At 36.9% G+C, this 576,716-nt stretch overlaps 10 protein-coding genes, 1 long non-coding RNA gene, 2 other non-coding genes and 1 pseudogene across 37 annotated transcripts; 6 read left to right on the forward strand and 8 right to left on the reverse strand.

Annotated features, from left to right (window-relative positions):
• Positions 1–8,152: 8,152 nt before the first annotated feature.
• On the reverse strand, positions 8,153–247,578 carry UBR3 (ubiquitin protein ligase E3 component n-recognin 3). 6 transcript variants are annotated; one of them, XM_059167073.1, is made up of 40 exons: positions 246,976–247,578; positions 218,772–218,911; positions 215,701–215,856; positions 209,541–209,684; positions 208,967–209,016; positions 195,818–195,884; positions 189,132–189,262; positions 187,549–187,777; positions 180,823–181,002; positions 180,118–180,251; positions 174,139–174,225; positions 167,925–167,990; positions 167,751–167,840; positions 166,243–166,371; positions 165,534–165,586; positions 165,299–165,432; positions 164,858–164,934; positions 162,601–162,751; positions 160,005–160,101; positions 152,829–152,970; positions 150,836–150,940; positions 149,626–149,799; positions 149,411–149,443; positions 147,324–147,784; positions 140,887–140,975; positions 122,690–122,839; positions 111,024–111,157; positions 104,650–104,760; positions 99,567–99,779; positions 98,175–98,311; positions 91,929–92,014; positions 78,613–78,718; positions 57,448–57,551; positions 33,432–33,556; positions 28,049–28,156; positions 27,803–27,928; positions 17,507–17,686; positions 11,604–11,813; positions 10,890–11,029; positions 8,153–10,568 (listed from the first exon to the last, which is right to left on the reverse strand). In XM_059167073.1, exons 1-40 carry the CDS (start codon positions 247,521–247,523, stop codon positions 10,451–10,453), a joined length of 5,715 nt encoding a protein of 1,904 aa, XP_059023056.1. In that variant the 5' UTR covers positions 247,524–247,578; the 3' UTR covers positions 8,153–10,450. The 6 variants fall into 6 exon arrangements, with proteins under 6 accessions (XP_059023056.1, XP_059023057.1, XP_059023055.1 ...); XM_059167074.1 differs by having other exon boundaries at positions 99,579–99,779; positions 215,701–215,859; XM_059167072.1 differs by having other exon boundaries at positions 215,701–215,859.
• LOC131827115 (uncharacterized) lies at positions 26,501–160,483 on the forward strand. Its single transcript, XR_009351893.1, has 4 exons — positions 26,501–26,646; positions 27,810–27,867; positions 147,634–147,905; positions 160,030–160,483. It is a non-coding gene; the product is annotated as an uncharacterized LOC131827115 (long non-coding RNA).
• A 24,706-nt stretch (positions 247,579–272,284) lies between the features above and the next one.
• On the forward strand, positions 272,285–279,884 carry METTL5 (methyltransferase 5, N6-adenosine). 4 transcript variants are annotated; one of them, XM_059167080.1, is made up of 8 exons: positions 272,285–272,424; positions 272,561–272,716; positions 274,877–274,991; positions 275,229–275,410; positions 276,523–276,605; positions 277,399–277,450; positions 279,342–279,391; positions 279,782–279,884. In XM_059167080.1, the coding sequence occupies exons 2-8, from the start codon at positions 272,608–272,610 to the stop codon at positions 279,818–279,820; spliced, it is 630 nt and encodes a 209-aa protein (XP_059023063.1). In that variant the 5' UTR covers positions 272,285–272,424; positions 272,561–272,607; the 3' UTR covers positions 279,821–279,884. The 4 variants fall into 4 exon arrangements, with proteins under 4 accessions (XP_059023063.1, XP_059023065.1, XP_059023064.1 ...); XM_059167082.1 differs by lacking the exon at positions 279,342–279,391; XM_059167081.1 differs by lacking the exon at positions 277,399–277,450.
• Positions 278,317–291,810, reverse strand: SSB (small RNA binding exonuclease protection factor La). Its single transcript, XM_059167079.1, has 12 exons — positions 291,660–291,810; positions 289,875–289,949; positions 285,413–285,516; positions 284,965–285,139; positions 284,113–284,220; positions 283,907–284,007; positions 282,546–282,617; positions 282,190–282,232; positions 281,627–281,767; positions 280,712–280,898; positions 280,464–280,595; positions 278,317–279,973 (listed from the first exon to the last, which is right to left on the reverse strand). Exons 2-12 carry the CDS (start codon positions 289,938–289,940, stop codon positions 279,885–279,887), a joined length of 1,218 nt encoding a protein of 405 aa, XP_059023062.1. The 5' UTR covers positions 289,941–289,949; positions 291,660–291,810; the 3' UTR covers positions 278,317–279,884.
• A 21,358-nt stretch (positions 291,811–313,168) lies between these two features.
• KLHL23 (kelch like family member 23) lies at positions 313,169–328,701 on the reverse strand. Its single transcript, XM_059167084.1, has 4 exons — positions 328,198–328,701; positions 325,808–327,022; positions 322,314–322,466; positions 313,169–315,315 (listed from the first exon to the last, which is right to left on the reverse strand). The coding sequence occupies exons 2-4, from the start codon at positions 327,018–327,020 to the stop codon at positions 315,005–315,007; spliced, it is 1,677 nt and encodes a 558-aa protein (XP_059023067.1). The 5' UTR covers positions 327,021–327,022; positions 328,198–328,701; the 3' UTR covers positions 313,169–315,004.
• A 3,183-nt stretch (positions 328,702–331,884) lies between these two features.
• On the reverse strand, positions 331,885–351,333 carry PHOSPHO2 (phosphatase, orphan 2). 7 transcript variants are annotated; one of them, XR_009351894.1, is made up of 6 exons: positions 351,071–351,330; positions 350,260–350,293; positions 340,865–340,955; positions 337,825–337,887; positions 332,497–332,594; positions 331,891–332,347 (listed from the first exon to the last, which is right to left on the reverse strand). XR_009351894.1 is itself a non-coding variant. In XM_059167087.1 (3 exons), the coding sequence occupies exon 3, from the start codon at positions 346,150–346,152 to the stop codon at positions 345,427–345,429; it is 726 nt and encodes a 241-aa protein (XP_059023070.1). In that variant the 5' UTR covers positions 346,153–346,178; positions 350,260–350,293; positions 351,071–351,333; the 3' UTR covers positions 345,417–345,426. The 7 variants fall into 7 exon arrangements, 2 of the variants coding, with proteins under 2 accessions (XP_059023070.1, XP_059023071.1); XR_009351895.1 differs by lacking the exon at positions 337,825–337,887 and having other exon boundaries at positions 331,888–332,347; positions 351,071–351,331; XR_009351896.1 differs by lacking the exon at positions 350,260–350,293 and having other exon boundaries at positions 331,889–332,347; positions 351,071–351,332.
• A 36-nt stretch (positions 351,334–351,369) lies between these two features.
• Positions 351,370–390,136, forward strand: CFAP210 (cilia and flagella associated protein 210). The gene is made up of 9 exons (XM_059167086.1): positions 351,370–351,548; positions 357,760–357,986; positions 361,002–361,175; positions 361,274–361,467; positions 371,431–371,587; positions 377,252–377,391; positions 381,152–381,344; positions 382,495–382,659; positions 389,162–390,136. The coding sequence occupies exons 1-9, from the start codon at positions 351,500–351,502 to the stop codon at positions 389,504–389,506; spliced, it is 1,644 nt and encodes a 547-aa protein (XP_059023069.1). The 5' UTR covers positions 351,370–351,499; the 3' UTR covers positions 389,507–390,136.
• Positions 390,137–395,956: 5,820 nt separating this feature from the next.
• Positions 395,957–448,046, reverse strand: PPIG (peptidylprolyl isomerase G). Of its 8 annotated transcripts, none has more exons than XM_059167095.1 (16): positions 447,894–448,039; positions 447,030–447,254; positions 446,291–446,328; positions 430,454–430,501; positions 430,079–430,156; positions 429,917–429,991; positions 428,618–428,725; positions 427,782–427,826; positions 426,691–426,778; positions 420,313–420,342; positions 420,086–420,225; positions 404,264–404,477; positions 403,276–403,443; positions 400,710–400,797; positions 397,485–397,621; positions 395,957–397,286 (listed from the first exon to the last, which is right to left on the reverse strand). In XM_059167095.1, exons 5-16 carry the CDS (start codon positions 430,137–430,139, stop codon positions 396,179–396,181), a joined length of 2,262 nt encoding a protein of 753 aa, XP_059023078.1. In that variant the 5' UTR covers positions 430,140–430,156; positions 430,454–430,501; positions 446,291–446,328; positions 447,030–447,254; positions 447,894–448,039; the 3' UTR covers positions 395,957–396,178. The 8 variants fall into 8 exon arrangements, with proteins under 8 accessions (XP_059023078.1, XP_059023079.1, XP_059023077.1 ...); XM_059167096.1 differs by lacking the exon at positions 447,030–447,254 and adding an exon at positions 446,426–446,468 and having other exon boundaries at positions 447,894–448,033; XM_059167094.1 differs by lacking the exons at positions 447,030–447,254; positions 447,894–448,039 and adding exons at positions 446,426–446,468; positions 447,482–447,780.
• Positions 400,086–400,192, reverse strand: LOC131828295 (U6 spliceosomal RNA). The gene has a single exon (XR_009352321.1). It is a non-coding gene; the product is annotated as a U6 spliceosomal RNA (small nuclear RNA).
• A 9,103-nt stretch (positions 448,047–457,149) lies between the features above and the next one.
• On the forward strand, positions 457,150–511,972 carry FASTKD1 (FAST kinase domains 1). The gene is made up of 15 exons (XM_059167098.1): positions 457,150–457,244; positions 459,798–460,315; positions 462,601–462,666; positions 476,485–476,610; positions 478,558–478,956; positions 481,129–481,239; positions 482,123–482,254; positions 493,314–493,800; positions 495,270–495,384; positions 502,494–502,622; positions 503,837–503,968; positions 504,333–504,446; positions 509,626–509,764; positions 510,599–510,713; positions 511,537–511,972. Exons 2-15 carry the CDS (start codon positions 459,981–459,983, stop codon positions 511,630–511,632), a joined length of 2,496 nt encoding a protein of 831 aa, XP_059023081.1. The 5' UTR covers positions 457,150–457,244; positions 459,798–459,980; the 3' UTR covers positions 511,633–511,972.
• On the forward strand, positions 464,509–466,648 carry LOC131827712 (large ribosomal subunit protein mL52-like; annotated as a pseudogene).
• Positions 511,973–516,050: 4,078 nt separating the features above from the next.
• Positions 516,051–533,545, reverse strand: KLHL41 (kelch like family member 41). The gene is made up of 6 exons (XM_059167099.1): positions 532,344–533,545; positions 528,774–528,931; positions 528,543–528,650; positions 523,067–523,252; positions 521,064–521,210; positions 516,051–517,010 (listed from the first exon to the last, which is right to left on the reverse strand). The coding sequence occupies exons 1-6, from the start codon at positions 533,451–533,453 to the stop codon at positions 516,899–516,901; spliced, it is 1,821 nt and encodes a 606-aa protein (XP_059023082.1). The 5' UTR covers positions 533,454–533,545; the 3' UTR covers positions 516,051–516,898.
• Positions 533,546–536,697: 3,152 nt separating this feature from the next.
• Positions 536,698–561,786, reverse strand: BBS5 (Bardet-Biedl syndrome 5). Of its 4 annotated transcripts, none has more exons than XM_059167100.1 (12): positions 561,515–561,775; positions 559,268–559,350; positions 554,962–555,027; positions 554,028–554,077; positions 553,770–553,897; positions 549,764–549,899; positions 546,927–547,022; positions 544,300–544,362; positions 542,231–542,365; positions 538,211–538,294; positions 537,262–537,285; positions 536,698–537,110 (listed from the first exon to the last, which is right to left on the reverse strand). In XM_059167100.1, the coding sequence occupies exons 1-12, from the start codon at positions 561,571–561,573 to the stop codon at positions 537,009–537,011; spliced, it is 1,026 nt and encodes a 341-aa protein (XP_059023083.1). In that variant the 5' UTR covers positions 561,574–561,775; the 3' UTR covers positions 536,698–537,008. The 4 variants fall into 4 exon arrangements, with proteins under 4 accessions (XP_059023083.1, XP_059023086.1, XP_059023084.1 ...); XM_059167103.1 differs by having other exon boundaries at positions 559,268–559,400; positions 561,515–561,632; XM_059167104.1 differs by having other exon boundaries at positions 537,078–537,110; positions 537,262–537,340; positions 561,515–561,786.
• LOC131828357 (U6 spliceosomal RNA) lies at positions 552,556–552,659 on the forward strand. Its single transcript, XR_009352373.1, has one exon. It is a non-coding gene; the product is annotated as a U6 spliceosomal RNA (small nuclear RNA).
• Positions 561,787–576,716: the final 14,930 nt, after the last annotated feature.

Genomic DNA, 576,716 nt, shown 5'->3' on the forward strand with positions numbered 1-576,716 from the left:
TGCATGACCCTGAGATCATAACCTGAGCCAAAATCAAGTCAGACACTTAATCAACTGGCCACCCAGATATCCCAAAATTCATCTTTTAAAGTGTGCTGTTCAGTGCACTTTTATTATATTCATTTTATTTTTTTATTATATTCACAAAACTGTCCCACCATCACTACTATCTCTTTCCAGAATATTTTCATCTCCCACAGAGGAAACCTTCTTACTATTAGCAGCCATTCCCTATTTCCTCTTCCCTGAGAACCTTGGCAATCTCTAATCTACTTTCTGTCCTTAGGGATTTGCCTATCCTGGATATCCCGGCTTCTGTGTGCAGCCTTTGGCTTCTTTCACTTAGCCTGTTTTCAAGCTCTTCCATGTTGTAATATGCATTAGTGCTCCAGTCCTTTTGTGGTTGAATAATATTCCATTGTGTGGATATACCACTTTTTGTTTATCCATTCATTGGTTGGTAACATTTTGACTATTGTGGATAATGCAGCTGTAAACATTTGTGTACAAGTTTTTGTATGGCATTTCTTTTTTGTTCTTTTAGGTATATAATTTGGAGTATAACTGCTGGGTCATGTGCTAACTCTGTGTTCAAATTTTTGAGGAACGGCCAAACACAGCAATGCTACTTTACATTCCCACCTGCAAAGTATGAGGGCTCCAATCCTTTCACATTGTCAGCACTTGCTATTGTCCAGTGTACTCACTAAGCCATCCCAGAAGTCATGAGGTAATGTCATACTATGGTTTTGATTTACATTTCCCTAATGGCTAATACCTTGTTAATAGAGTTTATTTGCCATTTGTGTATCTTCTTTGGAGAAAGTTGGTTCAAGTCCATTTTTTAATTGGGTTGTCTTTTGTTTATTGAATTATAAGAGTTCTTTATATTTTTGGTATATTAAGCCTTATCATACATATGATTAACAAATATTTTTCTCCCACTCTGAGTTTTCACTTTCTTGATAGTGTTCATTGAAGGAGAAGTTTTTAATATAGATGGAGTTCAATTTATCTTTTTTTTTTTTTGAGGGGCAATGGGTTGTTTGTGCTGTAGGTGTCATTTCTAAGAAACTACTACCTAATCCAAGGTCATTATAATTGTTTTCTTCTAGGTAAATATTACTTTACCCTCTTCTGAGACAATGTAAGAAATTTGAAACATTTCATTTACCCCTGTAGCTTACATTCTATCATTGCCACTCACATACATACATATTGAAATTCTATATAATGCATTATCATAATCACTTTATGCAATATGTTCACATAGCTATACTTACATATCTACCACAATTTTTGTTTCTTACTGAAATTTAATCTTCCACCAGAGCTATTTTCCTTTTTTCTGAAAAAATCTGGGGGAGGGGGATCTTCCTTCCTTAGGGAGGATCTGTTGCTATTACGTTCTCTCAATTTTTATTTTAATGTCTTTACTTTGCCTTCATTCTTAAAGAATATTTCTGTTGAGTTTTCTTCCAACACTTTGAAGATGTTTTTCTACTGTCTACTTGTTTCCAATATACTATTGAGAAATCAGAATTTTTTTTTTTTTTTTTTTAGATTTTATTTGACATAGAGAGAGATAGCACAAGCAGGGGGAGCAGGAGATGGGAGAAGCAGGCTCCCCACTGAGCAGGGAGCCCAATGCAGGGCTCAATCCCAGGACTCTGGGATCATGACCTGAGCAGAAGGCAGATGCTTAACTGACTAAGCCACCGAGAATCCAGAGAAATCAGAAATCTTCTGAAGGTAGTCCCTTCTTTTTGCATCTTTCTTTCTCCTTCCACAGTCTGCCATCCGCCCCACCCCCTGCCTGCCTTCAGTTTCAAGATGATGTGTCTTTTTTTTTTTTTTTAAGATTTTATTTATTCATTTGACAGAGAGAGAGAGATCACAAGCAGGCAGAGAGAGAGGAGGAAGCAGGCTCTCTGCTGAGCAGAGAGCCCAATTCGGGGCTCGATCCCAGGACCCTGAAATCATGACCTGAGCCTAAGGCAGAGAGGCTTAATCCACTGAGCCACCCAGGCGCCCCTCAATATGATGTGTCTTGATATGGATTCCTTTCTATTTATCCTACTTGGATTCTGCTGACTTCTTGAATTTATGGCTCAATGTCTTTCATCACTTGCAGAAAATCCTCAGCTATTATCTCTTTAATATTGTCTCTGACACATTCCTTCTCCCCTTTCTGGAACTCCAAGTGCACTTGGCATTTTCGCAATGTCCTCTATGACTTTTATGTCTCTTACCCACTTTCTATCTTTTAAACTCTTCTTTTAATCCAGTTCACCAAGTCTTTCTTTAACTGTGTCTCAAAAGATATCAAACAGCTCCATTAAGTTCTTAATTTTTTCAGTACCAGAATTTCTAATTGGTTCTTTTTCAAATTAAAGTCACAATTTTAGTATCTAGAGTCCCTGTGGCCCATTACTATTATTTTTCTATTGATTTTGGCTTATATATATTGCCTCAACATGTCCTTTCATTTTATTTGAAATATTTTCTGAAATGATTTAGATGATACCTTCCAGGGAGGATGTTCTTTCTGCTTGTCACTGGAAAGCATTAGCAGTCTAGGACCAAGACTTTTTTTGAGCTGGAGTTACTCCCTTCATTCCAACAGTCATTCTTTTTTTTTTTTTTTTTTTTTTTTTTTTTTGAAAGAGAACATGCAAGTGGGGAGAGGGAGACAGCAGACTGAACAGGGAGCTTGAGGCAGGGCATGATCCCAGAACCCTGAGATCATGACCTGAGCCAAAATTAAGTCTGACACATGACTGAGCCACCCAGGTGCTCCTACTCCATTGATCTTTTTGCGTAAGTCTTTCCAGTCAACTTGTGGTTAGATAAAATGAATCTTTCTCAAAAATACTCATATTTGGATGCTTAAAACCTTCTCAGGTCTTGGAACTTCAGAGGACAATCCGAACTTAAAATGATTGGGTTACTTTCTTTTCTAGAGGTTTTTGAAAGTCTGCTTTTGCATGTTGCCTTGCTTCGCATGTTGCATGTGAAGTCTGACACAGTATAATTATATTGTCCTTTTTAGTTATTTGACCTTTTCTTGTCTGTAGGCCCTGAGAACTTTTATCTTTATAGTCTAGTCATGTTTCCAGAGTGTGTCTTAGATTCGATTAAGGGTCACTTTTTCTGGTACTCTGTGGGATCTTTCAATACGAACTCAAGTCTTCCTTTTATTTGAGGGAAATTCTTAGTCTATATCTTTTTAAAAATTTCACATTTTGAACACACTTCAGACTTGCTTAAGTTGTATGAGTAGTGCAGGAAAATGATCAGAAAATGATAAAAATCAGAAATTAACATTAATTTAATACTACTAATTAAACTCCAGATCCTATTTGAATTTCACCAGTTTTCTCACTGTGTTTTTGGTGTCGAGATTGTATTGTCCAAGATTACACATTGCATTTAGGTGTTTTTCCATTGGCCCTTCCAGTCTTGTAACAATTCTTCAGTTTTTCCTCATCTTTCACCTTGACACTTTGAAGAGTACTGTAAGTTATTTCATAGAATGTTATTTTGTAGAATGTCCTTTGATTGGGTTTGTCTGATGTTTTCACATGACTGGAATAAAGTTATGCACTTTTTGCAGTTTTATTACATATTTCTCAATAAATCATATTAAGGATTCATGAAGTCAGTAAGCTTTATTCCTGGTGATAGTGACTCTTACCTCTTCATTATAGTGCTATCTACCAGGTTTCTATACCATAAAGTTATTATCTTACCTGTTGTGGTTAATAAACATCTTGTGGGGCATACTTTGAGACTATACAAATACTGTTGCTTCAACTTTTGTTCACACATTTAGCTTCAATAAGATGAGCCCCTAATGATCACCACCTCCTGTCTTAAACACTCTTGAGTAAATCCCTCTCACATTGTACCAGGGTTGGAATATGTGGTGGAAGTTATCATTATGCCACTTCCAAGCTCAGGTTATAAAAGACACTGGGGCTTTCATCTTGGGCATGTTTTTTTTATGTTCTCCGTCTTTCCTTCTCCTTTTGGATCATGTGTTCTGGTAAAGTCAGCTTCTGTGTTCTTAGCAGTGCTGTGGAGAGTTCCGTGTAGTGAGAAGCTGAAGTCTCTAGTCAATAGCCACTGGCTGAGTTTGGAAGTAGATCCACCAGCCCCAGTCAAGCCGTGGACGACTGCTGCCATGGCTGATACCTTAGCTACAGTTCGTAAGGGACTCTGAGGCAGAACCACCCAGCTAAACTACTCTTGGATTCCTAAGCCACAGAAACTGTGAAGTAATGAATATTGTTTTATTGCATTAGTTTTAAGGTAATTTGTTTCACAGCAATCGATAATGTAGTCTGAAACACTTAATCTGATATTAATAGAAGCCAGAAGTGTCTATGTACATTTAGTTATACTGGCTGTTGTCTCTATCGCACAGATGAGAAACCAAAGTGTGGCAGGCATTGAGTTAGCTACCTAGAAGTCACTCGCAGTCCCTTTTATCTGCCCTGTATTCCTCTAGCATAAAGGCTCAAAAACCAAAACACCTACCTTCCCAGATTTCTTTTCATTTAATAGTGGCCATCTGACAGTACTGACTAATGAGATTTATATAAAAGCGCACTGGGAGAAGGCTTCTCGATGAACAGTGGGTAACACCCTTAGGAAGAAACGTTTGGCATTTTTTCCTGCCTGGAAAACAAGGTTAGCAGCCATCTTGCTTTTCATCCGCATAGCAGCCTGGAGATTAACAGCTGTCTTGTGGCCATGAGGATAAAAACTATAACCTAATAATATAGAAAAGACAAACAATAGGGGTCTAGATCCATGATGATTTCCTTGTGCAGCTTCCCCTTCCTGGTCTGCCTACCTTGGCTTTCTCTTTCTTGAAACTAATAAACCCCTTACTTCTTCAAGCTATTGCTTAGTCACTTTTTTTGTTTGGAACATGGCACATTCCTCACTAACACACTGAGGTGAAGTGAGGTCATTCGAACCCAGGTCTGCTGACTTCAAGCCCTAGACTCAGATAGTCAAACAACACACCATCTGATTAATAGCAAAAACTATCTGAAGGGAAGTTTTGATGCAAACACAGCCAGGTGTCCTGCAGAGAGGAAAAGGACCTGGCCATTCTAGGGAGAGTCAAGAAATTGTTCTACTCCTCCACTTCATTGTCAACCTTCTACCTTCTTACCTCAGAAGCTATACTTTGGCTTCTACCTCTACCATCTCACCAAAACTAAGCTTGGCAAACTATGGCCTGTTTTTATAAGTAGCTTTATTGGAACACAATCATGTCAATTCACACTTCCATAGAACAATGGATGCTGTTTGCATTACAATGGCAGAACGGAAGAGCGGTGACAGAAACCAACTGTTCCATGTGATGTCCCTGACAATTAGCTTAGAGTCTGGAACACAGAGGCACTTAAATATTCCTTGCTCTCCCTCACCCTACTGATTTGTCAAGTCTCTTCTGACACTGTCCACTTCTGTCTCTACTATGATTCACCTAGCTGAGCCAACTGTCGTGTCTTGGCTCCTTCAACAGGTATCTAACACGTCTTCCCACTCTGGATTTTTCTCCACAGTACAGCCAGACTGATTTCTCTAAAATGGAAATCGGATTATGCCACTCTCCTGTCTAAAGCCCTGAAATGTCTTTCCATGCTCTCTGAACAAAGTCTAAAACTCTTAGAAAGCTTATAAAATCCCTTTGTAATTTAGATTTTCTCTCTCAAAAGCACCTGTTAGAGTCGTAAGGATGCCCTTTCAGATCTGTAACTACAAGTTCTCTCTTAACCCTGGATATTTGCCAATTATACTCCCTATACCTGCCTGAGACACTACTCCCCACACCTCCACTTTCACCCAGGTGTCTCCTACACAGTCTATGGGAAACACCATAGACATCTCTATCCCCTGGAACCCTCATCATACTTCCCAAGTCTCATTTAGACGTTCCTTCAATAGTAACTTATACTCCATTCTCCTAGCTAGCCCCCAACCTCTTAACACACACACCATTTGTAGTATTCATCACACAGAAAGCTATACAAGAGAAGGGACTATCTGGCTTTTTTCCCACTGTACTTCCAGTATTCATCACTGCTTGGTGCATAAGAGGAGCTCAATATTTACTGAATGAATTCAAATGATTCAACAGAAAAGCAGTTTGTCCTAATTCCGAATGAAAACTTTGAAAACTTGCATCACATCTCCTCACTAAGTCTCATCATGTTTTCCAATCCTATAACCCATAATTTACCAGCAGGGACCCCACACTCATTTCAATCAGTATTCCCAATTCTACCACCCGATACTGCACTCACCTCTCAAATCCCCAAATTATTAGTTAATTTAGTAGTCTAGTTTCTACCCTTTGGGTTCTGGACTGCTGATGTTAGGAGTTCTAAAAATTGCTCCATGGAAATGTGGCTTCTAACCCCACTGTGTCCTCACTATGACTTCTGTGGTACTTCTCTTTACTTCTAGCCTGTTCTCTCATACCATGTCTAAATCCTACCACTTAAGTCAAAACTCCCAGATACACTAGGCTGGCTCACCCTCCACAGATGACCCTGCTCCTCTGTCACCAACATAATAGGGAATCAGATATGAATCCTCTTCCTTTGCTCTAGACTTTCCTTCCATAGCCTTGATCTGTGTTCTTGACCTTACTTCTCTGGCTTGCTCTTGGGCTCTGCCACATTAGTTTTGTTATTGTCACATCTTACTTTGCAGCCATCCTTAAGATCCCATCATGCCTTTTCAGCTGGAGTCATGTTCACTCCACTGCTACTTGATTATGGCACACTAGGATGGTAATAGCTCTTTTGTATTTAATGTGCTTTGTTATCAAGGGGGCTTGAAGTGTCACAAATCAAGAAGTGATCACGTTGCCATCCTTCAGCCCACTCCAGCCAGATCATAAAGGAAAACAACTATGTGCTGTGAATGGGACTGAGACCCACCAACCATCACATGTCAGGAATAACCCCCAGTGAAGGTATCTTGTCTTGGTAATTTGATTAAAATCATGGTTAAAATCACGTTGTGCTGGGCGCCTGGGTGGCTCAGTGGGTTAAGCCGCAGCCTTCAGCTCAGGTCATGATCTCAGGGTCCTGGGATCGAGTCCCGCATCCGGCTCTCTGCTCAGCAGGGAGCCTGCTTCCTCCTCTCTCTCTGCCTGCCTCTCTGCCTACTTGTGATCTCTGTCAAATAAATAAAATTTTTTTAAAAATCACATGTGCTTTGTTTTTGTTGTTCAACAGGACCACAAAAATAAGACAACAACAGGAACTTGAGAGTCAGCAATTACAATCCTGGAGATGCTATGAACATCTCCATGAATGAAATGTTCATTCATACAAGATTCATACAAGACTCTTGGTTCATATATTCTCTCGCACTGTTGTCAGTGTTTTCAATCAGCATCTTTTCTAAGTTATAGAAATAAATAAATGCTGGGTGGCTCAGTGGGTTAAGGCCTCTGCCTTCGGCTCAGGTCATAATCCCAAGGGTCCTGGGATCAAGCCCCACATCGGGAGTCTCTGCTCAGCAGGGAACCTGTTTCCCCCTCTCTCTCTGCCTGCCTCTCTGCCTACTTGTGATTTCTGTCTGTCAAATAAATAAATAAAATTAAAAAAAAAAGAAATCAATAAATGCCAAAATACGTAAAGTAGGGAAAAAAAGGTTTGTGAACACAAATGGATGCTTAGCTGATAACTGCCTGGTGAGCTTCAGGATGGAGGGGGTAGGAGCAAACACTGTCAATTCCAACAAAATCACACTCCATTCAAAATAAACATTATCATACAGCCCTTTAGATTTCTGAAGTCTAGCTGAAATTTTTAGAAAGCAGCAAGGACCAAAGTAGTGTTCCTCAGATCTGCATACCCATTCCCTTCTCCCCAGCTTCCAAAAATATACACTTAGAAAAAAAACTTTGCATTCTTTTAAGACAAGAATAGAAGAAACAGGAACTACCTCTGCAAATAAAAGGTAAAAGGAAAAGCAAACCTTTATATTTAACTCCACCTTAGAGCAACTACCAGTTATGTTATGCTTTGATCTTTTCTGCTATGCTCACTTACACTTATTATTGTCAATACCTTAAAAAAAGAAAAACATTTAAGAATTAAACATTTTAAGGACCTTTCACAAACCAAATGACAGTAGGTTTTTATTAACATATCTTACAATGTTGATTATTCCTAGTTTTGTAATCTCTGCTTAATTATAAAGATTGATTTAGCCTCTACAGTAATGTACTGTATTAAATGTTCATTCATACAAGATACCACACCAGTACATTTTTTTAATAATATACATACATCACTCTAGCTTGGACCTGTTATTTTTAAAAGTGGGCTTATAAATGGGACTTATAAAAGTTATGGGGGAAAAAATTAAAATTCTAGTTTAGCAGCATGCATGTATGTAATTCAAGTACAATTTTCAACCAAGTGCTTTTCAAAAATTTACTGGTGACTAATTCACCAATATCAAAATAAACACTATCAAATACCCAAATTTTAATGTTAAGGCTAATATTTTCACTTCACATCCATATGCACAATCATAAAACATTCCATTTTAAATATGTAGTAATCAAAGTCTGAATACATTATACCATGTATATATAGCATCAGAGTTTCAAACTGTAGAATTATTCAAGTTCATGAATCCTGTATCAGTATTTACTAGAGATTTAAATTAGCATTTGCTCTTCAACCACACTTACAAATGGTCTGGTATTCAGAATGACCAATGCAAAAAATATGACAGGCTGAACTTATGATACAGTATTTAAAAAAGTAGCAATGTGTTTGAAAGGACAACTATTTAGTTAAACAGAATCATTCTCATCTTTCAGAAAGTTATCTTAATATTTTGGAAATATATATAAAAATAGCAAGCTATTTCCATGTATTTTATTGTGGAGCTATAGGTAATTTTTTGACCTTTGAACACATTTGAATATGTACTGTTCTGCTGTATTTTAATGCAAGGCTATCATTTAATATCCATTTTCACATTCTGTAATGTCATGTCATTCAATAATTTTTAGAACATAGATCTGACTTTATTTTTGTATTTTATGATTAGATGTTTTTTAGTTTATTTTTACATGTAAAAATGTAATTTTATATAACAAGCCATGGAAGTCCAAAGTACCAGGAATTGCTTGATAACACTATCTATTAAATAATCATCAAATTACTAAATCATTTGGAAGAAAAATCTTGTTAGCAATATATAACATGCTTTTCTGTAATCTTCCTTCTCTATTTATAGAGTGGGTTTTAGTTCAATCATTCCCATTCTTACTGATTAAAAAAACCCAACAAACATAAATTGCTTTTCGCAGCAGCTTCTAAGAAGAATGCAGATGCATGGCTCATTTATGAGGGTCATCACCACTGAGCCTTTTTTTTTCCTTTTAGGAAACTAAGCAGAAATAGCAGTGATTACGCTGCACAAATACAATATAGATGAACCTCTCGAGCTGACAGGAAAGTTCCAAAACTAAGCTTCATTTGTGGGTAAGTCTGAGCAATTTCCAATTCGATCATTTAAACAAAAACTTGGTTGGTAAAAAACGGTGGGCATGCACAGAATCAAAATCTGCCATATGTATGTTCTTAAAACATCTGATTTTATAGTAAAATCTACTTGTTAATACCTCAAGTAAGTCATCCAAATGAAATGGCAAATTTTGATTTTTAAGGACTCCCTTCCCCAACCACACATATGTCCCTCAAAATGTACTGTATTATATTAACAGCAGCTATCTACTTATTTTACAACTATTTCAATTATTTACCTGGGGAGAATATTTATGAAATTCCTGAGAATGAATTAAGTTTTCAGCAAAGCCTTAAACTTTTTAACAGATTCCTCACAATAAGAAAAAATTTTTAAGTCCTACTATTAGACCAACTTTTACTATACAATATTTCACATAAATCATGTTTTACATTTTTTTTCTAATTACATACAGCAAAAATCTCAAATCAAACAAGAATGCCAGAGGGAAAGGATGCATTGTGTTTAGCAGATGCAAATTAAAACACACAGATATAAAGAAGCAGTAAAACTTTAAATAAATCACACCCACTCCAAGTATCAATGAATAGCTGATATGCATTGCTGGGAGAATCATTTTTAAATGATTTTGTCAACAAGTTGTGCTTCTTATTAATTGTGGACTTAAAAAAAAAAGGACCACTAAAGAATGATATAACTTGTTATTTGTTATGTTCTCCAGATACTTAAAAAAATTTTTATTATACCATTAATGTGATTACCAAGCACCTAATTTTGGAAAGGCTTTATAATATATGTTTTCTTTTTCTCCCTCAGCAAAAGCGTTAATCCCCCAAATTAAGGTAGAGCTTATTGTTGATAAATTCTTAATGAAAATGATATAATGCAATGCTGAGGTGGTGAGTCACAGCCCATTGTAATGTGGACCCCATCTTTTATTGATGTGATCAAAAGTATGAGAAATCCACTGTTGCTCAAGAACTTTGTATCTTTCCTTACAAATGTAGAGAGGTTTGCCTCGCCTAGAATAAAAAGGAAAAAAAGGTATTAAAAGTTGTACAATACAGTGAAGATTTCACACACATTTAAAAAAAATAGATTCTTTATGGCTAAAATCTCACATAGTAGTTTGGTTTATTTTATATTCCCTTACCATGTGTAAAGTAAATTTCCTTAGGATATGTAAAGTATCTCAAAAACTAGAAACAGCTTTAACTTAATGACTATCAGAATTTCTTAATATAAAAAGAAATTATTATTACAATTACAAAGCCAGGAATGGTACATTGTTCTTATTGATGAGACATCAATAAAACATTCAAATATACCCATGCATATCTAACCTAAGATCCCGATCTTCTTCTCCATGGGCATCCAAATACACAGAACCCCAGAGGCAGAAGCGGTGGCCTCGAATGATGATAATCACCGAAGCATTGATCAAAAGGAAAATTCCTGTTCCAGCACCACAGTTCTGAGAATGCTAAATAATTAAAAATATATCAGTGATCTTCATAATAAAATGGACTTTATAAGAAAATCAAGAATGCCTTAGTTAAATTTCTTCTAAATAATACCAAATATCTCTTCAATTCTTAATAAGATTTCATCTAAGTTAAACTTACAATTTCATTCTTAACATTTGATTAGTAATACATTAGGAGGAATTTGGGTTAAGGATTATCTAGGAAAGCAATTAAGAGCCAACCTAAACCTAATTCAGAGGCTGGCACCCACAAGAGCAGGTATGACCACTGTCTTAATGCTCACCGTGTAAGAGTTCCTACCATGAAAGGGCAACGGGCACAGAGGGAAGAAGTGGAAGTGGACTTAAGAAAAGTTTTACTCACTTAAGTAAAGCCTCAGATGTTTGGGTTTTTCTTTTTTTTAAACCCTTCTACTGGATTAACAAAAGAACAAAAACAAAATCCTTGTGTACTGTGTATTTAATTCAAAGAAGAGCTAATATGAAGAGCAGGATTAACCACATATACCACATTTCCATGTGCCAATACATTTGAGTTTTCATACATTTTCTATTATTTACTATTGCTTACCAATACACATTCACAGTAGCTTTGTTGCTTGCAGCAAAGTCCTTTCAGGCATACAAAAGTACCACAAACAAGGCAAACAGCAGGATCCTTAGGAACCTTAGTGCAGACACTACAGGTTTTTCTGTGGTAGTACTGAAAAATGGTGTTGTAATTCTCAGGCAACTGGAGCAGGTGTGGTAATTTCCATCTTGACTCTTGGATAAGCAAGGCCTAAAATATTATCCAAAATTACTCATTAATCCTACGTATTTAAGTCACTAACACAAAATGCTTATATTTTAAAGGCCTTTTTTTTTCTAAGAAAAACACATCTGTCTCTAAGTATGTGGCTTATTTTCTTTATTAAACTCTTTTCATTTCCATTTTACAAGTGACTAAAATAGTACAATTACCAATCTCTATTTTAATGTTGTTTCCAATTACAGTACGGTATCAGTTTTTAGATTATGTACCCTAAAACATTTAAACTTGTCATTACTTAAAAATATTAAACATAACTAAGACTGCACTAAGACTTAGTTATTAAAACTGTATAACTAAGACTGCATATATCTAGATGTACTTGTTTTTAAATACGCTTAATGCAAAATTTTAAGTAAACTTTTAAAAAATCAACTTTTGATCTTTCTCAGATAAACAATTTATTGGCTTTTCTTAAGGTAAGGTTATGGTTATAACTCATTATTTCTACCTCAACAATTTATAATTTAGAATCTCCTAAGAAGATGTAAAACCCTCTTGTACCACCAGCTGTTAAGGCCTTTTGTATCCATAAATGCTACGGCTACAACTCTTTTTAATAAACTTTCTGCTACAAGTATGGGGAAAAAAATGCCAAATTAGTTAAGTTTCCCCACAGAGTATACTTAATTCATTATTTGCAGTTTATAAAAATACTGGTAATAGCAGTAATTCCTTTCTAGATGCCCCTCCATGAATAGATAAAATGTAGTATGAATCTAATATCTCAATAAACCGACCATTTCACATTACTTACAAACAACCATAACCTATCTAAATTGATGCAGTACTTATGTAGTCAGCCTGGCATTTATCAATAAGCTCATGGATAAAGTAGCCATGGAAGCAAGGCCAAGGCAAATATATGTGCTTACAATATGCTATTTGCCTACATTCAGTGCCCAAACTCAGACTGCAAAGATTGCATATTCTGTAATGGGTTGGTTATACCGCACTCTTCCATCAGTGGAAGGGAGAGCAATTTGTCCTCACCGAACTTGATACCTATCTAGATTAGACGGTCTATTACCCAGCAGCTCACACCACATGGTCTTAAAGAATTTTTTTTCATAATGACAGATGTGAGGCAACAGGTGGATGTCTATGGAAGTAACTGATCCTAACATATATTCAAACATCTGACAAAACGGCTCATCTTTTTTTTTTTTAAATATTTTATTTATTTATTTGACAGACAGAGATTACAAGTAGGCAGAGAAGCAGGCAGAGAGAGAGGAAGGGAAGCAGGCCCCCTGTTGAGCAGAGAGCCCGATATGGGACTCGATCCCAGGACCCTGAGATCATGACCTAAGCTGAAGGCAGTGGCTTAACCCACTGAGCCACCCAGGCACCCAAAACTGTTCATCTTTTAAATGACGAACTACTTCACTGACAGAATGTAGATGGTACCAGCTGGGAGAAAATAAGATGAAGTATATGCTCCTACAGAATGAAGTCCATGCTCTAAAACAGCAACCAGTACATTGTGGGTGATCATTTTACTGCAGATGAAATCCATCAGTCTGGAAACCAGGGAGTGAGAAGTGGTTTTGGCAGGTCTCATGATTACACCTAAGAATTCAGTTCTTTTATTTTTGTTTCCTGCTATTCTGAATTCTTCTGTGGTTTAGGACCATTCTAAGAAAGTTGTGTACTGTCCTCCATCAGAGGATATGATAATAGTCCCACTGAAGTAGAAACCAAATATCATCTGTCCATTTCTTCTCACTAGAAGAAAGGAGTGGCTTATAGCATAGTCTGAACTATCAAGAAGAACAGAAATATTGCTATATAATTAGCAGCAGAATGTTTTAAACTTAGAGATCCCTGAGACCCGCTGCTCACCATGTCCCAAGATCAAAAGATAAAAATTTAACACAAAACTATTATGGCCTTAATATAAGCAAGACAGAACCAATTACCAGAAGCTCAGATCTCTCAGAATAAAGTGTGGTTCACATCCTTGGTTGAATAAATACAACCTGTTGAGGTTCTGGTCATATATTCGACTATATATTAGTTATAGCTTTATGACTACTTGAAAATGTTCTTGCTTACAATGGTGGCATATCTTCTTGCAAAATTTTCTCTTTTTCTTTCACTTAACTATGGAATTCAGAGTGAGGAACTGCTAATTAAAAATTTCCAGGCCACCAGGGTATAAGTACAACAAATATAGAAGGAATGGACATCTCTCAGAGCCTCTGCATTCAGAAGGGTATGATGATGTAACTATTGGCTGTGACTTTATTTGCATATTTGGCAAACTGGTAGATGCATTTGTGATTATAAATGCAACGGTTACATCATTTTGAACAGTGTAATAAATGAAACTCTGTGAATGAGAATAAGGATGTCTACATGCCAATGGGTAAGATATGAAGACAGTGGGCCACCATTGTTTGTTGTTTATGTTTTTCAATTTGTCCACAACCTTATCTGCCTTCTTATATTATTAACAGTATTACAGTATTTGGAAAATAACCTCTTTTCTTGTTCCATACAGGTCTGACAATTGCCCTAATGCAAGATCCTGCCCCATCACAGGGGTATACACAGGATGCAGATTAGGTCAATCAGATCCTTTCTCCCAGGAATCTGAATCTTGAGCACCATACAGAAGGGCGGAAAGTGGTTCAGATGGGGTTATCCAGCAGCAGCACTTCAGAGAAAACACACCAAAACTGTCTGTGACCAAAGAATCTTAGCTGATACAAAAAATCAGAGCAATAATTCAGACTTTCTTCCAAGGGTACTTTTGTTGGACTACTCAGCTCCAAATATTGTTTCTATCTTGTTCATATTTAAAATTTCCAGGTGAAGAAAATCTGGTTGACCTGGGTCAGAGTCGGGACTAGAAATAGAACTGAGTGGAACAGGGATAAAAGTAGGGATGCATGTCAGATGGGAGTGCATTCAAATAACCGGAAAATTTTGGAATAAGTAGAAATAAATGTCACTGTTCTGGCTCTAAAACAAATTATTATCACTCAATTTTACACAAAAGATTATTTTTTAAATGACAAATTCTTATTTTCCATCGATATTCATACTAATAATCATACATCTAACATGGGAGCTTGTTATTATACTAGCAAATGAATTAATTTTTTAAAAGATTTATTTATTTATTTATTTGAGAGAGAGAGACTGTGTGTGTGTGTGTGTGTGCGTGTGTGTGCGTGTGCGTGTGTGTGTGTGTGCGTGCACGCGCGCGCACGCGCACAAGTAGGGAGAATGGCAGGCAGAGGGAGAGGGAGAAGCAGGCTCTCCTCTGAGCAGAGAGCTGGATGTGGGCCTCAATCCCAGGACCCGGGGATCATGGCCCAAGGAGAACGTAGACGCCTAACCAACTGAGCCACCAGGTGCCCCTCAAATGAGTTAATTTTTATCTATTGTTTAACCCATGACTCCTGTGAAAACAAAAAATTTTAAGTACATGTATACTCCTCACTTTCTCCTGTCCTGGTCCTAAGTTATATCCATCTCTTACCCCTAGTCATTCATTATAGGTTTCTAGACATCAATATATAACTTCAGATTCTAACTATTATCTAAAAATAAGGAAATTACTAGATAGGAAAAAAAATTTTATACATAGTATACAAGGCTCAATTAATGTCTTGAAATTATCTTTCCTTTAAAAAAGAGAGGGTATAAAATATTATTTCCTTAAGGATTTCAATAGAAAACAGAAGTGAACAAAAGCAGAGACATTTATTATTTATGCTTACCTTGCCTTTATTATTCACTCAATGGCTATTCTAGTGTGATACCTCTATCTAAAATACTAAGACTAGGTGGCAAAGTGAGTTAAGCCTCTGTCTTTGGCTCAGGTCATGAAACAGAGGGTTCTGGGATCCCGTCCCATGTTGGGCTCCCTGCTCAGTGGGGAGTCTGCTTCCCAGCTCCTTCTGCCCCTTCCCTTGCCCATGCTATCTCTGTCTCTCTCTCTCAAATAAATAAAATCTTTTGAAAATAAAATAAAATACTAATTTTTTATTATCTCCTTTTTATTTATTTTTTATTTTTTAAAAAGATTTTATTTATTTATTTGACAGAGATCATAAGTACACAGAGAGGCAGGCGGAATGGGGAGGGGAAGCAGGCTCCCTGCTGAGCAGAGAGCCCAATGTGGGGCTCGGTCCCAGGACCCTGGGATCATGACCTGAGCTGAAGGCAGAGGTTTTAACCCACTGAGCCAACCAGGCGCCCCTATTATCTCCTTTTTAAAATTAAAATTCTCATCTTCTCTGAAACATGGCTCTTCTTTTACCAGTTCTATTTCTACCAATTATATCATCCTACCAGTTAACTGTTCTACAAATATTTATTAGGCGACCAGTCTATATCAGGTACTTTCTAGGAACTAGCAACTCAAAGAAAAATAAGGAACAATTTTTGCTTTTGGAGCCCCCCATTCAGACATATTAAACAAACAAAAGTGATAAATATGGTGACTGTTAGAGACCATGGCAAAAGTACTGTCATATAACACAACAGAAGGAGGGGATTAGAACTGAAGAAGAAGGATTATCAGACAAAGCTTTACAGAAGAGGTACACTTATCTTAGCAAAGCCTTGAGGAGTGATTAATTCAACAGGAGAAGGATAGGAAAACTGCTTTAGATAAAAGTAATAGTAATAAGAAATAACACAGATGTTTAAAAACATATAGCACATTTAAAACATTCTTCTGCAGTTTGAGCAAGGTGGCAGCAGGAGAGTGGTATGGATGAAGTTTAGAAAGGCAAGCAAGCTGGTGAAAACCCCTGAATGCCATGCAAAGACTCCAGTCTTCCTCCATACACCATCAACGGTATTTTAAGCAGGATCAGATTTTTTATCAGAATTATGTCTACTAGTTACTATTCCTTCAATGCTTTGTGTTCAGATCTTAAAGTCAAATATACATGTGGTCATCAAGTCCTATATATTTTTCTCAAATGTCTTGCATTGGTTATATTCTGTCTAATTTCTACTGTCAGAGTAATACCAGATTTTCTTCACCACCTAGATAATCTCTGGCTTCTCTCTCTCATTTCAATTGGCCTACTAAAAAATTACCCAAATTATCTCCCTAAAATACCTCCATCATATTATTCCATTTCTCAAAAACTGGAGTTCCACCTATAGTTTAAGGTAGAAAGTCTAAGCATCAAACCATGGAATTCATAGCCACTTCCCACAGCCCCCGCTCTACCTTTCCAGTTCACCTATCTTCAACACAAAACCCTTCACTAGCCAAGCTGGCAGGATAGGCCCAGCAAATTCTAAAATTAAAGACATGGCCTTTTAAATCTGCTACTCCAAATTTTTGATTTTTGTGTAACAGCTGTCTTCCCAATAAGCTTATAAATTCCTTGTCTATCTTAAAATTCCTTTATATCTTTCAAGTCTAGGGCTATGATTATTTAAGACATTCAATAAAAGCCTAATGACCTAAAACCAACTTAAAGTAGCATATTAATAACCTAGCTTTGTTAACAGAAGTATTTTTGCTTTTAGAATCATAAACATAAGGAAACCATTTATTCAACAAAATTAGTTTAGTATATGCTCCCCAAAACCACTGACCTGAAATTTTTAATTTTCATTATTCTCTTACCCTATTAACATATCACCCCTATGACAAGTGGGCAATACTACTCTTTTTTACATACCTTTCCTTGTTCTGCATGTCTTTCAGTAAATGAATTTATCTCAAGACACCACTGAGATATAATATCAAATGCTGGAACTGGCCAATCCAGACAAGAGGCACTGATGAATGGATGTTCTGTTTGGTAAAATGTTGGCAGAAGTCCCAGGCAGCTGGAAAGAACCGAAAATTCTTCTTCTTCCTTTTAGACATGAAACAGAAAATTCTCAAGGCATTTCATAAAGAACAGTTTCCATTATAGATATTTTAAATGTCATCCTCATCAGTTACTTTTGGACAGTAAGAAAATTTTCTCAACGGAGTCAAGTAAAGGAAAGTATAGGGAGTAGAAGGAGAAAAGAAGAGATAATAGGTTCCCAGCTTTCTATCCAAATATCCCACAGTATTTCTCATTGAAATTTAAATCGTAAGTGATTTAAGATAGCATCTGCTTCTTCTATACATTTATTTTTTAAATAGTGTTGCACATTTCTGGTGAATAATACAGTCTATAGAATCTAGCCACTCTATGAGAGCAAATGTTTTGGGGGCAAAGGGAAAGTAACTTTTGGGTAAAAAGACATAGGCTGTCAGTGTGGCTGAAGAACAGTGAAAATATGGAATTCACAAGACGCAGTACAAAATAATATGCCAGGACCCTGAATGGGTATGAAACTCCAAAAGAGGGTGGAGTTTTTAAAAACTTGAGAGATCTAAGTGCCAGCTAAGTTGAAGTTCTATCAGTAATAAGAGAAACGAAGAAATCAGTGAGCTAAAGGACTCAAATCCTGTGTTTTAAAGGACTTTGTTAGTCTTATAAACACCAAAATACACCCCCCACTACCACTCTATTTAACTAAAGACTATTTAGGAGGCTAATATGTTTACTTTCCCCTGTCCACTGATCAATTCCTCTCATCCTTCAAATGACAGCTCCCGAGGGAATCCTTCCCTCACTAAACTTAAAGACCCCTTAGATTACTCAGCTCGAATCAGCTAAAGTTAACGCGTCCATACTTTGTAAACACTTCTCTTCTTGTGTTTATATTTTCTAATAATTAATTTAAAAATAAATTAGCATTTCCTGTAAGACTATGGGAATAGTACCCTGGGATAGGGGCTCTGTTTTCCCCCTGCTTGGCACATAGTAAACATTCAAACATCTGTTTGCAAAATTGAACTAATTATGTAGATTAAGTATAAATTCTAAAATAAATGTGCTACAAAGAAAAAAATAAAGATAAAAAAGTAAAATGAAATGCAGGCTGAAAAAGATGTTAATTTTTATAATCTCTAGAAATGAGGCTATACATCTCCCATTTTTCTAGCAACAATAAAGCCATCTTAAAAAAACAATATAATTGAGGTGTATTACACATACCATAAAATTTGCCCACTTTACGTGTAGTTTGATGAATTCTGACAAATGTATAGTCAGGTAACCACTACTACAATAAAACTTCAGAACAACTCCATCCCCTCCAAAAATTTTGCTTTTGCCTATATGCAATCAATTCCAGTTCCTACTCCTGGCCCCAAGCAACCACTAATCATGCTTTCTGTCTTTATAGTAATGGATTTTTAAAAAATTTCCACATAAATAGAATCAAACAGTATGTGTGTGTATATGTGAGTGTGTGTGTGTGTGTGTGTGTGTGTGTGGTCTTTTGTGCCTGTCCTCCTTTCACTGAGCATATTTTGAGATTCATTCATGTTATTGTATCAGCAGTCCATTCCTTTTTACTGCTGAATAGTATTATACTGTTTGGATATACCACATTTTATTCATGTGTTTACTTGCGAGTGAATTCTGGGTTGCTTAGTTTTTGACTACTACAAATTAAGCTGTTTTAAACATTTATGTAAGTCTTTATGTGAACATATGTTCTATTTCTTTTGGTAAATACCTAGGAGTAGAATTGTTGGGTTGTACAGTAAATGCATGCTCAGCTTTTAAAAGAAATTGCCAAACTTTTTTCAAATTTGACTATGTACTACATCAAAAACTAATGATGTACTGTTTGGTGGCTAACATAACATAATAAAAAATTTATATAAAAAAATTTGACTATGCCATTTTGCATTATCATCAGCAATGAGTGAGAGTTTCAGGTACTCCAAATCCTCATCATTTGTGACATTAGTTTGTACACTGCCTCTTTTACTTGCTTTGGGCCTAATCTGCCCTATTTTTAGCTTTATAAAATAGAAATTTAGATGAATGACTTGAGAACCTTCTTCACTTAAAGTTGTATCTCTCCAAGAATTATTTCAGTGACATCCTGCTTTTTTTGCTATGCTGTGTTTCTCATTTTCACTCAGTTTAAGTATTTTCTAATTTCCTTGGGATTTCTGCTTTAAGTTATTCAAAAGTATGTTGCTTAATTCCCATACATTTGGGGATTTCCATATTTTTTTGTTAATGACTTTAATTCTTATATGGTCAGAAAATATGCTATATGATTTCAACTCTTCTAAATATATTGATAACTTGCATTATGGCTTGGCATATGGCATATTCTGAGGAATGCTCATGTGCACTTGTAAAAAATATGCATTCTGTTATTTTTTGGTGAAGTATTCTATAGATGTTAATGACACAAGTTGATTGATAGTACTGTTCAGGTGTCATTTATACTGTCTCCTTATCATTGACTAGTAAGAAAGAACACTGGAGTGTTCAGCTATAATTGTGGATCTATTTTTTCTTTCAATTCTGTCAATTTCTGTTTATGTATTTTGGGGTTTTGTTGTTTCGTGCATATATATTTTTAACTGCTATATTTTCCTGCTCTGTTGAGAAAGGGCATTTATTTCCAATGTAAGGCACAGAAATAACTTGAGAAAAAGGGAACTACCAATGGTAGAAAAATTGCAATATTTTTCATCTTATGATAGGAAATTGAACAATGAATAAAAATTAACAAAGAACTACATAAATGAATTTTTTTCTCCTGGCATTCATAGACTACTTCAGGATTACTTGGCTTATCTTTATGCAGCAGATGTTGAGTCCAAATGTGGGTCACTAAAATGAGAGATACCCTAGCTAAGGAAAAACTTCTGAAAGAAAAATAAAAGTTTCTTACTTGACTTAGATAAAATAGAGTGGAAGATTATTCTAAACAAAGAAAAATCATGAGATACTTTCAAGATCAGATAATAAATTATCTTTTACTTGTATTCATTTTCTAATTATTTTCAAAAGAAACATATAAACATATAACAAGTAACCTGTAGTAAAAGAAATAAAATGGCTCCTAAATATGGAAATGCTCACCCTTAGGAGAAATGCTAATTAAAACCACACTGAAATATATTTTACCTAATCAAAAGATCTAGAGGCAAAGATCAAATAGTTTGAGAACACACTGCACAGACATGTGATTAGGGAAACTCTCATACATTACTATTAATGTAATTGATACAATTTTGGTGAAAGGCATTTGGTAATAACCATCAAAACAACTGTATGTAAGAGCTGACACAGCAAACCACTTCTAAGAATTTATCCCACAAATACAATAAAAAAACACAAGCAAAATGTCTTGCATGTGCTATTACTCATTGTTTTATCACTTATAAATAGCAAAGGATTATAAATAACCCAAATGTTTACTAATAAAGGACTGATTAAATACATCCTGGTATATCATACAATGAAATATTCTTAATCTGTAAAACAGAATAAGAAAGGTCTTCATACCTTCATTGAATATGAAATGATCTCTAAGATACACTCTTAAGTGGGGAAAAAATGCAAGCTATACAACAGTATGTTTAAAAGGGGCTAAAGAAAAAAATACACCCCTCTATAGACATATTTTTTGGTATATGTTTATCTGGAATAATACAGAGTAAACTGATAGCACCTAATAGTGACTGAGTGGCTAGGAAAAGGAGTAAAATAGAAATTTCTTTATTAGAAAATAACACAGAGATGGGGCACCTGGGTGGCTCAGTGGGTTAAGCCTCTGCCTTTGGCTCAGGTCATGATCTCAGGGTCCTGGGATCGAGCCCTGCATCAGGCTCTCTGTCAGCAGGGAGCCTGCTCCCTCCCCCACCCCTCCTGCGTCTCTGTCTACTTGTGCTCTCTATCAAATAAATAAGTAAAATCTTAAAGAAAAGAAAATAACACAGAGAAATGGAAAGACATTCCATGCTGATGCATTGGAACAATAAATATTGTTAAAATGTCTACACTACCAAAGCAATTTACATATTTAATACAATCCCTATCAAAATACCAACTGCATTTTTCACAGAGCTAGAATAAACAATCCTAAAATTTGTATGGAACCACAGAAGACCCCAAATAGCCAAAGCAACCTTGAAAACGAAAAGCAAAACTGGAGATGTCTCAATTCTGGACTTCAAGTTATATTACAATTCTGTTGTGATCAAAACAGTATGGTACTAGCACAAAAATGGACAACAGATCAACAGAACAGAAAAGAAAACCCAGAACTACTTGGCCAATTAAACTTTGACAAGGCAGGAAAGAATATTCAATGGGAAAAAGACAGTCTCTGCAACAAATGGTGTTGGGAAAACTGGACAGCAGCATGCAAAAGAATAAAACTGGACCACTTTCTTACACCAAATACAAACGTAAATTCAAAATGGATTAAAGACCTAAATGTGAGACCCCAAACCATAAAAATCCTAGAGGAGAACATAGGCAGTAACTTCTTTGACATTAACAATACCAACTTCTTTCTAGATATGTCTCCCAAGACAAGGGAAACAAAAGCAAAAATAAACAATTGGGACTTCATCACTATAAAGGCTCCTGCACAGTGAAGGAAACAATCAACAAAATAAAAAGGCAACCTACAGAATGGGAGAAGATATTTGCAAATGGTGTATCTGATAAAAGGTCAGTAGCCAGAATCTATAAAGAACTTACAAAACTCAACACCTAAAAACCAAATAATCCAATTAAAATATGGGCAGAAGAGATGAATAGACATTTTCCTAAAGAAGACATCCAGATGGCCAAAAGACACACGAAAAGATGACTAGTATCACTCATCATCAGGGAAACGCAAATCAAAACTACAATGAGATACCACCTCATACCTGCCAGAATGGCTAATATCAAAAACACAAGAAACAAATGTTGGCAAGAATGTGGAGAAAAAGGAAACCCCTGTACTGTTGGTGGGAGTGCAAACTGTTGCAGTCATTCTTGAAAACAGTATGGAGGTTCCTCAAAGAGTTAAAAATTGAACTACCCTAGACCTAGCAACTATATTACTGGATATTTACTCAAAAAATACAAAAATACTTAATCGAAGGGATACATGCAGCCCAATGTCCATAGCAGCATTATTTATAATAGCCAAATTATGGAAACAGTCCAAGTGTCCAATGACTGATGAATGGATAAAGAAGATGTGGTCTGTCTATATGTTTATTTATATATATATATATATATATATATATATATATATAATGGAATATAACTCAGCCATAAAAAGGAATGAAATCTTGCCATGTGCAAGGCCATGGGTAGATCTAGAAACTATTATGCTAAGTAAAGTAAGTCACAGAAAGACAAGTACTATATGATTTCACTCATACACTGAATTTAAGGACCAAAACAAATGATCATGGGGGTAGGGAGGCAAACCAAAAAACAGACTCTGAACGTGGAAAACAAACTGATGGTTACTCGATGGGAAGTAGGGCGGGGATCAAAGAGGTGATGGGGATTATATATATAAGCAAATATATATACCACTATTTCTCCCCTGTGTTTAATACAAGCATGCCTCGCCTTTGGTCACTTAATATATTTTTGAGATTTTTCCAGATTGGTACATAGAAAACTTTCTATTCTTTTCTTTTCTGCAGAGTATTCCAGTGTCTAGCCAGTTTCTAATTGATGGAAATATTTTCAATTTTTTTTGCTATTTCAGTATGTCTATTCAGCTATCAATAAATTATTAGCAGTAATACTAGTAATAGTACTACTAATAATATTAGTACTATTATTGTGGTATAAGAGACATCTATAGGTGGAGTATTCATAATTACACCGAAATTCAAAGAGACTATAATATGCAATATTATAGTGGTTTTTATAGACTTAATACTAGAAGAAAATTACCTGAACTCCTCAAAAATATTTTGTATAGCAAGCGGCAGCACAGCTCAGAGGTTAATAGTGCAGATTGGGCATCTAGCCTAAATGTGTTCAAATCCTGGCTGCTTTAAATACTAGCTGTGAATCTTGGGCAAGTTATTCATCTCTCTGTTTCTGTTTCCTTGTCTGCAAAGTGAGGATCATAACAGCCACCTCACAGTTGTTGGGAAACTTAAATGAATTTAAGTGCAAAGCACTTAAAGCAGTGTTAGCATGTGTCAGTACACAATAAATGCTAGGTATCATTATAATCATTCATGGAAAAACTACTGTTGACAGAAGAAAGAAAAAAATAACTAAAGGAGATACAGTAGAGCACTGTTTTTCAAATTTGGCGGGGGGTGGTGGTGGTAATCATAGTTTCCTATAAGAGCACTGCTGGGTATTTACCCCGAAGATACAGATGTAGTGAAAAGAAGGGCCATCTGTACCCCACTGTTCAGAGCAGCAATGTCCACAATGGTCAAACAGTGGAAAGAGCAGACGCCCTTCAACAGATGAATGGATAAAGAAGATGTGGTCCACAGATACAATGGAATATTACACCTCCATCAGAAAGGATGAATACCCAACTTTTGTATCAACATGTACGGGACTGGAGGAGATTATGCTGAGTGAAGTAAGTCAAGCAGAGAGAGTCAATTATCATATGGTTTCACTTACTTGTGGAGCATAAGGAATAACATGGAGGACATTAGGAAAAGGAAATGAAAAGTGAACTGAAGGAAATGAGAGGGGGAGAAGAGCCATGAGAGACTGTGGACTTTGAGAAACAAACTGAGGGTTTTAGTGGGGAGGAGAGTGGTGGGATGGGCGAGCCTGGTGGTGGGTACTTTGGAGGGCATGTATTGCATGGAGCACTGGGTGTGCTGCATAAACAAGGACTCTTGGAACACTAAAAAAATAAAAAATAAATAAATAGTCTGATAACCATTTTCTTCCATGAAAACTACATATGTACAGGGGCGCCTGGGTGGCTCAGTGGGTTAAGCCGCTGCCTTCGGCTCAGGTCATGATCTCAGGGTCCTGGGATCGAGTCCCGCATTGGGCTCTCTGCTCAGCAGGGAGCCTGCTTCCTCCTCTCTCTCTCTCTGCCTGCCTCTCTGCCTACTTGTAATCTCTGTCTGTCAAATAAAATAAATAAAATCTTTAAAAAAAAATGCATTGGTGTATTACTGATATCCTAAAATGAAATAAGCCATCACTGGCTTTAAATTTTAAAAAATTTAAAAATTTATTGTTAAACTCAAGAGTCTCCTGGCTATTAGAAATAATTACTGAATTTATTAGCAAAATGGTTAAATGTAGATGATTAATGTTCAAAAATTCTGAATGGATTTCTACATTTTAGCAATATATTAGAAAATAAAATTTCAAATGATTCCACTTATAATATTAAAAATTTTAATTATATTAAATTCAAACACAAACCAAAGGCATGCACAGAAAACTTGAGAAGAATTCTCTTTGGGATAGGGCAGGAAAAAATGGATGCTGCCTGTTACTTACACTGCTCAAAATTCTAACTGGACATGTATTGCGACAAGAACAGAAAAATAAAGATTAGAAGAAAAGGAACAATACTGTCCTTATTCTCAGATGATATGATCATAATTACATAAAATATCTAAAAGAAGCAACAGGCAATGGTGGTGGGTATTAAGGAGGGCACATATTGCATGGAGCACTGGGTGTGGTGCATAAACAATGAATCTTGGAACACCGAAAAAAAATAAAACAAAATTACCAAAAAAAAAAAAAAAGGGAATCAACAGACAAACTATTAGAACCAATAAGAGAATTCAGCAAGTGGCCAGCCACAAGAACACACCAAAATCAATAGTATTATTCCATTCCAGCAAGAAGTAATCAATGTGCAATAGAAATAAGACATCATTTAGATAGAAACTGAAACCATAAAGCCTCTAGGATTCACTTTATAAAGAACGCTCCAGACTTTAAAATGACAATTTTAAAAAGTTCTATAAAAAATATTAAAAGAAGACCTGAATGGACATATAAACTATATTCAATGCCTTAAAACTACATGTTCAAAGTAATTCTAATCTATCATCTTATAGGATTTTGGAAGAAAATTTATAAATTGATTATAAAATTATTTATGATTATGGATTATAAAATTATTATTATTATTCAAGGCTCCCGGGCTCAAAACCCTAGTACAGTCTGACTCATCTTCCTGGACTCCCTACATGTTCAACTAAAATCCTGACTATTCCATTTCTGAAATCTCTAATTTCTCCCTATTCTCTCCAACTAGCTTCTCTGTTCCCAGTCTCCATTCCTCATACCCCCAAATCGATCTTATTTTAGAATGAAATTATATACTAAAATAAAAATTGAATCATGTCACATTTTGGTCTCAAATTTTTCAATGGTCCAAATTCCTTCATGTGAAATTCAAGATCCATTACAACTTTACTTTAATCTATTTCTAACACTATGTAGCATTGTTTCTTTTTGTGCCTCCTAATTGATGCATTTCTTTCCTGTTCTAAGCAAATGCCTGGTATGCTACTACAAGCATCACAGTCAACCCCCAGCCAGCTTTCAACGCCCAGTTCAAGAGCTTCTGCTTCAGGATAATTTCCAACTTATGGGATAAAAATACCTTAATAATAAACAAAAAAACCAAATGACAAAATAAACCATATAAGGCAATAAGCACACAAAGAATCATAACCTATGGCCTTTAAATATGAATGGAGAAAAGTTAATGAAGGAGGCAGTAGATTTTTTTCTATTAATCTCCATGCCTGAGGGTGCTCATACAGTGGTTCCCTGCCCTACCCACCCCCCCCCCCCCATGACAGTTTCGCCTTCTGTGATTTCAGTTACTGGTATCAACTGTAGTTTAGAAACAGATGATCCATCTTCTGACATATGGTCAGAAGGCCAATAGTAGTCTAACTCGACATTACAATGCATACACATCATTCATTTCATCTCAACATGCAGGCATTTTATCATCTCACATCATCACAAGAAGGGTAAGTACACTACAGTAAAATATTTTAAGAGAGAGACTGTACTCACATAACTTTTATTATAGTATATCGTTATATGTATCTATTGTTATATGTCCCATTATTATTGTTAATCTCTTAAAGTGCCTAATTTATAAATTATAGTATCATATGTATCCATGTATAGAAAACAAAAAACCAGTATATGTAGGGTTTGGTACAAGCCCTGGTTTCAGGCATCCACTGGGGGTCTTAGAACATATCCCCTGCAGATAAGGGGGAATTACTGTAGGCCAAAGGAAATTTAAGTTGAAATTTAAAAATAACTATGAAAGAGAATACCTAATGGATGGAACATTTTTAATTTATTCACTATCCATAAACTTTAAATGTTTTGAGGATAAATGTGCAGAGTTTATCTTAAATCACTTTAAAAAAGCAAAGAATCTAAACTATTTAATGCAATGGTCAATTATGTAAGAGAGAAAGAAGGATCAACTGCTTAATTCTGATGTACTGCAGGCTTCAAACACCATATATGTGATAAATGTCTTAATTCCCGTATCAAATTTCCTAGAAACAGATGACAGATAATGTCAGGAGTATAATCCTATAAGCAGTTTCACTGACTTACCTTCTGGTTCTCTATTCTGCCACTTTCTTGCCTATTCACATCAACCAGTTTTATAAAACAGATTCAACCAGTGATAATTCGTGTTTCCAAATTTTCAACATAACTATCTACAAATTGAACATTTTCCTGTTCTAAAATTATATAAATGCCATCATGTCTTCAGACAAACAGCTTTCTGACCAACATAACTTTTAAAAGGATAATAAAAGCAGATGACAATCAGTGATTAATATATCAAATAATAAAAATAACGATAAATATATCAATATGAATACTATGGTCCTGTTCAAGTATTGGGCATTATCACTATTCTACAAAAGTGCTCAAGTATCAAGTATTAGTAATATTATCATAAAAGTGAGTAAATACTAGCAAATAAAAAAATAACATTAATAGTAAATGTTCTAAATATTTATTCCTTAGAGTTAGACTAACATACTTACATAACAGTTCTGTATATAGATGTATTATACTACATGTCAGTATATTTCAAAAAATTAATTAATTGTAGAAACAAGACTTCCTATTCTCTACTCCAAATTATACCTGGCAGCTAGGTAAATCTTCCCCAAAAAGGTGGTGCTGAAGAAGGCTGGTGATTCTGAGAAAAGGTAAGCAGAAGTCCTGTAAGTATTTTTCCATGGATTCAGGAGACCACGCAACAGGGCTAACCTAAAGTTAAAAAAGAGAACCTGAACAATTTATTCTGTAATAGATAAAGCTTAAAAATTATATTCATAATGGCAACAATATCTAAATTTTAAACAAATAACCACTACATCTGGAACATACCATTGCACATTCCTGAGTGCCCTCTTCATGGTATAACTTTCCTTTAGATAGTTCACTTATCACAAAGCTCAGTAACACTTCATAAGACTTTTCTGCATCACTTGTATTCTAGGAAAAAATGAAAAATTAGTTCCATCAGTCAATGAAAGTTACAGAAAAAAATTACATTGGAAAGAAGACTTTTTAATAAGTAGAGGTATAATGGTGACTACATTTTTTTCACAAATGTAAACTTCAATTCCTCAAAATCTGTGTACAACAGTACACCTCTAGATTTACAATGAAATTGGGTATGTGATAAAACTATCCCAATACTTCTTTATTTCTTCAAGACTTTTTCAAGATTTTATTTATTATTTGCTAGAGATTGAGAGAGAGAGAGCACACGCAGAAATTGAGGGTAGGAGCAGAGGGAGAAGCAGGCTCTGAGAGAGAGAAGCAGGCTCCATGCTGAGCAGGGAGCCTAACCTGGAGCTTCCCAGAAGCCAAAGGCAGATGCATAACTGACAGCCACACAGGCGCCTCTCCAATACTTCTTTAAGACACAGATGTGGGGCGCCTGGGGGGCTCAGTGGGTTAAAACCTCTGCCTTCAGCTCAGGTCATGATCCCAGGGTCCTGGGATCAAGCCCCACATTGGGCTCTCTGCTCGGCAGGGTGCCTGCTCCCCCACCTCTCTCTCCCTACCTCTCTGCCTACTTGTGATCTCTGTCAAATAAACAAATAAAAACTTAAAAAAAAAAAAAAAAGACAGACATAAATTACATAATGTATGTGTAAATGAACATATGTAAATCATATCTTTTGACCCAGTAATTTCCACTCCTGGAAATTCTTCCTAGAGATATAATCTAAAAGAAAAAATAACTAAACACTTAAGACACTCACTGCAGCACTATAATACTGAAAAACAGAAATGACCAACAAGTGAAGCATGCTACCTAAATTATGCCGTCTCAACTCAAAAGAATATTTTATAGGCAGTGAATATGACAAATTTGAGCTATATGAAAAAATGTTCATAATATGATGTGAAAAAAGCCAACAGAAGGAATATATACATATACTCATTACAATAGCAAAATCATACATGCATGAAATGGAAGAAACCACAGACCATAAATTTTTTCTTTTAGAATTTCCCTTGAATTCCTTGAACAGGATTTGTTAAAACAATTTAATGTAAAAATAATATAGGATAATGCTTATTAAAGAATGTATAGATACTTATATTAAATAACTTTACAAATTAATTAAGCTTAATGATGCTATACTTTTTATAAGAAAGAAATAATGGCTATTTGTAAATTCAAATTTATGTTAATAAGGTTTTTAGGATATATGCTCATCCTGACAGTCCGATAAGCACTAGTTGTCTGAGCTACAGAATTTGTTATTTGATGATACTTAGTTTTTCTATTGTTTCTCATGGGTAATTGTGCTCTCTTCACCTAGACAGTAAATTCCAAAATGTCAGGAACTATACTTTGTATTTTATATGTTTCCCTTTGCATAACAAAAATCTGAGCAATAAGTACCTGCTGTCTAGTTGATAGAATTTATTTTGGTAGCACTGGAGTTTTTGACCTTGGAACTTGTCTAGATAATCAATTCTTTGTATTATCTTTAAACTACTCCTCTTACTGTCATATCATTCAGCCATGTAGTGTTATCATGCCCTGCTTCTAAACTACAAAAACAGTCCTCTGACTCTATAACTGCACTCTTTAAATCATGTGATCCATCCCACTCTTGCCAAATTAACCAAGCGGATGACCACTTGCCAAATATGATGACCTATAGGTTATATATAATTCACAACAATTAATATACCACTAAATTTAAAACAGCAATACATTATGTTCTTAAAATTAATTTAATCAGAGCTGTTTTTAAATAGGCAGAATTCACTTAAACTCAAAATGCAGAAGACTCGAGATAATATTACCATGATTTTGCTGCTGACATTTTAATATGTCAATGTGACATATTAAAGTTTCTAAAAATAGGGTACCTGGGTGGCTCAGTGGTTAAGCAATTGCCTTCAGCTCAGGTCATGATCCCAGAAACCTGGAATGGAGTCCCGCGTCCGGCTCCCAGCTCCACAGGGAGTTTGCTTCTCCCCCACCACCCACCCCAAAATAAATCTTTTTTTTAAAAAAAGTTTCTAGGGATGCCTGGGTGGCTCAGTTGGTTAGGCAGCTGCCTTCGGCTCAGGTTATGATCCCAGGGTCCTGGGATCGAGTCCCACATTGGGCTCCTTGCTTGGCAGGGAGCCTGCTTCTCCCTCTGCCTCTGCCTGCCTCTCTGCCTGTGCTCGCTCACTCTCTCTCTCTCTGTTTCTGACAAATTAAAAAATATATATATCTTAAAAAAAAAAAGTTTCGGGGCGCCTGGGTGGCTCAGTGGGTTAAGCCGCTGCCTTCGGCTCAGGTCATGATCTCGGGGTCCCGGGATCGAGTCCCGCATCGGGCTCTCTGCTCAGCAGGGAGCCTGCTTCCTCCTCTCTCTCTCTCTGCCTGCCTCTCTCCCTACTTGTGATCTCTCTCTGTCAAATACATAAAATCTCAAAAAAAAAAAAAAAAAGTTTCTAAAAATAAACAATTCAGCCTAAAGGCTTCCTAAATTCAGTATACCCTTCAGTAAGAGATTTATAGTACAACAACAGAGAAGTATTTCAAGTCAAATACCTTCTAACTTATGAGGAAAATACCCTCCAATAAAAATAAATGATGTTCAGATCATCCAAGTGAGTTACAGAGTGATACCAGCTTTTAAGTCATTATTATCAAAATATACCTTAAGCACTTCTTTCATACATGGCAGGAACTATATGAGATCAGGAAGTCAAATATAATGTAATATTCACTCTTTTATGGAGAACTTCTGGCCAGATTTATTAGATAAGAAAATAATTTTATTTCGTACATAAGAAGTCATAGGAGAACATATTATTAAATAGGCAATATTTGAATTTACAAGTAAGGTTGTAAAGCTTAAGAGGAGTATTTCTGAGGCCATCGGTGAAAGACTAGAATTAAGATCAAAAGAATCCAAAGAGGGGACACCTGGGTGGCTCAGTTGGGCGTCTTGCTTCCCCTGGGGTCATGGTCCCAGGGTCCCTGTGTAAGGCTCCCTGCTCAGCAAGGAGTCTATTTCTCCCTCTTCCTCTGTTCCTCCCACTGTTCGTGCTCTCTCTCTCTCCCAAATAAATAAATAAAATCTTAAGGGAAAAAAGAAAAAGAGAGAATCCAGTGGGAGAGATGGCAAAGATATATGGATTAAATGAAGAAAAGGATCAGAGGTTGAGACATGTAACAGTTATGTGTGGGGCAGATACTTTGTCTAAATTATAGTAGTTCTTCAAATTTTGCAAGTGACAGGCCCTTTGAATATGCTGGATGCTATGGTCCCACTCCTCAGCAAAACAAACAAAACAAAAGGAAATGAAAGGAAAGGAAAGGACCTCAGGTTATGAAATCCCAATATAGTCTTTTAACAGAAATTCCACCAACCAAAAGAAAACAATTTATATCAACTGTAATAATGATTTTTCCAGCACAACAAAACTTCATTATCCTTTAAAAATACATAGTACCTATATTTTTATGGCCCTGGACCAGATTAGAGCTGGTAAAAATCTGTTTTCATTGGAATTATCGTATCTGAAGGATAAGAAAATGAGGAATGTAATGAGTAAGTGAGACTCAATGAAGAAAGGAAAGAAGTAAAGAAGGGGGTGAGAGAAGGAAGTAAAAGAAGAAGGAAACTTTTAAAAAGGAATGAATGATGCAGAATAGTTACAGAAATCACAATGATATGTTTCACTACTTGTAAATATTATTGTTGCTATTATTTACAATCTGCTATATATTTAAATGTTTAGATTATGGAAAAAACTAGAAAGAGTATTTAGAAAAAAGAAAGATAATTATAGAAGGTAAAATTATCCAAGAATGAATTATTTAGTGGCAGGACCTCAGCTTAGCATTCAAGCCAAAACCAATACCCCTAATTATGACATAATGAACTTGGTGATACTATATTAAATTTTTGTATATATAATCATGGTTTGTGAGTAAGCTAGTATAAAAGTGAAGACTATACTGAATTCAGTTCATGTGTAAGTTTACTTTCCTTTGATATAAGTAGATACAATTTTAATACAAACCTTTCAGTAAGGTTTAAAACCTCTTGAAGGGTCTATAAACCAATCAATAGGTTTAATTAACATTGCACTTACTATTTTTTCCTACCAACTTCCCCAATAAACACTGAATTAATTTTCTTATTTTACCTATGCCTCAGCCAAACCACTAAGTCAGTTCTTTAGTTCTACAGTATCACTTTCGTTCTGAAGTCACTGAAAACACTTAGGTTTAACTAAACTTGCATACTTTTTCTAAATTGTTTATGTAATTTTAACCAGAAAACTTTAAATTTGCTAAGAACTCATGTATATTTTTGAAGAGGGGAGGGGTGCGGGGCAGAGGAACAGGGACAGAATCTTTAGCAGGCTCCATGCCCAGCACGAAGCCAGACATGGGGCTCAATGTCACAACCTTGCAATCATGACCTGCGTGAAAACCAAGAGCCGAATGCTTAACTGACTAAGCCACCCCGGCTTCCCACTTATGTGTTTTTTCAGCATGGAAAAATTAGTATTTGAAGAAGCATAATTAAGAAAAGGCTAGGATTTTTAATTCATTAGTGATGAGTCGAAACCCATCTTTGGATTGATTGGAAACAGGAGCAAGGAGAAGAAAAGATGACAAGTAAAATAGGTAAGTCTGCAGATATTTTATTACTTGCTCATAGGCTGGCACAATTTTTATAACTTCTCTAAATTATAATTTATAATTTATAAGTTTAAGACTTGCAAGCAAAAGCAAAACAAAACTTCCCATATGAAAAGGGAAAAAAGGGGACGCCTGGGTGGCTCAGTTGGTTGGACGACTGCCTTCGGCTCAGGTCATGATCCTGGAGTCCCGGGATGAAGTCCCACATCGGGCTCCCAGCTCCATGGGGAGTCTGCTTCTCCCTCTGACCTTTTCCTCACTCTCTCAAATAAATAAATAAATAAATAAAATCTTAAAGAAAGAAAGAAAGAAAGAAAAGGGAAAAAAGGCCAAGGTTTAAAGACAGATGCAAAAGACCTCATTGATCAGGGAAACATTTTTAACTTTTTTAACCTAAAGGTGCTCCATTTCAATTGAAATACTTTTTTTTCAAAAGTTTTTTTTTCTTTTTCAAAATAAATTTTTTTCAAAAGTTTTTTTTTTTCCAAAAATTTGCCTTTCAAACACCAAATCTCATTTATTCATACCCCCAACTTAAATGAGTTAACCAAACCACTAAGTGACAAAGTCAGGCAAGACACTAACCTTTTTGAGAGCTCCCGTGTGTTTCCAGGCTGACCTATCTTCCTCATTGCATTTAACTGAAAGTGCCACAAGAGCTTGTGTGTATAGAAGGGTAAAAAGCACCTTCACAATGCAGGTGAAATGGTCTACAAGAGAAAGAGAAGATCATTATTTCTTTGAAATCTAGACATTTTGTACTCAAGACCATTTCACAAGTATATGTCTTTCTTCAAACATGTAATTGGTTTTGTTCAACATTTAAGTAGTAAATAAAATGAGATTATGGGATATTATATTTGCTGCCAATTGATCTGAAACCCTAAAAGCAACATTCCTTTATTCATCCACAGAATATGTAAATGAGAAGCATTTAGCATAGTGTAAAGTGTGTTCTGTTTTAGAAGACCAGAGTGCTAATGTCACTCAACCTTGAATAGTTGTGTAATGTTGGCAAATCCCCTTACTGGACATTATGTGATTAACAACACTGTCTAGGAGCTAGTGTTTAAAACCAACACTTCACCCGCTTCTAGTACCATATAAACCTTATAAAGAATACAATAGATAATACAGAACTTCTAAAAAAAAATTTAAAAAAGGAAATACCAATATTTTAGGTACTCTGAGTTTAAAAATTCAATTTAAAACTATAACAATGCAAAAACAGTGGTAACAATATATAAAATGCCTGGTAACTTCTGGAACATATTCAGTACTTCATAAATGATAGCTCAAAAATCATAATATTTACATCCAGCTAATAATTTAGAAATTTCCTCAACCAAGCCTCGTAACAGTCTCAGTTGGACATGTGAGTTTCAAAAGGATGTGCCTCTATTAACAAAGCTAAAAAGCACCCAGGTCTGAACTTGAATCCACACAGATCATTTTACTGCAGGTTCAGTTTCCTTCTATTGTTGACACTGCTCCACTAATAAATGGGTAGTACCACTTAATTAGTTGCTAAAATCAGAAACCTCTAGATATCCTTGATACTTTCCTATTTTATTCTCCCCACATGAAAACAATCACTAAGTCCTATCAATTCTACTTTTAATAACTCTCTCAAGTCAGTTCCAACATCCCGGACCAGCCGGACCAGGCTTCTAACCTTTCTTGCCCACACCTATAATCCCAGATTAAAGAGCTGTGTTTGGAGGTCCCCAAGACAACTTCCAAGCTGATGATGCACTAGGAGGACCCATAAGACTCAGCATATGGTCTTATGATTTATTAGAGCAAGTGATACAAAGTAAAATCAGAGAAGGCAAAAGGTACATTGGGCATAGTCCAGATGAAGCTTCCAGAGTTGTCCACCAGTAGAGTAACACAGGGCATGCTTAATTCCTCTAACAATAGACTGTGAAAGCATGTGAGAAACTGACACCAGGGAAGCTATTTAAAAGAAAGTGCCCAGGGTTTTCACTGGGGGCAGGTTACGTAGGCACCCTCTAGCACATATTAAAGTTCTAGCACATATCAAAGTTCTAAACTTCCACGAGGAAAGCAGGTATGTTCAGCATAAACCACTGTTTGTACAGTTTAGACACAGCAAGCCACTCTCATCAGTTCTATGGATGGTGGAAATGATGGAGACCCTCCCCAAATCGTGGTTCCCAGATGCCAGATGCCAGTCAAGGCCTTGCAAAACTTTTATGTCAAGCCTTTTATGTTAACTCTTTCCTGCACGATGATTTATGTGCATCATCCCTTAACCCCCTGCAATCTACTTTTTTTTTTTTTTTTTTTTTTTTAAAGCAGCCGTGATCCTTATAAAAGAAGCATCTGGGCACCTTTAAGTGGTGACTCCACATCTGTCTGCCTCCCCATGTCTGACCCAGCTCCCCAACTCAGCAACAGGGTCCCCAGGGAGCCTGCTCCCTTCCTGAGCCAGGGCTACTCAGACTGTCCTGTGCCTTCTCTCTCCAGGAGCTCAGAGCTTGTGGCTGCAAACCTAGCACCATGAAGCAGGTGTTCTGCCTCGGGCCCAGCTCTGGCTGAGCAACCCCTGCCCCCCCCTCCAAAAGAAGTATTTGGTATCCTTCTACTGGGTCTCTGTACAAGTTGAAACACTCTTTCCTTCCTCAGAGCCTGGCTAATTCTTGGTCAGGTGACAACTTAAGTTCACTTACTAAGGAAAATTTTTCCTGATTTTAGAGTGAGTGAGTGGTATGTGTATGCACATATACACACACACTACCTTGGACTCATGTTGGTAGGTTGGGGTGGGAACCTGACATAGCTGAGCAAGTTGGAGTGCCTATCTGGGATCTTTCTAACTAGAGGTAAATGGAAGGTATAAAGATGTGAGCCTGGACGAGCCCCTGGTCCATGGCAGAGACTGTCTAAAGTAACACTGAATGAAGCAGACTCACAGAGAGAGGAGACCCAAGACAACAAAAACCCTGTCAGCATCCAGAGCCCTGGTTCTGATAACTCCCACGACTACCCTCAAATCTACAGTTTGGTAATGTGAGTCCATCAGTGTTCTTCCTCTGTGCTTTTAAGCCAAATGTTTTAAATGGCCTAACACCTAGGTGATGAACACATGCAGGATTCAGACAATAAGAACTTACAATCTGAATAGAGAGAGACAGACAGATGACTACACACATGCACATGGTATACTGGGAGGAAATAAGAGGAGGAACTAATGGAGATAAGGACAGGGCATAGAAAAAAAAGTAAAACCTCCTGTACCAACCAGGAAAGTTAAGTCTTGAATAATAAAGAGAAATAAGCCATTTAATAAGGAAGGCAGGGAAAGGGAGGGGTAAGGAAGAGGGGATTCCAGACAGATGAAGTCACTTCTATGAGGGCACAGGAAAAGCCCAAGATTTACAAGAATTGTAAACTATCCAGTGTAACCGGAATACAAGTAGTGATTTTTAAGAGATGAAGCTAGAAAAGGAATCTTTGTGCTAAAAATGAAAGGCTGTGAACTACAGGCTACCTGTTTGCAGCCTACAGAGATATCTGGTTTGCCTTTACCCTGTTTAGTTTTTAGTTACTGATGTTTAAAAAAAGGATATTTCTTATAGAAGTCTCAAATTCCCCTTATTCTCAAAAAACAGGAAGATCTGACAACACTGGACACACATTCTTATATGTCAACAATGATCTGAAGCTGAGTGATAACTGTCCTCTTCAGCCAAGCATACATTCTAGAGAACTGTCACAGTCTTCCACCCCTGATTATATCAAACCAAAGACTGTTTCACAAGGAGTCAGTACATAGCATTATGGTTAAGAATGAATTTAGGCTATGAAGCCAAACTGTCTAGATTTAACTCTGACTCTTCAGATCTTAGGCAGGTTAGCAATACACTTTGCTTTTATTGCTTCATCTATTTAATGGAGATAATAATCTCACCTACCTTAAAGGGATTAAGTGAAATAAGGTTTATACTTAAATGCTTAAAACAGTAAACAGCAATGGCAATCAGTAAATATATTGTTATTAATATTAATATTTATGTTACTTGTTTGATTATCTATAGGCATTTGATTTATAGTCCCTAGACTGGCCAATAATGGAAGCCACTGAAGAACTTCACACATGAGAATGATATGATATTTGCATTTTAATACATTCACTGTTGGTTTAAGGTTAAGATGGTGGAAGAGTATGGCAACCCTAAGCTTGCTTCTTCCCTCAAAAACAGCTAGATAAATATCAATCTATCCAAATGTCATTCAGAATACCCAAGAAGTCGATCTGAGGACTGACAGAACAAAGCTACATGTCTACAAGCAGAAAAGGTAACCAACTCAAGGAAGGCAGGAGCTGCAGAGTTGATCTTGGGGAGAAAAGAGCCATGGGAGCTGTGGAGGGGTAGGAGCTCTGATTGCAGAGAGAGGAGCAAAAGAGAGAGAATGAAGAGAGAGAAAGAGTAAGAAAGAGAAGGAGAAGGGGCAAGATGGCTGAGAAGTAGGAGATCCTGGTTCTACCAGTCCCCTGAATTGAGCTAAATATCCATCAGAACACTCTGAACACCCATGAAATCAGCCTGAGATATAAGATTATACACTTCTAGATCTCTACAGGAGCCGAAAACACCAGTGGAGAGGTACAGTGGAGTGGGAGCACTTGGGACTGATATCAGAAATAAACAGAAGGGGGAGAAAGCCACCAGAAGCGACCCATTGGAAAGAACTACCCCAATACTAAAGTGCCCTGTGCTTGGAGACCAGCATTAACTTGGAGTCTGGTTAAAAGCACTCAAAAAGAACAAAGGGTCTAAAGGCGCAATTGGTGGAATCAGGTGGCCACAGGCACAGACCTAAGCCCACAGTCCCAGGGCAGTCACAGCCGGCACCCCCCCCCCATGTCTGAGAGATCCTGGTGGGGGCCCCAGTTGGTGGTCCCTGAGGCCATGGCTTTCTGCTGCTTCCATCACAACTGGGGCTGTGCACATCCCTGCCCATGCCTGAGAGAGCCTGACGCAGGCTTCTGCAAGAGGTTCCTGGACCCTCAGCCTTCTGTGACCTGCGCTATGAGGTCTGAGTGCACCAGACAGCGGTCCCGGCAATGGCAGCCACTGGCATCAGGCTTGTCCAGACCAATATCATGGCAGTTTTAATGGCACGGGGGTACAGGGACAAGCGGGGGCCTCGGGTGACCACTGAGATGGTGGCTGGGAGTGCACACCACCTGTGGGAAATTGCAGTATTCAATGGAGTACCCAGAAGGGGGTCTGTGTGTTCTGGACCATCCAGAGGGGAGCAGACTGAGGCTTCTCTCTAAGGCACTGGTCTGGATGCCCACAGTTTACTTTGTGCTAACCCTCCAAAAAGCCGCAAAAAGTCGCCAAAGAACAAAAACCTCCAGAGAACAAAAGCCTGAAAAACCGGTTTCTACAGAGCCCAGCCCCTTGAAAAAGGGCAGAGTGACTCACCCCAAGCAAGACTAACTAAAAAACAACAGGGCAGGCCCCTCCTCCAGAAGACAAGCCAAAAGAACAAGAGGACAATAACCACAGGGTCCCCATAAAACTGTAAAACCCCAAAATCAGGGGAAAACAATATATTAAGCTCCCAGTATTGTCTCAAAACCTGTATATTTCATAGATACAACTTTTTGTTTTAATTTGTTCTCACGATTCTTCTTTTTTAAATCTACTTACCATTACAACTAGACATTTAATACAACATAATGACTTTCTAACTTGAACTTTTTTCATATATATACCTGTGTTTCTTTTTCTTTTTTAAAAAAAAATATATATATAGATATAAGCTTCAAGGTAATCCTTTTTCCCTATTCAATACTACCCCTATATATAAACCAGTTTTAATTTCCCCCCATCTCTGGAAAGTTGAGCCCAATAACAAAAATAACAAGATACACCCAGGAAGAACTGAAATAACCTTTCTCACACACATCAAGAGTTTATAACCTCCTTCTCATCTTATTCTTCTGTCAGTGTTTCTATGTATTTACTTTTGGTTTTGTACTATATAAATCTTACTCTTGGGGTTCATTTTGGCTGGGTTTTTCTTTTTTCTTTTTTTCTTTTACTTTTGTTGGTCTTTTGTTTGTTCATTTTTGTTTACATATCTTATAAATCTTACTTTTGGGGCTCATTTTGGTTGGGTCTTTTCTTTTTTCTTTCTCTTTCTCTCTCTCTCTCGGTGGTGCCTTCTGATTGCTCCGAAACTTTCCAAGGTGCACCTTGACTGGATCGTGGGTTGATATATACATTCCCTCAACCACCTCTCACCAAAATGACTAGAGAAGGAACACCCCACAGAGGAAAAATTCAGAGACTATGACCTCTGCCACGGATTGGATGTGGACATAAACCAACATGTGGGGAACTGGAATTCAGGGTAACAATTATCCAGGCAGTGGCTAGGATGGAGAAGACCATTAGTGGCAACACAGAATCTCTAAGGGCAGAAGTGAGAGCTGATCTGGCAGAACTTAAAAATGCTATTAATGAGATCCAATCTAATCTAAATACTCTAACAGCTAGGGTAAATGAGGCAGAAGATCAAATTAGTGATCTAGAAGACAAACTGATAGAAAAGAAGGATCAGGAGGAGGCCTGGAACAAACAGAAGCCATGAAAACAGAATTAGGGAAATAAATGACACCATGAAGCTTTCCAGTGTCAGAATTATTGGGACTCCCTAAGGGAGTGGAGAGGGAAGACTAGAAGATAAAGATCACAATGCTTTGAAACTGGAACTTAACCACAGGAAAAAGTTTGGAAAGAATTCAAACACTTGGAAACTAAAGGCCATCCTGCTCAAAAATGTTTGGATCAATCAGGAAATCAAAGAAGAACTTAAACAGCTCATGAAAACCAATGAGAATGAAGACACATTGGTGCAAAACCTACGGGATATGGCAAAGGTGGTCCTAAGGGGAAATACATAGCCATCCAAGCCTCACTCAAAAAAACTGAAAAATCCCGAATACACCAACTCTCCTTATACATTAAAGAACCAGAAAATCAACAATAAATTAAGCCAATCCCATGCACGAGAACAGAAATAATTAAGATTGGAGCACAGATCAGTGAGTTAGAAACTAGAGATATGATAGAACACATCAATGAAACTAGAAGTTGTTTTTTTGAAAGAATAAGATTAATAAACCACTGGCCAAACTAATCCAAAAGAAGAGAGGACCCAAGTTAATAAAATTATGAATGAAGGGGGAGAGATCATGACCAACACCAAGGAAATAGAAACAATCATCAGAAATTATTATCAACAGTTATATGCCAACAAGTTAAGCAGCGTAGAAGAAATACATGCATTCCTAGAAACCTATAAACTTCTTCCAAGACTGAAACAGGAAGACACTGACAACCTGAAAAGACCAGTATCTAGTAGTGAGATTGAAGGAGTGATCAAAAACCTCCAAAAAAACAAGAGTCCAGGACATGATGGATTCCATGAGGAATTCTACCAAACATTCAAAGAAGAAATAATACATATTCTTCTGAAGTTGTTTAAAAAAACAGAAACAGAAGGAAAGCTTCCAGATTCTATGAAGCCAGCATTACCTTGATCCCCAAACCAGGAAAAAACCCCATCAAAAAAAATTTCAGACAAATATGGACACCAAGATTCTCAACAAGATCCTAGATAATAGGATCCAACAGTACATTAAAAAGATTATCCACCATGACCAGGTGGGATTTATCCCTGGGATTCGAGGGTGGTTCAACATTCACCAATCAGTGTGATAGAACAAATCAATAAGAGAAGAGACAAGAACCACATGGTTCTCTAAATTGATGCAGAAAAAGCATTTGACAAAATACAGCATCCTTTCCTGATAAAAACTCTTCAAAGTATAAGGGATAGAGGGAATATTCCTCAACTTCATAAAACCTACCTATAAAAAACCCACAGCGAATATCATTCTCAATGTGGAAAAACTGACAGCCTTCCCATTGAGATCAGGAACACCACAAGGATGCCCACTCTCACCACCATTGTTCAACAAAGTACAAGAAGTCCTACTAACAGCAGTCAGAGAACAAAAAAGAAATAAAAGGCATTCAAATTGGCAAAGAAGAAGTCAAACTCTCTCTCTTCCCAGATGACATGATACTTTATATGGAAAGCCCAAAAGACTCCACCTCCAAACTACTAGAACTCATAGAGCAATTCCGTAATGTGGCAGGATACAAAATCAATGTGCAGAAATCAATTGCTTTCTTATACACTAACAATGAAAATATAGAAAGGGAAATTATAGAGAATCGATTTCATTTATCATAACACCAAGAACCATAAGATACCTGGGAATAAACCTAACCAAAAAGGTAAAAGATCTGTACTCGAGGAACTACAGAACACTCATGAAAGAAATTGAAGAAGACGCAAAAACATGGAAGAGCATTCCATGCTCATGAACTGGAGGAATAAACATTGTTAAAATGTCTATACTGCCCAGAGCAATCTATACTTTCAATGCCTTCCCGATCAAAATTCCACTGGCAGTTTTCAAAGTGCTGGAACAAACAATCCTTAAATTTGTATGGAACCAGAAAAGACCCGAATCGCTAAGGAAATGTTGAAAAAGGAAAACAAAGCTAAGGGCATCATGTTGCCTGATTTCAAGCTTTACTACAAGACTGTGATCACCAAGACAGCATGGTACTGGCACAAAAATAGACACATAGACCAATGGAACAGAGTAAAGAGTCTAGATATGGGCCCTCAACTCTCTGGTCAAATAATCTTCAACAAAGCAGGAAAAAATATACAGTGGAAAAAAGACAAGTCCCTTCAATAAATGGTGCTGGGAAAATTGGACAGCTACATATAGAAGAATGAAACTTGACCATTTTCTTACACCATACACAAAGGTAAACTCGAAATGGAAGAAAGACCTCAACATGCGGCAGGAATCTATCAAAATCCTAGAGCAGAACATAGGCAGTAACTTCTTTGACATCGGTCACAGCAACTTCTTTCAAGATATGTCTTAAAGGCAAAGGAAACAAAAGTGAAAATTAACTTTTAAGACTTCATCAAGATAAAAAGCTTCTGTACAGCAAAGGAAACAGTCAACAAAACAAAGAGGCAACCCATGGAATGGGAGAAGATATTTGCAAATGATACTACAAAGGGTTGATATCCAAGATCTATAAAGAACTCCTCTAACCCAACACCCAAAAAACAGATAATGGCATCAAAAAATGGCCAGAAGACATGGATACTTCTCCAAAGAAGACATGCAAATGGCTAACAGACACATGAACAAATGTTCATCATCATTAGCCCAGAGAAATTCAAATCAAACCACACTGAGATACCACCTTACACCAGCTGGAATGGCCAAAATTAACAGGACAGGAAACAAGTGTTGGAGAGGATATGGAGGAAGGGGAACCCTCTTACACTGCTGGTGAGAATGCAAGGGCAGTGCAGTCACTTTGGAAAACAGTGTGGAGATTCTTCCAAAAGTTAAAAAATAGAGCTACCCTATAACCCTGCAATTGCACTACTGGCTATTTACCCCAAAGATACTGATGTAGTGAAAAGAAGGGCCATCTGTACCCCACTGTTCAGAACAGCAATGGCCACAGTCACAAAACTGTGGAGAGAGCCAAAATGCCCTTCAACAAATGAATGGATAAAGAGGATATGGTCCATATATACAATGGAATATTACCATTACTATTAGCCATTAGAAAGGATGAATACCCAACTTTCATATCAACATGGATAGGACTGGAGGAGATTATGCTGAGTGAAATAAGTCAAGCAGAAAGTCAATTATACATGGTTTCACTTACTTGTGGAGCCGAAGGAGTAACATGGAGGACATCAGGAGAAGGAAAGAAAAAGTGAATAGGGGGAAATCGGAGGGGGAGATGAACCATGAGAGACTGTGGACTCCGAGAAACAAACTGAGATTTGGAGGGAAGACGGGTAGTGGGATGGGTGAGCCTCATGATGGGTATTAAGGAGGGCACATATTGCATAGAGAACTGGGTACAGTGCATAAACAATGAATCTTGGAACACTGGAGAAATAAAATTAATTTTTTTTAAAGATTTTATTTATTTATTTGACAGAGAGAAATCACAAGTAGATGGGAGAGGCAGGCAGAGAGAGAGAGAGAGGGAAGCAGGCTCCCTGCGGAGCAGAGAGTCCGATGAGGGACTCGATCCCAGGACCCTGAGATCATGACCTGAGCCGAAGGCAGCAGCTTAACCCACTGAGCCACCCAGGCGCCCAAAATTAAATTTTTTAAAAAGAGTAAAAAAGAATAAAAACACACACAGGGGGCTGCACCAAAAAACCCTTCCCCAAAACCACTGATTGAGGAAAGGAGAAAGTTTAAATATTGCATTTTTTGTAAATAGTGAAGTGCAGAGTCTGAAGTTTCAGAGCTCAACACCATCACCAAGGTCACGACTGATGGCCTTAGTGGTACTCCTGTAGGGAAGAAGGGTGGAGACAAGGGAGGGAGTGGGCAGCATGGTCGGAGGATGCCCTGGGTCCCACAGAGAGAAAGAGTTCCCCTGCTTGGAGTGCATTTGGCAGAGATTATATGGCCTCCATGGGGGTAAAGACCCTGTAGGCGCCACTGAGCTGCCCTCTTCAGCAGCACAGGAACAAAGAAGATGGCTGAGGGCAGCAAACCTTGGCAGTGGCTTTGTGCTATGATTTACTCTAAATTCCAAGCCACTGTGCAGTTGTGTGGCAGTTTTCTGGGACTAACCAGCACCAGCCACAGTGCAATGAGATCCGCCCCCAGAGGATCAGTGCAGGTCCAGCCTCAGGGGGTCTCTGAAGTTTGAAGTTTTGAAACTTCAAAAACTCTTTGCCTGAGATAAAATACAGGGGTGCTCTACCACATGGCAGTCATCCAGCCTGGACACAGACAGGGTGAAGGTGGGGATCTGATGGAAGCTGGAGACAAAGGAGGGGTAACTGTTTGCTTGTCTGTGAGGACTTCCTGAGGAGTGATGGGCATGAGCTCTCAGTCCTGAAATAAGAGTGGGTTGAAGCCATTCTCCCCACCCCAACTCTGTCCCCCATCAACACTAATCAACTTCAGTGAGCAAAACATAACCAAGTGGAAGCCAGAGCTGCTTACACCAAGCTCTACCTCCCTGCACCCTGCAGATGCATCTCCACTAGGATAAGTCCACCTGAGAATAAGAGCAGCAGGCCTCTCCTCCAGAAGACCAGCACAAACCACTTGCCCACACCAAATCTACCAGTCATAGAGCACTTCAAAGCTTCAGCTCTAGGAGAAGCAGGATGTAGCTTCTTTGGGGGTTTTCTTGGGTTTTTTGTTTTCTTTTTGGTTTTTAATACAGAAAACATTTTATTTTATTTTTTAGATCGACCTTCTCATAACAAACAGACCAAAACACACCTAGGATCTAGCATCCTTTATTTTAATTTTATTTTATTTGGACCTCCAAAATGACAAGATGGAGGAATTCACCCCCAAAAAAAGAAAAGGAAGAAGTGACAGCCAGCCAGGCATTTAATTAAAACAGATATAAGTAAGATGTCTAAACTAGAATTTGAAACAACAATTACAAGGATACTAGCTGGACTTGTAGGGGGAGGGAGCATAGAAGACACTAGAGAATCCCTTACTAGAGATAAAAGAACTAAAAACTAGTCTGGCCGAAATGTTTTTAAAATGCTATAACTGAGATGTCAATCGGATGCCACAACAACAAATGGATGAATCAGAGGAATAAATCAGTGATGTAGAAAGTAAAGGGAAAATAATGAAACTAAGAAGAGGGAAAGAAATGTACTGGATCCCAAATGTAGATGTAGGGAACTCAGCAATTCCTTAATTCCTTCATATCATAGAAGTTCCAGAAGATGAAGAGAGAGAAAAGGGGGCAGAAGGTTTGTTTGTGCAAATTACTGTTGAAAACTTCCCCTAATCTGAGGAAACAAACAGATGACAAAATCCAAGAAGCACAGAGAACTCCCACTAAATTCAACAAAAGCTGGCCATTACAAAGACATATCATAGCCAAATTCACAACATACACAGAGAAAGCAGCAAGGGGAGAAAAGTCCTTAACTTACAAAGGAAGACAGAGGTTCACAGCAGATCTGTCCACAGAAATTTAGCAGGCCAGAAGAAAGTGGCAGGATATATTCAACATGCTGAATGGGAAAATATGTAACCAAGAATACTTTATCAAGCAAGGCTGTCATTCAGAATAGAAGGAAAGATAGTTTCTCAGACAAACAAAACGTAAGAGAGTTCATGACCACTAAACCAGCCCTGCAAAAATATATTAAGGGGAACTCTGAGTAGGGGGAAAAAGACCAAAGCAACAAAGACTAGAAAGGAATAGAGAACATCTCCAAAAACACCACCTTTACAGGTAATACAATGGCACTAAATTAATATCTATCAATAATCACTCTGAAAGTAAATGGACAGGATGCTCCATACAAAGACAGAAGGTATTAAAATGGATTAAAAAAAAAAAAAAGAATGGATAAAAAACAAGACCCATCTAAAATATCTAAAATATTCACTGCTATTTCTTAGGAGAAAAAGATTGAAACGAGACAAAATTACAGGCAAGACAACCTATTAACAGATAGCAAAAGTACCACAAATGAGAAATTAGGTGACCTGAACTAAGGAAGAGTAATGATGATAGAGAGAATGAATTAGAGAAAGATTTAAATGATAAAAACAACAAGATCTGGTAGCCCTCTGGTAGAGAATGATGGAAGTCTCTCACTGTACAACAAAGAGCAAACAAAGGTAGCACTAAAACTGAATGACTAAAACAGAGGAAGAGGGCAAGTTTGAATGGGGAGAAAATGAATTATTGTTACATATGCTGAGCTTGAGGTATGTGCAGGAGTCTGGATCTGGAGCTCACCAGGGAGTTATCAACTGCAGTGAGAGATTTGGGAATCATCAGAGAATAGGTGAATTGAAGTTATGGGAAAGAAGGTAAAGTTGAGAAGGGGCAGGAACAAAGAACAACTCCAAGAATGGTGAGAGGAAGAGGTCAATGAAAAGGAACGTTAAAGATAAGTGGAAAAGAGATAAGAGGAAAACCAGAATATGATGGTTTCATCAAAGTCAAGAAAAGAATATTTCATGACTTAATTGAATGTCTAAATAGAATGATGAACACAACAGAATTTGCCTACTAAGAACAAAATGAAGGAAGCCATTTATACTGCCCAGAAATAATACTCATACACGACGTCCTCTCATTTTAAACCACATACAATTTTTTTCCCGCTTAAAAAGAAGTAATATATTTTAGGAAAATAATAGCTACCATATGCATCATCTTAGCTTTTCAATGTAGCAAAGTACTAATTTGGTCATTTTATCTGCCTTAATTATCATTTTCCAAGTATTTCCTATGTCAGTTTAAAGTTACAGCTTATGCTTAGATTCTCACAATCACTCATTCATCTAACAAATATTTACTAAATGGTTACCACATGAAATTAATGTTTTTTAGGGACTTGGAACAAAACAAGGATTCATTCATATAAGATGTACCTTCTCTATGCAATGGCATTTGTGTTGAGTTTTGTAAAAGTAATTGAAGGAACCTATAGTCTTCTGGGGAGATATTTACTAGTCTGTAGGTATCCCGCTCAGTGCAAATGATAAAACAAGAAGACAAACAGGATTCAGATACCTGCAAAAATTCCCTTCCCATAAACTGTTTTAGAGTTAAGATAATACAAAATGCTCCAAGTTTCTTTTAGGACAGGTATAATATATGTAAAACAATAAAACCCTAAGGGGAAATCATATAAGTAAAAAGGAAATAATCTAAAGTTGGTATCAGACATTTTATTGTTTTCCTAAAATTATCATGAAAAATTTCTGTAAAGAAATATACTATTCCACTACCTTCATAAAGCTCTTTGCACATACCCATACAAACATCAAATCTTTTTGGTCTTCCTTTTTATGATCTGAGTTTCTAACTACACAACTCTGACTCTCTTCAAAAAATCTAGTTTTATGTAATAAGCTCAACTCCATTTTCTCTTTCATGAGTGAAGAACCCAAATAGTTTAATAGGACTTTCTTTACGTTAGTCAACATAGAACTGAGAAAAGATTCCAAGTCCATCTAACATCTAATAAGGTACTTAAAGCTATTCCCTTGGCTATACTTCAGGGCAACTGTGGTTTGGGTCTAATAAACTGCCAACATTCTCAGAACATTATATAGAAATGATCAAAATATAAGATATAAAGTTTCAAACCAAAGCAATAGCTTTCTTGAATTCCCAAAAAGAAAATAACCAATTTACCAGAAAATAAGATAATTGGATATTTAACATATCCATTCCATAATCATTTACTGAGCATATTATGTAGCAGGTAGTCACTAGGGATACATGTAAAATGATACAAGTCCTGGAGGAATTGATAATTTAGAAACAGAGATATTAAAAGAAAACCTACCATTATGACAAAGAGACAAGTGTCAAAACAGAACTATATATGAATTATTATGAGAAAGGGAAAACCACCCATTTAAGTGAAAGGCTACCAGGAGAGGGTAATACGGTAAAAGTACCACCATGAGTTAGTAAATAATGGAGAAATGGCAAACATTTAAACATGCTCAAAACTCTCCTAACTTAACAAAACAAACAAAAATAACCCGTTTGACTATATCCACATATAGCTTGTGCTCTCTCCCCACATTCATTCTTGACAGTTCTGCTGTTTCCTCATTGCTCCCTCATTTCTCATCCCACTATAATCTGCTTCTGATTCTCCAACTACACATAAGCAATTTCCTTATTATTATTCCTTATACTGTATATAACCAGGAGTCCTCAGGAGAATTTATAGCTAACTCATTTTTAGGGGTCAAGATTCTTTTGAAAACCTGGTTACAGGCTATGAAACTTCTCGGAAAAAAAACTGCACATACACATACAAAAACTTCCTATATCATTTTAGGAGATGGATTCCTTCTAATGAACTCCTAAATCACAAATTAAAAAGCCTTGGTCTGAAAAAACTATCAAAGATTACTGGAGTCACATCATCAGAACACAAGCCAACACAAACCAAACACAAGTGTTTATACAGTTAGTGTTCTACATCGGGAATAAAAGACATCAACTTTGTTAAAAATCCATGCATTCATAATACTAATAAAAAAGCAATCATCTCTGGAGGATGCTTAAAAAAAAAAAAAAAACACTCCATAGGGATACCTTGCTGGCTCAGTCAGTACAGCATGTGACTCTTGATCTCAGGATTGTCAGTTCCATGCCGGGTATAGAGATTAGCTTAAAATAAAATCTTTAAAAGAAACACACACACACACACACACACACACATTTAAAAAAAACAAACAAACAAAAAACCCAGAACAATCTAGGCAATCATCCATAGCCTCTAATGTCACAAAAGAGAGACACCTGGAATCTGTCTTGTGATGAAAAGTATGTTACACCATCCATGAGGTGTTTTTTCCAAAATAAAAATAAGAAGCAATCTAGGTATTTAGATCTATCTGCCACTTTGCAGGAAACACATGGGAATAGAACATATTAAAGGATGCCATGGGGATGCAAATAGTAAAGTACAGACAAAAGATCCAGATTCTTCAACAAATAAAATATAAAAAGAGAGGGTAAACCCATAGATTTGAAAGAGAAATCACCACCAAATCCAAGGTATAGACCTTGTCTGGATCCCAAATCAAATAAACCAACTGTAAGAAACCATTTATAACAACTACAGAAATCTGAACACTGACTTGGTATCTAATGATATTAAAGCAAAACTGTTCATTAAAAAATAGGTTCATAGTACTGTGGTTATGTTTACTGAACAAATCTTTACCTCTAGAGATATATACTAAAGACTATATAGATGAAATGATATGTCTGGGAGTTGCTTTGAAATAACCCAGAGTAGGAGGAAGAATAAAATAGGAGAGAGTATAAATAAGACATGAGTTGAGGGGGCCTGGGTGGCTCAGTGGGTTACAGCCTCTGCCTTTGGCTCAGGTCATGATCCCAGGGTCCTGGGATCAAACCCCGCATTGGGCTCTCTGCTCAGCGGGGAGCCTGTTTCCCTTCCTCTCTCTGCCTGCCTCTCTGCCTACTTGTGATCTTTGTCAAATAAATAAATAAAATCTTAAAAAAAAAATGAGTAATAATTGGTGGGTATACAGAGTTTCATTAAACTCTGCTCTTTATTGTTATATATGGTTGAAATATTCTAAAATAAACAGTTTATTCTTATAAAGCCTTGGTTTGTGACAAAGCAAGACTGAAATATTTCCTTTCTTAAAGTGAGTGAGAAATAATAAGTAATCTTCTATCTCTGGATGCTGGGTGTAGAAGATATTCTATGATCCCTAGTACAGGATGTCCCACTAAATCCTGGAAACTCTATCCTATAAGCATGATTGAACAAAATCATGATACTCCTCAAAGATTGACATGGGAAAGAACAATGACATGATCCAAATCTGAGTAAGTGACCCTTCCTAAAAAGGATGATGATTTTATGTTTTAAATCCCAGAGGTAAGAGAAGTGTATGTAAAGTGTAGTATAAGTTTTATGTGGAACTTCCAAGAGGACTTCTTAAGTGCTCTTTTAGACTCAGACATATTTTTTTTTTTCAAGATTTTTTTATTTATTTGACAGATAAAGACCACAAGTAGGCAGAGAAGCAGGCAGGGGCGGGAATGGGAAGCAGGCTCCCTGCTGAGCAGAGAGCCCAATGCAGGACTTGATCCCAGGATGCTGGGATCGTGACCTGAGCCGAAGGCAGAGGCTTAATCCGCTGAGCCACCCAGGCGCCAACCCCAAGAGGACTTCTTAAAAGAGAGAGCGAATTTCCTCTCTCAACTCTCCATCCTACTGTCTTAATAAACAAGACATGAAGGCCACAACTCCTACAACTTCCTTGAAACATGAAGATGAGAGCCACATCATAGGACCACAGCCTGTGAAGTAGAAGGACCTGACCTGCCTACCTTCAGACTTCTTACATAAAAAAATAAAAAATCTGTCTTACTTAAGATACTGTGTGATCTGGGGTTTCTTTTCTATTCTATACAGCCAAGCCTGAGTTATAAAAAACAAAACATGAATACCTGAAAATAGTGACATACCATAAATTACTTTAAAGCTTATTTTTGGAGGCCAGGGATATGACAGGTATAATAATGAATAAAATATATGAAAAGAGATAAAAGGAAAATAAACATGTGTCTTTAATATACTAACTGAAGCTTCTAATGAGACAATTGGTGTAAAAAAAAGGTCTTTAACCTAAATACAGTGCTAAACACTAAAAAGCTTAAGGTAATTTCTACATCACCTATTTTAAAACCATGGGAGCATTTAACATTCTGCTACATGCAAAGACTATTTCCTTCACTTTCCCTTCCTCTTCTAATAACAACCAGTAACTAAATAGATACACGAATACATATTACAATAAAAACACAAATACAATAAAGACCAGTGCCTATTAACCCTAATGTCAATAGGGAATACAAAAGAAAAATTATATTAACAACTCCAATTATTCTATTCTACAACTTCCCACCTTCTTAAAAAAAAAAAAAAAAGCTGTCTGAGAAAAATTCAAGTAACTTATTAAAATTAAGCTCCAAACTCCCTAGCAATTACATAAAGATCTCTATCTGCTAATACATAAAGGTTTCTACTTAGTTCTCAATGTGTGACAAACTAAAAAAAATCTAATAAAGAGTGGCAAATTTTTTCTGGCCTCAAATTCTTTTTTTTTTTAAGATTTTATTTATTTATTTGACAGATAGAGATCACCAGTAGGCAGAGAGGCAGACAGAGAGAGAGAGAGAGAGGAGGAAGCAGCTTCCCCACTGAGCAGAGAGCCTGATGAGGGGCTCGATCCCAGAACCCTGGGATCATGACCCGAGCTGAAGGCAGAGGCTTTAACCCACTGAGTCACCCAGGCATCCCCTGCCCCAAATTCTAAGAGGAATTTATGACTACAATGACAGTGAGCATAACTATCACACAATACAGTATCTTTGAAGCTGTTTTATAAAAATAGATAATCCAATATTGAATTCTTATGAAGTTTTAAAAAATATAAATCATAGACTTTTTTAAAGATTTTATTTATTTATTTGATAGAGAGACAGTGAGAGAGAGCATGAGTGAGGAGAAGGTCAGAGGGAGAAGCTGACTTCCTGTGGAGCTGGGAGCCCAGTACAGGACTCGATCCCAGGACTCTGGGATCATGACCTGAGCCGAAGGCAGTTGGTTAACCAACTGAGCCACCCAGGTACCCCTAAGTCACAGATTTTTTTAAAGCAATTCTAACTGAAGTTAATGACTCTTATATACTTAGCTCTGTGGTTCCCCAAAGATAAAGTCCATGTTTCATTCATCTTTGCATCATCAGCATCTAGCAAAGAGGCATAGCAACCTGGCACATAGCAGGTACTCATTAAATATTTCTTGAGGTACACCTAGGTGGCTCAGTTGATTGAGCTTCTGAAGCCTTTGGCTCAGGTCGTGATCCCAGGGTCCTAGAATCCAGTCCTGTGTAGGGCTCCATGCTCAGCGGAGAGCCCGCTTTTCCCTCCCTCTCTGTCTGCTGCTCTCCCTGCTTGTACTCTCTCTCTCTCTAATAAATAATCTAAAAAAACTTGTTTTAATTAAAAAATATATTTACTGAATTGAATCAGGCAATGACTTTTACAACTAACTACTATATAAACAAATCAAATTGTTGATTAAATTTATCCCCTAAACAACACTTCTTTAATGATATTACTTTAAGGTACAGTTACAAACAGTATTATAAATATTTATATGGATGTTTCTCTAGATCTATTCTATTCAGTTAGCCATTATTAAATTAAGATCAATTTTCTTGACTCATATTTTAGTAAATAATTTTAGAATGCATTTCTAATGAATTTAATTTACTATGTTCAATTAATTCAACATATTAGGTCTTCTTCTGGTATTAACTTCTCCTTCTATTAAAGGCTAGTGTCAACAGTTGTCATCTCATGATAAGGGAGATGCACCAGTTACAGCTCTCAGACACTAATACAATAGGTCCTTTATAATCAACTGAACTATTTTTCTCTTCAGATAAGTATTAATTATAGAAAGAAGTCTATTTCTATATATCAAGCTTCCTTCATTTTAGCTTTTCAGATTTATGTCATAATTATGCATATATGTAAAATGTATACTTAAATACAATTAATTAAATAAGTAAATATCTAACTATTTTGAAGACTTTAATAAACAAAGTAAAATTGTTTAAATTCTAAAATGTGATACTACTGGTATAATTAGAAGACCAGGTCTTCTAATCAGGGAAAACCAACATAACTCCAAAGCAACTAGTTCCCTAAAATAAGGAAAACTAACTGAAGTAATACACACACACACACACCCCTAAACAGCTTATAACTAATTCTGCAAAGAGATTAAATTCAATAAGTCTATTTAACAAGCACAAAATAAGTAATGAAATTCATATACATAGCCAACCCCCAAATAAGTAACATTCAAAAATATCTGAAATTTGGCAGTTCTTCAAGAAGTTAAACATAAAATGACCATGACCCTGCAAACCCACTTTTAGCTATGTACAGAACAACTCAGGACAGCTAGTCCAACAAAAATCTGTAAACAAATATCACAGTAGCACTACTCACAAGAGCCAAATTGTACAAACAATCACAATGTCTATCAAATGATGACTGGATGAACAAAATGTGGCATAGTCCTACAATGAAATATTACTCAGCCATGAAGAGAAATGAAGTACAATACATATTACAACATGGAAGAACCTTGAAAACATTAACTGAAAGCAGACAAACACAAAAAGCCATATACTGTATAATTTTATTAATATGAAATATCTACTACAGGCAAATCCATAGAGTAAGGAAGCAGATTAGTGGCTTCTAGGAGTTGGGGAAAGAAGAAAATGGGAGTGATTGCTTAATGCTGGGCTAATGAAAATGTTCTGGAGCTAGATAATGGTGATGGTCACATAACATATGAATGTACTGAACTATACATTTTAAATTTTTAAAAAGGTGACTTTTATGGTTTTCTTTTAAATAATATAATTATTTATTTTAGAGAGAGAGCACACACATGAAGTAGGGGAGAGGCACTCAAGGAGAATCTCAAGCAGACTTGACACTAAGCACGGAGCCCAATGCGGGGCTCAATCCTAGGGCGCTGAGATTATAACCTGAGTTGAAATTAAAAGTTGGCAACTTAATCAACTGAGCCACTCACAGGCCCTGTGAATTTTATGTTTTATGAATTTTATATTTAAAAACAATCCAAAATTATCAGATAGATTTAACAGATGCACTCAAATAATTTCATCCCAAAACAACAGAATAATATTCAAGTACACATGGGATATTCTCCAGAACTGATCATATATCAGGCCATAAAACAAGCCTCAACAAATTCAAAAAGATCAAAGTAACAGCATGCATCTTTTCTGACTACAACCACAAGAAAATATGAAACTGTAAGTCAGACACAAGAAAATATCTGGAAAGACCACAAATAGATGGAGGTTAAAATAACATGTTACTAAACACTGAATGCATCAACCAGGAAATAAAAGATGAAATTAAAAAGTAAATGGAAACAGGGATGCTTTGGTGACTCAGTCAGATGGGCAACTGCCTTTGGCTCGGGTCGTGATTCTGGGTTCCTGGAATCAGGCCCGGTGTTGGGTTCCCTGCTCAGCAGGGAGCCTGCTTCTTACCCCCTGCTTGTGCACTCCATCGCTTTCTCTCAAATAAATAAAAATCTTAAAAAAAAAAAAAAAAGTACATGGAAACAAATGAAAATGAATGGTTCAAGACCTTTGGGATGCGGCAAAAGCATTTCTAAGAGGGAAGTTTGGAGCAATACAGGCTTACCTCAAGAAGCAAGAAAAAATCTCAAAAAACCTAACCTTACACCTAAAAAAGCTAGAAAAACAACAAACAAACTTAAAACAAGCAAAAGGAAGAAGACAATAAAGATTAGAGCAGAAATAAATGATACAGAAACTAAAAAAATAAAACCAATAGAACAGATCAATGAAAACAGAAACTAGTTCACTGAGAAAAAAACTCAACAAAATTGATTAACCCCTAGCCAGACTTATCAAGAATAAAAGAGAAAGCCTTCAACTAAATAGAATCACAAAGAACCAACATCACAGAAATAAAATTATAAGAGAATATTATGAAAAGCTATATGCTGGGGTGCCTGGGTGGTGCAGTCGTTAAGTGTCTGACTTCGGGTCAGGTCATGGTCCTAGGGTCCTGAGTCCCACATTGGCCTCCCTGCTCAGCGGGAAGCCTGCTTCTTCCTCTCCTACACAACCCCCGCCCCTTTGTGTTCCCTCTCTTACTGTCTCTCTCTGTCAAATAAATAAAATCTTTAAAAAGAAAAGAAAAGCTATATGCCAACTAAATTGGACAACCTAGAAGGAATGGATAAATCCTAGAAATATATAAACTACAAAAACTGAAAAAGGAAGAAACAGAAAATTTGAACAGACTGATTACCAGCAAAAAATTGAATCAGTAATCAAAACACTCACAATCAACAAAAGCCCAGGACCAGATGGCTTCATAGGCAAATTCTACCAAACATTTAAAGAATTAATACCCATTCTTCTCAAATATTCCAAAAAATAGAAAAAGAGAGTACTTCTAAATTTGTGCTATGAGGCCAGCATTACCCTGATAGAAAAAAATGATAAAAACACCACACACACAAAAGAAGAATTAAAAGCCAATGTCTCTGATGAATATAGATGCAAAAATCTTCAACAAATCAGCAGGAAATCAAATCCAACAATGCATTAAAAAAATCATTTACCACCATCAAGTGGGATATACTGCTGGTTTGCAAGGGTAGTTCAATACTAGCAAATCAATCACTATGATTTATCATGATAATAAAAGAAAGCAAAGAACCATATGATCATTTTAATAGGTACAGAAAAAGCATCTGTCAAAGTACAATGTCCATTCATGATAGAAACCCTCAACAAAGTAGGTTTAGAGGGAACATAACTCAACATAATAAAGGCCATCTATGAAAAACCTATAGCTAACATCATCCTCAATGGGGAAAAACTGACAGCCTTTCACCTAAGGTCAAGACAAGACAAGGATATCCACTCTCACCACTTTTATTCAACACAGTACTAGAAGTCCTAGACACAGCAATCAGACAACAAAAAGAAGTAAAAAGCATCCAGTTCAGGAAGAAATAAAACTTTCACTATTTGCAGATGACATGACATTGTATAGAAAACCTGAAAGACTCCACCAAAAAACTGCTAGAACTGATAAATGAATTCAGTAAACTCCCAGGGTACAAAATCAACATTCAGAAATCTGGCATTTCTTTTCTTTTTTATGTGGCATCTCTATACACCAATAATGAAGCAGCAGAAAGAGAAATTAAAAAAACAATCCCATTTACAACTGCACCAAAAATAATAAGATATCTAGGAATAAATCTAACCAGAGAGATGAAAGACCTGTACTCTGAAAACTAAAACACTGACTAAAGAAAGTGAAGATGACACAAATAAATGGAAAAACATTCCATGCTTATGGACTGGAAGAATAAATATTGTTAAATTATCCATATTACCCAAAGCAATCTACATATTTAATGTAATCCCTATCAAAACACCAACAACTTTTTTCACAGAGCTAGAATAAACAATCCTAAAATTTGCATGGAACCACAAAAGACCCCAAAGAGCCGAATCAACCTTGAAAATGAAAAGCAGAACTGGAGATGTCTCAATTCCGAACTTCAAGTTATATTACTAAGCTGTTGTGATCAAAACAGTATGGTACTGGCACAAAAACAGACAACAGATCAGTAGAACAGAAAAGAAAACCCAGAACTACATGGTCAATTAAACTTTGACAAAGCAGAAAAGAATATCCGATGGGATATCCAAATGGTGCTAGGAAAACTTAATAGCAGCATGCAAAAGAATAAAACTGGACCACTTCCTTAAACCATATACAAAAATAAATTCAAAATGGATTAAAAACTTAAATGTGAGACCTGAAACAATAAAAATCCTAGAAAAAACACAGGCAGTAACTTCTTTGATATCGCCATTGTAACTTCTTTCTACATATGTCTCCTGAGGCAAGGTAAAGAAAAGCAAAAATAAACTATTGGGACTGCCTCAAAATAAAAACTAAGAGACAATGGACAGAATGGGAGAAGATAATTTTAAATGACATATCTGATAAAGGGTCAGTATCCAAAACCTATAAAGAATGTATACAACTCAATACCCAAAAAACAATCCAATTAAAAATGGGAAGAAGATGGGGTGCCTGGGTGGCTCAGTGGGTTAAAAGCCTCTGCCTTCAGCTCAGGTCATGGTCCCAGGGTCCTGGGATCGAGACCTGCATTGGGTTCTCTGCTTGGTGGGGAGCCTGCTTCCCTCCTTTTTCTCTGCCTGCCTCTCTGCCTACTTGTAATCTATGTCAAATAAATAAATAAAATCTTTAAAAAAAAAAATGGGAAGAAGACATGAATAGGCACTTTCCCAAAGAAGACCTCCAGATAGCCAACAGAAACATGAAAAGATGCTCAGTATCACTTATCATCAAGGAAACGCAAATCAAAACAATGATGTATTACCTCACACCTGCAAGAATAGTTAACACCAAAAACGCAAGACACAAGTGTTGGCAAGAATGTGGAGAAAAAGGAAACCTCTTGCACTGCTGGTGGGAATGCAAACTGGTGCAGCCACTCTGGAAAACAGTATGGAGGTGCTTCAAAAACTTAAAAACAGAGCTACCCTCAATGGGGTATCCTCAATGATCTAGCTACTGGATATTTACCCAAAGAATACAAAATTCTAATTCAAAGGGACATATGCACCCCTATATTTACAGCATTATTTATAATAGCCAAGATATGGAATCAACCCAAATGTACATCGATTGATGAATGGATAAAGATGTGGTGTGTGTATGTGTGTGTGTGTGTATAAACATGTGAGTATAAGCACATGTACATATTTATTGGATTTACTCAGCCATAAAAAGAATGAAATCTTGCCATTTACAATGACATGGATGGAGTTAGAGAGTATTAAGTTCAGTGAAATATGTCAGAAAAAAACAAATTACCATATGATTTCACTCTTATGTAGAATTTAAGAAACAAAACAAATAAGCAAAGAGATAAAAAAGAGAGAGAGAGGGGCAAATCAATAAACAGACTCCTGACTATATAGAACACACTAAGGGTTACCAGAGGGTGGTGGTTGGGGGGATGGGTGAAATATATGATGGGGGTTAAGGCATGCACTTGCCTTAATGAACACCAGGTGATAAAAATAAAAATTTTTTTAAAACCCCCAAATTTAAGTATAAAATACTAAACTACAGTTCAAACATAAAATGTTATGCTTATTTATTAATGACATTTAACTCCTCAGTATCACAATTTGCATAAAATACCAATTTGCTTAATTGGTATTTGCAGAATTATAAAGACATACCTTTTCGTAAGGGTTGCGGCATCATTAAGATCTGGATGAGCAAAAGGGATGTAACATCATGATAAAGAACTGGAACCTCGGGCTGTTGTTCTTCATTTCCCTGCCTAAAGAAAAATGCATTATCACTTTAGACAATATTGCATATCTTTTCTAATTCATTTTATATTTCCCATGTATGTCTATGGAACAGAAATCAAACTTTCATAAACAACTGAGAATTCTCAAAAGGAAAAGTTAGGGGCCATATTTTTTTATTTAAAAATATAATCTTTACAGGGCACCTGGGTGGCTCAGTGGGTTAAGCCGCTGCCTTCGGCTCAGGTCATGATCTCAGGGTCCTGGGATCGAGTCCCGCATCGGGCACTCTGCTCAGCAGGGAGCCTGCTTCCTCCTCTCTCTCTCTCTCTCTCTCTGCCTGCCTCTCTGCCTACTTGTGATCTCTGTCTGTCAGATAAATAAATAAAATTTAAAAAAAAAAAAAAAATATATATATATATATATAATCTTTACATCCATATATTCCCTTGACTCTGCCTAATATGAAAAAATTACATGGAAAATTTATTAGATCTTACTTAAGTAAACAACTGGGATACATTAACTTGATATGAATTTTTTTTGATTTCTTAAATTACAGAAATTAAATGAAGGATTAAATGGAACTTTAGAAGATTAGTTTCACTATAAGTGGAGTGAATATAGGATACTTGCCATCACAAACCTTGCACTACAGAGTAAATGTTCACATTATTAAAAAAGAACAGGTACAATTCAAAAACAAGTTATACAGAAAAGGCATGATTTATATATTTTGTTAACAAGTTGTTTCAATTTTATGACTATCATAAAAATTCAAAAAATCTTTAAAATTTTCAAAGTTTCCAAAAAAAGATAATGATAGCCAAAGCAGAACTTAAAACACACTATAAAAGACAAAGTAGTAAATCGTAGGAATGTGGAGTACTAAGAGAAACACAGAATATATTCCAAAGCAGATCTCATTCTAGATCTATAAGAATTTTTAAAACCCTGTAGAAGGAAAGATTTTTTAATCATAGGTTTAATTTTTAATGTCAGAAAACAAAAACAAATCTTATGCTTCTAGAACTGACTAAATATGAAACTATAATTCAGACTAGATTTACAAAAACTGTTCAACTCTTTTGTTAGGCTCCATCATTGACCAAATACTTCCTACATGTCAGGCACTAGACACACTGATGAGTAAACCAGTGCCTGCTGTTCTGAAGTTTTTAAGTGCCAGGGGAAGACAGCTCTTTAAATGTCTACATTCTCTACCAATATCCCTTAAATTAACTTGTCTCTCTCTCCAAAGCTAACTTTCTATTAATGCTATGAAACCTACTATTTGTCTCTCCAGTCTCTCTTTTTTATAAGCCCAAAGTTCTTTTTTTTTTTTTAAATTGGGGAGTGGCTACCATTCACTCATCTACTATTTAAATCCCCCCAAAAAGGGTTTTCCACATGGTCAACAATGACCTCATATTATAAAATCTAGTGGATATTTTTCAATCATTATCTTATTGACCTTTAACTCTGTATACAGTTGAACATACTTGTCTGGAAAATTCTCTTGGCTTTTGTGAAACACTCTCTCAGGTTCCCTTCTAACTTTCTGATTACTCTACTTTCATTTTCTTGACAAGTTCTTCCTCTGACTAACCTAGAAATGGTGCTGCTTCCCAAGGCTCCAATTCCTACTCTCTTTTAATATAAAGCACTCATTTTGAAAGACTTCCTAACCCAATCACCAGCTATACAATGATGACTTCAAAGTCTGCATCTTTTGCTATGATTCTCTTACACTCTCTATCTGAATACTCACTATCTCCACTTGTATATCTAACAGGAAGCTCAACCTGAGCATGCCTGAAACTGAACTCGTGCTCTACTCTATACCCACAATCCCCACCGCCCCCAGCCATAACCAATCTACTCTCCCTTCTGTGTTCTTGGTCTTGATGTGGTTCATTTATTATACCCTCTAGCATTTAGCACAATGTCTGAATGCAATATAATCTATACAACACTAAAAATAGAATGAATAAATAAGGCAGCATCTTGGGGATATCCTGAACCTACCTTCTCTTATTCACCCCGTATTTATCAGTAAGTCCTAACAACTATCTTTATTTTCTTTGTCATCTCTATAGCCACTGCCTTCTCACTATTCAATCGTCACAATTTTATGCTCTCCCAATTCATCCTCTACACTATTAAGTGCCCTGGAAAAAAAAGAAAAAAAGGAACCTTTCACAGAAACTATATCTTGTTTGCTGTCATTTCCCTGATACCTGATTACAACAGTTTATAAAAACCAGCTGAATAGGGGCGCCTGGGTGGCTCAGTGGTTTAAGCCTCTGCCTTCGGCTCAGGTCATGATCTCAGGGTCCTGGGATCGAGCCCCGCATCAGGCTCTCTGCTCAGCTTGGAGCCTGCTTCCCCCTCTCTCTCTGCCTGCCTCTCCGCCTACTTCTGATCTCTGTCTATAAAATAAATAAACAAAATCTTTAAAAAATAAATAAATAAATAAAATTTAAAAAATTAAAAAAAAACCCAGCTGAATAAATTTAAAAATGAAAAATGAATGGATGGCTAGATGGAAAAACAGGTGGAAAAAGAGACAAAAACTAGTTAGCTAAAACTACAGAGCATCAAGAGAGAAATAAAATGCACTGAGGGAAGAAACATCATAGAAAATCACAAACTTTAATAAAATTAGGGCTTATAATTCCTACATGTATTTGTATTTCTCTGGTTTTACCACAGTTCCTTTAGTGAAATGAACAAAATGACTCCAAAGGAAATATGCAAAGAGGATAAAACCTGTTCCCAAATAGTAAGAGGAAAGTAACACTGAAAAATCCTTGCAGACCTATGGATGATAAAGAAAGTGGTAAGAAACATGTCCATTAAAAACTACTTAGAGGGGAAACCGGGTGGCTCATTGGGTTAAGCCTCTGCCCTCAGCTCAGGTCATGCTCCTAGGATCTTGGCATGGAGCCCCGCATCGTGCTCTCTGCTCAGCACGGAGCCTGCTTCCCCCTCTCTCTCTGCCTACTTGTGATCTCTGTCAAATAAATAAATAAAATCTTTAAAAAAAAAAACTACTTAGAATAAAAATGAGTTTGGATTATCAAACTACTGTATCAAATCTAACAGCTGACAAAAGACTCATACTTAGAATTCAAATGAACTTGATGGATCCATTTAAATTAACCCAATCTCACTTCTATGCAAAGATAAATTTTACTGGACAAAAATCAGAGAGGCTTAAGAACTTCTTGCATCATGACCTAAAAGACTAACAAATTACAGAGATTTTAGGTGTAGAAAATAAAAATATCCCCAAATGAGTAAATTAAATATAGTTTCTTAAAAATAGGGATATTATAAGCAACTGAAAAGTTTAAAGGGCTAACATAAGTCTATATTCTCATTTATTTTATTATGTGTCAATAATTTTTTTGTAATAGAAGCAATCCTTTTCAAATTTAGAGGTTAATTATTTTGCTATTATGTCTTGTTTGCTTATTATTATTATTGTACTGATCTTCAAATATTATTTAAAATCAGTCTAAATCTCCATATGCATGGACAACTATAGTTCACATTATATCCTCATTATAACTATTCATATACACTTGTTTTAAATTTAGCTATCTTTATATTAAATATAATATATTTAATAAATTTAATAAATAAAAATGTTTAATAAACTGAGAATGTATACTTAAGAAAAGTTTCAAAACTACAATGATACAAAAAAGAATTCTGAAAATGGGGAATGTTCTGGGGTCCCTGACTGGATCAGTTGGTTTTAAAGCATGCAACTGTTGATCTTGGGGTCATGAGTTCAAGACCCATGTTGGGCTTAATTATTTTTTTAAAAATGGGGAAAGTTCTTAGTTGGGAAACTGTCTCTATAAAGATAACTATTTTCCCAAAATTAATTTACGAATTTAAAATAATTCTAATCAGAATCTCAAGTGAAGGTAAGGGCTTAGAAAATGGTTCTAAAGATCATCTGGAAGAATAAGCAGATGAGAACAGTAAAGGAAAATTGGGAAGCAGGGGATGGGGTTGGAGGTGGAAGAAATGAGAGAAGCCTAATCTAACCAGAGACATACACATAACATATCTTCCCAATAACTAAACCAGAATGGTTCTATCACAGACATAGGCTTGTAAGTCAAAAAAACAAAGTGGAAAGTCCCTCATCAGGACCATAATATGCAAAAATTTAGTATATAATAAATGGGATGTGAAATTGCTAAAAAATTAGTTATTTAAAAATAAATCTTAAATCTTCACGTATTACTGATGAAAATAAATTCCAACATTTTAAAAAACCATCCCATAAGAAAATTCTACAAAGAATAAATGAGTAGGTATTGCAAACCCTAAGGCAGGAAACACAATGTAATACAGGTTTTAAAGGTAAACACCAGAACTTAGATGGGCTAGATAGGTATTCTAAGTATGAAAGGAACCAGAAAAAATAAGAAATACAGGGCCTGACTGGTTTGGCTAAATGAAATTTTCAAACCTTAATATGTCAAGAAAAGTAATATAAAATTAAAAGGCAAACATATTTTGGAAAAAAGTTTCAACATCTATGAAAAAATAAGGTTTACTACTTTAAGCTGTAAAGAATCACTAAGATAATTTTTTAATTCTTTATTTAAATACAATTTAGTTAACAGATGCTGTATTACTAGCTTCAGAGGTAGAGTCTAGTGATTCATTATTTGCATACAACACCCAGTGATTATTACATCAAGTGCCCTCCTTAACACTCATCACCCAGTTACTCCTTCCTCCCACCGATCTCCCCTCCAATAACCTTCTGTTTCCTAGAGTTTAGCATTTCATATGGTTTGCTTCCCTTCCTACTTTCAACTTATTTTATTTTCCTATGTTCATCTGTTCAGTAATAGATAGTTTTTTAAAAATAAGATGCCAACAGAAAAATGGGCAGATGTTCTGAACATAAAATTCACAAAGAATGTACACAAATAACTGGTAAACATGAAATATTTATATAAAGTTAACTTTAATATTTTTTGTTTTACTAAAAAAATTTCTATTACTTTGGAATCCCATTTTTTTAATCTATCAAACTAGCCCAAAATATGTTTTTAAAGTGATAACACTCAAGAGTAACAGAAACAGGGGCGCCTGGGTGGCTCAGTGGATTAAGCCGCTGCCTTCGGCTCAGGTCATGATCTCAGGATCCTGGGATCGAGTCCCGCATCGGGCTCTCTGCTCGGCAGGGAGCCTGCTTCCCTCTCTCTCTCTCTCTGGCTGCCTCTCTGTCTACTTGTGATTTCTCTCTGTCAAATAAATAAATCTTTAAAAAAAAAAAAAAAAAAAAAGAGTAACAGAAACAGAACTATCTCTGCATTGCCAGTGAAAGCTGATATAGGTACAATCTTTCCAAAAAGCAATGCTGTGCTATGTAACACAGTGCCTGACATACAGTGAATATTTCTCAAATAAATGACTAACTACATAAAATATTTATATGCTTTCACATTATTCTAGAGTTCTGAGATTACATCTGACATGTCAAGAAGTGCTTAATATATCATCTGATATTATTTCAGAAAAGGAGAAACAATTTTAAAAATTAACAATGGAATGAATACATTAGGTATGTTTACAAATGTTTAATGATGTGGGAATTTGGGTGTTATGTGTTATGTGTTAATTTTAAAAAGCAGGTTCTAAAACTGGTAGAGTATGACTCAAAAAGTATTTAAAATTTTAAAATATATATACAGAAAAAAAAAGAAACTGGAAATAAGTATCTCAAAATGTTAACAATGTCAGAGGAATTCCTAGAAAACAGGACTGATTTCTCCCCCTCATATTTGGTCTCCTTTTTATAGTTCATGAATTCACGAAACTATAATAAACTATATATAACATGTGGGTTACAAGATTTTTGATTCTTTCAGGGAGAGAGTCTAAGACAGTGGAGGATTAGGAAACCTTAATTTCATCTGGTCCCAGAAATTCAGCTAGATAGCTATCAAACCATTCTGAACACCTGCAAACTGAACTAGAGATCAAAGAAAAGAATAGCTGCAACTATAGAAAAGTTACCACTTTCTTCAGGGTAGGACATGTGTAGAAGTGAATCTGAGTAAACATATGGGAAGCTAGACCATGGCAGGAGAGAGCCTCCATCAGCCAGCTACTGACAAGTGACACAGCAGAGGAGCACAAAACTGGAACTTCTAGAAGTCTGCTCCAATGAGGGATGTCACTCTAGTGGATAAGCAGGCTGGGTGGAACCCTCACTGGGACAGTGTGGCCTGAGGATCCTTGGAGTCACAGGAAGATGGGGGCAGGGCAGGGGGGAGCGCCTGAGGGCAACAGACCTCCCAGGTATTGGAGTGGGGAAGCTGGCTCCAAAGAGTGAGCCCAAGAGTGGGCTCTCAGTTGGGGATTGCCATAAACTGTGATCTGGAGCACAGTCATGCCACTACTCTTCGTGCAGGGGCCCAACAAGCAGCAGATCCAGGGAGACCGCCCCCCACCTTCCTACCCTGGGAAAGGCAGCACAGGATTGCACCACAGGAGCATGCTGAGTTTGGAGACTTCAAACAGGGTCTTGCACTGAGACAGAAATGCTCGGTCATAGGCTGGGTAAACATCAAGTGCAGCCAGAGACCAGGAAGACAGGAGTGACTGCTTTTCTCTGAGGGCCCACTGAGGAGTGGAGCCCAGAGCTTTAGGCTGGGGCCAGAGATTGGAGGTCACCATTTTCATTCTAATCCTCTAAAGCTGTGCCAAAAGCTTTCAGGGAACAAAAGCAACATAGAGCAGTAGAAAGTAGATTACTTAGCCTGTCCCCAGGCAAGGGTGGTACAATTCTGCCCCGGGCAAAGATATGTGAGAACCAGTGCAACAAAAGATCAGCAAGGACGTCTAGACAACCCCAAGTTTACCCATCAATGAGAACTGCAAAACTACAGTACAAGGGGAATACAGCACATAGAACTCTCAGCCTTTGCCCCATGATTCTTTAGTCTCTAAACTTTAATCTTTTTTTCAAATTTTATTTTCTTTTTAAAAAAAAATTTCTTCTTTCCTTTTTCAACCTTATCATATCCTTTTTAAATATCTTTTTAAGTTTTCATTTTTACAGTCACATTCTATCCCACCACTGCATTTAATCTTATTTTTATATATAGATGTTTTTCTTTCTTTAAAATTTTGGGATGCAATTTCTTCTAACAGACCAAAACACACCCCAAATCTAGTGTATGGCTCTGTTCTATTCACCTGCCTAATCATACACTTTTTTTTTTCTTTCTTCCTCTGTTTTGTTTTGTTATTTTTTGGAGATTTTATTGTCTTATTAAAGTCTTTTTATTTTTTAAATTTTCATTCTTATGGTTACATTCTATCTTTTCAATGTATTTAATTTTATTTTTCTATATATAAGTTTTTCTTCCCTTACAATTTTGAGTTGTAGTTTCCTCTAACAAACTGACCAAACTACACCCAGGAAATAGTGTACTGCTCTGTTCAACTGTCTGTTTATATCCCTTCCTTTTGGTGTTGTTTTCTCTCTTTTGTTTTTTCTTGTCATTTAATTTCCATTTTTATAGTTACATTCTGTCCTTTCATTTTATTTAATTTTATTTTTATACATATATAAGTTTCTTTTTCTTTACAATTTGGGGATCTAGATTTCTAAAAAAAACAGACCAAAATTCACAGAGAATCCAATGTATTGCCTTATTCTGCTCACCTGTCTGATTCAGCTCCCCACCCTCACCCCACCCAGTTTCAGGTTTCTTCTGATTTGTTTAGCATGTATTTCTCTGGGGTCATTGTTGCCATTTTAGTATTTTTCTCTCTTGTTCATCTATTCTTCTCTGGACAGAATGACAAGATGGAAAGACTCACTTAAAAGAGAGAAAAAGAGGCAGTACTGACTGCCAGAGACCTAAGCAATACAGACATTAGTACGATGTCAGAACTAGAGTTCAGAACAATAAATATAAAGAAATAGCTGGGCTTGAAATAAGTATAGAAGACACTAGAGAATCCCTTTATGGAGAAATAAAAGGACTAAAATCTAACCAAGTCACAATCAAAAAGGCTATTAATGAGGTGCAGTAAAAAATGGAGGCTCTAACTGCTAGGATAAATGAGGCAGAAAAGAGATTTAGTGATACAGAAAATCAAATGATGGAGAATGAAGAAGCTGAGAAAAAGAGAGATAAACAACTACAGGATCACAAGGGGAGAATTTGAGAGATAAGTAAAACCATAAAGCAAAGCAGTATTAGAATAATTGGGATTCCAGAAGAAGAGGAAAAACAGAGGGGGACAGAAGTCAGATTGGAGCAAATTGTAACAGAGAAAGAACTTCACTATTCTGGGGAAGGAAAAAGGCATCAAAATCCAGGAGGAACAGTGAACCCCCCTCAAAATGAATATAAATATGTCAACATCCCAACATATAATAGTGAAACTTACAAATCTCAGAGACAAAGAGAAAATTCTGAAAGCAGTGCAGGACAAGAAGTTTTTAACTGACAGAGGTATAAACATTAAACGGGCAGCAGTCCTGTCCACAGAGACCTGGCAGGCCAGAAAAAACTGACATGATATATTCAACAAGAAAAATATGCAGCCAACAATACTTTTATCCACCCAGGATGTCATTCAAAATAGAAGGAGTGATAAAAAGCTTCCAGGACAAACAGAAACTAAAAGAATTTGTGATCACCAAACCAGCCCTACAAGAACTATTGAAAGAGGTTCTCTAAGCAAAGAAAGATCCCAAAAGTAACAAAGACCAGAAAGGAACAGTGACAACATACAGTAACAATCCCCCTACCCCACTCCCCACAGGCAATACAATGGCACTAAATTCATATCTTTCAATAGCTACCCTGAATGTAAATGGGCTAAATGCCCCAATCAAAATATACAGGCTATCAGATTGGATAAAAAAGCAAGACCCATCACTATTCTGTCTCCAAGAGACTCGTTTTAGACCTGAAGACACCTCCAGCTTTAAAGTGAGAGGGTGAAAAACCATTTAACATACTAATAGACATCAAAAGAAAGCTGGGGTTGCAATCCTTATACCAGACAAATTAGATTTTAAACCAAAGACTATAATAAGAGATGAGGAAGGTCAGTATATCATAATTAAATGGTCTATTCAAAAAAGATTAACAATTGTAAATATTTATGCTCCTAACATGGGAGCAGCCAATTACACAAGCCAATTAATAACAAAATAAAAGAAACACATTGATAATAATACAATAATAGTAGGGGACTTTAACATCCCCCTCACTGTAACGGACAGGTCATCTAAGCGGAAGGTTTATAAGGAAATAAGGGCTTTGAATGACACACTGGACCAGATGGGCTTCACAAATATATTCAGAACATTCCATCCCAAAGCAACAGAATACACATTCTTCTCAACTACACATGGAAATTCACCAGAATAGATCACATCCTGGGTCACAAATCAGGTGTCTACTCGTACCAAAAGATTAGGATCATTCCCTGCATATTTTCAGACCACAGTGCTTTGACACTTGAACAAATCACAAGAGGAAATTGGAAAGAACTCGAATACATGGAGACTAAAGAGAATCCTACTAAAGAATGAATGGGTCAACCAGGAAATTAAAGAAGAATTTCAAAAATACATGGAAACAAATGAAAATGAAAACACAACTATTCAAAACTTTTGGGATGCAGCAAAGGTGGCCCTAAGGGAAGTAGATAGCAATACAAACCTTTCTCAAGAAACAAGAAAGGTTTCAAATACACAACCTAACGCTACACCTAAAGGAGCTGGAGAAAGAACTGTAAATAAAGCCTAAACAGAGCAGGAGAAGAGAACTAATAAAGATTAGAGCAGAAATCAGTGAAACAGAAACCAAAAGAATAGTAGAACAGATCAACAAACTAGGAGCTGGTTTTTTGAAAGAATTAATAAGACTGATACACCCCTGGCCAGACTTACCAAAAAGAAAAGGACCCAAGTAAACAAAATCATCAATGAAAAAGGAGAGATCACAAGCAAAACTGAGGAAATACAAACAATTACAAGAACATAATATGTTCTTACATGCCAACACATTATGTTCTTATATGCCAACAAATTAGTCAATCTGGAAGAAATGGATGCATTCCTAGAGACATATAAACTATCAAAACTGAACCAGGAAGAAACAGAAAACATATAACCAGCAAGGGAATTGAAGCAGTAATTAAAAATTTCCCAGCAAACAAGAGCCCAGAGCCAGATGGTTTTCCAGGGGAATTCTACCAAACATTTATTCTTTTTTATTTTTTTTATTTTTAAAGATTTTATTTATTCACTCGACAGAGAGAGAGAGAGTTCACAACTAGGCAGAGAGGCAAGCAGAGAGAGAGGGAAGCAGGCTCCCCACTGAGCAGAGAACCCAACACAGGGCTTGATCCCAGGACCCTGAGATCACGACCTGAGCCGAAGGCAGAGGCCCAGCCCACCGAGCCACACAGGCGCCCCTCTACCAAACAGTTAAAGAGGAATTAATACCTATTCTTCTGAAACTGTTTCAAAAAAATAGAAATGGAAGGAAAACTTCTGAAGTCTTTTTATGAGGCAAAGATTACCTTGATCCCAAAGCCAGACAAAGACCTCATCAAAAAGGAGAATTATAGACCAATATTCCTAATGAACATGGATGCAAAATTTTCACCAAAATACTAGCCAACAGGATCCAACAGTACATTAAAAAGATTATTCACCACAACCAAGTGGATTTACTCCTGGGCTGCAAGGTGGTTCAACATCCACAAATCATCAATGTGATACACTACATAAATAAAAGAAAGGACAAGAACCATATGATCCTCTCAATGGTTGCAGAAAAAGTACTTAACAAAGCACAGCATCCCTCCTGATTAAAACTTTTCACAGCGTAGGGATAGAAGGTACATACTTCAATATCATAAAAGCCATCTATGACAAACCCACAGCAAGTATTATTCCTCAATGGGGAAAAACTGAGAGCGTTTCCCCTAAAGTCAGGAACACAGCAGGGATGTCCACTCTCACTACTGCTATTCAACATAGGACTAGAAGTCCTAGCCTCAGCAATCAGACAACAAAAAGAAGTAAAAGGCATCTGAATCAGCAAAAAAAAAAAACAAAAACAAACTCTCATTCTTTGCAGATGACATGATACTCTACATGGTAAACCCAAAAGACTCCACCCCAAAATTGCTAGAACTCATAGGAATTCAGTAAAGTAGAATGATATAAAATCAATGCACAGAAATCACTTGCATTTCTATACATCAACAATGAGATAGAAGACAAAGAAATTAAGGAGTCAATCCCATTTACAATTGCACCCAAAACTAAGATACCTAAGAAAAAAACCTAACCAATGAGGCAAAGAATCTGTACTCAGAAACTATAGAATATTCATGAAAGAAATGGAGGAAGACACAAAGAAATGGATAAACATTCCATGCTCATGGATTGGAAGAACAAATATTGTTAAATTGTCTATATTACCTAGAGTAATCTACACATTCAATGCAATCCCTATCAAAATACTGTCAACTTTTCTTACAGAAATGGGATAAATAATCCTAAAATTTCTATGAAACCAGAAAAGACCCTGAATTGCCAAAGGAATGTTGAAAAGGAAACCAAAGCTGGTGGCATCATAATTCTGGACTTCAAGCTGTATTACAAAGCTGTAAATGTCAAGACAGTATGTTACTGACACAAAAATAGACACATAGATCAATGGCAGAACAGAGAACCCAGAAATGGATCCTCAACTCTATGGTCAACTAATTTTTGACAAAGCAGGAAAAAATATCCAATGAAGAAAAGACAGTCTCTTCAATAATTGGTGCTGGGAAAACTGGACAGCCATATGCAGAAGAATAAAACTGGACCATTTCCTTACACCATATACAAAAATAAACTTAAAACAGATGAAAGACCTAAATGTGAGACAGGAATCCATCAAAATCCTTGAGGAGAACATAGGCAACAACCTCTCTGACCTTGGCCACAGCAACTTCTTGCTAGACATGTCTCCAAAGGCAAGGGAAACAAAGGCAAAAATGAACTATTGGGAATTCATCAAGATTTTTTTTTAAAAAAGGAAAAAGTCAACAAAACCAAAAGACAACCAATAGAATGAGAGAAGATATTTGCAAATGACATATCAGATAAGGGGCTAGTATCCAGAATCTCTAAAGAACTTATCAAACTAAACACCCAAAGAACGAATAATCCAATCAAGAAATGGGTAGAAGACATGAATAGGCATTTCCATAAAAAAGACATCCAAAGGCCAAGAGACACATGAAAAAGTGCTCATCACTCAGCATCACAGAAATGCAAATCAAAGCCACAATGAGACACCACCTCACACCAGTCAGAATGGCTAAAATTAACAAGTCAAGAAACAACAAATGTTGGTGAGGATATGGAGAAAGGGGAACACTCTTACAATACTAGTAGGAATTCAAACTTGTGCAGCCACTCTGGAAAACAGTATGGAGGTTCCTCAAGAAGTTGAAAATAGAACTTCCCTATGACCCAGTAACTGTTCTACTGGGGATTTATCCCACAGATATAAATGTAGAGATCTGAAGGGGCACCTGCACCCCAATATTTATAGCAGCAATGACCACAATAGCCAAACTATGGAAAAAGGCCAGAAGTCCATCAACAAATGAATGGATAAAGATGCAGTGTGTATATATACAATGGAATATTACACAGCTATCGAAAAAAATGCCTTGCCACTTGCAACGACATGAATGGAACTAGATAGCATCACACTAAGCGAAGTAAGTTAATCAGAGAAAGACAATTATATGATCTCACTCTTATACGGAATTTAAGAAACAAGGCAGAGGAGCATAGGGAAGAGAGGGGAAAAAAATGAAACAAGAGAGGGAGACAAAAGCATAAGAGATTCCTAATCTTAGGAAACAAACTGAGTGTTGCTGGAAGGGAGGGGCATGGGGGGATGGGGTAACTGCATGATGGACAATGGGGAGGATATGTGTTGTAATGTGCACTGGGTATTTATTATACAAGACAAATGAATCACAGACCTGTACCCCTGAAACAATATGTTCTATGTTAATTTAAAAAATAATTATAAACCAATAAAATCAATCAATCTTGTAGGTTCTTTCATTTTTTCCCCTCACCATTTTTGTACATTCTAAACATTATACAATATAATTTTTATAATCAGGAAATAAATTTACAAAAATAATAATAACCTGTAGCTTGTTAGCTACAAAGACAAAAACAACCATTCTGAGGACAAAAATGGATCTTTCCTGGCACATAGCATGCACATAATCAGAATGAATCAATATAGAAAAAAGAAACAAAAATTTTGACTATAGGGTTTAATACCATCATTGTGATAACTATTCTTTTAATGTTTAATATTTTAAAATACAAAAAAAATTTTAAATACATAATTGTTTCTATTTCTTAAAGTTTTTAAATAATCTTCAAAATCCAGCTTATAAAAACTGTATACTTCTATTAGCTCTATGAATGATAAGATGAAAAGGGTGTGTTAGATTTAATAGGCTTGAGTTTCCATTTTTTTTAAACCAAAGTCATTATCATTATAATGAAATAAAGATAAATAACTTTCAAGAAGATTTTTAAAAAGGTATATATGAGAAACCCCTAATATTAGACATAGAATTTTATATTCAGAAAGTATTAAAAGTAAGAAAATAGAAAAAGATACTTAAATCTTCTAAAATCTAATATATAGGTAGGAAACACAGATATCAACTATAATATTATAAGTTAGTGAATTAATGAACCATAAAATTGAGAACAAATACGGGGGTGGGGAGGGAGGGTCAACAAGATTTTCCAGAAATTGTTCAGATCTCTTATTACTAAGAAAGGAAACAGAGTAATAGTTAGACTTAGGCTCTTGAGGGGCACCTGGGTGTCTCAGTTGTTAAGCATCTGCCTTCGGCTCGGTCCTGGGATCAAGCCCTGCATCAGGATCCCTGCTCAGAGGGAAGCCTGCTTCTCCCTCTCCCTCTCCCTCTCTCCTGGCTTGTGTTCCCTCTCTCACTGTCTTTCTCTCTGTCAAATAAATAAATAAAATCTTTTTTTAAAACAATAACAAAAAAATATCTAGGCTCTTGAATCAGAAAGATATGAATTCAAATGCCACCCCTATTTCTTAATAGCTGTGTCCCCTAAAAATCAGGTTAATTCATTTTTCTTTTTTCCTTTTTTTTTTTAAATTTTTTCTTTTTTTTTTTAAGTAGACTTCATACCCACCATGGAGCCCAACATGGAGCCTGAACTCACAACCCTGAGATCAAGACCTGAGCTGAGCTGAGATCAAGAGTTGGATGCTTAACTGACTGAGCCACCCACACACCCCAATTATTTCTTAAGCCTCACGTTCTTCATATGTAAAATTTGGGATAACAATGGTACCTCATGTATACAGTTACAGTGATGATTAAATGAGATTACATATGCAAAGCACAAAATTACCTAGTATGAAATAATCACTGGTTAAGTGTTCATACATTTGCTACTAACCTAGTGGGTATTAAATCTTAGGGGTTGATAGGAACACATCTGACAAACAGTATTATTGAAAGCATCATACCTATGTCTCGTGTTTAAAACCTTTACTTCATCAATACTACACTTAGGAAAATGTTTGTTTGCTGAACATCTTTAGACTCAGAGAATTAGGTCTTCTAATATTTTACTAGTATACCATCCCTGCCTTTGAGTATGTAAGTCTAGCTAGGAAAGAAAATTACTAGGTAATGTCAACAAATTTAACTTTCCTTAGCCATAGCATGCAAAATACTCATAGCTTGCTAATTTTGTCTATAAACACAAAACACAGACACAACATTTTTTTTGAGAAGTAGCAGGACATATTCATAGCCTCAAAGTATCTCCCCAGAAAACAACTATAATTACTGATTATAAAGGATAAAATAATAAATTTACAGTTGAAAAGCCTGGCAGATAATACATTAACCAAGTGATCAGAGTCATTATCATCAATAACAACACAAATCAATAGCATGTACCTCCTAATATGATATACCAAAAAGAATATATTACTTTTAATATTTCTGCCAAAGATTATCATCTGAATTTAACCACAAGGAACTACTGAACAAAAATAAATTGAGGGATTCCACAAAATAATTGGCCTGAGTTCCTTAAAAAAAAAATCAATGTCATGGAATACAAAAAAAAAGGTTGGGAAGAATTTCAGATTAAAGAAAATTAAAGAGATAGGACACTCTAAATGCAAGCACAATCTTCACAATCTTCACAGTCTTTGCACTGCATTTGTATTTCTAAGACATTTCTGAAACAACTGGCAAAAGGTGAGTAGTTCTGTATGAGATAGGGGTCAATATTATTACTTCTCGTATAAACTTCCAATTAACCCTGCACTGTTTACTATAAAGACTAGGCTTCCTTCACTGTTCCTCAGTGCCATCTATGCTTTAATTCCAATATCCAGACATGTGTGGGTCTGGTTTATTTTAACAAATAAATGCAAATGCATTTTATCAGCCCTACTTGATTACACAAATGGTGGCATAATGCACACATTTTTCTCTCACATTTTTCACATTTTTTTCTCCTGGATTTTCCTCCTAACATTGTATCTTGATGGAGATCTTTTCATATCAATAAACAAAGTGCTTTCTCACCTTTCTTTTCTTTCTTTTCTTTTTTTTTTTTTTTGATAGTTCTGTTTTATTTTACTATTGTATGGAGGGCAAAGCAATAGGACATCTGTTAGCTATATGGACAAAAATAAAACTGGATCTGTTCCTTATATCAGATATCATGGCAAATTCCAAATAGAGATCTAAATATAAAAACTGACATCACAGAAGTATTAGAAGAATCATAAACCTGATAAGAGGTTACTATCCAAAATACATAAGGAATACAACTCAATAGCAAAAAAAAAAAAAAAAAAAAAAAAAAGCCAATTAAAAAATTAGCAGAGGATATAAACAGACATTTTCCCAAAGAAGACATACAAAGAGGTACTGAAATACCTCTTTGGTATTGAAAATACCTTTTCAGTACCAAGAGGTACTGAAAAAGATGTTCAACATCACTAATCATCAGGAAATGCAAGTCAAAACCAAACTGAGATATCACTTCACAACTGTTAACATGGCTATTATAAAAAAAAAATGCCAAGTATTGATAAGAATGTAGAGAAAAGGAACCTTTGTGCATTGTTGGTAGGAACGTAAACTGGGAACCTTTGTGCATTGTTGGTAGGAACGTAAACTGGTATAGCCATTATAGTAAACAGTATGGAGGTTCCTCAAAAAATTAAATATGACTACCATATGATCTAGCAATTCCACTTCTGGGTATTTATCCAAAGGAAATAGAAACAGTAACTCAAAAAAAACATATGCACCTCCAAGTTCACTACAGCATTATTTACAGTCACCAACACAAGGAAACAATCTAAGTGTTCATCAGTGTATGAGTGGATAAAGAAAACATCACACACACACACACACACACACACACACACACACCCCAATATTATTCAGCCATAAAAAAAGAAGGAAACCCTGACATTTTTGACAATAAGGATGGACCTTGAGGACATTACGCTAAGTGAAATAAGTCAGCCAAAGAAAAACGAATACCATATGATTTCACTTACATGTGGAATCTTTTTTTAAAAAATTAACTCATAGATAAAAAGAACAAATTGGTGCTTGTCAGAGATGGTAGATGGTGAGTAAACAAAATAGGTGAAAGTAGTCAAATGGTACCAACTTCCAGTTTAAAATAAATAAGTCATAGAGACATAATATACAGCAGGATGACTACAGTTAATAATACTGTGCTGTGTATTGGAAAGTTGCTAAGAGGTTGCCTGGGTGGCTCAGCCAGTTAAGCATCTGCCTTCAGCACAGATCATGATCCCAGGATCCTGGGATGGAGTACCACATCAGATTCCCTGCTCAGCAGGGAGTCTGCTTCTTCCTTAGCCCCTCTCCCCCAGTGCTTGTTCTCTCTTGTGTTTCAGCAAAAACATGTAAAATTGGGGCACCTGCGTGGCTCAGTCTGTTAAGGGGCTGCCTTCGGCTCAGGTCATGATCCCGGCATTTTGGGATCGAGTCCCACATCCTTGCTCTGCAGGGAGCCTGCTTCTCCCTCTGCCTCTGCCTGCCACTCTGCTTGCCTGTACTCTATCTCTCTGACAAATAAATAAACAAAATCTTAAAAAAAAAAAAAAAAAAAAAAGTAAAATCTTTAAAAAAAAAAGTTGTTAAGAGAACTTAAAAGTTCTCATCACAAGAAAAAAGTTTGTAATTATGTGCAGTGACTGATGTTAACTAGACTTACTATGGTGATCATTACACAATATACAAATATCAAATCAATATGTGGTAATCAGTTTAATTCCTCCTAAACTAATATGATGTTGTATGTCAATTATATCTCAATTTTAAAAAGAAACAGGAAAAGAACACCCAAGTGAATTTCTTTATAACCAGGGAGTGGGCTAAGACCTGAGTAAAGAGAAGTCAAATTCCAGAATTAATAAATGAAAAGATTATGAAAATGACATTTAAAAAAACTTTGGATGGCAAAAAATCATAAAATAAAATTATGTTTGACAATCTACTGAAATATATTTGCAACTTAAAATACAAAAGGCTAATATCCATAATCCATAAACATGTTTTTAAAATGACGAAAAAGACCAACAACTCAATATTTAGAAACAGGTAACAGATAAAGAGTTCTCAAAAAGAAATGCAAATGGGCATGAATGGGAGATAAAGGTCTCTGAATTGATCACATAGTTTTTCCTTTGGAAAAATATAAGCTTTATAAAATTAAGATAAATAAATCAAGGGGAAAAGGTAATCTTTACTGAATAAAAAAAAGAACTAAAACAAGTGAGTCTCAATATAAATCAAGTTGAAGGCAGAACAACACAAGAAAAAAAGTTACTTTGAATGACTTAAAAGCAATATTTTGCCTGTATGTCCTTAGTGGTATATATCTAGATCAAAAGAACTTAAAGTCAGTAGTAGTATCATTTTTTCAAAATAATTATAGTTATACGTAAGTAATAGAAGTAGTAATAAAGTTAGTATCATTATGAACCTAGATTTTCAAAGAAGAGAAAAAAGATGGAAATAACAAAAAGTTAAAAAATAAAACATAACTTTGCAATCTTAACATTTGAATTACAAATATCAGTAAGAACTTGGGATCATTATCTCGTTTAAAAAAAGAAGAAGACTTACGAGGTGCCTGGGTGGCTCAGTCAGTTAAGTGACCAATTCTTTTTTTTTTTTTTTTAAAGATTTAATTTATTTATTTGACAGAGATCTCAAGTAGGCAGAGAAGCAGGCAGAAAGAGAGAGAGGAGGAAGCAGGCTCCCTGCTGAGCAGAGAGCCCAATGCAGGGCTCGATCCTAGGACCCTGGGATCATGACCTGAGCCGAACGAAGGCAGAGGCTTTAACCCACGGAGCCACCCAGGCGCCCCTAAGTGATTTCCACTCAGGCCATTATCTCAGGGTCCTAAGATCAAGCCCCACATCAAGCTCCGCTCTCAGTGCAGAGTCTGCCTGTCCCTCTCTTTCCTCATCCATCCTCCCCCTGCTTGTCTGCTCTCTTTCTCTAAAATAAATAAATCTTTTTTAAAAGACTTCTGGGGTGCCTGGGTGGCTCAGTGGGTTAAAGCCTCTGCCTTCGGCTCAGGTCATGATCTCGGAGTCCTGGGATTGAGCCCCCATCAGGCTCTCTGCTCAGCAGAGAGTTTCCCCTGCTCAGTTTCCCCTCCCCTCTCACCTGCCTCTCTCCCTACTTGTTATCTCTGTCAAGTAAATAAATAAAATCTTTAAAAAAAAAAAAAACAGACTTCCTTACTGCCACTGGAATGGCCTATAAGCCTATAAATTATTGTGATAACACGATAGCTAAATATACCCCTTAGCACCAAGATTATGATCTCTAAATACCATTTCCCATTAAAAGGAACTACTCAAAGAAATGGCTGATGCCAGGTAGAAAGTGTAAAATGTACAAAATAAGCCTAGGTTAACTTACTGTGCCAGAAAGTAAGGATATTATCAAAGACTGCTTGGATCATTTCGAAGTACAACAGCAATTTTAAAGGGATTCTCACTAACCTAAAAGAGAACAATATATCTCTCTTCAAATTAGTGTCTTCACTTTCTTTGGGTAAATACCCAGAAGCAGAATTTTTGGATTGTGTGGTAGTAGTTCTATTTCTAGTTTTCTAAGGAACTTCCATAGCAGCTGCACCAATTTACATTTCCACTAACACTGTATGAGTGTTCCCCTTTCTCCACATTCTTGCCAATACTAAGGAATAGATAAACACACCCCTATGTTCACTGCAGCATTATTTATAATAATCAAGATATGGAAGCAACCCAAATGTCCATCAATGGATGAATAGATAAAGATGTGATGTATAAATATGTGTGTCATATATACACACACTAGAACATTACTCAGCCATAAAAAAGAATAAAATCATGCCATTTGTGACAACGTGGATGGACCCAGAGAGTATTAGCTAAATGAAATTAAGTGATGGACAAATCCTGTATGATCTCACTCTTACATGTGGAATCTAAAAAACAAAACAACCAGCAGACAAAACAAAACAGAAACAAACTCATAAATACAGGAAACAAACCGGTGCTTACCAGAGTGGAGCGGAATTGGGGATGGGTGGAACAGGTGAAGGGAATCAAGAGGTATAAACTTCCAATTATAAAATAAGCCATGTGGATGTAATATACAGCATAGGGACTACACTCTGTAATATTGTCATGACTTTGTATAGTGACTAGACTTATCAAGGAGATCATTTTGTAACACACAAAAACATTGAATTTCTATGATGTGCACACAAAAATAACAGGATATGGTATGTCAATCATACTTCAATTAAAATAAAACAAGATAAAATAAAATGGGACAATTTGCACCAAAAAGAATGGCTGAATGAAGTGAACACATCAAATATATAAAAACTATGAGATCATCAAATAAATAACCACAACTTATTGGTCACCACTGGAACCTGCTAGGGCATCAAGTCCCTTCTTTGAAAACTTTGTGAACTGGGAAATATCAAGCATTCATCCTGCCAAACTATATTTCAGGGTAACCAAATAGATGATATCAGAAAGTTTTCCTTTATAAAAAATCATTCCTAGTTAATAAATCAGAAGGGAGGTTTTTTGTTTTTGTTTTGTTTTTACAAAATCACTCTTTTGAATCATCTAAGGGAATACTAGATTTAGGCAAGAATCATCAGGGGTGGGGTGCCTGGGTGACTCAGTTGTTCAGCATCTGCCTTTGGCTCACGTCATGATCCTGGGATGAAGCCCCGCATTGGGCTCTTTGCTCACCAGAGAGTCCACTTCTCCCCACTTCTCTCTCTGACCCTCCTCCCCACATCCCTAAACAACAACAATAATCAGGGGTTACAAAAATCACTTGGGTGTAAGGCTGATGGAGAACAATAAACTAAGGCTACCTGAACCCACTAATCAATTCTGACATAAAAAGAGGGGCAATAAGTCATTGTGTACCTCCATTCAAACTTTTTAACTGCTTAAAAATTAATGGATTCTTTTTTTTTTTTTTAAGATTTTATTTATTTATTTGACAGAGAGAAATCACAAGTAGATGGAGAGGCAGGCAGAGAGAGAGAGAGAGGGAAGCAGGCTCCCTGCTGAGCAGAGAGCCCGATGCGGGACTCGATCCCAGGACCCTGAGATCATGACCTGAGCCGAAGGCAGCGGCCTAACCCACTGAGCCACCCAGGTGCCCCCAAAATTAATGGATTCTTTAAGACATTTTCTAACTTGGTATGAATTTTTAGAGAATTTTTATAGAAAGTATAATGTTAAATTTTTTTATTTTTTATGTATTTCTATGTTTAAAAAGGAAAATTCACACATTCATAAAGAATTTTAATTCTATTTCAGTATGTAACTATTTCTCAAAAACAGTTTTAATTGACTTCAATCTCCCAATAATACTTACTGTGAATTCTCCTCTTCTACTAATTGCGTAAGCTTTCTCCAGGGATTAAACTCAGAATCAATGCTATAAAGCCGCATGTGCAAGGCTAATACATGGAACAGTTGATCTAAATAAATTGAAGAAAAGGTTTAATTAGAAAGTTCACACAATTCTTCCAGGACAAAATTCATACAAAATTTCTAGCTAAATCATGTGGAAATATTTCCCATCTTCATAATCATAATTCACTAAGTTTAAGTATCAACTACTTCACACTCTCTTTTAAGGTAAACTTTGAAGTATTTATGCAAAAAATTACCACTAGAATCTGGACTATCCTTATGCTCAGTCTCAATGCTGGAATGGTTTGTTCTCCTTTTCTCCTGTCAGACCTACTTTTCCTTGGCTTTATGCATCAGACTTGACGAATGGTACTTCTCACACTTGTGGCTGTCCCTAACAAAAGATTTACTATTATCAATACTCTAATCTGAGTAATACTGACAATGACATCCACATAAATTGCTGTTAGATGAAATTCTTTACATAGTATTTTCCCCTAAGTCCTCTTTAGACTGAGTTGTGACTTCATTATCTTTTGATTCTAATGAAGAAAAAACTGAAATAATGTTATTACTTAGCATAGCTACTCCAGCTATTTTCATTTCTTCTGTCTAAACCATACTAATAATCTATAAGTCTTAGCTTTCAAAAAAATCTGCTCATGACATTGGGGAAAAAAGGCTTTTCTTTAAAATTTTAAAATCATTCAGAAGAAAATCCTAAATTTTGCTTTCATACCACATATCCTTTTTGGCAATAAAAATGACAAGGAATGGATTAGATTATTCTGCCACAAATTCTCAAAAATATACGTGACACAAAAGTCATTTTTTTTAGAAAATCAGATAATACTTTCTGACATATGACTGAAATTAATTCTTAAAACCAGACAGAGGGGGTGCTCCTGGGTGGCCCAGTGGGTTAAGCCTCTGCCTTCGGCTCAGGTCATGATCTCCTGGGATCCAGCCCTGCATTGGGCTCTCTGCTTAGCAGGGAGCCTGCTCCTCACCCGTCCCCCCATCTGGCTCTGCCTACCTGTGATCTCTGTCTGTCAAATAAATAAATTCTTTAAAAAAAAAAATCCCCCAAAATAAAACAAAAACAAAAACAAAACAGACAGAGGGCACCTGGGTGGCTCAGTTGGTTAAGTGACTGCCTGAGGCTCAGGTCATGATCCCGGAGTCCTGGGATCAAGACCCACATCAGGATCCCTGCTCAGAGGGCTGCCTGCTTTTCCCTCTCCTCCCTGCTCCTGCCCTCTCTCATTATCTCTGTCTCTCTCTCCCCAGTAAATAAATAAATAAAATCTTTTAAAAAAGAAAAAGAAAAAAAGCCAAATAACACAAGCATTTTGTTGTCACTTATTCTCTAAATTAAAATCAAAAGAAGGGGCGCCTGGGTGGCTCAGTGGGTTAAAGCCTCTGCCTTCAGCTCAGGTCATGATCCCAGGGTCCTGGGATCGAGCCCCGCATCGGGCTCTCTGCTCAGCAGGGAGCCTGCTTCCTCCTCTCTCTCTGCCTGCCTCTCTGCCTACTTGTGATCTCTGTCTGTCAAATAAATAAATAAAATTTTTTAAAAATAAAAAATAAAAAATAAAATAAAAAATAAAATCAAAAGAAAACAAGATTTTGTTTCTGAGCAACCAGCTTAGAAACCAACTATATTTTAGATTAATTTAAGATCTATCAATATGATTTTTGTGATGGGGTGTAGTAATAGTAAAGGTAATAGTAGTAGTTTGGTTTGGGGAAGCTATTGTAAGGCATTATGAGAGCTATAAGATGAACAAAGTAAATGTTCCACTCTGTGTAGCAGGTAGAGGAAATGGGAGGTGGGAAAGGGAACTGAATCTTAACACTCTATACATACCTGTAAGTTTCATCCTGATCTCTCCATAACAAACAGAAGGTAAATACCTCAACCTGCTTTGCCTCATGTTTATAGATCAACCTATAGTACAAATCCTCTCTTAAAATTTCTTCATCCTATTAATACCCAGATTAGCTGAGTATTTGTTACATGCCATGTAAATACTTGGAAATCATTTTTTGAAATGAAATCATTTTTTGAAATGATTTCCAAGTATTTTGAAATTTTGAAATTTTTTGAAATTTTGAAATCATTTAACATAGATTATCTCAATGAATTTTCACAAAAATTCTACTTTGTTAGCCCCAGTTTTGAGACCAGTTAAGTCTCCCAAACTTCCAGTTTTTCCAGTAAACTTGTTCAACTAATATCGCTGACAACAGGGATGTTATCAGCAGAGAAATAAAATGATGAATAATATACTGGTCATTTTATTTCAATTTAATTTTACATAAGAGATTGTTTCTGCCAAGTACATAACGTATAACTGAAGTGTCTAAAACCTAAAAGTGTTTTAAAAAAACAGGGGCGCCTGGGTGGCTCAGTGGGTTAAAGCCTCTGCTCAGGTCATGATCTCAGGGTCCTGGGATCGAGCCCCACATCGGGCTCTCTGCTCAGCAGGGAGCCTGCTTCCCCCTTCTCTCTCTCTGCCTGCCTCTCTGCCTACTTGTGATCTCTGTCTGTCAAATAAATAAATAAAATCTTTAAAAAAAAATAAAAATATAATAAAAATAAAAAATAAAAAAAAACAACATAAATTTCTCTAGCAGGAAAATATTTAACTCAAATTGCTAGGTGGAAAGTGTTATGTTTTTTATATAGGTGTTAACTGAATTAAAGAGTTGTTTTTAACTACATCGGAAACTAAGTATGTACTACTATACACTGGCTAATTCAATTTAAATTAAAATTTTTTTTAAAAAAGCTGTTTTTAATACTTACTTTCAATACAGAAGTCAATTATCAGTTTATCTGATTTAATCAAAAGCATAGGAGTTGCAATTCTACTAACTTGTTTTGCATTAAAACCATGGTAGCATAGAAAAATGCTACAATCCATCTATTTTCCTAACCTCTACCATAATTAAAGAAACAAATGTTGAAGGAAACTTTTTTATCTCTTCTATTTCCTCATTTCTGCCAATGAGGAAATAGGCCCAGAGAAAGGAAGAACCTTGCCAGATCACCCTAATACCAATGGAAAGGCTAAGAAAAGAATTCAAGATTTGCAACTTCCTTGTTATTTCTACCACTCTAGTTCTCCCTAGGGTTTTTACAATAAAAAGAAAAGTGCAATATTTCTTCTCTAACACAAACATACCCCTTTCCATTCCTATGAAAAACTGATATTGTAACCCTGATGCATCTTCTAAAGCTATTAATATAATATATAACAAGCGTCCTTGGTATTGATTTTAGAGCTGAAAACTACTAATAAGGTACATCTACCTTTGAAAAACAATGCTAGAAACTGCAAATAACTTCAGTAGGAAATAGAGAATTGGCCAAATAATAATCAACACCTTTCACTATTCATTGTATTCTTCAAAATTTAGTCTGAGGGCTATCAGTAATAAACTCTCATTTAGCAGCAAAAAGATCTCTTAACCAAAACAAATAATGACAGTAGTAGACTAAGGAGAACCTATGTTCATAATCAAAAAGTTAAAAACTGAAACTAATGGGAAAACATGTTTAAGTTTTATTTAAGTAATCTCTACACCCCATGTGGGGCTCAAACTCACAACCCAAGATCAAGAGCTGCATGCTCATCCAACTGAGAAAGCCAGGCACCCCAATGGGAAACTATTTTAAATTCCAACCATTTCTATGATATTTTAAAAACTGAGAAATGATTTTATCAAGAAATTTTATTATTAAAATCTTGAAAAACAACAGCAAAAAAAATAGATAACTTCTTTTCTGGAACAACATGTTTTAAGTTCTAAAGTTAGACCCACATTTATAAAAGAGTTTTGGAAATGAGAAACACCATTAAATTTATTTAGAGGTATGCTATGATTTTAACACATGTATAGGAGGCACCATTGTCTACTAGGAATCAGGAAGTCCTAGGTTTGAATCCAAGTTCTGTACTGATCATGTGTCCTTGGACAAAAGACCTTAGTTTTAATATCTGTAAAATGGGAATAATGCCACCTTTCTGGCCTGTTATATAGCAATAATAGTTATAGTAATCGCGTATATATGTAGTGTTTAGGTAGCTGTGCTTACATATATACACACTGTTTGCAAGAATAAATTTCAAATAATAAATTTAATATTTATAAACTTGAAATATTACAATTAAAATTAGAAATTATGGCATCACAAACATCAGGTTTCTACATAAAACTACCTCTCCACAAAAAATATAAATATATATTTTTAAGTCTCGTCTTTTCTCTCTTCTCCTGAACTTTTGGTACTAGTCATTCCTGGTTCTCCCTCAGTTCTGTCTCAGTTACCTTTACACATTCTTATTCCTTTGTTAAACCCTAAATGCTAGGATTCTTCATAAGAAAAAGGAACCCTTCCTAGTTCTCCTTTCCTCTCATTCTGCACATACTATTTCACCAAATTCAACTGCCATGTCTACTTGTAAGTTTACAATTCACAAATTTCTCTAGCTCTTCAATGCTCAACAGGAACCACAAAGTCAATATATCTAAAAACAGACTGATTATTAGCCCAATGTTATCTGGGCTACAATGTTCAGTTCCTCTTATAATCCCTATTTGGGGGAATAACATCACTGGCCCTGCAAAACAAAAACAAAAACAAACAAAAAAACTTGGGAGACTCAAATCCCACATCCTTGTGCTCCACAGCCTACTGATTAGCAATCCTACTGGTTCTACTTCTGTGATCCATCCTCTTCTGCTTCACTCTACAGCTATATCATTTCTCAACTGGATTACTCAACAGAGTACTCATTCAGCTTCATGTCTTTTGTTTCACTCTCTCCCGATTCCTGTAAACAATAATGTAAACATTATCTCATAACTGGTTGGTGAACCAAAGAAGGAATAGGTTTTGAAAGCCCTTCATGAGATAACCTCTATCTTTTATTTCCTAACCTCCTTTCTTCCCAAGTATTCCCCCGTGTGTCATGTTGTCTCATTCTGCAAGCTGTTCTCTCACCCTAGAATAGTATATTCCTGTTCTCCAGGCAAACTTGAATAGTATATTCCTAGAATAGTATATTCCTGTTCTCCAGGCAAACTTGAATAGTATATTCCTAGAATAGTATATTCCTGTTCTCCAGGCAAACTTGAATAGTATATTCCTAGAATAGTATATTCCTGTTCTCCAGGCAAACTTGACTCATCTTTCAAGAGCTAGCTCAAGTTCTCCTCTGTAAAGTTTTCCCTAATACTGTAACTGAGACAGAAGTAATCATCCTTTGCTTTATACATTCTCTAAACCCTGAGTTAACTCTATCACTCTTATATAGTCCAGTAATTATTTTCACATGTTTTTCTCTCCTGTTAATGGTGAGCGCTCCCTGAAGAAGACAATTGTGTCCCTTCCTCTTTGTACTTTGTAGCCTAGCACAGTGCTTGGCAGATAGAAGGATTTTAAGAATGCTGAATATTGCATGAATAAATCAACAGTCCTATAAAAAAATCATACAATATAAGCATAAAATTCATGAAGGATTTATACTCTTACTTTTTTGTCATGACACACTAGCTCAGTAACCAAGAAGTAGGCCAATTAATCAGCCCTAATTTTATTGCCCCAAAGAGACTGACCTCTCAACTCTTAACTACTAGAGCAGTGCTTGACCTACTTGCTCTCACTATCTTCTTCCCCATGCTGGTTGCTCTGACAACTCACCTGGGACAAAGAACTCTATTTTCTGCAATACGAAATCAAATTCATTATAACTGTGATAAGTCTAAAGTATTATAATGTGCTTAATCACAAGACAGACACGTCCTTACCACGAAAGACTGGTTTGTCCTTAAAACAAAACAAAACAAAACCCTATGCTTTAATTATAAGAACTCTTAGCTGGAACAAAAAGGTAAGCTTTAACAGTCCCTTCTATCTTTATCAATATTAAAATAACTAGTAATCTAAAACTGGTAGATTATTTCTTAGTAGAACTCACGTCATTAAAACAGAAATATATGTTAAAGAGCTGTCCTAAAACCTTTTTAAGTTGGTTCCATGTTAAATTGTACCACTGTTAAAATTTACCTACAATAAACTTAACTGGGTCTGCATTTCAGATCATTCAAGATTTTAGTCCTTTCAGTGCAGTTACCTCTGACCAAATAATTGTCGGTGAAAAAAAATCTCAATTAGCCAAATGACTCTCTGAACTACCGAGGGAGGAGGGGGATCTCAGTTTCTCCATAACTGACCAATCAAAGTAAAGAAACAGTTCTGACCAATTTATCCAAGGTGAATATACTAGCTGTGGATATACTCCTCTCACAGCTGAGTCAGCTAAACTTGGTTCCTCTCCATACTCCGGAGAAATTAGCTGTAGAAAGATGGGAGAGGACTCCTCAAATGAAGTCTGGGAACAACTCTAAGGAGGGAAGATCTGTAGCTCTGGTTCCCAAGAAACACGAGGTTCATGCCATGGGATGACAGGAGCTGACTCATCTTGCCCCATCCCACTCCTCACCACTCCACGAAGGCTGGGCAGGGAATAAAATGTCAGTCATGGTAGGAATTTTGAAGGGTTAAGAAAAGTTTAATAATAATAAAATAATATATATAAAATACTTCAGTTTCATATATAAACTGTATGTATGTATACATATACATACTTTCAGTTTTATCTATTTTACTTGATCTTTAAGTTCACCATGATACATATGTTCGATAGCACATCTATTATTATCCCCATTTTCATAATAAGGTAAAAAATTAGGTGACTTCCCTAAAGTCCAAAAGATAACAAACATGACTAGAATCCAGATCTTTTAACTCCAGCGCTCCTTCCAGCACTGTATCCTATGTTGCTTCTAGTCAATAAAGGCACAGCCAAGTTTGGGGACAAAGTAGCAGAGCTTTGTTTACTTAAGACAGGTTTTATTCCCCCATGTGAGTATGGGAAAATGTGAAAGGAAAAAGCTATCATTATACTTTCTTGTTCTCTGTGCTGCGTTCCTTTCCTGCCTCCCAGAGTTCCTGTGTCTCCATTCCCCGGCACACTGTGCCATCATTTTCTAGTCACCTCAAGTATCATAGGATTAGTATTTTTATGGAACTGTTTTCCTTCTACTTTTAAGGTTTAAAAGGCAGCCTCCTGCTTCATGTTTGCAATACTGTGTGGAACAATATGGGGAAAGGCACAAATCTGCTTCCACACATAGGAAATCATAAGAAAGATAAAGAAAGATAAAGCTATGTTTTATAGCTTCTTAGGAATCCGAATTTCTTCCTTATTGAAAAGGACACACTCCATGAATTCAGGTCTAATCTGAGTACCTCATATAAGGGGCAGGAGTTCTAAACTAAGAAAGGCCCCTAAGCCTAGCAAGATCCGAGGGCCCCCACGCCCCCTATGCCCTGATAGTAGAAATTACTACCTGTGGTATCTAGTTCCTAGAATACACAGATCGTAAATTCTGGAAGGCCTGACTACCTGGTCACAAAGCATAGAACCTTCAGAATGACTTTAAAGAATAAAGCCACTCCTTTTAGTCAAATTTTCAAGCTATACTCTTGTCCCTCTAACTCAGGCTTCCCAAAATTAACAATCTATTTTGTTAATAGATAAACTATATCAATCTTTGGTCATAAATCCCATTCTGACCACCTCATCTCATCTCTGAACAGGTCAACAAAGTATTTGTTAACCCCTTAAAAAAAAAAAAAAGCTGAGCTAAAAATTAACTTTTATCTTGCTTCTAGTGTCCTTACTCACACACATCCATGCCCAAATTTGATAAAGGTAGTGTTGAAGTAGAAAACAGTAATGTCAAGATTTATAATGTATGAAGACTTGACATACATTACAAAATTGAGTTCTTACAACAATCTTTTGGTTGGGTACAAAGAGGAAGAGAATCCATGAGGTAAAATAGCTAGCTCCCAAATCATCTGTCTATTCATAAAGAATAGAATCAGGAGGCAATTTCCACATTTTTTATATTAACTTCTGCATTTTGACTGTTGTAATGATTTGGTGGCCAAATTTTCCTCTTGTTATATGGGGTAACAAAAAGAATAGAACAAAAGTTGTTATTCAACCTGTTTATAGAATTCCTAATTTTTAAATCTAAAAACAGACCTTAATAAGCTATAGATACTAGAATTTTACCACTGTTAAAGAACAAGGTCAGACTACTTACGAGAAATTTTGCGATCTTAACAATATCTTTATGTAGTCTTACGGTAGGATGAAATTAACATTAAATAATTCTTCTAACTCTGAATTCAACAAAAACTCATTCTTGGAGCAATTAAAATTATTTTAAGTTGCCTGTACACATCAAAGCTGGATTGCTTTCTATGAATAACAAAACACATGCAGCATTTCTCGATAAGATCATAACTTGTATCAAAATTACTCACCACATGCATCAATTCTTGATAAGATCATAAACTGTATCAAAATTAAGTTAGAGCCCCCACAATGAAGCGGTCAAAGCAAAGGTCTGCCATAACCCCTCTTGACTGAAGTTTAGTTTTTAATCTCTCTATAAAATCATGAAATTCGGGGCGCCTGGGTGGCTCAGTTGTTAAGCATCTGCCTTCAGCTCAGGTAATGATCCCAGGGTCTTGGGATTGAGCCCCGCATGGGGCTCCCTGCTTCTCCCCTCTTCTTGGTGGGGATCTTGCTTCTCCCTCTCCACTCCCTCTGCTTGTGTTCCCTCTCTTACTGTGTATCTCCTCTGTCAAATAAATAACTAAAATCTTTTTTAAAAAGTCATGAAATTCATTTGTGATGAGAACTGTAGCTTCTTAAACAACAGTAATATGCAGAAAGCCTCAGACCCAAAGATAGGGAAAGATGTTGTTTACCTAAAGATAGATATTTTTTAAAAACTTTCCCCAAGATTAATAATTTATCAAATGACACCTCTTCCTTCCACCACACCCTAGTCAGTGGTTCAACAATTTTTACTTGAGAAATTGTTGTGCTACTAACTTCACAGGACTCTATGGAGCTCTGTATCTACTTAGGAATTACCTGAAGGAAGAAATTAACTAATTTTAAAAAAACATTATTCTTAACAAAAAGTTATCCTTCAATTTTTACATCTGCTTTGTCCTACATCTACTGCTAATAAAATTGGTGGTATTTATCAGTGTATGTATCAATTTGCAGAAAAGTCCTAAATTCCCTTATCTTTTATAGTCTTGTTCAGATGCCATGTCCACCAAAAGCATCGCTGATTTTACCAGCTAAATCTGATCTCAAACAAGGGGGAACCAGCCAGAAAACTGGTGAAAAATAAAAGAAAACTCAACTGGTATCCAAAGAAGAAGGAATCAGGACTTAAAATATCTGAAGGAGTGGCCCAAAACAAAAATAGAAATCTTAATGAAAGGTTAATGAAAGAAAATAGGTAAAATAACAGGAGTATTAGCAGGCAAAGCCTGGAAAGATACCAAGGCAATAGTATACAGTAAGAAGTCACTGACTAAACCCATGAGTAAAAGTTCTTAAAAGTTCTGTATCCTTGGGGCGCCTGGGTAGCTCAGTGGATTAAGCCTCTGCCTTTGGCTCAGGTCATGATCCCAGGGCCCTGGGATCGAGCCCCACATTGGGCTCTCAGAGCAGCGGGGTGCCTGCTTCCCCCTCTCTCTCTGCCTGCCTCTCTGCCTACTTGTGATCTCTCCCTGTCAAATAAATAAATAAAATCTTAAGAAAAAAAAAAGTTCTGGGGACGCCTGGGTGGCTCAGTTGGTTAAGCAGCTGCCTTCGGCTCAGGTCATGATCCCAGCGTCCTGGAATCGAGTCCCACATCGGGCTCCTTGCTCAGCAGGGAGCCTGCTTCTCCCTCTGCCTCTGCCTGCCATTCTGTCTGCCTGTGCTCGCTTTCTCCCCCTCTCTCTCTCTGATAAATAAATAAAATCTTAAAAAAAAAAAAAAAGTTCTGTATCCTTTGGGACACTTAACAAGCAAGGGATATGTGTTACATAACTGAATTTAGAGTCAGAATAGCTGGATTCTAGAGCAAGCTCCGTATTTGCCAGCTTATGACTTGGCAAGGTAACCACTCTGAATTTCAGTTTCCTTTTCTACTAAAAAGTGATAACAGCTATTTCATATGGCCATTCTATAGGACTAAATAACTTATGTGAAAGTATTTCATAAACTTTAAAACTACAAACGTTAAGTATTATTAAGTATTATTAAAATACCATAATATGCTGCTTTGCTCATTTTTTACTTTGAAAAACTTCCCAGATGCATATTTAAGAATGAACTTTTATTATGACTGGGTACTGGTTATTTACTTAAAAAATCTGAAGTAAGTGCTGAATGGCATTGTTCCACTATAATTTTATCTCTCAGTATAAATTTGGCCAGTAATATTTTTCTGCTTTCATTGTTATAGAAAAAGCAATCTTCTCCTGCTCTTAAATCTGTGTGTGTGTGTGTGTGTGTGTGTGTGTGTGTGTGTGTTTCCCCATCCATAATTATATACTGGGCATCATTCAAGCTGCTCCAGGCAAAACTTATTAAATCTTTTCATGACTAGTCTTCAATTTTATCAAGAAGTTGTAATGGAACACTTTTTCGAAGTGTAAGTTCCATATCATTTGCTTAATTGACTCTTTCCCCAAAATATTATGAAAAAACAAACACTTTACAAATAAGGTATGTGGGGCACCTAGATGGCTCAGTCATTAGGCAACTGCCCTTGACTCAGGTCATGCATGATCCCAGGGTTCTGGGATCGAGCCCAACATCAGGGTCCATGCTCAGAAGAGAGCCTGCTTCTCCCTCTCCCTCTACCTGCTGTTTTGCCTACTTGTACTATCTCTCTGTCAAATACATACATACCTACCTACCTACATACATACATACATACATAAATATGCTTGAAAATGAAATATTTAAAAGGTAACAAGGAGCAATAAATGGAAATGGGAAAATACTGTCTCTAGAGAAAAGAGAGAATCTTTAATAATACCATTAAAATTCTATTGGAAAATGAAAAAATGAAATACTTGATCTAAGGTCCTAAGACACACCATCAATTTAAGTTCTGGTGTTCAACAAATCAGGTTTGAGTTAGGCTTGTGTAAACAACAAATACATTAAGTTTATACACTTGCAAAATAGTGGGATTTTATACAACATAAAATACATTCTGCATTAGGATAAATAATGTGTAAGCAATTAAACAGAAATAAATCATATGGAAACTAAAAGCAAAAAGCACATGTACAACCTATACAACTGTAGACAATATAATCTGTCAATCATACTTCAATATAGTTTGGGGGGAAAGGACTAACATAAAATCATTAAAAAAAAGAAAACCAAAAATAGTATTAAATTTAGATTTAGGATGATCTTCATCAGGACCTTTTCTATACTGGCACATTTTGTTGCTTATTCACGAAAGGGGAAATAAAAAGAAATGAAAGTGGAAGTAACTACCAATTTAATAATTTACATTTAAATTAAGGACGCTAATTGAAATGGTCATTGCTAGAATTTTGCACCAGCATTTTTAAGATTCTGAATAAATTTATTATTTACAAATCTCTGGATAAATGTAAGTAGCTCAGGGGGGGAAAAAATGAAGTAGAGCTTTGAACATAAGACTGAAATTCCTTTACTAAATACTTCCTAATATAACAATTTCTGGATTATTATTAACCAATGCCAAACAACAATTAAGAATAAATTAATAAGAAAAGATAATTAAAATAAGTGAACTTATAGATTTTGCTAATTCAAACAGTCTAGAAGCTAAAACTCCTATGTATCAACAACTTCTCCTTTAAAACATAATACTAAATCACTGGGTATAAGTAGAGCTTAAGTATATAAAAGTCAGTAAATACTAGGTATTCAGTAAAAAATAACTTCCAAAACCTTTCATTTCTAGGAATCAAGTGATAACAAAACAAAAAAAAGAATCAAAATCTAATACAATTAGCAAGAATTTTAAAAATAACTCAGTTGAAATTTCACATAAGTTTGTATCTTTACATTAAAAATTTCAAGAGAGGCAACTGGGTGGCTCAGTCAGTTAAGCATCTAACCCCTGATCCAGCTCAGGTCTCTATCTCATGGTAATGAGTTCAAGCCCCATGCTGGGCTCCCTGCTGGATATAAAGCCTACTTAAAAATTAATTAGTTAATTAAAATCAAATGAATATCTTAAGATGTTTTTGATTAGTCCTTTGCTTTGAAATCATCCCCAAGTCACATATATATCTTTTCATAATAATACACATATATTTTGGGGGCGCCTGGGTGGCTTGTCGATTAAGTATCTGCCTTGGGCTGATCATGATCTCAGAGTCTTGGGATCAAGCCCGGCATCAGCCTGTTTCTCCCTCTCCTTCCCACTCATGTTCTCTCTCGCTAGTTCATCTTTCTCCCTCTTTCAAATAAATAAATAAAATCTTTAAGTACACACACACATTTTTGAAAAACCTATGTGTTGATAATTTTTATTAACTACTAATATTTTTAGCATTTATGAAAATATATTCATTTTTCAAAAGAATACACTATGTATTTTAAACAATTTTATTTTCTGTACCAGTCATGTTAGGTAATATTTTAACTCCAGTGATTTGGGGCTAATAATTAGCTATACTTGACATTACATAATATTACCCCTAGTATTCACATTAATTCTCTAATCACTATGAAGAATCTACATTAAGTTCCAACTGACACTTCTCTCAAACCTACCCTTACAAGAAGTACTGAGAATCATGCTCATTTTACAATATAAAGTATATTCATAAATAAAACCAAACATCCATAATTTTAATACATTTTAATGTTCACATCAAAATATAGTACAATGCCTTCATTAATTAACAGCAGCACTGTATATTATAGGAATCTGCAGGCAACACAAATTATTTTTATAAAAATATTTTCTTAAATCTAGACTATGTAAAAATTCTTTTAAAGAATTTAATTTTAAGATAATTTTTTATAGCCAAGGATACCACACTGTTTAATTTTGAGCCAATGTAAATCTGATCTATCGGTATGACATTTATTTACTGAGCAATCATAGTATAGAAAGAGCTAAATATCATAATTCTTTTAAGTATAAGATTAGCCATTTAAAGCATATAATCACCATTAAAACCAATTATATGTCATATAAAAAGAATCTGAAAATACATCAAAAGACCACTTTATATAAGCTTTCAAAAATGACATAATTTAAAATGTTTTTAATATCAATATTTTAATGAATATCAATATTTCTACTACTTACTTAAGCAAGAGCGTTTGCCAGCTGTGCTTGCACCACCTGAACACAAATTGCCTCCCCGATGAATTAATTCAAGTTCCAAATTGGTTCTGTAAGTAAAGCATTAACATGTATCTCAATTAGGCTAAAGTGATACTTTTTAATTTGTTTTACTGATATGTCTGAATGAACCTAAATAATAAAGTTGAAGAACTTTATGAATAGTTTATGGAATATCTGTAATAATATTTTATCTGATATTTAGAAATAAAAAGGGAAACATATCCTTATATGTTCATATTTATAACCTCAAAATTGTACACATCATAATGTAATTGTTGCAAAACCCCAAATGTTGGCAAATACTAAAAACTGGGCCTTAAGGAAAACAACAGCAACACACTTCATAAACCCGCACACGAATCTGGTGAAAGAGCTTATACCCAACTGTTAGCCGCTGAGTGAGTAGTAGGTGGTTACTGTCATCTAAAACACAAGGGCATACCAACTTTTTATCAGAGAAATGATTATCACTCACTAGAGCTTAGATGGTTTCTAGAAATCAATATTAAACAAAATCACTAACATCATAGTAGGCATGAACAACACATAAAATGATCTTCTATGGACTTCTAAAATTAGTTTTATTAAAGTACACTGTGTTAATTCCTGACACTGCTAAACATCAAAAAAGTTCATATAGATCTGAAATTATAATATATTTAGCAATTTTTAGCTTACAGATTAGTTACAATTAGTAAATCGACATTTTAAAAATCAAATTGCTTCAGAATCTAAAGATTTACTAAAAAAAAAATATAGTAAAATAGCCAATGAACTTTGTCAGAATAAATGAAAATTGTGAGTGATATAATGAATGTATTTTTACCTCAACAGTATTAATAAACTTAAACACATCTTCATTTGCCACTGCTACAACTGAATAATTTATATCCAAAATATGCATTTGACATTAGCAATGAGATATCCTCCTCTTTAAAAAAAAAAAAAAAAGGCAAAATTTTAAGCTTACTTTGCAAATGAATTCAAGGAAGAATATGATCCTATTTTACTTAAAACAGTCTGAACTGGTTTGGGTTGTATTTTAACACAAAATGTTTTTGAAACATTATTTTCATATATTTACTTATAAATGCAAACTGTTAACAAAATTAATATTCTTAAATCTGTATATTTGCCACCCATTTTTAAAGGAATGCTTTAATCCTCTCTACTGGGGTGGGGGAAAAGCAATTTAACATTGATAATGTTCCTGCTCAGAGCTCCATCTGGTTGCTGCTGATAAGGGCATCTGTGTGACAAGGGAATTTTCCACCCTTCAGGCGATTTGCATTGCTCACTGAACTTCTAAAAACCTACCAGCAAGGAAGCAGGGACAAGGATTTCATATTAGTGGACAGAAAGCGAGCGGAGACCAGCATGTGTTCCTTCATCAAGGGAATATAAATGAGATCAATATATTTTGTTTTCACAAATCTTCTGTTGCCTAATCTGTAGAAAAAAATTAACGGCTATATTCTCTTATAAAAACTAAGATTCCCTAGATTGTACTTTTAAAAGAGCTAACCAGAAACGCGATCAATTTTTACAAACGAATGTCAGAACCAGAATGTCAACTTTTATTTTAGCACAGTTTGCAAAAATATTAAGATATAAATATAAGAACAATTCTGTTTATTCAATCATCAAATAAAATACTTCAAAAGCTGATAAACATGTTACCAGGAGTTTGATTTTAGAGAATATTTGAAAGAAAACTACTAAATCTAATTATTTCAGATTATGGCTAGAAAAATCTCTAAAAAAACATTCCTCCTGACATTAAAAAACAAAACAAAACAAAACAAAACAAAACCTACCTATCCAAACGGTTAGTGTCATGTAATAACCTAGGACTTTAAAAATCAATATGTCAGAGGCCCTAACCCTCAGCTCTTCCTGATTTCACTTACATCAAAACTAGCCCTTTAAGTTGAAACTTGCTAGAGAATCGAACACACAAGCATGTCATATGCCCTATGTCTGTTTGATCTCTAACTGTTGAAAATCCCAACACAATATTCTGTTTCTGCCCTCCTGAATGGATGATAGAAAAATAAAGATTGTTCCCAAGAAAAGTAGACTCTACTTTTTTATATTCCTAACACAAATCTATTCCAATCAGTTTGGAAAGAAAAAAATATCTGTAACTGAAATAATAATGAGAAAGATGACTTACAGCCTATCTTGGCACCCACCTCCATATTCCATTTAAAAACGCCTCCAACTATGCTCCAGCTTCTTTTTGCATGACTGAGGTCTGCTTTCCCTTCTATCCCCTCTCCACCCTCCTTTGGTATGAACTTCTATTTTTAGAGCTATTATTTAAAAAACAAATGTGTGTATACACATGCACACACAGAGACACTCAAACACGAATTGATGTCCGTGTGGGTTCAAGGCCTAAGCCTACCACTTACTGGTTGAGCAAGTTACCCAATACCTCAGAGAGAAAAAATATCTTCATTCATACCACAGGCTATATTATACAAGACTCAGCTCAAGCTCTAACTCTTCTAGGAATTAGGAGAATTAATTCCCTTTTCTTGAGATGGGAAAGAAACATTGCCCAATACTTTATATTTCAATTTGTTCATCTTCCCTTTTAAAGTTCTATAGCACTTTTTCAATATGATATTTTTAAAACAAACTCTATTCTGTTTTATACGGACTGATGTATATTGGTTTTGTCTCTCCAACTAATGGTAAATTCCTGGAGAGAGGGACCATTTCAGATAAGTTTCTAAATCCTTGATGGTACATAGCAAAGTGCTCAAAAACACCTTAGGAACCAGAAATCTCTTTGTTTGGGTATGGAACCAATGGTAAGATTCTCTTTAGTCCCCATAGCTTATTCTCTTTCTTCTGTTGACCCTTCCTTCGATTCCCTTAAATTCGGACATAAAAAGGGGCGAGGGGAAGGAAAAGTATTTTATCAAAGAATTTCTTGGCTTTAAAAAGAATTCATAATTTGGTATTTTAGCAAACATTCCTTTTATTTTGAAAATACTTAGTTTATAAAGTTTAAACTTATAATGCAACTAGTATGTAAAGTAAGTTGACTCACTCTACTGAGCAGCTCACCCCCTGTGAATTAAACATATCTCTCCAGCTCTATCTCAGTTATTCATGTTTCATCTTCTTTCCATTTAAATGTTTCTCACTACATACAGGCCGAGTGTCACTCACCAATACCTCTAGGCTATATGTAACCTGAGTCCAAAACCCTTGGAAAAATCAATTATTAAAATTAGTCTCATTTATTGTTTCAATTAAAAAATAATAAACTGATATTTAAATGAGGAAAGCTTTCCTCCCCCAAATTAACCTTCCATAATCCATCTGAATGGTATTTGTAACAGACTGTTCTTTGGAAATATAATAAAACCTGAATATAGTAATTTTGATTAATTTTAATGTAAGAGAAAGATACCATTCCAACAATTTCTTCTCTGCTGCCCTCAAAAAATCCTCCAAGGCTTCACCATGCAAATAAAATAAAAAACAAAGGGATAAGGTGCTCTACCAAAAAACCCCAAAAAACAAAATAAAAAAATCCTCTAAAACAATTACTAAAATTAACAGCTTTACAGGCTACTCAACCATTAGAAATATTTTGTTCCTAAACAACAAAAAAATTTAAGTTCCGTAAAAAACAAACTAAATTCCTCATTCAGTGGAGAGAAACTCAGCTCTGGGAAACAAGTGCTGTATTCTATTCAAATTTCTAATGTCAAATACAAATAAATGTGCTCATCCTAATGAACTATACATTTAAGAATCACAATATTTAATTTAAAAGTTAAATAATTCAAAATAAGTTTACTTCTAAATAGTTCACTTAAACATTTAAGCATTTTAAATGTTACAAAATACTTTAATGCCTACCTTCTAGGCACAAAAATAAGCATAATCTGTAATCATACATATTTGTGAAATAATGCTACATGCTAGGCATTAGATACCTATAAAGACTAGTTTCTTACCTTGAGAAACTTACATTCTATCCAAATAGGATACAACATCCTTTTGTCTCTCAATTCATGTTTTTGTTAATTTATTTATTTATTTATTTTTTAGCTAATTTGGTTTTTGTTTTCTCTTTAATAACTAAGTAAAACTAGAGAGGACATGCAATCTCACTGTGAGAACTTCACAATGGCCTGCGTAACTTTAACCAAAGGATAATGAGTGTTTTAAGGGTTACATACTCTGATTTTCAGAAGAATTATCTTGTTGCTTTGGAGTTTATCATGAGCAATCAGAGAAAAATGGAAGGACAACACATTTTCTGTTTCTCTATATACATTCATAGCAAATAACATTTTATATCTGTCCCTGCTTCCCAATAAGTGAGAAAAACCAAAATATGTTGACCTAAAAAAGTCTATTACCACAGCAAGCTATATAGGAAGAAAACAAGAATTTATATATTCAACAAATAGGAATCTAAAACTTCCACTAAACTAAATTTAAGTCAAGGCATTTGATTTATCATACTATAAAAAATTCCATGGAGAGATTATTCTTATTCACCCAGAATTTTCTTATAAGATCAATCCTAAGAAAAATACATAAGCATAAATACATAAGAGACATAAATACAGTATTTACACACATGCACACACACACACACATATACATCTATATAAACAGACACATATATACATGGCATAACTGAGTTGGTCTATATTCATCTCAATTTTCTACAACATTATTACCACAATATGGTATAGAAGGTTTTTAAAATCTTGAAACCATGGCAAAATTAAATCATACTCAATTTAGTTTTCACATAAAGTGTATTTTATTGCAAGCATGCAGCTGGTAACTCTCCAGACACAAAATGCTGAATTAACTGTTAAATCTTCTCCTGAAGCATTCTGGATAAATAACAACAATAGTTAGGAATGTACAGACTATAAAGTTACTTCCCAATCCATTACATTCTATTACATCAATCCATGTCTGGCAATTGCATTCTTCAACTAAAGACTAACGTTTCCTTATCTTGAGCTCTAACTTGCTTGTAATTTGCCTAAGTCTGGTTGCTTTTTTCCTGGGTTCTAAAGACTACATATAGTTCATTTACTCTGGTTACCCTCTGGTCCATGAATGAGGCAGAGAGATTGGCCAAGTGAACTGCATGTACATATGACCTATAAAAGTTGAATACAGGAGGGAAAAAGAAGGACAATAATTGAAAGTAAAATAGACCTTGACTCAGATCTGAGTTGTGGTCCTCTATGGCACTAATTTGCCGCATGACATTCAAGTTATATTCTCTGTCTAAATCTTATCTATCATAATACTACTTGGGACAAGATACCAAAAAAGTATATACTTCTAGAGATACAACATCAATTCTGGCAGAATGTGTTTACAAGTTTCTAATTGTGCCTGCTTCTTGCCTATTTACTTCTTCTATGGTTCTCCATTTTCATTCAATTACGTTTTCTAAAATCCCTGTTTGGAACCATTTCTTAGTTACTAAACACCCACTCAGTCAATTAGACTAATCCTACCTACACTGAAAGATAAGGAGTATCTCTGAAGTATCTCCAAAAAACAGAGGTTCTTTGGAAATATAATAAAACCTGAATATAGTAATTCAGTAAACAGAGGTACTGTTTTCTGGAGTGCTGGGCTAGCTACTAATATACGCTTAGAACTTGCCTGATCACTTGTTCCATCTCCCTCATCTGATTTTCTTTTTTTTTTTTTTTTCCTCATCTGATTTTCTAAACCACCTACAGGATATTACTGTTTTACTAGATTAAAACAAACAAAATAAGTTCTTCTTACTTAAAAGAAATTAAAAGTGTTTAACATATTACAATATATTCCTTTTCAGTATTATTCCTTTTTGACAGGACTTGAACAGTGATTTCTTAACAAGACCCTTCATATTTAATATTCACATACTTCGAGGTAGACATCTGTCCCAAAATGTTAATAATACACCTTTTCCCACATATTCTATAATATATAATAACACTCACCCAATATTTCATGAAAATAAAAGCTCTTCAGAAAATGAAGGAAACCTACATTTTATGATCCTTTGAAAAGGTTTGAAAACTAGCCATAATTTCAAGCACCATAAAAAATATGCACCCTTTCTTCAAATAAATATTAATGACATAAATAAAACAAAAACCCAACTATTCAGAGTAAGTAAATATTAAAGTATATACCATGTATACCTACCTAGCAACAGAATACATAAAGAGAAAATCATTGTCTGGTGAACCTGGGGTCTTGCTATAGTCTCTATACTTTTTCTGAGTAGTATTTTTGATATCTTTCATTACAGATTCCATTTCTTTACTTAAGTTGGTTTCTGACTGTAAAAAATGCAAACATACACATCAAGTTTATTCATATTCATTTTCTCTAAAATAGTCCAACACTACAATGTTTATCATATGAATTCATTAGGAAATTAAAAGTTAAAAAGTTAAAACAAATGTACATTAGCTATCCACTATAAATATTCTTAGTGCACAAAGATAAAATAGATCAAGAAATACCTTCTCCTATTTTATCCTAATTCTATATTGTGATTGGTTAGCCTATAATCTAACCATGAATTAACCACACAAACCTATATTCTAAAGAAATGAGTAGATGTCATTAAAATAATATTTTAGAACAAATTCCATGTTGATAAGCAATCTTTCATTTACATTCTCTTCTCAAAGACTAATATTGATGTCCCTTGCTTTGAGCATATTTTAAATACATAAAAATTTGGATTTACCAAGGGGGGGAAAAAAAACACAGATTCTAAAATTAGTCTTCAACTGAGAAAAAAAACTGTAAGGAGAGAAATCTTTGAGTAGCATTTAACTATGAATTTCTGTTTCAAAAGTCAAATATTAATAGTTTTCATAAATTCACTGCTTAAACTAGGCACAGTTATCACTTCTTTCAGATACTATATCCTAAATCTATAATGAAGGTGAAATATTTAAATATTTAAATGAAATAAATAAATCCTACTGGATGGGATAAAAGATGGGTTCACTTACACCAAATCCCACAATAAAGTAGACTGACTTCAGTGAATGGTTCAATCAAGTGTATGATATTTTATGTGATACAAACACATATAAATTGGACATAAATCTATAATTACATACATATAAAGTGTGTGTGTGTGTATAAATGTATCATGTTAATCCTAATATACTTAATGGACATATTTTTAAATTATTAGACTATGCTTTACATAACAAGATAAATATATAAGTAATTTATTTGTTTGGCTTTGTTTTTAAAGATTTCAATTGTAAAAGAGTCTAACCATATCTAAGCTTATAGAACTTCATGATCTGGAAGAAGTATATTAAAACTATAGCAATTTGGACTAAGGAAAAGTATAGCCTTTGGTAATAATTTGTTCCATTATTATCATTTTTGTTTTTAGTAACCACAAATAGAAGAGAAAAACATCTAAAAGCAATTGTTGTTAAATGTTTAAAGGTCCCCCCCCCCCAAAAAAAAAGGTTCAAAGCTCCAGAGAAAGGAATGAAAATAAAAGGAACAAAAATGAGAGCTGAAAGCAGAGCTGAGTTTACCAGGATATTTCTGCCTTACACTGATGCTTACTGGGAAAGCTCCCGGCCGTCCCTGCAGCTCTTCCACTTCCTTTATGAGATCTTGTATGCTTTTGTTAGTAGGACGTTGCCAAAGGTTACTTTCCACATTGCTCCCAGGAAAACAAGGAAGAACACTGTTAGCAAACTGCCTACAGAGAGGACACGTGAATTCTCCTTTGTCCACCGAGAAGCCCTGAAGAACCTGATCATTCTAAAAGATGAAATAAACATACAGATTTATAATGCACAACTTATAGAAAACAAAATTTATACCATTACATTTTATAGTAAACAAATGAACCAGGCCAAAAAAGAAAAAAAAAAAAAAAATCTCTAATATATGTCATAAAAACATAAAGTCTCTTGATTTAATGAACACAGGCTGTTATATGCAACTGATGAATTACTAAACTCTACTTCTGAAACTAATAATACACTATATGTTAATTAATTGCATTTAAATTTTTTAAAAAAGATGATGTTACTTGAAGAAGAAAACATAAACAATGTCTCTCATTTGACTGTTGAAGCTTATCAAATCACTTGTTTCAACATGACAATCATGCAACACATCACCAAGAACTGTTTAAGTATCTTACTCTTCTCTCAGCATGAAACATCCAAATACTGAGGCAATTAATGTGTAATATAGATTTAAGATAGAGAATAACTTAAAAAGGAGGCCACTTTACAGTGGATCACCTTCCCCTTACCCCATGCCCCTGTTTTTATAATCTATAGGTGACCACTGGGAAGATTCTCTCAGTGCCCATGATCCTTGATAGAGAGTAGATAACTTCTGAGAATAAATCAAGGCTTAAAAATGTGATATGTCTTTGTCTGTCAAACACAACTGACTGGACTTTATGCAGTGAATTTGCTTAGCTTTAATGGATAGGGGAAAGATTCAGTTAGAGTACTCAGAATGTAAGTGTGATATGAGGGAAATTAATGTAATACCTTTCCTTCAGATATTTCTGATAGAAGAAGAGAAAACAGAATTGTTTAAACATAGACACATAAGCATATGTGCCTAGGAGGAAATTCTTACTCATGAGAGACTGCTATACATGCTAACTAACTAGAGGACTTAAGGCAGGAATCCAGACTATTAAATCTGTTCCTTTCTTTTGCCTGAAACCACGACACAGCCATTTTGCTCTTTTAGGCTATTACAATTGTGTAGTCCTAACCACTATTTCGCTCTTTTTCCCAGCAGTTTCTTTCGTACCCTGCCACTAACCTAATGTTTTATTTCAAAATATGTTTTAATGCATTAATGTAAATGTATGAATGCTACAATATGAACACTATTACTAACAAACAAAAAAATGAGGACAGAAGGAGAAAAATTTGTCTATGATTACAAAGGTAATGACAATATTAGGAAGAATTTAAGTTTCCCCACTCTTAATTTAGTTGTCATTTCATTATATCTTAGGTCTCAAATACTTTGACTAAAAAACCAAATTCTACTTTTTTTTTTTTTTTTTTACTTTTTGACATTTATTTTTTTCAAGTTCTTAAAAATGAAACACCACATCTTTTTAAATCCAATTCTGCAAATATTTACTAAGCTCCTATCATATGTCAAATACTATGCCAGGTAAGGACATAAAGACTTAAGGTACATCTTCACGTAAGGTACTAACAATATAAAAGCAAACAGAAACAAATAAGTTATAATAATAGCATGAAAAATACAAAAGAGAAGGCTTCTCAGAGAAGACTTGTGAGCTAACTTTTAAAAATACACAAGAAGGGTATATAGAAGGTGGGGCTGAGAGTCCTGATCATTGAAGGACATTCTATAAGCTCCCCTACAGCCTTAATTTTAAAGAATGTTAGATCCTCATCCTTGCCTTGATTAAAACTACGTTTTTTCTTGAAGCCTCCCCAGAAGCCTTCTCACCACTCTCCCCTCACACCTCAGTATTCTCATTTTTTAGTACTGGCTTAGGATCTTTACTCTTGCATTCTCCCATCTTTGTGGCTCATATCATTTAGGGATATCACACTTTTCCTTCCTTTTTACTGTCATCCACTGCCCTCAGTCACTGAAGACTTTGGTTTTCCTCATTGCTCCAAGACCTACGACCCTCTTATGCTACTTCAGTGAGTATGGGAACAACCAATCTTGTATCTTAGTCCATCAGCTTTTTGACCTCATTAGCTCCTATGGCACTGACCTCCACCTACCTGTTACCATGACCTGTTACCTGTAACCTTGACCACCCCCTTATACTAAAATGACCCAAAATTGTCCATATCTAAAAATATTAAAACCAAACAGCTTACAATCTGATTGCCAACTGCTATCTCCTCTTTTAGTTCCTCCCTTTTCTCTCAGTTTATCAAGACTTTCCTATTCTGCCTATACACCATGATGTATCACTTCAAAAACTGGTCAATACTTCTCATTCACCCTCCGTATGTCCTTCCATCATACATACCTTATAAAATCTTCATACAAAATTAATCCAGTGGATAACTTCTCTAATTCTGTACTCAAATTAAGTATTGTTAAAGAAGACTGAAGTAACTTCTTGCTACAAGCTGTTTCCACCTCAAATGAGGCCTGAATATTCCCAGGCAATCTTTCTCCAACATCCTATGAAGAATTCTCTCACCCAATTCCAAAGCAGTTTTTCCAAACCACCTCTTCACTTCTCAAGTCCTGTCACCTATCCCAGCCTTGCTTCCTTTACTCTGGAAGCATAAAGCTACATCTCCTACCTCAGAAAGAAAAGAATCATGACAGTTCCTTCAGCTTTCTGCCTTCTTCCACTCTAATATTTACTTAATAAATCCCGTAAGTCTTTCCATCCACTTTCTTTCTTCTAGTCTCTTTGCTAGTATCTCCTAACTAGTCTTCCAATCACACTGTTGCCACTATGATCCACCTAATGTGAGACTCTTACTCCCAATCAAAATCTTTCAGTGATCACAATTATCTCTCACCTTGATTCCTTCTTCCTCCTTACATTCCACATGTCATCTCTTACCAAGTCCAGGCTTCCTCTAAATAGATTTCAAATCTCTAAGCTCTTCTCCATCTCCAGTGTGATGACTAAGCTCAAGCCACTATCATCTTGTACCTCCTGAATATCATCACATTCTTTCTTACTCTACTGCAATCCCACAACAATCCCCTACCATCTACATAGCTGCCACAATGACATTTCTGAAGATGCCATTATTCTATTTAAAAGTCTTTAATAACTTTAGTGGCTCTCTGTAAAGAACTTATCTAAATAAAGTTCAAATTCCTTACACCAACTACAAGGCCCTTTACAATAAGAGCTCTAATTACTTTTTCAGTCTTACCTCTCATCACCATACTTCATCAAATGTTCTGGCACTCAGGAGAAGTTCCAGTAACACTTAACACATATACTGCAACTGTCTATTTATTCTGTCTCACACAAAGCATAGTAAACCCCTGGAAGGAAGGAACTGTGTCTTATTCACTACTGAATCCCCAATGTCGATCACAGTATCTGGAACACTATAGACACTAACTAAAATATTTGTTGAATGAATGACTGCAGATGTATGAAAAATGCATATTGTTCTTAAGGAACTATTAAGTAATTTATAAATGCTGAGTTGATGAAAGATAAAGATAAAACAATAGGCAAGGCCAGATCATGAAGTACCCTGAATGCCATTCAAGGAAGAGTGAACTTCATGACATTAGGAAGAATTCAGTAAAGGATTTTTAAGCCAACGACATATGTCATCAGATTTACATTTTAGAAAGATCAATGTAGTAAATAAATTAGACTTAGAGTAAGGAAACTGATAAGAAAGGAACTGCAATAGTCAAGAGGAGAGATGAAGGCATACACAAAAATGAAGAATAATGAAAAGTAGAATACAGTCAAGTGATACTTAAGAGACAGAATAAGAATTTACTTAGTGACTAAATGTGAGAGGTAAGGATACGAAGGGAAAAGTAGGAATCCACTCCTTTTAAGTTGGGAACTGGGAAATAAGGCCATCCTTTTAAGAGGCTGAGCTGAGAAAAAGAAAAACTGCAGCTACAGGGGAATGCAAAGTCAAGGGAAGAAATTCAGAATGAGAGGGACCTGAGCATCTTTAAGAATTGAAAGAAAGGATAGGCAGAATAGGCAGAAAAACTGAAGATAGAAATAAAAAAGAAGTTACCTTCTAAGAGATAAAGGCCCCTGAGGTGAAGAGGAGAAAGAAATACTAGAGCATCAACAGGAAAATTATTCCTGAACAGAAGAAGGAATACTACCTCAGAGAGTAAAAAAGAAAGGATTGGTTGGGATGCAGACTTATTTGTCAGGGAATAGATAAGCAAAGCAAGAAGCTAAGCTTAGTATGTGACAGAAAGCCACAGTTTTCTTGGTGACAAAGAAAGAGATAGAATCTCTTGAGAGAAAAGGGATCTTGGAGTTCAGGTGAAGAGCTTGGGATAGGGGAGCAAAGGATTGGAATAGCTGCTAAAGATACTAGGAGAGGAAACTAATCAAAGGTAGGTAAATGAATTGATAAGTAGTGTCCACAGTTGGTAACCCTAGTTTAAGCTGCTAATATACAGGAAACCACAAATTTACAGACATACCACTTCACTTAGTTTTAGGATTTTTCTGGCAGGGCTAGCTGTCTGGGTCTCAAATCAAGGCAGGAGGATTAAATGACTGCTCTTCAGAGCAGAATAGCCATAGTACAAAAAAGTGAGGATAGGAAAGAACTAATGCTGGGAAATATACAAAGGGGTAAAGGACTAGAGATTTTGATGTCAGAAGCAAACACACTAATCAGAATGAAAATAAGAGAATCTGAAGGATAATCATATAATAAAATGATATTGTAGGATATTTTAAAGCTTAATATTTCAGAACTAGAGTAGCAAAGTCTAAAATTACTAATATGGAAATCATTTGCTAAAGTCATATAAAAAAATGAAATCCCTAAAGCTGAAGAGGTCAAGGAACCACAAGGCTGCATAGTTCAAATGGCAATCAAAATCATGTAAGATGAACTGGGATGTATATGCTAGAATGATATATACATTTTTAAATGATATATACATTTTTAAATCAACTTACCCGTAATGATTCCATGTAAGATTTATGACAATCTATGTGTAACGTGTGGCCACAGGTTTGTACATAAACACCTCCTTCCCAACCAATTGATACTGCCAAGAGACAAGAACTCTTAAAAAAAAAAAAGACAAAATACAATTAATTTAAAAGAAAAATATACCTATTTAAATATATCCACGTAAACCTCTAAATGATTTCATAGTCATATTAATGAGAAGTTTCTATTTTTGTGATATAATGTTAGTACCCCTTTGACAGTCATAAGGCAGTATCTTTAAACTTTTAATACCACAAAGTTTCAGCTTCCACATATCTAGGCTCATAATGAATAAGAATAATTATAAGTTATACTTTCTCCACCCCATGAAAAATAAACTCTCAATATTATACTATACTTCAGTGTAAACTATTCTGCTGTTGATTATTTTACCTATTCTATATATTTCTCTGTGATACCTGACATTAACAACTTCCTTCTTTTCTTTCAATTTCATGATAGTTACCAAACAGTGTTATATTAGCTTCAGGTGTATGACACAGTAATTCAACAGTTCCATACATGACCTGGTGCTCATCACAAGTGCACGCCTTAATTCCCATCATCTGTTTCACCCCCACCCCGCACACCTCCCCACTAATAAATATCAATTCATTCTCTATAGAGTTCATTTCTTATTTTGTCTCTCTCTCTCTCTCTCTTTCCTTTGCTCATTTGTTTTCTTTCTTAAATTTCACATGAGTGAAATCATATGGTATTTGTCTTTCTCGGACTGACTTATTTTGCTTAGCATTATACTCTCTAGCTTCACCCATATTGTAAATGGCAATATTTCACTCTTTTTTATGGCTGAACGGGATAGTATCCAAAATACATAAAGAATTTATATAATCCAGGTGCCTGGGTGGCTCAGTTGTTAAGCATCTGCCTTGAGCTCAGGTCATGATCCCAGCATCCTGGGATCAAACCCCTCAGGGGGGTTCCTGGATAGCTCAGTCATTAAGTATCTGCCTTCGACTCAGGTCGTGATCACCGGGTCCTGGGATCAAGCCCCCCACAAGGCTTCCTGCTCAGTAGGGAGCCTGCTTCTCCCTCTCCCACTCCCCTTGCTTGTGTTCCCTCTCTCACCGTGTCCCTCTCTGTCAAATAAATAAAATCTTTTAAAAAAAAAATTATACAATTCAACACACAAAAAAACAAGTAATCCATTTTAAAAATGGGCAGAAGACATGAATAGACACTTCTCCAGAGAAAACATCCAGATGACCAACAGACACATGAAAAGACGCTCAACATCACTCATCATCAGGTAAATGCAAATCAAAACTACAGTGAGCTATCACTTCACACCTGTCAGAATGGCTAAAGTCAAAAACACAAAAAACAATAGGTGTTGGCCAAAATGTGGGAAAAAAAAGGAACTCTCACGCACTGTTGGTAGGGATGTAAATTGGTACAACTGCTATGGAAAACAGTAAAGAGGTTCCTCAAAAAATTAAAATTAGAACTACCCCATGATTCAATAATCATACTACTGGGTATACACACCCAAAATACAAAAATCTTAATTCAGAGAGATACATGTGCCCCTATATTTATAAAAGTATAATAAGTATGGGAGCAGCCCAATTGTCCATCGATAGAGGAATGGATAAAGATGTGGTATATATAAATATATATACATACACAATGGAATAACAACTTCTTTCTTAAAATACCTACTTCCCCCTGGCTTCCATAATGCTACACTCTTTTGATGTCCCTCTGATCTATTTAAACCATTTGGTTTAGGCTTCCTTTTAAGACTTTTTTCTTCATCTGCCCCTTCAATGTTTATATTCCTTAAGGTTATATGTTTTTGTGCTACTCTCTTAATAAATTGTTCTCCCTGAGTGACTTTAATCAGTAAATTCAACTATTTTACCAACTTGAACCGCTTGCCCCTGGAACAGATATTTGAGTATTTCTGCAATCTCTAGTTTGATGTCCCTGAGATAACATTAAAAAATGTGTCATGGGGCGCCTGGGTGGCTCAACTGATCAAGCGTCCGACTCAATTTTGGCTCAGGTCACGATCGTAGGGTTCTGGGATCAAGCCCCAAGCCAGGCTCTGCACTTAGCTTGGAGTCTTCTTAAGATTCTCTCCCTCTGCCCTCCCCGCTGCTCGCACATGTACATGCCCACACTCCCTCTCTAAAATAAATAAATAAAATCTTTTTTTTACAAATGTGACATTTTTCTCCATGAATCTTTCTTTTCCTCTTGGTTTAAAAAACTCCACAATCTATTTAGTCATCAAAAGCTAAAAGTCATTCTACATCACATTCTTTTCCTTTACACCACAGTATTAGCTCCCAAACCACACAGATTCTATCTCCTAAATAACTTGTGATTTTGCCCCCTCCTCTCTGTTCCCACTATAACATTCATGTCTGTATCATTTTTTGTGGGGGAGTGGGTTCTTCAATAAAGTTTCTTTTTTTTTTTTTTTAATTTATTTGAGAGAGAGAGAGAGACCACGCTCAATCATGCACGTGGGGTGGGGGAGGTAGGGAGGGAATGAAGGAGAGGGAGAGAGAAAAAGTCCCAAGCAGACTCCCCGCTCAGCAGGGAGCCCACAAGGGGCTTGATCTCACATCTCTGAAATTACGACCTGAGCCAAAGTCAAGAGCTGGTCACCTAACCAACCAAGCCACCCAGGCACCTCTTCAATAAAGTTTCCTGACTGGTCTTCCTGACTCCAATATCTTCTCTGCATAATGTATCACCCTCCATACATTTTTCTAGACTACAAATTTGGCCATAAGATAACCTCAATAGGTACCTTAACATTTACAAAGGTTTAATATAATATGCAGAAGAAGGGACCCAGATTATATAAACAACAATACCTTTTTGAAATCTATTCTAAAAGTTAATTGCTTTTATCGCCTCTCCCTCTCTTACATCTTCAACTTACTCTTCTCTCCTTCCCTACCAATTCTTTTCCTTCAACCTATAAATGGGCTTAGACTTTTCCTCCTAAAATAATTTTCTTTGAATTTTCATTTGGCCTCTGTTAAACAGTACTTGGGCCTGAACCTGATTTTACTCTCCAGAGTATGTAGTAAATGGATGACCATGTGAGAGCAATAAAGGTGTACCATGGGTGCCTGGGTGGCTCAGTGGGTTAAGCCTCTGCCTTCGGCCCAGGTCATGATCCCAGGGTCCTGGAATCAAGTCCCGCATCGGGCTCTCTGCTCAGCAAGGAGCCTGCTTCCTCCTCACTCTCTGACTCACTGCCAACTTCTGCCTACTTGTGATCTCTATCCATCAAATAAATAAATAATCTTTAAAAAAAAAAAAAAGGTCTACGAGTGACAGAAATTCATGAAAGATTTAAAAGCCATTAAAACTGAGTACACCTTTAAACTTTATTTTTACATTGAGATGAAACATTTACATTATAATGTAAGATAACCAAATAATCTTTAAACAATAACAAACAAAATTCCAATGTTAAATCAAGATTGTTCACGAGGAACTAAAAGTTGAAAATATGACACAGTGCAAAATGCTTTCCCAGCCAATTTAAAGATGCATAACAGCACAAATCAAATACCCACAGCAGGTGAGCTAACTTCTACTGTTACAAATCAGAAAAGCAACAGAGACATCTCATCTCTGTTTTATGTTTTGGAGCCACTTGAAGTAGGAGATTTAGATCATTTTAGGATGGTTGGTATTCAGGTAATAAACAAGCTGCTCTCTTTGGCAATATATTATAAAAACATAATCAATCTTTCCTTTTAATAAAAGCAGTTAGTTTTCAAAACTAAAATCAGGGGGCGCCTGGGTGTTACATTCAGCTGAGCATCTGACTCTTGGTTTCGGCTCAGGTTGTGATCTCAGGGTCTTTTTTTTTTAAGATTTTATTTATACATTTATTTGAGAGGGAGAGAGCATGCACATGAGCACAAGCAGCAGGAGGGGCAGAGGGAAAGAGAAAGGGAGAAGTAGACTCTCCGCTGAGCAGGAAGCCAGATGTGGGACTTGTTCCCAGGACTCCTGGATTATGACCCGAGCTGAAGGCAGGCACTTAACTAACTGAGCCACCCAGGTGCCCCATGATCTCAGGATCCTGAGATCTGGCCCCACAGCGAGCTCCATGCTCAGCACAAATCTGCTTGAGACTTCCTCTTCCTCTCCCTCTGCCCCTCCTCCAAATCCTGCTCTCTATCTCTCAAATAAATAAATCTTAAAAAAAAAAAAAAAAAAAAAAAACTAACTAAAATCAGTATATCATTTGTCTATGTAATGGTTATGGTTAGATTTCTTATACGAATCAGATAGAATAAAAAGGGCAGGAAACTTTTACTAACATAAGACTAATATTTTAAAAAGACTTCAATGATGTGCCCATCATTGTGCTAAGAATTGCTTAATGCTGAATCTTAACCTCAATATTTATTAAAACCTTACAAAAAAGGAATGAAAAATTTACCAAGATCACGCAGTTACAAATGCCAGAGCCCCACTTCAAACCCAAGTCTATCGACTCCAAAGCTCAGGTTCCCTCCCAACTGGGTCCCATCTCTTATATATAATACTCTAGAGTCTCAGCAGCAGTACTACTTGCATGACTAAAATTCTATAGGTCATCTCTGTAAATTGCATGCAACTCATGTGAAGAGAGCAGAGTCTACACAGTTCAATTCTGTAATCAAAATCAGTGCCCATTAACAGTAACTCTTCTGCTGTAGTCTGTCTGCCTATGAAACCATACTAGAGTAGTTCAGTAAGAAATCTAGTAAGCATCTACAACCCACATAGCATGTGGTATGCCCTGAGGGAACCATAAAACCGATGTAAGAACAGCCCTACACTTCTAGAGGTATACAGTCCAGGGAACACACTAGATATTTTGTATATACTATTTATGTATATAAATAGCCACATTGAAAGTAGGAAAGTATTGTGTGAAAATACATATATTTAAGAATAAAATCCCACATCACTGACAAACACACAATAGAGATTCTGTCCAATTCAGATATCAGTTCAGAGTTCTTACAAAAGAGATTTTTTTCTAGAAATGAATAACTATTCTGGATACTTTAAGAAAGATACCATACTCTTTATCTCCTTTATTAGATCTCCCCTTCCCTCAAACTTATTTTGCTCTTAAGTCTGGGTTATATTCTCATTTGATCAAGTTATTTTGCTTTCCTGTTTGGCTCTAGGATTCATCTCTACTCATCTACTCTAGAGTGATTCAAAATGACAAAATCAAAACCAGGATTATGGCAACAGAATAAAATCCAAATAAAGGTGGTAGTAAATTTCTTCAAAAGCAGAACTTAGTACAATTTAATCATCTTCTTCAAAATGAAGATATTTATTGGTCTATGACATACACACACACACACACACACACACACACACATATATAGCAAAAATATTAAAAAAAATAGAGAAGAAAAAAGTGTGAAAATGTGTGCATATGTATGCCAGTACATGCACGTGCATGCGCACACACACACACACACACACACAGGCTTCTTTTTCCAAATAATAATAATTTTTTTAAAGCCTCTGAAAACATATGGAAGCATGGTCCTCATTACCTATTCCAAACTGCCTTATAAGCCCTATCTAACCTGAGCACTCTGAAAAGGCTAGCTTAAATATGAAAAACTCTACTATACATTTATACTGACCTTTATAATGTGCAAAGTGATTTAAAAAAATCTTTAACCTTGTAGGTAACTGCATGAAAAATTACATGAGCCCTATTTTATAGCCAAGGAAATTGAATCCTAGACTGTTTATCTGGCAAGCTTACATTGCTAAGACCAGGCCCCAGTTTTCCTCACCTGGAACTCTTTCTGCTCTACACAATGCCTCCCTCCCTAGACCACCATCTCCTCAAGAAACCACCAGATGCCTTCTCCTCAGTCCAGGCTACTGAACCACATCCTATTCTGATGCTCATCATTACTAGGTCAGTTATTGTTTACTTTACATTTTTAAAGCATTATAATGAGATCTTATTGTATATCTTTAAATACAAATAAAAGAAGAAGGCAAAAATCTTCATAAAATATTCAATGTAAATCTAGAAGTTTTTATAGAGTGAATATCATTGCACTGAACTGAATGTGTATATCTCACAATAAACAACATTTAAAACATAGTTGTAACACAACCTGAAATTTTTACTTATTAACAGATTTCCATTTCTTTACTACCTATGTAGTAAACTTTTTTTCTAGTAAATGTCAACATTCCAAATAAGAATGACATTTGATAGAAGAAAACATAAAAAGTAAAGCTCTGGAGAAAGTAACCATCAATTTTGCTGACAAAAATACTATATGATAAAAAGGGTACTTACATCCTTAAAATAACGCTGTAATAATGAAAGTCTCACATCATGAACTGCTGCACATGTATCCCAAGGGTAAATCTGCTCCTCTTCAGTGATAGGCAATTTTTTTGGATCAATGTTGTCACGGCACTGCCCTAAAACTACATTAACAACAAAAACAACAGCCCATTAAATAACCAACATGATTCAACATGATTCATTGAAAGTTGTTATTTATCACAAGCTACACTAATTTTTCTACAATTAGGATATTTTTTAAAGACCCCCAAAAAAGTGATATTCTAGTTTTCTTCTACAGAGTAAATAAATCTTAAAATATGGCAACGGTGCCTGGGTGGCTCAGTTGAGTTAAACATTCAACTCTTGGCTTCAGCTCAGGTCATGATCTCAGGGTTGTGAGACTAAGCCCTACATACACTCCATACTCAGTGTGGAGTTTGCTTGAGATTCTCTCCCTCTCCCTGTCCATCTATCCCTCCCACTTGTCAAAATGAATGATTCTTAAAAATCTGACAATTTTTTTTTTGAAATAACACTAGAAGATTAGTATGAACTTTGGGTGGATGGATGGATGGATTGCAATGGAGGATGGTTTTCAAAATATGTCCCCTGAAAAAACCTAGAAGTTATGATTCTCTAGTATCAATAACCTTTATTTCTAAATATTCTGTTTCTCACTAAAAGGAAACAGAGATCCTTGGAGAAAGAAGTGCATCCAGGGTTGGAGCCTGGAATTGTATGTAATAAAGAGCAAGAGGGTATTCAAACACAGAGGGACCACATCATAAAGACCTGCAGGAGTTCTGAAGGCCAAATTTGAGAAAATTTGAGTATTGAAAAGAGTAATAGTAACAGATAACACATGCATTGATTTAGGCAAGGAACATCAAGTAAAAGGGTGAAGTGTCAGAGTCTCAATATATCATCCTATAGATTACCTACCACTATAACCAAGCGATCAAACTTGGTTGGCATCACCAACAATGAGACAAACTGTCACTATGAGCCTCTTAATGTGATGGAATGGGAAGGGACATCATTTATATAATGCTATTGCCAAAAATGTTTAACTTAAACCTAATAAGGAAATAATCACAGGAATCCGGAAAATGAGATATTCTACAGAACTGACCTAGACGCTTCAAAATTTTAAAAAGGGCCTGAAGAAACTATTTTAGTCAAGGAAACTAACAAGAAATGAGAACTAAGGGGTACCTGGGTGAATCAGTCAGTTAAGTGTCTGCCCTTGGCTCAGGTCGTGATCCTAGGGTTCTGGGATCAAGCCTCACACGGGGCTCCCTGCTCAGCAGAGAGTCTGCTTCTTGCCCTGAATCTCCCCTCCCCCTGTGCCCAGCTTGCATTCTCTCTCAAATAAATAAATAATATCTTAAAAAAAAAAAAAGAAAAAGAAATGACAACTAAATGCAATGTATGATCGTTTTCTTGGATCAAGAAAAAATCTGAGGCGCCTGGGTGGCTCAGTTAGTTAAATGTCTGCCTTTGGCTCAGGTCATGATCCCAGGGTCCTGGAATTGAGCCCTGCATTGGGCTCCCAGCCCAGCCGGAGAGTCGGTTTCTCCTTCTCCATCTGCCTGCCACTACCCCTGCTTCTGCTCGCGCCCTCGCTCTCTCTCTCTCTCTCTCTGTCAAATAAATAAATAAATAATCAACCAATCTTTATTTTAAAAACCTGTTATAAAAATACTGAGAATCTGAACACAAAATATTAGATATTACTATTAAATTTCTTGGGTATAATAATATAGAAGAATATCTTTGTTCTTAGGAGATACATTCTTAAGTATTCAGAGATAAAACATCATGACATCTGCCATTTTCTTCTAAAAAGTGTGTGTGTGTATATGTGTATATAGATAAGAGAGGAAAAGAAAAACAAACATGGCAATATGTCAACAATTGTTGAATGCAGGGAAAGAGTATTCTGTAGATTCAAAACTTTAAAAATGAAAAGTTTGGAAAGAGGTATATAGCAAGAGAGAAAAAATAATAATAAGATTTTATAATTGTAAAATATCTAAAGCACAAAAAAAGGGAGTGGGGATATAAACATATAGTGCCATATATTATTACAAGACTCAGTAAGCATGGGAAGGATATTCTTCAGGAAACAGTATTAGACATATAAATGTGGGCCCTAAGTTCTGAAGAGATTTACAGCAGCAGCAGAAAGAAGAGACAGAAGGAGGGAGATGCTAGGAACCAAAATAATATTAAGTATAATGTATAATCCTCTTAATACACTGCTGGATTTGGCTTGCTAGGATTTTGTTGAAGATTTCTGGATCTATATTCATAAAAGATACTAGGTCTATCATTTTCTTTTCATGTGATATTTTTATGTGTCTTTGGCATCAGGATAAGGCTGTTAATATAGAATGAATTAGCAAGTATTCCCTCTTTTTCTTTTGCTTTTTTTTTTTTTTTTTTTAAGTTTGAGAAGGACTAATGATAATTCTTTAAATATTTGGTAGCATCATGAGTGAAGCTTTCTGGTCTTAGGCCTTCATTCATTGAGAAGTTTGTGATTACTGATTCACTCTCTTTAACTATTCAATGTCTGTTCAAATTTTCTATTTCTTCTTGAGTCAGTTTTAGTAGTTTCTGTGTTTCTAGGAACTTATCCATTGCATTTAGGATACCAAATTCATGATATAAAATTGTTTATAATATTCCTTTATAGTCTTCTATTTCTTTAAGACTGTGGTAATGTTCACAAATTCCATTTTTGATTTTAGTTATTTCTGTGGTTTTTGTTTTTTTTTAAACTCTTGGCCAGTCAAGCTATAAAAATGTCAATTTTGGCATTTTCAAATTTGCTTTTCAAATTTTGCTTTTGCTGACTCTTTCTACTGTTTTCCTATTCTCTACTTCATTTACCTATGCTTTAATCTTTATTATTTCTTTCCATCTGCTAGCTTTGGGTTTAGGTTGCTTATCTTTCTCAAGTTCCTTAAAAGTGTAAAGTTAGGTTACTGATTTGGGATCTTTGTTTTTAAAGTAAACATTTACAGTTACAAATTTCCTTCTGTGTACTACTTTCCCATAGGTTTTAGTATGTTGTGTTTTCATTTTCATTTATTTCAAAGCATTTTCTAATTTCACTTGTAATCTCTTGTTGGACCCAGTAGTTGTTTAAAAATGTGTTATTTTATTTTCCCCCAACTACTTCTCCTCTCCATCTCCCAATGTCTCCATGTTATTCCTTATGTTCCACAAGTAAATGAAACCATATAACTGACTCTCTCTGCTTGACTTACTTTTCTCAGCATAACTGGGAAATCAGGAGGGGACATAAACCATGAGAGAAAATGGACTTTGAGAAACAAACTAAGGGTTTTGGAAGGGAGGGGTGGGGGTGGGTGACCCTGGTGGTGGGTATTGTGGAGGGCACATATTGCATGGAGCACTGGGTATGGTGCATAGACAATGAATTTTGGAATACTGAAAAAAAATAAAAATTTTTAAAACTCAAAAACAAAAAATAAAATAAAAATTTTTTAAAAGAATGTGCTATTTAAATTTCCATTTATTTGTGAATTTTCCAGTTTTCAAATTTTCCAATTTAATGACCTAGTTTCATTCCATTCTTATCAGAGAGGATATTTTGGATGATTTCAATCTTTTTAAATGTATTATGGTTTCTTTTGTGGCGTAATACATAGTCTATCTTGGAGAATTTTCTATGTACAACAGAGAAAAATGTGTATTCTACTCTTGTGGCTAAAGTGTTCTATATAAGTTGGTTAGATCTGTTTTATACTATTGTTAAAGTGGTTTGTTTTTGTGTTTTAATTTAGAGAGGGGGAGAAAGAGGGAGACGTGGGGGGGGGGAAGCAAAGGGAGAAGGAGAAAGAGATTCCTAAGCAGACTCCACACTCCGCACACACCCAACATGGGTCTCAGTCTCACAGCCCTGAGATCATGACCTGAGCCAAAGTCAGCAGTCCTGAGGCTTAACTAACTGAGCCACCTGGGTGCCGCTGAAGTGTTTTCCCTTTTTGATCTTCTGTTTAGTTGTTCTACCCATTATTTAAAACGGGGCACTGAAGTCTCAACTATTACCATAAAACTACTTCTCCCTCTAATTCTGTCCATTTTTGCTTCATATATTTTGGGTTTCTGCTGTTTGGTATGTATTCTTTTTTTTTAAATTTATTCATTTTGAGAAATAAAGTTATTTATTTTGAGAAAGAGAAAGAGCATGAGGGATGGGCCAGAGGAGAGGTAGAGAGAATCCCAAACAGATTCTGCACTGAGCAAGGAGCCTGACACAGGGCTCAATCTCACAACCCTAAGATCATGACCTGAGATCATGACCTAAGCCAAAACCAAGAGTCAGATGTTTAACTAATTGCACCAACTAGGCGCCCCTATTTGGTATGTATTACATCTTTTAAAACAAAGAAAACAAACAAAATTTTAAAAAAGACTTTATTTATTTGAGAGAGAAACAGAGAGAATAAGCAGGCACAGGGCAGAGGGAGAGGGGGAAGCAGACTCCCTGTTGTGTGACAGAGGCAGACGGACATGGGGCTCAATCCTAGGACTCTGAGATCATGACCTAAGTCAAAGTCAGATACTTAACCAACTGAGTCACCCAGGTGGCTCTGGTATGTATCATGTTCATAACTATTTCATCTTCTTGATGGAGTGACTCATTTATCAATATATAATGTCCTTTTTCTTCTTGTGACAATGTTTTGCTTAAAATCTATTCTGTATGAAATTAGCAGAGTCATCCCAGCTCTCTTTTGGTTCTATTTGCATGGAATACTTTTTCCCATCCATTTTCAACCTATTTGTGTCTTTGGATCTAAAATGTCTTTTATAGACAGCATATTCATGTTTTTTAGTCTATTCTATCAATCTCTGCCTTTTAATTGGAGAGTTGAATACATTTATATTTCAAATAATTATTGATTTAGAAGGGCTTAATTCTGCTTTTTGCTTTTTATTTCTATATGTTCCTCACTTTGTTTATTACCACGTACTTTTGTGATTAATTGAATATTCTAGTTTACCATATTGATTCTCTTCTCATTTCTCATCTTAGATTTTTCTTAAATGGTTACCTTCACTTTCTAAGAGTTAAGGTGGAAACATTAATATCAACTTCCAATAGTATACAAAAATTCTGCTTCTTTGCAGCTCTATCTCCCCTCCTTGCCGTTCATGTTTTTGACTATCTGCATTTTTCTACAAGAACATTGATATTTGGTTTAAAAATCTCAATCTGCAGGTCTTTCTGGATTCAGTTCCTTATTACAGGCTTTTTGTTTATTACATATGTTTTTTAAAGCACTACGATTAAAACACTGACTTTCTTGAGTTTTTCAAAGACTGTGGTGAGTAATAAAATGGAAAAGATTATATAATATTGTATTCTTCTACGAAGAACTGAAATTCCCCAAGTCAATAATATTTACAACAGACATTCTGCACAATAATGAGACAGCATATAAAACAATCCCTTTAGAACTTTATAAAACTGCTATAAAGGCCCTTAACTTAAGCAGTGTTTTGAAGGACTCCTAATCAAAAGTCTATAATTCAGCACAACTCGAATGTTAGACTAAGGGGAGAAATCATGGGACTCTTCTTTGATGCATGGTTTCAAGACAGGCCAATAAAGGATTGATGGCTATAAAAAAGTCTAGAGCAATAACTAGCACCCAGACCGTGGTCTCTAAATACCATTTCCCAGTAAAAGAAACTAAGAGAAAGGTATAACTTGCCATGCCAAAAGATGTAAACTCCCAAGTCTGTAAGTTTTGTATTAAAGAACTGAGGAAGTAATATGAAGAGGCTCTCACTGAACAAAGAAGAATGTGATCATTAACAAGAAATTAACCACAACAGATCATAATGATACTAATTAATAGTATCATTATATATATAATATGCATGTGTTATATATTATATATATAAGAGTACTAGTACTAATACTAGTACTAATTAATTATTTTGGGAAAGTACTAAAGAACCACTACCTCAATTCTTGGAGCACTACTAAATAAAGGGAAAGAAGATGGTATTTATCCTGTCTTTCAAGTATAATTTATTTGTAACCAAAATAGTTAATGAAGTAAAATTTCTTTTATAGAAATATTTCAGGTAATAAACAAAAAATGAAAGATTTATGATCTCTGATGAACTGACTTCTCTAGGCAATAGTCATCATTTAAAGTGAATTATCTCAAACAGACAGAAAACAGAGTGGACAGAGGAAAGAGTTAAACATCATGGGGATATATTCAGCAAAATCCAAAATGTTCTTCAATGAGCCAATTTTGTAAAAAAAAGAGTAAAATGTACGGAAGTAAGAGAGCACCTACTTGAGAGAATGGAAGAGGAAAACAGGAGATGAAAAGGAAACTGCTAATTAAAAGATTACAAGGAGACCCTATAACTATAAATTAATTAATCTAATAAAGTAAATAAGAAACAACTGGAAAATTTTGAACACTGATTAGATATTTAATTATACTGAGGAACTAATTTACTTATGAGTCATTGTGGTTATGTTTTAAAAATAAGAACTTTCTTTTTAACTGAAACAGTAAAAATATTTATAGATGAAATGAAATGAAATGATGTCTGGAACGTGCTTCAGTATAATTTGGGGCATGGGGGAAGATAAATAAGATTAGCTCAAGTTAATCACTATTGAAGATTGATGGAGACATGGAAGTTCATTTCACTAGTCTCTTTACTCCATTATGTGGTTAAAATGTTCCATATTCATATTCACCATGATCAAGTGAGATTTATTTCTGGTCTACAGGGAATGCAGGGTGGTTCAACATCCACAAAACGGTCAATGTGAAACACCACATTAGTAAAAGAAAGAATAACCATATGATTCTCTCAACAGATGCAGAAAAAGCACCTGACAAAATACAGCAACCATTCTTGATAAAAACTTCAACTAAATAGGGATAGAGGGAACGTACCTCAACTTCATAATGGCCATGTACAAAAAAGCCACAGCTAATACCATCCTCAATGGGGAAAAACTGAGAGCTTTTCCTCTACAATCAGGACAAAACAGTGACATCCACTTTCCCCACTGTTATTTAACATAGTACTGGAAGTCCTAGCCTAGCAATAAGACAAGAAACAAATAAGAGGCATCCAAATAGGCAGGGAAGAAATCAGACTTTCATTATTGGCAAAAGACATAATACTCTAGGTAGAAAACCCAAAAGACTCCACCAAAAAATTGCTAAAACTGATACAAGAATTTAGCAAAGTCACAGGATAAAAAAATCAATGTAATGAAATTGGTTTCATTTGTGTACACCAATAATGAAGCAGCAGAAAGAGAAATCAAGGAAGCGATCCCATTATTACTTCTCCAAAAACCATACCGTACCCAGGAATAAACCTAACTAAAGAGGTATAAGATCTGTACTCTGAAAATAATAGAACACTTTAAAAAAAATTGAAGAGGACACAGAGAAATGAAAAAAACATTCCATGCTCAAGGATTGGAAGAATAAATATTATTAAAATGTCTATACTATCCAAAGCAGTCTACATATTTAATACAATCCTGATCAAAATACCAACAACATTTTTCACAGAGCTATAACAAACAATCCTAAACCATGTATGGAACCACAAAAGACCCCAAACAGCCAAAGCAATCTTGAAAAAGAAAGCAAAGTTGGAGGCACCACAATTCTGGATGTCAAGCTCTATTACAAAGCTGTAACTATCAAAATCGTATGATACTAGCACAAAAACAGATACATAGATAAATAGAACAAAATAGAAGGCCCAGAAATAGACCCATAACTGTATGGCCAACTAATCTTTGACAAAGCAGGAAAGAATATCCAATGTAAAAAAAGACAGTGTCTTCAACAAATGGTATTGGGAAAACTGGACAGCAACATGTAAGAAAATGAAACTGGACCACTTTTTTATACCATCCATAAAAATAAATTCAAAATGGATTAAATACCTAAACATGAGACCTGAAACCATAAAAATCCTAGAGGAAAACACAAGCAGTAACCTCTTCAACATCAGCTGTAGCAACTTCTTACTAGATACATCTCCTATGGCAAGGGAAACAAAAGTAAAACTGAGTTACTGGGACTACATCAAAATAAAAAGCTCCTGCACAGCAAAGGAAACAAGCAACAAAACTAAAAGGAAACTGATGGAACAGGGTAAGTTATGTGCAAATCACATCTGATAAAGGGTTAGTATCTAAAAACTGTAAAGCACTTATCAAACTCAACACCCAAAAAACAAATAATCCAGTTAAGAAATAGGAAGAAGACACAAAGAGACATTTTCCCAAGGAAGGTGTATATACAGATAGCCAACAGACACATGATAGGATGCTCAACATCAGTCATCATCAGGGAAATGCAAATTAGAACTACAGATACAGAGATATCACCTCATACTGTGAGAACGGTAAAACAAACAGCACAGGAAACAACAGGTGTTGGTGAGGATGCGGAGAAAAGGGAACCTTCTTACACCGTTGGTGGGAATGCAAGCTGGTGCAGCCACTCTGGAAAACAGTATGGTGGGTCCTCAAAAAGTCAAAAATAGAACTACCCTATGACTCAGGAATTTATACTACCAGGTATTTACTCAAAGGATACAAAAATACTAATTTAAAGGGACACATGTTTATAGCAGCATTATCAATAATAGCCAAATTATGGAAAGAGCCCAAATGTCTGATGAATGGATAAAGAACATAGTGTGTGTGTGTGTGTGTGTGTGTGTGTGTGTGATGTATCACACAACAGAATATTAGCCTTCAAAAAGAATGAGATCTTGCTATTTGCAACAAGGTGGATGGAGTTAGTGTTTATTATGTTAAGGGAAACAGGTTAGTCAGAGAAAAACAAATACTTGATTTCACTTACATGTGGAATTTTTTTTTTAAGATTTTATTTATTTATCTGACAGAGATCACAAGTAGGCAGAGAGACGGGATGGGGGAAGCAGGTTCCCTGCTGAGCAGAGAGCCTGATGCAGGGCTCAATCCCAGGACCCTGAGATCATGACCCGAGCCAAAGGCAGAGGCCTTAACCCACTGAGCCACCCAGGCGCCCCTTATATGTGGAATTTAAGAGACAAAACAGATGAACACTGGGGGAGGGGGGAAAAAGGCAAATCCTTAGACACTCTCAACTATAGAGAAGAAACTGAGAGTTGGTGGAGGGGAGATGGGGGAAAATGGGCTAAATGCATGATGGGCACTTGTTTTGATGAGCACTGGATTTTATATGTAAGTGATGAATCATTAAATTCTATTCTTGAAACTAATATTGCACTATATGTTAACTAACTAGAATTTAAATAAAAACTTGAAACAAAAAATAAAATAAAATATCCCATATTAAAACTTAAAAAGATAAAAGAAAAAGGGACAGATTAAAATAGAGGTCAAAAGTAAGGAAAAAAGTAGAGAGTGGTAAAATGCAAGATGTCAGTAGGTGTGTGAGGCTCAGAAAGTTAGGAAACAGTCAGAGACTTCACCTGCTACAGTTCCCTATTAAAGTCACTCTTTAGAGATCTAATGCTTTTTCATGTTAGCTTCTTATTCATTTCCTTCTATCTATAAAAAAGAGCTACAATATAGTGGAATTATCCAGTATTAATAAGTTTAGCTAGTGTACAAAATTGTAAAAAAGAATTAAATGAAGTGACAATTTGGTCAAATCAACTTTAAAAATATAAAATAATAAACAAAGATTAAAACAACAAAAACAATGGGACGCCTGGGTGGCTCAGTTGGTTAAGCAGCTGCCTTCGGCTCAGGTCATGATCCCAGCGTCCTGGGATCGAGTCCCACATCGGGCTCCTTGCTCGGCAGGGAGTCTGCTTCTCCCTCTGCCTCTGCCTGCCATTCTGTCTGCCTGTGTTCACGCTCTCTCTCTCTCTCTGACAAATAAATTAAAAAAAAAAAAAAAAAAGTTGTTAAAAAACAAAAAAAACAAAAAAAAAAACAAAATCTCTGCCTTCATTAGGGCAGAGATTCTGTTTTGCTTTGTTTTATACTATGACAGTATCTGGCACCTAGGTTCCCGATAAATATTTGTGGGATGAATGAATAAAGGAATACATAAAACATTAATGATTATGAAGTATTTGGTGAAAAAGTTATAAAAAGTTAAGTGGCAATAATCTAATAGTCTAGTTTTGTCACAGCAGTAGAAAACAGAAATAGCTACAAAACTAGCCAATACTCTCAGACATCTCCTTATTTTTTTAAAGATTTACTTATTTATTAGAGAGAGAGACAGAGAGACAGAGAGCACGCATGTGCCCAGGGGCAGGGGGAGGGTAGAGGGAGACAGGGAGGCAGACGCCCCGCTGAGCACAGGGCTCCATCTCATGACCCCGAGATCATGACCTGAGCCAAAATCAAGATACTTAACCCACTGAGCCACCCTGATACCCCATACATTTCCTTTTTAGTAGGCCTTTCTGGTCTTGACAGCTCTACTCCAATATCCTATTCAACTGGGATTTTCCAGAGGAATTTTATTTTTAAGCAAGAAAAGTAAGAAGAGGATAAACCAGTTTACCAGCACCCCATTAGATCCTTTTGCCTATATTACATTACTTAAGCAAACAATCCTCTGAAGTCAACACTGTCTCCATAGTTTTAAAAGAAAGCAACAAACTTAGCCAGATTACATCAAGCAATACTTGCATTTGAACTCAGGGGAGTCTCATATCTCTTTCTACTTTACTATACTAGTTTAGAGAATAAACACCCTAGGAAAAAATGCTCAGAAGCAAGCTCAAAGAATTTTATTTTCTCTTTGCTTCACACAAACTCCTGTTGAAAATGGATTGAATACATTAGGACTAGAGTGTGTAAGAGTTATCACACCTTAAAATATTTTAGCATGGGAAAGGATAGAGAGCATTCAGACAAATCCTTCAAAAATTTTCCAAAAAAAGTTTTAGGGACACGTGGGTAGCTCAGTCAGTTAAATGTCTTCAGTTCACATCATGATCTTGCTCATGAGATGGAGCCCCATGTCAGGCTCCCTGCTCAGTGCAGAATCTGCTTGAGAGTCTCTGCTTCTCCCTCTGTCCCTCCCCCGATGACCCATGCGCGTGCTCTAAAAAATTTTTTTAAAAATTTTTTAATTACATATTGGCAAAGATATTCAGCAAGCTGTTTCAAGAATTACTGCTTCTAATAGCTCAAGAAATAAATGCAAAACTACCTGAATGTGCCTTTTGTAGTTAAAATACTTAACTGACAATATTTCTGGGCTTAAAATGCGCCCAACTTTAAAACAAATTGTCAAGAAAGCTGAACTCTGTTCAGGCCTTCTAGGATAGGTAATGTACCATCACAGTTTAAGGAAAAAGACTGTATAACATATAGAGAGACTTCTCTGTAAAGGGCTTCTTCCAACACTCATACCCAGGAAAGTCAGATAAAACCAAATTTAAAATCCTTGCTAATAGATCTAAATTGATTCCTGCTATATAGATCCTTATATATCAAGACATTGATTATATCATTGATATAATCAATGACATATCATTATATCAAGACAAAGATATAACTTTCAATTAATACAGATATTTATTAACGAGTTGTATACACTTAGGCTCTAAGATAATCCACTGAAAAATTACTTTGATTTTACCTGAGGATGCTTGTAACAGTACAACCAATCCTGTAGGTCGGTCTTCAGAGGAGGGGCCACTCTGACCACAAATAACACAATCATATACTGCTTCAGAAACTTGTGGTTCCGCTGTTGTGATCTCCATAGGAATATCATTCTCAGGAGAATCTGAGGCGAAAAACATTACAGCTCTTAATTCTCGAGGAGAAAAATCTTTCTTCAATGAAAATACAGAGAAAAAAAAATCAAGTTCAAATAATTTTGTGCTTCAATACCAATAAAGTTTTATAGTATTAAAACTATGGGGAAAAAATTAACCTTGCTGAAGTAAAACGTTCCATCAGAAAAAAAATACAGTTTATATAATGAAAGATTTTGGTTTTTTAAAGATTTTATTTATTTATTTGAGAGAGAGAGTTGTGGGGGAGAGAGAGAGAGACACATGAGCAGGGGAAGTGACATAGGAAGAGGGAGAAGCAGACTCCCCAGTGAGCAGAGAGCCCAATGAGGGGCTTGATCCCAGGATCCCAAGATCATGACCTGAGCAGAAAGGAGATCTTAATGAACTGAGCTACCCAGGTGCCCCTATAATGAAAGATTTTAATTTATATGGTTAAATACACTTCAAATGCTGTTGTATCATTCACATATAAAAACTGAAACCAAAACACAGGAAGGAAAGGATTTTAGGAGGAGACTGTTTTAATTTTCTTTTCTTTTTTTTTTTGAGGCATTTCAGAAAGGAAATGTGTAACATGGCAGCTCCTGGGGAAGAAAATGACAATATTTACTAGGAGATAAAAGAGGAACTAACCATTTCTCCTTTATTTTGAATTCTAGTGATTATATCTTAGCAATAATGATAATCAATATATATTTATGTAAGGAAATCATTTAGATAAAACCATATATATTAATAAAGCAGAACTACTACAGAAAATGACAGTGATCCTCTGGTATTAATATCATTAACAGCAAGAAATTAAACACTGAGCCAATAATGATACTCAGATAAAGACTCTTACATTCTGTGAAGAACATGATGTTGTCCACAGTGGCAAAGAAATAAGCAGAGGGCACTGGGAAGACCAGAAATACAGAAATGATGTATGACATGTTTAAAAGATGGAGGCATATCTAAATAAATAGGTAAAAATACATGAGAGAAATAGAAAAAGAAAGATGTCAAGTTCAGATATATTTTATATAAAGATTCATGCAAATAAACATATCTAATATGTATTAAGAGTTACTGAACTGAGAAGAAATGGAGCCAGAAACCTAAAATAGAACTTTGGATGATGCTCAGTATTAATGGAAATAAAAAGAAGCCAATGAAGAAATCAGAGAAAAAACAATTTAACAATAGAATACAATGGAACTAGAATAGAATCAGAACCAGAAAGCTTGATGCCAATGAAAATAAGATTAACTGGTCAAAATGAAAAGATTTCAAAAGAAGTACCAGAAGGTATTAAGATTTGACACGATTGCTCTTTTTAGGGAGAAAACTTTAGTACAGAAAAGAGGGAACGTAACTTATTGCTCTCAAGTTCAAAAGAAAACAAAGAAATACCTGACCTGAAGTGACATGAAAAAAAATTGTCTCAGATTAGATGCTAAAGAATTAAATTGTCACTGACTCTATCTCACACACAAAGTTTTCCTTTTTTCTGTCTTGGTACAATCAACTTGAAAACTACAGGGAAATCCCCATAGTAAAACACATCATCAAAGAAGCTGCTAAATCATTCTTTCTGGAGTTTTTTAAAGTAAGGCTTGATAATCTTCTATAGTTATACAGGGTTAAAAGCATGAAAATAAAATAGATGACCTCTTTTTCATGCACAGTAAATTTTATCTAAATTCTAATTTTAGTAATTACAGACACCAACATCCCTTTTTGCTTTTCCTCAAGAAACTAAAAAGATCATGCTTTATTTCTTAAAAGAAAAAAACCACTGCTTCTGTATATTTGATACATACAGTAAATATGTATGTATATTTATTATTGGTAACTTATAATTATAATTATAAGTTATCATTCAGTATCCAATTTCAAATTTTAGTTAAAATTTTAAAAGGATCTCTGACCAAATTATATGTGGTTATTATTCCTTACCTATACAGACATGGAGAAATATTAACAGCATCTTATTCTGAAAGAGTCAAGCTCAGAAGAGTAGGTATTATATTTAAATGGTTACATAAACAACAAAAACAGGCAAAACATGTATGGGATTAGGAATAAGGACACTTATTACTCTTATAGGCAGTGACAGAGAACATGTAGTGACAGAGAATATAAAGGGGGTTAGAGGATGCTGGTAAGGTTCAATTTCTCAACCCAGATGCTGATTACCCAGGAACACCCAGTTTTTAAAAATTCATATAGCATGGACTGCCTGGGTGGCCCAGTCAGTTAAGCACCTATCTACAGCTCAGGACACGATCCCAGGGTCCTGAAGTCCTGAATCAGGCTCCTTGCTCAACAAGGAATCTGCTTCTCCCTCTCCTGGTCTTTCTCTTTGTCAAATAAATAAATAAAGTATTTAAAAAAAAAAAAAAACCCAACTCATATAGCTCTATACTCATGATACATGCATGCACTTTTCTATGCATATGTTATATTTCAACAAGAAGTTGAAAAGTTTTTAAGCTTTATTAAATGAACAGCAAAATAGGGTATATTCTGTAATAAGTATTATAATAAAGATACTTAATTCTGGCAATCACATGCACACATCAATACCTGTATGTATTTTCCACACCAAAAAAAGAAAAAAAAATTCTAAAAAGATATGTCATACAAATTGATGCAATGAAGAGATTACAATGATTTCTTTTAGGAAAACTTAAAAAATGAAGACTGATGCAAAACTGAGACAGTAATAGTAAAAAAATGAACAATCCAAGTACAACCAGAGACGATTCTAATAATGAAAACACTCCTGCTACAAATCACACTTCAATTACTTAAATTCTACTTTGACTTTCAACACAATTAAATTTAAAATGTAAGATGTTGGCAAGGATGCAGAGAAAGGAGAACCCTCCTAGACTTTTGGTGGGAATGCAAGCTGGTGCAGCCACTCTGTAAAACAGTATGAAGGTTCTTCAAAAAGTTGAAAATAGAGCTACCCTATTATCCAGGAATTACACTACTGGGTATTTACTCTAAAGATACAAATGTAGTGATCTGAAGGGGCACATGCACCTGAATGATTACATCAGCAATATCCACAAGAGCCAAACTATGGAAAGAACCTTGATGTCCATCAATGGATAAATGGATAAAGATGTGGTGTGTGTACACACACACACACACACAGGAATACTATGCAGCCATCATAAACCCTGAAATCTTGCCATCTGCAATGACATGGATGGAACTAGAGGGTATTATGCTAAGTGAAGTAGGTCAATCAGAGAAAGACAATTATCATATGATCTCTCTAATATGAGGATTTGAGAGGCAGGGTGGGGGGTCGTGGAGGGCAAGGAGGGAAAAAATGAAACAAGATGGGAATGGGAGGGATACAAACTCTTAATCTCAGCAAACAAATTGAGGGTTACTGGGTGAGGGATGGTGGGGGGAGATAGGGTGGCTGGGTTATGGTCATGTGCTATGTGCTATGGTGAGTGCTATGAATTGTGTAAGACTGATGATTCACAGACCTATACCTCTGAAGCAAATAATACACTATATATTAATAAAAATAATTTAAATAAAATTTTAAAATTTAAAATGTTTCTGTTTAAAATTGACACTTGCCCTTTAAAAACAACAGTGCCTGGGGCGCCTGGGTGGCTCAGTGGGTTAAAGCCTCTGCCTTCGGCTCAGGTCATGATCTCAGGGTTCTGGGATCGAGCCCCGCGTCGGGCTCTCTGCTCAGCAGGGAGCTTGCTTCCTCCTCTCTGCCTGCCTGTTTGCCTACTTGTGATCTCTATCTGTCAAATAAATAAATAAAATCTTTTTAAAAAATTTTTTTAATAAAAATAAATAAATAAAAACAACAGTGCCTATTTTAAATTACTGTAAGGAATATTATTACAATAAATGCAAAATAAAGCGATAGTTAATTCACCTGTTTGGTTTTACATGAACAGAAAAGAATCTATCTGAATTAAGCAGATGATTCTTCTGAATACTATTTCAAATTTGCCAAAGTTCTGTTTACAATCACTGTTATAGAAAGTGGCCTCAATTCTCCACTTCTCCATCCCTGTTTCTATGATCTTTGCAATGTGATTTTGAAACTCCTCCTATCAAAATGTAAAATTTATTTCCCCACCCTTTGTATATGAGCTGGTCTTGATTTGCTTTACTCAAGAGAATGAGGCAGAAGTAACATGCTTTTCCAAGACAAGGGCTCAAATGATGTTGCATGTTTTCCCTCCTTCTTTCCTTCTTGCACTCTACACCATGTCACCTATATGAGAATAAGTCTTGGCTAGCTTGCTGGAGGAGGAGAACCTACATGGAGCAGCGTCGGGTTGTCCCATCAATTCAGCTCAGTCCCAATCAGCTGAATAGCAGATTTCAACCAACCAGTTAAACCTCTCACAGAAAAGTCAGGTCCAAATTAAAACGACCAGCCAACCCACTAACCACTAACTCAGGAGAAATAATAAATGGCTGTTGTTTTCAAACACTAAATTTTGGGATGGTTTGTTACACAGTAACTGCTAACTGACAAAATTTCTACTGTATGTTAATTACAGTATATAACCTCTCAAAAGAATTGAAGAACTCTGCCTTACTGAGATATGTGAATCATGAAAACTAATATTTAAAAAAGTTATAAAGGTGTTTCCATTCAGATAAATTCTGATTTAAGGGATTAAAAATCATTTTCCAATGGCAGCATTTTAACACCTATTTAGTCAACTACTCGTTTTAACATCACCAAAGAGAAAAACTTCAGTATTCATAAATATTACAATTCCACTTCAAGAGTTGATACTGTTATGCAAAATTTCTTATTCTAATATTGGTTTAAATTGCTTAAAATATATTTTCACATAGAATTAATCTTTATATAAAAATAACTTTGCCTTTACTTTTACCTTTGACATGAACTCACTGCATTAAACTAAAATAAGTATTTGTAAAACAATCAAAAATCTTCTTGGTGCATGTTTTGTCTTTGTATTTCCAAAGTTTTCTTGGATGAATAGAGGAAAGAAAAGATAAATGATGTAGGGAAGATATATTTAATGCCCTCAAAATTATGATAAACATATTTTTGTTTCAAAACATTAGGCCTCCTCTGGGAACAGTCAACTGCAAAGCATAGTATCACAGGCAGAGAGGCAGGCAGAGTGAGGGGAGGAAGCAGGCTCCCCTCCAAGCAGAGATCCCGACGTGGGGCTCAATCCCAGGACCCTGAGATCATGACCTGAGCCGCAGGCAGAGGCCCAACCTACTGAGCCACCCAGGCGCCCCTATACACTTTAATTTTTAACTACAACTGAGTACTTGTTAGTAACCCACTAGGTGAGTTATTATTCATAAACTAAGCACACTATTAGAGTTTACTGGTTTCTACTAAGAAGTCTGACTGCCCTGTGACAAATGCCAAAACAGCAAAACACTCACTGCACACACATCATTAATTCTAGTAAGGAAGTATTATTTTTTATTACCATCATTCTTGCTTTCCTCTTTATTTTTTTTTTTTTTACTTGCCAAAAAACAATCTCATTAAAATAATTTTAGATTTGTAGGGAAGTTTTCAAGCTACTACAAAGAGTTCATATACCCCATACCCAGTTTCCTTTTACATCTTTTATTAGGGGTATGCTTGTCACAATGAACTAATATTGGTATATTACTGATCCATTTTTATTGGTAAAATGTTGATACATTAACTAAAGTTATATTTCCTTCAGATTCCCTTAGCTTCTACCTAATGTCCTTCTTCTATTCCAGAATCCCATCCAGGATACCATATTACATTCAGTTGCCATGTCTCCTTAAGCTTCTCTTGGCTGTGACAGTTTCTCAGACCTTCCTTGTTTTTGATGACCTTGACAGTTTTGAGGAGTACTCGTCAGGTGTTCTGTAGAATGTTACTTAATACTAACTCATCTAATGTTTTTTTCAAGATCAGTCCTAGGTTATGGGTTTTAGGGAGGAAGGCCACTGAGGTAAAGTACCATTCTCATCACACCATATCAAAGGTACATAATACCAACATGACATCGCTGTTGATATTTACCTAAATCATCTGGTTAAGGTAGTGTTTGCCACCTTTCTCTACTGTAACATAACTCCCTCCACCCCTTCCACACTGTACTTTTTGGAGGAAGTCATGAAGTACAGCCTATACTTAAGGAGTCAACGAGAGTTACTCCATTTGCTTGAGGGTGAGTTACTACATAAATTGTTTGGAATTCTTCTGCGTGGGAAATCTGTCTATTCTTCCTCATTTATTTATTCATTTGTTTATTTATATAAGTATGAATTTGGAATATTTATTTTATACTCAGGGCTATAATCTGATACTATTTATTTTCTTGCATAAATTGTTCCAGCTTGGCCACTGGGAGCACTTTCAGTATCTAACTCTATTACCACATGAACCATTCCAGCCTTCTCCTCTTGCCTATCTATTACTTCCCACTCCAGCAGTGAGAAATCTGGCTCCCTCCCATCATCCACATCCATTTATCTAACTGTTCAGTATATAAGGATAGTGGTTTCAGAAGAGTAAACCCATAGTGCCACAGGAGTAATGCTATCAACTAGACTACAGTGCTTGTGTGTAGTTCCCTTTGGCTTCAGTATTACAGACTCCACTAATTTCCAAAGTTACTTATTAGCACCTTTTCTCCCCATCCCCTAAATGAGGTTGTTTCATGTATTTGTAATATAGATTCTCTCGTCACATTCTGTAGTCCATTCCGGGACCTCTAACCTCCTAAATGACTTTTTAAACTTGAATAAATTAAAATTCACCTTACTGTTACAAAGTTTTGACAGATGCATAGTGTTACATATCCAACTGTACAGTCTCATACAGAATAATTCCACTACTCTAAAAAATACCTTGTGCTTCACTTATTTAAGCCCATTGCCCAACTTTGGCAACCATTGATTTGTTCACTATATATAGTTTTGGCCTTTCCAAAATGTTGTATAATTGGAAACATACAGTATACTGATTATTTTCATTAAGCAATATGCATTTAAGATTCATCCCAGTGTTAGCATGGCTTGACAGTTCATTCTTTTTTATTGCTGAATATACTCCAGTATATGGATATATAATTTGCTTGTACATATTTGCTTATATATATAATTTGCATATACATAACTTGCTTATCCATTCATCTATTGAAAAACATCTTGGCTACTTCTAGTTTTGAGAGATTAAAAATAAAGCTTCAATAAACATTCATGTGCAGATTCTTGTGTGGACCTATATTTTTACATCAACTGGGTAAATACCTAACAGCATGATGGCTGGATCATACAGTCAGACTAAATTTAGCTTTGTAGGAAAATGTCAAATTCTTAAACCCAAAAATTTTAAGAAAGAACTTTTTGTTCTTTAAACGGCAACATACAGAAAGAATATGAGTTAAATATCACATTTACATCACTATAACTAGATCTTTAGAGATTTTGATTAATACACTTATCTCCATCTAGTGGCTATCAAAGAGTAGATACATACAGTGATATTCCAATTTCAGAAACTTAACATTGATTGTTTACTGCATTGATTGTTACTGTTTACTAAGGTAGAGCAGAACTGGGGCACCTGGGTGGCTCAGTGGGTTAAAGCCTCTGCTTTCGGCTCGGGTCATGATCCCAGGGTCCTGGGATCGAGCCCCGCGTCGGGCTCTCTGCTCAGCAGGGAGACTGCTTTCCTTCCTCTCTCTCTCTGCCTGCCTCTCTGCCTACTTGTAATCTCTGTCTGTCAAATAAATTAAAAAAATAAAAAAATTAAAAAAAATTTTTAAAAACTGAAAATAAAGTGAATGTCTAATAATAAAGACATACTAAGTAAATTACTTCCTTATGGACCATTAAAAGTGGGCTTTTCCCACTTGCCCCCAAATAAAGAAAAGAAACACTAAATTAAAGCAGTGGTTCTCAACTTTGGCTGCACATTAGAATCAGCTGGGAATATCACATTTACATCACTATAAATATTATTAAATATTTACATCACTATTTACATATTTACATATTTAAATATTTGCATCACTATTAAATATCACATTTACATCACTATAACTAGATCTTTAGAAATTTTGGTTAATACATATTAGAACCATATATAAACACTTATCTCCATCTAGTGGCTATCAAAGAGTAGATACATACAGTGATATTCCAATTTCAGAAACTTAACACTGATTGTTTACTGCATTGATTGTTACTGTTTACTAAGGTAGAGGAGAATTTTAAAAAAAACTGAAAATAAAGAGAATGTCTAATAATAAAGACATACTAAGTAAATTACTTCCTTATGGACCATTAAAAAGTGGGCTTTTCCCACTTGCCCCCAAATAAAGAAAAGAAACACTAAATTAAAGCAGTGGTTCTCAACTTTGCACATTAGAATCAGCTGGGAACTTTCACTATGCCTGACCCCCACTCTCAAAGACTCTTTTTTAACTAGTCTGTAGTGGAGCCTAGATACAGGTATTACTTCAAGGAGGCTATCATGAGTCTAATATGCACCAAGGTTGAGAACTGCTGAAACAGAACTACTGGTAAAGACTTAGAAGTATTACTGAGATACAGAGCGGGGAAGGGTGATCTCACGTGGAAAGTAAACAATGACCAAAAACAAGGAAGGAAGAAAGCGGAAGGAGGAGAAAGAGAGGGAGAAGAGTAAATGACCATATAATCATAGTATGATTGTATATGATTATACAAATATAGAGAAAACCACAGGAATACACAAACCAAGCTGTAATCACAGGTCATGGAAGAAAAAGAAAAAACAACACAAATTAAAAGCATGTATATTAATCTCATTCATGTAATACTCCATGCATGTGTGCACACACGTGTTCATAATGAAATCTGGGATAAAAAGAGATCTATATATATACCATACAAAATTTTCAGGGATATTCATGATACATTAAGTTTTTAAAAAAGGAAGCAAAGTCAACCTTATGTACAGTATAATTTTATTTCAGAAAAAAAAAACATAAAATCCAGTTATATAATTTTTATATGTATTCATATGAAGCAAGAAAGTCTGTTTACAGTAATTTATTCCAGAGGGGTGAGGTTGAAAGAAACATAGGAAGAGATGATTAGCTTTGCTCACATTTAGTTTTATATGATATATTAAGCACACTATTATGCTTTTTAAAAAATGTTTTAGATTGGTATAAGTGTGTGCCTTATTTATAGAATAACCAAAATATAACTTTTATTTATGGACTGCAGTTTTTGAAACACACCACATCACAGATGACTGACATAAAATGTCAGACCTAGCCCCACAACTATATGGTCAACTGATCTTCAAAAAAGCAAGAAAGAATACACAATGAAAAAAGACAGTCTCTTCAACAAATGGTGTTGGGAAAACTGGACAGCAACATGCAAGAATGAAACTGGACCACTTTCTTTTACCATACACAAAAATAAATTCACAAAAATAAATTCAAAAAAAAGAAATAAATAAATTCAAAACAGATTGAATTGAATTGAAGGCCTAAATGTCAGGCATGAAATCTTTAAAATCCTAGGGGAGAATAGAGGCCATAGTACTGATCTTTGGCATTAGCTGTAGCATTTTCTTACTAGGTATGTCTCCTGAGACAAGGGAAACAAAAGCAAAAATGAACTATTGGGACTACAAGAAAATAAAAACCTTCTACACAGCAAAGGAAAATTACAGAATGGAAGAAGATATTTGCAAAGGACGTATTTGATCAAGGGTCAGTATCCAAAACACATAAATAACTTATACAACTCAACACCCAAAAAAACAAATAAGCCAATTAAAAATGGGCAGAAGACATGAATAGACATTCTCCCAAAGAATGTCTATTCTTTGGACATCCAGATGCCAAGAGACACGTAAAAAGATGCTCAACATCACTCATCACGAGGGAAATGCAAGTCAAAGTGACAATAAGACACCACCTCACACCGTCAGAATGGCTAAAATCAACAACACAAGAAACAACAGGTGTTGTCTAGGATGTGGAGAAAGGGAATCCTCCTGCACCACTGGTGGGAATGCAAACTGGTACAGCCATTCTGGAAAACAGTATGGAGGTTCCTCAAAAAGTCAAAAGAACTACAATACAACCCAGCAACTGCACTACTAGGTAGTGCAAAAAAATACAAAAATATTAATTCAAAGGGATACATATTTAAAGCAGCATTATCTACAACAGCCAAATTATGGAAACAGCCCATGTCCATCAACTGATGAATGGATAAAGAAGATGGAGGGGGAGGTGGGCACACACACACACACACGTGTGTGTGTGTGTGTGTGTGTGTGTGTGTGTACGTGATGGATATTACTCAGTCATAAAAAAGAATGAAATCTAGCCATTTGCAATGACATGGATGGAGCTAGAGAGTATTATTTTAAGCTAAGTAAGTTAGTCAGAGAAAGAAATAACATATGATTTCATTCATATGTGGAATTTAAAAAATAAAACAAATGAGCAAAGGGGAAAAAAAGAGACACAAACCAAGAACAGACTCTTAACTATAGAAAACAAACTCATGGTTACCAGAGGGGAGGTCCATGGGGGATAGGTCAAATAGGTGATGGGGATTAAGGAGCATACTTGTGATGAATATCATGTTGTACTTAAGTGTTGAATCATTAAATTGTACACCTGAATATAATATTACACTGTACATTAACTAGAATTTAAATAAAAATTTTAAAAACATGACAGATTAACACTATCCCCAAAACTGATATATTTATATTCAGAGCAAACAGTGCAAAAAATATTCTATATATGAGGTCTGCTTTCTAATTTCATTGAAAAGGAATTCTTGGTGGAAATGCAAACTGGTGCAACCACTCTGGAAAACAGCATGGAGGTTCCTCAAAATGTTGAAAATAGAACTGCCCTATGACCCAGCAATTGCACTACTGGGTATTTACCCTAAAGATACAAACGTAGTGATCTGAAGGGACACGTGCACCCGAATGTTTATAGCAGCAATGCCTACAATAGCCAAACTATGGAAAGAACCTAGATGTCCATCAACCGATGAATGGATAAAGAAGATGTGGTATATATACACAATGGAATACTATGCAGCCATCAAAAGAAATGAAATCTTGCCATTTGCGACGATGTGGATCGAACTAGAGGGTATCATGCTTAGCGAAATAAGTCAAGCGGAGAAAGACAACTATCATATGATCTCCCTGATATGAGGAAGTGGAGATGCAACATGGGGGTTAAGGGGGTAGGAGAAGAATAAATGAAACAAGATGGGATTGGGAGGGAGACAAACCATAAGTGACTCTTAATCTCACAAAAAAAACTGAGGGTTGCTAGAGGGAGGTGGGTTGGCAGAAGGGGGGTGGGGTTATGGACATTGGGGAGGGTATGTGCTATGGTGAGTGCTGTGAAGTGTGTAAACCTGGTGATTCACAGACCTGTACCCCTGGGGATAAAAATATATGTTTATAAAAAATTAAAAAATTTTTTACAAAAAGGAATTCAAGAAGTTTCTACTTAGTTGAGAGAGCAAGAATTTCACAAGTTACAGAGAATAATTCAAAACTACAATACTTCATAAAATGTTTTTAAACATATATGCAACAGCCATAGATACATAAAACTATGCACTACATGCATTCCAGTGTCACAAGTAGATTGGTCCTACTTGAAAGAAAACAAAGTTCACAGCTGTGCCTGATTCTAAGGAAATGGAAGAGCACTAAAAAAGAGTCTAACTTATGATAAAATTATACCCCAAACTGTCTAATGCAGCAAAAAGATATATCAGGGAATAAGAAGCAGTTAAAAATATAAAGATCATCCTTTTTAATAGTAAGAGAATTAAAATTAGACTATGATACCATTTCTTCTCCCCTACCATGTTATCAAAAAACAAAAGTTTGACAACTTATTCTAATGATAAGGATGTAAGGAAATGATACTATGATACAATGTTGGTGGGAATGCAGAACAGTAAAACTCCTATGAAAGCAATTTGATAATATCTAGCAAAATTATATATGTATTTACCCTTTGACCTAGCAATACCAATTCTAAAAATCCATCTTGTAGATATTATCAAAATATGAATAGATACATATGCAAGGATATTCACTGCAGTGCTATTTGTAGTAGAAACAACCCAAATTCCAATAACAGAAGACAATCTGAATAAAATATGGGGGGGAAGGAGAAACCTACAAAATGGAATACTATACAGCTAGAAAAGGGAATGAAGAAGATCTCTATGCACTACATGGTGGAATCTCCAGGGTAGAATGTTAAGTGGAAAAAAACATGGTAAAGAAAGCATACCTAGTTATCATTTACCTAAGAATGTTATCATTTACCTCAGAAAGGGACACTAGGGATATAAGTATTTTTATATCTCAACATAATTTATAAAATACATTCATATCTCACCCTCCCTTCTTATATAAATGATAACACTAAATATTTAGCATACATGTTAAAAAATAAGAGGATAAACCTCAAATTAAATGTATTATTAAATAACAAAATAAATAGCTTCCTCTACAACCAACAACAATAAAAATCAACCAAATCCTGATGTGTGCCAGCTGTTGCTTAGACAATCCCACATCCCAAATGAAATCTTAAAGGCCGGGTATGGTGGACAAATGTTATTTCAACTTACCTAGTATCTCCCACCCTCAGCAGACTTCAGTTTTTGTTTAGCAGAATTGCCCCCTCACCACTCCCTTTCAGTTCATGTGATTTGGGCGGGGCTGGCCCTAACAACAGGCTAGACTAATAGAGGAACATCAAAGATTTTTGATTCAGCTATTGGAAAAGTAGTATTCTTTTCATTCTGGTTTTTTAAAAAAAAACAAAAAACAAAAAATTTCCCAACATGTTGCATATCCCTTCTATCTTGTGCCTTGTGCCTGACTCAATCAATCAATCATCAGGTCTATTCACCTCTTACTTGGCAACGGATCTCATGTCTGTCCCTTTCATCCCGTGGCTACCAACTTAGGGGAAGAGCACTTAACTCTCCTTTATTTGCTCCAAATATGAAGAAATAGTAAAGAGCAGACAAGCTTTGTTGATTGCCCAGGCCCTACAATTTACTACAGTATAACCTCAGAAGAATTACTTACTCTGAGTCTAGGCATCTTTGTCTGGAATAACACCACCTCTCTCATGGGGATGTCAGGACAAATAAGTCAATATACAGAATGTATTTATATTTAGCACAGTGGTGGGAAGACAGTTAACATACAAAACAATGTATCACCATCATCCCCCAAAACTCATATTCTTAGACCCAAACTCAAAATACAGAAAAACTTTTGGTTACACAATATTTATAATTAAAATTAGAAAAAAAAAAAAAAAAACAACCATAGGGGGAGCCTGGGTGGCTCAGATCATTAGCCCTTCGGCTCAGATCCTGATCCCAGGGTCTCGGAATTAAGCCCTGCACTGGGCTCTCTGCTCCACAGAGGGTCTGCTTCTCCCTCTCCAGTTGCCCTCCCCACTTCTCGTGCACTCTCTCTCTCATGTAAGTAAATAAAATCTTTTTAAAAAAGAAGAAAACTATAGTCTAATTATGAAGGGATAATTAAGTAAATTATATAATTAAAAATAAGAATAGCAATAGCCAATGCTTATAAACACTTCTTATAGGCAAAGTACTCTAAGTGTTTTATTTATTTATTTGACAGATAGAGATCACAAGTAGGCAGAGAGGCAGGCAGAGAGAGAGAGAGAGAGAAAGGAGGAAGCAGGCTCCCTGCTGAGCAGAGAACTATATGTGGGGCTCGATCCCAGGACCCTGATCATGACCCGAGCCAAAGGCAGAGGCTTTAACCCACTGAGCCACCCAGGCACCCCTACTCTAGGTGTTTTAAATGTACTAATACATTCAATCCTCACAGCAACCCTAGGAAGTAGGTAGTATAATAATTCCTTTTTCACTATGTGAAAACTGATGCAGAGAGAGGTTAAGTAAATTGCCTCAGGTAATGGTGTGGCTGAGGTATAAACCTAGGCAGACAGGCTCCAAGAGTCCACGTTCAAAGCCACTATACTTTGCTCTCTCTCCAATGAACTTTAAAAATTCATTCTTCAACTTTAAATATTATGGGAAACAGGAGTTTTGATAATAATACAAGGATATTTGTATGTTAAAATATTGTGTATTAAGGCAAAATTATATAGTATCATATCAGTAATGTACATGTCTTTTGTATGGTGAGATTAGGGAAAAAATATGTCCTTCTTTATGCTCTCCTATACTGTACAATTTATACAATTAAAATGTAGTATGGGGACGCCGGGGTGGCTCAGTTGGTTAAGCAGCTGCCTTCGGCTGGGGTCATGATCCCAGTGTCCTGGGATCGAGTCCCACATCGGGCTCCATGCTCAGCAGGGAGCCTGCTTCTCCCTCTGCCTCTGCCTGCCTGTGCTCACTCTCTCTCTCTCTCAGACAAATAAATAAATAAAATCTTTTTTTTAAAATGTAGTATGTTTAAGATCAGAAGATAATTTCCAAAATAAATTCTTATTCTATGTTAAACATCTGAACTCCTGCTTGGAATTCAATTCTGTTGCATTTCAGCCATATCTATATGATAAACCTTAATGGATCAAGGTTATAATCTAACATCCTGACTCCTATACCTAGATGACTAGTAAAAATAAATAATGGGAATAATGACCAGGAGAGAAAGATGAAACAATATGCAGAGGTAAATCTCGTCATATAAAAATGTGATAACTATAGAAAGGCATTAAGGAACAGATAAAAAAGAGTACTAATCACAAAGCAGAAATCAGCTGTATTCAGAAAGAAAAGCTTTTGTCCCTAAATTTTTACTTACTAATGTGCTATATAGATTAGAGAATTTGTAAAGTACTCTGTGTTATAAATTTGAAATATTCTGAGTGTTAAGTTACTAGAAATCTTAAGAAAACATCCCTCATAAACAAAGATAAAGGCAAAATAAGAAGCAACTAAAAAATGCTAACATTTTTTATAACACAAATAAGAAATAATGCAAGAAGACAAAGGAATCTGACAAATGAAGCAAAGCAGTGGACTAAAATTAAACTATATCTAGGTAATGCCAGATGGTGCCTCAGGTGCAGGCCACATGTCATGTGTTAATAATATTATAATATATAATGTCAAAAGCAAATGGTAATCAGAGACAGAGAGACGTGTGACTTTGCAATTTTTATCTCAGGAATTTGAAAATGGGCTCTCAAATAGGTTTTTGGAGTCAGATTTCTTTGGGAAGGGACTCAGTTATGAACAAAAGGAACATACAGATCTGAATGGTCCAGAATCCCACTGGCACTGCCATAACCAACATAAATAAACCAAGTGCTCATGAGTCTATACTACCTCATTGTCACCACAGAGGCACGCAAGAACGGGGACTGGGAGAAAGCAAAGCTCATTATCCTGATGGCTTCTGTGATATTGCCTCTATTGGTTAGCAATCATACCTACCTAATTTCTCAATTGTTTTTCCGGTGCCCTGACTACTGCCGAAAAAAAAGGTCAAACCTTCCACAAGTAACAAGATTTAGGAGAGGAAGTCATTAACTTTGCAGACTCATGACATTCAAAATGATCCTGAATATAACTGAATATAATATCCTCTAAATATTGCTTATAAATTTTTACACTTTTATAGTCAGCCTTCATGAGCAATATCTCCCACTGTCCTCAGCAGCTATTTCAAATCTCAGGTGTTACTCTTTTCACTCAGCAGAGCTTACCTTTTAATTAACCCTGAAAACTGAAGCAACCGAGTAACTGCCTCAATTTCCCATCTGCCTTAAGCCTAGTGGAACTCACCTCGATCTCTATCTACTCTTCCTTCTTCCCTGTAGTCTCCTCAGGGGAAGGGTGACCATTCTCCTATTCAAGACAGCACTTCCTAACCTCCTCTAGGTACTTTGCTTAATCAACTTCTCAGAAAACTATATCTGTTTTATCTCACTTGGGAAAGGGAGGCAACAGATAAAAGCAAGTTCCACAAATATTATTAACTAAGGCTTTTTTTCTTAGCTCCTAAAGTTGCAAACAAATAAGCCAAACTGTGTATCACACTGGTTACATTACTTCCCACAAAAAGGACGGCCTTGAAGTGACTTCAGAACACAGAATTTTGATATTGAAGGACAAAATGATCCATAAACAATTTAAAATTTTTAACTTAATTTAGTAATTTCATAGTTTGACATAATATCAAGGTTGATATTGTGAAGATGTTTGCTTTGTAAAAAAAAAAAAAAAAAAAAAAAGTAATGTTCTTACATATGATATATTGTGATTGAATAGGAGAATATTTTCAACTCCAGGACATGCATGCTTAAATATTTAGGGGTAAACTGTCATGATGTCTGTAACTTACTTCATTTATCAGAAATTTATTCTGCCATATTCTACTGGTCATGCTCAGCAGGGAAATCTGCTTCTCCCTCTCCCTCCATCCCTCCCCCTGCTCATGTTTTCTCTCTCTCTTTCTCTCACTCTCTTTCTCAAATAAAGTCTTTTTTAAAAAATAAGTAAGTAAAATTTTAAGAAAAAAAATTTTAAAGTCCTATTATTTCTCAACACTTAAAGTCAACCTCTGGATGGACACCTGATTGTGACGGCAAAAGAAAATGTCAGCAACCCTAACGATCTAAAAGGAAATACCTAATAAAGGCAAAACATAGAGACGAGGAAAGGAAAAACAAGGGTGCTTATTAATTCACTTTATATGAAGGAGTATGAAGGAACTGGCTACAGAGAGAACAGTTCATATACATTATAATTATATTTGATATGTGAAAAATAATACTAATCATGAATTTCCAGAAAGAAAGAGAAGATGGAATGGAAAAAGGGAAAGTAGTGTCAATGAACTAAATCCTCATTTTTCATATAAGAAAGTCAACTGATACTAAATTAATCTGATAAACAGTATTCTTTACATCAAAGTTATGTCTTGAACACAAACTCACCTGCTGAGGGTTCAGAAGACATTATACTGTATCTAGACTAACCCCCACACCTCTTCTGGATGTTGATTACGTGTGCTTATGTGCACAAAAGTGCATGAGAATGTACTTTTGTACAGAAATACTATGTAATTTCTAAGATTACATTGTGAAAGAATGTATGCCTGTTTGCACATATGAGTATACACTTTAAATGCACAACTTTATTTCAGCATTTCTGTCTAAAAGTTAAAAAAAAGAAAAAAAATCACTAGAATGCAAGACGTAGCCAGGAAAGGGAATATCCTGGTTAACTGAAAACTGAGATTAACTGAAATTTAATCTATTCTTACAAGGTCTGTTAAACATTCCTCATAGCAACCTACTATCCTACAGGAAAATGGCATCCCCTCTCACTATACAAAGGTTAGCGCTAATCTTAATGAAGTGAGAAGTCCAACTGATCTTAAGAACTACTGAAGGGGGTGGGGGGGAGGCCTGGGTGGCTCAGTGGGTTGAAGCCTCTGCCTTCGGCTCAGGTCATGATCCCAGGGTCCTGGGATCGAGCCCAACATCCAGCCCCGTGCTCAGCAGGGAGCCTGCCTCCCACTCTCTCTCTATCTGCCTGCCTCTGCCTATGTGCATTCTCTGTCAAATAAATAAATAAAATCTTTAAAAAAAAGAACTACTGAAGGAGTAGTGGAAGGAGGAGGCACTAAAAGTATTTGAAAGCTATTTCAAAAGTCTTAGGATGATTTCACAGGAAAAATCAGATTAAGTAAATACATGTTGGTGAACTTCACAAATCTGAAGGACAAAGTAACAGAGGAAAATAGAGGATATCATATTGTTACCATCATAAAGAACTTTCTAACAATTAAAACCATGCAACAACAGAATAAACTGGCTATAACAGCCTGATCCTCCATCGCTCTACTGTTTAAATAAAGACTAGAAATCATCCATCTGTAATGTTGAAAACTGGTGAAAAATTGAACTAGATAATCCCTGAAGTAATATGTATCATTGTAAGAGTTCTAAACTAATAAATGTTAACTTACCAACATCCATTGCAGTTTCCATGAAGCTTTTCTGTCGTGAAGCAAACTCTGCAAGCAATTTCTGCTGCCTCTCTCTAGCCTTTTGTCGCCTAGATTAAACAGAAATAAAGTGATATGTATCAGACGTGTTTAAGACTTACTAAATTTCAGGAGTGTATACTGTATGAAAAGCCTTTGGCACAGAGTTGAGGACAATCTGAGAGAATCTTTAAGTAGATTCCCCGCTGAGCAGGTATCCCAATGTAGGTCTTGATCTCACAATCCATGAGATCATGACCTGAGCCAAAACCAACAGTCAGATGCTTAACCAACTAAACCATTCAGCCACCCCTCCACTGTTGAAAGATGGTTTGAAGATCACTGGCTTAAAAAGGTAAAAATAAAAGCCAAGATTTACTTTAAACTGTGAAATAATTAAAGCAGAAAATCTGGATTTTCAACAACACAATTTCCTAAGTGTATGTCAGTTGGTAGCACGAGTAAGAAAATTCTTTTTAGCAAGGAACCCACAATTTAACCCCAGGCACAAGGAACAGCAAACTGATTGCTAGAATAAGCTAGGATGTTTAGATATGAATAAAATCTACAAGATAAGAATAATCAGATTTACTGTTACATTAAAAATAGGCCTTTCCTATAAAAGACCTCAATGTGAGGCAGGAATCCATCAGAATCCTAGAGGAGAACATTGGCAGTAACCTCTGACAACAGTCACAGCAACTTCTTTCAAGATATGTCTCCAAAGGCAAAGGAAACAAAAGCAAAAAGGAACTTTTGGGACTTCATCAAGATCAAAAGCTTCTGCAGAGCAAAGGAAACAGTCAACAAAACAAAGAGGCAACCCACAGAATGGGAGAAGATATTCCCAAATGACAGTACAGACAAAGGGCTGATGACCAAGATCGATAAAGAACTCCTCAAACTCAACACACACAAAACAGATTATCACATCAAAAAATGGGCAGAAGACATGAACAGACACTTCTCCAAAGAAGACATACAAATAGCAAACAGACACATGAAAAAATGTTCATCATCACTAGCTATCAGGGAAATTCAAATCAAACCACATTGAGATACCACCTTAAACAAGTTAGAATGGCCAAAATTAGTAAGACAGTAAATAACACGTGTTGGAGAAGATGTGGAGAAAGCAGAATCCTCTTACCTGTTGGTGGGAATGCAAACTGGTGCAGCCACTTTGGAAAACAGTGTGGAGATTCCTCAAGAAATTAAAAATAGAGAGTGCCTGGGTAGCTCAATTGGTTAGCAACTGCCCTCAGCTCAGGCCATGATCCCAGAGTCCTGGGATCAAGACCCACATCAGGCTCCCAGCTCCACAGAGAGTCTGCTTCTCCCTCTGACCTTCTCCCCTCTCATGCTCTCTCTCACTGTCTCTCTTTCTCAAATAAATAAATAAAATCTTTCTAAAAAAAAAAAAAGGAATTAAAAATAAGAGCTTCCCTATGATCCTACAATTGCACTATTGGGTATTTACCCCAAAGATACAGATGTAGTGAAAAGAAGTGTACCCCAATGTCCATAGTAGCAATGGCCACAATCGCCAAACTGTGGAAAGAACCAAGATACACTTCAACAGACGAATGGATAAAGAAGATATGGTCCAACTGTTGGGGGGAATGTAAGCTGGTGCAGCCACTCTGGAAAACAGCATGGAGGTTCCTCAAAAAGTTGAAAATAGAGCTACCCTATGACCCAGAATTCACACTACTGGGTATTTACCCTAAAGATACAAATGTAGTGATCCGAAGGGGCACATGCACCCCAATGTTTATAGCAGCAATGTCCACAATAGCCAAACTATGGAAAGAACCTAGATGTCCATCAACAGATGAATGGATAAAAAAGATGTGGTAGATACAAACAATGGAATACTATGCAGCCATCAAAAGAAATGCAATCCTGCCATTTGCAATGATGTGGGTGGAACTAGAGGGTATTGTGCTGAGCAAAATAAGTCAATCAGAGAAAAACAATTATCATATGATCTCCCTGATATGAGGAAGTTGAGAGGCAAAGTGAAGTTTTCGGGAGTAGGGAAGGAAAAAATGAAACAAGATGGGATTGGGAGGGAGACAAACCATATGAGACTCTTAATCTCACAAAACAGAGGGTTGCTGGAGGGGAAAGGGTAGCTGGAGAGGGGGGCTGGGTTATGGACATTGGGGAAGGTATATGCTATGGTGAGTGCTGTGAAGTGTGTAAACCTGGTGATTCATAGACCTGCACCCCTGGGGCTAATAACACATTATATGTTAATAAAAAATAAAAATTAAAAAAAAAAGATATGGTCCATGTATACTATGGAGTATTATGCCTCCATCAGAAAGGATGAATACCCAACTTTTGTACCAGCATGGACAGGACTGGAAGAGATTATGCTGAGTGAAATAAGTCAAAGAGAGAGAGTCAACTATCATATGGTTTTGCTTATTTGTGGAGCATAAGGAATAACACAGAGGACATGGGGAGATGGAGAGGAGAAGTGAGTTGGGGGAAATTGGAGGGTGAGATGAACCATGAGACTATGGACTCTGAGAAACAAACTGAGGGTTTTGGAAGGGAGGGGCATGGGAGGTTGGATGAGCTGGTGTTGGGTATTATGGAGGGCACGTATTGCATGGAGCACTGGGCGTGGTGCATAAACAATGAATTCTGGAACACTGAAAAGAAAAAATAAATAAAAATTAAAAAAAAAAAAAAAAAGAATAGGTCTTTCCTAAAAGAGAATGAGCAGAAGCCAGAGATTTCCCAGTTCCTACTAAGATTTCTTTCTTCCAAGTTTAGTTTGTTTCAAGTAAAAAAAAAAAAAAAAAAGTCTCAAATATGACAAAGAATAAAACTATATTCCAAACCTAAGCATAAATATTCCTTTGGATTAATTCATCAATTATGAATTATTTATTATTTAGCCTATGCAATGATGAATTTCTGAACTCTACATGTGAAACTAATGATGTACTATATGGCTAACTGAACTTAACTATAAAAAAATTAAATATATCCTCAAAGGACAAAAATTTACAACACAGAAGAAATGGAAACAAAGATGTGCTAGAGATGCTCGAAGCATTTTGTGGATCTCCAAAAATGCTGTCAGAAACAATAGCATTGACAGAATACAAGTTTGGTCTCCTACACCACTACTCTGTTAATTTGTAAGTTTCTTATGTTTCTTTAATTAAAACAATCAGTTGGGGCACCTGGGTGGCTCAGTGGGTTAAAGCCTCTGCCTTCGGCTCAGGTCATGATCCCGGGATCCTGGGATTCAGCCCCACATCAGGTTCTCTGCTCAGTGGGGAGTCTGCTTCCTCCTCTCTCTCTGCCTGTCTCTGCCTACTTGTGGTCCCTATCTGTCAAATAAATAAAATCCTAAAAAAAAAAAATCAGTTATGCCACTCTATAAATCACCTTTACATGTACATTTAGAGTATATCCATAAAAAATATTTCAAACAATAATTCCATATACCAAACATAAGGAAGCCACAAATGTAACTGCTTAGCACTAGTATTAAAATGCATGTCTACTCTCCCACAACCACATAAGCCTAGAAGACTGTAAGCTCCAGATAATTATGGCTGTAACCTTGATTTTAGCCTTGTGAGACTGTAAGTCGAGAACCCTGTCATACCACACCTACATTTCAATATACATTAACAGTGAGTAAAATAAACGAATGCTGTTTTAAACTGTTTAAAGAAAAAAATTCTATCTTCGCTTTCTGTGATTTGCATAAAAAAGGTATCAATTATTTTTCCTTGTGAATTTTTTATTAACTTAGGTAATTCTTTTCTAAAACTGGGCATAAATGTAAATAAAAATGAAAAGACAAACAAGTTCTGGCAGATTTCATACAACCCAGTAATTTTCCATTATTATACCAGAGGTGGAAACACTGAGGTTGCATATTGTTATAAGTGTCTAAGGGTTTCCTTCCTATTTGTATCTTATTTTCTATGTAGTTACTATTACGGATGTGATGCCAAGTTTGTCCACAGGTGGGGTAGTTGGGACTGTATCACCATCAAGTTTTTATAAACTGTCTGGCCTTTATTAAATAAAACTTAATCCAAAATCCAAAATAAATTGAGAAAAGACGTGAGAAGCATAGTGAGATTCAAATAAATTCATCTTAATCCTTCACCGTCTACTATAGAATTAGCTTCAAGGACTTGTCAATATCATCAACATTACCAAAGGAAACAAAGCCCAAAAGGGAGGAAAAAAAAAAAACACCTTTTTTTCAGACTATTATTTATTACAACAGCATTAGAGCCTTTGCAAAAATGGCATCTGATCTACTCCAGTATCACATCTATTATGAGTAATTGTTACAAAATAAACCAAAATAACCAAGTAAAATAAACTTTGATTCACTAAAAGTTTATCTTCTTTAAAAAAAGACATTATTCTAAGTGTGTAAACCTGGCGATGCACAGACCTGTACCCCTGGGGATAAAAAATATATGTTTATAAAAAATAAAAAATTTAAAAAATAAAATTAAAAAATAAAAAAAGACATTATTCTATAACCAAGAAAATATGACCAATTTAAGAGGTTAATAAAAATAAGAATTTTACCTCGTTTTTCAACCTTCTAATTTTATCAGTAGATCTATTAAATCTTAGGCGGTTACTGATTCAAAATTAACAAACTGTCATATAAATTATATTTTAGTTATTTATAACAACTCCTATTTATGAAGTACTGTGAGAAATAAAACTCTTTGGGGCGCCTGGGTGGCTCAGTGGGTTTAAGCCTCTGCCTTCCGCTCGGGTCATGATCCCAGGGTCCTAGTATCGAGCCCTGCATCAGGCTCTCTGCTCAGCAGGGAGCCTGCTTCCTCCTCTCTCTCTGCCTCCCTCTCTGCCTACTTGCGATCTCTGTCTGTCAAATAAATATATAAAATCTTTAAAAAAGAAAGAAAGAAAGAAAGAAAGAAAGAAAGAAAGAAAACTCTTCTACAATCTTTTTTTTTCTAAGATTGATGGATTGATTTGAGAGAGAATGAGCAGGAGTACATGGGAGGGGCAGAAGGAGAGAAAGGAGCAGACAGCCTAATGCAGGGCTCAATTCCAGGACTCTGGGATCATAACCTGAGCTGAAAGCAGACGCCTAACGGACTGAGCCACCTAGGCACATTCTCCTACATTCTTCATCTACTGAGACTTTTATATATATTTTCAATATAAATTATCTGTAACAAATTTAATTGCATCAAAATGAAATACAACTATATATGTGATTTAAATTGCTCCTGATACAGTTACCAAAGGACAACCTCCTAACTACTGAATCAAGTGGAACTGCCAATCTTATCTGAACTTCTGTAGTGTAAACTCACTGTTTCTTCCCTTCTCAACCCCTTTGAACACCACTCTCTACAGTGTTCCTCCTCTTTCACTCTAGCCATCCCTTTCCAGTCACCTTTATAGGTATTCCTTTCTCAGTCATTCCCTTTAATGTTGTCTTATAGAAAGTTTTATAGTAAGTGTTCTCATTTCTTACTATACACACTCTTCCATATAAGCCTTTAACTACTTACCTATATGCCCACATCTAAAGCGCTAACTCAGAATTCTCCCCTAAGTCTCAAACCCTTTATCTGGCTGGACGTCTTCACCTGGATGTCCTCTTTAAATTTAGTAATGAACGTAATTGAGCATGATCAACTTTACTGCTAAGCCAAAGCCTCTCTTATCTTGGTCCCCATCCTCCCCTAGACTGGTGAACAGGAACATTATCCAAGGAAGATTTTTATTTTTAAATACAAATATTACAATTTAACAGTGGCATCTAGCTGGCTAGGTTGGTAGAGCAAGCAACTCTTCATCTTAGGGTCATGAGCTCAAGCCCCAAATTAGGTGCAGAATTCACTTAAAAAATTCTTTTAATTTAAAAAAAGTTAAGTACATTATGATTTAACAACAAATAAAAAGCAACCTGAAGTTCTAAAAGCTAGAGCTATAAGTATGTTTTGAAACATTACTTGTTCAATAACTAGTGATCATTTGTTGGAAAAATTGGAAAAGGCTAAAAAAAAAATCAAATTTTTATTCTGAGAAATTAGGGTATCTTTTTTTAGTTTTCTATTCTCATTTAAAGTTGAACTGAGGATAGTTTTTTAAAGAAGCAGAACTTTTAGATAACCTACTAAGAGCAATTTTTCTAAAAGGGGCTGCCTACAAGTTTAGGGTAATAATTTAATGCTGGGGTAAGCATTCTTTTCACCCCCAACTAACTCAAGCATAATACATGCACAAGCACTGACTGTGTTTGGTTCCCTTTATCTTACAAAGGAATCAGCTACGACTATAGATGTTAAACATCCAGGTGATTAGCCAAAAAAGAAGATCTATCAAATCTTCAACTGTACCAGACAACATGTTTAAAACATCAAAATAAAAATTACCTTTCTTCTTTGTCCAGTGTTTTCTTCTCTGCTGCAGTGATTTTTTTGGGTGGTACAGGAGGGGTCACTTTCCTACATATCTCTTCAATGATGCGCTTGTTCATTCTGCTTTGCAATGCAGCTTTTAGTAAAATTCTTTCTACTGCAGTTATACCATCTCCATGATTATATTTAGGAATTTCTGGTTGGATTAAAATTTCTATGTCATCAAGCCAAGGAGGATAGTAGGAGTTTTGTTTTCCTGAGAGTTTATGATGAAGTTTAATTAACAAAGACAATATGCTTTCTTTAATTTCCAAAATGGCTGTAGTTAACTGTGGAGCCGAACCAGGAGCAGACCATTTACTTGAAGTTTTGGGACGAACCACCTGATTTGCTTCACTGCTACTGCGATTGATGATCTCTTGAAACTTCTTTCTACGCTCTGCTACTAAACTGAAAACTTGAGCTGTACCAGAATTCTACCATTAAAAAAGAGAAAGAAAATCAAGAGAAGTTATTCAGTGCTAAGTGTAAAAATATGTTAGCGCTACAATGTTCAAAGTTTCATGTGAGGATTTATTCAATAGATTTGTCCTTTGGGTAAGTCTATCCCTTTACCTCTCTTAAATATATTTAGTCTCTTTCAATCCAGAAACAATTCTGAGGAGAAAGACGGCTATTCACAATAACACCTCTTTCTCAGCCTCCTAGGCCTATTTACCAGGAAAAACAGACAAAGCCTGAGTAGTACCTATAGCCATATTAAAGAGGAATCATACACTAAGTTCCTCACCAGTTTACAGGAATAAAATATGTTCCACCACTATTTATCAAGACTACTATATTCTTCAAATATAACATTGTATGTCAACTATACTTCTCCTAAAAAAAGAAAACTATACTCTTTACTAACTTGTATAAGACTGCTACATTTTCTAGTTAAGTAAATTATAAATTTTTCCTAAATTAATGGATCTGAACTACTAATTAATTTCATTTCTAAAGAACTTCAAAGTTTGAAAATTACTTCTAACACACAGTTACTCAAAGGAAATATAAAGATGAAAAACCAAACTGATTTGTGTCATATCTGAATACCACTATAATTTGTTATTTGAACAAATTTTAAATATTTCTCTCAGTAATTTATCTTCTAAATAGTCTTTTGTTCAAGCAGTCAAGCTGCATCAGAGCTCTTAGAAATCATCTTTTAATTAGGATCTGAGTCAATTTAATGGATTTAATTTTTTTTAAGCAAGCACTGAAAGGATGCTCCAGTATCAGTTGAGCTTTTATGAGCTAAATTATAGTATACACTATTTTTTAACATCCAAACTATTTTTCAAAGTACTCTGTACCAACATTAGAGGCAAAAGCTGCTTCTTATTAAGATTTCAGTTTAATCAAAATTCCTTATGGTGTTCACAGTAAAAATATGTTGTCAAAGGCAAAGAAAGCTCCTATAAATGGACCCTACTAACAGAAGCATCTGATGCAGTGCTCTCTACCCACAAAAATAGATTGTACAGATTAGAGGTGATTAAGTTTAGTTACTTGGCATGTCATTTTAAGACTTTTCATTTCTGCCTTTTAAAAATTAGTTAATTAGCTACATGCAATGAAAAAGGTGGTTTTCAAACTAAATCCAAATACACAATATATTAAGATTTGTGTGAACTTATTTTATCAAAGTTAATTAATTGCCTTAGAAGCAAAAAAAAAAAAAAAAAAAAAAAAAAAAAGAAACTATAAATGGACATGCTGCCAGCAATTAAAAATTAAATTTATTTTGATTTAGGAAACATTCATTTTTAAGATGTTAGTAACAATGCTAAACGCAAACAGACCTAAATGTGCTGTTTATAATTTGTCCAAAATCCTAAGAAATACACACTATTAAATACTATGTATTATTTTTTAACTTCAGTAATATGAATTTTCTTTAAAATTAAGCCTAAATCACTATTAAAAACACACACAGAGTAAACTTTTTTTTAATTTAACCATATTAAACACACACATATACACACAAATACTTCAAAGTGTTTTTCCGATTTCCAGTTAAAGCCATATTGCTAGTTAATGCAAATATTATATACATCTACCTCTCTTTGAAGAACTTTTGGCCTTCGTGAACTCTGGCAGATTAAAGGAAAAAGATGGGTGAGGAAGAAGTTGCTTAGATATATAATAGGAAACAAAAGACAATTTAAAGTTACCTAAAACTACATTTTTCTTTTGAGTATCATAGGATGATCTAAACAATATACCCCATCATAACATAGTCTTTCCTTTTTATCTTTCTCTCTTCTACACTTACTTGCAAAGAACTCAAGCTGTCAGAGCTGGTACTTGCAAGTGAGTCTCTCTTCACTTCAGGAGCAGTCTCTGGAACTCTCACCCTAACATAGTTTATAAAGTGTCGCATGTTTGACACTAAGTTACTGCCAGGAAACCAACTGTCGTGACAACGTTCTGGTCCACACACTGATGCCTAAAACATGAACATAATGAATATGAAAGCTTGTCAAATCTGCTCTAACATACAAAGTAGATGAAATCAGCCCAAACAATCATCCACTGCCTGTCTTATTTCCAAATCCTTTACAGTCTCATCTTCAATATATATATTATAAAGTGCTAATAAACACAAATCCAAACATAAAATACAAGAATAAATTTCTCAATACTAATATGGGTAAGTCCAATGGAAGTCAGCTAAATTTCTCCTGAAAAAAATACACTTTTCAATCTGAAATACTTAACAGTACAGAATATTTTTCAGCATCTATTAGTAATAACTCATAATATAGTCAAGTAATCCTAATGTGGACTAACTGCAGAAGAAAGTCTGAAAAATCAAAGTCTGACCTAGTCTTAAGGAAATATTAATGATCTTTAAATACCTACGAAAGAATATATATTGACTCAACTTAGACAACAACATACTGCCTAGTCTTTTTACTTGTTTGTTTTTGCTGTCACTATGCTGTGCTATATTTTGTTTTTTTGGAGAGAAGGGATAAAGGGAATCTTACACTTGTAAAATCAATTTCTAGTAACAACTGTTTTTATGGAAATGATACTTCTAAAGTCCTATAACATTAACAACTTGTATTCTTGAATACTTTAAAAATTCTCCCATATTTACTTCATATACTTAAAACCTTCCCCAAAAGAACATGCTACTCAAAAATAATCCCTAATCAAATTATTAGGAATTCTAGATGGAAATCCTAACATAAGAATTATTAGTCAGCAGTCAATGTTATCAGCGTAACACCAAAGTGCACTAACCCCTTGTCTTAGATCTACATTTTATGAATTATAAATTTCAAATTCAATAATATCATAAGGAGAGGGAAACCTCTAAAAGAATATATATATTTGAAGATCAAAAATGGCCTTTTCCAGTAGTTAAGAATATCTTCTGTGTATGATGAATCCATAAATACATTTCCAGATGATACACTACCTTTGTTACGGCATTTTATAATTTTAATATTTAAAAACATAAGAAACTAACTTACCTCTTCATCTGATTCCTCTTCAGCTGAATTTTCAAGTCCTAATTCAATCAGATACAAAACCATGCAGAGTACATGTTCTGACAGATTTTGATGATCCATCAAAATCTTTAAAGAGGGAAAAATGCCTCATAATTACTTTTTCTGCACAATATATTTTATCCAAAAATATGTTGTTATAGATGAAAATGACATAATAATATATATATATAAATAAATGTACAGCATGATCAGAAAATAAATAAAGCTACATCTTGGTGAAAAGACAAACTAAAATCAAAAGAACAGGTTCCTTCTCAAGATCAACAGTATTTTAAACAACATCTAGAAATACTGGTTCATGGATTCCTAAAGGTAATACATTAAGTAGTCCACTAAATCCATCATTATATACTAGTATCTAATAAAATAATTTTAACAAAAACGTTTTGCATCCTCGTTTGCTGATACTCTTTTCCTGATGACAAAAATACCAGATAAGTAAGTGTACTAAATAAGATAATTCATGCAAATGTATTTAGCATAGCACCTGGCATATAACTGGAAGCATAATAAATATTTATGGAATATTAATGTTCTTAAAATGACTCTAAAATTAAAGTTCCCAGCCTGAGTATTTTGTGCAGATGAGTATATGTATGTGTAAGTATGTGGTTTATATGGGTGAGAAAGGAAAAAGGGATGCAACTAGGTAAGAGAGGCTTCTCTAAGGAAACATCGATAAATCTGACTTTATGTGGATTACACATTGCAAGCTTTACATAGCTTATGCAGGATTTCAGGGCTGACCTACAACAATCATTCATTCAATATGATGCAACAAACTACTACCTGGAAGATACCTAAAATAGCCTAAGAAAAAAAACAGCCTGGCAGCCATCATGTTGTCCTCACTATAAGAAACCCCTCTGGCCAAATGATGGAAGGGGTACAAAGAGGAGCTTCTGTGGGAATACCTTGCTAGCTGCAGGTGAGACTGTAGAGAGTACAAAAGAGGACATTCTAGAATGGGCCTCACAGAAACTGCCCAAATGGCTGGGAAGGCTTAAAAAAGGAAGGACTTGGCACCTAAGAGCTAATTTATTCGGACTAAAGAACAAAACTTTCAGTTAGCTGCCTTTCTAATGTTTATTTTGACTACTAAGAAGGCTTTTTTGTTCATCTTTGGCACAGGGGTGAAGACAGTAAACTTTCATAATCTTTTAAAAACCTGTTTTATACAAATTCTGTATATACCTAGCTATTTGACCTTGAGCAACAGATTCTGGCCTTAGTTTTCTCATCTTTATAACTGGAACAATAGACCAGAATTATTGTGAGGATTATACAAGGTAACATCTACAATTTGTGGAGTACAGTATCTATCAACTGGTGTTCCACAAACAGTAGGCAGGTAGTGCAGATGGTGGGAGGATCAGTGTCAGGAGGAGGTGACTGTAGGCTGGGAGGCAACAGAGATCATCCTTCCTAATCCACTATTTACAGAGAGGAAACCAAGGCTCAGCCACACACCCAGCTAGTGTGAACAACACTAAAACAGATTGCAGACTCCCAACTATGACCTATCATTACTACATTGCCTCTTCTTAATAAATAAAACATTATTAACTAAACTCAAATAAATTTTGGCTTGAAATCTTATGACAGTGAATCCTACAGTTTCAAATGAGTAACCTAAAACTAAGAAAAAAAATGACTAAGAATAATTTTCTGAGTTTTATTAACATATTCTATATTAATATTTTTTAACATTATCTAAACTGGGTAAGATGAATAGTTTCCCACAAAGACTTAGATTTCAACTTTCAACTTAAAATTCACATATTATGTGTTTATGACATATCCTCACACACCTTTAATATGAATAGTATTTAGTATAAATACACTTTGCTTTATAAATAATACTTTTATGTAAATATTATCTGTTAACACTTTTATTTGAAAATTATAGAAATTAATTCTAATCTGAATCTTTCTATTCAAATTACTACTGTACCTTGTAAAGCAGAGTGAATAGCACAATGTGTAAAGTTTTACAGTGCAAAAGTCTCATGAGACCTTTATAGCTGGGGTGCAGTGGCGTCCTTTTCTTATAGGGAGGCCAGGGATTTCCAGGGAATTTTCCACTCTGTTTTAAACTGTAAAAATAAAGCAAACTAAAATTAGGTGATAGAGGGGCGCCTGGGTGGCTCAGTTGGTTTGGCGACTGTCTTTGGCTCAGGTCATGATCCTGGAGTCCCAGGATCGAGTCCCACATCAGGCTCCCTGCTTGGCAGGGCGTCTGCTTCTTCCTCTGACCTCTTCTCTCTCATGCTCTCTTTCTCTCTCATCCTCTCTCTCTCTCAAATAAATAAATAAAATCTTTAAAAAAAAAATAAAATAAAATTAGGTGATAGATTTAAGATTAAACTTTGGTTTAGGGGCACCTGGGTGGCTCAGTGGGTTAAAGCCTCTGCCTTCGGCTCAGGTCATGATCTCAGGGTCCTGGGATCAAGCCCTGCATCGGGCTCTCTGCTCAGCAGGGAGCCTGCTTCCCTTCCTCTTTCTCTGCCTGCCTCTCTGCCTAATTGTGATTTCTGTCTGTCAAATAAACAAATAAAATCTTTAAAAAAAAAAAAAAACTTTGGTTTAAATAGTTTTCTATAATTTTTTGCATATTTTTCTATGCAGTACCATTTTTATTTTTTTTTTAAGATTTTATTTATTTATTTGAAATAGAGAGAGAGAGATCACAAGTAGGCAGAGAGACAGGCAGAGAGAGAGAGAAGCGGACTCCCTGCTGAGCAGAGAGCCCGATGCGGGCCTCGATCCCAGGACCCTGAGATCATGACCTGAGCCGGAGGCAGAGGCTTAACCCACTGAGCCACCCAGGTGCCCTATGCAGTACCATTTTTAATTAAATTGCTCAAAAATGCCAAACAGATAGCTATTCTTTCATAATAAACATGTTGTATAGAATAAAAATGAGTAGGGAGACCTAAGCTGAAAACTAGAAAAAAGAAATATCAGGGGCTCCTGGGTGGCTCAGTGGGTTAAAGCATCTGCCTTCGACTCTGGTCATGATCCCATGGTCCTGGGATCGAGCCCCACATCGGGCTCTCTGCTTGGTAGGGAGCCTGCTTCCACCCTCTCTCTCTGCCTGCCTCTCTGCCTACTTGTGATTTCTGTCTGTCAAATAAATAAATAAAATCTTTAAAAAAAAAAAAAGCACTAAAAATGTGATTACCAATTATTTTAAAGTCCTTGAGCAGGCAGATCTCAAGGTATTAGGCTCATACAAGGTTTAGAGATGGAACTGAGATTCCACATAAAGCTGACACCTTTGAAAAGCTTCACCCTCAAATAACAGCGGACTCAAAACACAAAAGGCAAAGTCTAAGAGAATTACACAAGAAACTGACAAATTCACAAACATAATAAAGGATATTAACACATTTCTAACAGAAAGCCTAAGAAAATAGATTAGGATGTTGAAGACTGTTTTTAAAGATTTATTTATTTATTTGAGTGAGAGAGAATGTGCATGTGGGGAGGAGGAGGGGGAGAGAATCTCAAGCAGACTCCCCACTGAGCACAGAGCCACACACAGGACTTGACCTCATAACCCTCTGATCATGACCTGAGCCAAAATGAAGAGTCAGATGCTCAACTGACAGCCACTGAGGAGCCCCAGGATTTTGAAGGTTTTTAAATATCATTAATAAGCTTGAACCAAAGACTTTAAAGAACATCCAATAATTAGAGAATACATATAATCTTAAGTGCATTTAGACTATTTAGGGAAATTTACAAAATATCAGAATTGAAAGTAAATTTCAAAAAATACCAAAAGAATGGATATATGGGCCACAACCACTTGTCACAAAGCAAATAAAATTAAAAACTCACTAAATGATAACCCAAAACTTCAGACATGTAGACATTTTATAACACGATGCTCTTAGAAATTCACACATAATTAAAATCATAATAGAAAAATTTAAAATTTAGAACTCAAACTATACAGAAAAAAGTTGTAAAATACAAATTCAGTTGTATTTGTATTTCAATATTAAATGTGTTTGTTTTTGTAAAATGTCACTAAGTGTATAAGGGAGAAAATCCAAACTAAATTGAAAGAAGATAATAATAAAGAAGAAAAAAGTAAAAATAGAAAACAAGGGGGGAAAGGAAGAAACAACAAAATCAAAGTTTATTCTTTAAAAAAAAAAAAAAGTAAAACTGGCAGTCCTCTGATAAGATGATAAGGAATAAGAAACACCAAACACAAATAAATAAAAGGAATGAAAAAAGGCAAAGACAATTTTTTAACTACTATATATTAAGACAAAATGTTTCCTAGAAAAATATAACTTGACCATCCCTTTCAAAAAGAAATTAAAATCCTAAGACTATAAGCTTTAAAGAAAGTGATTTATTTTTAAAATTACAATGCCCTCAAAAAAAAAAAAAAAAAAAAAAAAGAGGCCAGGTAGTTGAATACGCAAGTTCTGTCAAAACTACAAGAAACATCTACCTAGGGGCGCCTGGGTGGCTCAGTGGGTTAAAGCCTCTGCCCTCAGCTCAGGTCATGACCCCAGGGTCCTGAGATCGAGCCCCGCATTGGGCCCTCTGCTCAGCAAGAGATAGTTTCCCTTCCTCTCTCTCTGCCTGCCTCTCTGCCTACTTGTGATCTCTCTCTATGTCAAATAAATAAATAAAATCTTAGGGAAAAAAAAATCTACCTAAGTAAGAATGAAGCTGAACCACTACCTTATACCGTATGTAAAAATTAACTCAAAATGCATCAAAGACTTAAATACAAGAGCTAAAACTATAAAACTCTTAGAAGAAAACATAGGCATAAGTCTTTGTAACTTGGATTAAGCAATGGATACAACACCAAAAGCACAAGCAACAAAAGAAAAAACAAGATAAATTGAACTTCATTAAAATTAACTTTTGTGCATCAAAATATATTCAAAAAGTGAAAAGATAACCCACAACCCACAGAATAGTAGAAAATATTTACAAATCCTATTTCTGGTGTTACTAGTCATAATATATAAAGAGCTCTTAAAATTTAATAGTGAAAAGATACTCCAAGTAAAAATGCACAAAGGATCTGAACAGTTCTCCAAAGATGATATACAAATGGCCAATAAACACATGAAAATATGCTCAATATCATCAACCATCAGGGAAAATGCAAATCAATACTACAATGAGATACTACTTGACACCCACAAGGATGGCTATCATCAAAAAGATTATAAGTGTTAGTAAGAGAAGGAGAAACTGGAATCCTCATACACTGCTGATGGGAAAGGATAATGCTAAAGCTGCCTTGGGAAAAAATCCGGTAATCCTTTGACAATTAAACAAGAGGGGCGCCTGCGTGGCTCAGTTAATTAAGTAAGGGTAAGTGCTTGCCTTTGGCTCAGATCATGATCTCAGGGTCCTGGTATAATGTCTGCATCTGGCTTCCTGCTCAGTGGGAAGTCTGCTTCTCCCTCTACACCACCCCCCTCATCCAATCTCATGATCTCTCTTGCCATCTGCAACAACTTGGATGGAGCTAGAGAGTATTACGCTAAGCAAAATTGGTCAGTCAGAGAAAGACAAACACAAGTTGATTTCACTCATATGTGGAATTTAAGAACCAAAACAAAGAAGCAAAGGAGGAAAAAAGTAAGAGAGAGAGAGAGACAAATTAAGAAATGAGTCCTTAAGTATAGAGAACAAACTGATAGTTACCAGAGGGGAGGTGGATGTGGGCAAAGGGGAGGAATGGGTTAAACAGATGATATGGACTAAGGAGTGCTCTTGTTGTGATGAGAACCTGGAGATGTATGATGTTGCTGAATCACACTATTTTATATACCTAAAACTAATATAACACTGTATGCTAACTGGAATTAAAATAAAACTTAAAAAGATGGCATTTCACCAAATTAATCCATGAATTAATCTAAATGCTATTAATTTCAATCAACACAATTTCAATCAAAATCCAATTATGTTTCATCACTAAGTTTCATATGCTCATAAAATTCTAGGCAAAGAGCCAAGAATAACTATTGTAAATAGAAAAGAGAAGAAAGGAGGAGAATGAAGAAGAGGAGAAAGAAGAGAAACTTAACAATATTTGTGATAGTATGGGATTAATTTACAAACTGAACAAAAGAGATACAGATCTATACACATAAAGATACCTGATACAGTCAAGTGCCTTTATTAACAGTAGTTATCTTCTATAAAATCACCACAAACATTTAATTTTTGCTCCCAGAAGAAATACAGGATTAGGTTCCTGTAAGTCTGAGGTCAATTTTGTTAATCAAAATTCCATTTGCATTACATTTGTCAATGTCCTTGTAATCAAGACACTCCTATAACAATGAAAAATCTGCTTTTTCATGGAACCCTTTTCTAACTCTTAGCAAGTATTTTTCAAATTCTTCCACCTCATGATCTACAAAACCTGCCTTGCCTGTATATTTAAAATTTTTCACATTATACTACCTTACTACCTTTTGAAACAGGAAGCCAGCCAAGCACTAGCAAAAAAGGTTTAACATTTTCCTGACCCTTGCTAAACATGAAAGGAATTTCTTTGGCTTTGAGCCTCACAACAAAGCTATCCACTACACTTTTTTTATGAGTCTTCATTCACGAGTCCACAAATTTAGCTTTTAACCTTCCCATAGCTTCATCACACACTACAAGTGTTATTTTAACACTTTTTGGGAATGACCTCATGTACAGATCAGTGAATTTCCTCTACCTCTTTCTGAATGTACCATATTAGTGATTCATTACCACTGAAGTCACAGCCAACAGCACTATAATCCATGAATGAACAAAGCATATCTAACAATGAATTTTCTCTGGAAGGCACATCAAAGCCTCTGGCCCTTAGGAACACCAGACAGCACTTCGGTATTACATTTGGGGGCCACTTTAAATAGCAAAATCAAACAAAAAAGAACAAAAATGCAAAAACATAGCATTAAATACACCACAAAAAATACTTGATTAAAGTATGAGAGCTGAAAGAGAGGGCAGAACTTTGCTCTGTTCAACCCCAGCTGATGCACTCTGCATGTTCATACACACCTGCAAATACCCAGGAAAAACTACAAGTATTAACTGTGGATTCAAAACTTTAGCAAGTAGCCAAATTTGCAAATAAAGAATTTGCAAACAATGAGGATCAACTATAAATGACAGAATTCGCATATTACAAATCAGTAAGAAAGGAATGAATCACTACCACAAACAAAAATCAATTCCAGATGGATTAGAGATCTAAATGTAAAAAGGAAAGCTTGAGAACTAATAAACTGCAAAAATAGAAAAACTGGCAAAAAATAACCCATACACAGTTCTCACAGCAAGAAACATGGAAAGAAATCAACAGATTTTTTAAAAGCTCAATCTCACCTAGTAATCCAGGCAATGCAAATTAAAGTGAGTTACAAATTAAGCACTTGAAGCTAAAAATCAAAGAAAGAACGTTAAGTATTTAATTTTACTTTCACCCAAAACTCCAAGAGAACTATAGTGATGGTATTTTTTAAAGAACAAAAGCCACAAAGATGGGGAAAGTCACACACACAAAAAAAAAACTAAAGATTTTGTTAACTAGGAAGCATATGGACACCTGGTAACTAACTCATCTAGTAGCGTTAAGAAAACCAAATCACGGGACGCCTGGGTGGCTCAGTTGGTTAGGCAGCTGCCTTCAGCTCAGGTCATGATCCCTGCGTCCTGGGATCGAGTCCCACATCGGGCTCCTTGCTGAGCAGGGAGCCTGCTTCTCCCTCTGCCTCTGCCTGCCATTCTGTCTGCCTGTGCTCGCGCTCTCCCCCTCTCTCTCTGATAAATAAATAAAATCTTTAAAAAAAAAAAAAGAAAAGAAAACCAAATCACAAGACAATGGGGAAAGCTGAGCATCAATCCAAGTAACACCACAGAATCCTCAAAAGGCTCAGAAACCAGCAGCACCTGGTACCTTGGTTAACTGGAGACAGACGATTAGAAGTGCCCTCCCAGGGTTACATGGGTGGCTCAGTCAGTTAAGGGTCTGCCTTCCATTCACGTGTTGATCCCAGGATTCTGGGATCAGCCCCCCATCGGGCTCCCTGCTCAGTGGGGAGTCTGCTTCTCCCTCTCCCTCTGTCCCTCCCCTGCTTGAGCGCACGTGCTCGCTCGCTCTCTCAAACAAATAAAATCTTTTTAAAAAAAGAAAGAGAGTATGAAGAACCTCAGACTATTTCTCCAAGGGTTTTAGAGAAAGGTAGAGAGAGATGCTGATGGCTGAACTAGGTTTGGTTTCTGTCTTTGTTTTGAGGAGAAGGGAGGGGTCTGCTAAAACTCTACATTACAAACTACTTCAGATATATCTGTGATGGATCAAAAATTCAACATATATCTATTACTGCAAAGTCTTGGCAAAAGAAAAGTTTCAATTATACCTAATATCTATATTTACACCTGGATAGACAAATATTTTCTCAAGATCAAAGAAATTTTTATATTTAAAACTTGTTTTAAAACATAAAAATAAAAAAATAAAATTTGTTTTAAAATATTTAATATATGCTTTAGAAAAGCAGATAAAAGATATTATATGGCATTCAGCAATACATTTTTAAATAGTCTACAAAAACAGCAAACAAAAATGAATTCTTCATTGAAAAGATATTCTTCAAAACTTTTTTCTGCAATCATTTTGAACCACTTTGTTAAATATTTACAATAAAATTTAATTTGCTTTAGCTATTTTCCCAGTTGTGAAAAACACAGCAACATCACCACACTTTTTGTAAATACTCATCATCTCTGACAGCAGACAATTTTATTCTCTTAACTTGTGCCTCCTCTACTGGTTTAAAAGTAGAACAACATAAAACCAGGTTTTGCATCCGACTGGTCAAATAGCAACTAAGTGTGTTTTTTTTTTAATTTATGTCTATTTCTGACATTTTATAAAATTTATCAGATCTGCATCAAGAATCTTGAGAACAAAAATATCTGGAAGACATTTTTTTAATCTCAGAATATTATTTTCTCTCCTAAAGATTAAGAGTATACTTCAATGATAGCATATCACAGTTGTGTTATAACTGAAATTTTTCTACATAAATAGAAAACACCCATTATTATACTAATATAACAACAGACTTACAATGCTGTGTATCTGTCCATTGCAGATTGCACATCTCTACGGTAAACTGTTCGAAGAATGACCATGACAGGGTCAAACTCCTGATCCCAGACTTCAGCTATTATTCAAAAGAAAGTAGAAACAAAACACTGACTTCAGTCAATCCTTGATGACTAAGTACATTTAAGTATATTTTAAATTCATAAGATGGGATAATTTAATTTGATTATATATTTTCTTTAATAAGCCTGATATTGTGACTACTATTCTAAGTCAAGAATCATAATTTCATCATTATGAATATTAAGTCAGCAAGAACTAATGAGCAAAAACTATTAAAATGTAAAAAAGGTGTTATAATGTGATAAAGCTTCACCATAAAGGTTTAGTTCATCTTTTTTTTGTAAAGTGACAACAGAATGTAAGAAACACAATGCATTAACAACTTTGAAAATATTCAGAGATATAAATATGAAAACTAAATTAAAGAACTAATGAGCCACTGATTTTCAAGAGTCCTACTTTGTAATATTTTGGTTTGTAAAAATTGATCATTGATCACCTTACCGTCTTCAGAGTTAGGAACCATCACCTTATGTGTGGTATGTGTATAACTGGTAGTACACAGATGAGTTTAAGTGTACAAAGATTTTCATTTTAGTAACTCTACAATTATAACATATATTAGGAAACTGCACATTGTATATAAAACCCACAATCTCACTAATAATCATGCTCAGCAGGAGGTAAAGTTTAAAAAAGTGAATCCATTTAGAGATATACAGCAGACGAGGTATATAATAAAAGAGATGGTATTCAGATGTGGTAAAAATCTACAACATGGCCTGAGAATAGTAATTTTAGAAACCACTGCCTCAAGAGTATATCTTGCCTAGATTTTTTCCCATCTCATTCTAGCAAAATTCTTAGCATCTGAAAACATTAAGAAGCTTAAGTTTCTCTCTATACATCTACTGTAATTTCAACTTCCTGGCATAAGAAATTGTTAACAATTGTCCCTATTTTCATGTAACAGACCATTCATTCATCTTAAATTATCTCTTATAAGTATGACTTAAGATCCTTAAGATAGGCCTCCACAAAGACAAAGACCGTTGTTATTATATCTATTATCATTTATTGTCCTTCACTGTTAAATCTATTAATCTGTACAATTAAAATGCCAATGTTTTTTTACCAGAATTATAAAACCATAGCAACAGAAGAAAGCTTTAGTGATTAACTAGTCTAGCAGACTTTAGTGTTCTGTGGACTCCCATAGAAGTTTAACTGGGGCCACTTCAGGAGCAAGGAGATGACAAAACAGATGAGAAATGATGTCCACTACCCACACCCACATTAACAAGAGCAGGTCTGCTTTCATTGGTTTTGTGTAACAGATTTACTTAAGGTTTAGTTCCCCAAAACTAAAGGTTTATTTCAACCACTTTTAAAAAGCCTTTAAAACTCTGATGCATTCCAACTCTTTTTACAAATAAGTCAAATCCAAAGTTAAGAGACTGCTTTTCTCAATAACACACAAACTAACACAATTCAATACTGTATTTGCATATGAAAACTAGTTTCTTGACTCTAATCTTCAAAAGCCCAATGCTCCATCTCAGTGTCTCAAACTTTACTGTGCATGACAATCACCTTACAGAGCTTGTTAAAATGCAGATTCCCAGAATCTATCCCCAGAGATCCTGATGAGAGCAGACTGGGGCTGAGGCATAGAAACCCATATTTTTAATAAGGACCACAAGTAAGTATGACAAAGGTAATCCTCACATTACACCTTATTAAGCACTGTACTACTCCACACCAAAAATTCATCTGAACTTTAGATGCAAAGTATTATCTACAATAAAGAAACACTGTGCTTTTCCGTTAATGGAATATACACTGCTACCAGAGACTCTGGATTTACCTTTGTGATCTCCTGGGAAAAAAATCCCACATGATCAGGCTTATTCTGCTGTGTTTTGCCAAACACAGGATGTGCTATTTACAACTTCTATGTGGGCATCAGTTTTCAGTTAGACAAAGCGTCTTGAGGAAGTCAAGAAGCATGTAAGTGCCTCCTTCAGAATTTTAACTTAGATTAGTGAACATGTGAAAGTAAGAAAGACAAGACTGTGAATGAAGACTTCACCTACTTCTGGCTCTTGTCAAGCATGTCTCTATGAAGTCAGGGAGAAAACCTTGGAAAACCAACCACTTAAGGAAAAAAAAAATGTAAGAAAATGTAATCAATATTCTATACAGATTTTAATTTTAAACTGTTTCAAGTTAAATTTGGGGTGCTGAGAACTATTTCAAAATCAAATTTAGAGAGAAAATACGTTTTTAAAAAATTTTAAGTATATAGTTTTATTCACTTATGAAAATGAACTAGAATTTATATATAAAGTTCTTCTTCTAATTTAGAGTCATCTAAAACAGTTTAATATAACATAAAACCATAGATTTGTAAATAAATAGAAGCAATATCACTGTATACCATAAAAACTCAAAACTGAATACATAAAAAGCAAAACATTTTCTTGTACTATACACAACAAATCACATTCAGAAAACTGATTTTGAAAGAAAATGTTCATGTATATAGACGTACCTTTAGGAGTATACATGCCTTGCTGCATAGAACCTCCAGGTTCAAAAACAGGAGCCTTAAAATCAGCTACAGCTGAAAGAACTGATTCAAAACTGTAACTGCCTGGAATAATGCCACTTTTGGGATTTGGATTTTCTGGAATATGATGTATGTGTCAAGAAAAAAAATGCCTAAATCCCCCTTTTAAGTATAAAATTACCAAGGTACTCTAGTTTCTAACTACTTTTGTTAAAACAGAGTAATTGGCTGTAATATAGAAAATTGGCCACAAGAGGGCTATACAGTACAAGGGCTCAATAATAATTTTTTTTAATTGTGAACTTTTAAAATATTTTTAATCTAGAAGCCTATTAATAAATTAAATGCTAAAGTAGTTCCCGTTTATTTCCCCCCAAAGAAATTAGCTAAATCTCAGGAAATGAAAAAAAAAAGTTTTTTAAAATTTATCTCCATTTTCTTCATTTTACAAATGTTATATCTTCCTTTAGAGAATCAAAAACAGTATGCTAAAAATTAGCTAAGATTTTTATGAGCAGACTATTTTTCCAAAAACGCAAAATTTCATCCTCAAAGAAAAATGAAAACGATGCTAAACAAATTTTTACAAAGAAGAAAACCAGAAAGCCACAAAGATCCTTTTTCCATTGATTTCATATCAATTAATTAATTTATCTTTTAAATTCAAAGTTATGGAAGAATGCTTTTGCTCAGTTACAGCACTATATACATTATATAACAGTTGAATGAAATTATCAAATATCAAATTGATGCCACTTATGAAAGTCTTCAAGGCATTCCACAGAAGTTATTTCACAAAATTTTAGCCAATTATTCCAAACATATTCATAATATGCAAAGTAAGCTCAGTCCAAATTTTACGAAATAAATTCTTATCACAAAATAACACAATCTTTGTCTAAAATGTTATTAACAATAACTTAAAAAATAATAAAATATATATTATATGTTCTGTCCTACCCAAAGAACCATAAGTTTTGTAAGTTTATAGATGATATAAAGTTTGCCCTTAAAAATCTCTTGGCTTGGGGCATGTGGATAGCTCAGTCGGTTAGGTCTGAGCCCATGTCCTGGGATCAAGCCCCCTCATTCGGGATCCCTGCTCTGCGGTGGAGTATGCTGCTCCCCACCTCCCTCTGCCTGCCGCTGTCCCTGCTTGTGCTCACTCTCTCTCTTTCAGTCATTTAGAAAAAAAAGAAAAGGAAAAAAATAAACCTCCTGGTTTAAGACTAAATTCTAAGGGATGCCTGAGTGGCTCAGGCCATTAAGAATCTGCCTTCGGAATAAATGAAACAAGATGGGATTGGGAGGGAGACAAACTGTAAGTGACTTAATCTCACAAAACAAACTGAGGGTTGCTGGGGGGAGGGGGGTTGGGAGAAGGGGGATGGGTTTTTGGACATTGGGGAAGGTATCTGCTATGGTGAGTGCTGTGAAGTGTGTAAACCTGGTGATTCACAGACCTGTACCCCTGGGGATAAAAATATATTATATGTTTATAAAAATTTTTTTTAAATTTAAATTTAATTTAAAAAAATATTCAAAAAAAAAAAAAAGAGTCTGCCTTTGGCTCAGGATCGAGCCCTAGGATCGAGGATTCGGCCTAGATCTAGGCCTAGGGTCCTAGCCCTAGGACCTAGATTCCGCCCTAGGATCGAGCCCTGCATAGGGCTCCCTATTCACTGAAAAACCTACTTCTCCCTCTCCCTCTGCCCCTGCCCCAGAGCATGCTCTCTGTGTCCCTCTCTCTCTCAAATAAATAAATAAAATCTTTTAAAAAAAAAAAAAGAAGAAGAAGAAGAAGACTGAATTCTAAGAAAAAAAAATCCTTAAAATGTTTAAAACCCTGGTAATAATTATAAAGTATGCCTTTAAATTTAAGCCATGAATTCCAACCTAGGTATACAGTAAAGTAGACATAGCTGCCTTTTACAATGTGTCCAGCTTCCTTTCAGGAATGCTGTCCTAGAAGGGCAGATCCTTGGGTACCCAGAGCTATCAGTTCTGAAGTCTAACCAAGGCCAGTAAGAGTTCCCTGACAGGTAACAATGGCAAAAACATCTGCCACTAGCCCTGAACACACAGTTGAACAAACAACTGAAGTTCTTTTCCACACTATTTTTCAACTCTAAAAATATTTTTTAACCACAAAAGTGATATATCTTTAATCTGTACAAATCATTGTTTAGATCCTGTATTTAATAAAAAAATTAAACTTTTAAAAGGATATGAGGTCCAGCAATGAACTATGTGTCCTGTCATTCATACACAACTGGGCTACCATTTCTGCTCTGAGAATCTCATCATCAGACATCCCTAAAACAATTAAAAAGAGAATTAATAAACCTGAAAGTATATAAATTTTAAACAAACAACTTACCACACTTTTTATTAAGCTGTTTTACAAAAAATGAGAAACTCCAAAAATTAAAGAGCAAAGTCTGCAATGCCCCAAATATAACCAGTTTAAATAACCTACTGTTTGCAGCTCCCTTAAATAAAGGGTTTTTTAAAAAATATTCTAAAAGGAATAACAACTATACATCATGTCAAGAATTTGAAACAATGTTTAAAAATATCCAAATCCTTTTCTTTTTTCCATCAGCAATTTACTACCACAGGGAGAGGGGAGGAAAGGGAGGATAGTTAATACCCAAGGATTAGTATGAGTGCTTTTTACCTAAATGTAAACGAAGACTTAAAAGAATCACAAGAAATGTAAGAGCGCCTTCTAACATCGATCTCTCATGCTCTGCATCAAGTACTGTGTTTTGATGTTGTGACGCCATTGTCAACAAATCCACTACCTTAAATCTATAATAAGAAATATTTGAGACAGATTTTTTTTAAGTTAAAACAAAATCAACTTAAATTCCAAATACTTCCTAATACCTGTCTTAATAAACTATGCTTACCTTTCAAAGACAGATGAAATAAAGTAATCTGGGTCAAGTCTAGAAGCACAAACCTTTAAAAGACAAAAAAAAAAAAAGAAAGAAAAATTTTATTTCTCAATATTGTTTCATTTCTTATATTAATTATGTTGTTCGTTTGTGTTCTGTATCTTATGTTTTGACTTTGGAGGCGGGATGGCTTGCGACATGGAGACAGACCACCTCTCTCCCATCTACCTATGAATAGTAAATATTCCTAAAGCTATTCCTAAAGACTGTAAACAACTTACCCAGCAGTAAACATCCTTCAAGCAAGTCAATCACCCCCTTTATCTAACTCTCACACAGCAAGCCAATATTCCCCCTGCCCTAAACCAACCCAAGACCAAGCACCAGATCGGGAAGGTCAGCTCTGATGCCCCGAAGTCCACAGGAATTATTCAAACTAACCAATCTTAAACTGTTTCCCCTACCCTGTCTTGTCCTTCCTATGCAAATGCCAAAAAAAGGTTCTGCTCTAGGACTGCCCCTTGCCCCTGCTCCTACCACTTGACCAAAATCTAATGCTTCCTCTACGGCTCTGTATGGCATCGCACACCTCCTTCTCTTGGGAAATTTAAGTAATAAATTCTTTCAAGAGCACTGACCTCTCTGTGTCATCACTGAGTCACCTCTCTAAACTAATCCCATATTTGTAAAGTACAATATCTGCATTATTAAGTTGGCTTACCTGTAGTAAGTAAATGTCAGGGTCAATCATGGAATTACAGAAATGAGACTGGACATAGGTCATAGCTTGTCCTTTGATTTGTAGACCATTTCTTACCCACATATTGCTATGGATTTCAGCAAGACTTGCCTAGTAAACCAAAAATTAAGTAAATTAAAGAAGTCTTCTAAATTTAATCTTTATGAAAAACATGTTACAATGAATAATCATTTCAAAATATTTTATAACTTGATCAGACCATAAGCATGACATCCTGACCCATGTTAGTTTAAAATATCCAATTCAAATACATATTTTAAAAATTTTAAGTGCTCATTAGGCACTTAAAATGTATGAGCTTTTAAATGTATGTGCTCACTTAATGTGCTCATACAATCCCTTCTTTTGGAGTTTATACATGAGTTAGTTTTCCATGATTCCAGCAAACATTTATAACAATTTTCAATGAAATCTTTCATGAGGAATCAATGACACTTACATTTAACACCTTCCTTCTCGAGAAAAAAATTAAGTTATGCTTAAAGAAACACAGGAACAAGTATAAAACAAAGTTGACTGTCCCAAACTAGTCATTTTTCAAATAATTAGCAGGTAACAGAAGGTCAGATTATAATGTTTCATAACATTAATATTTAATTCTTCATGTATTTGCGTCCTGCATCAATTAAAACCAAGCACAGTCATAACTTCATCTCTTACTTGCTCTTAACCCGCAGTGTGAAAGTTCAATGATAATTAAAAAATCTAAAATTGCCAGGAAAAACAAATTAAAGTGCCAGTCCATCTACTATACATAAGCAGTTGGCCCACAAAATTATAGTATTAGAACTGAAAGAAACCATAGTGCTTATGCATGAAAATCCTCTTTTCTCTCCTCTCATTTTTCAGATGGGGAAACTAAGAATCAAATTACCCCAAACAACATGGTAATTAAATTGATGTAGTACTAATGCTAGAAATCTGTTGGGTCTCCTGACTCTCAAAACAGTGCTGTAGTATGTTAAAAACTTCCCTATGAGGGTCGTCGGGGGAAAGGGAGGGAAAAATGAAACAAGATGGGACCCGGGAGGGAGACAAACCATAAGAGACTTTTAATCTCAGGAAACAAACTGAGGATGGGGACAGGGTGGTTGGGTTATGGACATTGGGGAGGGTATGTGCTATAGTGAGTGCTGTGAAATGTGTAAGTCTGATGATTCACAGCCCTGTACCCCTGGGACAAATAATGCATTATACGTTAATAAAAAAAATAAAAAAGAAAGAAAGAAACTTCCCTATGAGTAAATACAGTGAAAAGAATTCCTGGGGAAATTGTAACTAAATATAAGTTTCATAGGACAAAAAAAAAGACCAAACTATAATCTAGCAAAAATACCTAAGTTTAAAAAAAAAATTTTTTTTCAAACATTTTGGCTATAACAACAATGTAAATTTAAGGCATAAAAATAAAATAAAGAACGAACCACATAACCAAGAAATTCAATTAAAATAAAAGCCTGAATACATACTTGAATTTGGAGTGGGTGAATCATTAGTTTCATTAACATTTCCTGATCAGGTAAAACAGAATCCAAATCTAGTTCTTGACATTTCACGGCCTAAAAATTATGAAAGAAAAAATTACTAATTCAACACTTAATTTCCAATATTTTAAAAAAAAAATTGCTGGACAATAATCTTACCTTACTCAAAAACATAGCATAGTAACGATGAAGGGGAAGATGAAAAGTGACTTGGTTAGGTGCTGGCTGGAATAAACAAACAAAATCCACAAGTCAAAGAATGTTTCAGAATGCTAAGTTCAAAGGTTTCAGAATGCTAAAACCACACTTACCTTGATTTATTCCTATACCTTTTTAACAAAACTTAAACTTTTAGATGATACAGCTTTAAAAAACCACTGCATAGATAAAATTAATTCCATTTGAAATGCCTAACTGCAGGTTTCTGAAGGCAGAAATTATATACAACTCAAGGCTGAATCCTCCAAAGCATCTAGCACAGAACAAGGGATGGAATGGATTTCCCTTGACAGTAGCCTATTTGGGAATCTTCAAATGCATGCACACCAAACATGACGGTAGTAACCAGAACAATAATCACAACTGACCTGACTCACATTACCTCATTTAATCCTGAGAAGAACTCTATGGAGTATAAACTATTAATGTTCTCATTTTATAAGTAGGGAAGTTCAAGCTTGGAAACTTAAGACTGAAGAGCCAGTCTGGACTCCACTGTTGTACTCAGATGGTAAGAGGCTCTGATCACAGTCCTAGAGTGAGGTACAGGGGAAGGGCTTGCCTATGTTCACAAGCTGGATAAGTTGCTCCCCACACTGGCACTGAACACACACCCTCCTTGAGAAAGCTTAGTACCGTATGTATCAAGGAACTCTGACATTCTTGTAAATATTATAAAAATTGTATTTTAAATCTACAAATCCCATGGATCATTCTATCACTATAGAACAAAACTATATAACAACTGTCCTTCTTAAACAAATAAGAAAAATTAAAAATTAAAAAGGTATTGTTTGTTTTTAAATGCTTTTACAAATATTTTCTGGATAAAATTAAAAAAAAAAAAAACTTTATCCAGAACATTCAATTATACTGATGTAATACTGGTATAAAGTTATAAAAAAGTTATAAAGAGTTGCAATATGTCACCATCCCTTAGTTTTCTTTTTGTTTGCCTTCCATAAAAAGGAGGGAATTTCTGATAAATGGAACAACATGTAAGAAATTTAAGGACATTATCCAAAGTGAAGTGTCAGTCACAAAAAGACATACTGTATGATTCCACTTATATGAAGTACACAGAATAGTCAAAATCATACACAGAAAACATAATGATAGTTGTCAGGGGCTGGAAAGGAAAGGAAAATGAGGAGTTACAGTTTTCAAACATGAAAAATTCTGGAGTTTCGCTGCAGAACAATGTGTATATACTTAACACTACTTATACTTCAAAATAAACTTAAAAATGCCTGATGGTAAATTTTATGTTATGCTTATTTTACAACTAAAAATAAGTTTGCTCCCACATTACTATAATCACCTGAGTAAGGTATTCTATACTAACTAGCTAAATCAGAATCTCCCTCAATTTCCTCTGAAGGTATTAAGGACAGTCAAACTCTTAAAAGCTAGATTTGCATGAGTTCAAACCCTGACTCTGCCACCTCCAGCTATAAGCTGTGAGCAAGAAACTCAAACTCTCCATGCCAAAATGACTGGCCTGTAGAACAGAAATAATAAGCAGCAGGACAACTGTGAGGATTATCTTTAACATAGTACCCAACACATAGTACTATTACCTACAAAGTCATGGACTCTGTCGTGTCTTTCAAGGCTTTAGTATTTCTTAAGTTCATACTCTTCTGCAGCATTATACTCCATAATCCCTTCTTTTTTAATGTGACAGATTAGCCACTTGCTAAACTCTTCTTCCACTGCTTCCATATAAAACGGAGGTTGTCAGACATCATTCTCAGCTTTCTACTCCTCTCCTTCTAGATGACTTTATCCAGATTCACAGCTTGGACTGCCAACTCGACCAAGAGGACTCCCAAATCTTAGCAGAAGTCTCGCTCCTAAATTCCAAACCTTACATTCCAGTGTCTACTGAACATCATCACTTAATAGTCTATGCGAACCACAAATACTTCGGGTCCAAACTAAACTCAGCATCTTTGTCCTAAAATGCAATCCTCCTCAATGTTTCTTCTCCAGTTCCCTAGTAATTCAAATCTGAAGTGTAGATTCTTTCCCTCTCACAAGTCTCCAACATCTGATGAGGCACCAAATCGTGTTTATTAGCTTTTCCAAATATCTCTTAATCAACTTCCTTCCCTGTTTCCACACTGCCCCTAACCTTAGCTCAGCCCTCAACAACATTTAGTGCCTAGATTTCAGTAACACCTCCTGCTTTCTATTCTTACTCTCCATGACACACCTTTGTGCTATCTGCCAAGCTCACAACTCTCCCCATCTTTTCAGAACATCTCTCCCTACTCCATCTCCTAAACACACAGACAGAATGGAGCCTGACAGTCATTTATAGCCATATCTAATTGGAATCGGGGCAGAAGATATCTCACACAACCTGAACAATAAGAAATAAGAAATAAGTTTTCTCTTAAAAAACTTCATGTTGGGGGGCATCTGGGTAGCTCAGTTCATTAAGCATCCAACTCTTGATTTCGGCCCAGGTCATGATCTCAGGGCTGTGAGACCGAGCCCTATGTCAGGCTCCTGCTTATAGTAGGGAGTCTGCTTGAGGATTCTCTCTCCCTCCTGCTCTCCCTCTGCCTCTCCCCAAGCTCGTGCACTCACTCACTCTTTCTCTCTCAAATAAATAAATCTTTTAATTTTTTAAAAAAAGTGGATGTTGGATTCAGAGACATCCTCAGAATCTTGATGTATGCTTGAAATTTTAATAACTTCATCACATAGGTAGGCCAAGAAGCACAGAAAGCCAATACACAGAAGGGGAAGAAAAAATAAGGTAAATAGGGCAAAGCAAAGGCCAAAGACAGGAGCTCTTGTTCAGCTTTCTACTCAGTTCCTCAGGAACTGAGGCTGCCATAAGATCCCTGAGATACCCACTTTGTACTCACAAGAAATTAGGCCTCCCCTAAATTAAGCTGCCTCAAGAATGTTTTTTTCCTTGCATTCAAAAATACCTTAAGCTATTTAAACCTCCATATGTTCCAGGAGGTGATCTTCCCAGAACATTAATTAAATCTTGTACCTCCTCCATTCACAATCCTTTAATGGTTCCCTATAGTTCTAACCCCCTGATAACCTTCTAACCCTTGAGAAGACAGCTTACCTCTCCAGCCTCATCTCCTGTCACATAAACTCATGTACCACAGGTAGTATCCCTAACTCACCAATCTTTTGTGCCTCTATGCTGTTCTCTCTGCCTCAAATACTACACATCCCTTCTCCCAATGGATTAACATATCCTTAAGACTTGGCTCAAATGACATTTCCTCTAGGAAACATTTCCTAAATCCCTCAAGCTAAATCAGATACTACACTCTATTCTCCCCCATAGTACCTGGTCACAACTTTACAGGAGCACTAGAATCATGTTAACCATTTACCTTTCTCCCATTTCCTTAAATTAGGGACTGTTTCATCACCTATCTCCAGTGTTTTTTAAGCAGCAAACATTCAATATATTCTACTTCAATAAGTACCTAATAAGTATACTACTTCCCTCTCATCAAAGAACTCCAATCAAACTACCCTGCCACATATTCATAATCATTGCCCTACAGGATATTCATGTATTTGAGGATTCTTAAATGGCCTGACTTACTGGGAAATTTATTCTATCCCTTGTTTCTAATATCACTGTTTGATTTGTGTTAATTCAGTTCAAAAGATTTATTTAATCTGTGCTAGACTACCCCAATAACTTCTGATATTCACTCACAAGAATGGTAAAAGAAATATTTATCACAAGTATAACATGCCTCATAGTCAATCCTCATTAGCTAATAATATTATCTTCAAATAAACAGATGAGATGGATTCAGCAATGCTAAAAAATGTTTAAAATAAAATAACTTTTAAAAACCTGTTTAAAGGGCACCTGGGTGGCTTAGTCGGTTACATGTCCAACTCTCAGTTTAGGCTGGGGTCGTGATCTCCAGGTCATAGGATTGGACCCCAGGTTGGGCTCCACACTTAGCGGGGAGTCTGCTTGGGTTTCTCTCTCTCCCTCCCTCTCTCTATCCCTCCCCCCCACCGCTCGTGTGTGCGCACACTCTCTCTCTCAAATAAATAAATAAAAATAAAATCTTAAAAAAGAAAAACTAAGACCATATAGCTAGTTGGTTTATGGCAGAGCCAGAATTTATACTTGAGTCTGCTTGACTTTATAGCTCTTTCCACTGAAAATAGCCAACAGCACTGAAATACTACCAGACAAGGGGCACCTGGATGGCTCAGTTGGTTGAGCGTCTAACTCTTGATTTCAGCTCAGGGTGTGATCTCAGGGTCCACAGACTGAGCCCTACATAGGGCTCTGCACTCAGTGGGGAGTCTGCTTATTCCTTTCCCTCTGCTCTTCCCCACCCCCTGTTCTCGCCTTCTCTCTCTCTTTTTCTCAAATAAATAAAATCTTAAGAAAAAAAAAAAAAGGAAAGAAAGAAAAAGAAATACTACCAGACAAGGAATTAAGAGATGTGGGCTCTAGACTCAGAACTACCAGTAATTTGCTATGCAACTATAGGCAATTCATTTAATATCTTTGCATCTCCATTGTACATTGTACAAAAAGGTGGGGGGTGGGGGGGAGATAATACCTTCTCTACTTCGAAGGGTTGTTTTGAGGAACAAATATGCCAAAGCACTTTAAGAAACAAAAAACTTTGAAAATACCTTAAAAAACAAACTATACTGTGTGATTCCTTAAGTTCTATGCTTATTTTCTCTTCTATTAAAAATCCCTTTAAATTCTTTCCAATATTCAATAAATTCCTAAAATATTTCTGTGTGAAAAATAAATCTACTATTTCCTCGAGTTCAGCTGCTCTATATACCATACATGATTCTAAGTGTCCTTAACTCCACCCCTGACCTCAACAATTAATTTCATGTGTGTAACCCTCTGTGTGTAATGGTGTTTTCCCCTTCCTCAAAGCATTGTCTTAGTGATGCTACCATTTCAACAATACCTCCTAAGTTTCAAATACAAATGAGAACTGAAATGAGAGAAGTTCCAGTTGAGTGACTAATCCTAGAGAGGGCAAAGGAGTAAAACAGGTTGAAAGTATGTATGGAGGCATAATCTGAATCTAATCATGGGACACACCCAGACTGAGGGGTGTTCTATAGCATAACTGAGCTAGCTGTACTCTTCAAAATAAGAAACTGTCCCAGAAGGAGACTGGAGACATGATGACTAAATGCAACATGGGATTCAGAATAGGATGATTTTGCTATAAAGGACAACAGTGTACAATTTATAAAACATGAAGGAATTCTAAGGATTGGACAGTAATTATACATTAACGTCAACTTCCTAATTTTTGTAATTGTATCTGGTTGTATAAGACAAAGCCCTTGCTTGTAGGAAGTACACACTGAAGTATTTGAGAGTAATGGGCATCAAGTCAAATGGTTCAAGAAAACAAAGTTCTCTGTACTCCACTTCCAAATTTTCAGTAAGTTTGTGACTGTATCAAAAAAATTTTTTAAAGAAAGGTGAAGAAAAAGAAAAAAATTCCCCACCCTCAAAAAAGAGAGAGAAAGAGAGAGAGACAGACATACAGACAGCAGGAGTTCCATCTGCCCAGGATTCAGAAATGAGATGGGGGAGTTGGAGTGGTCTGAAACACGGCCCTCCTTATGCATATGGCATACTGTGAACCCACTTTATAAAAGAAATAAAAGGGGCTTCTGAGAGAAAACTTGAGCTATTTACAAGCAAGCCCTTGTTTAATTCATACAGAGTATGTTCTGTGCCAACTCTTCTCAGCTCATTATTAATAACAATCACCTTTGTTCAAGCCCACAGAACCCTGACCAATTAATGAAGATGTAACACCCTTTCCATTAAACTCTCCTATCCTATCCACATTTGCACTGTCACTTTAACCCCTCTAAATGAAACTAACTTTTACTCCTGAGAAATATGGAGACATAAACCCTTCATAACAGATAAAGGAATTATAAGCAAGTATGATTAGTACACTTCAGAATCTCATAAATGTCAAAGAACTGATCGTCCACCTCTCCTTTTTTAAACTTAATGGTATAATATCCTCATCCTAACTTCTTTGCCTTATCCCATGAAAAGATATTCATTATTTTCAGTTAAATGAGATGTAACACTTTTCTTAAGTGCCTTTATATATGTCAAAAATATACATACCTCATCTACAAAGTTAATAGCATCAAACCAATCTTGAAGAGCTTCAAGGCAGTATCTAACAACATTTCGAGTATACTCTTGAGTTTCCTAAAATAATAAGTTATACAAATTTTACATTATATAAATATGGATATTTTCAACTTCAAATTATATGTAATACATGAAAATTACATATAATGGTAACATAATATATATAAAATCAAAAGACCACATTTGCCATTTTAAGAAATCGTTTCACAAACTAATAGTAACAACCAGAGACAATTAGGAAAATTAAAAAACACAGCATGTTATGTTTTATATAATTTATTCTTAGAAATGAATCAAAGCTGAAATAGTTTTATGTGATGTATATCAAGCTCTATTCAAAGAGATTCCAAAAATATTATAAGTTTCTTAATATTAACTGTTTAATAAGTACAGCATCTTTGGGGATGATGAAAACGTCTTAGAGATGAATGGTGGTAATGGTTGCACAACACAGAGAATGTACTTAATGTCAATGAACTGCACATCTAAAAATGATGAAACTGTGCATTTTACATATTTGCCACAATAAAAAAAAAAAAAAACAGACCAACAAAAGAGCAGAGAACATTTAAGTACTATGAGCAGCCTGTGAATATCTTAGCTTGCTAAAAAGAAAAGTGTGTGCCACTCGAAGGTAATATGAAAGAAAATTAGAATGTTTTATGGAGAAATTGAGCCACTGAAATAGGAAACTATTAAGTTAAATGGCAAAATAAATCATGATAGCCTCTCTTAAAAAAAAAAAAATAATGGGCAAAGGATCTGAATAGACATTTCTCCAAAGAAGATCTACAAATGGCAAATAAGCATATGAAGAGATGTTCAACATGATCAGTCATTAGGAAAGTGCAAATCAAAGCCACAATAAGCTATCACTTCACACCTATTAGGAAGGCTCTATTTTTTTTAAATGCAAAATAAAAAGCGTTGACAAGATGTGGAGAAACTGGAACCCTCACACATCGCCAGTGGAAATATAAAATGGTACAGCCACTGTGAAGTTAAACACAGAGTTACCATATGACCAAACAAGTCTACTCTCATATACCCAAGAGAATTAAAAATATTTGTTCCCATGAAAACTTACATGCTAATGTTCACAACAGCATTATCCACAGTAACTAAAAACTGGCATTAACCCATGTATGGACAAGTAGAATGTGGTACATCTACGCAATGGATTACTATTCAGCTTTAAAAAGAAATGACACACACTATAACATAGTTGAACCATGAAAACATTATGCTAAGTAAAAGAAGACAAACACAAAAAGCTATATAATGTATGATTCCACTTATATGAAATGTCTAGATTAGGCAAATTCATAGACACAGTTGGGAGAAAAGCAGTTTCTAGGGAATAAGAGCAGACTGGGACTGGGAAGTATAAGGTTTCTTTAGGAGATGGGTTATTAGTGGGGAATTTGTAGTACCAGCTGTACAGCTTTGTGAATATACCATATGACTGAACTAATACTTTAAGATGGTTAAAATATAGAATTTTAGGTTGTATAAATTTGAAATCTATAAAAAAAAGTTTTTAAAAGAAGACACTTTTGGCCTTGATGTATAATAAAAGTGCAGGTTACATCAAGTCAAGTAGGTTAAAATCTTTATATATATAATTATTCTGTGCTTTAAAGAAAGCTAAGTTTCCCATTGCTGCCTTCTCCTTCATCCTGCTCAGTCTCCTGTCTTGTTCATTATTCTATCATATATATTATCATGCAGGTTGCAGGTCCATCTTATGTCCACTACCATCCAGACCAAATATCACTTATCTAGTTTCTTTGCCAAGAGTCTCACCCTGTTTTAATCTATACTATATGAAATTTATCTTTAAAAAATATTATTTTATACATTATGTTTCCTAATTTCTTACTGAAAAAATTTAATGGCACTATTAAATTACCATAAATAATGTATCATAACCAAACTAAAGTGGCAGATAAGTCACAGGTAAAGAAAAATTTAAAACCAAATGTTCTCCTGTCTTATCAAGAGTTTGGGCAAAGGGTAACATAAAACCCTTTCGGTACAAATACAAACTGATATGACTTTCCTGTAGAAAAATTTGAAAAGCATGTATCAAGAGCCTTTAAAATAGTGACCAGTTAATTCCATTCCTAAATATATTTAATAATTATGTCCAGATCATCTTTCTCCCATCTCCCACCACTAACACACCCATCCAAAAAAATGCAGTGTGCACATTACTAGTTGTATAATCTTTTCAGTCTGTTTATGCATATGTAAAAATGGACATAAATGGACATAATACTATCTACCTCCTAATACTGTGAAGGAAGCAAATGAAATAATGTTTGTAAAATGCTCCATGTCATAGTCTAACATTATGTGTGACAAGCAGTTACGTGCTCCAAAGGGTCAGTTACCTAAAGCTGCCACTAGATGGGGATTTCACAGCTTATTTGTTTTGTTAGGAAAGCAAAAACTAGTAGGATTCTGGAAATGTCCCATCCCTTTATCCAATCTGTTATCGATATAGTATTAGTTGTTTAACTAGCTCTTAACATTTTCAAGAACCAAACAGCATTTAGGGAAATCATACAAAGAAAGTAAGCTACCAGGTGAAGTTATTTTTATTGTTAATCCTTTAGTTTTATCTCTTTTAATTAGAGAATAGAAACAACAAAACAGCTGTTTTACTTTAATAGTCTTTCTTCTAGCTTACATTTCTAAAACCCAACAACAGTATTGCTAAAAAGCTCTAGACAATCTTGCTTTTAACAGACAATTACAGCAAAGTGGGAAAGAGCTGAAATCAGATGGATTTGTTTTCAAACTCAGCTTCTACTTAACAGCTGTGTGAACGTGGGCAAGTTATTTAACTTCTGCAGGAAAGAGATGATACTATCTACTTTATAAGAGATACATTGAAGACTAGATAAAGAATATAATACAAAGAATACAGTGTGAAGAACAACGTCTGGCAGAATGTGGGGGCTCATCAAGAGAATGTCTTAATTAGGAACTAAATACTCCCTTAACTGAGAAACTACTCTCTCAGATTCTCTTAAATGGGGTTGCTTTCTCGATTCTCTTCACTTCTTAGGTTAAGGGAACCATAACACACTGCAATCCTGGCCTTCAAAGCTAAAAATTAAACTACCCAGAAACAATGAGTTCATTATCAGAGATAAACATAAACCCAACTTCATAATCCAAATTCATCTTAAACACAACTGTCAGAACAATCCTCCTAAAATACTGATCTTTTCATATTAACATCATATCAACCTCCCTGATCCATCACTGTCTTTTGTTGGCTTATAGGATACTGTGCTCCTCTAGGTTTTCTCCGCACCCTTATCTCTGATGTTGCAGTGTTAGTTCTTTCTTCAGGGTTCACTTCTCTCCCTACTTGATCTCATCCCACCCCCCTGGTGATAAATACCATTTATGTTACCAAGGGTCTAAAATTTATAATCTTAGTCCTGACTTCTCTTTTGAGCACAAGAAATCAGCCCCCACACTCATTACTCTCAGAGCAAACTGTTATTCTCCTACAGAGCACTTACATATTGAATCTGTGTGTTTACCTACTTAACATCTATCTCCCCCATCAGACTGCCCCATGAAAATAAGGACCATGCCTATCTGGCTTAACATCAAAACCTAAGCATCTACATAGTGTCCAGATAGTGTCTGGCATAAGAACAGCATTAAACAAAAAAAAATTTTTTTAGTGAATGAACAAATGAACCTCTTATTATATAACAGGGCTTTATTTTGTTTTGTTGTTTTTATAAATGCTACAGTGGAAATTAAACAAAGTACTCTGAAAGCACTGAAACTAGAATCATAAACCTGACTGAAAGAACTTAAATGAGCAGATTACATATCAGCTGAATAGCATTTTTATAGAACTAACACCAGTGGTTCTTTACTCTGGTTAGAATCACTGCCAAGGTCCTTCTGCACTCAAATAAATCAAAATCTCTGAAAATGGAGCTTAGGCACATGTATTCTTAAAGCTTCTTGGAACACTGAAAAAAAATTAAAAATTAAAAATTAAAAAATTAAATTAAACTTAAAAAAGGCTTCCAAAATGATTCTAATCTAAGAATAAGCAGAAAGAATGACAGACCATAAGCCAAAAGGGATTAGTTTGAACAAATGCACAGGTACCAAGAGAGCGATACCACATATTGAAAAACGGTATTCAATCCAGTGACGACATACAGAAAGATAGAGTGGTATAAATGGAAGATGAATTATAAGAGACAAGTTAAGGGGCACCTGGGTGGCTCAGTGGGTTAAAGCCTCTGTCTTCAGCTCAGGTCATGATCCCAGGATCCTGGGATCAAGCCCCACATCGAGCCCCACATCGAGCTCTCTGCTTGACAGGGAGCCTGCTTCCCTTCCTCTCTCTCTGCCTGCCTCTCTGCCTACTTGTGATCTCTGTCAAATAAATAAATAAAATCTTTACAAAAAAAGAGAGAGAGAGAGAAGTTAAGGGCAAATGATGGAGGATCTTAAATGTCTCTATAGGAAACACAGATGTTACCCTGTAGACTGATAAGAATTTTAATGATTTTTTAAGCAAAAGAGAAAGATGCACAGAGCTTAGAAAGGTAATTTCAGTACTGGGAGGGACAGATCAGAGTAGGAAGAATTTAGAGGCAGGAAACCCAGTTAAATTATCTTAACAACCCAGATTTTAAAGATATAAGGAAATAAATTAAAAGACAGGAAAGAAGTGGTAGGGAGGATTTCTGGAGTAGAAGAGAAATTTCATGGTATCTAATTACAGGTTGAATAAAACTGGCACAGCAAGGACAGAAAGTTTCTGTATTAGATAACTATACTTTCAGACACCATTAAATAACATAAAGGATATAGTATGGGCCAATGAATTTAATAAGTTAGTGATTTGAGAAAATCCATGTACCTATTATGAGATTTACATGAATAACCAGAGCTGCTAGAAATCTGAACCTGGCTAGACTAACAAAATTGTAAGTCACATGCATTTGGAGAAGAGCTGAAGTCATGAGAGAAAATATAAATCTGATTAAAGGGACTCATATATTTAAAGCACATATGGAGGAGGGCCTCATAATAACCCTGTGAAGGGCAGGCTTCAGGGTCCTATATCTGTTTTCTTTTGTTTTGCTTTCTCAAAAACAAGGAGAAAGAAGGAGACTGTCAAATAGTTTTAAGTGAGTTGACCAAGCAATATAAATAGAAAAAGGCAGACCCAAGATAAGAATCCAAGACTTCACAATATTTCCACTATAAAATCTGGTCCAGCATGCTTATGGATACATGCTGCCAGTTGGTCTTCATGGGATCCATAGAGCAAAAGCTCAGTCAAGTTCTTAGTTTAGTAGGGTCAGGAAATTCCATTTTTCTGGATCATCCAAGGACTCTGGAGATCCATTAAACCACTACTTTAAAAAGGCAGAAGTAAAATCTGTATTTGTATACAAAGACGCAAGTATATCCAATTACAAATGATCATTTTCTTATCCAATTACAAGAATTAATGTTGCAGCTATGCTACTCTTAAGATTCCTTTGGTAAACAGCTGGAGATTGTATGAAATGCAAACTAATTTTGTGCTTGGAATCTTAAAAATGTAATCGTTATTAAGAACTATTCTCATTCCTTAAAGACAAGAAGCAACAGATAACTAACTGATAATGGATAAAATAAAGCAATAAAGATAAATGTGGAGACTTCTAAAGCTCCAAAGACTATTCACGGTAAGGAAAGGCTGCAAGGATCTGACAATATAATGAACTCCAACTTGCCAAAGAAGAGTAGTTAATGTCTCAGGTCAGTGTTCACAGAGCTGAATTTACAATTAAACATTGCCCATTAATATATATGAGTAAACAAATCAATGTTTTCACAAATCTTTTTCTTAAATCACTCTTTTAAAGGTAAAGACAGAAATTAACAAAAATATTTTCAACATACCCTAACTTTACAATGGGATAAGAGCCCCCACATTGGCTGTGCACAGGCCTCAAGTTCAGCAGCAAAGGCAGCATAGTAGGTCTGAGACTCAAATTCCACATGCTCATTTAGTTCTCGCTTGTTTAAGTTCATACCTTGCAAAAATTAAAGCAGATATAAATCTTGCCAAATAGAAGCAAGTATTCATATTAAAAATCAAGTAAAATACTTCCTAGTACCAAACACTCAGTGCACACAAATGGCATAAATGACACGATATGTAGAGAAATAAATAAATAAAGTAAAATAATCTAGTCCTTTTAGAAGTTTTCACAAACTAGGTTTTCTTAGAAACACTTTGTGAACTGTCTCTTATATAACATAATTGAGTATGTTAAATAAGAAAGTCAAAACTATTTTAATTGACACTATTTGAAATTTTATAAAGTTATAAATCTTTCTTGAAGAATAAATTAGAAATTTCTAGATTAATGATTTAAAGTATAGGATTTACACTCCTGCTTCCTTTTTAATAATTTGGTATTTTTCATAACTCTGATATATTTTCATGAACAACTGATTAAAGTACTTACAAATATTAATTAAAATGAGATACTTCACATGTAACCTGAATGATGTGCTTTTATCTTTTAATCAGTATATTAGATCGTCTTGCATTAGGCATTTTGTAAACTAAAAAAATTAACAAAAAAGTAAAATTCATACCTTGAAAGAAAGATACAAAGTTCATCCACGTAACTAACAAACCATGGTCCTCCAAAAATCTCTTAGCCACACTTTGATGAGAAAGGATATTAATAAAATCACTGACAAGAGGCCAATAAGTGTTATTCTTCAGTAATGCTTCTCCACAGTTCACTACCACATGTAAACTATTTTCTTCATCTAAAACAGACACACACAGCCCAGTAATAAATAAGTTTTAAAAAAACAAAAACTTTAACAACGATACACATTATATACATTAGAATCGGGGATATCTCAATTCAAACTCCAGCCAGACATATGGTGTGTTACTTAGACACTGAATCAATTTCCCCATCTATAAAATGAGGGAAAGACACATATCTTAAGGAAATTAAATGAAACATTAATATAACACTAAGCACATCATTATAAAAATTATGACCACATGTGTAACATATTACATGATACTGAGCTAGCTATATATTCATAAAACCTTATTATTTTCCTGATTTTAAAAACATAATGCAGTATCTTCAGTTCTAATCAATAAAATATTTTATCCCTAGATTAATCTCATTCCATCTTACCAAACTATCTGTATGTGATGTATAATTGCTTTCTTCTACTCAAAAAATATGTGAATATAACTTTTTAGCAAGTACAGTATCCCAAAAATGAAAGATACACATATAAATAAACTTAAGCCTTTTTAAAAAATCCTAAAGTTTAATTATATTATTGTGTGTGGGGAAAGATTAGCTATGTACAAATCTTTACTATTAGAAGCTACAGCATATATGCCTTAGCTCTCTTAATCTAGTCCAAATTAACTAATTCACTGGACAAATGAGCCCCCATTCCTAATGTAAAACATACTAATACCCATAACATACAGAACGCACAAAGCTAGTAACCTGCTCCCTAGTACATGAGCCAAGATATATGCTTATCCAGAGTCCATTTTGTTTCTGTTCACGCTAACTGTTTTGTTATAAATTTTAAATTAAAAGTACATAAACTGATGAAATATAAAGACAGGTATGACAAAAACTGAATCATAAGCTTTTGAGAGACAATAAAAATGTCTTAAGAAAATGCTAAAAATCTTAGAGAAAAATCATAAAAACCTAGAATTTTTGCACTCAGATTGCTTTATACAGATTTTTTGTTTTAACTCCGAAGAAACTGAAACTGGAAATCACAGATGATGCCTTACAGAAGTGATGAGGGAGAACTCCAGACATGGAAACCAAAACGTAAAAATGCTTTGCCCAAAATTAACAGATTAGAGAATGAACAAGCATCTCTGTATTTTAAGTTAAAATGCACTGTTTAATACATGTATCATTTTTTAATGATAACTTACTTTAACCAACTTTTTCAACTAACCATCTACTTGTGAAACTCATCAGTGGGGGCGCACTGGGTGGCTCAGTGGGTTAAGCATTGGCCTTCGTCTCAGGCCCTGATCTCAGGGTCTTGCCCTGGGATGGAGCCCAGTGGGGAGTCGGCTTCTCCCTCTCCTTTCGCCTCTCCCCCCTCTGGTGTGGGCTCTCTCTCTCTGTCTCTCTCTTGACCACAAGAGCTCACTCTCTCACAAACAAACAGTATCTTTTTTAAAAATTTAAAATATTTTTTAAAATAAAAATAAACTCATCAGTGAAGAGGCTTCTATTGTACTTCTAATTTTCTATACATTAAATTTAGGTTTCAGTCCATGAAATTATTTTACCTAACTCTTAAATTTAATAGTATGTAAGAACAGGACCCACAAAGTTAAGTATGCACTCTTTTAGTGCCTCTCAATAGGAGAGAGAGTGTAACTGAATGAAGAAGTGGGGCTTCTACAAACCACATACACCTGAGATTAGAAAGCCATCTCTGACTGACAACTGCTGCCACCATGAGTTGGTGGGCAGTTGATATTAATGGGACAGTGCTCAGTGATGATGGAATTTAAAATTTTTTAAACACTGAAAATCACTGTTCTATTTAATTGAAACCAGAAGATGAATAAGCAGAATAAAATAAATCAAAATGACTACTTTCCTGGCACTGCTGTAAATACTATTGTTCTTATGAAAAACACCTTGGAACTTTTAGTAAAATAAAGTGACTAGGACTTCTATTTTTCCCCAACTGAGATTCACTCATCAACAAATATTTATTCAGCATTTACTGAGGGCCAGGTATTCTTTTAAGTTCTGAGAATAAAGTGGTAAATAAGTCAAAACTTATACAGTCTCTCCACTGAGATTAATATAAGACAGTGTGATATGGCTATCATAAACTAAGTACAAGAAGTCATAAGAATAAATACAGCTAGTCTACAATTCAGGAAAAGACTCTAACTTAGGAAGTGATGTCTAAACTAAGATCTAAAGAATGAAGGAGGAATTAGGATCAGCCAAATAAACCAGGGATGGGAGAGGAAATGGTGTTGTAGGTAGAGGAAGCAATATTAAAAAAGGATGCAATCTTTGGGACAAAGAATGCAGAGGATAGATGGCACAAATGAAGCCAGAGGGCCTTAAAAATCAGCTCCAGGAGTTTGAAGTTCATGTGAAGAAGATGGCAAGCCACTGGGGGGTAGGGTTGAGAGACAGGGACATGATCAGAAGTGCAGTGTGGAAAGTGACCAAAGGAAGGTGATGATGGCTAGTGGTATGAGGCCTAGAGATGTCAATGGCTTAAACTATGGCGGTGGCATGAAGATGTAAAGATGAAAAGAACAGCTATTTAAAGATGTTTAGAAGGTTCAAATGCAGACTTGATGATGTTTATTAAATCTACAAGGAGCACGAAGAAGTCAAAAAAGACCCACAGGTTTTTAAGTTGGGCAGCTGCATAGGTGGTTGACAGTGGTACCAAAACACACACTTGCGTACTCATATACGCATACATATATACACACTCACACACACACAATAATAGAAAAGAAGCAAGCTTGATGGAGCGATAAGAAGGAATTTTTGGTGTGGACATTGTGTGTTTGAGGTACTTACAGAGATTCAAAGAATACAGCTCAATAAACAGTTTAATATGCAGGACAGAACAATCTGGGATTAGTACATCTATAGACATTCCTATGGCTATGCAACATATGGCTTTTGGGGGTTTGGGAGTGGGTTTGGGTTGGGTTTTTTTTTTTAGTTTTGTGTGTGTGTGAGAGAGTGAGTGTGCAAGAGCGTGGGGGAGAGGGGCAGAGGGAGAGAGAAAGAATCTTAAGCAGGTTCCATACCCAGTGCAGAGCCCACCACGGGGCTCGATCTCATGACCCTGAAATCACAACCTGAGCTGAAATCAAGAGTCAGATGCTTAACCAACTGAGCCACCCAGGCATTCCTGCAACATATGGTTTTAAGTTTCCATTTTATACAGATTGTTTCATAAGACAAATTATAAAATTTCAGGGATATGAATAGCTATATTTAGAATCACAAAGTAATAAGGTACAGAAGAAAATATAACAAAGTAAAAGTGTAAGGTAGTGATCCCTTACTACTAGAGGTTTTTTCCATTTAATCTTTAGCTATTTCTGAGCCCATGTGAATTCTCATTGTATCAGCTTCTATGTTTACTAATAGTATAGACAAAATTTTCAAATACTGTCTAATGAAAATTTCTGCAAAAGCTAGATAGATTTATTAAAAAAACAAAGTATAGAGATCCTACTGTAGAATCTGTAGCTAGTTATAGGTAGGTCAAAATATTTAAAGCCTATTCTAATACTCTTGATGTAAAAACAGGAAAGTTTATGGTGCTTTTAGAAAGCCAGTAAAAATGTAACATGAAACATAACGCTACTTTTAAAAGAGGACCAAAACACCATGGGAGCTAAAAACCATTTTAGACCTAGGCTTAGAAATAATGTAATTTACTGCTGGAAGAAATACATTTTATACTTAAAGATCTTAGCAATGATACCACCAGCTACTTAGCTTCCAGAAAATTCAATTTGTGTAAGAATTTTCAGAATAGACTAACTGTATTAGAAGGCAAGTATATACAGAAGGCAAAAATAAGACTTTGCAGTATGATTTTAGAAAATATGGGAAAAGTGAGAAGAGCAAAAATACGCCTGGGTGGCTCAGTTGGTTGAGCAGCTGCCTTCGGCTCAGGTCATGATCCCAGCGTCCTGGGATCGAGTCCCACATTGGGCTACTTGCTCGGCAGGGAGCCTGCTTCTCCCTCTGCCTCTGCCTGCCATTCTGTCTGTGTTCGCTCTCATTCCCTCTCTCTCTCTCTGATAAATAAATAAAAATATTTTTTAAAAAAAAAGTTTAAAAATACCAGGACAAAGTGCAAAAAACACCAACATCAACAGGAGAAGCAGTAAAGAGCTTTGGGCCACAGAAAGAACAGACAATCAACAGTATGAAATGCTGCTGAAAATCAGTAAAGATAAGGTCCGAAGAGTGGCCACAGGTTTCCCCATCATGTATGTCATGAAAAGGGTGATCCCATAATTTCCTGTATAAAATGGGACACTTTTGAGAGTAAAGGAGATTGTATGAATAACTATGTCAGAACAATAGCATTACTTGGAGCCATTCTGGGAAAAGTAGAACATGTGACCAGTGGAGTCACAAACAATTTCAGAGAGAGCAACAAAATGGTGGAAGTGGACACTAGACTGAAGTCGGTTACTGAGTGACTAAAAAGCAAGGAAACAAACAAACTCAAGAAATCTGGCTACAGAAAAAATATAAGAATGAAACACATCTTCTCAAACATTCTTCCTTAAAGATCAAGTACAAACAATATGTAACTAATTAGCATAGCTAAACCATTTAGTCAAGAAAAAGGAACTCCAGATGCTTTCCAAAAGAGCAGATACTTCTAACTTTTAAAAGTTTTCTAGTTTAGGGGGGTCTGGGTGGTGCAATCAGTTAAGTATCTGACTCTTGATTTCAGCCTAGGTCATGAGATAGAGCCTGGCGTTGGGCTTTATACTCAGTATGGAGTCTACTAAAGACACTCTCTCACTCTGTCCTGCCTTACCTCTCTTTCTCTCTCAAACAAATAATATCTTTAAAAATTCAAAACAATTTTTAAAATTAAAGTTTTCTAGTTTATAAATTAAAAATACTCTTTTAGGGAAAAGTCTTTCTCTAAATATATAATTAGATATATAAGAATATCATTGACACAAATGGATTATGATAGATACCATTTCAAAAAAGGACAAGCAATACATCTAATATATGTAGCTGAATATTCAGAAGAAAGGGTCATCTTGTGAAAACAGAAGAGCTATAATACAAAGCACCTTTTAAATTTTCCTTTAAAAAAGTGAAGAGATATATTGCTTAATGTAAATAATGTATTATGCTCTCATTATACCTACAACAGGAAGACAGACTTACATAGTGGGCAGGAGTACAGGTTTAATTCAGACAACTAGCATTACTATTTACAGCTATAAAACCATAGATCATTGATTTCAACTCCCTAAGCCACAGTTCCCTCACCTATAAAATGGAAAAAAACAGTATCTACTTCACAGTTAAATGACATCATACAGAGTACTGAGGAAAGAGCATAGTACATAGTGAGTGCTAAAAAGCTGACAGCTATCATTTTAGCTAGCTATCATTAGCATATATAAGCACTGCATACCGCACTGACCATACAGGTTATGGTGTCAACTGAGAATGGATGACATGAAAACAGAGAGAAAATAGTAGCTGATATGCAAAAGGAGCTAACAGTGAAACAAAGCAAGACTCAACTACAAGATCCCTCCTCCAAAGATAATGGAAAGGTCCTAGCTTTGATCTCAGGTATGTTGCTAAAGTTTAGCACCATGTGCCAACTTGTAAGACACAGTACTATCAATGTGGACCTGCGTTGTGTCATGGTTAAGGGTAGACATCAGGAGATAAGAAGACCTTGGCTCTGTCATTTACTAGCTGTCTAACCTATGGTAAATGCGTTAATTTCTCTAAGCCTCAATTTACTCATCTTTAAAGTGGGAATAATACGGATAGTAATAATACCAATCTCAAAGAACTGTTCAGAAACTCAACTGAGACAACATATAAATGGTATTAATACAGTGCCCCGTACACAGCAAATACTCAAATAAAACAAATTATTACAGGGAGGTAAAGTTAAGATGAAAGACCACAGTGAAATGAGAATGGGAGGAGATCCTAGAAATATTATAGTAGTTTGAGGAGTATCAATCATCTAGTGGGCACAAAAGAAAAAAACTAAAGACCTCTCTAAGGGAAAAGAAGAAAAAAGGAAAGATTTATTTCAACTTTTAAATTTAAAACTATAGGCATATAAAAATGTCTAAGGCAGATAATACAAATTTATAATTAAAAAATAGGAACATGACTAATAAAGAAATGGTTAAATTATGGTAAAGTCATATGACATTAATACCTGCAACCATTAAAAAACATGTTTTCAACACATACAATAGAGCAGCATATTTTTAAAGTATTATTTGAATCTGTAAATATACTCATATCATACAAAAAGACAGAAAAGAACTATCCAAAACTGTTAACAGTTATTTGTGAATAACAAAGCTAAAGGTAATTTTAAAGTTTGCCTTAAAAATAATAATGTTGGTCTTTAAATTTTGATGAAAATTTTCAAAAAATTCTTTAACAAAGATGTATTACTTCATAATATTTTTAAAGCTATTTTAACCATGTAAGGAGGTTTTTAAGACTAGTTACACAAAGTATACCAATAATAAAACTAGTGAAATAATTCTGAGTTTACCTTGTAGCTCACTTTTAATAAGGCAACTTTCCATCATGTATAATAGCACAGTGACCATAATATCCAGCAGCTGACATTCTTCTGTTACCTGTCTGGCTAACTCTTCATTGCTGAACAACTGAACACTAATATGCACAATTCTGTTAGACATTGTGTCGGACTCGTGACTTTTCTTCAGTGTTTTCATAATGAAAGCATAATGTTGAACAAACGTTTTTGTGAAAGCAACCTGTAAATTTTTAAATAGGAAGAAAAAAACATATTAGTTTAACTTTGAGTTTTATAATACATTTTCCAATATATTATATTAACATTTTAGAGCTATTATTAGCTTATGATGACACCCACAGAAATTTTAAAAGTGATTTCAATGATGATGGCAGTCACATTCTTTTGTCTGAAACATTAGCAAAATACTTGGATGGTTAAAAAAATTTTAATAGATATTTAAAATTATTAAAGTTTTAGAACAATTATAAATATCATGATTTAAAAATACCAATTTTCACTTTGGTTACAAATATATCAATTCACTAATGTCGAAGTAGATACCTTTGTTCTGTGCTATCTACCTTAACAAAATCTAAAGTCTCAGCTTAAAACCATACCAGAGGACTTAATATAATTAAAATCAAGAGAATCAATGTGATAAATTCCAAAAGAAATGTCGTCTCCTATTTGACTGGAAAAGTGACCACTATCTGAGTAAATAAATACTCTATGTATCATACACATCACTTCTTCTTTTCTTAACCAGGTATAAAGACATAAAACAATACCATTATTCATTAAAGTATAACTCCTAAAGAGGCTTTACTATATAAACCATAAGGAGAACTACAGCCAAAAACAAAAGGAAGAAGAAGGATAGCATACTTTATTTTCTTTTCATACACTAGGCTGTGTCACTTTGCCATAACCACATGATGATCATAAGTGAGAGTCTAGACCCTCTGGAACTACAGTCTTCACCTATCTACATGTGTATACAGGTCAGTAACTGTTCTGTCTTTAATGGTTATGGCCAGCAGCAACTAACCCTGTGATTTTCTCAAACCTAACCTCACAATCCACTTTTTTTTTTTTTTTTAAGTAATCTCTACACCTAACATGGGTCTTGAACTCATCACCCCAAGATCAAGAATAGCAAGCTCTACCAACTGAACAAGCCAGATGCCCCTATAATCCCACAATCTAAATTCAGCTGACCGCTTAAACATTCTCATAGCACTTTGTAACTCTCCTTTGGAGAACCTACCACAATTTAATTGACTACATATTTACTTGTGGAATTATGTTTTTGTGTGTCCCCTAGCATTCTCTTTGGACCAAGTTCCATGCAGACAGACTACTCTTAGGAATACTGCTTTGTAAAGCTGCTTTGCCTCAGATCTATGATCCTGTGCTTTTTGTGCAAAACCTACTTTAACAACAAAAGAAGCTAATGCTTTTTATTAGTGTTATCTCAGTCCTTGAAGCTACAATAAAATAAGGCACAGCTTAAAAACAATTTCAAAATTTCATGATGAAAAGGCAAAGAAAGAGGAGCAAAGTTCAGAAAGGAAGGGAAAAAACATAGATACCTTATACTCTTGATCTGGAAGCATGTTGAGTAAGAAAGTTACCATCTTCTGAGGGAATTCATACTTTATAGTCCAAAACAATAGTTCTTCTAGAAAACTTTTATGTTTCAAAACATCCATTATAGATTGATCTACATTAAAAAAAGAAAACTTAGAACCTAATGACTTAAGCTGCTCATCTCATTTAAACCCTACTATAATTAATAACCATTAACTTCAAACACTTGAGTGTATCAACAAATTAAGGACACCCTTTCAATAATTCAATAATACTGACATCATCAATCCAGGTTTCTACAATTTCCATGGTAAACAATAAAATACTTAATCTTTATATTTAAATAGGAAGCAGTTACTTAAAAAATAAGTAATTACTTGCCCTTAACATAAGTAATTTATCTAAAATTTCTAAGATTCAAAATAATTATCCTACAAGAACAATATTTATGGTATTTTACTAATATTAATAGTAATAATAATTTTAAGCTAAAAACAAAATATTAAAGACATAAAGCCCAAAGTTATTGAATCTTTTCATTTTTAGTTTTTAAAGAAAAGGGGGGAAATTGTTATAGGAGTCAATAATTTATTTCTTTAAAATTGTTCTTCAGAAATGAAATACTAATGGGACGCCTGGGTGGCTCAGTTGGTTAAGCAGCTGCCTTCGGCTCAGGTCATGATCCCAGCGTCCTGGGATCGAGTCCCACATCGGGCTCCTTGCCTCGTGGGGAGCCTGCCTCTCCCTCTGACTCTGCCTGCCACTCTGCCTGTGCGCTCGCTCTCGCTCTCTCTCTCTCTCTCTGACAAAAAAAAAAAAAAATCTAGAAATGAAATACTAATTTTGCTACAGGAAGTAATTACTAATGTATTGCTTACTCTAGTATATATAGAAGCATTTACTTCTTACCTAGTAAGAATATACCAGGAAAATTATAAAGAATGCTATACATTCTTACTTTCTCTGGACTCAAGATGCCCTTCTTTATGCACAGGGAAACAGAAAATGGATGCCCCTTTTAAATATAAGGATTCAAAAAGGGATAAAATTACTACACAGCCAATTTCTAAGCTACTCCTTGAGGACTACTCTGTCTCCTACTAATCTCTGCAACCTTGTCACACTGAATCAACAGAAAGGTCTCAACAGGTATATAATGAACTGAATATTTTTAATACTTTGGCTATTTCCTTCTCTCACCTTAGTGTCTATCCCTAAAAAAGAACTACAAAATTCTGACTTCATCTTTGTTGGAAGAAATGATCTTGGGCTTAGGCTACTTCTCTGGATTATCAGGTCCATTATAAGGACACTTTAGAGGATACAACAAGTGTCAACTGTGAATGGATTGGTTCAGTGATAATGCTTACACAAGGACTAGAGTTAAACAAAGGATTCTAAAAAGTAGTATTACATACGACAAAATACCCATGTATAGCCCTAAATTGAATTATAGTTCAAGTTGTCTTGTAGAGTAACCCTGAAGCATTTTTTCAATTAACCCTACCCTACCTCAGTCTCACAGTTCTCCTATTACTGAGTAATGTGGTCACACCACATCTCCTCAGGTCATGGGTCTAAAAATGTCACAATAAGGGCAAATGAGGGGCTCAGCCAGTTAAGCATCCAACTCTTGATTTCGACTCAGGTTATCGTGTCAGGGTCCTGAGATTTAGCCCTACATTTGGCTCTACGCTCAGCACAGGGTGTGCTTGTCCCTCTCCCTCTGCTCCTTCCCCTTCTTGCACTCACACACTCTCTCTCCAAAATAAATAAAATCTTTTTTTAAAAATGTAACAATAAGCAGGCCATCAATAAGCATGCCATATCTCTCTTGATTCTTCTTTAAAACATTCTGATTTTTTTTTAAAGATTTTATTTGACAGACAGAGATCACAAATAGGCAGAGAGGCAGGCAGGAGGGGGGGGGGAAGCAGGCTCCCTGCTGAGCAGAGAGCCTGATGCGGGGATCAATCCCAGGACCCTGGGATCATGACCTGAGCCAAAGGCAGAGGCTTTAACCCACTGAGCCACCCAGGTGCCCCTAAAACATTCTGATTTTAACAGGCTTGAATCAATACTTATTAGACACAACTTTAACCCAATTTTTCTGTTAATAATTAATAACCCATTATTTTTAGAATAACTTTTAGAATCTCCATTATTCTGGAGATACTACAAATTTAACTACAGAGAGCCAAAAGTTATATCCCAATTTCCTAACTCCCTTTCAGTTTGCCTTTGGTATAAATATAAGGATTTATATTTAAGATTTAACATTTAATAGCGATAAAAATATAAATGCAGGGGCGCCTGGGTGGCTCAGGCCAGGATCCTGGGATCAAGCCCCACATCAGGCTCTCTGCTCAGCAGATAGCCTGCTTCTCTCTCTCTCTCTCTGCCTGCTGCTCTGCCTACTTGTGATCCCTGTCTGTCAAATAAACAAATAAAAATCTTCAAAAATTAAAAAAAAATTTATATATAACTATACTATACATCTCAGTGGAAACTATTTATTCTTTATTTTCTAAATGTCAGAATTTTCTACTTATAAAACAGAAATATCTTCCTCCTGAATTAGATCATTCCCAGGATACAACAATGATTTTAAAAATAGAAATAAATAAATCTTGCAAAAACTGAGGTAAAATATATTCAAAGGCACACACTGACAGATTCAAAGCCAAAAAAATAAAATTAGGGCCCAAGTCAATCAGACGGACAAAATTATATTCTAATTTTGAATATAACCCAGAGCATATTACTGATGTCAGTTTAAGTCTTACAATTCATTTAGCACTAATATGATTGAAAATTTTATACTACCAAAAAAATAAATTAATTAAATCCTCAAAGATAAGTGTTTCTAAAAATATTTACAAAGTTAAAAAAACTTGTAGTATTAACCTTAGAACTCAGTTATGACTCTGCAAGTCTGCATTTGCCAAATGAAAGCCTGGAGCTACCATAATTATTATATATATATTATATATATTTGTGTGTGTATATATATATATTATATATATGTGTGTATATATATATAGAAAAAGGTATTCATTTTTTAAAATAAATAATCCAAATGAACCAGAGAAGCTACAGCAAATAGTAAAATAAAAATAACTGCAATTATGTATGATTCCATTTTTTCATTGCCAAAGAAAAAAAACCACAGTATCTTCACTGTTATTGTTCTTAAAATAAGTGATGTCATTTTCCCCAAGATATTTAAAACATGAGTGATGTGCTTTGTGTTATGCTATGGAGATGTGGTTAGAATGCTTCCATTAGTTATGTATAACCACATATTTGCCTTTAAAATCTGGATTTAAATTGTCATGATTTTTAGAAAGCCTAAACTACCTTAAGCCAAACTGTAAAAAGAGATTTTTGAGCAATCAGTATGTGGTACAAATGCATGAGTAACATAAAGATTTTCATTAGACAGCTGAGTCCAGAATCCATAACTCAGGAGCTCAATAATCTCAGCCATGTTAGCTGAAGCCCTATAGGCCTCCGTTTCTTCATCCTTAACATTTAGGTTTAGAGAAGAGACAGTGAATGTGGCACAGTGCCTCAACCTCTTGCCTATTATTATCTTTTATTTTCAGCTCACTTTCAAACCACTGAACCAAATTCTTACAAAAACTAAACCAATTCTTGGACTTCTGTTATCTTCAAAAACAACTACCACTTTTTGAAAACAGAGGTTCTACTAATTCAAAAAGCCATTTCTTCCATGCACATACTTAAAGAAAAATTGGTAACTGATCAAGTCTTAAATCTCTGTAGCACTTCTCACCAGTGGAGGAAAGAAGAGAATCTAATCTCAAATATGAAAAAAAATCAGGAATAAAATAAGCTTCAATTTTAAGTCTCCATAGAAAGTATCTTCACCCAACATTTGACCAGACTGTAGGAAAACAATGACCTCTCACACCATATCAAGTATTTTTTTAAGACATCTCTAAAACTGAAACTCAAGTATGTATCTAAGAGTCCACTTCAACTCAGATGTATGTCAAGGACTCAGGTAAACACACAGACAACTCTGGTAAGTCAAAGGCCAGGTCACCATATTAGTTCTCATTTCCTTCAGGCATCAAAATTTCCCTGCTAGGAAAGGAAGAAGGGGAACATGTGTACACATGTGCATCCTGGACCACAGATCAAATTTCATGCCCTTTGCTAGGGTGGAGCCAAGGGCAGGCCACCCCAAGATGGACTCCTTTGGTATGAAGATGAGGAGGTTTCTCAAAAAAATAAACACAGAAATACCATGTAATCCAGTAATTCCACTACTGGGTATTTAACCAAAGAAAACCAAAACACTAATTTGAAAAGATATAGGCACCCCTATGTTTACTGCAGCATTGTTTACAATGGCCAAGATATGGAAGTTTCCATCAACAGACAAATGGATAAGGAAAATGTGGTATATATACACAATGGAACATTAGGCACCCATAATGAAGGATGGGATTGTCATGAGACAACATGATGGACCTAGAGGATATGATGCTAAGTGAAATAAGTCAAACTGAGAAAGACAAATACCATATGATTCCACTCATAGGCGAAATCTAAAATAAATAAATATATATATATATGTAAATACATGTGTGTATACACACATACACACACACATGCAGAGCAGAATCAGAAGACCTATCAATACACAGAACAAACTGATGGTTGCCAGAACAGAACAGGTGGGGAGATAACCAAAAAAGGGTGAAGGAGAGAGGGAGATACTAGCCTGCAATTATGGAATCAGTAAGTCGCAGGAATAAAAAGCAGACCATAAGGAATACAGTTAGTGATCCTGCCATAGTGATGTTACAGGACAGATGGTAGCTACCTACACTTGTGAACATACCATAACGTAGAAACTTGTCAAATCACTAAGTTGTATACTTGAAACTAATGTAACTTTGTGTGTCAACTATATCAAACAAAAGCAATCAAAATCCAGCAAATTCAGGAAAACCTCTTTGCCTTCCCCATCAACAACTAAAAAGAATTTGGATAGAGGACCTGCTCCAGAAAGAGAGCTATCACCATAGATAACTACATTATGATATAAACTAAGTATGGTAGACAGGGAGGAACCTAGCAAGACCTGTGTCCCATTGTTTCTAAGAGGCCCAGCAAATATTTATTTATCAAATATTTACTCTTTCCCATCTTCCTGTGATTTGCATGTCTTCCCTTTGCAGTTCCAGACCCTTACCCATTTCTCCCTAGTTCAGAATCACCTATATACTTTATTTTGCCTGTTTTGGGAATTTCCACATCTGTGTGAATTCCCCATACATACACCATTAAATTTTATTTTCTCCTGTTAATCTGTTTACTGTCTTCTTAGTCTGGCTAGAAGGATCTTGAGCTGTCCCCAACACTAGGAGCCCCAAATTAAATGCAGCAGCATAACTAACTCTGAACAGACTTGCAAAATGAGCCTCAACTAAAACTGCCTGCTTGCTCCACCTTTCTAAGCAGTTGTAAATATTCCACGAGATACACTCAGCACCAGAAATAATAATTATCTTCATCAAAATAATAATTCAACATCTGGAGACTCTCTAACAGACAGACCATACTATCCCAGGATATAGACCATGTTAAGATTTGGAAATCCATGGCAAAAATCCAGAGCACAGGCTGTCAACGAGTAACAAGTACTCTAGAAAATTTTTTAGTAAGGGTCAAGAAAACAGTGATTAACAGCTTAGGTTCTGGTATTTGAATTAAGGATCTATTTCTCATTTAGTTGTGATCTCTAATATGCCTCCATTTCCTCATTCATAAAATAGTAATAACAGCAATAAAAATAATAACAATAATAATTACTGTTTTGTATGGTGACTTTAAGAATCAAATGAACCAACTTATGTGAAATACCTGGCACTATGTCTAGCATGTACAAAAAGATCAATAAATATTACTCATTATTATCACTAATCTAGTCCCTTACTACAGACGTACCTACTTCCTCCTTTGAGCAAACATATTGAGCCCTACCTGAACCGTTAAAAAAGTGCCACTCATTTTTATTCTCTCCCGCCTCCCACCTCCCTCTCTCACCATCTCTCCCATACTTATGTTTTTTCACTGTAGAAACTACATACCCCAGATTATAAAAAGATGTAACTCAATCTAAACTTTATACCAAAAACACTGGATCCAAATCAAGGAATCAGTGAAAAGATTCACTTTTTTAATGGCTCAAATATTATAATGCACATCTTATGAAACAAATAAATAGACAAAATTCTAATAGTAAGGGTTTCATTTGCTTTTGAGGTCCCCCACAATCACCCCCCTAACAATACTTTCTCCATCATTAGACAAATGTAAGAACATAACTCTCCCTTCAAAATGGCTAGCCCACTAAGTGTTCTTAATGATTAAACAGTTTTAGCTTTTTTTTTAAGTTTTCATTTAAATTCCAGTTAATTAACATACAGTGTCACATTAGTTTCAGGTATACAACAGAGTGATTTAACACTCCATAAATCACCTGGTACTCATCACAACAAGTGCACTCCTTACTCCCCCATCACCTGTTTAACCCATCCTCCCACCTACCTCCCCTCTGTTAACTATCAGTTTGTGTCTATAGTAAAAAATCTGTTTCTTGTTTTTCATTTTTAGCTTTTTACACAAGGAAAAAATTAAATATAAATACCTTTGGTGCTACTGCTTAGTTTGACCCTCTTTCTCTTGCCCAGACCTTGACTCCCATCCTGATCCTCCTGGAGGAAAACAAAATTAGTATCATACACAGTCCTATTCATGAAGTATACATTTCACATAAAGTAGAAATATGCTTACAAATTATGTTAAATATGTAACACAGGCATGCTTACATAGTATTAATCAACACATTTCACTTTTATGTATATACCATAATAAATTTTTTTATTTTAAAATTAGAATATATAATGAAAATCCTTAGTATTAAAATACAAGAACTCTTTTTTTTTTTTTAAGATTTTTTATTTATTAATTTGACAGAGAGAAATCACAAGTAGATGGAGAGGCAGCCAGAGAGAGAGAGAGGGAAGCAGGCTCCCTGCTGAGCAGAGGGCCCGATGCGGGACTCGATCCCAGGACCCTGAGATCATGACCCGAGCTGAAGGCAGTGGCTTAACCCACTGAGCCACCCAGGCGCCCAAAATACAAGAACTCTTAAATTTAATCTGCGCTTTTAATGAAAGACTTGTAAGACCCGAAAATGTCAAAATAAAAAATTTCCTATTAAAAAAACTTTCCTAACCTTATAAATGTAACATCAAATGCACAAAGAATATAAAGAGGAGGAGGAAAGCAGATTAGCACAGGAAGAAAGGAAAGCAAGGGAAGAGGGCTAAAACAATGAATAGAGAAAAGGTTTTGGAGGATCTGAGAGAAAAAATGAGTTCAAAAAATCAAATTCTGAAAAATAAATATAGGACATTAAAAGCTAAATTGACAGTTTAAAAAAAACTTTTTTTAAGTTACTTAGGGAAAAAAAATCCAAGAAGGAAATACAGGCATTTCTGCTTATATGTGATATATTCATTCCTAAAAAAACTCAAATGAAAAATAAGAAAGCCTATGGAGAAAAAAAGATGAGGGGCAGGGTGTATTCTAAACCTTTACAATCTATTCAAGTTTGTAACCAGAGAAGTAACAAAAGCAATAATCAGTCTCTGGGGATATCATTTGGATTCCCACACCAACATCATACAGTGGTTTGAGGCTGTCTCAGGGGATGTTAGCACAGCATCACAACAACAGAATGGGAATCTAGCCAGCTAAGAGAGCACAGAGGGAAAAGGAGCAGAGGAAGCAACAGCCTACTCCTCCTGCAACCAATGTGAAGCTAGAAGTGTGCCTCCTGGGGAGAGAGCCCTGGATGCAAGTGCTCATTTCTAAATTTCTTTAAATGTTGCTGAAAAGGTTCCTGCTGCCCTTGCAGCAGAATTCACGTTTTTTTCCCCTCCAGCTGAAGGACAGGATTCTACAACGCATTATCCTAGTTCTCCTGAACTAGGAAAGACTGCATAGGAATCCCAAACCTCCATGTAATACTGACATCTTTTTCCTATTTTCCAACATATATGAGCCAAATGATCTTATAAAGACATGTGGTAGTCTGCTGTACTAACAATGGTGTTGTGCTGGTGGTGGCAGTTCGAACTGTGGTACAAATTCCCAGGTACTTTCTCAATTACAGCCCACCAAATCTCCAAAGCAGAAAAGTAGTCAGTCTTGGCTTCATGCTGCTGTTTTATCAACTAGTATGGCTTTCTTGGCCTACACACCACAGCCTTAACTTCAGGTTTCTGGCAAACCTAGCATCCATCCTCAGGGCTTCGATTTTCCAAAGACACCATTTAGCTCTGTCAATTAGCATTTACCCAGCACTTCCGTATGCCCTCCCTGTGAATCCCGACCTCTGCCAGTCCTCTCTGACCACCTACCACCTGGCAGCAGTACTAACAGTCAAACTACACTCTCCTCCTCTTCTACCACCTTCACTTTCTCTTGGAGTAACTTGCCAAAATGAAATTTGGAGGCTTAAGAGACAAAAAGCAGACACAAGAATATAAAATCATGACACAGGGTCCAGAGGGCTCTAAAGTGTGAGATCTAGCTATCTATCAGCCATTTGTAAAACTGTTCTCCCAATCCTCAGAGAAAAGACAAATTTGAGGGGGGAAAAAATCTAAAACCCAGGCTAGGATTACTTCATAATTTCAAATACAAACTCCCTATAAAAAGAGCATCCTTGATCAAGCAATGGTCATGGCATAACAAAGTTCTATAAATTTCCCAACCTTACAGTATAAAAAACAAGTAAAATTAACCAAGCAAAGGAGAGGAAAGCCATTCCAAGAAAAGACAGCATGAACAAAACCACAATGATGAAATCTGGAAACAGACCAGTAAGTTTGGTTTCACATCATGGTACATTATCAAATACAGCTAGGAAGGGAGATACAAGGAAGGGAGGGAAAAATGCACACTCTTGCAATTTTTCTGAATGGCCATTTGTCAATACACATGTCAAAAGCCGCTAGGTATATTTATCATTGCAACGGAAGTTTTAGTTATAGGAATTTATCCTAAAGAAACAGATAAGTGAATAAGGACTAGATGAATAACTATTTATCATAATGTTACCTGTAACGCAAAATAAAAGAAACTTTGGCTTCCAACAGCAGGTGATTAGGTAAATAAATCAGAGCATACCTGAACTCTAAGGAAAACAATGCTAGAGATCTATTTTCATTGTGACCAGATATTTCTTCAAAAACCATTATTAAAAATTAAAAAGGCATGCTATATAGAATAGCATAAAGAGTATAAAACATTTAAGTACTGATAACATACACATATAAAACCTGTTAAAATATATTCCTTATGAAGTTCAAAACTGTCATTAGTGAGAAAAGCAGGCTATAGAGTAGTATGTATAGGATGAAACCATTAAACTATTAAAATATACTATATATAAAATCTGTTAGATTACAGATGTCTACAATTAGCCACCTCTAAATAATAGAGTAATATATAATTTTATATTTTTGTTAACATTTATTTTCTATTTATTCAACAATGAATATGGATTATAGTTTTAAGTTAATAAATAAATTTTAAATATGGTTCTAATTTCCAATCCTGTGACGATCTGCTCAAGATAACTGATTACTATGCTATCTATTACAAGTCCCACATTTTGTCTTGAGAAAAACAATACTTCTAACAACTGGAAGAATTCCCAAAGGTGGGAATTTCAGGATTAAGGAAGATGAAAATACAGTTATCATAACCACAGTGCCACACTCAACCCCAAATCCATGATAGTAAGTTTTAGCTCTTCCCTATTTATCCATGAAGAAGCAGCAGAGAAAGAACCCTGGGAAAAAAATCACAGTTCAATGGACAAGGAAGGAAGGAAATCAAGTACAACCTCTATCCAGAGAGCATTTGCGCAGCCCAGAAAAACACTTTTGAACTCTTAAATAATACCTGGGCAGGGAAATGACACCTTACCACATGTGTTTCAGGCACAAAAATATGTATAACGTCCAAAATGAGATAAGATCCCCAAAACCCATTCAAATTCCTAGCCTGTAAAATTTACAACCAAATTAACCTTTCTTATTTTATGAATTTACTGAGCAGATGAAAAAAAATGACCTCCATAAAAAGAAGTTGGTAAATTCACAGATGGTTAAAATAATACTCAAAGGCTGTTAATACAGAATATACAAGGCTAAAAGGAATATATAACATATCAGGTTATAAAAATAAAATCCAAAGATCTTGAAGATTAGAACAATAAAATGAAACACAGACTTAAGTAAGCCACTATAAGCTGAGACTGTTTACTTTAAATCAACTTTACAAGTATAAAGCAGAGAGGGACCTCTAGCTTGTCAACTGTTCAGTGTTGGAGGGATAGGAGGGTCAAAACCTAGGCATTTCATTTTTGACCACTGGGTTCCTGCCAACATCTAGCATAAATGCTAAAAGGCCTACAAAAAAAGAAAAAAAAAAAAAATGGACCTTAACCAACAGTATGCTTATCGAAAGAGAGCCCATGCCTGTGTATGGAATCAAATCACACACTGAAAGGGGAGTGAATAGATGAAAAAGGCATGTACAGCAGAAAATATTAAATCACTAAAGCTAAATATTTAAGGAGGTGTCTTATAGAAGTAAAAACAAAAACTTTTCAGGGACAACTGGGTGGCTCAGTCAGTTAAGCATCTGCCTTTGGCATAGGTCACAATCTCAGGGTCCTGAGATCAGCCCTGCATAGGGCTCCCTGCCCAGCAGGGAGTCTGCTTTTCCCTCTCCTCTGCCCTTTCCTGCTGTGCTCCCAATGGCATACCTGTGCACTCCAGCTCGCCTGCTCTCTCAAGTAAGTAAATAAATCTTTAAAAAAATAAAAATACTTCTAAAGGAAAAAAATAAGAAATGTGTGAAAATTACAATATTTAGCAAGTATTGAGAACATCCTTATATATAATAATTAGAGCTATCAAACAAAAGAACAAGTTGCCTCAGAAACTAAGTAAACTCCCTATCATTCCAAGTGTTTATGAAAAGGCTTACCAACTGTCAGGAATGTTGTAAAATCAATTCCTGCACTGGAAAAGCAATTCACTAGACATTTCTAAGCTCCTGCCTAAAGTTTCTATGATTCTCTACCTCATAACCATTAATGTAATTTTTTATGATTAGAATTAAGCCTTCTACCCCAAAATAAAACTAAATAATACTAATTTTTTTCTTTTACCTATTAATTTATGAAAAGCAACACTGTCTTTCAATTTCAATAATCCTGCTTTTGCCACACTTTGACAAATTAGTTTTAACTGCTCATCTGGATTCTGTCTTGAATAAAGGCAAGAGTATTGAAAGCATATTTACATAGTAACTTAAAGTATTTCTCAATTACCTAAAAGTATGCAAGAAAAAAAAAAGACTAGAAGTAAACACACAAAATTAATAAATCATGGTTATCTCTGGATGGTACAGCTGAAAATATTTACCATGTTTTCTTTTTATGCTTTTTACTACTTTTTAATTTTTGCACAATGGACATTCATAATTTTACAGTTTCACGGAGGGAAAAGTGTCTTAAATGCCTTCATCTGTATTAATAGCTAAGTACATCAATGTCACAGAAATTAATGATCTGGTCATTGCACACATACGGACATTGCTATGGTAATGGCGACAGTGAATATAATCTTAAAAAATTATCTTGATTTAAAAGATCCTATTCTCTCTGACAAACTCTAATTAGACCTATGTACATATAATACTACAGATAATCTTCTTTTGAACTGAATTATCTGATGGTTAAAATAAATCTAAACAAAAAATTAATATAAATGTAAATTTAAAAATACTTTATAAAGTCAAATGTGCTTGTTTTCTCTTCAGTTCCATATAACACAAACAACATTTTCTACTCCTATTTCATATGAGCTATACAAAAAAAGAATAAGAAGTAGTAGTATGAAGAATGTCATGTGTATAAATAGCCCTGCTGAGTACATAATGTTCTAGGGAGAGCAGAGACAAATTTCTGACACAACTTGTATGAATAAAATTAAGTCGACTGCAATATGTACCCTCATTCAATAAAACTCTTTACAAATAGAAATCTTGCTGCTGTTAATAGTTTCACATCTGTTCATTTTTAAAACAAAGGGGTAAGAACAGATTACCTCTGGGGTCTCTCCAATTCTAAATTCTTACATTTTTTTAATTGTTACAATCATTTCTCTACAGTAATAATGAAGATGTCACTGCCCTCTTCTCATCCTGTTTTTTTATATCAGTGTTAAATTACAAGAATGAAATCATGAAAAACATCTGCTCAATAATCCCATGGCCCTGTAGGGTAAGGGTATAGAAACTCTAAGCTTTAACCATATCCAGGTCTTCATTAAATTTCAAATATAAATACTAAAAAGCAAACATAACATTTTGGCCTATAGTTGCAGAAAAAAAATCAATATAGCTTTAAAAGCCTTAATGAATTTTAATTCATAATGGTATAAATTAATGGCATTAATAGCTTAATGGCATAAATGGGTTATTTGCTCAGGAACATGTGTATCTGGGTACTCTTCTTCTGTCATACTCTATTTATCTTATTCCTGCATTAGCTTTCTCCTTTACAGAGTTAAAAGGAGTTCACAAAGGTAAAGATCAACTTTAAAAATATGTATCTTACAATCTTAAATGTAAACTTTCATTTTCTTGATCTTCAATAGTAACTACCACACTTAAAGAAAACTCTATAATTTTAATTAAAATCCTACTATAGCCATTTCTGCTTACAGCATTATTTCACTGTCAGGTGACAGTTTTCCCAACAACAACAACAAAAAAAAGCACTGAGTAGATGGAAAAATCTATAATCAATTGTTGGTATGTTAGTTAGCTATAATCACTAGTCATTATTTTGGATAGCAAGTGAATTCAGGAAAAAAAAACAGCAAAGTCATATCTTAGAAGTTTTGAAACGTGTTTACAAATTCTTTGACACTCCTCCTTCTAGAGGTGGGATCTATGTCCCCTCCTACTGAATCTGGACCCACCTTGACAACTGCCAACTAATAAAATGCAGTCTGTTAGTGACACAATGTAACTTCCAAGGCCAGCTCAGAAAAGGCTGTCCAGCTTCTGCTCTCCAGCAGCTCAAATCTGGGAGAAGCCAGTAAATATGTAACAACTTGAGACCTCCACTCTGGAGAAGCCACCTGCAGGCACTCTGGTCAAAAGCCAGCTGAGCTCCTTGCAGACTGTAAGCAATCAACAACCAGTCCTGTCGGTAAGCCACCTTAAATCTCCACTTCAGCTGAGACTTAGAGGACTGCAGTGGCAGCCAGCAACTAATTAGAACTTCATGAGGAAACCCTAATGAGAAATGCCCAGCTGCGGGTCCCAAATTCCTGAGCCATAAAATTGTAAGGGGAAAAAAAAGGGTAATTTTAGGTCACAAAGTTTAGGACAAATGTGTTGTACTACAATAGTAATAAAAGAATCGGGGGCACCTGGGTGGCTCAGTGGGTTAAGCCTCTGCTTTCGGCTCAGGTCATGATCTCAGGGTCCTGGGATCAAGCCCCGCATCGGGCTCTCTGCTCAGCAGGGAGCCTGCATCCCCCCCCCTCTCTCTGCCTGCCTCTCTGCCTACCTGTGATCTTTCTCTCTATCAAATAAATAAAAATCTTTAAAAAAAAAAAAAAAAAGGATCGTTTATCCACTTCACAGAAAGAACTCTAAACCAACTAGATAAGAGACCTAGTGTCCACTTCCAACTCTACCAAAAACTAGTAAATGAAATTCACTAGCTTGAGTGAACCTGTTATTTCCATGGAATTCAGCTTCTTCATGTATAAGTTAGGCAAAATGAACTTTAAGTTCTCTTTTCGCTCTAGCATTAGTAATTTTTATAACTTTCAAATTGCTTCCTCCTGATTCTAATTTTTGTTTTTGTTGTATTATATGATTCTTCTATTACTAACTCAAGATTTGAAAATGTGTTCAGAACCAAAAAACAAGGGTACCTGGATGGTTCGGTCCATTAGGCATCTGCCTTTGACTCAGGTCATGATCCCAGGGTCCTGGGATTGACCCCACAGTCAGGGTCCCTGCTCAGCAGAGAGCCTGCCTCTCCCTTGCCCTCTTTCCCTCTGCCCACCACCCCTGGCTTGTGCCAGTGCAAGTGCTATCTCAAATAAGCAAGTAAAATCTTTAAAAATAAAAAAAGGCAAAGACCTTGTGGTACACACATCAATAAAACATTAATAAATATATGTTTGTATAAAAAATTATGATCATATCGAGTCCCGCATCAGGCTCCTTGCTCAGCAGGGAGCCTGCTTCTTCCTCTGCCTGCCGTTCCCTTACATGTGTGCTCTGACAAATAAATAAATTAATATCTTTTTTTTTAAGAATTTTTAAATAATTTTTAAATAAAAATTCTTTTTTTAAAGGTTTTATTTATTTATTTATTTGTCAGAGAGATAGAGAGAATACAGGCAGGCAGAGTGGCAGGCAGAGGCAGAGGGAGAAACAGGCTCCCTGTGGAGCAAGGAGCCTGATGTGGGATTCGATCCCAGGATGCTGGGATCATGACCCGAGCTGAAGGCAGCCGCTTAATCAACTAAGCCACCTAGGCATTCCAAATAAATAAAAATCTTTAAAAAAAAAACAAACAAACATGATCACAATCTTAAAATAGAAAATTTCCTCCCTTTATCATTAAAAACCCTTTAGGACTGGCCATAGGTAATTGGTCTTATTTTTATACTTTTCCATACTTTTCATTTTAAATATGTGTGTGATTTTATAATCAGAAAGAAATCAATCTATTAAAATATAAGATGTGCATACTTTGTGACCTAGCAGTTCCACATCTTAGAGAACTATTCGCACACCTGCAAGAAAAGAAATGTAAGCACTGTATCTTGTCATAAAAAACTGCAAATTAAGGACATGATTGGATAAGCTGTAGTTTAATTCATATTTCAGAATACTACATAGCAAATGAAAAGAAAAGAGTACTGACAAAGATGAATATGCACAGTACATTATGGAGTAAATGAAAGGACACAAACCGGCATAATATTTTTTATTTTTTCAAACACACACACACACACAATGCATTTCTATAAACACACAGTTATTAAACTCCATAGAAGAGGATCTGTCAAAGACATCCAAACTATTAACTGTAGTTACCCAAAGAAGAGCTGGTATTAGGAAGGGTAGAGAGGGGACTTTTATTTAATCTGAACTGTTTGGCAAAACAACTACAATCTGTTTGTGCATTACTTAGGTAATATTTCAATTAAATTTTTAAAAATGACCTTCACTGGGGCGCCTAGTGATTCAGTGGGTTAAAGTCTCTGCCTTTGGCTCAGGTCATGATCCAGGGTCCTAGGATGGAGAATGAGCCCGGCATCAAGCTCTTTGCTCAGCAGGGAGCCTGTTTCCTCCTCTCTCTGCCTGCCTCTCTGCCTACTTGTGATCTCTGTCAAATAAATAAATAAAATCTTTTTTTTTTTAATCAACTTCATTGTTTTAAAACATGCTTTAGTAAATTATTTCCTCTGTAAAGATGAGTAGAAATGTGTATATTATGACCCACAATAGCTAAAAATTCAAATACTTGAATCACTCCTCACATAAAAGTACTAGGACAAAAACATTTATCTAGAGTCTAATCTGTGTCTTATCTGTGGTACTTTATGTTATCGAATTTAATCCTAACAGAATTCTCATCACTTTTCCAAGAGAAAATGGATATTCAGAAGTTAAATGACTGGCAAAAAACAAAGTGATATAATTATGAGACAAAATTCAAACTGAGGTCTGTCCAACTTTAAAGCTCAAGCTTCTCTTAAAGAAAAACTAAAGTAGGGGTACTTGGGTGGTTCAGTCAGTTAAGCATCTGCCTTCAGCTCAGGTGCCCTGGGAGCAAGCCCCATGTCGAGCCATATGTTGAGCCCCCAGCTCAGTGAGGAGCCTATTTCTCCCTTTTCCTCTGCCCCCTCCCAATTCATGATCTCTGTCTCTCTCTCACTCTCTCTTGCTCTCTTTGTCTCTCTCAAATAAGTAAAATCTTAAAAAAATAAAATAGATATCTCTTCAATCCACTTCCAGCTAAACAACTCTACTTCAAATTCTCAAGTTTTCAAATGCCAAAATGACCCCATTTTTATCCCAACTAGAAAATATAATAAATATATAAACTATAAAAAGTACTTTTAAATAAATAAAATTTTGAGGATAGATGAAATGAATATTTGAATTTGTCACCACCCAGTTTTTAAGATGATAGTCACACTGAGGCATAATCATAATTAAGGGACAAATTATTATATAAAACATTATACACAAAAGTTGCTGAAACAAAGAATCCCAGAGGAATGAACAGACAGAACAGAAGAAAAGATATAAGGACAGATTAGAAGCAATGGTAATAAAGAAAGAAAAGCCATATTTCAAATCCTCTGATATCCACCCAGAAATTACTTCTCTCTCCAACAAACACAAAAGGATTTCCAGCTAGGAATGCTTGAGTGGTTCAGTCAGTTGAGTGTCCGACTCTTAGCTTTGGCTCAGGTCATGACCTCAAGGTCATGAGATCAAACCCACATCAGGCTCTGCACTCAGCATGAAGTCTGCTTGAGCTTCTCTCTCCCACTCCCTCTATCCCCTCCCCCCAGCTCACGCTCTAAATAAATAAATAAATACCATTTTCTTTAAAAAAAAGGATTTCCTTCTGGCACCCTACCATAAAATTCATGGCAACTTAAAAGGTAATTCAGAGTTTAGGCCAAGACAAAAATGACTGTTAGTTCTTTCCTAGACAGAGAAGAAAGTATCTATGTTGAATATCAGCTTTCTATATGCCCAGAAATCAGATTCAATTCATGAAAATAAAGTAGAATTCTTATTAGATCCATAATGCCATGTACGCTAAAACAGTATGAAAGTTCTAATGTATCATATAAACAAACATTAACTATAGACTTTTATTGTTCTAGATCATATCTAGATGTTTAGATTATCTTTAAAAATGTCCTGTAACATCACTAAACCATTTTATTATGAAATAATCTTCTACAGTTACTACTGATGATACATACAGGCCCCTTTCCTGTCGGCTGGCTTTAAACAAAAATGTGCTCATGTACCCACTTATATACAACTTCTAAGTCTTCATAGATCTCATCTTCTCGACAGGACATTCTGCTTCTCCACAAAATGCCCTTAAAGAAAGCAGAATAGAGGTGCCTAGATGGCTCAATCAGTAAAGCCACCCACTCTTAACTTTGGCTCAGGTCATGATCTCAGTGTCATAAGATCAAGTCCTACATTGGGCTCTGCACTGGGCATGGGGCCTGAGTAAGATTCTTTCGCCCTCTCCCTCTGTCCACATCCCCTCAGCTCACCTGCTCTCTCTCTCCTAAAAAAAAGAAATAATAAAGCAGAATAAGTCACTAAAAACACATGTCTAGCGGTCCCTGGGTGACTCAAGTCGGTTAAGCATTTGACTCTTGATTTCAGCTCAGGTCATGATGTCACAGTTGTGAGCTCAAGTTCTAAGTCAGGCTCAGTGGTTGGTGTGGAGTCTGCTTGAGACTCTCTCTCTCTCCCCCTTCTGCCCCTCCCCTGTTCTATCTCCCACTCCTTCTCTCTCAAAATATATTAAGTAAAATCTTCTTTTAAAAAAATGTCTAGGGGCACCCGGGTGGCTCAGTCAACTGGTTAAGTGTGCAGCTTTGATTTCGGCTCAACTCATGATCTCAGGGTCCTGGGATCAAAGCCCCATGTTAGTCTTCACCCTCAGTGGGGAGTCTGCTTGAGGATACTCTGCCCTTCCCCACACCCCCCATTCACACATGTGCACTCTAAAATAAATAAATAAATCTTAAAAAAATAAAGCAAAACTACATGCCTATTATCTAATCCCTTCTTATTTCTTCTTTCTTTGACATATGAAGAATTAGTATTCTTACCTCCATCACTCCCCTCCCCTAGCTTCGAAATGGAATACTATTTTAGTTCAAATGAATAATGTTTATATGTATTTTTTAAAGTCTATTTGATTTTTTAACTACCAGTAATTTTTTTCCCATTTGTCATTCTAGCAAAATTGTTTGTAACTCTTTGAAGTTAAAAAAAGCAAAAGTTGGGTGCCTGGGTGGCTCGGTGGGCTAAAGCCTCTGCCTTCGGCTCAGGTCATGATCCCAGGATCCTGGGATTGAGCCCCGCATCAGGCTCTGCTCAGCGGGGAGCCTACTTCCCTTCCTCTCTCTCTGCCTACTTGTGATCTCTGTCAAATAAAAAAAAAAAAGAAAAAGAAAAAAAAGAAAAAGTTTTAGCTAACCATTTACAGTATTTTTAAATGATTTTTAAAAATTAATTTTTTAAAGATTTTATTTATTTATTTGACAGAGAGAGATCACAAGCAGGCAGAGAGGCAGGCAGAGAGAGAAGAGGAAGCAGGCTCCCTGCTGAGCAGAGAGCCCGATGCGGGGCTCGATCCCAGAACTCTGAGATCATGACCTGAGCTGAAGGCAGTGGCTCAACCCACTGAGCCACCCAGGTGCCCCTAAAAATTAAATTTTTTAAAAGATTTTATTTTATTTTACAGACACATATTTAGTGCTTACAATATGCTAGACACTAAGCTCTCAGTGCTTTCATATATGAACTCATTCAATCCTCACAATAACCCCAGGCAAAAATATTTTTATTACTTCCATTTTGCAGAAGAGGAAATTTAGGCATGGAGAAGTTAAGACACTTGCCCCAAATCACACTACTAATTGGTACAGGAGCCAGTTTCAAACCCAGGCACTCAAATTCCAGGGTCAAACTTGTAAACAGCATATGAAACTTCCTCTCCAATTTGTTGAAAACTCTTTAAAACTGTGTGTCCAATAAGAGACTCCAGAAAATGTTGCATTTTGTGGGAGCCTTTTTAGAGGGAGAAAAATACTACTAGGAAGTTTAAATGATAAGGCATTAAGTCAATTATGAGACACCAATAACAAAAATCATTATTTTCCAAAAGAGGATATCTTGCTTACTTCATGTGATAGTATCAAATTAAAATGGTTTTTCAAAGAAAAAGTTACATTAAAATAGTATATTTAAATATAATACAATTTGGTTTTTTAAATTTTTAATCACTAAATTTGACCAAAAAAAGGAATCTACACTTCATAAGATGTAAAAAAAAAAAAAAAAAAAAAAATTTTACACAGATGTAAAAAAAAAAAATTCTCCCTTATAAATTGTATGCTAATAAAATATAAGAATGCTATAAAGGATTTATCAGAAGTATTTAATAAACACTATTATTTGGCTAATAAATACTATAAAAGTTAAAATTTCAAACTGACAGTCTATTTCCCAGTACACTGCTTTTTTAAATAAGGTATAACATATAAGGTGTAACTTATGAAATTAGAAAAGCAGTTACCTTTTATATTCTTTTAATACATTGTTGCAGACTTAGCTAAATTTCTTAAAACAATTTCCTTATATATTTGACAGTTTGGGTCAATTTAGGGATATCTGCCTAAGGAAAGATCTCTATCTCTTTCTATCTCCCATTTCTAAACTGTGAAGAAAGAGATAAATTATAAAGAAGTAAAAATCTAATAACTATAATCTTGGCTAACTTATTCCACTCTAGGCTTCCGTGTCCACAAAATGAGGAATTTAAGCTAGATAATATCCACAATTCTGTATAGTTCTATAACTTTAAATTCTATTTTCAATTAGTTTTAAATCTCACCTCATCTGAAGAATCTAGTTGTCCCAATGTTCCTGTTGCACCTGCAAAACCTTTGGAGAAGAAAAAGTTTACTTCATAATTGTTACATATTGCGTCACTTTAAAATTATTTTGACACATAAACAAAAAGCCAAGTTTTATTACCTTAAGACATCTCATTCTAATATATATCTTGGCAGAGGTTCAACATTTATCTTTAATAAATTCAGGTCTAACAGATTTACACTTCAAAGAAAATCTCTAGTTATTATCCACATTTAATCATCACAAATGGTTTTTCAGAAGGATCTCTTTCTTCTTAGTTTTAAACCATGGTTTATTAAAATATTGAAATACAAAAGTTTTGAGCTATTGTTTAATAGCAATGCTTTTCATGAGTTAGAAACAGAACCTTAATAAGCTAACCAAACTCCATTTAAGAAAAATGCTAATATATTCTTTCTTGCTTCTATATTTTTACTACTTTCCTTAAAGAGAATGACATATTATATAATTTCTTTAATAATTAGTCAAGTTTGAGGGTCTTTTTGTTTCAATACAGAAAAGTTATCACTGTTCCAATTAAACTGACAAACCTTGAACTGCCAGAGTGCTAGTGCCAGCTGACTGCTCCTGTATACCATATACAAGCTTATCCTCAGGATATGTAAGTCCAGAGCTCTTCAAAGCTATAAGGTACTTTTCATGACTTTTCTTTGCACAAGCATTTTCTCCAAGACCTAATATTTAAAACAAACTTAAAATCAGAAAAAATATTCTATTCAAAATATAAATAAACCAATCTCAGCAATTAATACAGAACATATATAAAATAGCTAAATATTATAATGGCAGGAGAACCCTAGAATGAATATAAAACAGCTTCACACAATATTGCAGAGCATGTTTATAATGAATAATAAAATCTACTATGAAACTGAATATCTAAAATATGGCAGATTACCTGCAAGTCACAGGAGGTGCAAAGATTAACAAGGGTATATTATTTCCTGCCTTCAAGAAACTTGAAAAATCATGGTAGAGAAAGGTAAATAGTATGGTAAGTGACAATTGTATAGCAGACTTCCACCATGTGGTTTGACAATCTGATCTCATAATACCGTGCAGCTAGATCCAAAGCAAAATACTTAGGAAACGCTTCCTGGATAAAATAATGTCTGAGTGGAATTTTCAAATATTATAACTGAGATTACTCCTAATTCCCACGTTATCAAACTGTCCATCATATTTAAAGAATTAAATATAATTTCTACAGAAATATCAGCAAAAACTTATTCTAAAAAAAAGTATTAAAAAGCTTAGGTTCTATAATTACATAATCCTAGAACTTTCACTTTAAAATGGCAGTTTATTAATTGTTGCCAATTTTTGTATTTTTTTAAACATATTTATAGAGAATAGGGGCACCTGGGTGGCTCAGTGGGTTAAAACCTCTGCCTTTGGCTCAGGTCATGATCCCAGGATCCTAGGATGGAGCCTAGGGCTCCATCGGGCTCTCTGCTCAGCGGGGAGACTGCTTCCCTTCCTCTCTCTCTGCCTGCCTCTCTGCCTACTTGTGATCTCTGTCTGTCAAATAAATAAATAAAATCTTTTTAAAAAAATAGAGAATAGAATGATATAAAAGAAATTTTATTTCTTTTACTATTTCAAAATTTCTTTTGAAACTCTGAGAATTCTTAAAAAGTAAAAAATTACTCTGTCTGAAAGCCAAATTACCATGGCATTTGATACCTCCTAGGCAAATTATGTATCTTAAATTAAAATCTCAAGCTCTCCAATTATAAAAATATGTAAGTGAACTTCTTTAATATCTGTTGAGCTTTTCTGTATTTCCTTCCTTTACCAGCCTAATAACTGCAATAGAACAGTTTGTTTTTTAAATATGTCTTTCTGGGCGCCTGGGTGGCTCAGTGGGTTGAGCTGCTGCCTTCGGCTCGGGTCATGATCTCAGGGTCCTGGGATCAAGTCCCGCATTGGGCTCTTTGTTCAGCAGGGAGCCTGCTTCCTTCTCTCTCTCTGCCTGCCTCTCAGTGTTACTTGTGATTTCTCTCTGTCAAATAAATAAATAAAATCTTTTTTAAAATAAATAAATAAATAAATATGTCTTTCTGGGCTGGTTTAAAAAAAAAACAACAACACTCTAGTGCTCATTAAACAGTCAGGAATATATCCATCCTTCAAGTCTAATACCAAATACAGTTATGCTTAGTTTAAAAAAAAATTACACATGGTTTATAAAGAATAAAGACCTTCTATGCATCCTATATAAGAAATTACTAAATGTCTCCTGAGTAATAAAAGCCACGTATTTATCTCAATCATGATAGATGAAATTTATACTACTTTTTAAATGACAAAATATATTTCATTTACCCTCACAACAAGGCTGAGAAAAATGAATGTATAATGACCATTTTTTTTTTTAGAGGAGGGGTAGTGGCAGAGGGAAGGAAAGAATCTTAACCAGGCTCCAAACCCAGCACAGAACCCAACACAGGGCTCAATCTCATGACCTTGAGATCATAACCTGAGCCAAAATCAAGAGTCAGATGCTTAACTGACTGAGCCACCCAGGCACCCCTGTAATTAACATTTTTAAAAGTAAAGAAATGGAGGGGCACCTCGGTGGCTCAGTCAGTTAAGCATCTCCCTTCGGCTCAGGTCATGATCCCACAGCCCTGGGATCAAGCCCTGTATGGGCTCCCTGATAGCAGGGAGCCTGCTTCTCCTTCTGCCCCTCCCCCTTCTCTTGCTCATGCTCTTTCTCGCTTTCTCTCTCTCTCTCTCTCTCTCACAAATAAATAAAATCTTTAAAAAAAGGGGGGGGGGTAAAGAAAGAGAGGCTTAAAAACATCGCTAGCCAGTGAATAAACAAGCAGTAATTACAAGTACGGAAGCCTATAAATTTTAAACTTCTGAACCAAAATTTAATGTGATTTCCATCACTAAAAGTCAGCCAAGGATTTCTGTTGTGTTGTTTACTTCAAGAAATAATTATAAAAGAATTGTAGAAATAAGACAATTACCATAAATCATTCCTAAGGTATACATTCTTACAATGATTAAGAACAACTTGCTGCTTTCTTCTACAACAGTTGAGTTCCTAAATAAGGTTTGAAGAAATAACGGACCACCAGCTATAACTTGATCTTTCTCCAGCTTTCACCAAAATTGAAATACAAGCTACCATCATCTTTATCCTAAGCTGCAGTTGAGTTTTTCTATTTCTGCCCCTTCCAATCTATTTTTGGCAAAATCACAAGTCATCTTTTTAAAACACATATCTGATCATGTCACTCTTAAAATATTTCCATGACTTCCCAATACACTCAGGATAAGATATAAAATATCACATGGTTCATGACTGCCCTGGATCTAGCCCTAATGTGGTAACCTTATTTGTGCCACTATCTCTTTACATTCATTTCAACACTACACCATTTTTTAGTCCCTTTTTTAAAAAGTAAGCTCATTCTCACCCATAAGTATTTCAACACAGACTCTAGTAAGTGTCTAGGTGTGACTGATATTCTTTATAGTTATTCCACTTGGGGCTCATTAGGCATCTTGTATCTATAAGTCAATGTTTTTCATCCAATTTGGGGAATTTTAGTCATGATTTTTTCAAATGTTTCTTTTCTGCCACATTCATACTCTCATGTCCTCCTGGGATTCCAATTACAGGCACTTTAGATCATCTGATTCTAACAGATCCCTAAGACTCTGTTGCATTTTCTCTCTGTTCTCGAGACTGAATAATCTATTTTTTTTTTAAAGATTTTCCTTATTTGAGAGAGAGAGAGAGCACAGCAGGGTAAGGGGCAGCAGGAGAAGCACACTCCCCTCTGAGCGGGGACCTCTCCCGACGCAGGGCTCAAACCCAGCCACCCAGGTGCCCCTAGACTGAATAATCTATTAATCTGTCTTCAAATTCATTAAGTCTTTCTTCTACCCTCTCCAATCTGCTGCTAAGCCCATTCAGTACTTTTTTTTCAATTTAATTTCTGCACTCAGTGCTAACTTTCAGTTCTAGAATTTTATTTATTTTTTTTATTTTATTTATTTATTTATATTTTTTATTGTTTTTATTTCTTTGCTAAGATTTTTTTTTAAGATTTTATTTATTTATTTGACACAGAGAGAGAGAGAGATCACAAGTAGGCAAAGCAGAAGGCAGAGAGAGAGAGGGAAACAGACTACCTGCTGAGCAGAGAGCCTGATTTGGGGCTTGATCAGAGGACCCTGAGATCATGACCTGAGCCGAAGGCAGAGGCTTAACCCACTGAGCCACACAGGCACCCCTCTTTGCTAAGATTCTTTATGTCTTCACTCATTAACATCATATTTACTTTTAATTATTTGAACAGATCCTCCTTTAATTTCTTGAACATATTTATAATAGCTGCTTTTTTAAATTTTTTTATGTTTTTAAGAGAGGGAGAGAGTAGGGGGTGGACAGAGGGAGAGGGAGAAAGAGAATCTTAAGCAGGCTCCATGCCCAACACGGAGCCCCATATGGAGATCAATCTTACAACGCTGAGATTGTGACCTGAGCCAAAAATCAAGAGTCGGACGTTAAACCAACTGAGCTACCCAGGTGCCCGTCTAATAGTTGCCTTAATGTCCTTATCTGCTAAATCCAACATATGGTCCATTTCAACGTTAATTTCTATTCGCAGCCCTATTTCTTTGTTATAGGGCATAATTTCTTATTTTCCTGCATGTTTAGTAGCTTGTATTGTATGCTGGACATTCTAATGACACATTATAGAAGATGCTGAATTCTATTATCTTCCCTTGAAGAGTACTAATTTTAATTCTAGAAGACCATTCAATCAATAGCCTGATCACCAAAAAACTCACAAAGGTTTAGTAAAGGTTTATAAAGGGTATGTCTGTAGGGGCTCCTGGGTGGCTCAGTTGGTTAGGCATCCCCTCCTGATTTCAGCTCAGGTCATGATCTCAGAGTGTAGAAGTAAGCCCCATGTCGGGCTCCACACTGGGCATGGAGTCTGCTTGGGATTCTGTCTCTCTCTCTCTCTCCCTCTGCCCTTCCCCCCTGCCTTATTCTCTATATCCCATGCTCTAAAAATTAAAAAGAAATTTTTTAAATTAAAAAAAATAAATAAATAAGGGCAGGTCTTTAGAAAGCCTAACGTTCTCAAAAGGCCCTCTAAATTGACAGGAATAATCTCTAAACTGTGTCTCAACTAGATGCCTGTGGTATTAACAAGTTCTCTCCAGTCTGGTTGGGCTGACACTCCAATGTCTTTGGAAACTGCTTTACCACTTCTATCTCTATTCTGCTCTTAACCCTACAGCAGTCAGTCTCTAATAAGCCTGAGGCAGTCTCATCTTGTACATGTGAACCTCAGAACCTCAGACCCCTGAAAGCACTGCCTCTTGGTATTATACCCCAAAGATGCCAGTTTCCAACTGTTTCAGATGTCCTAAACTGTGATCTCTATCTCCTTAGCTCAGGTGGGCCACCACACTGCTTCAATGCCAGCTCACTGCACTGCAGTCAGGAAGGTATCCCTAGACAGAGATTCATAGCAATCATGGGGTTCATCTCATGCTTTTCTGTTCTCTCAAAGATTTACAGTCTTGAGTCACCTTCTGTCCAATGCCTAATAACAGCTGCTTCACACTGTTCCAGTTTTATGTTGTTTATGATAGACAGGCTAGCCCAAGAGTCAAAAGCAGATGTCCTCTACCTTGAATACAACCCCATCCCATTACCACCTAATTTCCCTCACCCTATAGCTAAATGACTTTCTCTCAACTATTAAGTTTTACTTTAAATATCACTTCCTCAGTGAAGATTTCCCCCATCTTCCCCATCAGTGAAATCAAGTCTCCCTTTTACAAACACTTGCCCTACCCTTTCATATCATTTGCGACATGTTTATAAATTACATAATTTTTTTGGTTTGGGAGTTGTATTAATGCCATCTCACTCACTAGACCTTAAGCTTTATAAGGGCAGGGACAGGATTACCTACTTTACTACTTGCATTCCATACCCCAAACTCTAGTACCTAGCCCCAAACCAAGTACATAGTAGGTGTTTAATAAGTATTTGCTGAAAAAAATAAATGTCAGATAAGACGATCTTTGAATAACATACGGTTCACAATTCACATGAAAATTTTACCACTCCAAAGAAAACACAAACTTCAATTTTTAAAATATGTTGTTCAGGAACCAGCAAAAATAATGCTATTTAAAGTATTTATTGTACCATATAAAGCTGAGCTAACCTGAAGAGTTTTAAACTAAAGCATTTTATATAACAGTGTATCATATACAAACATACTCAACAATTCCAAGTTTTGTAACTTAAATTCTACATTATTACAAAATCCTATGCCATACACATCCCAAAAATAGAGAATACCAAAAATAAAGACACAGAAGTAGTTTTTGTTACTGTTTGGGGAAGGGGAGGTGGAATAAGATTATGAATATATCACACCAAAACTTAGAGGAGACCTGGATTCTAGTGCTAACTCCAAAGTAAGCTACTTGTGAGGCCTTGAACTGATCATTTAATTTTTCTGGGACTCAGTTTCTTCATCCATAAAATAAAAAGTACTTTTAATAACTTCCACCTTTAGCATTCTATGAAAAAAAAATCTATATTTTACACTTAAGTTTGAAAATACACAATTTCTTATGATTACAGTGACATAAGTAAATTTTAACTTTCTTCTATGCTGATGTTTTACTTACCAGAAGTCAGATCTTTGTAGTTTTGTTGGTTTGTCAAAACCTGAGTAAGAACAGACCGCATGGCGCCTCCCATTTTAGTTAGATCTTCTAAAAAGGAAATTTGAGGTTCCAAAAGCTGAAGGACTTTGTTAAGGTCTTTTTCTGAGGGTACATCAGCTGCTGAAAAAACATATAATATAATTAACTTACTTTAAAATATTTTGCTAAAAATAACCATACTTTATTCTTTTAAAATTATAGTAACTGGGTAACAGTATTTAAAATCAAAAAATTAATATAAGAACTCGGTTTAAAAGGTAGTTATCATTGGGGCACCTGGGTGGCTCCGTCACTTAAGCATCTGCCTTGGCCTCAGGTCATGATCTCAGGGTCCTCGGATCAAGCCCCACATCAGGCTCCCTGCTCAGCAGGGAGTCTGCTTCTCCCTCTACCCCTGCCCCTCCACCTCACCCTTCTCATGCTCTCTCACTCAATTACTCTCTCTCAAATACATAAAATTTAAAAAAAAAAAAAAAAAAAAAAAGGAGGAGGAGAAGGTAGTTATTCACCCAGCACCAGCCTAAGGCAGACTCACTCAGGAATTCAATCCTCTGAGAAAAAGTAGATGGAAAAAAGAGATGAATTCGTAAGGTATTAAGTACTTAGTCTAGTTAAAAAGCATTCAATTTGAGGGTGTTATATTTTCCAGATATATAAATGTAAACATAACAAAAAGTTAAGATCACTTGCTAAAATAAGACAGAAACCAAATAATTTTGAGAGTAGTATAAGAATATTAGAACAAAATTATGTCAGCACTAAATTTAAACCTGTGTAGCAAATAATCCATCCTCTATCATAGTCTAAAAATACAGACTCATGCTAGCTGGAGGTCATAGCAACTAAAACTTAAAAAAAAACTGTTTTCATAAACAGAAATGTTTTTACTAAAATAGCTTTTAAATACCAGAAAAGATATGCCTAGTAGAGCTGAAGAAAGAGAAAAGAAACTTGTACAGCAATTGAAAAAGAATATTTAAGAGGGGGGAATAAAAGAACTTTCAGAGAAACTGAGGTTCTGAAGAAATGAAAAATGAGATTTAGAGTTCAGACATAATTAGCTAAAAGGACACATATAAGGGAGCTAATGGAGGGCCTGTGTTCCCAGGAAAGAGGACATCAATTTCATTCAACATTTACTCAGCATCTACTACCTGATAGGCACTGGGAACCAAAACTAAGTAAGACCTAGTTCCTACATCCAAGGAATTCACAACCCAGTTCAAAGATGATCTGTGAATGAAATTCTAGATAACTCTGAGTCCTGGGACTCAGACCAAAAAAACCTTATCTTTCTCAGTGGATAACTAACACTGTATATTACTCATCTCTATGTCCTCCCCAGTGACTTGTGTAGTAACATGGCAAACATTTAATTAACAACTGTTCTTTGTTTGCAAGAGCTCTAGATGAACTCTGACACTCATCTGAGGATTGTAGGATGAAATGAGAAATGGAACACAAGGCATCTGTCAAACAACAAAATCTCTGAGCTTCTATTACCTCAGATTAAATGATTTCAAGTCCATTCTTTAATTTTAAAGTGATTTCTACACAAAGTAATATAGTAATTTTTCTTGCACAGAAAGAAGAAATGAATGTAGAGCATAAGTGGTAATACAGAAAGGAAAATTTCATGACCCTAAGTTCAAGACACTCAAGACAAAAAAGTGCTTCCATCATTCCTTTGCATTTTCAGATAATGAAATAAAAGCTATGTACCCATGTCGTCTATCTATTAATAACTATTAGAAGTCCCTAAAGAAAAAAATAAACATAATATACTTTTATATGAATTACTCTGATCAAAATAATTGTAAGTTTTAAGGTTCTCATAATAAATGATTTCCATTTATTACCTTTTTTAAAATAGGACACATAATAAAAAATATAAATTTCCAAATACTCTGTTAACTAGTATATGAGAAATAGCACAAAAGCAAGTCCAATAACCCAGATGGTCTCTAGTTTCTTCATTCCAAAGACAGAGTAGTTTGGGCCTGACTCAAAATAATATTTCTTCCTGTATTTTAAGACATATACTCTGAGACAGGTGAAAGTTGTTAACAAGGAATTGTGTATTTTGCTTAAAATGTACAAACAAGAAGTTTAAGTGTTTGCTTACAATGAGAGTAACATAGTACTTTTAAAAATGATGAAGATGCTCTATGTTTCTTCTACTTCAATGATGGGGGATGGATAAATATGTGTGTCATAATTTCAAACTGGATTTAAGATTATTTATAGTAAATAAATAATTTAAAACCTCTAAAAGTAATTCAAGATGCAGTCCTTTAAATGATAAAAATACAAGTATCATCAGAAAAGTAAAAGATCACAAAAAGTTAATAAATTTGGTTTATACCACAGTAACTGGTATCTGTAATTCACAATGTCAGACTGACAACAGATAATATCTAATTCCAAAATATTTAACTGAAGTATATTAATCAAGATTGGACTAATCTTACAAGGCAAGAATATTTATAATTTGCATGTTTCTTTTTTCTTTTCAGTAATACCATGATGTTCACTCCCATACATTCTACCTGTAACATGGACAGTGAGCAATTTGACTCTCTCCTAAGTTATTATACATGTAGAAGAATAAAAACATAGAGATATCTATAAAAAAAGAGAGAGAGAGATGGTGAAATAGTAATTTATCTTCTAAAATTCTAAGTTAAATTCACACATTTCCAAGACTTCTTAATTCTGTTCTATCATAATATAATTATAAATAAAATCACTTTAACCCCATAAAATGATTATTTCCCCACCTACAAAAGGCCAAGTAAGTTTGATCCTAAGCATCTATGATCCCAGGAGCAGAAAGTCCCAAACTACAGGTTATCTATGAGGTTATATAATTGATGTATACTAAAGTATGTTTTTATTTAGTCTCTATTTCATAGTCATCTCATGAAACACGTTAAACAAAAAAATTATATCTGAAGAAATTCACCTTGTTATTAATGCTAAACTCTGTTAATTGGGAACTTAAAAAGAGTACTAACAAAAAGTAAACATACCTGGTTCATTATAGCCTTCTCTTAAGTACTGAATAAGACAAAAAATAAATCTTGGAAGAACAAATTCAGACATCATCAATAAGTCTTTGGGGACACAGGGAATATTTGAACTTGATTTAATTTGATGCCTTTTGCAAAACCTGTAATATGAAAAAGAAAAAAAATTAAGAGTGATGTCTGATCTGCCAGAAACATGTTACCTCTATATACAATATATACATAAATGAATGCAGGCCAGTATCAAAGCTGATTTATTATTCCTCTATAATTCTTACAGTACCAAATTAAAACACTACAGTTTTTATCGGTCTTCAAATAAAATATGTGGTTGAGGAGGATTTCCTCCTAATAAAAGACCATATACTAGTTAGGTGCCAGCTAGAATACCAAAAAAAAAAAAAAAAAAAAAAAAACCAAAACTTCATTACAGGATTTAGTATTTTTTTAACTGCAATTTATAACTTTCACATATTACTTTATTACTTCCATCCTTTATAAACATCATTAAGTAGAAATTGATCAATTCCTAAAAAATTCACATTTTCTATTCCTTAATATTTCTAACTTACTGTATTAATGAGTATGTAAGTGACAGAAATACTTAAAGCTTATTTGAAAAGTTTATATAGTGTACCTAAGTATATATATATTCCTTCTAATCTTATTTAGACTTATTTTAAAGTATGATTGGTATACTTGAACAAAAATGAAGCAAGCTTTTCTGTATTCACAATCCAAATAATCATAAATAAGATATCTTGTGTCAATACAAAATAACCACCCTAAACATAAAATCCCCAGAAACTAGTAAGAATAGTGCAGAAACTACCTTAGCGAAAAAAAAAAACCCAAAAGATATGAATAGAGAACTATATTCTCAAATGGAAAAATCAATTTAATTTTTTTAAAAGTCAGTTCCACCAAGCTAAATGCCATTACAGTTAAAGCACAATGAGACTAATCACAAACTAATTCTGAATTTCAATAGAAGAGCATTATGTGTGGGAAAAAAATCAGTAAAACTCAGGAAAAAAATGATTACTGACAGTGACTTAGACCTTAAAATGTATTACAAAGCTATTATAATTAAAAATCTGTGGGGGCGCCTGGGTGGCTCAGTGGGTTAAGCCTCTGCCTTCAGCTCAGGTCATGGTCTCAAGGTCCTGGAATCGAGCCTGCATCAGACTCTCTGCTCAGTGGGGAGCCTGCTTCCCCCCACACACCTGTGATCTCTGTCTGTCAAATAAATAAATAAATATTTTTTTTAGAAATCTGTGCGAATACAATATCATCAGTAGATCACAAAGGAGTCTAGAAAGAGACTATAAATTTGTGAATTTAATATCATAAATATGGCATAAGTTCTATGTGGTAGGAAGAAGACTTTCGTAAACTGCTTTAGGACAACTGGTTTTTATGCAGGAAGTAAATTTTATTCTGATCTTATACCATATACAAAATATACTCCATACACAGCAAAAGTGAAAAGAGTTACCGAGAAAAAATAAACTATTTCCCCTCCATTACCTCAAACTATAGAAAGCATAAGTAAGTAAAACCTTAAACCAAAAGCCATAAATGTAAGATAAAAATTGACCACAAAGAGCGCCTGGGTGGCTCAGTGGGTTAAGGTCTCTGCCTTCAGCTCCAGACACGATCCCAGGGTCCTTGGATAGAGCCCCGCATCGGGCTCTCTGCTTGGCGGGGAGCCTGCTTCCCCCTCTCCCTGCCTGCCTCTCTGCCTACTTGTGATCTCTGTCTGTGAAATAAATAAATAAAATCTTTTAAAAAAAATTTGGCCACAGGGCGCCTGGGTGGTTCAGTGGGTTAAGCCCCTGCCTTTGGCTCAGGTCATGATCTCAGGGTCCTGGGACTGAGTCCCGCATCGGGCTCTCTGCTCAGCAGGGAGCCTGCTTCCCTCTCTCTCTCTCTGCCTGCCTCTCCATCTACTTGTGATTTCTCTCTGTCAAATAAATAAATAAAATCTTAAGAAAAAAAAAAACTGCTGAATGGCCAATAAACATAAGAAAAGATGCTCAAGTTCCCTAATAACCAAAGCAATGAATTTTATTAAAACAAAAAATGAGGGATGCCTCAGGGACTCAGTCTTTTAAGCATCTGCCTTGACCCAAGTCATGATCCCAGGGTGCTGGGATGGAGGCCAGCGTCCGGCTCCCTGCTCTGCAAGGAGCCTGCTTCTCCCTCTCCGTTAGCCACTCCCCCTGCCTATGCTCTCCGGCTCTTTCTCTGTCAAATAAATAAATAAAATCTTTTAAGAGAGAGAGAGAAAGAAAGAAAGAATCCCCTAAAGTGCCAGAGAGCCCATCAGAATTTTTTTAAAATAAAATAAAATAATGAACAACTAGAAAATGACCACTTTTTGATGGCTTTAGAGAAAGGCTTATGGGGAAATTTTCTACTTGAGATCAGACAGTCACATCCTTATCAATCTTAGTATAACAAGAAGTTTAAAAGAAAAAAAATGCATCACTGTGATGTTTGGGAAGCACACAGCACCATTTAGGAAGTGTTCTTACCAAACATGCTGAATTTCACACCAAGTCTCAAGAGCTCACTTCCATTTATAAGAAGTATAGGACGTAAAGGAAAAAGTTAAACACACCACAAAAAACCAAACAGACAAATCATGAATGCAGACCATTACATAGGGCAACAGACTCAATTTCTGCAACCATCAGTGACAAGAGGAAAAAGGAGGCGGAAGGATTTAAAAACGCTTGACAGACCCAATAAATATAGTATGAACAGACTGTAACAAACCAACTTGAAAAAGGTATTTTTTTTTTAAGACAACCAGGGAAATCTAATTATGAACTGGGTAATAGTTCATTAGATAATTTTATTAGGTGAAATAATGGCATTGTGGTTATGTAAGAATGTTCACGGGTGTTTTATGATATTAAAAAATTATTTTGTGTAGGTATAATGGTAGCAGCATATGGTTATCATTGAAAAATGAAGCCTTACCTTTCAGATATGGCTATATAAATACATACAAATGAAATGCTTTAATGTATGGGACTTGCTTCAAAATAATCTGGTGGGGTACACTGATAGAGGCAGGAGTATACCAAGATGGATTATGAGTTGTTAACTGTTGAAACTGGGAGATGGATACAGGGGATACAGGTGCCCCCCCCACAAAAAAAAAAACTTAAAGTGCTCAAAAGCAAATGAGTATAGACTTCCTCAAGAATCTAATGAAAGTTATATAACTCTTTCATAAGAAAAATATATACTAACACAAAAAATAAAGCATTCAGAGTGTTCACACACTGCTTCAGTCTATCCATCCTTAAGGTAGAAATTCCAAATGGTAGATCAATAGATTACAGTGCAGAGATACAAATTTCATCAGTCCTCAAGGCAGACAGATGCAGTCTGAGCAGCCTCCTCCATTGCTTCTGTGCCCCTTCCAAATTTCAACACCTATTATATTATGAAACAGGTTAAGAAGTAATATATCTTAAGGTCCAAATCTTTATTTAAAGGTAAATATAGGGGTGCCTGGTTGGCTCAGTCATTAAGCATCTGCTTTCAGCTCACATCACAATCCCAGGGTCCTGGGATCCAGGGTCCCCACATCAGGCTCCCTACTCAGTAGGAAGCTTGCTTCTCCCTCTCCCATTCCCCATTTGTGTTCCCTCTCTCGTTGTCTCTCTCTGTCAAATAAATAAAATCTTTTAAAAATAATAAATAAAATAAAATAATAAACGTAAATATGGTGGGGTACTTACCTTGGTGGCTCAGTCAGCTAATCGTCTAACTCCTGATTTGGGCTCAGGTCAGAATCTCAGGGTCATGAGATCAAGTCCTACATCAGGCTCTGCACTCAGTGCAGAATCTGCTTCTCTCCCTCACTCTCTGCCCCTCCCCTGTTTTGCTGTCTCTAATAAATAAATAAATCTTTTTTAAAAAAATAAATAAAAATAAAGATAAATATGGCTGTATTCAGGAAGGCCAAGTGGTCTAAGGCACCTGGCTCAAGCACCTGCTTCATAAAAGTAAATGTGAATTAAAGAACTTCTTTCAGCTGTGACACACAAAATCTAAGCAAAATCAAGACAATGTTTCTACTTTAAAAGGTTTTAGAATTAAAAAAATTTTAAACCTGATTTGTGTGACTGATGATAATTTAATTAAACTATCTAGAAGCATAAATATGAAGGATAAAAAACAGATGAAAGGAATGCCAGAAGAACGGAAACACAGACACTAAAGGATGCAATGAAAAGCCTGACAGTTGAAAAGCAGGAGAAGAGAAAGGATTAGATAAAGAAGGGCACAGAAAGCTCTCTTAGACACTTTCCATGTAGAAACGAAATGACTTCAAAAGTGCTAATGGCCAGAGAGTGAAGAACAATTTGAACAGAGTTTCAAGTGGCCTCAAAGAGTAAAACTGCAACCTGGAACTATGTCCAAGGAACAAGAGTAGTCTAAGCAACCTAGAGACTGGGATTACAGTAGTATATCAGATGGCTGTTGACTGAAAAAATTAACAGCCAAAAGATTTAAGAACCAAGCTTTGCAAGCTAGCGTTAAATAACATAGGACTATGCTATATGGGTATAATATATGATAAGATCAACAAAATTTGTTTTTGTATTCCAGGTTGAACATAGTGTGGGAACTAAAGCATCTTACATATCACATAACAAGTGTTCACTAAAAACTTGAGGAAACAAAGACTAAATCTAATAATAGAACACCAAAATGACTTCAATAGCTTTTAGGTAAAGAATAACCAGACTTCTTGTGAACAAAAATGGAAAAGAACCAGACACCCATTTAATAACACCTGCTTTTCAACAACGTTTCGAATAACCACTACAGGCCTGGCACTGAGGCCCCAAGAACATAAGGCCTTGCTCTCATGGAGCTAACTTTCTATTAGAGGAGTGGGGTAAAAGGAGAGACAGAGAAACAAAAAAAGAAAAGAAAAAAAGAAGAAGAAGAAGAAGCTCTACAAAAATAATCTGACAGCAAATTATTTTTGAAAGGAAGGTTTTCAAAGCAGGTTTGAAATGGAAGGCCTTTCTGGAAAGGTGATATTTAGGCAAAATGAATGAAGGAGCTAGGTTAAGCATGCAAAGCTCTGTAGGTATATTGTCCAGGGGTCTGACATTACAACTGTATATAAACAGGTATTAAAGATCTCCCCCCAAGTGAACAAGGAGAGTCTTTTTTAAACAACTAGTAAGGCTCAAAAAAAAAAAAAAAAAAAAAAAAAGGCAGGCAGGAAGTAATGTGTTCACAACAGCAGCTCATAGATCACAAATATTTTCTTCAAGAAACCCAATAGCTTTGTTTTGTTTTGTTTTCTTAAGGTTTTATTTATTTTACTTGACAGAGAGGGAACACAAGCATGGGGAGTGGGAGAGGGAGAAACAGCCTTCCCGCCAGGCAGGGAGCCCAATGCAGGCTTGATCCCAGGACCCTACGATCGTGGCCTGAGCTGAAGGCAGATGCTTAACAACTGAGCCACCCAGGCACCCTGGAATCCAATAGTTTTAAATGATTAAGAAGACGAAACATTCCTTAGTGAACAGGATGTTTGGGCAATAATAGAAAGGTTGAAAAGAACTACAGAAACAGTCAATAAAATGACATATCCAAATTTTAGCTTAACTTAGCTTTTAAAAATTGAAGTATAACTGACAGAAAATTGCCCAAAAAATAAGTGTGCAGCTCAATTAAGTATCACAAACAACACACATATGCAACCACCCACTAGATCAAGAAACAAAATATTCCCAGCATCCCAGAAACTCTCCTTGTAACTCCACTGATACTGAGTTTAAATGACTAAAAGCAGAATTACGGGACTCTGGGAGGAGAGGGTTGGAAACAGGATGGGAAGGGAGCAGATGGGACCAGAAGGGAGAGAAGGGAGGAAAGAAAAAGGACTAAGGGGGCACCTGGGTGGCTCACTCAGTTAAGCCTCCGACTGTTGATTCTGGGTCAGGTCATGATCTCAGGGTCGTGAGATTGAACCCCATGATGAGCTCTGCACTGCACATGGAGCCTGACTGGGTTTCTCTCTTTCCCTATTCCTCTGCCTGCCCGCCCATCTGGCTATGGTGCACTCTCTTTCTCTCTAAAAAAAAGTGAAAATAAATAAAAAATAAAAATAAACGGGCACCTGGGTGCCTCAGATGGTTAAGCATCTGCCTTTGGCTCAGGTCATCATCTCCAGGCCCTGGAATCAAGCCCCATGTCAGGCTCCCAGCTCAGCAGGAAGTCTGTTTCTCCTTCTCCCTCTGGCTCTCCCCCTACATGTGCTCTAACTTTCTCTCTCTCAAATGAATAAATAAAAATCTTTTTTTTAAGTTTTTAATAAATAAACGAAAATAAGATTCTCTATCTCTCCCTCTGCCTCTCCCCCACATCTCTCCCTCTCCGGCACGCGGGGGGCCAGGGGGCAGCACTAGGATGTTATTAACTCACAGTCAAACATACATACCTTTTCAAATGATCTACACTGTATGCGTTAATCAACATACACATTAATATACCCACTCTGGATCCATTCTTCTCTTACTTAACTATGGCCCTTGAAAATTCATACACTGAAGCCCTAAGCCTCAGGGGCACCTGCGTGGCTCAGTCAGTTGAGCATCTGACACTTGGTTTCGGCTCAGGTCATGATCTCTGGGTCATGAGATTAAGCCCCATATCAGGCTCTACACTCAGCAGGGAGTCTGCTTAAGATTCTCTCTCTCCCTCTCCCCCTCTCCCCACCTATACACACACTCTGTCTCTATCTCTATCTCTCTCTAAAATAAAGTTAAATAAATCTTTTTTTTTTTTTTTAATGTTTTGAAGCCCCAATCCTGATTGTGACCACAACTGGAGACAGGACCTTTGAGGAAGTAAGGTTAAGTGAGGTCATAGGGTGCAATACAAGTGGTGTCCTTAAAAGAAGAAAAACAGACAAGAGGAATACAAAGGTACACAGAGGAAAGACCATATGAGGATACAAGGAGAAGGCAGTCATCTACAAGCCAAGGAGAGAAGCCTCAGGAGAAAAAAAACCTGCCACACCTTGATCTTGGACTTCCAACCACGAGAACCAAGAAAAATAAATTTCTGTTGTTTAAGTGCCCCAGTCTGTGATATTATGTTATGACAGCAAGCTGACTATATATTCCCTCAGTAGAACACAACTGCCTACAAATAATGGAGACAGCCTTACCGCCAGCATTAAAATTAGCCCAGACCTACTGATGGCTTTTCAATACAGACAAGCAGGAAATATCAAAGAATGATATGAATCTTATGGATCCATAATCAATATGGATCTTATTGACTTTATGGTGCTGAAGCACTTTAAATTGATATTACATAAACTATGTTCACAGACCACAAAAGAATTAAACTGTAAATCAATAAGAGACATATGTTTAAAAATCCTTAAAATTTGAAAATTAAATAACACACCTGTAAACAATGCATAGGACAAAGAATAAATAAAACTATATTGTGACCATTTTTTCATACCTATCATATCTCCAAAGACCCAAATTTATGATATACTATCTTGGTGAGGTACTAAAGCAGTGGATATTCTTTTTTTTTATTTTTTTATAAACATATAATGTATTATTAACCCCAGGGGTACAGGTCTGTGAATCGCCAGGTTTACACACTTCACAGCACTCACCATAGCACATACCCTCCCCAATGTCCATAACCCTACCACCCTCTCCCTACCTCCCTCCCCCCAGCAACCCTCAGTTTGTTTTGTGCGATTAAGAGTCTCTTATGGTTTGTCCCCCTCCCAATCCCATCTTGTTTCATTCATTCTTTTCCTACCCCTAAACCCCCCACATTGCATCTCCACTTCCTCATATCAGGGAGATCATATGATAGTTGTCTTTCTCCTATTGACTTATTTAGCTAAGCCTACTACCCTCTAGTTCCATCCACGTCATCACAAATGGCAAGATTTCATTTCTTTTGATGGAGCAGTAGATATTCCCATTGTACTGACAGAAAGAGTGTAAATGAACATACCAAATACGAGGACAATCTGTAAAAATGTATCAAAAGTATAAACGCACACCCATATGACCCAGTAATTCAAGGGATTAGAGTCAGGACTGTCTAATTTCTAATCTGGAACTCTTTGTCATGACACCTATAAGAACATTTTCTCAAGGCACAAAGAAAGAATCTTCATATGGTGTCCAGGTGGAAGAAATAAGCTGTAAAATGTAGTCTAGGAATAATAAAATATTGTAACTCCAATACTTTTCAATAGTTTGAACAATCAGAGAGTAAATCAAAATCAGAGCTAACACATAAAATTCTACCAAGCAGGAAGGAAAGACTGGCACCTGGCCAGGGAACACAGCCTAGGGACCCACCCAATCAGGCCTGATTAAGGACCTAACCTGTGGCCCCACCCAAGCACAGAGTTCAACTAGCTACACACCCAGTAAGGGAGTTCAGAATGGATTCTACCCAACCAGAGGAGATTATGGAACCCAGCCAATGGCCCTGTCTGATCACAGAACCCAGCCAACAGCCCCACCTGAATGTAGACTTATTTGACAGTAGAACCCAGTGGACCCCTCTCAACATCAGAACACAGGCAAAGGCCCCACCCAACCAAACACCCAGAAAGGAAATGCTGCCTGCCAGTGAATAGCATCAGATGACCCATCCAGAATCCCAGGCTGGGCTGACTGAAGAAAATCTTTCCCTTCCAAAGTGAACCTATAAATACTGAAAGAGGAGACCACTCTTCAAATGCACAGATACCAATACAAGAACAAAAGGATCAAGAAGAATGAGGTAAACCTGACACCTCCAAAGGAAATCAAAAAATTTCCAAATAACTGCCCATGAAGAAACAGAGCTGAACTAAATGACAAAGAATTCAGAATAATCCTCTTAAATAAGTTCTATGAACTACAAGAAAACCTAGATAGACAAGTAAAAATAAAAGGAAAATACATGAATAAAGTAAGTTCAAGAAGAAAATCATTTCACAAACAAATTCTAGAGCTGAAAAATATAATTTAACTGAAAAATTCAATATAACTTTTCAACAGCAGACTTCACCAAGAAGAAAGAATTCATGAACACAAAGACAGGTCATTTAAAATCGGTCAGTCAGAGGAGCAAAAGGAAAAAAAGAATGAGAAAAGAGGAGGAAAAGTACAGGACTCCTAAGATACCACACAAACAACATACACATAATGGGAATCACAAAAGGAGAAAAGAGAGAAGGGGAGCAAAAGTCTATTTAAAGAAATAATGGCTGGAAATATCCCAAATTTGGGGAAATAAATGGACATTAAGACTCAGGGAGTCCTAGAGTCCCTAAATAGGTTGAGCCCAAAAAGAGCTACACTGAGACACATTTTAATTAAGTTATCAAAAGTCAAAGACAAAGAAAACTTTGAAAGCACCAAGAGAAAACAACTCATCATACAAGTAAGCCCCCATTAAGTCTATAAATAATAATTTCTCTGGAGAAATCTTGCAAGCCAGGAGAGAGTGGGATGATATAGTCAAAATACTGTAAGAAGAAACTGCCAACCAAGAATACCATGCCCACCAAACTGCGTGGCTCAGTCAAGGTAAGCATCCGCATCTGGCTCAGGTCAGGATGCCAGGGTCCTGGGACCAAGACCCACATCACGCTCCCAGCTCATCAAGGAGGAAAGAAATGAAGAAGAAACTTTCCCAAATTAAAAAAAAAGGCTGAGAAAATTCATCACTCCTAAACAAGACTTAGAAAAAATGCTAAAGAAAATCCTTAAAGCTGAAATGAAAGGATGCTAATTAATAATGTGAAAATATAGGAATGTATAAAACTCACAAGCAAAGGTAAATATACAAAGCAAGATCCTCTAATATTGCAAAGGTAGTATCCAAATCACTTTCAACTCTTGTATAAAAGTTAAAAAAATGAACATACTAAAAACAACTATAACTACAAAAATTTAAAATATAAAAAGATACAAAGTGTAATATCAACAATCTAAACGGGGAGGGAGAAATGTAAAACTACAGAATTTTAGGTTGTTATCAACTTAAAAAAAAACAACTTTTATCATTTATCAATTTATCATTTATTGATAAATTAAAGTCTTATCATTTATCAATTTATCATTTATCAATAAAGTTTATTGACTTTAAAAAATATCTAAGATATTTTATGTCAACCTCACAGTAACCACAATAGAAGAACTTGTGGTGGGTATACAAAAAAGTTAAGAGAAACAAATCAAAGCATGTCATCACAAAAACTCATCAAGTCACAAAAGAAGAGAGAAAAATGGAACCATAAGCGTCAAAAAGCAATTAACAGTAAGACTGATGAATCAGAGACCTGTACCCCTGAAACAAAAATACATTACATGTTAATTTTAAAAAGCAATTAACAAAATAGCAACAAAAAGTTCTTACCTATCAACAAATACTAAATGTAAATGGATTAAATTCTCCAATCAGAAGTCCTACAGAAGCTGCATGGATTTTAAAAATCCAAAGACAGGGGCGCCTGGGTGGCTCAGTGGGTTGGGCCTCTGCCTTCGGCTCAGGTCATGATCTCAGGGTCCTGGGATCGAGTCCCGCATCGGGCTCTCTGCTCAGCAGGGAGCCTGCTTCCTCCTCTCTCTCTCTCTCTCTCTGCCTACTTGTGGTTTCTCTCTGTCAAATAAATAAAATCTTTAAAAAAAAAAAAATCCAAAGACATTCTGCCTATGAGAAACTCATATTAGCTTTATGGGGCACACAAAAGCTCAAAGAGATGAAAAAGATATCCCAAGTAAATGATAGTTAAAAGAAAGCAAAAGTGGCTGCCCTCACATCAGATAAAATAAACTTTAAGTTTATTTAAACTTTAAATAAAATAAACTTTAAGTCAAAAATGCCACAAGAGAAAAAAAAGGTTATTACATAATGATAAGGGATCAATTAATCAAGAAGATATTACAATAAATATTTCTGCACCTAAACATCAGAGCACCTAAATATGTAAAATAAGCAGTAACACAACTCCAAGAAAAAATAAAAAGCAATACAATAATAAGGGACTATGATACTACATTCTCAACAATGGATAGATCATCCAGACAGGCAATTAATAAGAAAACGGCTAATGTAAACAACACTATAAAGCAAATGTATGTAACAGACACATACAGAATACTCCATCCAACCGCAGCAGAATATACATCCATCTCAAGACAGAACATTCTCCCAAAAAGATCATGTGTTAGGCTGTAAAACAAGTTCTTAACAAATTCAAGCAGACTGAAATTACATCTTTTCTGAACACAAAGAAAACTATAAAACTAGAAATCAATAACAGAAGAGCAATTGGGATTCTCACAAATACAGGAAAACAGACAATACACTCTTGAACAAGAATAGGTCAAATAAGAAAGGAAAATTTAAAAAAAAAAAAAATCTTGAAACAAATTAAAATGGAAACACAACAAACCAAAACCTACAAGATGCCAAAAAGCAGCAGTAATTGGGAAATTTATAGCTATAAATGCCTACATAAAGGAAGAAGAAAGATTACAAATAAACAACCTAACTTGACATATCAAGAAACGAAGAAAAGAAGGAAAGAAGGAAGGGAAAGGGAGGGAGGGAAGGACAAACTAAGTCCAAAGCTAGCGCATGAAAGAAAACAGAAAAGAGCAGAAATAAATGAAATAAAGAATGAAAAACAATAAAAAAGAACAACAAAACTTAGACTTGGTTTTTGAAAAGATTTAAAAAACTGACCAATCTTTATCTAGACTAATCATGAAATAAAGAAAAATGACTCAAATTAATAAAATTATAAATGAAAGAGGAGAAATTACAACTGGTACCACAGAAATTTAGAGGATCACAGAGTCTACTATGAACAATTATATATGAACAAACTGGACACCTAGAAGAAATGGATAAACTCCTAGAAACATACAATCACTGAAGACCGAATCAATGAAAAAAAAAAGAAAGAAAATCTGAACAGACCAATATCAACAAAAGAGACTGAATCAGTAATCCAATAGCTCCCAGCCAGAAAATCTCAGGATCAGATAGCTTCACTGGTGAATTCTACCAAAATTTAAAGAAGAATTCATGCCAATTCTTTTCAAACTCTTCCAAAACAGTAAAGAGGAATGAACACTCAAATTCATTTTGCAAGGCTGACATTACTCTGAAACCAAAACCAGATACGGACACTAACAGAAAGGAAAATTACAGGCCAATATTCCTGATGCTGATTGATGAAAAATTCTCAACAAAATGCTAGCAAACTGAACTCAACAGCACCTGAAAAGATCAGATCCATAATCAAGAGGGATTTATCCCTCAGATATAAAGACGGTTCAAGGAGCACCTTTAGAAACATCTGCCTTGGGCTCACGTTATGATCCCAGGGTCTGGGATGGAGCCCCACCTCAGGTTCCCTGCTCAGCAAGAAGCCCACTTCTCCCTCTCCTATTCCCCCTGCTCATATTCCCTCTCTTGCTGTCTTTCTCTCTGTGCCAAATAAATAAATAAAATCTTAAAAGAAAAAAAAAGAAGGAACAGCGACTGCAATGATTTAAACATGTATTGACATATGTACAAAAGGTGAAGACTATTATTAAGCACAGTGAGTTCCTTCTTGGAATGCAAAGGGTCAGCTGGCCATTTATTTAAAAAGATTAAAAAAAGAAAAGATGATTAAAATATGCAAATCGGTGTAACACCTCATTCACAGAATGAAGGTTAGAGATCATACAATAATCTCAACAGATGCAGAAAAAGCCATTCACAAAAGTTAACCTCTGTTTCTTGATAAAACTCAACAAACTGAGTACAGAGGAAATATATTTCAACATAATTAAAGTTATATATGACAAGTCTACAGCTAACGTCATATTAAATGGTGAAAAAATGAAAACTTTTCTTTAAAATCAGGAACAAGGGGCGCCTTGGTGGCTCAGTGGGTTAAGCCTCTGCCTTCAGCTCAGGTCATGATCCCAGGATCCTGGGATCAAGTCCCACATCGGGCTCTCTGCTCGGCAGGGAGCCTGCTGCTTCCTCTCTCTCTTTCAGCCTGCTTCCCTGCCTACTTGTGATCTCTGTCAAATAAATAAATAAAATCTTTAAAAATAAATAAATAAAAAATAAAAAAAAATCAGGAACAAGATTTAGGTGCCTATTACCATCACTTCTACTCAACATAGTATTGGAAGTCCTAATTGCAACAACTAGGCAAGAAAAAGAATTAAAAGGCAACCAAGTCAGAAAGAAAGAAGTGAAATTATTTCTGTTCACAGATGACATATTATAAGTAGAAAGCCCTAAAAACTGTACCAAAAAACTATTAGAATATTACACAGGGCACAAATCAACTTTATTTTTATATACTAACAATAAACTATACAAAAGAAAGATAAGGAAAGAAATACCATTTACAATGGTATCCAAAACAATAAAATATGTACGAATAAATTTAACCTAGGAGGTGGAAGATCTGTGCACTGAAAACTATAAAACAGTGATGAAAGAAATTGAAGGAGAAACAAATAAATGGAAGGAAAGATATCCCATGTTCATGGACAGGAAGAATTAATATTGTTAAAATGTCCATTCTAGGCAAACCAATTTACAGAATCAATGGTAACAGTTGTTACCAAAATTCCAATAGCATTTTTCATGGAAGTAGAAAAAATCCTAAAATTCATATGACAGACACCACAGAAGACCCTAAATAGACTAAGCAACCTTTAGAAAGAAGAACAAAGCTGGAAACATCACACTTTCTGATTTCAAACTGTATTTCAAAGCTACAGTTATCAAAATAGTATGGCACTGGCATAAAAACAGACACACAGATCAATGGAATAAAATGAAAACCCCAGAAATAAACTAATACATATATGGCAAACTAATATTCAACAAAGGAGCTAAGAGTAAACACTGGGGAAAGGATAATCTCTTAAATAAACGGCACTGGGAAAACTAGATAATCACATACAAAGAAATGAAATTAGATCCCTACCTTACACACACATATTAACTCATATCTCATATTCAAGGGATATGAGACCTGAAACAATAAAATATGAGACCTGAAACAATAAAACTCCTAGGGGAAAAAAAGAAGCTTTTTTTTTTTTTTTTTTTTTGAGAGAGAATGCATAAGCCTGGGAGAGGCAGGTGACTCCCCAAAAAAGCTTCTTGACATTGACTCTGGCAATGACTTTTAGGATATAACACCAAAAATGGAGCAAAAGAGCAAAAATAAACAGGTAGAGGGGCCTCAGGGTGGCTCAACCAGTTAAGCATCTGCCTTCAGCTCAGGTCATGATCCCAGAGTCCTGGGATCAAGACGCACATTAGTCTCCCTGCTCAGGGAAAGCCTCCCTCCTCCTCTCCCTCTGCCTCTTCCTCTCTCTCAAAAAAATAAATAAAATCTTTTAAAATAAATTAAATAAATAAATAAATAGGTAGAAAATCCTTTAACTAAAATGTTTCTATATAGCAAAGGAAACAATCAAAATCAAATCAAAATCAAAAAGCAATCTAAGGAATTAGAGAAAATGTTTGCAAACCATTAATTTGATAAGGGATTATATTTAAAAATAATAGAACTCATACAATCCGATAGCAAAAAATAAATAAATAAAATAATTTTATTTTTAAATGGGCAAAGGAACAGAATAGACACTTTTCCAAAGACAATGTATAAATGGCCAACATGTACACGAAAAGTTGCTCAACATCAATAATCATTAGGAAATGTAAATCAAAACCACAAGGAGGTAGATCATCTCTTTTCTGTTAGCACAGCTTTTATCCAAGAAACAAGAGATAACAAGATTGGCAAAGATGTAAAGAAAAGAGGACTCCTGTTTACTGCTGGTACAACCTTATGGAAAACAATATGGAGGTTTCTTAAAAAATTAAAAACAGAACTAGCATACAACCCAGCAAACCCACTTCTGGTTTTATATATCTAAAAGAAATTAAACTTCTGGGCGCCTAGGTGGCTCAGCTGGTTAAGTGACTGCCTTAGGTTCAGGACGTGATCCCAGAATCCTGCATCAGGCTCCCTGATCAGTGGGGAGTCTGCTTCTCCCTCTGACCCTCTTCCCTCTCATGCTCTCACTCTCTCTCTCTCTCAAATAAATAAAATTTTTTTAAAAAAAGAAATTATTATCTCAAAGAGATAGCTGATCCCCCATGTTCAAAGCAGCATTATCAAAATAGCAAAGATATGGAAATAAATAAAAATAAAAAACAAAATTACTATAGTCATAAAAGGAACTGAAATGCTAACTAAAGAATCAGACTTTTTTTTAAGAAGGCAAGTAAAAAGGGGGGGGGGGGGGCAGGAGGGCAAGTCAACATGAAAAGATTTTCCTAGAACTGAAAAATACATTTATCCAAATTAAAAACTTTAATAGACAAGCTAAACAACAGATGAGATAGAGTTGAAGAAGGAATTATCTAGAAGACAGATCTGGGGAAATCACCCTCAATTCAACCCAAAAAAGATAAATGGATAGAAAATGAGTAAGCTCTAGTATTCAGAAGACAGAATGAGAAGAACAAACAAATATGTTATGGCAGTCCCAAAACACAAAAGAAAGAATGGGAGAGACTTGAAATTCAAAGGGACAATGGTTGAGAATTTCCATAAGCGAGGAGACAAAAAATCCTCATCTAGAACCAACCCAACAAATAAAGTCACACCTAGACACATCATAGGGAAATTATAGATCACCAAAAAGCAAACCTTAAAAACCACCAATGAGGGGCACCTGGATGGCTCAGTAGGTTAAGTCTCTGCCGTCAGCTCAGGTATGATCTCAGCAGGGAGCCTGCTTCCCCCTCTCTCTATGCCAGCCTCTCTGCCTACTTGTGATCTCTCTCTCCCTATCAAATAAATAAATAAAATTTTTTAAAAAATGAATAAAGCAGATTACTTACAAAGGAACAATTAGATTAAAAAACTTCTCAACAACTGAGACCAGAAAACAACAGAATAGTGTCTTCAAAGTGCAGGGGAAAACAAACGTAACCAAAATTCTCCAGCGAGATAAAATATTATTCAAGGGAGAAGGTGAAAACTACTCTAGCACGTGACTGCACTATGTTCTCTCATGCCTGTGAGGCTTTGTGTGTTCTATTCCTTTTACCCATAAAGTCCTCCTTCACCTCCCAATCTCCCCACAGATCAAATTCAAATTCTTTGTAAAGTTTTCCTTAACTTTCACTAATATGCAATTACAACAGAGGCCCTAGGAAAGAGCTAAGAACACAGGTTTTGGATGTGGGCAGAAATGGCTATGAATAAGAGCTGTGTAACTTTGGTCAAATTGCTGCTCTGAGACAATATTTTACTTATATAGATGATCATATCAATCCCTAGGTGCTTGTTCAAAATGCTAAGTGCTACATATGTAAATTTCTTGATATAAAATAAGCACTCATCAATAAGAAAATCTATAGGTTAACTATTAGAGAAAACTTCAGAAGGCTGCTTAAAAAACTCAATAGTATTTGAAAATGTTTATAATATAAAATACTGGATAAAAAGCAATAAACAAGAAATTGGAAAAAATTTTTTTCAAAAATAAGGTATCAGGGAAAAAATCTAACAAAAGATACGCAATTTATGGAGAAAATTACTTTACTGGAAGCAAAAGCAAATTAAACACTACCCTCAGGGATAGGCAGCTAAATACTACTATAAAGACAATAATATATGTATTCTACTGTATTCTACTGCATGATTAACCCACAATTTACTAATCTTACTGTTTCTAATTTTTCCCAATTTCAAATGACATTATAACAAATATCCTTGTTCCTATTTCCTTTTGCAATGTCCTCAAATTAAATGTGATTCCAATCAATATCTAACAGAAATTTTCCACAGGATTTGACAAGCTGACTCTGAAATTCAAATTGAAAGAGTTAGGGACCAAGAATAGCCAAAATTCTTTTGAAGAGTAATAAGGGAAATCTTGCCATATCAACATTTATTCTAATGTTATAATAATTAAAGCAGTATGACACTGCTGCAAGAGACATACCAATACAACAGAGAGCTGAGGACACACATACGAAATTGATATATGACAGAGGCAGCAAGCACTACAGGTTGAGGGAGGGGGTAAAAATGACTGTTCAAGGGACAAGGGGATGGTTCAGTCAGTTAAGTATCTGCTTTAGGCTCAGGTCATGATCCCAGGGTCCTGTGCTCCTTGCCCTCTGCCTGCGGCTCCCCCTCCCCTGCTTGTGCTCATATGCACTCACTCTCTCTCTCTCTCTGACAAATAAATAAATAAAATCTTTTTTTTTTTAATTACCTTACAGGGACATTTAAAAAAAAAATTGTTCAATAAATGGTACTAAAACAACTGGACCCATGTATTAAAAAAGAAAAAAATAGATCTTAATCTCACATTATATGTTAAAATCTAAATGAGGGGTGCCTGGGTGACTCAGGCTTGGTTAAGTGTCTGCCTGCAGCTCGGGTCATGATCCCAGGGTCCTTGGGTCATGATCTCAGAGTCCTGAGATCAAGGACCGCATCAGGCTCCCTGATCAATGGGAAGCCTGCTTCTTCAGTCTCTCACTACCCCATTTGTGTTCTGTCTCTCGCTGTCTCTCTCTGTGTCAAATAAATAAAAAATCTTTAAGAAAAAAAAATCTATGGGGCGCCTGGGTGGCTCAGTGGGTTAAGCCGCTGCCTTCGGCTCAGGTCATGATCTCAGGGTCCTGGGATCGAGTCCCGCATCGGGCTTTCTGCTCAGCAGGGAGCCTGCATCCCTCTCTCTCTCTGCCTGCCTCTCCATCTACTTGTGATCTCTCTCTGTCAAATAAATAAATAAAATCTTTTAAAAATAAATAAATAAATAAAAAAGAAAAGAAATCTAAATGAACTGAAGACCTAAATATGAAATGCAAAAACTTGACCTTTTTCAACAAAACACATAGCATTTTTTAGACTAAGGTAGAGAGAACTGCTTTTAAAAGACACAAATAATACAATGGGGCACCTGGGTGGCTCAGTGGGTTAAGCATCTGCTTTTGGCTAGGGTCATAATCCCAGTATCCTGAGAACAGCCCCACATCCAGCTCTCTGCTCAGTGAGGAGCCTGCTTCTCCATCAGCCTGCCCCTCCACCTGCCTGTGCACTCACTCTCTCACTCTCTCTCTCTCTGTGTCAAATAAATAAATAAAATATTTAGATAAATATATAAAAGACACAAATAATACAAACTATAGAAGAAAAATTACATTTTTTATTTAAAGCTTTTTGTTACAATACGAAATATTATGAGGGGAAAAGACAAGCCACAAACTAAAAGATGAAATTAGGACTCTACATAACCAAGGATCAGTATCTGGAATATGTATATATTACTGAGTTTTATGACATATACATATATATGTATATATTACTGAGTTTTATGACATATATATATATGTCATATGTATATGTCATAAAACTCAGTAATATAAAACCCAAAACCCAACATAAAACTGGCAAAGAATATGAACCAGCAATTCACAAAGGAAGAACTCAAATGGCCTAAAAACATGAAAAGATGTTCAATTTTACTAACAGGAAAATGCAAATTTAAAGTGTGTGTGTGTGTGTGTGTGTGTGTGCGCGCGCGCACACACACACACGCGCGCGCAGAATAGCACTCTATGACCTAGCAATCCCTCTCCCAGGAATCTAACCTAAAAAATTCTAGTGTATCTACACAAAGAGACACATGCAAAAATGTTCACTGCTGTCCTGCAGGAACAATGAAAAAATGTAAAGCATCTAATTGTCCCTTAGCAAAAAAACAGATTGCCAAACCATGGTTTACTCATACCACAGAATACTTAGTAGCAGTTAAAAATGAATTAACTAGTCCATATTAGTAACTTGGGAGGTGAAAAAGGCAAGCTTCAAAAATATTCATATAATTTGTGTGCAATTTTAACACTAAAACAATCATGTATTGTTTAAATGTAGCAAAAGTACAAAACATGCATGGATTTTCACACAGGAATTTTAAGATATCGGTAGCCCCTAGGGAGGGAAAGAAAAAGGAAGGGAGAAGATGACCCTTAGTTCTTTGGTCAAAAAAAACTCTATAGCAAATAGGGCAAAAGGTGAACATCTATTGATCTAAGCGGTGAGTACAAAGGTATCTTTTATATTACTTTTGTACCTTTCTGTGTATTGAAAATGTTTCATACCTGAAAATAGTTTTAATAGGTTTTATATAACATAAAAATGATTAGAAAAAATAATTACTATCTAATAAGACTTCCAAATTGCTGTGTTGTAGTTAAACGTTATTACAATGAAGATAACTAAAGATTATACTTCTAGCTCAAGTAGAATCTTCTACACTAAGAATCTCTCTATACTATTTCTGGTAAACTGGCAATGAAAAAAAAAAAAGAAAGAAACTAAAAGGAACACAGAAAAGAGAACAAAAAACTTCTTCAACTCTTTCTTCCAAGCTCTTGAATCATAAGAAATGTCATGTTCACTTGTTTAAATTCATGACCTGAGTTAGATGAATATTGCAGTAGAGTAAATTCCAGATTCATAGGGAAGAAAATTTCACAAGTAATCCATGTAAATACACAGATACCTACATAAATTATTTAAGAGATTCGTTCTAACACCATCCCTACAAAACCAATAAACACAAAATACGATACAATTAGCCAATGTACTTTAACTCTAAATATGTGTGAGAGGACATAAATAAAAGAGTTGGTATGGCACAGGCCTTTATCATCAAATCTTTACTGAAAGTTTTTATTTGTAGAGATATAACCTAGAGATGACAAAAAATTGTTATAATTCAGAAAATCAAATCCTGTAATATGGTTTCACACTGTACTTATGTTACAGAAGTGTTGCCCCTACAGATGAGCATGACAGTGAAAGTAAAACTTGCCACCGGACTCGGCAGTAGATACAACATGAAACCTCAAGGACAGGAATATTCATAGTGAGTTAAAGAAATAATGGAGGATCCCACTGCAATGAAGATTATAAGGCTGCCAGTGCAGAGAGGCCACATGTGAGTACAGGTGATCCTTGAAACTTTAAGAGTAGTCTAGACAGAACTCTCAGTAGAATATGAAAGGTTACTACAATTAGAATATCACCATTTTAAAAACCCTAATAAAAATATGGATCTGTGTCGCCTGGGTGGTTCAGTCATTAAGCATCTGCCTTCAGCTCAGGTCATGATCCCAGGGTTCTGGGATAGAGGCCCACATCAGGCTCCCTGATCGGTGGGAAGCCTGCTTCTCCCTCTCCCACTCCCCTGCGTGTGTTCCATCTCTCTCTGTCAAATAAATAAAATGTTTAAAAAATATATATGGATCTGGACAATAATAATTAATAGCCACTAAAATCTTTAACAAAATAGGTAACTTTATAATAAATAGGTCACACTGACAAATCTGAGCCCACTGATTAATCCTACCATTAACCACAGGAGAGACAAGGAAACATTCTGCAGCTCCTGATATGATCCAACAGGAAGTATAAAACCACTATGAAATTTCCTTGCTAAACAAAACAAAAAAATAGAATCTAAAATTCGATCAAGACTCTATATCCAACCACTTGTTTATAGGAAATAATGGGCAGAGATGAATAAGTTAAACCTCACATCTCAGACAAGCAATCAGTAATATCCAGAATGTGGGTTCCTTCAACTAGTAAATTGCAGACACACACACACACATACACACACACACACACACACACACACACACACACCAAAAAGAAAAAGAGGAGGGTACTGAATGGGTTTAACATAAAAGAGTCCTAAGAGATATAAAAACCAAACACAATATGAGGACCTTGTCTGAATCCTAATTCTAAATCAACCCTAAGAAATCATTCATGAGGGGCACCTGGATGGCTCAATCTTTAAGTGTCTGTCTTCAGCCCAGGTCACGATCCCATCGGGCTCCTGCTGGGCAGGAAGACCGCACTTCTCCCTCTTCCACTCTCCCCGGTTGTATTCCCACTGTATTCTCACTGTCTCTCTCTGTATCAAATAACTAAATAAAATCTTTTTTAAAAATTCATTCATAAAACAAATGGGAAAATCTGAACATTCACTGGATATTTGAAGACTTTAAGAAATAATTGTGAATATTTTAGGTGTGGTAAGTGGTACTGTGGTTGTTCTTTTAATTGTGATAAAATATATATAACGTAGGGGCGCCTGGGTGGCTCAGTGGGTTAAGCCGCTGCCTTCGGCTCAGGTCATGATCTGCCTCTCCAACTACTTGTGATTTCTCTCTGTCAAATAAATAAATAAAATCTTAAAATAAATAAATATATATATATATATATATATATATAACATAAAACTTACCGTTTTAACCTTATAGTTCAGTAATATTAAGAAAAGTCACACCACAATCCATCTCAAGAACTTTTTCATCGTCTCAAATTGAAACTCTGTACCCATTACACAATAACTCCCCACTTCCCTCTCCCTCCAGCCCCTGGCAACTACCATTCTACCTTCTGTCTCTAAAATTAAACTACTGCAGGTATCTCATAAAAATCGAATCATACAGTATTTGTCCTTTGTGTCTGGCTTATTTCACGTAGCATAATATCTTCAAGGATTGTCCCTACTAGCATATGTCTGAACTCCATTCCTTTTAAAAGCTGGGTAATGTTCCATCTTATATATGTACCACATTTTGCTTATCCATTCATGTGTCAATGAATACTTGGGTTATGTTTACTTTAAAGAGTTCACATCTCTTTACTGAGGTACATACTCAAATATTTATAAATTAAAGTATAAGATAGCTGAGATTTGCTTCAAAATATTCCAGTTTGGAAAGAAGGGGCAATGGTGGGGGAGGGGTAATAAGTGAAACAATATATCTCTTCTCACTTAACAGAGTAACAAAAATACTCTAACACCATGTATATTGGCCAAGACGTGGAGAAACACCCTCTCTCATTCATTGTTGGTAGAGTGTAAATTCATGTCTTTAGAGGGCTCTATCAAAGTTTAAAATGCACATTTTATTTAACCAAGAAAATAACTTCTAGGAATTTATCCTCACCCACATGCTCACACACAAATACAAAGGGTGTATACAAGCATACAACTGCAACAATGTTTATAATAGTCCAAGACTGGAAACAATTAAATATCTATCAGTAGGTAAATGACAGCATAAATTACAGGGAAAAAAATAAGAGTGCAATGAAATAAAATTAAACTGTTAAAAAAAACGTTTCGGGACGCCTGGGTGGCTCAGTTGGTTAAGCAGCTGCCTTCGGCTCAGGTCATGATCCCAGTCTCCTGGGATCGAGTCCCACATCAGGCTCCTTGCTCAGCAGGGAGCCTGCTTCTCCCTCTGCCTCTGCCTGCCATTCTGTGTGCCTGTGCTCGCTCTCTCCCCCTCTCTCTCTCTGATAAATAAATAAAATCTTTAAAAAAAAAATAAAGTTTCTATGTGCACTAATAAGAGACAGTGTCCAATAATTATGTTAAGAGGGGGGAAGCCAAGTACAGAAGAGTATGACACTACTTAACCAGACACTCACTGCTTTCACTTCTGGCACTGCCACAGACCAAATAAACCTAAAAACTTCCCACAACAGAAGAGCTATAATTGCAGTTGCAAATTGTAATTAGTGTCTTTTAAATGTATAGCTAAGCTTCAAAGAAAATAGGGAAATCTGTCACTGAGGAGAGGGATGGAGGAAAGATGAACTCTTACCTTTTTTTTTACTTTATCTACTTATTTTATCTGAGAGAAAGCATGAACAGTACAGAGGGATCATGACCCAAACCGAAGGCAGACACTTAACTGCCTAAGTCATGTAGGTCACCCTCCACTTATTTTTATGTTGTAACCAATATGTATTACTTTTCAAATTAAAAAAAGAAATTATCCCCAAAGCACTCTCAAAAAAGATGCTATGGGTTTAATAATCAATAAATAACCAGTTTATAATCAAACAATGAATAACTAAACCAATGTACTCTCAAGGCAGATTTTCAGGTATAAGAGCCACAATTTTATCCAATTTAATTCATCCAATTTGCTAAGCACCTACTAAGAGCAAGAGATTATGCTGGCCTCTGATTAACAGCAAGATAAGGTTCCTATTTTTTAAAGAGCTTAGAATCTGTGAGAGAGAACAAACAAGGAGGCAAAAAAAAAAAAAATAGAAAGAAAACTATAAATACAGGATAGAACATAAAAATGGTCATTCTCTGCACCAAAATTTGAGAACTAAATGTTTAAAATTCCAGCTTCTGGTTAGCACCATCAGAACCCCAAAACAATCAGATATTATTTTAGATTTTTCATTTTTTTAAATTTATCCATCCATCAACCATTTTTGACAATGACTGCATTTATTCATTAGTGGCAAAATTAAACTGTTATACATAGTTATTAATATCTAGTTTCCATACCCTTTGTGAATTCATCCCACAAATGAATTTTTTTTAAGATTTTATTTATCTAAGAGAGAGTGAGAGAGAGAGAGAAAGAGAGCGCACAAGATCGGGGAGGGGGTGGTCAGAGGGAGAAGCAGACTTCCTGCTGAGCAGGGAGCCCAATGTAGAACTCAATCCTGGAACTCCAGGATCATGACCAGAGCTCAAGGCAGACACTTAACCAGCTGAGTTACCCAGGCACCCACCCCAGTTGTTTTCTTCCTTTGGTTTGTGTATCTGTTAATATTTCCATAACATATCAATACCACTACAAAAATAACTAAATCTTTCCCCTATATTTTTATAATTATAAATATGAAAATTAAATAGTAATATAGGTTATGGCAGATCCAACATTCTTCCCCACCTCCAATCACATATTCTACCACAACAGACACTTGGGAAAAGGATTAAGGCACAGCAGGTTTTCTAAGAAAGCAGATACAGAGAAAATAGAATCCTTCCTTAAAAATTTACTGAAAAATGGTATTTAAAAATTTCTATTGCAGTTACAATAACAACCCCAAAAACAACATGTCTTCAATTCTTAGGAACCTAAGAGGGTTTTAAGAAATATCAAAAACTGAGAAAAGTTAAGTGTATTCTGTCCAAGCCACAGTGTCCATTTTGCCCGGCAGAAACACTACTGTAATTTGTTGATATTTCTAGTCCTGAAAAGGTTCCCGAGGCAGCCTTTTTTTTATATAATTTTTTTATTTTTTATAAACATATATTTTTGAGTGCTGTGAAGTGTGTAAACCTGGTGATTCCCGAGGCAGCCTTTTATCCTGCACTATTGGCTAACATCACCTATGTCTCTCCAGGCAGTCGTTAGGTGTATAGCCCAGAAATATTCTATCTAACCCAAAGAGTTGTAAAAACTCCAGAATTTTCACATGGCCACAATACATTTCTTGTTTATTTTTCTCCTTTATGAAATTGGACATGGCAACTGCTGGCAATACCTCTGCATTTCAGATAGGCAATAAGAATTATTTACTATGTATCAATTCACAGAGCGCTGCCAGGCTAGGGAAAAAATAAGAATCTACCAGATGTCAGTAAAGGCAAGTGCTATAAGATGAGCACGCGCCTTGCATGAGTACCTTCAAAGAAACACTGAGATATTTCTGCTCCTACATGGAAGCATCACAATTTAGATCAGACCTACAACTCATGCAGACCAACCTGATTATTATGACTGTATTCCAAAATTCAGGAAAGAGTCAATATTATTTCCTACTTTCCCCCTCTTTAGGGGTTCCAAATGCTAACTTCACCTAAGAAGTAAAAATGTCTAAATATCAGTAAAGGATTGTTCCAATTCCCATTTTAAAGATTTTTTTTTTTTAATATGTATTTGACAGAGAGAGATCCCAAGTAGGCAGAGAGGCAGGCAGAGGGAGGAAGAAGCAGGCTCCCTGCCAAGAGAGCCCTATTCGGGGCTCGATCCCAGGACCCTGGGATCATGACCTGAGCCCAAGGCAGAGGCTTTAACCCACTGAGCCACTGAGGTGCCCCTCCAATTCCCATTTTAAAATCCTCTTAAAAAATAATTTTTTAGGTGTTTTGTTTTGTGTTGTTTTTTAATATTTTATTTATTTATTTGACAGAGAGAAACAGCCAGAGAGGGAACACAAGCAAGGGGAGCGGAAGAGGGAGAAGGAGGCTTCCCACTGAGCTGGGGGCCTGATTGTAGGGCTGGATCCCAGGACCCTGGGATCATGGCCTGAGCCAAAGGCAGACGCCCAACGACTGAGCCACCCAGGCACCTCTTTTTTAGGTTTTGAAGAAGAAAAAGAAACAAAGGCCCAAATAGGAATGGCATATTAAAAAAAAAATTTAAAAAAGGACAAAAACACAGTATTGAACAGAGGTACTCAATAGGAATGCTATTTGTAGAGGCAGTAGAGAGAAGTGTTGAGCGGTCACTCTCTGGAGCCAGAAGGCTAGCAGTAATTTACTACCTGTATAATCCTGAGCAAGTTTTTTTAAAACTGTGCCCCACTTTCCTCTTCTGTATCATGGGAATAATGACAGTAACAATCTCAGGTTTGTTGAAGATTAAATGAGTTACATAATGTAAAGCAGTTAATATTTGTTTACCACACAGATGGATAAAAATCCAAAGTGTTAACACTCTTTTGATGGAGTTGGAACACAGAAGTCCGATACTTTGCTTAGTACTCAGCCTTATGGAGGACAATTTGTAAATCCATTGAGCACTTATCTCACTCATATTTTTGCACAGGTGTAAAAAGACAGGTATGGGGCACCGGGGTAGCTCAATCGTTAAGCAGCTGCCTTCAGCTCAGGTCCTGAGATGGAGCCCCACAGGGTGCCCCCCTCCTCCCTGCTTAGCAGGGAGTCTGCTTCTCCCTGGTCCTCTGCCCCTGCCCCTGCTCACTCTCTCTCAAGTAAATAAAATCTTTAAAAAAAAAAAGTGGGGGAGCTCCTGGGTGGCTCAGTTGTTAAGCCTCTGCCTTCTTCAGCTCAGATCATGATCTCAGGGTCCTGGAAAGAAGCCGGACTTCGGGCTCCCTGCTTGGCAGGAACCCTGCTTCTCCTCTCCCACTCCCCCTGCTTGTGTTCCCACTCTCACTGTCTCTCTCTCTCTCTCTCTGTCTCTCTCTCTCTCTCTGTCATATAAATAAATAAAATCTTAAAAAAAAAAAAAAGACAGGTATACCAGATTTTTTATTTCATACTGGAAACCCAAATGTCAAATATCAAAAATGATGATAAACAGAGTGGCAGGACACCTGGGTGGCTCAAGTGGTTAAACGTCTGACTCTTGATTTCAGCTTAGGTCATAATCTCAAGGGTCATGCGATAAAGCTCCACATTGGGCTCTGTGCTGGGTATGGAGACTGCTTAACATTCTCTCTCTCTCTCTCTCTCTCTCTCTGCCCCTTCATTGGCTCATGCACATGAACACTAAACAGCAGATTTTTTTTTTTTTTTTTTTTTTAAGTAGAGTGATACACTGATTTACTGACATGGAAAAACCTCTTGGTAAGTGCTTGGTAAGTGAAAAATGCAAGATGTTACATTACCTTTTGTATAAAAAGAAACAATAATCAAAATACATATTCATCCTTGTTTGTTTTTACATTAAGAGAAAGCAGTAACAATGAGAAGGAACTGGGCAGATGAAAGTCAGGATGGGAGGGAAACTTCAAACTGTGCATCTTTTTTTCTCTTTTGCTTTTTTGGCTACATGAATATTTTGCCTATTCAAATATTAATTGTTTAAGTATTTTTCAGTGTACAGAATACATTTTAATTCTCAAATATTGGCTGCAATTACTATTACCATTGTTGTTGGTAGTAGTAGTAGTGATACTAGTTACAAGCTTAAAATACCTCCTTTCTGAAGCCTTTTTCGTACTCACTCTGCAGAGAAGCCTCCTCTAACTCCCAGAGTATTTAAAGAATTTATCATTTTCTACTGTAGCGTAAGCCGCTTAGGAGGTAAGTCAATGTCTTGTTCATTTTTAATATCCTAGGAGCCTTGCCTGCACCTGGTAGACACAAACATTCCGTAGTAACAGTAACCTACAAGTACTCCAAAGAAGAAAATAGTGACCCTTTCTAAAAGGAGTATGCTCTATTATTAATTATAAGACCAGAAAATATTAAAACTTGAATAACTGGGTTTGCTAACATTCTTTCAACTATTGCCCAGCCAAAATGTCCTCTCTTTCAACAAGTTTTTTTTTTCTTTTCCCAGGACTTCCCCAGATATTGATAACATGTCCCATGCCAAAACACTACATGCACCAACTCTTTAACTCACTGCAATCTCTGAAATGCCTTTTGTCCTAAGTCCCAACACCCTGGTACACTGATCCTATCAAAAAAGCATTTGTTGACCGTCTCCTTTTAAATAGATGTTCACATAATAGTCAGTGAATAAAGTGCCCTTTTAACTGGAGAAGACCTAATACTTGATTCCTAATTCGCTCAGTGTTTTGTTTGTTCTTCTGGTATGTAGTGTGTTCTATAACCGACTGTTCAGTAGCCCAATTCTAGATGTCATTCCAGCACACCAAATACTCCGCTGACAGCTCAACAGTCACTTTTCATGCAGGCCCCTCCCCTTCCCTCCTCCCTCAACCCTCATAAGCTCTAGAGCTCCTTCGCCGATACTGACAGACACACTGACAGTTCAGAAGTCCTTCCACCCAAGCTGTCTTCCCCTGCAGCTGTAAGACCACCTCCCCGACTCTTACCATCCTGCGACCTAATTCGGTCCCCAATACCATCCCTCTTCCACTTAATCCAAATCACATCATTTTCTTCCCAAAGAACCTGGCAGCTTTAAAGCTTTTCCCAGTAAGTGCACAAATGACAGCACGACACCAGATTCCCCAAGAATCTTCTGCTCCTCCTTCCCCTCCTACCCCACGCACTGGCTCCTCTGTCGCTACCACTCACTCGCCCTGGCTTCCCCGAAAATTCACAGCCTCGCTCGGTAAACACGCTCTCCGCTCTCCGCTCTCCCCTCTCCCCACTCCCTCTCCACCGCTGACAGCTCAGTCACCTCCATCCCCATGCGGCTGCACCCTCCCCCACCCCTTCCCCTGACAGCTCAGGGTCGGCTCCCAGCCTTTTCCCCCCTCCCGAGGCCTCCCCAGACCCGGCAGGAGCCGCCCGCGGTGCCCCCCGCCCCGGAGGAGGGCTCCACTCACCCACTCTCCCGCATCACGTTGCTGTCCCCGCAGTCACAGGCACCCCCAGCCTGGCTGCGGAACATATTGAAGTCGTGTCCGGTGTGGTCGCCCTGGTGGAAGCACTCCGCGCACAGCGACATGCAGGGGGAGATGCCGCACGTCCGGCAGCGGTAGGCCACGAAGTTGGCTGTCCAGACCAGGCCGCAGAGCGCCGCGGGGTCGTAGGCCCGCACCGCCGCGCAGAACTCCTCGTAGCCTCCGCCGCCCGCCAGAAGGCACTTACACCACTCCAGGGCCTCCTCCTCGGCCGCCCCCGGACCGCCCCCGCCGCCGGCTGCCGCCGCCTCCTCGCCGTCCGCAGCCGCGGTCAGCGGCCGCTCGGCGCTCAGCACCCGCTCCAGCAGCGCCTGTAGCTCCTCAGCACCTGCCCTGTTGTCCGGCCGGCTGAGGGCCGCCTTCAGGTGCGCCGCGGTGGCCGCCTTGTCCACGGCCAGCCCAGGCGCGGGCAGCTCGGGTTGGGGCGGCTGCGGCCCCCCGACGGCCGCCGCGGCCGCCGCCGCCGCCATGATGAGAGCTCAGAATTTGGAGAGCCCAGGGCCGGCGGCTCCTCCCGGGAGGGTGGGGGAATTGACTGCTGCGATTGCTCGGCCCGCCCAACTCTCGCGATACCGCGGAGTCGCCGCGCACCTCCGTCCGCGTCCCCGCCCCTGCACACGCCCCCTCGGGCTTTGGGGCCTGCTCCCCGCCCCTCTCTCGTGGGTGCTCTTGGGTCCTTTCCCCTCCTCTTGACTCCCAAAGTTGAGAGCTCCTGAAATAAGGGACCCGCCTTTAAAAAAAAAAAAAAAAATATGGACAACTTTAGTATGGACCATATGAAAAATCTTTAATATGGACATTTTCTTCTTTATTTACCTGGACTATAGGAATTATGCAGAGCATCTTTCAGATGTATTTTAAGCATTTGCATTCCGTTTTGAGATGTAGATTCCCATTGTCATTAACCCTTAATTACTACTGAATCACTATTACTGTTGAAGCAAACTCCTAATTTCCCCCCATATCAATCCTTACCCTCACATTATTATCAGGTTAATCTAAAGTACATTTTTTTAGATGATTAAAGTACACTACATTCTTACTATCATTCTGTTCAAAGTCTTCAGCGGCGGTGGGGGGATATGGTAAGCTCCTTAAATCTTCTCTCAAACACCCACTTTTCTCTTTTTTTTTTTTTTAATTTTTTAGATTCTATTTACTTATTTCAGAGAGAGATCGAACACACCCACGGAAGGGGGGGAGAGCAGAGGGCAATCATGCTCACGCTGTGCAGGGATACCTGCTAGGATTCTGTCCCAGAGCTAGGACTCTGACCCTGAGATCATGACCTGAGCAGAAGGTAGATGCTTACCTAACTGAGCCACTCAAGCGCCCCCCAAAACCCACCTATCTTTAGGTCCTTATCTCCTGACACTACTCCAGGTTTGCCATATGAAATAGACCAATGGGACTGTTCATTGTTTTATGAGGCTTTATCATTTCCTGCCTCTGGTTCTTTATTGCTTCTAGTTCCCACACCACTCCATTCCACTTGCTCACCCTGCAGTCTAATCTAGCACAGTCTACTTATGTAATTTCTTTTCTTCAAAAGAATGGCTCTTAACTTACTTGATAATACAACTTCTTTTTTTTTTTAACTCTATACTGGAGGTGGGCTCAAACTCAGCACCCCAAGTTTAAGAATCACATGTTCTATCAACTGAATCAACCAGGCACCCCTTAATGATATAACTTACTGCCTTTACTGTAAAAATCTCATCTTCACCTCACTAATTGGTAAATTTCCTAAGGGCAAAGAATGAGTCTTCTTCATTATAGGGCATAAATGTTGAAATATTTGTACGATTATTGTTAAATAGAACATACTTATAATAGATAATATTTGCTACATATTTTTACAGGCCCTGCTCTTTATATATGTTATTTCATTTAATCCTCTCAATAGTTTGATGAGGTAAGTACTGTTAATAGAAAAAAAAAAAAAAAACTTCAGGAGATGATTTATGTGCCCCAAAACCCACAGCTGGCAATTAAATGAAATGTGACTTATATCCAAATCCATCTGATTCCAAAAGCTCTGCTCTTAACTACCACACCAGTATTTTCCAAACCTGCCTGATCCCTAAGAATCACAGAAGCTCTACTCACAAAAACAGATTCCCATGAACCATCTCAGACCTAAGTAATCAAAATCTCCAGAGTTTATATTTCCCTGTCTAATGAAATCTGAACCTTGAGGGAGATTATTATTAATGATCCTTCCAGAACTAAAATTCTACAGCTTATTAAAGCTTCCACAGCTTACTTCCAGACAGCTGGCTGTGTTATACAAAGAAATTAGTAACATATTACAGAGGACAACCAAGAATGAAAAAAATAAAACTATAGGAGAAATAATCCAAGGAAGTAGAAAAGAGTATTTCCAAACCATAACCCTGTATTTGAAATGAACTAAACACAAAACATACTATTTTATATATCGTGACCCTCTACATTAATAAAGCATGTCATAATAATCATTAAGCAGTGATAATTGATTCAAAATTGCTCAATAATTCTCTTTATGAATCACCAAATTATAAACCAAGTAAATTCCAGGAACATTTCAAATTAAGGTAGAACTAGTGTGCGTTCACCAGTCAATGCTTATGGGTTAAGGCAGTTCTGGGATTTCTGGAAACATCCACAAAATCCAACCAGTGCCTCATTTTTGCTGTACAAAAATAACAAAACTTAAATACTAACCTGTATTTCAGTCACACAGACATTGCAGCACATGTACAGAAATCCAGACATTTGCCAGATTTCCCACTTATACTGGTGTCGCGAGCAAAACCCCTGCGTCCTCCCAGGAGGTCGCAACGTGTAAAGAAGAGATAGAGAGATGGATATGATGTAACTCCCTTGATCTTTATTGGGACGAGGTCCGCACCACTATCGTGGCCCGGTCACGGGCCCGCTGACGTTGTCATGGAGAAGGAGACGTCGCCTCACAATCTAGACAGAGAGGTCACCGCAGAAGTTGAGACTGAGAACCAGCGAGTGGTCGGCAACGAAACTGTCGGGATGTCGGTAGCACCGGCGATGATGTTCTCCCGACAGGGAACTCGCTTCACCTCAGTCCCACCCGATGCCTCTTTATATACTGTGCTAAGTCTCCTTCATAAACACATCACATCACTTGTTTTTCTTATGCTTACACACCAAAAACATACACACATCGTAAACATGTTTTGGTTTACGATATTTCGTACAAGTTAAAATATTTACAACTTGTTACTCCGCGCTAATCTTATCACTACATGCATATGATCTAGGCTTATTTGCTATGTGGTATTTGCTATGTGGTTAGTTTGTTATCACTACACGCATATGGTCTAGGCTTATTTGCTATGTGATTAGTTTGTATTTTGTTCCTGTTTTTCATTTAGTAGGGGTTTGCACTTACTACATATTATTTATTTATTTATTCATTTATTTATTAAAGGTTCGTACTCACTACAACTGGTTATGATGATATAAGACCTGTTCAAAATCAAAGAACCATTAAAAAATAACTGATAATATTAAGAATATAAATAAACCAATCAGAAAATGGGCAAAATATGTGAACAGACATATAGAAGATATATAAATGGCTGATAGACTTAGAAAAGATACTCAGCATCATTAATCATTAAGGAAAATTACATCTATAATATACCACTATACTATCCACTAGAATGGCAATAATCAAAAGATAGATAATAACAAATGTCAAGGATATGGAGAAACAATAACATGGATAGACCAAGAAGTAATTATACTAAGTGAAGTAAGTCAGACTGAGAAAAACAAAAACCGTATGATTCCACTCATAAATCAAACTAAAAAAATAAATAAATAAACAAGAATCAGACATGTAAATAGAGGGAATAAACTAATGGCTGCCAGAGGGAAGGGGGTTGAAGGGATGGGCAAAATGGGTGAGGGGGAGTGTTAGATGCAATCCTCCAGTTATGGAATGAGTGTCATGGAAAAAAAGCAAATCATAATGAATATAGTCAAGGATATTGTAATAGTAATGTCATGGGACAGATTATAGTTATACTTGCAGTGAACAAAGCATGATGTATAAACTTGAATCAAATCACTAAGTTGTACTCCTGAAACTAATGTAACATTGTGTATCAACTATACTCTTAAAAAAAAAGAGAGGTTCCTGGTTGTCTCAGTCCATAAAGCATGCAACTCTTGATCTCAAGGCTTAATCTTGAGTTCAAACCCCCACTGGGTGTGGAGCCTACTTCAAAAAAAAATTAAATTAAATAGTAAACAAATTTATCATTGAGCCCTGCATTTCCACTCCTAGGAATCTACCCAAGAGAATCTACACTGCATATCCACACAAAAACTTAGATGTAAATATTCATACCAGTATCATTCGTAATAGTCCCCTCAAACTGGAAATGATCCAAAGGTCTATGAATTTGTAAATGGATAAACAAAATGAATAAACTTCTAAAAATGTTTTGTCAAAGAAGAAAGTCAGACACAAAGGATGAATATTATATTACACATTTACATAAACTGTCCAGAAAAGACTAATGTACAGAGACAGAAAGTAGAGGCAGAAAGTGGTTGTCTGAAGCTGGGGAGTAAAAAACAGGGAGTGGCTGCAAATGGATACAAGGTATCTTTTTAGGATGATGAAAACATTCTAAAGTTGGTTGGGTGATGGTTGCACAACTATGTAATTTGCTAAAAATCACTGAATTTTACTCTAAAAACAGGTGGATTTTATGGTATGAAACTACACCTCAATAAAACAGTTTAAAATAATAATAGTAATCAGTAGTATTAGTTATTATGTGAGATGAATGAAAAAAATCAAGTTTCTGTCCAGGTACAAACTATTTTACTGCTTTAGCTTTTAAAATGAGTATGATAAGCTCTCAAATCCTTGCTTCTCCTAGAATGTTTGGGACTTCTATCATTTGGATTCAGAAAGTCTGACATTTTTCTCTTTCAGTGTGTGAGTGTAATATAAAAACTCTTCTTCTAAATTACCTCTCAAATCACTGTGCTGTGTCATGGGGAATTCCTACAAGGATCATATTTCCATGAGGGAAAGCCAGACTGAAATGCAGCTGAAAACTCTGTACTCCTTAAATGCTATACTTCATTAAATGTTACTGTTACTCTACTGAGGACATTGAATGAATAATGCAACATACTGCTGTTACAGAAAGCCACAAAATAGTACCTAAAGAACTGCATTTTGCTTCTTAAATTGGCTTTTCAAATTATAATAAAACCACACAAGTAAGGTTAAAAAGCTACAAATGATAGATGACCCAATTGCTTCCAAAATTGGAGACCCTTAACAGAGAAATAACAAAATAATAGAAACACTCCAACGCTGCTTTTGTATTTATCAAGACTTTCTGTTTGAAAGTCCTTGAACTAGCTTAAGCCAAAAAGAGGATAATATTAGATGATATAAACAATGGAGGGAAGAGGGGAATGAACCTGCATGCACCCTCAGCTCTTAGGATGGGCTCCACTGTCTCCAACAGCTTATGTGCATGTGCCTCCCCAGCCCCAGCTCTAGACCATATCTCCACACCTTCACAACAGAGAAAACGGATCTCCTGTCTGCCAGATCCACTTAAAACCCAGAGGAAGAACTCTGACTGACCCAGCTGATGGCCGATGCCACCTTTATGACCAGAAGGAAGAGAAAGAGATACCTGCTAGAAATACACACATGCAAGATGCCTACCACAATCGTAACTTCTAAATTTCCGCCTGGCCTCCATATATACACACCAGGCTTTTCTCTAGGTGCACAGCAAGTTCACCAGCTCTAATCACAACTATTCACACCGTAAGAAAGATTGTGTCTACTATAGCCAAGAAATTCTGCCTGATCACATTTAAGATTCACAGCCCTGAAAGGTTATTATTATTATTACTAGGCCCCATTTTACTAGCAGCAATGATACCCTTTATTTCATAGGTCAAAACGTAAGAACAAAGCCTAGAAGAGAAATCACTTATTGTTCCCACATGTGCCCTTCTTCCTTCTCCTCTCTCACTCCACCTCTTCTTCTTTCTCTCCCTCCCCAACAACCCCTTCTCTCCCTTCCTTCTTACCATCTTCAATATCTAAGTCTTGTAAAATCCTGCAACTATGCTTACTGTGATTCTCTCATTTGTTTAATATTGAAGCAAGGACATTTTTAGTAAGTTTCTCAACTCATGCTTTAGAAATATTTTTGGGAAAAAAGCATGACTGTGCATTAAGGGTTTGACCTATATTAGCTCCTCTACAGATTAATCTGTGCAATTTTTCCAAGGCTATAAATGCTTAACAATCTTCTGGAGTCTTTCTCATCATCATTTAATACCATATATATTGTGCTAACTTTCTCTCCCTCCTTTTTTTTCTTAAACCAGAAGAAAGTTTCCTTCTCTGCACCTCCACTAAAGAACAGAACATCTTTGCCCACTGTCATTTTCATGCAACAAATAAGTGCAATATTTGTTGAGTCCCTACCAGTTGCTCTCTGCAAGAGCTGAGGGTAGCAAACAGACATGATCCATGGCATACTTGGCGTGGCACAATGCCAGAGGCATCATTCACATGGAATACAATGCTTCTGATTATAACCTAATCCACAAATACATTACTATTGCTACAATTATTATTACCTCTCATCTTGGAGTGAGCAAACATTTTTTTTCAATATTTTCTCAGTTTATTAACGTTAACAGGGTACTTATACATCTAAACATAGACAGAGAGGCAGGCAGAGAGAGAGAGAGAGGGAAGTAGGCTCCCTGCTGAGCAGAAAGCCTGATGTGGGACTTGATCCCAGGACCTGGAGATCATGACCTGAGCCAAAGGCAGTGGCTTAACCCACTGAGCCACCCAGGCACCCACAAACATTTTTTAATGGACACAAAAAATACTAACCAGAAAAGACTGGCTGACAAAATTAATTAATTTAAAATTTGTAAATTTCTATTCATTAAAAGGGATCATTAAGAGTTACCAAAAATTTTTTAAAAGATTTTATTTATTTGAGAGAGAGAATGAGAAGAGGGAGAGAGAGAGAGAGAAATCATAAGCAGGGACAGGTGTTAGGAGGAGAAACGGACTCCCTACTAATCAGAAAGCCTGATGTGGGACTGGATGCCAGGACTCTGGGATCATGACCTGAGCTGAAGGCAGGCGCTTAACTGACTGAGCCACCCAGGTGCCCAAGAGTTATAAAATTTGTTTGAGGTGATAAAAAAGTATTGGAAATAGATAGTGATGATGGTTGAACAACATTATGAACATAATTATTGCCACTGAATTGTATCCTTAAAAATGGTTAAAATGGCATTTTGTTATATATATTTTACCACGATTTTTAAAAGTTAATAATGTAATATGGCAAAACCACTGAATTGTACACTTTATTTTTTTAATTGTTACTTCTTTTTTTTTAAGATTTTATTTATTTATTTGACAGACAGAGATCCCAAGTAGGCAGAGAGGTAGGCAGAGACAGAGAGGAGGAGGAAGCAGGCTCCCGCTGAGTAGAGAGCCCGATGTGGGGCTCGATCCCAGGACCCTGGGATCATGACCTGAGCCAAAAGCAGAGGCTTTAACCCACTGAGCCACCCAGGTGCCCTGAATTGTACACTTTAAATAGGTGAATTGAATGGTATGTGAATTATACCCTTAAAAAGCCGGTTTAAAAAAAAAAAGATATCATTAAGAGTAAAATAGGCAAGTTACAGAGTTGGAGAAAATATTTGCAACATGTCTAACCCAAAAAGGATATCCATCTAGAATATATAGAGAATTCCTACAAAGCAACAAGGGAATGACAGTCATCCCAATAGAATAATGGGCAAGACACTTCAATAGACACTCCAAAAAAGGAGATAAAGGAGATAATCCATTTAACAAATGAACAAAAGAAGTACTCATTAGTAATCAGGGAAATGCCAGTCAAAATTGTATTGAGTGTCTACTGTACAACCAAGAGAAGGGCTAAAATTTTAAAGATTGATTATGCCATATATTGGTGAGGATGCTGAGCTCCTGAGCTATGAGTGCCAGTAGGAGAGCAAAATGGTTCAGCCACTTTGGAAAAGAGTTCAATCGTTTCTTATGAAGTTGAACATATACTACTCAATGATCCAAAAGTTACATTTAAGAGAAACAAGAACAGATATATCCAGGGAAAAAGTATGCAAGAATGTTCATAGTAGCATTATTCATATTAGCAAAAAACTAGAAACAAATGTCCATCAACAAATGAATATAAACAAGTCATGGTATATTCATATGGTAAAACACTACTCAGCAATAAGAAGATACATCCAGGGCACCTGGGTGGCTCAGTGGGTTGAAGCCTCTGCCTTTGGCTCAGGTCATGATCCCAGGGTCCTGGGTTCAAGCCCCACATGGGGCTCTCTGCTCAGCAGGAAGCCTGCTTCCTCCTCTCTCTCTGTCTCTGCCTGCCTCTCTGCCTACTTGTGATCTCTGTCAAATAAATAAATAAAATCTAAAAAAAAAAGTTACATCAAAGATGAATCTGAAAATCTTTATGGTAAGTGAAAGAAGGCAAACACAAAAAACTGCATATGCATGACTCCATTTATGTGAAGTTTTGTAATAGGCCCAAGTAAGCTATGATGATTGAAATTAGAATAGTGGTTGCCTGTGGGATGGCAGCAATTGACCCATAAGGAGCAGAAGGTAATTTATTAGGCTGGATAGTGGAAATCATTAAGATCAATTACTTGACGTGGTGTTTATATGATATATGTTATTCACATTTCATCAAACTGTACGGTCAAGATTTGTGTACTTTGTTTAAACTAAGTCCTCATTTTAAATCTGAAACAAACTAAATATCCATCAACATTAAAATAAGTAGATTATATTGGGGCGCCTGGGTGGCTCAGTGTGTTAAACCACTGCCTTCGGCTCAGGTCATGATCTCAGGGTCCTGGGATCGAGTCCCGCATCGGTCTCTCTGCTCAGCAGGGAGCCTGCTTCCCTTCCTCTCTCTCTCTGCCTGCCTCTCCATCTACTTGTGATCTCTCTCTGTCAAATAAATAAATAAAATCTTTAAAATAAGTAGATTATAGTATATTCATATAATGGACTACTATATGGCATTGAAAATGAGCAAACATGGATGACTCTTAAGAACATACTGCTGACACAAAAGGCAAGGGAAGCAAAGGAAAAAATGAACTATTGGGATTTCATCAAGATCAAAAGCTTTTGCACAGCAAAGGAAACAGTTAACAAAATCAAAAGACAACTGACAGAATGGGAGAAGATATTTGCAAACGACATATCAGATAAAGGACTAGTGTCCAGAATCTATAAAGAACTTAGCAAACTCAACACCCAAAGAATAAATAATCCAATCAAGAAATGGGCAGAGGACATGAACAGACATTTCTGCAAAGAAGACATCCAGATGGCCAACAGACACATGAAAAAGTGCTCCATATCACTCGGCATCAGAGAAATACAAATCAAAACCACAATGAGATATCACCTCACACCAGTCAGAATGGCTAAAATCAACAAGTCAGGAAATGACAGATGCTGGCGAGGATGCGGAGAAAGGGGAACACTCCTACACTGTTGGTGGGAATGCAAGCTGGTGCAACCTCTCTGGAAAACAGCATGGAGGTTCCTCAAAATGTTGAAAATAGAACTGCCCTATGACCCAGCAATTGCACTATTGGGTATTTACCCTAAAGATACAAATGTAGTGATCCAAAGGGGCACATGCACCCGAATGTTTATAGCAGCAATGTCTACAATAGCCAAACTATGGAAAGAACCTAGATGTCCATCAACAGATGAATGGATCAAGAAGATGTGGTATATATACACAATGGAATACTATGCAGCCATCAAAAGAAATGAAATCTTGCCATTTGCGACAACATGGATGGAACTAGAGCGTATCATGCTTAGCGAAATAAGTCAAGCAGAGAAAGACAACTATCATATGATCTCCCTGATATGAGGAAGTGGTGATGCAACATGGGGGCTTAAGTGGGTAGGAGAAGAATAAATGAAACAAGATGGGATAGGGAGGGAGACAAACCATAAGTGACTCTTAATCTCACAAAACAAACTGAGGGTTGCTGGGGGGAGGGGGTTAGGGAGAAGGGGGTGGGATTATGGACATTGGGGAGGGTATGTGCTTTGGTGAGTGCTGTGAAGTGTGTAAACCTGGTGATTCACAGACCTGTACCCCTGGGGATAAAAATATATGTTTATAAAAAAAATAAATAAAAAAAAAAGAACATACTGCTGAATTAAAGAAATCTGATGTAGTACGATTCTACTTACATAAAGTAAAAAAAGAAACCCAGAAAAATTTATCTCTGGTGTTAAAAGTCAGGATAGTGATGGCCTTTGGAAAGGTGGGCAGGGAAGTGATTGGAAGGGAGCATGAGGTGGATGCTTTTGGGGTGCTGATGGTACAGATTGGTTCATTATAGTCACTTGTTCAGGGAGCTGTTCATCTACAATTTGTTTATATATGTTGTACATCAAGAGTAAGTTTTTTTTTTTTTTTTAAAGATTTTATCTATTTATTTGACAGAGAGAAATCACAAGTAGATGGAGAGGCAGGCAGAGAGAGAGGGAAGCAGGCTCCCTGCTGAGCAGAGAGCCCGATGTGGGGCTCGATCCCAGGACCCTGGGATCACGACCTGAGCCGAAGGCAGCGGCCTAACCCACTGAGCCACCCAGGCGCCCCAAGAGTAAGTTTTTTTTTTAATTAGTACTATTAGTGAGGAAGATATATATTTTACAATTAGTAATTTGTGAATAAATGAATGAAACTTCCCCACTAAGAAATCTTCCAAATTTAAAGGTTAGATGTGATTATAAATCTATTTAAATTGAAATATGCTTTCAGAGTATACTTTCTAATATTAGAAATATTAGAAAAGTTTACTCTTAAACTTTATTGAAATTCTCTACCTTTCTTCCACACACGTGAAGGAGAAACTCCAAAGTTCATCTCATGACGACAACACAACATGATCAAGGGGCCAAGTGAGAATTCCAAAAGTTCCTGACTCCAGGGCATCTCTACAGGACATATGCATAAAGATACTCAGAACAGGTATTTTTTTGCCTGCTGCAGAGAACAGGTAAAGTCAAACTATTGGACTAGTGTAAAAAGATAAAGGGGATAAGATAAGTAGAATAAGGCCAGGGGTAAGAATTCATAAAACGATGTTTGGACAGTGGTTAGGAGAGTATGTTTTACACTGCAACTGTCCTGAAGGAATCCCCCTGGCCTCCCAGCACATATGTCCTGTGCTTGGGCAACTCACACTGATTTGTTCAATCAAACTGCCTTTTTAAATCACATAACTTGAGCAATTCATCAAATATTATTTGATAATATAATTTGAGTTTCTTGAGAAGTAGGAAGCATGCCTTCATTATTTTCCAGTACATAACACAATCTCTTATAAATTCCAAACATTCAATATTTGAATATTCATTGATCATTTCTCAAAGTATGTCCCTAGAAACTTAGGCAGGAGATGCCCAAGAATCTTTCAGGAGGTCCACAAAGTCAAGATTCTTTTCATAATAATACTAAGACATTATTTGGTTTTTTCTTACTCTTATTATTTCAGGGGCATGCAGTGGACTTTTCCAGATGCTTCATGATATATGATGACATCATTATTCTGACAATTAATGAAATATGTCCTCTTGCATTCTCGTGGGGTGTTTTTTGGAATTTTCTGAGGTAGTAGGATTAGGGTTTAAGTATGTGCATTTTCAGAAATTAATCAAGTTTGTTCTCAGTACTTCTACCATACTTACAGGCTATGCTCGGTTATATCTGCTACAGTCTCTGTAACCTCATTATCATGGACTAAATTGTTGTTTTGAAATATAAACTGTCATCACAACTATACAACCATAAAAGGCTGGTACTAACTGTTGTCTCATTTTTCAATAACTTTTTAAAATTTGAAAGTGTTTCTAAATTTTAATTTTTTACCTAAAACTGTTTTTTAAGTATTTAATGGTATTTTATTTTAAAATAGGAGAAAATGTATTTATAGTTTTCTTATATTTAAAAATGACTCTCTGGGGCACCTGGGTGGCTCAGTCAGTAAAGTGTCTGCCTTCGGCTCAGGTCATGATCCCAGGATCCTGGAATGGAGTCCCAAGTCAGGCTCTCTGCTCAGTGGGGAGCTTGTTTTTCCCTCTCTCTCTGCCCTTCTACCTGCTTGTGCTCACTATCTTGCTCTCACTCTCTCTGTCTCTCTCAAATAAAATCTTAAAAAAGGAAAAAAAGAGAAAGAAAAAATAATAAATAAAAATAACTCTCTGGGGTCCCCGAGTGGCTCAGTTGTTAAGTGTCTGCCTTCGGCTCAGGTCATGCAGGGATCCAGACACATTGGGCTCCCTGCTCTGTGGGAGGCCTGCTTCTCTTTCTCCCACTCACCCTGCTTGTGTTCCCTCTCTTGCTGTCTCTCTCTCTCTCTCTCTCTCTCTCTCTGTCAATTAAATAAATAAATAAAATCTTTTTTTAAAAAAATTACTCTCTGGCTTAAAAAAAGTAAATTAAATCTACAAACATGGCTGGCCTTGCTGTTTCCCTTATATTTGTCCAGATTTCAGTACCAAATAATTATCAAACATGATCTTCTACGTGAATGCTTGGCAATGAACCCATTTAATGTTGAAATATTCTATTGAATAACTTTCTTGAATCTCACGATTTATCCTGCAACAATCATCTTGACATTTTCACTGATGGTGGAAAAGTAATGAGGGATAAAACTGCTCACAACTTAGTATGTATCAAAACAATGGCACTAAACTATCTATTTGACATTGTATTTATTTGTATTAAATACTTGCAGAAGAACAAGCCACTTTCCCTGAAAAAAAAAAAAAAGGCTCTGAATAAAGCAGCAAAAGACATAAAATGTTATTACATTTTGATGCATGAAGACACATCTTAAAAAGTCTCAATGAATTAGTAATTGCACATCAGGCACTTTAATTGCATACGGAAACAACTAGGTAGTGTTCAGCAAAAAGCACATGTGCAGTTATAAACTGAACAGCTTTTTTAAACAAAATTGTGGCAAAATATACATCATATTTACTAATTTAACCATTTTTAGTGCACAGTTCAGTGGCAAGTACATTTCCAAAGCTGTGCAATCATCACCACCATCTCCAGAACTTTTTCATCATCTCAAACAGAAACTATGTACCTATTAAGCAATTTTCCTTCCTCCTAGCCCCAGTACCTCTATTTCACTTTCTGTCTTTATGAATTTTCTACTCTAAATATTTCATATAAGTGAAATCATATAGTAGCTGTTATTTTGTATCTGGCTTTTTTCATTTAGCATAATATTTTCAAGGTTTATCCATATTGTACCATGTAATGAATTTCATTATTTTTTAAAAGATTTTATTTATTTATTTGACAGAGAGAGATGACAAGTAGGCAGATAGGTAGGCAGGGAGTGAGGGAAACAGGCTCCCTGCTGAGCAGAAGCCCCATGCAGGGTTCTATTCCAGGACCCAGAGATCGTGACCTGAGCCGAAGGCAGAGGCTGAACTCACTGAGCCACCCAGGAGCCCTCATTTTTTTTTTAAGATTTATCTATTTTAGAAACAGAGAGAGAGAGAGTGCAGGGGGGAGGAGCAGAGGGACCCCGAGAGAGAACGAGAGAGAATCTGAAGCAGACTCCTAGTGAAGCATGGAGCCCAACCAGGGGCTCAATCTCACCACCCTGAGATTATGACCTGAGCCAAAATCAAGAGGTCGATACTCAACCAACTGACGCACCTTGATGCCCCAAATTTCATCACTTCTTATGGATGAGTAGTATTCCATTGTATGTGTACACCACATTTTGTTCATCCATTCATCTACTGACACACACTCAGGTTATTTCTGCCTTTAGGCTTTTGGCTAAAATGAACATTGGTGTATAAGTATCTGAGTTCCTACTTTGAATTTTTGGGGGTATATAACTAAAAGTGGGATTGCTAGATCATATGGTAGCACTATGTTTAACTTTATGAGGAACCACCAAATTGTTTTCCACAGCAGCTGCACCATTTTATATCCCCACCAGCAATGCACAGGGTTCCAATTTCTTCATATCCTTGTCATCCTTGTTATTTTCCATTTTACTGATAATAGCCATCCTGTTTTATATTTCCTTAATGACTAATGATGTTGAGCATCCTTTCATGTGCTTATTTTGGCCATTTGTATTATCTTCTTTGGAGAAATGTCAACTCCAATACTTTGACCATTTTTTGTTACTTTGCTTTGTCTTTTTCTTATTATATTGTAGGAGGTCTTTTTTTTTTTTTAAGATTTTATTTGTCTGTCCGAGAGGGAGAGAGCACAAGCAGGTGGAGTGGCAAGCAGAGAGAGAGGAGCAGGCTCCCCACTGAGCAGGGAGCCTGATGCAGGACTGGATCCCAAGAGCCTTCGATCATGACCTGAACCAAAGGCAGCCACTTAACCAACTGAACCACCCAGGTGTCCCAGGGGGTCTTTATGTATTCTGGATATTAATCACACTATTTTACTTCAAAGTATGATTGACAGACAAACTACGGTTTTTCAGACTTGGTATTTGGTAGGCATTTTCCGATAAATGGAATAAGACTGTCATTTCATAAGAAAACACCTAGCAGTATTTTTTTAACCAATAAAAATTTTTCATTTTTCAAGCAAAAATTAATATTTAAAAAGCTTTATATCTGCCACCATGATCTTGATAGTCCTTCCATTTCTTAAAGATTTTTCTGAGGAGATCAGAGGTAATACTAATAAATGTGATTTCTGACATGGAATAATAAAATATATCAGAAGACTTGGATAATTCAGTGAACTAATATTTTCCAAATGACTGATGCATAATGTTACAAAATCATGTATAGGTAAAACATCTATTTAAAGTCCAACATAGAGGAGAATTGAATTGTAGGTTGACAGTATGAAAATCTCATTGATACAGCTTAAGATTCCACATTACAACTAATCTTCAAGATATCATTGCTTTCAAGCTGTGGCATCATACAAAAGAAGAATATCTACAATCATCTGAATAAGCAAGGAAAATACTCCTAGCTTCTTCTACTAAGTATCTCTGTCAAACTGGGTTTTCTTCAGATACTTCAATCAATAAAAACATATCACTACCAACTGAATGCAAAAACAGATATGAGAATTCAACTGTCTTCTATTAAGTCAGACACTAAAGAGATTTACAAAAATGTAAGCTAATGCTTTCCCACTAATGTCGTTTTAAAAATATAACTAATTCTCATACAAAATATACATCATATTTACTACTTTAGCCATTTTAAGTACACAGTTCAGTGGCAAGTACATTTACAAAGCTGTGCAATCATCACCACCATCTCCAGAACTTTTTCATCATCCCAATGGAATAATTATTGTCTTAAGTAAATTAGTGGATAAATTTTTAAAAATCTCTGTGTTAATCTCCAGTAATACATCAGTATATAAATATATCAGTAGATAAAATCCACATAAACAAAAGCTTTTTGAGATACTTCATAATTGGATTTTATTTTTTTTAAGATTTTATTTATTTATTTGACACAGAGAGACACAGTGAGAGAGAAAGCACAAGCAGGTAGAGCAGGAGAGGGAGAAGGAGACTTCCCGCTGACTAGGGAGCCAGATGAAGGGCTCGGGGCTAGGACCCTGGGATCATGACCGGAGCCGAAGGCACCACTTAACAACTGAGCCACCCAGTTGCCCCTAGATCCTTCATAATTTTAAAGAAAACTATTCTGACACCAAAATGTTTGAAAATTGTGACATTTATGCATAAATGATTGGTTTGCTATTATTACTAAACTGTTTTTGTAAAATCACATTTATCAATGTGATAAATGAGTTACATACAGCAATATTTTTTGGGTACATTCTATGAATTTTGGCAAATTCATATCTATATAACCAACACAGTCCATCATCCCAAAAAGATGTCAATCCTGCCCCCCAACCCAGTCCCCGGCATCCACTAATTTATATTCCTGCCTGATAGTTTTTCAGAGTGTTATATAAATAAAGTTACACAATATGTAGCTTTCTTTAGTTTGTTTTTTTTTTATTACTTAGCATAATGCTTTTGATATTTATTTGTGCAGTTGCACTGATCAGGAGTTTTATTTTTTTTTAATTGCTGAGTAGTACTGTATGGTATGTATGTATGGGTATACCACAATTTATCCATTCATCAGTCAATGGACATCTGACATGTTAAAGTTTTTGATCATTTTGAGTATAGTTATAAACATCTATATACAAGATTTCCTGTGGACATATATCTTCATTTGTCTTCAGATAGCTATAAGTCAGATTGCTAAATCATATGATAAATATATGTTTAACTAAGTAAGAAACTATGAAACCATTCCAAGGAGGCTGACTCATTTTGTATTCTCACAAGTAATGTGTAAGCACTCCAGGTGCTCCACATTTTTTCCAGCAGTTGGTACTGTAAATTTCTTCTCCTGTTCCTACTTTATTTTAGCCACTCTAATAGATGCTAGTCATTGTTACTAAATGTTTCAAATGTTTATTTCTAGTTCCCCCAAGCAAATTGTTAACTGTCTGCTAGAAGGGATCACACATTTTATATAGCTTCCAGTTACCATTAAAACACTGTGTATTACATAGACCCAACAGCATATTTTACTAATCCATCAATTAAAGTTTAAGCAAAGAGGTCTCCTGGTGATAGGGTGAAAGTATTTGCCAAAAGTCTTGTGGTATCCATTTAAATCACTCTTTAAGCCTCTTTACCAAGGTCCTGTACAAATCAAACTTGTCCCTACATTTTAGAAATAGTTGGCAATAGAACAGCTTTCCTCTACTTTTTTTTTTTTTTTTTTTTTTTTTTTAAGATTTATTTTAGGCTGAGGGTGCACATGTGCAAGGAGGGGGAAGTAGGTGCAGAGGAAGAAAATCTCAAGCAGACTCCCTGCTGAGCAAGGATCCTGATGCAGGGCTTGATCTCAAGACCCTGAGATCATGACCTGAGCCAAAATCAAGAGTTGGGTGCTTAAAGGACTGTGCCACCATAGTACCCCAGCTTTCCTCTACTTCCTAAGTTCTTACCATCATGGAGATTTCAGAGTTCATTTACTCAAGATAGATCAAAGACCTAAGCATAAAATCTCAAGTTATACAACTCTTAGAAGAACAAATAGGTGTACATTTTTGTGACCTTGAATCAGGCAACAGGTTCTTAGATAAACACCAAAGGTATAAGCAACCGAAGAAAAAATAGATTTGGACACCACCAAAATTAAAAATTTTCACATATTAAGGGATATTATCAAAAAAGTAAAAAGACAGTCCACAAAATGGAAGAAAATATTTTCAAACCATATATCCAGTAAAGATCTAATATCCAGAATATACAAAGAACTCTTATAACTCAACAACAAAAACAATTTAAAAGTAGGCAAAAGATTTGGATTATCATTTCTCAAAAAAAGACACAAAAATGGCTGATAAGCACATGAAAAGATGCTCAACATCGCCAGCCAACAGGGAAATGCAAATCAAACCACACTGAATACCACTTCACACCCACTAGGATGGCCATAAGAAAAACATAAAAGGAAAATAAAAAGTGTTTGTAAATCTATGGAAAAATTGGAACCCTCATATGTTGTCTATGGGAATGTTAAATGGTGTGGCCACTGTGAAAAGTTTTGGTTGTTCTTCAAAAAGTTTAATATAGTATTACCACATGACTCAGCAATTCCACTCCTAGATATATACTCAAGATAACTGAAAATGTATTCACACAAAAACTTTTGCATGAATATTTAAAGCAGCATTATTCATAATAGCCAAAAGTCAAAACAACCTAAATGTCCAGGGCACCTGGATGGCTTAGTCATTTAGTATCTGCCTTTGGCTCAGGTCATGATCATGATCATGATCCTGGGATGGAGCCCTGCAATGGGCTCCCTGCTCAGCGGGAAGCCTGCTTCTCCCTCTCCTACTCTCCCTGGTTGTGTTCTCTCTCTCTCTCTCTGTCAAATAAATACATAAAATCTTTAAAAACAAAACAACAGGGGCGCCTGGGTGGCTCAGTGGGTCATGATCCCAGGGTCCTGGGATTGAGCCCCGTGTCAGGCTCTCTGCTCAGCGGGGAGCCTGCTTCCTCCTCTCTCTCTCTGCCTGCCTCTCAGCCTACTTGTAATCTCTGCCTGTCAAATAAATAAATTTTAAAAATCTTAAAAAAAAAATTGAAATGTCCATCAACTGATAGATGGATAAAGTGTGGTATATTGATACAATAAAATAACACGGAACTATAAAAAGGGAACAAAATTCTGACATATGCTACAACATGGATGAAACTTGAAGACATTGCTAAACAAAGAAGCCAGACACAAAAGAACACATGATTTCATTTATAGGAAATGTTTGCAATAGGCAAACCATACAAACAGAAAGCAGGTCAGTGACTGTCAGCTGCTAGGGGAAGAGTAGGATGGAAGTTCCTACTAATAAGTTTATGCAGCGATGAAAAAGTTCTAGAACTGGATAGTGCTGTTGGTCATACAACCTTGTAAATGTACTTAAAAATCATTAAACTTTAGGGGTGCCTGGGTGGCTCAAGTGTCTGCCCTCAGCTCAGGGTCCTGCGATTGATCCCCAAAGTTGGGCTCCTTGCTTGGAGGAGAAACAGCTTCTCCCTTTGCCTGCCATTCCCCCCATTTGTGCTCTCTCTCTCTGTCAGGTAAACAAGTAAAAAGTCCTTTTTAAAAAAATCACTAAACTTTATACTTTCAAATGACAAATTATAAATTATGTATCTCTTAGAGTACTTCTACTGCCAAAAAGAATAGATATATTTTTCTCTATTTATCCCTGATACAGATATAGATATAGATATAGATATAGATATGGATGTAGATATGTAGATGTAACATAAGGAGACACTGATGGAAGGGAGGAGAAGAAGAACAGTTAGGGACCTCAGGATCCAAGGAAGAACACAGTGGGTAAGTTCCCTGTGCGTGTATATGTGTTTTGTTTTGTTTTGTCTCATACATTCCAGACTTAGACCTAAAGAAGCCAGTAGTTTATAAATGCCAACAGATGAAGCTCCAACAAAAGCTGTTCTCTCTAGCCAAAGAACCAGGAAAGGGGTAACTTAGCCATATAGGAAACATTTAGACAATAACCACTCTACTCCAGTCAAACACCACAAAAAACACTGTGGTCCCACTCACATCCACACTTCCAAAAGCTCAGTGGGATGCCTAGACTTTTTTTTTTTTTTTTTTTTTAGATTTTATATATTTATTTGACAGAAAGAAAGCGAGAGAGAAAAAAAGAGAACATGCACAAGCAGGGGGAGCAGGAGAGGGTGAAGCAAGTTCCTCACTGAGCAGGGAGCCCAATGTGAGGACCCTGCGATCATGACCTGAGCCAAAGGCAGATACTTAACCAGCTGAGCCACTCAGGCACCCAGGAAGCCTAGACTTCTACCTTCCTCAGGTTGTACCAAGGCTCTCCCCCATTCCTCCAACCCCCAGATATCAGTGGAGACCACACAGAGAGCCACATTCACCCCCTTCTGACAATAATGTATGTAACAGAGAATACCATTATAGACCCTGATGGATAATAAAGAAATACAACTAACAATTCTATACACATAAATTTTATGATTTAGATGAAATGGACCAATTTCTGAAAAAACATAAATTACTACAACTCACCCAATATGAAATCACTAATTTGAACAGCTCTATAACAAACAATATTAAACTTGTAATTAAAAAACTCTCCCCCTCAAAAATTTCCAGATGGTTTCACTCTGGAATTTTACCAAACATTACAGAATTAATACCAACTATATATAATCTCTTCCAGAAGATGGAAGAGAAGGGACCATATTCCAATTCATTTTATGAAGCTAGTATTACCCTGATACCAAAACCAGACAAAGGCAGTACAAAAAAGAAATTTACAAATATCCCTCATAACTACAGAGCAAATACCTTAAATTAAATATTAGCAAATAGAATTCAACACTATATGAAAGGAATGATACATCTTTACCAGGTAGGGTTTACTCCAGGAATGCAAGGCTGTTTTAATATTTGAAAATCAATCAATATTATCCGCCAAATTAAAAGGCTAAAGAAAAAAATCACATGATCATATCAATTGATATAGAAAAAGCATTTGACACAATTCAACACCCATTCATTATCAAAACTCTCAGAAAACTAGAAATATAGAGGAACCTCTCAACTTGATGAGGTACATCTAAAAAATAACCACATCTACCACTATACTTTATAGTGAAAGAATGAAGCTTTTCTCCCTAAAACAGAAAACAAGACAAAAATATCCACTCTTACCACTCTATTCAGCATAGCATGGGAAGTTCTAGTCAGTACAGTAAGCAAAGGAAGGAAATAAAGGGCATATAAATGAGAAAGGAATACATTTTTCCTAGCTTCAGATGACATGATTTTCTACATAGAAAATTCCAAGGAATCTACCAAAACAAAACCAAACAAAAACTTCCTATAACTAACAAGTGAGTTTAGTTAAGATTACAGGATACAAGAAAAACACAGTGTATTTTCATATGTTATCAATAAACATTTGGGCATTGAAATTTAAAATGTAATACTTATACTTATATACTACTTATATTTGCTCAAAATACAAATTAAATGGGGCACCTGGGTGGCCCAGTGGGTTAAAGCCTCTGCCTTCGTCTCAGGTCATGATCTTAGTGTCCTGGAATCGAGCCCCACATTGGGCTCTCTGCTCTGCGGGGAGCCTGCTAACTCCTCTCTCTCTGCCTGCCTCTCTGCCTACTTGTGATCTCTGTCATATAAATAAATAAAATAAATCTTTAAAAAAAACAAATGCTTAAGTGTAAGTCTAACAAAGTATGTACAGGTTATATGCAGAAAACCACAGAATGCTGATGAAAGAAGTCAAAGAAGAGCTAAGTAAATGGAAAGACACTGAATTCATGGATTGGAAGAATTAGTGTAGTAAAGACGTCAGTTCTTCACAAACTGATATATAGGTTTCATTCAATTCCTATCAAAGTCCCAACAACATTTTCTATAATATTGACAAGTTTACTCTAAAATCTATTTGGAGGGCGCCTGGGTGGCTCAGTGGGTTAAGCCGCTGCCTTTGGCTCAGGTCATGATCTCAGGGTCCTGGGATCGAGGCCCGCATCGGGCACTCTGCTCAGCAGGGAGCCTGCTTCCCTCTCTCTCTCTCTCTGCCTGCCTCTCCATCTACTTGTGATTTCTCTCTGTCAAATAAATAAATAAAATCTTAAAAAATAAATAAATAAAATAAAATCTATTTGGAAACAGAGGAATTAGTATAGTTAAGATGATTTTTTCTTTCTTTCTTTTTTTTTTTTTCCATGCTCTTTGTGGTACTTGACCTCAAGACCTTGGGATCAAGAGTCACATGCTCTACCAACTGAGCCTGCCAGGCACCCCAATGCAAGTTTTTTTTTTTGTTTTTGTTTTAAGTAGGATCCACATCCAGCATGGAGCCTAATGCAGGGCTTAAACTCACGACCCTGAGATCAAGGCCTGAGCTGAGATCAAGAGTTACGCACTTAACTGAGGAACCCCACCTCAACACAATTTTTAAAAAGAAAAATAAGGTGAGAGGACTCAAAATACCCAATTTATTTTATAGCTTCAGTGATCAAGACTGTGTGGTATTGGAGGATGTCTAGACATACAGGCTGATAGAACATAGTACAACACCCAGGAATTGGCCCACACAAACAGACTCAGCTGATTTTTTACAAAGATGCAAAAGCAATAATGGAGAAAGTGTAGCCTTTTCAATGAATGGTGCTATGGCAAATTGGACATTCATAGAGAAGAAGAAAAACTCTACCAAACCCACAATTTTTTTAAAATTTTTTATTTTTTATAAACATATATTTTCATCCCCAGGGGTACAGGTCTGTGAATCGCCAGGTTTACACACTTCACAGCACTCACCAAAGCACATACCCTCCCCAATGTCCATAACCCCACCACCCTTCTCCCAAACCCACAATTTTTATATAACAAATAATTTCATATGGATTCACAGATTAAAAATTAAATGGAAAACTATAAAACCTTTACATAAAAAAATAGGAGCAAATCTTTTTGAATTTTAGGACTGAAGAGTTCTTAGACTTGATGTCAGAAGATTGATCCATGGAAAGAAAAGTTGGCTAATTGACTTTTATCAAAATTGAAAACTTTGTTCTGCAGAAGATTCTTAAGAGGTTGAAAAGACAAGCTGAAAACAGAAAATAGGTGGAAACCACATATCTGACAAAGGACTAGTATCTAATATATATTAAGAAATCTCAAAACTCAACTGCAAAAAAATTCAATTAGAAAACAGGCAAAAGAAATGAACAGACATTTCACCAAAAGGGATATAGAGATGACAAATGAGTGCATGAAAAAGTGTTCGCATCATTAGCCATTAAGGATGTGCAAACCTGGGGCGCCTGGGTGGCTCAGTGGGTTAAGCCGCTGCCTTCGGCTCAGGTCATGATCTCAGGGTCCTGGGATCGAGTCCCGCATCGGGCTCTCTGCTCAGCGGGGAGCCTGCTTCCTCCTCTCTCTCTCTGCCTGCCTCTCTGCCTACTTGTGATCTCCCTCTGTCAAATAAATAAATAAAATCTTAAAAAAAAAAAAAAAAAAAAAAAAAAAAAAGGATGTGCAAACCTCAATTATACACCTGTCTGAATAGCTAAAATGAAAGATTGTGACACCACCAAATGTTGGTTAGGTTGCAAGAAACTGGATCATTCCTATATGACTGATGGGAATGTAAAATGGTATAGCCACTCTGGACAAGCTTGAAGTTTCTTTAAAAACTAAACATAGATTCATCATATGACCCAGTAATTGTGCTGCTAGGCATTTATCCCAGGGAGATTAAAACGTATGTTCACACAAAAACTATACATTAATTTCCATAGCAGCTTTATTTGTAATAGATAAAAACCTGAAGCAACCCAGATGTTCTTCACTGAGTGAATGTTCATGAACTCTATACATCCACACCACCACAATAAAAAGGAGTGAATTATTAATACACACAACTTAGAGGGATCTCCAGAAAATTATGTTGAGTGAAAAAAAAAAGCCATTCCCAAAAGTTTACGTACTGTATGCTTCCATTTATATGAAGTTCTTGAAATGATAAGATTCTAGAAATAGAGAACACATTAGTATTTCCCAATGGTTATGGAGGGAGTCAGGGCTAGAATGAACTAGGTGTGGCCAAAGTGCAACATCATGGATATTCACGGTGATGGAAATGCTGTCTTCACTGTATCACTGTCAATATCCTAGGTGTGATACTGTAGGATAGTTTTGCAAAATGTAATTATTGGGGGAAAATGCACAGGATCTCTAATCACTATTTTTTATAGTTATGTACAAATTTACAGTTATTTCAAAATAAAACCTCTACCTTAGAAAAATTGCCTTAAACCTCAGTGAATTCACTGTCCTTCAATATACCTGGCTAGTTTCAATCCTTCATTTGGCTCCATCTCCTTACTCCAGCCACCTCCTTCTCAACAGATACCACCACCAACAGCCAACATATATTGGGCATTTGTTCTGTGACACCTTTGTGTACTCTATGCAGTAAGAACTTTATATGTATTAACTCATTCAGTCTTCATAACAGACGACTTTGAATTTTATTATTCATAGGAAGTAGCCTCAGAACCATTCTTTCTAGTTCATCCTCAATCAACCATTCCTTTTCTTCTTCTTCTTCTTTTTTTTTTTTTTAAGATTTTATTTATTTATTTTACAGAGAGGGAGAGAGAGAGAGCGCGCACACAAGCAGGCGGAGAGGCAGGCAGAGAAGAGGAAGCAGGCTCCCCACTGAGCAGAGAGCCCGATGCGGCCTCGATTCCAGGACCCTGGGATCATGACCCGAGCCCAAGGCAGAGGCTTTAACCCTCTGAGCCACCCAGGCGCCCCTTTTTCTTCTTTTAGCAGAGAAAAATACCCCTTCTCCAGATAAAGGGCAATCCTTTCATTTAGGCACAGGATCCTGTCTTCTCAGGATCCTAATTCCTTCCAAGACCCTTCTTATATTTTATTTATTTATTTTTAAGATTTTTATTTTAGGGAGCAAGCGCGTGCGCACTAGCGCCCGGGGGTGAGAAAGGAGAGAGGGAGAGAAAGACTACAGCCCAAGGGGGCTGAGCTCTGAGCCCTCTTGGGGCTGCATCTCACCGCCCTGAAACCATGACCTGGGCAGAAACCAACAGTGCCACGCCCAAGAGACTGAACCACCAGGCGCCCCTCTCCTTCTTTTATTCTAAACGCCTGCCTTCCTGTTAAGAGTTCTCTTGTTTGAATTGAGGTGTCTTCCTACCTCCTGCTGCCATTAAAAAACAAAACAAACTTCCCCCAACCTCACCTAGCAACCATTCTCACTTCTCTTCACAACCAGGTTCTTAAGAATTGCTCACATTTACTCTAATTCCTAAACTTCCATTTATTTCCTAGCCCACTCCCACCTGGTTTCTGCTTCTACTCTATGAAAGCCGAGCTCTTTCAGCATTTGATGCACCGTAGTCCTTCATCTAAACTCTAGGCTTCTCTGACATCACCACCCTGTGAGTGCTGAGGTAAGTGACACAGGTGACCTAAAAAGAGGAAAATGTGAAACAAAGTAGCGCACGGGAATGGCCAAGGAGGGAAGGGTGAGTGGCGACTGTTACTTTTTGAGAGGGGCCTCGTGAGACCGGAGTCAGAAAGGGCCACACCAAGCATTAACACCAAGTGACCGTGACTTTTACCCTGGCTTTCACCTTCTTTCTTCCCCTATCCTTTGAGGGCCTGCGGGTACTCAAGAAAGCAAGAGGGTTTGGGCCCGTGCCAGGCGGTGGGGGCCGGTTCCGTCGCTTGGAGAAAGGAGGGGTCTACCGGTCCTGCGGACCCGGCCGGGAGAGCGGAGGATGAGGCTCCGCGGTCGCGGGCGGAACCTGCGCGCGGAACCGCCCTTGCTGCTCCGCCGGAGGCTGCAAGGCAGCGGACACGGGCGCGCATGCGTGGCAGCGCTTCCGGCCCTGGTCCCCGCGCGAGGTCTGCTGAAGTGCCGGGACGCCGCTGGAGGAATCGTGGGTCGACTCCGGGGCTGGCCGCGGCCGCTGCGGGTCTCTGAGAAGCCCGAGACCAGCGCGGTGTATCCTGGAGGCGGGTCGGAGGCTGGCCGGAGACTCCGCCCGCCGCTGGAGCTGGAAGGAAAGCAGGAAGAGCTGGGCTAGGTGTGCCCTTCGCTCCCTGCCTCCCCAGGCCGGCCCCAGCCAGTGGTGCTGGAAAAGGGGTGGGATGGGGTGGGTAGATTGGGGTGGGGTCGGGGAGCAATGCGGGGAGTTGCAGGTTAAATGGGTTTCTCTGCAGATTCAGTGTTGTTAAATCCTGCGAATTCACACTTTAAAAAAAAAAAAATGAAGAAATTAAGGCTTAAGGAACTAGAAAGTCGCCTGCAACAAGTGGATGTATTCGAAAAGCCCAAGCTACTTCTAGAACAGTATCCCACCAGGCCGCATATTGCAGGTAGGGCGGCTGGTGACCATGGCTTTGCTTTCCGGGTTAGGCCTATCTGCTTACTCCATAATGAAAATAGAACAGTTATTTGAATACAAAGAACGTCTAGAGGAATTCTGCCCTGAGATTACATATCACGTTAGAGAGGACTTCCTTGACATGCAGCTAAACCCAGCATCACCGCCCCCCCGCCCCCCTCACTGCCGCCCCGGCCTCGCCAAAAACCGTTTTTATTGTTTCACTGCTTGGTTTTCTGCATACCTCTTAATACTGTAAGACATCACTTTAGTGTGTTTGTTTCTCTACACTATAAACTACTTGAGGGTAAAGAATTTGTCAGTCATGTTCACACAATTCCTTGTCTAGAGGAGCTCCTGCTACTAGTTCGGAGCTCAGGACACGTTTGCAAAGGAAAGATCAATTTTCTATTGCAACGAATTGCAAATGCAAGGATTCCTGTGTTATACTTGCCCTAGAATGAGTATTAGAGTTGGTAGCGGAAGGACTGTGTTTAACAAATCCAGAATAGGTGCTATAAAATGAGGCTGTGTTTTGGTTTTTAATGATCCGAGAGTCATCAGTGTTGCTTGATCCAAGAGATTGATACTAGGAGTACAGCAGACAACAAAGGAAAAACCATATTTAATAAACATATTGTCAAATTCATTGAGGAGTCTTGGGAAAATTAATTTGGGAATCCCTCCCAGCTTCAACATTAGTTCTGTTTCTAAGCAGCCAATGAAAGTATATACCTGCAACAAGTATATACCACCAACATAGTGTCATAATTCCAACCAAAAACTGGCACAAAACTGTGTCTGGGTTAAGACCTATTTTCTCAATTTAGATGATTTCTTTAGTGTATTCTGACTGTAGGGTTTCCTAGTGAAGTCTAATGTTTTAAAAAATCCTTTGTTCATACCCAGGGTATAACATGCATGTGGACGTGCTAATTCTTTGAGATACCAGCATCAAAGTCACTAACACTTGCAGCAGTAATTGGGATAGCAGTCAGACTGAGATATTCCTCTAACTGTGAATTTTTCTTTTAAGATTTTATTTTTTTTTTTAAAGATCTTATTTATTTATTTATTTGACAGAGAGAGATCACAAGCAGGCAGAGAGGCAGGCAGAGAGAGAGAGAGAAGGAAGCAGGCTCCCTGCTGAGCAGAGAGCCCGATGCGGGGCTCGATCCCAGCACCCTGGGACCATGACCCGAGCCGAAGGCAGCAGCTTAACCCACTGAGCCACCCAGGCGCCCCTAAGATTTTATTTTTAAGTAATCTCTACACCCAATGTGGGGCCTGAACTTATAACTTGAGATGGAGAGTTGCATGCTTCACCAGCTGAGCCAGCAAGCACCCCAATTGTGTTTTTGATAAAACCTCTAGTGCTAAGGCATCATGTTGGCCAGTAGTCCTTGCTGGTTCACATATCCACAGGGAGAGATCAGTAGTTTTATTCATGCTTAACCTTTAGTATATATCCCAGACCTTTGTGTATTTGGAAGAACCCTTTCTGATCTCAGCAGCTCCTGCTCTACTCCTCAGTTCTCATTAGTTTATGAATTTATGTGTCTAAAGGCTGTATTGTGGATATAGGACTTTTCTCATTCTAGCTTGCACTTAGGGTACCTGTGTTCTGGTGACAAACTTGTCAAAAAGTTCTGGACCGTTTTAATGTTAATGCTTATTCAGTATTGGTGATCTCCAGACTTAACAGATTTCAAAACAGTTTTGGGAGACTGATACAGGGTTGCCAAGTTTATATTTTGACAAGAAAAGATATTTTTAAAACCTGTTTACTCTCACCATCCTTGCAAAAATATTTGAACATCAAAGAAAGAACTGATATATGGGGGGGGGGGCAATGTTTTGAACAGGCTGAGGAAAAAACATTCTAGCCTTATTTTTCTCATTTTATTTCAGAATTTTGTCATTCTTCGCATTGTTACCAGAGTAGTTTTTGGGAACCACTGGTGTGTGTTATTGTTCTTGTGGTGCCTCTTACTACATAACAAGATATTATACCTCATTTTTAAAAAAATAATTTGGAACACCATTTGGGGGAGGAATAATGCAAGACAAGAATTTGCATTAGTCATTTATATGAATTGGATTTTGGTCATCAACTTACTCTTATTCCCTAATATGTTTTTTGATCTTTTAGCATGTATGCTCTATACAATCCATAATACATATGATGACATTGAAAATAAAGTGGTTGCAGATCTAGGATGTGGTTGTGGCGTTCTTAGCATCGGAACTGCAATGTTAGGAGCGGGGTAGGTGATCCTATATGTAACGTTTGGGTATAGGGTGGTCTGAATAAGAAACATTAATAGGATTAACTAAATTAGATTTATGGGACTCTACAGTATGAGATGAGGGGAGCAAGAATATGATAGTGAGTACATTTTGAATGAGCAGAATGGTAAAACAAAAAACAAAATATGGTTTGATTTTGTTATTGTTTTGGGAGCTATAAATAGTCATTCTTTATGTGTGCTCTGTATTTATAGGTTGTGTGTTGGATTTGACATAGATGAAGATGCGTTGGAAATATTTAATAGGAATGTGGAGGAGTTTGAGTTAACAAATGTTGACATGGTTCAATGTGATGTGTGCTCATTATCTAACAGAATGTCCAAGTCATTTGATACAGTAATTATGAATCCTCCTTTTGGGACCAAAAATAATAAAGGTTAGTAAAAAGACTCAAGTGTACTGATACATGTATAGAAAAGCAAGTTTTAAATCCATTTTCTTATTGTTTGGGTTAAATGATTTTGTCACTGTTCATTAAATAAACCATCTCTTACCTGTGTAATTACAATAATTTCAGTTTGTTTAATGTATGTCTAGGAAATTGAATTTTTCTATCTTTGTTTTTCTACTCTTAACAAGGACAGTTGAGTAAATAGCTTTTTTAAATTAATTTACTGTTTATACTTTGCTTTCAAGAATGACTTACCTAACCCTTATAATTCTGTAAAGGATTTTATACTTTTAGAACCTCATTTTAATGCCTTAACACACCAAGAGTTTCAACATATGATCATGAGTAACAGTGACTGACTGTGGCTATTTATCCTGTGTATTGTAGGCAAGGAGGATAGAAAGCCTGTGAGAAGAAAAGACGTGAAGTTTACTTTTTTAAGATTTTATTTATTTATTTGAGAGGGGGTGGGGGAGGAGCAGAGGAAGAGACAGACTCCCTGCTGAGCAGGGAGCTGGCCTCCAGCTCAAGCCCTAAGACCCAGGGATCATGAACTGAGCCAAAGGCAGACAGTTAACTGACTAAGCCACCCAGGCACCAAGAAGCCATGAATAGAGTTCTCCCTCCAGCCCCTGCTTGATTCTGATTACTGCTGTACCTGTTTTCTCTTCTCCCTTGAGTTGTTAATTTGGAACATTAAAACTTTTACTTTAGTCTTATTTAAAGAAGATAGTATAATTCTGGTTTTATTCTATCAACCTTAAAAGATACATATTTTACTTTTTTAAAAAATTTATTTATTTGAGATAGATCATGAGCTGGGGGAGGGAGGGCAGAGCCAGAGGGAGAGGGAGAAGCAGGTTCCCGGTTGAGCAGGGAGCCCAATTCAATGACCTGAGGCCAAGGCAGATGCTTAACTGATTGAGCCACCCGGGCACTCCTATATTCTACTTTTTTGTATCTTGTCTTTTTGCAGAAGAATCTGAAGTGTCTATTTTGGAATTTGGGAAGAAAATTTTTAAATACATGGTATTCTTTTAATCTTTTGTTTTGGTAACAGGTATATAAATTAAATGAGTTTTTTCTACTCTTAACAGGGACAGATATGGCATTTCTGAAGACTGCTTTGGAAATGGCAAGAACAGCAGTATACTCTTTACACAAATCCTCCACTAGAGATGTAAGTTCAAATCATCATGATGTTGCTACTTCAAAATTCATGACAATGTTTTAAGGATTTTCTGTGAATACTAATTACCAGGGTATCTCTTTCTCCTGAACTTTTAAAACATCATGGCACTTAGAAACAATTTTCCCTTTAGCTAACATTTGTGATCTGTTTTCTTCCAGCCTATATAACTTTTTTTGCCAAAGATTTGCTCAGGCAGGAACCGTTACCAGGAGAGACTATAGTTCAGTAGAGAAGTGTGGTATAGCTAAGATTACAGTATGTCCTAGTTTGCCTAACTCTGTTAGTCTCATTGTCCCTTTGTGGCTTTGTGTGCGTTAAGGGAAACAGTAAGACCTAATTTTAAGAACTGAAGCTAAACTGATGTGAGTTCAGAACCTCCCTTTTCCATTATTCTTGCCAGCAGTATAACATATGGTGGTATAGAAGATTTATTCCAGAAAATTGGGTATATTTTTTGTCAGCACAACAGTGATTAAGGACACAAGACTATAGAGCCAGACTGCTTAGGTTGAAATCCAGACTACCACTTCCCTGTGTTATCTCGGTCAAGGTATTTGAATTCAGCTTCATCACCTATACTATACTCATCTATACTCTTATAATTGGTAATGGTTTGGTTTCTTAATTTCACAATACTACCAAAACAGCTGAAACATTTTTAAGAGTCTAAATTCTAATGAATTTTTAAAAGCTTAAAAATTTAATATGAATATTAGCAAAAAAGTAATTCCCAATTATTTAAAAAAAAAAACAGTTCACATTAACATGTTGTTATCTTCAGCATATTCAAAAGAAAGCTACAGAATGGAAAATCAAGATAGATATTATTGCAGGTAAGACAATTTTTAAAGTTTCTCACAAAATACATCTAAACCCTAATTACTTAAGGTCAATAATTCATTAGCCCAACCAGAGTTTTAGGTGCCAAGAAAAGGTGCTGTAGAACATGTTTTCGGGGGCACCTGGGTGACTTAGTCAGTTAAAAGCAGCTGCCTTTGGCTCAGGTGATCACAGGGTCTTAGAATCCAGCCTTAGGTGGGGCTCCCTGCTCAGGGGGAATCTGCTCCCTGTCCCCCCAGCTTGTGTGCTTGCTCGCTCTCAAATAAATAAAATCTTAAAAAACAAAAACACATTTTTAGTTTGACAAAATGTGAGGAGTTGGTAATGGGTTGGAAATGAAGTAAAGAGAGGGTATCAGGGTTTGCCTAAGACTGTCCCAATTTATGCATTTTGCTGAAAATTCCTAATAGTGCCCAACTATTTGGTCACTCCAGACGATGACAGAACAGTTGTTTAGCATCATAGTGATAAAAGAGCTTGGGCTTAGAGTGGGTCAGACCTGTTTGAAATCCACTCGTGGAAAATACCAACAGATCATGCCTGATTACCTTTCCATTTCAATTTTCTTTTTTCTTTTTTAATGATTTTACTTATTTATTTGTCAGAGAGAGAGAGAGAGAGCATAGGCAGAGTGGCAGGCAGAGTCAGAGGGAGAAGCAGGCTCCCTGCCAAGCAAGGAGCCCAATGTGGGACTCGATCCCACGACACTGGGATCATGACCTGAACCGAAGGCAGCTGCTTAACCAACTGAGCCATCCAGGCATCCCTCCATTTCAATTTTCTAATTGTCCCTGGAGTCAGAGAACATGAAACTGTTTTCTTTTAGTGGGGGATAGAGTATAATCATCCACACTGTTAGTAAATGTCTTGATACATTTTTATTAGCAAATTGGGTAATATTCACAAACACCAGAATGGGATAAACATATAACTAGAAACTAAGGAAAATCCAAATAATGCTGAAGGCTGAAATAAGTACAGTAAGGGGGAAAATATTCTTTACTTGATAATAAACGGACTAGGATTACCACTGTGGTAGTAACCATGTAACTAGTCCTATTCATAATTAGTAATGTAATGTGGAAAAGTCTGTCAGTCCTCCTATTTACCCAGTATTGTCATTCCTAACCTAGTTTAAGGTATTGTAATATTCAACTTGGAACACCTTAGAACAACTCCAAATATACCAAGCCAGTACCTTGCTATTCCAAATGTGATCCTCAGACCAACATTATTCACATCCCTTGGGAGTTGAGATTTGCCTTTTAGCTCCAGCCAGACTTACTGAATTATAATACAAATTTTAAGATTTATTGAAGGTTATTTGATTGCACATGAAAATTTTGAAAGCTGTAACCTACAGAGAATTTGTGTTGCAAAATATGAAGGTCAGGCAGTCTACTGCCATCCCTCTAAAACTGATGAGTAAATCTGGAGAACCTACATTAATTCTTAGAATAAGAAAATTGTATTTTCACTTGAGAGCTTAATAGAAAAATAATTAGCTACTTACTACCAATATTAAAATCTGGACAAGAAATTTTAAAAATAAGCATGATTGTTATGATTGCTAGCTATAGACTATTAGGAAATTAAAAAGATACCATCATCTTCTGTCCAGTTTTTATCCTTTCAAATTCTTCCCCATAACCTCAAAATTTTGGCATAAATGACCAAAATAGCAGAAATGCCAACCTTAGTTAGCCATGGCTAATCTTGGGAATGTATCAGGTCTCAGTCTTTGGGAAGTTAAAGTGACAGGTCTGAAGTGTTCTGCTTACCAGGGTTAAGTACTTCCTTAATTTCATTTTAATTTACATATGTCTGTATGTATGTCAGGGACAGCAAGTGAAATTTTATTCTTAGATGGCTTTTGTTTTATAGAGCTGCGATATGACCTGCCAGCATCATACAAATTTCATAAAAAGAAATCAGTAAGTTTCTTGAATCGGGCTTATCTACATTCAGTACTGAAGAACTTTTCAATAAGTAATTATTTCCAATGTTATCAAGTTGCCTGAGTAAATACAGGAAGCTAGCATAGGAGACAGAATAATTATCGATGGGATAACAGCCAATATTCTAGTTTAAGATATTTCTCAAATGCTTTACACACAAAAATAAAAAACTAATTTTTTGCTCTTTTTTATATAGTACATATTTTATTAGTTTGTACTAATACATTTTCATATTACAAAGGCAATTTAGTGGAAGTCTTTTGATATTTGAATCATTTGAAATAACACAGAACTATACATTAAAAAAAATCTTCATTTGGGTAACAAAAAGACAAGTTAAAAACAAAAAATTTTCCTTTCTTACAGGTGGATATTGAAGTGGATCTAATTCGGTTTTCTTTTTAAAAGCCTCTAAAGACAAAAGCAGCTTAAAACCTAATTAAGATGAATAAAAAAATTTTTTACTAAACTACTGGTCTCCAGCACCATTTTCTGTTTTCTGTTGTTTTGGTGTAGGTTCTTCTTTGTCTGTTTCTTCTCTTGCTCTTTTTACTGGTCCTATACAATAACAGAATTTTTGTCAAGTTCACTATATAAGCATTGCTCTTTTAATATTGAGCATAAGAACAAAAATAATTGTTTAAAAAACAACTTAAAGCAACAACTTCCTGGGGCGCCTGGGTGGCTCAGTTGCTTTAAACTATCTGCCTTAGGCTCAGGTCATGATCCTAGGCTCCCTGCTCAGTGGGAAATCTGCTGCTCCCTCTGCCTCTGCCCATTCCCCCACTCATGCTCCCTCTCTTTTTCTAATATGTTTTTTTTTTTTTTTAAAGCAACAATTTCCCAACACCAATGAGAAGGATATTCCTAGTATAGATCTTCTGCTGTCTAAACTTAACCTTCCAAATATCTGTTTCCCAGTAAAAACAGTATAACTTGTGTAAATCATAGTCCAAGAATATCACTTATACAAAAGGTGAAAAACCATACTGCTGTTCTTTGCCATATAATTTCTCATGAAAGTACCAAAGGACTTAGAAAAACTTACCAGATCCACCATTTTGATCATGTTCATCATCGCTATCAAATTTCATTTTCTTGCCCTGAAACTGTACTTTTCCTTTAGCAGACCCAGTCTGGGCAGCTTTATTTCCCTTTCCTTTTCCTTTAAATCTGCGACCTATAGAGACATAATTGAGAAATCCACGAGAAATGTTTTAAATCTCTTGTCACTGCCTCTGAACAAGCAAATGAGTTAAAATAACCAATGGTCAAAGACAAATCAGAACTAATGACCTTTTGATTTCCATTTGTTTAGAGATTCTTGTTGATCTTCTATGATTTTTTTCAGTGCTTCCTTTTCCACATCTCCTTCTAGTACTTCCCACGTCACTTCTTTATTCCTTAATTGTAGGTTACCATTATTTGCATCTTTGGCTTTATCCAGTGCTTCCTTAGCTTTTTCTTTAAAAAGAATTATCCCCTGAAATAAGTCAAGCAGAGAGAGTCAATTACCATATGGTTTCACTTATTTGTGGAGCATAACCAATAGCATGGAGGACAAGGGGAGATGGAGAGAAGGGAGTTGAGGGAAATTGGAAGGGGAGGTGAACCATGAGACTATGGACTCTGAAAAACAACCTGAGGGTTTTGAAGGGTGGGGGGAGATTGGGGGAACCAGGTGGTGGGTACTAGAGAGGGCACGGATTGCATGGAGCACTGGGTGCAATGCAAAAACAATGAATACTGTTACACTGAAAAGAAAAAATTTAAAAATTTTTAAAAATCTTATTAAAAAAAAATAAATTTAAAATAAAAATTATCCCCCATACCAAAGACAAACAATAAAAGCCACACCCTTCAGGGTTTTTTTAGTTCCATAGTTAATTCCTTCACTCAAAAACTTTTCCTACCCTGCAAATCTTCTCTGCAATTATCAATTTCAATGAATTATAACTGAACTTCAGGAAGCTATCACAAAACTTACAGTCACAAATACCAACAGTTATTCATAGCATAACTCAGAAAATATCAGACATTTACATATAGTGATGGCAACAATAAAATGGAAAGTAAATGACCAAGTAGAAACTATTTCATAAACACATTAATTTAAAAAAAAATTGCTTTGTTTCTACTAATGTTGTCTTCTAAAGTTAAGTTTCTTTGGAGTTTTAAACATTGCTAAAAAGCATATGAATGTTTCCAAACCTCTTTTGCTCCTCTCACAAAGTCTATCCATTTTATTTCACCATGACTTGAGAAAAGGATGTGCAAATCTTCTCTACAGGTCTGATCATCTAAGTCTCCTGAAAATTTCAGCAAGCAGCCAATCTTTTCTTCCAGAGATTTCTATAAAAACATACAAAACAAGAAAAAAAAGTTTCTTTAAAACAACCAAAAAAACCAGAAATGGCTTACACCACTCTATACCTAATACATACAAAAAGCTAGAATCTAAAATGCTATTTTAAAGTAGTTTAACAGTTAGTGCATTTTCCCTTGTCATCCCTTGTTCTATGATAGCTTCTGATTTTAACCTTCTTAATTTCTTCAATAAGTAGTATTTACTCAAGCTATATGTATTAGTTATTATGTACATCTCGTTACTAAGTTATTTCTCTGGATAGGTAATGAGTTTGGGCAATACTATTGGGCTATGACTTTAGTGCAGTGACAACTTCAGACCTGCTCACATACTTGCTTCAAAAAGTCCTGCTTTTTATTCTCATAAATTTGAAACATAGCTTTAGATACCAGTAATATATACTTACCATTTCAGCATTTTCTGCTAACTTTTGTTTTTCTTCTTGCTCTCTATAAAAGAAATGTTAATTAGAATGTTTCCAATTACTGTATGAGAAAATTAAATCTGATAGTTAACCTTGATCATGAGCACACACTGCTCAATAACCAAAACCAGTCGTTAGGTTTTCTGATTCTCGTGGGTAGAGTGCAACACAATGTGCCCCCAGATTATCAAGGCAGCTTAAGATCTTAATGTTTCACTACCAAAAAAAAAGCCTGCTACTCATTTCAGAATGCATCATCAAGCTCCACTTCCCAGAACCACTAACTCTATCCCTGTTAAAACTTGAAGGAATTAAAATGACTGGCTCAACGTACTTACTGTTTAGCTCGTAATTTAGCTTCCACTTTATTTTGCTTTCTTTCTTCATTTTTTTTTGCAAAATAATCTTCCCTAAAGAACACAAAACACAGGAGCTGAGTTCATGAGAACAAAAATAAGACTGCAAATTACTCTGAATGATTTAAGCACAGGAAGGAATATTACACTTTCTAGCAACATAATTACCTAAAAATTCAAAAGATGCCAAGGAAGTTATTTAGTAACAGCTTTACTAAAAAACATTTCACATTTCATAAAATATACACCTCTTAAAAGTGCACCTCAATGGTTTTTAAGATATTCAGAATGGCACAACCATCACTACTATCTAATTTTGAAACAAAAAGAAACCTGATGTCTATTCCAATCTCATTGATTTTTACCTCATGTATAGAAAAAAAAAAGTAAACCAGGATTTATATAAATAACTTCTCATAGAATTTTCTAGTGTTACTTTCACAAAAGGAAAAAATTCTACAATCTCTAAAACCGAAGAATAAAAGTAATTATGAAAATCACATTAAAAAATACTTTTGAAGGTTAACATTAATTACAAGATTCATCACAGTACATCTATAAGTCCATTAGGTTTAGTAAATGACACTTAGAAGATTACATAATGTGAAAGTAGGGGACAATGGCCTAACTTTATCATAAAAATGCTCTGGTTTGTTCTAACTTTTGACACACACATATTAAAGAATGTGGTCCAAATCTGTATTAAATAATCCTTTCTACTAAACAAATACAGGTGTATATATAAACTATGAGAAATAAGAACAGACTGTACATTGGACAGGGATTGATTCTCTAATAACATAGATGCCCAAATTTTACTATCTAGCTTGATTATATATATTAGATGCAAAACAAAATAAAAAAAAACAAAAAACAAAAAACAAAACTTAACCTTTATTAACTCCTAACAGTGAAAAGGTATTAAAAAAACACTTCCTTGGGGCACCTGGGTGGCTCAGTTGTTAAGCGTCTGCCTTCAGTTCAAGTCATGACCTCAGGGTCCTGGGATCGAGCCCTGCATTAGGCTCCCTGCTCAGCGGAATGCCTGCTTCCCCCTCTCCCACCACCTGTATTTGTATTCCCTCTTAGTCTCTCTCTCTCTCTGTCAAATAAATAAATAAGTAAATAAAATCTTTAAAAACTAAACAAAACCAAAAACCCACTTCCTTATGGTCTCAAAGAACTAGGAGTTTCCACTGGGCAAATTTCAAATGTTTATCAAAGAAAGCCCAAGGATACTAAAAGTACTGTCCTTACAGGGGTTGCTATTCCATATTCTATACCCCAGTGTGTCAATTCCATGTAACTAAGTGGCCAAAAGAAACATCCGCATAAAGACTTACTTGAAAAGTATTAGCAGGTCTGTGTCTTTATACTTCTGGTCAGGGGTATCAACAAACTTCTTAGCAGATTCAATACTATCAAACACAGCAAAAATTGATCCCTATTAAAAGGGGGGAAAAAACTCTTTTAAAAAATGTCCCACATATTTTTCAACTAGAAAAAGTTGTAACATCATACAGAAAATTCTAATATCCTACGACCATACCTTAAATGCTTTGTGTAATGTTCTTCTCATCTGAATATTTAGTACTTGACCTTTATCTTCTAACCATTCTTTTATATCATCAAGGGTTGCATCAGTTGGGAACCCTTTCTGTGAAGAGTAGAAAGATGTACAAATGCCTTCTCAGGTAAATAATTTTATCAGAAATTCCAATTCATTTTTTCTTGAAACCAAACCAGGATATATGCATCTCTCTCTCTCTCTCTCTCTCTCTCTTAAATGTTTAGTGCAATTAAAGTGACTTACTTGGAATTTGCTTCAAAGTAATCCACTTTGTTCAGTTAGACATCTACCTTTGGCTCAGGTCATGATCCTTGGGGTCCAGGGAATCTCTCCCTCTGCCCCTCCCCCTGCTTCTCACTCTCTCTCATCACTCTCTCTCTCTCAAATAAATAAATAAAATCTTCAAAATAATCCACCTGGGGCAGAGATAAAACTAGATCAATCATGTGTTAACTCCTGAGGTTGGATAATGGTACATTATATAGTCAGCTACCTTTATATGCTTTAAATTTTCCTGAATAAAAAAAAAAATCTACTTAAAAAATTCATATGCTAAGAAAATTACAATCAAGTTTAGCCATTGACAAATAAAAAGCTGATAGGCAGTGGGTGCTTAAAATATGCCCAAGATTTTATATAATGTTATATGGGTTTTTCATTGATTCTCACAAAAGCTCTAGAAAGTAATCCCCATTTATGAAGATAAGATTAGACAGCCCAAGAACACACAGTAAGTGGCAAAGCTATGATTCCTGAGTCCTTATTCTTATCCATTCTAGTTTCTAAGTAAGATACTCAAAATAAAATTAAACATGTTAAAGGCCCACTTACAATATAAACAGATCTGTTTTTTACATCATTCTTATACTCATCAGTCACTTCAGGGAGGGGTTTGCTTGGAGATCTTCTGATTTTAGTTTTATCTTCACTTATTTCCATGAGTTCTGCCTTTGATTTACTCAATGCTTCTACTATCACATTAAAGTCTGTTGTTAGACGGTTTAACCTGTAAAATATATATAAAAGCATTGTAAAACTTAGTGGTAGCACTTGTTTACAGAAAAATCTCAAGTTTTTTTTTTTTAATCTAAAGATGACTTTATAAAGATTTTTACTGGGGTGTCCCTATCGCTCAGTTGGTTAAGCATCTGACTCTTGATCTCAGCTCCAGTCCTGATATAAGGGTTGTGAATTCAAGCCCTGTATTGGCCTACATACTGGGCATGGAGCCAACTTAAAAAATAATAATAAATAAAATAATAATAAAAAAGGCTTTTACCTATTGAACTTTATCATTATCTCCAAAGGGACCCAGCCTTCATCCAGTTTGATCTGTTCCTTTAAAAATTTGTCTCGTGGCAAATTGAAGTCACCAAAATAATACTGCAAGATAATAACATTATATTTCAGAGCACTGTACAATACTAACTTACTAACTCCAATCCTGGAGTTTTTAATTGCCATTACATCACCATGTTCTATTCTTTAAAAAATACAACCAACAAACATTTTCTCCTCAGTACATGATAATGAAACATTTATAATTCAAATTAGCAGAAAAGTAAAACTAAAAATTGATTACTGAAACAACATAATTAGCAGATAATGTCAATAGACCATCAAGTCTTAAATAAAACAAAAACATAGATAAGAATTTATTATGTGAGAAGCCTCTTGTTTCAAACCAGTTTGTAAAGAACAGACTGTTAAATAAAAAGAACTAGAATACACTGATTAATTACTCTAATTTTTACAAATTAAAAAAACAGGTGAACGTTTATCTAATTTAAGCATAAAGGCACTCACTAAGTATAAAAGCAAATAAGGCAAAAACAAAAAAATTATACATGAAAAGACTCAGGTGTGACTATTTGGAATGCCAAAAGTAACATACAAAGTAAAAGACAACAAAGAAGTTTGTTAACAAATTTCTTTTAAGATTTTACTTATTTATTTCAGAGAGAGACATATCACAAGTAGGCAGAAAAGCAGGCGGGGGGCTGGGGGGGAAGCAGGCTCCCCACTGAGCAGACAACCCAATGTAGAAGAAATGTTAGTAGCATCCCCAGCCATGTGACTACGAAAAATCCCACTCACATTTTTTTTTAAAGATTTTATTGATTTATTTGATAGAGAGAGAGATCACAAGTAGGCAGAGAGGCAGGCAGAGAAAGAGGGGGAAGCAGGCTCCCTGCTAAGCAGAGAGACTGATGTGGGCCTCAATCCCAGGACCCTGAGATCATGACCTGAGCCAAAGGAGGAGGAGGCGTAACCCATTGAGCCACGCAGGTGCCCCTTGTTAACAATTCTTATAAATCAAGGGAGAAGGAAAAAAACCCTGAAAATCCTAATAGAAAAATGGATAAAGGACATTAAAAAAATTACTAAAAATAAGAATGTAATATAAATATATAAAAGTTTGACTTCATTATTAGTCAAAGAAAAGCAAGAAAGCAATGAAATACCATTTCCACCTAACAAACTGGCAAAAATTCCAAAAACAAGAACACCTAGTATTGGCCTGAACACAGAAATGATCATGCAGGTGGAGATGTAAACTGGCAATCAGTATCAAAGGTTTTTGGTAATGTGCATACCCCTTGAGTTGGTACATCTTTTTCTAAGAAATTTTCTCTTAAATCAGTACACATGTTTACTAAGTTTTATATATAAAGATATTCATCATGAATTGGACAGCTCATGCAGAAGAATGGAACTGGACCATTTTCTTACACCATACACAAAAATAGACTCAAAATGGATGAAAGACGTAAATGTGAGAAAGGAATCCATCAAAATCCTAGAGAACACAAGCAGCAAACTCTGTGAGTTCGGCTGCAGCAAGAGACTTGTTTCCAAAGGCAAGGGAAATTAAGGCAAAAATGAGCCATCTGGACTTCATCAAGGTAAAAAGCTTCTGCACAGCAAAGGAAACAGCCCACAAAACCAAAGACAATCAATAGAATGGGAGAAGATATTTGCAAAGGTCTTATCAGATATAGGGCTAGTATCCAAAATCTAAAAAGAACTTACCAAATTCAACATCCCAAAAACAAACAATCCAATCGAGAAATAGGGAGAAGAAGACATGAGCAGACATTTCTCCAAAGAAGACATAAAAATGGCCAAAAGACACGAAAAAGTGCTCAACATCACTTGGCATCAGGGAAATACAAATCGAAGCCACAATGAGTCACCACCTCATACCAGTTAGAATGGCTAAAATTAACAAGTCGGGAAATAACATGTTGGCAAGGATGTGGAGAAAGGGGAACCCTCTTAACACTGCTGGTGGAATTCCAAGCTGGTGCAGCCACTCTGGATAACAGTATGGAGGTTCCTCAAAAAGTTGAAAATAGAGCTACCCTCTGACCCAGCAATTACGCTAGTAGTTATTTACCCTCAAGACAGAAATGTCTGAAGGGGCATCTGCACCTGGATGTTCATAGCAGCAATGTCCACAACAGCCAAACTATGGAAAGAGCCCCAATGTCCATTGAAGGATGAATGGATCAAGATGATGTGGTATATTATATATAATGGAATACCACTCAGCCACCAAAAAAGGGAAATCTTGCCATTTGCAACATGAATGGAACTAGAAGGTATTATGCTAAGCAAAATAAGTCAATCAGAGAAAAACAATTGTCATGATTGCACTCCTATGTGGAATTTAAGAAACAAAACAGAGATGCATAGAGAAGACAGGGAAAAATAAAACAGTATGTAATCAGAGAGGGAGACAAACAGAAGAGACTGTTAACCATAGGAAACAAACTGAGGGTTGCTGGAGGGATGGGGTAACTGGGTGATGGACATTAAGGAGGGTGTTATATGCAACTGATGAATCACTGAACTCTACCTCTGAAACTAATAATATACTATATGCTAATTAATTGAATTTATATTTAAAAATTTAATTAAAAAAGTGAAGAGGAAAATGCTAATGTAAAATTGGATGGTGAATTAAACTTCTCTGTGTTAAGCTGATCTTAAGGCCAAAGTAGGGAAACATGCCAATAAAAATAATGATTTGCTGAGTTTTAAAACTAAATAAATACAGATAGATACATATTCATCATGGAACTACTGCAGCTAAAAAATTAGAAATATAGGGAATTGGGTAAATTACTAATGACATAAAGCTTTACCCTCCCAAAATGCATCCCATGTTCAGAGCAGATGGGTGGTTCAGTTAAGCAACTGCCATCAGCTCAGGTCATGATCCTGGAGTCTCAGGACTGAGTCCCACATTTGGCTCCCTGCTCGGCAGGGAGTCTGCTTTTCCCTCTGACCTCTCCCCTCCCATGCTCTCTTTCTTAAAAAGAAAATCTTTTTTTGTTGTTGTTTTTTAAAGATTTTACTTATTTATTTATTTATTTGACAGGCAGAGATCACAAGTAGGCAGAGAGGCAGGCAGAGAGAGAGAGAGAGAGAGAAGCAGGCTCCCCGCTAAGCAGAGAACCCGACGAAAGACTCGATCCCAGGACCCGGAGATCATGACCTGAGCCAAAGGCAGCGGATTAACCCACTGAGCCACCCAGGTACCCTTAAAAATAAAATCTTAAAAGAATAAAAAATAAAAAAAAATGCATCCCATGTTTGATGGGGGAAACGGAAGAAAATAAAAATTATGTTGGTGTGAGCACTGACCATGAAGTCTGAAAGTGTATTCATCAAGAGTTAACTCTGATTACTTCAGGAAGGTAGAATCTGAGGTGGCAGATTATGGAAGGGAAATTATTAACTTTGTCTATATACAGCTTTGTACTGTTCTAAATATCAAACTGAATTAATTAAAAATTTTTCTTCACAATTATAATGAAATTAGTACAAAAAGTTGTAGCACAGGACCTTTTAAATGGCGGGAAATGCAACTTTAAAAATAAGTTCTGATAGCTGCAAAACCACTAAATAACATAATCTGAAGTTCCTCAGTAAGAACAGAAAACATTAAACGAAAATTTCCTATGCAGCCATTACTGACACTGTAAAGCTTCCATTTAAATACAATACTAGGGGCGCCTGGGTGGCTCAGTGGGTTAAGCCTCTGCCTTCAGCTCAGGTCATGATCTCAGGGTCCTGGGATCGAGCCCCACATCAGGCTCTTTGCTCTGCAGGGAGCCTGCTTCCCTCTCTCTCTCTCTCTCTCTCTGCCTCCCTCTCTGCCTACTTGTGATCTCTCTCTGTCAAAAAAATGAATAAAGTCTTAAAAAAAAAAAATACAATACTAAAAATGCTCAGAACCCAGCTTAATTGGGCAGAAAAATCTATGAGGACCTTCAAACAGAAAAAGTGTTATTTAACAAGGGAAGGTACTTTACAAAAAATTTTGCATTATTACGTGCCAGGAACTCTTCTGAATGCTTTACATTTTATTAACTAATGTAATCTTCACCAACAACCTTATGAGGACAGTATCACTATTATCCTCAGTTTTTAGACCAGGAAATTAAAACCAAAAGGTAAAAGATAACACTGGTCTATAGTGTTAACATTTTGAAATGTTTGTAGGTGTTGGCTTTCATAAACTGGCTCCACTAATACAAAACTGCATAGTATTTTAAGTCCATCTAATTTCAAGAATCAAAGATAAGAATCAAAGACATATTTAATACTTTACATGAAACATTTAAAGGGTCATTACAGTGAAATTAAATGTTCCTTCTGTATCTGTTTTGAGGCTCTACATATCCTTTCAAAGAGCACATTTTTGCAGTTTAATATCATAAGAACCATACCTCAATCTGATGACAGATTTTGGCCTCAAGAGCAGCCATTTTTTCATTATCACCATTTTCAGCCATTGTGGCTATCTGTAAATTTTTCCAAATTGGCATAAAAAGGTTATTATTATTTTTACATAACACTCAAGATTAGAAGAATGTTTTAAAATTATCGATATTACACTCTTTTCTTAAAAATCAAGAATTTTTAATTTCACAGGTTCAATTTTTCTACTCAATTCTCAAATTTCAACAAAGAAAATGTTAGACTACATAATGGAAAACTGAAAAGCTATAGATAATCCGCAACCTTTTCAGTAATCACTGGTGTCTCTATAACAAAGCAAGTAGTTATCTTCACTTAGCTAATAAAGAAAGCTTTCAGCAAAAAACTCCAACTATTTACCAACCATTTCCAGCTTTAAGCAGATCACCATGTTAGTATATTTCTATGCATCTCAGTCTTATTTGTTCCTGTGGATTGCATTTCTTTTAAAATTAGTCAATGACTTACCAAAACCTTGTTATCAGCAAAGATTAAGTAGCATAACTTCAGGATGAAAAAAAAAAAAAAATCAAATATAACCATCAGGGTTAAATTAAATGCAGTATGTTAAGAAACATATGAAAATAATTTAAGAGTCTGGGGACACTAAATTCATGTTAAGCTGAGGGTTTGTCTCCTAATTTACCTATATACTGGTTAACCTTACAGCCAGGTTCTTGTTTCACATCCCTGACATGAGCGTTGCAGGAAAAAGTAAGGTGGTGAGACTGCTCTGCTAGGCATCACAACCGAAGTTTTCGGATTTCAAATCACTTGCCTCTAGTGCTCTATTAAATCTTCCAGTTAGCCACATTTACAAACGTATATTCGTAAGAACTCATCAGGGAACCTGCCATTCGTTGACTGTAGTGAACCATCTTTGGTGTACTTCTTGGAAGTATCGCTTCCTAAATTGTAATTGCTATGCAATAACCTGGATGCACACTGGAAGCTCCTGTAATAGGAATTTGTGTGGTGCCAACCCACTACAAAACTTAAATCTTACGCACTGTCGACCACAACCGACGTCCCTAAATCGTTACCAGGATCTAGGGCCCCTTACAAAGCAAAGGGTGAGATAAAAGAACTGTTTGGTCCGTACAAGACTTATTTGGCCTACCCAATTTTGGAACTTCGTCTCATGTGATGCTTTTCCAGAGTGTACAACCACAAGTGGAATATTACCTACACTTTCTCCCTTCGCGCAGAATCCCTGACATCAGTGAGTAAGGGACACTAAAAACCCTAGAGAGAGACGCCAGAGGAACACCCGCGGCCCCACCAATCCGGTTTGTCCCACAGGATCCAAGGAAGCCTCGGGCAATTAACCACCTCTAACCACCTCAGAAACTTAACCAGTGGCCCCAAACGTCTGCTCCCCGCGACTCCAGAAGGCAGTGGAGGTAGAAAGTCTTAACGACACAGAAGGGATGCGGGCAGCCTCCGTCCAAAGAACCCACCAGAGCCCACTTCCAAAGCAACCACTGGCTCGCTTGGGCCCCAGCCTCGTGCGGGGAAAGCCCGCCCCTGCATTCCTCTTGGAGACCAGATCTGCCCCTCGCCCCGGCCGGTGCCCCTCCGCTCCCAGCCCAGCGCGCCGCCCCGGGCTGCGGCCCACGCGGCGCTCGCCCGGAACATGCGGACGGCGAGGAGAGGACGCACCGGCGTGAGGCAACAAGGCAGTGGAATGCGCCGCTGCCACTCAAAGCAGAACCTTTTGTACTTCTTCCCCTTAGCCACCGGGAGTTGCTCACCTTTAAGGTCCCGGTCCCACAAAGCCACGCCGCACAAACACTAACAGCGACCACAACGTCTCCACTTCCCAGCGCCGCCGGCTGGCCTACCGTGCGTGAGGAAGATGGGGGCCGTCCCGGCAGCCCTCGCGGCCCGGTGGGCGGAGCTTCGGGTAGGCCGGAGCCGACACAGCACTAGGAGCTTGCGCGCCAGCCGCGGACTCCCACGGTCCGCGGAGTCCCGCCCTCGCGCTGAGCAGGTCGGGTTTAAGCGTCCCGCGGGGCGTTTGGGAGAGTTAAGATAAGTATTTATTGTTAAGCAATTCTGGACCGCATTTGTATCTCCAGAACTTACTTGGGCTTTTCGTGCATATGAAGTATTTGGCTTTTTTTCAGATTATACTTTTCAAAAAAAAAAAAAAAAGGCTTAATGATCCATATATATATAGACTACATAGTGTTGTGATAGTTATAAAAAAAAAAAAATGGCAAGTGACATTTTTTAGGATTCAGAAATCTTAGAGTTGAGAAAACAATAGAGCGTTTACGAGCTGGGAATCCGGAATCTGATTGCCTGTTTACAGGCTATGACATACGGCAAGTTACTAAACTTCTCTATTCCTTATGTATAAACGGGGGCCATTGAGAACTACCATTGTCTTCCCACAGTTGTTGTGAGCACCTAACGTGGTGCAACATGTACCTTGCTGGGAACTGCAAATAACAAGAGGAGCAGATGACATTAATTTAAAACAAAAAAACAGGATTTTAGAAGTCCAAAATGCTACCTAGTGAAGAAATCTATTGCCTCTGCTAGGGCCCTTTTCTATTAGTATACTTTTTGCACGATAATTTAGTCCCTTAATTAGAGGATTTTTTTTCTTGTGGTGAGATAATCTATTTTTCCCTTAGTTTTCTTGAAAATGTGAGGTGATATTGGTGAAATAGCCTTTTAAGTGATCTCAAGGCTTTTGGGGAGTCCAAAACAGATCAAATGTATTTACTGGGGGAAAATACCCTGTTATAGATTGAATCCATACATTGCATCAAGCCAATGAGAAAAAATTAATGGTTACACTCAGGTAATTTAAATTCAAATTAATCAGGTTCTCTTTTATTTACTCAACAAATGCATGCTTATCTAATCTCTACTTTCTGCCAGACTTAATTAAAAAGTTAATTTTGGTTTTTGATCAAATCAGTGAGAATATGGGTATTGTAAACACACACCACACACACACACACACACACACACACACACACACACATACACATCAAGGGTTGCCTGGGTGGCTCAGTCCTTAAGCCTCTGCCTTCAGCTCAGGTCATGAGCCCAGAGTCCTGGGATTGAGCCCCACATCATGCCCCACGTAGGGCTCTTTGCTCAGCTGGAAACCTGCTTCTCCCTCTCCCACTCCTGCTTGTGTTCCCTAACTCGCTGTGTCTCTCTCTATCACATAATAAATAAAATCTTAAAAAAAACACAACACACATCAAATGTATGTCAGAGTACTCCCACTCATCCATTCAGCAAGCTATTACACCCCTACTAATGTCCTGGTATAGAGCTTAGCACTAGGAATGAAAAGAAGACCCAGATCCTGCCTAGAAACAGTGGCACCTAAATAAATGTAACTGCTCATTTATGCCCTACAGTGTCTGGGTAGAACAGCGGATACATACATTCTACTACAAGAAACCTCACTTAGAACATTTATTAGTTTTCCCATCCTATTTACTCTCCCTTTCCTGTCCCTCCTCTCCCTTCCCCTCCCCCTTCCCCTCTCCCCTCTTTTCCTCCTTCCCCCTTACCCCCCCTCTCCCTCCCCACCCTTCTTTCCTGACCCCTCCATCTCCTCGATCCCCTTCCCCTCCCCTCTCATGGGGCCAAGCTCCATGCAGCCACCACCCTTTGGGGAAAATGGATTCCTGGCTGCACACTAGGTAGCTTCATTTTTTCAGATAAAGCACCAGGAAGACTTTCAGGCTGATATCCATCTCTTTCATAGTTTAACTTTATGGGATAACATACTAAAAGACCATCTCTCTGGGTATAAATATAATATAATCACTTTAGAGAGCAATTTGGTAATATCTCCTAAAGTATATGATATGTGTAAAATCTCTCTCTGTCAAATAAATAAAATCTTTAAAAAAAATGTAGAAGAAATGTTGGTAGCATCCCCAGACATGTGACTATGAAAAATCCCACCCACATTTTTTTTTAAGATTTTATTTATTTATTTGACAGAGAGAGAGAGAGAACACAAGTAGGCAGAGAGGCAGGCAGAGAGAGAAGGAGGAAGGAGGCTCCTTGCTGAGCAGAGAGCCTGATGCGGGCCTTGATCCCAGGACCCTGAGATCAGGACGTGAGCTGAAGGCAGAGGCTTAACCCCCTGAGCCACCCAGACACTCTCACCCACATTTCTAAACACTAGGAGGTGATTACTGCTCTTCCCTGTGCCCCTCCACCCATTTTGAGAACAATCTAGGATAATGCTATTATTCTATTTTGAACATTCAGAATTATTCTATTTGGAATTAATTATTAGGCCGCCAGGTAGAGATGTCAAGTAGACAATTGGTAAATGCATTTGGAACATAAGGGAAAAGTCAGGGTTGGAGATACAAATTGTGGAGTTATTAGCAAATAGAAGGCATTTAAAGTCACAGCATTGGATGAGCTCTCTTAGATAATAGACAGTGAAGACAAGAGGGCCCAAGACTGAAACTCTAGCAATCCAATTTTTTGGATATTGGATAAAGGAAGAGAAGCCCCTACAGGAGCTAGACTAAGCACAGGCTGAGATATTTTAGAAAAATATGGTGCCATAAATGCTAAAAGGGGAGATTGTTAAAAGGAAGGAGTAATTAACTGAGCAAATTCTGCTGAGAAAGACTGCAGCCTAACTGCCTTTGTCATTATGGTCTAAACTATTACTTATCCTCCAATATTGGATCTCCCTTTACTCTATAATAATAAAATCACCTCTGATTTTTAACCAAGTCCATGGCCAATCAGAAATAAAAGCTACAGGGACACCTGGGTGGCTCAATAGATATGGTCCAACTCTTGATTTGGGCTCAGGTCTTATCTCAGTGTCCTGGCCTCAAGCCCCACCTTGGGCTGCGCACTCCTTGCTGTGTGCTGATTCTCTCCCTCTGCCCCTTCACCACCCACTGCCCCAGCTTGTTGCCGCTAGACCAAGCGCTCTCTCTCCCTTTCTGACTGGCTGGCTCAGTCAGTAGAGCATGCAACTCTTGATCTCTGGGTGGTAAGTTTGAAACCCATGTTGGGTGTAGAGATTAAATAAAAATCTTTTAAAAAAGGAAAAGTATGGGGCGCCTGGGTGGCTCAGTGGGTTAAAGCTTCTGCCTTCAGCTCAGGTCATGATCCCAGGGTCCTGGGATGGAGCCCGCACCGCACCGGACTCTCTGCTCAGCAGGTAGTCTGTTTCTGCCTGCCTCTCTGCCTACTTGTGATTTCTCTCACTCTGTCAAAAAAAAAAAAAAAAAATGATCATAGGTGAGGTAGTAACGATCATAGATGAGGTTTGCCTGTTCTAGAAGGCAACATAACTGGAATCATGCATGTATACAGTATATGTGGTGTATGAATATATCACAATTTATCCATTCTTCTCTTGATGGGCATTTGGCTATGATGAATAAAGCTGCTCAGATGCTCTTGTGCATGTCTTTGGGTAGATGTTAGGTGTAGAGCTATGAGTGAAAAACCTGAGTCACAGGGCAGGTGTGTGTTTAGCTTTGATACACACTGCCAAATGGCTTTCCAAAGTGGTCATATCATTTTCACATGAACCAACAATGTATCTGCTGAACATTCCGGGAAGTACACTGTCATTATTTTTAATTTCAGCCGTTCTAACAATGGTGTGATGGTATCTCATTGTGCCTTAAATTTGCATTTCCTTGGTGATTTACAATGTTAAGCACCTTTTTATGTGCTACTTTCCATTCGAACATCGTCCTTTGTGAAATGTCTATCAACATTTTTTGTTCATTTTTAAAGTTATATTATGTCTTTTTTTTAAAATATTTTATTTATTTATTTGACAGAGAGAGATCACAAGTTGGCAGAGAGGCAGGCAGAGAGAGAGGAAGGGAAGCAGGCCCTCTGCTGAGCAGAGAGCCTGATGCGGGCCTTGATCCCAGGACCCTGAGATCATGACCTGAGCCGAAGGCAGCGGCTTAACCCACTGAGCCACCCAGGCGCCCAATGTTGCGTCTTTTTTAAAAAAGTGGATGTTTAACAGTTTGTTTATATAATCCAGATACAAGTCCTGTGTCAGATATATGTACTGTGAATATCTTTCGTGGGACCACGGCTTGCTTTTTCACTCTCCTGTTAGTGTTTCTGGATGATTACTACATTTTATATTGTGTTTATGAAATCATTGCCAACCCAAAGTCCCAAAATACTCTGCCCTGATTTCTTTTAGAATCATTTTCTTCTTCTGACATTTAATTCTGTGATTCACCTCAAATTAATTTTGGGATACAGTATAAGGTAGATGACAGGGGTTTCTCACTCTGTCAAATAAATAAATAAAATCTTTTTTTTTATTTGTTTTGGGTTGTTTTTTTTTTCTTATATGGATAGAAAATCAAGTGTTTAACACCATTTATTGAAGATTGTGACCATGGCTAGCTCTAGAAAAGTTATCCAAATATGGAAAGAAATGTCTTAAAAGAGAAGAAGTGAAATTAGCCACTTAAAAAATTCAGGTAGTACACTCACATTCATAGCAGCATCATTCATAATAGATAAAATAAGTTATATTGTCTATTGCTAGTCAATCTAATGACTGATTAATGGAAAAGCAAAATGTGGTATAAAAGGTGGTACAGTGGGATTAAATTCAATCCTTACAGTGGAATTCAACACATACAATGGAATTCAGCCTTTAAAAGGAAAGAAATTATGCAGTATGGTAATGCATGGGTGAAACCTGAGGCCATTATCCTCAGACAAATAAGCTGGTCATAAAAACACAAATATTATAGGATTCCACTTATATGAGGTACTTAGAGTAGTCAAAATCAGAAAGACAGGAAGTGTAATGGTGGTTGCCATGGGCTGGAAGAGAGAAGAATGGAGAGCTACTGTTTAATGGATATAGATTTTCAGTTTTACAAAATGAAAGAATCTGGGGGATCTTCTCACAACACACAAACTGAAATCATACTTTGAGGCCAGTGCCTCCTACTGGGAGGACTGCTCTAATCCACTCACTGGGGAGCATAACAGCAATTAGCAGAAAAATCCCAAGGGACCTAGTTCTGGGAGTTCTAGCCTATTCATTTAAAACCAGAAATGAATAAATAAATTAACTCAAAAGAACCATGGGGAATTGTAGGAGAATCAAGGGACCCAAATGAAAGAAATCAAATGGAGTATTGTATTGTAAAGGTGTTACTAATAAACCATTTGTAGGATTTGGAAACAATTCTCAAGAAGAGAGTTCAGAGAGTTGCAAGTGTTTTGTTTTCTGCTTTACATTTTGGTTTGTTTGCTTTCATTTTTACCACAGAAATGTTCTTTTTTTTTTCTTTTAAAGATTTTATTTATTTGACAGAGAGAGAGAGCACAGCAGAGGTAGTGGCAGGCAGAGGCAGAGGGAGAAGCAGACTCCCGCTGAGCAGAGCTGGACTAGACTCAAGGCTCCAGGACCCTGGAGTCATGACCCTGGAGCTGAAAGCAGATGCTTAACCGACTGAGCCACCCAGGTGCCCCATACCACAGAAATTTTCAAGCACACTCCAGAATTAGAAAAATAGTATAATAACTCCCCAAATACCCATCATTCAGTTTCTGCATTTATAACCATATGATCAATTTTGCTATATCTTTAGGCCACCCACTTCTCCAAAACCCTCACTATTTGTGGAGCAAATACCAGACATCATGATTTTATCCATTGAGTCTTACATCTGTATCTTTAAGAATGAGGACTTAAAAATAACCACCTTGGGGCCGCTGGGTGACTCAGTGGTTAAGAGTCTGCCTTGAGCTCAGGTCACAATCATAGGGTCCTGGAATTGAGCCTTGCATCAGGCTGCCTGCTCCTGCTCAGCAGTAAGCCTACTTCTCTGTCTCCCACTCCCTCTGCTTGTGTTCCCTCTCTCACTGTGTCTCTCTCTATGTCAAATAAGTAAATAAAATCTTAAAAAAAAAATATATATATATATATATATATATAACCATTTTTACCATTAGCATGCTCAAAAATTTAACAAAAATTATTTAATATCATCAATATGCAGTCTGTATCCAAATTTCTTCGATTGTCTCATAAATATATTTTCAGTTCCTTTATTCAAATCAGGCTCCAAATGCTATTCACATATTGCATTGCTGATATGCCTCTTAGATTTCTTTTAATCTATTTTTCTGAGGCTCACCTGGGTGGCTCAGTTCATTGGGTGTTTGCCTTCAGCTCAGGTCATGATCCTGGAGTCCTGGGATTAAGCCCCAAGAGTGGCTCTCTGCTCAGTGGGGAGTCTGCTTCTCCCTTTCCCTCTGCCCCTCTCCCTGCTCATGCTCCCTCACTCTCTCTCTCAAATAAATAAATAAAATCTTAATAAATAAATAAATAAATAAATTAATTAATTAAATGTTCCTCTCTTCCCTGTATTTCCTATAAACCAAATATTAGATCTAGAGGCTTGATAAGAATCTGGCTAAAAACTTTGGAAGGAACACTCTAGAGGTGATGCTGTGCTCTTATTCATCACATTAGAAGGCATATAAGTTCTGTTAGTCTCCTTTTTGGAATATTAAAATCAATCACCCAGCTCAAGTATTGTCAGCCTGCTCCATCATCATTAAGTTCCCCATCAGCTTCTCACCTAATGATTTCAGCAGCTGTTGATGATCATTGACCAGACCAATTATTTCATTAAGATGGCAAAATGGTGATTAGTCTATCATTCCTTCTTCATTTATTAGCTGGAATTCCTCTAGTAAAAAAAATTTACCACATTTATGTTTGGGTTTCCTTGATGAGGAGCTCAAACAGGAAAGGCAGGATATATGCTTGATTTTTCTTCTCTTTACCAGTTTCCAGAGTAATGAGTTGGTTTTTCAATATTTTTTTTGATATTTTTATTTATTTATTTGACAGAGATAGAGAAAGCACAAGCAGAAGGAACAGTAGGCAGAGGAAGGGGGAGAAGCAGGCTACCTGGACTTGATCCCAGGGCCCTGAGATCATGACCTGAGCTGAAGACAGATGCTTAACCGATTGAGCCACCCAGGAGCCCAGTTTCTTAACATTCTTTAAGAGTAACCATTTACTCTGCCTACAAATTTTGAGATTAGGTTCCCCAAAGCAAATCCAACAGTGCTAAGGATACCCCTAATTAGCATCCTCTAAGATGGTAACTGGCCCCTGGGCCTGCTGAACTGATCCGTGTGTACAAGGCCTTGGGTAAAATGACGACAGAGAAGTGTCTATTGAATCTGGCAACATGAAAGTTATAGGTGGCCCAATACTAGTAGTTTTAGTGATGTGATGGGAATGGAAGCTCCAGAGTGGGTTCTAACAATGAGAGGAGTTGAAGAACTGAAAAAAGAGAAGGAATGACAACTTGTAGAGCTTTTGCTGTGAAGAGGAACAAAGAAATGGGCTGCTCCTGAAGGAGATCTAGGGTCAAGTAAGGACTTTTTATAACAATGGAATTTTTTAAAAATGATATTTTACCTTTGAGGATGGTATATTCCATAATAAGAAAGGGAGAAATTGATGATCCGTGAGTGGGGACAATTCCAAGAATGATGTCCTTGAGAAAGAGAAGATAGGATCCAGAACATGAGGGACCAGCCTTTGATAGAGCAGTAGCACTTGTATTGTAACAAGTAGGAAGATAGAAAATAGTGCTTAAGATACTGAAAGAGTTGGTGGTCAGATTCCCTATTTAGTTGTTATGTTTTATTCAGTAAAGTATGTGATAGATCATTATCTGATAGTTTGGGAGAGTTGGAATTTGTTTCTTTTTTTTTTTTTTTTTAAGATTTTATTTATTTATTTATTTATTTAGCATGCCCATGTGAGCAGGGGGAGGCGGTAGAGGGAGAGGGAGAGAGAGAATCTCAAGCAGACTCTGAAATGAACAGAAAGCCCAATCTCATGACCCTGAGATCAGGACCTGAGCCAAAATCAAGAGTTGGCCACTTAACTAACTGAGCCACCCAGGTGCTCCAGGGATGGTTGGAACTTCTAGGGATAAAAAGGAAAATATAGAACAGTTGACAGAGAGAGTGAAATATTGACCATACTAGGAAAATGTTATACAGTTATTGAGCAGGTGTTGAACGCTTACTTCAACTTTGTGATCATAAATTGAAGCCACAGCAGCTCTAGTGTTCAGCTACTGTGCTGCAGGCCTAGTGAAGGTGTAGAATTATACTCAGCAGGGAGGTAAGCATAAAAGAAGTAGAGTTGGGGGTGCCTGCATAGCTCAACTGGTCAAGCATCTGACTCTTGATTTCAGCTCAGGTCATGATCTTGGGGTCATGAGATCGAGCCCCATGTGAGCTCCACTCTCAGCATTTAGTCTGATTGGGATTCTCTCTCTCTCTCTCTGCTCCCCAACCCCCCACTTCTCTAGGGTAAGTAAATAAGATCTTTAAAAGAAAATCCACTTCTTTTTAATCTAAGTTTTTTTTTTTTTAAATGAAGGACCTAGGTATCAAAGATAGATAAGTGAGAGAGTAAGACAAGAGAGAGATAATAAACAGTTTAAAAAAAAAAAAGGTAGTGGTGTCATTGGATTGGAGAACCCAGGGTGTACGATGGATAAAAATGGTAAGAGTAAGGATGAAGAGGAAGACATTGATCAGACGTCAAATCTTCAGTGAAGGGGTGGGCATGACTGGGAGATCATTCAACTGTAGAACAAGGAGCCAGGGCTTTTGAAGAAAGTAGAAAGAATATGTTGAATGACAATGGGTGGCAAATGAAAAAACAAGTATCTCTCATTCTGGCTTGGAAGTCTACAGAATGTGAGAGGAATACTTATTTCACTTGAAAAGGCTGTAGGGAGCCAGTGAACTCAAGAGATAGAAAGATCACACAGAGTGAGGTGAAGGAGTCAGAGGGAATGTTGATGAAGGAGGTTAAGGGTTTAGGGGAACATGTTTGTCACACATCTGGAAGGCGAGGGTTCTAGAAGGCACATGGAAAGGGTTTTGGAGAGCCAGGAAGGGTGGGGGATTTGGTTGGATTTAGAACTGTGCTGAACAGCATGGGAGGAGGTGACTGGGGAGGCTTGAGCTTCTAGTGATGGAGGAAAAGAGGGAGGTGATGCATAATGGGTTTCCAACAAGTCAAGTCAGTCATTTGCAGGTCTTAGTTCAGACACTGTTTCTTGGGGGAAGTAGTCCCTCTTCTCTGCTGCCATAGTACCCCACACTTCCCCAAATAAGCAATTCTTATTTTTGGATATGAATATGACTCAAAATCTTTCTTCTGGCCTTTGTATCTTATCAGAACCAACACATAAGTGTTTCTGACGTCTCTTGAAGGACATTACATCAGATCTAGGACCAACATACCAGAGTTCATTCAGTATAAACCCCTGAGCTTTCATAGCTCAGTAATGCTTGTTCCTACTGCAGAGGGCACACTAACTCTCCACTCTCTTATCCCTGGAAGGCCAAGACTCTGGCCAGAGGCTCTGGACCTCTTTCCCATGATACTCCTCATACCACATCAAAACCAAGATGACTGGGGCACGTGGGTGGCTCAGTGGGTTAAGCCTCTGCCTTCGCATCAGGTCATGATCTCAGGGTCCTGGGATCGAGCCCCGCATCAGGCTCTCTGCTCGGCAGGGAGCCTGCTTCCCCCTCTTTCTGCCTGACTCTCTGCCTACTTGTGATCTCTCTCTCTCTCTCAAATAAATAAATTAAAAAAAAAAAAAAAAAAAAACAACAAGATGAATGAGAAGCCACTGCAGACACCACAGAGAGGTTAAGTACTGTGGACTTCCCAACCCCAAAGAAATACTTGAGCTGGGGTAGAAGTGTATGGTAGTATGGTAGATTTACACAGAAAATCTAGTTTAAATAGATTAAATAATTTCATACTGGATAGTCTTTTACTATATTTCAAAATTCTATAAAAAATACAAGTACTTTGAAATGACAGATTTTCATACTATTACATAAAGTTGAGTAAATGTCCTGTGGTTCATTATAGGTCTTAAACCCCATAGCTTTAGTATTGCTTTATTTTTGTATTGCTTAAAACAAAAATTAACATATAATATATTTTTTGTTTCAGGGATACAGGTCTGTGATTCATCAGTCTTACACAATTCATAGCACTCACCATAGCACATACACTCCCCAATGTCCATCTACCAGCCACCCTATTCCTCCCCACCATCCCCCCCTCAGTTTGTTTCCTGAGATTACTAATCCCTTATGGTTTGTCTCCCTCTCTGGTTTCATCTTGTTCCATTTTTCCCTCCCTTCCCCTATGATCCTCTGTCTTGTTTCTCAAATTCCTCATTGATATTGCTTTGATGGGAATGGTTTTTATACTTTTTGTCTCCCTTACTAGAAAGACACCTCTTTGAAGACTGCAGCATAAACTTCTAGCTGCTCTAAAAATAATACTTACTGTGCACAAACTGTCATCTTTTATTAAATATGTTCACTGTAAACACAGAGCTAGAAAACTCAACCATGGGATTTGGTCTGGTTTGGGGAATGGAGAGAATAAAGACTTGACTTGAATTCAAGTTTATATTACTTTGAGTTAGTTCTGAACGAGCTAAAAGCAGAGCAAAGGATAAAAATGAGATACAGATGCAGGTGGGTGAATGTGGCTTCCCATCACCTCCCTTGTGTTTCTCAGAGTATACCCAAAGTTTGCATCTTTTGGCAATTCTGCACAACAGGTTATCCCCTAAGTCAAAGGAACATACAATGACAGACTCTCTGCCTTCTATAGTCCCAGAAACAGCTTAGACCACCACCCCGTAAGGTCATCATTCTGAGGCTCAGTGAGCTAAGCCATCTGGGCCTAACTTCCATGTTCTGGGCCTTGAAATTCTTGGGACGCCTACAGTCAGGCACTCTCTCATTTTCGGTGACTATGGGGCCAGACCTGAAATTCTCCATTTCATCTTCTTGGGTTTTTGTTTTGTTTTTTGTTTTGTTTTGTTTTTTTGTGGGCAGACCTTGGAAAAACAATAAGAAACCCATATATAAGCTTGAGCCAGGAAGTATAGAAAAATCATGGTTGCTACTGCTCAGTTGAATATAAATTATTAATTCCACAGGTATACATAGTGAGCCTACCAGGGGCTTGCTCCCGAAGATATAAAAGTAAACAAAACAGGCTCTGCCTTCTGCTTCAGGAAAGCTTGGAGTCTAGTTATATTTATCTTCACTCTAATGACCATTTCTTTATTGAAGGTAGACAGGAAAAAAACAGGATACACTGGCTTGAAACTTTTTCAAAAGCTTATTATTATTAATTCTGTGTTGTTTAATAACCTTTTGATCTCTTCTGGTTTCCCCCTATCCCTCCCTCCTCTGTTGATGCCCTTAAAATAACACTCAGAGCATGCACATTGTCTGTTTTCATTAAACGGTTATGTTTACTCTAAAAACAGAGCTGAAAGTTACCAACTTGAAGGATTCTTCCTCTCTTGTCTCTGGATAAAGTAAACTTTGGGAGACTCACAGAAGATATAAAGAGGTTTGTTCTAGTTCTTAGAGTCAGAGCACTAAAAAGGGCCACTGACAGAAATATAGAGAATTTAATTAATAATTTTAGGACTTTAGGAGTATCGTTGTGGAAGATTAAGTGTAGACATGTGAGTCAGCCTATAGACTTTGTAAAATCCTAAACTGCAGATTAATTTACAAAATGAATTTTTCTCATGAAAATTCACCCTCTGTATTTCTTATGAATTGATTGCTTAATGAGTATATGTTTTATTAATATAATTGTTTCTCAATTCTGTATATGTAAAATATTCTGAAAGAATTAACTAAGCCTACAATAAATCCTTTTGGAACAAATATACGGAAGATCTCGCAGTACAGGGGTCTCAGGGCCTTTGCACTTGCTGTTTCTAGGGTTCTGGTCTTCCTTCAGACTTCAGCACAAATGTCATCTTATCAGAGGCCTTTGCTAATCACCCTATATAAACAGTACTCCCTCACAATGACTCCACTCCATCTACTTTATCCTCATTTTTTAACAGAACATTGATCATCACCTGATCTTTTTTTCCTGTTTTATTGAGACATAATTGACATACAGTACTGTATGTATAAGTCTAAGGTAGTCAACATCATGATTTGACTTATGTATATCATGAAATGATAACCACTTAAGTTTAATTAACACACTCATCATCTCATACAGATACAAAAGAAAAGTAAAACATTTTTTCCCTTGTGGTAAGAACTCTTACAATCTACTCTTAGCAACTTTCCTCCGTATCACACAGCAGTGTTAACAATAGTCATCATGTTGTAGATTACATCCTTAGTACCTACTTATCTTACAACTGCAAATTTGTACCTTTTGATCATCTTCATCCAACCATCCACCCACTCCTATCCCTTGCCTCAGGGTAACCACATATCTGATCTCTTTTTCTCTGAATTTGAGGTTTTTGGTGGGGGGGGGTTGTCTGATTGTTTTTTAGATTCTACATATAAGTGAGATCACACAGTATTTGTTTTTCTTTGACTTGTTTCTCTTAATATAATGTCCTCAAGGTCTAACCATGTTTTGCAAATAGCAGAATGTCCCTCTTTTTTATGTCCAAATAATATGTATACCACATTTTCTTTATCCATTCATCTCTGATGGACACTTAGGTTGTTTCTATGTCTTGGCTATTGTAAATAATGCTGCTATGAACATTGGGGTGCTGATGTGTCTTTGACATAGTGTTTTCATTTCCTTTGGGATTTGAAGTGGGATTGCTGGATCATATCATAGTTCTATTTATTTATTTTGAGGACCTCCCATACTGTTTTCCACAGTGGCTATACCAGTTTACAGTCCGACCAACAGTGCACCAGGGATCCCTTTATGCCTCCTTCCCACTGGCAAACACCAGTTTGCTCTCTGTATTTATTTACTTTTTTTTTTAATTTACTTTTTAAAAAGATTTTATTTATTTATTTGACAGAGAGATAGAGAGAGCACAAGTAGGCAGAGCAGCAGGCAGAGGGAGAGAGAGAGAAGCAGTCTCTCCACTGAGCAGGGAGCCTGAGATCATGACCTGAGCTGAAGGCAGCCAATTCACTGACTGAGCCACACAAGCACCCCTGATCTCTGTATTTATAAATTCAATTCTAGCACTATCACTTTTTTTTCCATTTTATTTCTTTTCAGTGTTCCAAAATTCATTGTTTATGCACCACACCCCGTGCTCCATGCAATACATGCCCTCCATAATACCCCCCACCAGGCTCACCCTCGTTTTTGTTTCTTGTCTGTGTACCCTGTTAGGGGAAACTCTACTAAGAACAGGGACAGGGGCGCCTGGGTGGCTCAGTTGGTTAAGTGTGTCTGCCTTAAGCTCAGATCATGATCCCAGCGTCCTGGGATTGAGCCCTGAAGTCTGGCTCCCTGCTCCCTCCCTGAGGAGGGGAACCTGCTTCTTCTTCTCCCTCTGCTCTCCGCACCTCCTCTGGCTGCCCCACTCCTGTTCTCTTTCTCAAATAAATAGAATTTTTTTAAAAAGAAGGAAAAGAAGGGGACAGTGTCTTGCTCTACTCTTTTCTGAGTTTAGAGCAGGATGGGGCACAGAGGAGGCTCTCAATGTAAAGTTTCTGAATACGTGAAACTAAGCAGATAACTTTTCATGATGAAACTTGCCATATAGTGTAACTATTCACGTACCTATGTTTTTACTCTATTTATTTGAAAATCTCATGTAGGTACTCAATTATATGCAGATTTATTCAAATGCAAACTAAGTCTTTTTGTAAGTCAAATTTTAACAATCACCTTAATTTATGTGACTAAATAAGTGTGAATGCATTTTGATCTAGTAAATGACTGATTGATAACCCATCTACTAACAAATTCAATTTCAAAGAGGTGTACCTACTTAATAAGACTTTGAGACATATGATTTCTGCTTTGAATTTTCAGTCAGCCATTATTTCGTGACTTTAAGGAGCAACAAATATAAAATGCACCTAGCTACCATGTTTCTTTCCCCTGAGGCAAAAAATAACTAAATAAATTCATTACTTTCTTGTATTTCCTTCTTGAAACGTTCTATGAATGCACTAGCAAATATTTATGCCTTTTTCCTTTTCTTATACAGCTGATAGTATCCTATATTCACAGTTCTGTACCTTGTTTTTGTGTTGTATATGTGTGTGTGTCTGTGTTTTCCTTAATCTCTCTTTGGAGATTCCTCAAGTTTTATGGCTCTATAGTACTCCATTGTGAATATTGTCTTTTTTTTTTTTTTTTAAGATTATTTATTTACTTACTTGAGAGAGAGAGAGCAAGAGAGGGGAGAAAGTCAGAGGGAGAACCAGACTCCCCATGGAGGTGGGAGCCCGATGTGGGACTCGATCCCAGGACTCCAGGATCATGACCTGAGCTGAAGGCGGTCGCTCAACCAACTGAGCCACCCAGGCGCCCTGTGCAACATTGTCTTAATTTATTTCAGTAATTCCACATGGACTTTCAGATTGCTTTCAGTCTTTTGCTGTTATAAACAGCGTTGCAATGAATAATTTCATCTATGTGTCATTTCATGCATATATAAATGTATTTATAGGATTATTCTTGGATGTGTGCTTGGGTCTTAGAGCAATTAATAACTTCCCTCATCCTCACCCAACTTTTGAGCCAATGGGGGAATAAGACAAAGAATTAAGCAAATAGGTAATCAAAAGATAACCTTTATTACTGATAAAAACTGATGTTATATTTGCAGATAAAGGGGCTTCCTAATTCTCAATCTCTTTCCATTTAATCACGGCAATGTTGATCAACTATAGGCCTACCCATGCAGGTTTTAGGAAGAAGAGAGGCTGAGGCGAATCTTCCCAGTTTATTCTTGATACATTTAATAATTAGGAAAGCCATCCCTCCTTCCCTGGGGAGAAGCAAGAGAAGCCAAGGATATTAAACTAGCAGAGCTGCTTCTGCCTGGAAGGACCCATAGGAGATGAGAAGTGATCCCACGCTAATAAAGTTCTCTGCTCATTCAAAAGGATTTTGCATTTGTAATTTTGGTACATTTTTCTTGATTGCCCTCTTAATGTATCACTGGAGAACTGGGTTGGTGGCTCTCCTTACCCTCATCTTAAACTCTTCTAAATGTTTGGTTTTTATAGACAGGGAAAGGGGAAGAAAAGATAAGAGCCTGATGAGAAAGTTTCTAATCCTGGATTTATGAGACAGGATGCTGAGCTACTCCCACAGATGTTTTGTTATATTTTCTCATAAAACCTGAGCTTCCTCACTGGGAAAAAAAAAAAACAAACAAACAAACAAAAAAAACAGTTCAAAGCCTCAGCTCATCTACTGCAATGGCCAAGAACATCTTTATTTGTAACTTGTAGTATAAAGACACAGAGGTTCTCAGAAGGTGAATGTCACTATGGAGGAATGCCCAGTTAGAGGAGCTGTTCAAAATATTACAGGTATACAAGATGAAAAACTCTAAAAGGAAACACAAAGCCACAAAATGCACCTGAAGACTGAAGTTTTGTCGAGCCAAGAGATTAACAGTAGTTTATATTAGGTGCAGTTTTAGTTTAAACTTGCCAATAATTTCATTACCAGGTGTGTGCTGTGATTTGGGTGTGGCTGCATGGATGTTTGGCTACGTGGGGCTTCTCAACTGTGCAATTCCTGACCCAGACCTTCTCTTTAGAGAAGCTTTTCTTGTTCAAGGAGACAAAGGCCAAGAACTCCTTCACTTGCCTTCCTCACTTCTTTTAAGAGCAGAGGTAAATAGAATAGATAAATTTTTCAGCCAATAACTTTGGGTCTCTTTATTTTTCTTAAAAACAGTTGAAAATAATTTTACATGTCTTTTGCGTTCATTAGACTTCCTAACGTGTTGACAAGGGAGAATTGATATCTGGAAGAGTCCTTCCATAAGCTCTCGGTTAAGTCCCCAAGCATACATGCCTTCTGTTAGAAATCGGAGGATGGAAAAGCGGAAGGAAGGTCTAACAAAGACTGCTTCAAAGACCTTCAAAAATTATGAGGAACTTGGGGGTGCTGGTTGGCTTAGTCAGTAGAGCATGTGGCTCTTGATCTTGGAGTTACAAGTTCAAGTCCCCATGTTGGGTATAGATATTGCTTTAAAAAATTTTTTTTTTAATTGTGAAGAATAAGATCCTCTAAAATGTTCTTACTTTTTACTTATGTTTAGACTTCCTGGCTGGAATTCCTTACCATCCCTTCCTTCTGTCTAACTAAAACCCCAAGTCTCAGGTGGTAGCGAGCTAGTTTCAACCTTACCTCTACATCTACTTTCTGTTTGGAATTTGGAATCAGCCCCAAATTACTGAAAAATGCATACTCATCTGCACATTAGTACTGTTATTCTGAGTAGTGTGTGTATGTGTGTGTGTGTAAGATGTGGCAGAAAGCAAATGATCTATAGTGTGATATTCTAATTCTAGTATCCCAGGTGACTCTGAGAACCAGACACTTCCTGTGACAAAAGGGGTCTACAGATGTTAGGATAGAAGAGGTTGGGTAAACACCCTAGAGTGCTTTTAGCACTTCCCTGACAATGCAAAGACCTTACAAAATTTTAACTCTAATTACCCCCTCCTGTCTTTTGTGTTATTGTTGTTATGTATTTTAACTTTAGACCTAGAAACAATGAACAATCTAGTGGCAGTAAACATTGCTAGCACCCAAGCTTTGAGTGAAATATCATTTCTTAAAATACCATTTCTAAGTAAAAGAAACCAGGAATGCTTGGAGAAATCTCAGATTCCGGGTTTGAGGGAAGAGAGATACAAGATGAGCGAGGAGTATGCTGTCCTACCAATCAGCAAAGAAACTATGGAAAACTATTGGGACTCAGCCAAAAGGAACTGGAAAACAATCTGTAGATCCTTCTACCAGCTTAAGAATGGAATAAATCAAGCTTCAATAAGAGTAATCACAATAAAATGAAAAGTGACAAGTAGGTTTAAATCCACAAGTTCATAATGATTAAAGAAACCAAATCTAATAAATCACCTTTGAAGGATGCTGTTTATTTAGCAAACTGGTACATAAAGGTAAGAATCAAGCATTTATCCTACTTTTCCTGTACCTCTGGGTAAGAAAACTAGTAAATGTAGAAAAGATTATAGCACTGGACATCACCATTTGGCAGACTCTAAGGAATCAAAGATCTAGGTATTGTGTATCTGTGTTAGGGGGGCCCTTAGCTGGTGTATTAAATCAAGAATATGCAGATTATGTCCTGCTGAAGGAGAAGGCATAAGCCATCCACACAGGGATCAGCAGGTAGCTTCCTCAGCATCAAAGCTCCCACTTTGGGGAAGTGAAAACCCCAGGGTCATTTTGATGAAGCCATAGTTTCCATACTCTCACATGAAGGAAGAAAGGTCACATGATTTATTACAAATGCCAGAAACCAAGAATTGGGGGAGTAGGGGGCACACAAAAAGCCAGGGCAAAGGCAGTTTTCTGTCCCAGGTCAGGAGCAAGCAGGAGCTAGAGAGCAGGGTAGCAAGCACTTATTACTTATAAGGTGGTTGGGGCAGAAGCCACTAACTTTTTCCAGGCTCCACTCTACATGTTTATTTTAAAAAGTACCCAAGAGAAAGCAAAGCAGGAACCTGGATGGGGATCCTCAGCTCAGGTCTTCATCGAAATATCCAAACTCTGGCATGTACGGTACAGTATAGGGAACATAATAATACTGTATATCACTTTATAGAGCGACAGATGGTGACCAGATTTCTTGTAGGATCATTTCCTGATGTATAAAAATATGAAATCATCTATGATATACACCTGAAACTAATAGGATACTGTATGTCAATTATACCTCAATAAAAAAATAAAATTCCAGAAACAAATATCCAGACTTTGGGTGTAAGCAGGGTTGTCATACCAAGAAATGCCTAGCAGCAACTCCAAATAGCGGTTTCCTCATCACAGTGTCTGTGGTTGCTAACATCAAAAGGAGACAATTGCAACTGTGCCTTTTTTTTTAAGATTGTATTTATTTATTTATTTATTTATTCGACAGAGGAACACAGCAGTGGGAGTGGCAGGCAGAGGGAGAGGGAGAAGTAGTCTCCCCCCAAGCAGGGAGCCCAACACAGGGCTTGATCCAGGACCCTGGGATCATGACCTAAGCCAAAGGCAGACGCTTAACTGACTGAGCCACCCAGGCGCCCCCCGACAGTTATTTAATAACAGCCACAGGAAACTAAAAATCCAGGTGCTAATACTAGTGGAAGAAAGAAAATAATCACCACGGTAAGAACAGAGGTTATTCGCAGGGGTGGGAGGCTGTGTTTGGGATGTGCCCCTGGAGTGGTTGGCCGGTCCTCTGTCCTGACGGATGCCAGTTACAAGAGGGTTCGCCTTTTTATAACTCATTAAGCTGTTCATTTGTTTCATGTGGCTTTCTGTATTTGTATCCTATTTGACAGTTTACAAAAAGGTTTAAGAAATCATACAGAAACCAGTGAAGCTCTTATCTCCCTGCCTGCCTATGCTCAAGGTCCCATACTCCCTTGTCCGGGAGAAGGCTTGTCTCATTTCCTTAATGAGGAAGGTGGGAGGAGAAAGAGCTAAAGGGTAGAAGAGGGCTGCAGAAGTATGTATCTGGGAAACCCAAGTGCCATCCTTGTGTCTCCATCTGCATGTATACGGAAAGATGTAGTTAACAAGTTTCGGTGTCAGGCAGGCATTGTTAAGAATGTTCCCAGATTCCATGAGCCCAGTCTTACGTTGGTGAGCAAAAGTGGTAAGGCATGTGGGTTTTTTGGGAGGCAAGGTGTGCTAGGGAACAACTGGCTCCATCTCTCCCTATCAAGCTGAAGTCCACAGCTCTGGCATTTCACATTCCCCTATGAGAACCTGTGTAAGAGAGGCACTTGCAGGTACACAGAAGTAAGAGCTTGTGGTATGGTTTGAATTTCAAAGGTAAAAGTTGAAATATTGGTAATCTTATGTATACAACAGAACACAATTTACATTGATTCTTCCTAAGCCAGCAGAGAACACCCTAAATTGTGGCTTATTGGAATATAGAATATTCACTGATGGTTTGAGCAAGTCGCTCAATACCACTCCAGTGAAGCCCCAAAGAGAATATTACATCTTAAATCAGAAAGCTAAGGCGGGGGCACCTGAGTGGCTCAGTGGTTAAGCCTCTGCCTTCAGCTCAGGTAGTGATCCCAGAGTCCTGGGATTGAGCCCCACATCGGGCTCTCTGCTCAGCAGGGACCTGCTTTCTCTCTCTGCCTGCCTCTCTGCCTACTTGTGATCTCTGTCTGTCAAATAAATAAATAAAATCTTAAAAGAAAAGAAAGCTGGGGCGGCACCCGGGTGACTGTCAGTTAAGCCTCCCACTCTTGTGATCTCCTGGTCCTGAGATCAAGCCCCTCGCTGGGCTCTGCACTGAGCGTGGAGCCTGTTTGAGATTTTCTCTCTCCTCTCCCTCACCCTCCCCCACTCCCTGCTTGTGCTCTCTAAAAATAAATCAAATCAAATAAATAAAATCTTTAAAAAAAAAAAACAAATAATATAAAATAAAATAAGAGTTAACAGTTTATGACTCACGATTTCAAAATGCATAGGTGTCCCTGTAGGGGGCGGTAGTTAGGGCATCAGTAGACAGTCTTGGCAAGAACTAGGCAGACAGAAACCCCTAGCTAGCTACGTCTACTAGCACCTAAGAAAAATGAAGCTGTCTTTATAGAGTTTCAAACATTTTCAGACTAATAAAACAGGTGTTTCTGGTCACTTTGTGTGGGAGGGGTGGGAAAGGCCGGGGTTGTCTAGGGAACAGACTGTCTACACCTGGCTGCTTCGGCTCCCACACCACAGCACGTAAAGCACTACTGCTTGTGTGGGCTGTGTGAGGCAGCTCAGCTTCCACAACCAAACATCACAGACTGGGCGACTCAAACAACAGAAAGTTTGCTGACAGTTCTGGAGGCTGGAAGTCCGAGACGAGACCCAGTTCTGGTAAGAGCTCTCCTTCCGGCCTGCGGATGCTGCTTTCTCACCGTGGTGTCACACCGGCAGGGAGAGAGAAAGCTCTCTGGTGTCTTTTACAAGGACGCTAAGCCTGTCTGATCAGCGCCGTACCCTTACATGCTGAATTGCTTCCAGAAGAGGTACTTCCTACCTCTACAGTCACACTGGGGATAAGGGCTTCAGCCTAGGCATTTGGCGGGACACAAACATTCAGTCTTTAACACAAGCATATATTTACATGAATGTGAAAACGGAGGCTAACGTACTACCTTAAGCCAGTTCTCCAGATGCTGACCCTATTTCAGTTGCAGCTCAAAACTAAAAATATGACTTGTGAGAAACTGCTAACTTGTTTATTTATTTATTTAAAGAGGTGGGTGGGGGTGAGGAACAGAGGGAGAGGGAGAGAGAGAGAATCGTAAGCAGGCCGCACAACCAGCGTGGAGCCCCACACAGGTCTCCATCTCACATCTCAGATCCTGACCTGAGCAGAACTCAGGAGTCAGATGCTTAACTGACTGAGCTCCCCCTCACCCCCAGGCACCTTGAGAAACAGTAACTTTAAAATTTGGATACTTAGAGTTCTCTTAATTCAGTCATACTTAAAATCATCTCCACAGTTTTAATTATTTTGCAAAATAGTGCTGGCCCTTCCAAAGCCATGCTTTGCATTTAATTATAGTAAAATATTTTTCACTCATACTACAATGATTTGGAACTTGGGATAATGCTGATAGAAGTGTTTACCTTCCCTTCCCTAACACTTTCTTGTGTGTACAGAGCAATAGCAAGAACAGAATTTTACAGAAAATAGGCACAATAAATTAAATACCTCAGGCCGCAAACTGAGGAATGCTTTTTTGTAAAAATAACCAATACCATCACCTTTCTTTAAAAAGTACACTGGAGAGACAAATGAAATGCTAGGACTTGAAAAAAACTAAAAAGATATGATCCATGAACTCAAAATTGTATATACTTCACATATATAATGATAAATCCTTAAAATGTGACAATGGGAGTTTTACTGGGCCTGAGCCATAGGGAAGAATTCCCAGAGGCTGGACTCCAGTCAGGATTCTATAGGACCTAGGTAAGCTAAAAGCAGAGGAAGGTGATTGCAACTCTTTTCATCTATTCCATAAAACAGATCTCTAAAACACTACTGGACATCACATGACTGGCCCAGCATTAATTGCTATGTGTCCTTAAAAGCAATAAAAGGGTCTATAATCCAATTATAGATTGAAATCGTCTATAATCAACGGTTTCACTAACTCTGTCCTTTGACTCAGGCCAAATTCAAGCAGTTTTACCACATATTCAGTGATTTACTTATTTTTATTGAAAACACAAATATTAAAGAAAACCATTTAAATAAATTAAAAATCATTCCACATCCCCCTACACTAACACAAAGGATTTGTTTTGCTTATTACCTTCCACATGCAAAAAGATTTTACGGAGTCACAATCATAGTACGCATACTCTTTTCTATGGTGCTTATTTGACTTACCGAATCACAGACACAACCATGTTTTTACAGTCTTCCAAATAATTATTTTAATGGCAGTATGATACTTCATTATTTTATCAGTCCGCTTTCTTCTTTGACACATAGACTATTTTCAATTTTTTTTTGCTATTATAAATAATGCAGACATAAACATCCTCATGCATTTCCCTTTGTTTTGTTTTTATATTATTCTTTATGTTACAAATCTAGGAGTAGAATTTATGGGGTAGAGATATGGCCCTTTTTTGGGCTCCTTCTACGCGGTACCATATTGCATTCCCAAAAGGTTGCATCTATTTAAAATGCCACCTGAAATGAATGCATTGAACAGTCCCTTTCTTAAAAAAAAAAAAAAAAAAATCAGAAGAATTAGGTAGTTTTCAACTTTCATGTTTTAAGTTAAAAAATAATTACTGTGTCTTTAAGAAAATGAAGAGTGTGGAGAGATGGTCTATCAGATCACTAAAACTTCAGCTAACTTAAGCAGTGCTTCCCAACTTTTATCAAGTTTTGGCACACACAGAAAGTAATACTGCAGGCACACTGGGGAAAGTGGACAAAGGTGTTTCTGCTCAGAAGCTCCAGCCACCCAGGCTACCTCTAGCTGCCCCAGGGGTTATGGGAACCCACATGTAGGCACATCTGTGGCCCAAAGTCCATGGGTCATGAAGCTCTAATCAGGGAGAGGTTAAGTGACTGTGACTCAATTCAAGTCACAAAAAAATCTAGTTAGTGGCACAGCTGGGAAATGAATGCAAATTTCTTCTCATCAATGTATTTTCTATTACATCACAACTGTTCTACATGCCTTCTGGCTCTAAAAGTCAATTTTGTATGCAGTAATGTATCTACACTTATGAATAAAGAGGATTTTTCTAACATGCTTGAACTAAAGACACCTAAACTAGCAATTTACATCAAGGCGGAAAATTAAAAATAGCTCTTAGCATTAGCAAATATTTAACTATTTTCTCTGCAAATGTTCAGATTTGCTATTCTTTAAAATTTAGTTTGTAAACTCTGAACAGTAATAATCTTTTGCACAGTATCTTGTATACCTCAGGCAGTCAGCAAATAAAGAACAATAAATTATACACACTACAAAGAAAAAAAGACTTAAAATAAGTCCACATTCTAAACACATCTAACTATGGAAAAATGCTGTTTTAAAGTGTTGATTTTGTAGAGGTAGAGAAGAGTCCCTCCTTAAAATTTCAAATTCCTTGCTAGCTAAATGGAACCTTAATATACACTAGTACATTACAGGGTCAGAAGAGACATTTCATTCCAAAGAATGATTCTGACCTGCACCCAGTGTTGATGCTACCAGGAGAATAATTCACTACAAAGGTTTTTCACTTTTTGCCAAGTGTCCAAAATTCCATATTACCTTGAAAAGCAGAGATTAGGGTGTTAACCCTACTGATTCAAATGTAAATACACATAGGATTTTTCCATTAATCACTGCGTTAAGGTGAAGAGTTGGGGTTAGACATGGGAATTCACCCATTATGTGTCAGGCCACAACGATAAGTAAGGGACTCCAAATCCCAAATTCTGTCTTTCTCTGTCTCTTTTATTACACCCTAAAACAGTGATTACTGGGTCCACTTCTATGGATTCAATCAGACATTATACACACAAACACATCCATGGGACCGCATGGCACTTGGAAGATTGCCCACTATTTCCCACTTATTAAGATCTGGATCATATTTCTCAATGCTCTGAAGATACGTTCCTTTCGAGTAGGAATATCCCCCAGTGACATAAATACATCCATTCATGATGACGGCACCACACTCCATCCTCCTTTCCATCATGGGAGCTATTTCTCTCCATTCATTTTGTTCAGGGTCATAGCATTCCGTGATTGTAGTCTGTCCGCCAACTAGATAGAGCTTATTTTCAAATGGAACTGAACACAATCCATATTCTATTAAAAAGAGAAAAAGCAAAATTTTATTAGGATAACAAACAGAGATCCCTTAGGCTGGTGATGTAAGAATCCCTTACAATGCAGCATACAAAAATCGAGTCGTCTTGACATTCTGATTCCTCTACCACAACACTGAGCCTTAAAATCCATCCCCTATCACCCGATTCAGACTGCCTCGCCCTGCCATTCTCTCTCAGGTGGTCCCTCCTCTGGCTTTACAGGGTGCCAGGGAGGAAGTCCTCCTCAGACCTCTACCCAGCACAGACACCTTTTATTCTACACTCTGGGTACAAGTTGTGGAGACCCCCTGACATTCTGACGTGAAGACGTCTGAGGGAACTGGTGTAGGCTCCTTCAGGTCTTAGTGGCCACCCCCTACAACCAGGGGCAGGCACTCTGTAGCGTCTGCAGCGCCGGGGGCAGGATGGAGGACCTGGCTTGCCTCTCTCACACTGCTGCTCAAAAAAGACAAAACCAGATTAGTGGGGATCTAGAGTCTATGATCCTAAGAGACCAAAAGCAGCTCAAAGGCAGACAGCTGCTGTGTGGGGTCTGGATCCCAGGCTGGGAGTCTGCCTCTGGAGTTGGGAGGAGGTGGGTCAGCCTTCTGGGCTGTTTTAATTTTTCCCATATTATTTATCCCTCTCCCTCCGCCCCCTGCCTCCCACAGGCAATCAAGGCACCCAGCTCTTCTGGAACCTCACTTCCTCTCCCTTCCCAGCACTGTCCCTCAGGTGACGCAGGCGAGGCAGGCGAGGCGTCTGAGGTACCAAATGCAAGGCTGCTGCTCTCATTCTCTGAGATGGACTCGGACTCTGTGCCTCTGGCATGGCTCTTGCCTCACCCTGGTCCCAGCTGTGCTTCTTCCTTGCCCCCATTTCCAGCACCATGACTAACCTGTGAGTTCATTCTCCAGGAATACCAACCATAGGATTACACTTAAACACCCCTAGCTGCAGGCCGGGAGAAGGAGCAGGACTTGTCAGGGGCCCAAACATTATGGCAAATAAATGAAGACTCAGCTTGCTATTGCTGAGGGCTTCCTCCTGCCTAGAAACTTCTGCTCCCAGCACTTGACACAACCGCCCCCTTCTTGTCATCCAGGTCTCATCTTACGGTCATCTCCTCAGAGCGCCCTCCCCTAACCACCCAGCCTGACGTGGCCAGGCAGGCATCCCCTCCACCTCACCCTCTTTCATATTCTCCACAACACTTTTCACTGTCTGACGTTTCTTGGTGACTGTCCATCTCCCCTCCGACAGTGTAGGACCTGCATCCTTCCCACTATTCCATCCCTGTTGGGGAATGGCAAGTGTCTGGAACCTTGTAAGGACTCATTAAAGTTTGTTGGATCAATGAATGAATTGGAACTTGTACCCTCTGCACCCAAATGTGCACTCCCATTATTCTGTGGGGGAAAAAACAAAGCTTATAAGCCCCCCTTCAGAAAGAGACAATGTATAATAAAAAATGTGATTTCCCCTTTAAGAAGGCAAGCACATTCTTATCAGTAAAGTTCTTGCTATCTAGGTTTCAAAGGCTAAGGAAAAATCTCAGAAGATGAGTCCACATACTGGTTGTTCTCAAAGTATCTGACAGCGAGGAAAACAAGAATTCTCCTACCCTTGTAAAGCCCCATTTATTTTACCCGGGTTTCCAGTTACTATACATGCAGAAGTTTTGTAGAATTTGTTTTGGTACTTGTGAAACATTGTTTATGTAAATTATATGAGTGATTCTATTAAATGGTTGTGAAAATTAATAATTCAGAAATTTTATCAGTTGGTGTGATTCAACAAGTTCACTAGGCTTTTCTTAAATTTCAAAGTTTAGCAAAAAATCCTCAATTTGTGGTTCTTAAGAAAAATATCTTGATCTTCCTATAGCAGGAAAAATGTTTAAAATAAGGTGATTCCTGGGGCACCTGGTTGGCTCAGTTGGAAGAGCATGCAACTCTTAGTGTTGTGAGTTCAAGCCCCATGTTCCGTATGGAGATTACTCAAATAAATAAACTTTAAAGAACAGAAAAAAAAAATAAGGTGTTTCCTGATAGTTTTTTTCCTGTTACCCAAATCAACATAACCTTCTGTTATTGTTGATGGAAACTTCTTCTTCCACAGGTGTAACTGCTTTTTTCCTGTTGGTCACTCTACAAAGCTATTGAGCCCAAAGGACTGTGCCTTGTTTATTGAGCTCCTAGCACTACACATCACATTCGGGAAATACTCAGCAAACCTTTGTTGGGCAAACGAAGGAATGAACAATTTCAAACTAAGTACAAGAATGGCACCATCTGTCATGGCTCAAGAAGTTTACACATAAATATTCACTATAAACACACACTAGTCTGTATTCAGGGTTGCATGAGTGATATGAAGAAAGCCATGCAGGGATTCACAGACAACCACAATATTTTCAGATATTCAATATCCACTGAAATGATTTAGACTTTTTTCCTAAGATTATTCACATTGAAAAGACCTGTAAAGCTTATCTAATCTAACTTCTTTACTAGAAAGTAAGACCCAAGAGCTTAAGCCGCTGCCCACGACTAGCCATGTGAATAAATGGCAGAGCCAGGAGAGAACTCTCTTCCCACTTGATGCAGCTCTCCATAGGCTTTATCCCTTTACTACTTTCTGCTTCTTCCCTGGTCTTCCCACACTCTTCCTTCCCAGCTCATCCCTTAAACAGTGCCGTTTCCCAAGACTGTGCATAGCTGTACTCTGAGTCCTACCCTCCCAATGCACCTCAACCATCTCTACACCCACAGTCATAGATAGCCTCCAAGCAAAGGACACCTTGATCTCTAAATTTGGCCCCACTCTTCCTCCTGAGCTGCAGACCCGTACTTCCCAATCCCTGATGGACAGCTCTCGTGGGTGATCCAACCAGTCCTCCATAGTTAACTATAAAACTGAGCTCCAACTCGGCTCTCAACTCTCTCATGTTGAATGCGTAACATTTCTCACATCTACCCGTTTTCACCTCCTACCACTTTCAGGCTTTCAGCATATCTCACCTGGTGTATTATGACAATTTTAACAGATTTCCCTGCTGTCTTTCTCCTAATCTATTCTAAAAGACTCAAGAGCTTTAGTAGTTCTCCATTTTTAAACTTCTCCTGACTGCCATTGGAAGCCCTCTGGGAAATGCTCTTCAACCGAACTCTCCCATCCAATCTCTCATTCTACCCTCTCACATCTCATCATACACATCCACTCCCGAGTCCCCAAATAAACCTGGAACTTGCCTTCCTGCTTCCCACCACTGGCTCCCTTCTGCCAGAAAACACTTCTTCAAAAAATACCTTAATTATAGCCATTCTTTAAGGCCTAACTCATAACAACATACTCCTGGAATTCTAAGATTTCCAGATTTCCCTTAAATTAGACTCAAGCTCTTTCTACCCTTAATTTCAAGAGCACTTACTTGTATACCTGCCTTGTATTCCTGTTATGTATGTATATTTGCTACTAGATTCTGGGTTCCTGTAGCAGTAGAGACAAGCCCTTAATCATCTTTGTGTCTTACAGAATAACGAGAATGGTATCTTTCCCAAGGTAAGGTCTCAATAAATATTACCTTGCATTTAATGAAATTAGAGTCCCTTGGTTTTTAACTATCCAAAAGTACCACCCTTAAAGGTATCAAGAAAAAAAGATAACACTTGTATTACCCTTGAAAAATAACGGTAGTCATGATTTCTTTGTAGTCTAAGCTATGTATCTGTAAGGAAGGCTCAAGACTGGCACTGTACATTCCTGGGGAGGTGCTCCCATGATGAAGAAGAAGCATACCTTGCTACAGTTCACAGGATGCAACTCCAAATGCCTTCAGGGGCTAAGGAGCTAACAGACTAGTTGAATGAAGCAGGCCAGGGGGAGGAGAAGCAAGAGCACAGTCCCCCAGGTCTATGACGGGATGAGAATGGAAGAGACTAGTGAAATGGAGCATGCAGGTGCCATTTAAAAGTGAGCAGCCACTACGTGGCTCCAGTGATCTCTGCCAGAAGGGAATGTGGTCCATGGTTGCTACAATTTTTCCAAAGGCCAGAAATCATGACTTTTCTTTGAAATCTCCTAGATTTTAAATATTGGTAGCAAGCCAGTTAAAAATATCTTAAGCACTGAAAGCCAAAAAGAACAGACCAGGCAGGGTACCAACTTGCTACCTTTGTTTCTTGCATTATGTCAGGAAAAAGTCCAATGGAAAGCAAAACTTAACAAACATTATTATATGTTCCCATCGATTTATAGTCAAATTTAGTATTTATTTCTGATTTATTTTTTAGTTGGCCATGGATTTTCATGCTTTGGCTTACATCTCATTGCCTTTCAGACTCCCGTTCAAGCAGTGAACAAGGTACATGTAGCTTAAATATGTTATAAGATGTTTGAAGGATCCCTTATATGAAATATATATTAAATTGGTAATGTAAATAACTGCGCTCTAATTTGTTAATATGACTTTTCATATACTGGACTTTCTTTGTAAAGATGTCAAAGTCATGTCTAACTGTTAAGGTTAACAGGGGGAAGAAGCAGTTCTTAAAAACATGGCTTCCTCGCCAGATTGCCTGGATTTGAACTTCACCTCTAACAAGCACTAGCTAGCTGATCTTGGGAAATTTATTTAGTGTCTCTGTGCCCCAGTGACCTGCAAAGCTCACAGGATTGCTGTAAGGTTTAAACAGATTACGACATAAAAAAATTACTGGAATAGTTAGTGCCTGGCTCATACTAACTAAATAAATGTTAGCTACAGCTCAATTTGAGCTGGTATTATTATTTTCCATTATAACTTCATTGGTCATAACAGAAAGTGGTGGGGGGTCTGAGCTAATACATCTGGGCTACTAGGAGGAAGAAGGCAGCCTGTTCCATGATGTCTTCAGAGCCAGGACGGGCTGTGGCTGAAGTCTCTTGTTAGGCAAAGCCTGTGGCCTATGGAGCTCCAGCCCAGGTGCAGAGGACTTTCTCTGAACCGTGAGATGAAAGGTCTGTTGCTGGGGTGGATCCAGCTGCACTGGTCCAGAGCAGGACAGCCTGCTCCACTCCCTTAAGGAGAGGGAGGCTACTTAGTCGCTGTAGCATGGAGTATGCCATCAGACTGCTGAACTGAACCTTGGTCCACCACTTCCAAACTGTGTGACCTTATCCTTTCTTGCCACCATTTCTAAATATGTAAAATGGGTATAAACAATACCTATTCACAGGGCTATAGACATAAATTAAGGTAATATTATGTGTAAAGTGTTTAGTCAGTACCTGACGTGTAGAAAGTCTTCAGGAAGGTTAACTGTTACTATCACTCTCAGATGGTTCAAGCTTGCGAATTTCAACCATGCTCGCCAATGATTCACAGAGATAGAAGCCTTATGCTATATGGAAAATGATTCAAAGTAGTATAGTGATATGGTGATATAAATCTTTCCTAATGAAAAGTCTCAAACATATGCCATAACTGTAACAGGCTATGGCTCATACTTCTCAGAGCTCTTCACAAAGAGACAAGTCAAAGAACAAAGGCACAGTAGGCAGAAGGCTGGCCATTCCTTATGGGCAGACCACAGGTCCCCTTCCTGATGGTTAAAGTAAGGCTAACACAGGGTTCTGCCCATCCCAGGAGTAAGGTGCTTAATAGTTATCGAGACCCAGAAAGAACATGCCTTTAAAAGAAGACACCACCTCCTGTTGAACACAATCAATGGTCACTCCCCCCAACTGTTTGACAGACTAGTGCTTTTTTTTTTTTGACAGTTTGGTGACTTTTTAAAATTTAAATTCAATTAGCCAACATATAGTACATCATTAGTTTCAGATGTAGTATCTAATAATATATCAGTTGCATGTAACACCCAGTGCTCATCACCTCACATGCCCTCTTAATGCCCATCACCCATTTACCCATCCCCCATCCCCCCTCCAGCAACACTCCATTTGTTTCCTATAGTTAAGAGTCTCTCATGGTTTTTCTCCCTCTCCAATAACTTCCCATTTAGTTTTCCCTCCCTTCCCATGTGGTCCTCTGCGCTGTTTCTTATATTCTACTTTGAGTGAAACCATAGGCTGTCTTCCTCTGATTGATTTATTTAGCTCAACACGATACCCTCCAGTTCCATCCATGTCCATGTAAATGGTAAGTATTCATCCTTTCTGATGGCTGAGTAATATTTCATTGTGTATATATATATTCCACATCTTCTTTATCCATTCCTCTGTCAATGGACATTTAGGCTATTTCCATAGTTTGGCTATGGTGGACATTGCTGCTATAAACATTGGGGTGCAGCTGCCCCTTTGGATCACTACATTTGTATCTTTAGGGTAAATACCCAGTAGTGTGATTGCTGGGTCATAGGGTAGCTCTATTTTCAACTTTTTGAGCAACCTCCATACTGTTTTCCAGGCCGGCTGCACCAGCTTACATTCCCACCAACAGTGTAAGACAGTTCCCCTTTCTCTTCATCCTTGCCAACATCTGTCATTTTCTGACTTGTTAATTTCAACCCTCCTGACTGGCGTGAGGGGGTATCTCATTGTGGTTTTGATTTGTATTTCCCTGATGCCAAGTGATGTTCAACATTCTCTCATGTGTCTGTTGGCCGTTTGTATCAGACTAGTGCTTTTTAACTGTCTACAAGAATTGTTTCATATAATGCATATACATGAAAGAACGCACACAACAGAGGAATAAGAAACACAACAAAAGAACCTAGGTGAAGAAAATTTTAAAAAGAAGCTACCATTTTTAACCACCCAGGCTTAAAATGTGTCTCATAAAAACATCAGGGAAAGTATTTGTAGATGTGATCTAATCAGAATAGCCTGTGATTACTGTTAGATGGACATATGAATATTCTGAGCCTTCTAATTACACCCATGGGTAGTCTGCTGTAAGTCTAGCATTTTCTTTTTCCAGGCCATTTTTAGCTGTCCCTCATAGTCTAAACTGTATTACAACATGTGCTCCCTGGAACAGTATTTAATTACCTGGATGTGGACTGGAGGTGATGAGGCTCCACTCATTGATATCTGAGTTGTAGCTCTGGACCTTGTCGTAGGTGCAGCTCCCTCTGTAGCCACAGTGGCCGCCAATGACATAGATAACTTCGTGTAAGACGCAGGCAGTCGCATTTCCCACGCCTGTGTGTTAATCAAAATCATGTCTTCAGATGGATCTATCGTTGTGTTTCATGATGAATATTTGGGCTAAATTCATTATTGTTTCTGTTGCTACTGACAGTAGATGTCAGGTCCTGTGCTAAGTGCTATGAGAGATGGAAGACTGAATACGAAAGGTCCCTTGCACTCTTCTTCTTCTTCTTCTTTTTTTTAAAAGATTCTATTTATTTATTTGACAGACAGAGATCACAAGTAGGCAGAGAGGCAGGCAGAGAGAGAAGAAGGAGGCTTCCTGCTGAGCAGAGAGCCTGATGTGGGGCTGATCCCAGGACGCTGGGATCATGACCTGAGCCGAAAGCAGAGGCTTTAACCCACTGAACCACCCAGGCGCCCCCCTTGCACTCTTCTAAAAGAGGGTGAGACACTTACCCAAATATTTAGAGCACCGGGTACGGAACCACTGTGAACATTCAGAGCCTGGAGACACTGCTTTGAGCAGGGAAATGATGGCTGGAGGTGGCAGAATTTGACCTGGGTCCCAGCAGGTAGGACTTTGGCAGGTAGAGGTGAGAGAAAGCCTCCGACGCAGAGGAAAAGGCAAGTGCAAAGACCCAGTGGGCAATGTCGCGTATCCCCATTTGATGCCAGCACATGCAAAGGCAGGTGACCCAGCTGGAGTTGCCAGATGGGAATTGAAGCTGACACACAGTAAGTTGGAAGCCACACTGCAAAGGATCCTGGTCCCCAACTATGAAGACTTCATTCAGCAAGACTTTAAAGATTTTTAAACAGAGGAAGAGAAAGACTACAGAAGCAGAAGGACAAAAAGAGTCAGACATCCAGATATTGGCCCCGGTGGGAAGTATTGAGGGCCCAATTTAGAAGGGTTTTTGGGTGTGGAGGGAAGGGCATGGAGGTAAGAGAGACAGATAAACACATAAGCCTTGATGCCCGACTGTGTCCGAAACAAGCAAAACTGATGGTGAGGTCCTAAGTTCGGGAAATTGGGAAATGCTGATGCTCTAGGAAAATGGGGAGGAAGAAATGAGTTCGGCAGAAAAAAAAGCTCGGAGGAAGTAAGATGAGGCTCATTTTGGTCGAACACGTCAGTTTAGTCTTTCAACCAACAGTTGTTGGTTGACACATACTGGATGCAGTTTAATGTGCGTTTCTACTCCAGCATAAATGTGAGTTTATACGCAGGGCAGCTATGATGAGGGAGAAAAAAGAAGTCAGGAGCTCCTAAATAGTCAAGTATTTATTTCTTCTCTGTACATCCCTAAACCAAAAAAGGAAATGAATTTGAAATTTGACTCTACACAATTTAAGTTCTGATTACCAGAGGAAGCTGATCGTTCACGTCATGACTACAAAAGGAAGCAAACGGGGAAAAGTAATGTTACCCTTGCAACAGAAAAATGAGAAACTTATAGTTCAAAACCAGCACTGTCCAAAGCTGGATAGAACGGATACAGGATTACCCTTCCCAAGGATGATTGAATATAACCAGGAATCAGACTTCAAGGTAAAAGTGTAACTAAAACTGGAATTTCAGACCCAGCTGGTGTGTGTGTGGGCGGGCGGGGGGGAGGTACTTCGGCATATGAGGGTCTCCCATTCCACTCAAGGTGAAGGCAAGAACACACAAGGCTTTCTTTAACAGTGGACCCACCAAGGAAGCATTTCTTTTCAGCAAGTGTGTTTCAAATATGATGTTTAAAGATCGCAATAAAGTAACCAACTTTCCTCCTCGTGAAAATATGCTCTGAACTATGAAACCATGGCAACCAGTATCTCGTCATCAAGAAAGAGAGGCAGAAATGTATCCAGGTTGACAACAGCCGCTACAATATTTGAACCTTCCTTGTTTCTTTAGTAGGAAAGGAGTCAGGAGGACGCTGAAGACCATCCTGGGGATGAGACCAGGAATGGGCAGTTAAGCTGAGGCAGAGTCCAAAACAGGAATGGCAGCAGCAGGGGGGGCTCTAACCCCCCCTTGTCCCCCTCTACCAACCACTACTGAACCTTCATGCATGCAGGAGAGCAGACATGATTTCCTATGAAAGAAAATTTTGCTCTGTCAAAGTTGACGTGGTTTTTTTATAAGGGCCTTCATTATGACAATAATGAACAACAAATAGTGACAATTAACACCCACAACAACTCCTGACACTGTGTGCTTCCCCTGCTCCAGACCCTGTTCTACACACCTCACATGCATAAATTCACTTAATCCTCTCAAAGCCCTGAGCTTCATAATGTTGTCTCCCCCATTGTACAGACAATAAAACTGGGGCACGGGGAGATGAAACAATTTGCCTGAGCACACTAGCAAGGAAATGGAAAGTCAGGATTTGGACTCAAGCAGTTTGGCTTCAGGAGCAATGTGCCTGATCACAAGACCGTTCTGCCTCTCGGGCTTCCTGCCTGTCATCCAACGACCACACCAGGTCAGATTCCCACACCCTCAGTAGTATTAAAACAGAAACAGAAAGGCCTGGGAAGGAACATTTGGAATAAAATGACACAAATTTAGAAACAACCTACCAGTTGTTTTTGTGCAACTCCCCAGCACAAATGAATAAATGTAATTAAGTAAGATTCCAGTTTAACTTTTTTGCCAGTGGGAGGGAAGGAGAGCAAGGCTAATCAAGTACTGAACACAGCAGAAAACAGAGTGTTTATCAGACAGACATTGAAACCCAATAGTGTGCCTGGTGGTGTGGACCACAGGAGGGAGGGCATGGGATCTGCCCCTATCTTTCACCTTAGGAAGAAAGACTTGAATCTCAAAAAGCAGGGGCTATCTGTCTCTACTTTTTTAGAGAATGTAATTTGTTACACTCTACAGGGACCGAACCTTTCAAAGTTTTAATGAAAGACCTTTTAAAAGAGAGATGATCAGATAATGGGAGGGAAAAGACTGAATATTTAAAAGCAGAACTGAAAAGGGTTCAATTTCAAGAGCATAAATAAATAAATAAGAACTAATAAAACCACCCAACTTTCTCTTTTCATTTAGCCTTTGACTTAAATATAAATTCTAAGGACCTGAAGCAAGAGCTAAACTTGAAACAGGCTGTAGAGTAAGTGGGATGAAGTATACTGTTTTCTTATATAAATGATATTTTTCTAGTCTGAGGAACATGCTCTAATCACATAACCTCAGACAAGTTGGGGACTGCTCTACTGTGCTTCTACTTGGAACATTCTGTCCACTATTATTTGTATAATCTATTATAGTTCCTAGATAGCATTCCAAAGTGATGCATTCTTTTTAAAGTTCTCTGCAGGAGAATTTAGACCACTGGCCTAACCTCAAACATCTAGAAAATTAGAGAGTAAATATAATCTGGACTTACCTTTAATCATGTTTGCAATAGGAATCCATTTCTCTTTTAATGGATCATAGAACTCGGCCTCTTCTGCAGGAGCCCCTTTCCTGTAACCGCCTAAAGCGTAGACGCAGCCACCCAAGGTGACTGCACAGTGGTAGTACCTGGCATTGAGCATAGGCAAACCTTCTGTCCATTCATCACTTTCACTGTTATAGATCCACACTGTGTCAAGAGCTTCTATGTTATCCGTTCTATAACCCCCAGTTACATAAATGTTGGGTCCCAAACATGTAACACCATAGCTCTCCCTAGTATAGTCTGGTATTTCCGCTCCCTGAATCCAAACATTTGTCAGAGGATCCCATATGTGAACCTCTGATAAAGGATGCCAGTAATAACCTCCAATGATGTACATTGTGGCTGTGGACCTCTGGGAAATCTCTTTATGCAGGGGATTCAGAGCATTGTATATTAGAGATCGTATCTTATTTTCAGTTAGTAGGCAGCTTCTTTGAAGACCTAAAGCTGTTTTTAAATACACTGGATCTATATCTATGTTTACATAGCTTAGTAAATTATACAGGCATTCAATTCGATTTTCCACATCATGAGCAGTCCACTTAATAACAGGCTCTATGATAGCTTCTTCTTTCCAAACACTGAGATTCTTTCTGGACAATATAAAGAGAAATTTTTCAAGGCTGATTTCCAGAAATTCTTCTTGCTGCCACACTTCCTTAAACCTTGAACAGAGAATTCTTCGAGATTCCTTCTCTAGTTCTGGACACATGTGAAATTCTGCAAAGGAGTGCATTCCAATACAATTATCAATATCCAAGTGCCTTACCAAAAACTGCTCACAAGCTTTCTTTACCGAAAGGAACTGTAGCAGATCTGCTGCTTCAAGGAGGCTTTGAACGTTTCTTTTAGTTATTTCAATCTGGGAAGTGTATGCATAATTCACAAGGCCTTCCAAAATATCATGGTGGATGCCAGAGATTTTTATTTTATTTTTAAATTTTTCTTTCATATCAGCTGTAAACATTGCCTTAAAATAATTGCTGCAAGCAGCTAAAACAGCTCGGTGACAATGGAAGATTATGCCTGAAGGACACTGAAGGGTAATATCAGTAAATAATCCATCCAAGTAGAATGTTCTGAATGCATCCAGAAAATCGACTGGATGCGCTGTATCCTTGAAAAGGTAAATATAATCTTCTTGTCCTTTTAGAGCCATGGCTGCAATAAACATGAAGTAAACGGGTTTTCAATTTTGCAGATTACGGCAAATAATCAAAAGCTAAGGACGCCAAGGCTTGCGATGATTGATTAGCATCGTACATACTCCAAACCTAGACTAAGTTTAGCATTCTAGGTAAGAAACGCAAAATGTGGATAGACTATTTCATAGTTTATGTGATGGTCAATTTAAATTCGGGGTAGCTTGGAGCCTGAAACGAGGCCCCCGGGGTTTTCAGTAATCTTTTAAATTAGAAATATTGATTTGCTACCCCATTCGCCCAGTCTCCGCAATTGGACCCGAACTGGCTGTCCGAGAGGACCCCGCTTGGCAAACCAACTGTCCGAGGGGTCGCCCCACTAGAGACCGGACTTTGGCCGTCTCTGCTCGGCCCCAATGCAACCTTTTTTCACGAGCTCCATCTCCCTTGCAAGTCGCATCGAGCTGCCAAAAAAGGGAGGATCGAAATAGAATTGAAAAAGAAGAAATCGGGGCGCCTGGGTGGCTCAGTGGGTTAAAGCCTCTGCCTTCGGCTCAGGTCATGATCCCAGGGTCCTGGGATCGAGCCCCGCGTCGGGCTCTCTGCTCAGCAGGGAGCCTGCTTCCTCCTCTCTCTCTGTCTGCCTCTCTGCCTGCTTGTGATCTCTGTCAAATAAATAAATAAAATCTTTAAAAAAAAAAAAAAAAAAGAAAAAGAAGAAATCTCGGAAAAGGGAAACCCTGTACCTTTCTGCTTGAGAAACGAGAGAAAAGAAAGCGGCCGGGCCGCGGCCCCTCCACGGCCCCTCCACGCCCCGCCATCCCCGCCATCCCTGCGCCCCCTCCCCCGCCGCAGCCGCAGGGGTTTCCGCGCGCCCCGAGCCTGGGCCCCGGGCCCGCGTTCCCGCCGGGAGACCGCCCCGCCCCGGGCCTGGCGCGGGGACTCGACTCGAGGGCGCCGCGCGCAGCCGGCCGGGCCGGGTGCCCGCGTCCCTCTGCCCCGGGACGCCGCACAGGTGTGGGGAGGGCACAGCGGGCGGCCCCGCGCTCGACCCAGCCCAGCGCCCGCGCGGCCATTGTCTCCGCGCCTCTGCGGCCGGCGGGCTCGGGAGGCGGCGCGGCCTCGTTCTCCCGCGCCCGGCCCCGCCGGCTCCCTTACGGCTGGCCCCGGGCGGCGGGGCCGCGGGACACCTACCTCCGGCGGCGGCTCCGGGACGCGGTGCTGGCCCACGGGCTAGCGGCGAGCGAGGGCGGGGGCGCCTCCGGACCCTCTGACCATCTTTGGAAGAGGCGCGGCGGAGGGTGCCTGCTAGTGCAGCTCCAGCCCACAAGCGGCTCCTATTTTGGTGCCCCGGCTGCTCCCCGCCTCCAACCGAACGGCCCCCCGCGCGGCCTGGGCGCGGGGCCACTCGCGGGAACTCCCGGGTGGCGGCACCGCGCTGCGAGCAGGGGTGGGGCGGCGGGGGGGGGGGTGTCGGCGGGCACGCGGCTGCGGCCCCTTCCCGGCGGTTCCTCCCAGCAGCAGGTGGGAAGGCTGCCCTGAGGACAGGGCTTGCGCGACTAGCTTTCCCCTCTCTCCTTGGGTCTGTGTTCCACACAGCACACACCCCCGAGCGTTTTCCGTCTACACCAACTCAGTAAGTCCTGAGTTAAGACCACATATGGGAGCTGAGGGGGGACTGTATCCCTTCCCCCTTCCTTCGGTGCTCTCACCAGCCCAGGCCCTAGAGGGAGAAATGGAGAGGACCGCGTGGAGAGAACGCCGCAAACCTGGAAGGTCTGGGGTGGAAGATGCCTTCAGAATGCCAGAAGTAGCTGCCGCTTTTCCACGAACCCTATCCCGCTCGCCAGCGGAGCACTCAGGAGCGAGTCCCTGGGACTGTTTTGCACACTAACCTGGAAGCTTTCAGAAAAACGGAGAGCAGCTAAGGGGAAGGATTCAGGTTAAGGTATTTAGAGTAGAGTAGCTGGAAGAATCAGCCTCCGGTCCTTTCTTCCTGGTGACAGCAGGTCCCGTCAAAGATGTCCATGTGCTACACCAGAAGGTTCATTTTCTTCCAGCAAAAGCCAGTTTCAAATCTTGTCATTTATCATTCATCCATTCATTTGCAAGTTTTTATTGAGGGTCTGATAGGGCTAGGCATTGGTACCTAGAGATCTTATGGAGCTTACAGTCCAGCCACGTCAGGGGAGGAAAGAGACCAGGATGAAATGAACACCAGAGGCCCAGTGTGTTTCAGAGTATGGTGTGAGAGACAGGGCAATGGCCAAACTATATGTGAACACAGAACTCTGAACCACAGAAGAACCCCCGGAAGCTACACCATAACTTCTGTAGCCAGAGCAGAACAGTCAGGACATCCTCAAGGACTGCCAACTTCCCTGTTTTTGCTGGACTTCCAATTCTGGACCCATCAGGGAAAGCCTGTGTGTTCCGCAAACCAATCACATAAAATCCCCCTTATTTCTAGTAGTCTGCCTCCAGCTTTCCCAGGCCAACAACTTCCAATCAGAACATACCTGAAACCTTCCCCTTTTTTCAGTTTTATAAAGCTTTCCCAATCTTCTGTCTGCCTTTGAGCCTCTGCCAAAGGCAAGTGATGGTGGCTGACTCTGTTACTATTGCAAGAGCTGAATAGTGTCCGCTTGTTCTCATTTGGATGGTTTTAGTTTCATTCTACAAGTCGATCTCAATTGAATTATGTGAGATGCTAAGGATGCAGCACCCCACAAACACCACCACATGCAGACTTCGCCTAGGAGCCCTAGGAATCTGTATTCTATTCAAGGGCATCAGGTGATTCTTTTGCACAATTCGAAGAATGAATGTTGGACCCAAAACGGAAGAAAAACAAAAGGCTCAGTATCTCAACATCTGGTGAACTGTTTGGTAGAGAAGAAAAGTATGTGAGATTTTGTTTCAGGGTTACCATTCATCTCTGCTACTTTTGTAACATATAGCCTTAAGCAAGTCACTAAATTTCTCTGATCCTTACTTTTCTGATACATAAAACAGAAAATACTACTATTTGCTCAACTTAACATAAGGTTATCAGAAAGACAAAATAAAATTACAAATGTGAGAGCGTTTTGGATGTGACATTTAAATATTATGTATGAAAGCTATTATAATGAGAGGATATTTACACTTAATTCTTCATCATAACCTCAATTTAGAAATTAGTATTTTAAAACATGTCTTCAAAAAAGACAGCTTGTCCTTCGTGACTGATAATGATGTTATTGTTGGGGCTATCATCCAAGGCTGTGATTGTGACTGATTAAAGATGGGGCATTCTTTCCATGTTTGTCACTGAAGTGTCACAGATGGCTGTTTGTGGCTATGGTGCCAAGTCTGATGTAAAGAAAATATTATAGACTCTACCTAACTAAGAGCAGGGACTTCTAGAATCAAGATGGCATGTAATAAGTTATTACTAAATATTAGAATTCACTATAGTGCCATTGGCACAGGTATTTTTTTGTTTTTTGTTTTTTGTTTTCAGAAAACTCAGTCAGTTAAGCAGCTGCCTTCAGCTCAGGTCATGGTCTCAGGGTCCTAGCATTGGGTGCCCTGCTCGGTGGGGAGTCTGCTTCTCCCTCCACCTGCCCCCCCACTGTTTGTGCCCTCTCTTTTTCTCTCAAATAAATAAATAAAATCTTAAAAAAAAAAAAAAAGAAACAAAACCTTTTGCTTCCATTGCCTGATGTTGTTCCCTGGTTGTGAATATTACTTAAAAGTGTATATGTTACACATCAATTATATCTCAACTTTTTAAAAGGCAAAAAAAAAAAAATGTGTCTATGAATATATATTAGACTGCCTCAACTTGCTAAGGGAAGAGCAGGGCCTGTAGGGGGCTGCCAGAGCAGTTCCTCTTTACCACATGCTTTGTCAAAGAGATCACTGCAAATGCTAATAGATTTGATGCACTCGGAAACATATAATTAGCATTCATAAGTTAAATAAAGTAATGACACTGTTCAAGAAAACAAATGTCCCATCTGTGAATTCAAGTCTTGAGGAAATAAAGAGCCACCGTGGAGATGAGCTATAAATGACTCTTGGCTGATATTGAGTTTGGCATGGAGTTAGATGCCTTTTGACATCACGCTTCGCTTTTCAAAAGACTCTTAGTTTCTAAAAATAACTATTTTATTTACTGTTTTAACTGTATTAGTACATCTTTCCACTAAGTATTGCTATGTCATCAACTGTTTGATATGTTGATTGTGATGTCATTAGCAATGTGTGTAAATGACGGATATATATAGGAACTTTTGTATATTTCATTTACATACTGGATTAAATAAGTTGCTGCTAAGTATAAAATAGTAAGGATATTTATAAGGCCACCACATACAGCTGTGTAAGTTGTGCACTGCCCAATTCCAGCTCGTTCCCCTCAAGTAGAGTACAATATGAACACTGTCCTTAGGAGTTGTATAGTTGACAACTAGCACAGACATATTATAGCCACTTTGGAGCTGATAACATCTGGCAAAGCTTGTTTGGTACGCTTTTTAGAAAATAAGAATGTTAACAGTCTAATGACTGGGTAACAAATACTTTTGTAAGTAAGAAGTTTTAAAATTCCTTGTTTTTAGCAAAAGTAAAAGAGCATTTTTGACAAATAACTTGGAAAGAATCCACAAAATGAGTGGTACTGCTATAGTAAAATTCCTCTCATTCCCATCAATTTGTCTATGTGAACACACTTTTTCATGGATTTTATCGACAGAAATGAAAAACAGGAATATCATTGACCTAAACTCTGTCTCATTCCAACAGTAAGCAATACTTAGCCAAAAACGTATGGCTTAAGTGAAAAGAAAATCACCCATCAGATGAAATAAAATTTTTACTTTTAATTTAGACATATTTATGTTGTTTGATTATAGTAATTGTAATGTTAATTAGCCCAGAATTCTTTTTACTACTTAAGAATCAAAGACATCAAATAGTTTAAATTTTAATTTATGTACATTTTTGTAGCAGACAAATTTAAGGAGGTGATTAACAAAATGTATAAACGTATACAGACAATCCTTTCTTTGAATGGTTCCAACATGCACGAATTTCAGTTACTGTGGTTTAGTTAACACCAATCCCCTAAACTGGGTTCGAATTTCAATTACTATGGTATATTAACTGTAATTGTACAAAATACAAATTTCACCCCTAGCTCTTCAATCCATGAGTCACCACATAAATAAAGATGAACGTCATGGTCAGTGACAAAACATGTTTCTTCTCTCAAAATCATTGGTGATTGGTCACTGCATGTCTGATTCAGTTCACATGTGGGTAGCAAAGTTTGTAGTTGTCTTATCTCCTTGTCTGCCTGTGAAAAATGTATGTAATATTTTACAAAAATAGATCATTGAAAGAGGACATTGGCCAACAAAATGAAAGCACAGCAAAGAATTGAGGGATCATGCCACAAGTGAAATTTGAATCGAATATAATGAAATTCTAGAAGAAACAACTGACCGTGGGAATGTTGACAGTGCCACCACTCGAGAAAGTCGGGTCATGCAGTCAGTGGAAATTGCTGCAGGCCAACTTAGTGACTTCAGTGAGGAAACAGGCTGTTGACAAAAAAGAATGAAGATGTCCCAGAAGAAGTGATGTTAGCAAAAAACTTCATATTAAAAGAACTCGTGAAGATTCTTCACAACATTGAAAATGCAAAGGATAAAATGTTGGAAGCGGATCCAAACTTAGAAAAAAGTATGACAATTCACTAGGGCATAGATTCTGGTCTCTCTGTATTGTTAAGCAGTATGACAAAATGAAGGCAAGAACTGTTCAAACTACTCAGTAAAAATTTTTTACAAAGAAATACTTTCATCCTCAGTGTTTCTAACTGCAGTGTACTAAGTAAGTACTAATCTTGCTATGTTTTTCCTTTTTCTTATTTTTTTGGTAACTAATTTGTAACTAATAGTAAGGCAGTTTTTAATGTTCCTGCAAAAAAGTGTAAAGGTCACAAGACAATTAAAATGTTTCCCACTAATTATTAACATTACTTTTTGCACAGTGATCTTGTATGGTCATTTTTATGCTCCTGCACTACTGTGTAAAATGAGGACTGCCTGTATTTTCAGTAAGACAACATTTTCCGGGAGAAGTGGAACAGAAATATAGGCTCAAGAAGAAAAAAGAAGGAGCTTAAAAATTTTCCACTGTTGAATAAAAGGCACAGCATAGGAAATGTAGTTGATGGTATTGTAATAGGTTGCCAGGTGACAGATGGTAGCTACATTTGTGGTGAGCATAGCATAATGTATAAGATTGTATAAACAATCAACAATCACTATGTTGTATGCCCGAAACAAATGTAACATTGTATGCCAATATACAATTACTATGCATATTTTTTTCAATAAAAAAGGAAAAAAATTCACACTGTTAAAGAACAATTTATTTAGGGTTTTTTAAAAAACAATTTATTTATTTTTTAAGATTTTTATTTATTTATTTGACAGACAGAGATTACAAGTAAGGCAGAGAGGCAGGTAGAGAGAGAGGGTGGAGAAGCAGAGCAGAGAGCCCAATGCCGGGCTCGATCCCAGGACCCTGAGATCATAACCTGAGCTGAAGGCAGAGGTTAACCCACTGAGCCACCCAGGCACCCCCATTTAGGTCTTTTTTTTTTTATGATATTAAGTAATTTCTATACACAACATGGGACTCAAATCCACAACCCCAAGATAAAGACTTGCATACTCCACTGACCAAGACAGCCAGGTACCCCCTGTTTATGTATTTTTAAATGAATGATGGCAGGTTTCAAGTTACTATAGACAGGTTTTATTAAATAGACTTAAAAGTTATTTAAACTCCTATTTAAAAAGTCATCCCTGGATTGCCACAGTTGCTCAGTCAGTGGAGGGCATAACTTGATCTCGGGGTTGTGGATTCGAGCCCCATGTTCAGTGTAGAGATTACTTAAAAACAAAATTTTTAGTGGCGCCTAGGTGGCTCAGTGGGTTAAAGCCTCTGCCTTTGGCTCAGGCCATGATCCCAGGATGCTGGGATCAAGTTCCCCTGCTGAGCAGAGAGCCCGTTTCCCCCTCTCTCTCTGCCTGCCTCTCTGCCTACCTGTGATCTCTGTCTGTCAAATAAATAAATACAATCTTTAAAAAAAAATCTTTAAAACAAAGTCCTACTTTATAATATAATATATTAGAAATCACAACCTGGGGCGTGGTGGGGGGGTGCGCCTGGGTGGCTCAGTCAGTTGAGTGTCCAAATCTTGATTTTGGTTCAGGTCATGATCGTGGGGTCATGGGATGGAGCCCTGGGTCAGTCTCCATGCTCAGTGTGGAGTCTGCTTGAGATTCTCTCCCTTTGCCCTTCCCCTTACTCATTCTCTCTCTCTCTCTGTAGCTTTCCAAAAATAAATCAATAAAATCTTTAAGAAAAAAGAAATCACAGTCTTAGCAAATGTTGAAACCTATGTTGAAAAGTCTTCAATATCAGTCTGAAGACGTGGAAGTGAGTATGTAATTTTTCAGTTGTTTGGGAGCACTTGTTCAAAAAACTTAAGAAAGCCTCAAAACAGGAACTAGTCTGCTTTGCGGGGGAGAGTCACTTAAAAGATAGCAGTTTATTGAAAATATGTTTTTGGTGCCACCGTTAAAGTTAAATTCCAGATAAAATTAATGGAAGACAGAGTATAATAAACTAGAAACTTTTTCAATTACAAGCGGCAGAAACCCAATTCTTATGAACAGAAAATAAAAAAAAGTAAGAGTATTGGCTCAAATAAACCAAGACAAACAGATACTTTAAAGTAAATCAGCGATTAGAGCTCTTTAATGACTCTGTGTCTCATTAAGGAAAAGACAAATTACTTATAATGGCTTCCTGGACCCCCACACCAGCTGTGCTTTCTGCTCTCACTAGGAACAGCACTGCTTCTGTCCTCATTAACGGCTCTTCCTTTTCCTACAACTGCTTTTTGCAGCTACTGCTTTGTGACCCACTCAGGGCTCCCTGTCAGGTTTTTACTCAAGGATCAACTTCTCAGTGAGGCCTTCTCCTACGAACCCATTTAAAATTGTCTCCCTGCCCTGCCAGCTATTTCCTATCCCTCTTACTGGCTTTATTTTAACCCATAGTTCTTATTACCATCTAGAAAATCATATATATTTGCTTATTTATCAGATTATTGTATCATTTCTCCCACTAGAATGTAAGCTCCATGAAAGCACTGATTTTTGTCTGTTCATAGTTGCTATCGCTAATTCAATTCTATATTTTTAGAACAATGTCTGCATTTAACAGGTGCTCAATAAATATTTGTTATATAAATGGAAACATGAATGTATTAACAGGAAGACTTCTGGAATTTTGTTAAAAAAACATGCTCAAGGTCCATAGTTCTCTAGGAAATGACGTAAGTGACTTAATCCACAGTAGGATAGATTAGCATATGGTCTAAAAGGTTTGACTTTTTAAAATTTTCAAATTTAAACCATCTGGTTTATCTCTTCATTTTTTAAAAAAGATTTTATTCATTTATTTGACAGAAAGAGAGAGAGACAGTGAGAGGGGGAGCACAAGCAAGGGGAGTGGGAGAGGGAGAAGTAGGCTTCCTACTGAGCAGGCAGCCTGATAGGGCTCCATCCCAGGACCCTGGGTCATAACCTGAGCCGAAGACAGACGCTTAATGACTGAGCCACCCAGGTGCCCCTATCCCTTCGTTTTAATTCTCCTATGGGGTCTTTGTCACTTCTCACTTACAGTAAGACTTTCCTGTGTTATCTCTTCCCTTTCCTCCCAAGTTGTACATAACCTTTCAATGTCCCCAAACACCACTTCCTGCACATCACTTCCATTAGCTTACTCCTGAGAGCTTTGCAGAAAAAATTCAAACTCCACTGGTTAGCTTTCAAACCTGTCCATAAATTGGCCAAATCCCACTTACAAAACTGATTCCATTACACCCCAGTTTAAACCCTTGACTTCATAACCTCATCACAGCCTCATGAGTATGCTGTGCTCACTCCATCTTATTTCAGATTATTCCCTTCATCTGGGAAGCTCTATCCTTTCCATCTCTCCAAATCCTTTCCATTTTTTAAAAAGTAATCTCCATGCCCAGCATGGGGTTTGAACACATGACCCCGAGATCCAGAGCCGTATGTTCTACTGATGCAGCCAACCAAGTGACCCTACTTTCCATTTTTTAAGGTGTGCATCACAGTTGACCGCTTTCATAAAGCTTCTCTTATATCACAGTTAATCAATTGGGCACCTGGGTGGCTCAGTGGGTTAAGCTGCAGCCCTCAGCTCAGGTTGTGATCTCAGGGTCCTGGGATCGAGTCCCGCATCGGGCTCTCTGCTCAGTGAGGAACCTGCTTCCTCCTTTCTCTCTCTGCCCGCCTCTCTGCCTACTTGTGATCTCTCTCTGTCAAATAAATAAATAAAATCTTTTTTTAAAAAAATCAAATGATGGAGAGCAAAACACTGCACTATATGGTCAATCAGTCCTTCCTTGGCCTAAGTACTTTTAGCTTATGCTAATTACTAAGATGCCTCATGAAGCATACTTTGTTTTTTGTTTTTTTAAAGATTTTATTTATTTATTTGAGAGACAGAGATCAAAGTAGGCAGAGAGGCAGAGAGAGAGAGAGGAGGAAGCAGGCTCCCTGCTGAGCAGAGAGCCCGATGCAGGGCTCAATCCCAGGATCCTGAGATCACAACCTGAGCCGACGGCAGAGGCTTTAACCCACTGAGCCACCCAGGCACCCCATGAAGCATACTTTGGTATTGTGAATTATGAAAGTAAGTGTACCACCCCTTCAAATTATAACTTCTTAGAAGGGTGTCTTTCCTTGGAAGAGATAGTTCTATACTTCCAGAGGTTTTTGTTTTGTTTGCACACAGTGGGTGGCAAAAACATATTTGTTGAATGATTTTTAGCCTCCAAAATTGCACAAAAGGAATTTCTAGATTTAAGTGTGAGAAGGGCTAAGTTGTTAATAGATCCATGAAAGAATGTTATTTCATACTGAACTGACGATGATAAAATACCTTTTGGACCAACTTGTGAAAAGAGTTGTGATTTTTGTATGTAACTTAATCCAGGAAATGACTAAATGGCAGGAAAAATGTGAATGAGGAGCACCTAAGTGGCTCAGTCAGTTAAGCATCAGACTCTTGATTTTGGCTCAGGTGATGATCTCAGTATCATGAGATAGACCCCCGCAACGGGCTCTGTGCTCATTTGAGTCTGGGCTCTCTCTCTCTCTGTCTCTCCCCTGCCCCACTGCCTAAGCTCATGCTCTCTCTCCAAAACAAATAAATCTTTTAAAAAAATGTGAATGAGGAAGATTTCCATTTTGCAATGACTATAAAAATCTTAGGAGGTAAAAAAAAAAAAAAAAAAAAAAAAAATCTTAGGAGGTAAACAATATTTGGTTTAATTATAAATAAATATGTACTAGTTGTTTAGATACACAAATGACATTTTATTATTTAAATACATGACAAACTAATTTTTTTTTACTCAGTCATGTTTTCCATAAACAATGGGACTTTCTAAGAATTTCTGTGTTAAGGAACATCTATGTTAATATTTTGTTTCTATTTGAACAATCATACAGACATTAGTTTGTATGACATAAACAAGGATAGATATAGTTTTTGGCCTAGACTATTCCATGAGCCCTTATAGAGAACATCAAAAAAATCTGTGTACAACAGAACTCTCACATTGTCCACCTAAGAAAGAAATCAAATAGAGTACACAATATGGTAATGTATTAGTCAAGGAATTTAATCAATTACAGTTTATACATTTCTTACAGTTAGTCTCATCTGAAGATGTGTTGTTCGGTTATTACATCAGTAGAGGACTCCTCTCATCTTCTGTAAAAGAGCATATCTCATTATAGGGGTGGGGAAAAGGCTATAAATTCTAGTCCCACTCACACTATTAACAGAGCTACTCTACCCCATTTGGTCCCTGCCTGCAGTTGTCCTACTGACATATCAGTTATCCCTTGAAGGAACTTATGAGACTGTTAAAAAAAAAAAAAAAAAAAAAAAAAAAGTCTTTTCTAACTCTCTTTCAGGGCTAGTATAAACCAGGAGCTAAAAAAGTGAAATGCTATAAAAGCAAATCAAGGGGCGCCTGGGTGGCTCAGTGGGTTAAGCCGCTGCCTTCAGCTCAGGTCATGATCTCAGGGTCCTGGGATCGAGTCCCGCATTGGGCTCTCTGCTCAGCAGGGAGCCTGCTTCCCTCTCTCTCTCTCTGCCTGCCTCTCTGTCTACTTGTGATCTCTGTCTGTCAAATAAATAAATAAAATCTTTAAAAAAAAAATAAAAAAAAAATAAAAGCAAATCAATACGTGGGCATATCAGGGGTGCCTGGGTGGCTTAGTCGGTTAAGCATCTGAAATTGGTTTCTGCTCAGGTCACTATCTCGGGGTCCTAGGATGGAGCCCCACCCACATCAGGCTCTGCCCACCAGGGAGTCTGCTTCTCTCTCTCCCTTGGCCCCTCCCCCCATTCATGCTCTCTGTGTATCTCTGTCTCAAATAAAGTTTCTAAAAAAAAAAAAAAGCAAAAGGAAAAAAAGATGGCTAGATAGAAGGATGTATAGATATGTGAAAAAACAAGCAGAGTTAAATGTTAATGGTAAAATTTAAATAATAGGTACACATGTGTTCATTGTAAAATTAAAAGATTAATAAAGGAATATTACAAAAAGCTGTATGTCCCTGAATTTCGCAACTTACATGAGGTGAAGTCCTTGAGAGACTTCTTTTTAAAGTATATTCAACATTCTTTAACTCCCTCTTCAATAGTGGAGTCTAGTTCCCGTCCATTTGAGTGTGGGCTTAATTTAATGTTCTGTTTCAATAAATAGAATATGGCAGAACTTATGGTGTTTGGCACCTGAGACTAGGTCACAAAAGGCATTGTGGTTTCCTCTCTGCCCTATCTCTTAGATCACTCACTTGGCAGGAAACCAAGTCTTTTGGGACACTCAAGCAGTTCTTTGGAAAGGCCCAAGTGGTTGGAAATTGAAGCCTCTTGCCAAAAACTAGCAATGAATTGAGACTTCCTGATAAGCCGTGAGGAATTGCAGCCTTCTGCCAGAAGCCATGTGAGGAAGCCACCTTGCAAGCAAAGCCTCCAGCCTTAATGGAACTTTCATGGCTATAAGCCTAGCTGACATTTTTTTTTTTTAAGATTTTATTTATTTATCCAAAAGAGAGGGACAGCGAGAAAGGGAACACAAGCAGGGACAGTGGGAGAGGGAGAAGCAGGCTTCCTGCTGAGCAGGGAGCCCAATGTGATCTTGATCCCAGGACTGTGGGATCATGACCCAAGTGGAAGGAAGACGATTAACGACTGAGCCACACGGGCACCCCCCTAGCTGACATTTTGACCCGTTAAAGATCCTGAAAACCCAGTAAAGTGCTCCTGAATTCCTCATCTACAGAAACTGTGAGATACCGCTTAGCTTTAAGCTGTTAAATTCCGAGGTAATTTGCTATGCAGCAATAGATAAATAGACCCAACATACGACCAAAGTTTACTCAAGAAAAATTATACAACATGAACTGTCCTATATCTATTGAGGAAATTGAATTAGTAGCTAAAATTCTGCCAACAAAGAAAACTCTAGGCCTGGATGGCTTCACTGTTGAATTGTATCAACATTTAAGAAAGAAAGAATGCCAGTTATTAAATTAATTGTTTTTCTTTTCAATGTCGTTTTTTTCCATCTTTGGTTATCAGTGTTTTTTTGTTTTTTTTGTTTTTTTTTTGGTTATCAGTGGTTTAACAGTGATGTGATTCTATGTGTTTTTTTCTTTTTTATTTATCCTGTTTGGGGTTTATAAAGACTCTTGAATTTATTTTGCTGTTGTATATCAATGTTGTAAAGTTCTCTGTTATTATCTTTTAAAACACTGCATGTTTAATTTTTTTCCTCCTTTCCTATGTTTCCATGTTAGATCTTACATAACTTCCATGTTTCTTTTCTTCTGTATTTTCACTATTTTGTCTCTCTCCACATCATTCTGGTTGTTTCCTTCCAACTTGTGCTCATTCTCTAACTCTTCAGCTGGGCCTGTTCTGCCGTCAAATCCATCCACCAAGATTCTAATTTCGGTCATGGTAATTTTCAGTTCTAGTATTTCCATATTTGTTTATGTAATTTTCAGTTTTTTTGCCAAAATTCTCATAAGTTTCATTTGTGTCTGAAAATGCTAATATCTGTTTAAATGGAGCTTCTGCTTCTTCTGGTATTCATTCATGTCTTTTGGTGTGGCTACTTTTTATCGTATGCTCCAAAAGGTATTTGCAAAACTATTTATAGAATTTATTTTGAGGCTTACTGCATTAATTTTTCTACTGCTGCTTACCAGTATTACCACAAATTTAGCATCATAAAACAACAGACATTTCTTATCTCATAGGTTCCGCGGATCATGAGTCCAAACACACCTCCACTGAATCTTCTGTTTCAGGGTCTCACAAATCCAAACCAAGGTGTCAGGCTGAGCTATGATCTCAGCCGAGGTCCCACTAGGAAGGGATCCACTTCCAAGCTCACATAGTTGTAGCATGCAGTTCCCTAAGGGCTACTGCACCAGGGACCTACTCTTTGCTGTTGGCTAGAGGCCACTCTCAATTGCTTGCCCTGTGGCCCTCTAAAGTCCTGTTCAGAACAGAGCAGCTTGCTTCTTTGAAATCGAGAGACAGAAAATAATAATAACAATAACAATAACAATAACAATAATAGGGGTGCTTGCGTGGCTCAGTTGGTTAAGCCTTGGACTCTTGGTTTTGGCTCAGGTCAGGATCTCAGGGTTGTGAGATTGAGCCTCACCTCGGGCTGCATGCTCAGCAGGGAGTCTGTCTGGGATTCTCTGTGCTCCTCCCTCCTGCTCACATGCACGTACGCTCCCTAATAAATAAATCTGAAAGAATAAAATAAAATAAAGGGAGAGAATTCATTAACAAGATAATTATAATCTGATATAATGTAATCATGTCACATTATCACATACATCCCATCATCTTTGTGGTATTCCATTGATTAGAAGCAAATCGTAAGTCTCACACACACACACACATACACACACACACAATACCAGGATAGAAGGATCATGGGGGGCCACCTTAAAGTCTGTCCACCACACTTGGATATTAATTTCCTCTTGAGGGAATTAGATTTGCTTCTGCCAAGCACCTGGGAGGTCTAAATATCCTAGGTAATCTCATTTCCTTACTCAGTTACCTAAAAGTAAATGTGTTTCAACATAATCTAGTTTATAAATTTACAGCAAAACAAAGATTCAAATGAAGAATTACATTTTTAGCCTAGAAAAAACAGATGGTACAAATTTTTCCCATTAAATTATGTTGAAAATCTACTTTTGGAGCTTCTCATAATGATAAGAAAATTCTATTGTTACATAATGGAAATTTATGCCTAAAACACGAGAATCTAGAAGTTAGCATAGAATTATAAAACTTTCAAGGTAGTTGGTGTTTTGCTAATACCCTCATGTGAAACAGTCTCTTAAATGTTGAATATTCCGGGACGCCTGGGTGGCTCAGTTGGTTAGGCAGCTGCCTTCGGCTCAGGTCATGATCCCAGCGTCCTGGGATCGGGTCCCACATCGGACTCCTTGCTCAGCAGGGAACCTGCTTCTCCCTCTGCCTCTGCCTGCCATTCTGTCTGCCTGTGCTCGCTCTCTCCTCCTCTCTCTCTCTGATAAATAAATAAAATCTTTAAAAAAATTTTTTTTAAATGTTGAATATTCCTACTATTATATATTGTATCGCTCAAATATGCATCGCTAATCTTGAGAAAGAAGAACAAAGCTGAAGTATCACAATCCCAGATTTCAGTATATATTACAAAGCTGTAATAATCAAAACAGTATGGTACTGGTACAAAAATAGACACACACATCAGTGGAACAGAATAGAGTCCAGAAATAAACCTAGATTATGTGCCCAATTTATCTACAATAAAAGAGGCAAAAATATACAACGAGGAAAAGACAGTCTCTTTCATAAATGGTGCAGGAAGGGGTGCCTGGGAGTCTCAGTCAGTTAAGTGTCCGATTCTTGATTTTGGCTCAAGTCATGATCCAGGATTGTAAGATCTAGCCCCGCATTCAGCTCTGCACCAGGTATGAAGGCTGCTTGGCGTTCTCTCTATCCCTCTGCCCCTCCCTACTCTCTCTTTCTCTTAGGAAACAAAATAAAACAAAACAAATATATATTTAAAAAAAAAGAAAGAAATGCCTCATATTTAAAAGTAATAATAATAATAATAATAATAATAATAATGGTGCTGGGAACACTTGACAACTACATGCAAAAGAATAAAACCAGACTCTTTCTTACACCATACACAAGCATAAATTCAAAGTGACTAAAGATCTAAATGTGAGACTTGAAACCATAAAACTCCTAGAAGAAAATATAGGCAGTAATCTCTTTGACATTGGCCTCAGCAACATTTTTCCAGATATATTTCCTTTAGGCAAAGGAAACAAAAACAAAAATAAACTACTAGTTCTACACCAAAATAAAAAGCTTTTGCACAGCAAAAGGAAATATCAATAGAACAAAAAAGCAAACTACTGAATGGGAGAAGATATTTGTAAATGATATATCCAATAAGGGGTTAATATCCAACAAGTATAAAGAACTTACACAATTCAACACCAAAGAAATGATCCAATTTTAAAAATGGGCAAAAAATATGAGCAGAGAGCCATTTCTCCAAAGAAGACATATAGATGGCTAAGAAACACATGAAAAGCTGCTGAACATCACTCATCATCAGGGAAATGCAAATCAAAACTACAGTGAGATAATACCTTACACCTATCAGAATGGCTAGTAACACAAAGACAAGAAATGGTAAGTGTTGACAAGGATGTGGGAAAAAAGGAAACTTCAGGCACTGCCAGTGGGAATGTAAGTTGATGCAGCCACCATGGAAAACAGTATGGAGGGTTTGTTTGTTTGTTTTTTAAGATTTTTATTTATTTATTTGACAGACAGAAATCACAAGTAGACAGAGAGGAAGGCAGAGAGAGAGAGGAGGAAGCAGGCTCTCCGTGGAGCAGAAAGCCCCATGTGGGGCTTGATCCCAGGACCCTGGGATCATGACCTGAGCCAAAGGCAGAGGCTTTAACTGAGCCACCCAGGTGCCCTGGAGGTTTATTTATTTATCTTTTTTTAATGGGGCACCTCAGTCATTAAGCAACTGCCTTTGGCTCAGGCCATAATCCCAGGGTCCTAGGATCGAGGCCCACATCAGGCTCCCTGCTAGGTGGGAAGCCTGCTTCTCCCGCTCCTGCTCCCCTTGCTTGTATTCCCTCTCTCTCTGTGTCTCTGTCAAATAAATAAATAATATCTTTTTTAAAAAAAATCTTTTAAAAAGTGTAAATACTATATGATCCAGTAATTCCACTAGGGGTATTTACTGAAAGAAAACAAAAACACAAATTCAAAAAGATATATGCAACCCTGGGGCACCTGGGTGACTCAGTGGGTTAAAGTCTCTGCCTTCAGCTCAGGTCATGATCCCAGGGTCCTGGGATCGAGCCCCACATCTGACTCTCCGCTCAGAGGGGCGCCTGCTTCTCCCTTCCTCTCTGTCTGCCTCTCTGCTTACTTGTGATCTCTGTCAAATAAATAAAATCTTTAAAAAGATATATGCAACCCTATGTTTATTGCAGCATTATGTATAATAGCCCAGCATGGAAGAAATCTGTGTCTATCATAGTAAAGATGTGATGTGTACACACACACACACACAGAGGAATATTACTCAGCCACAAAAAGGATGGGAGTTTGCCATTTGCAACAACATGGATGGGCCTAGAGGACATTATGCTAAGTGAAATAAGTCAGGGAAAGAGATATACCATACGATTTCACTTATATGTGTAGTTTGGAAAATAAAACAAGCAGAAACAGACCCATAAATATAGAGAATAAACCCACGGTTGCTAGACATGTGCAGAGTGGAGGGAAGGGAAAAGTGAGGAAGAAGAGTAGGAGATATAGGCTCCCCGTCATGGAATGAGTGAGTCACAGGATGAGAGATACAGTATAGGGCATATAGTCACTGGTATTGTTACAGTCTTCCACAGTGACAGATGAGGGAGTCACACCTGAGGTGAACATAGCATGATGCATAAACATGTAAAATATAAACTTGTCCAAACACCATGCTGTACACCTGTACAAACAACATGCTGTAACACGGTATCAACTAAACTTAATTAAAGAATAAAAAGAAAGAAAAACCACAATAAAAAATGGGGCATGTGTGTGGCTCTGTCGGTTAAGAATTTGATTCTTGATCTCAGCTCAGGTCTCAATATCAGGGTTGGGAGTTCAAGCCCCATGTTGGGCTCCATGAAGTGTCCTTAAAAAAATAAAAGACTTCGTTCCTAAATAGAAATAACATACTGATGAAACCAGCATACTGGAATTATAGCCTGTGGTGCTGATATAAATTTAAAACATTTGAAGAACATTAATTTATTTCATTTAAAAAAAAGAAAATCTGAAATTTGTATAAACTTGTGCAATAGATATTGCATCTGTATCTTAAAAGCTGATTTGGGGGACACCTGGCTGGCTCAGTTGGTTGAGCAGCTGACTCTTGGTTTTGGCTCAGGGCATGATCTCAAGGTCCTGGGATAACCTGTGTCAGGCTCCACAGTCAACAGAATCTGTTTGTGGATTTTCTCTCTGACCCTCCCCCTGTTCATGCTCTCTCTCTCAAATAAATAAAATATTGACTTGGGAGTAGGACATTATATACATTTGGGAACCTTGTATTGTTACTTGAATAAAGTAACACACTTATTCTTAAGATCTGTAACTACGAGACATGCTTTTGAAGTAAGCATCTAAGAAAGTAAAATATATGACCACTCTATCTGGGAATAAATTTTAAAATATTATCTACCTATCAACCACCTTTGGCAGACACTAATTGCACCTACCTTAATCCTGTAGTCCTTTCTTCCCCCAATTTTTCCCAGGCATATGGTCATCTGGAATAAAAGCTGTATTTTCATCCTTTCTCGCAGTCAGGTGGGGGGACCGTGACTAAGTCTTGGCCAAGAAAATTAAGTGAGGGTGCAACCTTCTCACTCGACTGCCCTCTGCTTTGCTGGTTAGTGTTGATGTGAGGGAAAGAGTTTGAACAGCAATCTTGGAATGTGAGAGAGAAGCCAAATGCTGAGGTTGCTAGAGCACCACAGCAGCCTTGTGATACTTACCTCTGAAACCCTGTTAAGTGAGGGGAAAAAAAAACTTTCTTTTTTTAAAGCCACTCGTATTTGAGGTATTAGTTTTATGCTGCTGTAGTAACCTTAACCAATACACACTGCAGCTGTTGGCATATTACTCCTTTATTAGAAACTGTAAATAAGAAATTATTTCGACACCTGAAGACCAAACTATAACAGATGATTCCATAGGTTCAAGATTTTGAGACATTCTAGAAAGAGTTTTCTGTAAAGTATATCCTTTCCGTGGCATGGCAACATCATTCTTCTTTAAAAAAGTTACTGGACAGACATCATTTCCACCATCACCTATATAAACAATTCGTGTATAATTCACTCCCTGTTGTAACTGTTTATCTACAAATTCTACCAAAACTACATTTTTGCAAAGATTTTTGGGGCACCTGTTGCAAGAATGGGCATGGTAACTTTCCACAGTGAGATGACCATTGCTATTGAAAGCTGCTGGATTTGTAAACACTTTATCAAACACATCATGAAAACTGGTAGCTTCTAAAACCCAATCTATGAAGACTGAATTTGAATCTGAAATAATGATGCAGTCAAATTTATCCTTGTTCTTTCTTATAAAGTTCAAAAGCTCCACCATCCCTAGAGTGAAAGGCATTGATGTCACTGCTCTTTTCATTTCATCTTCTCTTACACCTTCATCTCCCAAATACTTAAAGACTCTGCCCATAAATTCTGTCCAAAATCCTTTTTCATAAGAATCTTGTAGTTCAATAGGAAGCTTTTTCTCTGGAGCACACTGTACAATCCAGGTGTCACTATTATCATCTATGATTGTATTGTCAAAGTCAAAAACGAGCAAAATTTTCATGGTTCCAAAAGCAAATGTGGGTTACCCTGAAAAACAAGAAATAGTGTTTCCTAAACATACTGTTTTACATGTCTAGCTATTACACTTATTTAACAAACATTACTGAGTGTTAATCTGCTAAAACAAAGGGTTAATATAAAAAAAGTCAAATGATTAAGCATTTAAGGCTACCACTTAAGCATTTTTTTCTTAAGAAGCAAAGTTCATATTTGAGTACTTCAAGTAAATGGAAACAAAATATCTAAAAGGATATTCACAGTATTATTGTGTTCTGGAGGGTATGATTCTTTGACACTCAGAATTAAACTACAGAGTAAGCCAATGAGAAGAGTAATGAAATAATTCTTTTACAGCCTAATTTAGAAAAATTATAAAAAAGACAGAGAAAAGTAGGCTAATCACTCTTATTGTCTTTAAATTATCAATCATAAATTAGTTTAAAATATTTATAATAATCCAAATATTAAATAATAACTCACATATAATATAAATCCTCTGTATACTATCCTAAATTCTGACCAAATTTTAACACCATGACATCTTGCAAAATTTGAACAACTTTCCTAAAAAAGGCATTTAGCTTAAAATCATTAATGCCAGTGTTATAACTAAATGGTTGCTTGATGTTGTACTTGAAATCCTAAACAAATTAAAGCTGGGAGTCAATTCCATTCTTCTAAACTAGAAGTAACTTTTGTTAACAATTTTCACATTTATTTGTATTTTCCTTAGACAGTTTAGCTCTGGAGTACCAAATAATCTGGGAATGTGTGAAAAATCTCATTGCTTATGATATGACGATTACTTAATTCTTAGTTTTCATTAAATGATAATGAAGGTCATTAATTCTAAATCTTGAGAAAAGGAAAAACTAAACTGGCCAACAGATAGTATGGATAAAAATTATGTAAAAAAAGACAGTTATAAAGAATACCCATGAGAAGCTACAATTACTGCATATAAACAACAAAAAAATCTTTTTTTAAAGAGTAACTAATACTTTTAAAGATATCACAATACACTAGGCTAAGAACTTTACAATCTCATCACCTACTTAACTTCATAACTCTATTAAGTAGAAATTATTATCTTCATCTTAAAAATATATAAACTGAAGATTAAATATTTGTTAAGTTGATTAAATTTTAGTTAATTTGAAGAGCTAAAATTTGGACTCAGGTCCACTTCACTCCAAAATTCATGCTTAAAGTACAGTACTCTAGTGGCTAAGAAATAGAATATTTAAAGATTATTAATTAGTTTATTTAAGTTTATTTATTTTTTTGTAATCTCTACATCCAACATGGGGCTGAAACTTACAACCCCAAGATGAAGAGTCACATGGTCCTCCAAATGATGGAACCAGGTGCCCCACTTATTAATCAGTTTAAAAATAAATATTAGGTGGTCATTTTGACAAAAAGATGTTTAATACATGAAAACATTCATTAGTCCCGAAGTACACACTAATCGTAATACCACATCTGTGACTTACTTATAACCATTCTGAAGTTTTAACAAGAAATCCTAAAAAGAAAAGTGAAGAACCTCACCAATAAGAAAAAGAAGAGATCAATTAAAAATGGAAAACATGGCATTTAACCATATATATTTGGTAAAACTGAGAATAGAGTTTACAGACTCATATAAGAGTAAGTATTCTATGTCTCTCAATTTAGAATATCTGGAGAATAACTAACGCAGAAGGGTATCTCTTGTTGTGTGAATTTAGACAGTATGTAATACTCTGATACTCTGGATCCTTGTATCTCTAAATATCTAATCCAGGTGTCTATGGATGATTCCTAGAGATTTAAGTGCAGAATTCACTGTCATAGAATAAGGCATACACATTAGCACTACACTCTAGGCACACTTTAAATTAAACACACTTTTCAAGCATTCTGAACTTTATACATAATTTAAAAAAATTTTTCAAATGTAATTCATTGGTTGAAAACTGTCTCAAGCCTAGATTTAATGAGCCACAAGTTATCCAAATTCCTGAACTATTAACCTCAAAATAAGATATATAATAAGCCTGAAGTTAACATAGTTCTGCAATGGACTATAAATTTCTATCTAAAAGTGTACTTTCTTAATTTTAATTTAAATTTAATTTTAGATCATTTTCTGTAAGTTTTTTTTTTGTCACCACTCAACATAGACCTTTATTAAAAAATACTTACCCAAACTTAGTATTTCCAAGGCAATTATTTTTACTTCAGAATAGGGTTTAAGTTAAACAGTCATGACAATCTTCAGTTTTAAACACCAGCCAGTTTCTAACCAACATTACTCCTACTCTATATGCAGAGAACAAAGTCTTCTGGTTTGGAACAAAGAAACGGAGACATCTTAACTCCTAAAATTAATAAAAGTATTTAAGGTATTTTTTTAAATTTATGTTTTCTAATTATGTTGTTTTCTCTCACATCAGAGAGGCACATGTTGGCAATAGGAGAAACAAAATCTTGATTAAACAAAGGTCTTAATTATAAAACAGGGAATGTTATATGAATCTACATTTTTATCCATGGGATAAAATCACAAGCATTAGACTGATGATGCTGAGATTTCCAGATTCCATTTTCTTCTTTTTCTTGTTAAATAATACACAAGTACTACATTCTGTTGTCCATAAACTTTCAAAGATTAGTGCTATATTTTTTTTTAAAGTCTTCAAAACTCAAGAATGTGCACAAAAATTAGTGGTAAGAATGTGAATCTATTTTAATCCAATTTGTTAAAATTCCAAAAGCAGTTATTAACTATTCTCTCCAAAAGAATGAGCAGTACACATTTGGTATCTATGCAATGTTTCCTGCATTAACAATAGCCTAAGTGTTTTTTACAATACTGAAAATTTGAAACTACATAGACATCCAAGGATTGGGGACTGGTTAAATATGATAATGTATATGATAACCAGATAATGAATATTTATGTAGCCAATAAAAGCTAAGATGTTTAGTACAAATTAAGTCACTAAATAGTGTGTACAGCATAATCGCATTTTGGTTTTAAAAAGATGTCTGTGTTTACAGTGACAAGATCATGGGTGCTTCAATTGCAGTGCATTCTTTTTCTACACTGATTTTGTAATTTTTTCTACACTGATTTTGTAATAATTTTTCCCCAGAATAAACTCTGTTTCAGATCGAAATGCAAATACTGGGGCGCCTGGGTGGCTCAGTGGGTTCAAGCCTCTGCCTTCGGCTCAGGTCATGATCCCAGGGTCCTGGGATCGAGCCCCGCATCCAGCTCTCTGCTCAGCAGGGAGCCTGCTTCCTCCTTTCTCTCTGCCTGCCTCTCAGCCTACTTGTAATTTCTGCCTGTCAAATAAATAAATTTTTAAAAAATCTTAAAAAAAAAAAGAAAAGAAATGCAAATACTACCTTAATTTCACAACAAAATAAAGCACAGAGATGGAATCAGAGAGATAACTAACTCTAGATAGACTTAGCTGTAAACATCCATGGGTTCGGTGAACCAGGTGTTGGAAGTTGAATGATACTAGACTATCATGTTAAATTGGCAAATCGTTGACACTGAATTTTATGATTCAATACTTTCTGTAACCTATTTAGTTAAAATTCCAGAGAATTTTTGTTAGGAGGTAATTCTTCATGGGTCTCTACTGGCTCTACATGCCTTACAAGCAAGACTTTCACTGCTCTATGCTCTCGCCTATCGTCTCAAAAATGTATGTATAGTGAACAGTCTTGAAAGGCATGTCTATTGTTCAGTATAATAAATATGGTCCCCTAAGCTCAGGGTTCCTGTCCTGTAAGGCAACACACTCCACTTGCAGGTGACTTCTGGGCCTCTTTGCATCACCCTGTGGGACGTGGAGCAAAACTGCTCATAGTCCGTCTACTGCTAATGCTCTATGTAGGTAATCCATCTCTGCCTAGGAATCTGTGTCTTCTACAGAACTGTGGCAGGCTAAGTCGTTAGCCTGCAAGTGGGATAAAAATCTCTGACCCTTCCCAGCTTTTGACATTTATACAACCATGCTTTCAAAAAACAAACAAAACCATCGATACTATATGTGCAAAAGCTAATTTCTGTCAACAAGTATTTTACTAATCCTTTCATACTTACCAGCATTATTACGGTGGAACATCTGATAGAAAATCTAAAGAAAAACAGTACAACTACGTGTTAGAACTTTAGTGATTAAAAATCTTACCTTCTTTCATTTTGAGTGACTCTAGCTTGATGCCTAATGTGTAGGTGTCCTAGCCGACTAGCTTATAATGAAATCATTTGTACTTCGATGTGTCAGAAAAGGATCTTCTGAAACCTAGCCTGCATCCACTCTCAACAGTTTTTTGCGTCCTTCGAGGTCTGACTAGTCCCACAGATACATTCAATTTTACTATACTGTATTTACAGAGCAAATTAAAATGTCTTAAAGGTCCTAACAGGAATGTTCTGGGACGATATCCAAGTTTTAACACTTCTCTTTCTTGAAGAAAAGAAAAAAAAAATATATATATATATATATATATATATATATATATATATATATATATGCTTCATCTAACCTGTTTCATGGCTTAGAAACCGAAGTATTTAAAAACAGATTTTCTGGGGTGCCTGGGTGGCTCAGTGGGTTAAGCCGCTGCCTTCGGCTCGGGTCATGATCTCAGGGTCCTGGGATCGAGTCCCGCATTGGGCTCTCTGCTCAGCAAGGAGCCTGCTTCCTCCTCTCTCTCTCTGCCTGCCTCTCTGCCTACTTGTGATCTCTCTCTGTCAAATGAATAAATAAAATCTTAAAATAAAATAAAATAAAATAAAAACAGATTTTCTGTCCATGACTCTACGGAAGGGAGGCCTCTGCCCTCCACCTTCCACCCGCGGAGGTCTGCGGACCGCGCACACCGAGCCCAGGCCTCGTTCTCCCACACACCTGCAGGGTCCGCACTGAACGTAGGCGCAGGCACCTTGCTGGGGGTCATCCCCTGTGAGAAGCGCGCTGGATGAGAATGGGAGCGCCGGGCCGGTTCCCCAGAGATCCTCACTGACCCAGACCAAGTGCCAGCAGCAGCCTTTCCTCCGCGCCGCTCCCGCGGACTCTGCCCTCCGACCTCGTTCCTGTGCCTGTCAATGAGGGTAACCCATCAGGCACGCTGGGCCACGACTTCCCGCGCAGGCGCAGTCCCTGTTTCCCAGCCCAATGGCCCGTGGCAGCACGCTCGCCGGTCCGCCGTCACTTCCGGCGGCGTTGCTAAGCAACTGTGCAGTTTGACAAACATTCGGCAGGCTGGAGTGCTACTCGCCCAGCATCGGAGTCATCTTTCCAAGTCACAAAGAGCCAAAGGCACCTACCTCGTTAGAGATGCTGGTGCGGTTTGGAAGGCGCTGTGGACGGGCAAAGGAAGATACAGGTGAGGTAAACTGGCCTATCTAGGCACAGGGATTGTTTCTGGCCTCCAGGCATAGAGTAAGGGTGGCAAATGAAAGTTTGGTTACTTTTTGAAAAGGGCTCAACCAACTCGAAAGCATCCCCACAGGGCATCATTGGGCTCTGTGTAAACGGACGGTTTTGCCTTCAGATGAATAGGTGGGTGGGAAAAGTTTACAGTAATAGAAGCGGAGAAAAGATAAGTCATAGACTCCCAGTTGACCGTCTGGCGTGATCCTCAAACAGTGCAATAGCAGCTCCAAGAGTCCGGTGTTTGCTGGATTCCCTTAAGCTTTTGTTATTCACTGAGTGAATTGGAATATCTTTTGGAAATATCAATGACCTCATTAGAGTCTTGGCTGTGCTGTGAACCTACTGACTGCTCTTAGCAAAGTCTCTAATGGCAATGTCTCAATTTCCTCATCTCTAGAGTGAAGAAGTGTAAAAAATAATTCTACTTAGATAGTGTAATCTAGACGACCTGTTATAAAAATCTGATTTTTGAATAGAAGTAGCCTAGGGGGGCATCTAAAGAACTCTTTAGCAATTCCAATGATTTTATTTTCTTAAGTCTGTAAAATTCCCAATTAATGTTGTCATCGTGACCACTTGAACCTTGGGAATCTGGACTTTCTTCATGTCATTGCCTGAACTTCTGTAGCAATAGCGCCTCTTTATGCCAGATGTAGAGTGAGGGCCAGACATTAACTCACCAGTGGACATTAATGGGTATTTCTGCAGTGAAGGACCATGAAGTAGCAGCAGAAGGTCCTGACTGGTTGGAGAGAGAAAGTACCCATATGACATGTATTGAAAAAACACAATTAGTCTCACATACTCACTGTCTCATATACAGAGTACTACAGTAAAAGTACTTTGATTTATCTGATAGATATTAAATAATGTTTCGTGTCATTCAATCCAAAAGTTACCATCCGAGGGGTACCTGACTGGCTCAGTCGGTAGATCATGTGACTCTTGATCTCCAGGTCGTGCGTGTGAACAGCATGTTGGGTGTGGAGATTACAAATAAGTAAACAAAATAAAGGTACTATCTGAGCCTTACTACTAAATTATAATCTCCATTGAAGTAGTGAAGTAGGAGAGGGGCTCAGATATGTAGACAGCTATCTGTAAAACGATTATCTAAAGATTTAGTGGGGTGACATCAGCCAGAAATCCATTTTGGAGATAACAATCTCCAAAAGTCCTCCTCTTTATTAAATGAAAAAGAACACTGACAAAAAAAAAAAAAAAAAAAAAAAAAAAAAACCAACCTGTCAGAACCAACATTCTTTTGAGAACTCAGGAAATTAACCAAAGGCTTGCAATAACTGGGGAGTGTTTATCAGGAAAAATAGCCAAATCTTGGTAACAACAGTATGTTTTTTGCCATTTTAACTTGCTCTAATCCCATATTTTTTTCCTAGCCCCATGGAGGTCTAGAAAACCATTGCTACCACAGTGAAATCCAGTGGCTTAGTAATATGGAGGGGGTGGAACTGGATTGGATCCTCTCCAAATCTCCCCCCTTTTTAAGAACTGTTATTTGACCTGTCTCACTGGAAAATCCCACTCACAAGGCTTGACTTTATTTGACCTGACTCAGAGCTCACTGGGTATACTTGTTAAAATGATCAGTAGCATTTTTTTTTTAACATCACAGCAGTCTGATGTAGTGGTAACTGTTGGTACAAACAACAAACTAACCAAAAAACTTAAGAGGAATACCTGGGAAATGAGATGTCCATAGGGGGCTGAAGATTCTACTTATTCCTGGGAATTCATAAGGACAAATGCATGCATCGTGCTGTGCACATGCCCAGGAAATACCTGAGAATGAAACTTTCACCTCTGGCTGAATTTGAGGCTCTATGCAAGAAAAAGTAAAGGCTAAAACAGAGTTGTAAACTATCTGCCTGAGCATTGAAGTCATGCTGCACCCCTCACAGAACATTTCTTAGCTAAGTCTGGGAAACTTATTTAAGGAAATAAAATTTAATTTAATGAAACTCTGTCCAGTTATTAGCTGACAACTAAATTAACCAAGCTGAAATTCCAATAGCCACATACAATAAAGAATACAGACTTTACAGGTTTAGTTCCGGAAAAGCACTAAACAAACCACAACAGCAAAAACAGAACAAAATATATTGCTGTGTGAGGGGAATCTAATATCTAGACTTACCATATATTATTTAAAATGACAAGGCATGCAAAGAAATAAGAAATTATGTCCCAAACAGGAAAAAAGTTTTAAAAGAAATTGTTCCTGAGGAAGCCAGATGTTAGACTTCTAAGCAATATTCTTGTGTAGATTTATAGCTATTATAAATATGTTCAAAGAACTAAATGTCAGAGAAACTAAAGGAAAATATTAAGAATGCTATCTCACAAAATAGACCATATCAATAAAGAGATAGAAATTATAAACAGAAACCAAGTAGAAATTTTCAAGTTGAAAAGCACAATGGTTTAAATGAAAATTCACTACAGGATATCAATAGCAGGTAACTGTGGAGAAGAAAAATTCCATGAACTTGAACATATATTGATTGAGGTTATCCCGTCTAAGAAATAGAGGGGAAAAAAGGATGAATAAAAATGAGCAGATCCTCAGAGCAATAAATGTAGGACACAAGTATACCAGCATGCGTGCTATTTGAGTCTTAGAAGGAGAAGAGGGAAAAGGGTAGAAGAAAACATTTGAAGAAATAATGACTATAGACTTCATAAATTTGATGAAAAACATTACATATTGAAGAGCTCATTGTCTGAATAGAATAAATTAAAACAGATCCAGAACCAGACATAGCTTGATGAAACTTTTAAAAGACAAAAGCAATAGCAGAATATATATTCCTTTCAAATGCACATAGAACATTCTTCAGGATAGACCATATGACAGGTTATAAAACAAGCCTTTATACATTTAAAAGGATAGAAATAATACAAAATATATTATCCAAAAACAGTGGAATGACTTAGAAATCAATAATAGAAATTTGGGGAATTCACAAGTATGAAGAAATTAAATGCTTTTAGGTTTTATTTATTTTTTTTTAAAGATTTTATTTATTCATTTGACAGACAGAGATCACAAGTAGGCAGAGAGGCAGGCAGAGAGAGAGAAAGGGAAGCAGGCTCCCTGCTGAGCAGAGAGCCCAACGTGGGGCTCGATCCCAGGACCCTGGGATCATGACCTGAGCCGAAGGCAGAGGCTTTAACCCACTGAGCCACCCAGGCGCCCCTGCTTTTAGGTTTTAAAAAATGGGTCAAAGGGGCGCCTGGGTGGCTCAGTGGGTTGAGCCGCTGCCTTCGGCTCAGGTCATGATCTCAGGGTCCTGGGATCGAGTCCCGCATCGGGCTCTCTGCTCAGCAGGGAGTCTGCTTCCTCCTCTCTCTCTCTGCCTGCCTCTCTGCCTGCTTGTGATCTCTCTCTGTCAAATGAATAAATAAAATCTTTAAAAAAAAAAAATGGGTCAAAGAAGAAACCATGCAAATCAAAACCAAAATAAATGGTGGCTGTATAATGACTAACATAACATAATTTAAAAAATAGTGGTTGTTAGAATAGCTATTATCAAAAAGATAAGAAATAACAAATGTTGGTGAGGATGTGGAGAAAAGGGAAGCCTTGTGCGCTCTTGTTGAAAATGTAAATTAGTCCAGACACTATTGAAAACAGTATGCAGGTTCCTCAAAAATTACAAATAGAATAACCATAGGATTCAGAAGTTCCACTTCTGGGTAGTTATCCAAAGAAAATGAGGACACTAATTCAGAGAGATATCTGCACCCCCATGTTCATTGCAATATTATTTACATATGTTAGAATATGGAAACAACCTTAAGTATGTATTAATGGGTGAATAGGTTAAGAAAATACGGTTTATATGTACAATAGAATATTATTTAGACCCAGAAAAGAAGAAAATCTTGCCATTGCAATAACATGGACTTCGAGGGGAATAAGTCAGACAGAGAAAGACAAATACTGTATGATGTCATTTATATATGTGGAATATAAAAAACAAACAAACAAACAAAAAAACTCCATAAAACCTTCCCCAAAACCAGACTCATAGAGAACAGACTGGTGGTTGCCAGAGGCAGGAGATGGGCAGTGGGAGAAATGGTGAAGGAGGCCAAAAGGTACAAAGTTGAAGTTATTATAAAATAAATAAGTCCTAGAGATGTAATGTATAGCATCGGGACTATAGTTAGTACTATATAGCATAATTGAAACTTGCTAAGACAGTAGATCTTTAAAGTTCTTGTCACAAGAAAAAGATACTAATATGCTTAACAATATGTTAATCAAAACGTAGATGGTTTAACGTAGTAACCTTTGTTTAGTTAGCCTTTAATTGCAAGTAGCACAAATCAAGTTGAGTCAGTTTAGGCAAAACAAAGGAAATTTGTTACAAGGATGTATTTGTCAGGACTCTGGTTGCAAGTGACTAATCAAACTTATGATAGTTAAAACAAAGGGGACTATTTTGGCTCACATATCTGGGGATTTATTTTATTTTTTTATTTTTTATAAACATATATTTTTATCCCCAGGGGTACAGGTCTGTGAATCACCAGGTTTACAGACTTCACAGCACTCACCAAAGCACATACCCTCCCCAATGTCCATAAAGATTTTATTTATTTGTTTGACAGAGATCACAAGTAGGCATAGAGACGGTGGGGCGTGGGGTGGTAGCCGGCTCCGGCTCCCCGCTGAGCAGAGAGCGGGATGCAGTCCTCAGTCCTCAATCCCAGGACCCTGAGATCATGACCTGAGCTGAAGGCAGAGGCTTAACCCACTGAGCCAACCAGGTCCCCCATATAGCTGGGAATTTAGGTATAACTTGATCCAGGACACTATTCTACTTCCCAGCTTTGTGTAGCTTATTATGCGGGCGGAGACTTGGTATGTGATAGGCAAGATGGTACCTGTGGTTCTAAACTCACACTTTAGCAACCAATTTCTCAATCCCATCAACCTTAATTCAATCCCCAAGGAGACTCTAGTTGATCCTTGCAGCTTTTCTCTCAGTGTCTTTATCTGTTTCTGAAGTCATGTGATTTCTGGCTTCTGCTTTTCTCCCTACATCTGTTTCATTCATCTTAAAATAAAAATAGTAAACATAATAACTAACATATATTGAGAACATACTGTGTGCCACATCCTATTCTAATTTTTTTACATATATAACTTCATTTAATTCTCACATCAACCACATAAAGTAGGCCCTATTAATATCTCCATTTTGCAGTTAAGGAACTCGAGAGTTAAATAATTTTACCTAGATTTACATAGTTCATATGTGGTATGTTCCTTTATGATGCTTTTTAAGTCATACATAGAATATCCAACTCAATCATATTTAAAAAAAAGGAAATTTATTTGCCCATATAACAGGAACTCCAGGCTTCAGGTCTGATTGATTTGGCATTATAATGAGACACTTATTGCCCCACATTCCTCCTTTGTTTCTCCTTTGTGGTTCACAGTAATAGCTTCACTGTAAGGCTGCTTCCTTTTGTGGTCATAGGATGGTTGTCTGTCTGTTCTTTATGCTTCCTTGGTCATATCTAGTTTAAGAGTCACTCTCAGATGTCTCTTCCAGAAGAACAAGAAAGAACCTTTCTAAAAGTCACAAATAAATCTCTTTTCCTTTTGTTTGCTTATTACAGAAATAATTATTGGCAAAGGAAATGCAAGTATTCTTAAACTAATGAGGCTCACCCTGAGACCGTAGTTTTCCAAATTACATTGCTGCTACTCAATTAGGAAGGGATTGAATAGGGTCAATGATGATGTCCACAACTTCTAAAGATGAACATTCCCCCAAATTATCCATTTATAGACTGCTACTTGGTCAGTTTTGAAAAAATGTTTTAATAACAGCCTGTTGGGGTAGGTATTGATCTCAACTTTAAAGATGTTGATACTGAGTCTCCAAAAAGTTGAATGACTTATCTCAGTTTACAGAGTAAGGAAATGACCAAGGGAAGACTCAAATCTGTCTTTTGATTCCAAGTTCTTATATATTTTGTGCTTAATCTCAGTGTTCTTAAACTAACAAGAATAAAATTATTTAAAATAATTTCCAGATATCATGACAATATAGAAATGTCTGAGAAAAAACATTTAAACTCTTGAAAGTTTTTAACATTCATTCTTTAAAATTTATTAGAAATAAAGAACTCTGAAGAAGATCAAGCTCTCTATCCACCTCTTCTACCTAGCAAGGTAGATCTCCGGGAGGTTACCATAATTCCACAGAATGAGTGGAAAAGGATTCAAGATAGCCTTGATAGTTTGACAAGAGAAGCAGCATGTCTTCGTGCAGAAAGAAAGGCAAAGAAAGAAATGCATTTCCGATCCCAAGAAGTGGTAAAACATTGGACTAACACATATGCAGTAAGTATTAATCACCCGGGAGTACACATGCACTGAAGACTCACTCTCTTTTCTTAGTACTCTTCTATATGTTTTTTTTACATGTAAAATACCATAAAAAATACTTTGAAACACATTCTCAACAGCTTTATTTAGGAGAAGTGACACAATAAAGTAGACATATTTAAAGTGTGCAATTTGATAAGTTTTGGCATAATTATACACCCCTGAAACCGTTATAATTAAGATAATGAACATACTCATCACCCAAAGTTTCCTCGTGCTCAGTTTATTGCTTCTCATTCCTCCTCACTCTTTTTCAGACAACTGATCTGCTTGATTCCTTTCTTTCTTTTTTTTTTTTTTTCAAGATTTTATTTTTAAGTAATCTCTACACCCAGTGTGGGGGTTGAACTCACAAACCTGATATCAAAAGGCACATGCTCCTTCGACTAAGCCAGCCAGGCAGCCCTGATCTGCTTTCTTTTCTTCCTTCCTTCCTTTCTTTCTTTCTTTAAAGATTTGTGTATTTATTTAAGAGAGAGAGAGCGTGCGCATACCTGTGCAAGCAGGAGTTGGGGGAGGGCAGAGGGAGAGAGAATCTCAAGCAGACACCCTGCTAAGCACAGAGCCAAATGCAGGGCTCCATCTCACTATCCTGAGATCATGACTTGAGCTGAAATCAAGAGTCCATCACTTAACTGACTAAGCCAGCCAGGCGCTCTTGCCCTCAGCTGCTTTCTATTATAAATTTTATTCAATGCAATTGTTTTGAAATTCTTTCATGTTGTTGTGTATATTAATCATTCATTCATTTTTATTGCTGAGTAGTAGTATTCCCTTGTATGGACATACCACAGTTTGTTTATCTGTTCAATGGTTGATGGTTTTGGCATCAACCAAATGTTGATATATGAGCTGTTTCCAGTTTGGGGCTATTATAAATAAAGCTGCATATGAACCTTCATGTATAAGTTTATATGTGGACATACACTTTTACTTCTCTAGGGTAAATATCTGGGTAGAATGGCTGGATAATATGATGGTTGCATATTTAACTTTGTAAGAAACTTCTGAACTGTTTTCAGAAGTAGTTCTAATTTTACACTCCCATAAGAGTATAAGTGTTCTATTTTCTCCACATTCTTGCCAACTTTCTATGGTCCATCTTTTTAATTATAGACATTCTAATAGGTGTGAAGTAGTTTTAATTAGAATTATAATTTGAGTTTGAATGCCTCTGATTATAATGATGCTTAACATCTTTTTATAAACTTATTTTCTATTGTATATCTTCTTTGGTGAAGTGTTTATTGAAATCTTTTGCACATGCTTAAATGGGGTTTGTTTTGGCATGCACATAGGTGGCTCAGTTAATTGAGCGTTTGACTCTTGGTTTCATCTCAAGCCATGATTTCAGGGTCCTGGGATCAAGACCTGAGTCAGGTTCTGTGCTCACCGCAGAATCTGCTTGAGATTCTCTCACTCGGTCTGTCTCTCTTTAAAATAAATAATTAAATATTTTAAAAAATAAGTGGGGTTTGTTTTCTAATTTTTATTATTAAGTTTAGGGAATTTTAAAATATATTCTGAATACAGATCCTTTATTAGATATTTGATTCAAAAATATTTTCTCCCAGCTGTGGGAAGGGACATAGAAAGCTTATAGTACCTTGCTTTAGGAATAGTGTTCATAATTTATTCTTTTTTTCTAGAAGAGGGAAAAATGTCATGGCTGATATCATGTATTACATATGTTACATGTAATATATGTAGCATGTGCAATAGTACATATTTTATAATATATTATATCACATATTATATTACATTACATATTATGTATATTACTATATATATTATATTATATATTACATATATATGTTACATTCTAAAAAATGCAAAACTACAGGGAAAGAAAACAGATCTGTGGTTGCCAGGGATTGCAGATGGGGGGAGTTGTTGGTATACCAGGGCATGAGTTCCATGAGGATGGAACTGTTCTATAAGTGACTATGCATTTGTAAAACTATACTAAAAGGGGGTATGTAGATTTTGCTCCTAAAAACATGATTTTAAAGAAGTCCCTGATCCATAAAGGGATGGGGGAGTGGAATATACCATATAAATAAACCGAAGTAGCACACTGTATATAATGCTTTGTATCTCCATGGATGTTAAAGAATAAGAAGAAGTATAGTAAATGTGGTAGAAATGTAGTAGTAAAAACTGTTTTATAGGCACAGAGATTGAAAAAACAATAGACCAGAATAGAGAGCTTAGAAAAACTCACATGTTATATATGGGAACTTGACATATGACAGAAATGTCAGTCAAGACAGAAGGGAAAGGACTGGGTATTCTGTAACTAATACTGAGATAATTGCCATATGGAAAGATGAAATTATATCCTTATGGTATAGAATATGCAAAAATGAATTTCAGCTGGATGAAAACCCAGATGTGAAAAGTAAAACAGTAAAAATTTAAAATAAATAATAGGTTATCTTCAGGATTTTAGGGTAAAGTAAGGTTTACTTAAGACATATGAAGTATGACCCATAGAGGAGAAGAAGGACTCCATCTGACATGACACATTGGATAGACTCCTCATAGATGTAGAAGAGCATTAAATATGCTACTGTTGATTTTTTAAAGGAATAAAAATGGTAATATATATATTTATATAAATATGGAAAGGAACTTTGGAAGTGAATATAAGAAACTAATAATAGTGGTTATCTTAGAGATTGCTGGTGGAAGCTAGGATTAGAGGGAGAACTTCACTGTATATCTTTACAATATTTTGGGGTTTTGAACCAAAAATATTAATATTTAAAATATTAAACATGTTACCTACCCAAAAGTTCAATTAAAATATTAGCTTATAAGTGTAACATCTTATTTTATTTATTAATGATATATGCAAATACAATAGCTCATAATGAAAGCTCAAATTATTTTGTTATATGTAATGTTAAATTTTATGAAATTGAGTTGAAAAATGAAAATAGAAGACTGATTTTTTTCTTTTTTTAGGGGATGAAAGAACAGAAACTTGAAGCCAAAAAGAAGCGTGATGAAGAAGTAGAGGCAGAAAGACAAATTCTTGATATAGAAGAAGAAATATACAAACAAGGAGAAAGAAAAAAGGCTATTGAATTTGCAAAGCAATACCAATTGTACCAGACAGAAAGAGTGAAACGCTTTCATGTACTACTTGGGTTTTCTTGCATTTCTCTCTATATTTAATGTTATCTATACATAATTAGACTTTATTTTCTTAAAATGCCACAATTTTTTTTTTGTAGTCAGGACTTCTTCTTAGTAGAGTTATGAAAGAACGTGATGCACAGATTGAATTCCAAAAGAATAAAATAAAATCAGATGAAAAATGGGAAGAACAATTGAAACTCAGCATTGAAAAATCTTTTAAAGAAGAAAAAGAAAAAGCAGAAAAACAACGCAGAGATAGAATGGCTCTTGCCAATGATCATTTAAAACAGTATGTATATATGAATTACCTTTTTTGTATCTTATCTTTCTCACAAAAGCTTTTTTTTCAGATTATAAAAGTAATACATGCTGAAATACCTAGTAAGTAGAAAAAATACAAAGAAGGGTTAAAAAATCTCTATTACTCTTACCCAGAGATAATATATTAGTTACTATTGTCACAATAATGTGGCATAACAGTCACACAATCCAGTGGCATTCAGCAAACCATTGATTTCTCATGCATCTGTGGGTTGTTTTAGCCTGGTTGTACAGCTTTTCTGCACACTACAGAACTGGTTGGGTTTGCTGGTTGCTGTGGAGAGGGCTCTGATCTGTTCCATGTATGTTCATTTTTAAGATCTAGGATAAAGGGACTTGGGGAAACTTTTCTCATGGTATTGACAGAGATGCAAGAGAATGAGCCTGAGCTTAAAAGAAGAGATTATGCTAAGTGAAATAAGTCAAGCAGAGAGAGTCAATTATCATATGGTTTCACTTATTTGTGGAGCATAACAAATAACATGGACACGGGGAGTTAGAGAGGAGAAGGGAGTTGGGGGAAATTGGAAGGGGAGGTGAATCATGAGAGACTATGGACTCTGAAAAACAATCTGAGGGGTTTGAAGTGGCGGGGGGGTGGGAGGTTGGGGTACCAGGTGGTGGGTATTAGAGAGGGCACGGATTGCATGGAGCACTGGGTGTGGTAAAAAAATAATGAATACTGTTATGCTGAAAATAAATAAATAAATTTTTAAAAAATGTGGCTAAACTCAAAGGCAAAGTCAAGGAAGTGCACTTGATCTACCATAAGGCTAAAGCAAAACATATGGCCAAGTCTAACAAGCATGGAATAGAGAAATAGACTCCAATGGAAATGAGAAGTGAGAGAGTGAGTCTTTTTGACCAATAATCTAATCTACTGCAATAATCTGTAATTTTTTGGCATGTTGGTATATAGCCATATAGATATTTTTTGGTGGTGGTGGAGGGGGTCAGATTCATTGAGCTGTAATTTACATTTACTAATAAAATTCACCTTTTAAAAAGCATATAGCTATATAACTACCCCTAAGTCAAGATATAGAATACTTCTAGCACCCCAAAATTTCCCTCATGCGCCTGCGCCTTTGCACTAAGTTCTATTCTTCACCCTCAGGCCCTGGCAATCTTTGAGCCACTGCTAAAGACTTTTTTTCTGAGCATATATACTCATATTTTATAAAATGGAATCAGATCAATAGTATCATTGGATATTTTTTCACTTACTAGTATATTATGAGCTTTTGCTATGTCAGTAAATAGAAATCAAACCTGAATTCTTTCAAAGAAGTAGCTACTATATATGTCAGGAGAGGGAATTGTATTTGTGTATAATTTTACTTACTTTTCTAAACAGCTGATACATACAAATAGGAAAAGGCACAAAGGGGATTCAGTAAAAAGTCTGTTCCTCATCTGCTGGCCACCTTGTTTTTCCAATGTGAGACTTACCAGTTTCTTTACATCATAGTTTAAATGTGCATGGATCATTTTAAATTTCAAACAATAAACATTTTAAACAATATTACGCTTATGAAGAAAAATTATTTTTGTACTTAAACATATTATTAATATATGATCATTATAGAATTACAAAATACAATAAAACAAGATGAAAATTAAAATCAGTAGAAACTGGGGCACCTGCATGGCTCAGTGGGTTAAAGTTCTGCCTTCAGCTCGGGTCATGATCCCAAGCTCCTGGGATCGAGCCCCACATCAGGCTCCCTGCTTGGTGGGGAGCCTGCTTCCTCCTTTCTCTCTGCCTGCCTCTCTGCCTAGTTGTGATCTCTATCTATCAAATAAATAAATAAATAAATAAATAAAAATCTTTTAAAAATAAAAATAATAGGGGCGCCTGGGTGGCTCAGTGGGTTGAGCCGCTGCCTTCGGCTCAGGTCGTGGTCTCGGGGTCCTGGGGTCGAGTCCCGCATCGGGCTCTCTCTGGGAGCCTGCTTCCTCCTCTCTCTCTCTCTGCCCACTTGTGATTTCTCTCTGTCAAATAAATAAAATCTTTTAAAAAAAAATAAAAATAAAAATAAAAATAATAAAAATAATAAAAATAAAATCACTAGAAACTGTGATCCAAAAAAACAAAAAAACAAAACAAAACAAAAAAACAAAGCAGGCACTGTTAACATTTGGGCATATATTTGTCTACTTTTCAAAGTTTTTTTAAAATTTTGCTAATAGGAAATGAATATTTACTTGTTAAAATTTGATACAACAAAATTTGGAATAAAATTGAAAAACCCATCTTCATATTCACACTTTCAGTGTCTCTTTAAGTCCCATTTTCCTTTTCTCAAACAGCATTATAAATAGTTTGTGACAAAAATAAATAAATAAATAGGGGCGCCTGGGTTGCTCAGTGGTTTGGGCTGCTGCCTTCGGCTCGGGTCATGATCTCAGGGTCCTGGGATCAAGCCCCGCATCGGGCTCCCTGCTCCGCAGGAAGCCTGCTTCCCTCTCTCTCTCTCTCTCTGCCTGCCTCTCTGACTACTTGTGATCTCTGTCTGTCAAATAAATAAATAAAATCTTTAAAAATAAATGAATAAATAAATAAATAGAAAAAAAAGTTGTAACTACCCCTTCAGAATGTTCTGTTGCTATTACTCATATCTGTATACAGGGCATATATAAGTGTGTATATATTTTTAGCCATGAATGTTTTACAATGTATCTTTCTGTGACTTCATTTTTTTTCAATCAAAAATATACCTTGAATATCTTTTTTACTAGAATATATCGATCTGTCACATCTTTTAAAATAATCTTATTGTACATTAAGGATGTACCATTATTTGTTTAACTGTGTTATTATTGAAGGAAGTTTGGATTTTTCCCTCCTCCTTTTCTAACAATGCTGTAGTGAACATCCCTGACCTTATGTATTTTGTGACTTTTGTCCAAAGATGTAGTTATATAGAGTAGTTTTTTTTAACTGAGCTTGGATTTTACATGTGGAGAGAAACTGCCTTTGAGAAGGCTTTAAATATGTAATCATCACTGATCTCTGGTACCCTTTTTATGTTATAATCAATGCTGGGCAGTAATTTTTTCAGAATTTAATGGACCAGGGTGCCTGGATGACTCAAGTCATTAGGCATCTGCCTTCGGCTCAGTCATCATCTGAAGGTCCTGGGACGAAGCCCTGCATTGGGCTCTCTGCTCTGCAGGAAGCCTGCCTCTCCCTCTCCCACTCCCCCTGCTTGTGTTCGCTCTCTCACTTGTCTCTCTGTCAAATAAATAAAATCTTAAAAAAAATAATTTAATGGACCAAAAAGTATTATCTCTTAATTTATATTTCTCTCAATTTCTAGTGTGGCAGGTTATTTTTTCATATGTAAATATTCACCTGTTTTGGTTTTTGTTATAAATTGGTTACTCCATTGTTCTGTTATGTAGGTTGTTTCATATTGATGTGTACGTTTTTCATTGATTAAAAACTGATTAAAAAGCAGTTTTTATATATGTTGGATATTAATCTTTATTAGACATATTGCAGATTTTTGTCATCATTTCTGAATGTTTTTAGTATTTTCTTTTTAAAGATTTTATTTTTAAGTAATCTCAATACCCAGCATGGGGCCCGAACATACAACCCTGAGACTGAAAGTCATGTGCTTTACCAACTGAGTCAAGCAGGCACCCCTGAGTGGTTTTAGTATTTAGAAGATATTAATTTTTAAAAAGATTTTTATTTATTTGATAGGGAGAGAGAGAGCAAGCAGGGGGAACAGCAGGCAGAGGGAGAAGGAGAAGCAGGCTCCCCACTAAGCAAGAAGTCCAACTTGTGGCTCGATCCCAGGGCCCTGGTATCATGACCCAAGCTGAAGGGAGATGCTTAACCATCTGAGCCACCCAGGTGCCCCAAGAAGATACTAATTTTTATGTGCTTAAATCTGTCTCTCTTTGTTATTATGGTTTTGAGGTAGGGGTGTGTGTGTACAGTGTGTGTGTGTGTGTGTTTTCTCATAGTCACAAATGTCTGAGTGACATAGATATCGATTCTCAGGATACATGTATTGCCATATTGTTTAGTCTTCATTTCTTGTAATCCTTAGTAAAAAGAGAAGGGGGAGCCCCTGGATTTTTTATAATTTTTTCTTTGTCAGTGTCAATGCCCAAGGGTTTATACAAGTTAGGGACAGCGCCATTGGCATACGGAGGCAAATATTTGAGCAATGTGTCATCTTTGAGAAATCTCTCTTATGTTGGCTGTTGTGGCTGAGATAATTGCAGGTAACAGACTGATCTCCAGGAAATTACCTGGCAAGTGGTAACACCTTCACAGGCCATCTACCTACCTATAACCTTTGCATGTAGGCTGTGATCAGGCCAACAGGATCCCTTTCCATGGGGGTCTTTCCATGTGCTTTCCATGTGCTGTTAGAGGTTCCAGCAGGTCTAAGGTTTTTTTTTTCTTTGGCTTATCTTCAGTGTAGTCTAGGAGATGTTGACTGGGCTCTGAGCTCACCTTAAATTCCTTTCTTTTTCCTGGTGGGCTTTGTCTTTGTGAATGATGTCCAAATATTACTTAACTTGATTGCACTCTCGAGTGCCCTGTTTTTTGCTGAAATTTCTTGAAAATTCAAATATAAGGTAAGACTTTGCTTTATTTAGTTTCTAGTAGTGATATAGAAATTCTTCCATTCTATTTGTTGCATTATGGGGACTTAGGAAGGGAAGGCTATTTGACATGTGGGTTTGGGTTGCCAATTTGCAAATTTCCATAAGTTCTATATCTTAAATTTATTAAGAAACATTCAATTCTGTAATTGAGGACAACAAAGGAAAATGCAAATCTATTATTATAAATTTTTTTAGGTATATGAATTTACAAAATTATCACCAAGTACAATTGTGTTGGATGTTGATTCATGTGTCAGTTTGATACAATTCAGAATGTATGTCACTTAAGATACTGTAGGAATGGTAATTAGCCCTTAAAAAGCCTCTTGAAGTGAACAATAGAACTGGAATACTAACACTGGTATTAACCTGAATAGATACAGAGGACCATGTAGTAGAAGAGAGAGTTTTTACCCCCACTTTCTTGAATAATAAGAGTCTATTCTGGGGTACCTGTTTAGCTCAGTTGTTAGAGCATGGGACTCCTCATCTGAGGGTTGTGAGTTAGAGCTGCATTTTGGGTGTGGAGCCCTATTTAAAATAGAAAAGAAAAAAAATTTAAATACGAGTCTGTTGGGGGAAAAAACTTTAAGATAGACTATTTTTTCATTCATTAATAAATTCATTCATCCAATCATCCATGCATTGTTATAAACATTTATTGGACAATCTCCGTTTGCCAGCCACTGTTCTAGTAACTGCAAATGCAAAAATGAATACAATTATCTTTTTTCTTTAAGAAGTTTACAATCTGGAGAGGAGGGTATAAATATGGAACAGATAATTAGGGTATGATAATAGATATTTTGGCAAATATACATACAGGATATGTGGAAGTATATAAAATGGACATCTGATCCAGTCTAGAGAAGGGGCTAATTTTTAGAAAAGATCAGTTCTAGCAACAAAGTGTGAAATCTGAGCAGGCGTAAGTCATGCATAGTGGAGATGTAGAAGTATTTTAAGCAGAGGAAATAGCAGGGGTGAAGTCCCAGAAGTGAGTTAAAGTATGATGGGTTTAGGTAACTACAAGCAGGCAAGAGGACTATAATAAGAGGCCTAAGAGAGCAGTGTTAAAGATGAGATTGGGAAGAGGCAAGGGCCAGGTCATGATGTGCCTTGTAGGCTGGGTGTATACGGCATGCCAAAATTTGGAATGACTTTCCACTTTGAGCAAAGACCTTATTTTAATCACACAGAAATGGAAATTACAGGATACCAAGAGGCAACACTCTTTTCCATGCCCTGGTAATTGTACAACCAAGTGCTATTCAGGTATTACCTGGTGGTGATTTAAAATATGTCCACACATTCTTTGATACTCCTCCCTTCAGAGGGTGGAGTCTAATTCCTCCCTCCCTTGAGTGCTGGCTATAGAGTAACTCATTTCCAGTGAAGAGAATGAGTAGAAGTCATGAGGTGTAACATCCTGAGAGAGATTAGGATATAAAGGGCATTTTGGGAAATTGGAAGGGGAGGAGAACCATGAGAGACTATGGACACTGAAAAACAACCTGAGGGTTTTGAAGGGGCGGGGGGTGGGAGGTTCGGGGAACCACGTGGTGAGTATTGGGGAGGGCACGTATTGCGTGGAGCACTGGGTGTGGTGTAAAAAACAATAATACTGTTACACTGAAAAGAAATTTTTTAAAAAAGGCATTGTGACTTCCTTCTTGCTATCTTGGATCACTCATTCTTGAGGATATCATGGCATAAGGACACTCAGGCAGCTCTATGTAGAGGTCCATGTGGCAAGGAGCTGTGGCTTCCTGCCAAGAGATATTTAAAAATAGTTCTCCAGCCTCAATCAAGCCTTCAGGTATCTATTACTCCAACTAACATCTTGACTGCAACCTCTGGAGAACCACCCAGCTAAGTTACTCCCAGATTCTTGAATCTCAGAAATGGTGAGAAACAATAAATGTTTATTATTTTAATCCATTAAATTTAGGGGTTACTACTCAGCAATGGATAACTAAAACACACTGTATAATTGCTGATCCTGGGCCTGAAAGAGAGATTTCCTACATTTTTAAAACAATCTCTAAGCTGCAGACCTGGGCAGTCTATTCCATTGTTGGGCTTTCAGCAGTCTAAGAATCTGCCTGGGGCTCACAGCCCAGTGGACATAATGAGGATGGGGCAAATGAGGGACCGTACTGACACCAAAATCCCCAAACGGAGGGGTTTTGACCAAGAAGCTTAACCATAATTATTGAAAAGAAATTTAGGGGCGCCTGGGTGGCTCAGTGGGTTAAGCCTCTGCCTTCAGCTCTGGTCATGATCTCAGGGTCCTGGGATCGAGCCCCATATCGGACTCTCTGCTCAGCAGGGAGTCTGCTTCCCCCTCTCTCTCTGCCTGCTGCTCTGCCTACTTGTGATCTCTCTCTCTCTCTCTCTCTGTGTCAAATAAATAAATAAAAATCTTTAAAAAAGAAAAGAAAAGAAATTTAATAATATCTTTAGATACTGCATATAATTCTATTTCCTTCTATTGATAGGTAAGCCTTTCTCTGGGAAGAAGCCAATAGACCTTGCTTAAGAATAACTCAGTTACTATTTATCTATCTCATCAGCTTCTCAGAAGAAGGAAAAATCATCATAGGATAGTTTGCATCACTTTCACCGGATCAGATCATCCAGAGAAAAAGCAGAGAGATGAGGGCTTAAGTGATCATCAACCATTCCTAATGATTAGAAACCCATCTTAAATCTAAGAACTTCCACATTTTTAACTCTTGATCAGATCACTCCTTTGAGTCCCAGCTTTACATATCCAACTGCCTTTAAGACATCTCCATTTGGAAGTCTCAAAGATGTAAAAAATCTTAAATGTCTAATATGAAATAAAATTTTGATTCTCCACCCTCGCAGTGGAATTTCTAAAAGTTGCATCTTTATTCACTCAGTTGTTCAAATCAGAAACCTAGGAATACACCTCAGTTCTTCATGTGCCTTTATTTTCCGCACCAAATCTATCAGCAACTGATACTGAATTTTTTTTCTCCAAAATGAATCTTAAAATTACTGCTGTCATCTTAATCCAGACACCCTCATGTCCCATGGATTACTGCCTCAACTCCTTAACTGGCCTCCTATTCTCTCTTCCTAAGTACTTTTCCTTTCATCATCCAGAGAGATTTTGTTAAAATAAAAATTGGTCATATTATTCTCCCACAGGGTGCCTGGGTGGCTCAGTCGGTTAAGCCGCTGCCTTGGGCTCAGGTCATGATCTCGGGGTCCTGGGATCGAGTCCCGCATCGGGCTCTCTGCTCGGCAGGGAGCCTGCTTCTTCCTCTCTCTCTCTGCTTGTCTCTCTGCCTACTTGTGATCTCTCTGTGTCAAATAAATAAATAAATAAAATCTTTTTTTTTTTTTTTTTAAATCATGGACTGTTGTTTTTTTTTTTTTTTAAAGACTTTATTTATTTGACAGAGAGAAATCACAAGTAGGTAGAGAGGCAGGCAGAGAGAGAGAGAGGAGGAAGCAGGCTCCCTGCTGAGCAGAGAGCCCGATGCGGGACTCGATCCCAGGACCCTGAGATCATGACCTGAGCCGAAGGCAGCGGCCTAACCACTGAGCCACCCAGGCGCCCTAAATAAATAAAATCTTAAAAAAAAAAAAAAAAAACTTTTTGGTGGTTTTCTGTTCATTTAAAAGAAAATGGAAATGACAATCTCCTGCAAACCCTTGTATGATCTGGCCTCATCTTCTCAACCTCCTTTCCTACCACTCATTCCCTTCACTTATTCTACTTCTTTTTTTTTTTTTAAGATTTTATTTATGTATTTGACAGGTAGAGATCACAAGTAGGCAGAGAGAGAGAAAGAGAGAGAGAAGGTGGAAGCAGGCTCCCTGCTGAGCAGAGCTCCTGATGCGAGGCTCGATCCCAGAACCCTGGGATCATGACCTGAGTGGAAAGCAGAGGCTTTAACACACTGAGCTACCCAGGTGCCCCACTTATTCTACTTCTATCATACAGATCTCCAAGCCTTTGAGCACCTGTCAAACCTTTGCTTGCCTCAGGGCTTTCTCACAGGTTTTTCCCTCTGTGTGGAATTTTGCTCTCCCATTCTTCATCAGTGGGTGTCTCACCAGCTCAAAGAATCTTCTTTGCATCTAATAATTCTAACAAACTAAATAGACAATAAAAAATTTTTGAAAATCTAGTATTTTTAGGGCAATCATAAACCTGGTTTAGGTGTAAACTGCAGTGACTTTTATCTTAGCTCCTCCCACAGACAGTGACTGTGGCTCTAAAGCTGCTTACTCTGTACAGATGCATCAGCTGGGAATCTCCTGTCCTGCGTTGGCTTCATAATACCAAAGTGAACTTACTGGCTCACTTTACTGTGTAGTTCTCCATGGCACAGGGAAAAGGAATTTTCCCCTCTGAAGCTTGAGTGACGAGTCTCCAAGAAAACATTCTTTTGGATTGGATGCATATGGAAGAAAGGTTTATTCCCCAATATTTTCATCTAAGTTTGTTGTTGAGCTACCCTGTGTCTATCTGTTCAGGAAGAAAAAAAATTAGAGACAGCAGCAGATAGAGAATGGCAGTGGAGCAACCTGCACACTCGATTGGCTGACAAGGATGCATGGGCCAGTAGGCATCTCAGGCTGAGCTGACTTGCCAGTATGCAGAGGATTGATCGCAAGATGAGACACTCAGAGTTTGCAATAAAGTACAGATGGTGGAAGCTCATGGTAGTTATGGTGATGGGGCTGGGAAGGTGGGCTGAAGACGTAGAGCTGGAGCTACATCTCCCAGAACACAGCCCTGCAGTAAGGAGGGTGCTCAGGGATCTCTGAAGCACTCACTCATAAGCCCTGTGTGGCTTACCACGCAGAAGGCGGCAATAGCTAGTGAATGCTGGCTAGAGAAAGAATGACAGCCAAAGTGGCTAGCCCATTTCCTAAGAGGCTAGAACTGTAGTGCTGAAGTTGAGAAACACTAGGGATTAAGGACTTTTCTGTATAATGTCACCATTACACTATAATGTCCTTCAGTTAGCTAGTTCTTTCTAAAGGAAAGTAATATTTGAATCTAGCATAGGATTTAATTTTGGTCAGGAATGAAACAAATGTTGGAGAAATGAAAATAATGACAATTCTGGGCTAACCAAAATTAGATTTGCTTTAATAACTGCTTTTTATATATCTGTTCTTGTCCCCAAAGAAATTCATAAGTTTCCCCACAGCTTCAAATCATCCCAGGTTAGAATCTAATTCATTTCTTTAAAATATGACTTATTTTTCTGCCTTGCTCTCAATTTTAGTTATGTTTTTACTTTAGAATCAAGGAACATAAAGAGGAAGAAGAAAGAAGGAGAAAACATGAAGAAAGGGATGCTAAAGAAATAAAGCGACAGAATGCATTATATGAAATAGAAATGAGGAAAAAACTAGAAAAGAAAAAAGAAGAGAGAAATGAAAGCAGAAAACTGTTTTTTGTAAGTAAAAAATACAGCATTTCTTCAAAAAATTTATAGAGTCCAGCACATGACTTTTAATATATTTTTTTATAAAAAATTGTGGAGTAGAAAAGAAGTTGTCATTAAGTTGGGTTTTTAAGTATACTTTGAGGTAGCTGTATTTGCTATGGATTTATGTGGACGTGCTCTCATGCATGAACAAGAGAGAAAAGAATGAGACTTTTTTCCAAGTGAATACATTTTCTTGTCTTTTTTAAAAGAGATTTTACTTACTTATTTGAGAAAGAGATCACAAGCAGGGTGAGGGGCAGAGGGAGAAGCAGCCTCCCCACTAAGCAGGGAAATCATGCAGAGCTCAATCCCAAGGCTCCAGGATCATGACTTGAACTGAAGGTAGATGCTTCACCACCTGAGCCACCCAGGCACCCCATATCTTCTTGTCCTTTAAATGAAAGTTGTGAGGAATGAATGGGGTAATATGTGTCCCGTGTCTGTGTCACTGTTAGAAGTACTCAGTAAATGTAGTAGTTGTTTTGTGCCTATTGCGACTCACTTTATTTTGTGATTTTTTTACGTTCTTTTCTCTAAAATTAGTTTTTATTCTTAACTAATAGATACACAGAATTAAAACATGAAACACCACCAAAAAGCTTAAAATAAGAGTAGCAGCTCTTAGCTTTACCCCTTCTGCTTCATGGAGACAACCACTTCCAGGTTTTTTTAGTTGTTTGTTCTGATATGAAATTATATTCTAAATAATCTGTATATTTAAAAAATATATATTTAGTTCTAAAGATATGTATCTTGATTTATCAATTTTAGACATTTTCTGTCTGGCCTTGTAGTTGAGGATTTACCTCTTTCTAATGCTGTCCCTTTCCCATTCTCCCCTTCCCCTGAAATAATTATGTCGCAATTTTAGCTAAATCATTATTATTATAAAATATTGTTCTCTGAGGAGCCAACTAATATACCATGATTATATTTCCTTGTTTGCAAAAAATGTTTTTCCAAGATTAAAATAATTGTATATTTGCTTTGATGACTGTATACCTCAGTTTTTTTCCATATGTTCTTTAAGTTCTGTCAAATGTATGTTGATATTAGTGTTCAAATATTCATCTAAGTAATATTAAATTATCTCTGTTCTTGATTTTCTTAGAGTTCCCTCATGCAAGTCCTCTGCCCTTCTCTAGGCCGCCTGCCCAGCGATCATTCTGACCTCCCTGAGTCCCTTTCCTGGGCTTCAGTTCCCATTTCCTCAATTCCATGCCCTCCTTTTTCTTAGCTTACTTTTTTATCTTACTGAAATACATCTTTGGGTAACTTCCTAAGAAAGGATATACAGGTCAATTTTTAAAATTCTCATCTGAAAAGGTTATCATTTAAAGCCATATTTGCTTTATTGTTTGACTGGACATAGAATTCTGGTTCAGAATTCAGAATTTTGTATTCATGGTTTCATGATCATCTGACTTCCAGTATTGCTATTTAGAAGTATGATGACATTTTATATGGCATTTTGTATTTTATTTTTCTCTCTCTCTTTCTGAAAGATTTCCAGGTCATTTTTACTTCACAGTGAAATACTTTGGTGTAGTTCTTTTTATTATTTTGCTGAGCTCTCAGTTGATGCTTTCAATCTGAAAACATGTATTCCTTTCATCCTGGAAACTCTTTTTTTTTTAAATTATTTTTATTTTTTTTCCTTTTTAAAAAAAAAATTATTTTCAGCATAACAGTATCATTATTTTTTCACCAAACCCAGTGCTCCATGCAATCCGTGCCCTAATACCCACCACCTGGTACCCCGACCTCCCACCCCCCCCCCACCACTTCAAACCCCTCAGATTGTTTTTCAGAGTCCATAGTCTCTCATGATTCACCTCCCCTTCCAATTTACCCCAACCCCCTTCTCTCTAACTCCCCATGTCCTCCATGCTTTTTGTTATGCTCCACAAATAAGTGAAACCATATGATAATTGACTCTCTCTGCTTGACTTATTTCACTCAGCATAATCTCTTCCAGTCCCGTCCATGTTGTAACAAAAGTTGGGTATTCATCCTTTCTGATGGAGGCATAATACTCCATAGTGTATATGGACCACATCTTCCTTATCCATTCATCCGTTGAAGGGCATCTTGGTTCTTTCCATAGTTTGACGACCGTGGCCTTTGCTGCTATAAACATTGGGGTACAGATGGCCCTTCTTTTCACGACATCTGTATCTTTGGGGTAAATACCCAGGAGTGCAATGGCAGGGTCATAGGGAAGTTCTATTTTTAATTTCTTGAGGAATCTCCACACTGTTCTCCAAAGTGGCTGCACCAACTGGCATTCCCACCAACAGTGTAAGAGGGTTCCCCTTCCTCCACATCCTCTTCATCCTGGAAACTCTTCATATTTTATTTCTTGTATAATCTTCCATTTTGTCTCTTCTGTTCTAGAGCCCTTCTGATATACACTGGACTTTCTCAATTGATGTTGTAATTAAAAAACAAAACAAAACAAACAGTTTTCTAACTTTTTTAGTCAGGGGAAGTCTCAAAAGTAATAGTCCCTTAAATTTTAAAGTGCAGAGGTAGTCATTCCAAGGCTGAAATGGCAACTCCAGAATCAACAGGGACTGAAACAACTTCTCTCTCTCTCTCTCTCTCTCTCTCTCTTTTGCTTTGCTATTCTTGAAACCTAGATGGCTTCTGTCATCACAGTTGCCCCATGGCCCTGAATGGCTGCAGGAGCTCTTGCTCTCATATCCACATTCCAGGCAGCAAGAAGGAAGAGAAGATGGGACAAAAAAGAATGCCCAACCATCTATTCTCCTTTTAAGGAACATTTCAAGAAGTCATTAATGATTTCTACTAAATCTCATTGGTCATAATTAGTCATACTTAGCTGAAGAGAAAGCTTGGAAATACAGTCTTTTTAGACTAGCATGTTGCCACTCTGAACAAAATCTGGGTCCTGCTTCTAATGCAGAAAAAAAAAAAATAAGCTTAGGTAGACAATTAATTATTCCTGCCATTTTTGGTTTTCGTTTGAGAGTTATTCCCAAATTTGTCTTTTAAGCTTTCTATTGAATTTTAAATTTAGTTACCAAGGAGCATCTGGGTAGCTTAGCCAGTTAAGTAAGGATCCAGCTCTTGATTTTTTTTTTTCCCCCCAGCTCTGGATTTCAGTTCAGGTCATGATCTCAGGGTCATGGAATTAAGCCAATGCTCACTTTTTTTTTTTTTCCTCTTTAACACAAAATTGTAATGCAAAACCAAATTTATTTCCATGTATAACAGTGAAGATTGGGATACTAGATTAAAAGGAAAGCAGTCTTCTGTCAAACAGATCAAGATTCTTAAGTAGCTGCCTTCGAGAGCTACTATGGATGACTTGTTGGGCAGCCTTCAGATGTTGATGCCTCTTGGCCCCATGTTTCCAAAAACCGTTCAGGTGTGCTTTCCCTCCCAGACAGCCTTTCTAATTCCTCCATGCTCAGCTCAGTTTGTTTGAGATTCTCTCTCTCCCTTTCCCTCTGCTCCTCCTCCTTGCTTGCTCTCTCTCAAATAAATAAATCTTTAACAAAATAAAATAAGCTACCAAATTAAGCTACCAATTAGCTACTAAAGTTTTAATTTCTAAAAGAGTTTTACCTGTAATGCTATTGTTCCTTTTGCATAAAATCTTATTCTTATTCCATGGGTGCAATATTTTTATCTCTTTGGAAATAGACACTTTGGAATGGGACAGACTTTTAAATGCCAATGCTACCACTAAGTAACTATGTAACCTTGAGCTGAAGCTTTCAACTTTTAAAAATGAGAATTAACTTTGTGTTAATTAACTCTATTCTTTACTATTTTTAAAAAATCTGTATGAATATTATAATAAACTTAGAAAAAAAGAGCAAAATATAACTTTTAAGAAATCATTTAGAACAACCACCTTTAACAGTTTGATATTGTTATTAGTTTCTCATGTTGACTAATGCTTCTCCTAACTAGATTATGGGCTTTTAAAAGTAATAGCCATAAGATAGGAGAGTACTTAAGAATGATAAGCATAATAGACCCTGGGTTAAAAATATATTGGAAGATTAAATGTTGCATCTTTTACTTCAATTGGTTTCTACTTATAGTAACTGAATACACTAACATATCTATATATCCAGGCTATTGTGTTCAAAGTCATCTATTTTTGTGATATCTAATTCAGGCTGGAGTGGTAGAATATATGCTGATATGAACAGATTTATATTTTTTGTTTTGAAACATAATGACCTATATTAAAATATTTTGTTAGAATATATATCTGTATCTTGTGTATGTGGGAAAAGAAGGTCTGGACAAGAAACTAGTTTCACAGTGATCATGTCTGGTGGGGGAATTAGGAATATAGGGAGATAGTAGATGGGGAAAGAAAGACACTTTATACTGTGTATCTATTAAATATTTTTAATTTGTGTACCATATAACTATATTAACTATTTAAACATTAAATGAAAATATTTAATGTATATATTTTTTTGTTGTTTTAAAGATTTTATTTATTTATCAGAGAGAGAGAGGGAGAGAGAGCGAGCACAGGCAGACAGAGTGGCAGGCAGAGGCAGAGGGAGAAGCAGGCTCCCCGCCGAGCAAGGAGCCCCATGTGGGACTCGATCCCAGGACGCTGGGATCATGACCCGAGCCCAAGGCAGCTGCTTAACCAACTGAGCCACCCAGGCGTCCCTAATGTATATTTTCTGATTATAAAGTTTTTTAAAGATTTATATTTTTTAAGATTTTATTTATTTATGAGAGAGAGAGAACAAGTGAGGGGAGGGGCCAAGGGAGAAGCACACTCCCTGCTGAGCAGGGAGCCTGACATGGGCTTGATCCTAGGACCCTGAGATCCTGAGCTGAGCCAAAGGCAGATGGTTAACTGACTGAGCCATCCATTCACCTGTTATTCAATTATTTGATAGAGAGAGTGAAAACACGGGTTGGGGGAGGCAAAGGGAGAGGAAGAGAATTTCAGGCAGACTCCTCTCTGAGTATAGAGCCCAATGTGAGGCTTGATCTCACAAGCCTGAGATCCTGACACCAGCCGACGAAACCAAGAGTTGGCTACCTAACCGACTGAGCCACCGAGCCTCCCCCTAGAATTATTTTTAATTTTATTTATTTATTTTTATTTAATTACATATTTTAAAGAAATGAGATATTTGAAAGGAAATACAGAAAATCATTAAGACAAAATGTCACATATATAATCTCATACCCCAGAGATTAACTATTAAGATTTGATACATTTCTCATTATATCATTATAAAGTTGTATATCATTATAAACTTGTACCTTTATGTTTACAAAACTGAAATATGCTATGTAGTATTTTATAGTCTCCTTTTACCCCACTTACTCATTATTTGTATCTTCCCATATCATTGAGAATATAATTTATTTAACTGTTTTTTAATTATTAAAGATTTAGAGATTGTTTCCAGTTTTTCACTCTTATAAATGACTTTGGGATAAAGTATATGGTACATAAAGCTTAATGCATATCTCTGATTCTTTCTTTAGGATAAATTTCCAAGAGAGAAGTTGAGTCAGAAGCTCTGACCATTTAATAGGTTCTTGTTAGATATTCATATGTTGAAAGATATTTTTCTTTGCAATAGGATAATACATAATTTTTCCCCCAAGGAAAATATGAATGACAAAAATATCATCAAAGCTGTAGAACGGCAGCAGCAAGAGGAGGAAGATGAAAAGATTAGAAAATTTATCAAAGCTAAAAAGCGTCTTATGCAAATAGGGAAAGAAAAAGAAGCTGAAACACACAGGTAAGGTTTTAAAAGTAATTCATGTAATTAATTAAGTACTATCTGAAATTATTATAAATCAGAAGTTGTGATATATGAGAGTAATTTTTAAGAATAAGTCATTGGAGGGTCCTGGGTGGCTCAGTCGATTAAGCGTCTGCCTTCAGCTCAGGTGATCCCAGGGGACTGGGAAGACTGCTTCTCCCTCTGCCTCTCCCTCTCTCTGTCTCTGCCATTCATAAATAAATAAATAAAATCTTTTGGGATGCTGGGTGGCTTGGTCTGTTAAGCGTCTGCCTTTGGCTCAGGTCATGATCCCAGGGTCAGAGGATTGAGCCCCACACTGGGCTTCTTGTTCAGTGGGGAGCCTGCTTCTCCCTCTGCCTGCCGCTCCCCCTGCTTGTGTGCTCTCTCTCTTTCTGACAAATAAATAAAGTCATTAAATAAAATTTTTTAAAGAGTAAGTCATTATATATAACTAGGGCATTTAGTGACATGATGGTCTCAGAGTTAGGGTTCCCATGGACTATTAAGGACATTTCTCTGGTAGATGGTTGGAAATAGTGAAATCTCTGCAGTAGGGGAGGGATATGAGCTAGAGATGGCTTTGTGAGCCACTGGAACTGGGGATACAGGTGAGTTCACCTATGGTAAGTAGGTAAGAAATGAAGGTGGCATAGTCCCTTGGGAAGTCCATATTGAAGGGTCAAATGGACAAAGAAGATCATGTAAAGACCAAAGAATAGTTTCCAGAAATTGGAAGAAAATCAGAGAAACAACCAAGAGAGTTTCCATAAGAAGAGAGCAGTCTCAGGGCGCCTGGGTGGCTCAGTTGGTTAAGCCTCCGCCTTTGACTCAGGTCATGATCCCAGGGTCCTCGGATTGAGCCCTGCCTCGGGCTCTCTGTTTGTTGGGGAGCCTGCTTCCCTCTCACCGCCCCGTCTGCCTTTCTGCCTACTTGTGATCTCTGTCTGTCAAATAAATAAATCTTAAGAAAAAAAAGAAGAGAGCAGTCTTTGGTGTTAGGTCAATAGAGGTATTAAATGAGATTTAAAAAAAGATTTATGTATTTATTTTAGAGAGAGAGAGAGGGAGTGGGCACAGGGAGGGAGAGTCTTAAGCAGACTGTGCACTGAGTGTGGAGCCCAACAGGGAGCTTGATCTCACAACCCTGAGATCACAACTAGAGCGGAAACCAAGAGGTGGACACTTAACTGATTGTGCTGCCCAGATGCCCCTAAATGAGATTTTTTTTTTAAATTTATTTATTTGACAGATCACAAGTAGGCAGAGAGGCAGGCAGAGAGAGAGGAAGGGAAGCAGGCTCCCTGCTGAGCAGAGAGCCCGATGCGGGGCTCAATCCCAGGACGCTGGGATCATGACCCGAGCCGAAGGCAGAGGCTTTAACCCACTGAGCCACCCAGGCGCCCCCCTAAATGAGATTTTAAAAAGGAAATGTTCTTCAGATATGGAGGCCATTGCTTACTTTAGTGAGAAGTTTAGGATGAAGTAAGAGAGAGGAGGCTGGTTGCAGTACCTTGTGTTTCTGTCTACATCCCACTTTTGCCTTGTGCAAAATGTTGCAATGCTTTATATCTCATGTGGAGTATTTACTAAGGCCCATAAGGCTCTCCACCATCTTAATTCCCAGGTGAACCCAGCCTCATCTCTTGGACTTTATCGTGTACTACTATGCTCTCCTTCTTTGCCTCCTCATCACTCACACTGGACTTCTCCGATATCTTCTCTGGGGAATTCTGACCTCCCTAAACTCTTTCAAAAGAATCATTATTCAGATGTCACCTTCTCAATGAGGCCTTCCCTGACCACCTTAATTAAAATTACCCCACATTGTTTATCTGGTGCTGGGCGCTCTCCCCCTTCCTCTCCCTGCGGCCACCTCCCCTGGCCCTCTTGTGCTGCGCTGTCTCTCCTACGCAAGACTGTCCCGGCCCTGATATGGCTCGTGGACAGCAGAAGATTCAGTCTTACCCCACATTGTTCATCTGTTTGTTTACTTTTTCCTCATTCCAATTATTTACTTTGTTAACTATCCCTCTACCCCAGCTGTAATGAAAATTCTAGAGCAGAGATTTAATGCTTTTGTTTACTGTTGTGTTCCCAACACCTGGAATAGTTTCTGGAACATGGCAGGCAATCACTAAAAGTGTTTAGAGGGCACCTGGGTGGCTCAGTGGGTTAAAGCCTCTGCCTTCGGCTCAGGTCATGATCCTGGGGTCCTGGAATCGAGCTTCGCATGAGGCTCTCTGCTCAGCAGGGAGCCTGTCCCCCCCCACCCCCAACCCTGCCTGCCTCTCTGCCTACTTGTGATCTCTCTCTCTCTGTCAAATAAATAAATGAAATCTTTAAAAAAAATAAATAAAAGTGTTTAGAATATTGTTGTTGAAAGTCTAGATGCAGTATCACTTTTCTCATGAAGCCTTCCTTTTTTCTCATCTGCCTATGTCACTTTCTAGCTTTCTCATGGTGTGAATCACCCTTTGCTATGTATTGTTATTTGCATAAATGTCTTTTCTCCATTTTAGACTATAATTTCCTTGGGATATGCACTGTGTCCTTTCTTCTCACTTCTCCTTCATAGCTTTGCAAATTCACTCAATGCATTAGTGATTCTGTCACATCTAAATTAAAAAGTATTTCTCACCCAATCCCATATGAAAACGCCCCTATTCCTTTAGCAAATACCTAGTTATTGTTAATGACATGCCTGTCACCATTCTCAGCTCTGAACTGGAGAGAGGACTTACCCATTCTCTGACCTCAGGAATCGCATAATGTAAAAGGACAGTTATCTATCTTCATATAAATAGATGAAGTCGGGGCACCTGGGTGGCTCAATGGGTTCAAGCCTCTGCCTTCGGCTCGGGTCATGATCTCAGGGTCCTGGGATTCAGCCCCATGTCAGGCTCTCTGCTCAGCAGGGAGCCTGCTTCCTTCTCTCTCTCTCTCTGCCTGCCTCTCTGCCTACTTGTGATCACTGTCAAATAAATAAATGAAATCTTAAAAAAAAATAGATGAAGTCAGGGGGCATCAGGTGGCTCAGTTATTAAGCGGCTGCCTTTGGCTCGGGTCGTGATCCCAGGGTCCTAGGATCAAGCCCCACATCAGGCTCCCCTGTGGAAGGAAGCCTGCTTCTCCCTCTCCCACTCACTCTGCTTGTGTTCCCTCTCTTGCTGTGTGTGTGTGTCTCTCTCTCTGTCAAATAAATAAATAAATAAATAAATACATACATACATACTAGATGAAGTCAGTAAAGTGCTATGAATAAATTATAAACAGACTATATAGATTTATTATATTATTATATGGATTTATTAAGGTTTTGACAACTTTTACTAGATATTTTTGAGGTTTCATTTTAAGAAAGGCCTTTATTTTATAACCTAAGCCTCCAACGTTAGAGGGAACAGGGTGTCTGCTTAAGTATTTTGAGAATTTTTCATTGTGAGACTTTTAATACTTTATTTCCTACACACACACACACACACACACACACACACACACACACATACATGCACACAACATGTACTTACAAAAGATATATGTATTAGTCCCTTTAGATTTTTAAAATATACTTCATTCTAAAAATAAAGTATTAAAAATAGTCTTCACTTAAAATAATCAGTACATATATAAGGAACAATGAGGCTCCTTTCAGTTTTGTAAAAAACTATAAAATATCTGATTTCTAATGAAATTATTTTGGCTCATAACAAATCTATTCATGAAGATTTAACAAATAATGGTTATTTTGTTACAGGCTAATGGAAGAAAGGAGAGAAAGAATAAATAATTTTCTGAGTGAACTAATGAAAGAGAAACTTGACAATGAAGATTTGATTATTGCTAGAGATACTGCAGAAGCTGAGGCTGAATGGGAAAAAAGAGAAAAAGAAAAATATGAAAAAAACAAAGCAGAATTAAAAGCAATTGCAGAATATAGAGCTGTTGTGGTAAGCAATTCAATTATGACAAATAAAACTTTTTTAAAAAATTAAGTCCTGGGACGCCTGGGTGGCTCAGTGGGTTAAGCAGCTGCCTTCGGCTCAGGTCATGATCCCAGCGTCCTGGGATCGAGTCCCACATCGGGCTCCTTGCTCAGCAGGGAGCCTGCTTCTCCCTCTGCCTCTGCCTGCCATTCTGTCTGCCTGTGCTCGCTCTCTCCCCCTCTCTCTCTCTCTGATAAATAAAATTAAAAAAAAATTAAGTCCTGTCCTTGCTTTGGCAGCACTTATACTAAAAAATTAAGTCCTTTCCACTGTAGTTGCCACTCCTTCAGCCTCTCTGACAAAAAACTGGCAAAGATTTGAAAAATAATGTATGAGTTATCTTCCTATATTCTTTTTTTTTTTAAAGATTTTATTTATTTTATTTGACAGACAGAGATTACAAGTAGGCAGAGAGGCAGGCAGAGAGAGAGGAAGGGATGCAGGCTCCCTGCTGAGCAGAGAGCCCGACACGGGACTCGATCCCAGGACCCTGAGATCATGACCTGAGCCGAAGGCAGCGGCTTAACCCACTGAGCCACTCAGGCACCCCAATCTTCCTATATTCTTGAAGTCAGGCCATGTTTAATTTTTAATGGAAGCTCACATGATAATCAATTATAAATAAGATATTCATAGACACAAAATAATAATCTCTTTTTTTTCAGAACCATCTGAAATGCAAACATTGTTATTCACTTAATATACATTTGAGTGTTTTTCAGACTAATGAAATACAAATTACCCTATTGCATTTCTGTATTTTTTAATCCTTCAGATAATCCTTATGTCCTACATAATTGACTGTTGTAATATTTAATTTAGTTTATAAACATTATAGCAATTAATTTTTTACCTACAAATATTCCTCTACCTTGGGAAGATCTTGCTATTCTGTTCCTGTATTTTATTTTTTAAACCAGTATCATTCAAGTTTTCATTGTGTGTTTTACTGTTATTTGAGAAACAGAACAAAACCAAAGTAAACCAACCATGTAGGAATCAGCCCAGATTCATATAACTTTTGCCCTTTCATTGCTCCTGGCTTTCTGCTTGGAGCTTCCCACTGGTTGATTTTTTAAAAAATGTTTTTTTCTCTTTGCCTTTTAACATCTAGATGAAAAATAAAGAGGAAGAAGAAAAACAGAGGAAACTAGATGCTAAAGAACAATTGCTGGCTATCATGAAAGCAGATCAGATTTTCCAAGAGCATGAAAAGGAGAAAAAACGCAAAGCTGATAAAGAACGTCAAGAACTTCGAGATGCCCATATTCAGCAAATGGTAATTATTCTTAAATGTTTATACTTATTTTAACAATAAATATATAATGTAGAATTCATGCTAGTTTTCTGTTTCCCAGGTGGTTTCATCTGTCAAATCAGATCAAATGACCATTATGGTTATGACACAATAAAATATATAAAAAATGTGGAGTTAATTTCTCTTTTTATCTGTATTGAAGTTCCCATAGTAGGTATATATCCTTTGCACAGATATTTTTCCTTCTATCACTGTACATACTAAAGAAAATGCAAATTCATATGGCAGACCATGATGTTTATCTTCTGTTTTACTTTTTCTTCCCTCTTTATAACGATAGCTCAGAGATTATGCTGTTTGCGAGCTCATAGGTTTCAGAGTTGTGGTGCTAGGGGGTACCAGAAATTTTAGATAACACAAGGAGGACGTGGCATTTCATCATTTATGACTTAAAACTGTTTTCCAAGATGGCTATACCATTTTCCATTCCTACCAGCAACATATGCCTGGACCAATTGTTCCACACCCTCATCAACACTTGTTTTTGTTATCCTAAATGATTTCTAGTGCAGTGATATGTCTTGGTGTTGTTTTGCATTTCCCTAAAGAATAAAGATTTTAAACATATGTTCATGTCCTTTATAGACATTTGTGTGCCTTCTTTTATGAAGTGTGTATTCAAATCTTTTGCCAATTATTCAATTGGGTTGTTTGTGGAGTTTTCAAAATAAATTATTTATTTGAGAGAGAATGCACAAGCATGGGGCAACAGCAGACTCCATCCCAGAACCCTCGGATCATGACCTGAGCCAAAGGCAACTGAACCCCAAGCACCCCTGGGATGTTTCCTTATTATTGTTTTAATGTTTTTTTTAAATGTGGTAGAATATATATAACATAAAATTTGCCATTTTAACCATTTTTCAGTGTTCAAGGCCATTTAGTGCATTTACTGTCACCACTGTCCATCTCCATAACTTTTTCATCATCCTACACTGAAATTCTGTACCTTTTCATTCCCCCTTTCCACCAGTCCCTGGTGACCACTATTCTACTTTCTGTCCTGGTAAATTTGATTATTCCAGGTACCTCATATTAGTGGGATCATATCTGTCCTTTTGTATCTGTATTATTTTACTTAGCATAATATCTTCAAGACCCATCCATGTTTTAGCATGTGTCAGAATTTCCTTTTTTTATTAAGGTTGAATAATATCCTATTGTACATATAGACCTTATTTTATTTATACATCCATCCATCAGTAGACATTTGGGTTGTTTCCGTCTTTTGGCTATTGTGAATAATCCTTCTGTGGATAGGGTATTCACCTATCTGTTGAGTCCTGCTTTCAATTCTTTTTTTTTTTTTTTTTTAAAGATTTATTTATTTGACAGAGAGAGAGCACAAGTAGGCGGAGTGGCAGGCAGAGGGAGGAGGAGAAGCAGGCTCTCTGTGGAGCAGGGAGTCCGATGCGGGACTCAATCCCAGGGCCCTGGGATCATGACCTGAGCCAAAGGCAGCTGCTTAACCAACTGAGCCATGCAGGTGTCTGAGTCCTGTTTTCAATTCTTTTGTCTATATATACAGAAATAGAATTGCCAGATCATATGGTAATCCTAGGTGTAACTTTTTTAAGAACCACTGTTCTATTTCCTTTTTTTTTTTTTTTTAAGATTTTATTTATTTTGAGAGAAAGAACGAGAGTGTGCAAGCAGGGGGAGAGGCAGAGGGAGAGAGTGAATCCCAGACTCCATGCTGGATTTGGAGCCCTACCCAGGGCTCAGTCTCACAGCCCTGAGATCATGACCTGGGCTGAAATCAAGAGTCAGACAGGTGCTGACTGAGCCACCCAGGTGCCTCTTGAATGACTATATTGTTTTCTATAAAGCTATACCACTTAACATTCCCACCAGCAATATTCAAGGGCTTTAATTTCTCTGAATATTCAACATTTGTTGTGGTCTGGGTTTGTTGTTGATGGTTTTGTTGTTTATGATAGCTATCATAATAGGTTTGAAGTGGATTTCACTTGTGGTTTTCATGTGCATTTCCCTAATGATGAGTGGAGTGGTATTGAGCATCTTCTGTTTATTAGCCATTTTGGTTCAGCCTGAATACTTCCTTTAGCCAGGTGGGTTAGCAATCAATCATTTCAGTTTATGTGTTTGTGGAAATGCCTTTGTCTTCATTTCATTGGGTATGAAATTACTGGGTATCATTCTTTCCCAGCCCTTTGAGTATATTGTCCCATCATCTTCTGGCCTTCATTGTTTATCATTAGCAATCTGCTGTTAATCATATTGTTGGTCCCCTAAATGTGATGCATCATTTATCTCTTGCTGGTTTAAAAAATTCCTCTTTATATTTTTGGCTTTTAGTAAATTGACAGTTTGCTTGACAGTCAACCAATATGTGGGTGGAGCTTATGTTCAGTTCATTAATGAAATGATTTTAACCCTGGCGCACAAGCGATGTGTGGGTTGAGGATGTTATTCCTAAGAACAGCAAATTCACAATTTCCCCCAGGCTTCTAAGTTTTACTAAACTCTTTGGGGTCCCTTATGTGAATGTGTAGTTTATCAATGAGACAAGGATGTCTTCAGCCCTTCTATGCTCATCTCACTTCCAGAATCTTTCCCTTCAATTTCTAGCTGCTTTTCTACTCAATCCAAATGGAATCTGCCATCATTGTCCAGGAAATCTGCAAATTTTCACCACCTGAGCTGGAGGGATAGCAATATCCCCCAGGCAATCTTGCATTTCTTTTTTTTTTTTTTTTTAAGAAGGATTTTTTAAAGATTTTATTTATTTATTAGAGAGAGAGAGAGAGCACAGACAGACAGAGTGGCAGGAGGAGGCAGAGGGAGAAGCAGGCTCCCCGCCGAGCAAGGAGACAGATGTGGGACTCAATCACTCTGGGATCATGACCTGAGCTGAGGGCAGCCGCTTAACCAACTGAACACCCAGGTGTCCCCAATCTTGCATTTCTTACCTGACTTAGTAGCAGTTTTTCATGAAAAAACATTTCTCAAGTAGTTGCTTATACATGGTCATTTAACAGTGCTTTGAAATGGGAATTTCAATAATTAAATAATCAGCTTGTTTTTTAGAGAGGGGAAATGGCCAACCTCTTCATGTAGCAATTGACAGAAGTAGGATCTGCCATATTATTTTTAAGCAAATCCCAGATATCATTTTATCAATGTATATTTAAGTATATATCTCTCAAACTCAGGGACTCTTTACAAATTTACATAATCACAATTCCATTATTACATCTAAACCAATTAATATTCAGTGTTTAAATTTCCTTTAAATTGCCTTGTATTTTTTTTAGCTTGTTGGTTTTTAATTTTTTTTTTTTTTTTTTTTTAAGTAGACTCTATGTGCAGTGTGGGGTTTGAACTCAAGACCCTGAGATTGAGTCACATGCTTTACAGACTAACCCAGCCAGGCACCCCTTAGTTGTTTTTTTTTTTTTTTTTTAAAGATTTTATTTATTTATTTGTCAGAGAGAGAGCGAGAGCGAGCATAGGCAGACAGAGTGGAAGGCAGAGTCAGAGGGAGAGGGAGAAGCAGGCTCCCTGCGGAGCAAGGAGCCCGATGTGGGACTCGATCCTAGGATGCAGGGATCATGACCTGAGCCGAAGGCAGCTGCTTAACTAACTGAGCCGCCCAGGCGTCCCCCCCTTAGTTGTTTTTAATCAGGATGAAATACGGTTCATATATTCTATTTGGTTGATATGTCTTTCAAGTCTCTTATCAAACGTTCCTTATCCACCCCTATCCTCTTTTAAGTTCTTAAGTTCTCTTTTTTTGTCTTTATTGTTTCTTTTACAACTTACTTGTTGAGGGTTTTTACTGGTTTACAGGGATTGTATTTTTGAATTACTACAGCCTGCATTTTTATGGATGAACCCCTGTTGTGTAGTTTATTATGTTTCCTGCATTTCAGGTAAAATCTAGTTGAGGTCAGATTCAGGTTCAAATCTTTTGGTGAAAACTCCTCTTATGTGGTGTTGTATACTTCCATCAGAAGGCACATGGAACAGCCTTTGATGATTATTGCCTTGATCTCTTAGTTCATGAGGTGGCAAGATACTATTATTCTCTCATTTTTTCTTACTCACTTGCTCAAGTCTTCAAAGAACTTTTCATGATCAACAAGTTGGTTTCCCTAAGGTAGAGTTTTTAAAGAAAGACAGAATACTTGATCCCTTCCCTTTATTTTCCAGTATTCAAAATAATTAGCCCTCTAGCATCTTCTAAGATGCTTGTTACTTTACCCCCAGCTGTTGTAATTTTTAGGAATTTAAAACGATGTTTTAAAAGCTTTTTAAAAACTGATTTATGCTTAATGCAATAAAAATCGAGGCATCAATAATATGATCCATTATGATAATCCTTCCCTTCCCTTGTCACTTCGTTTCTGTACTTCAGATGTTTCTCCTTGCTTCCTTAATATCTTTCCACAAATTGCTATCAAACATATCCTAGTTGCTCTGTAAGTTACTAAATTATAGTATTTTACTTTTTATGAGTGGTTTTAGCTTTTTCTGATTTCTCAGTCTTTTTGAAGGTCATTTTCTTACTTTTTCAAACTCCTGGTATTTTATCACCAATTCAACAAATAGCACATAAGCATTTTTTTTTTCCAGCACATAAACCTTAATTTCAAATTGTATTTGAATTAATTTGAATTTGAGTTAAATTCCAAAAAATTGGTGTTTAATACATTATTATTGCTCTATTTACTTATATATTTCAGTGTACAGTAGTTATCAGGTTTGGGCTCTTTTATACTAAAGTGTTAGTTACTGATTTAGGAAAATATTTTCATAAATATTAAAGATATTCATATGTAGATAAAATCACTCAATTTTTGACAAACTCAAATTCAGCATTTCTTAAAATCCTGCTAAGACAAAAAGTTGTCAATCAAACTTCATTAAAATCACCTCATATAATCAGTTAAAAGAACAATATTTTTGCAAACATAAAGAGTTTTTTAGATATAAATTGGCTTTTGGTATATCGTTTAGAGTACTTACTCCACTCAGTTCCAGATCAACCAATGTACATTGGTAAATGTCACTTGTTACAACTGCAAGTTCCTGGGAAAATAAAATGTAATTGGTTTAATTTGGTTTAGATATTCACTCATGATTTAACCTTATTTGACTGGTTTAACCAATATACATATACAATATATGTATATATATATAAATATATATAGTATATATATGTATCATATATAACACTTGTATGTGATACATATATATTGGTATATATATATATATATATATATATATATATACACATATATATGTGTATATGTATATATAGGTTTAATTTGGTTCAGATATTCACTCCTGATTTAACATTTAACCTTATTTGGCTGGTTTAACCAATATACATATATATGTATATGTGTATATATGTATATACAGACATACATACATATATATACACACACACACACGCACACACACGTGCACACACACACACACACACACACACTAACCTTATTTGGCTGATTTAACCAATATACATGGTATATTGGACTGACTCAGAATGGTGGACTTCAGTGAGTTCCTCCAGAATAGCAGTTGGCGGGAAGGGCACCTATCTGGCTCAGTTGGAAGAACATGCAACTCTTCATCTCAGGATCAGGTGTTTGAGCCCCACATTGTGTAGAGATTAAGAAAAAAAAGGATAGTGGATAGGTTGGAGGCAGTGATTGGTAGGTCTTCTATACCTGCCAAAGTACACATTTTTATAAATGGTAGAAACAGGATTCTTTTTTAAACATATAATGTATTATTTACCCCAGGGGTACAGGTCTGTGAATCATCAGGTTTACACACTTCACAGCACTCACCATAGCACATACCCTCCCCAATGTCCATAACCCAACCACCCTCTCCCTTTCCCCTCCTCCCAGCAACCCTCAGTTTGTTTTGTGAGATTAAGGGTCTCTTACAGTTTGTCTCCCTCCTGATCCCATCTTCTTTCATTTTAGAAACAGGATTCTAAACTCAGTTATTTTTTACCTAAAATTCATGCTTTTAACTACTTTGTTATATTGTTTGAAGATATGTTACTGCATAAGGTTATTTCATTGAGATTGATTTGTTACCATTTGAAAAAACTCGGAGATGAATCACATAGCCTAGAAATATGAACTCCCCAAATAAAGAAAAAGGTATTATTTTGAGAACGCAGCATATAATACGTATGTGCATACAAAATGTGTCAACTTTATGTTATCAGTAAGGCTTCTTGTCAATCATAAACTTTTAGAAGTCTTTTGGAGTCAAAAGTTATACATGAATTCTTTACTGTACCAGGAGTTGGTGTCCCTAACCCCCATGTTGTTTAAGGGTCACATGTAGTTTTTAAGTCAGAAATTGCTACCCATCAGTGAGTTTAGAAAATTCTATCTACAACTTCAAATGCTATGGATACTTAGAAAATTGATCTCTACCAATATTAAATTGCTTTTTTTTCTTTCCCATATAGGCACAAAATAAATTTAATGCAAAGCAAGAAAAACAAGCAGAATTAGAGTATTACAGACTTACTGAAGCTCTTGTGGCTGAAAAGGAGAAGGAATTTCAGGATTATGCCAGAGAAGTAATTGAACTGGAGTCTGAATCAACAAATAAGTATATCTATCCTATTGTAAAAGCTGTACGGGAAGGACATGGAGGTGGCCGTGGACCAGTGTTTGTGGACAGAGGTGGATTAAGACCCAGTTATCAGGCAAATGATGTCACTGGAGTCCAGCTCCCTTTTTATAACTCTCAGGGATCAAAATATAGTAATTTTGAAAAGTCTAAGGGAAGGCTAGGTTTTACATGGTAGAAAAAAGTTTATTTTTGATAAACTTTTATTTTGATTGAGAAGACTAAGTTGTAGCTCATAATATTTATTATGAGCTACAAATAAGTGAATTTTATGCTTGTAATTTATTAATAAAGCTGCTCTTCATCAAAGTGCAATTGTCTGTTTAATATCCTTCACTACCAAAGTTTAACAGATCCCTTTGATAATGCATATGCAAGTGTAATTTTAGCCTTTAAAAATATGTATTCAGTAGCACTAAGTAGAACTATAATATTGTACAACCATTACCATACCTAGTTCCAGAACGTTTTATTCCTCCAAAGGGAAACCCTGTACCTAAGCAGTCACCTCCCACTTCCCTTCTCTCCAGTCTCTGGCAACCACTTTGTCTCTATGGATTTGCCTATTTTGGATATTTCATGTAATTATATGGAATCATACTGTGGCCTTTAGTGTCTGGCATTTTTTTCAGGTTTCATCCAAGTTTTACCATTATCAATACTTTGGTCCTTTTCATAGCTAAATAATATTCCATTGGAGGCATTATTCTCTTCAGCCGAAATTTATTTATCCTTCAGTACTTTAGTTTCAAACACTACCAATATTATTACTAACAATAGGATTACAGAGTTTATGACTTGTGGCTTGTTTTGCAGACTGCATCTCACTAGACATGTGCAAATTACTGTTTTTGAGTTACTTGAATTTTTCTACAAGTAGTTATATGAGCAATTTGAAACAGGTGACCGTGCATCAATCTGACTCAAAGGTTTGAGTTGTACAATAACTAAGTTTCACACATTCCATTGGTGAATGTATTTAAGAGTGAAATACAGGTTATTTTCCTTTTTCACAGGGCTACAAAATTGTTTGGTAGTTCTTTTGGCCTACGGTTGCCACCATATTAAAAATTACCCGGGTACAAAGGCTCAATGAACTAATAAACTCAGAACCTCTGCCATGTATCTTTTTCTTTAAATTGTTATAGAAAGTACTATACATTTCTAGTTTTGGATAAAGCTAGTTTTACATTACAAAACAGGAAACATGTTTCTACAAAATGGCTAATCTCATGTTTTATAACCAACCTAATCTGAGTGAAGAACATAAAACAATACTAGTTTTCTTCCCTTATGTTAAGTTTCATTGTATTACTTTTTTAAAAAAAGATTTTACTTGACACAGAGAGATCACAAGTAGGCAGAGAAGCAAGGCTCCCTGCTGAGCAGAGAGCCCGACTCAGGGCTCCATTCCAGGACCCCGAAACCATGACATGAGCTAAGGGCAGAGGCTTAACCCCTGCACTTGGGCTGGTCTTTCTACGAGTTAAGCACATTAAAAACAAAAGAGCTGGGGCGCCAAAGTGGCTTAGTTGTTAAGTGTCTGCCTTTGGCTCAGGTCATGATCCCGGAGTCCTAGGATGGAGCCAGGCATTGGGCTCCCTGCTCCGTGGGAAGCCTGTTTCTCCCTCCTCTCTGTCTCCCTCTGTCAAACAAACAAACATATCTTTGGGAGAAAAAAGTGCTATGCAAAGTTTTAAAAATCACAAAACAATTGAGTGAAAAGGAACAACTTGCAAGGCAATCAGAACAGTGGAAACACAACTGTTATAATCTGCCAATATAAGTAATCCACAGCTAAAATGTGTGGCTAAGGGGCACCTGGGTGGCTCAGGTCATGATCCCAGTGTCCTGGGATGGAGCCCTGCATTGGGCTCCCCACTTGGCAGGAAACCTGCTTCTCCCTCTCCTGCTCCCCCAGCTTGTGTTCCCTCTCTCACTGTGTCTGTCAAATAAATAAATAAAATCTTAAAAAATAAAATAAAATAAAATGTGTGGCTAAATTGGATAAGCATCTGTGTTCAACTCAGGTCATGATTCCAGGATCCTGGGATTGAGCCCCACATTGGGCTCCCTGGTCAGTGGAAAGTCTGTTTCTCTCTCTACCATCCTCCAGCTTGCTCGTGCTCTCTCAAATAAATAAAATCTTTTAAAAATAAAAGAATTCCTTTAAAAATTAAAGTATGTGGCTAAGATACATATTTTGTTATTGAGGGGGGAAATGTATAACAATTATCAATCAGCACTTTAAAAAGGAAGTAACAGTATTAGGTTGGGAAATATGTTTTAAGAAGGAAGCCTAAAAAGCAATGAAAATAGAAAAAGCAAATTGATACTAAAAGTATTTTAATACACATTTAATTTACACAGTCCATATGAAGCACTCACATTTTACATATTCTCCTGGCTAAATAAAGCATTTAAAAACACACCAGAATTTGAGAATTTAATATCACCTCTTAACACATACAAACCACTGAATGGTCAGAACATTTTTATCTAACCATATATATTTTCAGTGACTAACTTTCAAGTTGGTGCATTTTCCCTAAATATATCTAAATTTAATTTAAATAAAAATAAAATCAAACAAGAAACCAAAAACTAGACAATTTGTTTTACGAGTCAATTAACATCTATATGGCTTTACAATGTTCAGTGTTATATTAAAACTGGCAGGCACAGGATATAATACAGTGTTCCCAATGCTGAGAAATTTGGAGGAACTAAAAAGCAAATGGTAGCATTCCAGTAGACAGTAATGCAAATTCCAAATCTAACCTTAGGTTTGCTGAGGCAAAAAACACATTGTAATCTGAAACATTATGATTTAACATTTACACTAGAATTTATCTCCAAACCTTCTGGAAATCATCACTGCTGACTAAATTCCTAAAGAAGTTCAGTACTGTTAAACTCTTTGCTCAGTTTTTCCTAATACAAATTCTATATCCCCAAGGGTAAAATAAAAGTATATTTTAGTTGATTTATCTTCATTATTTAGCTTTTAATAAAAATAAACGTTGAATAACTAATACAACAGTAATTTTAAAAATACAAAACAAACTGTTATAGTTCATTTAATACAATGTTTAACTATAAAAGTTGATAGTTTCAGAGTTTAAATTCTGTAAAATGCAGTTTGCAGAAAACAGTTTTAACAGTTACTAGACTAATGATAAGAGAAGCAGCATTTTGTAACTAATTATACAATTGTGACAACAGCTTTATTCCTAAAGTTCATTAAAAAAATATACATCACAGTGACTTTTGAGCTAGGAAAAGAAGTCCATTAACTTCATTTGGATTTTTCCCTTCCACTGAGAGAGCAGCCACAACTTTTAACATCCCCACATACAATTAACCAATTCATTTATCAATCCTTCAAAGTACTAGAAACACACAAAACAAAAAATCTATAGCATGGGCTTTTGGTAACATAGGAATTTGTATTAAAGAAAAAAAAAAAAAAAGGCAGAAACACAACTCAATCCTACGACTTCCTCCTATACTTAAAAACCAAACCCCTCAACAACTCCCTTCTCCAACCTCGCTGATGGATTTTTATTTATGTTGTTTTTCTTTTAATATTTACTTCTTGAATCACACCACAGGCCAGAGTTTACATTTGAACCCTTTAAAGGTAGCTGGGAAACCCGCTATGGGCAGGTGTCAGCCAATGCTGCACCTGGAGTTTATTAATTTTTAAAGCAAGTATGGTAACAAAACATCTTTTCAAAATAAACAGGTTATAAATGTACAATCCTTGGCGTTTATTCAGCTGTAAATGTATGAATACTAAGCTGAGTGATTATAATAAACATGATCAAAAGAAGACAGGAAAATACCCATTTTATGTTTCTTTGTAACAATCAACTATATGTGGTATATATTTAAAGTACCTTCTGGTGAAGATAAAGGGAACAAGTTTCTATAGAAATTTACTATAAAAGATTCAAAGTGTGATGAAATACAACTGCCACCTGGACTAAGCACAGTGAGCTATTAAAAAAAATACTAACTTGAAAATGAATTAGAATTTTCCTTTAGTATCACTACTCAAAATACCAGAAACCCAATGTGTTCCTGTCCATAACATTAAGAAATGTTTACTTCTCAGTTTCATACCTTTCACTGGGTACAAGAATCAAAGACCATTCAGCAAAGCTGATAATAATCAGTATCACACTTGTGCAAATTCTTTGAAACTTCTGTGAGGGCTTTAAGGAACTCCATTAGAAATTACAATGCTCTATGAACTCATTAATCGTAATTTTAAAATATTTTAAAGCAACCCAGTAAATTCTCTACGACTCATCAACATTAATCTCTCCGTAGTGTCAATTTCTGTGGCAGATGGTTTACCCCCAAAAAAGAATGAAATAATCATGAAAAAAAAAATCTCAGATATTGGCAAACAATAAACCAATTAAATATCTTTAGAGGATATTAAGTCAAAGATAGTTTGAGGTAAACCATAAGCTCAGACTTAACTATAAAATCAATTTTACAGGAAAGAGCTGGCTTTCAGGAAAGAGTATATTCAAAGTAAAAAGCTAAAGGCGGCACAACAACTTTAAAATTGCAATAAAAGAACTGTGTGAGCTATGTGCTACTTCAAATGCAAAGGCAGACGAGGTACAGTTAATGCTATTTATTTTCTAAATTTTTTTATTCTGAAAGTAACATCTAGCTGATTGTCATCCTTCATCTTAATTTCTTCACCATTATCTGTTCTACTGTAAAAACTAAGTTTTTAAATGTCTATAAAGGCTTAGCATGGAGTTGCTCTCTTGATAACCAGAACAGGAGAATACTACTTATAGAAACTGCTAACCTTTTTTTCCCACAGTTGTCTATAATTCTTAGTAGATACAGCTCTATGATCAGACAACATGTAAGCATTTTCACTTAGAATGGGTTTTTTAAAATTATTAGAAAACCTTTCTTAAATAGCACCTTTCTTAAAACTCAAATAGTTTTAGCAGATATTTTTAAAATGCAATTTACTGAATTTAAATACAATAATTAACTTAAAATATGTAAAGGTTAATAGATTATACAGCCTGGGAACTCAAGACTCAATCATCCCTAAATTAGGTTTGTGGTCAAAGTCTCTAAGGAATCAATCACCCCAGATTATCATAAACATCTATCACTTTTATCATCAAGAATAATTTAGAAAGACTTCATTGTGGATTATTTGCTTCAAGATATTCCAAACAATCTTATAATCATTACCTATTATTTGTTATCCAAACATCTACCACAATGCCAAATGTTCATTACTATATTAATCAATAATAAGAAGTATTATGTTAAGCACTGCTTTGCTCAGTACAAACAGCACTGAATAGTTACTGGGTTTACCAAGAACCTACCTTGGTAAGAGTTGACACTACCTTGACAAATATGAAATACAAAACACTCTAAAGGCTACTATTAATTGGAATTCTGAAATTTCTTCTCAAATGAGGCAGGTTTTGTGTTTGCTGGATGTTCAATATTTTATTTAGAAGAGAAATTACAGAAAAGAAAAGGCCACACATCACAAAAATAGCAATATACAACACACAAAATTCTAAATGGACTTTGGGTATCTATTACTGTTTACCTCTGTAAGCTATCAAATTTTGAACCTTCTACTTCTATGTGGCAATGTTGCACATGCCAAGCTAAAATAATGTTAACAGTAATGGTATAAAGCCATCTGAATAGAAAGAAACTGGAGTCATAAACATGCTATACCCTACTGTGATACATATATAGAAAAGATGCATTTTCTTGCCATTTGAAACTCGCAACTATGAGAGTTAAAGAAGTCAGCTCAAGTTAAAAAAATAAAACCAAAACAAGAACCATGCAGAATTAACACTCAACTCTGTATAGATCAGTGGCCAAAAGAGAAATCTTGGAAATTAGTATGTCAATACTATCAATTATTAGAATCTAACTTAAAGACCTGCACAAGTGATATGTTTTAGTGAGAAAAACATTTTCATTTTAGAGAAAGGTAATAACAGTAATTATAAAACAATGTTCCCCAAAGCAAAAAGTTTATCTCTTCAGACCAAAAGCAACATAGAATTGAGAATTACAATCTGATCTTCCAAGGTATAGTTCCTGTCAGCTGCTGTAACAGCAAATCAAACTAAGTAAGTACATCAACTGAAAAAAGTACTCAACTATTTTTGTAAACAAAACTAGGCAGGAAAAATATTAGTATGAATCAAGCTATGAGTGGAATTATAAAGAGTAACATAAGCAGTGCCATATAAATAACTTTTAAAGCAAATTACTATAAAATCAAAAGTGATGACTTAAGATCTCAAGTTATTAGGATCCTGCTTTTCTATGTTAATTAAAAGCTGCTGCTGCAAGCCTCTATTTAAATGCAATCAGAAAATCTATACAAGATTTCTTCTATCTAGTGGCTTCTAAAGTTACTTCAATCATGAGAAACACAAGCTTCTCTAACAATGTATTCCAACAATCAGTTACGGTTGTTTTGAACTGGCTGATCACACAAACTGGGATGTAGAATAGCACATTTGCTATTGGCTGATTGTTGCAACACAAAAATGCATACATGAAATAGTTAAACACAGCACACAGTATTACACCAAAATGTTTTTCTCATTTCAAGTTTATTAAAACTTTAGCAGTACAAATTATCCAGGTTGCAGATTATCAAAAGATCAACTCAATAAAGTCCACATTAAAAAAAAAAAAAAAGGACAAACATAAAACCCAAAAACAATGAAAAGAGGAAAACAACATAAAGGAGATTCATCAGCAAGTCTCTAAAACTTAAAATTTGAGCAGAATGGAAATAAGAAGTTTACACAACTCATCCACTTTTGTCTTCATCTGTTCCAGGGCTTGATTCATGATCAAATTTTTTATTTTTATCATGTATGTGGTCATTTTCTTGACCCTTTGATTTTTGGTTTTCTTTTTCCACAGAGGATCTGGTCTTCTCATCCTCCTTATTTTTCAATGTGGAGAACTTTAATTCATTGTCCTGACTACTTTGTTTTATTTTTGAGAATGGACTTTGATCTCTATCAGACTTTTTTTCCCTATTATTTGAGCTATTATGATCACGATTTTTAGAGTACATTCTCTTCTCACCCTCAGAATTTTCTTTTCTGTGTGAACTCTTACTTTCTTGGTTTCTGTATTTTTCTTTGTTTCTGCTTTGACTTTCTTCTCTCTCTGAGCTCCGTGAATCTCTCCTCCTCCTTCTCCTATCTTTACTTCTTGATCTTCCTGGTGTTGCTCTTCTCTCTCGGCTTCGTGACCTTCCTCTTCTCCTGTACTCCTGTTCTCTGTATCTATGGTACTCCTTGCTTCTGCTGCGATCCCGGTCATGGCTTCTAGATCGCACTCTTCTGCTCCTGTCCCTACTTCTGCTTCGTTCCCTTGTTCTACTATTGTAACTGTGTTTGCCTTTAGTTATATCACGTTCTCTACTTCTAGACTGTGCACGCCTATCCTTTTCCTTACTTTTATTATGATCATGCTCATTACTTTTTGATTCTAACTGTTTAGACTTCTCTTTACTTCGACTCCTTTCTTGATCTTTTCCTTTAGAATCAGACTTTTCTTTTTCTTTAACAATCTCATGATCCCTTTCTTTACTCCTTGACCTCACCCTCTTTTCTTCATGTCTATTATGCTTTGTATCTCTTTCTTTACTCTTTGATTTCTCTTTGCTCTTACTCCTACTTTTAGATTTGGCCCTTTTCTTCACTTTGTTTTTATTATACTTCTCATCTTTTTCTGAGTTTCTTCTGATGTCTCTCTCTTTGCTGTTAGATTTGTGGTCTTTAACTTTCTTTTCCTTTTCATTTTTTCTGTTTGGACTCTCAGACACATGCCTGTGATCAGTTACTTTTTTCTCTTTTATTCTAACTGGACTTCTTTGATTTTCTTTTATTTCATTTAACTCACTCCTAAAAAAAAAGGAGAAAAAAGATTTTTGGAAATTTTATAGAAAAAGGATGATGTCCATTAGTAACCAAAATGGTATTCTGTATTTTTTTTAAATATTCAGAAACAAGTGAAATGAGTATAAATAGAACAACTTTATGTACAAAAGTAAAAACAAAAATACATGTCACTACATTCGAAATAATATAGGTAAATCTTACTTATCCCCTTTGATCCATCTTTCACCACTTGATACCCTCATTCTTTGTGCTCTCTGCATCTCTTGCCTCCAATGTGGAGGAGTCTCACTACGTCTGAAACGATCCCTTGATCTGGATCTAGAAGGAGTTCGGTAACGCTTAAAAGAATAAAATGGGAAAAACATTAGCCTCCTGAAAATATAAAAGCATTACAATCATAGCTGTAAGCTTATACATTTCTAGGTTCAAATAAAATGTCTGATATTTCTATAACCTCTAAAATAAATAAATTCCAAATAAAAAGCATTAACCACACAATCTCTAGCCACCCATGTCCTCTTCACAGAACTGTCCTATTTAAGTGATGCTACTAGAGCATAACAGATACAAGTACCCTTACAAGTTGCCACGTTTCAATTTGGAAATATGTATTCTTGATGTTCCAAAGCAAATATCCCATATTAGGAGAAAAACTGAATAAATGCATAATGTTAAAAAAATGTGTAATGTTCATCCATTCAGCCAATATTTACTCAGTCCCTGGAATGGCCAACCATTCTACCATGTGTTGCAGCCGTATCAGTGAGCCAAGACGTATCTCAATTTTGCTCTTTTGGAACTTGAATTCTACAAGGCTAGGAGAACCCTCAGATCTATAATCACAGATATTCATAAACACAAATCAGTTACAATTACAATCAGTGTAAAAGAAGTACAAGGTGCTCAGAGAATACATTACAGTCATCCAGCCTAGTACAGGAAGTTGAACGATAACTAAAAGCTAACAACTAACAAACATGTATGAAGAGTTACATAGACAAGGATAAGGAAAAGAAGGTAGAAGTGTGAGGAAGGATGGGCAAGGAAGAATAAGTGAAGTGTAAGAAATATCTTATTTGAGGGCCCCGAGACAGGAAAAAACATTGCAATTTTTAGACATGACCACAAGATAGATGAGTATGGCTAAAGATAAATGGTGCCAGGGAGGGGCGTTTGGGTGGCTCAGTGGGTTAAAGTCTCTGCCTTTGGCTCAGGTCATGATCTCAGGGTCCTGAGATCAAGCCCCACATCAGGCTCTCTGCTCAGGAGGGGCGTTTGGGTGGCTCAGTAGGTTAAAGTCTCTGCCTTTGGCTCAGGTCATGATCTCAGGGTCCTGAGATCAAGCCCCACATCAGGCTCTCTGCTGAGCAGGGAGCCTGCTTCCCTCCTCCTCTCTCTCTCTACCTACTTGTAATCTCTATCCAAATAAGTAAATAAAATCTTAAAAAAAAAAAAGGTGCCAGGGAAAGTAATACTAGATATACTGATGAGGTAAGCAAGGCCTAGATTTTGTAAGGTCTCATAGGCCATGATAACAATTTTGGATCTATCTTGTAATTGATGGCAAAGGAGTGACATTTTCATTTTAAGATGACTATTCATATCTGGCTCTGAGCTTAGCATCTGCTCTGCCCCCCTGCTCATGCTCTTTTTCTGTCAAATGAATAAATGAATCTTAAAAAAAAAAAAGAAAATCACCATTCTGGATGCTGTTTGGACAACAAATCCTATCAGTGATTCTCAAAATGTAGTCTAGGGATCCCAAGACTCAGGGGACCTGTGAAGTCAAAACTATTTTCATTGTACCATATTATTTGCCTTTTTCACTTTCATTATTGTACAATACAGCCTTTCAGACTACATGATGTTTTTAGTATTTTTGCTTTCATAGCTAACTGAATGTGTGCTTATATATTCTTGTATCTTAAATAGTTCTTGGTTTTAATTTCTAAAACTATAAATAGCGATGGATAACCCAAAGTTCCTTTGGATCCTCAATAATTTTTAAGAGTATAAAGAGATTCTGGGGCACCTGGGGGGCTCTGCCAAGCGTCCTACTCTTGATTTCAACTCAGATCTTGATCTCAAGGTTGTGAGTTCAAGCCCCGCATTTAAAAAGAAAGAAAAAAAAAAGAGTGTGAGAGTGTAAAGAGAGATTCTAAGACAAAAAAGTTCAAGAACTGCTGTGAGAACAGTTAAAAGGCCATTGATAGTTCAGAGAACATACAAAGGTAAACTGAAATACGGTGGTGGGAATGGAACTTGAGAAGTAGATGGATTTCAAAGTATTTAGAAGGTTGAAATGACAGGATTTGGTGTTGGATAAGATATGCAAGTTAGGAAAGGAGGGAAGTAAAATGATTCTTAGGCTTTAAGTAACTGCACAGGTGATGGTGTCTTATTGGTAAAAGCAGGAACTTAAAGGAGGATCAGGTCTGAAGAGGAAGTGGTTATGTTCAACATATACACTGAGTTTGAGGTGTCTGTTAAGCAACTAACTGGTTGTCAACTAAGACCTGGCACCAGAAAAGCAAATGAGCATTTGATATTTATCCACACACAGGTAAGCCACTGAAGCTGTGGGAGTGATCAGACTGCTGAAGGACCATATGCAGAATAAGAAGTGTTGGAACCCTGAGGTACTACTATATTAAAGGCCAGGTAAGAGTGTGAACTGGCAACAGCCACTCAAAATAGAGTGGCCAGAGACATAAAGAAAGTAGGACAAAAGCAAGTGGAAAGAGTATTACAAGGAGGCAATTAAGAAAGACAAAGACTGAAAGGAGCCACTGGACTTTTTTTTAAAATATGGAATGCTTCTCAAATTTGCATGTCATCCTTGTGCAGGGGCCATGCTAATCTTCTCTGTATCATTCCAATTTCAGTATATGTGCGGCCAAAGCGAGCACGGACCCACTGGATTTTGTGACATGTAGCAAACGATACAGCAAGTGCTGTTTTCAGCAGAACAGTAGAAGACGAACTGAAATGGTTTAGAAAGGAGTATGAAGTAAAGAAATAATATACCAAGTATAGCCACATTTCTAAAGAGTTTTGAAAAACACAAGAAGATATTCTGATGGGGGAATCCAATAGAGATAAAGAGGATAAAATATAGAACAGGTTTAATTTTTATTAATTTTTAGCAAGATTAGAGATATAGTGGTCAGGAATTAACAAGGAGGCACAAGAAAGACAATGATCTCATTTTACACCATGTACATTTAAAATATACTAACATCCTATGTATTTTCAGTTTTGAAGTACCTACACTAAGAAGTTACTATAGAGAGAACGTGTAATTCAATACCCATATCTACTCTAAATTTTAGTTACTTATGTATAAAACAATATTTAAGAAACAGTCTAAAATTATTTACAATAAATAAAGTATTAACTAAGATTTCTAGGAAAAGAATCACCTACCCTTGGTCCTCTTCCTTTAATCTTCCTGCCAGACCTAGTAACTAAAAGTCGCCTCTGGTATGAAGCAGGCTGAGAGTTAGGTGGATTACTAGAAGGAAGCAAAGGGAAAATTAAAACAAACATACACACACACACACTCAGTCATCAAAAAATATGAAATTTTCCATTTTTAACAATGGGACTAGATTATGCTAAATGAAATAAGTCAGTCAGAGAAAGACAATTACATGGTATCACTCATGCATGAAGGTTAAGAAACAAGACAGATGACCATAGTAGGGGAGAGAGAAGAATAAAATCAGACGAAATCAGAGAGGAAGACAAAGCCATGAGGGTTGCTGGAGGGATGGGGCAACTGGGTGATGGACTTAAGGAGGGCATTTGATGTCATGAGCACTGGGTGTTGTATGCAAATGATGAATCAGTAGACTCTACCTCTGAAACTAATAAAATATACTATATATTAATGAATTAAATTTAAATTAAAACAACTTCATTAAACAAATCTGGAGAATACAGCTTTACTGATCTAAACTAATAAATTTAAGGCTTATATATAATCAGTAGTTTTCAATGTTATCAACTCCTAGTAGTATCTGGGAAAGTATAGGAGCATTTTTCAACTGTTCATGACTTGCAAGTGCTACTGGTACTTAGAACCATGAGTTAGGAATGCTAAAATCTTGCTATGCATGAGACTGAAGAACTACTCTGCCCCCAAATGCCAGCTGTGTGCTGAGAAACACTATTAAGTAACCATTTTTAAGATGAAATTAACTTGACAGTGTTAAGGAAAATCAGCATAGGCTGTATGCCACTAAGAGAATAATTTTAAAACTATCTTATTCCGGGGCACCTTGGTAGCTCAGTAGGGTTGAGCCTCTGACTCTTGATTTCAGCTCAGGTCATGATCTTAGGGTCCTGGGATCAACCCCTTGTCAGGCTCTGTGCTCCAAGGGGAATCTGCTTGAGATTCTCTCTCTCTCTGCCCCTCCCCCTGCTTGCACAACACTTTCTCTAAAATAAATAAAATCTTTAAAGAACAAAACAAAAAAACTGTATCATATTCCAAAGTATCTTATAATCCTATAAGCAACTGTTCACTGTTAAAACAACTACAGGAAAGAGTAATTAATCATAATAAAGTAGACACAAGCAGGTGTGAATTAGCAAAAACATTTATATCCTGGCTTACACCAAAAAGGGAAAATTTTCAAAAAATAACCAGTTAATATTTAATTAGCACAAACAATATCCATGTAAATTATGTTTGAAAAGTTCATTATAAAGTAGTTTAAATATTTTCTCTGTAATATTTATTTCCTTAAAAATATCCTTTCCTAATACTTGAGGAAAAATGAACTCAATCCAATCTATTGATATTACCCACAATTCAAGTAAATATTTTTTTTTAAACTAAGACTTATTTTTATATTTTTACTGTATTGTGAAAGTATAGGGGAGATATTCAGAATTTTATTACTTTTATAACATTTTAAACATAAATAAGAAAATGACCTCAAAATATTTTTGTTTTTGGACATAATTATTAAAATGATTTATAAAGAACCAGTAGCCGGGGCACCTGGGTGGCTCAGTGGGTTAAAGCCTCTGCCTTCGGCTCAGGTCATGATCCCAGGGTCCTGGGATCAAGCCCCGCATCGGGATCTCTGCTCCGCAAGCAAGGAGCCTGCTTCCCCCGTCTCTCGGCCTGCCTCTCTGCCTACCGATCTCTATTAAATAAATAAATATTTATTTATTTGACAGAGATCACAAGTAGGCAGAGAGGCAGGCAGAGAGAGAGAAAGGAGTCAACAGTATCCCTGCTGAGCAGAGAGCCTGATGTGAGAGAGGCTTGATCCCAGGACCCTGGGATCATGACCTTAGCCGAAAGCAGAGGCTTTAACCCACTGAACCACCCAGCCACCCCAATAAATAAAATCTTAAAAAAAAGAACCAATAGCCTACTAATACTACTTATGTGAATTTATGTAGAAAAATTTTCAAAGACCTTGAACACAATATCAATTTTCATAACAATACAATGAATTAGGCATTTTTTAAAAATAGCATTTTTGCTCTATTAGATAACTGAAAAATAAGGGTTTTTAAAGTTTTAAGTTTAAACTTTTAAATTTAAAAGTTTAATACATACAGATTACACAGTAAGACAGCTTGTTTTAAATGGAATTGGTTTGAAATGCCACAACACATCTTTTTACAGTGCTTTATTTTCAAAAAAGTAACTTTAACTCAAATCTGTTTGAATTAAATCAGTGTATCTTTTTAGCTATGTAGTTAAGAAAAAGGAGCTTTGCTAACATTATCCTACAAAAAAAAAAAAAAAAAAAAGATTTCAGTCTTAGGACGAGGTCACCAATTAAATCTTGCTTAAAGACTTAAAAAAAAGTCTATGGCCATACCACCCTGAACGCACCCGATCTCGTCTGATCTTGGAAGCTAAGCAGGGTTGGGCCTGGTTAGTACTTGGATGGGAAGACTTAAAGAAAAAAAGTTCTATTTTAAAGAGTGTAGGGCACTCTACAAGATAGAGACGTTAACATACCACTCTCTGTCTCTCTCTCTCTCTCTGTTTTTCCTTTCTTTTTCATCAGCTTTAGGAGGGCTTTTTCTCATTAGGAATCTATTTTCAGGTATAGGAGGGATCTCTTCTGGACGGACAGTAGACTGGGGTTGTGCTTCAAGATTTTCAGTCTCACTTTCACTAGATGCACTTAACAGAAAACATAAAAAAAATTCCACTTGGTTATTATGTGCCTACCTCAACCAACTGTTGCTATTTCTTTTCTTTGTAAGATGTCACAATATAGGAGCCATCCTGCCCACCCCCTTCAAGGATGCGATAATATACAGAAAATCCTCCTTCATTCTTCTGATAAACCAGCCAACCAACCCCAAACCAAAATCAATCGTTTCCATGATCACATTCTCAGAAAGTATTTTCCAATTAAATGGATCTAAAATATGAACTTCATAGGCAATATACTCAAATAAATTTAAAATATTTTAAAATGTAGGCAAAGAAATTAGTTGCTTTAAAGGCAATAGGCATCAAGTTCTAGTACAAAAATTATTTCAGACAAAAGAGAAAAGTAAATATACTGACAGTATTTACTTTTACCCTTGTACTTTCATAGCAACAAAGGGAATAAAGGACAAAAAAAATAATAAAGGACAAAAAAAAAGCGAGAGAGACTGCTATAAAAAATAAAGAGAACAGTAGCTGGTTTCCTATAACTCTCATTAATCCTATATATTCCTTCTATGAAACATAAACTTATAAAACCAAGAGCATCATTTCAATGAGTTCAGACAAAAAGAACTGAATGGCTTTGTTGAAAATGGAAATGAAATGTACCTAAATTTAATCTATAGACTCTAGAAACAAAATGGTCTTATACTTATTGACAGGAAATATTTCTCACTATTTTAATATTGCCATACAGTTGATCCAAAATCCCAAAAGATTTACTTATAAACTAAAGGGAATTAGGATATAAAGCTAGTACTATAAAATAATTTAAAATTAAGACCTTTTCTTGCTTTTCTTTCGCTTCTTCTTTTCTTTCTTGTGTTTTCGGGAATTTTTCCTATGTTTCTTTTTTCTTTTTTTTGATTTCTCTTCAGAAGCACTTTCTGAGTCAGAAGTATCAGAAGAGGACTGAGAATCACTTGAGCTATCTGAGTCACTGGATGAGGAGGAAGATGATGATGACGACTTATGTCTTTTCTTTTCTTCTTTCTTAGCTTTAATAAGAAACAAAAAATGTTTTGGTCAGGACTTTTTAGATAAACTCTGTAAGTGGAAATTTAGGTTTGCAGCAGATTCTCACTAAGTCCAGTATTTAACACTTGCTCATCCAGCTATCTGAACTGAGGGGTACAGGGAAGGAGTCAAGACTTAGGATCAGAATCCAGATCTCTGAATTAATGGATCAAAGTTGTATCTATTATGCCAAAGAATTCTGGAAAAGTAACAGGTAAGTCTAAAGTACTAAGCTGATTTTAGGAAACATTTAAATGAGTTTCTAAGAAGGAGAGAATTTTAAGAGTCCCAGATCAAATCTTCTTGCGGTTTTTGACTTTTTCTATTATCAAGAATAGAGGGATAACTGTGGGAGAGAAGTAACACACATACACAATACTCGGCATGAATTTGGAAAATAAGAAACATGACTGGCACTGGCACTGGCTTGTTTCAATACCTGAGCATTCCTCTAATGATTAAAAATTTAGCTTAGTTGAAGAGCAGAATTACCAAAGAGGGCAGTCATTTGCTAATGGTTAATAACTGTGTTACAATACTATGCTACAAAAAGTAATTTCAAACTGAAATTTTATTTTGGGTTAAGTAGGTAATCATTTTTAAAGGGATCCCAAAACTCAAATGCTTTAAGGACTAGGCAACTAATATATTTAAGTGAAATTAACCAGGTATGATACAACAGGAACTGGGGAAAGATAAGATGAACTGAATGGAGCCTGACTCATCAAAAGGTATTCAAAATCAAACTATGGTGGAGTTAAAGTGAAATCAAGCCAAAGATGGGACACTGATATACGGATAAGTATAATAAATTGGAACACATCAAATATATCCGAATCCATCAGTTCATAATGATATTTGCGAATAAAATATGAAGAATTTACACACTTTTCTTTGTACAAACTGTACCCCATACAAGCTAACCAAACAGTAAATGAAAGGAATATGCTCTTTTATCAAAAGTATTACAGGAATAAATGAAGTAGAAATTAAGGTTAGGATATCATCATTTTGTAACTCATAATGAGGCACTGACACCAAGAGGACCTACAGAGCACAAAAACTACCTTTCATACATGACACTTGCTCCTGTCAAAAAAATACATCCAGGTTGCCTGAATGGCTCAGTGGGTTAAGCTTCTGCCTTCAGCTCAGGCCATGATCTCAGGGTCCCAGGGAGCCTGCGTCCCCTTCCCACTCTTCCTGCCTCTCTGCCTACTTGTGATCTCTCTCTCTCTCTCTGTCAAATAAGTAAATAAATAAATAAAATCTTTAAAAACCACTAAATAAATAAATATATAAATCCATCCAAGCTGCATCTGATCCACTTTCTAGACTTAACTACAAAGTCATATGTAACATATGTTACATAATGTGTTCAAAGAAAGAACACATTATGTAACAAAGATGCAATCAGTATAATCTAATGTGTGCAATAATGGAAAATACTACAGGACAAATGACCTAGCTTGTTCAACAAATAAATCTAAACTAACAAAAGAGATGGCAGCAGAAATTTATTTAAAACAAACAAAAAATTCACACAACCCCAATGTATTCAAATTAAATCATTAAAAAAACAACATTAACATTGACAGGAACATTTAGGAATATATGTTTGTGTACATTATGATTATGATTTTTTTAAGAATCATTTTTTTACAGACCAATAATGAAATATTTATCAATAAAATGTTATCCTAGAATATCCTTCAAAATTATAAGAAAGGGAGAACAGGCCGGGGCATAGGTAAAATGAGACTAGCCATGACTTACTTGTTGAAGCTGCGTAATGAACACTTGCTTGGTGATACAACTTCAACCACTTCTGTATAATATATTAGTATTTTCCAGGATTAAAGAAAAAAATCAGAGGACATAGAACATCCATCTTTGTACTGACTGCTGGTTGATTGCAGACCTTAACTCAAAGGGTTAACACTTGGTTTATAGCCTTTCCTTTAGCCGAAGAAGCACCTGAGGACCTAGCAGTTGGCCAAATCATTCTTGAAACTCTTAACTCAGAATTTATAGGAGTGTACTAATTATAAGATAAATGACAGTCTGGCTGAAGTTCCTATGTACTTTATCCAGGATTTGCAGTTCACTGCCAAGATTGTTTTTCCAGTACCAGTTAAGATGCTGTTGCACTGGAGAATGGGAATAAGGTATAAAAGGTGAAGGGGGAGGAGACGGGAAGGTGAAGGGACCTGAGGTAAAGGCTTCATCACACAGTCATGTTCCTCAGGATCATGAATATAACAAGTATGAGATACCTGGGACATATGCAAGCTCTGTGTGGAAATCATGAGATCTCTACTATATTGTTGTACAAGCTATGCTGTTCCTGTCCTGTCTCCTTTCATAAAGGAAAATAAAGTCAGTGTTGAGTAAAGTCTATTTTGTCTCATGAGTCCAATTGTTAATCTGAACCCAAGACTACTATTGCCAGTTGAAGCACAGAATGGGTATGTAAACATATACAAACTGCAACACCTACTTATATATAGTACAAACCTGAGATGGGTGGGTGGGTAGCAGGTAATCAAACTTAAACTGAAGGAATAAATTCATAATGAGTAACTCTAAACATGAGATCACATAATAGGCAAGCAAAATTTCACATAAACATAGTAATACTTTGATTACCATGATTTACCAGATTAACAAAGCTTTATTTATCAGTTCCAACTTACATTTTTTTGCAATGAGATTCTTTCCCATGATAAATACATTGCAGTTGGTTTAACAAATAAGCCTATTCTCCCCACTGTATTAAATGTATTTCAAATGACCATTATTTAGTTCATATACCGCTTTTTTCCTTAAATTTTACTTATTTAAGAGCAAGCAACAGAGTGAGATAGACAGAGAGAGAGAGAGAGAGAGAGCACGCACGAGCACACAAGCAGGGAAAGAGAGTGAGGGTGGAGCAGACTTCCTGCCAAGTAGGGAGCCTAATGAATACTCAATACCAGGGCCCTGGGGGATCATGACCGGAGCGCAGGCAGTCACTGAACTGACTAAGCTACATCACTTTTCAAGAAAACATGTGAATGAAGCAAGGTACCACAATAACATGAAATGCCAGAGAGTGATTTATGACTATTTTTAATGGTAATATAATCTCTGCCTGAATATCAAATGACATCTACTATAAATAAACTATGTTTTAGGAAAAATGACTTGGAAGGAAGCTTAGAAAGCTCCAAGGTTGGGAAAAAAATTCCCACTTCTAATGTTGTCATTATTTTACAAGTGAAATTTAGTTTTTGTGTCCTTTTCCTATTATGTGCTCAGAAAAAAAAGAAGAAAAAATGATTCAGAAAGAAATGGCAGTTAAAGAACAAAAGAGTGAAAAGGCAAAAGGGACATGCCAAAATTAGTATTAGTTCTAACAGAATATATCCTGAGTCTCCAAATCTGTGTTAAATTAAATTTAAAACTATGATTTAGGCATATTGTGAATCTGACTGAAACTTTATCCTTTCCAAATGGATGACCAAACCCCTGTATAGTCAAAACTCCGTGTGCAATTTTTGACTCCACAGAAACTTAATTGCCAATAGCCTACTATTGACCAGAAACATTACCAATAATATAAATAGCTGAGCAACAAATATTTTGTAGGTTATATGAATTATATACTGTATTTTATTTTATTGTACCTTTTTAGAGAAGGAAAAGAGGAGAGAGAGAAGTTGGAGCAAAGGGACGGAGAGAGAGAGAGAGAGAAACTCTAGCAGGCTCCACACCCAGCATGGAGTCTGATATGGGGCTTGACCTCTCAACCCTGAGCCAAAATGAAGTGCTGATTAACAAACTGAGCCACCCAGATGCCACTGTATACTGTATTCTTAAAATAAGCGAGAGAGGGGTGCCTGGGTGGCTCAGTGGGTTAAAGCCTCTGCCTTTGGCTCAGGTCATGATCCCAGGGTCCTGGGATGGAGCCTCACATCAGGCTCTCTGCTCAACAGGGATTCTGTTTATTCCTTTCTCTCTCTCTGCCTGCCTCTCTGCCTACTTGTGATCTCTGTCAAATAAATAAATAAAATCTTAAAAAAAAAATAAGTGAGAGAAAAAATATTAAGAAAATCATAAGGAAAAAAACACATTTACCAGTATTATACTGTATTTATATATTTTTAAAAATCCATGTATAGGAGGAAGGAGTCAAGATGGTGAAGTAGCAGGCTGAGACGACATCAGGTAGCAGGAGATCAGCTAGATAGCTTATCAAACCATTCAGAACACCTACAAATACAACAGGAGATCGAAGAGAAGAGCAACAATTCTAGAAACAGACTGACCACTTTCTGAAAGGTAGGACCGGCAGAGAAGTGAATCCAAAGCAATGGGAAGATAGACTGTGGGGGGAGGGGCCGGCTCCTGGCAAGCAGCGGAGCAAGGGAGCACAAAATCAAGACTTTTAAAAGTCTGCTCCACTGAGGGACATTGTTCCAGAGGCTATGCCGGGATGAAGCCCACATGGGGACAGCGTGGCCTCAGGTCACGCAGGGTCACAGAAAAATGGGGGGTGTCTGAGTGTCGCAGAGCTCGCAGGTTATTAGAGCGGGGAAGCTGACTACAGAGACAGAGTTGAGGAGTGAGCTCTCAGCTCGGGGTCACCTTGAATCGTAATCCGTGGCACAGGCCACTGCTCTGTGAGTGGGGTCCCCAGAAGAGCTCAAGGATCTGCAGGGTTCAGAGACTCCAGGCTGAGCTGTGTGCCAGAGACAGAGACGCTTGGTCACAGGCTGGGTGAGCTCAGAGAACAGCCGTGGTCAGGGAGACGGGAGTGATAGAGTGCTTTTCTCTGAGGGCACACTGAGGAATAGGGCCCCGAGCTCTCGGCTCCTCCGGGCTGGAGACTGGGAGGCTGCCATTTTCATTCCTGACCTCTGGAACTCTACCTAAAGTGTTCAGAAAACAAAAGCTCCCAAAAGCGAACCCAAGGGGATTACTTAGCCCAGCCCCTGGTAAGGGCGGTACAATTCTGCCTCAGGCAAACGCACTTAAGAATCACTACAACAGGAACCTTCCCCAGAAGACCAACAGGAAACCAGCGAAGACCAAGTTCACTTACCAAGAACAGCGGAATTCCAGAGAAGGAGAAAGCAAAGCGTGGAATTTATGGCTTTCTCCCCATGATTCTTTAATCTTGCAAAGTTGGTTAATTTTTTTAAAATTTTATTTTATTTATTTATTTTTTAAAGATTTTATTTATTTATTTGACAGAGAGAGATCACAAGCAGGCAGAGAGGCAGGCAGAGAGGCAGGGGGAGAGAGGAAGAGAGGAGGAAGCAGGCTCTCCGCTGAGCAGAGAGCCCGATGCGGGACTCGATCCCAGGATCCTGAGATCATGACCTAAGCCGAAGGCAGAGGTTTAACCCACTGAGCCACCCAGGCACCCCTAATTTTATTTTTTTTCTTATGCTAAATTTTTAAAAACTTTTACCCTTTCCTCTTTTAACATTTTTTAACTAAGTTTATCTTAACAATACCTTTCATTAAAAAAACTAATCTTTTTTGAAACTTCATTATTATAGTCATATTTTATCCTTCATTGTATCTAACTTTATTTTTTGTATACACATAGAATTTTTTCTTCTAAAAAATTTGGGGTACAACTTCTTCTAATAGATCAAAATATGCCCTAAATCTGGCACCACGCTTCTTCTAGTCTTCAGCCTGAGAAAATTCTCTCCACCTTCTTTTTCTCTATTCTCCCAATCAACTTACCTTATCAACTCCCTTTTTAAGAAATTTTTAAAAATATATATTTTTTCCATCTTTATAGTCATATTCCATCCCTTCATTGTGTTTACCCTTATATATGTTTTTCATTCTTTAAAATTTTGGGAGGTACTTTCTTCTAGGAGACCAAAATACTCCCAAAATTAAGTGGGTGACCCTGTTCTAGGCACCAGTCTAATATATATATATATTTTTTTCTTTTTTATATTTTTTCTTTGTTTTTTTTTTTTAATCTTTTTTTGAACTTCTTTTTACTCCTTTCTCCCCCCCCCCATGATTTGGGGACTCTTCTGATTTGGTTAAAGCACATTTTCCTGGGGTCCTTGCCACCCTTTAAGTATTTTATTTGCTCCTTCATATATTCTTATCTGGACAAAATGACAAGGTGGAAAAACTCACCACAAAAAAAAGAACAAGAGGCAGTACTGAAGGCTAGGGACCTAATCAATACAGACATGGGTAATAGGTCATGAGTTCAGAATGATCTAGAATTCAGAATGACAATTCTCAAGGTTCTAGCCGGGCTCGATAAAGGCATGGAAGGTATTAGAGAAACCCTGTCCGGAGAAATAAAAGCCCTTTCTGGAGAAATAAAAGAACTAAAATCTAACCAAGTTGAAATTAAAAAAGCTATTAATGAGGTGCAATAAAAAATGGAGGCTCTTACTGCTAGGATAAATGAGGCAGAAGAAATAATTAGTGATATAGAAGACCAAATGACAGAGAATAAAGCAGCTGAGCAAAAGAGAGACAAACAACTACAGGACCACGAGGGGAGAATTCAAGAAATAAGTGACACCATAGGACAAAACAACATTAGAATAATTGGGATTCCAGAAGAAGAAGAAAGAAGGGAGTAGAAGGTATATTGGAAAGAATTATTGTAAAGAATTTCCCTAATATGGCAAAGAGAACAAGCATCAAAATGCAGGAGGAGCAGAGAACCCCTGCAAAATTAATAAGAATAGGTCCACACCCCGTCACCTAACAGTAAAATTTACAAGTCTTAGCGACAAAGAGAAAATCCTGAAAGCAGCCTGGGACAAAAAGTCTGTAACATACAATGGTAAAAATATTAGACTGGCAGCAGACTTATCCACAGAGACCTGGCAGGCCAGAAAGAACTGGCATGATATATTCAGAGCACTAAACGAGAAAAACATGCAGCCAAGAATACTATATCCAGCTAGGCTACTGTTGAAAATAGGAGAGAAAAAAAGCTTCCAGGACAAACAAAAACTGAAAGAATTTGCAAACACCAAATCAGCTCTACAGGAAATACTGAAAGGGGTCCTCTAAGCAAAGAGACACCCTAAAAGTAGTAGATCAGAAAGGAACAGAGACAATATACAGTAACAGTCACCTTACAGGCAATACAATGGCACTAAATTCATATCTCTCAATAGTTACCCTGAATGTTAATGGGCTAAATGCCCAAATCAAAAGACACAGGGTATCAGAATAGATAAAAAAAACAAAAGCCATTAATATGCTGCCTACAAGAAACTCATTTTAGACCGAAAGACACCTCCAGATTTAAAGTAAGGGGGTAGAAAACAATTTACCATGCTAACGGACATCAAAAGAAAGCTGGGGTGGCAATCCTTATATCAGATCAATTAGATTTTAAGCCAAAGACTATATAATAAGAGATGAGGAAGGATACTATTTCATACTCAAAGGGTCTGGCCAACAAGAAAATCTAACAATTTTAAATATCTATGCCCCTAACGTGGGAGCAGCCAACTATATAAACCATTTAATAACAAAATCAAGGAAAGACATTGGCAATAATAACAATAATAGTAGGGGACTTTAACACTCCCCTCACTGAAATGGACAGATCATCCAAGCAAAAGATCAACAAGGAAATAAAGGCCTTAAATGAAACAATGGACCAGATGGATATCACAGATATACTCAGAACATTCCATTCCAAAGCAAAAGAATACACATTCTTCTCTAGTGCACATGGAAGATTCTCCAGAACAGATCACATCCTGGGTCATAAACCAGGTCTCAACTGGTATCAAAAGACTGGGATCATTCCCTGAGTATTTTCAGACCACAATGCTCTGAAGCTAGAACTCAATTACAAGAGGAAATATGGAAAGAACCCAAATACATGGAGACTAAACAGCATCCTTCTAAAGAATGAATGGGTCAACCAGGAAATCAAAGAATTGAAAAAATTCATGGAAACAAATGATAATGAAAACACAACAGTTCAAAATCTGTGGGACACAGCAAAGGCAGTCCTGAGAGGAAAATATATAGCGATACAAGCCTTTCTCAAGAAACAAAAAGGTCTCAAATATACAACCTAACCATACACCTAAGGGAGCTGAAGAAAGAACAAAGAAAGCCTAAGCCCAGCAGAAGAGAAAGATCAGAGAAGAAATCAGTGAAATAGAAACCAAAAAACCCAATAGAACAAATCAACAAAACTAGGAGCTAGTTCTTTGAAAAAATTATTAAGATTGATAAACCCCTGGCCAGACTTAAAAAAAAGAAAAAAGAACCCAAATAAATAAAATCACGAATGAAAGAGGAGAGATGACAACTAACAACAAAGAAATACAAACAATTGTAAGAACGTATTATAAGGAACTCCATGCCAACAAATTTGACAATCTGGAAGAAATGGATACATTCATAGAGACATAACAAGCTGCCACAACAGAACCGGAAGAAATAGAAAACCTGAACAGACCCATAACCAGTAAGGAGATTGAAACAGTCATCAAAAATCTCCAAACAAACAAATGCCCAGGGCCAGATGGCTTCCCAGGGTAATTCTACCAAGCATTTTGTTGTTATTGTTAAGATTTTATTTATTTATTTGACAGAGATAACAAGTAGGCAGAGAGGCAGGTAAGGAGAGAGAGAGAGGAGGAAGCAGGCTCCCTGACGAGCAGAGAGCACGATGCAGGGCTCGATCCCAGGAAAATTTTAGACTCAAAATGGATGAAAGACCTCAATGTGAGAAAGGAAATCGATCAAAATCCTTGAGGAGAACACAGGCAGCAACCTCTCCGACTTCAGTGACTTCAGTCGCAGCAACAACTTCTTAGGAACATCACCAAAGGCAAGGGAAGCAAGGGCAAAAACGAACTACTGGGACTTCATCAAGATCAAAAGCTTTTGCAAAGCAAAGGAAACAGTTAACAAAACCAAAGACAACTGACAGAATGGGAGAAGATATTTGCATACGACATATCAGATAAAGGGCTAGTATCCAAAGTCTATAAAGAACTTATCAAACTCAACACCCAAAGAGCAAATAATCCAATCAAGAAATGGCCAGAGGACATGAACAGACATTTCTGCAAAGAAGACATCTAGATGGCCAACAGACACATGAAAAAGTGCTCCAAATCACTCGGCATTAGTGATGTACGAATCAAAACCACAATGAGATACCAGCTCACACCAGTCAGAATTTCTAAAATTAACAAGTCAGGAAATGACAGATTCAGGCAAGGATGCAGAGAAAGGGGAATCCTCCTACACTGTTGGTGGGAATGCAAGCTGGTGCAACCACTCCAGAAAACAGCATGGAGGTTCCTCAAAAAGTTGAAAATAGAGCTACCTTACGACCCAGCAATTGCACTACTGGGTATTTACCCTAAAGATACAAATGTAGTGATCCGAAGGAGCACATGCACCCGAATGTTTATAGCAGCAATGTCCACAATAGCCAAACTATGGAAAGAACACAAACATCCATCAACAGATGAATGGATAAAGAAGATGTGGTATATACATACAATGGAATACGATGCAGCCATCAAAGAAATGAAATCTTGCCATTTGTGACTACCTGGATGGATCTAGAGGATATTATGCTTAGCGAAATAAGTCATTCAGAGAAAGACAACTATCATATGATCTCCCTGACATGAGGAAGTGGAGATGCAACATAGGGGGTATGGGGGGTAGGAAAAGAATAAATAAAACAGGATAGGATCGGGAGGGAGACAAACCATAAGAGACTCTTACTGTCACAAAACAAACTGAGGGTGACCGGGGGGAGGGGGGTAGGGAGAGGGTGGGGGGGTTGTGGACAATGGGGAGGGTGTGTGATATGGTGAGTGCTGTGAAGTGTGTAAACCTGGTGATTCACAGACCCGTACCCCTGGGGCTAATAATACATTATATGTTTATTAAAAAAAAAATCCATGTATAAATGGATTCATGGAGTTCAAACCAATGTGGCTCAAAGGTCAACTGTATGTTTAACTGAATAGTATATAGATAGGTATGTAAATGATGGCAGGAATAAAGATTGTAGAGTACATGGTAAGTTCCATAGTAAACTTATAAGGCATGCACTTTTCCTCAAAGAGTTTAGGATCTATTTGGAACATCAGACCAACAAGTTGTGCATTCAATAGCAAATAGCATCAGAAAATAGCATCAGCAAATACACTTAAGTAGTAAATTTTCTAGAAACTCTTTGACTATAAATTGTATAAGGATCTAGAAGTGAGTACAGCCAAGAAACACAAGAGTAAAGTAGAAAGGCTTTCAAGAAGTAAAGTCAGTTCCGCTGTTACACAACTTATATATTCCTGTAAATCATTATGCTGTATATGAAAAATTACACAATAAAAACTACATGGCTTATGGGAAAAATGGGGAAAGGGGTGCAAACTCAAAAACTTCAATGATAGGGGCGCCTGGGTGGCTCAGTGGGTTAAAGCCTCTGCCTTTGGCTCAGGTCATGATCCCAGGGTCCTGGGATCAAGCCCCGCGTCGGCCTCTCTGCTCAGGGGGGAGCCTGCTTCCTCCTCTCTCTCTGCCTACTTGTAATTTTTTTCACAGAATTGGAAAAACAATCCTAAAATCGGTATGGAACCAGAAAAGACCCTAAATAGTCAAAACAATCTTGGAAAAGGACAAACTGAAGGCATCACAATCCCAAATTTCAAGATTTTCAAAGCTATAGTAATCAAAACAGTATAGTAGTGGCCCCCAAACAGACACAGAAATCAAAAGCACAGAAGAGACAGTTCAGAAATAAACCCGCAGTTATATGATCAATTAACCTATTCCAAAGCAGGCAAGAATATACAACAGGAAAAAGTGTCTTCAGCAAATGGCACTGGGAAAACTGGACAGCTACATGGAAGAGAATGAAACCAGAGCACTTTCTAACACCGTACAAAAAATAAACTCAAAATGGATTAAGGATCTAAATATGAGTTTTGAAGCCATACAAATCCTAGAAGAGAGCATAAGCAGTCATTTCTCTAACATCAGCCATAGCATGTTTTTTCTAGATACGTCTCTGGAGGCAAGGAGAACAAAAGCAAAAACTATTGAGACTCCATCAAAATATAAAGGTTCTGCACAGAAAAGTAACAATCAACAAAACTAAAAGACAACTAACTGGAGTACCTGGGTGATTCAGACAGTTAAGCGTCTGCCTTCGGCTCAGGTTATGATCCCAGGGTCCTGGGATCAAGCCCCACATCAGGCTCTCTGCTCAATGGCGAGCCTGCTTCCTCCTCTCTCTGCCTGCCTCTCTGCCTACTTGTGATTTCTGTCTGTCAAATAAATAAATAAAATCTTAAATAAATAAATAAAAATTTAAAAATTGTAGATAATGGGGTGTCTGGGTGTCTCAGTTGGTTAAGCAGATTCCTTCAGCTGAGTTCATGATCCTGGGGTCCTGGGATCGAGCCTGGAGTTAGGGTCCCTGCTTAACGGAGAGTCTGCTTCTCCCTCTCCCATTGCCCCTGACTCGTGTTCACTCTTGCTCACTCTCTCTCTCAAATAAAATCTTAAAAAATAATAATAAAAAGTTAAAAATTGTAGATACTTTAAAACTTTCAAGTTGGACAACAATGGTTTTGATCCTGCAGAAAATCCTCCTATACTTGCCTAACCACTTAATCTGTTCCAAAGTATCTGTAACAAACATGTAAATATTCTTAAGGTCAAATTAAACACTGCTCAAAGCAAAATGACAAAGCAAGTTAAAAATCACAATAGATGAAAAGGAATTACAAAAAGTAATAACACTTTCAACTTTGGGGCCACATCCAGATAATTTTTTTTGATTATGTAGTTTTCTTATCATCAGGAAAAAGAACTTCCCAAACCTATTCACAGACCATTTTGGGGGTGAGGGTAGGGTGTAGTGAAATCTTATTAATTAGGTCTTGACTCTACTAGTATGATATTAAGGTAAAACAAAAACAAAAACAAATAAAACAAGCTCCAGAACATTTTGCTTCTAAAAATCTCAGGTAAAAAAAACAAACAAAAAAAATGCTGCCTTATTCATTTTTATTTAAGATCCATAGATTTTTCATCAATGAACTTCATGTGAAACCTTTGTATTCAAGTAAATTTCTAAGGCACTATCAAATACAGTTCAAGAAGAGAACAGAAATTAAAGAACAGAACTACTAAAATAGGTCTCCAGTAGATATTTTACTGGTCTCATCTAACACTTGCTAAGTTTAATATCTCATTATTTTTCAGTAAAAGGGCCATCACCACTGCCCCCAATTCCACATTAAGGGCAATGAATGGGAGGGAATTTGTTGCTATACAAATGAGTCTCTGTATTCTTTACCATCTACTGAGTACAAGATTCACTAGCTGCTTCCCTTGCTCTGTTCTTTGTATATTCTCAGGCAATGTTTCCTACCACATATATGCAGAATTTCTGCTCATCTAACTATTTACTGTCATGTTGCCCCAACTCAGCACTTGTGTTTCTGTAATGTAGCAACGACCCCCTCTCTTGTTGCATGGTCAAGGTAGACAGACCTCTATTTAAACAACTCCAGCAAGCTCTCAAAAGACCATGACCTGAGGTCCTACTAACTTGTGAAAAACTAGTAAGTACCTTGACTGAGGTAGTGGTTTCATTCTTTGGTGGTCTATGTTCTATCCTCCACTCTCCCCCATGACAGTCTCTACAAAAACACAGTTTTTATTAGCTTCCAGTGTTCCATTTCCGCATCTTTTGGAAGGTTCTTCTTGACTGTGAACCTTCTCAGGCACATCCAACTAGCTACAAAAAGCAGAATTTCCAATCTTGCAATAGCAAAGGGAGAAAGGCCCAAGAAGATTGCCCAGACTCACCAAGACAATATACAGGTGGGCCCAGACAGTCAGAATTCTTCAGAAGTCTTTTTGTTTTCTTTCAGGAAGTTAGAAAAAGAAAAGAAAGATTCTGTATTTATTTCTTTTTAAACTGGGGTGTAAATCTCTCAAACAAGGTTTTAAATGTAATGATGATGAACACCACCGTATTGCATGAAACTGTTTCCAATTTAAAACTGTAAGGAGTCACTTATGGAAGTGACTCTTAATCTCACAAAACAAACTGAGGGTTGCCGGGGGGAGGGGGTTGGGGAGAAGGGGGTGGGATTATGGACATTGGGGAGGGTATGTGATTTGGTGAGTGCTGTGAAGTGTGTAAACCTGGTGATTCACAGACCTGGGGATAAAAATATATGTATATAAAAAATATATGTTTATAAAAAATAAAAAATTAAAAAAAAAAAAAAAAAAAAAAACTGTAAGGAGGCCGTCAGTTTATAAACTGGATGTGAGATACAGCTCAACCAAAAAAAAAAGATTATATAGAGGCATGACAAAATCGATTCTAACCAATATTCTGAATGGTAACTAAAGGACTGTAGGGTAACGGGTTCAAACTGTGTGGCCTCAAATATAAAAATCTTTTCATATTTCCACAGTATGGTCCAGAACAGAGCAGGAATGGAAGCTATGGCTCAAAACAAATCTGACCTTTTCAGGAACTCCTGGGCAGACACTTTAATAAAGGGCCAAATGTATGCCCCCTGCTACCCCCCCCCCCCCGCAACTGCTGAGAATGATAAGGGCAAGGTATGCTTCCTTAGCACAGCAGATACTACATCAACTTTCGGCACAACTTCCTGGTCATAATGGCATAGGCAAAATGAGCATTCATCTCTATTAAGTGAAAATACATCAAAAAGACATGAGACATAAATAACAACATATAAAGAGTGACTGTCATTCACTTTCTCTTTCAGCACATATTCAAATTGTGCTGACATTTTATTATCAAAAGAATCTTTACACCAAATTTATTAGAGAATCTATGATAACTGCTTATGGCATAAAAGGTATATTTTTTAATACCTCAACTTCTTTCTAAATATATAAACGACAGTATTCTTAACTTTTATAAGCAGAGAATAGATCCTAGCACAAGAGATCTTACAGACTACAAACTACAAGAATAAAAAAGAATAAAAGATAAAGATTTCCTAGATGATATGGGAAGAAGTAATGCCTTAAACAAAAATGTTCCAATTGTACTAACAACACTCTGAAGAAATAAGTATCTGTACCAGGGTCCAAAACTTGCAAACATCACAGACTGCTTTTTAGTTTTTAATTTTCTAATAAAATAAGTTACTCAGTAATACCTCATTCTTTACTGGATCCTCACAAACAGAAGGCATACATTATACATGTTGTTTGTACATACAGACACATAGCCAGGCTCATGAACACCAAGAAGTTATATAAATACTCCCATTATGAGCTGCAGCATACTCCTGCAATGGTTTACAAGGTACATACTTGATATGACAGAGAATGAAATCATATGAACCAAAGTGGAATACAGAAACAGAAAACTAAAAATAAGTCTTCTCTATGACAATCTCCGGTCTTTTTAAATTAAAACAAATGGGGGCGCCTGGGTGGCTCAGTGGGTTAAAGCCTCTGCCTTCAGCTCAGGTCATGATCCCAGGTCCTGGGATCGAGCCCCGCATAGGCTTTCTGCTCAGCAGGGAGCCTGCCCCTCCGCCTACTTGTAATCTCTGTCTGTCAAATTAATTAATTAATTAATTGAAACAAATGTGTACATTTCTACATGACACAAAGAAATTAGTATACCTAAAACTTGAGAACAGAATGTTCTACTTACGGCAATTCTGAAAGGGATTTGTTGAAGACTTTAATGCATTAACAATACATAACAGAAAAAAGTTCTAAATCTGGAGCCAGCAACCTTAGGTTTGAAGCTCAGCTCCCTGATGTGGTAAACTACTTAATCTTCCAATCATCTTCACCAGTAAAATGGAGGTAATACTACCAGGTTGATGTGAAGATCACAAAAAATTACAGAAGACTCTCACATTTGTTAAACACGAAAAACTAAGTACTGTTATTATTACTTCCTAGACTAGTTAGAATGGGCAGAATAGAATCCATTTATTATTTTATTGCTTTCTCCACAGGTAATCTCACCCTATATTTTTAGAATAAGAGACCAAGTATCTGTAATAAATGGTAGCAGTTATATATTTCACAAATATAAACACTTAAAATACTCACTTAAAACAAAGTTCTTACCATTCAGATAATATCATATCAAACTACTGGTCATGTTAACTTCAAAAGTTCTGGTCTAAGAAGTTTCTCAAAAATGCCAGGTACTTCTGAAATCTCAGGAGTGCATGAAGGGAAAATACTTTATTCCCCAGTTTCGTAGTCTATCTTATTCTCTTCAACTGTTATCTTCCCCTTCACTGTGTCTTTCTCTAGAACAGTATTTATTTACCATGCTATTTAGACCACTACCATCAAAAAAAACAAAACAAAGTGGAAGGATAAATTACAGCAAGTACTGAGAAAATTAAGTGATTCCATGGTAAATGAACAAAGTATAAAGATAAAATACATTTAAAAAACAAAAATGCCTGATAATTATATTCATATTAGCATAAATTTCATGCCAACTATGTAGAATGTCTCTGTTCATTTTGTATGCATAAGAATTACCAGAAGTATATACTTGCTTTCTTACCTTTAGATTTGGGAATTAGCTCTCCACAACTGAGTATCCGCACCTCAGCAAATGGTTTGCTGGCTGCATCTGTTTTCTGGTTTTCTATCTCTCTCACAACTTCTTGACCAGATATCACTTGCCCAAAAACAACATGATGCCTAAACAGTCAATTGTAAGATGATCAAATAACAGCTTTTAATTTTAACATTAATTTAAAATGGTCAAAAAATAAAAATAATCTTTACCCATCTAAATGAGGAGTTGGCTTCGTTGTTCTTTGGAAGTCATCAGATAGAAGAATAAAAACAAAGTCAGAGAAAAACAAAGTTAGCATCTCTAAAAAGGAAAAGAAAATAACTGCATTGGAAACAAAGTTGCAAAGAAATCATGATATTTTAACATAATAGAATCTTATTACATTAACCTTAAGTAGAACAAATAATGCAAGATGGCTTTTACATAATCTGTTTTCAAAAACTTATTCTGATCATAAAATGAATATCTACTCATTGTTGAAAACTTACATGTAATTAAAGTTGACATTTTGCTGTCATTTCTATCCATCTATGTTTCTTGCATGTGACTGGATTCTTACTGAATATTCATAGGTGTACGAAGTTCTATAGTTGTATAATGTTCTATTGTATGGACAGACCATAATTTATCAAAAGATTCTACCAGCTTATAGGTTTAAATGTAAATTATAGTGCTTTTCAACCTTAACATTTTATTTTTATTTATTAAAGATTTTTATTTATTAATTTGACAGAGAGAAATCACAAGTAGACGGAGAGGCATCCAGAGAGAGAGAGAGAGGGAAGCAGGCTCCCTGCTGAGCAGAGAGCCCGATGCGGGACTCGATCCCAGGACCCTGAGATCATGACCTGAGCCGAAGGCAGCGGCTTAACCCACTGAGCCACCCAGGCGCCCCTCAACCTTAACATTTTAAACAGTTAAAGCATAGGTCACCCCCTTATCCATGGTTTTGCTTTCCACTGTTTCAGTCACCTATAGTCAACTGCCGTCAATCGCAGTCCAGAAGCAGACAATCCTCTTCACATACTGTCAGTTCAATAGTAGCCTAATACTATGTCACAATGCCTGTTAGTCACCTCATCTCATTTTTTCTAAAGATTTTATTTATTTGACAGATAGAAAGAGCCCATGCAGGGGGAGCAGCAGGCCGAGGGAGAGGGAGAAGCAGGTGTTCCGCTTAGCAGGGAGCCTGACATGGGGCTCAATCCCTGGACCCCAAAATCATGACTCGAGCTGAAAGCAGACGCTTAATCAACTGCGCCACATAGGCACCCTTCACCTCACTTCATTTCATCAGGTAGGCATTTTATCATCTCACATCATCACAAGAAGGATGAGTACAGTAAGATATTTTCACAGCGACCACCTTCATATATAACCTTTGTTACAGTGGATTAGTATAACTACTTTATTTTATTACTATTGTTGTTAATCTCTTAGTATCCCTAACTTATAAACTAAACTTTATTTGCAGTTTCAAGCATCCACTAGGGGAGTCTTGAAACGTACTCCCTATGGATAGTATTTAGAAGGTCCTCACACATGTTCTGTTGGGACCAGAAAAGAAATGGTCCTTATAGTGTTTATAAAATTTTCAATTAGTTGCCAAGATTCAAAATTTTGGATACTTTCACATAAAAGTCCAGATTTCAGACCTTTTTTGGAAAGCTGGAAGGTGGGGCACCTGACATATGGCAATAATGGGTCAGGTTGATTATCCTTGTCTTTTTAATACATAGATTAATAGTTTAGGTTCTTTTCCCAGCAGGCTTTATTTGCTTATTTTACTTGCCTAGGACCTGAGGACTTTTGAATTTTTTAGCCATGATAAACAAGGAAACTTCACAATGAAGAAAGAGATCTGGATTAAAACTTTGGACAAAACTTGGGATGCCTGGATGGCTCAGCTGGTTAAGCACCTGCCTTTGGCTCAGGTCATGATCCCAGGGTCCTGCTTCTCCCGCACTGTCATTCTCCCTGCTTGTGGCGCACTCTCTCTCTCTCCCTGTCAAACAAATAAAATCTTTAAAAAAAAACACAGAAACTTTGGACCAAACTCAAAGTAAGCAAAAAGTCCAACAAATAAATAATATTTTAAAATTCTTTTTTCCACTCCATATATTGCTTAAAGCTCTATAGTTAAGACTGGTATTTGAGTAATGAAGACATACTGCTATAACGACTGAAGATGAGCATTGTATATCATTTATTATTATTATTTTTTAAAAGATTTTATTTATTTTTTGACAGAGACCACAAGTAGGCAGGCAGAGAGGCAGGCAGAGAGAGGAAGGGAAGCAGGCTCCCTGCTGAGCAGAGAGCCTGATGTGGGGCTCAAACCCAGGACCCTGGAATCATGACCTGAGCCGAAGGCAGAGGCTTTAACCCACTGAGCCACCTAGGAGCCCCTCATTTATTATTTTAAAGAATCATCAAGAAAGGCATTAGAAGTTTGGAAGAAGGAACACAATTTAAGCTAAGCTTTGGTTAAAGCCCACACAATACTAATGAAAAAAATTCAAACATGTCAATGTATTTTTAAAAGATCATCTTACTTTTACAACCAACCTATTATTGTTTTCTGACTCTAACAGCTATGCTCAACTGAACCTGCTTAAACCATCTAGAGATATAAAAACCTATGTGTATATATGTACTTGTATTTTTTGTATATATAAAATTCGCATTTACATTTAGTCAATCTTTGCTTCACAGATACATTTGCCAAGTTCACCTGCTCTCCAGAATTTACCTGTAACCCCTAAACCAATACTCTATTTTCATGGTCATTCCCAGATTGGTTATTTAAAAAAAAAAAAGTATTGACGAGGAGTACAAAAACTACAACTCTTGTAGAGTGTTGGTAAGAATGTAAAATGATGTGGAAAACAGTTCAGTGGCTCCTCACAAAACTAACTACAGAATTACCATAAGATTCAGCAATTTCACTTCTTGGTATACACCTAAAATTGAGAAGGGACTCACACAAATATGGGTATGCCAATGTTTGCTGCAGCACTCTTCATAATAGCCAATAGGTGGAAACAACCCAAATGTCCATCAACAGATGCATATGGATAAACTAAACATGGTATGTACACACAATGGAGTGATATTCAGCCATAAAAAGGAAAAAGTTCTGATACATGCAACAACATGGTTGAACCTTGAAAACATGCTAAATGAAATAAGCTTGACACATAAGGACAAATATTGTACAGTTCTGCTTGTTTCTCTAGAATAGGGAAATGCACATAGATAGAAAATAGAGGTTACCAGGGGCTGAGGGTAAAAAGAAATGGGTTAATTTCTGGGACAATGAAAGAGTTTTGGATACAGTGGTAATAGCTCCAGTACTGTGAATATAATTAATATAATTATACACTTAAAAATGGTTAAAATGGCAAATTTTATATCAAATGCATTGCCACAATAAAAAATAATTTAAGATTAAAAACTGATGTTTTTCTCCTTTAAAAACAGTAACACACAGAAATTAAAGAAGGGCTACCTGGAAATTAAGAGATAAGGAAAAATCAACATATAGAGGGAAGGTTCTGAAAATATACATGAAAGATTATATAAACTTAACAGAGAGGTTTTGGTTAGCACAGAAAGGATTTTTCTTAAAAAGAAAAAAAAAAAGAAAAGAAAAAGGAAAACAAATAATACTAAGTGTTGTTGAGAATCTGGTGACAGTGGAACTTTGCATACTGCTGACCAGAGTCCAGTAGCAATAAACCTGCAAAGGCTTAAAAATGCACAAACAGGGGTGCCTGGGTGGCTTAAATGGTTAACCATCTGACTGGCTCGGGTCATGATACCAGGATTCTGGGATCAAGCCCCCTTCTCCCTCTACTTCTGTCCCTCCTCTCTGGTTGCGTTTTCTCTCTCAGATAAATAAAATCTTAAAAAAAAAAAAAAAAGTGTAAACATTTCACTAAGTAAACTCCTAGCAGTTTATGTAAAATAATTAAAAATGCATCAAACAGGTATAACAATGTTCACTGCAACAGTTCGAAAACAAAGAAGCGAGTCAAATGTTTAAAAATTAGGTAAATAGAGGAGCCTGGGTGGCTCAGTGGGTTTAGCCGCTGCCTTCGGCTCAGGTCATGATCTCAGGGTCCTGGGATCGAGCCTCCCATCGGGCTCTCTGCTCAGCAGGGAGCCTGCTTCCTCCTCTCTCTCTCTCTGCCTGCCTCTCTGCCTACCGGTGATCTCTGTCTGTCAAATAAATAAATAAAATCTTAAAAAAAAAAAAATTAGGTAAATAAAGCATAATACATCCAAACAATGGAGTCACATATAGTTATTAAAAATGTTAATACTTGGGACACCTGGGTGGCTCAGTGGGTTAAGCCGCTGCCTTCAGCTCAGGTCATGATCTCAGGGCCCTGGGATCGAGTCCCGCATCGGGCTCCGTGCTCAGCAGGGAGCCTGCTTCCCTCTCTCTCTCTCTGCCTGCCTCTCTGTCTACTGTGATCTCTCTCTGTCAAATAAATAAATAAAAAAATCTTTAAAAAAAAAAAAAATGTTAATACTTAGTGCTGTGCAGAGATTTATACTGTATCCAAAAGTTGATTATAGAATATATGCAACATTTACTTATTTAGGATTTTATTTATTTTTCAGGGAAAGAGAGAGAGTACATAAGCAAGGGGAGCAGCAGGCTGAGGAAGAAGCAAGCTCCCCACTGAGCAAGAAGCCCAATGCAGAACTCTATTCCAAGACCATGGAATCATGACCTGAGCCGAAGGCAGACACTTAACCGACTGAGCCACTCAGACATTCCTGTATGCCATATTTACTTTCATTTCAAATGCAGAGAAAGATACCCTGGGATGGGAATGTTCTTATTACCTGTGTTCTAATTTTTTCTACAACCAACACAATATAAATTGTTTTCATTTAAAAAATCAGAAAAATCCCCAACAATTGGTTTAATCAACCAGAGTATATTCACACAATATTATGCAGCTGCAAAAACAAATGAAAAGGATCTCTATGTAATGACATGGAATGATTTCCAGGATATAGTGGTAAGTGAAAAGAGCAAAACACGGTATATAGTATATGCTATTATCGTGTAAGAAAAAAAGGAAAATAATATATATGTATCTATGCTTATCTTTATTAAAAAAAAAAAAATAGGAAGGGGTGCCTGTGTGGCTGTCAGTTAAGCGTCTGCTTTCAGCTCAGGTTATGATCTCCAGGTCCTGGGATCAAGCCCCTCATCAGGCTCCCTGTTCAGCAGGGAGTCTGCTTCTCTTTCTTTCTCTCCCCACCCCATCCCTGGCCGCCACTTTTTCTCTTCCAAATAAATAAATAAAATCTTAAAAAAAAAAAAAAAAAAAGTACAGGAAGAGAAACCAGAATCTAATGAGATTGGTTACTACAATGGATGGGTGGGAACAGAGGATGAAAAAATGGGTAATGACAATGGGGTGAAGAGTTAGGTGGGAATGACAGTTTCAGAGACATTCTTTTTGAATCACGTAATGTTTTACAAACACAAACAAAAAAACAAATCAAAACCAGGTGAGAGAACAAAATATACTCATAAACAAATGAACCTAACATATTTTGAGTCACAAAATCACACAGAATCACACCCAAAATGCACTAATGCAAGTCACTTTTAAACAATTATTTTAACTACATACTCTCAATCTAAAACTAAAAATAGCTATAAATAAACAGTAATGCTAGTGAATAGGTTACTTTTCACAGTAGTATAGAATGGTGATTTTCTAGTCTAGGACTCAGCAAATGGGTACAAATTCTGAAATAATGGGAGCCAAGTTTCTTACTGTTGAAGGGAGTTACAAATATGGAATAGTAAAACCCTGGAATAATCCATATGGTGCTTACAGATTAAGTTCCTCTGAGAGTAGGAGAGTTCAAGGCTACTGAAGAGGAGAATAAATCTGTATCCACAGGACATAATAAAAAAACATATATTGTTGACAAGAGCGCTGGTCAAAATTTTGGGGGGGTCAGAATTGGAGAGCATCAAGAATACTGACTTTGGGGCTATAAACAAATTTTAGTGAGTACATGAATTCACAAATACAAAATCTCTGACTAATAAGGATCAACTGTATTCTACTCTTTGTAATCATGTAATTTATAAAGAGATACTCTATAAATATCCCATTATTAAATTTACCCTCTAAATAGATAACTCTTAATCAATCATTACTGAGATGAATGCAAAATGGCAAATTTTCTATCATTCCTTTTACCTTTATTAGCTGCCATTCTAAGGAACAGCTTTTTCTGTCTTTTTTTTTTTTTTTAATTTTATTTATTTATTTGACAGAGAAAGATCACAAGTAGGCAGATAGAGGGGGAAGCAGGCTCGCTGCTGAATAGAGAGCTCGATGTGGAGCTCCATCCCAGGACCCTGAGATTATGACCTGAGCCGAAGGCAGAGGCTTAACCCACTCTCTTCAACTCTCTTCAACAATTCATTGTTCTCCTTATTTCAAAAATTTTCCCCATTATGGATCCCTTTATTAGTGATCAATGAGAAATGACACACCATAAGAAGGGATATTTTAAATGATCATGGCACAGATACTTACATGAAGAACTGTGAACCATTTGTATCCTTCCCTCTGTTGGCCATAGACAAGAGAAATTCTTTGTTGTGTTTAACAGCAAAACTCTCATCTACAGAAAAGCAAAGTTTTCAGTTACACTACTGATAGAACCTCCAGAAAAATTTCATTTTCATGTTTCATTTCTTTTGTTCATATGTGCTCTTTAGCACCAGATAAAATTTAGACAAGTCAGGTTAAAATAAGAGAGAATCAAATATTAACTAGCTCCCTCTCCCATCTTTTTAGATAAAAATATTTCTAATTTTCAATCCTTTGCTAAAATTCCAAATACTATTATCAACCCCCTTCCTTTCCATTTGCATGTCTATTTTTTTTTTTTTGAAAAAACAACACAGCTTTGATTATTCAAGCAAAAAAAAGAAATGTTCCTTAAAAAGCAAGAGAAAGAAACCAGACAGGATTCTTTTACATTTCATCTGTTTCATTTTTGAGCACAAAAAGGCACATATACTATTTTAAACACAGAGAGGCACTCATTAACTAAATCTCTGCCACATCATCATTTATTGTAGAGTAGCTTGCCTTCCAATCTTAGATTAGAATATGGGAACAATGCAAGTGGAATGTGAAACAAAATGTCACTTAATCCCTAATGTGAAAGATGGGAAATATGAAATTATTTCCACATTCATATGTTTATATTTCTTTCAAATGATCTTCACATCAATAAAAAATAAGAGAAAACTTAAAAAGTTGAGAAAAAACATTATAGCCGAAGTTTAATAAGTTAAAGAGATTTTTTAAAAAGTGCATAGGAAAGTTTATCCACTAAGCGTGTGGATACTGTTACTATGAAATACTGCTAAATCTTTTAATAAAAATTAAGATTAAGCTATGGCAGTTCCCATTCTAGCACTATACTTCCAAGATTTTATTACAGACCATTGAAACCCTTCAAATAACATGGTGCATTAATGTCCTCAACACACAAAAATTCCTACCTCTATAAGAAAATCTATCACATAAATTTTTCACAAGAAAATTAACTGATTCAATAGAGAAAAATAATACAGAAAACATTAAAAATAAAATTTAAATGTAAACATCTTTACCTTCAAAAAATCCTCCATAAATAGATTCCCCTCCTCGTCCATTTCCTAAGGACGAAAAACACAAGACTCTCAAAACAATAACCTTTTTGAAGATGTCGCCTAAAGAAAATACTTCTTACAAAGTAGGTGTTCAAATGACTTCAAATCAAAAATACTCAAAGGCTCACAGGATATCCTGAAAGATACTAATTTAAATTCAATACTGACAAGATCCCAAATTACTTTCTTTCCCCTTCGATACAAGAGCAAAAATGTGACAAGGCCTATTAAGATATGTGGGAAAAAAAGAACATTCAGATTCTAATGATTATGTAGACCTTTGAACAAAAATTAGATTTTTTCCAAAGCATCTTTAAAAATAGTTTGTTTTTACAATTTAAAAGTATAGGTAAAAACTAGGGGTGCTTGGGTGGCTCAACTGATTAAGCATCTGCCCTTGGCTCCTTGGATCCTGGGATCCTGCCCTGCACTGAGCTCCTTGCTCAGCGGAGAGCCTACTTCTCCCTCTGTGTGCCGCTTCTCCTGCTTGTGCTCTCTGATAAATAAGAACAAATCCTTAAAAAAATAAAAAATAAATAGAAGTATAGGTATAAACTATACTGTAGTTAAGGATTACTAGTTTTGACAAGACCAAACACACATACTGATAGGTTACTAAGAGATGAATACAGAATTGTTTTTTATCTAGAAGCAAATTTCTGAAATTACTTCATTCATCAAAAGTAAAATTATTTCCTACCTGCTCCCTTCTTTTTGTCTATTTGAGTATTTTTACAGACTTGTCTAACTTTAAAATCTATGATACTTAACAAAGCATACATGATTTTCAGTCTTACCTTCACTGAAGTCACCACCTTGAACCATAAAATCTTTGACAACTCTGTGAAAAAGACAACTCTTATAATGTAATGGCTTCTGAGTTGATTTCCCTGTCCCCTTTTCACCTAAAGAGAAGAAAAATTAGTTGGCCATTTAGTAGAAAGGACGTTAAGGAAGCAAGTATTAAAGTAAAATGATGAAAACTTTTTCCTGTAAAATACACGTCTCTTAAACTATGTAGATGTTTTTAAACTATAAAATTTTCTCTCCCCTTAGGAATTCTTTTTTTTAATTCATTTAAAAATCATCCATGTTTTTCTGCAGAGTATAGAAATATAGAAATCCGGGGCGCCTGGGTGGCTCAGTGGTTTAAGCCTCTGCCTTCGGTTCAGGTCATGATCTCGGGGTCCTGGGATCGAGCCCCACATCGGGCTCTCTGCTCAATGGGGAGCCTGCTTCCTCCTCTCTCTCTGCCTGCCTCTCTGCCTACTTGTGATCTCTGTCTACCAAATAAATAAATAAATAAAATCTTAAAAAAAAAAAAAAAAAGAAATATAGAAATCAATCTCAGATTGATTAGAAGGGTGCCTGGGTGGCTCAGTGGGTTAAGCCTCTGCCTTTGACTTGGGTTATGATCTCAGGGCCCTGGGATTGAGGCCAGCATCAGGCTCTCTGCTCAGTGGGTTCCCCCTGGTTCCCCCTCTCTCTCTGCCTGCTGCTCTGCCTACTTGTGAGCTCTCAGTCAAATAAAAAAATAAAATCTTTAAAAATAAAATCCCATTACAAGTGGTATTTTCTAAAATTTACTTTCATGGGGTATCTGGAATAGCTCAGTGGGTTAAAGTATCCAACTCTTGGTTTTAGCTCAGATTGTGATCTTAGGGTCATGAGACTGACCCCCTCCCCCACACCCCATTGGGCTCTGCTGCTTAAGGTTCTCTCCCTCACTCTAAATGAAGAAAAATATATTACTTTCACATCTTGGTCAATGGTACATAATCTGCATAAAGAAAATTAAAATATGTTAAATAAAAAAATTAAAACTATAGTCAAATGGTACTACTTTTAGGCCAACCAAAAATATCAACAAACGGGACACCTGGGTGGCTCAGTTGGTTAAGCTACTGCCTTCAGCTTAGGTCATGATCCCAGGGTCGGATTGAGGCCTCGGGATCCTTGCTCAGCAGGGAGCCTGCTTCTCTCTCTGCCTCTGCCTAACACCTTGCCTGCTTGTGCTCACTCTCTCTCTCTCTGACTAAATAAATAAATAAATAAAATTTAAAAAAAAAGAAAAAAGAAAAAAAATGTCAACAAACCTGTACAGAGACAACGAAAGTTCTCACATGTTTTTGGGCACACATCAGAAAATAATTCAAAGACAACTCTTCCAGCTGAAAAAGAAGAAAGCTCGTTTATACTTTACTAATTTTTAATATTAAATATTTATAAATGATACATGGGAAGATTAATTTTCTTACCAGGTTGATTATTAATTGCAATGTCAAAAAAACATCGAGGACGCTGAACCTTTATTCCCATGGCTCCAATACTTCAATCTATGAATAAAATACAGTTTCAGGCAAACAGACCAAAACAGCAAAAATTTCTTATAAATTTCTAGGGGAAAAAAAAATCCTGGAACAAAACTAAAAATGTAGATTGAACTTAAATCGACATTTTTTTTTTAAGAGAATAGACTGCACTCTGTGAAACATTAAAGACAAAAACAAAAAACAAAAAACAAAAACCTCAGCCATAATATTTAAAATTCTATTTTAACCACTGAATATAGATTGCCACCCACATAGAAAATTGTACTAAGTCTGTATGATTAGTGAACTCAATCAGATTACCTTTAAACAGAGAAAAATCAAGGGCAGACTAATCCAATCCTTTTGCTCCTTGAAAACAAAAAGAGTTTTGATTAAAATGGTGCTTTAAAAAGAAAAACATTAAAATTCCTAAAATGCAATAAAAATAAATTATCAAGGAAGAAAATGGGATATTTTAACAATAGTAATATATGGTATCTTTCCACTCTCAGTAAAATCACATTACATATGAGGCTATTTTCTGATCATGAGCAAGAGACTTTACTGATATGCTAGTGTAGACACAAAAAAATACCAATAGGTGAGATACTCTGTAAACACTTCTATCTACATAGCAGATCACTATTATTTAACATTCTTTAATGAGACATTTATTTGAAGGATATTTCAGCCATGATATGTGGTAGGATATGACAGGGTAAAGTGAAGAGCAGAAGAAACAAAGGTAGTTAGTTTAAATAACATCCAAAATTATGGACTATAAAAATAGCTGCATCTGCTCAGAATAGAAAGTGTAATATATATGCTTTTCTGAAAATTATCATATCTAAGCTGGTAGTTCTACAAGCACTGTAGGATATTTTAGGTCCAGCAAAGCTGTGCAAAATCCATATTCTCCATCCCAAATAGATTCCTGTCTTTATCAATTTGTATAGGTATCTATAAATTCACCATAGATTGTAAGAAATAATATCATAGTATTACTTTAACAGTTTCTTCCAATGGTAGTATTTTAGAAAACTGTTATATAATACTGCCACTGTAGCATAAAGCAGAACAATGTTGATACAATCCTTTATCCCTGTTCACATTTATCTGTCTCACTGGCACTCATTTGCATGCTTGTCTATCTATTTATTTAGTTCTACACAATTTCATCATATGTGTAGGTTTATGTATCACCATCTCTCATCAATTTTACACAACCCACAAACTATAAATCAGAATACTCAATATTACCCAAATCACCAGCAATTTGAAAAATGCAGATATGTATTCATTTGTTTAATGTTGATTATGTGAATTAGGGATAAAAATTATATAAAAGACGTATTATAGCATTCAAAATCAGGCCAAGTGTTGGTATATTCACTTTAGGCATTATTGTATGAGAAGAGGGAGGACCGCATTTTTCATGATTTCTCCATTTTTTATTTCTAATAGATATAATGGATACTACAATTTGTTTCACATGAAACACAAGCAAAAAAGCTAAATTTTCAATCCTCCAGTAACCCAGACTTCCTGAAAACAAAAGAACTTAGCAATTTTATAATCTTGCCAAATTTGTTGCATTGTTTTTAGTTGTACAGAATCTCAATTCCTGCATACTTGAAATTGAGAATATGTTGAATCCATAAAGCTGAGGAAATTTTCTTAAAAATCTTAGTACCTGATTATCCTTATCTTCTAAGTAATTTTTATAGGCCACCTTAAATTCTCTACTTTTGCAGGTAGAGGAAGAGAAGACAAAGTTCAACGACTTATTTTTCCCTGAAAAAACCTATATAGCTACTTATTTAACCACAATACCCCAAGTAGAGATTTCTATTCTTATGAGTACAATACTCTACTATTCTTACAATGAGTACTAATAATATAGATAATTTGTCCCAAATGTATCAGATTGTTTATAATTACAGTTAATTTCCTACATGCAGTACTGTAGGAAACAAACTCCCACTTGAAAACAAACTCCCAATTTGAAACCAATCCTAATTTGGGTGCCTGGGTGGCTTAGTGAGTGTTCTAAGATCAAGTAAACCATGGAGCTTCCTGCTCAGTGGGGAGTCTGCTTATGATCCCTCTTTCTCTCTAACGCAATCTTAAAACAAAAGTAGGCATAATTTATGGTAAGTCAGAAAAACCCCTAATTACCCATAACCTTTTAGACACAATTTTTGATAATTGTCTAAGTTTCTCAATTCTAGGGCACAATGTAAAAAAAGTCTTCAGCTCTGGTACTCTGAAATGTAATGAATACCACTACTAATTTACAGAGTTATAAGCACAAGTGGGAGCTATCAGGATAGTGTTTGTTTTGTTTTGTTTTAAAGATTTTATTTACTCATTTGACAGAGAAAGAGAGAGAGCACAAGCAGGGGGCGGAAGAAGCAGAGGAAGAAGACGACTACCAGCTGAGAGGAAGAAGCAGACTACCAGCTGAGCACGGAGCACAATGTGGGACTGGGTCCCAGGACAGTGGGATCATGACTGAGCCAAAGGCAGATATTCAAACCACTGAGCCACTCAGGGGCCCCTTGTTTTCTTTTTTAATCTGAGAGCTGCTTACCTGGATGAGTTCACCTTGAGAAAACTGAGCTACACTTAAGATTTTACGTAGGTTTCGGTACACTATACCGAATACACTATATATATTTTTATATGTAAAAAAAATTTTTAAATAATAAATCTAAAATGAAACTTTACTTCTCTATACCCAATTCTCTCAAAATTTAGTAAATGTTATCACTGTCCAAATCAGCCAAAGCTGAAAAACTGGAATCATCTGTGACTACACTCTCCTTCATAGTCATTATCCAAATCATTAATAATTCAGTTTAGCACTGACTTAATTTTAGCTTAAAAAGTAGTCTCATCGCGGCACCTGGGTGGCTCAGTGGGTTAAAGCCCCGGCCTTCAGCTCAGGTCATGATCAAGGTCAGGTCCTGGGATCAAGCCCCACATCGGGCTCTCTGCTCAGTGGGGAGACTGCTTCCTCCTCTCTCTCTCTCTGCCTACTTGTGATCTGTCAAATAAATAAATAAAAATCTTAAAAAAAAAAAGCAAAAAAAAAATGCTCTCATCATCTTTATACGATTATTATCATTTCTTACATGGACTATTACAATAGACTCCTAACTGGTTTCCCTGTTTTTACTTAGTCCTGTATTATCTATTGTCCATAGAATAACCTGAATGTAGCCATCTTTAAAAGCACAATTTACCATTTCATTCCTCTACCTAATATTTTCTAACATACATCACATTTATTTTTTTTTAAAGATTTTATTTATTTGACAGAGAGAGATCACAAGCAGGCAGAGAGGCAGGCAGAGAGAGAGGAGGAAGCAGGCTCTCTGCTGAGCAGAGAGCCCGATGCGGGGCTCGATCCCAGGACCCTGAGATCATGACCTGAGCCGAAGGCAGCGGCTTAACCCACTGAGCCACCCAAGCGCCCACATTTATTCTTTTTTTTTTAAAGATTTTATTTATTTATTTGAGAGACAGTGAGAGAGAGCATGAAAGGTGAGAAGGTCAGAGGGAGAAGCAGACTCCCCATGGAGCAGGGACTCTGGGATCATGACCTGAGCTGAAAGCAGTTGCTTAACCAACTGAGCCACCCAGGTGCCCAACATACATCACATTTAATCAGAATGTCTTTCCATGGATTTTAAGAACCTAAACCAGCACTGTCCAACAGAAACATAAGCCACATTCATAGTTTTTAAAAATTTTAGTAGCCACATTTTAAAAAGTAAAAAGAAACTGGTTAATTTAAATATTTTATTTAACTCAGTATGTCCAAAATATTACCTCAACACATAATCGACATAAAAATGTGATTGTGAGGGGTGCCTGGGTGGCTCAGTGGGTTAAAAAGTCTCTGCCTTCAGCTCAGGTCATGATCTCAGGGTCCTGGGATCTAGCCCCATGTCGGGCTCTCTGCTCAGCAGGGAGCCTGCTGCCCCCCTCTCTCTGCCTGCCTCTGCCTACTTGTGATCTCTGTCTGCCATATTAATAAAAACTTAAAAAAAAAAAAAAAAGATTTGTGGGGCACCTGGGTGGCTCAGTGGGTTAAGCCGCTGCCTTCGACTCAGGTCATGATCTCAGGGTCCTGGGATCAAGTCCCACATTGGGCTCTCTGCTCAGCAGGGAGCCTGCTTTCCTCTCTCTCTCTGCCAGTCTATCTACCTGTGATCTCTCTCTGTCAAATAAATAAATAAAATCTTAAAAAAAAAAAAAAAAAGATTTGTTAAAAATAAAAAAAATAATAATAATAAATAAATAAATAAATAAATAAATAATGTGATTGTGAGGTATTTCCCATTCTTTCTGGAATACTAAGTCTTAAAAATCCAGTGTTCATCAACTCAAAATTACTGTATTTCAAGTGCTCAATGTATGCATGTGGCTCATAGCTACTGTACTGGACTGCACAGCTCTAAATATTTTAGCCCCTACTGACCTCTATAACTTTATCTAACATTCTTCTCAACTTTGCTTTAGAAACACATGTTCCTTCTTCAAATATCCCGGGGTGCCTGGGGTGGTCAGTTGGTTAAGCATCTCCCTTCAGCTCAGGTCATGATCCCAGGGTCTGGGAGTCAAGCCCTACATTGGGCTCCCAGCTCAGCAAGGAGCCTGCTTCTCCCTCTCCCTCTGTCCCTCCTCCCTGTTTGTGCTCTCTCTGTCAAATAAATAAATAAAATCTTTAAAACAAAACAAACATCCCAAGGCCTAGTCCATCAGGTCTTCCCCATTTGTTGTTTCCTCCATGTGGGATGCTCTATCCCAGACTGTCAAGTGGTTCATTCCCTCACTTATTTTAAGTCATTGCTGAAGTATCCCCTCCACAAAGAAACCATCCCTGACCAGTATATCCAAAGAAACAGCCCCTATCCTCCAACACTTTATATCCCCTTACATGATTTATTTTTCTTCCCTGCCTTTATTGTTAATTTTTTTTTATTATAAATTCAAGTTTTTCTATCTGTTCTTCTCACTAGAATATAAGCTCCATGATGTGATAATAGGTTTGCTCCTCTCTTAATTCCTAGTGCCTTAAACAGTATTTGGCTATGGTAAGAAATCAGTACTTATAAATGCATGAATATATATGAAAGGATAGTCATATGTGAGAACACAGTTTTCTAACACTGTAACAACAACAAAAGGAAACATCCAAAATATCCCACAATGAGAGAACAGCTGAATAAATTCTGGTATATACATGCTATTTAATATTATATAGCAGGTTTTTTTTAAAAGATTTTATTTATTTATTTGACATACAGAGATCACAAGTAGGCAGAGAGGCAGGCAGAGAGAGGGCAGGAAGCAGGTTCCCTGCTGGGCAGAGAGCCCAATGTGGGGCTCGATCCCAGGATCCAGGATCATGACCCGAGCTGAAGGTAGAGGCTTTAACCCACTAAGCCACCCAGGCGCCCCTATATAGCAGTTTTAAAAGTCTACATACTCTATCCAAAAATACTATGACTTAGCTGAAAAGAAAAAAAAGCTATTTGTATATCAGTATTGTGTTTACACTCTAAAATAAATACTGTAAATAATGCTAAATAATGCTCTAAATAATACTCAATTTCTACAGAGTTACATAGCAAAACTGATAGCACTCTGCAGAAGGGACTGGGAGTAGGGATGGAGTTCAAAGGAGTCTTTAGTTTTAACTATAAAGTTTGAATTTTTGCAATGAGAATATATTCATGTATTCGTTGCCCAATTAAAAATTAATAAAATGTAAAGCTGTATCTGCATAATAAAATAAAACAGTAGGAAATAAACAAAAATACTAAGAGCCTATCTCTAAACGAAAGGGTCATACACAAATTTTTTTTAGTTTCTCATTTCCGAAGTTTTCTATACACCTCTAAAACTCTTCAAGGGGCACCTGGGTGGCTCAGTGGGTTAAAGCCTCTGCCTTCGGTTCGGGTCATGGTCTCAGGGTCCTGGGATCAAGCCCCACATCAGGCTCTCTGCTCAGCGGAGAGCCTGCTTCCTCCTCTCTCTCTCTGCCTGCCTCTCTGACTACTTGTGATCTGTCAAATAAACAAATAAAAATCTTTAAAAATCAATCAATCAATAAATAAAACTCTTCAAAAGAGCACTCAAGTTTTAATGTACTTTTTAAGTGTCTCACTTTCATGATTATTACTGCTGTCTAACATTTAAATCTAGAAGACCTTAAGAAATTATTTTTCTTTTTCCACGAAATTGTGTACTCCTCCCCCAATGGAAACTAGGAAAAGTACATGTGAATATTTATCCAAACTGGGTATTAAATAATTGTTCGGGTTCATGAATAAATAAAGGAAATAAACAGATTTGACTTCATGAAGATATTTATTATTCCTATTTTTCAAAAGGAAATTAAAAAGTAGAAAATGGGCACATGAGTGGCTCAGTCCACTAAACCTCTAACTTGGTTTTGGCTCAGGTCATTCTCAGGGTCATGACATCAAGCCCCATGTGGGTCCCTGTGCTCAGCAGGGAGTCTGCTTGAGATTCTCTTTCTCCCTCTTCCTCTGCACCTCCAACCCTGGGTTCACTTGCACACACTTTCTCTCAAATAAATAAATCTTTTTTAAAGTAAGTAAGTAAGTAATGGGACACCTAGTAGCTCAGTTGGTTAAGCTGCTGCCTTTGGCTCAGGTCAGATCCCAGGGTCCTGTGATCAAGTTCCGTGTAAGGCTTCTTGCTCAGCGGGGAGCCTGCTTCTCTCTCTCTGCCTCTACCTGCCACTCTGCCTGCTTATGCTCTCTCTCTCTGATAAATAATAAAATCTTAATAAAGAAATAGAAAAAAATATTTTTAAGTCTTTAAAAAGTAAGTAAAAAACAGGAAAATATTTTCAACAAACATGATGGGTTAATTTTTTACTGTAGAACAGTGCTTAGGAATAGGGTGCTAGAACAATTCTTCGCTAACCAGAACCATCCTAACTCATTGCAGAATGTTAATCACCCATATCCCTATTTAAATATCAGCACATGTGACAACCAAAAAGCCCTCTCTGTGTTCATGTCCTTCTGCACATCGTCCTGTATGGGACAATGCACCAAGTTAAAAGCACAAAACCCACCCAAGGGAACATAAACAATTTATAAAAAGTGAAATCGAAAATATAAACATTAACAATTTTGCTAAGCAACTTGGCATTACAGACCAACTTTGAATATATTCATATTAACATTTAACACTTTCATAATTTAGTATCTTGGAATCTCTCTGAAGGCAATCATTTTAAATGAAATATTCTTTGATTTTGGTTTAACAGTAATTAAAACAACCTACATGTCCAACATATCAGTTAACTAAATTAAGAAATACTCATATAATGATCTATTACACTGCCTATGAAAATGCAATTTTTAAAAATATGGAGAAAATGTTAAACAAAAAACATTATATGGTTCTAACATTAAATGATTAGAAAGATTTTAAGTATAAAAAAATTGGGGGCGGGCACCTGGGTGGCTCAGTGGGTTAAAGCCTCTGCCTTCAGCTCAGGTCATGATCTCAGGGTCCTGGGATCAAGCCCCGCATCGGGCTCTGTGCTCCACAAGCAGGGAGCCTGCTTCTCCATCTCTCTCTGCCTGCCTCTCTGCCTACTGATCTCTATCAAGTAAAAAAAAAAAAAAAAATGGCGGCACCTGGCTGGCTCAGTCAGAAGAGCATGTGTCTCGGGGTGCCTGGGTGGCTCAGTGGGTTAAGCCGCTGCCTTCGGCTCGGGTCATGGTCTCAGGGTCCTGGGATTGAGTCCCGCGTCGGGCTCTCTGCTCAGTGGGGAGCCTGCTTCCTCCTCTCTCTCTCTGCCTGCCTCTCTGCCTACTTGTGATCTCTCTCTGTCAAATAAATAAATAAAAAATCTTAAAAAAATAAAAATAAAAAAATAAAAAAATAAAAAAAAGAAGAGCATGTGTCTCTTGATCTTGGGGGTCATGAGTTTGAGCCCCATGTGTTATTAAAAACATAAACTTAAAAAAAACCCCTCACATCTACCCTTTACCTTAAAAAAATTCATACGCAGTCGCTGAAGTGCTTTTTATAATAAAAAATTTTAAAAAATCAGTTGTGATAGAAATTGGTTAAATAAATTATTCTCTCATGAAATGGATGATATTCATTTAGTCACTAGAAATCATATTCTTACATGTCAAAATCAGAGATAACATTTTCACCTAACAAAAATAAACAATACAGGGGTGCCTGGGTGGCTCAGTGGGTTAAAAGCCTCTGCCTTCAGCTCAGGTCATGATCCCAGAGTCCTTGGATCCAGCCCACCATTGGACTCTCTGCTCAGCGGGGAGCCTGCTTCCTCCCCTTTCTCTGTCTGCCTCTCTGCCTACTTGTGATCTCTGTCTGTGAAATAAATAAAATCAAAAAAAAAACAAACAATAAAGACCTCATACATTGTTGCCAATAGTAAAGGGGTAAATTGATACAATCCATTGCCAATTTGACCATATACAATATTACTAGCCATATGAGCACAATATTGTGCTAGCCAATATTACTAGCACATTAAATACCCTTTGACTCAGTAACACACTTTAGATATTTTATACAAATCCCACACATTTGCAAAATAAGGTTATGTACAAGGTTATTCAAGGCACGATTGTTTCTGTGGTTAAAAGGCTGTAAATATAAATGTCCATAAAGAAAGACAGATTACATAAGTCTTACTATATCCATACAATGTACAAGGCTATAAAAAGGAATGGAAAGCAGTTTATGTACTGCTTTAAGTTTAAACTTTAAGTTTAAAAAAATAAAAAGCAAGATACAGATATGTGTATGGCAATGCTTTGCTTTCTTTGTATATTTCTCAAAGTAAAAAGAATATGTATATATGTTTGCTTATCTAATACAGAGGCAGCTGCTGGTAGAGGAAATGCTGGGGAAGATCGTAAGATTTTTTTTTTTAACTGTATAACCAACCGTTTATACCTTTTCAGTTTTATACCATATGAACATATTGTTATTAAAAGTTAATACAGGGAAGCATGGGTGGCTCAGTTAGTTAAGCATCTGCCTTCCGCTCAGGTCATGATCCCAGGCTCCTGGGATGGAGCTCCAGGTTGCACTCCCTGCTCAGCAGGCAGCCTGCTTCTCCCTCTCCCTCTTGCTTGCTGCTCAGCCTACTTGTGCTCTCTCTCTAGCTGTCAAATAAATAAAATCTTAAAAAAACCCAAAAAGTTACTACAAAATATAAAATGGAAAGGAAAAGTTATCGAAGACTACTCAGGGATGAGAAGATATTCACGATATATTAAGTCAAAAAGGTGGGTTAGTAAAGATTTCCAAAACTTTACACATAAGAGATATACATTAAAAAGAGATGAAACCATTATGCTGAAGACTTATCTGTTCCACCATGTTCAGTGCAGCATTATTTACAACAGCCAAGACATGGAGACAACCTAAGTATCCATCAACAGATGAATGGATTAAGAAAATGTAGTGTATTTACATATACAAAAGGATACTATTCAGCCATTAAAAAACAAGGAAATCTGGCAATTTGCTACAACATGAATACTGTATGATCCCACTTATATGTAGAATCCCAAAAAAAGATAAATTAAAAAAATACATACACACACACACACACCCTGACCAAACTCACAGAAAAAGAAATCTGATTTTTAGTTACCAGAGCTGTGGAGAGAGGGTAGAAGAATCAAATGAAGATGACCAAAAGATATAAACTTCCAGTTATAAGTAAGTACTGGGGATATAATAAAAACATAGATGGCCTTAGTTAACTGCTGTATGGTATATTAGAAAGCTGCTAAGAGAATAAATCCTTAAAACTATCATCAAAAGAAAAAAAAACTTTCTTCCTTGCACCTATATCAGATGGTGGATGTTAACAAAACTTATTGTGGTAATCATTTTTCAATATATGTTAAGTCATATGCTGTACACTTTAAATTTATACTGTGCAATATGTCAATTACATTTCAATGTAAGTGAAAGACTAGATTTACACCAAAATACTGACACTGATTATAAATTATGCAGCATTATTTGCAATAGCCAAGACATGAAAACAACCCAAGTGTCCCCTGGTGGATGAATGAATAAAGAAAATGTGATATGTGCGCATACATATACACAGGAATATCATTCAGCCACAAAAAAGGAAATCCTGCAGTGCCTGGGCGGCTCAGTCAGTTGGGTGTCTGACTCCTGCCTTCAGCTCAGGTCATGGTCTCAGGATCATGAGATGGAGCCCCAGGTTGGACTCCACTCTCTTGAGATTCTTTTCCTCTTCCTTTCTGCCCCTACCTCTATAAAATAAGTAAAATCTTAAAAAAAAAAAAAAAAAAAAAGGAAATCTTATCACTTGTGACATGTATGAATCTTGAGGACATTATACTAAGTGAAGTAAGTTAAGAGAAAGACAAATACCATATAATCTCACTTATATACATATATAACCTTAAAAAAAAAAAACCCAACTAAATAAAACCTAAATTCATTTGAGGTCCTGGGGAGTAATGTACAGCATGATGACTATATTTAAGAGCACTATACTGTATATTTGAAATTTGCTAAGAGAAAAGATCTTAAAAGCTCTCATCACAAGAAAATATTTGCACCTATGTAAGGAGATGATTAACTAGATTTAATGTGATCATTTTGCAACATATACAAATATCAAATCATTATGTTGTACCTAAAACTAATATCAATTATAGCCCCAAAAAATGAATAAATAAAAGAAGTCACCCCCAAAGATTTACACCAAAATATTAACATTGATTATAGTTAGGCAATGAGTTTAAGGATAATTTTTACATATTTGTTTTCCAAATTTTCTTCGACAGGTACTAAGTTTACAGTCATGAATATTTTTAAAGAAACAGTCAGGGACACATGGGTGGCTCAGTTGGTTAAGCATCTGCCTTCGACTTGGCTCATGATCCCAGGGTCCTGGGATAGAGTCCGGTATCAGGATTCTTGCTCAGCGGGGAGTCTGCTTCTCCCTCTGCCTGCCGCTCACCTTGCTTGTGTAAGCTTTCTAATAAATAAATAAAATCTTTAAAATAATTTTTAAAAAACACTAATAAAATGAGAGAATGTTTTGCCTATTAAAATAGTAAAGAGTTGGGTGCCTGGGTGGCTCAGTGGGTTAAGCTGCTGCCTTGGGCTCAGGTCATGATCCCGGGGTCCTGGGATTGAGTCCCTGGGATCTCTGCTCAGCAGGGAGCCTGCTTCCCTCTCTTTCTCTCTCTGCCTGCCTCTCTGTCTACTTGTGATCTCTCTCTGTAAAATAAATAAATAAAATCTTTAACAATAAAATAAAATAGTAAAGAGTTTTTCGAAGACTAATTCCCAAAACAAGACACAGCTCCTCCGGAAATAATATGTGAAACTCTTAAAACTATTTATACCTTAAACTGATTTTCACTTTAAACCAGTAAAATTCACATAACTAGGAATCTCTTACAAGAAATTACCCTTTTAGAAAGACTTCATGTATAAAGTTAGCTATCTTAGTGTTCTTTTTAGGAATATATAATCAGAAGCAACCTAGTCAATATTATAAAAAATGGTTAAATCATGGTCTCTAATTGAATGAGATATCATAGTTGTTAAAGTAATGTTATAAACATTAGTAATTTGGAAAATACTTATAATTTGTTAAAAAACAAGATACAAAACAGTATATGCAAAAGCATTATAATCAACTACTCCTGAAGATTTATAAAAAGAAAAAAAAAATTGGAAAATCATTATTGTGTTGCCTGTAAGACCAAGACAGTTTTCTGCCTTCCTGTACTTCATTCTACTTTTCTTTAATAAATATAATTGGTATTATAAAGAAAAATTCATAATAAAAAATGTATATATAATCTTCTAAGATTATAATGTACATGGCTATAAGTGATTATAATATATATATTTAGGTTATCCCATATAAGAACATTTTTCATAGAAACAGATTAAAGTTAGTTTTCCTTAAGTAAATAAAAAAAGCCTTAAATTCAAGAAAGATGACAGCAATTATTATTAAAAGCACTACAGAAATCTCAACTATGTAAATGTTGTTATAGCTAATGAAGAACAATGATGACAAAAAAAGATGGCTCGATACTATGTCTCTAATTTACTGGAATCAGATTTTACCTAATCAGAAATATAGCACATAGAATTTCCTCTGTGAAATTACTCAATATTTTCATAGAGGTATTACTCTATAATACCTCTGGTATTACTTAATAATACCTAAAATCAAACATGAGATAAACATCTGATCAATTTTTCACATTTTCAAGAAAAAGTAAATAGAAATAATACTGAGAGATACCAAAGAAACAATTCAGGGAAAAATCAAGTCTATGCAATTTTCAATAAAATAATTCACAACTTTCCTTATATAATGAAAGGTTTCAGAAGAGTCGCCTCCTTTGTTGCAAATTTGTTAAACCTAAGTGAGTTGCAGCTATTTCCATAAAATCCAGACATTAATTTTTCTTGAAAAGCAAACAAAATTAATGTGCTCCATTCCTGTACAGCCAGCAATCAACATGGTCTGCCTCCAACTACAGCCTATTAATTTTTACTATTTACTATCTACTTGACTCCATGAACTCATTTCACCTGCTTGACTCCTTCAGAAATTCAAGTGATACTTAACCACACCTATTTTTTTATAATGAAAATACTTTTTACATAATAAAGCTAACCGAATCACTGCAAAAAGTTAGATCATATAAAAACACATGAAATCCTGACACTTAGGGTGTAACTTTTAAAATGTCCATGTATATTCTTTTTTCTAAGCAGAGAGAAATACAGTTGTTTTCAACTGTATTGTCTACCAACAATATCGTTTTGTATGTCAATAATATGTAGTATTTTAAAATAGTAAATACCAGAATATGTAAACTTCTGTAACAAATACATTTCATAAAAATAAGAGGTAACAAATTCATATGTAAAAAGATTATAATCTTGTAGTTTCATACATAAAATAATTTTGATATTCATCCTAGAGTAACATGAAGGATGGGGAAAGGGGCCAGGACAAGAACAGAGATAACTAATTACTAAACTATATGGTAAAGGACATGGTATTTGCAGTTAGGCAATAAATACTGCAGTGATTTATGACATTCCAAGAATTATTTAGAAGTTTCACACAGTATGAAAAAGTCAACAAAGTACTCAGTCTTCAAAAAGTAGAGAGTAAATCTTTTAAACTATTAAGATTAGCTGGTCTTTGCCCTTTCTGATTCCCCTGGCTAATTTCTCTGTGTCCTTAAAGATTCAAAGAGAGTACACCCTGGGAACTTCACCTTGACTCTCTAAAGCTTAAATGATCCTCCTTTGCTGAATCTTATTTTCATTATCATAAACTTGTTTGTAGACTCCACAAATTCAGAACCCTTCTAACTTCAAACATGCACAAGGCCTGGCCCAGACTACATTATCAAATGGAAAGAATACTAGTTTATCAAGGCACATGCAGAACCAGGCTCTGCCTAAACTTCAGTACTTCCTCCTCTATGTACTGCTTCTCACATGGAATACTAACATCTGTAGTTAGTAAATTCTCCCAGAGCCTACTAAGTCAGTAACCGTCCTCTGAGTCTTTTCCATAATTGAAACAGAACCTATTCCCTAGATCTGCCTAAATGAGTTGCATTTTACTAATAAAATGTTTTTTTCTTTCTTAGTAAACAGAATCCATTATAAGAGGGAGCATCTTCAGTTCAGGACGAGGAAATAAAAATGCAGGAATGCCTGGGTGGCCCAGTCAGTTAACCATCTGCCTTTGGCTCAGGTCATGATCCCAGACTCCTGGCATCAGCCTCACATCAGGCTCCCCTGCTCAGCAGGGAGTCTGCTTCTCCCTCTCCCACTGTCCCTTCCCTTGCTTGTCCTTGCTCTCTCAAATAAATAAAAATCTTTAAAAAAATAAATAAGGGCGCCTGGGTGGCTCAGTGGGTTAAAGCTTCTGCCTTCGGCTCAGGTCATGATCTCAGGGTCCTCGGATCGAGCCCCACATCGAGCTCTCTGCTCAGCAGGGAGCCTGTTTCCTCCTCTCTCTCTGCCTGCTTGTGATCTCTGTCAAATAAATAAATAAAATCTTTCAAAAAATAAAGATGGAAAGTTCTCAACTGCTTAAGTTTAGTAAAACAGGTAACAATTTTCACACACCATTTCCACCTCTAAGTGCAAGCATATTACATTAAACTAATTAAAACCACAGATCTTTAAAATTACTTTCAAAGGCAATGTGACATTCACATCAGTATCTTCAGCCTACCCCCAATACAATTCAGAGATAAAATGAGAAATGAAAACAGACTGTTTCAAAAACATTTTAATGCATTTGAGTAGCATATTGTTAATTAATTACTTAAGCACAAACAAATTAACATTCTGAGGCATCAGAAAAGGCAACTATGCTCTTCGATATGATCCCCCCTCACCTGGTGTCTGATAGTCACAAACCACTAGGCTGGTAGAATCATGAGTAACAGTGTACCTGCACTTCCTAAATTCTCAAATCCTTTAGAAAACATAAAAATAGCTGTAAGGTTGCCAAGTTTGGTGTTAAATAGGGTATTACATACTTTCAAAACATAGAATATGAGAGCATAAAACTATGCTTTGTTAGTACTGAACTCAAAGCATATACTAACTGGGAAATCCCTGACAATACTCTTCATACTGCACCTGCAATTATTTAAGTTTTTACAATGATAAATTATACCACTCTCTCATACCTATACCATACAATAGCAACATGCTAGCCAATGTGATAATTCTCTCATAAACTACAGACTTTTGAAGTTTGGAGGAAACTTAATCTAATCAGTCTTCTGATTTTATAGGTTTGACAATAAGAGGACTAAAGTGACTGAAGCAAGGTCATAAGTTGAAAAAGCAAGAGTTTTCTGGTTTACTTTAACAGCTTCACTGTAGAAAATACCTTATTCATAAATATTCCAGATAATGGCTTATTTAATTTTACTTTCTACCTTATGACTATAATGCAATGATATAATTATGAATAAATCTTAAGCTAAAGTTTATACATAATTAAGAGTACCTGATATATAAAGAGGCTTCGTTTTTTAAAAAATCAATGACTTAAGGTATCATTCATGTTTATTTAAAAAACTGATGTCTATATTTATAGGTACAATCTCTTTCAAGAAGAGGTTGGTGTTTGCTTTATGACACCTCTTAAAAGTGCAAAAGATATGCTGTATGGTACTGAAAGTACAAAGTCCCCAGTTATGGAAGTTTTCTCTGAGTATTTATACAATACTGCCTGTAGTAAATTTCAAGATGGAAGATTTGCCCCACAGAAATACAAATACAGAGTTCTTACAGAGACAGTATATGCATTAAACCAGGGTAAAACCACTGACACTTAAACAGAAACTAAAGCTTGGTGCTAATATTAAAGATAAAAAAAAAGTGAAGTAACACAATGTAGCAGAAATCTGCAACAAACTCTTCAAATCACTTGAATTAATTATCTAATTAATTCAATTAATCTTAGTATATTAGAATACTAAAACTAATACATTACAATTCTATTGAAAAACCCGAATAGTATTAAAGAAAAAAGAAAAGGAAAACATCAACATCTGTTTCTTAATTGAGCAAGACTGGAATAATTAATTGCTAATGATTCATACCTTTTTTTTTTTTTTTTTTTAAGATTTTACTTATTTTGCAGAGAGTGTGAGAGAGAACACAAGCAGGGGGAGTGGGAGCCCGATGTGGGTGGGACTTGATCCTAGGACATTGGGATCCTAACCTGAGCCAAAGGCAGCCGCTTAACCAATGAGCCACCCAGGCACCCCGATTCATACCACTGATGACTAATTCACATTATTATGAATGGCTACCAATTTTCCTTTGCATGTAGAATGGATGTTGCCTGACAGAAAACCCAATTTAAAATATGCAAAATATCAAAAAGATAAAAACTTTACTCAGAGACCACTGATAACTGCAAAGCACCAAAAAAGAAAGGCCTTTAATAAGTCACAATAAATATAATGTATGTTCTTTACTTCACTCATAGAATCACTGACTTCTTACTGAAAACCAATTTTACAGAGAATTTTAACAAACCTGATTATTTATTTTTGAAGTCCACAGTTGATGACAGCCTGAAATCAAAATAGTTTATAGATGAAGAAACTGAGATTCAAAAGATGGTTGAGCCAGAAACAAATCCAAATTTTCTAAACTAGGAAGCTTGCATACTTGTACACTGCTGACAGCAGGGGAAAGCAACCCTGACAACAGCCTGCAAAGACCAAAAAAAAAATCTTAAAAAGCAAACACAATTAAAAAAAAAAAAAAAAAAAAAAAAAAGCATAGCAGAAGCCTACTACAAGACCCAATGGGATTTCAGAGCACCTATTAATACTGAATAATAAAACCTTAAATGACGTAAAATGAACTCTAATTCAGAGAGAAGTCATTTGTTATAGAAATAGCCGTATTTAAAATGGTTAAAATAAAAAAGGGGGGAAATGCTAAAACGGGTAAATTTTCGGATACCTAAAAAATATGATGAGAGAAGCAGCCATTCTAGAAACCCTAGAGTTTTCTGGGTTTTACGGTACTATTTCGAAAATGTTCATACACCTCCTCACCCATTTTTTAAGAACCGGCAAATTACTTTTTTTTTTTTTTATACCGACACGCACACATATTTCCCCTTCTATCCGGTTTTAGCTACTAAAAGTTAACGGACCCCCAAAGTCCAGAACATTTTGTTTCTTCGACGTATTTGTCATCACTACTGCAAAAGCTGGGACCTGAAAAGAAAATACTGTTGTAGGAATAAATTCAATCAACGTACAAAATGGTGCTTTTAAAACATTTCCAAAATGACTGGGAGTTGTCCGTTCCCGCGGACCTCGACTTAGCTCCTTAAAAGACTAAAGATGAGCCAAATTCGCACACTTCCCCTAAGGCATATGGAGCTCTGAAGCCATCGCCTTCCTCCTAAAGAGTAATGATCTTCTCCTAAAAGGCCTGCGCTGCTCACAGCTCCTCGGAAACGTGGGTGAACTTCGAGACAGCCCTGGGATGAAAAGGGAAGAGCCTGGATTTCAGTTTTAGTCCAAAGGCCTGTAACACTTAACTAGGTACGACAGACGCTGTCTGTGAGAGGAAAAAGGTCGGAGTAGGAGGAAAGCCCGTTTTCAGTCTAATCTTCACCCCTATGATCCAGGCTCCTCGCCCGCAAGTCTCCGACCCTCACCTGACAAGACGTCAGGTTACTTCTTCCCCACCAATTCTGCCACCTACCCCGCATTAGCGATTAGTCTTACGATTCTGAAGCATCAAAAATCACCCTTGTTCCCTAGAGTTCAGGCCGCCGCCGCTGCCGCCATATTACAGCTTGTGCGGCAAAATGCGTCAGGGAGGGAGGTGTGCGCCCAAGTGAGAGGGCGGGGGCTGGCAGGGGGAGGATCGTTTCCCACGCCTGGGAGGCACGGCTGGAGGCCTTCTCCAGCTGCAGCAGCTGCCAAGCGAGAGCCACGGCCCTTGGGGGGCTCGTTCAGGGACCAGGCAGCCCAGACACCTCGAGGCGAAGACGGTTGGCTCCGCCGGGCCTAACGCGTCGACTCCGCCCCTCTCCTCGGGCTCTTCCCGCTCTCATACCCTGGGACTGCTGCAAAGGACGCCACCGAAACAACACAGGCTTCGCGCCACCTACCTGCTCCTGTTGTCTTCACTTCCCGGGGTCCGGTCCTTTAAAGCGCTTCAAATCTACCGCCGCCAGAAAAGGCGCTAAAGCCCACTAACCGCCTCCCTCCCCCACAACCCAGTCCCAGCGTGGAGGGAAAGCGTCGCGCAGGAAGTACGTCACGGGTTGACCGCATCTCCTGGTATTCTCTTGCTTGCGTCACCTAGGCCCTCCCTGGAGTTCTAGGATTTTGATACCTGTTAAATAACTAAGTCATGGGTATAAATGCTTTTGGTGTGAGTTGATTGGGAACGTTTGTAACCGACAAAATGCCATATTCTTCATGAAACGAAGTGCTTCATCCAATAAACTTTTATTCATCCTCTGCCAAGAGTATTGGGAAGGAAGATCTACCATTAAGGAACTTCCAGTTTAGCTTCCAGTTAACGCTGTGACACAAATTTGAAAAAGCAGAAACGAACAAAGTGCTAGCTTAGGAAAAGAGGAAATTACCTAAGGTATTGACTCTCTGCTTTAAGATTCTCACAGCAACACCATGATACAGGTTATTAATGCGTATTTTACAGATAAGGAAATCAAGGCTCAGGGATGAGAAGTGCCTCCTTCCCCCTAAATACACTGTTCCTCAATACCAAAGCAAATCTTTGACTCCAAATCCAGGGGTATCTAGAGAAAATAGGACATATGTTGCGATTTAATTATTTTAAGAGGCAAGCAAGTCCCTAGAATGTGTTAGAAATAAATGCCTCTGATATTTGTAGGGAAGCGGGCTGGCAGCAATCGTTGTGGGGACGTGGGGTGAGTTTTAGCGGAACTAGCTAAAGGAACTTAGATTTTGTTATTGTATAGAAAAAAGCGTAAGTTACTGTTATTTAAGTTTTTCACTCGTTTAGGGTAGGTGAATTATCAACAACAGCTGATCATGTGATATATGTAAGGGTCTTGACCAATTTTAGTAGCTGTAAGACTGAGAGGACTATCCCCCTCCATATTCCCCACAACCACCACCGCCCTTTAGGCTTCACTGGTATTGCGGGAGAGTCACAGCACACCAATTCAAATGCTAATCTCACCCAGAAACACCCTAACAGACACACCCATAAATAAATATTTAATCTAGGTAGACCTTGGCGCAGTCAAGTTGATACAAAATTAAGCATCACAACTGGTGTTGCACAGTTTATTTATCTATTCTACTTTAGATGGATATTTGTTTTGTTTTTGAGTTTTATCTCTTATTGAATAAAGCTTCTGTGAACATTCTTGTATCTGGTATATTAGAGAACATATATTTCACTTATATGTTGGAAATATACCTAGGAATGGAATTGCTAGATTTCAGGATATGGATAGGATCAGTTTTGGTAGATACTGCCAAAGAATTTTCTGTAAGTGGTTGTACAATATTCTTATCTCATATGCCTTGGGATTCCAGTATTGGTGAGAGCTCTCATTTGCAAATGAACCCAGCTTGAGCTGGCTTAGGTAAAATTGAGAATGAAAACTGTTGCACAGTTTGGTGGTTTTAAAATATCTATAAATTCTCTAATGTAACTTTCTTTTTTTCCCCCTCTAATGTAACTTTCTTTTAATGAATAGTAAAAGGCAGAGTGACAGCGTGATTTTGGAGACTAGATCATAAAAGGCATTTTAATTTCCTCCTTGCTGTATCTCTTGGATCACTCACCCAAGGGGAAATCAACTGCCATGTCAAGAAGACACTTAAGCAGACCATGGAGAAGCCCACGTGACAAGAAAAGCTTCTTGGCAAAAGTCAGGAACTAGGTCCTCCTGCCAAAAATCATGTGAGTGAGCCATTTGGAAGCAAGCCTCCAGTCTTCCTTAAGGCTTCAGATAACTATAGTCCTTGTTGATATCTGACTTTAATCACACAAGAAATTGTGAGCCAGAACCATTCACTTAAACTACTTCTGAATTTCTGGCCCACAGAAACTGCAGGATGATAAATGTTGTTTTAGGTCTCTATGTCTTGGCAAGATTTATTACAATAGCAATGGATAACTAATACAGAGAAGAAAGAATAGATTGAATATCAGGGAACCTATCTCTTGTCTACTCGATTTATGTGTTTTTTGACTCCATTCTCTAGACTGAAGAGGTTACCTCACATTTTAATAGTCTAAGTCCCTGCCAGCTCCAATTATAAAACTCCAGAGAAGTCTTTGATTACCACTGTAGTGACAGACCCAAAATTTATGCTCCCACTTACATAATTAGGAGTGTTGCTGGGAAGTGTCTGACATGCCTACATTTTGTTTTTATGTCCCCTTGCATCTAAGTGAGGATAGGTGAATACTTTCTATCAGTGGAAAATAAGTGAAAATTATATATATTACATCCAGGCCAAGATGTTTATAAAGTACCATGTCTTCTCCATGTTCTTTCTTCCTATTTTTGTTAGCTGGATCCAGAGAGTTTTAAGGTCCTGGGAGAGTATAAAAGAAGTATAGTTTTGTGAATCTCCATATAGAGAAAATTCTTCCACTGACTAGAGATATCCATGTTGGAATGTGATATGATCAAGATATCAAATTATGTTGATCTCAAAGGGAACCTGCACCCCAGTGTTTATAGCAGCAATGTCCACAATAACCAAATTGTGGAAAGAGGCAAGATGTCCATAGACAGATGAATGAGTAAAGAAGATGTGGTATTAAAGAGTGGAATGTCACTCAGTCATCAGAAAGGATGAATACTTACCATTTACATCCACATGGATAGAACTGGAGGATATTATGCTGAGCAAAATAAGTCAATCAGAGAAAGATAGTTGTCATATGATTTCACTCATTATATGGAATATAAGAAATAGCACAGAGGGCCATAGGGGAAGGAGGGAAAACTGAATGGAAGTTATCAGAGAGGGAGAAAAAACCCGAGAGACTCTTAGCTATAGGAAACAGCTATAGGGTTGCTGTAGGGGAGGTGGGTGGGAGGATGGGGATATTGGGTGATGGGCATTAAGGAGGGCATGTAACCTGCATAGCACAGGAGGTTATAAGCAGCTGATGAATTTTTGAACTCTATGTTTGAAACTGATGATGTACTAAATGTTAGCTAATCGAATGAAAAAAAAAAAGAAATCAAATTATGTTGGTTAAACAACTGACATTTGGCTTTATTTATCACAAAAGATAGGATTATCCATCTAGTAGGCCATGGACCTGAGGTAGATTTGGTCCAACATAGATTAGGTCATTTCAGTCTTTAGAGTATAAAGAGTGGAGTCTGATACCAAAAGAGAGGAAGTTGGTGGGCTGGGCTACTACAATTAACTTACCATTATTTTATTATTTTTAGAGATTTATTTATTTAATTTTCAGAGAGATAGTGTGGTTGGAGGAAGGGACAGAGGGAGAGGAAGAGAGAGAATCTTGAGCAGATTCCCTTCTAAGGGTTGAGCCTTATGTGGGGTTTAACTTCTGGACACCAAGATCATGACCTGAGCCAAAATCAAAAGTCAGACACTTAACCTACTGAGCCACCCAGGTGCCCCAATTTATTTTTTTAAACATTTTAGTTTTAAGTAATGTCTGTATCCAACATGGGGCTTAAACTCTGAGATCAAGAGTCATAGTCTCAGGGCATCTGGGTGGCTCAATGTGGCTGGGCCTCTGCCTTCAGCTCAGGTCATGATCCTGGGGTCCTTGGATGGAGACCAGCGTCAGGCTCCCTGCTAAGTCTGCTTTTCCCTTTCCCTCTCCCTCTGCCTCTTCCCCTGCTTGGGTGCTCTCTCCCTGTCTCTCTTTTTCAAATAAATAAAATCTGAAAAAGAGTCACAATCTCCACTGATTGAGCCCACCCCAACTTACCATTTTTTAGAAGAATGAAAAATTTTCTTTCTACCTACAGAAAAATGACCAAGTAGGGCACCTGGGTGGCTCAGTCATTAAGCGTCTACCTTAGGCTTGGTCGTGATCCCAGGGTCCTGGGATCGAGTCCCGTGTAGGTCTCCCTGCCCAGCAGGGAGCCTGCTACTCCCTCTCCTACTCCCCCTGCTCTGTTCTCTTTCCGGCTGCCTCTCTGTGTCAAATAAATAAATAAAATCTTTTTTTTTAAGATTTTAAAAATTTATTTGACAGGGATCACAAGTAGACAGAGAGAAGGGGAAGCAGGCTCCCTGCTGAGCAGAGAGCCTATGCGGGGCTCTATCACAGGACCCTGAGATCATGACCTGAGCCAAAGGCAGAGGCTTAACCCACTGAGCCACCCAGGTGCCCCAAATAAATAAAATCTTAAAGAAAAAGAAAAATGACAAGTTATTGTTTATTTTCTTCCATATCACCAATCATATAATAAAAAGTCAAACTTTTCAAAAACACATGCTTGTTGTCACATATATTTACAATATTGTAAAATTTTGAAAATTCCATAGAGGTTTAAAAATAATTCCCCCTAACCTTTTCAAATTCCTTTCCCTCGAGATATCCATTAATATTCTTTTCTATTCCTGTACTAACCTTTAAAACTTTCTCTCCTTTCCTTCAACAAAAATGAGATCCCATCAAACATATTACTTCTCAATTGCTTTTGTTTGCAAAAAAAATATATTACGAGCATTTTTTGATATCTATATACCATTCTACAGTATGGATATACTACAATATATCCAGACATTCTTCTTTTGGACATTTCAGTTGTTTCAAGTTTTGGTTAATACAAAAAATACTGTAATAAACATCTTTTACATATATCTTTATGTATTGATGCTTATAAATCTTTAGGAAAGATAGGCAGAAATGAGATTAATGCATCTCAGAATCTGTACACTTTTCAATGTGATGTATAGTACCAGATTAGTATCCTGAAAGGTTGAAGCACTTTAAGGTTGTATAAAAGTGGCTCTTTTCCTTGTTGGAGGTTGTTTTCAATTTTTTTAGTTTTTGCCAGTATAATGGGTGAAAGAATGGTATCATCTTATTTTCTAATTTCCAGTCTGCCAGTGAGGTTGCCCTTTTTAAAAAAAATTGAATATCTTTAAAAAATTTTTTTTAAAGATTTTATTTATTTATTTGACAGAGATCACAAGTAGGCAGAGAAGCAGGCAGAGAGCAAGGAGGAAGCAGGCTCCCCACGGAGGAGGGAGCCCGATGCGGGGCTTGATCCCAGGACCCTGGGATCATGACCTGAGCCAGAGGCAGAGGCTTTAACCCACTGAGCCACCCAGGCACCCCCCAAAATTGAAAACCTTTTTAAAAATTGTAGTAAAGCACAATCTTAGCCATTTAAACAATTATTTATATATTTATTATTATTTTTTTAAGAGCTTTTTTTTTTTTTTTTAAGATTTTATTTATTCATTTGACACAGAGAGATCACAAGTAGGCAGAGAGGCAGAGAGAGAGAGAGAGAGAGGAGGAAGCAGGCTCCCCGCGGAGCAGAGAACCCGATGCGGGACTCGATCCCAGGACCCTGAGATCATGACCTGAGCCAAAGGCAGCGGCTTAACCCACTGAGCCACCCAGGCGCCCTATTTATTTATTTATTTGAGAGAGAGCAAGCACAGTGGTGGGGGGCATGAAGAGCAGAGGAAGAAGCAGACTTCTTGCTGAGTGGGGAGCCTGATGGGGGCTGGGACTCCAGGATCATGACCTTAGCTGAAGGCAGAGGCTTAACCTACTGAAACACCCAGGTGCCCCAATCTTAGCCATGTTTATGTGTGTTGTTCAGTAGTTTTAAGTATGTTCACATTGTGCAACCAATCTTCAGAACCTTTTGTCTTGCAAAACTGTAGCTTTATACTCAATGAACAACTCCCCATTACCCTTTCTTGGCATCCCTTAGCATCTGCTCTTCTACTTTTTGTTTCTATGGATTTGACTACTCCAGGTACTTCATAAAACTGGAATCATACAATATTTGTTCTTTTGTGTCTGGCTTATTTCATTGAACCTAAGGTCTTCAAGATTAAACCATGTTGTAGCCTGTGTCAGAATTTCCTTTCTTTTTAAGGCTGAAAAAAATTTCACTATAAGTATATATGACATTTTCTTTATTCATTTATATGTCAATGGACACTTGGATTGCTTATATATGTTGGCTCTTATAAATAATGCTGCTAAGAACATTGCTGTATAAATATTTGATCAAGTTCCTGCTCTTAATTCTTTTGAGTATTCAGAAATAAAATTACTAGATTACATGATAATTCTGTTTAATTTTTTGAGGAAACACCATACTGTTTTTCTCACAGCAGTTGCACCATTTTACATTCCCACCAATAATACAGAAGAGTTCCAGTTTCTCCATGTCCTTGCCAACACTTGTTATTTTCTGATATTTTGATAATAGCTGTCCTATTGGGTGTGAAGTGGCCTTTTATTGCACTTTGATTTGCATTTCCATATTGATAAGTGCTGTTGAACATTTTTTCATGTGCCTGTGACCATGGAGAAATGTTTGTTGAAGTCCTTTGCCCATTGAAAGAATTTTTGTTACTGATTTGTATGAATTTTTCATATATTCTGGATATTAATCTCTTATCCGATATATCATTTGCAAATATTTTCTCCCATTCTGTTGGTTGCCTTTTCACTCTGTTGACAGTGTTCTTTGATGAATGAAAGTTTTAAATTTTGATGAAGTCAGGGATGCCTGTCTGGCTCAGTTGGTGAAGTGTCTGTCTTTGGCTCAAATCATAATCCCAGCGTCCTGGGATGGAGTCCCGCATCAGTCTTCTTGTTCAGCAGGGAGTTTGCTTTTCCATTTGCCTGCTGCTCGCCCTGCTTGTGCTCTCTTTCTCTCTCTCTGGCAAATAAATAAACAAAATATTTAAATAAAAAGTTTTTAAAAGATTTTATTTATTTATTTGACAGACAGAGACTACAAGTAGGCAGAGAAGCAGACAGAGAGAGAGGAAGGGAAGCAGGCCCCATGCTGAGCAGAGAGCCTGATGCGGGACTTGATCCCAGGACCATGAGATCATGACCTGAGCCGAAGGCAGTGGCTTAACCCACTGAGCCACCCAGGCGCCTCTAAATAAAAATTTTTTATTAAGTCCAATTTACTTAGTTTTTTCTCTTCTTGCCAGTGCTGTTGGTGTTATATACAACAAACACAATTTTACTGGCAGAATTACTCCAGAAGAAAAAGCATTCAAGCTAATTTGTGAGGGGAAAAACAGTCTCTGATGTTGGAGAAATTGGTCTAATATTCATTGTTAAGACTCAATATTATTTCAAGCTAATCTGACAGGGCTTAAAGCATATTATCCTCCTGTTGGGACATAAGCAATCTCACAGAACATTGACATTAGACAAGGTTACTCTGCCACACAAAATACCAAGGATTCCCCTCTCATTAAATGAGTAAATGCTACTTGTTTACTAGTTTCAGCTTTATCCTCACGTTAGTCTGCTTTTCTATCCAACTACCTAACACCTATAGTTAGATGTATTAGATGCCCAGTCATAGAATTGCCCTGCTTCCTTAGAGCACCCAAGATAGAGCAAACTTTTCCTCTTTAGACCTTCCCCCAAATTACCCAGCCAAATCCTATAATAGTTTCTTTCTAATACTCTTTTACTGTGCAGCTAAATGATTCCCTGCAGTGTGCATTTTCCTTAGCTCCAACAAGTAATAAATCTCATCTTCAGGTTTCTTGTGATTTTTGGCTAAAGGGCATTGACACTTACTAGGAGGAAATTAAAAGCCACACTTTGTTAACCACTTTTTAACGTTTATAAAAGATGCTTCTTCATGATTTAAGTCATTAGCCAGAATACAATTTTATAGCTATGGACTTAAATTATTATTACCTTAACTTTGTACTTAGGTGTGATTTATATATAAATATGTATCTTATGAATGCACTAGACTGCAAGTAAAGAAAAAAGTTACTAACAGTGACTAAACAAAAAGGGTTTCCTTTCTTTACCTAAACAAGATTCCAAAGGAAGGCAAGCTTCTGGTATTTGTGTCTTAGGCCAGTCTCCTTACAATTCTGAAAACTGGTGAGAAGGAGATGAACAGGTCCCAACAGTGAAGAAACTGTCCTGGCACTATCGTTTAGGCCTTATCGTTGCCAGAGCTGGTCTGGCACTTGTAGCTCAGTGTAGGTTTTCTGGTGAACAGTTGCAGAGAACACCAACATGAGACAAGGCCACTGTCTGACTATGATGGAACAAGACAAAGACAAGGCCATTCCATAATCATACAGAGGTGAGATCAAAATAAAAACATTGTCCAAAGCACAAAAAATGACTGAACATCTACCTATCCTGGCTATTATGAGTGACTGCTCTTTTTTGTCAAATACAGCTGTAAGCTCACTTCATTCCTCCTGCCCTACAGACAAAGTTTATTAAGATACCCAATAATGGAATTATCTCTGCTTCCTCCACAGCATTCAGACAAGAGAAAAGCCCTGTTAACCTCCCCCAAATCACTTAACACAGGGCTGAATGCCATAGTGAGTTCTTTCTAACACCTTCTTAATTTGACATTCCTTGGGGTGTGTTCTGCTTCATTGCAACTGATCAGCAACCCCAACTTTAACTATGGATCTCTAACTGTAGGGTATTGACACAGGTTATGCCCAGTTTCATCCTTACGCTTTTTCTAATGTTTGTTCTGAAACTCTATCTATTTTGTGCATTAAGGGTAACCTCAATCTTCAAATTTGTTATCAGCTGATCTGCTTCCAAACAATCTAAATCAGTGCTACTCAAAGTGTGCTGGCCATTAGTGGTTGTCTATGGTGTTGGAGGTGAGAGATGGAAAATGACGGCTGTTGGTTAGCTGGTGTCTTTTTGGACTTGTAAAAATGTTCTAAAATGAGTTGCGATGCTCCACAATGCTAAATTAGGAAAAGCATTGAATTATACACTGGAAATGCATAAATTGCTTGGTGTGTAACTAATTTCTCAATAAAGCTGTTAGAAACAAAAGTATGGTTCCAAAGACTGGCCTCACCATGACACAGAGGCAGAAATTGAAAGAATTTGCTCTTATAGCCATTTGACAGTTTTAGGTATGTTGAATATTGTAAGTAACAAAAATCCACGTGTTTTTTTCCGTTTGCCGTTTCAAATTTCATTTTCTAAATATTCATGTCTTATTATATATTATTTAAAAATCAGTCTTCCATGGGCTGGGAGAAAACCTCAGATAGTTGAGAAACACTGACCTAATGTAACTTAACAGTTTAAACGGTGTTGTCGCATAGGCTCTCAATGTGGAACTACCATGCCCAGAATGCCCCGCGAATGCGTAGGCGACGTCCGTTCCGCTGGCCTCGCCGCTACGTCCCCTGGGGCATGAAGTACATGCCTTCCGCTGAGCATGCTGTGCTGTCCCGGCTTTTTTTCCTGTTTGGGGGACTGGATCATCAGAGGAGAGGTGATGTCTCCCGAGGAAAGGCTGCAAACTATGTAATATCGGGGGGCGGGAGGGAGTGACACAACCGAGCCTGTTACATCACTTGTTGGGGACCAGAAATAGCCCTGACTTACGAGCCATCGTGACGAGCCTTCCCCGGAATCCTCCAGAAATGTTGGGATATTGTTGAGGGAAGAGCTTAATCTGCAAGTCCGGGCCGGTAGCGGCGGCAGGTTTTCTTCCGCCCAGCACGATTTCTATCCGAGATGCAGGGTATTGGATTTTTCCAGTGCTTGGAGGCAGGCGTGAGCCCACTCCTAGTGAGGACGGGGGAGATCACTTTCATTGGCACAGGACTTACTGTGCGCCCCGCGTGGAGAATGCTTGTCATTTACACAGGGTGTCACTGTTGACCCTGCACTGATAGTCCCAAGGCCTCTCCTTTAGTTAAATGACTTCCCCAAGGTCATTTATCTGGGGGTAGAACTGGAAACTTAACACGTTGGTTTTCTAGCCATTGAGCTGGTTCCCTTCTCTGTTGTAGGCAGACAGGAGCATTTTGAGGATACCCTTGCTGTGTACCGGGTTTTTGTGTACGTGTGTACCCAGGTTGGCTTAGGTCAGCATGCTTACTGATAGACACAAAGTACCAATACTGTCTTGTTTTTGTTTTTCTTGTGGACAGCCTAGCATAGCCATAGAGAGGAATCTGAGCCAATCTTTCAGTGTTGGTTTTGTTGATCTAAGGAGGTGTTCCAAGTTGAAAGAGTTGAAATAATTGAGTGACTGTCTCAGCTCCACAAGTGCTAGATAGTTTTTTAACCTTTTTGAAAATAGCTTTTATCTGTAAAATGCAGATGATAATATCTATTTGATAGGTTAGTTGAGAGAATTTAACAGGATGGTATATTTTAGAAGTCCTTTGTGAAATATTGCAGAATTGTTAGATGCTAAGATTTTAGTCCCAGCTTTTCTTTTGTTTCAAAATTAGAAATATAAACATTTATAATATATATTTAAAACAAATAGTCCTTTTTCATAATTATCTTCTTATATTGCTTCATCATGTCTTGATACATTTCTTGATTTCTCTGTATTTACTGATTGGAGCTTTAATCTTACTTACTGATTTATACTGATCTAAGGTCAGTAGTGACCAAACCATTAGAGTTCTTTTAGAGTACCAGAAGAAAGGAGAAAGAAATTATCCTTAAAGTAAATAAACCAGAAACTATCTTTCTGAAAAAATTTTTTTTTTAAATTTTATTTATTTAACAGAAAGAGAGTGCACGCATGCAAATGGAGGGAGAAATGGGGAGAGAGAGGGAGAGAATCTCAGGCAGACTGGGTGCTAAGGGCAGAGCCCAGTGCTGGGATGGATCCCACTCTGAGATCATGACCTGAGGAGAAAGTAAGAGTTGGTTCCTTAATCGACTGAGTCACCGAGGTGCCCCTAAAAAGATTTATTTATTCATTTATTTTTGTAAAAAGTTTATTTATTTGAGGTAGAGCAAGTGAGCATGTGAGTTGGGGGGTAGAGGGAGAGGGAGAAGTGGACTCTCTACTGAGTTGGGAGGCAGATGCAGGACTTCATCCCTGTACCCTGTAATCATGACTCAAGCCAAAGGCAGATGCTGACTGACTGAGCCACCTGAAAAAAAAATTTTTTTTCAAAAAGTGTATAGCTCTGAATTAATGGCTGTTCCTTGTAAAAATGTTAAAGGTGATTATTTATTGCAAATAGTTTGACTTATTTGTTTAAAAAGATGTTTCTGAGTATAGGATTTTTTTCCCTTCTGCTTTTATGGTCATATATATATAGGTCACATATATATGTGGTCACATATATATGGTCACACATCTATATATAGATATAGAAAAATATTTTCTATATCTATATATAGATACAGAAAAAAGATATAGAAAAATGTAAAAAAATTTGTTAAATCTAACATATATATAAAACTATATATATATCTATATCTAAATATATCTATGTATCGATATATAGTCATTTACACAGGGTGTCACTGTTGACCCTGCACTGATAGTCCAGAAAAAAATAAAAATTTTTTCAAAAAGTGTATGGCTCTGAATGGCTGTTCCTTGTAAAAATGTTAAAGGTGATTATTTATTGCAAATAGTTTGACTTATTTGTTTAAAAAGATGTTTCTGAGTATAGCAAAAAGATATCTAGATATATCTAGATATAAATATATAAAACTATATATATCTAGATATACATCTATAAAATCTATATAAATATATAAACTATATATATCTAGATATACATCTAGATGTATAGATATATATCTAGATGTATATCTAGATATATATAGTTTATATATATATATATATATATATGTTAGATTTAACAAATATTTTTTTAAATGGAGTGCAGAAAGAAGTCCCTTTTCATGGACACTTAGTTTCAGACCAAATCCTGCTGTTTGCTTCAGACTAGAACAAAGCCTCTAGTTAAAGCAGAAAAAGCTTATGACTTTAATTTGAATTTTGGAACTAGTTTGGTATTAATAATACTAGCATAACCATGTTAAACCAATCCTTTTACAGAAACTGCATGTTGGAATGGGATTTGGAGTTGTCATAACGGAAGCAAAATACATGAAGGAAAAATAGTTACCTTCTAATCAGCATGTTGCACCTGACTACTAGTCGCAGATGGTTTTTGTGACCTAAGAAAATTTGTGATGTAAATGAAAAATTACCTTTCTTTTAGACTGGTTGTTTGTAAATATGCTTCGTCTAAGAGCAGTTTTTCTGTTCTCTCGGAGAGTGTTTCAATTTCGAACCTGCAGTTGTAAACCACTAATTAGCCAGATGATTACATGTACAGATGAAGAGCAAGTATTCGATCTTATTGGAAAAAACAAAGCCATACTTTCAGAAAAACAAGTGGAATGTGCACTGAATATACTTTGGCGGTTTCAAAAGCAGAAGACCAGCTTTTTCAAAAATGCTGAATGTATCAGAGACCATCCCCAATTTCTTACTCTTCATAGTTTAGCTACAAGTGAAATGGAATTCATGAATGATGATACGCTAGTGAATGTGTTGTATATCACACAACAGTAAGTAATATGCTTTTAGATTTTATAGAAATCACTGTAGTTTATATTTTAATTTTCTAAAAATCTCTTTAAAATGAAAAACAGTGCTTTTTTTCTATAGATAGTTTTCCTGATCATCTAATACTTTTAAGATGTTTAGAAGATATTCTTTGATTTTATATGATATATGTATATCAAATATCCTGTTGTGCAACCTAAATATGTACAATTTTTATTTGTTAATCAAATTCAGGAAAGCTGGGAAAACATTAACAACAAAAAAAGAAATTTTACATTGTTTGCAAGGGAATCCAGCCTTTAGAAGAACTGGATTTTCTAAATAAAGTATTTGGCAGATGTGTAAGACAAAAATAACACACAAAAGTTGCAATAAGTTTGTTTCTTAGCCTTATTCATGGAAAAACAGCAGTTTTCTCACAGAATTATCCAACCTGTATATCAGTATACATTTGTTTTCTCAGTGGTCATGTTAACTTGGAAAATGATGAATAAGACAAAATTAAACAAGTCTTTTTTTTTTGCAGGACCTTTCAGAGCCTTTAATATTTAATATATATTATAAATACATTATATTATAAATAAGGTCAGTTTCCAGACTTACTTAACCATAAAACATTGTGTAAAATACCTCAGAAGACTCGTGTCTATTAGGCAGATGGAGAAATGCTGCTTGGTAATGATTTGTCTAAAAACTATATTTCTATGTTTCCCTCCTAGGTCATATTTTAATAATGGAGGGATTTCAAAAATAGAATATATTTTTTGTTTTTGAGTTTTAGAAACAATATGTAGCTTAGTTTTGCTTTATGACTCAACCTGAAAGTCCTTGATTTTTAGGAGACAAACTTATATAACCTTAACATTATAAAGATATTGAAAAAAAAAAAGATTTTTATACCTACAAAATACAGTATATGTGGTTAGTTATATAGAAAGTATTCATTGTTAATGAAGATATACTGGAAGAGGGACTCTTATATGTTGTGGTGGTATAATATATATCAAAAACTATAAAAATATCCTGGATCCAATAATTTTGCTTCTAGGATTTATCCTAAGAAAGTAATCTGAGATATATGTAAAGGTTATTGTACATTGATACTCACCTCAGCATTATTTGTAATATTGAAAAACGAAAATTCTAAAAGTAGTTGTGTGTTTAAATGATATATTCACATAAGGGAATAGAATACAATGTTTAAAAATTGTTGTGAACAATATGTCATGAGCAAATGTCCGTAATATAATGTTAACTTATTGAAAAGGCAGGATATAAAAATGTAAAAGAAATATGTGTATTTCATATATGTGTAAGAAAGATAACTGGAATGAAATGCTCCAAATTAATGATGGTGGCTATTAATGAGTACAGACCTATAAATGATTTTTAGTACCCTATTCACGTTTTTCTTTATTTTATGAACTCTCTCCTATAAAAATATTTTTGCAATCAGAAAATTAATATATACATTATATATACTTTTTTTTTTTTAAACTTGTGTTTTTTTTTTTTTTTTTAAAGATTTTTATTTATTTATTTGACAGAGAGAGATCACAAGTAGACAGAGAGGCAGGCAGAGAGAGAGAGAAAGGGAAGCAGGCTCCCCGCCGAGCAGAGAGCCGGATGTGGGACTCGATCCCAGGACCCCGAGATCATGACCCGAGCCGAAGGCAGCGGCTTAACCCACTGAGCCACCCAGGCGCCCCGACATTATATATACTTTTAACATAATATATATCATTGAACATTTTCATTGTTCAGTGGAAGGCACTGAACAGACAAAAGAATGAGAGAGGCATGGGATAAAATGTAGATGTTTATTATATTGTATCAATGAAACAAAATATTTTTTTTTTTTTTAAGATTTTATTTATTTATTTGTCAGAGAGAGAGCGAGCAAGAGCGAGCACAGGCAGACAGAGTGGAAGGCAGAGTCAGAGGGAGAAGCAGACTCCCCGCGGAGCAAGGAGCCCGATGCGGGACTCGATCCCAGGACGCTGGGATCATGACCTGAGCCGAAGGCAGCTGCTCAACCAACTGAGCCATCCAGGCGTCCCTCAATGAAACAAAATATTAAAAAGAATGAAAAATGAAAAAAATGAAATGAAAAATGAATGAATGAAAAAAATGAATGAATAAAAAAAAATGGGAGTGAACCATAAATAAGGACTGCATAAGAGTAGAATAACTTGAGGTTCACTTTTGCGTTCTTACTTGCGTAATTGTTTTAAATAATTTAAAAGTGTTTATGTATGGAAAATGATTTTCTCTTGATTTTATCAAGGTGTGCTACTGAGGCCCATGACCTGGTTGCAGTGCTAGTTACAGAAGCATGGAGAAGACTGGAAAGGCAAGTACTCTATTTCATCATCTTAGATGACAGTTATCCTATTCAAGGTTAGCTCAGTAAAATCTTATAAAGAATGGGGTGCTGCTGCCTACCTGTTAAGCTTCACTGAAAAAAAAAAGTAAACCCATTTAGGTTGAGGATTTTTTGATTATGTAAAGGAAAATAATAAGGAATGTGTATTTTCCTAAAGAGAGAAAGAAAACACGAATATTTGCTCTTTAAGAGTGGGAACAATGTGCTTTTCCACATATATAATTAATCAAAATATAAGTAAGGTGCAGTAACAGCTATTTGGCTTTTTGAATCTTCTTTTCTGGAAGATTCTGCTTCAGAAAAAAAGATTCAAGGTGCTTGGCTGACTTAATTGGTAGAGCATGAAATTCTTGATCTTGGCATTGTGAGTTTGAGCGTAGATTGGGAGTAGAGTTCACTTAAAAACAAAAAAAAAGAAAGAAAAAAAAGAAAAGATTCTCTGAGTGATAAGCAAGAAAAGAAGACACCAGTTTACTAGAAAGGAAAACTATTTAACATTGTTTAGCAGCATGTGCAGGTGCTTATTTATTACTTCTTTATGGAGAGACAGTGGACATGGCTCATAGGTGACTTAGTTTTCAAGTCTACTGCTGTGAATATGATCAGATCTCTTTCCTGTACATAGCTATATTTGTAACATGTTGCCATAATCAGTAATGAACTAGAAAATGTAAAATTTGTCCAGGGTGTTCTTATGAGTATAGAGAAGTCTATTCTATTCAAAATTTTCTTATATATACTATATAAGAATATGTGAGAAACTCCCATTTATTAAAAAAAAGGGGGGGAGATAATAACAGACCTTATTTTGGAATATGTTTAGCTATTTCTGAAAATTTTGCATAGCCTAATCCCTTTTTAACATAGTGATTCAGGATAGCCTATATCCATTATTAGTGGAGTATAACAAATGTTAGTGAAAAAAGGGAAAATCAAAGTGGGAAAGAGAAAGGAGGATTTAAAAACTACAGAAAAGAGAGGTGGTTCAAGATGGTGGCACAGAAAGACCCTACTCACTCTACCAAGTACACACCAAATCTCCAGATACCTAGGGAACAACTGTCTCAGAAAGGACCTGAGGACTGGCTGAACAACTCTTCCACAACAAATGATCCAAGGCCATCTTGAGATAGGTAGGAGAAGTAGAGCCTTGTTCTCACCAAGAATCCCACTCCCTACTCAGTGATTCGAAAGAGGGAGGGATCTATCCCTGAGGAGTGAGGGGTTTGTGCCACACATCAGGAATCCAACTCCTGGGACCTGTACCACAGAGATGAGCTCTCAAATGTATGGCTTTGAAAACCAATGGGGCTTACATCAAGGAGACCCAAGGGTTGTGGGGACTGTGCTCTGAAAGTGCTCACACACAGACTTACTTGTCCTGGGACCCAGCACAAGAATAGCAGTTTGGAAGTGCCTCAGCCATATGTGATGGATTCACTGGGTAAGCTTTAAGTGCCTGCTAGAAGGACAGGGGTCTATTGGAATTCTCTCTGTGTCTAGAGGCACACTGGTGGGCACCATTTCTCCACTCTTGTACCTTGCTAGCACCAGAACTGGCATGTGCTATTTTTGCATTCTCCCTTTACCTTATAAAAGCTGTTTTCCCTGTCTTTTGTTCTTCTGTGACTCTGCCCCACCAATCCTATTGGACCAACTTGCCCTGACTCAGGGCTCCCCGCAGCCCCAAACTGCTAAAGATGGTAGGCAGCTTTGTCTTGGCCTGGTGCTCCTCCTTGGCCCTGCCAAGGCTGGCAAGTATGGCAGTCCATAGAGGGAAGACCCTTTAAACACCTGCCTCTAGTGTCCATGCAGGCTTATGTTTCTGGGACCCATGGGACTGAACAAATCAGAGAGTTCTTAATACCCACAAAGCACTATACAGATAAGCAGATTGTAATGTCCCAGTCTTCCTGTGACCACTCCTTCAAGACTGAAGAGATAGGTATGTTGTCTAATACATAGGAACAGACACCAAAAGCCAAAGAAAAATGAGAAAACAAAGGAATATGTTCTAAATGAAAGAAGATAAAACCCCTGAAAAAACCTTAATGAAACACAAGTAAGTAATTTACCTGACAAAGAATTCAAGGTCATGGTCATAAAGATGCTCACTGATCTCAGGAGAAGCATGGATAAACACAAAACTTTAAAAAAGAAATGGAAAACATAAGAAAATATAAACAGAAGTCATGGAACTGAAGAATATAATAACTAAACCGAAAGACATAAAACAGAGGTTCAACAGCAGACTAGATGAACCAGAAGAAAGGATTAGTGGCTGAGACGAGGGGAGTGGAACTCACTCAAACAGCAGCAAGAAAAAAAAAAGTCGAATTAGCTCATGGGGGCCATGGGACAACATCATGTGAAATAATGTTCTCATCATAGGTGTCCCAGAAAGAGAGGAGAGAGGGATAGAAAACTTATTGGAAGAAATAATAGCTGAAAACTTCACTAACCTGGGGAAGGAAACAGACATTTAGATCTAGGAGTCCCAAAGAGTTCCAAATAAGGTGAACCCAAGAGATTCACACCAAGACACATTATAATTAAAACATCAAAAGTTAGAGAATCTTAAAAGTAGCAAGAGAAAAACAGCTTGTTTTGTACAAGGGACTCTCCCTCTTACCCCCAAGCCCAAGATTCTTATCAGGTTTTTCAGCAGAAACTTTGCAAGTCAGAGGGGAGTCATGTGATATATTCAGAGTGCTGAAAGCAAAAAAACTTCTAACCAAGACTATACCTGAGAAGGTTATCATTCACAATTGAAGGAGAGAAAGTTTTCCAGACAAACAAAAACTGAACAAGTTCACCACTACTCAACTAGACTTTTAAGACATTAAAGGTACTTCCAAGTTGAAAAGAAAGGCCAATTGGTGACAAGAAACATATGAAAGTAAAGAACTACAGCCAGAAAACAGATAACAAAATGACAATGAGTAGATACCCATCTATAATTATTTTAAACATAAATGGACTGACGCCCACTTCTAGCTCTGTGGCCTCAGCAGAGTTGCTTTAGGTGTCCTGAACTGCATGGCAGAGCGGTGGCTCTGGTGGGAAGCCAGTAAGAACTCCATTGAGTGCCAGTCTAGGGAGAACTGGGGGACTGGAGGCTGGGCTGAATCTTCACCAGACTCTCCACCCAGGCAGAGCCTGGCTGCCAACCCCTCTGGCTATAGGCCCCTTGAGTTCCCAAACTGGTCCTAGACAGATGGCTCCCCTGCACTTCCAGTGAAAGGCTAGGTTCAAAGAAAAGCCCAAAGGGAGAAGTTTGCAAGATGAATTGTACTGCTGTCAGGGGAAATGGATGCTAGGTTGCAGGCATGGCAGCTTAAGCCGTAGGAGAAGTTGCAGAAAGACGAAAAAGAAAAAATGCCCTTAAACCTGATGGGGCTCTACTGCAGAACCTACTACTAGGTCAATAAAGAGCAATTCTGATATCTCTTCCCCAGCCTCTCTGCCTTTCTTTTCCATCAATTATGTGCCACATCCTAGCCAGAAAAGAACCTTCATGTTCCCCATCTGTCTGCAGAGCACAAGATCACCACCTAGAGGGGTTGTCTCAGTGCCCTCATCCCTGGCTCCATTTCAGTTCAGCAGAATCTTGCTTTTGGATACCTACCCCTTTTGCAGGCCATAAGGCTGCACAACTATGAACACTAGCTGCTCTGTGAACATGAGGAAGGGGAAGCAGTTTTCCTGGTTTTAGCTAAGGACGTAAGCCTCCAATAGCTCATATACAGCTCAGGCCACATATGGTTATTCATTTAATAATGTTTTGATGAAAAGAGCAAACCCCCAACCCTCCAAAACGGACTAAATTCTTCAATCAAAAGATATAGAGTGGCTGAATGGATTAAAAAAAAAAAAAAGCAAGATCCATCTATATGCTGCCTATAAGAGGCTCCCCTCAGATGTATTGACACATACAGGTTAAAAGTGAAGAAATGGAAAAAGTTGTTTCATGCAAATGGAAACCAAAAGTAAGCTGGGGTAGCTATTCTTACATCAGACAAAGTAGACTTAAAATAGACTAATAAAAGAAAAAGGTGGGCATCACATAATGATAAAGGACTCAATCTAGCAAGAAGATACAACATTTGTAAATATTTATGCACCCAACATAGGGGCACCTAGAAGTATAAAGCAATATTAACAGATCTAAAGAGAGAAATTGACATCAATCCAATGATAATAAGGGCCTTCAATATCCCACTTACATCAATGCATACAGGAATAATAAGGAAACATCAGCCTTAAAACACGTCAGGCCAGATGAATTTAGGTATATGTGGAACATTCTACCAAAAAGCAGCAGAATACATATTCCTCTCAAGTGGAACATTCTCCAGGATTAATAATATGTTTGGCTACAAAACAAGTCTCAAGAAATTTTGGAAGATTGAAACCCTCTCAAGCATCTTTTAAGACCACAGTGATATGACAGTGGAAATCAATCACTAAAAAACCTGGAAAAATTACAAATATGTAGATATTTAACAACATGCCACCAGACAACCAATGGATCAATTAAGAAATTGAAGGAGAAAGGTGCCTGGGTGGCTCAGTGGGTTAGGGCCTCTGCCTTTGGCTCAGATCATGATCTCAGGGTCCTGGGATTGAGCCCCACATCAGGCTTTCTGCTCAGTGGGGAGCCTGCTTCCTCCCCTCTCTCTGCCTGCCTCTCTGCCTACTTGTGATCTCTGTCAAATAAATAAACAAAATCTTTAAAAAAAAGAAACTGAAGGAGAAATTTAAAAAATACCTTGATAAATGAAAATGAAAATATAGCTTTCCAAAATCTGCAGCAAAAGCATTTCTAACAGGGAAGTTTGTAGTGATAGAGACCTACTTCAGGAAACAAGTAAAATCTGAAATAATCCAACTTTCTCCCTAAACGAACTAGAAATCAAAGAGCAAAGGAAGCCCAAAGTTAGTAGAAGGAAGGAAATAACAAAGGTCAGAGAAGAAATAAATGACGTAGAGACTAAAAAGGGGCACCTGTGTGGCTGGGTCGGCTAAGTGTTTGACTCTTGGTTTCAGCTCAGGTCGTGATCTCAGGTTATGAGATTGAGTCCCAATTGGGCTCTGCTCTCAGCATGGAGTCAGTTTGAGATTCTTTCTTGCTCCCTCCTTCTCTGCCCCCCCCCCCAACTTGTACGCATGCTTGCCCTCTCTCTCTCTCTCAAATAAAAAAATAGACTAGAGAGAAAATAGAAAAGACCAGTGAGGGACACCTAGGTGGTTCAGGTGGTTAAGCATCTGCCTTTGACTCAGGTCATGATCTTGGGGTCCTGGGATTGAGCCCCACATCGGGCTCCCCACTCAGTGGGAAGCCTCCCTCTCCTTTTCCCCCAGCCCTGGCCCACTTGTGCACTCTGTCTCTCAAATAAATAAAATCTTAAAAAGAAAAAAAGGAAAAGATCAATGAAACTAAGCTGTTTTTTTTAAAAAGTAAACAGTTGATAAACCTTTAACTATTTACTAGGAAAAAGAACTTAAATAAATGAAATCTGAAATGAAAGAGGGAACATTATAACTGATACCAAAATAATACAAAGGCTAGTGAGAGGCCAATAAATTGGACAACTTAGAAGAAATGGTAAGTTCCTAGAAACAGTCTTCCAAGACTAAATAATGACCAATTACTAGCAAGGAGATTGAATCAGTAATCAAAAAACTCCCAACAGAGTGGGAGACGAACCATGAGAGACTATGGACTTGGGAAAACAAACTGAAGGTTTTAGAAGGGAGGGGACTAGGGAGATGGGTAAGCCTCATGATGAGTATTAAGGAGGGCATGGATTGTATGGAGCACTGGATGTTATATGCAAACAGTGAATCATGGAACACTGTTTGTTCAAAAACCAATGATGTACTGTATGGTCACTAACATAACACAATAAAATAAAATAAATGAATGAAGGAATGAATGAATTTTGAAAACTCCCAACAAACAGGAGTCCAGGAGAAGACAGTTTCAGTGGTGAATTCTACCAAACTTTCTTTTTTTTTTTTTTTTTTAAAGATTTTTATTTATTTATTTGACAGAGATCACAAGTAGGCAGAGAGGCAGGCAGAGAGAGAGAGGAGGAAGCAGGCTCCCCGATGAGCAGAGAGCCCGATGCGGGGCTCGATCCCAGGACCCTGGGATCATGACCTGAGCTGAAGGCAGAGGCTTTAACCCACTGAGCCACCCAGGCGCCCCTACCAAACTTTCAAAGAGGATTTAATTCCTATTCTTTTCAAGCTCTCCCAGAAATCTGAAGAGGAGGGAACCCTTCCAAACTCATTTTACAAGGCCAGCATTACTCCAATACCAAAAGCAGACAAGGACACTGTAGAAAAAGAAAATTACAAGTCAGATCCCTAATGAAATAGATGTAAAAATCCTGAACAAAATATTAGCAGGCCAAATTTAGTAATACATTAAAAAGATCATATACCATTGTCAAGTGAGATTTATTCCAAGGATGCAAGGATGGTTGAACATCCACAAATCAATCAATGTGATACACCACATTAATGAACTGGAGGATAAAAATTATATGAACATCTCAATAGATGCAGAAAAAGCATTTGACACAATTTAACAACTACTTATGATAAAAAAAGAAAACAAAGCAAACTCTCTACAAAGTTGGTAGATAGGGAATGCCCCTCATCATCATAAAGGCCAAGGGCAATGTCAACAAAAGCAAAATAAGCCTAGTAGACTACATTAAACTAAAAAACTTTTGCACAGTGAAGAAAATCATCAACAAAATAAAAAGGCAACCTACTGAATGGGAAGAGATCTTTGCAAATCATATATCTGAATAGGGGTTAATATCCAAAATATATGGAGAACTCCTACAACTCAATAACAACAACAATCTGATTAATTAATTAACATGGATAGAGAACCTGAATAGATCATCTTCCAAAGAAGACACAGATGGCCAATGGGCACATGAAAATATTTCTAACATCACTAATATTGGAATTGCAAATCAGAACCACTGTGAGGTATCATCTCACTATTGTTAGAATGGCCATTATCAAAAAGACAAGAAGTAACAAGTGTTGGTGAGGATTTGAGGAAAAGGGAGCCCTCTTGCACTATTGGTGGGAATATAAATTGGTAGAGTCACTATGGAAGACATTATGGAGTTACCACAAAAACTAAAAGCAGAATCACCATATGATCCAACAAGTCCACTTCTGGGTATTTATCCAAAGTAAATAAAAATACTAAAAAAAAAATGTATGTTCATGGCAGCATCATTGATAATATTCAAGATATGGAAACAACCAGAGTGTTCACCAATGGATGAATGGATAAAGATGTGGTGTGTGTGCATACATGAACACATACATATAATATTACCCAGCCATAATAAAGAATGAAATCTTACCATTTGTAAACACATGGAGGGACATTGTGGATATTAGGCCAAGTAAAATAAATCAGACAAAGACAATATGATTTCATTTATATATGGAAATTTAAAAAAATGAGTGAACAAAAGAAAACTTACAAAGGCAGAGAATAGATTGATGGTTGCCAGAGGGGAGTGTCATTGGAAGATGGGCAAAATAAGAGAAGGTGGTGGGCAGGAGGTACAAATTTCCAGTCACAAGTCATAGGGTTGCAATGTACAGCATGGTGACCTTAGTCAATGATATTATGTTACATATTATTATGTAACTTTATATGATAACAAGAGTAAACTGGACTTACTGGGGTAATCATTTCACAGTATATATAAATATTAATTCATATACAAATATCAATAAATGTAAATTCATACTGAAACTAATGTAATGTCAAATGTCAATTACACCTTGATAAAAAATAAAATGAAAACCATGGAACACAAAGAGCAAAATACATGAACACAAAGAGCACAAATACATGTTACTAAATAATGAATTGATGAACCAAGAAGTCAAATAAATCAAAAATAACATTGAAACAAATGAAAATTGGGGCGCCTGGGTGGCTCAGTGGGTTAAAGCCTCTGCCTTCGGCTCAGGTCATGATCCCGGGGTCCTGGGATCGAGCCCCGCATCGGGCTCTCTGCTCAGCAGGAAGCCTGCTTCCTCCTCTCTCTCTGTCTGCCTCTCTGCCTACTTGTGATCTCTGTCTGTCAAATAAATAAATAAAATCTTTAAAAAAAAAAAAAAAAAAAAAAAAAAAAAAGAAACAAATGAAAATTAAAAGCCAAGTTTCCAAGATCTTTGGGATGCAGCAGAAGTCTTGAGGAGGGAAGTTTATAGTAATACAGGCTGACATCAAGAAGCAAGAAAAATCTCAAACAATGTAACCTTACACCTAAAGAAGTTAGAAAAAGAAGAACAAACAAAACCCATACTGAGCAAAAGGAAGGAAATGATGAAGGTTAGATAGGAAATAAATGATATAGAAACTAAAATATACAATAGAAAGGTCAATGAAACCAGGAACGTGTTTTTTGGAAAGATTGATAATATTGATAAACCTCTAGCTGGAGTTATCAGAGAGAGCGAGCAAAAGAGAGAGAGAAACCAAATAAAATCACTAATGAAAAAGAAGAAATAACAACCAACACCACAGGTAGTGTTTGGGTGGCTCAGTCACTTAAGTGTCCAAGTCTTGGGTTTTTGGCTTAGGTCAAGATATCATGGTTCTTGGATTGAGCTCTGTGTCAGACTCCGTGATTAGCAGGGAGTCTGTTTAGGATTCTCTCTCTCCCTTCCCCTCTGCCATCCCATTGCTCATGCCCTCTGTCTCTCTGTAAAATGAATAAAATGTTTTAAAAAGAGTACCAACACCACAGAAATACAGACAACTATAATATGAAAGCCTATATGCCAACAAATTGGACAACTTAGAAGAAATGAATAAATTCTTAGAAACATATAACTTACCAAAACTAAAGCAGGAGGAAATAAAAAATTTGAACAGACTGATTACCAGCAATGAAACTGAATCAGTTAATCAAAAAAATAAAAATCAGAAGTCCAGGACCAAATGCCTTCACAAGCGAATTCCACTAAACATTTAAAGTAGAGTTAATATCTATTACTCTCAAACTATTCCAAAAAATAGAAGAGGAAGGAAAACTTCCAAATTCATTCCATGAGGCCAGTGTCAACACTGATACCAAAATCAGATAAAGACACCACCAAAAAAGGGAACTACAGGCCAGCATCTCTAATGCATATAAATGCAAAAATCCTCAATGAAATATTAGCAAATTGGATCAATAATACATTAAAAAATAATATGTCACAATCAAGTGGGATTTATTCTAGGAATACAAGGGTGGTTTAATATTCACAAAATAATCAATGTGATACATCACCAGTAGAAGAAAGGATAAAAACTGGCCACTTCATTAGATTTAGAAAAAGCATTTGACAAGGTACAACATCCATTCATGATCAAAATCCTCTGCAAATTAGGTCTAGAGGCAACAAAGCTCAACATCAAAAAAACTTTATATGAAAAACCCATAGCCAACATCATTCTCAAGAGTGAAAAACTGAGACCTTTTCCCCTAAGGTCAGGACAAGACAACACCACCTTTATTCAGCATACTACTGGAAGTCGTAGCTACAGCAGTTAGCCAACATAAAGAAATAAAAAGCTTCCAAATTTAAAGGAAGCAGTAAAACTCTCAAAATTTGCAGATGACATGATACTAAATATAGAAAAACCTTAAAGACTCCATCAATAATGTGGGGTGCCTGGGTGGCTCAGTGGGTTGGGCCTCTGCCTTTGGCTCAGGTCGTGATCTCAGGGTCCTGGGATTGAGCCCCTCAGGAGGGAGCCTGCTTCCCCCCTCTCTCTCTGCCTGCCTTTCTGCCTACTTGTGATCTCTCTCTGTCAAATAAATAAGTGAAATATTTTTTTAAAAAAAAGACTCCATCAATAATGTAAAAAAAGGAAAGACATTCATGTTCATGGATTGGAAGAACAAATATTGGTAAAAATGTCTGTACTAGCCAAAGCAGTCTACAGACTTAATGCAATCCCTATCAGATATCAACAGCATTTTTCACAGAACCAGAACACACAATCCTAAAATTTGTATGGAGCTACAGAAGACCTCTAATAGCCAAAGCAATCTTGAAAAAGAAAAACAAAACTGAAGGTATCACAATTTCAGATTTCAAGTTATATGATAAAGCAGTAGTAATTAAAACAATATGGTACTGGCATAAAACTAGACAGATCAATGGAATAAGCCCACAGTTACATGGCCAATTAATATTTGACAAAGGAGGAATCAATATCAAATGGGCAAAAGACAGTCTGTCCAACAGACAGAAACACCTTTTTTTTTTTTTTTTTACCATACACCAAAATTAACTCAAAATGGATTAAAGACCTAAATGTGAAACCTGAAGCCATATAAATCCTTGAAGAGAGCATAGCCAGTAATTTCTCTGACAGTGGTCATACCATCATTTTTCTAGATACATCTCCTGAGTGAGGGAAAATAAAAGCAAAAATAAACTATTGGGACTATATCAAAATAAAAAGCTTTTGCATAGGGGCGCCTGGGTGGCTCAGTGGGTTAAAGCCTCTGCCTTTGGCTCAGGTCATGATCTCAGGGTCCTGGGATAGAGCCCCACATCGGGCTCTCTGCTCAGTGGGGAGCCTGCTTCCCTCCTCTCTCTGCCTGCCTCTCTGCCTACTTGTGATTTCTCTCTGTCGAATAAATAAATAAATTCTTAAAAAAAAAAAAGCTTTTGCATAGTAAAGGAAATAATCACCAAAACTAAAAGGCAGCTTACTGAGTGGGAGAAGATATTTGCAAAGGACATATCCCATAAAGGGTTAGTATCCAAAATAAATAAAGAACTGATACAATTGAACACACCAAAAACAAATAACCTAATTAAAAATGGGCAAAGACATGAACAGACATTTCTTCAAAGAAGACATCCAGATGGCTAACAGACACATGAAAAGATGCTCAACATCACTCATCATTGTGGAAATGCAAATCAAAACTACAATGAGATAATTCCTCACACCTGTCAGAATGGCTAAAATCAACAACACAAGAAACAGGTGTTGTTGAGGATTTGGAGAATGAGGAGCCCTCTTGCACTGTTGGTGGGAATGTAAACTTGTGCATTTTACTGTGGAAAACAGTATGGAGTTTCCTCAAAAAGTTAAAAATAGAGCTACCCTATGATCCAGTATTGGCACTACTGGGTATTTACCCCCAAAATGTAAGAACACCAATTCAAAGGGATACATACACTCCAATGTTTATAGCCCCTTTATTTACAATAGTCAAACTATGGAAGCTGTGCAATAGGTGGGTGGCTGAAGAAGATACAGTACCTTTAAATGATAGAATATTATTCAGTTTTTAAAAAGAATGAAATCTTACCATTTGCAACAACATGGATGAAGCTAAGGAGTATAATGCTAAGTGAAATAAGAGAAAGACAAATAACATATACTCTCACTCATATGTGGAATTTAAGAAACAAAACAAATGAGCAAAGGGAAAAGAAAGAAAGGAGAGACAAACCAAGAAATAGACTGTTAGTTATGGAGAACAAACAGATGGTTACCACAAGGGAAGTGAGTGTGTGTGTGTGTGGGGGGGGGGGGGAGTGGCCAAAGTAGGAAATGGGGATTAAAAAGTGAAAAAACAAAACCAACAAAACACATAACATCTCTCCTAAACCAAGTAGAAACCTAGGGCAGAAAGGAAAGGATTGATTAAGGTGCAGAAGAAACAACAGGATTTAACCTGTAGACAGAGAGGAGCAGGCTCAACACTGGTTATTATTACTCCATCTTAAGCCTTTCAACATATTGCTTCTTCTTTTTTTTTTTTTTTTTTTTTTTAAGATTTTTATTTATTCTTCAGAGAGAGAGGGAGAGAGAGCGAGCACAGGCAGACAGAATGGCAGGCAGAGGCTGAGGGAGAAGCAGGCTCCCTGCTGAGCAAGGAGCCCGATGTGGGACTCGATCCCAGGACGCTGGGATCATGACCTGAGCTGCTTAACCAACTGAGCCACCCAGGCGTCCCTCAACATATTGCTTCTTAAAGTATAAACCATGACACATTCTTAAAACTGTAGTTATATATGGGTGAGTCCTTTAGGCCTTTGTTGTTATGTACTAGATTAAATTAAATAGGATCAAACAGTTCTCTGGCTTGAGAAATTCTACGTTTACTGAATTATGATTCTAGTAAGTCTCGTGACCTAAACCCATCTGTCTTCTCTTCACCATTTTTGCATTCTCTTTATCTGTAACTAACTTTTTTTGAGAGAAAGGAGAAATATCTTACTTCTTTTGTGCGCAGTAAGGAGAGATACCTTATTTCTTTTGTGAGCAGTCCAAACTGGATTTTTGGGTTAAATTTGGTCATTGTTGCCAATAGCTCAAATTTTAAAAATTGTTCTTTAAAGCAGCATTGTTATGTATATTATGCTGCATGAACAAATCAGTTGTAAAATAGATGCTTTTTTTTTGTTTTTCTGTTAAATAGTTCAATTTCAAATTACAGTTGTACTTTCCAGTCAACCAGGCATTTCTCTTTACTTTTTCATTTCAAAATAGCTTAGAAGATTTTATTCTATATGATGTTTTTTATTTTTAGTGATACTTTCATTTTTTCATATTGATAATATTTAAAAATTTTTAAAACTCTAATTATATTTTCTATGTAGAATTTTTAGTAGTATCATAAAATAACATTAACTCATGGTTTTCTTGGTCGCTGTGGCCTATTATGTTAATTTTTTGTTACTACATTAGCTATTAACCAATATTTTGTTAAAATGTTTATAAATGTTATGTAAACATAATTTGGAATGATTCAACTAGGACACATTATGAGTTAACACTATATTAAGGACTCTAGGAAGGGTAATTAGCATGTATTTGTTTTAAAGATTCCTCCATGATTTAAATGATTCAGCTGTTTTTTTTTTTTTATTGTTGTGTGGCATTTTATGAATAAGTACAATTTATCCAGTGTATTTTTAATAGATATTTAGATTGTTTCAAGTTTTTTGCTATTAATATATTGTGCTCCTGTGGACTCCTTTATGCCTGTTTAGTGAATTCTGAGTTCTTTTTTTCTTTTTTTTTTAAATCTATAACAATTCTCCTTCCTTCTCTTTTGTCTTGCCATTTTCTTGTTGAAGAAATGGAATCATTTTTCCTATAGAAAAATTCACAGTCTTGTTATAGTAGTGGTTGTTTTGTTAATGTAGAATCTTATGTTGAAATTGATCTGTCACCTCAAAAAATGAATAGATTAATGATTCGAATAGTTTGAACTGATTTTTCCCTTTAAAAAATCTTCCAATAGGGGCGCCTGGGTGGCTCAGTGGGTTAAGCCGCTGCCTTCGGCTCAGGTCATGATCTCCAAGTCCTGGGATCGAGTCCCGCATCAGGCTCTCTGCTCAGCAGGGAGCCTGCTTCCTCCTCTCTCTCTCTGCCTGCCTCTCTGCCTACTTGTGAACTCTCTCTGTCAAATAAATAAAATCTTTAAAAAAAAAAATAAATCTTCCAATAGTATCTGGCTTTTTAATTGTTAGCTTTTATACTTTTATAATAGTAAAAAAAAATCAATATTTAAAAAATATTCCTTTTATGTTAGTAATGTATTAGTATATTAATACTTCTGAATGTTCATTGATAGATGAATGACTTTTTATTTTATAATTGTATTGTGTTTAATTTATAATTATATAAATTAATTTATAATTGTATATTGTTTTAAGTGAAAGTAAATAGTAATGATATCCTTTGTATATTTCCTTTAATAGGTTTGATATTAATGTGCTGTCAAAATTTTCCTCTTGCCTAGCAAGTCAACATTTGTATTTTAGTCCACTAATGGGAAAAATAGCCGCTATTGTACATAAGAACCTGGAAACCATAGAGGACTTAAGGTAAATGTACTTAAGGTAAATATATGATAGATCTGGGCTTTGGATACATATACACTTAGATTTACCACTTACTTCCTATGTGACTTTAATCTCTTGAAACTTTAGTATTGTTATCTATAAAAGAGTACTACTTTGGAATCTTCTTTGCAATGTTGCTGTGGGAATTAGAGATAAAGTATTAAAATAGAACATGATATTGTTGAGATCTGTGAAATATTTGAGATTTTACTTTACTGTAAAAGCTTAAAAGTTTGCTGCTCCCAGTGACCTCATTTAACTTTAATTACCATCCTAAAGACCCTGTCTCCAAATACAGTCACATCGAGGGCTAGGACTTTAATATATGGAGTTTTGTGAGGGGACAGTTTAGTCTGTAGCATACTTCAGTGTTCATAGCAGCTTTAGTTGTAATAGTCAAAAGGTGGAAATAACCTAAATGTTCATTGATAGATGAATGAATAATCAAAATGTGATATATAGCTACAATGGGATATTATCCAGCCTTAAAAAGGAAGGAAATTCTGATGCATGCTACAACATGGGTGACATTATGCTAAGCCAAACACAAAAGGACAAATATTGTATGACTCCACTTAAATGAGCTCCCAGAGTAGTCACATTCATAAAAGCAGAAAGTAGAATGGTTTTTGCTAGGGGCTAACAGGTGTGAAGAATTGAGAGTTACTGTTTAAATGGGTAAGGAGTTTTTGAGAAGATGAGGAAGTTCGGCAGGTGGATAGTAGTAATGATTATAGAATAATGTGAATATACTTAATACCACTGAACTGTATACTTAAAATGCTTAAAATGGTAAGTTTTATGTTATATATATATTTTTATAAACATAGAGCAACGTAGCTTGTAAAAGCAGAGAAAATAAAAATCAGTGTAAATTTTTTTAACTTTAAAAAATTCTTGTAGGCCCCTTTGAGAATCTAATAAAATCTTTGGATATTTCCCTACTCTAAACTGCAATTACAAATATACATAAAATTTAAAAAATCATTTCAGAGGCTTAATGGTTAAATGAAATAGCAATACTAAGTTACCAATTAATGTTGCTTAATATTAACATCAAACACTTGAGTCGAGAAGTCAAAGTATTATACAACTGGGTTTTAAAAATATATTTGTTTTATTAAAAAGGTTGAAGAAATTTGGAAACAAAAATAAATGCAAACAGTCCCCTTGTCGTAAGGGTTGAGATGGTTTACATTTTTTCTGTAGATGTTTTATAATTATCATCCTTGAGCATTTGTTATATACCTTTTCCATTTTGCATTTCTTATCCATTATGGGTACATTCTTGTATTTGTGGTTTTCTGATTTTTGTATTATGTAAGATCTGTGTTTTGAAAGCAGGGACCTCACCTTTGTAATTTTGATGTCTCCCTCAATGCCTGGAGGAGTGATTTATGTTTCCTAAAAGTATTTTTTAGTGAAGAAATAGTAAATGCTATGTTATATTCAGTACTTACTGTCATATATTACTATCTGCCTAGCATAAGACATTAAAAAATATGAAATCATTTATTAGTGAGAAATATTTTGCCAAGATTTTTATTAGTAAGTTACAGATACAAAGAGAAAGGAGTAACAAACAAAGTGAAGTCTATTGCCAAAAATAAAAATTGAGATTTTTAATGTTGCATTCATGGGCTATTGGTCCAAAGTGATTTCTGAGTGAATTTCACTAAAATATTTTCCTTCAAGGCAGTTATCTATAGAATGAGATATTATGTACACTTAACAAAAGATATTATTGCAAATTTTTAAAAATCTACATTTGATTACTAGGAGGCCCCATAAGAATATATAAAGGCAAAATTCTGTGGTATAAAACCTGTAATATTTTAACTAGTTCTTTTCCATATCGAATCATTTAGTCTTAGGATTGTTCTTTATTCTTAAATAAGGTGAAAATTTTTGCATCTTTTTCCTTTTTAGGTCCTTGTCTGTATTGATGGTCAGCATATCTTCTTTAATATCACAGCGTTTTCGGGAACAATTAGTGAACAAAACAGAACATCTTTTTGATACCATAGATTCTTCTCAGGTCAACGTTGCAAGAAGAATAGTAATATTTCTTCGAAATATTAGATATAGTTATTACCCACTATTAGAAAGGTGTAATGAAGTGTTTTTAAGCAATATGAACGACCTTGATTTGGATTCCATCAGTAAAATACTTAGTCTATATCACTCTTTACAGTTTCATAGTTTTGAATTTATTAAAATGGCTAAAAAGAGGCTAACTGATATGATTCCTCTGTTTGATCACCCTGATGGCTTTGTAAAACTGTTTGTAGCACTGGGACCCATTGCAGGACCTGAAGAAAAGAAACAGTAAGTTCAGTTAAAATTGCTTTACTTTTCTTGTTGTAATTGAATGGAACCTCGCAAGCTTAGACCTTGAAGTTCTGGAAGGCACATATATTACCCCATGCAGCTCTGGAAGGGAGAATAATCTCTTATGTCTGCTCTTTGATCCCTTCTGATTGTTTTAATTTACATCTCAAACTCAATTTACTGTTAAATTCTGAGAAAGGACCAATAACTCCATGGTGGTGGCCAACATAAGAAGGGATAGGGAGATGGATATTCTCTCTAGAGAATGCCATTTAAGTGTTTTTATTCTCCCTTCCTGGGCCAGATGACTGACACTACACACAGATATAAGACTTTCCCACCTCTAGTATGGGGTGTAGAATATTCAGAATTATAATTATAATAATCCTAACAATGGACCATTCTGTTCTTTGTTGTCTTCATATTCGTCATCAAAGTCATAGATTGTTTAAGCACCTTGGTAAATGTTCCCTTATCGGGTTGGAGTGAATTTCTTCTTTTCCCTATCTTTTAAAAATTCCCAGTTTTACCAGATATTGATGTAGATAGAATTGTTTGGGATATAAAGATGGGCTAACATTAAATTAATGTATGATTCCTAAGTATGAGTAAAGAAATAAGTATGATTGGTAGATTCAGTTAAGCAGGGGTTCCAAACGTTGTATAATAGAGGTTATCTATGTCATTACTCTCTTACCAAAGATTCACGGAGAGTTTTATTTTTAAGTGTCCTTTGAGTTATATAAAGATATTTAAGGATACATTTTAAGAGATTGTATCAAGATGGGAACAAGATGACTACTTAAAGAGATTTTATTGAATTTATTTATTTATTGCCACCAAGTACTGTTGGAATCTCATATGCTAAAGCAGTACAAGAGTTGAATTTAACTGGCTCCCTGCCTTCAAGGAATTTATATTCCAACCAGGAGGATAGAAATGTATATATAATTAAAATGTGTAAATACCATGATATTGCAATACCGTTACAAATAGGTACTCAGATTAGTGATAGAAATAGTAGATAGGAAAATGAGAGAAAAATGTGGACATAAATGACTGGGAAAAGCTTTGAGTAGAAGCTGGGTTTGAAATGTTTGATAAGGTTGTTGAAAATGATGGTGTAGAGCTATCCAGTATGAACAGAAAATTAATTTATCCTATTACCTTCAGATTTTATGTTTTGGGCTTGTTTTCTAAATTACTGTATAGGGGCACCTGGGTGGCAGTTGTTTAAGTGTCTGCCTTCTACTCACATTGTGATCCTGGGGTCATGGGGTGGAGCCCCACCTGCACTGGGCTCCCTGCTCAGTGGGAGCCTGCTTCTCCTTCTCCCTCTGCTGCTCCCCATGGTTGTGTGCTCTCTCTTTGTCTCAAATAAATAAAATATTAAAAAAGAAATTATTCTAAAAGATAAAATTAAACATAGTTACTTGTATTAGTGTATGCACTACTTTGGGTGGTTTAAGAATGGATTGTCTTTTTAAATTTTCATTTTATAGTGTCACAGCAAGTATTTAGTGTATGAAATTTCTGTTAATATGCAGGTGTATTGACTTTCTGATTAGATCTTACTCAATTTAAGATAATTGGGATATCGTTAGAATGTTAGTTTTTAGTTCTTTAGCTCTGTAGTACTGAATAATTTCACTGAATTGTATTTTATAATCATTATGACCTTATTTGAGTATCAAGTTAAAAACCTTTTGTCTATATTTCTTTAAGAGACAGTTTAAGATTAGAGCATACTGAAGCCTTAATTCCTTTGATAAAAATGGTGTATTTTTCTTTATTCAATCATTTATATTATCCCCTATCACGTGGGGAGAAAATTGATACTGCATATTGAATTCAGTTTTTGTTTGTACTTCTTTTCTATTCATTACCTAATAACTTATTTTATTTTTTTTTAAGATTTTATTTATTAGAGATAGAATGAGCAAGGGGATTGACAGAGGCAGAGAGAAAGGAAGATGAAGGCTCCCTGCTGAGCAGGGAGCCCCACATGAGGCTTTATCCCAGTACCCTCGAATTATGACCTGAGCCAAAGGCAGCTGCTTAACCTACTGAGCCACCCAGGCACCCTACCTACGAATTTGTTTTAAAAAAGAACTTTTTATAAGCTAGTCATCAGTTTTTCAACATAAAAACATTTTTCTTTACTTCTAGACTTAAATCAACTCTATTATTGATGTCAGAGGAGCTAACCAGCCAGCAGGCCCTAGCAGTCATGGGAGCAATGGAAGAGATGGAAAGCCGAAATTCACATCTGATTAAAAAGTAGTCTTTCCTGAAATTCATGGTGTTACCTTTGCTTGTCATCCATAAGTAACTATTTTTCTTGGGGATGCATTATGTTTTTTTTCCTATAATCTATCTGTTGATTTTGAAGAAATAAGGAATTAACACTTAGAGCATTTTTTTATTATCTGTATAGTTCAGATTTTAAAAATAAAGGTTTTTAAATCATTTATATAACATTTTTCATTTCATTTGCTGCTGCTGTTATTTTCAAGTAGAGCATCATAATCTAGGGAAGTGGAGAGCATCTATGTGAACTTGAATTGGTTCACACCACAGTTTCCTTGAAATCATACTGCCATATATTGTCTTTTTTAAAAAGAAATTTAAGAAGAAAAATACATAGTTAAGATTATATATACTTAATGTTTTATTATCTATTATATGATCCTTTTTAAGGTATTCATTCTGCCCCATTTATTCCAGCATACTCCCTCTTAGCATTTCTCATTGCTTTTAATCCATTCCATTAGAGAGCAAGTGAATTAAGGGAGAAAATCAGTTTTGATAATTGTTAATAACTCTTGGTAAAGATTTCTTTGCAGGGAAAATGTGGAATTTAATGGCTGTTCTGAATTTTTTTTAATTTAGAAAGTGAAACTTCATGCTTTTCTCCCCTCTTACTATTAATAATTAAATATTATTTCATTCACACTTTATTGGTAGCTCTTGTATCATTCTATTTTAATTGTTTACATGTCTGTCACCATTTTGAGACTGATCTTCAAGAGCAGAAAAACTTATTTCATTCATTGCTGTTTCTTTGGCACAGAGCATGTCTGGCATGAAAGAACTCTTCAGTAAATATTTAAGACCTAAATGAATGAATTGATTGTAATATATGTTTTCTCATTCTTTATAGAATTGCTTCCATCCTGTGTAAACATTTGGATAACTATAAACCAGTAGAGTTATTGAAGATAACTCAAGCATTGATTTTTCTACATTTTCAAAGTAAAGAGCTTTTTGTGAAACTCAGAGAATTACTGCGTAGGTAAGGTTAAAATCAAAGTGTTTATTTTACAATCTAGACTCAATATTTGTTCTGTTTAATTATGTGGAGAGTTGTTGGAACTTTTGGAGTTAGAATTAAGTGGCATATTACTTAAAATGTTAACACACTTCTCTTTCCCCGTGCATGTTCTGCCAGTTGAAGCCAGTAAGGCAATGAGTTTCCTGGCGATGAATAACATTAAAAAAACCAAGGCATTTTCCTTTCCTGCAGGAATACAGTAACTAGGAAGACTGGAGCTGCCCAACAAGGCAAAACTCCATTTGGGAACACTCATATTTAGGGGCCTTCAGTCTGCTTACTTGCCTGTTTTAAGGCATGTTAATTGTTTTAAAGCATATTAAATCTTTTGATTTGTAAGTTTTTTTTTTTTTTTTTTTTTGTCAGAGAGAGAGAGGGAGAGAGAGCGAATACAGGCAGACAGAATGGCAGGCAGAGGCAGAGGGAGAAGCAGGCTCCTTGCCGAGCAAGGAGCCCCATGTGGGACTCGATCCCAAGATGCTGGGATCATGACCTGAGCCGAAGGCAGCTGCTTAACCAACTGAGCCACCCAGGTGTCCCTGATTTGTAATTTTAAAAAATAAGATATTTAAGAGCAATGTTACTGAAAAAGTATTTTTATGTTTATAATTTAACATTTTCTGTTTCTTCATGACTATAACATTCATATTTTAACAGGGAAGTTACTCAGTTTTCCAAGGATGTTTATAGAAATGGACTCAAATAGAGTTTTCCTTGAAAAATATAATGACTTGAATGAAAATAAAATTACATTAATTAATTAATTAGATTAATCTTTTTCTTCTCTGTTTTTCTATACTAGTTTGATTTCTTATTTTGATTCCTGGAAGACAAGGTATGGGACCCTATGCCATAATCAAAAGATTGGCATAGAGTTGAAAATGATTTTTATTATAATAAAATGATATGCCGTTAAGGTTAAGAGGGATTTGAATTGAAGAATAAGAGATGGTACTTTATGAGGCGAAAATTTAGCTTATTAGATAAGTTAGTAAAAAGTTCACCCTTCTCTTGAAGAAATAACTTTCTTCTTACCAAGGTGATTATATGCAGGATTACTGTTTCTTCACCCTTTTCATATTTAGCATAGACTTTCATATAGCCTCTGAATGAAGAATTTTATGTTCTATATTAAGTATCAAACTGGCCCAGGGACATGGTTTCTTTGGTCTACACAATGTTATTTAAAAATTTGAAATTACACAGTATTGTTTGCCTATAGGTATGCTAACAGAAAAATAAGAGCAGAAGTGGGTATGTCAAAGGAAATTCTAATTTACCCGTGATGTTTTATTTCCTTTGTAAAATGACTTAAAACAATATGATAATGTTAAAATCTAGAAATTCTGAGTTAGTGAGGGCCCTTATACGTCTCTGGGGTTTAAAATATCAAAAAGTTAGTTGGGGGATTTTGTATGGAAATCATAGGTACTCACTTTCTCCTATTTCAGTGCAGGCAGTATCAAGTAGACTTTTAGGGGGAACACAGTCTAATTAAACTCTTCACATAACTATTCCTATAAATAGCTCCTGAAACCACTCAGGGAACACAGGGAATTCATTTACTAGAATAATGTGGCCTTTTTTTAAAGACCATATTGAAATGTAATCTACATACAGTACACCTTTCTCCTCCTCATTACTCTGCTTCTCTCATCCCCCAGGTTAGCTACTACCCCTAGTTCCAACTGTGTGGATTATTAGTTTGTGTGTCTCTTCTTTTGCTCAATAATTATGTTTATGAGATTTACCCATGTTTTTGCTATGTTGTATTTTCTTTGTAAGGATATAACAACAATATTTTACTATAAATCCATTTTACTATTGATGAATATTTTATTTATTTCCAGTTTTTGGTTATTATGAATATCCTCTTACATATCTTTTAGTAAATATATTATGCATTTCTGTAGATATTTACCAGGGAGTATAATTGTGGGTTTGTAGGTTTTACATACATTCATCCTCAGTAGATCTGGTAAATGGTTTTCTAGAGTGGCTGTGCAAGTTTATATTCCCACCAGCAGAATGGAGATCTGAGCATTCCTGTTGCTTGACATTCCTGCCAACACTTGCCATGTTTTTATTTTCTATTTTTAGTTATGCTGGTGGGTATGTGGTAGTATTATAAATAAACATGCATGCACATGTAAGTTTTGGAATTTGAGGAAGTGTTTCCAGGAAAAACATCAAGGGGAGGTTGGAGAGAATGTATCTGTTGGGGGTGTATTTTTAGACAGATACCACAAGGTTGATACATATTGAGAGTTCTACCCTTTAGGTCAATTCTGCAACAGATAAAGCTTCTGGGTCCTTTTCTTTATACACACACACACACACACACACATGTATATATATACATGTATGTATATATATATATATATATATATATATATGTATTTTTTTTTCTTGGTTATAAGGATAAAATATTCATTTAGTACTAATTGGGTACCTACTTTGTGCCAGGCAGTGGGCCAAATACCATATAAAAATCATTTTGTAGCACTTATACATGGAGCCTGGGCATTCCACCACTGCCGCCTTTGCGGGTGTATTTTCACAGCCCTGCACTGTCGCCCCCAGCAGACACTGGGCAGCTGCGATCATCAATAATTTGAACAAAGAAAGTCATAAGCTACATTTTAATGTACTCTAAAGATGCTCAAGAGAGCCGTGGTTTGCAAGAGAGCATCAGATTATATTAGTCTATTTTCTTCAGAGTTCGAGATGGCTTACCATTTTGGTCCCTCTTTATGAACACGTTTGAATAGCTCATTGCAGCAGTCATAATATTTCAAAGATCTTCTCTGAAATTCACAAACAGCTATTTTTGGATCTCTGACATATCATTTGCCCTGTGTGTCATGCTTCTGCTAAGCTTGCCAACCTTTGCAGCAAGATGTCTATATTGCGTGGTGGTGATTTCCAAGCTCTTTACATGTCAGAACTAAAACTGTGATTGGCAAATCTGAACAGCACCCTATACCGAGGAATGAGCAAACCCCAACTTGGAGGGCACTGCTGTTGACTACCTGGCTGTCCTGACCCAACCACCTGTGCTGCAGCTGTTATTTTGTACCCTATTCATGTGATGGAGCAGCTCCAAGTCTAAACATCTTATGCTGAACATTCTATGCTGGCCGTCCTTGCCTGGGTTGTGCCTGAAGATCAGGGTGTTCAGCTGCCACAGGGTCATGGATGTGTAATGTGTGGCGGTAATGGCATGACCTCTGAAGAAGCAAAACAGCCCTTGTGTGCCAGGTGCACCTTGACTGGATCGTGGTTGATATATTCAGCTATACATCCCCTCAACCACCTCTCACCAAAATGACTAGGAGGAGGAACACCCAACAGAGGGAAAATTCAGAGACTCTGACCTCTGCCACAGAACTACTGGATATGAACATAAAACAACATGTTGGAAATGGAAGTCAGAGTAACAATCATCCAGGCAATGGCTAGTTTGGAGAAGGCCATTAGTGGCAACATAGAATCTGTAAGGGCGGAAGTAAGAGCTAATCTGACAGAACTTAAAAATGCTGTCAATGAGATCTAATCTAATCTAAATACTCTAACAGCCAGGATAAGTGAGGCAGAAGATCAAATTAGTGATCTAGAAGACAAACTGATAGAAAAGAAGGATCAGGAGAAGGCCTGGGACAAACAGCTTAAAAGCCATGAAAACAGAATTAGGGAAATAAATGACACCATGAAACGTTCCAATGTCAGAATTATTGGGATCCCTGAGGGAGTGGAGAGAGAAGACTAGAAGATATAATTGAACAAATACTGGATGAAAATTTCCCTAGTCTGGGGACTGGAACAAGTGTTTATGTCCCAGAGGCAGAGAGGATACTCCCTCCAAGATCAACGAGTTTAGAAAGACCTCTAGGCAATAATTGTGAAATTCATGAGTCATAAATTTGGAGAGGATGTCTTAAGGGCAGCTAAGGGGAAGAGATTCCTTTCATACAGAGGAAGGACCATCAGAATACGTCAGACGTATCCACAGAAACCTAGGAAGCCAGAAAGGGCTGGCAAGTCGTATTGAGGGCACTAAATGAGAAGAACATGCAGCCGAGAATACTTGATTCAGCAAGTCTGACATTCAGAATGGATGCAGATATAAAGAGCTTCCAAGACCAGCAAGGTTTAAAAAATTATGTGACCACCAAGCCCGCACTACAAGAAATATTAAGGGGGGGGGTTATAAAAGAAGAAAGAACCCAGGAGTAACATAGAGCAGAAATTTGCAGAGACATTCTGTAGAAACAAGGACTTCACAGGCAACATGATGTCAATAAAAAGTTATCTTTCAATAATCATGTGAATGGCGTAAATGTTCCCATAAAGTGGTACAGGGTTGCAGACTGGATAAAACAACAGTATCCGTCCATATGCTGTCTACAAGAGATACACTTTGGACCTAAAGATATTGAAAGTGGAAGGATGGAGAACCATCTTTCATGCCAACAGGCCTAAAAAGAAAGCTGGAGTAGTGATTCTCGTATCAGATAAATTAGATTTTAAGCTAAAGACTGTAGTCAGAGATACAGAAGAACACTATATCATTCTTAAAGGGTCTATCCACCAAGAAGATCTAACAGTTGTAAATATTTATGTCCCCAGCATGGGAGCAGCCAACTACATAAGCCAACCGTTAACCAAAATAAAGAGTCATATTGATATGAAAACATTAATTATAGGGGATCATAACACACCACTCTCAGCAATAGACAGATAATCTAAGCAGAAAACCAATAAAGAAACAAGAGCTTTGGGGGTGCCTGGGTGGGCTCAGTGGGTTAAGCCGCTGCCTTCGGCTCGGGTCGTGATCCCAGGGTCCTGGGATCAAGCCCCGCATTGGGTTCTCTGCTCGGCAGGGAGCCTGCTTCCTTCTCTCTCTCTCTGCCTGCCTCTCTGCCTGCTTCTGAGCTCTCTCTGTCAAATAAATAAATAAAATCTTTAAAAAAAGAGAGAGAGAAAAAAAAAAAGAAACAAGAGCTTTGAATGACATATTTGACCAGATGGGTCATAGATATATATAGAACATTCAGCTTAAAACAATACTCACTCTTCTTCAGCGCACATGGAACTTTCTCCTATTAGACCACATACTTGGTCACGAATCGAGGCTCAACCAATACCAAAAGATTTAGGTTATTCTTGCATATTCTCAGACCACAATGCTTTAAAACTGGAACTCAACCACAAGGAAAAGTTTGGAAGGAATTCAAACACTTGGAAGCTAAAGACCATCCTGCTTAAGAATGTTTAGATCAACCAGGAAATCAAAGAAGAACTTAAACAATTCATGGAAACCAATGAGAATGAAGACACATCAGTCTAAAACCTATGGGTTACTGCAAAGACGGTCCTAAGAGGGAAATACATAGCCATCCAAGCCTCACTCAAAAAAATTGAAAAATCCCGAATATAACAGCTCTCTTTACACCTTACAGAACTAGAAAATCAACAATAAATTAAGGCAACCCCATGCACAAGAAGGGGAAATTATTAAGATTAGAGCAGAGATCAATGAGTTAGAAACTATAGATATGGTAGAACACATCAATGAAACTAGAAGCTATTTCTTTGAAAGAATTAATAAGATCAATAAACCACTGCCCAAACTAATCCAAAAGGAAAGAGCGAGGACCCAAATTAACAAAATTATGAACGAGAGGGGAGAGATCACGACTAACTCCAAAGAAATAGAAACGATCATCAGAAATTATTATCAGCAGTTATATGCCAATAAGTTAAGCAGCGTAGAAGAAGTGGATGCATTCCTGGAAACCTATAAACTTCCAAGACTGAAACAGGAAGAAATAGACAACCTGAATAGACCCATATCTAGTAAGGAGATTGAAGCAGTGATCAAAAAACTCTGAAAAAATAAGAGTCCAGAACCTGACGGATTCCCTGAGGAATTCTACCAAACATTCAAAGAAGAAATAATACCTATTATCCTGAAGCTGTTTCAAAAAATAGAAACAGAAGGAAAACTTCCAGACTCTTCCTATGAAGCCAGCATTACCCTGATTCCCAAACCAGGGAAAGATCCCATCAAAAAGGAGAATTTCAGACCAATATCACTTTTGAATATGGATGCCAAGATTCTCAACAAGATCCTAGCTAATGGGATCCAACAGTACGTTAAAAAGATTATCCATTATGACCAGGTGGGATTTATCCCTGGGATTCAAGGGTGGTTTAACATTTGCCAATCAATCAATGTGATAGAACAAATCAGTAATAGAAGAAACAAGAACTATATGGTCCTCTCAATTGACGCAGAAAAAGTGTTTGACCAAATACAGCATTCATTCCTGATTAAAGCTCTTCAAAGTATAGGGATAGAGGGAACGTTTCTCAACTTCATAAAATCTATGAAAAACCCACAGCGAATATAATTTTCAATGGGAAAAACTGACAGCCTTCCCATTGAGATCAGGAACACCACAAGGATGCCCACTCTTGCCACTGTTGTTCAACATAGTACTAAAAGTCCTAGTAACAGCAATCAGACAACAACAACAACAAAAAAAGGTATTTAAACTGGCAAAAAAGAAGTCAAACTCTCTTTGCAGATGACATGATACTTTATATGGAAAGTCCAAAAGACTCCACCCCCAAACTACTAGAACTCATACAGCAATTCAGTAATGTGGAAGGATACAAAATCAATGTGCAGAAATCAATTGCTTTCTTATACACTAACAATGAAAATATAGAAAGGGAAATTAGAGAATCGATTTCATTTATCATAACACCAAGAACCATAAGATACCTGGGAATAAACCTAACCAAAAAGGTAAAAGATCTGTACTCGAGGAACTACAGAACACTCATGAAAGAAATTGAAGAAGACACAAAAACATGGAAGAGCATTCCATGCTCATGAACTGGAAGAATAAACATTGTTAAAATGTCTATACTGCCCAGAGCAATCTATACTTTCAATGCCTTCCCGATCAAAATTCCACTGGCCTTTTTCAGAGTGCTGGAACAAACAATCCTAAAATTTGTATGGAACCAGAAAAGACCCCGAATTGCCAAGGAAATGTTGAAAAAGAAAAACAAAGCTGGGGGCATCACATCGGCTGATTTCAAGCTTTACTACAAAGGCTGTGATGACCAAGACAGCATAGTATTGACACAAAAGTAGACACACAGACCAGTGGAACAGAGTAGAGAGTCCAAGATATGGGCCCTCAACTCTCTGGTCAAATAATCTTCAACAAAGCAGGAAAAAATTTACAGTGGAAAAAGGATGGTCTCTTCAATAAATGGTGCTGGGAAAATTGGACAGCTATGTATGGAAGAATGAAACTCTTTTTACACCATACACAAAGATAAACTTGAAATGGATAAAAGACCTCAACCTGAGGCAGGAATCTATCAAAATCCTAGAGGAGAACATAGGCAGTAACTTCTTCAACATTAGCCACAGCAACTTTTTTCAAGACATGTCTCCAAAGGCAAAGGAAACAAAAGCGAAAATGAACTTTTAAGACTCCCTCAAGATAAAAAGCTTTTGCATGGTAGAGGAAACAGTCAACAGAACAAAGAGGCAACCCATGGAATGGGAGAAGATATTCGCAAATGACACTACAGACAAAGGGCTGATATCCAAGATCTATAAAGAACTCCTCAAACTCAACACTCACAAAACAGATAATCACATCAAAAAAATGGGCAGAAGACATGAACAGATAATTCTCCAAAGAAGACATACAAATAGCTAATAGACACTTGAAGAAATGTTCATCATTAGCCATCAAGGAAATTCAAATCAAAACCACATTGAGGGGCGCCTGGGTGGCTCAGTGGGTTGGGCCGCTGCCTTCGGCTCAGGTCATGATCTCAGGGTCCTGGGATCGAGTCCCGCATTGGGCTCTCTGCTCAGCGGGGAGCCTGCTTCCCTCTCTCTCTCTCTCTCTCTGCCTGCCTCTCCGTCTACTTGTGATTTCTCTCTGTCAAATGGATAAATAAAATCTTTAAAAAAAAAAAAAAACACATTGAGGGCGCCTGGATGGCTCAGTGGATCGGGCCGCTGCCTTCGACTCGGGTCATGATCTCGGGGTCCTGGGATCGAGTCCCGCATCGGGCTCTCTGCTCAGCAGGGAGCCTGCTTCTCTCTCTCTCTCTCTCTGCCTGCCTCTCCATCTGCTTGTGATCTCTATCAGGTGAATAAATAAAATCTTTAAAAAAAAAACACAAAAAAACAAAAACACATTGAGATACCACCTTATCCCAGTTACAATGGCCAAAATTAACAGGACAGGAAACAACAAGTGTTGGAGAGGATGTGGAGAAAGGGGAACACTCTTACATGGTTGGTGGGAATGAAGTTGGTGGGAATGCAGCCACTATGGAAAACAGTGTGGAGATTACTTAAAAAATTAAAAATTAAAAATAGAGCTACCCTATGATTCTGCAATTGCACTACTGGGTATTTACCCCAAAGATACAGATATAGTGAAAAGAAGGGCCACCTGTACCCCAATGTTCATAGCAGTAGTGGCCACAATCGCCAAACTGTGGAAAGAGCCAAGATGCCCTTCAACAGACAAATGGATAAAGCAGATATGGTGTACACACACGCACACACACACACACACACACACACAGGAGTATTACGCAGCCATCAGGATGAATACCCAACTTTTGTATCAACTTGGATTGGACTGGAAGAGATTATGCTGAGTGAAATAAGTCAAGCAGAGAAAGTTCATTATCATATGGTTTCACTTAAGGAGCATAGGGAATAATATGGAGGACATTAAGAGAAGGAAAGGAAAAGTGAGTTGGGGTAAATCGGAGGGGGAGACAAAGCATGAGAGACTGTGGACTCTGAGAAACAAACTGAGGGTTGTGGAGGGTGGTGGGGGGTGGAAAGAGTGAGCCTGGTGGTGGGCCTTAAGTAGGACACGTATCTCATGGAGCACTGGGTATGGTGCATAAACAATGAATCTAAGAACACTGAAAAAATAAAATTATATTTCAAAAAACCATTTAGAAAATTTTGGGAAATAGAAAAAAGTATAAAAAGGAAAACAAAGATCATTCCTAAACTCATTCATCCACTGATGACAATTTTGTTTATTTACTTGTGATACGTACTTAGCATGTGTGTAAAAATTTTTTCCGTTCTAGTTGAGAATACAGTTTTGTACTTTTCCCCCCCCACTTAACCTTACCCACTTAGCATTTTCTCACATCATTGAGAACTATTTGTGTATCTTTTTTTTTTTTTAAAGATTTTATTTATTTATTTGACAGAAATCACAAGTGGGCAGAGAGAGAGAGGAGGAAGCAGGCTCCCTGCTGAGCAGAGAGAGCCCGATGCGGGACTCGATCCCGGGACCCCGGGATCATGACCTGAGCCGAAGGCAGCGGCTTAACCCACTGAGCCACCCAGGCGCCCCTATTTGTGTATCTTTTTAATGACTGGAAATTACCCATCATATGACCGTACCATAATTTATTTAAGTGTTCTCTCATTGAACATTCAATTTTCAAATTTTAGCCATGTAAAAATATGATACGTAACACAAATCTTTGCTAGCATTTTATCTATTTGTAATTCTGTGTATTTAAAAAATTTTTTTAAATTGAAGTGTAGTTGCCATTTGCTCATATTTTAGATTCTTTTCTCTTTTTAGGAAAATATTTTACTTATTTATTCATGAGAGAGAATGGCAAAGGCAGACAGAGCAGGGAACCCGATGTGGGACTCTGTCCCAGGACCCTGGGATCATGACAAAGGAAGGCGCTTAACCAACTGAGCCACCTAGGCACCCTTTAGATTACTTTCTTAGGCTAGTTTCCTAGACAGGGATTAACCATGTCAAATAACGTAATTACTTTTCAGTTTAGTAAGTGAAGGAGAATGCCTGTGTCGATGGACCCTTGCTAGCATTGCTACTATGGTTTTTTTAATACGCTAATTTAATATTTTAAAAAGTAACTCAACAACTTTAATTTACATGATTTTTTCTTCTAGTACTTCTAAGTCAAAAGAGTCTTTTTTTTTTTTTTTTAAAGGATTTTATTTATTTATTTGACAGAGATCACAAGTTGGCAGAGAAGCAGGGAGAGAGGAGGAAGCTGGCTCACCAGCTCGGTGGTGGGGGGGCTCGGTCCTGGGATTGAGCCCCGCATTGAGCAGAGAGCCCAATGCGGGGCTCGATCCCAGGACCCCGAGATCACGACCTGAGCCAAAGTCAGAGACTTTAACCCACTGAGCCACCCAGGCGCCCCCCAAGAGTCTTTAAAAACTCCAGTTTTAGGGCGCCTGGGTGGCGCAGTGGGTTAAGCCGCTGCCTTAGGCTCAGGTCATGATCTCAGGGTCCTGGGATCGAGTCCCGCATCGGGCTCTCTGCTCAGCAGGGAGCCTGCTTCCTCCTCTCTCTCTCTCTCTCTCTCTCTCTGCCTGCCTTCTGCCTACTTGTGATGTCTCTCTGTCAAATAAATAAATAAAATCTTTAAAAAAAAACAAAAAAACTCCAGTTTTAACTTTATAATTTAACAACTGCTGCCCTGGTGGCTGGTCTCTTACTTTGGGGGTGGGACTGTTACCATGGGAATTTGGGAAAAGAGGCCTGAGAAGGGAACCAGTGTTACTGAGTGATCAGTGTATGATAAGTCATACCAGCTCCTAACAGGTCATATCAAACATTTAGCCCCAAATTTGTCTCTAGCAACAGCATTAGAAATATTGTTTTGACCTTGATCTTCGGTATGCTGGGGACTATGGTTTCATTTTTGAGTAAAAGATTTGAGATGTGCTTTAGAAAATCTTAAGACTTATCGTGGTAGTCCTTTGTGGACCTGTCAGTACATTTATCTAACCGGTTCTTCTTAAATTAACTTGTATTTTAAACCTATCACACCTGTTAATAATAATAATAATAAATAATAATAATAATGTACTCAGACTTTAAATAATTTTCATTTTTTATTGCCAATTTATTAATTTTGTTCTTTTCATTTTCTTCTTTTTCCTTTATAGTTATTTGAAAATTAGTTTTATACCTAGTGAGATTTCCATCCTGGTCTATACTCTTTCCATTCTTCCATCTCCTCACCTAGATGAAGTGGAAATGTCTCGAATTGAAGCTGTTGTACCGCATTGTGACCTAAATGACCTGAATGGTTTAGCTACATCTGTTTTAAGATGGATTCAGTATGATCGCAAATATCTGGATAATACCACTGGGAAACAACTGAGACTGCTTCAAAAACTAGATCACTATGGTCTTCAGAGATTACGAAAATTCAACAATTTGAATCTATTATGGGAAGAACTTAAATCTTTAAAAGGAGACTGGTTTGCCGAGTCACTTCTTGAAGAAACAGTTGCTACTTTACAGTGCTTGATGGATGAAATTAATTACAAAAATGTTGCAGAGATTGCAACTTTTATTTCTAGAACTAACTACCTTAGTACTTTGCTACTGGATAGGATTGCTTCAGTGGTCGTTCAGCAGATTGAAAAGGTGATAATGAGTTTTAAATAGTTGTCAACTTCTAAAAGCATAAATGTTTATCATAAGTACTTTGAGAACTTAATTAGAATTGGAATTTTATTAGCTTTTTTTTTTTTTTTTTTAAAGATCTTGTTTATTTGAGAGAGAGAGTGCATGCGAACTGGAGCAGTGGTGGGTGGGGTAAGGGCAGAGGGAGAGGGACTAGCAGACTCTCTGCTGAGCAGGGAGCCCAACACTGGACTGGATCCCAGGACTCTGAGATCATGCATGACGTGAGCTGAGGGCAGATACTTAACTGACTGAGCTACCCAGGCACCCCTGGAATTTGAATTTTAAAAGTTAAGTTCTAGTATCTGGTTCAGCAGTTTGTTTCTCCTCTGAAGTTTTTTTCCTCCAGTGTAGATCTGGGGAGTATAGCAGTCATCTTTTGGTTCACTACAATATTTTAAAGACTGTAGTCAAAACTCATTGTCTAGAAAGAAATGCTTAAAACAATATTAATTGTTTTAAGAAAATGAAGAATGAATTTTGTTTTCTTTTTTCTTATTTTCTATAATCCTGTGATGTTACTTTTACTATTTAAGAATGACTACATTCAAAAGTGTGAGATAAGTGTGAAGAATGAGGGAAGGGGCACCTGGGTGGCTCAGTGGGTTAAAGCCTCTGTCTTCAGCTTAGGCCATGATCCCAGGGTCCTGGGATCGAGCCCTGAACCAGGCTCTCTGCCCAGCAGGGAGCCTGTTTCCCCGCTTTCTGCCTGCCTCTCTGCCTACTTGTGATTTCTGTCAAATAAATAAATAAAATCTTAAAAAAAAAAAAAGAATGAGGGAAATGTAGGGTGTGCACTGACTTCCGTATTCTTAAATTGTCAGTGTGTCTTCTTACAAATTTATTTCTGGAACTTATTTGTAAATTGTTGCCTTTTGGATTGTGTGAGAAGCAGCTCACTTAAAAAAATCTATATCAGGATAAGGCTTTTACTTAGGAGACAGCATTTCTGCCAAAATAAAATAAAAATCTGTCTTATTTGTTTAGCATAGTACCTGGCAGTCAATAAGTTTTATTTGAGTGAGTGAATAATGATATTTTAAAAATGAATGAATGAAAGAAAAATGATTATAAACTAACTTCTTTAATTACATTATATGATGAGTCTATAAAATGGACTGATAACCACAGAATTCTGTTTCCTGTTCATTTTAATGTCTAATGAATTCTGCAACAGGATTTTACACCTAACAAAATTAATTTGCAGATTATCTGATTAATTTTTTCTGCACTGATAACTTAGAGGTACTAGAAACTACTGGTGATACTAAGAAGATTATAAAAATTGGAAAAAGTAGTAAGTAGTGATGCATTTATCATTTTACTCTAGGCAAGTTAGAAAAAGATTTCTACCCACAATAAAAATTAGGTTAAATTTTTGTTTCATTTTACTGAAGTTTAAACTATAACTTTTTGTTGTGTTTATACAGATCCACCCTTTTGTGATCCTTGGTATTATTCTTCCATTTAGCATCATGAACTATGATCCACCTCAAAATGATGAATTTTTCAGGATTTGCATTCAATACCTGAATTCTTACTTAAGTAGGTATATTGTTTGATAATATATTGAGTAAGTATGTTGGAGGATACTATTGCCACTGTGGTAAGAAATATTTCTCATTTAAGGGGTAACCATAATAGCTGTGAGTTCTAGACCTAAAAAAAGTTTGTTATCCATTTTTTTTTAAGATCTTATTTACTTATTTGTCAGAGAGAGAGAGAGAGAGAGCACACACAAGCAGACAGAGTGTCAGGCAGAAGCAGAGAGAGAAGCAGGCTCCCTGCTGAGCAAGAAGCCTGATGCCAGACTTAATCCCAGGGCCCTGGGATCATGACCTGAGCTGAAGGCAGCAGCTTAACTGACTGAGCCACCCAGGTGTCCCAATTTATCCATTTTTATTATGAAAAATATAAAGCTTAAAGAAGAAATGGAAAAAATCAAAGAGTGCCTATATTCTCACTGGGCAGACTTAGTAATTGTTAACATTTTATCATTATTTGCTTTACTGTTTGTTTCTCTTGCTCTCTTATTTTTTTGGAACCATTTCACAGTAAGCTGAAGGCATCATGACCTTTCACCCCTAATTGCTCAGGCATACGTCTCCTAAGAATCATGACCTCTTCTATCACCACAACACTACTATGACACCTAAGAAAATTAATAGTCCCTAATATCTAATATACAGTCCATGTTTAAATCTCCCTTATTAGTCTCAAAATACCTCTTAGGGTGGTTATTTTGGGCCCAACATCCACTCATTGCATTAGGTTGATACCTCTTTAGTCTCTTATAATCTAGATATTGTTTTTTTTATTCCTTTCCCCTGCCATTGACTGGCAATGTGATATGACAGCCATGTCTGATACTACTTTGTGAATAGACAAGTAAAATGGGTTGCTGTGATAGGTTTATATTTAGTCATGAATGGGCGTAGGCCTGTTTGGCGTTCATATATCTCTCTTTTTTTTTTTTTTTAAAGATTTTATTTATTTATTTGACAGAGATCACAAATAGGCAGAGAGAGAGGAGGAAGCAGGCTTCCCGCTGAGCAGAGAGCCCGATGTGGGACTCGATCCCAGGACCCTGGGATCATGACCCGAGCCGAAGGCAGAGGCCTTAACCCACTGAACCACCTAGGCGCCCCCATATATACCTCTTTTAAAGTAACACAATTATGTAGAAAGAGCAGACTTTAAACTGAAGCTTATTGTGCTTTCCTGGTTGTTCAGTCTTGTGCCAATAGCCAGAAGGAAGTGAAAGCACATCCTTTAAAAATAAATAAATAAATAAATAGTTTGGGGCGCCTTGGTGGCTCAGTGGGTTAAAGCCTCTGCCTTCAGCTCAGGTCATGATCCCAGGGTCCTGGGATCAAGCCCCGCATCGGGCTCTCTGCTCAGCAAGGAGCCTGCTTCCTCCTCTCTCTCTCTGCCTGCCTCTCTGCCTGATTGTGGTCTCTGTCTGTCAAATAAATAAATAAAATCTTCTAAAAAAATTTAAAAAAATAAATAAAATAAATAGTTTAAGAGAAGAAAGTTTGAGAAATACAGCTTTATTATTTTTTTTAAAGACTTACTAAGAGAATGGAAAATGCTTGGAGACCTTTATAAGTAAAATTTTAAATAATGGCATAATATTTTTATTTTGAATAATTATTAGATTTGACAGGTCACTATTTTTTTAAATTAAATTTATTTATTTTTTAAAATAAACCTATAATGTATTTTTATCCCCAGGGGCTGTGACTCTCCAGGTTTACACATTTCACAGCACTAATCGTAGCACATACCCTCCCCAATGTCCATATCCCCACCACCCTGTCCCATCCCCCACTCCCACCAGCAACCCTCAGTCTGTTTTTTGAGATTGAGTCTTTTATGGTTTGTCTCCCTCCCAATCCCACCTTCTTTCATTTTTTCTTTTCCTACCCCCAATCCCCCCACATTGCATTTCCACTTCTTCATATCAGGAAGATCATATGATAGTTGTCTTTCTCTGATTGACTTATTTTGCTAAGCATAATACCCTCTAGTTCCATCCACTTTGTCGCAAATGGCAAGATTTCATTTCTTTTGATGGCTGCATAGTATTCCATTGTGTATATATACCACATCTTCTTTATCCATTCATCTGTTGATGTACATCTAGGTTCTTTCCATAGTTTGGCTATTGTGGACATTGCTGCTATAAACATTCGGATGCACGTGCCCCTTCGGAGCACCACGTTTGTATCTTTAGGATATATACCCAGTAGTGCAATCGCTGGGTCATAGGGTAGTTCTGTTTTCAGTTTTTTGAGGAACGTCCACACGGTTTTCCAGAGTGGTTGCACCAGCTTGCATTCCCACCAACAGTATAGGAGGGTTCCCCTTTCTCTGCATCCTCGCCAGCATCTGTCATTTCTTGACTTGTTAATTTTAGCCATTCTGACTGGTGTGAGGTGGTATCTCATTGTGGTTTTGATTTGTACATCACTGATGCCGAGTGATTTGGAGCATTTTTTCATGTGTCTGTTGTTGGCCATCTGGATGTCTTCTTTGCAGAAATGTCTGTTCACGTCCTCTGCCCATTTCTTGATTGGATTATTTGTTCTTTGGGTGTTGAGTTTGCTAAGTTCTTTATAGATTTTGGACACTAGTCCTTTATCTGATATGTCGTTTGCAAATATCTTCTCCCATTCTGTCAGTTGTCTTTTGGTTTTGGTAACTGTTTCCTTTGCTGTGCAAAAGCTTTTGATCTTGATGAAATCCCAATAGTTCATTTTTGCCCTTGCTTCTGTTGTCTTTGGCGAAGTTCCTAGGAAGAAGTTGCTGCGGTTGAGGTCGAAGAGGTTGCTGCCTGTGTTCTCCTCAAGGATTTTGATGGATTCCTTTCTCACATTGAGGTCCTTCATCCATTTTGAGTCTATTTTCATGTATGGTGTAAGGAAATAGTCCAATTTCATTTTTCTGCATGTTGCTGTCCAATTTTCCCAGCACCATTTGTTGAAGAGGCTGTCTTTTTTCCAATGGACATTCTTTCCTGCTTTGTCAAAAATTAGTTGACCATAGAGTTGAGGGTCTATTTCTGGGCTCTCTATTCTGTTCCATTGATCTATGTGTCTGTTTTTGTGCCAGTACCATGCTGTCTTGATGATGACAGCTTTGTAATAGAGCTTGAAGTCTGGAATTGTGATGCCACCAACTTTGGCTTTTCTTTTTCAATATTCCTTTGGCTATTCGAGGTCTTTTCTGGTTCCATATAAATTTTAGGATTGTTTGTTCTATTTATTTGAAAAAAAAATCGATGGGATTTTAATAGGGATTGCATTAAATGTGTAGATTGCTTTAGGTAGCATAGACATTTTCACAATATTGTTCTTCTAATCCAGGAGCATGGAACATTTTTCCATTTCTTTGTGTCTTCCTCGATTTCTTTCATGAGTACTTTATAGTTTTCTGAGTATAGATTCTTTGCCTCTTTGGTTAGGTTTATTCCTAGGTATCTTTTGGTTTTGGGTGCAATTTTAAATGGGATTAACTCCTTAATTTTTCTTTCTTCTGTCTTGTTGTTAGTGTAAAGAAATGCAACTGATTTCTGTGCATTGACTTCATATCCTGACACTTTACTGAATTCCTTTACAAGTTCTAGCAGTTTTGGAGTGGAGCCTTTTGGGTTTTCCACATATAGTATCATATCATCTGCAAAGAGTGATAGTTTGACTTCTTCTTTGCCGATTTGGATGCCTTTAATTTCCTTTTGTTGTCTGATTGCTGAGGTGAGGCCTTCTAGTACTATGTTGAACAGCAGTGGTGATAACGGACATCCCTGCCGTGTTTCTAACCTTAGCGGAAAAGCTTTCAGTTTTTCTCCGTTGAGAATGATATTTGCAGTGGGTTTTTCATGGCTTTGATAATATTGAGGTATGTGCCCTCTATCCCTACACTTTGAAGAGTTTTAATCAGGAAGGGATGCTGCACTTTGTCAAATGCTTTTTCAGCATCTATTAAGAGTATCATATGGTTCTTATTCTTTCTTTTGTTAATGTATTGTATCACATTGATTGATTTGCAGATGATTTGCAGATGTTGAACCAACCTTGCAGCCCTGGAATAAATCCCACTTGGTCATGGTGAATAATCTTTTTAATGTACTGTTGGATCCTATTGGCCAGTATTTTGGTGAAAATTTTTGCATCTGTGTTCATCAAGGATATTGGTCTGTAATTTTCTTTTTCGATGGGATCCTTGTCTGATTTGGGGATCAAGGTGATGCTGGCCTCATAAAATGACTTTGGAAGTTTTCCTTCTATTTCTATTTTTCTAGTTTCAGGAGAATAGGAATTAATTCTTCCTTAAATGTGTGGTAGAATTCCCCTGGGAAGCCGTCTGGCCCTGGGCTTTTGTTTGTTTGGAGATTTTTGATGACTGTTTCAGTCTCCTTACTGGTTATGGGTCTGTTCAGGTTTTCTGTTTCTTCCTGGTTTGGTTGTGATAGTTTTTATGTCTCTAGAAATGTATCCATTTATTCCAGATTGTTGAATTTGTTGGCGTAGAGTTGCTCATAATATGTTCTTATAATTGTTTGTGTTGGTTGTGATCTCTCCTCTTTCATTCACAATTTTATTTATTTGGGTCCTTTCTCTTTTCTTTTTGATAAGTCTGGCTAGTGGTTTGTCAATCTTACTAATTCTTTCAAAGAACCAGCTCCTAGTTTTATTGATTTGTTCTATTGTTTTTTAGTTTCTATTTCATTGATTTCTGCTCTGATCTTTATGATTTCTCTTCTCCTGCTGGGTTTAGGCTTTCTTTGTTGTTCTTTCTCTAGCTCCTTTAGGTGTAGGGTTAGGTTGTGTACCTGAGACCTTTCTTGTTTCTTGAGAAAGGCTTGTGCTGCTATATATTTTCCTCTCAGGACTGCCTTTGTTGTGTCCCACAGATTTTGAACCATTGTGTTTTCATTATCATTTGTTTCCATGAATTTTTCAATTCTTCTTTGATTTCCTGGTTGACCCATTCATTTTTTTGAAGGATGCTGTTTAGTCTCCATGTATTTGGGTTCTTTCCAAATTTCCTCTTGTGATTGAGTTCTAGCTTCAGAGCATTGTGGTCTGAAAATATGCAGGGAATGATCCCAATCTTTTGATACTGGTTGAGACCTGATTTATGTCCCAGGATGTGATCTATTCTGGAGAATGTTCCATGTGCACTAGAGAAGAATGTATATTCTGTTGCTTTGGGATGGAATGTTCTGAATATATTTGTGATGTCCATCTGGTCCAGTGTGTCATTTAAGGCCTTTATTTCCTTGTTGATCTTTTGCTTAGATGATCTGTCCATTTCAGTGAAGGGAGTGTTAAAGTCCCCTACTATTATTGTATTATTGTCGATTTATTTCTTTGATTTTGTTATTAATTGGTTTATATAGTTGGCTCCTCCCACGTTAGGGGCATAGATATTTAAAATTATTAGGTCTTCTTGTTGGACAGACCCTTTGAGTATGATATAGTATCCTTCTTCATCTCTTATTATAGCCTTATTATAGCCTTTGGCTTAAAATCTAATTGATCTGATATAAGGATTGCCACCCCAGCTTTCTTCTGATGTTCATGAGCATGGTACATTGTTTTCCACCCCCTCACTTTAAATTTGGAAGTGTCTTTGGGTCTAAAATGAATTTCTTGTAGGCAGCATATTTTGATGGGTTTTGTTTTTTTATCCATTTTGATACCCTGTGTCTTTTGATTGGGGCATTTAGCCCATTAAAATTCAGGGTAACTATTTCCTGTAGAGCTGGTTTGGTGTTTGCAAATTCTTTCAGTTTTTGTTTGTCCTGGAAGCTTTTTATCTCTCCTTCTATTTTCTTTTTTTTTTTTTTTTAAGATTTTATTTATTTATTTGACAGAGAGAAATCACAAGTAGATGGAGAGCCAGGCAGAGAGAGCGAGAGAGAGAGAGGGAAGCAGGCTCCCTGCTGAGCAGAGAGCCCGATGCGGGACTCGATCTCAGGACCCCGAGATCATGACCTGAGCCGAAGGCAGCAGCTTAACCCACTGAGCCACCCAGGCGCCCCTCTCCTTCTATTTTCAATGATAGCCTAGCTGGATATAGTATTCTTGGCTGCATGTTTTTCTCGTTTAATGCTCTGAATATATCATGCCAGTTCTTTCTGGCCTGTCAGGTCTCTGTGGATAGGTCCACTGCCAATCTAATGTTTTTACTGACAGGTCACTATTAACCTCATTTGTGATTTGATCTTGATTTATGAAATAAACTCAGCAAAAATCTGAAAGCAAAGATGTAATGTCTTTTTTGTCCTTTCTAAGTATATTGCTCTCAGTAGGAACCCTTTCCTTCTCATCAGAAATGTCTCTTGGGTGAGGAAAATCTGCTGAATAACCTCAAAGTGCCTTTACTGTTGGGTGACAGATAAGGGAGGAGGTGCTCTTGGAAACCTGAGCTTCGTATTCATCTACACTCAACCTGGATATTTGAGATTCCTAACAGCAATACAGAATAGTAGTCCAGGCTCCGGAGCTGGGCTCTCAGGGTTAAACCTCACTGTCTGCTTGCTAACCATGTGACTGTAGGCAAGTCATTTAACTTCTCTGTGCCTCTGTGCATATATTTACAAAGGGGAGATAATAATTGTTTCTACTGTATATTGAAATGAGATTTCAATGCGTTAATATATGTAAAGTGCTTAGAATGATACCTAACACATTCTGAGCACCTGTGATATTGTTATCATCAATACATAGAGACTTGGACCACTTAACCACATATACTACTGACCTTTTTGTTTTGAATTCTTTCTCTACAAAGCCAATTTTTAAAACTTTTTAATGGAAGTCAAATAATAGTATAGGAATATTTACATATCCTTAGCACATAGTATGAATTTACAGAAATTGAATCGCCCAAGGAATTAGTACCCAGGTGAAGAAACAGAGCATTACCACAGTGTCTTCTCTCCTGTCCCCCTTTCCTTACTCTGCTCCCCTGCAAAGGTAAGCACTTCACCACTATCCTGACTGGTAACTGTATAGATTAGCTTTGTCAAGGCTGTGTTTGTATCAGTTTTTTAAAACCTGGGTTGACCTGAATAAAGTATGTGCCTATGTATATGTGAGGTGGCTGTACATTATAATTTTTTTATCTTAATTTTGTTTCAGATGTGTTGAATCCTCTCATGTTAGTGTTTCTTGGTTATTCTTTGGCCATTCTTGGGTATTTTCCAGAAGATCTGCTGAAGGCAATTTTTAACATCAAATTCTTAGCCAAAATGGATTCTCAACTTGAATGTGTGTATCTACATTGTTTTTTAATTTTTATTTTTTATAAGGATTTTATTTATTCATTTTAGAGAGAGAGAGAAAGCACAAGCAGAGGGAGGGGCAGAGGGAGAGGGAGAAGGAGAAGGCTCCCTGCTGAGCAGGGAGCCTGATGTGAGGTTCCATCCCAGGACCCTGGGATCTGACCTGAGCTGAAGGCAGTATCTACAATTTATTAAACTATTACCTATACTTTATATTCAAATTTTATCTCTATCTAAACTAAAGCATTTAAATGTAAATATGTATTTTTTAATGAAAGTATTTCCTACTTTCTGGAGAAAATTTGGAAAACAGAAAAGTATAAAATAGGAAATAAAAGCTAACTCATAATTTTACTAGCAAGTGAAACTACCAGTTTTTTTTTTCTTTTTTTAAAGATTATTTATTTATTTATTTGACAGAGAGAGATCACAAGTAGGCAGATAGGCAGGCAAAGAGAGAGATAGGGAAGCAGGCTCCTTGCTGAGCAGAGAGCCTGATGCGGGACTCGATCCCAGGACCCTGAGATCATGACCTGAGCTGAAGGCAGCAGCTTAACCCACTGAGCCACTCAGGTGCCCCGAAACTACCAGTTTTAATAATATTTTAGAGTATATCTTTCTTTCTGTCTCCCTCCTATTTTTATGTATATGTTTATATATCTATATGTATTTTAAAACAAAGTTTGGATTATTAGTATATTCATTTTTCTATGTTGCCTCTTGTCATTGAACTATATTTTGAACAATTTTGTGTGCCATTAAATACTTTCTGATGTCATGATTGTTTTAGTGTCTGTATAATCTGCTATGATAGGTATGTAATAACATTTATTATCATGTAAGTCATTTCCAATTCATCATTATAAATAATGATTATTATACATAAATCATTGACCTCATCTTTGTTTCTTTAGGATAGAAACCTAAATGTGGAATATTAGGTCAATGAAAATTCTTTGGTAGTATTTTTCAAAATGTAGTTGTCATATTCATGATTCGTGAAAATGACATAGGAGTTGGTCCTAATCATGCCACTGAATAATTTAAAAAATATAAAGCATGTGTGTGCAAATGAAATGATTTTATAATATGAGGGAAAAAATACTAACAAACAATGGGGATAAATGAATGTGAAAAAATGGATTGCCTTTGTTACGTCCCACCTGTCAAAATCCATTAATATTTTGTTTTTGATTTCAGTTTTATGTTCATCTCTAAATATGAGGGTCCAGTTACGTCTTATGGAATTAAATAGAGCAGTCTGCTTGGAGTGCCCTGAGTATCAGATTCCATGGTTTCATGACCGCTTCTGTCAACAGCAGTATAATAAAGGTTTGAGTTGTCTTTGGGTCAAACAGCAAATTTTAATTCCAAGGTGAATTCCTAAGTAGCAGCATTTTGTTAAGCCCAACCATGACACCAGAGTTAATGAGAGTGCCATGACCTGTTTGATAGAACCATTTTATAGGTGAGATTTATGTTATAAGACTTTCTTAATATTTAGGACACTAAACCTCTCTGGTAGAGAGCACAGAAATTGTATCGTTCTGAATTAAATGTCATTGCATATGGTATTATATCTAAGCTCTTGTTGAAAATATTAATCTTGATTTTTTGGTTAGTACAGTTCGGTTGATTTTCATGTGAAACTGATTAACTTATTTTAAGTGCACTAATTATTTTTATTTTCTTAAAGATATTGGCAGCTTGAGTGGAGCACAGCAGCAGATTTATAAAATGTTAGCAGAAGTGCTGGGAGGACCCAATTGTGTAAAAGCCTCAGTTCTTACACCTTATTACCACAGAATAGGTGAGTGTGTGTTAGGTTATCAGGTACTCTCAGAAGACTAAACTAATTAAAGTACAATCACCTCATCAAATGGAAATCTCCAAACAGACTAAAATAGAAAGAAGAGTATAGTGATTCCCATGGGCCAGCTTTGATAACCATCAGCATTTTGTTTTAAAAAAATAATTTTTTTTTTTAAAACCAGTCTTTCCCAATTCTAAATAAAACCCCGATTCAGATTCACTGAACAGTTCTAGATCTTCAGGTTGTATTATCTACCTGGATGAAGATTTCTGCAGACTTGTGCCCAACTCTAAACTCATTGACTTTCTCAGTTATCTAGTTGTAGAGGGCATTTTGATTTGTCAGGGAGGACATAAAGTTAGTAGACTAGCTGATAAATTGGATGGCAACATAAGATTTTTTTTTAAAAATAGCTAAGTTCAAGTGGTGAACTTAAAGATGAAATTTTAAGAGAATTAACATAAACTTTGTAAATTTAGATTTAGAAAACATCTTGCATACATACAAGTTGTTATATAGAATTATAAGTCTGATTGGGGTGCCTGGGTGGCTCAGTAGGTTAAAGCCTCTGCCTTCTGCTCAGGTCATAATCCCAGGATCCTGGGATCGAGCCCCACATTGGGCTCTCTGCTCAGCAGGGAGGCCTGCTTCCATGTCTCTCTCTGCCTGCCTCTCTGTCTACTTGTGATCTCTGTCTGTCAGATGTCAAATAAATAAGTAAAACTTAAAAAAAAAAGAATTATTCGCCTGATATTAACTAATTCTATAAATGATTGTCAAAAATCAAATACTATTTTAAACTATGTTATTAATAATAAGAATGTTCTTCAGACATGTCTTAGTATTGTATTCTTTTTTGAGGGTTGCATTTTGTGAGAGACAGTGACAAATGGGACCTGGAAAGAGTCTAGAAATCCTGTCTTAGAACTAGAGAGGACGGGGACTGCACAGATTTAAATTCCTTAGCGAGTTCTTCAACCTTGGAACCTTATTAGTTTCTTCATCTGTAAATGGGGATAATAACGCCCTCTTAACAGGGTTAATTGATTTATTGTATGAAAAACATTTAGCACGGCCCTTGGAACATAGTGAGTGCTCAATAAGTTTTACTAAAAAAATACAAATATAATATAATGTTTAATCTGAATGTTTAAACTGAAATGTTTAATCTGAAACCAGGAAAAGTTGTGGTAAGCATAACTTAAAATATTTGAAGGATTGTTATGTGAAAGAAGAAAAAGATATCTATTTCGAGGATAAAAATACTTTAAAAATATTTTATATATTATTATATTTTAAATATAAATACTTTTTAAAATATTTTAAGTCAATAAAAGAATTTTATGAATGTTTTGTCAAAATCTGAAATAATGGGGTGCCTTGTGAAGAAGAAATGTTTGGGCAGAAGCTGGATTATCAGACTGAGTGTTCAGAAGACTGAACCAAATTCATCATTTGTACTCTCATCTTGCACTACAAAACCCATTTTCTCAGTTGTTTGGTTTTATTTTAGGCTTACATTTGCCTATGAGTGACAAAAATCCACAAGTAAAGGAACTTAACCAGTTTATTTCCTTCTTCCACGTGCATAGGGTATCCAGGGCTGGGATGCCAGCTCCACAAATCTTAAAAGATCAAGATCCTTCTATCTTATTTTATTTTTTAAAGATTTTATTTATTTGTCAGAGAGAGAGTGCAAGAATGCACACAAGCCCAGAGAGGGGCAGGCAGAGGGAGATGGAGAAGCAGGCTCCCTACTGAGGAGGGAGCCTGATGTGGGGCTGGATCCCAGGACTGTGGGATCATGACCTGAGCGAAAGACAGACACTTAACCAACTGAGCCACCCAGGCGTCCAAGATCCATCTATTTTATTCTAAACTACAACCTCAATATGTAGCTTCCATTTTATGGTCCAAAATGGCTCCTTCTGCTTTAGCCAACATATCAACAATCTAAGCAGAAGGTGGAGGGAGGGAAGGAAAAGGAAGGGTGTGCCTCTGAGCTCCGCTCCTTGAAGTTGCACATACCATTTTTAAATTATACCCTATGGTCACACTTGGCTGTGAATGAGTTTAGGAAATGTTTTCATTCTGGGTGGCCATGTATCCAGCTAAGAATAGAGATCTTCCTTGACTTATCATGGGGTTGTAAGTTGAAAATATTTTAAGTCAAAATGCATTTAGGGGCACCTGGGTGATTCAGTCAGTTAAATGTCCAACTCTTGATTTTGTCTCAGGTCATGTTCTCAGTGTTGTGAGATCGAGCCCCTCCTGGGGCTCTGTGCTGGGTGGGGAGTCTGCTTGAGATCCTTACTCACCCCCTTCTCTCTGCCCTACTCCATCCTCCACTTGTACCGTCTCTTGCACACACAACCTCTCTAAAAAAAGGAAAAAGAAAAAAAATGCCTTTCATGCACCTAACATGCTGAACTTCGTAGCTTAGACTAGCCTACTTAAATGTGCCCAGAACACTCACATTAGCCTATAGTTGGGCAAAACCATCTACCACAAAGCTTGTTTTACAATAAGGTGTTGAATATCTCATGTAGTTTATCAAAAACTTTACTGAAAATGAAAAACAAAATCATTCTGTTTCTCCTCACTATTGCTGCAGAGCACCAAAGAGATCCAAATTCAAAATCTGAAGTATGGTTTCTATATTGAATGCATATCACTTTTGTACCATTGTAAAGTTGAAAAATCATAGGTTGGGGACCATCTGTGTACTGTTAATTTGTACTACTTAAGCTATATCTGTATTTTAAAATATACTCCTGTAAAAATAATACTCACAGAAGGAAATGTACTACAATAGGAATATGAAAATGATCTGTAATTCCATCTTGTAATTTAAAATTATTGAGCTTCGACTTTGTGACAGGCACTGTAGCAGCTCTTTATTCCTGTTACTTCATTTTATTCTTTTTGATTTGCTTTTGTTAATGTTTCTTTCAAACCATAAATAGTCATATCTATATAAAACATTTGGAAAATACAGAAAAGAAAAAAAAATCACGCCTTACAAGTCGTGCATAACGTAATTAGTAGTGAAACCAGGATTATTCTATCCCAAGACCATTGTATTTCCAATTCATATTTGTACCTCCTGTTGTCAAGAGGCTTATTTTAATGTGAAATGTATATAAATCATTAAAAGAAGATTTAATTGGTAATATTTATATATAAGGATATAGCATAATTAAGACAATGTAATAGTATGATTAATAACTATTAATTAGAAGCAGTGCTTAAGGTTTAAAAAAACAGCTCTTGCTTAAAAAAAAAAAAACCACAGGATACCTACTCACAGAAAAACAAGAAAGCACAGATAACAAAAAAAGAGAAATTACCATGATACAGCCATTGTTTACTTTTGCTGTCTTTTTTTGTAACTGACTTCTTTAAAACCAAAAATGGCTTATTCTATAATGTTTGTAGCTATGTTTATATATAGCAGATATTTTTCTGTGCCCAAATATATACATTATTTTTAGTGACTGCATACATATTTTGTTGAATTGAGTAAGTCATGGTTTATTTAATCCTTAGGGTTTTTTGTTGGGACATGCATCTGTTAAACAGTGCTGCAATTTTATATAATAACAGCAATAGCAAATGATATACCTACATATTTTTATTATGTTTAAGGTGTTTTATACATAATAAATTTATTATGCCCCTACCAGGTACATAAATTATTCTATTTCATAGATAAGAAAATTGAGGCTGAGACATTATTGTTTGCCCAAGGTTATATCTGGCAAATGGCGGAGCCAGTATTTGAGCTAGGCATTCTAGCTCCAAAATTCATTCTCTCAGTGAGAGAACTATATTTCTTGTTTGATAATTAGCTGGAAGCTGCTTCAGTGCCCCAGTTTCCCTTATATATAAAAAGCAGATAATCAAACCTACTTTTTTCTTTTCATCTGTTGTTTCTTTTTTCATTTGTCCTTTCTTTTTCTCTTGGTTTAAATACTTTTACAATTGTTTTTATTGCAGAAAAATCTCAAACATACACAGAAAATAGAACAGTATGATGAACCCCCATTCAGCACTCACTCACCACAGTCCCACCTGATCCTTTTCAAGCAAATCACACATATCATCTTAAAATGTGTATCTGAAAAGATAAATGACTTCAGTACCATCATTGTCACCCCTACCACCATTCATAATAAGTTCTTAATGTCACGTAGCTTGTCAGTGTTCGAATGTCTCAGTTGTCTTTTATATGTTCCATTTTACTGTTTATTTGTTAAAATTGGGATCCAGACATCATATTTGGTTGATAGGCCTTTGTAACTTCTCCCTTTCTCTTTTCCCCTTCCTATTTATTTATTGAAAAAAAAAATTTTTTTTTTCACATTCTAGACTTCTCACTTATACCTCTGTTGTATCTCTTAACCTGCTCCTGCATCCCTTATTTTCCTGTAAGTCACTTCCTAGATCTAGTGCCTTGAATAGATTCAGGTTAAATTCAGGTTGGGATTTTTTGTCTGTTTATTTTGCCCAATTTCATAGGTGGTATGTACTTCTTATTGCATCCTATCAGAAGACACATCGTGTTGGTTGTCTTTTGTTCTATTAAAGATTCATCATCTCATCCATTAGAAAGTTCTATGAGTTTTTCATGTACAGATTTTATCAGTCTAATTATTGTCTAAATTGATTACTCATTAGGGGTGGTAAAGTAGTGATATTCAACAGCTACCATTTCTTCTGGATTAGCTGGAATTTGTCTAAAGAGACTTTTCCCCCGTATCAGCTATTTAGTTACTCTTATGTATAGTTCATACAGGAATCTTTGTTTGAATCTTTGCCCTTACTAGTTTTCAGATGACTAGGTTTAGCTTCCTCCAAATGCTACCAAGAGATTTAAGAGGATTAAAATAAAACTCTTAATGTGACTTGGCCTATACCACACTAAATATAACTCCATGCTAAATATAGTTTAGTAATACTTGCTGGTTGATTTTTATTGATTGATTTTCAAAGAGAGGTGCCATTGGACCACATCTTATAAAACAAGTTGAATAATTAGGGAGGTGTACATCATTTTTCCATATGTGTGTGTATATACATGTATAGTGCTATATGTGTACAAATTTAAAATGTATCTTAAACTTTTACCTGTAAGAATTTACTTAATTCATATTGTTGATTCCTGTACTTACAGATTTTGAGTGTATCTTGGATAAAAGAAAAAACGCTCTTCCATATGGAAGCCACAGTATAACTTTGGGGAGTCTGCCAGAAAAGCACTGGGAATCAAATACCCAAATAACTGGATCAAGATTGCCACCAGGAGCTGAAAGGTAACTTACTTCTTAGTTTCAGATTTTGTTAGTTAAACGTTAAGTTTGGCATAATTTAATGAACTCGGTTATCAAGGATCGATTGCAGGAGATTCTGCTCCTCATTTATCTCCTGCATTCTGCCTCTGTGCCTTTGCTTTTCTTTGCCTTCACCCTTTATGTCAGTCCTTTGCTTTCCAGTTCCTGGCCGTGTCTTTAAAGTGCTGAGCTTCTCGTTATCCTCACTGGAAGCAAATAGTATCTTCTTTGGAGCTCTGCTACCTCTCCACTTACCCAGTAGCACTTAACCTCTTCCTACACTGTACTGCAGTGACTTAAGATGTATCACATATTGTTAGACTGTAAGCTGTCTCTTTAGGTTTGGATCCTCACAGTGCCTTCCGTATGGTAGTTGCATAATAAATATATATTGGACAAGGAAACAAATGAATGAAAGCATGGAGATTTTCACTGTAATTTGGTGTAAATTCTAATGAATAAGCTTACTTTTATCAATTACTAATCAATTAAAAATCAATTACTAATTTATTTTTTTTAAGATTTTATTCATTTGACAGACAGAGATCACAAGTAGGCAGAGAGGCAGGCAGAGAGAGAGGAAGGGAAGCAGGCTCCTGACCCTGAGATCATGATCTGAGCTGAAGGCAGAGGATTTAACCCACTGAGCCACCCAGGCACCCCCATCAATTACTAATTTAAGTAGAAAAATAGCATATTCATTTGTATTCATTTGGCTTTTGTTAATTTGTAAAGAGGCAACTTTGTACCTAAAAGGCTTATAATTATTGTTTCTCATTTTGATTCAGAAGGAAATTTTTTTTTTATCTTCTGTAGGATTTCTCTGGAATTTTTGGATTCAAGAGCTTTTTGTAGAAACATGCCTCACTTAAAAGGAAAATCCGCTATGCAGAAACGACAGTTGGAAATTTTGGGCTATCGTGTAATTCAGGTATGAAATACTCATGTAATTCAGTCTCTAAAAAAACCAGAAAACTGGCTGTACATGTGTTTCCTTTTTTAAAAATTGGAGTATAAATTAACATACCATTTTTATGCATTTCACCTACACAGCATAATGGTTCAAGAGTACTCTATATTACTCAGTGTTCGCCACGATTAAATATAGTGATCATCTCTCATCAGACATTTTTTTTTTTTTAAGATTTTATTTATTTGTTTGACAGAGAGGGATCACAAGTAGGCAGAGAGGCAGACAGAGAGAGAGGAGGAAGCCGGCTCCCTGCCAAGCAGAGAGCCTGATGTGGGACTTGATCCCAGGACCCTGAGATCATGACCTGAGCCAAAGGAAGAGGCTTACCCCACTGAGCCACCCAGGCGCCCTCGAATTACCTTTTTTAAATATTAAAAAAATGTTATATTAAAATGTCTCTGAAACAGAACATCCTCCATTTTTTCTTGAATGGTAAATAAAAATCATTTTATTGTCTTTGGAAGATCTATTTTTTTTTTAATTTATCTTATGAGAGAGGCACTATGCAGATGGGTAGGGATACAAGAGAAAAAGGCTAGTTTATGTGTGTTGGAAAGGTACATAGGAAAAATGGTCTGCTGTTGGTATTGTAGGAATAGGAGGATAAAAGCTGGGAGGAAGAAGTAGGTGTCTGGGCTTTATCAGGAAGAAGGATCAACTCGGCTTCTAAAAATGGCTTATGCTTTTGTAAACTAATTTCGCAGGTTCCTACAGCTCGGCTTAGTGGTGCTTACAAGTCTTTCCTGATATCTCTTTGTTGCTGCTTTGGCATATTTTACAGATCCCGCACTTTGAATGGAACTCTATGGCACTGGCAACAAAGGAAGCTCGGATGGACTACCTGAGAGAATGTATATTTGGGGAAGGCAAATCATGACTGTAGTTTTTATTTAAAATTAGTGATGATGGTGTGTCCCAGCTGAACTTATTTTTAATTATGTTTCCTGACTCAATGAAAAACTAATAGTTCAGAGTTGATGGATTTCAAGGTCAGCTGAATACCTATTAAAATAAACAAACAGGGGCGCGTGGGTGGCTCAGCTGGTTAAGCAGCTGCCTTCAGCTCCGGTCATGATCCTGGAGCCCCAGGATCGAGTCCCACATCAGGCTCCCTGCTCAGCGGGGAGTCTTCTTCTCCCTCTGACTTTGCCCCCTCATGTTCTGTCTCTCTCATTCTCTCTTTCAAATAAATAAATAAAATCTTTTAAAAAACTTAAAATTAACATTTTCCTTTTTCCAATATTTATTATCTGGTTGGGAAATGGTATAAAAATTCTTAATATAAGGAACTTGTAGCTTTTAAGAAACTTAGTTTACAATTCGTTTTTTGAGTGCCTAAGTGCCAGGAAGTGTTTTAGATGCTGGGGATTCAGCAGTGAATGTAGCATATCTGCTGTGGGTAGAGTCCAAAAAATGAATAAAATATACTGTGCCATAGATGATTGTCGGACTCCGGGCACGAGGAGAGCGTCCGGGCCAGCCGGTAGCTCCCCTTGGGGCTGAGCGAGATGGCGAGTGTCGCGAGTCCAGGCGCATTAATGAACCACACCAGACTCGGGGGATCTGTCGAAGCAGGATCTCACTTTATTGAGCAGGGGTTGCAGCTTATATTGGGTAGGGGATGGGAAATGAGGTCAGCGGGGAGAGAGCCTATGGGGTTTGGTTACATAGTCAGAGATATGCGGAACCGAAACCGCCACGTTGGCGCCAATACTGCCACGGTGGCGCCTTTTCTAGCCGGAAGAGAAGGCAGGCCAACGCCATCTTTGCTGTGCCCAACAGATGATATTAGATGATATGGAGAAAAATTGGGAGGGTCAGGGATAGGAATATTTTGGGTAGGTATGATTTTATATGGGGTGATCTGAGGTGGACTCACTAAGGTGATATTTGCATTAAGGTTTGAGGAGGTGAGGCTAACTGGCAGTAGAGTATTCTAGGTGAGAGACCAAGATCCTGATGTAGGAATATGCCTGACATATTTGAGAATAACAGGGAATCCCCTGTGGCTGGAGCAGAACAAATGGGAGGTTGAGGGTAGAAGTATATAATACGAGAAAAGGTAACACAGATAAATACATAATGCCCAACCTCTTGGCTATAGTGAGTGAGATAAGCAGCGATTGGAGAGTTTCTATAAAGGAATGAATCTCTTGGGCTACTCTGTTCAGTGAGATGGGAGAAGACTGCAAGGAGACTAGTGTTTAAGCGGGGAAACCCATTAGGAGGTCATTGCAATAATCCGGACAAAAGATGTTGGTTGGTGAGGCACCTGGCTGGTTCAGTCTGTAGAACAGGAAGCTCTTGATCTCAGGGTCATGAGTTCAAGCCCCACAATGGGCGTGGAGCCTACTTAAAATAAATAAAAAATAGGTGGTCGGCTTAGAGTGGTAGCTGTGGAAGTAATGAGAAGTGGTCAGATTTTGTGATGTATTTGGAAGCTGAGGCAACAAAATTTGCTCACTCACTGGAAAAGAAGTATGAGGGAAAGAAGTCAAAGATACTTGTTTTTGTCTTGAGCAACTAAAAGGATGTTAATGCTGTTGGCTGAGATGGGAAAGTCTACTAGAGGAAGAAATAGGGGGTGCAGCGAGTGTGAAGATCATGAGTTTGGTTTTAGAAATGTTGAGTTTTTGATGCCTTTTTTAAAATTTTTCTTTTTTTAATTTTTTGAAAGATTTTAAAAATTTGTCAGAGTGAGAAAGCAGTCAAGCAGGGGGAGCAGCAGGCGGAGGAAGAAGCAGGCCCCTTGCTTCTTCCGAGCAGGGAGCTCAACGTGGGCCTCAATCCTAGGACCCTGGGATCATGAACTGAGCTGAAGGTAAATGCTTAACTGAGCCACCCAGGCACCCTGTGATGCCTTTTAAACATCTTAAGTGGAGTTACCAAGTAGGCATTTTAATGAGTTTGGAGGTGAAGGCAGAGGTCCAGATGTCAGATACAAATTTGGAAGTTGTCTGCAGTATTTAAAGTCATGAAGGGTCACCTGGATGGCTTAGGGGGTTAAAGCCTCTGCCTTTGACTCGGGTCATTGTCTCAGGGTCCTGGGATCAGCCCTGCATCGGGCTTTCTGCTCAGCTGGGAGCTTGCTTCCTCTTTCTCTCTCTCCCTGCCTCTCTGCCTACCTGTGATCTGTCTGTCAGATAAATAAATAAAATCTTAAAAAAAAAAAGTTATGAAAGTAGGTGAAATCACTATAATATGATTAGAGGAGAGTAAACAGAGGAGAAGTCTGAGGACTCAGCTCCAGGTGCCCCAACGTGAGGTCAAGGAGAAGAGAAATGAGCAAAGGAGGCTGGGCAGGGATGGCCATTGAGGTAGGAGGGACAGTCATAGGTAGTGATACTTCCTAGAAGCCAGGTCGAGAAAGCATTTCGAGGAAGAGGAAGAGGGGGTGAGCAGTTGTATCAGATGCTGCTGATGGCTCAGGTAAAACGAGGATTGGGAAATGTCCATTAAACTGAGCAACATAAAAATCATTGGTACCGTTGCGAGGAGGAGTTTTGGGGAAGGGGTGTGTGTGGAAACCTGACTGGTGTAATAGAAAGTTGGAGGAGACATTTTTTTTTTTTTTTTTAAATAAACGGAAATAAAGAGATGGGAGTGGGAAATGGACCAATCTTGACCTGGCCTGATCCTACCCATGATGAGGAAATAATGATTTTCTCTTGTTTTACAACACATTTATCCAATAAAATAGTTACTAAAGGCCTACTATGTGATATAACGCCTAGCCCTTCTTCCAAGAATGATTTATTTGTGCTGGGCAGAAAACCGTGTAGTAATTATCCTCAGGCCACCTGGTGGGAGTGCAGGTAATTAGCATCTGAAACTTACTGTCTTCTGACTTAATGACCCTCTAAGTTCATTCTGTCCCTAAATAAGTTGGTAGCCAGAGCGCCTTGAATCTTAAGCATAGCTATAAAACATGGGTCCTGCATTAAGTTTTGGTCTGTTGATATTTGATGTAGGTTTAGTTGAAAGTACCTTGTTTAAAATATCGTTACTTAGCTGGACGCCTGGGTGGCTCAGTGAGTTAAGTGTCTTCCTTTGCTCAGGTCATGATCCCAGGATCCCCTGGGTCCCCCAAAGTAACCACTATCTTGCTTTTATAGTAAGCACTTCCTCTAACAGTTTTATCATTCAGGTTTGCATCTCTATAGAGACCATAATTTGCACCTCACCCCCTTTAAGTGTGTCTTAATTTATAAGCATCTCCCACATTCTCTCTCTCTCTTTTTTTAAAGATTTTATTTATTGGGACGCCTGGGTGGCTCAGTTGGTTGAGCAGCTGCCTTCAGCTCAGGTCATGATCCCAGCGTCCTGGGATCGAGTCCCACATCGGGCTCCTTGCTCCGCAGGGAGCCTGCTTCTCCCTCTGACTCTTCCTTCCACTCTGTCTGCCTGTGCTCGCTCTCACTCACTCTCTCTCTGGCAAATAAATAAATAAAATCTTTAAAAAAAAAAAAAGATTTTATTTATTTGAGAGAGAGAGAGACAGTGAGAGAGAACATGAACGAGGAGAAGGTCAGAGGGAGAAGCAGACTCCCCATGGAGCTGGGAGCCCGATGTGGGTCTCGATCCCGGGACTCCAGGATCATGACCTGAGCCGAAGGCAGGCGTCCAACCAACTGAGCCACCCAGGCGCCCCAATTTTTTTTTTTAAGATTTTTTAAAAAAAATTTATTTATTTGACAGAGAGAGATCACAAGTAGGCAGAGAGGCAGGAAGAGACAGGGGGTAAGCAGGCTCCCTGCTGAGCAAAGAGCCCGATGCGGGGCTCGATCCCAAGACCCCTGAGATCATGACCTGAGCCAAAGACAGAGGCTTAACCCACTGAGCCACCCAGGCGCCCCCATCTCCCACATTCTCTTCCAAACAGTTATCTGCTGAAAAACCTGTGGAGTTTCCCATCCTCAGGATTTGTGGATTGTATAATGGTGGTATAGTCTAGGGCAGTATTTGTTAATACAGAAAAGTACTCAGGATTCTACATCAGAGATCCAAAGTAAAGCTGGGTTTTGTTGGAAGTTCCCATATTTATGGTAGAGACAATAATCCTGTATGAAGACTCACCTTTTCTTCATGAAATTGCTTGACAAGTAATAGTGGAACATTCCAAATTAGCTCCAAGTCAGGTTATTCAGAAAATAAGATGTGTAAGGATAGAAGGCAAACATATCTGTGGATGCATCGGTGGTTGTGGACAGACTGAGATGTCAACTTAGTGTGTACATTAAGAACAACATATTGAATATGGTGTTTCACATCCCAGAAAATGCAATAATACAGTCACCTTTCTATCAGAAATTTATGAATAGGTATCTCTTCCATGGAAAATATAGATAAAGCTTAAACTAACAAATACATACCCTCCTCCAGTACACTCACTGGCTCCAACTAATGCCTGGCAATTTAGAGTCAATTCATTTCCTGAGAACAATCCTTAACCCTTCTACCATAGATACTGTAGTTAGGAGCTTGAAGACTGGTTTACTGGTATTTAATTTTTAAAAAAATTTAAAATTTATGATTTAAATAACAATATACTAGTATCACAAAAGGAATGGAGAAAAAAAGGAAGACCACTTGAATTTGACTACTTAAGAGATTTTTTCCCTTCAAATGAGACCCATTTATTACACTTCTTAAAAGGTATTTCCAAAGTTTTCTTATGCTATGTAATCTTTAACATAATGCATAGGATTCTTGTCATATCTTGAAGCACAAGGGAAAGTGATATTTGATACTTTAAACATTAAAAAATTGTAGGTGTACCTATTTCATTCCAATTTAATATATAATAGAAAATGAGTGTAAAGTTACCATAACAATGCAAGTGAAAGAATTCATAAACAAATTTAGAAATCTTTACAGCTGATTGAGACAGAGTAACAAAAGAAATAACCCATTCAACTTAATATTTAATTTCTTACTAGAAAATGGTTTTAAACAATGATCATTACACCTAGGAATTCAATGACTTGAGGTTATGATGCTTACTGCTAACCTCATGGACAGTAATTTAGTGAATAATTTCTACATGAATCTCTGCGTAGGCTTTTGAAAAACAGAATAAATTAAAGCCCTATTTCCAAACAAAACACATCCCATTCCATTGGTTTTTTTTTCCACCTCCCCGTTTATAGTTTAGACAGTTTGAAGAGGTTTAAACGTGTTGCTAGGCAACTAGCTCCTGAAGCATAACGTATTTCCTTCAACATCCCGGCCCATTCTTTTTTATCATCTTCATACCTGATGGAGAAAAAAGAAAAGTGATCAATAAGAAGTTTTTAGATAGCTCTATAGGTTTCCTAGTATTCAGTATACAAATATGGGTTTTTGAGAAAATCCTACTGGCTTTTGTCTAGAGGAGGATGCACCTGACTGGTGGAATACATTCCTCCCCAAATATGCTTTCCCTGAATGAGCGAGTGTCTGAACTCCTGAACCACTGCCATGGTATTTAATCAGGATGCTTAGGCAGTTAAGCCTTTTCTGGGAATCAAAGACTGTTAAGAGACTAAGAGTAATCAACAGTTAAAGCAATCAGTTGTTCACCTTTGGGCCAATAATGATGGCCAGTCTCTATGAGTCAAGGTCAGTTGACTCTACCTTAAGAGTAAGAACTGGGAAGAACAGGGGTGGCTAGATGCCTTGATTATAATTTCAGTTTTTCCAATATACTTGTGCCCAGCATGGCACCTGACCCTAGTGATCACTCCAGAAGAACCTATTTCCCTTCCCCATTAATGTCTTGTGCGAGTACTCCTCTTAGATTTTGCACTTGATGTTAGGTAAGAACTAACACTAGGTTGTTCCCTGGGGGGAAGATTCATGGTTATAAAGATACAGGCAACTCGAATTGCTTTGAAATATGTGTGCCTCTACTCTCCCTCGTGCCTGGAATGCTTTTTCTGCATGAGCAATTCTGAAATGCTGCCTTCTTTCTGAAGCCTTTCTTGCCTTCCTCAAGCAGAGTTTGTAGTCTCCCTTCATTTCTCACATTGTCCTTTATATAGTATCTATTATAGCAGTTATAATTCTTTTAATCTTTTTCCCTATATTTATGTTCTCAACAAGCTCAAGGGTACTTGAGGGCAAATAACATCTTACTCCTCTTGGTGTCCTCCCCTTCTCCAGAAGCTATCAGTAGTTGACACATAAGAAATACCCCTAAATCATCGTATAATGATGAATAAGATTTAAAGTAATAATTTTTAAGATTGCTAATGCCTATGTAAGCTGTGTGGTATCTGACTTAATATCATCAGTGGTCTAAATTTAATCTTTACATTTGTACTGTGCACCAAGTGATTTTTTATGCTAAGTAGACAAAAATATTTTACAACTAATAAAGGGAAGAACCTTAATTATCTCTGCAAAATTTGGGGCAACACACTAAAAGATAAGGAATAGTTTTAAATGAGAAAGTGAGCACATATAAGCAGTAGGAGGGTAAATGAGTCTTAGAAGCATTTGCTTCTTGGCAGTTATATTTTTACTTTCAGCTTGGTCAATCCTAAATAATGGAAAGATTTCAATAAAAAAATTAAGAATGGAAAAAAATTTTTTTTACACATCACACTAAGACGGTGTGTAGGTTTAGAATGTGGTATACCGGTATTACCGATAGTTTTCGTCTCTGAATTTCATCTGCATGTGTGGGTAGATTCACTAGGAAGTCGAGGACAAGTGGGCAGCCACCTTTCTGCAGGTGAGTTGCTGTCAGTGTTAGCACACATGTGAGTCACCTGGAGGACTTGCTAGAGCACAGTTTGCTGGACTCCATCCCCAAAGTTTCTGTAGATCTGAGGTAAGGCCTGAGAATTTACATATTTATCAAGTACCCAGGTGGTGCTGATGCTGCCTTGGGAACCACAACAGATCACTGGTTCTCAAACATGACTTGCACATTTAGAGCCCACCTAGAGACATTAAAAATATTGATGCCTGGCTCTCACCCCCAGAGATTGACTTAACTGGTATGGAGTATGGCCTGGGCATGAGCATTTTTTTAAAGTTCCCTAAGGGATTCTAATATGCAGCAAGATTTGAGAATTATTGCTCTAGATTTTATCACCCGAGTGGAAAGCCCAGTACCTAAATTTAAAGTTTTACAGCTAAGCAGACAGTGATGAATGTATTCTTGCCTTTCCCCAGTCGGGTGGTTCCCAAACTTGTCTGCACATGAGAATCAAAAGACCAGAGGTCTTTTGAAAGTTTCAAAGCCCAGACCATACCCTGGACTGATTAAATCCTAGTCAGTGGTGGTAGGACAGAGGTGTCAATACTTCCTGAAGCTCCCTAGGTGAGCCTTGGGAACCACCATCCTAATCGCAAAATACACCATCATCAGAGAGGGTCTCTCTTTCAAGCCCCCCTCAGCAGGGTAAGGGCTACTTTTAGTGGAGATGCTCCCCTTTCCTGCCTACAGCTTCCTCCCACTGAAGCAACTTGGCTTTTGGTCACCGGTAGTGAGCAGAGCGGCTCAGATGGGATTCAGCTGACTGATGGCACCATTTCCCAACATCACTGTTTCTCAACCCTGGCTGTCTGGTAGAATCACCTGAGAAGGTTTTAGGACCTGACGGCAGAAATCCTGATATAAATGGCCTGCACGGAAGTCCAAGCACTGGTATATTTTAAAAAACATCTGAGGTGATTTAAATGTGTGGCGAGTGTTAAGAATCACTGCCCATCTCACTGTTGGTATTCATCCCTGTTTTCCAAAAACCCTGGCCTTCTCAGCCCTCCCATTATTTCATTCTTTTTTTCCCCTACTGCTTCCAGTCTTTTTCCATCTCAACCTCTTCCTGAGTCTAGCCTCTTCCTTCCCTGGAAGTTTCCACTTTTCTTTCTTCCTCCTTCTTTTTGCGGGGGAGATGAGGAATAGTTTATAGCCTTTATAGCCATTTTCTTTCTTGCCCTCTCCACAGCTAGTTACTATCACAACAACACAAGGAAATGATGTTTGATGCACAAAATAATTGCTTGGTTAAGCCATGGGCCTTTCAGCCTTCCCATTCCCCAGGGAATGAGGCATGTGCTGGGTCAGGTATAGAACCAATAACATACACTTTCTATTCTCAGCCTTGGTGGTATGCCTTCACTGATCCCTCTTCCATAGCTGTCCCTACAAATTTAAATGTGCATGCAAATCACCTGGGAACCTTGTTAAAATGAAGATTCTGATTGAGTGAGTTTGGGGTGGGGCCTGGGATTCTGCATTTCCAGGAGACTCTCAGGAGATGCCACCACTGCTAGTCCATAGGCCATCCCTTGAGTGTGTCCAAGGTTCTGAACAATCTGGTAACAGACCAGGGAAGGGTCTTGAGAGTGGGGGCTGGCCTTTAAGCTGAGAGGGAAAGCATGAGTTTGGCAATTTTTGGGTAAGTGTACGGGATAAATTCAGTAATGCTCACCGCGGGAAACTGAGATCTACCTACTATGAATTTTTCTCAGCAAGCACAGTTCCTGGGCTGAAGGCAGCAAGCATCATTTGGCAGACCCATGAGGTGCCTAATGGTAACCAGATATCTGCATAGTGTATGCCCTGCCCAACTACGTGACTCTCTATGCATGACACAATCTACCCATCTCCCAAGACTTCTTGTGTACACCCTGTTCTCCAGGGGGTGTTCACAGCATCAGAAACTATGGTAGAATTCTCCACCCCACACATGCTGTATAAACACTACCTTCATTTTAAGTCTAACTTAAAATACTCAAATGAGTAACAACTGCAAGTGTCATATTTGGGACATCTGACCAGCTCCTATCTGACTGGTAAAATGGATCGCTACTTTTCACTTCTTCTTTTTAAATAGCTTCTGTAACTGAATCCTCAAAAACTGGAAAACCACTTGCATTAGATTCAAAATAGAATTAATGAATTCACGGAAACTCAAGAAGTTATGTGTTTCTTCAGAACTCTGTTTTCTGAAGATATCAAGTACTCATTGGTAGAAAGGGTTGGAAGTAGCCTTTGCTCTGCTAGTGCCTAGAGCAGTACACTTTTACAGCCAGAATGGAGCTCACGGGATCACCAGTCCAACTCTCATTTTCCCGTTCACGGGCCCAGAAGACTCCTTCCCCAGGCACAATGAGAAGCAGTACTTGATGCTCAAGTAAGTGGCACGTGCAGAAGTCCAGTTAGGTTTGAAAAGTGTTTAGTCTACTACCAAGAAGAAGCATCCATGTTAGGAAAGTCTGGCCTACTCTTTACTGCAAAATTGTTTGTCTTATCTATTATCAGTTATTTGATTTGCTATTTGGTCCTGAAAACTGGGAGTCAAAAAAACTTACTTCCATATGTCATTGACTTCAGTGGGGGCAAACTCTTTGGACTCCAGTTGAATCATGGCAAAACCACCGATGGCATATAGGGATCCAGCCAGGCCGACCAAACTGATGGAGCTTCTTTCTTGGGGAAATTCAGTCATTACTTCCCACCTAGGAATTTTTTAAAATAGAGTCAATGTAAAACCCAAGGAAATGTCACATGTGTTTACTGAACAATTATATAAAAATTTAATTTAAAAATTCAACTAGCAAAGGCATCTATACTAGAAGGTTAAGTTTGTTACTGAAAAATATCGACATATTCCTTTATTTGAAAGATGTAACCAGATTAACTATAAAGCTCTCAATATGTCAATCCCAGAATATTTCCTTCATCAGTTCGCATGTTCAGCAATGGTGATATAAACAGTGGGTGCTTTGTGGCAGTTCTAGGCCTCCTAGGCCCTACGGTGTTGGAATTCATTTGAATGCTAATACACATTTTTAGAAACTCTGATTTCCATCATTTCTCAAGAAATCTTCAAATCCTTTGTGATAAAGGCACGTGACTAACTTTATATTATCCTAGTTTAGAAACTAGGATATCTTTTTGATGACTTATCCTACATCTTTTTAAATAAAGGATTTTTTTTTAAAGATTTTATTTATTTATTTGACACAGAGAGATCACAAGTAGGCAGAGAGGCAGGCAGAGAGAGAGAAAGGAGGAAGCAGGCTCCCTGCTGAGCAGAGAGCCCGATGTGGGGCTCGATCCCAGGACCCTGAGATCATGACCCGAGCTGAAGGCAGCGGCTTAACCCGCTGAGCCACCCAGGTGCCCCTTAAATAAAGGATTTAAGGGAACTTTTTAATGTTAACAGCCATATGAAATAAGACACATAACTATAAAATCAACAAATTAGTTGGCAGGATCAAGAATCTAAAATGAGTTAATCATTTTGAAATTCTCTATTTGATTACTCTGGCATTAAAAGTGGACCTTTACTCGAAATATATTATCTGTTTTTCTAACTATAAAAGTAGGATATGTACATTGGAGAAAAGCTGGAAATACAGAAAGGTATAGAAGAAAACAACTATCACCCATAATCATAGCCTCCAGAGTAATCATAAGGAACATTTTAGTGTAATTTTGTTATTTCTCAAAAAGCATACAAATTTAAATATAAACATCCATACACACATATGAAAAAAACTAAGAGCATAGAGTATTTACAATTCTGTGAGTTGCTTTTTAACTTCTTATGAGTGTTTACTCATAATACACAGTTTTCAAAAAAGATGATTTTTCACAATAATTTAAATCTTCTCCCATAAAAATTCCTTGGTGATTTTCAGATACTAAAGTCTATTTTGTAATCACACATTACATGGTTCCTTAAAAAAGTAATGACAGTACTCTAATTTTTTCTTCATTGCTAAACTAGGAGTATAAAAACTATATACTTATCCAGATGAGTGAGCTCAAAAATTTGAAAAAGACTAATTTTACACAAAGAATATCTGTCAAATATCTTTTCACATTAACTTTAAGCCAGTAAAAGCTTATATATGAACATTTTAAGAAAATTATAAAGAGCGTAAAAAAATTTCTGAAGCATTCATATTTTACAAACATCACAAGCTAAGTGGCAGTCTTTCCGTCCTTAAGCAAACTACATATTTCAAATCAAATAACCATATGGAGATATGTATATCCATCCAAATGCATCTCATTCATTAGCATTACCTTTGCATGACTAAACTCACAAAGTTAATAAAAAGGATAAATGGAACATTCTGGCATTAACTTGAGGTTTATGTACCCCAAGTTGCAAACCACTTAATGCATCAGAATGTTAGGCATTTCACACCCAGTAACAGCAGAAGAAACCCAGATCCAGATGTTTCCTTTTAATCCTTGCCTCCTGCCTTCCTCTCCCCATGCCCTAATTAGAAAGTTTAATTTTCATCCAAAGTTGGAAAGTAGAATGATTAATATGCTGTAGTAAGATATAGCAACTCACTTATTGGTTGTGAGGTCAAAAGCTTCCACTGAAGCTGAAAGACCATCTTCAGTGACACCTCCCGCAATCACAATTTTGCCTTTATGCACTGCCACTCCGAACATGGAACGAGGGATTTTCATTGGAGCCAGATCCTTCCAGTCTCCTTTTTTGGGGTTGTAGATAAACACCCTGTTTGTACACTTTCTGTAAACATAAAAGACAACAAAATGGTCCTTTTAGAAACTTCCTTTTCTGAAGGAAGCAATTTCACTAATCATTTAGCTTTGCTTCCCATCTGAAATACATAAAACAGAATTAGAAAAACTCAAAGTATTCTTAATCTGAATATATAACAATTCCAAATGTGGGGAACTTAATTATACTACGGGAAGGTAGGGTAACTTTCCTTTTGGCAACTGCCCGGACAAAGTAGATTTTAATCCTTTCTGTTGCTAAATTCAATGGGAAGACAGGAATAGAGCTAAAAAAAAATTCATAAATCTTTTACTGTGCTAAGTAATAAAAATGTTAAGTTGATCTTATTATTTGAATCTCCTAGGAATGGATCAGTTAATTTCAAAAAATTAGGTATGGAAGTACCTATTTTAAATTTAATATGATGGCTTATTTCATTTTAGGATATCAGTAATACACCAATGCATTTTTAAGAAATCTGGGACTATAGGCAACCAGTCATGGGAGTAGATGAGTAATGAGAACAGTTTTATACGCTAAATGCTACCAAGAAAACCTGTACTTATCTGAGTTAGTATCTTCCTTGAAGTTATCCATAATTTACTGATGGGGATTCAAAATGCTAAATAATAATTGATTAGCTGGATATATTTGTGCATTTTTTGTTTTGTTTTTGCTTTAAAATTTTTTAATTTATTCATTTGAGAGAGAGAGAGAGAGAGAGAGAGTGTGTGTGTGTGTGTGTGTACACGTGCGCAAATGTGGAGTTCGGGGGCAGGGGTAGGAGAAGAAGGAGAGGGAGAGGCAGACTTTTCGCTGAGCCGGGAGCCTAACTCAGGGCTCGATCCCAGGACCTGGAGAACATGACCTGAGCCAAAGGCAGATGCTTAACCATCTGAACCACCCAGGCATCCCTGTTTTTACTTTTTAAAAAAATATATATATTTTATGTATATTGTTTTAAAGATTTTATTTATTTGACAGAGAGAGACATGGCAGGAGAGGGAATACAAGCAGGCAGAGTGGGAGAGGGAGAAGCAGGCTTCCCGCTAAGCAGGGAGCCTGATGCGGGGCTTCATCCCAGGACCCTGGGCTCATGACTTGAGTGGAAGGCGGACGCTGAAGGACTGAGCCACCAGGGCGCCCCTGTTTTCACTTTTTTAAAGTAAGCTTTATGCCCAGTGTAGCTTGAACTCACAACCCCAAGATCAAGAATCACATGCTCTATCAACTAAGCCAGCCAGGCACCCCTGAATGTATTTGGTAAAGTCAAAAAGCAAACAAACAAAATCCCCAACTTTTTGTGAGGACAACTTTTTTTCTTTAGTCTTATGAAAAACCATGTATTCAGAGTAGAAGAACTTCTGCTAGTATTTGACTATAAGTATTACTTTAAAACTTCTTGACAAGGGCATGATTACAACAAAATCATGTTCTTCAAATCTAGTGGTTTAACTAGTGCGATTCAGTGCTTACTTTTAGATAATGACTCATTTCAAAGTTCTTGACTTTGGCATTTGTCAAGCAATGTTGTCTTGGTTAATCATATTCTCAAGATTAATATATTCTTACTGACAAGACCTGTATGCTTTCACTGACATATCAATTTCCTAGTTACTAACACCACTTGAAGGAAACAATTCAAATCATTTGGCAGGGTCACTACATTTCCAAAGTCAGGACACTGCTTAATACACATTTTCCATGCCATTTAGTCAGGAAAAATACCCAAAATAAGATTTTTCACTGAGTAAGTTTGTAATATGGCTTTCCTATAAATATTTATTTGATGGGAATAGCTTAGATTAAGGAAAATATAAAAATTTCAGTATATGTTATCCTTGAACAGGATAGACTGTAATGAAAGAAGATGGGATTGGGAGGGAGACAAACCATAAGTGACTCTTAATCTCACAAAACAAACTGAGGGTTGCTGGGGGGAGGGGGTTTGGGAGAAGGGGGTGGGATTATGGACATTGGGGAGGGTATGTGCTTTGGTGAGTGCTGTGAAATGTGTAAACCTGGTGATTCACAGACCTGTACCCCTGGGGATAAAAATATATGTTTATAAAAAATAAAAAATTATATTAAAAAAAAACAATTAGTCTTTTATTTTTTAAATTGAGATATAATTGACATACCATATCATATTCATTTCAGGTGTGTATCATAGTGATTTGATATTTTTATATATTATGAAATGATCCCCCATGGTGAGTCTAGTTACCATACAAAGTTATTACAATATTATCCACCCATCCTCAACCCTACCCCACTCTGGTACCACCAGTTTGTTTCCTATATCCATGAGTCTGTTTCTGGTTTTTTTCTTTTTCTTTTTCTTTTTTTTCCCAGGTTTCCACTGCTTTTTTTTTTTTTTTTAAAGATTTTATTTATTTGACAGATACAGATCACAAGTAGGCAGGCAGGCAGTGAGAGAGAAGAGGAAGCAGGCTCCCCACGGAGCAGAGAGCCTGATGTGGGGCTCGATCCTAGAACCCTGGGATCATGACCTGAGCTGAAGGCAGAGGCTTTAACCCACTGAGCCCCCCAGGCCCCCCAGGTTCCCACTGCTTTTTAAAATCACATTTTTGGGGGGTGCCTGGGGGGCTCAGTTTTAACTGACTGCCTTTGGCTCAGGTCAGGATTTGGGGGTCTCAGGATGAGCCTGACATTGGGCTCCCTGTTCAGCGGGGAGCCAGCTTTTTCCTCTCCCACTCCCCCTGCTTGTGTTCCCACTCTTGCTGTCTCTCTGTCAAATAAATAAATAAAATATTGTTTTAAAATCATATTTCTTCTGTTATATGTCATTTTAGTTTACTAATGACCATTAATTATTCACTATGAACATAGAGTTCTTTATTCCTAGCACATTTCCATATTTCCATATTTTACTCTCCTTTCCTGCTTTGTCCATTTAATTCTTAATTCTGGTTCCCTTTCCAGGATTGACATCTTTATTTATTAAGCAACCTGGGCAAAAGCCAAATTAGGCAGAGTTTTCAGGGCCAAGAAATTAATTCTTACTATTTAAACTGAAAATCTTCATTTTACCAGATGGACTACTCATTTAATTAACTGATTTCTAGAGCACTCTGAACTCACTTCTCCCCTTGAGTTACAAAATCTTTTTCCTAATGAACTATCCCTTGAGAAGTGCCTAGAAATCAAGTTCTATGATTTTCATCCTGTTTTCCTCACAAGACACTGGACACTAGTGGGTGAACCAGGTGCAATAGTTCTGTTTGATCAGTGCCTCTTTGTAACCCATTGTTAAATGTTTTTAATATCCTCTCTGTCCAGGAGTAAGTCAGTGAAACATTGCTTAGGAAACAACTGCACTCTTTTCAGTCCCCAGGCTTTTCAGTTTCAAACTCATCTATCTAAATTCTCTTTTATGAATAGAAAGTACAAATCTGTAGTATTTTTATGCACTATCCCTTTAGCAGTTATATTTTAAGTATTACATTACAGAGGTAGACTTAATTTTTATTTATTTATGGTCAAAAGAATAAGAAAGCCCACTGTTTTTTTTTTTTTTAACGATTTATCAGTTTATTTTAGAGAGGGAGGGAGAGTGCAAAAGCACAAGTGGGAGGGGCAGAAGGAGAGGGAGAGACAATCTCAAGCAGACTGCATCTAATGGGGAGCCTAACTTGGGGAGCCCAACTAGGGGTACCCCACTAGGGACTTGATCTCAGGACCTGAGATCACAACCTAAGTCAAAACCAAGAGTCCAAAGGTTAATCTACTGTGCCTTCCAGGTGCCCCCAAAGCCTATTGGTTTTAATGTAGTGAGATATAATTAAAAATTAGCCCTGGGGCACCTGGGTGGCTCAGAGGCTTTAACCTCTGCCTTCAGGATCCTGGGATCGAGCCCCACATCGGGCTCTCTGCTAAGCGGGGAGCCTGCTTCCTCCTCTCTCTCTGCTTGCTTCTCTGCCTACTTGTGATCTCTGTCAAATAAATAAATAAAATCTTTTTAAAAAATTAGCCCAATTAAAGAATTAATTATGGGGATGCCTGGGTGGCTCAGTTGGTTGGACGACTGCTTTCGGCTCAGGTCATGATCCCGGAGTCCCAGGATCGAATCCCACATCGGGCTCCCAGCTCCATGGGGAGTCTGCTTCTCCCTCTGACCTTCTCTGCGCTCATGCTCTCTCTCACTGTCTCTCTCTCTCAAATAAATAAATAAAATCTTTAAAAAAAAAAAAAAGAATTGATTATGTTCCTAAATGCTGCTTTCTCACTGTAAGAATGCTTATGATGGCAATATCATGCTAGTTCCTAGCAATATGCTGGAATCTACAAATTTACTTAAGCAACTTTTTTTTTTTAAAGCTTTTATTTATTTTAGAGAAAGAGAGAGGGGGAGAGGTAGGAGGAGGAGAGAATTTCAAGCAGAGTCTATGCTGAGCATGGAGCCCAATGCAGAGGTCCCTCTCACAACCCTGAGATCATGACCTGAGCCGAAATCAAGAGTCAAACGCTTCTCCAACTGAGCCACCCAGGTGCCCCAGGTTAGCAATTTTTCAATTTTATTTAAATTGCCCTTCAGTTTCCCTTAGAAATCATTTATAATATCCTCTAATAGCTTTTCAAAATTTTATTTTGAAACTTTAACTTCTAAAATATTATGAATGAGAACCAAGTTCCATTTCAGTACATAGGTTCAAATGAAAGGAGGAAAGAACTCTTTGCAATAAAAATCATTTGGAGGGGTGCCTGGCTGGTTCAGTCAACAGAACATGCAACTCTTGATCTCAGGGTTGTGAGTCCAAGCTCCACTCTGGGGCTAGAGCTTACTTTTTTTTTTTTTTTAAAAGATTTTTATTTATTTATTTGACAGAGAGAGATCACAAGCAGACAGAGAGGCAGGCAGAGAGAGAGAGAGGAGGAAGCAGGCTCCTGCTGAGCAGAGAGCCCGATGCGGGACTCGATCCCAGGACCCTGAGATCATGACCTGAGCTGAAGGCAGCGGCTTAACCCACTGAGCCACCCAGGCGCCCCTAGAGCTTACTTTAAAAAAACCCAAAGGTGGAGCGCCTGGGTGGCTCAGTGTGTTAAGCCGCTGCCTTCAGCTCAGGTCATGATCCCAGGGTCTTGGGATCGAGTCCCGCGTTGGGCTCTCTGCTCAGCGAGGAGCCTGCTTTCTCCCCTCTCTCTCTGCCTGCCTCTGTGTCTGCTTGTGATCTCTGTCTGTCAAATAAATAAATAAAATCTTAAAAAAAAAAAAACCCAAAGGTTAAAAAAAAAAATCATTTGGATGTAAACCATAAGGAGATTTTAGGGTACTTACTTGTCATCTGTCTTTCCTCCTAGACAATATATCATCCCCTTATGTGAAATCACACTGTGGCCATAGACTTTGATAGGCAGTTTTTTAACTTCATTCCACTTTGCAGCCCTGCAATGAAAAGATGGTAGAACTTCTGTGCCTTCAGTTAACACCAGAGTGTAAGGTTACAAATATGTAATAGGTACTCATATACCCAAATGCTTAGGAAACAGGAACGTCATGTCAACTTACACGGGATCATAGCATAATACTGAATCCAGCGAAGCCTCTGTTTGAAGGTCCTTGCCTGCCACTACGTAGATTTTGTCATCTACCTCTCCCAGACCAAAGAGACACCTGGCTGAAGGCAGAGGTGGAAGTCCAACCCACTCAGATGTTATGTTATCAAGCTGAAAGAAAAACATATGAGGAATTTTGGAACTTGTTAGAAAAAAGTTAGTTGCACCAAGCAATATGCTATATTTTACATGTTGTGTTGAATGCACTGACATAATGAAAGATGTTGCAGGTAAAATAAAACTGCAATCCAAAAGTATCATATTTTACCACTGGAATACCATGAAAAATGAGAACACCTACTTGGCTTACTTAAAATGCCAAAATCTGCAGAAAGGAGGGAGAGAATAGAGTCACTAGTGATCAATTAGAACTGTGAGGTTCCTTGTCAAAGTTTCTTCCCATGTTGCCTTCTTCAGGTTCAAAAAAGACATCATAATACTTTCAGGGCATTGAGGAAAGAGAGGTTGTCACTGTAGGGAGGGCCACAGTATGTGAGTGACCCCAGAATGCTATATTTAACACACTCCCCAAGCCAGCACCCAGGACAGCTGGACCTGTCGCTCAGTCCACAGACAACTGGGATGTTAGGCAACATCTTTTTTCTAGTCTTCAGAATTGTTTAGGTTCTCTTTGTTTCACTTTATTACTTCTGACATAGGCAGGTATTAACATCTATAACGTCCAACCCTTTCATTGGAAGTCATTTGAAATACCCTTGTCTCTATTTAAAAAAAAAATCTATTAGTAATAGAAGCAACTTGCCTGTTTTTGCGGCTGCAACTTCTGCAAGCCTAAGCCAGCTCTCGAAGTGCCCATGCTCTCATGGGTCATTCTGGTATGGCTGGCATTGGTTTCAGCACTTACTATTGGTCATTTATAAGATTTTCCAATTTGCATTTAAGGACACCAAGGCATGAGAACACATCTTCACGAGGGAATGCAGTTACAGATTGTTCTCTGTCGTGCTACTTCTGTGTAGCAGAAGAAAAAGGAATAAACCCCAGAATAACTGGATACCAAGAGCAGGTGCAGATATTAAAGGCTGCAGGCCAGGGAGGGATCTCTGTAGAAGTCTGTATATATCTTGCCTCATAACTCTGGTTAAAGTAAAGCACTAATTAAGACTAGATATGATGATCAGTCTATTCTTCACATATATATTTTTAGCTCTGCAGTCACGTATTTTAACATCTAGACAGTGAGCTCTAATGTTTTCCTTCTGAAAACAAATCCTTTGATCAAGAAGGTGGTGTGTGCTCCAGTAGAAATAATGAACATTTATGAAGTTTGGCTCTGTGACAGGTTTTATACTAAATGCTCACAGAGCTTTTAAGTGATATTCAAATAGAAGCTATATAAATCCACTGTTTTCTAAATGGGAACAGTAGCTGCTGTAATCCCAGACTGGAGGGCGTACTGCCCATGCTGGACAGTACCGCCAACAGCCCCACACGACCCCCAGTTAGGGCACTTACTACAGCAAATGTAATAGGAGACTGCCTACCAGGCACTTTCATAGATGAGCTGTCAAGCTATTTAACTTTTCTGGCTCTAGTTTCCGATCAAGGTTTGAACCTAGAGTACTTTAAGATGGGGTGCTATTCAAAGATTTGATGAATCTATTAATTCTAAGGAAAAAAATCCCCTCTCTTACCCAGGTAAAGAATTCTCATCATCTATTTATAACATACAATTGAAGATCATACTACTCCTAACTTAAGACATTTTAAACAGATGTGACCAAGCAGAAAAATACAATATAAAACCTGATATTCTCATACGTGCTTTTTCTTGTGAGTCATAAATAACCCTTTTTATAGTCGGGTGTTTTATCCTGGTACCTTGTTGCACTATTGTGCCTTTTAAAAGGAGCAAGGCATGTGCAATGACAAGAAGCCGATCTTTTCAACTTTGTGTGACTTTTAATAACTATAAAGAACATTAAACAGGTTTCTTGAAACAGAAATGAGAAGCTTTGCCAATAAAAGTAAGAAGAGTAACAAGATGGAAGAGAATGAAGATAAGACTATAAGTATTTCTTGGATCTATGATTTCTAGGTATCTGTTCATCTGTATTTTTTTGTATTTGCCCATCTGTGTTTTGATGGCATTTTTACTTCCTAGATATAATTATTAACTTTTAAATAGAATTTAGCTTTTCTGAAATTTCAGTGAATTTGAAATTAGGGCTTAGGAAATTTTCTGGCATGCATTCAAATACTTATGATTATGGCTTCAATTGTATTTTTATATTTTGTAGTTAACACTTTTTGACAGAACTTTGAATATTAAGAATTGTGATTAATGTGAGCAATGTGTATTATTAGATTTTTCAAGATTAGAAAAAGCTGGTTAAAAGTAGTATTTTGTGAATGCATAGCATGTCACACACTCTGAGAGCACACAGTGACTATGACATTCTACACTTATCTTTGGCCTTTCCAACTCAAGTGCCCATAAACCTCAGGCTCTGGGTAGCTATGACCTAAACAGACACTTCTGAGCTAGCTGTAAGCTACAAAGTACTGGTATTGGCATTATTCAAGATAAAGGTTAAGTTGATAATATGAAATAAACTCCCTTCAAATAAACCGCAAAGAATTTATTAGTTTGGAGGATTTGTTTTCCTGGATACTTCTGGGGTTTCACAAAACAGATTAACTTGCAATAATGTCTAAGTACAACTCTGATCCAAATACATGTGGTCACTTGTCATAAATAAAAATTAATGGGGCGCCTAGGTGTTTCAGTCTGTTAAGCATCTGAGTCTTGATCTCAGCTCAGGTCTTGATCTCAGAGTTGTGAGTTCAAGCCCAGTGTTAGGCTCCATACCTAGTATGGAGTACCTACTTAAAAAAAATTATCATAAAAAAAATTTCTAAATATAATTAATGAATTCAAGTTGGTCACACTGGTGTAGATACTTTTTCCCCAAAAGTAACCCAAAGTGTGTAAATTAAGTATGTAAGTTCTCTTCATTTACAACAAAATTATATTTTTGTCAGTAAACATAAATAACAGATTAAATGCTACCTTTAAGAACTATTCAGATCACTTCAAGAAAACCTGGAAAAAGGCTGAAAATCTGATCAATTATCATTTTTGTAATGTGTAAAGTACTAAATCTTAGGTTCCCTAAGTCATAACCTAACCTATTTTTCAGAAGAGATACAAGAATAAATTTAAGTCTTACTAAAACACTGGGTTTTGAGAGAGCATAGTCATGATCAGCTAAAAACTTGACATTTTGGGTAAGAGTATAAAGAAAATCTTGAGTCATCACTTACATATTAATTAGGACCTCATTTTTCACCAAACTATTTCTAAGATATTGACAAGCCATTAAATTAACTGATTTAAATATTTCTGTCAGCTCTCGAAGTAGCAAAAGTGCAAGGGGCTGGAATAGGACATCAAGCAGGATAGAACATAAGCAGCCTGAATAATTCACACACCAGCTAACGGAATGGTGAATCACAGTTTCCTTTATGCCTCTACTTTTATAAAAATAGCGCTTCTTACCTGGAAGAAGTAAGACTGTAGAGGCTGATCTTTATTTTCTTCATCCACATATAGTCCTCCTACCACATACACCTGATTTTGTTGGGTAACAATGCTAGAATGATTTCTGGGAATCTGCTCAGCCAGTGCAGTAAGGTAGCACTCATTTTCTGTGGGATCATAAGCCACTGCAGCTGTGTCATTAACCAAGAGGATGAGGTCTTTGACAAACATCCCATGCCTGGGAATGTCATTCAGGTAACCAGGAAGTAAGTCTTCATCACCAACATCACCATTCACCTCACCAGCCCCAGCCTTCTCTGCATTTTTGCTAGGTTCGGGGAGTTTGCCTGCGAAGGCATCTTTGAGAACTTTGATTTTTTTCTGGAGTTCTGGGTTGCTTTTAATTATATCATCTTTCTCAACATGATCTTTAAAATATTTTTCTGTCATAAGGCGAAAACGAATACAATCAAACACTTCACTAAGGTTCTTAACCCTGTTTTCTTTGTCCGTTCGCACCCATTTCATCACTGCCTCAAACACTGCTTCTTCCTTTTCTACATTTAGGCTGTCATTTGAAATTACTGAGATCAGTTCCTGTGGAGATAGCTGCATAAAGTCCTCTTCCTTGCAAATCTGTACAAAGCGATCAGACACAAATTCACGGGCAGAGATGGCGAGTCTTGGGCAGTCGAGAAGAAGTCCTAACCTTAAGATTGCTAGACAGTTGCCAGGAGCAAGTCTCTTCTGAAGATAAGAAACACAGACAGTGAACACCGAAGGGATCTGAAAGCGGCTGGCCAGGGCAAAAATATCCTGCACGTTTCCATCGTTGAGGTCGATACTGGCAGAGTACAGGTACTTGATGATCAAATCCAGCACAGCAGGATCCACATTATCTAACACTACTTCCTTTTTTTTCCCCTCATCAATTTCAGATAAAAAATACTCACGGAAGTAAGGACTACAAGCTGACAAAATCAACCTGTGGCAAGGAAGACTTTTGTCACCTGCTTTTAGGGTGCAATCGATGAATTTTTTTTCTTCCAGGAGATCTTTTAGACCATCCTGAAGAAGGGTGGATTGGTAAAGCCGCAGTTCCTCTGTGAGTTCCCGCTGAGAATCCATTTTGTGAGTAACCTGGGTAAGGAAGGGGACACTGAAGGCCTTAGCTCCTTGCAATACACAGGTCTAGCTGTAAAAAGGCAGATCGGTGTGCTTTGCCCAGCTTGAAGCCTTTGCAATTTAATCCCACCAGCTAAATATAGATACCAACTCTAACAACGGGAATTCAGGAGAGCTAGTTTGGAAAGAAGAGTTGTTCCTGCAGCTGTTATAGATTGAAGGGAACAACTGGAACTTTCAATCACTAAGGAAACAGCTAAGAAACAAGCCATTTAAATGAAGTGGGAAGCTTTTACATAAAGCATTAGAACATAGGCCAATAAAGACATGTTTAAAGAAAGTGTTTATTGAACTGACAGAAAACTGAATCATAAAAATGAGTCAGTCCGCTAAAAATGGTCTAGTGGCAAACTCCTTGGCTGTCTGAATGAATGATGCAAAGGTCAAGAATATGAGGTGAGTTCATTTGAATACTCATAAGCAAAATCCCTTTTCCAATTACTGTTACATAAAAATTTTTATTTTCTAGTCAAAACAGTGGTATTTATAATTTTCTTTTCGAAGTAGGAAACTTAAAGACTTCTATTTATGTACTAGTAATATAATCTAAAAAACCTTTAAATAACAATATCTCATCATAATTGAAGTAATAAACGCAGGGAAACTGCTACTTTTCTAACATTCTAAATTACCCTTTTAAGTGGAAAAACTGTAATTAGTATTGAATTACATTACAAAATTATTTGTTATTCAGACCCTGCTTTTCTCTACAAAGGATCTGATGTGGCAAACAATTATAACACAAGTAGGATAAATGCATAAGGTTAAAATGAAACAAGTTCAGAAAGAAATAGGAATAGTTAAGAGTCAACACTAGGTAAAGAAAAAAATCACATGATTACTAAAGATATTCTGTGATTTAAGTGTTGAAAATTAAAAAATTAAATAAAAAGTTAAAAATACAGAACAGATGTAACTCCATGAAAATAATGCTATCAACAGGGGCGCCTGGGTGGCTCAGTCATTAAGCGTCTGCCTTGGGCTCAGGTCATGATCCCAGGGTGCTGGGATTGAGCCCTGCATCAGGCTCCCTGCTTGGCGGGAAGCCTGCTTCTTCCCTTTCCCATTCCCCCTCCCTGTGTTCCCTCTCTTGCTGTATATCTCTCTGTCAAATAAATAAATAAAGTCTTAAGCAAACAAACAAAACAATGTTGTCAACAGAACACAGCAAAATCAGGAAACAGTGCTGTGTCACTGGCATAATTTGGAAAACAAGCCTATTCAAGAGAAAAAAAAAGAGTAACTGAAATCATAATTTAAGTTGTTGATTGTAATAGAACACCCTCTTAATTATGGAATGCAGAGTCATGATTTGAAAAAAAAAACTTTTTTGTTTATATGCAGATGACATCATATAGACATCATATATACCTCTTCATGAATTATTACAAAATTTTTACTGTCACATTTTCTGAACTCAATGGTACTGCAGGAAATTACTGTATAATTTCAAAGTCTGGTATTCTTTTTTTTTTAAGATTATTTATTTATTTATTTATTTATTTATTTGACAGAGATCACAAGAAGGCAGAGAGGCAGGCAGAGAGAGAGGAGGAAGCAGGCTCCCTGCTGAGCAGAGAGCCTGATGCAGGGCTCAATCCCAGGACGCTGGGATCATGACCTGAGCCGAAGGCAGAGGCTATAACCCACTGAGCCACCCAGGCACCCCTCAAAGTCTGGTATTCTTAAACCTGCTCAAAAGAATATAAGCTCCCTGAAGACAGGAAATTTTTTTTTTTAATTTGCTTTGTTCAATGCTATAGCCCCGGACCTCATGTGCTCTGTAAATACTTGTCAAATGAATCAATGTCCCTAGATCAGTGAATTGGGTATTTTTAAACTTCAAGGTCTCTGTGAGTAAAGGTTTTTTTCTTTTATTTTACATCACAGTGAAGTCAAAGGTACTGTCAGCTGCTAAAACAACAGCTGAAAGAAGAGCTCATTGACTCTTTTTTCCATTTATAGTTGTCACTAAAGGTTTTAACACACTAGAAGAAACTAACAGCTGCTCCCCTGATTAAAGAATAAATGACTCATTTCTCTCTACTCTGTTAACAACTAACATTTGAAAAGATTAGTGAGTCAGATGTGAACACCATGATATGACATTTGAGATTCCTTACTAGTCAGCAATTATAAAGTCTGTTTTGCTTCGAAAACTATTTAAACATATTCCTGGCAGCATTTTGTGACCTGTGTAAAAATTTCGAACAGCCCCTTTTTCCCCTTAATGTAGGTTGTTTATTATAACTCTATCTCTTAAAAATGTACAACTCCTTTCTTTTTAAAATAAAGAAACCAATGCATAGCTTTTATTCTTTGACTTTAATTAAACTAAGGTTAGCACTTAGTTAGCATTTGGTTACTAAGTGTTTATGGTTGTACATACAGTTGCATCTTATTTTGTAAGTTTTTACACACTCACTCCTTTCCCTCTAGAGAAAGAGGGCTCCTTTGGTTAATTTCAATGATTTGACAAAGGCTCCTTACAATTTTTTTTTTCTTAATATCAAAGCAGTAGCAAAAAGCAGGGATGCCAGAGAAGTTGCCAAATTGTAGCTAACCAAAAAATCGGAGAATATCCTATTTGAAAATTTCAAAGAGGTTTTTCACTGAGTACAAACAAGGAGAAAGTCAATAAAAGAACAATTTGTTTACAAACTATTTAAAACTATTTCCTTAAAAAATAAATGTATTCTTGCCAATACTATATTGAAATTACTTATAAGATAGTGCCCAAAACATTACGTAGGGATTGATATCCTCTACAGTTAACTATAATTTTTAGGTTTTACAGAAATGGTCACTTACACATGACAAGTTTAAGGGTTATGATTTATATTACAGTTGGCTTACATTTGGAGCTATTTGATAATTTATTTAAACCAGACTTTTATAATAAAAAAGGCAGTACTTTGATTACTCCGTAAGAATAGTCTTTTTTTTTTTTTTTTAAAGATTTTATTTATTTACTTGACAGAGATCACAAGTAGGCAGAGAGGCAGGCAGAGAGAGAGGGAGGAGGAAGCAGGCTCCCTGTGGAGCAGAGAGCCCGATGTGGGGTGGATCCCGGGACCCTGAGATCATGACCTGAGCCGAAAGCAGAGGCTTTAACCCACTGAGCCACCCAGGTGCCCCTCCATAAGAATAGACTTATTCTTTTAAATAATGCTTTCAAAACATTAAATGGTGCTGCATAAATTCTTTATTAAACCCAACAAAATACAGTCATTTAATATCTCTAGACTAATAATTTACAAGCATTAGGTACAAAATAAACATATTTACAAACCAGATACATTTTGATTACAATTTTAAATACAATTTTTAGAAAAGTGGCAATAAAATCTTAGATAAATGAGTTTTTCCTTAATCATTAAAAAACTCTTTTTTAAAAGCTTTCTCTGTAAAAGTAAAAACTATTCCATGCCTTATAGCAGGCAACTAGTATCTTTAATCTTGAGATATCTTTAAATAGAAATCCAGCTCAACTCAAGATCAACTCATTACTTCCCAAAGTCCCTGTAGGGTGAATCCATCCTTCAATTTCTCTATTGCAAGCCCCAGTTCTTCTGAAAATACAGGTTCACGATCTTGTTGCTTTTTGGGAGATAAGAGGATAAGATGGGAATAGAGAAGGTGGGCAAGGAAGAGGAAAAAAACAAAAAATAGGTTTCACATAAGTTTTGTGAATACTAAATGTTAGAATATAGCAAGTTTTTTTCAAATACTATAGATAAAATGTCCTTACCTTATTGCCATCAGCAAAATAAGCCTAGAAGACAAAGAAAATTCTATTTCACATACTTGACATGTAACAGGTCAGTGAACTAAGGAACAGGTAATTAATTTACAGAACAATTGTGTAACTAACTGTATTTTACATTCTGTTACTGTATGTCTAATGGTCTTCTCACCTATCTTTACTATGGTAGTAGCAGATTTCACTTCTATTAATCATTAGTAACAACTACAAGAGTTATGTTTTGAGCTCCAAAAAATGTATTTTGTAATTTAGTATACAATTAGCATTGTTAACTTGAAAGGAGATTAAAAGAATGACTTAGAAGCTATAAAATTTCATCCCTACTTTTGGTTTAGGAGAAGGTGCTGGCAAAACAAAACAAAGCAATCAGTGCTTCAATGTGTCAGCAAATGCTGTAGTTTATAATTAGATATTTTACACTAATTTCACACTTGTTTAAAAATATTTATTCCCAGAGCGGTATGCTGGTCAGATCCATACATTACATTATATATAAAGAATTAGTATTATTTTGGCTATGAAATCATACAAATTTGGAAATAGGAAAGCTCATAGTTCAAATATAGTTTTTAATATAATATACCAATAAGTTGAAAGGAAGTCAATCTTGTAAAGATTAATAATGAAAAATATATTTTACATTAATTTAATTAATTATTTAACCTGTTCTCTTATTCTAAGGTATGAAAAATTTTTCACAGATCTGAAATCCTCTGAAAAACAGTGTTCTCAAACTATTTCCCAGTTTGGTAATTTAAAAGTAATTTCAAACAAAGAAAAAAATCCTTAACTTAAAAAAAAATTACTTTCTAACTCATGTTTAAGATAACTCTCAAGTTCAATGGTGTTTTATACACTTAAGCCATTACTTAAACATGACTGAGATTTTTAAAAAATCGTAAGAAATTTAGTAGCTCTTCTTTGTCATGCTCACCACAAAAGCGTCCGTGTGATCATCAGAGTCTATTTCTACATCATCTTGAATCTGTTCAACTGTTAGAGCTTCAAGGGGCTGTGGCTAAAAATCAGTAGATATTAAAATGCATCAAGGAAAAAAAATGCATCGAGGAGACAATATTAATTAAACAAATAGTTTTAATAAAATGTGCTGTGAGAATTGTAAATACTTGTAAATGAGTAAAACAATTGAAAACTATTCAAGTCTTAGAAAAATCATTGTATAATTTATATTCTACTAAAACTAACCTGAGTAATAAATCAGTTAAACCTAAGCTTTTAAATCTGAAGTCAGTATCATCAAAAGTATTAATATGACAAATTTATAAAAACTTAATATGATACTTAGAGATAGCCTTAAAGAAAAACTCTCAATGGACTTAATCTGATTTTCTTTCATACAGTTTAAAAAAACTAAGTTTGGATATAGCAAATTTTCAATTTTCTTCAAAACAGTCATTAAATAGAACTCGTGAAAAGTAAAAGAACTAAGAGTTGCACGGAATATGCCAATGGTAAAGCAGAATAAAATGTGGTACCAATATTAATTCTTTATTCAAATGTTTTAGTATTTTTGGTGTGTTAGGCACTATGCTAACACTACCAAGTAAAAACTCCCTGTCCCTACTCACAAAATGTTTGTAATCTAGTGGAGGTGGAGAAAGAATAAAACACAATTACAGATAACTAAATATTAGGTTGGAACATATGAAGTTACTATTTTTGTTAGTAAAAAATGATCAAATATTAGTATCATATGGTTAAACCTATGAATAGCAGTTGTAACGAATGTACTATCCATTATAAAAGAAAGGTTTAGAGACAGCACAACTTCTGGATTGTAAATCCCAGAAACTTTCATGAAGAAAAGAATGACATGTAATCTAGGCCTTTTAGAATGAAGATGACTTCCATAGGTAGGATTAGGGGAAAAGGTATTTCTGCCAGAGGAGACCAGCATCAGCAAAGGAGAGAAACCACAGAATGTGGCTGAAGAATGATGAATAATCCAGTATGGTCAGAAGAGGAGTCCCATGAGACAGAAGAAGCTATGCAGGGCTACTGTACTGAACAAACCCAAGGAGCATCATTCACACTGAAGTCTGTGTTTACTATGTTCTCATAGCTGAGCAGTGCACAGCCTGCACAACCAGACACTGTGACTGTGCAGATAAGGTAGAAAATGTAGGCTGGTGTCCACTGAAATTCTTTAATACCAGCCCAAAGAATTCAGACTTTATCTATAGGTAACTGGTGGGAGGGTGTATAGGGTAGAAGTATAGTGCTCAACAAAAGTGACCTGATCTGCTAATCTGAGGAGAGCCTCAAGTGTTTCAACTGCATTCAGAGTTGTGTGACAAGTTTTATGTACAAGTAACTTAACCTAGCTAAGCCTCCGTCTCCATAACTGTGAGATAAGGATAATAATAATGTTATACTTCATAGTACTGTTGGGAGGACTAAATGAGATAGATGATGCATATGAAGCTCTTAGAGCAGTGAATGGGAACAACAGGTGTTCAGTGCAGTCATTCAACATCTATGAATATTCACTAAAGCACCTATTATGTGCTAGTTCTAATTGCTGGAAATACAGGTTTAAAGATAGTAGATGAAAATCCCTGACTTTATGGAGGTTATTTATAGTGGAGAAGACTTATGAGTGTTATCAAAAACAAAGCAAACAAGCAAACAGGGATAAGGAACAATAAAATGATGAGGCTACTGTTTTAGATGGTGCTCAGGGAAGACCTCCCTGAAGAGGTGGCTTGGCATAGGGACTTACATGAGATGACAGAGTGGGTTATTATGGCCACTATTATTACAAACTAGGGGCCAAAAAAGGAAAGAAATGAAAGATAGAGAGAGAATGGGTAGGAGAACTAACATACTAAGTATCTCACATGCCAGGAATTTCATGGATATGATTAATAAGTTTGTGAGGCAGATGATCTTCATTTAAAAAAATGTTTTTAAAGATTTTATTTCTTCATTTGAGTGAGAGAGAGAGGGAGTGAGAGAGCATGAACAGGGGGAAGGGCAGAGGGAGAGGGAGAAAGAGACTCCTTGCTGAGCAGGGAGCCTGACACATGTCATGATCCCAGGGCCCTGGGATCATGATCTGAGCTGAAGGCAGACGCTTAACTGACTGAACCACCTGGACACCCAGATTATCTTCATTTTATAATGAGAAAATTGAAGCTCAAATCTACCTAGAATCACAAATAAATGGTGAAATTGGGACTAAAGTCAGGTTTGCCATGTTCCAAGAACCAGGTATGTTCTACAATATTATTATGCAAGCAAGAGTAATAATGGTAATGTGGTTTGAGTGAAAAGAAAGGGATAGGAAAAGGGAGGAGACATTCATGATTGAATGTATGAAATAAGACAATCAGGAAAATAAAAAATGAAATCTCTGAGGTTCTGAGCACAGCTGACTTTGCCGATGCTAAAAATAAATAAGTAGAAAATAAATAAATCTATCAGTAGGATGGTGCTTTTGAGAAAAATGATAGCATTTTAAGTATGCCACGTTTGAGATACTCAAGTCCCAGTGTATCTTACAGATTTGGAAAATTATTTACTTAATTAAATTACTAGGACAAATTTTTAAATGAGAAATTCAGTTTATGTTGTTTGAAATGCTCATTTATAGTGAAGATATTCAAGAATATTTAGAACCATGGTCTTCCGAGAGAATGTGTCAAAATCAAAATAAAGTGGGAGTCATCTACAGAAGTTTAAGTTGAGGGGCTCCTGGGTGGCTCAGTCATTAAGCGTCTGCCTTCAGCTTGGGTCATGATCCCGGAGTCCTGGGATCAAGCCCCACATCGGGCTCCCTGCTCTGTGGGAAGCCTGCTTCTCCTTCTCCCTCTCCCTCTCCCCCTGCTTGTGTTTCCTCTCTCACTATGTCTCTCTCTGTCAAATAAATAAATAAAATATTAAAAAAAAAAAAAGTATAGGTTGAGGAAACTGGAAGAGAGCTGATATTCCTGAAGAATATACAGAGAAGGCAGAATGAAAGGGAGAGTGTTGAAAGAAATGCAAGTTGGGAGGAAAACAGAAAAGGATGATTAAAGATGTGAAAAACATGAGTGTATGTCTAATACAGTGTCAGCAACCCAAAGAGATGTTTCAGCTTGAAGGGAAGGGGGATATACAGAGAATATTGCAGGAAGAGAAAAAAACTAGCAAGGAGTGCTACCAGGCAACAAGGGTCTGTTTGAAGTCAGAGGGTGTGAATTTGAACTTAGCTACTTCCTGATCTTCTCGAGTCACATGCTGCAGTCCAAGAGCAGAAGAGATATAGATAATATATGTGCTGTGTGATAGGGCTCAACACGCTGAGCACCAGGAGGGACGCTGTTGAAAGAGTGGGTGGCAAGGGCACCATCATAGCGTACAGTGAGGGTGCCGGCAAAAGAGCAGACAGCAAGGGAACCTGAGATAAGAGTGGTCGGTGAGGCTACCCGAGATAGAACCTCTGGCCAGAGTACCGCTGATAGAGCAGATAGAGTGTAGTGGCTGGTGAGGACACCAGTGACACACCAGATGACAAGTGTTCCAGCTGGAGAGGCTGAAGAGTAAAGTCAAAGGAGAGCTGAGGGACTTGGAGAACAGGGTAGGTTTGGTGTCTGTGAGGCCTGTAAGGTTTGCCCAAATGCTAATGGGAGGCAGAAGTGGAATAAAAATAAAACAGTGAGAGACTGAAGTCTGTCCACATCACAGGAGCCTTGCACATAGACACTTCTCTGGATAAGCTGCTCACCTAAAAGGGCAGGAATGAATGACGAAGCAGCCAGTGAGAAGATAGGTAGATGGCACAAATTAGTATTGGCCAAGGGGTCATGTTCTCTGAGCAGAGTCTGTATATCCATCATTTTAAACATAGTTCAAACTTAAATTGTTCACAATGTGTTTATATCCTTATTTTATAGATTGTGTGAAAGCAATTCAGCAAACTGTATTTTACATAGCATAGTGAACAAATTACCTTTTCTTCCATCTCATAATCCACTCCAAATATAGGACTGGCAGAATAGACTTTGTGAAGTGAATTGATTTCCTTAACTGATTCTTGTAGTTTTTCCACAGGATCTATTTTAAAGCCAAGAACATATCCTCCACTCTGTAAGAAAAAATAATGAAAAAACAAAAAACAAGCCTGAGGAATGGGTATTTATACTATATGATAAACTATACCCCATTGTCTAATGTTATTTCAGAGCTCCATACATAAATTGATTTTTAAAAAATTTTTGTAATGAAAAACTTAAAGAATATATAAAAATAGGAAAAAAAAAAGGTACAGTAAGTGTCCATGTAGCCATCAACCAGCTTCAATAAGTAGCAATATATGGCCAACTCTCTTCCATCTTTAACCTCCCCTTTCCCCAAATCTCCTCCCCTTACCCACTTAGGATTATTTTGAAACATATCCAGATATCACATCATTTATATATACAAATATCAAAGATGAGATTTTAAGATTTAAGAAAATACACTATTGATTGTGAAGGCCAATGGAACTAAGTTTTTATTGAGCTAGACCTTGAAAGGGAAAAGACCATATATCAGAAGAAAGGGAATGGTCCAACTGAGGCTAATTCCTTGAAGAATTAGGAAAGAAACCTTAACACGACAGATTGTTGTTGAAAACTGTTAAAAAATTAAGTAGCAAAAAAAAAATTAAGTAGCATACTGTAAATGGTGAAAGCATATGATTTAGGTTGACAGCATATACTGTTGAGTTTAAATTCAGGTTTTACAACAAATTTGCCAGCTATATGATGCTGGGAAACATACTTTTCTTAGTCTTTTAAGCCTCAATTTTTTTAAAAAATAAATTTATTTATTTATGTTCAGTTAGCTGACACATAGTACATCATTAGTTCTTTTTTTAATGGTCTTCTGTGTGTTTCCTTCCTTCCTTTTTTTTTTTTTAAATTAACATATAATGCATTATTTGCTTCAAGGGTACAGGTCTGTGAATCATCAGTCTTAACACAATTCACAGCATTCACTATAGCACATACCCTCTCCAATGTTCATAACCCAGCCTCCCCACCCCTCAACAACCCTCAGTTTGTTTCCTGAGATTAAGAGTCTCTTATGGTTTGTCTCCCTCCCAATTCCATCTTGTTTCACTTTTTCCCTCCCTACGCCCAACAACTCCCTGCCCTGCCTCTGAAATTCCCCATATCAGAGGGATCATATACATCATTAGTTTTTGATGTAGTGTTCAATGATCCATTAGTTGTGTATAATACCCAGTGCTCATCACACCACATGTTCTCCTTTATATCCATCACCTGGCCACCCATCCAAGCCTCAATTTTCTAACCATAAAACAGTTATCAACTTGTTATATTAAATAAAATAATGTACACATGATATTTGTACAGTTCCTGGAACATAGTAAGCACTCAGTAAATGGAAGCTACAAATCTGCAGGCCAGGGGAAAGGAGTGAGTAGACATTCATATTTACAGTTAGAATTTACAAGAGCACTGATTTTACAAATAAGTATATGTTTTATTTAAATGTATTTCTGCAAAGATCTGGCCTAATGGGGCACAGGAATTATAATTAGATACAGTATAACCTGCATGTGTGTGTATATTTGTATATAACTGTGTTTCTCATTGATATTCTTGTGAGTCAGTCAGACCTGACTGACTAGTTACCAGTTGAGAGACTGTGGGCAAGGTTCCTAATTTCTCCAAGCCTCAGTTTCCTTGAATGTAAAATGGGGAAAAATAGTAACTGTATCATAGGGTTGTGTAAAGATTGAAGGAATGCATAAAAAATACAGTGACTTAACTCTGTCACTAAAAATAATAATCATAATGATAATAATTGTTATGTCTGTCCAACAAGGAAACATGAAACAATTTTTCCTATGAGTACAATTACTATACAACTTTAAACTCTATTCAACATGTTATAGCTAATATTCTTCTTGAATGTACACAGGTTACTTTATAAATAAAACAAAAAATATAGACTGTCACATAGTTTAAAAAATCTATTAAAGATTAATATGGATATATAATACCTTACCTGCTGAGAACTTTCTATGACAAGAGCTAAACCAAATTTTGAATCTCTAATCTTTATGGAACGCTAGATGTAAAATGGAAAAGAAGAAAATGCATATTTTTATTACCTGATAGTAGTGATTCTTTAGCACAAACAAATTTTTCAACTTCTACACAGTAACTGCTTTTCTTAATCTAAAGAACAGAATTCTCCCTCTTTCCTTCATTATATTCCCATAGAGATCAAGTAAATGAAAATGTCTTTTTTTTTTTTTTTAGATTTTTTATTTATTTATTTGACAGCGAGAGATCACAAGTAGGCAGAGAGAGAGGAAGGGAAGGAAGCAGGCTCCCTGCCGAGCAGAGAGCCCGATGCGGGACTCGATCCCAGGACCCTGAGATCATGACCTGAGCCGAAGGCAGCGGCTTAACCCACTGAGCCACCCAGGCGCCCCGTAAATGAAAATGTCTTTACTAGAAATAGCCATCAGACTTGTAAGGAAATACGAAGGAGACGTATCTGAAGTATGTACAAATTATCTGACTCAAATATCCCCCATAATCAGGGAGTATACAAATTTTCTGAGTATTTTAAACCAAGGGCCAGCAATCTTTTAGTACTAGAGAGCCGGTGTTTTGAGTGGTTCCCAAGGCTGGGTTAGTTTTTAAAAGTCACATGAATATGACTGTCCTAGTGACAGACTGTGATGATATCAGATTGCAAGTTGTTTGGACAAAGCTGAATTCATTCCAGAGACCATACTTGGGAACTGTATTCTTAAATAACAAAAAGCATCTATCTGAAGAATAAAAAGCACAAGGTTGTTTACTACTCAGTAATTTTGTAGTATAATAGAGATTAGGTCAGACAAGCTGTAACATATGTAAACCATATAAAACAGCAATGGACAATACAAACCCCAGTTTATCAAATACCTACGTAGATTCTATTATATCTTCCCAGCCACAATTATAAATTCTTGTATTTCTTTGGATGGCCAGAAATTATTTTTTTCCTACCAGATTCTATGATTTTCTGTTTAATCTCTATCAGACTGAAACCTTGATGGCAGGCACTGTGTACTGGTTCATAATTCTCACAACTGTATTGCTGGCACCTAGCACAGCATAGGTGCTAAATACTTGGCAAATGAATGACCTGATACTCTAAAGAAACTCAAAAATCAAACAATTCAGCAAACAATTGGCTTGGGAATAGTTAGCAAAGAATCATCCTTCTTGTAAACCAGGAAATCTTTTTAAAAATGACATCTTCCAGATATCGCATACATTGTGTCTATTCAATAAATATTTGTTAATGAAACTGCTCAGTATTAAGACTACTCATATCCCGCAATAAGTGTAATTATCATAGGAAAATCACACAGGATTTTCATTAACTATTTTTTGTTCCATCTAATTTGCACTAGAGTCCTATAAGTAATTTCCTTATGTAAAACGAAATACTTCAGTTTACTGGAGTTTACTATTTGTTTCACTGAATCACATAGTAGCAGCAGCAGAAGAGATAAAAAGAACCACCTTTATTCTCAAAACAAATTGGTCTCAGATGTAGTTAGTTCCTGTTCTGGATTTTAACAGCTTTAGTTGAACTTAAGCTAAAAATCATTATTACTGGGCACCTGGGTGGCTCAGTGGGTTAAGCCTCTGCCTTTGGCTTAGGTCATGATCTCAGGGTCCTGGGATCGAGACCCGCATTATTGGGCTCTCTGCTTGGCAGGAAGCCTACTTCCTCCTCTCTCTCTCTGACTACTTGTGATCTCTCTCTGTCAAATAAATAAATAAAATCTTTAAAAAAAAATTATTACTAAAAACCATCTTAATTCCTTTCACCAAAAAGGAATCCAGCTTATATTACATGCTGTCTCTGAATATAGTGAAAACAATTCATTCACAGAATAAAAGAATTCCTCTGGCTTTAAAAGCAAAGTGTCAAGAGAGCCAAAACAATGTGTGTGCATCAGTGCGCTGAAGCCAAGCAAAGAACTGCTGTATACATGCCTCATGAAAAGATTATGGAAAACTGTAGTAGCTAATGTCCTCTGACTGGAATCTAAGAAGGACACATCTTAAAAAAAAAGAAAGAGAGAAAGAAATAAAGAAGAAAAGAAAGAAAAAAAGAAAAGGAAAAGGAAGAAGAGAGATACATTTTAATCTGCATAGCGACTATTTTTTTTTTTTAAAGATTTTATTTATTTACTGGACAGTGAGAGAGAAAACAAGCAAGAGGCAGCAGAGGGAGAGGGAGAAACAGGATCTGCATTAAGCAGAGAGCCCAATGTGAGGCTCGATCCCAAGACCCCGGGACAATGACCTGTGCTGAAGGCAGACGCTTAACTGACTTAGCCACCCAAGTGCCCCTGTATGCTATTTAAAATTTTAAGTCCAGTATATTTTTCTCTTAATAGCAAGTTTATAATGGTGGGGCATCCCTTGAATGTAAGTACTGTTGGGTCTTTTCTATGTTGAAACTGTAAATTATCAACATTTTAAAAGTCTGTTGTCAGCTATACTGCTGCCACTGAAAAAGAGGGAGACAATTCATCTATTCTTGAAAGTTCCATTAACAAATGAACAGAAATTATTTATTCTGCATTAAAATAAGAACACCAAAATGCATGCACTTACAATTTGCAGATATGGTATGCTGACGTTAAAACTCTCATTCATATTTGCATGCCACACGATTCTCACGTTGGTAATAAAAAAGGTTCCTAAATTTCCCTGTAAAAGACAGATACATGAGTGACCATTTGTTTGAATACTTACTCTTTATTTTCTAAACACTGGGATAATTCTGATTATCGCAGTAGCAGAGAATACCAGAATTGAATATCATGGAGAATCAATGACTTCATTATTCACTGGATCGAAGAACAATTAGCTGACTGAGGGCCTGGATTCTGAAGTTAGACTATAATCATTATGCTATCAGTACTTACCAGTTGCCTGACCATGGGCAAAAATTTGTTCTTGGTGCATTGTGTCAAATGTAAAGTGGAAATTTGATTAAATAACCCCTATAAATAAAGCCCTTATCACAATGCCTGACACATAGTAAGCATGCTGCAAGTGTTAGATCTTATTACAGCTATTGTTCAAAACGTGGGATTAAGTTAAGACAAGGAAGTTGTGGTAAGAGAAAGACAAAACATATGTGAAAACTTCCATTGGTCCACGAGAGATGCTTTATGGCTCTTCAACACTAACCATGAATCAAAACTGTTTTCCAATTATATGGCCCCTCAATATTTACTCATAATTACTCCAGTATGGTAACTAAATGGTCAAAAAAAACTTTAATACCTAGTACATGACACCAAAATTAGCCACCTCTACTATTTATCCATATCATTATCTACCTCCATTTCTACCTCCTCCCCACCACATACTCCCAGAGGAATTTATATGTTGAGGTTGGGCATAAAATATTAACTTACAAACCTAACACCTGGGATGACCAGGTTTGAAACAACAGAAAAGACCAACTATTTCTTAATTATAATTAAGTTAATAAACATATGTAAGTATATAGATTTCCCTCCTCTACTCTCATCTTGCAAAAAATTGTTATACAAAGAATTTTATCCCCCTTATCCCTGGCCAACATCCCATTAAACAGTACTAAGTCTAACTTTATAAAGAGTAATTATTTATGTCATTCTTTCCTCTTATTTTAGAAGAGAGCAACTTACAAAACTCCTAAGGATTTTTTAAATAAAAGAATAGGAAGGCATATTTTATATTTAATAAACAGAAGTTAGGTTAACAATAACATTCCTATTTTCAGTAAAATATTTCTGACAATCCTGAGCATCTTAATTAATCAATTTAAAATGCCAGGTGCGGTGCTAGATGGCAAAGATTTAAATATGAACAGAGTGATTCCACTCCTACCCTTATAAAGCCTACAGTCTAATGCTGGGGAACAGACAAGCTCTGTATTTTAGATCAGGAACAATTTAAAGTAGTAATTAAGTACAGACTGCATAAGCAACACTCAGAAGGAAGCCTTATAGAAAGCGACTTCTAAGCTATGACCTAAAGTAGGGATCTGTAAACTATGGTTTGTGGGACAAATCTGGCCTCTCGCCTCATTTTGTATGGCCCAAGAGCCAAGAAGCCAATTTTCTTGGCCCCACAAATCAAATTTTAGATTTTTAAATAGCTAGAAAAAAGTCAAAAGAATAATAACTCATGATATGTGAATACTGTATGAAATTCAAATTTCAGGATCCATAACAAAGTTTTTTTGAAACACAGCCATGCTCATTTGTTGTCTATGTCTGGCTTCACACTACAATGGCAAGTCTGAGAAGTAATGACAGAAATGGTATGACCTGCAAAGCCTAAAATATTCACCATCTGGCCCGTCAGAGTAAAAAGCTTGCTGATTCCTGATGAGGACTTATTCAGATGTAGAGCTGGCTATTTACTACAAAACCATCATCAGAGTTTAAAACTAGAACTTTTCAAATGAGCAAAATTTATTTACAACTTAAGTTTATGATAAAACGTTTAGCAAGAAGTTCTTCATTCAAATGCTAAATTTACCCAGTGGTTATCGGTCTAACCAAAGAAACTATTCTTATGTAAGAGAAAATTTTTCTTTAGAAATTGATGTATTACTTACTCCAACTTAGATGTTTTAAATGGTCATAACTTCAAGAGCAAATGAGAAGTCATGATAATGGATATAGGAATCACCAAATGAGTTATACGTTTAATTCCATAAGGATCATTTTATTTTTTTTGAAGATTTTATTATTTATTATTATTTTTAAAAATTTTAAAAATTTAAAGGCAGAGAGGCAGGCAGAGAGAGAGGGAAGCAGGCTCCCTGATGAGCAGAGAGCCCGATGAGGGGCTCGATCCCAGGACCCCGAGATCATGACCTGAGCCGAAGGCAGAGGCTTAACACACTGACCCACCCAGATACCCCTAAAGATTTTATTTTTAAGTAATCTCTACACCCAAACATGGGGTTTGAACTAACAACCCTGAGTTGCATGCTCTTCCAACCAGCCAGCCAGGCATCCCCAAAAGACCAGATTAAAAGTCTTCCATGACTGTCCACCTCATGACTATCCTCCATCAGTGTAAGTTATCAAGATGATGAGAGTAGTGTGGCATGAGGAGAAGAACATAGTTCTCAGATGAACTAGATGTGTGAAGTCACTTTTCTTTGGCCTGAGTTTTTAATCAATAAGTGAATGGAGACTGAACCAGATAATCTCTAAAGACCACTCTAGCTATAAGTTCTACGTACAACAAATGTTGCTAAAAAGAACATAAAGATATGAAAATCAGAAAATTATTTTATATGAAGAGCTTCAATACTAATTTATCAGGAGATATAATGCTATATTTTAATAGAATTAAGTGAATATTCAAACTCAATGACAAATAGGAAAATGATTACCAAAGCACTGACCCAAAAGGTTCATTAGCTTTTTGCACAATACCTGATCACTGGATAAATTCCATACTCCATTGACTTTATCATATACATGTTCTTGTGGTAATAATCGTAGTTGCTTATTTTGAATTAGTGCACTTCTCAATTTAAAATCACGATACATTTTAGAAGTTTCATATGCTCTATAAAAAAGAACAGAGACCAACCCAAACTGAAAATGTGGTTTTCCTAGGTTATGTTTACTTATCTACCAAAATATACAACTGTTAATACTTATGTATATCATTCAATTATAACAAATTTAAAAATTTACTTTTCAATAAATTTTGGTGTCACAGTCTTTTATAGACTATCATTTTACTGTAGTATTTACATATTTTATCTCAGTACCTGTTTTTAGAAGTCTAATTTTTTTTAAAGATTTTATTTATTTGACAGAGAGAGACACAGTGAGAGAAGGAGTAGGAAAGGGAGAAGCAGGCCTCCTGCCAAGCAGAGAGCCCTATGTGGGACTCGATCCCAGAACCCTGGGATCATGGCCTGAGCTGAAGGCAGATGCTTAACAACTTAGCCACCCAGGTGCCCCTAGAGGTCTAGTTTTTAAGGCAACATGTATCATATATAGCACATATGAGAGGAAACATTTTCTCTTTAAGCTGAAAAACAATGCTTGCATATAATAGACTTGGAAATTATTTTTCCCTATCAAAATCCTTCTCTCCATTTCTGTTTTAGTCAAAGGAACAATTGGGCGTCCAGTTAATTTTCTCATTGCAACCGCAAACATGCTCATAGTTACCTCTATACAGAAAATTGGAATAAATCTGTACCAATCACAAAAGGGAACCTAGAACAGTGTGTATGCATGTGCAAGTGTTTGTGTGTGTGTGTATACATTTATATATATATAAAATCCCTCTTTGTTCTCTCTCCATGCCTTCCTATTGATAAATAATAAATACTGAAGAAAGTACTGTATTCAAAACTTTCTTCATGGGACGCCTGGGTGGCTCAGTTGGTTGGACGACTGCCTTCGGCTCAGGTCATGATCTTGGAGTCCCGGGATCGAGTCCCGCATCGGACTCCCAGCTCCATGGGGAGTCTGCTTCTCTCTCTGACCTTCTCCTCATTCATGCTCTCTCACTGTCTCTCTCTCAAGTAAATAAATAAAATCTTTAAAAAAAAAAACTTTCTTCAGTATTTATTATTAGTTTTGATTAGTTTTTTTTAAAGATTTACTTATTTGAGAGAGAGCACACACAAGCAGGAGAGGGGCAGAGGGAGAGGAAGAAGGAGGGGAATAGAAAGAATCTCAAGCAGATTTCCTGATGAGTATGAAGCCCAATCATGGGGCTCAATCTCACAACCCTGAGCCAAAATCAAGACTGAGGATGCTTAACTCAGCCACCCAGGTGCCCCTCATTAGTTTTAAGTTTTTGGATTAGTTTTATTATAACATTTGATTGATTATAATTTTACCCCACAAAATTATAGGCTAATTTACTCATTTAATAAGACTAAAGAATTTTCTTAGCCTGAATAACTTTAAATGTCTTTTACATAAATCATAATATTCATTGTTAAACCTGTCATTTTAACTTTAATTGAGCTAATATATAAATTGTAAAAGAAGAAGATTTGAGCATTTGCCTATAGACCTTAATTTCCTTTAGTGCTATAATCATCGTTTAACCAGTGGACAAAATGGAAACTATTTATGCTGTGAGTTACTTGTGGGGAACACTTATTTTTATTCTATTGAAGAAAAGCAGCTTATAAGGTCCTTTCATAATCCTCTTCATATTATATTTCTAAGTAAAGTAAAATAAAGAGTTAAGGTTTAGAAATATGTCCAACACAAATTAAAAACATTCATAGTAGCTAAAAAGTGGAAACAATCCAAATGTGTATCAACAACTAGTAAGAAAACAAAATATTTTTACACAATGTAATACTATTTATAGAAAGAATGAAGTACTGATAGATGCTACAACATGGATGATCAGTGAAAACACTGAAATACGACAGCTATAAAAGGTCACTATATTGTATGATTCCATTTATATTATAAGTCCCACATAGGCAGATCCATACAGAAAGAAAGAAAATCAGTAGTTGCCAGGAGCTATGAAGAGGACAGGATAGGGAAGGACTATGGGGACTACAGGGCTACAAGGGTTTCATTTTGGGGTGACAGAAATATTCCAGAATTGGTAGTGATGACAGCTACACAATCTTGTGAAAACTAAAACTATCAAACTGTAAACCTTATTTGTTTTTAAAAAAGATTTATTTGAGAGAGAGCAGAGAGAGAGAGAGAGAGAGCACATGAGTGGGAGGGGTGTGGTGAGAGGGGCAGATGGAGAAGCAGGCTCTCCACTGAACAGGAAGCCAGATGCCGGACTCGATCCCAGGACTCTGGGATCACGAGCCAAAGGCAGATACTTAACCAACTGAGCCACCCAGGCACCCCTCAAACTGTAAATATTAAAATAGTATTTTATACTATATGAATTACATCTCAAAAAATTTATATGATTATATAGATTAGAAATCATCAACAAAATGAAAAATCAAGTAACTAGGAAACTAAGAAATAAATTTCAACATATATGACAGATGAGGGCATAATTAAAAAATTTATAATAGAAAACTATAAATAGCCAAAAAAGGGAGAAAAATGTCTACATCACTAGTAATAAAGAAATGCAAATTTAAAAAAGTATATATACTTCTCTGTGTGAGCATAAATTTGTGTATATGTATAATAGCCTGTCATCTTAGCCAAGCTTTTAAAAGATCATTGTACTTAAGGCTGGTTAAAAACAGAGAGCTAAGGTGCTCACTTAGCAGCACATATACTAAAACTGGAATGATAACAGAGATTAGCATAGACGCCACACAACGATGACATGCAAATTTGTGAAGTGTTCCATATTTTCTGCAGTTCCCCAACTAATGGCCACCCTTTGTAGATTCACTCGAGGGAAATGATATGAGCACAATGTGCAGCACTGAATAATTAAATTGTGATGTTTTATTTGAAAAATATTCCTGCAAAGCAATTTATGATATGTGGATTGAGGCCGAGTTTCACCCAAAAAATTATGTGCAAATATGTTGTTTCTACATATCTTGGAAATGAGAAAATGTCAACTTGCATTTCCTTATAGAATTAAAAAAAAAAAAAAAAAAACAGCAGGGCACCTGGGTGACTCAGTTACTTAAGTAGCTGCCTTTGGCTCAGGTCATGACCCCCGGGGTCCTGAGATAGAGCCCTGTGTTGGGCTCCTCATTCAACAAGGAGTCTGCTTCTCTCTCTCTCTCTGTCCTCTGTGCTCTCACTCTCTCTCAAGTAAAAAAATAAAATTTAAAAAAAAAAAAAAAAAAAAAAGCTAAGGTAGTATAAAGAATTTAGCAACAAATGAACAAACCGCCACAAAAGAAAACAAAACTCTTAAGGGAAAACACCCAGACATGCCTTCAACTGCTAGTAAAATAACCTTTTTTTTCCCCCTAAGATTTACTTATTTATTTTAGAGAGAGAAAGAGAGAGAGCAGGGAGTGGAGGAGGGAGGGAAAGGGAGTGAGAAACTCACACTGACTCTGCACTTAGCACAGAGCCCTAGCTAGAGCTCATTCTTATAATCCTGAGATCATGACCTGAGCCAAAACCAAGAGCTGGAGGCTTAACTAACTGAGCCACCCAGGTTCCCCTAAAATAATCTTTTTTAATTCATTAACTGAATTATCCAACTTCGTTATCTATATTGAATGAACTCTCTGTTTCACTATAACTAGTTTGGTAGCTAATTTAATAGAATCTTCAAGTAGAAATTTTTATGAATCTTCAGTAGTCTTATGTGTTTTAGAAATACTTTCAAAGTGCTTATTAAATGATAATGCAATATGTTCTTCTATATATCTTCAGGATACTCCAATTTTCTGAGCTTGGAAGAAGATGGTACCATACTTATATACTTTGCTCTACAAACTTCTAAATCATAGATTGGCCTTAAAATTATTCAATATTCCATAAAGTATTATCATACCTGTGTACTGCAATCACAGAAGTAAAAAGTCTAGGACTTCCAGGAACCAAATTTGTAAATATAAACTCAAAACGAGTACTGTTACATTTTGTTAGTATATAAAGAGCTTCAGTTTGGCCTCGTAATTTCTGTAAGGACAAATTTATTTAAAAGTTCAGATTTCAAGAGCAATTTCTCATTTACAGTGAAAATAAGTCCAATATCAAATATCTAATGCTTCTTCACTATATATATTTCAATAAGATTTTTCAGACTTACAGAGTTAGCAGTCCTTGTTGTAATGCTCAATATGCAGTTGTAACCGATAGCTAAAATTCAAAAGCAAAGAATTTCAAGAACATGATATAATAAACTGAAAAATAAAAACCTCCGCATATAGAACTTTAAGTTTTTTAAAAATTAAATATAAAGTACAACTTTAAAACATTTTAATATATTACTACAAATTTAAGTTAAATAATTAAAAGAACAAGTAAATTCTGCTTCTTTGCAAACATTCTTAGCTTCTTTAAGAAAGAAAGAAAGGAAGTTTGCTTCTCTAAAACCTATATATTATTATTTACTGAACATCTTAGCACCAATACCTCTAGAGAAAAAGTCTAGCAGGACAATCTAAAATAATTTTTAAAAATAAGTAAAAAAAATTTAACACAATGGAAGGTTGCACTTTTTTTTTTTTAAGATTTTATTTATTTATTTGAGAGAGAGACAGTGAGAGAGAGCATGAGCAAGGAGAAGGTCAGAGGGATAAGCAGACTCCCCATGGAGCTGGGGGCCCAATGCGGGACTTGATCCCAGGACTCCAGGATCATGACCTGAGCTGAAGGCAGTCGTCCAACCAATTGAGCCACCCACGCATCCCGGAAGGTTGCACTTTTATTAGAGTTTAGATCTCCCTTCTACTGGATTAGTTGAAACATAGGAAATTGTCAAAGATATGCAAAGAACAAAACCATTCAGTGTAAAAGCACTAATCTCGTGTGTCTCCAAGAGACAAAACGGACTGATAAACCTTTCTTTGCAAAATGGTACAGTCTGTGGTTAGTCTAGGATTGCTAAAAATTTTTTTTTAATCAATTTTTCTTCATATTTCATGGTACAGCTTTTTTGGTTATCAAAAGCCACTGTGTAAGTTCATCTGACAAAGTATTTTTTTTTTTTTTTTTTAGTGTTCTCTAACAAAGATACTTACAAAGATTGACTCTGGGTAATGCCAAAGAATGCCAGATAATTCTTAAATTTGTTACTAAGAGTCTACCTAAAAGCAAACAGACAAAAAAGTAGGTTACCTTAAGTAAGGACCCATTTTTGCAGTAGAGAGAGATAGGCATGAAACCTCTAGCTCAGGAAGAGCAGTAACCCCCACAGATGTTCTCAGACATTTATCAACTGAACATGTTTACTGCTCTTATATATCCAGTATAAGGCATATAATGCACGACTCAGAATCCCAGAGAAACAAAATCTGATAGTTATAGATGGGATACATGTCTTCAATGCCAATAGCTTGGTTTGACTCAAATTAATAGAGAGAACTGTGTACTGGATTTTTGTCTTGGTGGAAGCTGTTCTGGAATTCTGGCAGGTCATATGTGCACAACTGAGAACGAGTATGGGATGGTATAATCACAAAGCCATTTGGTGAAATCACACTACTCAAAGGACTTTCATATATATACTAATCTCTTAACAGTTCTCATTTATATGAGCCACACTTATAAATACTTTTTCTCTTTTTTTGCAATAAGCAAAAAATTTTTTGCTCATATGAAGTTATGGCCAAGCTGAAGTCTCCTTAAGGCCTTATGTTTTTCATTCCTAACCTCAGACTGATGTTCTTACACTGACATACAGAGTTAGATAAACTTCATTTCTCAAAGTGTATCTTATGAAACAGTAGTACCTATAAATGCTCTAGAAAAAAAAAGTCAAGTAAATCTGAGCATGGTAAACTATGTGTCTTACAGATTTATGATACAATTAACATACTAGCATAGCTTTGTGATAATCCTGAATAAAACTCACTTAACTTTAACATTTCTTCAACAAATTATAAACCATAGAATTTTTTTACAAAGATTTTATGTATTTATTTGATAGAAAGAGACAGACCATAAGAGATGACATACAAGCAGGGGGAGAGGGAGAAGCAGGCTTCCTGCTGAGCAGGGAGCCTGATGCGGGGCTGGGGCTCCATATGGGGCTCGATCCCAGAACCCTGGTATCATGACCCGAGTTGAAGCAGATGCTTAATGACTGATCCACCCAGGCGTTCCCACCCCCCCCCCAGCAAATTCTATTGATGAGTCATCTATAGCCAGGTAATATTTCTTCCTCTCTGAAAACCCTGAGAATATCCAAAATTAGAGAAACTAAGCTTGTATGAATGCTAGGGTAAGATGGATAAGGCTGTTACCAAAATAAAGGAAGGTGTTCTCAAGAGAAACTGTAGAACATAGTATGTTTGACAAAAAGTAAATAACCCAGCATTTCAAGACTATAAGATTCACTCAAGATATAGAAGAGTAGACACGGAATCTATCAGTTGGGGTCAAATGGACAACAGATGGCACATTCAAATCAGAATAACTGAGGTTTATTTATAAAAGGACTTATAAATAAGTCACTTATTAGAAAGGTATGGGTGGGGTGTCAGGAACCGTAAGTGAGTGCTGCAAACCTGTTACCACCCCAGGCCCAGTGGGACAAGGATAGGGAACAGTTAAGCAAATGTGGAAGTCCTGCATGGCTAAATACCTTGAGAAGAAAGAACTGGGGGAATAAATATCCAGACCAAACTCTCCTGATCCCCTTTGATCTTTTGGCTTGGCTTTTCCAACCCAAAGCTAGAGTGCACAAGTAGCCCCTTGACATGGTCTATACAACTCATTTTCCCTGGGCAAGGGGGAAAGGGTGATGGGTGCTGGACCTGGAGGGACAAATGTAGGCCAGTGGCACAAGCAAGAAAGATTATGGACAAACTATTCTGTTATCATAGATACAATGATTTATGTTTTCCTTACACCATTTCATGTAACTAACATTATGTCTCCACAACTGGGCTATAAGCCTAGGATATCTTTTTATTCTTTTTGATATTTGTCTATTAGAAGATTCCAGGAAAAATTATGAAGTGGTAAATAAAGCCAATAACCAACTCTAATGACCTATTTTTCTGATCTTGGTACATTTCCTATAAATCTCTAGCATTCTTAGGTTGCCTCTTTCTTGCTGAAAGGCCCCATCCTATTGCTACAAACCTAGTGTCCTAGGCATGGACTTGTCTCTCTCTGTGTTTTCAAACACCAAAATATAATTGTCTCTGTTTTTCCTAATCTCGAACACTGAAATATGGCTGTTTCTTTCCGGTACAGCTTCAGTGCAAAGCTAATCTGATAATTTCGTGTCAGGGTGCTTAAAGTTGAAATGGATTAAAAGTGCTAATCTTTTGGGGGTATTTATAGTTTTAACATGGGTTCCTGAACTTAATGAATGCCTTAATTCAGCAATTTTCAAACTGCTGCAAAGGAGAGGAAGAAGGCTAAAAGGCAGGACTCCCCTTCTTTTTTCTACCTTCTTATTTACTAGAAGCTCTATACCCACCTGTAACATTTCATTTTCTGAGGAATGTTTCTGAGGCGAGTATACATACAGTTATTTTTAGGAATAGGAAGATTTCAGGTACCCACTGTGATGGACACTTCTGGCCAGGGAGGTGTTTTGCCCTCTCTATTCCAAAGTGCTAGTATAAGATTCTGCACTCAATGAATACCCAATGAACCAAAAAATGTTCTATTACCCACAGTCTCTGTCTCGAATGACAGATGGACTGTCACATAAGAGTTCCTGCCAGTCTATATGAGAACCACCAAATTTTCTCTTGGCTTCCTTAAGTTAATTTAGGTTTGTCAAGATCCAGGTACCTAGAGATGATTATTCCACCCTCAAAGGCTCAAAGGCACAAGCTAAAACTTCTTGTTTGCTGCTAAACCTTCATACCTCACTCTCACCTGGGCCTGATACTAGGAATCACTTCATAAATGTGATCTAAGCATTCTTTTAAGGATGGACCCTTGCCATTGACAGGATCTGCCTATTGTGGTGGTGATGATAGGTGCCCTTCACAGGGAAGAAAGGACCGCAACTAAGAGCTGCTTACATTCCACCCCAGAGCAGACCAGAGGAAAGACCCAGAGAGCAAGTGGCTGCTTGAAAGGCTGCAGTGAGCCCATTCTCCCAATAAAGTTTACTGTGTAGCCTCTAGGATTTACTGATCCTTCTTACCTGAAAGAGGTTTTTTACTATTTACTCTTCTCTTCAATAATAGGTTTATGACCCATCCTCCTAAACCTCCCTTTCTCTAAAAGACCTTTTCAGAGATACTAGACTGCCCACTCATCCCCTATTTTTTTACACCCAAAACAACAGTAGTGATGCTTACAAGAACTGGTCACTGGATGCTAGTTTTATGTACAGCTGTTGTATGCAGCTTGGACTTTTCAAAGTTCTAGCCTTTGGGGAATTTGATTTGGGGGGACTCTAGAGTCCAACTCTGGCTATTCCTCAGTGACATACACAGATGTCTCATAAGACTTTTCACTGCTTAACCTACACTAGACTTAACAGTACAGCACTAAATTTGCTCTCCACATGTCTATCTCCAGGTGTCAGTCTCAAGGGATCATGAATTACTCTTGGATTTCTTAAAAGGAAGCATGGCTCCAGATAGCACAGCTATGACCTACTTATGTTCCACGACCTCATATTCTTTTCATGAGGAGGCAGATTCAAAAGTCAGAACTATCCCATGGCCCTTACAAACAGGGATCCTGAAGTTTTAACAGTTATGTTGGAGAAAGCTGATATCAAAACTGAGACTTACTGAAGGGACCAAACTTCTGAGGAAGAACCTGTATTCCCTGGTTGAAGGTTTTTTTTTTTTTTAGATTTTATTTACTTATTTGACACAGAGAGAGAGATCACAAGTAGGCAGAGAGGCAGGCAAAGAGGGAGGGGGAAGCAGGCTCCCCTGCCTCATGTGGGGCTTGATCCCATGACCATGGGATCATGACCTGAGCCAAAGGCAGAAGCTTAACCCACTGAGCCACCCAGGCGGCTCTGGCTAAAGGTTTAATACCCATCTTTCTCCTGTTTAAGTCTGAGAAAATTCTTTTTTTTTTTTAAGATTTATTTATTTATTTATTTGACAGAGAGAAACCACAAGTAGGCAGAGAGAGAGAGAGGAGGAAGCAGGCTCCCTGCTGAGCAGAGAGCCCGATGCGGGACTCGATCCCAGGACCCTGAGATCATGACCTGAGCCGAAGGCAGCGGCTTAACCACTGAGCCACCCAGGCGCCCGAGTCTGAGAAAATTCTTATGTGGATTTAACTCTTTTACTGTCACAATTACATTTCTTTTATATCTTACTCTCCAGTTAATATGATTTAACATTTGGAAATCAAACCAGAAATATAAAACATATTAGGAAATATACTCACCTCTATCCCCATTATTTCCTTTGGTGTCTTCAATTGAATCTAAACAATCAATAAGGACTTCTCCAGGTCTTGTTTTCATTTGTCTAAAATAAATATCGAGGCTTTAATAGCTACAACCATACCCACTTACAATCTAGTTAGGGAGAGAAGAGACATATGCATATAAAACAACCATCAGTATAAATGATACAGTACCAAACGCTCATGCATTTGAAAATAGGGGCTTAAGAACTTTAAGAGTCTGGAGACCCGTGGAGCCTGAAGTAATCAGGGACATGTAGAAAAGTCAGAAGTAGGAGAGGTAGGATTTGGAGAAATGAGAGAGAGAGGGAGGAGAGTGGTTAAAGACCAGAAAAAAGAAATAATATGTGGAATGTGGAAAGATGGGCCTAGCTAGGGAAGAAGATCCATGTTAAGAGGTAGTGAGAAATACATGCCACTACCTCTGAATGCTTAGTCAGATAGGTATGGGCCTTATCCTGTGGACAATGGAAAACCCTCAGAGGTTTCTGAGTAGATGAAAGAGGTTAGGCAGTTACGGAAGGAGCAAGTTAAAGCATCATTAGGAATCGGTAAACAATTAGATACAGGGAATAAAAGGAAATAAAGAGGCAAGAATAGTTTGCTGTCAGACAGAATGCATTCCAGAGTGTCCCCAAACAAACAGAACCTAGTAGAATATGTGGTAGGAAATTCTAACACATTCTCCATACAGCTGACCCAATTACCTACTCAAAATACAGATATGATCATAATATAACTTTTCTGCCTAAGAATCTTCCATGTCATCCCACTGCCACAAAAATTATGTCCAAAATCCTGCGCTAAACATTTTTTAATCTGGCTAATCTACCTGTTTGTTCCTCCATCCTCCACTTGCAGACTTTGCCTTTCAGCCAATGCCGTTTGTACTTCCAAGACTTTGCTCCCAGTGTTTTACTTTCTTTTTTTTCTGGAATACTCTCCTGTCTACCATGACAAGGCCCTGTCTAGTCTTCAGGGTTGAACACAAATATTATTTCTTCTTCAAGGCATTCTCCAGGCAAAATGAACCATTCTGTTCCTATGATACCCCAGCTTTTTGTTCATTTTTTTTCAGGATGGATATTTACCACATTTAAAAAAAAAGTTGTCTATGTGTATCTCCTGCACTAAAATGGGTGGCAGGTAATCATTTTCTATTATTTTTGTATCTCTAGCTATCAGCATAGTACCTAGAACATAATAAGCATTTGATAAATGCAGCATAGTACCTAGAACATAATAAGCATTTGATAAATGTTCAAGAAAATGGAAGTGTTCATGAAATGGACCTTTGCTTGGTTTAAGAACCCTCCGAGAATAATAGAAAAAGTCATAGAATGTGTGCAGTCTATAACCATTGTTTATAAATTCCCTTCCCTCACAACTTCTTAAAGGATCTAAGACCCTGTTAGTTTTAGATACCAAGCCATAACTAAGCCTGGGAAATTATTTCATTTTCTAAGGTTTTGGTCATGATAGGGAATCATAGGAAGTGGCTAAGAAGCTTCATACCATTAACCCGAGAAGCATCACAGTCTTCCAACAGTTAATTTCTCAATGGGCATTTCGCCCCTGGTCTTTGGGTAGGAAGGTTGTAAGTATTTTTTTCTTTAAAGCATGACATTAAAAAACAAAAAGAAAAAACCCAGGGTTTCTGTTGAGAGGTTCCAAAAAGTAGCTTCTTCCCCCCACTGGCGATTTAAATGAATGGCAAGATGGAAGCTTATCATGGAAACCAAGTTCTCAAGAGGTTAGCCATTATGGAAAATGCTTATTCCCACCTCCTTTGTTTTACAAAGAGACTCGAGCTTAAAATGGCGAGGCCTAAGGGTCTACAATATGTGTCGCTATTCCAGACCTAGTTTCAGAACCCTGGTCTCCTCTGAGTCCCTTCCAAACGTCCCCCATCACAGAAGAGAAGCACTCCCAAGCTCACTTGGGTGTACTTGAACGCCCAAGTCCTAGATGGTCCCGGACGTACTTGGGCTCAGTTTCCCGCTAGGTGCCCGGGACCCTCTTTCTCTGCCTGGAATTCTCTTTCCCCAGATCTCTGAAACGGTTTCATTGAGATGAATTCCCTCAATGGCCAAGCCAATCTGGGATCTCCCGGGGACCACAGGCTCAAACCCCCTCCCGCTCTCGCGAGGGCCGTGAGCTGTGGGGGCGCAGCCTCCTCCAGAAACCGCGCCGCGGCGCCCTCTATAGGCCGTAGGAGCGACTCACTGCGAGGAGACGTCGAAGCGGACATCCCGGTCCTCCCAAAGCGCGTCCAGCACCGACATGGTGACCGAGGCCCAACACGGGCACTCTCCACAGCGGTGGAGGCCGAGTGGCGTCTCACTGGCTCCCAGGCAACGGACCGCCTCTGTCACGACGTCTACGGCGGGCGCCGAGATCCAAGCTTCCTGAGGTAGAGTGCGCGCTCTCCGCCTCCGCCCCGCCGCCGCGTCGCGTTGTTAAGCGGATTTGAGGCTCCAGGCGGGGTTGGGCGGCCCCGGCCCAGGAGCTTGTGCTTGACCTCTGAATGACTTTCCGGGCCTCCAAACAGACATTCTTAAGCTATTCCACCCTCTTCCCCCATTTTGCTACAGTCAAGAAATTTAAACTTAAAAACTCTTAATTCTTTACCTGGCCCCGCCAGATCTGGTCCTGCCCACCTGTCCGACCTCTTGCTAACCCAATCTTTCTGCATACATTCCAGCTAGGCGCGCGGGGGGTGGGGTGGGGGGCTTTCTCTGCCAGGAATTCTCTTTCCCAGATCTCTGCATGACCTGGCCTCTGTCACTTAAGTCTCAGCTCAGATGTCGACAGAGGCTGTCCCTGATCTTTCTTTCACCCCTACATACGCCGAGCACCCGGAGGGCAGCACTTGATCTATCTAGTTTGCTTTGAACAGTAGCTGGCGCAGAGTAGGCACTGGAAAACTTTTCAAATGAATTAAAATGCCTTCCTTCCCTCAACTTCTGACAATTCTTTAAAGTAGTGGTTTTTAAAGTGTGATCTGGGGATCTCTGGAGTTCCTTAAGATCCTTTCAGGCCACCTAGAAGGTCAAACTATATGCACAATAATACGAAGACATTCTTTGCCTTTGTAACTTATTTATTCATTGAATGTGCAGTGGCGTTTTCCAGAAGCCATACGATGTGTAATTGTATGTGGAAGCAGGTGTGAGAGTCCAGGTGTCTTCCATTAGCCAGAGGAAGAAGACTTGCAAAAATGTAAGACAGTGCTACTCTTCTCACATTTGGGGGGTGTGTGTGTGTGATATAATTAAAAAAAAAATGTTATCCACTTTGGGCACCTGGGTGGCTCTGTGGTTGGGGTATCTGCCTTCTGCTCCAGTCGTGGTCCCAGAATCCTGGGATTGAGTCCTGCATCAGGCTCCCTGCTCAACAAGGAGTCTCCTTCTCTTCCCTTATGCACATTCTCTCTCTCTCCTCTCTCTCTGAAGTAAGTAAATAAAATCTTTAAAAGATGTTATGTATGTTAACATATAATGAATTTACTACTCTTTAATGACTCAGTAAATGACATTTTAAATATCTTACTAAAAATCAATGCATATAACCCATATAAACAAAAGTTCTTTCAGGTCCTCAGTAAGTTTTTTTTTTTTTTTTAAATCTCAATAATGTTTATAAGAATATAAAGGGATCCTGAAGTCATAGGTTTGATAACTGCAGTTTTAAATTATCTAGAGCACCTCTGTGGTAGGCTCTGTGCCAAATACTAGAAATGTGAAAGACCACAGGAGTTTTTCTCAGGTTGAAGAAAATAATGAAGACAAAGGAACATACTTAAGTGGCCCCCAATGAGTCAGGCCCTTGTAAAAGCCTCTTGCTATGGGTGTAGGCAGAATCTGTGACTTGCTTCTAGCCAATAGACTATGGCAAAAGTGATGGGATGTGAAAGTGGTGGGGTATCATTTCCATGATTATGTTGTTATGTAAGACTTGATCTTAGCTGACTGCAGCAAGACTCTCCTGCTTGTCTTAAAGAAGCCAGTTGTGGGGCACCTGGGTGGCTCAGTGGGTTAAAGCCTCTGCCTTCGGCTCAGGTCATGATCTCAGGGTCCTGGGATGGAGCCCCGCATTGGGCTCTCTGCTCAGCGGGGAGCCTGCTTCCTCCTCTCTCTCTGCCTGCCTCTCTGCCTGCCTCTCTGTGTCCTTGTGATCTCTCTCTCTGTGAATGAATAAATAAAATGAATAAATAAAATCTTAAAAAAAAAAAAAGGAAAAGAAGAAGAAGAAGAAGAAGCCAGTTGCTATGATGTGGCCTTTAGGGCCAGTAACCTCAGTTATATAAGCGCAAGGAACGGGAATTTGCCTGCAACCTGAATGAGGTTGGAAGCAGATCTTTCTCCAGTAAAACTTCTGATAAGCCCTTTGCTCAAGGAGTATTTAGCTTGCAGCCTGGCTTGACCATAAGCAGAAAACCTAGAAAAACCATGCTTGTAGTTCTGATCTACAGAACAAGGAGATAATACATGTCTGTTGTTTTAAGCTGCTGAATTGGTGGTAATTTGATATATGCAATAACAGAGAACTAAGACAGGTTGTAGAATCAAGGGTGCTGCTACTCGAACAAACAGCAGAGGCTAAGACCCAGCAAAATTCCGGTAGGAAGCAGGCTGATAAAATTTCAAACCTGCACGTACGTTTTACCTTTCATGAAAAGGCAAGGATGGAAGTTTCGAACTGAAATATCTCTAACTGTTCTTCTGTGCTTAGCCCACCATTGTGTGATGGAAGTGTGGGGGACAGACAACTGGTCTCTTTAGTTTCCCAAGTCTGTCAAGAGGAATTGTGCTTCGAGGAACTGTACTTAATGGTTTATAGCCCGGAACATTATTTGCACCACATATAGATGATTTAGATGATGAGATCATGGATTTTGAGCTGCCAGTGTAATGGAGGCGAAAGGAACCTTGGGAGGGAGCGAATTGTATTTTTTTCCTTTGGGTGAAGCATGAATTGTTGAGTGCCAAAGTGTAGACTATGGAGACAGAATTCTGAATGACCCCTAAAATTCTTGTTCTCCTTACGTGCATACCTTATCTAGTCACTTTCCCTCGAGCATGGAAGAATCTATGACTATTAATAAGATATCAGCCCTGTCATGAAATTATGTTATGTGGCAAAAATGAGATTTTGCAGATATGATTAATGTCCTTCAAATTCATCAAAAAGGGAGGCTATCTGGGGGCACCTGGGTGGCTCAGTGGGTTGAGCCTCTGCCTTCGGCTCGGGTCATGATCTCAGGGTCCTGGGATTGAGTCCCGCATGGGGCTCTCTGCTCAGCGGGGAGCCTGCTTCCTCCTCTCTCTCTCTCTGCCTGCCTCTCTGCCTACTTGTGATCTCTCTCTGTCAAATAAATAAATAAAATCTTAAAAAAAAAAAAAAAGGGAGGCTATCTGTAGTGGGCCTGACCTTATCAGGTGAACCCTTAAAGGGGATTTTTTTCTGCAGGATTTGTTGAAATAGTAGCCAAGTTATGAGAAAGCCACATGGCTAGGAACGGAGGGTAGCCTCTAGGAGCTGAGAGAGCCAGCAAGAAAACAAATTGCAGCCATCTAATTATGAGGAACCTAATTCTGCCAACCCAAATGAGCCTGGAAGAGAACCCCAAGCCTCAGATGGGATCATGTCTTGCTGACACCTTGATTTCAGGTGAGACCCTAAGCAATGAACTCAGCCCAGACTCCTGAGCCATGGAAACTGAGACAATAAATTTGTGTTGTTTTAAATTTTAAAGATTGTGAAAATTTGTTGTGAAGCATATTAAATTAATATACTGAAATTACAGTAAGATTTTTTTTTAAAAGATTTTATTTATTTACTGGAGAGAGAGACAGTGAGAGAGAGCATGAACGAGGAGAAGGTCAGAGAGAGAAGCAGACTCCCCATGGAGCTGGGAGTCCAATGCGGGACTCGATCCCGGGACTCGAGGATCATGACCTGAGCTGAAGGCAGTCGTCCAACCAACTGAGCCACCCAGGCGTCCCAATTACAGTAAGATTTTTGTAATGAAGACTGAAATGAAGACATATTTTTCAATGTGCTTATAACTAGAACTTCATATATTCTGTTTCCCAGACTTTATTTTTCTCTTGCCTTTGCAAGGAAAGTTTGTGTGTGTGTGTGTGCTTAAACGTTTATTGTTTAAACGTTTAAAATTTTTGAATAAATTTTACTGAAGTATGATTTACATAGAAAAATGCATCTGTGGGGTGCCTGGGTGGCTTGGTCAGTTAAGCATCTGCCTTTGGCTCAGGTCATGATCCCAGGGGTTTAGGATCAAGCCCCGAATGGAGCTCCCTGCTCAGCAGGGAGCCTGCTTCCCCAACTCTTCCCCTTTCCTCTAAACCTGTTTGTTTCCTGGAGTCCATTGTCTCTCATGGTTCCTCTTCCCTTCTGATTTCGCCCTCTTTGTTTTTCCCTTACTTCTCCTAATGTCCTCTAGGCTATTCCTTATGTTCCATAAATAAATAAAACTATATGATAATTGACTTTCTCTATTTGACTTATTATTTCACTTAGCATAATCTCCTCCAGTCCATCCATGTTGATGCAAAAGTTGGGAATTCATTATTTCTTATGGCTGAGTAGTATTTCATTTTATATGTGGGTCATATTTTCTTTATCCATTCATCTTTTGAAGGGCATTTCGGCTCTTTCCACAGTTTGGCTATTGTGAACATTGCTGCCATGAACACTGTGGGTGTGTATGGCTCTTCTTTTCACTACATCTGTATCTTTGGGGTAAATACCCAGTAGTGCAATTGCTGGGTCATTGGGTAGCTCCATTTTTAACTTTTTGAGGAACCTTCACATTATTTTCCAAAGTGGCTGTACCGACTTGCATTCCCACCAACAGAGTAAGAGGGTTCCCCTTGCTATACAAACTCTCCAACATTTGTTGTTTCTTGCCTTGTCAATTTTTGCCATTTTGACTGGTATAGGGTAGTATCTCAGTGTGGTTTTGAGTTGAATTTCCGGGATGGCTAATGATGATGAACCTTTTTTTCATGTGTCTGTCTGCCATTTGTATGTCTTCTTTGGAGAAGTCTGTTCATGTCTTCCACCCATTTTTTGACTTGTTTGTTTTTTAGGTGTTGAGTTTGAGAAGTTCTTTATATATCTTGGATATCAGCCCTTTGTCTGTAGTATCATTTACAAATATCTTCTCCCATTCCGTGGGACTTCATTTTGTTGACTGTTTCCTTTGCTGTGCAGAAGCTTTTTATTGTAATGATGTCCCAAAAGTTCATTGTTGCTTTTGTTTCCATTGCCTTTGGAAACTTGTCTTGAAAGAAGTTGCTGTGGCCAGTGTTGAAAAGGTTACTGCCTATGTTATTCTGTCTCACGTTGAGGTATTTCATTCACTTTTGTCTTATCTTTGTGTATGGTGTAGGAGAATGGTTGAGTTTCATTCTTCTGCATATAGCTGTCCAATTTCCCCAGCACCATTTATTGAAGAGACTGTCTTTTCTTCATTGGATATTTTTTTTCTGCTTTGTTGAAGATTATTTGACCATAGAGTTGAAGGTCCATATCTGGGCTCTCTGTTCTGTTCCATTGATCTATGTGTCTGTTTTTGTACTAATACCAAACTGTCTTGGTGATCACAGCTTTGTAATATAGCTCAAAATCAGACAACATGATGCCCCCTGCTTTGTTTTTATTTTTCAACATTTCCTTGGCGATTTGGGGGCTTTTCTCATTCTGTACAAATTTTAGGATTGTTTGTTCCAGCACTTTGAAAAATGCCGTTGGTATTTTGATCAAGAGGGCATTGAAAGTATTAATTGCTCTGGGAAGCATAGACATTTTATTTTATTTTAAAGATTTTATTTATTTATTTGACAGACAGAGATCATAAGTAGGCAGAGAGGCAGACAGAGAGAGAGGGAGAAGCAGGCTCCCCGCTAAGCAGAGAGCCCAATGCGGGGCTCAATCCCAGGACTCTGGGATCATGACCCGAGCTGAAGGCAGTGGCTTAACCACTGAGCCACCCAGGTGCCCCAAGCATAGACAGTTTAATGATGTTTATTTTTCCGATCTGTCAGTGTGGAATGTTTTTCCATGTTTCTGTGTCTTTTTCAATTTCTTTCATGAGTGTTCTGTGGTTTCTAGATTATAGATCCTTCACCTCTTTGGTTAGGTTTGGTTATGGTTTTTGGTGCTACTGTAAATAGAATCAATTCCCTAATCTCTCTTTCTACAGTTACATTATTAGTGTATAGGAAAGCAACTGATTTCTGTGCATTGATTTTGTATCTTGTCAAATTACTGGATTGCTGTATGAGTTCTAGTAATTTAGGGGTGGAGTCTTTTGGATTTTCCACATAAAGTTTCATGTCATCTGTGAAGAGAGAGAGTTTGACTTCTTCTTTGCCAATTTGAATACCCTTTATTTCTTTTTGTTGTCTGATTGCTGTTACTAGGACTTCTAATACTATGTTGAACAATAATGGCGAGAGTGCGTATCCTTGTCATGCTCCTGATCTTAAGGGAAAGGTTCTCAGCTTTTCCTATTGTGAATGATATTTGCTGTGGGATTTTCATAGATGGTTTTTGTGAAATTGAAGAATGTTCCCTCTATCTAGACACTCTGAAGAGTTTTAATCAGGAAATGATACCATATTTTGTCAAATGCTTTTTCTGCATCAATTGAGACACAACACCATATGGTTCTTCTCTCTCCTCTTATTGTGTCCTGTCACATTGATTGATTTGTAATGTTGAGCCACCCTTGAATCCCAGGGATAAATCCCACCTGGTTGTGGTGTATAATCCTTTTAAGGTACTGTTGGATCCTATTAGCTAGGATCTTATTGAGATTCTTGGCATCCATATTCATCAGGTATATTGGTCTGAAATTCTCCTTTTTGCTGGGGTTTGTGCCTGGTTTGGGGATCAAGATAATGCTGGCTTTATAGAAAGAATATGGAAGTTTTCCTTCTGTTTCTATTTTTTGAAACAGCTTCAGGAGAATAGGTATTATTTCTTCTTTGAATGTTTGGTAGAATTCCTCAGGGAATCCATCAGGTCCTTGACTCTTGTTTTTTGGGAGGTTTTTGATCACTGCTTCAATCTCGTTACTAGGTATTGGTTTATTCAGGTTGTCAATTTCTTCCTGTTTCAGTCTTGGAAGTTTATAGGTTTCCAGAAATGTATCCATTTATTCTACATTGCTTAACTTATTGGCATATAACTGTTGATAATAATTTCTGATGATTGTTTCTATTTCCTTGGTGTTAGTCATGATCTCTCCCTTTTCATTCATAATTTTATTAAATTTGGGTCCTCTCTTCTTTTGGATTAGTTTTGGCAGTGGTTTATTAATCTTATTAATTCTTTCAGAATCACCTTCTAGTTTCACTGATGTGTTCTACTGTATCTCTAGTTTCTAACTCATTGATCTCTTCTCTAATCTTAATTATGTCCCTTCTTGTGCATGGGGTTGGCTTAATTTATTGTTGATTTTCCAGTTCTTTTAGGTGTGAAGAGAGTTGGTATATTCAGGATTTTTCAGTTTTTTTGAGTGAGTCTTGGATGGCTATGTATTTCTCCTGTAGGACTGTCTTTGCAGTATCTCATAGATTTTGGACAGATGTGTTTTCATTCTTGTTGCTTTCCATGAATTGTTTAAGTTCTTTGATTTCCTGGTTGACCCAAACATTCTTAAGCAGGATGGTCGGTAGCTTCCAAATGTTTGAATTTCTTCCAAATTTTTCTTGTGATTGAGTTCCAGTTCAAAGCATTGTGGTCTGAGAATATCATATCAGTTGAGCCCTGATTTGTGACCCAGTATGTGGTCTATTTTGGAGAAAGTTCCATGTGTACTCAAGGAGAATGAGTATTCTGTTGTTTTAGGTGGAATGTTCTGTGTATACCTATGAGGTCCATCTGTATGTCATTCAAAGCTCTTGTTTCTTTGCTGATTTTCTGCTTAAATGATCCGTCTATTGCTGGGAGTGGAGTGTTGAGGTCTCCTACTGTAGCTTATGTCAAAAATATCAACCACAGTGCAGGCAAGGTGCACCCTGGGAATGTTCAGAGCGATCAGAGGCCACCACCAAAGAAATCCAGCCAACATGAAACCCAAGAATAAGATTTGTAAAGTTAGGGAAAAAAGAGGGGTTGAGGCAAGGGGAGGGGGCTATAAACTCTTAATGTGGGTGAGGTTGGGCGTTTTCGTTCTTCCTGTGTGTATTTTCGTCTCTTTGTTAGGGAACATTGTTTCCCAGAGTTATAGGAAATTAAAACTGGTGTGTATATAAAGATAGTATTGATTAGGTAAAAAAGGACTGCATTGAAGCTTATATCTATATCTATATATGTATAAAAAGAAAAAGAGAAAAAAGTATGTGTGTGAAACAATAGAAGTTAAAAAGTTACTATGGAATATGTTGTATTAAGCATCTAGTTGAAATGCTAAGTAGGTAAAAAGAAAAAGCTGAGAAGAAGCATGAGAAAGCATAAAAAAGTTATATCTAAGAAATACACAGGCTGTGAGGCAATACCAGGAGTTCAGTATACTATTTTCCCCTGTTTTACAGTTTTATGAGGACCCTCAGGTTGTTGTCCTCTTGTTCGTCCAGCTTGTCTTCTACGGAGGGGCCTGCCACACTGTTTTTCAGGCAACCCTGCTTCTTCGGAGTTGCCCAGCCCCGTATCAAGGGGCTGGGCTCCATGGAAACTGGTATTTTATTTTATTTTATTTTTTTTTAAAGATTTTATTTATTTATTTGACAGAGAGAGATCACAAGTAGGCAGAGAGGCAGGCAGAGAGAGAGAGAGAGGAGGAAGCAGGCTCCCCACTGAGCAGAGAGCCCGATGCGGGACTCGATCCCAGGACCCTGAGATCATGACCTGAGCCGAAGGCAGCGGCTTAACCCACTGAGCCACCCAGGCGCCCCGAAACTGGTATTTTAGACTTTTGTCCTCGGTGGCTTTTTGTGCCTTTTCAGAGGGTCAGGGCAAAGGAGAATGTTGTGCCAGACCTCTGTCCCAGAGGGGAGAGGGCACAATCTGCTTCTCTCTGAACCCTCCAGAACACAGTCTCCCCCTCTGTGAGCGCCACTGAAAACTGCAGCCTCCCACAGGTACTGCATGCCCCCAACAATTGTCTCAGTGGTCTACCCAGGCCCCCGCTTGTGTCTGCCCCCTGTGCCTCCAAAACTGTGAAGGATCTGGTTCCAGCCAACCCCTAAGGCCCACAGGCACAGGTCCATGCAAGGGGCCCAGTGAGTCCAGTGTTTGCCCCTTAAGCTCATGGATTCTGTTTGATGGCTGTTATCAGGTGCTTCCCATCTGTCACTGGTCCCCAAGTGCAGGATGTTTTTGCACTGGGGTATTATTTACTTCCCAGAGGGTAGCTTCTGGTGGGCCCTTCCCTCCTCTGTTTAGCCTCCGATATCTGTCCTGGCAATTACAACTCCCATCCTTTGTGCCTTTGGACTGAAGAGCCTCTGCCCCTGTAGAGATCCAGATATATATAATCTTACATTTCAGGCAGATTTCATGGTTGTTCAGACTGGCTTGGTAAATATCCAGCTAAATTCAGGGGACCGGTTGAAATGGAGTCCTCTACTAGTCTGCCATCTTGCCCTTCCCCCAGAGCACCTTAAATCCAGCTTCTACTTTTTATTGTGTGTTCATAATACATTGGATATCCTAGTGGTTGGTATTCTTTCTGGCAAGAAGACACATTTTACTAGGAAGACATTCAGTAAGCCAAAAATATTTTATGATCTTAATATTAAAAAAATATGAAATCTTGAATGTATATAGCATTAACTGTGCATTAGTAAAAATATGTTACTCTGTTCAATTAGGTGGCAATCAATATTGATTGAAACATATTTCTATCAAAATAAAATTATTGCACCTAGAAACAAATTTCTAAGTCTAACTACTAGAAAATGGATACTAAGCAAAAAGCCTTTAGAGAGAGATGTAATTATATCCGTGCTTTTCCAAGTGTTTGATCTGTTCTTTAACTCTGATCTATTCCTTAGCTTTTATGTGAAGATAATCATTAAATACATGTCACAAGTCCCTGAGTAACATTTACTGTAAGCTCTTTTAAAATGTAGAAGAGCTACTAGATGGTTTTAATGTTCCCATAAATTTTTATTTTGAATAAATGTGTATACTGAAATGTTGAATTTATGGAATCCTTTGTTCTTTTGTTGAAAAAAGATGTTCTTACTATAAAGAAGTTGTGGAATCCATTTAAAGATTTTAAGCTTATGCAAAATAAAATGAAACATTATGGTTTATTTATAAGATGGTCTATGGAATGCATGGACATCATAGGGGATGCATTAAGAAATAATGTTTCCAGGGCACCTGGGTGGCTCAGTGGGTTAAGCCGCTGCCTTCGGCTCAGGTCATGATCTCAGGGTCCTGGGATCGAGTCCTGCATCAGGCTCTCTGCTCCACAGGGAGCCTGCTTCTTCCTCTTTCTCTCTCTGCCTGCCTCTCTGCCTACTTGTGATCTCTCTCTGTTGAATAAATAAATAAAATCTTAAAAAAAAAAAAGAAATGATGTTTCCTTATATCACTGAAAAGGAATGAAAGAACTGCTTAGCAACTGGGTGAAACACAAAAATTCTTAATTTGTGAATATTTATCAGCAGCTAGTATATGCTGTCAAGAACACTATGCCATGCTCAAAAACAAGTGAACGAGAGAGAGAGCGTGCACACAAGCCGTGGGAGAGGCAGAGGGAGAGAAAGAAGCAGATTCCTTCTGAGCAGGGAGCCCGATGCGGGGCTAGATCCTAGGACTCCGGGATCATGACCTGAGCTGAAGGCAGGCACTTAACTGAGTGAGCCACCCAGGCACCCCGAAACTTGTTCATTTTCTTAACGTATTGCATCCAAAGTAGATGTATTCTTGCTCAGGTAGATTGAGTTGAGTTTAGTGTAAAAAGTTGGCAATGGATTATGCAGAGGAGGCAAATCTCAGCTTTAATGGGGACAACAAATGGTAGGGTAGGGAAGAGAGGAAGGCTATGTACTCCTCATCTTGTGTCTTCCTACCTAGTTCTCATGGTAATAGTTACAGCCACTCTATTTCAATGCTACCAGTAATAGGTATCAGGCCTTTTCTCTTCCCAGTGTCAACAGCCCCATTAATCTGGTCAAATTTTGGGGCGCCTGGGTGGCTCAGTGGGTTAGGCCGCTGCCTTCGGCTCAGGTCACGATCCCAGGGTCCTGGGATCGAGTCCCGCATCGGGCTCTCTGCTTAGCAGGGAGCCTGCTTCCTCCTCTCTCTCTGCCTGCCTCTCCGTCTACTTGTGATTTCTGCCTGTCAAATAAATAAATAAAATCTTAAAAAAAAAAAAAAAAAAAAAAAAAAAATCTGGTCAAATTTTAAACAAACCAGTGATTCTGAAGTGAATCACTCTATTTCCATTTACTATACTTCAGTGTGTCTTCCCTAAACTTTAATAGCATGAGTTCTTTATCATTATCGTTATCAAGCCAGATTACCCCCAAATTCTAGCATTACATCTCATTATTTACTGATGACCAGGAATTCTGAACCACTGAACTGATTACCAGTATGTGCCTATACTTTCTTTATGCTGTTTCCTGCCTACACTGTCCTTACTAAAATAAATCTATCAGACTATCCAGTTATACTCCAAAATTCATTTATTTATATTATGACATCCTCCCCTAAAAACTGGGTAAAACGCTATATATTGACCATTATTGCCAAAATGATAGACATTTCTTTGGCAGCCACTTTACCAAAACTAAGCAGTCATTTATAACCATACAATAGTACAATTGTATTACACATACATGGCTTTGATCTCAGTTGGTCAACATCATAATTCCTGTCTTCTGTATAAAAAAGAACAAGGAAAATGTCTAATTATTTATATTTTGTTATTCATCATATTTATAAAACATTTTATAAACATTGTAAACTCATACTTCCAAGGTAGATTTACTATGGTACCCAAAGTTATTTTAATAGCATGCCATTAGTAGTACATAGTAACACATTTAGAAGGCTATTATTTTGTTTTACAATATGATCTGTACACTCAAATTGAACTTCAGTGCTCAATGGACTGATAACATAGCAATTCCTCACAGCATTAAACATAAATGTTATGAATGGAATGGGTTTAATTGTTACTGTTCTTTCGTGCAAATCCAAAACACAAAAACAATCTGATGACGTTGGGGCTATTTACAGTACATTAAACAGCAGGTTAATTTTAACGATTAAAGAAGGTATAGAATTATAGAATGAAGAAAAAAGTCATTGCCTAATTCTTAGAATTTCTATTATCTGCTGATTATAACAACCAGTGAAGTTGAGAAAAATCCTTTTTGTAAGCTATACTATTATCTATACCAATAAAAAAGTTAACAGTATGAAAAATGCTTTCCAGAAGGCTGTCAGCTTATTTACCTTTAGGATACTCACATGGGGGGGTGGGGCGGGGATGAGTGGGAGAGGAAGTGAGAAGCCTGGAGGGAGGCTGAAGTAGAAATTGCAGTTTCAACATAATGGCAGGTCATTTGAATGGCATGGACATCTAACTCTATATTTTAAGTTATCGGTAGAATTGTTGTGTAAACCCCATTCATCTCACAAAACACAAAGCTTTGTGTGAGTATTTCTTCCACAGTAGAAATCAGAAAGTGATGTCAAATTTCATGGCTCAGAACAGGGACAGGAAGTTTGTGAAGAAGGTATCATCCGTAATCTTAACCAATTAATTCTGAGGAAGTTAAAGCTTGGAGCTATAGGTATCTATGAGAAGACAAACCCTTTGAGACATCAGACATCTTGGATATTGTGTAGAAGGTGGAGTGGATGTTTTACCCAATCTTACCCAGTCAACTTTTTACCCAATCAACTTACTTACTTAGAATCAAGATGATAGTGCTGACATCTGAGGTTCATGTAGATTAATGCCTGTTTTAACATATGAAAATAATGGTATCTTGGGAATTCAATGAAGATGTAATGTTCTTTGCCCTTCTCTATTTATTTGAGAAAGAGAGAACATGAGATGGAGGAGGAGCAGAGGGAGAAGCAGACTTCCCATTGAGCAGGGAGCCCGAGGCTGGACTTGATCCTGGGACTGCAGAGTCATGACTTGAGCCAAACGTAGTAGCTCAACCAACTGAACCACCTGGGCACCCTGCCCTTACCCCTCTTTATAGTCATTCTCATAGGCTTCATATTCTTTTTTTTTTTTTTTTTTAATTTTATTTATTTGACAGACAGAGATCACAAATAGGTAGAGAGGCAGGCGGAGAGAGAGAGAGGAGGAAGCAGGTTCCCCGCTGAGCAGAGAGCCCGATGTGGGACTCGATCCCAGAACCCTGAGATCATGACCCGAGCCGAAGGCAGAGGCTTAACCCACTGAGCCACCCAGGCGCCCGGCTTCATATTCTAACTCCAGTGATCCTTTGGTGTGTAAAACATGCATTCTCTTATTCATACACTTGCCACTTGCCTTAGCTGGGAATGGGCAAAGATTAGTAGTCCTGGGAGCTACTCTTTTTTAATTTAAATTTTGGTTAGTTAACATACAGTGCAATATTGGTTTCTGGAGTAGAATTCAGTGGTTCATCACTTACATAAAACACCGAGAAACATATAGGCACTCGCCATCTAACTAAGCCTTAACACTCCTGCTGGAAAAGACACTAAAGTCTGGTGTTGAGAAAGGAGAGTTCAAATTTAAGAGTAGCATTTAATTATATTGTTGTGAATTAAGTATTTTGAAAATAAATGAAAGTAGAGAATGACAAATCAGAAAAGATCTTCAGGGGCGCCTGGGTGGCTCAGTGGGTTAAAGCCTCTGCCTTCGGCTCGGGTCATGATCTCAGGGTCCTGGGATCGAGTCCCGCATCGGGCTCTCTGCTCAGCAGGGAGCCTGCTTCCTTCTCTCTCTCTCTGCCTGCCTCTCTGCCTACTTGTGATCTGTCTCTGTCAAAGAAATAAATAAAATTAAAAAAAAAAAAAAAAAAAAAAAAGAAAAGATCTTCATAAGATACTTTAAGACAGCACTTCTTTGTGTCTGGAAGGAGACCAGAGCTATGGAGTGTAAAATTGCAAATTTTTTTCTCCCTAGAGCTCTTCTTTTAGACCATTTCTATTTTTTAAAATTCATAAAATTACTTAAGTTATTTTGAAAAATTTTAAAACCATACAGAAATGTGTAGAATAAAGAGTGAAAGTGCTCCTTCATCTGTCCCTTTCCCTCCAAGAACACTTTTCTCCCTGGAAGTAGCCATTGTTAACAGTTTCATCTATTTCCTCTCAAACCACTTTTATATATTCCTGAATAGACTCATACACACATACCTATCCCTAAATTGAGGTAAGTGTGTAAAGAAACAAAAGAGATTTTAAATATATTTTTGAGATTAAATTTCCTTATATATTTAGAGAGTTCTGTGATATAAGGGATCAAATCAGAGGGGTAGATGATATCAACATGACATCACGGATAATGCCATCCTTGATCACCTAGTTAAGGTGGTGTCTGCACCAGGTTTCTCCACAGTCACGTTACTGTTTTCTCTTTCCCTGCTCAATTTTTGGAAGCCACTAAGTTCAGCCTACACTTAAGTGTGGGAAGATTAGGCTCCATATCCTGGAGGGGGAAAATATCTATGTTTATTATTTAGAATTCTGTAAGAAAGGTTTTCCCTTTTCTGCCATGTATTTATTTTTTCAATCATTTATTCATGTCAGTATGAACTCATGGATATTTAACTTACTCTGAGTTATAATACAGTACTATAGTTAATTATTTTGTTACTCAAGTTTAAATGCTTTTTCACTCACTCACTCACTCAGTCACTCATATACTCGAGAGACATCTGTGAAAGAGGAGCAAGCGTAATAGGATTCTATTTATGTTTTTGGCTTCTTGCTCATTCCTCTCTCACTGAGTCACTGGTTTTTAATGTCAGCCTTCTGATGAAATGAAAGTCAGGTGGGCGATGAGCTGTGTATGAGGCACAGTCTAAGCTCAGTGAAGGTGGAATTGGGGTAATTAGTTGGAGCTCTACATGTACCTTGCCAGCCCACACCAAACACCTATTATAGATGATACGAGTGATTTCTTGACTCTTTAGTATTGTCCATTCCTGATCCCAAGTCCCAGAAATAACTTAACCGGGTTCCCAGAATAAACTGGAACTAGTTTATCAAAGCTGCTTCTTTCAAGGGCTGGATCCAAGTAACTAGTGAGTGAGCTAAAAGATTTTACCAGTTGGTATGAAAATGAAAAATAAGTTGAATTGACTAAAAAAGAATCTTCAAGTTTTGATTAAAAAAATACCATTTTTGGGGCACCTGGGTGGCTCAGTGGGTTGAGGCCTCTGCCTTCGGCTCAGGTCATGATCTCAGGGTCCTGGGATCG

The sequence above is a fragment of the Mustela lutreola genome, chromosome 3, assembly GCF_030435805.1.
Source record: "Mustela lutreola isolate mMusLut2 chromosome 3, mMusLut2.pri, whole genome shotgun sequence".
NCBI lineage: Eukaryota > Metazoa > Chordata > Mammalia > Carnivora > Mustelidae > Mustela > Mustela lutreola.

Excerpts from the sequence above, each read along its gene's own strand:
- UBR3 (XM_059167072.1), bottom strand. The coding sequence starts at position 247,523 with ATGGCGGCGGCGGCGGCCGCGGCGGCCGTCGGGGGGCCGCAGCCGCCC. Across the intron at positions 167,991-174,138 it reads CTATTAACTTTGTAGATGAG|CCAGCACCTAACCAAGTCAC; the intron begins GTATGTATATTT and ends TGTTTATTCCAG. Across the intron at positions 147,785-149,410 it reads CAAAAGTTCTTCAAAGAGAG|AATTCTGGTACAGCTCAAGT; the intron begins GTAGATGTATAT and ends TTTTAATGGTAG.
- METTL5 (XM_059167080.1), top strand. The coding sequence starts at position 272,608 with ATGAAGAAATTAAGGCTTAAGGAACTAGAAAGTCGCCTGCAACAAGTG. Across the intron at positions 275,411-276,522 it reads TGGGACCAAAAATAATAAAG|GGACAGATATGGCATTTCTG; the intron begins GTTAGTAAAAAG and ends TACTCTTAACAG. Across the intron at positions 277,451-279,341 it reads CAAGATAGATATTATTGCAG|AGCTGCGATATGACCTGCCA; the intron begins GTAAGACAATTT and ends TTTGTTTTATAG.
- SSB (XM_059167079.1), bottom strand. The coding sequence starts at position 289,940 with ATGGCTGAAAATGGTGATAATGAAAAAATGGCTGCTCTTGAGGCCAAA. Across the intron at positions 285,517-289,874 it reads AAATCTGTCATCAGATTGAG|TATTATTTTGGTGACTTCAA; the intron begins GTATGGTTCTTA and ends ATTATCTTGCAG. Across the intron at positions 281,768-282,189 it reads TAGCAGAAAATGCTGAAATG|AAATCTCTGGAAGAAAAGAT; the intron begins GTAAGTATATAT and ends ATGTTTTTATAG.
- KLHL23 (XM_059167084.1), bottom strand. The coding sequence starts at position 327,020 with ATGGCTCTAAAAGGACAAGAAGATTATATTTACCTTTTCAAGGATACA. Across the intron at positions 322,467-325,807 it reads TATTGCAAACATGATTAAAG|GCGTGGGAAATGCGACTGCC; the intron begins GTAAGTCCAGAT and ends ATTAACACACAG. Across the intron at positions 315,316-322,313 it reads CACCTCCAGTCCACATCCAG|AATATGGATTGTGTTCAGTT; the intron begins GTAATTAAATAC and ends TCTTTTTAATAG.
- PHOSPHO2 (XM_059167088.1), bottom strand. The coding sequence starts at position 346,152 with ATGAAAATTTTGCTCGTTTTTGACTTTGACAATACAATCATAGATGAT.
- CFAP210 (XM_059167086.1), top strand. The coding sequence starts at position 351,500 with ATGCTGGTGCGGTTTGGAAGGCGCTGTGGACGGGCAAAGGAAGATACA. Across the intron at positions 351,549-357,759 it reads ACGGGCAAAGGAAGATACAG|AAATAAAGAACTCTGAAGAA; the intron begins GTGAGGTAAACT and ends AAAATTTATTAG. Across the intron at positions 361,468-371,430 it reads GCCAATGATCATTTAAAACA|AATCAAGGAACATAAAGAGG; the intron begins GTATGTATATAT and ends TTTTTACTTTAG.
- PPIG (XM_059167089.1), bottom strand. The coding sequence starts at position 430,139 with ATGGGAATAAAGGTTCAGCGTCCTCGATGTTTTTTTGACATTGCAATT. Across the intron at positions 429,992-430,078 it reads TGCAATTAATAATCAACCTG|CTGGAAGAGTTGTCTTTGAA; the intron begins GTAAGAAAATTA and ends CTTCTTTTTCAG. Across the intron at positions 400,798-403,275 it reads AGAGAGAGAGACAGAGAGTG|TAATCCACCTAACTCTCAGC; the intron begins GTATGTTAACGT and ends GCTTCCTTCTAG.
- FASTKD1 (XM_059167098.1), top strand. The coding sequence starts at position 459,981 with ATGCTTCGTCTAAGAGCAGTTTTTCTGTTCTCTCGGAGAGTGTTTCAA. Across the intron at positions 493,801-495,269 it reads TCGTTCAGCAGATTGAAAAG|ATCCACCCTTTTGTGATCCT; the intron begins GTGATAATGAGT and ends GTGTTTATACAG. Across the intron at positions 510,714-511,536 it reads TGGGCTATCGTGTAATTCAG|ATCCCGCACTTTGAATGGAA; the intron begins GTATGAAATACT and ends CATATTTTACAG.
- KLHL41 (XM_059167099.1), bottom strand. The coding sequence starts at position 533,453 with ATGGATTCTCAGCGGGAACTCACAGAGGAACTGCGGCTTTACCAATCC. Across the intron at positions 528,932-532,343 it reads TACAGTCTTACTTCTTCCAG|CTTGATAACATAACATCTGA; the intron begins GTAAGAAGCGCT and ends TTTTTCTTTCAG. Across the intron at positions 517,011-521,063 it reads GAAGTCAATGACATATGGAA|GTATGAAGATGATAAAAAAG; the intron begins GTAAGTTTTTTT and ends TTTCTCCATCAG.
- BBS5 (XM_059167100.1), bottom strand. The coding sequence starts at position 561,573 with ATGTCGGTGCTGGACGCGCTTTGGGAGGACCGGGATGTCCGCTTCGAC. Across the intron at positions 549,900-553,769 it reads TCTGTGATTGCAGTACACAG|AGCATATGAAACTTCTAAAA; the intron begins GTATGATAATAC and ends TCTTTTTTATAG. Across the intron at positions 542,366-544,299 it reads TCATAGAAAGTTCTCAGCAG|AGTGGAGGATATGTTCTTGG; the intron begins GTAAGGTATTAT and ends TTTTTCTTACAG.